Raw genomic sequence first — 451,274 nt, 5'->3', positions numbered from 1 at the left:
TGTTGTTGTTTTTTTTTCGTTTTCCATTTTCCGATCAAATCATCATCAATCCTGTCCATGGTTTTTTTTTCGATATAAATTCGGTTTGTTTCTAGCGAAAAAAAAGAACATGTTATCACAATTTCAATAGAAAAACTTAACGTACCTTTAGTGCAAATATTTTTCCCACTCATTCATTTACCTCATAATCTCGTAATATTGATGAGATTTTTTTTCTGCGAGAGATAGAGAAATTTATTTTTGTCACAATATTTTTTTTTTTTTATTAGCATTTTTTTTATATATTCATTCATTCAATTTTCTCATCAAACAAAATGTTTGTTAAGATAAATTTATTGATTTTCATTACAAGTATTGGATGTTTGTATGTGTGTGTGTTGATGTTCCAAATTCCAATTCAATTTCAAATGCCTAAATCAATGATAAACAAACAAAATTAAATTGAAAAAAAAACCGTAGAAAAATAACATTCCGAAGAAAAAAGGGCCATTGTGTGTGTGTGCTTGTGTGCATGTGAATCCCAAAAATCGAAAGCAAACAAAAATAAAAATTTCAGTATCAAGAATTTGTGTTGGTAATGTTTTTGTTTTTTCATTTCAAATTATATTATCATCATTTTCATCATTATTTGTAATGGATTTAAAAAAAACTAAACAAAAAACAATCGAAAACAGCCATTTATGAATTAAAATCCTTGGCTATATAAGAGTTAAATGATGATGATGATGATGATGATATATGAAGAAAACAGGGAAAAGTATTGAAAGTATTGATATTGAAAGATGAAAATTAAATCATTCAAAAACAAAATCCAAATTATTGGCTGTCAACATTTTTTTTGTTGTTGTTGTTGTTTATAATTCCTGTTGTTTTACACACATCAACTTTATTTCTATGTCCATAAAAAAAATGTTAAAGTAATTTTGTTTTGTTTTTTCGTATTACTTATTTTTTATTGGTAAAATTCGATCAGATTCAATTCAATTCAATTTCATTTCATTTTTTTTCAACAATCATCATTGTTGTTACACACTGTTTATTTGATTGTTTGATAGTTTTTTTTTGTTGTTCGGTTGCTAAAAGACAATCGATTTTTTTTTGTCAATTGAATAACAATGGCAAAAAAAAATTGAAAAAAATAATAATGGAATCAAATTGTGAAATGTTGATGACATTCTTTTTTTTGGTGGGGGAGTGATAGAATCGAAAAAGAATGATGGATGAAGAGAAAGATACTTGAAGAATTGTTTAGGGGTTTGATTTATTATGCAAATAATAATCGGATTTCAATTTTTTTATTTTACCCTATGCGGCCTTTTTACTAATTTGAATGAATATTTTTCCACAAAAAAAAAAAACAAAAACAAATCATTCTTATGTTCTGGTTTTTTGGTTTTGATTGTTATCACCAGAAAAACAACAACAACAATATTTTTTATGAAATCATTAGTATTTTCAGCAAAAACTAAAACCAAAAACAACCAAAAACAAACAAATCATTAATTCGTATTATTTACGTATTTTGCTTTTTTTTTGTCGTAATCATTAGCATTTTTTTTTTTTTTTGGTGTTTTTTTGTTTCAACAACAATTTAAAACAAAACAAAAAATGTTGAAATGAAAAAAAAACTTTCCATAAAAGTTTTCTCTCTCACTCCAAATCATTATGATGAAAATGGCAACCAACCAACAACAACAACAACAACAAAAATAAATCGGTTTCAGACCCCATTCAAACAATAATAATGATATTAAAGCTGGCTTAATATCGAGAATACTGGATATTTTTATCAGTGTTTTTATTTTGAATTTTTTTTTCTTTCAAAAAATAAAAATAATGAGAGAAATGTTGTTTTCATTTTAGAGAAACCAAATTCAATTTGGATAATAAAACTATGCAAATGAAACCAAAATGTTTTTTGTTGACTAAATGATTTGAATCTAATTTTAGAAATTCTAGTTTAATTTCAACATTTGTTATCGGTGTGTTTTTTTTTCTTTGGATGAATCGGATGTAGTGAATAATCAATATATAGTGAAGAAGAAAAGAATAAAATTGTTGAAACAATATAGAGAAATGAAAAAATTGCGTTTTTGTTTTGCGGTTTCCACAAAAAAAACCATTAAAAAAAACTGAAAAAAAAGAATGGAAACAATGAACAACAAACAACAAAAAATTGAATTGAACAAAGGGAGAAAAATGTGGGGAAATTTTGGAAAAAAAAAACAGAAAATAAATATATACGGTACACACCATGTTTAGAATGTAGAGCGAAAAAAAAATTTGGACATAAAAAAATTCTATGTATTTGGGTTCCATCATCATCATCATTATCATCATCATTTACCGAATATCAACCACGGAAGCAGCAGCAACAACAACAATAACAACAATAGAAATGAACAATTTTTTTCACAAAAAAAAACTAAACGTGATTCTATAATGGGAAAACTGGCAAAAAAAACAAAATTTCTATCATCATTTTTGTTTTGTTTCCACACTAATAACATCAAAAACAAGAATCAAAAATTCCATTATCATCATCATCATCATTCATATTTTGTTGTTGATAATGATGATATTTCTTGGTTGTTTTGTATTTTGATCTATCCAATACAAAAAATAACAACAGAAACTATCAATGATTGAATGATTATATCAACAGAACAATAGATTTGTCTAAATTTAAAAAATTTTATAAAAAAACGTTTTGATTTGACCAAAAAACATAGACTAAATTATTATAAATACTTTTCGTTGAATGTTTTATCAATAATGAGAATAAGTTAAATGGAAATGATAATTTTAAAAGACTATCATTACTAAATATACGCATGATCATCAATGATAATGATGAAAAAATGGCAATCTCCATCCAAAAAATTTTTCTCATAAACATTCATTCTGTTAATCCATTAATCACGGACAACAATGTATTTTAAAAAGAAAACTAATAACAATAATGATAGTAATAATGATAATAATGACACAGTGATAAATATAAAAAAAAACATGAGAATAATAATAATTTAACTTGGAAGCAAAACACAAACAAATAGAATGAAGATTTTTTTCTAAACCATTCAATTTATGCACATCAAAAGAGTAACCAAATACCAGTGTTGATTGTTGAATCGTATAATGATGATGATGATGATGATGATAATAATGATAATGGAATCCGTTATAATTGTGTGTTGATATTCTCTGGTTAGAGAATTGGTATTAGTGAGATTCCTGTTGTTGTTGTTGGTGCTATTTTTCGTCATACTTTTTCAGTAGGTTATATTATTATTGTTATATCAAGCACTTAATAGTCACACACAAACAAACTAAACAAAGAAAAAAATGAAAATGATTAATTAATTATTAATTAGCTTTTTTTTCTTTCTTTTGATATGGTTGTGAACATTATATGAAAATAAAAAAGTATAGCATCTTTGGCTGAATTAAAATGAATCGTTGTCGTCGTCATGGTTATTTTATTCTGTATACTTACTTAGTGTGTTCAAAACGACAAATTCTTGTTATTTGTCTCATCACTTTGTTTTTCTTATTTCAAAGTAATCTCCTTCTTTTAGTTATTCTTTCACTTGTTCTATGGTGATGGAATAAATGAATGAATTTCTTCTTGATATTTTAGAAAAAATAAATAGACTACTATGGAAAAAAAAGTTAAATTAAACAAAAAAAGAAGATATTTGTAATGGCAAGTGACCATCAATTAAAGTAAAAATTCTGTTTTTTTAATCAAAAATAATATTTCTAAAGAATTTTGTCCATTTATGCATCCTATGTAAACAAACAAATAAAATATTTTTTCTCATTAAGCTATCATGTAAAGGTTCTTTTTTTGGGTAATTATCATTTCAAAGTATGAAAATTATCATCAAAAAAGATATAGAAGTACAAAAATTGACAGAATTTAATTATAACCTATTTTTTGTTGTTGTTTCGTTTAGTTTAAAAACTTATGAAAAGCGAAAAAAAACTCAATAAATGAGCATTTTCAAATTAAGCCATCAAATTTGTATTCGGACAAACTTTTCATTCGTTTAATTGTCAGAAAAATATCATTAAATTGCTTTGGAAAGTGAGACAAACAAAAAAGAATTTTAGTTTCTTTTTTCCACTTTCAAGCGACAGTTTCTTTTCCATTGAATTTGGTATTTTGAATAGATCCAATCATGATAAAATAGTAAACAAATTCGATAAAAATCAACGCAATCAATAATGAAAATGAATAGAACATATGGCCAAATACAGAAACAAACTGAAGAAAAAAAAACGAAATAACAAAAAAAATACTGAATGAATGAATGAATGAATGAAATGCTCTCTGGAGATCGAAAATAAAAGTTATTTTAAAATTTGACATCAAAAAACAACAACAACATTCCTATTCCAAATGGAATTTTTTATTTTTTTCAACGTTTAGGATAAATTATTCAGATTCTTTATTTTTTTTTTGTTTTTCTTCAAAGGATACACTATAACAGAGTTGATTATGTGTTTTTTTTTTTTTGTTATTTGATGATGATTTTTTTGCCCAAAGTTTCACAAACGAAATCGTTTTGGGAAAAAATTTTTTTTCTTTTTCGTTTCCGTTGCAAATGAAAAATGTGATTGCTAATCAGAAGAAAAACAAAAGAAGAATTCAAACAACTTGCGAAAACAAATTGCAAACTTGATTCACAATTTGATTTCCACTATCATTTTTTTTTTGTTATTATTCTTTTTTTGTGATTGCTTTGAAATGCAGTGAATTACATAAACAACAGTTTACGAACATCATCAAATCAAATGGAAATAAAAACTATCTATACTAAAAATAGTTTTCAAGCAAAAGAAATAACACGTTTATTTTCACCATTTTCTATTATAAACAGATGATACAGTTTTTTTTTAAAAAAAAGACAGATAAAGCATACTAATATTAATAATGATGATCAAATCATATCAAAAATTGATGAACATTGAATGAGCTTATAACGTTACAAGATTCTTCTTCTTTATTCCTATCGAAATAAATTCCTTCAATTCTCCATTAATAATGTGATCAATATTTTTTTTTTCATTAATAATTAACAAGAACAACGCATTTTCTTAATAATAATAATAATCTATAAATGTTCTAAGGCAATGATGCATTAGCCAACAAAAAAAAGAAAGATAAAAATATTGCGTTTAGATGGATCACTTGATCACATCATAATTATAATTGATTCAATGATGATGATATCATCATCGATAAATTATTGTTGTCGTATGATACAGTTTGACTGTAACTTTTATTTCAATTTATCAAATGATTATGCATAGCGAAAAAGGCGTTCATTATGATGATGTGGGCAGATTTTTTTTCTGGTTGTTGGTTGTATAATAATGGGAAAAAAAATTACACAATATGTACGATGATTTCTTTTCAAAAGTTTTGCTTTGATCAAGTAACAAATATATATGAATTGGATGAAAAGTTTGTTGATTAATTTTCATCCAAAAAAAAAATACGAATCTTTATTGTTTTTATAATGAAAAATCAAAAAAACAAACACAACAAACAAAAAATGATTGATTATTTTGGATCGCCATCTAAGATTTTGAATAAAATTTTATCTGATAACAACAACAACAACAATGGGCAATTGTGAATCATTTTCTCTTGAATAAATTCTTGAACATACAAGAAGAAGAAGACAAATGGGAAAAAATATTTTAAAAGCAAAAAAAAAAATTCTTTTTCCATCGAAATACATTATCAAGTTGAACGAAAAAAAATTCTCTACCCTTTTTTTCATATGAAAATAAAGTGTTTGCATTCGAAGTGTGCAAAAGCGAAGCAAAGCAATGATGATGATGATGATGATGATGATGATAAATGCTTTTATTTTCGGTAGAAAAAATTTTAAAATTTTTTTTCTGCTTCAGTTGTTTATCAAACAGAAAGAAAAACCATTTCAATTTTAACACCTGAATTGTATTTATATTCACACAATCCTTTATCAACAACAATGAAAGAGAGATATGAAAAAAAGTCAACAATCAAACATAATAGATTTACAATTCCATTAAGCAATGATAAATAAATTCAATTAAAGAAATATCGATCAAATATAAATCCATTAATAAAAAAAAAAAAATGGTGTGGGAAAAAACGAACAGAACCATTCGATGGTAAAGATATTTCATGATACCAAATCTTTTTTTTCCTGGCGAATTTACAACAACAACAAAAAGCATTTGATAATGATTTTGTGTTGTTGTTGGTTTTTCATAGAATTTAATTGCATCATTAATGAAAGCTGACGCAAATACATTCATTCATTACATACATACGTGTATAATACCTTAATTAATTTAGAGATTGTACGTAAATAAGTTATCTTTTCTTTCGTTTTTTTTTCAATTGAAAAAGGAAGTATAATACAAAAATGAAAAAAAAACTTTTGTTTGATGTGTTTAAATAAATGGATAAAGTTATGCAGTAAAGCCAGCTTTTTTTTCGGCTATTCATCCTTATGTACAGGAAATGAGAATTCTATCTGAATATATAGTTTTTTTTTTTTGTTTAAGTTCCTTTACTCTCTTTCTATAGAAATGTACACAAATAAACAGGAATTTTTGAAGAAAATTGAATAATGAACAAAGAACGACGACAACAACAACAAAAAACTCAACATTCTAAGCAAAAAAATATACCGAAAAAAACCAGAAATTCATTCATATTGAAAAGGGGCTGAATAAAATGAATGACAGATGCATCAATCTTTTTGTTGTTGTTGTTGTTGTTGCACATCTATTTATTCATATCGACCGTCATCATCATCATTGGACCAAAAGTTTTTTCGTTTTTGCTTTTGCATATTCTTCATGATATATATTATATAAAATTTTCTTGTCATCCAAATTCGGCCTCGATTGAAAAAAAATGAAATTTTTTTGTTGTTGTTGGTAAATCAATTCAAATCTGTATTGAAAAAATGGTGAGGAAAACTTTTTTGAGGTTTTTTTCCTGGTGACATTTGTTATAGAAAAAATTGCATACCCAAAATCCTTGGTCCTTGATGTACGGATAGATAGATAGACTGTGGTGGAAAAAAAAGTAATTGTTTTGAACTTTTTTTATCAGAAAACCTAAAAAAAAATATAGAAATTGAAAAAATATTAATCTAGATTTTTTGGGCAAAAACCAACCAGGAAAAAAGTCTAGGTTTTCAGGCGTTTTTCATATTTTGAAAATATGAAACGATAAATGATAAGATTCTTCCTTCTTTTCCATTCCAAGTTTGGAAAAAATTGGCTTTAATCAAAATGAAAAAAAACTGAGAATTTTAATCATTCGTTTTACCGGAAAAAAATTTAATATTAAAAGTGATTAAAGAATATGTAAACGAAACGGAAATTTGTTTGCCAAATGATGTTCAAATGTAAATAATAAACGACGATAAAATAATAACCGAGAGGTTTAAATTGAAAAAAAAGTTGAACAACATTTTCGTTGAATTCAGTAAATTTTCAACAAAATTTACCCGAGGCAATATCATAACGATAACGAACAGGGAAAATTTTTTCCCGCTGAAATATCTATTACCAGTTTTCATAAATTTTCATGATAGAATGTTGCAGAATTGAGTGTGTTTATTATCAGATTTTTTTTCCCAAAAAATAACAAGTGAAGTATGTTAATTTATTATAATAATATATGTTGAACAAAATACTCAAACTTGAAAAATTATTTAAAAAAAAAAACAGAATAATAATTCATATATATTGAATTAAGCTATAGACAACTTCATTACAACATAAACAAACAATATGTCTGTGTGTGTTTGTTTGTACATTTTTATCGTCGATAAACAATCAAATCAACCAAGAATTGCAAGGATTTTGGTTGTTTTCAAGTGTTTAAAGGATTGTATGAAAACCATGAATTTTTTTTCTCGTTTAAATGATGATCGAATAACATAAAATTTCAACAATAAAAGTTATTTTTTTGTTCGGAGCAACCGTATTTTATCGATCCTAAAATCAATTGTAAATGCAAACATCAATATAGCTTGATCAGCAAAAAAAATGAACAACAACAATAATAAATACATGTAGTTTTTTCAAATACATACATTTATTTTGCCTGATTTCACTGGGCAAATTCTTGAATTCTAATTCAAAACTGATATTGAGATTTTGATTCGATAAATAATTAAATCATCATGTCATCATCATTATCTGTTCATTCATTTTTTTTTGTTGATGACATGATTATGAAAACCAGAATCGAATGTTACAAATTTCGTCTATAAATTTATCGTTTTATTACATTAATTACAATTGATAAGATCATTCCATAATTATAATACCAGAAAAAAAATGTTCAGACACTGAACAGTATAGGTAGAAAATTGAATGTTTTCAACCAGAATAAAAAAAAACCCAATATACCTTGATTAGAGGATAGCTTTCTAATTTTCTAATTCTCTTCTTTTCTCTTTACAATCATCATGTATCGTAAATTTTATATATTTTTTTTTTCGGGTTGCAAAAGAAAATTAATCTAATTAAGCAAATATTGTGAATTTATTCAATGTTCATTTTTTCCATTTTTTTTCATTAATTCTATTTATGTCTCTATAATTCAATGTACCGAATTTGATGTTTGTATATGGTTTGTACATGAGATGAATATTTATATTTATATTTTTTTACCTAAATATCAATGAAGAAGAAATGGTATTTGCGCAAATACTGAAAATACAAGTATCAGTTTGGAGACATTAAGCTAATACGTGCGGAAGAAGAAGAAGAAGAATCTATGATGCATGAATTTTTCTTTTCTTTTGAATACTGATACCTTATTGATTAACAAAATAAAGAAAAAAATCTGTTCTTTATAGGAGAAAAACTAAACATGATGTTCTCAATAAATATATTAAACAATCAACGTTTTTTGTTGAATCTATTATGTGAATATAGAGGAAAAAAAATATGAATTACATTGAATTTTAGTTTGTTTTTTCTTCTTCTACTTCTTTGAAAATCCAGTATTATGATGATTAAACAAGAGAAATACTTTGTCAGATCAAAAAAATTCTTTACTTCTTTTTTTTTATGTTTGTTGAATGATAAATAATTTAATGTTTGAGCCTAAATTTCAACGAATCGATAGTCAAAATCGTGAATTGAATAAATTTTTTTTTCTTTTTTGGATTTCATTTAAAATTCTCATACACCAACCCACACACACACACACACACAGAGAGACAGATTGAGAAAGGGAAAGAAAAATTTAGTGTTTTTTCTGTTAAACATAACCGGAAATTGTATATAGTTCACAATTTAATCATCATGGTAAATCTTGACAACAGTAAAGTAGAAAAATATGTCAGCAATGGCTGTAGCATTGAAAAAATAAATGGCTGGAGAATTTTCATGTTTAGTCATTATATTTGATAGGATGTGCGTGTATTGAAGCAAACAGAAAAAACAATGCGATATGAAATTTGTATTTGCGTGTGTTTTTTTTTGTTTTGTTTTCCGGTCAAAAACATGGAGAAAAAAAAACGAAATAAGCAAGAAAATACAAATAATGTGAATGTGTTTACAATTTTGGTCGGCAATAAACAGAATCAGTCAGTCAGTCAGTCAAAAAGTTGAACAGTCATTCTATGTCATGATAATGATGAATGACTCTTTGCAATTCTCATGTCCGTTTCGGATATAACCAAAAAACAACAACAAAACAGAAAATATCTGATTCAAAAGAAAAAAATTCCGAAAACGGTAAATCGATTTATTCAATCTTTTTTTCTGGATGATTACTTCTATCATGTGTGTATACACATTCTCTTTGTGTGTTTGGGAAAAGTCACTGTTATTTACTATAACGAATATATTTTATGTGGGTGAAAAAAAGTATTTCATTCATATGATGTTTGATGATGATGATGATGATGATCTAAAACATTTTAATTCAGAATCAGCAAAAGTATAGTTTGCTTCGATATTGATTGAAATCGATTTTTTCCCAGTGGTTGTTGTTGTAAAAGCTATTTTGATTTTTGGTCGTAAATTGATAATGTTTTTAACCACATTTTTACACACAGAGAGAGAGAGAATACGATTTGCGCGAAAATAGTGATGAAATCATTGTATTTGAATTGTATAGAATGTATTAAAATAGAAAGAGAAATACAAACAAATAAAGATGTGAAAATAGAGATTTTCTTCTTCTTCTTCTTCTTCTTCCTGGTTCTTAGATCTATTAAGTGTCGACAATTTTAATTAATAATTTACGATATAATTTGAGTGGCTTTTATTCATGGCGTATTTTTTGTGTTTGTGTGTGTTTCACGAACAAGACAACAACAACAACAAAAACGACTTATAATGATAGTGAGGATGTAAAAGTAATGAAAAAAAAACTATACAATTATCATTATACTATAGTTAGTTGTAGTAGATGAAATTAGCTGAAAAACTTTTATACATTGCTTTTTTTCCCATCTCTTCTTTTCGATGAAAATAATGATAGAGTTTTTACCGGAAAATCCTGAAAAGATTCCTTTTTCTTCTATGGCCATACTGAAAATCAATGATTATATATTAATAATATTGACATTGTACAAATACATTGGATCATTCATTTCAATGAATGAAAGTGGTGGTGAAGGTGGGTTAAAAAAAAAGTAAAGTTTTAAAGCTATTCGATGATTAAAATACAATACTATTTGTGTATTACGACCAGATTAACACACACAGAGAGAAAACAACAACAAAAACAACAAAAATATTGATGAAAAACTTTGCTTTTTCATCTTCTTTATTCTCAATCATGGTAATTGTCGTCAACAAATTCTATTTTCGTGTGTGTGTGTGATGAGAATTTTCAACATCGACAACAACAACAAAAAAGATGAAAAATGTTTGTAAACTTTTTATATAAAAAAAGAATTTTTCTATAGACTAGATCGATTCTAAGCAATCAATAATGATGAAAAAGATCATCTAAACAAGTAGAACCTATTCAAATTGAATGTCAAACTTCGGGTGTTAATATTATCGATAATTATAAATGAATGAATGAATGAATGAATGAATGAATGAATGAATAACAGATTTACAAGAAAAGATTTTCTCTCTTTTCTCTTTATCTTCATTCCCCCATTAAATATATTCTATAACAAATAATCAAAATGATAATCATCGATAGAATAAATTTAGCATGCTATTTTTTTCATCGTTATTGTTATTGTTGTTGTAAAAATTTCATTAGTTAATTGGTGAATTTAATGAAATAGAACAGACAATGATTTGGAAAACAAAACAAAACAACAACAATTTTCTTTCAAATCAACTTATAAACAGAATTCATTAAATAAAATTACCGTTTCATATCGAATCGTGTATAATGTGGATAATGGCATCACATAATGTATATCCATTCTTTTTTTTTTTGGCTACAGTAAAATCATTAATGTAAAGCGACGAATTTTTCATTTCAAATTCTGTAAACCAAATTTTTTTTTTCTTCTATTTTGTGAAATTAAAATTTCGGCACGAAAACAATTGTTGTTCAATTGTGATAAGGAAAAAATATTGATGTTATGAAATTATTTTCATGAGAATTTCTTTCTCTCTTTTGTTTATCAAAGTAGTTAATGTTTTAACAATTACGTAAACAGGCGAAAGAAACAAAACAAAAAACATACGATTTGTTTTAGATAGGAAGAAAATAAAAAAATATTAAGAAAAAAAGAAAGCAAATGACTTGTTCGTGCTTGGTATTCAGCATCAACAGATCAGTAAGATATGAAAATCAACACAACAGCAATGACCAAAACGAAAAATGTTTTTTGGTTTGTTCGTTTGATATTTATTTATTCCATCTTTTAAAAGCAGAAGAAGAAGCTAAAAAAAGCACACAGTGATTCTTCACTTTACTTTTCTGTTGTTCATATTGAAAATCAATTACAAATTGGATCGATTCCATTTTCTTCACAATTTAATGTAAACTGGACATTGATTGTTGTTGATCGATGAATCATTATATTTTTTTTTTTTTAAAACTTCAGAATTTCAAATCAAATCTCATAAGTAGTTATTTCATTTTTTTTCTTTATAAAATCGATCAAATGATTCACTTATGACAATTGAAAAATCCACTACATCTACTTGGTTAATTGATATATCGGCCAGTAAACAACAACAACAACAACAAAAGTCGAAAATAATAACAAAAATGAAAAATGAATCATTTGATCCTGACCCAAAACAAAACAACAAAAAACAAACAAATAGAAAATAAATCCAAAGCAATTTATCAAAAATGAAAAATAAAATCTTCTTAGTTTACAGTCATTTATTTCAAGCAGCAGTAGTCGTTTCTTTTTTTCTATTGAAAATTTTTTTTTTGTAATTCAAGAATCAAGGTTATTTCTTCATACAACAACAACAACAACAAAATGATTCTCGAATAATAAAAACTTTAATGGTCGAAAAGTTTTTTTTTGTCAAACAGAATTTAAAGCGAATTGTCCAAGAATTTGAAAAATAGAATTTTCTTTTGTAATCGAGTTTTTATGCGGTCTAAGAATATTTTTTTGAAAGAAAAAAAAATGGAAAACAAAATTTCAATTCGATCATGCGGCAAAAAAAAAATCGATTACTTATTTCAATAACCATGAAAAAAAAGAGAAATTCAGATGCCGAATATGATGATCAAGATAATAAATAATCCCTGTAAACCTTTTTTTTTGTTGTTGTTGAATTCTGAGTTTGCTTCACAAGAAAAAATTGAATTTTTTTTTCAAGAAAAAAACTCATGATAGTAAAGATTAATTCTGGAGTTAAAGTGAATTTAATTATCAGCCATATAAAGAATGAATGGATGGCCTTCAAAAAAATAGTTCATTTTTCCTATTTAGATAACAGGATATAACGATCATAACTGACAAATGACAGATCGATTTTTACGGTTTTTTTTTGTTGCTGTTGCTGATGACAAAAAGCACAGAATCGATAAAATAACAGAAAAAAAAGCGAAAATTAGAATATATAAAAGAAAAAGTCAAAAAAATCAATAGAACCAGGTTGATGATGATAATGATCAGGAATTTTATTCTTGTCATATTTTAGGTTAGTGTTAAATTACATGTTGTTTTATTTTTTTTTTTTGATTCGAAATACGAATCAAATCGAATGTTTTTGTTGTTTTTATCATTCGAATTTTTTTTTAAACGAAAGAAATTGAAAAATTTCACAACATTTATACGCCTGTCATCATCATCATCATCGTGATCATAATTGCAAAAAAAAATTCTGAGTTACAAATTGAATTTGGTTTATATTCGTTTTTATGTTGTTTTTTTGCACTAAAGTTACTGTTGTTGTTTGTTAAACTGATGACAGCTGAATTTTTTTCTTTTCTTTTGAAGAAAAAGAAAATTGAAAAAAAAGTTAGAAAACAAGAATTTAGTGGAATTTATTTCTTAAAGGTCGTAAATTTCTTACCATAATAATCGAACGTTTTTTTTAAATCGATTATCGAACGAGAATTGATGAAAGTTGTTTGTTTGTTTGTTTGTTGTAATATTCGTTGAGCAACGTGCTCAGTATTCCAATATACCTTTCATAGATAATGTTATTGTTATTTGACACATAATGGAACAATAGAATACAATAGAATTCACTGATTTTCATTCGAATAGAACATGCGCAATCCATTTTTCATCAACAACAACAAAAGAATTTTGAAAATAATATTTATGGATCATGAGTAATTGCAACTTGAAATAATAACAAAAAAAGATTGGATCAAATACTTGTGTGTATATTGTGTGTATAACGGGTTCTTGAGCTTCTTTTCTCGGGTCTTTCTTGGCCTGTCAACTACTAAATAAAAGAAAAAAAAATGTCAGTTTTCACTTTATTCTGCACTGTTAAAAATGGTATGACTTTATAAGTTCATAAAGTGGAAGTGTGGACTTATAAGTTCACATTTTTTCTTGTATGAAATTATAAACTCACATTATTTCTCGTATGGAGTTATAAAATCACAACGTTTTTCGTATGAGTTTAAAAATTCGAATTTTGGATTTTATTTGTAATTAAAAACTCATAATGTTTTTCGAATGGACTTATAATCTCACATGGTTTCTCGTATGAAGTTATAAACTCACAACGTTTTTCGTATGGAGTTATAAAATCACAACGTTTTTCGTATGACTTTAAAAATTCTAATTTTGGATTTAATTTTATTTTTTAAAATTAAAAACTCATAATGTTTTATGAATGGAGTTATAAACTCACATGGTTTTTCGTATGAAGTTATAAACTCATAACGTTTTTCGTATGAGTTTATAAGCTCACAATTCCTTAAAGTGAAGTTAAAAAATCACAATTTTGGATTTTATTTTATTTTTTCAAATTACAAACTCACAACGTTTTTCGTATGAGTTTATAAGTTCACAATTCCTTAAAGTGAAGTTATAAAATCACAATTTTGATTTTATTTTATTTTTTCAAATTACAAACTCACAACGTTTTTCGTATGAGTTTATAAGTTCACAATTCCTTAAAGTGAAGTTATAAAATCACAATTTTGATTTTATTTTATTTTTTCAAATTACAAACTCACAACGTTTTTCGTATGAGTTTATAAGTTCACAATTCCTTAAAGTGAAGTTATAAAATCACAATTTTGATTTTATTTTATTTTTCAAATTACAAACTCAAAAAAAATTGGATTTTTGGACTTGGAAAATTTTTTGAAAAATTTTGAATTCATGTGGAGGCGACGAGCGCCCTCATAATTGAAATTAGCTGTTAGGGTTCTGTTTTGATTATTTAAACTACTGTTCGATTAGTTGTTATTCATTATTTTTGTTAAGTGTGGTTCGTTTACAAAGTTTGGTTATCAGGTTTGCTCATTGAATATGATTGTTGTTTATGTCTAACTTGTTCCATGTTTTTCCTAATCTCATTGGTTTTGTTTTAAGTATTTTTTATCACTACCTACAATAACACCGAATCAAGCTAAGATTGAGAAAGAATGACATTTATGTTGGGGATGTTCGATTGCTATCTGTCTCAACTTCAATGCCGACAAGTGTCGAATGAATGCAAAGATTCTAATTTACTTTATTTGTCCATTTGATCACGAGGTCATAATCTATAAAGATGGATCGAACAATGAAAACCAAGTCGGGTTCTCTTTTCATGTTCCTGAGCCGATTTCTATTGATAAATTTCTATTAGCCTTGTTTAATAATTATAATAATTAATAATATATCTTTAAATGAAAAATAATTAAAAACTTCAATAATTTAATTTAATTTCACTTGCGCATCAAGATTTTTTTAATAAAAAAAAAAACGCTTGCGTATAGGGGTTTTTATTTTTATTTTAAAAACCTCACATTTTTTCTCGTATGAAGTTATAAACTCACAACGTTCTCGTATGAGTTTATAAGCTCACAATTCCTTAAAGTGAAGTTATAAGTTCATAAAGTGGAAGTGTGGACTTATAAGCTCACAATTCCTTAAAGTGAAGTTATAAGCTCACAATTCCTTAAAGTGAGTTTATATGTTCACTTGGTCTAATGTGAACTTATAAGTCCACACTTCCACTTTATGAACTTATAAAGTCATACCATTTTTAACAGTGTGGTTTTCTTTTTCTTTTCTTTTCTTTTTGCTTTTGATTGGTTATTCTTATAATAATAATAATGAAAATAATAATAAGAAGAAGAAGATGAATGACAAAAATCAGACACACAAACAGCAGTGATAGTTACCCGAAAAAAATATATATCATATATAAAAATGATCTTAATGGTGGTATCAACCAACCAAACACAAAGACATTTTCACTTCAAATAAAACAGAAAAAAAAGTCAATTCAATGTTTCTTGTTTTTTTTTTTGTACATCAATTTTCATAACAAAGTAGTTGGTTTTTGGGGCTTTTCTAATATCCTCTATTTTTTTTTTTTTTTTTTTGGCCATCACTTTTCGTTTGTTCTGGACAATCATAATAACAACAATCAATTCACTCAATAATAAAAGTTACAAATAAAAAAAGTTATATTTCGAGGATAAATATGAACCAAACAAACAAAACAAAACAAAACAAACGACAAAAAGTAAATGAATGAGACAATTTTATGATTGATTTTTTTCTTGTGAATCAACAACAACAACAACAACAATAATAACTAATAAGTTTCAATGTTAGTCCAAGATATATTTTTTTGGGTCTAAAAAAAATGTTGAATAAGTTTTTTCTTATTAGATTCTTTGGTTTAGTTTGTATAATATTCTGGTAATATTTCTTCTTTTTTGCTGGGAACATTCAATGAAATGATATAATGAAACAAGAAGAAGAAGAATAAAACACAAATCGGACACGATCGTCTACTAATCTTAGCCAGAAACAGAAAATAATGAGTAACAAGAAGAATGTAACGAGATTGTATCCATTATTATTATTATTATTATATCTTTGTTTTTGCGAATGAAAAAAAACAAGATAAACTAGATATCATGATACAGATCTAGAAAAACAAGATTCAAAATGATAATGATGATGATGATGATTATAATGTATTTGGACAACATTAATCACTAGAACATCAAGAAAAAAAGAAAAATGGATACAAATCTGTCCAGCTAATATTGAAAATATATCCAAAAGAAACCTTGAAGAAAAAAAGAAAAAAACCGAAAGATAAAATTGACTTGGTAGAAATTAGATCAGAAAAATGGCTTTAGACAACAAAACACGCAAACTGTAGAATAAAATAGCTAAGCAAGAGAGTGAGTGAGAGACAGAATTTTTCCCAAACAAAGAACAATAATAATGATTTTTTTCGAAACGCAATAATCAAACGATGTGTGTGTGTACTTTTTCTAATCAACAAAGACTATTCAGGACAAAACCCAAAAGCCAAAATACAAAAAAAAAATCATACGATTCTATTGTGTGTATATGTGTGGGAGGAGTAGTCGAATGAATCGAAAATAATAATGAAAAAATAACAAAAAAAAAAATAATAATAATGACAAACAAATCAAAACACAGAGAGAGAAAAATCTTGTTAACGATAATTTTTGCTACATTTTTTCTGTAACAAATAACAAGCCAGAAAAAAAAATTTTTTGACATAAAAGATAATAATTGGTCGAATAATGGAAAAAAGTAGCTTATTGATTTGTGAATGGGTTATGCTTGTTGAATTGATTTTGATATACACCCATATTCATGAATAAACCACAACAACAACAACAACAACATCTGATTCTGGTTTGATGATTTTCTTGTGTGTGTGTGTATACAAGGAAATAACCTTGAAACTATGAATAAAAGTCAAAGATTATGTATGTAATTCTTATTGTCTAATCAAAAGAAAGATTTCAATTTACTTCTTGTATTATTTTATTGTATGACAAATGGAATCTGGAATATTACTCTTTTCTTTCAAAAGAATCCCAAAAAAAAAAATCATTTAATGATTACCCATTTATGTTTTTATGTGCGTGTGTGTTTGATTCGGCAACGTTTTTTTTGTTTCGTTTCCTATCGTATATGAAGGAAATCCTGTACCGAGAAAAAAAACAAAAAACAAAACAGAAAAAAACGAATCTGCCGGAACATACCAAGAACATATGAATGATATGAAATCATACTATAGAGAAATACTTGTAAGATAAAACAAAAAAAACAAGGTTAAACAAGGAATATCAACTATAGTCATTTATAACAGAACAGAACAGAATTGATTAGTTTTTGGTTGTGTTTTTCTTGTTTCTTGTCAAGGTTTTTAACAATAATTTTCTTTTTCTTCTTCAGAAAATTATAATCAACATTTACAACAACGACAACAGAAAAACCACAACAACCAACCAGAATTACTATATAATAGTAAATGTCCTGAAGCGGAAATTTAATAATTTATTTCTATTCATTACAACAAAAAAAAATATGTTAAACTGAAAAAATTTATATGTTCATTTTGCTGTTGTTATCCTGATTATAACCGGTAAAAAAATTATGTCATAAACAAAACTTTACAAAACAGATTGCGTAATGATGATGATGATAACGTTTTTCCCAGAATACATCATTTTTGTTTTTAAAAAAACCTGATTTTTTTAATGAATTTTTTTTCAATGGATAATTCTCAATGAAAATGACGTTGATTGTATTCGGTTGTGAAGTATTTGATCGAAAACTTTTTTTTTTGTTTTAGTTTTAATGTCATCGATAATGTTGTCCAACGAAAACAAAAAAAAAAATTTCCATCTGGTTTATTGATTTTGATGGAATTTTTTTCCACTTTTTTTTTCTTTGGTTATCACCCACTTTTCGACTTTTATAAACTTTTTTTGTTGTTGTTGTTGTTGGTTGATTCAAGCTGTTCCATTTTCAATTTTCATTTTCCCATTTGTTTCGTTTATTTTTTTATTTTTTAGTTTTCATGTCAAATGAGACGAAACTAAACAAATAAAACTAACTAACTAACTGTTTTGTTTTTGTTACTGTTGATGAAGATGTTTACAATTTCTATTAACAAAAAAAAAGAAAGAATCGTAACGTAAACGGTAGTGGAAACTTTATTTTCGATTCTTTGTTTTGACAAAAAAAAACAAAACAAAGCCAATTTAATCGCAAACAAATCGATAAACGAGTGAAAAAAAAGAATAACAGTATGAACCAACAATAACGTTGAAGCTGCTTGGAAGAAAAATGTCAAAGTTTTTCGGAAATGGAAACAAAAACATTGCATTTTCTCTATTGCATATCATGGTGTCAGCTGTATTAATTATTTTTCTTTGAAAATTTTGAATTTTAAAGTAAAAAAAAATGAAATTGAAATAGAGTCAAAGTGAACAGTCAAAAAATAGCAAGGGAAAAAGATTCTTTGATGACAGAAATGCTTCAAGGCTTTTTTTTCGTCTGTCACGAAATTGCAAAAAAAGTAAAATTTTCATTTTTTGCTTTTATCATTTGAAATGGCATAGGCATATGGCTGAAATCATTGTTTGTCTTTTTTTTTTTGATCTTTAAATGATGTTAAGAACAACAACAACAACAAAAAATACAAGATAAGAATTGCAACAGTGATTACACAGTGTTACTTAAAACAACCAGAAAAAAGTTGATTTTCTTTATTTTTAACTGATTTTTTTGTTTCTGTTGTTTAAAAAAAGTCAAGTTATCAGTTTGTACTTCATTCGCTTGATTTATTTCGCCACTTGGAAAGGTCCAGAACGAAGAATTCTGGGACTTTGTTTGTAAAGATTTTTTCTTTTACTTTATATCTTCAGGTTCTTGAGAAACATTTTCCATTTTCTTCTTTTCTATTTCTTCGGTCGACTGTCAACATCAAACATCAAAATGAAAAAAAAATTTACCAAGAAATATCATCTTTGGAAAAACCATCCGGTTGAACAAAATAAAACAACAACAACAACAATAGAATCAAATTTGATACTCAGTGGAAAAAAATAACCGGAAAAAAACAGTCAAAACAGATTCAAGGATGATGACATGAGCTGTAATAGACATCCCATCAACAACAACAAAAAATTCCAAAAAAAAAATTGTAACGAATAATGGCAGTGAAGCTAACATTGAAGGGAACATTTTGAAGAAACAAAAAACAAATTATTTCAACATTAATCTAACCAGAAAATCAACTGGGAATGAGATTTATTTTCATCAAAAAAAAATCTCATTTGCATAACCTGAGAAACGGATTAATCCAATACAGAAAGAAACATGCAAATAAGAATTACAACCAAAGAAAAAAAAATATAATAATTTGATTTTTCTTACAAACATTCCATACAAACATCATTATCATATCGGTCTTTATTGAAATCTTTTTTTTTTTGGGGGGGGGTTTCGAAACAACACTGTGTTATTTCCTTGGATTTCTTTCTGTTTGTTTGTTTGTTTGTTTTTTGGTTTGTTTCCACTCGAATGCTTAAAACGACAATGACAATGGATAATTCAATGAATTTACATTCGCTGTGAAAATCATTTTTCTCATTCTTTCTTTTCTTCTTATATAACTAAATAGAAAATCAAATGCTAAGTGAATGAAGTGAAAACAAAACAAAACAAAAATTAGTCACAGTCGAAAGCAAATCAATGAATCAATGATACAACAACCGAAAACAACGACAAAAATTAATAGAATGCCATCATCAAAAGATTTCTTCTTCGTTGTTGTTGTTCATCATTGAATAAATGATTGATGAATGTTTTTTTTCTTGTTTTGAATTGGGTTGGCACAATGAAAAAGAAAACATTCCGGCCAAAAAAAAGCCTTTGACATATACAATACAGTTATTATAGTTTTGCTTTTTGTTTTTTTTTTTTGTAATGAAATTCATTTTCCAAAATGAAAAAAAAAGAAATCAAGAAATGTAATAAATGATTATGCGTCGATTTCTATACTGTAGAATACTAAAGAATCGCTTATTTTATTCAATTGTTGTAATCGTTAAAATCAATGATTGTTGTTTTTTTTGTTTTGTTTGTTGGATTTCAAAGAATTTCAAAGAGAATTTTTTTTTTTGGAAATCAAATTCTTTGGAATCAAGTTAGTGAAAGAGAGAGAGAGAGAGAGAGTGGAGAAAAATGAAAACCTCGCTTGTTTTTTTATGATCAAAAATGATAAAAATAAAATATTCAAATTGAATTGAAAGAATTTTCTTTATTTTTTCGTTTTTGTTTTGCTTTTTTTTTGTTTTGGTCTAAAACACACACACACAGTGTTCAGGTCTTTATCGAATTGCCCTGTTATTTGTTGTAGTTACTTGAAAAAAATGTTTCATTCCATTTTCTTATCATCATGTTAAAAAACAATATCATATTTGATAAAAAAAAACGGAAGGAAATTTTATTCATCGTCAAGTATGCATTTTATAGGCAAATTGAAACTACATAGAGAAAGAGAGAAAATGCAGTTAAAAATTTCCATGCAAATAGCTCTTTATCTTTTCTTTTCCTTTTTGTAATTCAGTTTTTTTTTCGTAAAACTAATGTAATGTATGTTTGGGGGTACCAAAAAACAGAAAAATCTTGTTTTTAATTTTTTAAGAACTCTACACACACACTGTCTGCATACATAAAGACTTACAATGAATGTGGGAAGTAGTTTTTTTTCTTCCAAAATTTCCATTTTGTTTAAAATATTCAAACAAAAAAAGTAGTAATGTTATTGACATTGTGTGTTTGTGTGTTTGTATGTTTGTCCTTTACAATGGATGCCAATCGGAATTTAAAAAAAAAAACATAATGGAAATGGTTTGTATGTTGTAATGCTTTTTTGGTTATATGGTGTGTGTGTGTGTGTGTGTGTGTGTGTTTATAATTCTTCATTAATTTCAATTTAGAAATTGAAGATCTAATGTAGCTTATTGTTATAATAATGAGGATTTTTTTTTTGGTTTTCACAGTTTTATACATTTCTTATTTATAAATTATAACTAAGAAGAAAAAAATCTACATAAAAAAACAAACCAGAATTTGCAAATAAATCTTAAAACCTGAGAATCTTTTTTTTTTTTACTTATTATTATATAATTCTATATTGGTTATTATCATATTTTGATGACAGTTTTTTGCAAAAAACAAAGCAAACATTCAATTCATAATGACATGAAGAGAAAAGAAAATCCTATGTAACTAATAACGCCCCGAATAATATTTTCGTTTTCGATTTGGTGGAAATATATTGTTTGGATGCATTTTTTTTGTATGAAAAACAAAAGCTATCATCATCATTATACGATTGAAGAAAGAAAGAAATTTATTGAAAACAATCAAAGCAGAAAGATGGAGAGAAAGAAAGAAATTGATTTGAAATAAAATCCGATTCTAGAGAAGAAAAAAAAATATTGAAAATGGGATGCTATATTGCGTGGGTGTCGTCAACAAACGAAAGAATGACAAAACTATCTTGAAAACAATAACGACGAATTATTTCAGCATTTTTTTTCAACATTTCTTTATTCGTCAAATATGATTAGCAATATCATCATCAACGATATCAACAAACAAATGAACGTCATTTGTTGTCTTGCTAATTGAATTAAAAATGACGTTCAATGAAGAAACAAACTGATGAATAAAGAAGCCAACTAAAAAGAAGTAAACAAAAAAAAAACAAAGTTTCGTTGCCTAAATGATCGATTGAATACTGAAAACAAAAACTTTGTAAATAAATAAATAAATAAAGAATATAAGTTATTTAAGATCAATTTACAAGAAAGAAAGAAAAAAAAAGATTTTCTTTTCATCATCATCATCCTCATCATATTTGTTATGAATCCTGATAGTATAGAATATCATCATCATCCAAAAAAAAGATATGAAAGCTTGAAAACCGATCAACTAACCCGAAAAAATAACTGAAAAAGAATTTTCATTTTCGCAAATAAAAATGAAAGTTGAATAAGTGAACCAAAACAAAAAAAAAGTTAATGATAAAAAATCGATCGACAGATCGATTGGTGGGTTGAAATGGAATGAAATGAAATGAATGAATGGATGAATGAATGAAAATGAGGAATCAGACGTAATTTATTTTCATTCAGTTAGGTTATTTTGTTATTTTTTTGACTTTGAAAATAGATATTGATGTTTCAATAGTTGGCATTTAGGATGGATAGTGTTTTATGAACCGTATACATATATTTAGCGAAAAAAAGAAAAATTCAAAACTAATGCTACCCAGGCAACAAAACAACCAAAAAAAAAACAAAAACAAAACTAAGCGTTACGACAACAACGACCAACTAACTATCAAACAGCCCACTAAAATATCCCAAAAAAGAATCGACAACAAAGACAAATAATAATGATAATTATTTAATACCATGTTGTAGTATGAATGGCAAAATGGCAAATGGCAAAAAGAGTTTTTTCTTTTGCTTTTATCTTTTACAGCTTTGTTTGGATGTTTGTATATGAAGCCAATATGGGAAAATATTATGATTTATTTTTTTGAAATGGATGAAAAAAAATGTGAATTGGGAATTCAGTTTACGAAAACTACAGGGCGTTTGATAAGTCCCTGATGAGTTTTTTTTTCGATCTCATTCAAAAACTATAAGGATATAAGATATGATGTTTATGATGAATTTATAGGGAATTTATTAAGGTTTTTTTGAGTTATCATCAAAATTTTCCATCAATGATACTTTTGATGAAAAACGATTTTTTCCGAATCAATGTCTAAAATTTTCATCAACGCAATGGCATTTTCTCTATGGAGGCATAGCCATACTTTCCAATGGAGAGTATGCTATGATCGCGTTCGAATTTCTGTTATGTTGTTGAGCTAAGTGAAAATTGTGTTGAATGACCAAAATTGTGATTTTTTCTGAATTCATGGATCATCCCGAAGAATCATAACTTGGAAAATCAAAATTACCAACTTAACAAAAAAAAAAAAAAAAATTATCAATACCATATTATCGTCATTCATTTTTTAAAGTAATCTTGTCATTGTTGTTTTATTGTCGTTATCATATCATTGTTATTTTTTGTTATAACCATATCATTGTTATCTTTTTCTTATTATCATATTATTGTTATCCCCTTCTTCATTATTCATATTTTAATTTTTATAAGAAAATGTTCGTAAACCGGTCGGTGTTTGCTTTCGAGCCAAAGAATCTTTTGCTTGCTTAATTGATACCATTCTGTGGTAGATGGTTAGATTGTTGTTTTAAATAATTTGGATTTGTCAAGTGATGATTCTTCTGGATGTTTGACCGATTCAGAAAAAATTGAAGTTTTGCACATTCAAAATAATTCTCACTTTGCTTAACAATTTAGCACACATTGGAGTTGTGCTAATGTATGGCTATTGCCTCCATAGAGAAAATGCCATTACCTTGATGAAAATTTTAAACATTGATAGAATTACCAAGTGATGATTCCCGACAGGTTAGGTTAGTAATTTGAGTTTGTTCAAATGATTCTGGTCATTTTAGGTCAGTCAATTGGGATATGTCAAATAATGATTTGTAAAGGTTAGTGATTTGACTTTGCCAAGTGATGATCCTGGTTAGGTTAAGTTGATAATTTTGATTTTCCAAGTTATGATTCATGAATTCAGAAAAAATCAGAATTTTGGTCATTCAACAGAATCCAGAAGAATCATCACTTGACAAATCCAAATTACTAACCTAACATGACCAGAAGAATCAGACCGATCGGTTTAAGAAACTTTTTCTTATAAAAATTAAAATATGAATAATGAAGAAGGGGATAACAATGATATGGTTATAACAAAAAATAACAATGATATGATAACGACAATAAAACAACAATGACAAGATTACTTTAAAAAATGGATGACGATAATATGGTATTGATAATTTTTTTTTTTTTTTTTGTTAAGTTGGTAATTTTGATTTTCCAAGTTATGATTCTTCGGGATGATCCATGAATTCAGAAAAAATCACAATTTTGGTCATTCAACACAATTTTCACTTAGCTCAACAACATAACAGAAATTCGAACGCGATCATAGCATACTCTCCATTGGAAAGTATGGCTATGCCTCCATAGAGAAAATGCCATTGCGTTGATGAAAATTTTAGACATTGATTCGGAAAAAATCGTTTTTCATCAAAAGTATCATTGATGGAAAATTTTGATGATAACTCAAAAAAACCTTAATAAATTCCCTATAAATTCATCATAAACATCATATCTTATATCCTTATAGTTTTTGAATGAGATCGAAAAAAAACTCATCAGGGACTTATCAAACGCCCTGTATACGAAACAAAAAATAATTGAAAAAAAACATTCATTCATTCATTCACCTGATCGATGGTGATAAATTTTCATTTTTGTTCAATTAAATTCTGTCATTTTTGTTTGTTTCCTTTCGATTTTTTCATTCATTTTTCATTTCATTTATATCATCACATGAATATTCACATTGAATATATTAGGATTTTCTCTTGAATAAATCTCAAACTTCCTGTAATAATAATAATAATAATGAAAAATGTTGGTTTCAATTTTGACAGTGAACAAAACAAAACAAACAAACAAGAAAATCTTTTTTTTCCCTATCTTCAATACCAATTTATTCGGGATTTGAGGGATTAATAATTGCTTGCTTCGATTTCTTGTTGTTGTTGTTTTTGTTGTCCTATAGAAACCGTAAAACAAAGTGAAAAACTTTTGTTTTTAAAGTTTATTTTTGTTGGTTTTTCCCCATAAACTTGAAGGTGGATTTTTAGTTTCAAAAAAAATGACAAAAAAAGATGAAATGAATTTGATTAATCGAATCCCAAATGAATTATTGAAAAAAATAACGAAAAATCATATTTTAATTAAACCAAAAATAGAAAAAGATATGGATTTATTTTGGGAACTTGCAAGGGAGAAAAAAAGCATCAAATAATTTGAAAAAATGGAAATTTCTTTCATAGGGGTTTCACACTAGCAGCAATGTGAATGAAATATTTCAAATGCAATATTTCACTACATTTCAGCCTTATGGACTGAAATATTGCATTTGAAATATTTCATTCACATTGCTGCTAGTGTGAACCCCCTATCAGGAAAAACATGCTATGCAAACTAGGTGTTAAAAAAACAAAAACAAATGAACAAATCTTTTATCCAATTAATGACTAAAAACTGAAACGAGAATATTTATTTCAAACCACCAAACCAAAAACAAAATTTTACGAGGGTTAACGTATTTTTCAACAAAATTGAAAAGAAAATTTGACGGTAACAATTCCGTGGAAATTTTCATATTTTTTTCTGTTTGTTTCTCTGGTTACGATAGAAACATAAATTGTATACCATTTTTATTTCATACAAAATATTTGTCGACCGAGAAAAAAAAGCCAAAATTAACCAAACCAAAATATTCTGCTTTATTTCATGCGATTATTAGAAAGAAGACACGAAAAAAAACCTTGTTCCATGTAACAAATTACCAAAAAAAAAAAAATATCTAGGGTATGGGGAAACCGAACAGAAATGAAAATGCCAATTTCGTTCATTCATATATATGTGTCAGTGTCTGTCTATCGGGTTTTTGTTGGTTTGGTCGATCAGTGTGGGTTTGTTAATTACGTAATTTTTCTCCATAAAACTGATCAATGTATATCCAAAACAACAACAAAAAAAAACCATACAATCAAATGGAATCCTGTATACACATTTAGTCACATTTAGTCGGTTGTTGATGGTCAATACATACATATCATCATATCCATTTTCAAAGGAAAATTTTTTTCTCTTGTTTTCATCATCATCATCATAGTATCCATTATATAACTAAGTGAAACAAAAGCAAAGCCTATTTGTTTAATTTACTGACAATGATTTTTTTCGTTTGGTTTCTTTTCGTTTGGTTTCTGTTTTGACGTTTACCCGAAAAAGAAAGAAAAAAAAACTTTTCTCATTAATTAACCGATTTTTTTCTTTGTTGTTTCTTCTGAATCAAGAATAATGATGATGACAACGAAATTAGTTGATGGGATATTTTATTGAAAGAAAGAATTTTATTTTGTATTTTCCATGGCAATAAAGAAGAAATTTTGGATCTAAATTTCAAATCTAAATTCATAGAAACGTTTTTGATATTTTCACCTTATAAAAAATATTAATAATCAACAAACAGGCAGACAAATTTACAAGGAAAAATATGTTTAAAATAAAAAATTTAAAGTTTATCCAATGGATATGAATAAATATCATCGATTCCATTACAGAAACTTGAACTTTTTTTTCTGCTTTTAAAAACAATGTTGATGTTATATATTCTGTCGAACATCCAATTTTTGTTTTTTCCATAAATTCTGGTCTTCTGATTCATCCATACAAAAGTATCCTGTATTTGTTACAGGAAAAAAAATGAAAAAAAAATTATATTTTCTAACTCAGTAGATCCATCTGGTGGAATAAAATCATCAAATTTTTATTTCAAATCAACGCATCATTTTTATATTTTGAAAATAAGAAAATCAAATTCTTCTTCTCGTATAATGAAATTTTAGCTTTCAAATTTTTCCTCTTTATCTTTTTTTTTAAAAAATGACAAATCTTTTTATCACTAAAAGTTTTTTTGCATTCATCCTCACACTATTATCTAAAAAATTTCTTAGTTTTACGAACATCATTAAAAGGATGTTTTATTATTTATCATCATCATCATCATAAGATCCATCTATGATCATTATTCTGTACTTAAAATTCCATAATGATCATGAAAAATGATGATGATGATGATAATAAAATAATTATGTAATAAATATCCCAAACTAAATATTATAAATATACGTAAAAAAAGATGAATTTGTTGCCATCATTTTCATTATTATTAAATCAACATCAACAATGATGATGGAGTTTAAAAGAAAGAATTATTTATTATTTGGTAATAATTGCAGAGATTTATGTGCCAAAAACAAGCATTTTACAGCAATAAAATTGTTTGTTGTTTGTTTCTTTTTTTTCGTTCAACAATGATATTTATTTATTTTTTCATTATTTTGCCAACATAAACAAAGCAAACAATTAATAATTCAACACAAATATAACGGATAATAAAATGATTGAATTTATCATTTTGAAATGTTTTTTCTTGTTTGGTTTTTGTTTTTGTTTTTCTGCTGATGCCATCTTCATCATCGTAATAGATTCTTATCGATTATTGCAAAAAGTATAATTTTATCATCGTTTTTGTTTTGTTTTTCAGTTGAATAGGTTAACATCATAACCATAAACAATCAACAAGAATCGATTGTTTGGTAATTATTACCACTTTTTTTCAACGGAAAAAAAAAATCAACCACAAAATTATCAAAATAAACAGAAAAAAGGCATATTTTTTTTTGAATATTTTAACCACAATTGTTGTTATCATCATTGAAATTAATCTTCTTATTCGGAATTTTGTTTTCGGTTTTTTTTCACTCATTGCAAATGTCATCATTCAAATCAAAATGATGGATTTACACATGGATTAATTAGATAGAAAAAGAGAAAATTTTTCAGAATGAAATTAATTAAAAATAAAGAATATAATCGTATTTTCATTACAAACTGATGTTGATCATCATCATCATCATTATCCCATATATTCCACATAATGAATTTGATTGGAATGTCCGAATGAAAATTATTCACTTTTCACTATATATAAAGCAATGCAAATTTTTCAAAACAAATTCTGATGAAATTGTCCGATTGTAATTGTGAAAATAAAGTTTTTTTTTCTCCGACCATAATCAAGTGAGGAAATTCATTTCGGTCTTTTCTGGACCATGTTAGTGTAATGTTTTTCATAGTTTTTTGTTTCGTTTCGTTTTGCTATTGTATTGTTGTTGCCAAAAAAAAAAATTCTGGAACCAAAGTTTCTTTTTTCAATGAAATTAATTTTGTTTTTCTGCCATCGGTGCCAATAGTGCCAACCAAACAAACAGAAAATGAGCATTGAATTCTGTAGTATAACGAAAAAGAAAAAAAAAGTTTATTTTTGTTTTGTTTTCCAACAACAACAACAGAACAAAATGAACAGATCAGAAAAATGAATGAATGAATGAAAAAAGTTTTAGTCGACTCTAGTTGGTTGGTTTGTTTACTACCGGATGCGAAAAGTTTCATTTTTATCCCCCTTCTCTTTCTCTCTTTCACTTACAGATTCACTGAGATAGATTCCAAACACTATCTATTCATCATGATGTGATGTAAAGAGATACACAGCAACAGTGTTGACAATAATTATGATCTAATTATATTATGTTGCTCAGTTTGTTTGGCCTACAAATTTATTTTATTCTGTTATTCATGTTGTTGTTGACAGTGTGTGTGTGTCACTTAATTATTTTCTCTTCAATTCGTATCATTTATTTTCACCAAAAAAAAAATGTGAATTTTATTTAAAAAATGAAATTCTTTCTCTCTCTTTGTGATTCCATAATGTCAAGTAAATTCTGTTGTTGGTTGTTGTTTCTTCAAAGAAAAATACCATCATTCTTATCTTGTAAAGATTCATCTACGAAAAAAAAATGTCAAAACTTTTGAAACACACACACATATGAATAGTTTAATGATTGATTAGGTTATTGTTTGTTTGGCGTAGCAAAATTCTTCATTTAAAAAAAAAAAATAAATGTCAATTTCATATGGAACAATTTTCACTTAACCATGTAAAACTTTGTTTGTCATCAGGGGTATCACTTTTTTTTCCTTGAAAACATTTTCAAAAAACATTCAGTTTACTTAGAATTCATCAGTTTATCAATATGAACAAACAAACCAAACTAAATGATGGAAAAGTTTAGCAAATTTTTTCACGCTATCGGCAAAATTCAGGTCAGAATTAGAAAATTTCAATCGTTTATTCATGTAAAATGCAAGTAAAATAAAAGTTAATTTTCAGAATTACAATAATAATAAATTTAAATGAATAAGACATTCATTCAGTCAGTCAGTCAGTCAGTCAGTTTGCTGTTGATGATGATAATTAAAATTGAATTAAAAAGTTTGTCAAAAAAAACTAAAAATAAAGAAAATGATGATGATGATGATGATGATACAAATATGAATAAGTTCTGAATCATTCATATTGTCTATGTATACACTTTTTTGTATGATTATTATTGCACTATAAGGCCTTTGGGGATTCAGAAAAAATTTTTTTTAAATTTCCGTTTCACTAATTTTGTAAAAAAACCTAAATTATCATTAGAATTCATTAACTTCATTCATTTCTTCTCAACAAAAAAAAATAAATGGACCAAATTGAATTTTTTTTTTTGTTTGAACTTTTTTACTTGTTTCGTTGAATTATTTCATCATACAAAAAAAAAAATGCACATCCGACAAATTTGACTAGTTGCTTTCATTCTATTAAATGAATGAATGCAAAAAAAAAGTGAATGAATTTTTTTTTTCTGTTTTGAAAATTGAATTTCATACATTCAATTTCTTTTGAAAAAAAAAGTTTTTTTCAATTCTGCATTCACTTAAATTGTGATTCGCTTTTTTTTCCATTTTCGGTTGTATATATCCTGTGGCATTCTAAAATTCTGATTCTGATTCTGATTATATAAAATTCATTCAACTGAAGCCCACACACACAAGAAACAAGTAAATTTTTTCGTCTGATAATAATCAAAACAATGGGAAAAATGGGATTTTTTCTTTACAAAAACGGAAACTAAGGGAAAAAAACTTCAATTCTAGCTGCGACCAAAAGGATTGTAATCGTTGTTCATAACAAGCTTGTTGTTGTTGTTGTTGCTATTCGTCAACCGAAAAAACCGATATATTCAGTTTTTTATAGCAAAGAATCTAAATCTAAATGGCTAAAAAGATATAAACAAATTATGATTTGATACTATTACTTGTGTGACTACTTGGAATGATTGCCTGAAATAGATCTACACCAAAAAAAAAAACCTTGAATGCAAAAAAAAAACTACTTTCGAATTTATCTATTCTAAGTCTCGCTCGCAAATCATTACTGCACATGCAGAAAAAAAAAGAAGAAGATATATTTGAAACAAACAAACCGAAAAAAAAGCAAACATACAAACAGATACAGACACAGACAAAATAATTCAGTTCGTATACAGAATTCATTTGTGCAATATACAATGAAGAAGAAGAAGAAGAATCTTTTTCTCAGTCAGCCAGTCAGTCGATCGTTGTTTGATCGTTGTTGTTGGTACCATATGGATATTTTTAGTAACGTTTTTCTTTCGTTTTTTTTCTCTACTTTTGGCATATAAAAATATTCATCAATGTCGAAGAATATAGAATAGCAAAATGTTGATGATGATGATGATAACAACAGTGATAAATAAAATACTAATAAAACAACAACAACAACAACAACAAAAATATCCAAAAATTACATATCATGATAAAAATACATAATATTTTTTTTGGATGATATACGAAAATAAGCAAAAATTAAATGGACATCTAATAAATTGTATTTATTCATTGAATGTCTATATATTTTTTTCCTCCGTTTGATCATTTTTTTTTGCAATATTCAAAAAATGAAAACGTTGTTTTTATTGTCGAAATTGATGAGAATATGACGACAACAGCAACAAAAAAAAAAATTTGACGATGATTGTCAATGTGACTAATAATATCACTTTCTCTCTCACTCTCTCTCTATCTCTTCTATTCATCAGAATCAGATACAAAAGACAAGATTATTCTTCTTTTCTTGCGTTCAAAGCGACCGAATTCTTTGGCTCAAATCAAAGACAACAACAACAACAACAAGAATCTTTTTCTTTTCTTTTAGCTGTTTTTAACCATCCATTAATTCATTCATTGAACATCTTTAACATCGATAATTCTGTGAAAAGAATGACAGAAATTAACTTTAATATAAACTATATCAATATAAATTATGGTAACAAGAACAACAATGTTGATGATATATTTTTCTAATTTTTTATTTTATTTTTGTCAACGATAAAAGAAACAAAAAAAACATTATGGACATTGACAAGTTTGTAGATGCCAGAATTACATTACAGAGGTTGTTGCCAACATCATGATATAAACACTATGATGATCAAAATTATCATCATCATCATCATCAAAGATATGCAAGAATACACAAAAATTACTGAAAAAAAACACTAATTTGCTCAACAACAAACGGGAAAGAACAGCGAACATATTTTTTTCTATTTTTTCAAGATCGTTTTCTGTTTCTTATAGTCATCATTACGTTAATTCAAATTTTTTTTCCGTTGAAATTACCGTATCGTTCTACTACTCTTACTGTATGTATGCTATACAGCCAGAATTTAGCCAAAAAATATAAAATATATGTGAGAATCCATAGCAACATTCATACCGGAATTATTAATATGCATAGCATAAATGGGAAAAAGTATTTTTCGTTTGAAAATATTTGTCAATTCATCATCATAAGATGATAATAATCATCTGAATTTAATTTGTTAATTTCTTTCTTTTTTTCTTTCAATTTCTATTCATTCAATTGATTTTGGCTCAAATTTTCAATCCAAAAAAGTGTTTTTTTTTTCTTTCTTTCTTAAATCTTTACTGAATAAAAGAATATTTTAATAGTCTTGAATTTTTTTCTTTACTTTGATTTCATTCATTCACTGATCTTTGTTGTTGTAAACAATAAAACTAAACAATTCTCTACGGGAATATTGTTTTTCATTTTTTTTTCTTCAAATGTTTTAAACCAAGTTATATGTGTAAAGTGTTTCTGTGTGTGTGTGTGTTTTATTGAAAGTTTTTCATTTTGCATAATACACTCTATTCATCATTGAATAATGATATGGTAATAAAATTTGTCAACAACGAAAATAAAGAAATCATTAAAATTCTGTCAAATTATAAAAGAATTTGATTTTATAGACAAAAAAGATGAAAATATTAAACTTGAACAAAAACAGCATGAATACTCAAACAGCTCAAACTATTGATCAGATCAAACTAAACAATCAAAATTGATTTGAATGAAAATAAAAAATACAAGTAAGTTTGAAGTGAGACAATTGAACAAACAAACAAACGAAAAAAAAGATTCATTTTCTAATGGTCCCTTGGTGTATAATGAAAATCCAATGAATTTTTCTTTTTCGGTTTTTTTTTGCATTCTATGGATTATACTTGAGCTAATGAATATTGAGCAATTTTTTTCTCGCTAAATCCTTTTCGCATCATTATCATTATAATCTTTGAATAAAATTCTTGTTGAACAATCCAACAGTATAACAACAAGATCTTTTCATTCATTCATTTGTTATAACTACTATTAATCGATGGATAGTTTTTTAATCCAACATCCATACAATACTTTCATTCATTAATGATTTTGTTTTGAATGCTAAAAATAATGAGAATTAAAAGAATTAATTCCGAAAGAAACGTATAGAAAACGCTAAAGATATTGAACATACTACCATAGTCATTAGTGAAAATCATATCAACGATATCTATAAATTATTTTAATATTAAAAAAATATATACGTAACACGCAAATAAACAAACAATAATGATAAACAAAAATGAAGAAATGTAGCAAATAAAAAAAAGAAAATCAATCAAGAATCACAACAATGAATGAATGAATGAATGAAAAAAAAGATTAACGAAAGTAACAAACAGAAAGAAAGAAAGAAAAATACATTATAAACAAACAGAAATACGATTGATCACTTTATATTTTTGGTTATCTCCGATTACAAAAAAAATATGGAATATTTTTCTTTTTCGCATACAATATTCAATTTGTGAAAGAATAGAAAAAAAACTTTCAACCGATAATAAATATCGAAAGAATGAAAGAAAGAAAAATTGATATGAAATCTATACCAGAAAAAAAAGGATTCACAAGAGAATATATCTATAGAATATTCTTATATACAAATAAAAACAAACAACAATGGAAAGAAAACACTCAGACTTGTCCATAGACTGTTGAAATGTATTTATAAGATAAATATGATTTAGAAAAAATGTGAGATGTGTGCATCACATCAATTTATTTGGATAGATACATCGATTTTTTTTTGTTTTTGTTTTTTTTTTGGTTTGTTCAAATAGACATATTTCTTTGAATGACCTATCACATATAGGCCATGAATAAACAAATGCTCAGTTAAAAATTGTTATTCTGATTATGATTTTTTTTCCTGGAGAATTACTGAATCATTGATCTGTAAAAGAGAAATCGTGATACAAACAAATATTTATTCATTGTTTTTTTTTTCTGGTCGATAAAAACTCCACAATATTCTATTGTGAATGAATTTGAAAAAAAACGACAGTAACAAAACAGAAAAAAAATTTGATTAAATCAATCATCAAATTAAAGAAACGATCAATCAATTGTAATTTTATCATTTTCTTTTTGTTTTGTTCAATAGAAAAGATTGATCGATTCGATTCGATTCGATTCGATTCGATTCGATTCAATCCATCAATCAATCAATCAATCGACCTAGGAGATCTTTTTTGATAATCAAAATGACATTATTATCATCTAATATGTAAACTATGTGAATGAATGACAAAAAAAGAAAAAAGAAAAAAAACATTGCGCAATTAACATTGAACAATTGAAAAGTTGAAAAGTTTTTCTATTTAATTTTTTTTTGTTTCTTGATAAAATCTGATTTGTAGTCGTTGTTTTCTTTTTTCCATTATTTGCCATAGCGATTCACATCGATGTTGTTTATACCTGTGTGAAACAACAGTTCCCTAATACTTTGTTTGTTTTGTTTGAAAAGTTAACAATGATTTAATGAAGATAATGATCAATGGCTTATCTTTGATCATAATGAACATTATTATTATTATTGTGTAATGAAAACAAAAAATATTTTCATAATCCGTACATTTTTTTCCTCATTGTGACAACAACAACAATGGTAGATAGATGTAATAAGGGAAAAGAAAAATATTTTTTTTTAAAAACTAAATTCATTTGCCAGAATTTTTGTTGTTTGATCATATTCAATCAAGAAAAAACGTCTTTTTTTTCCTCATCGACGAATTAATGGTTATTTTTGTTCTTCTTCTTCTTCTTCATTAATTTTTGTTTTTAATTACTGATTCGGCCAATGTTCTGATGTTTGGTTTTCATAAAACAACAAACATGATAAAGAAATTATTAGACAAAATCAACATTGTAATTAAATCAACAGATTCAGATTAATATTGATAAATTAATAAAATGAAAAAAAAATTGTTTTCTCTTTTTTCGTTTCATCTCGTGGAAACAAACATCACTATACACAAAGATATAGGAATTTTATCACGCGTGAAAAAAATAAATGTCTATATATAAAAATTGGTATTTGTCATTGCCGATGGCAATGTTTATGATGATTATGAATCAATGAATTTTCTTTTCTTTTTTACAGATTTTTCTTGTTCATCATCATCATTGTCAACTATCAAGGTCGATATTTTGAATGACATTTATGAAATGGAATTCATCATAAATTTCTTTTTTTAGTTGAAAAATTTAATTGCTGTTTTGAATGCTGTTTTTTTTCGACTAGATAATTCATTAACCAAACATCACACATAGAATAGAATCCATTATCAAATACAGTGGTATCTTGGGTTAATAATTGTCGCTTTCAAATTATGATGATTGTCAGGTAGCTAGGCTACATATAGGATGCATTCATAAATCAATTGTCAGATTAATTACCTGATTTTTTTAATGTAAAATTCATTCTAAAAACAAAAAGAGAAAATACAAAAAACTAAATTGTCACAAATGAACAAGTAAAATAAAAACCACAAACAATCAATCAAACAATCCGATGATAGTTTATCGAAAAAAAAGGAATTTTATCAACATTATTTATTTATTCATTTGATTATTTCAAATGATTGATTGATTGATTAATAAACAAAAAAACAATCTACATTCATAAATTGTAATCAATCAAATTGAATTAATGATGTTCGATTTGAGTTGTTTTCGTTATATATTGGATACTTCACTGGATTGATAATGTTTATCATCAAAACAAAAACAAAAACTTCATTTATTGAATGAATATCGATATACTGATAGTAAACACACTTTCATTTCATCAGGCAAAGTCATATGAATGAATTTGATACTTTTCAAACAAATTAAATAATTCATATATAACCATCATTTATTGTCCAATAGAGTTTTTTTTCCAGAGTGTTTCATCAATATTTACACAGATTGAACAAATCGAAAATTGCAAACAAACAAAAATAATTTCAAATTTTTCAAATTTTATTTTCTCCCTTCATTATAATCATTGATTGGGACATTACTTTTGATATTTTCAATATTTTAATCATTCATGATTTAATGACAATTGAAAATAGTAAATCGACAATGTTTCGTGGTAGAAAAAAATCAATCATCAGAACAGAAATGAAAAAAACTATCCAACATATTGACAAAACTAAAAAAAAAATCAAATTTCTTATTCATTTCATTTGAAACATCTCTATGAAATGATCATCTTATCAGATATATCTTGAAATCGATTGAATTATTATTATGATTTTCATGTTGTTTTCATTGATTCATGACAAACACGAATAATAATCATCGAAAAAAAAACTGGGAGAAGAAATGATGATGATGATGATGATGATGGTTTAATGACAGTCACAAAATGTCTTCTCTTTCTAATAATAAATTATAAGGAAACCTCCTCAACCAAAAAAAAACATCTGACTATATCAATACGATTGAAGGGGAAATGTAAGGGGAAAAAATATTTATTTTTTTTTCTATTTCATTTCGAATGATGAATTATGAATATATTATGTATATGCGTGTGTGGTTAGTAGTAAAATGAAATTTTTGGAAAATCTATATCATTTTCATTCAATCAATGACGAATGAGCTAAAGGAAGGAAAAGTTTTTTTTTGGCGTTCAAAATCCATCAATCATTTTTAGCTTTAATTTCGAACCAACCATGAGAACTTACAGAAAATTGATGAGTGAAATAGATTTAGTTTTTTTTTTGGTCCGATCAGATAGAAAAACCAGAAAAAAATAAATCTTCGACGCATAGCGATTGACATTTGACAATTTATTTGGGCTATAAACGAACCAGACCAAAAAAAAACATACCACAACCTAACATTAAATAGAGAAACTTAGGATTTGAAATTTCATTTTCTTATATTGAAATAAAATACTCAATTTTGGAAACATCATCTTCATCGCTCATCGTTGAAGATTTTTTTTTTAAAAAACACGGTTGACATACAATAAAATTACCGAAACAAAAAAAAAGCTATCGTTTTCAATTTTTTTCCAGGAAAAGCACTCTTTTTTTTGAAAATTTCCATCTAAATATCGTTTATTGTTACAGAAACCTGAAGATGATTTGATATTCAAAAAAAAAAATGAATTTTTTAAACACATTTTTTGTTTTTATCTATTTAAAATCCTTTGGATTTTTATTGTTGTTGTTGTTGTTGTTTCGCTGGCATACACAATGTAATTCGCCCACATAAAAAAAAACATTGAATATCATTGATGTTCATCTTTCTTTTTGCTGTTTAATTCTTAAACAAAAAGAATATGAAAAAAACACCGATGAACTGGGGAGAAAAAAGTGTCTATTATTCTTACTTTCAAAATTACTGGAGTTTTTTTTCAGGAATGTTTAAACAAAACAATATTAAAAAAGGAAAAGAAATGTTTCTATGACAGACTATAATGATCACCATCAAAATATTTTAGAAGCTTTTTATCAGTTATCTAATAAAATGATATGATATTCAAATATTAATCAAAAAGGAAAGATGAAAAAAATTTTTGAAACAATGAATTCAGAATTTTTGTTTTCTCTTCTTGCAAAATAAATTACATCACAGAATATATAAAGGAAACTGACAAAAAAGGAAATAATATTCGTCAAACACACATCAAATATTTCTTTGTTGATTTTTTTTTGAAATTTCTTTGCTATAATAATCATTTTACGCTTACTTTAACGTATCTTTCCCAAAAACGGTAATTTTGTTGAACTGATAATAAGAATGGAAACTATTTTCAACTGATAATAATGATGATGATGAGATTTTTATAGAAAAATATTATATATTTTTTGACAAATGATTGGTTAGGAATTTAGATATTCAAAGTTAACAGAAAACAACAACAAAAATATGCATCCAAAAAATGTTCTTTTTACCAATTAATTTTCTCTCTCTTTTCTATTATTCGTAATAAATTTAGATTGAATTCATTTTTTTTTGTTGGAAAATTCAACCATTAACCGGAATTCCGACCTGATCATTCAAAAAAAGAATCCAAAAATCAAATATTAAAAATAAAAAATTATTCTGGTGCACGAAACATTTATTGGTCATTCATTTCTTATATAATCAAACATTAGTTTCGATCTAATGTAAATGATAATTATGGACAATGATGATTATCAACAACTGATGAATAATAATGATAGTTCGACGGCAAACTCGATTCATCATCATCATCATCGTAATTATTATCAAAAGTATCGAAGGACGATTCTTTATGCTATGGATGAAATCATGCACAAAAGTGGAATTATTAGGCCAAAAACAACAACAACAACAAAAGTAACGGTATCGTCAACGAAGAGCCAAAATTTCTGGAAACAGAATCAAAAGAATCACAGTGATTTTCATATCGATGCTTCTACTATTAACCATTTATCATTATTGTCGACACTATTATTGTATACACCCACGAAAATGAATCCATATAATCAAAGTATCAAACCAGTAACTATAAATTCACTACAAAAATATGAACAATATTCGTATTCACAATTTCGACAAAACAAACGAAAACGAAAAAGAAGAAGCATAAATTATAGTTGTTGTTCCAGCAATGATAGTCAGAATAATGGCAGCATCAACGAATACAACAATAAAGTTACAACATTAGATTTCGGTATTCATCGACACCAAAACCATAGCCAAAACCGCCACCACCACCACCAACACCACAAAAAATACGGCTACGATGATCATAAAAAATATCAGAATCAGTTTGGCGCCGTCAATGACGCCGACGCTAAATTTGATTTCAGTTACTTGAATGACTATGATGATCATGATTATTATGTTGTTGTTGTTGTTGATGATGATCATTATGATCATGATCAGATTCGATTCAATGTTATAGTCGGTAGCGGCATAAATTTTGGATATTGTAAGAAAAATTCAGCAATTTTTGATGATCAACTAAATCATTATCATAATCATCGATATTGTAGCAGGTTATCATCATCATCATCATTATCATCAAAATCAACGAATAGGATAGAATGGAATGAGAATCATCATAATGTTTATTTGAAAAAAATTAAACAAAAACAAAATTCAAACGATTCAATCAATTTGGCGCCCATTCAATTTGATCGGTCATTTTATTCGCTATCATTAATCACGATACCACCACCAGCAGCAGCAACAACAACAACAATAACAACGACGAAGACGATTAAAAAAGTTTTCAAATGTCAGATAAATTTTGTTAGAAATAATAATGATAAAATTTGTGATAATCAATGGATACAAGATGATAAAATCATTGATTATCATGATGATGATGGCCAATCCCATCAAAATGTTATCGATTCTGTTTATTATATCATGACAGGATTTAAAGGAATCCTTAACATTGATAATAATAATAATAATAAATATTTTGAAAAGCCTCAGGAAATTTTTTCATCAAATAATAATCAATGTGAACATTTAAATTCTCATCATAATAATCAAATTGATTCAAATGATGACCATGAAAATAATTATTTTGAATTTTGTCAACAACAACAACAAAAACGAATAGAAAACAAACTTTGTCGCCAACATCGTCAACATTATCATCGTCGTAGACGACGAAGAAAACATTTACAATCATCATCAACATTGATAAACAACCTTAACAATGATAATGATGATTATGTTGATGAGAATAATTTTAAATTAAATAAACAATTTTATATTATCAATGATAATGATCAATTTGATGAAATAATCGAAAATAAATTATCATTAATATTGTCAAATAATTGTTATTGTTATCATAGTGATTGTTATTGTGATTGTGTATTTTGTGAAAGTTTTTCTGATAATAATAATAATAATAACAATTCAACATACGGAATCATAGGTGATGAAGTTTCATTGTTTCTAAAATTAACATTGCTTTCGGAATTCCCTAATTTTCAAAGAAAAACTGTTTACATTCAAAATGATTATTATTGTTTTGTTTGTGAAAAAAATTATCAACAACAAAAACAAAAACAACAGATAACGTCATTGCAATTAACAAATAATAATAATAATAATAATGATTCTTGTGTTGATTTTTCCAAAAAATTGTTCATTCTAAAACAACTAAATGATTTTGGTGATAACTTTAAAGATAACGATAATTGTACATTTGTCAAAACATTGACATTATCAAAAAATGATATACAACAATTTTTTTGCAATCATAAGAATATTGATGATGACTGTGATGAAAGACAAGAGAAAAATCCAAAATTTAATAAAATCACGTTCCATTCATTGAAACAACAACAACAACAACATTTGAAATTCGAATTATTGAAGCCAAAGGCAATAGCCAATATTATCAACAACAAAAAACGATACCATAACAACGATGATCGACAACAAATACATTCTTTTGCATCAAAATTTTTGACATTTCTTGAAACACCATTGAATATATTCAACGGAATTAACGTAAATGAATCGTCATCATCATCATCATCATCGTCGTCTGTTCAATCATTATCCTCATTTCGATCATCATCAACATTATTAAATTCAAAATCGACAAAAATTTCAAATTTAACCACATCAAAAAGTGAATATAATTTATTCGCAACAGATAACAAAACTAACCAAAATATTCATCGTAATTCATTCTCATCATCATCATCATCATCATCATCATCGAATACATCATCTTCAACATTTGCTTCCATCGATCATCATCATCATCATCCAAATAATCCTGATAAAAATATTATTAATTCAAATGTTTGTCGTCAATTTTATGGCAATAATCAAGAACATCAAAATTCTAATTCATTTGAAACAACATTCATACGTCCAACAGCATTAAAATCATCATCATCATCATCATCATTACTACAACGTCCATGCTCATCATCATCATCATCAAATATTAAATATGTTTGGTCCTATTTATTAATATTCATATTAATTATAATCACATTATTTGATTCACCATTCGCCTGTTCAGCATCATCATCAACATCAGTTCAAACATCGACTTCAATTGAAAAATTGTTGAAATCAAGAATCTCAGCACCATCATCATCATCAATAGCCTCAACATTAAAAACGACGATTTTAGCAATGCCAAATTTGATAACACCATCAACATCAACATCATCGTTATTATTATTACCATCAATGGCCAAATCATTTAATTTAACAAATCATACAATTATGGATAATTCTACCACTGCTGCTACTAGAATATCATTTTTAGATGCAACCAATGTATCATCATCATCAACGTCGACGACAATGAATAAAATCAAAGAGAAGAATCAACAAAATGCTTCAAACATTGATGCAGCAACAACAACGATGATGACGACTATGACTACAACAACGGCAACAACAACAACAAAAAAATCATTTGTCGATAACGATATGTCGGCAGGCATAAATTCAATGAATATGATAGAAGATACAAATGTAGAGGCAAATTTAGTTAAAGTAAAAACAAAAACAAAAATGATTTCAAAATGGAAAAGAGTAAAAATGAAAAATAAATCCACAGTTATTGAACAACCATCATCATCATCATCATCATATCCTTATTCGTTATTTGTTAATGAAGTTAATGTTAATCATAATAATAATAATCATCGTCGTCGTCGGCGAATCTTATCTTCATCAACAATGAATAATAATAATAATAATAAACAAATAAAGCCTGAGCTTTTAATTGCTCAAAACAATGTTGATAATGATAATGAAATCGACCTAAACAATAGTGATGAATGTGTGAATTGTTTGAATAATAATAATAATAATGATGATAATGAAAAAAATGATGAGAATAATAATAATCCAAAACATTATTCAAATTCATTAATGTTCGTCCATAAACATCATGACCTTAATCGAAAAAATCATAGAAATCTTAATCATAATCTTAATCATCAACAATATCATAATAGTAAATCATTGAAATCAAATAAATCGATACATTCAAATCGTTTAAGAGCTTCGAAATCTTTATCTTCATCATCAACATCAACATCAACATCAATAAATAATTCAATGTCGATGACAATGCCAAGAATAAGTACGGATAACATGAAAACATTATCGTTGTCAACATTTTCATTACCTATGGCCAAAACATTCAACGGAGATGATGATGATGATGATGAAAAAGATTTCGATGTTGAAATTTCTTATGTTGATGACGATGATGAGGATGATGATAATAATAGCATCAACAGTGACATCAGTGACAAAGAGTTATTTTTAACTCAATCTTCTATTACTCCAAATGTTGGGATCCAAAGAATATCGCTCAATCTTGTCAATTCTTCATCATCATCATCATCGCATGTTACTTCTTCAACTTCAAATATTATAACGGGTGATTCTTCCACTTTTTCTTCTTTTTCAAAAAATAATTTCCATCCTCATCATCATCATCATCATCATCACCATCACCACCAACATCATTATCATCCAGATTTTTCTTCTTCAACTTCGTCATTAAATTCTGGTCAAATTTCAGATATCAGTCAAGCTTCCAAACAGCCAACAATATCATCATCATCAACAACAATAAGTGAAAATTTCAAAAATCCAAATAATGTTGTAAATCACAGTTATAATAATAATAATATTGATAAAAATGATGGTGAAATGTCGAATATGCTCACAGATTTGATACCAAAATCGTTATTTAATCGTTTATTTCGATATTCATCATCATCATCATCATCATCATCATCGAATAGAAAGCCCTCACATCTATATCAAAATCGACCAGTTCAATCACCGTCCATAGATTCATTCATACAACATAACAATGATTATGATGTTGATGATTATGATGAAGATTTTAGTGACATTGATTTTGATGATAATGAAATTTTGGACAATAACAAAATGAATTTGAATGATAATGAAATTAATTTCAACGATAATAATAATATCAATAATGAATATGATGAAATTGAAGATGAAGGAACTATTATACATTTATTCAAAAATAATACAAACAATTTCTTACCGTCCATATTAGAAGATAACAATGAAAATATGATATATTCAAATAACGATGTTGATGATAATAATGAAGATGGACATTTAATACGTTTAATGCGTACAATTATGCGACCAATTATAATAAATAATAATAACAACAACAAACAACGATCTCAATCAATGAATATTATTCATAATATTGATAATAATAATAATAATGATGATGATGATGATGATGATGATAATAATGTAAAAAATTATAATAATGATTTAATTAATAATATGAATGAAATTATTCTGGATGATAATTTAGATTCCATTTCATTGAATCGACCACAAAAAATGCTCATCAATTCAAACAATTTTGATTTTTCAACAACAAGTGATTCTGATCATTCACCGTCATCATCAATCAATTTTCATCATAATCATAATCAATATCGCAATTATCATAATAATGAAAATGAAAATCATCATCAAAAAACATCATATTTATCATCATCATCTAGTTTATTACCATCAACAATTATTGATCGTATATTTCGTACAGCATTAAATGCAAGTATTATTCCAACTGTTTATCTCAGTCAAACAACAACAGCAACAGCAACAGCAACAACAATTTCACCAACAAATTTTCAATTAAATAATACAACAATATTATCTTCACATAATGATACTGATGATTATTTTCTGTTACATAAATCAAGCAATACTATGTACAATCATCTTATCGATAATAATGATCCATCATCTATTATAAATTCACCGGTAACATTATTACCATCATTATCAAATATGATTGATTCAAGTTTAGATACTGCCACAGCAATGTTTACAACAACAATTAATTCAATTTCACATAATCTATCATCGTTATCATCGGCAAATTCAATAATAGCAACAACAACAGCTACAGCAAATTCATTACCAATGATGATTATGAATAGTGATAATAATGAAATAATTGAACCAATGATTAGTGATTGGGTTGATATTGTGATTTTTGTGCTCAAACTTTTAATATTGGGTACCATAATTTTTTCGGCCATATTTGGTAATCTTCTTGTTATTATTGCTGTCTTTCGGTAAGTAATGAAATTACATATGGTCATTTTGTGGTTTATTTTTCAATTCTATATCGTTTAAATTTCTATAAAAAAAACAAGTTTCCTTTCCCATCAATATTTTACTATATGAAATTTTCATTTCCTTTATCATTAAATGATATTGCTGTACATATGTATGTTTACCAAGAATTTTTGATCACGTTCATCATCATCATCATTCAAACAATCTAAATTCATTCATACGAATAAACGAATAAAATAAAATGAATTGAATTGAATTGAATTGAAGCAATTGACAAAATATATATATCTTCTATTGAAATGACTGTAAATAATAATAATAATAAACATATATATGGTACATTCAAATAATTAGAGCATGACTTTTATTGCTTGTTTGAATGATGATAGTAGAAGAATAATAATAATAACAACAAGAACCAGAATCCAAGTTCATTATAATGTTTGGTTGAAGGATATATTCTTTTTTTTTCTTTTTTTTTCATTATTGGATATTTCTGACATTATTTTTTTCTCTCTTTCTTTCGTGTACTTGTTTGACTGTTTTCTGTTTGTTTGATATAAGATTGAGATTCTGATTTTGGGATATTTTTATTTTTTATTTTTTCGGTTATTTCAATTGTCAATTGTCAATTGTATATGAAAGACAGCGGCGTTGTGATTGTATTTTCCTTTTTTCTTCCTTTTTTTTTCTTGTTGTAACCGTCAGCTTGTTTGATTGAATAGACATGAATCGGAAATCAACATATACAGACCGGATTGATTGAAATCGTTCACTGAAAACATATATAGACATTTACCCTACACGAATAAATAGCAAGCGATAACAATAATAATGATATTATTGAATGAAAATTGAATTGAACAAAAATAATATTGAACCGAAAAAAATATGTATATCCCATTAAAAATAGCCCAATTTTAACTACCATCAGAAATACATTGTTATTAATTTTGAAAAATTTAATTCAATTCAATTTATCATCTTCATTCAATGAAAGGCAATTTTTTTGTTTTGGTTGTCTTTCATGAATTTCTATTGTTGTTCAGGAATTGAGATTGAATTACAAAGAGAAAAAATGAAAAAAAAGAAAGATAACGATATTTAATTTGTTTGTTTGTATTATTATAAATCTCATTTTAATAATATTGTTTTTATTTATTATGTTTACATATATAGGCATCATCGTCTACGAATTACAACCAATTACTTTATCGTATCATTAGCATTTGCTGATATATTAGTTGCATTATTTGCAATGACATTCAATGCATCAGTTGTTATCAGTAAAAGATGGATATTTAATCAATTTTTGTGCGATTTTTGGAATAGTTGTGATGTATTATTTTCAACAGCATCAATTATGCATCTATCTTGTATTAGTTATGATCGTTATTATGCAATAATAAAACCATTAGATTATCCAATGAAAGTGACCGGTAAACGTGTAGCAATAATGTTAACTTGTGTTTGGATTTTATCAGCATTGATCTCCTATATACCAATATTTACCGGTATTTATACTACAGCTGAAGCAATGGAACAACGAAAATTATATTCAGATCAATGTGAATGGGTTGTTAATATTCCATATGCATTAATATCATCAACAATATCATTTTGGTTACCGTGTAGTATAATGTTATCAGCATATTATAAAATCTATCGTGAAGCAATTAAACAAGAAAAATTCATCTATCGTACACAACAAATGGCCAATCAGACTAATCATCATCATTTACAACATCAAAAAAATCGTCTTATTAATAATAATAATAATAATAATATAAATAATAACAACAACAACAATAATAATAATAATACGGATGAAGATGGTGCAACTAGTCGATTAAATGCTCCAAAACATTCAAATACATCGGAAAATAATGTTATTCAGGTTAGTATTTACATATACGTTGATTTTGTCTGTCTATTATAATATAGAAGATGGCTTTTTTGATTAAAATTGGTGAATTTATCTTGGACAGATTTATATCAAAATTTTTTTTGTTTGATAATGATATGAACAATGAATGAAAAAATTGATAAATTTTTTATGAAATTAAAAAGAAAAGGAATACAATCGAAAAATAAGAATACAAAAAAAAAAAAATGATGAGGCCACTTTGTCTGTCTTCAAAGCTTTTTTGGATTCTTGATGATCATCATTGTTGATGTTTATATATAACGTAAACAAATGAAAATTTATGAGGATCCACATCCAATGATGTACATTGAAAATGATGTCTAGGTCCATCTTGAAAGCCTAAAAAAAAAGAAGAAAAAAAAAACACAATACTAATAAGTTGTATTCTCATAGGAGATAAAGTAAGAGAGAGAGAGAAAAAAAAGTTGAAAGAAATAAGATGGATATTTAATAATAATGACTTTAATGGTAAAAAAGTAATAAGGAACAGTAAAAAAGTAATAATAATAATCATTATAAGAATAAAACGACCCGGAATCGCCATATATACCAACCAACCAGCCATTTGGCTCACTTAGTTTTTTTTCCTTCACAGAATTTGTCAGATTTGTTTCAAATCAAACAAGAATAATGTTCCAAAACAATCATCCGGTTTGGTAAATCTTTGGTTGAAAAATAACTTTATGATTGGTTAACGATGATGGTAGTTTTTTTTTGTTTGTAGAAATAGTGATTTGAAAAACCATGTAGAAAAACAAAAACATCTAAATTTATCTATAGGGAAAAAATGTATTTTTTTTTCTTTGCTTTAGCAACATTAAGAATTGCAATTTTTTCGTTGTTTATTTATTCATTACTTTTGCAATAATTAAATCGTTTTTTTCGAAGATCGACGACAAAAACAAAAACAAAAATATTGAATATTTTGGCTGATATAAGTGAAAATCAATCTAAACACCACACTTTTTCATTTATTTTCTACATTGCTTACTTCAATGAATGAACGGATGATAGAAAAAAAGAAATGAAATGTTCTTTAACATAACCATAAATTATCATCTAATTTTCTTCTTCGTTTAATGTTTAACTTGGCCAAAAAAAAATGGCTTCACATAAAATATATTCCGCTATACTATTTACGCTAAATAAAATCGACAAAATAAACATAGTTGGATTGAAAAGACAAGTGTATAAATATGGAATAAATATTTTGTTTATATGGTTCAATTGATCCAAACATAATTCGAATCAATGTTGATTAATTCAGTCAAAAACAACAACCACTACTACTAATCATTTGATTCGAATTCAATGATAATAAAGAAAATATGAATTTCAAAAACATTTTAACTATTGATAACCGATAATGATAATGATGATGATCAAATCAAAATATAATGTTGATAAATTTATATTTATGTTTTGGTTTTGCTTCTTGACAAAATAAAGTTTCATCATTTTCTCTTCTAATGATCGAAATGGAAAGATTTTTTGTTTTGTTTCACAGTTAGATTCTTGGTTGGGAAAAGAATTGCAAAAAACTTTTCTATCATTTATTTCATTTATTCCATTCATTCAATCTATCCATCCATTGAATCAGCTAGTCAACGAACCAACCAATCGACAAACCAATTCATTTCCATTTGTTTCCCAATTTTCAAACCAAAGAAAAAAAAACAAAAGCCTGAATGAGATTGAAAATGAAGAAAAGAGAGAATGGAAACAAATTGATGATACCACTATATATACCACCAGAAAAAAGCTATTTTTTTCGAGAAAAAAACAGTAATGTCAAAACGAAAAAAAATGCGAATAAAATGACATAGGACCAAAGTTTTTTTGTTTGAAAAAAAACTATTCAGAATAAAGTGGGAGAAATTTCTCGAGAAATAAAATGTAACAAACAAACAAAAAACAGAAAATAAAAGACATTTTCATAATGGATTCGAATTCATCTTAATCAATTCAAACACACAAAGAGAGAGAGAGAGAACCAAAGTGAGACAGGAGACAACATTTTTTATTTTTTTGGTTATCGTTTTTAAGATTGTTGTTGTTGCTGTTGTTTTTATTATAGCAGCTTGGTTTTGTTGTTTAAAATGTATATTTCTTTTTCCTTTCATTTTTTTTCCGGCTTGTTTGTTTAGCAGGATTTTCTGTTTTTGTTATTATAAACTATAAAATAAGAAAATATTAATGTTTTAAAAAAATCCGATAAAAATATTAAAGAAAACAAAAACAAAGTTAGTGGGCAATGCGTTTACTGGAGTGCTTCCAACAAAACAAACAATTATAGATCCGGTCCAACCAACCAACCAACAACAAAAGTGTGAAAATTGATTCGAAAGAAAGAAGAACAAAACGAAAAAAATTCAATAAACTCGAATTATATGATGGTCGATTTTGAAATTAGCTTTTAGTTGAATGATAAGAATGAATGAATGAAATGGATGCAGCGAAACAGCAAAAAAAACGAAATGCATTTATTCATCTTGATTGTTTTGGATATTATTCCATGATGGGTTTTGCTGTCAAATACATTCACTCATTCATTCATTCATTCATTCATACACCCACCACCATCACACGTCTAACACAATAAGGAAAAAATGATTTTTCATTGAATCAAATAAGATTCTTTATTTATTTAAATTTCAAATTTTTTTTATTATTTGTTTTGTTTTCATATTTTGTCGTTTTTCCTTTTCATTCAACATAATTAGCTTTTATTATTTAAAAAAATTTCATATCAATTCTTTTGGAAAATTTTTTTGGAGTTTTTTCTTTCAAGAATCTTATTTCTCTTGACAAAAAAAAATGCTGACTTTTGCTGCTTCAAAAATCAAGCAAACAAACAAACAAATAATTTGTTAAAACATACAAAAAAATAAACTTTTTCTCTATTTTGTTGGTTGGTTGGTTGATCTTATTCATATCATGATATATTGATGTTGTAATATTCATTCTAAACAACATCCAAATATGTTTAGGATGTGTGTGTTGAACAACAGCAGAAAAAAAATCCTAGCCTTAAGGTTTATTATTATTGTATTAGATCAATCTACTTGAATGTACTAAAAAACTAAAGAGAGGGAGAGAGAAAAATGAACAAAATTGGAACATGAAAAACATATTGGCTGTATGTTTAATGTAGATTTGTTTTTTTCCCAATTTTGGTGGTTTTTTCGTTTCTATTTTGGTTTGTTTGCAAACAAAACCAAAATTTGTTTTTTGTTTGTTTGTTTCTGAATCAAATAAACATCAACCAAAAAAAAAACAGAAGAATTGATGGTGGTGATGAACCAGAAAACAAACAAATAAAACAAAATTTGGTAAATATTTTAGTTTAAATTATATTCATCGAACACTTGAGAATTATACATAGGAAAAATAATGAAAAAAAATCTTTTTTTTTGGTTTTATTTCTGTGTTTCGATTTGAGGAGGGGGGGAATTGTGAAAATAACCAAAAGCTAGAACCTCAACAACAACTAGAGATGATTGAATCGAAAAAAAGGTCGTCTCCTTCGTCATTAATTCATATCAATTCCAATTTTCTCCCTACAGCTTTGTTCGATCTGATAGCAACAACAGCAGCAACAACAAGAATATTCTCACCAGGTTTTTGTTTTCATATTGGAAAATTGACATTTTATTTTATGCACTGTAAGTGATATGATAATGATGATTAGCAAAAATAACAGAAATGTGGTATTATTATTATTCAAGCTCATGCATATCAAATGAAATTTATAAGCAAATATACTACACTGCAATAAATGGTTTGAACGAATAGGACAATCTTGTTTTTCTTTTTCTTTCTTTTTCTGACTAAAAACAATGAAAACGAGAAATTTAATGAATACCAAAATAGAAACAAAAAGAAAATCAAATGATCAAATGAATCATTTACAAAAGTGAATTTTTTTTTACTCTTTTTTTCTGTTTTGTTTTGTTTTATTCTCATTTTGAAGAGGCATAACAAAAACAAAACAAAAAAGCAGCTAAACAAATGAATGATATAAAAAAAGTCAAAGCTGTTAATTAACACCTGGAATAATACATTACCAGATTCTCTTTTTTTTCTTTGGAGTGCGTATACACATCACTTTATCATTGTTATATTCTTTTTCTGTTTGAAAAATTCTTTAATGAATGTAAACACAGAATGTATATATTACTTGTTAATATAGAATTGAAAGAAGGCAAGGTTTTTTTTTGTCATTCAACCATTCTATTTCAAAAAAAATTGAATGTTATTAGTAAATGCTATGATAGCTGGGAAGCTGTGTAAATTGAAAATTCTTCCTACATACACATCCATTATTATTATCATCACTCATAACAAAGGTCCAATATTTTTTTTTCTTTCTTCTTTCATATGTTTACCATTTTAAATTATCATATATATGGGGAAAATATCTACAACAGACAAACAAACAAATATCGACCATCATTATCATTATTATTATTATATTTGATGATTGTTGATTGATCTGGCTGGATGTTTTGTATTGAGTTTGAATGATTTTTTTTTCATTCAGAACGAATCTATTGTAAACAGATCACAAAGAATAAAATTCCAAATGAATTTCAAATTAAATTCAGTGACCAGTACATTGACAACAAAATGTCAACAACGGATGACTATGATGATCATTATTATTATTATTATTATAAACAATTTTTTGACATTTCTTACAAACTCTATTTAAAAAAATAAAATAAAATAAAATTTTTTGACAGTAAATTTCAATTTTAAAAGAGCAGCAAAAAAGAATTTCCAAAGCAAAAAAAAAGTCCAGTGAATGAATAGCTGAATCCATTTGGGAATCACTCTTATATGACCAGCATTTGAATCGAATCGATAGATAAATGTATAATGGAAAAAATAAAAATAATTTCTTCAATCTATTTGTTTGTTACGTGAAGAAGAAGTAGAAGAAAAAAGTTTACATTTCCTATTTTTTTTTTTGCTTCTCAATTCAATGCCCAAATATATGATATTGATGGTCAAAATAAATAAAATAGAATAAATATGAAAACATCAAATCATCATCATCATCATAAGTGTTATGAAAATCTCAATTTCCGGCTGTAGACAATTTTATTTTTTCATTTTTTTTCTGTTGATATTTCTGTTTGTTTGTTTATTTGTATCTTATGAGTTTTTTGTTTGTTTGTTTATTTGTATCTTATGAGTTTTTTGTTTGTTTGTTTGTTTGTTTATCGGTTTTTGATTGATACAGAGTGATGGTTTTTTTTCCATTCATATATATAGAAATCATTCACCTACATTCTACCTTTCCTTTCATCACTATTTGAAATGATTCTAATATTTTCTTTTTTTTTGGATCGGTTGATTGGATTTGTTTTTGTTTTCTCATAAATGTATCACGTAAATATTGTGGAAAAAAAGAGGATTTATTTACAAACATTCACGTAATAAAGACAAGAAACAGAATTCAACAGCAACTAAAAATCAGAATAAAAGTTCAAAGTTTGCTGCAATGTATTCCTATTAATATATAACCACCACCACCACCGCCAAAAAAACCCATTCAAATTGTATAGACCAAATTATATGTGAAAAAAATGCAGAAAACAAAAATCAAAAATCAAAAATGTTTCAAGAATCATCATCTACACATATTGTTGGTATGTGTGTGTGTGTGTGTGTGTATTGTCATTATCATTTTGCGCTACGTTCATTCATTCATTCATTCATTTGGTTAATTTGATTTGATTCTTGTTTTTTTGATTTTGAATGAATGAATAAATGAATGAAATGCAAGCATGCATACATACATAGAATCGTTTATTTTCATTCATTCATTCATTCATTCATAAAATACACTGTGTATTGTTATAATAATGAAAAACTATGTATGTATGTATGTATTTTCCAATGATAATCAAATTTGTTAGATTTGAATAGTTTTTTTGGTACGGAAAACCTTGTCAAAAAAAAGAAAATGATTATGATTCAAACAAGAAGAAAATAAAAGAAAAGAAAAAACAAATCAAAATTTGGGTTTTCATTTGAATTATTCTAACATTCATTCAATCTTTATTATGTTCAATGTTCATCAATTGCTTATTCATCATGAATTCATCAATCAGCAATAGCTGTTTTCGTTGTTGTTTTTGTTGTTTTCATTAATTTTCATCATCATCATCATCTTCTTTTTATTTCTCATTTTATTTGCCTCATTTACTACTTCATTAGAGGAAAATTATTTTTTTTTATTCATTCTCTTATCTAATATTTGATTCATTCAATCATTACATTTGTATATTTGTAAAAGTAATGAATATCAGAGGTAAAAAAAATTAGATGGGAATTGAAACGAAAAGAATGCAGCCAACAAAAAAAAAGTAAAATATCAAGATTGTAGACATCAGAATCATTGAATCATTGAGTTGAATCCTATTCATCTATATTCCACTGCTACAACAATAATAATAGTCACCGAAAGAAAATGAAAAAAAAAAATATTCTAGGTTGTATATCTTGAACGTACACATCCATACATATATACAGTCAGTCAAAACATATATACCTTCCATAAGGGTACATTTTTGGAACTTTTTTTTTTGGTGTTTAGAACCAAAAAAATATTGTATAGAATGTCGGATATATGTGTGATGTCAAACAAAACAATTTACTAAAGTTCATAATTAAAGACATAAAAACAAAAGAAAATCGACGGTATTTAAAGGAGAAGAAAAAAACATCTGGGCAGAGAGTTTTTTTGGTTGTCAGTCAAAAGTTATGTTTTTTTTATGTGATTTTGTATTGATAAAATTTAAAATTTGTACGATTTTCATATTTCAAAATAAAGTAAATTTTCTTAAATAATCTCGTGTATCAAGTGTGTCCTTTTTCATCATAAGCCAGTAGGATAAAAGAATCATCAGTGTATCCAAGTCCGGTCGACGGAATCGATACGAAAAAACTGAATTCATCAACCTCCAATAGTAGAAAATTTTTTTTTCGTCAAGTAAAAACAACTGTGATTTTTTTTTAAAGCATCATTTTAGTATTGTGATAATTACAGTGTCAAATTTAGTGTAAAAGTGTTGTCGCAGTTTTTTTTCTCTTCTTCTCGTACTTCATTATCGTGGTTATCGTGGGTTTCGCTTTCGTTGATCAATTCAGATTGTCAAAATTTCAAGTTTATCGAAGCTGATTAAAAATTTTTTTTTCCATCGTGTTCATCATTCATCAAAGAAAATCGCATCAAATTTCGCGTACACAAATGTCCCTTCTTCTGCTAATTACACAATAAACAAAATTCATTAAACATGACAAACGAAACAGCCAGCGAAGAATTAATTGATCAATACAAGACAGAAATTTTAGAATACACTTTAGTTCATAGGAAAATAGATACATTAGCTAGATCATGCCACGACATCAATCAGGATAATTGCTTAAAGAATTTAGTCAGGTCGCAAGACTATTTAGAAATAATTAACACAGCTAATGATCATTATGAAAAATGGCAAGCAAGCGGTATCAAAGATCTGCCGGATCGTGAAAGTATTAGTCCCATCAAAGAAACATTGATGAATATTATCGACACGATCAAACGAAAATTGAATGATGAAAAGAAGCGTAACGAAAATCAACAAGATAGTGCACCCATTATTACCACGCAGCATCAATCACCAATATCGATTTCTTCACCAAACTACAGTATGGCAACAGCATTTTCGCCTACAGTGATTTATGTTAAACCGGCAAATCAACAAACATCACCGAATACTACCCAACAACCAGAACCGAATGATAATCAACAATCAACATCGAATATTGACAAACCACTAGAATCTAATGACCAACAACAAGCAACAACGAATTTTGTCCAACCACCAGAATCTCATGTTCAGCAACAATCGACAAACACCAATCAAATACATGATATTCCACAACAATTTCGACCAGAATTTTATAATCAACCATATTTTCGTGTACCATTTAATATGAATCAACCAACATATAATCCACAAGAATTTCATATTCCGCAACAACCTTCAAATACCAATCCAATGTATAATTTACCACAACAGTTTCAACCAGTATTTCATAACCAACAAAATATCGGAGCACAACCATTTATGATCCCACCAGAAGTGAATAATCATCAAAATTTCAATCACAATTTATATCATGTACAAGATCGAAGAAATGACGAAAACATAATGATTAAGTACCAATATCTTATTCCAATGTTTCATGGTTCATTCGAAGAATTTCCAAATTTTCGTTCTACATTCGATGAATTAGTTCATCATATCAGAATTGAACCGGGAAGAAAATTATTGATACTGAAATCAAAATTGGGTGAAAAACCCCGCGGTATCATTGCAGGAATATTGGATTATCATCAAGCATATTTGAAATTGGTAAACCATTATTCAAGTACCTTTTCACTTCGATCCGAAATATCGCAAAAACTCGAAGCTTTACCGAGGGTGACCAATGAATGGGATCTAAAAACCATGACTGATAATCTGGTTGTTGTACAAGAAAAATATGGCATTTTGAAAATGAATAAAATGAACGATGCCTATTTGGAATCGGAATTTATGTCCATTGTCGGTAGTAAATTTCCATTGGAAATATTACGAACATCAGATCACTTGGCTGACACCGGCTTGCGATGTGAAAAATACATGGCTGATTTGCGATATTATGTAGAAAGAAATCAACGTATAGCCAATATTGTCAAACATGAAGAAATACGATCAGCTAGAAGAATCAACCCAACAAGTCTTAATCTTGAAATGGTAAATTTGAATAATCCGGATAGAAGATACTCGTACGATGGACAATATCAAAATAGGAATCAGAATTGGCAAAGATATTCACCAAATCGTGATAGACCAAATTGCATCTTTTGCCAACAAGACCATCGATCAAATCAATGTAGACTATCGCTACGAGAAAGAAAAGAAAGTCTTGATCGACGAAATAGATGTCACAAATGTTTGAAATACGGTCATAACGCACAAACTTGTCGCCGACCTTTGAAATGCTTTTTATGTAATGGTGATCATCCAGCATCAATCTGTGAAAATAAAAATAATACAGAATCAACAAATGTTCAACCGACAGCTCCACCGATATCACGACAAACACAACCGGAATTGAACAATATTAATTTACCGAAAAAGGGATTAACAAAAATTTTGATCACCATCAACAAGACAGAATGTCATGCTCTATTTGATTCTGGGTCAACAAATTGTGTAATGAACACTGAGCTACAAGAAAAATTGAAACTGGTACTTGAACCCGAATCTATTCCTATCAACCAAGCAGCGGCAACAGGAATGGCAATTGGTACCGTAACAACAAGAGTAAAAATCGGAATTAAAAGTCGACAACAAAAATTTTACGTTTTACCTGGTCTCCGCCATCTTATTCTAGGCGTAGACGCCATGTCAATATTTAGTCTAATCCGTGATCCACATGGAAATATATTACAATTCATTGACAGTACATTTTTTAAAATACCAGGTGAGTACCTGCAAAATAATGAAACAAATGCTATCCAAATTGATGATACCAATCGACAAGCATGTGACGAAATTTTGAAAAAACATAATGAAGTATTTGCACAATCAAAGGGTGAGGTTGGACAAATTATTGGTGACTATTGTTACATCAATCTCGAAAATAATATTCCAATTAATCAAAAAGCTTATCGAACATCAACTATTGATCAAGACAAAATAGATAATCAAATAACAGATTTGCTTAATCGAGATTTAATTGAACGATCGACGTCAAATTATTCTTTTCCGGTGGTGTTGGTCAATAAAAAGGACGAAGGTGAAAAAACAAGATTATGTATCGATTACAGAAAATTAAATTCTATCACGATTCCGGAACGTTATCCAATGCCAAACATACGAGATATCGAAGATAAATTATTGGATGCTGAATTCTTTTCTACACTTGACATATCCTCCGGGTTTCACCACATTCGAGTTGCTCCGGAAGACAAAACAAAAACTGCATTCGTTACGATGCATGAACACTTCCAATGGAAGGTCATGCCATTCGGGCTCAAAAACGCCCCTGCGATATTTCAAAGAATCGTTTATAACATCCTGAAACGAAATAATTTGACAACATTTTCGCACAATTACATCGACGATATTATAATTTTTTCAAAATCGACAAATGAACATCTTCAACATATCGACCAAGTTTTAAAAGTTATGAAAAAGGAAAATGTGAAATTAAAACAATCAAAATGCTTTTTCATGAAGAAAAGTGTGACGTATATCGGTCATCTCATATCGAAAAACACGATTAGACCATTGAATAACAATTTATCTGCAATAACTGACTATCCTCCACCACATGACAAAAAAACATTACGTCGATTTCTTGGTAAAATCAACTTTTATCACCGTTTTATACCTGACCGTACCGAACTTCTTGATCCACTTTATGATTTATTGAAAAAAGAACATCAATTTAAATGGTCAGAAGAGAAGCAAAAATCGTTCGTGAAAATAAAAGAAATTTTAACATCTGATTTAGTAATTCATATTTTCGACCCAAACTTGAACACTATAGTAATAACCGATGCATCTGATATTGGAATAGGTGCTGTATTGAAACAAAAAAAAGATAATGAAGAAATTACAATCGGTTATTTTTCACGAAAATTATTGAAGCATCAGAAAAATTACGTGGTCACTGAAAAGGAATGCTTGGCAATAATCGAATCAATCGAATATTGGCACCATTATTTGTACGGTCGAAAATTTCTAATACGAACCGATCACAAACCATTGAAGTACATCAACACACATAAAAAGATCAACACAAGAATTATGAACTGGGCCATGCGCCTTAATCAATATGAATTTGAAATTGATTACATCAAAGGTGAAACTAATTTAGAAGCTGATTATCTATCTCGTAATCCAGATTTCGAAATAAACATCTTGTCGTTAGGCGAATTGGAGAAAATCCATGAACCACTTTGGGCCACACCCCCTAGAGGATGTGTAAAGCATGACCGACATTTGGTAAAAATACGAAATGGAAAAATGAGATACTACCTACCCGAAAAACAAGCTATCGATGAAGTAAAAAGAATTCACATAGAAAAGGGTCATCTAGGTATTGTCAAAACGAACAAACATTTTTCGACAAAATATTACAGTATCGGTCAAAATAAAATCATTCAAGATATCGTAAATGGATGTGACGTATGCAAAAGAGGTAAAAAACAAATTCGAAAGTATGGCGAAGTCGGTCATTTTGGTCCAGCTGAAGAACCATTTGCCATCATTCACATCGATACAAAAGGTGGCTTTTCTGAACCTCCAGTTAAATTACGATATTTTCATTTAGCGATTGACGCATTTTCCAGATACGTTTGGGGTATTACATCTAGTGGCCAATCGGCAAAAGATTACAAAAAATTAATCGACAAAATTTGCATGGATGGAAAGCCGAAAATCGTTTTTACTGACAAGTACGCTTCCTTAACATCACAACAATTCAAAGATATTCTAGCTGAAAGAGGTATAGAATTGATTCATTCACCAACAGCTCACCCACAAAGCAATGGTCTTATTGAAAGAGTGGGTCAGACATTAGTTGAACGTCTCAGATGCAAGAAACTTTCCGATCCAAACAGATCTTGGTCCGTCTTGGCCAAAGATGTTTTGAATGAATACAACACAACAATACACAGTTCAACAACATTTACACCACAATATTTACTAAATGGGCAAGACCCAGATAATCTTTACATCGATAGAAACTTAGTCAATGATAGGAAAATTGCATTCGACAAAAGTGAGCGCGAACATAATAAATCGAAAATTAGACTAGAAAAAAAACAATACCCAGTAGCATTGAATGAAGGTGACTATGTCTACGTTGATCTTTCGAGCGATCTAAATAAAGAACGATTGGAACAACGATTCCAAGGACCATTCAAGATTGTGAAGAAAATTTCTAATTTGATGTTCGATGTCCAGCTACCTGATCATATTCAACAAATTCACGTCGGAAAAACCAAACCAGCTAAAGCACCAAATAATGAACAAATCGAGATGTGAATTACCAATCAACGAAACTATGACAATTTAAATACGATCAAAATCTTATACCAAAATCTGTTTATCAATATCACATATCGAAATCCTTTGCATCTTCAACAATCACCGACCATCGCCCAGAGTTGTATTAACGAGGGGGGATGTGATGTCAAACAAAACAATTTACTAAAGTTCATAATTAAAGACATAAAAACAAAAGAAAATCGACGGTATTTAAAGGAGAAGAAAAAAACATCTGGGCAGAGAGTTTTTTTGGTTGTCAGTCAAAAGTTATGTTTTTTTTATGTGATTTTGTATTGATAAAATTTAAAATTTGTACGATTTTCATATTTCAAAATAAAGTAAATTTTCTTAAATAATCTCGTGTATCAAGTGTGTCCTTTTTCATCATATATGTACCCAAAATGAATGGCAAAAAAGAAAAAGAAAAATTACCTTAACATTGCTGATTATAAATCTATATATATTTTCTCTTTTTTTTCATTATTTCCATTTTAGAAAGATCATTTGTGTGTGTGTTCAGATCACCTGCTACTGATAATAATGTTGATGATATATCATGAATTCAATGTTAACCACAATAGTGATTGTGCAGAATTTCCAGAACAAAAAAAACCTAGGTCTATGTCGATATCATTGTCGTCATCATCAATGTTGTTTGTTGTTTTGGCACGATATGAGTATTTTTTTTTGTTCGAAAACGAAAGGCTTTCACTTTTTTTCATTTGAGAAAGTCAATTTCGATAATTGATTTTCAAACAAACAAACAAAAAAAAACAGCAATTCTGTTGAAGTGGTTGAAAACAACCGAAATAGTTTGAATGATGATAATGAAGAAAAAAGAATGAAAAATGATCAAACAATGAATAAATGTCGATTTAGTTATTCAAAATAATATCAATGTATAAAAGAAATTGAATATTTTTTTGCAAAAAAAAAAATATTCAGAAATGTAATCAAAACACGAATAAACAAACAAAAAATCTGAAAAATAAAGAGAGAGAGAGTGAACATTCTATAACAAAATTCTGTAAAAGAGAATAGCTGCAAACAAAACAAAAAAAGACTGAAAACTTTGATTTTGATAATAAACGTATATGACTTTCAGCACACACACACACACACACACAGAGAGAATCAACTTATAATTCTTTCTTTCTTTTTTTTTCTTTAAATTAATGGAAAATTACTTGCCACATTGATTTTTTTTTCTTTGCTTTATTATCATTTTCATTTATCATTATCGTGATTCTAACATCTTGAAGAATTAATTTTCTTTTCTTTTTTTTTCATCTTTCATCAACGACATGTTTGTTATATATATCATCACATTTACTTAAAAGAAACTTCTTAATTAAAAATAATGTCATGGGTTTTTCGTTCTCTCTCTCTCTCTTTGACATGTCATCGTTGTTGTTGTTGTTGTTGTCGTATTTAGTTTTTCCTGTATTTATTTATTTAGTTTTTTCGTTTTCTATATCAAATATCTTCTATGTATTCGACATTTCGAAAGGTTGTTATGTGAACATTTTTTCTTTTTTTGGTCCCAATTTATCATACTCTATTCATCATCATCATCATTGTATCACATCAAACTTAAATTGAATGAAGATGTTTCATTCTTTGCTTCAAACTTTGGTTCAATTCAACAACAAAAAAACATACTTGAATTTATACTTTTCTTTTTTTATTTACATTTACAAGTAAATAAATAAATAAATAGGATAGATTCATACATAACAACAACAACAACAAAATTATGATTACAAGCATTTCAATCATTGATTTTCCTTCTATTCAAATGTTTATTATTTTTTTCTCTCTTGACAATTTATATTCTTTTCATCAAATGAAAAAAAATAATATACCAATATTGCATCTAGGTATAACATTTATAATAATAGAAGGAAAAATCTACATTACATAACTAACTAATCATCATAATAATGAGCCAGATGATAATGATAATGATAAAAATTTGACAATGACAATTGATAATGATTAGTTTTATGTTTGAAAATGGTTTGTCTGGCTTTTTTTTTATTCTCTCTCAATTAATTAGTTAGATTGGTTGGTTGGTTGGTTGACAATGAAAGAATCAAGGAGAGGAAACCGAAAAATAATTGTCACATAAATGATGGTCGGGTATTTATATGGTTTGAAATCGACCAACCAAACAGAAAAAAAATAAAATTATCTCGATAAAAAAAAACCTAATAGAGAAAAAAATGAAAATGAAAATGAAAACTTTAGCCCCAAAGCAATAATGGCTGTTTGTTGTAATGAAATTGAAGAAAATGAAAAAAAATAAATTGTCAATGAAATAAGACAGTTGTTTACGACGAATTCTTGAATGATATTGAATTGAAAAACAACAACAACAACAACAACAACGTTGACTACGACAATTGAATATTGTACGGAGTGAGAAAGAAAAAATGATGAAAAATCCTTTAGGCAATTTTTTCCTTCTTCTTCTTCTTCATCACTGAATTCTTTCAAAGCCATCATCATTATTATCTGAAAAAATGAAGTTTTCATTTTTTTCTCCTTATCATTCTGTAAATATATTCTGTGATGTTGGAAAAAAATTGTTGTTGATGGTTTTCCACTATTTTCTGCTATTCTTAGATTTTGAATGTTATGAAAACTTCATAAAATATGATTACAAATTTTGTTTTCACCATAAATTTTTTAATGGTTTTTTCTTTATTTTGCATCGAAAATACACTTCGATTTATGGTCAGAATCGAATAAATATGGTTATTGGCTTGTTGTATGGTTGATTTAATTTTTATTTCAATTTTTCCAAGTTTTTACCTGAAAAGCCTGAAGTAATTGCAATCATTCAACTACTGCTAAAGTTATAAAGTTCATAAGCCAACTCTGATTCTTTAAGATTTTTTTATTCCCCGGTTTTTTTCAATGTAAATTCTATTGAATTCAAATTTGTTTGTTTGTTTTTCTACGTTCAATACATCAGGTTCAAGTGTGTGTACCACGTTTATGTTTGTTTGGAAATGTTTAGTTTTCGATTTCGTTTTCATTTTTTTTCGTATTTCAATCGTAAAGTTTGATTCGATTCAATTTGTTAGCATAATATTATATTTGGAGGAAGAGAAAATACATTGCCAATATAAAAGCGCATTTTTGTAGTTAGAATTTGGTCAACAGAATTAGCATTCTATACCATTCAATAAAAGCAGAAACAAAAAAAAAAATGTAACTACAAAAATGACTGCATGTTTTTTGTTGTTGTATTCTCTGTACATTCCGCATATTCTATTTCATTTTCAACAGAAAAAAAGCGAAAATTCAATGAATGACCGACCATTGAAAAAGAATAGGAGAATAAAAAGTTGCTTGTTGTTCTTCTTTCATTGTATGAAAATAGGCCATCATCATCATCGATGGAATTCTGAAGAAAAAAAAAATACAAATTTTCAATGAACAATGTTCAAATTTTTTCCCATTTATTATGTGAATCTTATAGAATATATTTTACTAACAACAACAACAGAAAATATAATGCCTATTTCGTTCAAAAACATATTATCTTTTTTTTTCTCTCCTTTTTGTTTGTTTGTTTGTTAAAATGATGTATATTTATGATAGAAATGGAAAATTCAATTGTAATTTATATATTTTCTTCTTTTTTTTTAAAATGCAATGCAAAACTAAAGCAATCAAAAAAACGAAAATGGGAAATAAATATTCTCATATATAAAGTCATCATGATCAAATTGATATGAATGGGTTAATGTGTAAATGTGTTTTTTACCCGATTGAAGATCAACAAATACAGAGATAGATTTTGTTTGTTAGATCCAAAAAAACTGAAATGATTTTCACTCAGCAAGAATTTTTCTTATTCTCACCATTTTTACTTTGCCAATAAAGATTGTCAAATCGAAAAAAAGAAAATTGATAATGATAATGTTGTGATCTGTTTTAAACTGCTGAATAAATGAAAATAAGAAAAAAAAATATGATATCATTTTCGAAAATGATTTTGAAATCGATTTTTTGTTTGCTTTTTTTTCTACTTTCATCTTTTATTATTATTATCATCATCTACATTATTATAACCAAAGAAAAAAAACCTAAAAAGAAAATGGAATTGTGATGACAGATTGACGAAATAATGTACGAAAAGGTCCCAAGAAAGAAAGAAAGAAAAAAAATTAAAAGCGATCAAATTTCGTTTTTTTTCGATCTAAATGATAATTTAATTAAAAATTCTATCGAAATAAATGTAAAGAATCCAAGTAAAAAAAAAGATGGAAGAGATGGATTTCTCTCTCTATTTTTGATCAATCAATTCCAGCCATTTTTTTTGAACATTTAATGAAAACAAAAATGGCTGGTTAAAACATCTAAACAAGAAAAATCCGACAATCAATTCTTTCATAAATGTTTTGGAAAGAGAGAAGATAGTTTAAAAGGAAAAAACGCCTAGTTTGATCAAATTTTTTTGTTTTTGTTTTTGGCAATCATTTTATGATTAATGTAAATATTTTGTTTTGTGAGAACGCAAAAACAAAAATTATTAATTAATCACTGATTTTTTTAAAAAGAATCGATTAATTTATTTTGTTGATGTATCGAAATGTATCCAAAAAAAACAAACTAACAAACAAACAAACATTGAACGACAAATCAAAGGCCAAACTGTGTCCCAAACCAGAACAACAATCAATTGATTAAAGCCATATAAAACATGCAATATGATAGTTGAATATGAAAAACAATACCCAAAAATTTCTTTCTTTTTCTTTCAATAAAAAAATTATTCGATCACAAAATATTAAATTCAATCGTAAAATGAAATTTCATGCGTTTTTTTTCTATGGAATTTTTCTCCCCTCCATTTGTCTCTCTCTCCCCGTTTTAACATTAATATTCAAGCCAAGGAAAAAGAAAAAAAAGTAAAATTTGAAAATTCTTTTGAAAAACACGATGACCATCACCATCACCACCACCATCACCACTAATGAACAATCGCCAGATGTTTTTGACATTATTTCGTTTTTTTTCAACCATTTTTTTTCGGGAATTCACTCGTGTGTCGATTTAGACGACACGTTTTTTCAAGTTTTTTTTTCGTTTGCTTGATATATTCATTCTATATATATGATCGTTTGATGTGAATGAAAAAAAAGTAATATTCCATAGTTTTTTTTACAACATAAATTAAGTTGATGATTGAATTCGCTCATTGATGTCTATATATGAAAAAAAAATTTGAAAAAGGGCTTTTTTTAACAAATAACGGTCATTTTCAAGTTTTTTTCTCCAAATTTTTTCATATAAACCGCTTATCAGAATGATGATGGAAATTCGTTTTTTATGGTTTTTTTTTGTTTCTGCATTCTCTCATTTCAATCATTTCTGTATATTTAAATTGTTAATTATCATTATCATCATTATCATCAGTAGAATGTACGAAGAAATAATAAAAAAAGTTAATTTCTCTTCATTCATCGATTTTGTTGTTGTTGTTGTTGTTGTTCTGGTTGTTCATAATAATAATAATCAAAAGTTGCATTCAATAAAGATTGCTATCAAAATTGTTGTTGTTGTTGTTGTTGATATAGAAAGAATATTGGGTATAATAAAAAACTTATAATTACTATTATCATTATCATTATTATCAACGTTGAAAACAACAACAACAATTTGTTTGATTGAAAATTCATGCTTACATACATGCCATATATTTGAATTTTTGTTTCTCGGATCGGCTTAAGTGAAAAAAACCCGTTATTTTCATTCAGTATATAAAAATTTACAAATTACAAACGACAAACAATATTTTGTCAACGTTGTTGTTGTTGTTGTTATCGTTTGAGATTCATTGATGATGCTTGTTTCAAGATGATTTTTCTTTTTTCTTTCTTTTTTTTTTGTATTATTGTTTTTCGATGGATCAACTTTGTTTGAAAAACAAATATGACAAGTAAATAAAAAAAGTACATCACATGTGTACATTAACCATTGAAAAAATACAAGAATTTAACCAAACATGTTTTTTTGTACATCATTCAAATTGGATTTAAAAAAAATTCTATAAATGAAGAGGAATTTCATTGGAATTCCCTATTTTATCCTAAAAGAAAAATTCAATGATTCATCGAACGTATCATTTTTTTTGTTGAAGGAATTTAACTCATTAGAATTAAACTAAAGTAAAAAAAAACAAATTTGTACAAAATTGATTTTAAAAATAGCTAAATTTCATTTAATTATTTAAGTAAAGAACATTTGAAAAATTAGCTAAGTAAAGATGATGATCAAATTACATTTTAACATCACTATGGAATATTTACTATCAAAACATAAAACAAAAATTTACCAAACAATTTTACGCTTGTGTTTAATTATTAATCAAAAAAATAATCTTGATAACTTTCAATATATTAATGTTTTTCTTTTTTCTTTTTTCTTTTTCTCTATTTTTCTTTATGTTTCATCATTATTGAATCCATTTTTTTTGGGGTTGATTAATCATCTTAATTGGTTTGCAAATATTTATACGATTTATTCGTTCATTTTGTTTCTTCAATAACATCATCATAATGTATATATCCAGATTCAATCAACATCATCACATCGAAATTCACATTGTGATCCTGATCCAGAATCAGGTTCATCAACACCGACCAAACGTACAATATCAAAAATGAAACGTGAACATAAAGCAGCTAAAACATTGGGTATAATTATGGGTGCATTTATTTTATGTTGGTTACCATTTTTCATTTGGTATGTTGTTAGTACCATAATGAATGCAGATACACCAACAGTTATTGTACATATCCTATTCTGGGTTGGCTATCTAAATTCAGCAATGAATCCAATCATTTATGCTTATTTTAATCGTGAATTTCGTGAAGCATTTAAAGAAACATTAAGAAATATATTCTGTCGTTGTTGTCATCTAAAATGTTTAGAATCACAACGAAATGATGCTATATCTTTCAGTTGTACATATCGATCAACAATGGATGTAAATGAAAATAAATATCTTAAAGATTGAACCAAAAAAACAAAACAATGTTTGTTAATGAAATTTGTTTCACAATAATAACAAACAACCTTTATCGTTTTGTAATGAGATGTGATGTTTGTTGTCTATTTGTTGTTTTGTGTACGTGCCACATCAGTCACATATTGATTATCATTGATCACGTTCATAAAGGCCAAAAGATAATGGAGAGAAAGAAAAAAACGTCGACCTTCGAAACCAAAACATCAACAAAATAATGATGAATCCTAAAAAAATTCTTCGAAAATCAATGGAACCAATCAACAACGATAAACAAAAAACGAATGATAAGAATTTCGACCGAAAATGATAAAAACGAAACATTATTTGTTTGATAAATAATGTAATTGAACAATTTGATTCAATTCAATTGTTTTCAATGATGAACGTGCCAGAAAAAAGACTTTATTCTTTTTGTTTTTGTTTTTTACGGTCATTATTTAGTTAGAAGGCCGCTGGCATGGAACATGCAACTCTTCCTATGACAGTGTGTGAACAACATCAACTTCTCTTCACCTATTCCACTGTGAATTCTCTACCAACAACAATAACAACAACAACAAAATAAGATCAAAATGCTCATAAACGGAAACACGGGATGACGTTTGTCAATGGAATAATGATTCACAAATTCTGATGATTCGTAACCAACCAAACAACGAATGAGAAAAAAAAATTTCATCAGCAAAAACACACTGGTTATTTTCATTTTTTTTCCTGTAAACTACTCAATCATTTTCAAAAATCGATGATTGGCTTAAGCCAACAACAACATAAAAATGAATCTCTCTCATTCTCTCTCTTTCTCTTGCTCCAAAACGAAACCTATGATTATATCCATTGCAATGTAAATCGTTAAATATTTATGTAACAATGTAAATAATTCATAACATCTACGAGAAAGAGAGATCTATACATGTGAAACACCCACTGAAGCAATATTGTATTCATTCAATGATCATATATGTTGAAAATAATCAATTCAGAATATTTGAAAATGAAAACCAAGAATGAAAAATTCCAAATGTAACACCCCTTACATTTGAAATATGTTTTTTTCCTTCTCTCTCTCTCTTACTTTTCAATCTAAAAATATGAATGATGAACATTACATGCATGAAACACACACAAAAAAAAACCAGAATAATATCATGATTTGAAACAAAAAACAAAAAAATATGAAGAATTATTGCTTCACGTTTTTTTTCATTCTTAAATTGCTGTTTTCACCAAACCAAAACCATTCTTTCACGTTCTTGATACACACAATCAATTCGCTATTGGTGCAATATTGAAATAGCCTGTGAAAATGATTTTCAACCAAAAAAAAATCATCATAATCATAATCAATACAATACTCATTATCGCCTAAAATTCAATAATAATCTCCCTGTTTTTCTCCCCATTTTTATTGTTAGGAATTTTTTTTACCCCTTTTTTTCAAATTCTATTTAAATGTTTTTGTTTTTTGAATTATACACACACACACCAACACATTTAAATGCAAACAAACGAAAATTATTTTATTTTTTTCCTTCCTTCTTGTTATTCTTCTTGTTATGATGATGATCATGATTTATTTACCTCAACAAATATTGATAATTTGCTCGAAAAAAGAATTGGAAAAAAAACAAAACAAAACAAAATCATCGAGCCCATCATCAGACAAACCGACCGATTATTTACCCAGAAAATGGGCTAACAATTTTTCAAAAAAACAGATAAAACAAAACAGCAAAATTGCATAATCAAATTGGTAAAAAATTTGGCAATCGTTGTTTTTTGTTGTTGTTCATTTTGAATGCTCAGCCTATTTGGTAAATGTTCATTCTCATTTTTTTTTTTGTTTTGTTTATCACTCTTAATACAATTACATTAAATTCAATCATAAAGTCATTATCCTTTTTATTGATATCATCATCATCATCATCAATTTTTCCCCCACATTTCACAAGCTTTTCATCCAAAACTGACAAAAAAATTGTTAAATTGTTTTACTCTTGTTGTTTTTTCTCCTTTCTATCTATCTTTCTTTGTCTTTGTCATTTTGTTTTTGGTCGACAAAAAAGAAAAAATTCAATTTGAATCGGATATCGTTTTAAATTGTTGTTGTTGTTATTTCACTTATGTAAACTTCCTCAAATGTCTCATCAATGTCATTATTATTTGCTCTTGCTCTTCTTTTTTTTTTCTCTTCTTCTTGTTGTTCTCAATTATAATTATATTATAATTTTCTATAATTAATATTATATTCAACAAAAAAAACGATAATATCGATAAATTCTATATAAATAAATAAATTAAAACTTAATAATTAACTTTTTTGGTGTTGTTTATTTATATGATTATCAAAGGGTTAACAAAATTAAAGATTATGAACGAAAGTCAAATTAGAAGTGAGATTCTGGACTTTTTTCATCTTATGAAATCGAATGGGGGATGGAATTCAAATTCAATGGGAAATTCAATCGGTTTTGTTTGCAATTCAAAAGTCTATATCAATATCGATATCGATTTTGATTATTCAATCTTAATTTGAATGTTTTTTTTCTTCTTTATTCCAGGTTCTTTTCATCACATCATCATTATTTTCACTATTATCCTTTCCCTGTTGTGTCATAAAAAACATTCAAGTCGACAAAACAAAAACTTGAGAAATGTAATGCCTGAAATATCGAACATCTCATTAAATACATCAAACTATTATTATTATTATTATTGAATTAGAATCAGAAGAAAAAAAAGGAATGTCCATGAAATAAATAAATATCAACAAAAAAAAAAATCCATAGCAATACAATCATCATCATCATCATCAAGAACAATTTTCCCTGACACGAACACAACAACAAACACAGACAATATATAACACAAAACAAAGAATTCAATCCAATCCAATCACAATTGAATTGACATATAACACAACAAAACAAAACACATATACAATACAAATAATCATACCAGATCGACAATAATCAATGGAAGAAGAAAGAAAAAAACAAACTTAACGAATGTTGACACGCACACATACAACCAAACAAACAAACACCAACAAACGGACATGGACCAGATTTTCTACATTCCATATTTCTTTCCCTTTATATATATTATATATCCGAAATGAGTTTGGTCAATATTTTTTATTATTATTATTATTATTATTTTCATTATTTGAACACTTGGAGCAATAATAATAATTGTAATTGTAATTGTAATAGTAATATTATAGTTGTTGTATAGTCGAATGGCCGAAATAAAAAAAAAGAGCTAAGAAAATAAATAAAAATTTATGTTTTTATATATTGAACCGATAAATTGTTAACGTTTGTATCAAACATTATTATTATTATCATCATTGCCGGGTTATATACAATGTAACTATGATGATGATAAAAAATTTTTGATACTTTACTGTTTTGTTTGTTTTTCCAAGTTACAGAATTTATTTCAGAGTTTGTTCTCAACAATATGAATCTGTATTTGATCTTAATGATGATTTTGTTTTTTTTTGAAAAACATGTTTTCAACAAAAAATAAATTTGTAAACATTCAATTCATTCCGGTAATTCCGGTTTTTCGTTGATATGTAAAAAAGAATCAAACATTGACAAATTCGTTCTTCTTTTTTAGTGAATATTATCAACTACCACCCATCAATTACCGAAAAAATCTATTTTAACAATTTTCATCTGTTTTTTTTATTTCAACAGTCAACACAACCAGAATATATAAAGAATTGGTTAAATTTTTTTTGTTGTTGTTGTTGTTGATCATCGATATGATGATCATAATGGAAATATAGAAATGAAAATTGATAAAACCATCATCATCATATAACGATCGAACAACAACAACAACAACAACAACAAAAAGTAATAAGAAACAATTTCCATTTGGGTTTTTTTTTCATTTTATTCTATGGGTAACTCGGCTGGAATATCGGAAAAATAGATGATGATGATGATGATATCTTCATCTGGAAAAAGAAAGAAAACATCTCAGAAACCAATAAGTTTTTATCAATCGTCATTATAATCGATAATGGCAGCCACAGCAATAATAATCAAACCGTAGCCAGAAAAAAAACCGCATGAATTGTTTTTCACTATTTGTTTCATCTTTTTTTTTCTTCAGTTTTTTCAGATCGATTTGGAATTCAACAAACAGAAAAAACATTGCTTTTCAATGATGATGATGATGATCAGGATCATGATAAGCCAACATTGTGCATTCTATCGTAACATTTTTTTAAACGTATTTTCCCAGACAAATTCAGAGTCATATGTTTTTTCTTTCTTTCTTTTACTTTGTTTGTTCTATATCTGTATACAGACCATCCTGATGGACATTATTATTTCATAAAACATGCCCTTATATATGAAAGAAAAAGATTAAATATGCAAAGTTCTGGGTATTTGTAATTCATTTGTGTTAGTTTGTTGTCCATGTATTTTTTTGCATAACACACATACACACAAGCACAAACACATAACACATTCAGATTTTAATGGATTTATATTGATTGATCATTTATCGAGATACAAGTTTCAGATTCAACATGCATGATTATAATGATGCAAGAATATTTTCTTTTCTTTTCTTTTTTGTTCGATGACACTCATATAACAACAACAAAAAAAACATAGAGAATAATCGAAGAAAACAACTTTCTTTTTCCATTTTTCATAGTCTTGTCTTGTCTTTTTGATAATGATATTTATTTATTTTCATTCGTTTTGTTTGGTTCATAACCAGAAAATTTCTGTTTAAAGTTTCTGTATTTTTATTTGGGAAGAAAAAAGTAAAATAACAAGAAAATAGCTCGAAAATTTGACTAACATCATTATACTATTACCATCATCATCATCAACATTGAACAACTATTCATAATGATAATAGCCGGTACCATGTTCAAAAAAAAGAACGGAACAACAACAACAACAACAACAAAATAAATAAATGGACCATAGGGAAAGAAATGAATCATATTGGATCAAGGCTGTTTTTTTGGTTGTTGTTTTGTGTAAGAAATTTTTTTTGTTATTTATTTATTTAAAGAAGAAGAAGAGTTTTATGACCATTTTTATAATGGTTTGACAGAAACTATCATCATCATCATCATCATTGAAAGCTTATATTCATCGAAATTTCTTTTCTCTCTCTCTTTCTTTCTTTTGTACATAATTCATTTATTTATGTATATATAAACGACAGCTACCAGCAAATTATATTTGAATTTGAACACTAAAATGTTCTGTTGAATTCTTGTAAGATTTTATTTGAAAAATTTTCTTCTTCTTGATTATTTGGGTAAAAAATTATTTTTATTTTTCTGGTTCATATTTTTTTTTTTTTTTTGTAAAAAATGAAAATCTTGCAAAAAAAATGATGATGATGATGATGATGACGACGATTATAATGATGAATCTTTACCATTATTTCTTAAAGACGACAATACAATTCGGTAACAACATTAAAACGTTGAAAACGTTCGTTTTTTTTCTGTATTCCACATGACCTAAAGAGAGAGGGAAAAAGGAAAAAAATGCTGATTATAGCTGGATTTTATATATATTTTTTTTGGCCCGAATAAAAAAAAAACATAAACATAAAAATTTTTTGGTAGCTTAAAGATTCAAGTATTGTTGTTGTTGTGCACCAGCAACAACAAAAAAGATGAAGAGGCAAAACGGAAGATTGCTCAAGTTTTTTTTTCAAAAAAAAAAACGTTAGATAAGTGAACAAGCATGATTCGATATTGAAGAAAAAAAATTATAATAAATGAAATCAATTATAAATGTTTTCTTCTTCTTCTTTGCTATTAGTTATTCAAGCTATGCTAATATTATGAAATTGAAGAAAAAAACGTTTGTTGATAAAAGTTTTTTGTTTCATTACCAATAATGAGAGGATTCTGTGCTCTCTCTCTCTCTCTTTCTCTCTCTGTGAGTAGAATGCTAATGATCAGAATTATATTCAATTGAGAGATTAATATTTTTTTTCAAATTTAAATTTTTTTAATTAAAATATTTTTTTCATCATCTGTTCCATTTTTTCCGCACGAAAAAAATTGTCCGTAAAAGGACAATAATGTGAATATCGATTAAATCATAACGAATTAAATGGAATAGATTTAGTTGAGTAAAAAACTTTCAATAATTCTGAACATTTTGTTTGTTATCTTTTATGATGAAAAAAGCAAAAACAAAACAAAACAAATAAAATCTATTCACAGAATTTGTTTTTGGAATATTTAAAAAAAAACCAGAAAGTTTTTATTTATCAACAAATTGAAGAGAATAAGAACAAGAAAAACAAAACAAAACAAAATAACGATGTCTATTTCTTATATTTCGATAATGATGATGATGATTATTGACATTAGTTTTTTTTTGTTTGAAAAAAATAATAATGGCAATACTAACAACAATCACTGTAGAAACATTGTTTTACATTCATTAAGATTATTTCTTTTTCTTTCTTTTTTTAAAAAGAATATTCTTCACATTGAATTTAAAATAATTTTCCTTTTTTTTCTTTATTGAAAAAAACTCTCTAAGTACATCATCATCAGCCATTATAAAAACAAAACAAAACAAGAAAAAAATGTTTGATTTGGGAAACTTTTCTTCTATAACAAGAATAACAAGAATAAAATCTTTAACATATATGACTAATAATACAACATTACCATTTATTACAAACACACACATTAACTATTCGACAAGCTAACCAGAAAAACTAGTATAAAAAAATAAAAAACTCTATCATGAAAACATGAAAAATCATCATTGAGAGAGAAAAAAAAACATGATGATAATAAAGAAAGAAAGAAAAAGGGAAAATTCCTGATTAGAGACATTGAATATATTTAAGCGGTAACAGTATACTAAACTGAACATTGTGTATACATTGAACAAATACACGTTTCATGAAAAAATTGAAATGAGAAAAAGAAAAATTCTTCTTTTTCTTTCTCAACATTCAGAATATATGAAACGAAATGTTCATCGTTTTAGATTGGCATATACATTCTGTAAAATGAATTCTTTTTTTTCTCGATCGAAATCAAAATGGTTTGCGTGTCTAGGTGTATAGGAAAAAGAAAGAAAGAGAAAATTTCCTTCGAATAGACATCATAATGTAAAGTTGTTTTTTTTCATTTTCATTTTGGTTGCTGCTTTTTTTCAGTTTCCATATTTTCCGTTTGAGACGGTAAGAATTTATAGAGAAAAAAAATGGGGGCAAAAAGAAAAAAAAATGAAAAATTTTATTCAATTTTCAGACAATCATATTATGCATGTGTATTTTCTGTATTCATTATGCGGAACAGAATATATAGCCCGAAGAATTTTAAGAAAAATTCATCCAGAACTCTGGATTAGAAAAAAAATGACTACTATTTGACGAGAGAGAGAGAGAGAGAGAGTGAGAGCAGAATTCTTAACTTTTCTTGTGTTCGGAACAAATGAATGTTAAAGGGTTGAATTTTCTTACCATCTTTTCATTTTCTTTCAGTATTTGTACACTGTTTTTTTAATAAAAGTTGATTATATTTTCAAATTTCATCTACAAAGATGTTTTTTTCCTTTTTTTCTTTTTGTTTGACTACTTTTTTTCCACTGACTTTTTCATTTTCGCCGCAAAAAAGCCAAACAACAACAACAATAATAATAATCTATTCTACAAAAATGTAATCCAATCATTTGGTAATTGGGCACGATTTTTGATTTCGATATATGTTGTTGTTCACAGGCAATATGTTTTTTTTCCAAAATTCACTTCCGAAGATATTCTGATTATATATGAAACAAAAACAACAACCGGAACAAACAACTAGCAGTAGTAGTTTGTTTGCTTGTTTCGATTAATTTTTCAAATTCAAATATCTGTTTCTATTTGAATTTTTTTTCTCATTTGAATAAAATTTCTTTCTGTCAGTATTTACCTAGTGTAGCGGTGTACTGGTGTTTGTAAGAAATATTGATTGTTATTTTCATTTTTAAATGGAATGTTTCATGTCAGGTAATAATCGGGTAAATGATATGATGATGAAATTGTAATTTTTTTTTTTTGTTGTTAAAATCGATGCGTCCATTGACCGTATTCACACAGTCACGACAGTCTAATAAATAACTGACTTTTATTTAAAGATCAAAACGTAACATAATTGATCTTCTTCTTCTTCTTCATTTTTCATTTCATTTCGGTCGATTCATTTTGAAATTCATTTGAAAATGTACTTGTTTTTTTTATCTGTCGTTTTTTTGATGTTTTTTTTTGTTTCCATGGGAATCACATGCACATGGCATATTATATAACCAGCAAAAATTTTCATTTGAAAAGCAACATTATGAGTTTGTTTTTTGTTTTGTTTTTGAAGTGGAAAACAATTGGAAATTTTCAATTCTTGGAATTTGTTTTTATTCTTCATTGTAGTAATGAATGTAACTAGACAGTTTCTATAGAAAAAAAAATTCTCGCTGTTCAAAGCTTCAGTCAAAGAATTGAAATGATATGAATGAAAAATTGGGTTATTTTTTTTATATTAAAGGAAAACTAAATTTGACCAAAAATGTTATCCATTCGTTGTTTGGTCGAATAGTTTTTTTGGAGAAAAAAACAAAACAAATATATGTTGAACAACAACAGAAACTTGTACCAGAAACATGGAATAGAAAACTGTCAAAATAATTAAAATAAAAAATAAAACATCTGTTTGTGTGGTTGGTTATTATTACAAATGTTGTCAGTGAAAAAAAAAAACAAAACAATGGTCCAAAGAACAAGAATAGTTCTTGAACATGACCATCAAACAAACATTAAACAAATTTGAAATGTTCATTTCATCGATCCAGTCAAGCTATTTATAGTCCATATATGATTCAAAATTATAAAATTTTCAACTTTGTTCAAGAAACAAAACCTGAAATATTTTATCAAACTAAAACTGAAAATAATAATAATGATGACACAGTGAAGAAACATTAATGAGAAAAAAAAGATGATAATATTGATTGTAAGTTAGCAAACGAAAAAAGTTGCAATGATTATTTCATTTTTGTGTGTCTGCGTATACTACTTCAGTAATGGGTGACAGGAAGAAAAAGACAACTAGACAAAAAATTCAAGCCAGAAGGAAGCCAAGAAATAGGTGTCTAGAAAGAAAAAATACAACCAACAAAAACGAGAAAAAAAAGTTTTCATTGAATTATCACACTCATCATCATCATCATTCAACAATAAGAATATTCTATTCGTTGACATTCTTCTTCATTTTTTTTCTCTCTCTCACACAAAAAACAACATTATTATTTTCGCGTATAGAATGTATTATCATCATCATCATCATCATCATCATCATCATCATAAGAATCAATATTGGATCGATTTTTGTTCCACATCTATTCTTACTTTTTGTGTATAAGATATGTAGTTGTTAAAACTGATGCATTTTGAAAGAACGAACAACGCATCACATAAGAATAAAAATTAATTTTGTTGTTTTTTCTCATCGTTGCAATATTATATAGCCCAGAAAAAAAATAATCTAGCTGTTTGAACCCATTTTTTTCGTGATGAATTCTGGATCAGAGATTTTCCTATTTATTTTAATAATTTTTCTAGGCCAAACAGGAAAAAAACTACAATGTTCTTTCATTCATATAAACACACACACACAAGCATTTTGTTATCTCTTTTATGAAAATGAATGTAGATAAATAGATAATGATAAGTAGGAAAAAAAAACGAATCTTGAATGATTATGATTCATGATGACAAAAACGAAAAACCGAAAAACGAAAATTTCAAGGATACAATTTAATATGCACAACAACAACAATTCAATGATTTTATCACTTTTATATACCTTGAACCTTGAAGAAACTATTTTTATTCACATATACAAATGCACACACACACAAGTAAAAAGGTGTGTTCCCCATTTGAAATTCCTATATATAAGTTCTGTTTAGTTATTATTACATTACATAACATAACATACATCAGGATTTTTTGTGATTTGATTGATATTTAATAATAATTAGAATAATGATAATAACATTACAATATTACAATGAATAGAAACAAGAGGAAAAAAATTGGACGATATGATCGATTTATTTGTCAATCGTAGACAAATTTCACTCTTCTTCTTCTTCTTCAAGATTACCAGTTGAAATAATTCAATGACGGAAATGTTTCCAACAAGAAGAAGAAGAAAATTTCCGAACCTACGCCCTTTTTTGTCATTCAACTAAAAAAAAATATTACAATGTAAAACTCATGTTAAAAAAAAAGAAGAATTGAATCAGAATGTGGCGAACAAATCTTTTTATTCTTTTTTCGATAGATTTCTACTACTTTCTCTGTAGAAAATTTCTGCTTACAATAACGATATTTTTTATATTATGACCATCATCATTTTTATCAATTTTTATTATTATTGAATGATAAAAACAACAGTAACGATAACGATAATAACAATAATGATAATGATGATGATGATGATGATGATGAAAAACAATCTATAACAATAATCATAATAATCTGTATTTCATTGAATGTTTTGTATTTTTTCAGCCACCACCTTTTTTTTGTTGGTCGCTTATTTTCCGAACGAAACAAAAAAATCTTAAACCTCTTTCTTCATTGAAACTTTTTAAAAAAATAATAATAATAATACAAAAATACAAATTTCCTGTTCCATTTGGTAATTGATGATTATAATAATTTTTTCCGTTTTTTGGTTTTTTGGTTTTTGTTTCATTCACAGTTGAGGTGAGGTTGACTTGTGTGTAACAAAACATACACCCTAACAATTTCATCATCATTCATTTCTCATATGAACTCTCGATAACTTTCTGTTATTTATTATCAAAGAAATTATAATGATGATGAGGATGATATTGGCTTTAATAATATTCATTAAAAAAATGATCAACATAATCATCATGTGATCCATATTCTATTTATCAGTATGAAGAAAAAAAAATTGTTTTGAGATTCGTATCATCATCATTATTGATAGGAATAATAATCAGAATATCGATGATTATTAATGATTCTATCATGATGAAGGCATGAATGGAATCAACAAAACATAGTTGATAATCTTAATATTTGAAGTAAGAAATATTAATCAAGATTTTGCTGTTGTTGTTGAATTCGTGATCAATGAAACATTGATAGCACCGTTAGAAAAAGAAACAATAAAAATGACAACAGATCATTCATTTATTTGCGAATCTGGAAGACAATATTCTAAGAATTGCCCATAGTACTTCTATGGTATTTTCGATCAACCCCACTATCACAATATCCAGATAAGAAACCGGTAGAAAGAAAACAATAGAAGAAAATTTATTACCGATATTTATGATTGTAAACACATACACAAACTTAAAAACAAATATCCAAACATGAATCAATAGAATTTTGCTACTATTTTTTTTTCTTCAATCATTTGTTGTGGCAAACCAGAACATTCATTTCCTGATTATTTTTTTATTATGATTAGATTTTACATGGATAAAATGCGATTTCGGTGATTTTATTTTTTTTTGCAAACCAGAGAAAACAACTAATTAGATATGATTTGAAATGAAAAAAAACATTGAAATAATCATAAATAAAAAGTCTAATAACCTAATCTAAAATGATGATTAAACGTTATTTTTTTCCATTTTTTGACGACATTCTTTTCGACTACATTCATTAAAACGGTCAACAAGAGAGAGATGATACCAGAAAAAAATGTTTATTTTCCTAAATTATTTATTTCCAAAAAAAAAAAAAATTGAATGAATGACGATGTTTCACGATAAACAACATTAACAATACCAAATTCATTTGCAAAAATCTATAGTCAAGAAAAAAAAAAATCCAAGAAATCGGATCCAAAGTTAATTAATATGTTTTGTTTTGTTTGGATACTGTTCAATGTTTGTTATCATTATTATAATGTCCGAATAATAATTCTTATCATTTTTTTTCATTCATTCATTCGTTCATTGGTTCATTCGTATTTGTAACATACTTATAACGGATTCAGATTCTAATAATAAAACTAATGATACAAATAAAAAAAAACTAATGATAATAATAATAATAATAATTCTTACAGAATAAAATTGACACAACATTATAAATAAAAAAGAAGAAAAATCTGTATGGAATGAAGGAAAACAACAACAACAACGACAACTATGTCTATGGGATTAATTTTTTTTTCTTTTTCAATCACATCTATGAAAATATTATTATGACTATTGATGTGCAAAGCAATCAATAATAAGTGTATGATGATAATCAAAGAACATATATGAACACTACACTACTAGACATTTGTTAACCAGGAAATCAATGAAATTGGAATAGCAAACAAACAAACAAACAAACGAAAAAAAATAGATTAGGTAGATATTTTTTCAAACAAAAAATCCTTATCATTTATCAAAACAACGAATGTCTCTATAAATCTTTGTGATTGAATAGAAAAAATGAATGTTAGAAATTTTATATATATAGAGAAAGAGTGATAAATTCATACAAATTTTCTGACCAAAAAAAAAAAAAAATGAACCAGAAGAAGAAGAAAAAAAATTGAAAACCCCTAGAAATTACTATGTAGTTACTGTTTTTTATGATGATGATGATAATAAATATAATCCATAATCCTTTTTTTTTCCTGGCCTGAAAAAAAATTCCAAGAAAAATATAAAAATCCATTATGGTGAGAGTTTTTTTCTTCTTATTTAATTACCATCATCATCATGATGATAAAAGTTTTCATTACTGTTTAAATTAATGAAAATAAATGATTTTTTGTTGTTCATCTTTTTTTTCAGTGTTTCTAATAAGCTTTTTGATTAAATAACCTAAAGTTTTTTTTCTTCTCCAAATTCTGATTGTTAACCCCTTTATAAAGTGATAATCATCAATTATAGAATAATGGAAAAATTTTTACGAAAAAAAAGAAGAAGAAAATTGGATTTTAATCATTTCTTTTTAATCAATTTGGGTTATAAAATATGGAATAAGCTTGGGTGATTTATTCATTTTTTCTTTTCTTTTCTTTTTTTTATTCAATGGTTAGCAACAAGAAACGAAAAAAAACAATAGAATAGAATACAAAGAATCAGTTTTTAAATTTTCTAATTCAATCAAAAAAAAAGATTCGCTATCCATTCTTCATTCTTTTTATTATATTCATTGTCATTGCCAAATCTGCACGAATGAATGATTGATTACATACAGTGTCATTCTTTGTCGCAAACACACACACACTGACACACAATGATGTATAGACAATACTTTTGGTTCTTTATGGCAATAGTTCATTAATTCATTCATTCTTTCATTTCGTTATTTCTTTTGTTTCAAAATTTTTTTATTTTATTTATTTCAAAATTGTCTGGATCATCAACTAAAGAATAACTTTTTTTCTTTTTTTTTGAAAAAACAAGATACTTGGTTGCTTGCCAGAATTTATGATGGCAAATTTTTTTTTCTTTTCTTCTATGAACATCATATATTAAAGATCAAGTACAAAAAAAAACTAACAATAAAGCTTAACAGTCAACCAAAAAGAAACAATGTGAAGGTTTTTTTTTCTCAAGCATCTTATATTCACTATGTGTGTGGTAGGCAGAAAAATTTTCTGCTTGTTTTCCCAAATATCATTGGATGGATGGTGTTTGTTCCATGAAATCAGATTTTCTTTTGTCGTTATTTGCTACACTTTTTTTACTTCATTTTTTTTTTTGTTGAACAATGTTGCTTTTACATAGTTCAATTCGTACTTTTTTTTCTCGTTTATCACAAAGAAAATCAGATAAAATCTATTTATTTAGATGAAAAAAAAATCAATACATTTGCTTTGGTAATAAGACTTGACTATACAGATATCTTTTTTTTTGCTGGAAATCATCACTATAGTTTAATTTCATTTCGACTTTTTGCTGTTGTCGTTGTTGTTGTATTTGTCCATTTCATTTCTACATACTTAAATTTGATATTTATCACACATATAATGAAGACCTAAGTCTGTTTTGTGTACAGACATAAGCACAGAATCATTTTTTTCCCTTGTTTGTTACCTTCAATGCTATCATTCTGGGGGTATATATGTTGATGACGTGTGTCTGTGTGTGTTATATATCGATGAAATTACGTGCCCAGAATAATGATTGTAATGAAAATAACAAAGTAGAATTATTGGATCGGTTTTGTTGTTTGAGAAAATATTCCAGAAAATTTTTTTTTTCATCATACAAAACTGAAGGTTTTGATTAGATTTGAAAATAAAATAAAAAAACTAAAAGAAAAATCGAATATCATAAAATAAAATGATATAGTAGAAATAAATTTGTTTTGATCAAAAAATGACATTCTCTTACTGAAAACGTCATTTTATCATACATTTTACAACAAGAATTACTTTACTAATCCAGAATAATAAAAAATGATTGGAAATTTAAATTTTAGTTTATTTTGCATATAATCATATTAATGATAATTGATAATTGATAACAGTAATAAGAATTTGTTGTAAAAAAATATAAATAAACATTATAATTTGTAATGTTTAACAATTATTGATATGAATAACATTTTTTCGTATAAATCAAATTTAAAAACAAATTAAAATTTAAGCCAATATTACATATGATGATTACAATAAAATTAGATTAAGTAATTTTGTCATATCAAAATTTATGGATGTTGTTGTGGTTGCATAGTCATTACTGGTTGTGATGAATGAATCATAGGCTGTGAATGATATGGTGGTTGTCGATTTGTTGACATAGCCGGTATCCAACCTGCAGGTGGTGGCCGTGGTACTTGTGGTGGTTGTTGTTGATTATGATGATGATTCGATGATAAAACACTTGGTTGAATTGGTTGATTTTGCATCATAGAATGTGTTGAATGATCGAATTGAGAAACATTTACATTGTGTGTAGAAATCAAACCAGAACGATCATTTAGTTCAGGTTCTTGATCAAATTCATCAGCATTATCTTGAATAAAATTTACTCCCGGTTGTAATGGTTCAGGCAAAACTGATGGTTCAGTAGTCGATGACATTGAATCTAATGTAGATACGGTTACATTAACAAGTTCGGAGAATGCAACACGAATTGGTTCAACGGTAGTATGAATTGATTGTGACATATTATTTGATAATCGACTAAGAAATGAATTAGGATCACATTGGCTAAATTTTGCCTGACAATTATGAGCAATCAAACCATTATTAATAGCTTCAAAATAAACATTTTGATTGAATGTAGTAAAATAAACAAGCATTATTTGTTTGAACCAATGTGGTACATGATGAGTAGTAAAATCGGCAACATCACATAATGTTCGTTGAATACATTCATTTTCCATTTCAACAAATGTCAACCAATAATGACCAATTCGTTCGGGTAATCGTTGTAATAATGTTCGAAGAAATTTTGCATCCAACATTTCGCTAAAATTATGTGAACTTAAAAACAATCGAATTTCGACAATTAATTCTTGTAACAATCGTATTGGAGCCTGAATTATGGCACGCATTGTCGGTAAAATTATATTGGTCAATGTAATCATAGCATTTGATGTTGATGATGATGATGATGTAGCTAAAGCGGTAGACGATGAATCAGTTTGTCGACGATAACGTTGAGAAGATGCAGCTTCAGCATTACTTGGTAATAGGATCAATGTTGTTATTAATCCAACAATGATTGCCAAAATGATCCAACGATGATGAAGATTTGATTTAGAAATTGAGTTCAGCATTTTTACTTCTCTTTTTTTCGATTATTCTAAGCGGATAATAAATAGACAACAACAAAAAAAAACAAATTACAGACAACGGCAAAAACAAACAAATAAATGAAAATCAAAATTACTGTTTGGTAAAATGATAAAAAATTCTCAACGATTTTGTTGCCGGTTTGCTGATTGATATTGACCACTAACGAAAATAATTGCAATGAAAATATCAACAAAAAAAACTTTCATCGACTTTTATGTAGGATTTTTTGGAAATCAAGACAAGTATTCAAGTGTAAATTTTTCAAAAAAAATTTGTTTATTTCATAGTTCAATTTATTTATTGATTAATAAGATTCATTGTCAATGTTATTATGTTTTAAATTAAAAAAAATAAAATGACAGTAAAATCTGATCATCTGATTGTTCATTCGATTGATCAGTATGATTTTTATGAAGCATTTTTATCAAAAAATTCAATTTTTGCAGCACATTTAGGTATACGTCCTAATTCAGATGACCAATTTCGCATCTCTTCTTCAACCGGACGATAATCAACACATTCAGGTGAACCATCGGCTGATGTACTACGTATTTGATTAAAATATCGATAAATTGCTTCTTGTTGATGCACATTACAATAGATATTATTATAAGTATATTTAGATAAACATTCTATTTGTGACCATTTTGTACAGCAACGTGTTTTCTGTGGATATAAACTTGTAGCATATTGTTCAAATGATTCGGTTAAACATCGTTCACGATGTTTAAGTGGAATATTATCCAAACATTTACGTACAAGATTACTCATTGGAACTTGTGAAAATATAATTTCACGTGAAGCATCCAATTCATCAACAAGTTCTTTTGGTGCTCCATAAATAATATCAATAATGGAAAACAATAAAATCGATACGATCACCAATCTTTGTTGAATAGTAGCCATTATTCTTTTGAATAAAGATGATTGATTGTTTAATTGAATCGAAAAGGTTTTTGGTTTAGGATGATGATGATCAGACTTGATGCTTTACTTAATGATAATGATCCACGATGATCTCCTCTATTTATACCATATTTTTTGCACCTCTATTCACCAGATACTGAACTAGGACGTTTCTGAGAGAAGTTAACATTAATTGTTTAATGAACGGATTTTTTTCTGGTTTAATTTGGTATCCACACATTGAAAAGAAATGAAAAAGTAAAAGCAAAAAAATATGAATAACAGGAAAACATAACTATCGAAAAAACAAAACCAAAAAAAAATTAGATATTTTTGTTTTGTAAACGAGATTTCTAGGATTTGGTGTCAAATTATCACACACATAACCAATTTGCTTGACCAAACTTGAAACAAAATGTGTCTATCCAGAAAAAAACTCAACAACAAACAAACAAACAAAAAATCAAACCAGATCATCATCATCTAAATCAAATAAAACAAAACAAAAAAATTTAGATCATTATAAATCCAATTCATTTTTTTTTGTTTTGTTTCTTTCCTGATCATGTTTGTCAGAAAAAAAAATTTTTTATTTGTTTGTGTATCTTGTGTATCAAGTTTCAAACAATGAGACCATTGGGATAATCAACAAACATTTTGGGTATTTGTTTGCGTGATTGGTAAATTCATTCGTGTTTTCATCAATTTTTTTTATTTTGTTGTGAATTTCATTTTGATTATGATGACCAATCATTATCGATTTTCTTTCATTACTTTTCTCTCTTTCTTTCATTAACAAAAGAATCGATTTTCATTTACCAATTACAATTGATGAAAATCATCATCATCGATCAAATTCTGCCTTTTTCCCTTTAACAAAGGGATTAATTGAAAAGTTTACTATACGAACAAATGAATGAATGAATGAATGAATGAATGTAGGATTCTCAATGTATAATCAAAACAACAACAACAAAAAAGAATCATTCGATACATGTTTGTTTGTTTTTTCGTTTTGATTCTTTTTTGATTCAAATCAAATTCAGACATGCATATTATAATATGCAAAAAAACAAAACGTAGAAATTGTAAATTATCATAATCAAAATGATTTTGTTTCGCTTCGTTATCACTCTTAATCCATTTTTGTTTGTTTGTTTGTTTTGTTTTCGTTTGCATTTTCAAGATTCGATCCAAAACCCAAAATAGCAATGAAAGAAAGAAAGCAAAATAAAACATTAATGAACAAACAAAAGTGGCCCGAATAATAAAAATTTTAATTCCCCAAAAGCAAAACAAAAAAAAACAACAAGAAATTAGAAATATAAGATGAATTCAATGATGCCGACAACAACAACAACAAAAAAACGGAAATTATTTCTTAGTTTGTATGGCTAACGACATTTGTCATTATTATTATTATTATGCGGATTGTGATGATTCGATAATAATGATAATAATAATAACGAAATTGGCTTGAAGAATATTGTCGAAGATGGAGAGGGAGAGAGAGAGAGAGAGAGAGAGAGAGAGGAAAAACAATTTTTATATTTGCCGAAATTGAACTGAAAAAAATAGTGATGAAAATGAAGAAAAAAAAGACAAATGCTTGTTTTCTCATGATTCGAAGCCTATAGGCCATATAATAATAATAAAAGATTCGTTTAATAAGTTTTTTTCTTTTTTTACAATTGACAACACTTGAAAATTACATTTTAACTGTAAATGGCTATGGTTATGGCTATATTTTTTTGAAATCAATTTTTTTTTCATTTTCTTCTCTCTGAGAACATCCATTATTATTATAATAGAAGAATTGTCACACTACAACGAATCAACAAAAAAATCATTTTGAAGAAAAAGAAAATAAAAAATTTAATTTTGCCAAGAAAAATCTATTTCGGCCAGGTTCTTTCTTTTCAGGAAAATTTGACCAAAAAATTTTAGACAATCAGAACAATGATGATGTATTTTGTATAAATGAGAACGGATACCCTCAAAAAAACAAACAAACAACAAATGATAAAATTATCATTATATCAATGTTTTGTCCGCTTTTAGTTTTGTTTGACAATTTCAATTAGATGACACTATCTTTTTTTCAAAAAAATGTTGGTCTACATTTGTTTCGGTTGTTAGCCACTGTTTTTCCTCGATAATAATGATATAATAATCAGTTTTTTTTCAGTCTGATCGATTATCGAGCATCAAATTCATTAAATTTGTCATTTCGATTTTGGATGAAATTCATTCAATTTCATCTATAATGATGTCGATAAAAAAAAACACTGAAAAATTGAAATTATGACAACAACCAAAAAGAAAAAGATCAATAATCGATCTTTATTATTTATTCATCTAGTTTTTCATTTTCATTTGATTCAAAAGTCTTTGGGATCATCATCATCATTTGATATGTGAACAAAAATGTAATGAAATGAATCGGAAATTAACGTATATTTATGATGTTTGAATGTATAACATTGTAAATTTCTAATATAAAATTATGGATTGGATTTTTTTTTTTGAAAGATAGATTCTGATGATGATGATGATGATCGTATTCATATGGATCGTTGTAGTTTTTTCCGATAGTAATAATAATGATTGTGTGTTGAGAGGGAATTTTTGTTTTCGATTGCTTTTTTTGTTTCTTAGAATTTTTTGCTGTTTTGATTATATTTGTTGTTTTTTTCATCATCAACATGAATTTTCGATTAACATTTTCTTCATTTGAAATTTGTTGATCAAACGTCATCATCATCATCATCAAAATCATTACAATATAAGCGTGGAAACGAATATTGATCGGTTGGCTGAAGCCAATTAAGCGAATCCCATTGTCGTTTTGGTTTTGATTTTGTTGTTGTTGTTGTTGATTGATGTTCTAAGATTTTTTGCTTATCATCATCATCATCATCAACATCATCATGAAGATATCCTTGATCAAATATATGAAATGTATAAGCTGGTCGTGCTTTATTCGATAAATTTGGATCGCTTCGATGAACGACAAGACCATCAATCAATATACAAGAACCTTTTGGTGCTGGTACGGATACAAAATTTGATTTATTCAATTTGTTTTTTTCTTCATCATTGTTAATCTCATGTACAGTTTTTTCTTGCCCACCATTTGACCAATCACCATATTGATCTTTCATCTGTATACGGCCATCTATAGGATCATGGTGACGTATCCAACGTTTTCGTAACGGATGTGTACGATGTGAACCTGGTATGAATTGTAAACAACCATTCGTTTCCTTTTGGGTATATTTTGATTTGAATGAAAAATATAAAAAATTCAATAAATAAAATTTTTGAATGTGAGATTTTTTTTTCACTATCACCGAATAATGTCTTAATTGAATTAAAAGCTTGATCATTGAAATTCATATTGATTGAAATTCAAAACAAAAAAACAAAACTAAAAAACTTACCGTTGCATCTTCAAGCGGTATCCAAATACCAACGACTCGTGGTTCAGGAGTTGAATATAAAAATGTTGCATCTTGATGTTCAGGAACTTCGGCACCAATATATGGATTTTTAAATATAACCATACTTTGTACAATCAATGGATCTTCTAAACCAATTGATCGAGTAATCATTTGAAAACGTTTCTGGAATGTAAATTGTTTGAACACTGGATTCAACCAATGTAATGCATGACCAATTTTATTCAATGAATTTATTTTCGATACACGAAAACAATGATTCTGTTCATCCCATGCATCTTGTTCAAGAAAATAACGTATTTTATCGCTTGAACCAAGAAAATATTCATTAGCTGATTGTTTTTTTCCGGCATTGAATACGGTCACTTCTTCTTTTTCTTCATTGTTTAATGTTTGTTGTGGATCATATTGTTCGACTAAATTTTTTGTCTCGATTAACAATTCATCGATCATTGAAATTGGAAGAAAATTTTCTAACAATACATAACCATTACGATTAAATAAAGTGGAAATAGTATCAGGATCGAAATCATTTTCATCATTTAAATTTTTCGACATTTTTTTTCTTCTTCAGCTATTCAAACTTATTATAATTTGACTTTCTTCGAAAACACGCACAATGAACTTTCAAAGTAAAACTCTTTTCTACCAAATACAGAATATTCTTGTTTTCGTTTGTTCTTTCAAATCTAACAGAATTGGAGAGAGAAAAAAATGATTGTTACCACTTTTAGTTTCTGTTATGTTATATAAACAAAAATGAAGAAAAAGAAAGTTTTTTTCATTCGGTCGATTGTTGTTTTGTCGAGTCGATTTGTTGATGTTTCTTGAAACTTTTCTTTTCCCCTTTTTTTCCACTAAAGTAATTTATCAATTGACGATAATGTTGATATTTGTTTTTTTTTGTTATGTTTGAATGATGTCGACGACTACGACTATGATGATGATGATACTCTCTCTCTATGTTGCAATGATTATCAATGGAGTAAAAAAAAATATAGCTGTTATTTTATTTTTGAAAATTCAACAACAACAACAAAACTGAATCGTTCAACGTACCATGAAAAAAGTAATGATGATGATTACACAAAGAAGAAGAAGATAAAATGAAATAACAACAAACGAATATCATAAGAATTATAAGTCAGACCTTCTATGTAAGGACAAATATTTATTATGAAACAAGAGAAATTTTCCATCATTATCATTTCCATTATATTTTCATTGCCTTCTGCCTTCTACAACTTCTCAATCTTCGACAAAACTTATCAAAAATTTCAATATTATCATCATATTTTTTTTTATTCGAACTTTATTTAGATAATTATTTTGATTAATGTAGTGATTAGTGTTTGTTTGTTTATCTGTATAATTTCAATAAATAATGATAATATTATTTGGTGTATCAATTAGAACAAAAAAAAAAAGATTCAAATGTGTTTTATTGAAGAAAGAAAGAAACAAAATTTGTCATCAAATAGTAAACAAATAAATAATAATAAAAAAAAGTTTTACTTTGAACAACATGGATCCAGAAGAAGAAAAAAAAAAGATTTTTTTTTTAATATATTGGGAAAAGGCTTATAATAAAAAGACATTGTCATATTTTTTGTTTGATAATCACATACACAATGTTTGTTTTGTTTTTGGTAGTTTCAAGTGCCCTTGGAATTTACGGAGATTTTTTTTTTATAAGTGGAAATATGTTTTTTGTATACAATCAATGTGCGTGTGTTTGTTTTCTGGTTCTTTCTGTTTGTTGACAAAGTTTTCGATTTATATTTTTCCATTCCAGATTTTGTTGACCATATTTTTTCCCTTTGATTTATCGAAATACATTCGATCTATAAAGACCAATCATAATTAATATTATTTAGTTATTTAGTACAGATCAAAACGGAATCAGAAACAAAAAATTTGTATCCATTAAATCGATACAAAAAAAAAAAAAAATTTTGTTTGTTTGTCTCCCAAGAACAACCCTGGTTGGATTTTGTTTTCATTTTTTTCATGATGATCACAATGTTGAACTTTATGAAAAACAAAATCCAAAAAAAATGAAATGATGTCCCAACAGAGTTGATTATATCTTGTTTTCCTGATGATGATGATAGTGGTGGTGGTGGCGGGACTTTGTATGAATTCTTTGGATACATTTTTTTCGATAAAAGACAACGATGATTTATTATCTTTAACTCACTTTGGTTTCGTTTTGTTTCGTTTTTTTTGCCTTGCCTTGCCTTCCAAAATGTTTGTCGCAGAGATTTTTTTTTTCGTTCGTTTGTTGTTGTTGTCTTGATGAAGAAAATGCGATTCATTTTTATTATTTTCATTTTCCGGCTCATTTTTTTGTTTTGTTTGTTGTTGGCCTGACATAGACACACTGACATACTGCGAATCGATTCGATAGTTTTCTAATTTTTCAGCATTTTTTCTTCTTCTTCTTAACGCCTTGGCCCGTTTGGCTTTTTTGTTTTGTTTTGTTTGGGTTGGTTCTGACATTTTTTCTACAAGTCAAATACCATTGCCATTGTACTACCACATACTGGTACCATATATATGTATCGATCGGAAAGATCGATCGATTGTTAAATGTTATATGGATGCATTTTATTATATATAAAAAAAAAATTTTCTTGGTTCTTTTACAATTCAATTGACAAACACTACGATGAGAGAGAAATACGAATTGGGAGAAAGTATACTAAACAAAAAAAATTCGTGAACACAATTCGTTTTTTCAAATGGGGGGATTTGTCTCATTCAATGAAAAAACTATATATCATCATCATCATCATAAAATGTAAGGGTAAAAAAAAGAGAAGAAATTTACCGTAAAGCCTCTCTTATATGATAAAAAAAGAGAGAGAGAGAATAAAAAAAAACGAGATAGGTCAAGCAGAAATTTTTATTTTTATTTTTTTTACTCATTTGTACAAATTATTTCAGTTTGAACATTGAACAAATTATTTATTATCATTCGAAAAACTCATATTCCGTACAAAGAGAGAACCAAAAAGATTCTGATAATTATAGAATCACATTCGAATCTGTATTTTGATCGCAAGATGGCATTGTTGATTGTTTCTTACTTGTTTTTTTGTTCGGATTTTCGGAAATGTTTATCTTCTTTTTTCTGTTGACCTTGTCAGAAAAACTGTCATCAAGAATCAATTATTCTATCAAAAAAATGTGGATTGTATGATTATGATAAAATCGATTGATAAATTGATTGATTTCGAAAACAACAACAACAAAAAACTAGATCATTTATAAAGCGGTAATGATCAAAAAACAATGAACGAATAAATTTTTTTTGTTGTTGAAAATGTAAATATAAATAAATAATTTAATGATTGACATCCACCAAAGCCAGAAATAGACCTTGATGATGATAATGGAGATATGGAGAATATGGAAACAAACTGGTGAACGATACAAATAAAATTTCCCATACATTTATGAATAAACAGAACAGAAAAAAACCAACGAATTTATTTGATCATATTTAGTTTTTGGATGATTTTATATTTTCTAAATGGAGGAAATATCAAATAATAATAATAATAATAATAATGTAAGAACCTCGTTATCTCTTATCATTGACAGCGGCGTTTGGACTTGTTACATACTCATTTTTATATATACAAATCTTTTTCCATGATGTTTGGATTGTGTCAAAAAAAAAAAATTTTTTGTTTGATCAAAAATCAAACAAAATATCATATCGATCAATCAATCAATCAAATATATTTTTTTTTTGTCGGCGGTAATTATAATAATTGATTGTCGATTAGTGATTTTTTTTTTGTTTTGTTTTGAATTAAATTGATCATTTGAATGTTTGGTTGTTTTTTCGTTTCTCAACGGTTTTATTATTTTGAAATTGTTGAATCGTGAACAAAGAACATAATAATTATTATATAGTCAAACCAGAACAACAACCAGAAAAAAAACATCATAATGGTCAATCGACAAATTGAAAATACTTTGGATTTTGAACAAACTTTGGTAAGTGAAATGAATGAATTCTCTATCCGTTTTTTTGCTTGTTTGTTTTGTCTTTTTGTTTGCATTTCAATAATACATGAATTTGGTTGTTCTTTCGGAATGTTTTTTTTTGATATTTAGATGTATGGCCAATATAAAAAAGATTTGGCTAGATTTGCACGTTCACTTGCATCAAGACGTTCAAGGCGTACCAAACCAAAATCATTGATACGAGAATCTAGTTTTTTTCGTGCAATATCAGGTCTGTTATTTTTTTCAAAAAAAGGAATTATTCTCAAGAATATAACGTGATCAAAATATTATTTTCGAAAACCAAAAAAAAAATCAGGATTTTTGGGTTTCATATGGAAATATACATTAGGTATTATTGGTGAAGATTGGCCATTTTTGGCCTTATTAGGTATCACAATGGCTATCATTAGTTTCACTGTTGATTGTGAGTATTATGGACTTTTTTTATTATTTGGGTCCTATTTTTCCCATTTGGAAAAAAATATAAAAAATTTCTAAATAAAATTAGTTTTCATTTCACAATGTCATCAAACACGTATGATATTATATGATCAGCTTTTAACATATAATATTATTACAAGATATTTTGGTTGGATTACAATGCCTATTTTACTTTTGGTATTTGCAACCGGTATTGTTAGTATTATTTCGCCACAGGCAACTGGTTCTGGTATACCTGAAATGAAAACTATATTACGTGGTGTTATTCTACATGAATATTTATCATTTCGTACATTGGTGGCCAAATTGATCGGTTTGGCCTGTTCATTGGGCAGTGGTTTACCATTGGGTAAAGAAGGACCGTAAGTTTTGTTTCAGGTTTATATTACTCGTATATATCCAAATTGATCATTATTTTAAATTTAGTTTTGTTCATACTGGTTCGATGGTTGCAACATTATTATCCAAAATGATTGGATCATTTAAACGTGTATATGATAGTGATGCAAGAAATACTGAAATGTTGGCCGCTGCTTGTGCCGTAGGCGTTGCTACAACATTTTATGCACCAATTGGTGGTGTATTATTTTCGGTCGAAGTAACCACAGATTTTTTTGCTATACGTAATTATTGGCGTGGATTCTTTTCCGCTTGTTGTGCAGCAACTGTTTGGCGTTTGTTTGCCGTTTGGTTTCGTAAAGAAGGTCTCATATTTCATTTTGTTTTGTTTTGTTTTTTTGTTTTGTTCTTGCATGCATATTTGTTTCATTTTATTTATTTTAGAAATATATCCGAAACAAACAAAACAAGGAAACATGATATAGTTTATCATTTTTTTTGACAATAATAATGATTATTCTTTTCTTTTTTCTTTTCGTTTTTTTTTGTTATTTTCCTATTGTTACTTGTTATAGCTGCATTGACTTCATTGTTTAAAACAAATTTTCGTACTGATTTTCCATTTGATCCACAAGAATTATTAGTATTTGCTTTTATTGGTATTGCTTGTGGTTTTGGTGGTGCTGCATATGTTCGTTGTCATCGTATGGTTGTTCATTATATAAGAAATCATAAAAAATTGAATTCATTTCTTAAAAAAAAGTATGTTCGCAAACAAAACAAAAAAAAACATGTTTGGTTGATTTATTTTGATTTAATTTTCCATTTATAGTCGATTTATCTATCCAACATTGGTTACTTTTCTATTGATGTCGGTTTCGTTTCCACCTTTTATGGGACAATATATGGCTTCGATTGTATGTTGTTATATTGATAAAATCTAATTGAAATGCCAAAAAAATTATCTATTTTTGTTAATGATTTTTTTCCGTAGCTATCCAATCCACAAACATTTAAAGAATTGTTTAGTAACATAACATGGGATGTACATGGTAGTAATGATTCAAATCATTTAATAATGGTCAAACATTGGTCAACTAATCATACAAACATTTATACTAATCTTATCATTACCATTCTCAATACGGTAAGCTTAACTGTCTATCTGTCTATAAAAATTTCGTATTCTAGTTGTTGAATTTTTGTTTTTTTTGTTTTTGGTTTCGGTAAATAGTTTTGGATGTCAATTCTAGCATCTACTATACCGGTTCCAAGTGGATTATTTGTACCAAGTATCTATACTTCTTTTTCAATTATTCATAAATTTAATTCAGTAATCGTTTTGTTTTTTCTTGTTTAGTTTTCAAGATTGGTGCCGCTTTTGGTCGATTAGTTGGCGAAATTATGGCTGCTTGTTTTCCAGGCGGTATATCATTTAGTGGTTATACAATACCAATTGTACCCGGTGGTTATTCAGTTGTTGGTATGGTTATCATGTTATGTTCACAAGAAAAACAAACAAAAAAATAAACTTGCTACTTGATTATTGATTTACATTATTTCAATATATAGGAGCTGCTGCATTTACCGGTGCCGTAACACATACAATTAGTATTACTGTAATTGTATTCGAAATGACTGGCCAAATGAGCCATATGATACCGGTTATTTTATCTGTACTTATATCGAATGTAATCAGTCAAAAATTAGAATTATCGATTTATGATTCGGTTATACAGATTAAAAAATTACCATTTTTACCACCAATAATGGGTACCAATTCATTGGCACATAATATTTTTGTCGATGATATTATGGTTCGTAATTTGGTTTATGTATGGCGAAAAAATTGTACTTATCGTGATTTAGTAAATTTATTAACAAAAAATCCTGAAATAAGAATATTTCCTTTGGTTGATAATGGCAAGAATATGATTCTGTTAGGTTCAATTCAACGTGATGAATTGGAACGAATTGTTGATAATTTACTTTGTCGTGAACGTCGATTACAAGAGGTTGTACGAAAAAATAGTATACAACAGAATGCTCTTGATATTGAACCAGAAAGTGATGATGATTCCATTCAATTTATAACACCATCAATCGATGATGAACAAGATTATGAACAGCTTCCATCACCAACTAATAAATCTCGATTTGATGTCAGTTTGGTTCCAACGAACGATGATGAAGATAAACGTTTTAATCAATCATCGATCGATCGTGGATCACCAGTAAGGCCTAAATCAATTTTGAAACCAACATTTACCATAACAACTTATTCACCTCATTCAACAATCAATACCAATTCAAGTATACATAAAGATTCACGATTACGACAAGTATTTGAAGATATTTTTCAAAAAAGTTTACATCTTGAAGCTGCACATCCGAATTCAGTAAGCAAATTGTTTTCAATTTTCGAAAAATTTATTAAAATTTTTTTTCCAAGTTAAAACAATCGTCTGAAAGTATGATGATTAAACCGGCTATCATTGAACGAAGAGTTCGATTGGTAAAGTATATCATATGTTGAAAATAATACATCACTTCATTCATATATGAACATTTTAGCCACGTGAACGAGTCATCGATATGACAGCAGAAGAACAACGAAAATGGGAAGAAGAACAATTGAATACTGTTGTAGATTTTAATGAATGTTGTATTGATCCGGCACCATTTCAATTGGTTGAACGTACAACAATCTATAAAGTTCATCTATTATTTTCAATGTTAAGTTTATCAAGAGCATATGTTACATCAGTTGGTCGTTTAGTTGGTCTTGTTGATCTTGCCGATGTAAGTAATAATCAGATAACTTTATCATATTTCATAAATTATGATTTTCTTTTTTTCGGAAATAAGCTCAAAAATGGTATAGATAAATTGAATCAAGGTCTATTGAAACCGCATGAAGATTCTGAAGAAGCTAACAATTATTTGGATAATATTGAATTTGATCCGTTCGATGATGATACATTGACAACATTGACTAATAGCGACAAATAATCTAAATGATCATTACCACTGTCCACTGTGTATATTGTATTGTTGATTTTTTTAAAAAATCTCTGATATTAAAAATTTTTTTTATCATTTCTCGTTTTGCAATGACATTTTCTTGACCAAAAAGAAACGAAACAAACAAAAAACTTCCTATTGCGATAGACTTAATTATTGAAAAGTTTTTTTTTAGTAAAGTAAATATAAGTATTTTTACGGAAATCTCTTTTTTTTCTCGAAAATAAAATTTCCTCACAATTATCGATTGGATGGATCTGTGGTTGAAAAATCATCATCATTTTTTTCTGTTAAAAAAAAGAAGGAAAGATGCAAAAAAAAAGAAATTTATTGAGAGAAAGTTTTCAGTAATATTTTGAATGGTAGTATATAAATCAAACGGTTGTAAACGGCGGTCATTGATGAGATAACGTTCGACTTTAAATGCATTTTTTTTTTGGTTTTGTTTTATCAATTTTTTTTCTTCAACTTTATCATATAAATTTTCAACAAATTTCAACATTTCATATATGAATTTGTGTGCTAATTAAATTCATTATGCGTATTATATTCTGGTTGATTGCCACAATTGTTGTGGTCATTATTTCAATATTTTCACAGGAAGTTGAATGTAAGAATCGTAGGAAGTTGAAGTTGATTTTTTTTTAAATTTAAATTTTAAATTTTGTAATTTTTTTTATTTTTTTTATTATTTTTTTAGCACATAGCAAAAAAACCAAACGTTTGCTTCTCTATATACTTTTGAATGTATTGAATAAAAAAAAGATTATTCTTCCGTTGCCATTGCCATTGCCACTGCCCATTCCGTAAGTTTGATATATTCACTTAATTATTTTTATCATTTTTTGTTTTGTTTTGTTTATCTAAAGAATTATAGAAAAAAAGAAACATTATATTCAAAAAGAACCGATTCCAGTTCCAATCAAAGTAAAAGAACATGTACCAATCAAAATTGCCGTTAAAGAACCGGTTCCAATACCGATACCAGTTAAAGAGCCTGTCTATATCAAAGATAATTATGATCATTCATATAAAGATTCACACAAAGATTCATATAAAGATTCGTACAAAGATTCACATAAAGATTCGTATAAAGATTCGCATAAAGATTCGTATAAAGATCCATATAAAGATTCATACAAAGATTCATATAAAGATACAGGATATGATCATTATGATGATGGTTATGATGCTGGTTATGGTGCTGAATACTAATCATTTGATTATATAAATTCTCATAATCATCATTAATAAAAATGAAATGGAACAAAAAATTTTTAATGAAAATCATCGAGTCATCGAAAGAAGACGAAGAAGAATAATAAAAAAATTGGAATCCTGTCATGATATTCATAAATACAGTCTGTCTGTTTTTGCTGAATGAAAACCTTTTTTTTGCCAAACAACGAATTGACATTCAAAATGATAGAAAATATTTTTATAGTATTAATAATTTTCATGTTGTCCTGGATCTCCTTTTTTAACTTTTGTAATGCTTATTACCCAGTTTTTTTTTGTCTGTATTAATTATTTGTTCAATTGTTATATAATTTGACATTTACACACACACACATACACACACACAACATTATTCACATTTATCATTCATTTATCAACCACAATAAATAGATACAATAAATTTTTGTTTGAATAACCGGAAACATCCGATGATTTCTCATCGTTAAAGCAATATTGACTGAATTAACGAAATGAATGAAAGAAGAAATAGGGAAACAAAAACAAGAAAAAAAACTGGACTTTCTTGATTCCCACCAATAAAGCAATGATGATGATGATGATGATATGAATGACAAAAATAGCTACGCAAAAACAAAAATAAGTCAGTTTTTTCGAAGAAAAAAAAACTTCCTTCTTACTATGATGTATTGGATTTCATGTGGTTTTCGTTTTTTTCTCAAAATTAATTGATCCTGTTTTGTTTTATAAAGTTGTTTTTGACTTTTCATTTTTTTTTTTGGGAATTCAATGAAAACAAAAAAGATTGAAACAAAATTCTCAAATTCATTGAAATCAAATTGTTATTGAATCTTTACTTGTTTGTTTGTAAAATCTTTTCTGTAGTGTACGAAGAATAATAATAATTTTGTTTTTTTGTTTGTAATTTAAATCCAGGTTATAAAGGTCTAATTTTGATCATTAAGCAATAAACGCAAATAATCCTTATATGAAATGAGAACAAGAATGCCGATTTTTTTTTCTCTCGTTGTTGTTATTTTATGATTGACAGTTGTGTAATGAAAAATTAATTTTATCGCCAAAGCAAAGCAAAAAAAAAAAAAAAAAAAATAGATCAAAATTTTGAAAAATCTTTCTTCATTTTCAAAAGATTTTTTTCACAAAATCAAATTGTCATTGGGTTGAGGGAAAACATTGAGATGCAGGTTCAACAAAGAAAACAAAAATTTGATGAAATAAGAATCTTTTTGATCGATATCTTTTTTTTTATTAAATCCTTTAAACAAAATATTTTCGATTTAAACAATTACAATTTTGTATTTTGGTAGCTAAATCCTGATCTTGTTACAATAACAATTATACCATATTTTCGCTATTGATGACCGTGTTTTTTTTATGATTATTGCAACTAGGATCTATAAAACAAAAAACAAAAAGATTAAAGTTGAATATGCCTAACAATTGGCATGGTACTTAAGACTTTGGATCAACAGGATCGGTAATTTTGATTTTTTCTTTCTTTCTTTGTCGATCATCATTATTACATATCGCATCATTTTAAGTTATAAAGACAATACAAAAAACTTGGATTTTTTATTTATTTTCTGTTTTTGTTTAAACTGTTTCACTAACTAATAACAAACAAACAAAAAAAATCTAACATCGAACAAAGTCATTTCCTTTGTTTTTTTTTAAATACATTATTTCAATATTCAAACGTTTGAATTATTTCATCTGTATTTGACGGAAAAATCCAAAATTTTCTTTCGAATCGCATGAATACTTTTACTAACGTAAAATTTATGTTAAACATACGTACAATTGATCGATCGTTGTTATTTTTCATCACGATCTGTCTGAATCCAAGTTAAATCAATAGAAGATTTCAAAAAAAATAGAGAAATATTATTCACAAGCAAAAAAAATATGCAAAAAGGGAAAAAATTTTCAAAAGAAACCAAAATTAATAAACGAACATCGGCTACATTGGGACAAATCGTAAGTGTTTATTTTTTTTTTTTTTTTTTGAATCAATTTATTTCATTTATAAACTAAAATTTTTAGCTAAAATATGCAACAAATTATGATTATTTATTCATATTTATTGGAATTTTTGGCTCTGCATTGGCCGGTGTAAATTGGCCATTGTTGAATATAACGTTCGGAAAAGTTGTTGGTGTATTTGTAAAATTTGAACATCGAAATTCAAATCAAACCGAAATTAATGATGAAATACGTGATATATTTATGAAAGATGTTTATTATTGGTCTGGATTAACATTTATTTCATTTATATTGTTTGTCATTGGAAATCTTCTCACCTTATATTCATTTCAATTATTGGCCTTCAATTTGACCAACAATATAAAACGAAAATATTTTCATTCAATTATCACGCAAGAGTTAGCATGGCATGATCAACGTAATTCTGGAGAGTTTGCAGCAAGAATAGCCAGGTTGGTTGATTGTTGTTTTTGTTTTCTATTAATCAATCAAATTGACAATCGATGACATTGTGTCGATTCGGTTGATTGAATTTATTTTTAATTTTCATTAATTGATTAATTTTTTTTCTTTCCTCTCTGATTAAGTGATTTCAAAAAATTCGAAAATGGTTTCAACGAAAATCTTGGACTTTTAATCTACACACAGAAAAATGAAACGTAAAATAGTTCGATTTTTTGCCAAAAAACCATAACATTTTTGGGTTTTAACGTCATCCACAAAATGTTATGGTTTTTTTCCTCAATATTTTATGGAAAACTGAAATCGTGAAATATTAGGATTTTTTTCCAGAATATTTCATGATTTTTGGCCAATCTTATACTCAGCCCAAACATTTCATGGATTTTTTGTTTTGCCCAAACATTTCATGGATTTTTTGTTTTGTCCCAATATTTCATGGATTTTTTTGCTAGCCTCAATATTTCATGAAAAATTTCTGGACTTAGAAAATTTTTTTCATTTTTTGGATTAATCAAAATTTCATAATAAAATATGTACAATTTGACACTCGGCCAAACATATCGCGTTTGCAATGAATTTGCGAAGTTGGATCTACAAAAAAATGATTGATTTGAAACCACGTTTCAATGAGAATGGAATCCTATCCTATCCTATCTTCCGGACAGAATAATCATACAGACAAAATGGATGTTTCCTAAGCAAATTTTTTTCAATAGGGCTAAAGAAGAAGGTATTGGATTGGATCTTCCTTCATTTGGATTGGATCTTCCTCCATTTGTCTACGATGAGTTCCAATCGAATTGACTAATATCTAATTTGGTTAAAAAAATATGAAGGGGTCAGATGTGGCAATTTGATCATGAAGCCAAAACTAGTGGCTGTTGTCCACGCTGGCTTCGTAAACAACTTATAACCTAAAATTGCTTTTCAATATCAGATTGGATTCATGATCGATTCATGAAAAGATTTGGTAAATCGATGTTTGTTCGATTGAGCCATAACAATTGAACTTGAAATTTGAAACAATTCGCTAACATTCGAAACATTGTTAATAATTCAATTAAACAATTGAAATAATTCGAATCCAGCATTTTTGTTTTTAAACGAAGTTTTTGTTTTTCGTTTGCCATTTGACTATTTTTCGAATCCGAAAATATTATTTCGTGTAACGGCTCAAAGCATGGAAAAAACAATAGAAAGCGTTGTGGCTGGATAAGGAAATCTCCAACGGTCGAACGAGAAATCGGAAGCGATATGGAACTCAAGCAAGCATCAGTGGTGAACTGAGGGCAACCAAGGAAGATTCATCCATTCATGGGAAATTATTAGAAATCACATAGCCATGATTTGAGCGATAATCTGGAAAATAAAGCAAACAAATCGGAGAATTTCAATCTATCCTTGGCCAATAATCTTAAATTTTTATCATTTAATTCACTGATTAACTTGTTTACTTTTTGTTTATAAATTTAAAAAATGATCTTTATGCCACCTTAGTCGGCTAAATTTATCTTTCTTTTCTCTTTTATTTCGCATTTTTTTGTAAATAAAAATATTTTTAACCAGAATATTTCATGATTTTTTGTCCAAAAATATTCAGTCTTTTTCCAGAATATTTCATGGATTTTTCCAAGAAATATTAGGTCTTTTTCCAGAATATTTCATGATTTTTTGGCCACAAATATTTGAGTTTTTTGCCTCAATATTTCATGGATTTTGCCCAGAAATACAAAAAAAGAAAGAAAACCATAACATTTTGTGGATGACGTTAAAACCCAAAAATGTTATGAATTTTGCCGTATATTTTACGACTTTATTTTTCTGTGTGTATAATGTTGTTGGTGCAGTAATGAATCTTATAATCGGATTTTATTATGGTTGGAAACTATCATTAGCTATTGTAGCTATGGCTCCGTTAATTGTTATCACTTCATTTGTTATGACAAAGGTATGCGAATTGTCATTCAAAAATATATTATTTTAATACTTTATTTAACAGTTTCAAAGTCATTATACACAAAAAGAATTGTCAGCATATTCTTCGGCTAGTTCGGTAGCCGAGGAAGCTATTTCAGCCATACGAACTGTATTTGCTTTTAGTGGTCAATATAAAGAATTGAAACGTTATGAAACAAGATTACATCCAGCAATGATATATGGATTCAAAAGAAATATTGTCAATGCTATTGGAAATTCAATAAATTGGGCAACATTATATGTAAGTTTTGCTGTTGGATTATGGTATGGTGTAAAATTGATCATCTCACCGATCGATATCTATACAATCGATGATATTGTCATCATATTTTGGGGTATAACCGGTTGTGGTTATAATATTGGTTATGCAGCACCGTTTTATGAATCATTTCAGATTGGTAAAACGTCTGCCAAATCCATTATGGATATACTTGAACGACAATCAAAAATTGATTCAATGCATTCAATGGGAAAAACTTTACGATCAAATTTCAAAACTGATATAGAATTTAAAAATGTTCATTTCCATTATCCGACCAGACCAGGCATTCAAATTCTACAAGGTTTGAATTTAAAAATTAAAAGCGATGAAATTGTAGCCTTAGTAGGGCCATCTGGTTGTGGTAAAAGTACCATTATTCAATTAATTCAACGTTATTATGATCCGGATTGTGGTGAAATTCTTTTGAATGGTGTAAATACTCGTGATATTCATACGGGTTGGCTTCGTGGACAATTAGGTGTTGTTGGACAAGAACCGGTTTTATTTGAAACATCGATAGCTGAAAATATTCGTCTTGGAATGCCTTTCGACCGGATGAACGAAATAACACAAACCGATATTGAACGTGCAGCAAAAGAAGCAAACGCACATGAATTCATATCAAAATTACCAAATGGATATGATACATATGTTGGTGATCGAGGTAAACAATTATCAGGCGGACAAAAACAACGTATAGCTATTGCTCGTGCATTAATTTCGAATCCAAAGATTCTATTATTGGACGAAGCAACATCGGCATTAGATTTAGAAAGTGAACATATTGTACAGGAAGCTTTGGATCATGCTAGTAAAGGTCGAACAACCATAATAATTGCTCATCGATTATCGACCATTAAAAATGCTGATCGTATTTTGTATATTGAACAAGGTCGTCTTGTTGAACAAGGAACACATCAACATTTGATGGAACTTAAAAATAAATATTTTAATTTGGTAATGGCTCAACAGATTGAACCACATGAACCGGTTCCACCAAAAAAACAGCCATTATCAATTTCACAATCATCAACATTGGAAGTACGTACATTACAGCAAAAACGTCGTGCAACAAATTCACAATTCGATAGTTTAACATCACCAAGTCGACCGATACCAGTTTCTCGAACCCGAACATTAACATATGAAAATGTGGTCAGACAAAAAGGTGGAACAATTGGTAGCGAAAATGGAAGTGTTTATAATGATGATGAAGAAATTACCAAAGAAGATTTAGAGAAGCTTGAAAAAAATAAATTTCCACACAAACGACTTTTTAAATTGATTTGGATAGATAAATTTTATTTTCTCATAGCATTTATCGCCGCATTAATTTATGGTCTTTCTACGCCAATCTATGCATTCATTTTTGGAGAATTTGTTCAATTATTCACAATTTACGATATCAAATTGGATTCTGATTTTATTCAAAAACAAACCAACATTTATGCCATGTATTTTCTAATATTGGCTATCGCTATTCTTATATGTTGTATAATTCAAATTTCATTATTTGGTATTGTTGGAGAAAAATTAACAAAACGTCTTCGTATTATGGCATATTCGGCTATTCTTCAACAGGAAATAACATTTTTTGATAATCCTGAAAATAGTCCCGGTGCTTTATGTGCTCGATTAGCTAACGATGCTGCAAATGTTCAAGGAGCTACTGGATTACGTGTTTCAATGATTTGTCAGGCATTATCAACATTGATCGTTTCAGTAATCATGGGATTTATGTGTAATTGGCGTCTATCACTTGTATCAATGACATTATTACCATTGATTGCAATTTCATCGCTTATCAGTAGTTCAGCATATTCATCTCAAACCGGTAGTGAAAATGAATCATCAGAAAAATCATCCAAAATTATTATCGAAGTAATTAATTCAATTCGAACAGTAGTTTCATTACATAAAGAAGAATATTTTCTTGAAAAATTTGAAGATACATTGATGAAAAAATATCGATCATACAAATGGAAATGTTTCATCAAAGCATCGATGATTTCGTTTTCGTTGGGTGTACAATTTTTTGCATATACCATAGTTTTTCTTTATGGAGGATTTTTGATCTCAAAAGGATTGCTTGATTCTGGAGATTTTTTCAAGTAAGTGCATATTAAAGATAAAATCTTTAATCAAGTAATACGAAAAAAAAACTTATTTTTTTTTTTGTCAGAATTGTCGAATCAATGATCTGGGGAGCTGTTGTCGTGGGACAAAGTGCTGTCTTATCATCCGATTATACAAAGGCTAAAATTGCTGCAATGAATATATTCATGATGATTGATCGAAAACCGATTAAAGATCTAATACCAGCATATTTGATACAAGAAAAATTCAAAAATCAAGGTCGATCAGATGGTAAAATTTCACTTCGTGGTGTTTATTTTCATTATCCATTACGACCAAATTTACCAATCTTAAATGGATTGTCATTCAAAGCTTCCAAAGGTGAAAAAGTTGCACTAGTTGGTAGCAGTGGATGTGGTAAATCAACTACAATACAAATTTTGGAACGTTTTTATGATTGCGTACAAGGCAAAGTGGTAAGTCATTTTTTTTTGTCATTCATTTTGGAAATTAAATTTTTTTTCTTTTTTGCCTTTTTTTTCAAAAGTTTCTTGACGACAAGAATATTGCAGAATTGGATGTTGATTGGCTTCGATCACAGATGGCATTAGTATCACAAGAACCTATACTTTTTAGTCACAGTATACGTGACAATATTGCTTATGGTGATAATTTCCGTGAAACTGTTCCATTCGATGAAATAGTTCATGCAGCACAGATGGCAAATATTCATGATTTTATTAAAAATTTACCACAAGGTTATGATACACCTGTTGGCTCAAAAGGTACTCAGCTTTCTGGTGGTCAAAAACAACGAATTGCTATTGCCCGTGCATTAGTTCGTGATCCACCAATATTATTGTTGGATGAAGCTACATCCGCATTGGATACAGGTTCCGAACAAATCGTTCAGGATGCATTAGATCAAGCGGCAAAAGGTCGTACCTGTATAACTATTGCACATCGATTAAAAACTATTGTCCATTCTGACAAGATAGTTGTATTACATAAAGGACAAAATGTTGAAGAAGGTACACATGATGAATTAATAGCAATGAAAAAAAATTATTGGAAACTTCATAATAGTGGTGAATCTTAGTCGATTTCTTTGATAAATTATCAATATTATTTTTAGCCAAGATTTTTGGCTATCCGATTATCAATTATTTGTTAGGATAAATATTGTTATTTCAAATTTTTTCAAAAAAAAACACTGCAATAAAAACCAATTAAAATTCGAATCATTTTTTTGAAAATCGATAGAAAACTGTTTTCCGTACGTATAGATTACTACTGTTTATTTTGCAACAAGTATTTGGTGAAATTTATTAAATTTTTGATCCTTCACTGTTCTAACATCGTGTTATGTGATTCCTTAATCTTAAGCTGAATGATAATGATTAAAAGATTAAAATCTTATTATTATCCGAAAATTTCCGGAACCGATTCTATTATCCTTTTATTTGTGTGCAAGAATATTGGCAACCAAAAAAAAAAAGAGACGCTCCTTCTCCGGTTTAAAAAAAAAAATCACTCAATATGAATATCGACCATGTGAATAGTTGAAGAGAAATGGCTATTATCCTTCTCCTTTTTGTATTCTTCTTTACTCCTCCTCAATATATACCACAATATATTAATTTCAGAAAAGATATGAGTCCATCCATACAATATTACTCAGTTTATTGAAAAATCATCACCATCATCATCATCAAACTCAATTTTTTACTTTTGTCAATACCACTACTTTTTTTTGATAAACTGTTCAAAAATGACGTACAATTTGTATGCGTATTGTTGTAAGTTGTATGTATTTGTGAGCGTCAATATATACTCAGTTTATTTTTTCTTTTGCTTTTGCTTTTGCCACCACCAACAGCAGTAATTTATGTTTATGTATCTTTTCTATCTGTCTGTCTGTCTGTCCCCTCTCCCTCTTTCGATTCTGGCTATATCTGTATATGTGTGTGTGTGTGTGTGTTTACCAATAATAATAAAAAAAAAGAAAGAAAATTTATTCGTTCCCTCTATTTCTTTTTTATGTTATTAGATAATTATTAAAAATAACCATCCAAAATTCATGATCTGGTCCAAAATTATATTTGGACAAATTTATAAGTTTCAGTTAAAGTTCTATTTATCCTGGATTTTCCAGTTTATTTTCGACCTGTAGGATTCTGTTTCATTTGTCAACATCGATTCTTTGCCGCATCAAAATTTTTTTTCATTCGATTGTTTTTTTTATTATTGTTTATCACCCAGTTTTGTTTATTAACCATAATTCAACCTATTATTACAGTTCGATTATGATTTGTATAGTTTTCTTTATGATTCACGTGAATATCGCAAATTAATTCGATTGAATCGAATGTTTTTGAAGAGTAAAAATATTTTTGTTATACATCATCATCTGGGTTTTTGTTGCCGTTTTAAGTGATAATCAAAAGTTTATACAATGGAAATGTTATCATCAAAATATTGAACAATATTACATTCAATGATCGAATAAATTTGTTCTGACATCATATGGTGATCAGCTGCTAAATGTACATGTTAAACGGGAAGTTTTGACATGCATGCTCATTCATTCAAAGTTTAAAGAAAGAATATTGTATTATCACACGAATCGACAACAATGGTTTTTTATCGTTATTAATAATCAATCCGATTCATCATTAAGTTAAGAATATCCATCCAAACTTTTTTTTACTTTGTCGATGGCGTTTCTGGTATGTGCATTTCAACTATTTTCAATTTGATTTTGTCATTTCATTTTTTATTTAATAAAATAGTTATGGATTCGTTGACATCGTCATTCTCGAAAGATATTAGTATCAACAATAACAAGAATCAAAAAATTCTACAAAATAAAAAACAAATTAATTCATCATCAATAAATACGATCATCAAATCGAAACAATTATTTTTAAATCCAAACAAAATAATCGATTCTACACCAACAATAAGATCATCAATTAAAAGACATCATTTATTATCAAAACGAAAATTAGTACGGCTTACTTGTGAAGGAAATTTGAATGATACAAATTTCCCGAACAAGTTACGTAAAATTATAACCAAATTAAAAATTATTTTGTTGAATGGTAATTGTGTTTTCTAATCTAATAAAATAAGTTATTTAATAAATTTTTTTCAATAAATAGGTAAGAATCTCATCAAGGTAACCAAAGTGGAGCCTTGGAATAGTGTACGAGTGACCTTAAACCTATCGGACGATGCTGCTCAACAATTACGGCAGCTTGCCGAACATGGAGATTCAACACTCCGCAATATCGGCATACTGTCGGTACAAGTCGATGGTCAACAGGTAATATCATTGACCGGTACAAATGATGTAAATAGCAACAACTATGTTACATCCACATCCAATACCTGCATAACAAACAACAATCCAAATGATGCTTTTACCATTGAAAATCATATCGGACGTGAAAAGAATTCCCATTTAAACATATCGTCCGTTAAAAATGATAATAATTATTTTGAACATACGAATAATCAAATCAATGGCATCGCGCTACCTACAACAGCGATCAATTGTGAAAATAGCAATAGTAGTACTAATATTCACAGTGGTGGTGGAGGTTCTAATGGATCATCATCCAACAATGAAACACCTATCACTATATTACCTCCACCGTTACTGTCGTCTACGACGACTACAAATGTGCCTATGATCATACCAAAGTTAGCAACCTCGAAAACAGCAACGACAACATTAATCACATCATCTGCATCATCATTCACTAATTCTCAATTCGGTATAAATAATAATAATAATAATAGCAGTAATAGTCAACAGCCGATGCACCAATATCAACAACAGCAACAGATCAAATTTAATTTTATCATCGATAACAATAATAAATGCCAGAATACCTCAGAATCTCAATCAACCAATAACAATGAAGAACAAGTCATGAATCAAACAGTTACGCTACCAACAACAACAGGTGTGCAACAATCACTGATAGGACCGAGGCAATTATTATTGAATCGTCAACAATTATCATCTACACTTATGACACAAATGATCCCTGCGGATCAATCATCGTCAACTCCATCGAAATTATTAGTGCCTAATACAACAACAATTACATCATGTCAATTAGCTGTCACTGAATGTGGTGGTGGTATTGCAAGTACTCCATCAGTTTCAGCTACGACAACTATGACAAATAAAAAATTAGCTGATCTGTTACCTTCATTACCTTCACAATCACCGACATTGAATTCATCTGCTTATAAAGCACAGGAATCGCAATCAAATCCACGACATCGGCAACAAGTTTTGATGCATAATCAATCGTCTACTGGTAGTATTGGTAGTGAAAGTAATCGGCAAAATTCTAGTGATATCTTATTGGAATCAAAAATAGATGCCGTTGATGATGATCTTCTTGTTTCTGTTGCGGCTGAAGATCCAAATGTTGATTTTCCTACTGATCTAAATGATCTTAATTTATTGTTGGAAGAAATGGAATCCTCATCATTGACGACGACAACTACATCTGCATCATCGGTAGTCACTACCCCGATAGCGGCAACCACGACTATTACGGTTAATCAAACACAACCTATTATGTCGAACCAAACAAATGTCAATAAACAACAGCATACACTATTAGCAATGAATTCGGATCCTAATAACAAAAGTCAAAATCTTCCATTTTTCATCACTCATCATCAACAGCATCCGATACAACCACCTTCCTTACAATCAAATATGTCGCTAATTAGTAATAGCAGAAATGGTGTTGGACAGCAACAGCAATCAATACAGATGATACAGAATAATAATAACAATGTATCAGTATTACCAGTGACTACTACATTACCAGATCAAACTTCTTCTGGATCATTAGTTATGACAACGACTTCCACCATCAATGTTGGGCAATTTCAGCAACAGTTATCTAATGATAATGCCATCTATTCATCACCATCGAATAAATCTCAGCAACAGCCACCAATTTCATGCATTCAGCAATCGCAGACCGGTAGTCCAAGACAAATATATGTGCCAGCTAGAACGCAACATTCTTGGCGTACGGTAGCAGCAGCAGCTGTTGCGACAAATTCAAATGTGTCACCGCAACCATCACCCTCTATTGTTTCAACGCCGCCGCCGCCACCTAAAGTTCGAACTCCAACTTCTCTTTCAGGAGGAAGTGAAATGTTAGTTCATCAACAACCTCCATCACCACAAACTAGTGCAACACGGTTCATATCGGTTAGTAATAATAATAACAATAGCGGTATGGCAACTCCTCCACCCTCATGTCCGTCACCATTAATTCGACAACAAACATTAAATTCTTCAACGTCGAATGCTGCCATAGCAAAACCTCAACAGATATTAATTCGTTCCGGTGGTCCTGGTCAATCATTCTCGATTAGCCAACAACAACAATCTTCGACGTCGAACGCCGTTATAACATCATCGTCGAATGCTGTTGCTTTATCCAGCCCATTGTTGGTAAATTTATTACAAAACGATGTGCCGGCCGTATCGTGTTCATCATCATCGTCAAATAATTCATCAACTTCATTTCCACAACAAATAACATCAAATGTTGCCACATTAGGAGGAAATAATAACGGTAATTCTCAACAGCAACAAATTCATCTGTTAAGTAGTCATCGTCATCATCAAAGCAGTGGTGATAGTAATACTGCTGCTGCTTTTGGTCAAGTGACACATCAATTAATGATGGTACAAGTATCCTCGGCTGGTGCTGGTCAAGCAACTACAACAACTATCCATCAAATAAGTAATCCTGTTGCCGGAAATGTTATTCACCATCCAGCCATGTCTGCATCTTCCACTTCTGCCAAACATCAATCGACCAATGATCAATCACAATCAAATGCGAATAATAGTGGTGCTTCGACACCAACAACACCATTGGCCAAACCAAAAAAACAACGCAAATCAAGGAAAAAGGCAAATCAAACAACAGAAACGATTATTATGACGGATTGTTCATCTTCCTCATCTTCGATGCCATCAACACCAACAACACAATCGAATCAATTTACACCCAGTGGAGGCATTTCAATTTGTCAAACTCCAAATACAGATTTATCAGCTAGGTAAATTCCATACTTCTTTTAGAAATAATTAATTTTAAATTGACAATTTTTATTATTTAGAATGCAATCCAATTCGGGAACAACGTTTTTAACGATACCGGCCAATGCACAGCTAATACAGCAGCAAAAATTACAGCAACAACAACATTCTCAATCATCAGCCAATCAGTCGACGTTAATTACAAATCAACAGACATCGCAACAATCGTTGCGATTCCATCATCAAAAACCAAGATTAATGATGATTGCAACGAATGCCGCTCATCATCAAATGATCAATGCTGCTAGTGGTGGTAACGAACAAATGACTGCTGTATCATCAGTATCGACAATGGGAAATCCAACTATTGTTTCATCTCCATCTGGTGGAACGTTCATCATAGCAAATGTGCCGGCCAGTTCATTGCAGAATGCAGTTACATCTTCTGCCGCGGGGACAACAATGATGACAGCCGTATCTCAATCAAATGTATCGCCTGGTGTTCAATTGGGTGGAAATAGGAAACAGATATTTTTGGCTACAAAATCAAATTCATTTCCTGTATCATCAGCATTATCCGCTGGCGCTATCGTAAGGTTCGCTAATCAATCGCTTGTCAATGCTGGTGTTGGTGCTTCCTCATCATCATCATCTACTCCGAATTTAGTACCTTCTCAAACAGTGAAATTGGTTTCATCGTCATCACAGCAAACACTTAATCAGTCAAATCAAAATTTCCAACAATCTCTTCAGCAGCAATCCACAATAACGACCCAACATCAGCAACAACTGTTAAGTTCTGTTTCGGCAATCGTTAATACATCTCCAAATAAATCTAGTCAACATACGTTGCTGCCAACATCGACAGCCTCGCCATCGTTGCTTCATCAATCAACTACCATGCAATTGAATCAATCATTATCAATATCAAATTCTAATACGAACAGCAACAATAATAACAATTTTTCCATTAATCAGCCAGCATCAGTTTCCATCGCACCATCCATCTCTATAGCTTCGTCATCATCATCATCATCATCGCCGATTTGTGCGACTAAATCTCTTCACCAACAATCGGAACAATTATTACTTACGCCCGTTGTTGCCAGTTCGATGCAATCATCGTCGACATCGGTTACTAATTTGAACCCGCAACAATTCCATAAGTCGTTTCAAGTACAGGCCACAGGTTCTATTTCAAAAAACAATCCATCAAGTTTATTGTTGAATAAATTAAGTCAGCGACAGCACTCAACTACTGTAAATCCACCTATGTACACCAAAATCGCATTACCAACTGCGGCTACTGTTTCCTCTTGTGTATCCTCACCAGGCAATATGGTGGCAACAAAAGTTCCGTTTCATACAAAAGTATCTATTACGTCAGATGTAGTCACGAAATCGGGAGAAAGTGTCTTAGACAATGCCACTTTTGTTGTAAAAAATCAGGAAGTTCCGTTGTTACTTGTAGATCAGCAAAAATCAGCAGCTGTGGCTGCTCCAACAACTACCTTTACTAAGACTACAAGTGCCGACCAATCATCAACTCTTCAACAAAAAACAGAAATGATTACCACTGGAAATAAACCGCAAATGCATGTTAACTTCAAACAATCATTATCAGAAATGCTGAGTAGTAACGTTGAAAGCAACACTGGCGGGCAACAGTCAAGAACTTCACCAGATTCAGTATTTATGGATGATCCAGGTGTTGGTCGAACATCGACAGTCAATGAATCATCGGCACCAATATCGCCTTCATATTTTCTAGCACCGGCATCTGCATTCGATAGATCTGCAAAAGATCCATCACCTTCTGCTGTTCAAATTGATGATGTTTCCCGAATTGATGTCAGATCTTTTCAAGAGGATTCTAAAATAAAAATCGAAAAAATTAATTCTGATGATGAAAAATCTGGAATAAAAGGTACAATTTCTGCTAAAAAGGAACCAGAATCTGCTACGGTGATCACTTCATTAACCATTTCTTCGTCTACGACAACAACATCTGAATCAACATCTATGGCCAAAGCAGTTGATACGTCATCCACAACAATCACACAAAAATCCAATTCATTCTATGTTATTAAGCATGATTATTCTCAAGAATTACCTGATCATATTTTAGATGATGATGATGAAGAAGACGGTGATGATGATAGTGATGCTGATGATTACGGTTTCTATTCAAGTCGTCCATCGCATTTCCTAAGCGGAAGTATCGGTAGTATTGGTGGAACATCTAAGAACCCAGTGTCAACGAATGATCGTAATTCGAATATGAACAAGAATCCTGTGCCGGAATGTGATGATTTAGGAAAAACGACTGGGAATGCTCCTGAAAAATCATCTTCGTCTGATTTTTCAGCAGCAAAATCCATTGAAGAATCTAATTCGGAAGTTAAATTGTCTGTTCAAACTGACTTGGAATTATCAGCTAAGCAAGAATCGTCCTCGATGATCAATGGTGATGTGTCATCTCAAAAATCACCATCCTCAAGCATTGATTCAGACAACGAAAAATCTTTGATAAAGCCATCAACTCAATCACCCCCAGTCTCTTTATCTACCACCGTTCCATTATCCGTTGCATCAAAAAGTTGCCCAATTTCAACAACCGTGACCACTTTTTCAACAAATGAAACAAACCAAACAAAAGATTTGACTAATATTGTATCTGGTATTGTAAACAATGAATTAGATGAGACTAAAGTATCGAAACTTCCAATTACATCTTCGGATATTTCTAATTTATCAACAGTTGACAAGAATCAGCAAATTTTATCATCTGCTCCTAAACCTTTAGCTAGCAAATCGACAACAATGACAGCTGCTAAATCTCGACGTAAAACTCACTCCCCATCGGAAACCTCATCTTCGTTGCTTGCTCCAAGTAACAAAGATTCAACATCGCTTATAATATCGAATTCGAAAATAGAAACAAGGAATGAATCACCATCACCGAATGAAAAACAACAACAGCCGGTATTGGTGCATTTCAAACATCCAACGTCACAAACACTTTCAACAACAAGTACCGCTATACAGTTAACAAATACAATGAATACCTTTTTGACTGCTGCAACATCATCCGCGGCAACAATAGCTGATAATAATAACACTTCCTCTATATCAACAACGACGGCTTCGATGGTGACAACAACTGTACCGACACCACCTAATCAAAAGATTCGTGTGGTCTATAATCCTCCAATGTATCGAACTGTTTTACCGACATCAACTGGAGGACAGCAGCAACAATTTCCACAAATTCAATTACTTTCGATCAAACAATCATCATCATCATCAGCGACTCCAACATCATTCAAAATTATATCTAATAAACTACCCATGGTTAGTCAGCAAGGATCATCACAGCCACTATTGATACCGATGGCCGTTTCAAATAATCAAGGAACCGTTTTTTCGGTAAAAGCTCCAACATCATCAGCAGCAATAACAACAAACTCCATTGCTCAATCACCAACTGCCGCAATCGTCCAATCGGATTATATGCAAGAAATTAATATAAACAATAATAAACAATCATCATCCGATTCAGTAGATCCATCAAATCTGAAAACAAAAGATTCTGAGATAATAAAAAATGAAGAAATCGACAAGAAATCTGATGATATAATTCTGTTGTCGGATAATTCTATCGACAATGTTACCAAAAATGATGTTTTTCCTACCGAACCAGTCATTTTTTCGAACCTGAATGAAAAGACTACAGAATCTGCTATAACTCATCAATCATCTACGGAAGAAATAGAAACTAAACTGACCCTAAGCCGACAAAGTCTCGATACATCAATTCTGAAGCCAACATCACAAACTGATAATCCACCAACGACCAACAAGGTAACAATTCAACCTCAAACTTCGATAGCACGTACAGTGATAATGTTACCAAGCGGTTCGGATTCGATTGCTGGTTCAAATGTAGTTATTTTGAAAGCAGAAAGTTCACGATTATCTAAAGCTGATAATGTAGTGACTACCAATACTAATAGCCTTAGTAATAGTCCTTTGAGACGTCAGATATTAATATCAAAACCGACAACGCATCATCATTATTCTTCAAATCAGGATTCGACAACGCAACAACAAGGATCTATCTATGCTACTAAATCTGCTACTAATAATAATAAAACTGTGACAGCGACAAAAACATTGCCTAGTATTCTTCGTCAACGAAAACGGAAAAACGATGCAACTAATTTGTCACAGCAACAAGTTTTTCAAACATCCACTATATCAACGATCACGATTGATCCTATAAAATCATCACCCTCTTCTATTGAACAATCGGTTAATGTTCCTGTTACTACGAATGATTGTAGCGTTCTGTTATCTTCTGAATCTGATGAGGCAGAATCACACTCTACACCGACTGTCCAACATGGTTCTTTGACTTTCAAACAGCACAAATATCAATCTATATTATCTAATTCAACAATGAATGATGATATTGATGCTGCAAATGTTTCTGATCAAATAGATTCTGCAACACAGGTTACGGCAACAACAAGACCTCTAAAACGAGCAAGAAAAAGCAAAATTACAACCATACAACAACAACATATTGGATCAATGGCATTACCGACATCATCACCAGTTTATGTAAATTTTGTAACTAACCCGTGTTCAGATCTACAAATATCAAAATCTAATCAGGACGGTAAAAATGAAACAACACCGACGGTGTCGACTTCTCGAATATTAAGAAATTCAACTACTCTAACCTTACAACCCAGTACGCAATCACCGCCTAAAACAATCGTCAAACGTGGCCAACGTAATCAACGAACCACATCGATTCCGGTTCAAATGAGCGAATCAACAAGTGTCTCGGTTTCATCATTTCCAACCACTTCAACGAATACGATGAACGAATCGATTAAATTGAATGATAAACCAAAAAGAGGTAATCATCATCTTTGATTTCTTAATATTTTTTTAAAAATTATTTCCCTTACATTAGCGGCTGCTGTCGGAAACCCAAGCGCTACTACACCTACAAATCGACAAACACGATCGAATCGTGGGCGAAAAAAACCAAACGAATCATCATCATTAGATCAAACAATGACTGATGCAACTTCAATGATTAGTTCATCAGATCCTGTTCCTGTTTCCGAAAAACTTGTAACTGATGATACTGTCGATCCACACCAACCCCAATCATTAATCGATCCGAATATAATTGATAAAAATCTCGACTCAAGGTCGCCATCATCATCCACAATGCTCTCACATAATATTAGTACAACAACTACTTCATCAGTTGTATCGAATAATCCAACAATAACACACGTAATTTCAGTTTCAAGTTCTGGGGAACCTTTGGTTTCTTTATTGGATAGTAGTATTAATGTTAATTCAACTGGTGGTAATAATCCTGTGACCACTTCTGGTGGTGGCAACAATAATTCTCTTCTTGTTAAACGATCTCGAAAAACCTTACTTACCGCAGTAACATCTGCCACAATACAATCGCGACCATCTTTAAGAAATAGTTCTGTTTCAGGTATTCACTTTTTATCACTGTATATGAATTTTCATTTTTATTAATATTTTTATTCATTTTTTTATTTAGAAACCATATCTCCACCACCACCTTCAGCAAAACGTCGTAGATTGGCCAAAGATGTTTCTAAATGATTGATGAAAACTTTTTAAAATTGTTATTTGGTTTGACTTTGAAAGAAAATGAACGAATCAAAAAATTCTTTTTTTTTGTTGTAGATATTTCAACCTTATTATAATGCATTTTTTTCTTTTGCAACAATATACATTTGCCCTCAATGACCATTCACTTGTTTTATTTAAGAATTTCCATTAATTATTGATTAATTACCTTTGCATCCTTATTTTCGTCAAAGCTTTAAATTGTATTTTATCAATTGTTTGTACATAATATGGACATCATCATAATTATTTGATTGAGTGATTCATTAACACTCATGTTATGAATCCTGTTTGTAAAATGTTCAAATCGCACCACAAACAAGTTCATAGCGAATTTTCAATTCATTTTATATGATCATCATTATTTTGCATTCAGCACTCATCATTGTTATAATCAGTATATTTTTATTTTTTTGTTTTAATGAAAATACATTTGATTGATAATTATCAATATTATTATCAGAAACAAGCGTTTTTTATATAAAAAAAACTAGTAATTTATCATTTTAAATTTATGTTACCATTTTGCTCATATTATATTCTTGTAATGCTACCGTGATTGAACATTGATAGCGACAACGAATCCATTTTATTAACCATTTCCATCCATCTTTATTGTTGGCGAAAAAGCGTTTTTGATTGATGAAAAGCGATTCGATTCGTTTCTTATCATCTAGGAGTAATAGCAATCCATCTTGACATTTTTCGTTCACAATTTCTGACCACCATTTGGTTAGACCCGATGTGTCGTTTTTTTCATCATATTCAATGGTTTGTAGAATGCCCTTGGTCAAAGGATTTGAATTAAAATGTAGGACTATAGGTTGCCAATCATTCAATGTATTCGTTGGAGCTATCAATGTGAGAACGTTTCCATCCAATAATAAGTTGAAACAGAATATTGATAACATGTTCAATGTTGAAACATACTCCTCAATACTTTCATTCTTTTTATCTAAATGAATGATTATATTACCCAGTGGCATTTTGTAATTTAGTTGTATCAGACTTGCAGCAACGTAATCTTCATATTCCTGGAACGAATGATTCAAACCTCGAGATGTTGAATAGCATTCGATGTTGAAGCGTAATAATTCGATTTTTATGCTGCCGTCATATGGAACTGCGTCTAATGATTCCATGAGCAATTGCGAGCGATTTTTCAATGTTGACCAGCTATGCAGATTAATCATGCATAAATTAAACAAAAATATTAATTGTTTGATTCAAGATATAAAATACCTTTTGTTTAACATCACTTTAGATTTGGTGGCCTGAGCGTATCTATGATATGATTCATGAGGTAGCAACTCTAATGACCATGATTGTAATAATTTTTGTAGGTTGAGGGGACAACAGTTAATCGATACATTTCGGGTAGTTTGAATCTGTCGTGCTATTTTATGTCCAATTCCTATGTCTTCACTTGACCAGATTGACACAAATGAAGAACCTTTAAAACGATTGATCATATTGATTGATTCATCAGCAAAACGATAATAATGAAATCCGATTCCTTGGTCATGATAATCAACACAGATAGCATCAAAATTCAAAAAAGCTTTTGAATTTATTGAAAAAGGTTCATTTTCTGCAAACAAAGAATTGTTTACGTATTGATTTTTCAATTTTTGTCTGATAATTGTTTCGATTGTCGATCGCAATGATTCTTGAGCAAAAACTTTTATGCAAGATAAGTTGCTCACAATGTATACATCGAACAAATTATCCAGCGCTGAATGAATATCGGCTGTTTCCGTTAGAATATAAGTGCCAATCTGTCCTTGATTTGTTATTTTAAAATCAATCAAATGTCCGAAAACTGATGCTGGACCGCCACTTTCGATAAACATTTCACGCAATAAAGCAACCGGAATAGTTGAATACAAATCTGTGCGCAAAATAAATGGGGTTCCATGGATTATTTCAACCAAAACATCATAAAAACAAGCCAATATCGATATTTTGGTGCAATTAATCACACGATAATGACACACTTTTGGTAATTTTTGATTTTGAATTTCAGCTTTTTTCAAAATTACATTCAAAGCTTGTAAACGTTGTTGAAACTTTAAATTATCGATGCTCGATATTTCAGCGACCTTGGCCATGGGTTTGAGCTGCGATAATTTAGCCATTAATGTTTCCGCAACACGAATTCGGACTTGGCTATCATCACGCCAAGTATCATTGCAAACAACAATTGGATATATTAATGTAAAATCATTTTCAATAAAAGAAATTTTATCCAACAGTGTTCGAGAACTTTGATGAATTTTTACTGAATACTTATCGATAGACAGTGTTTCAAAGTGATCAGCATCTCCACCTGAATCATCTTTGATGTTCAAATGATTTGATAGCCACTTGTCCAGATCTAAATAATTAGACATTTTTACTCTTTCAAAAATTTTTAACAATTCATTCAATGTGAATGAATGAAGTACACCATAAAAAATTCTTTTTATATGTTAAGTTCAAAGTCTACACATCAGTGTTCATTTATGGCAGCGTACAAATATGACGAGCATAAAAGATAAGTACAAAATTTTCATAATCTTTACAGACCAAGATGTTTTTATTTCAATTCAAATGATAATTGCTATTGAGTATCAATCATGGCCATAATTTCATTGATAACTAAAAAAATCATAACCCTTGGTTTATTATTTTCGCTAACAGTTATTCACTGAAAAACGACTGTATTGTAGTCGATGAAATAAAATCCTTGATGACAATCATAATCAAGATTCTATTTGGTCAAACTCATCTTGAATTCATTGCAATAAATGAATAATTGATAATAATCAAGATGCGAATTTGTCAGCCAAACTATTAGAGAATACTGTCGGTTGAGACTTGTTATTGATATTACCGTGATAAATTTGAGTTTTACGAATCGATTGATGATCATTAAAGTTGGAAAATTGACGGACCGTATTCTTGCCAAATGACGATGTTGTCGCAGATTTATTACTAGCGATCATATTTGCATTGACTACAGGTTTCATATTAATATCGGAATCAAATGTATTTTTATTATTTGAACCATTTGTGGTGTTCATCGATGGAACGTTATTATTCCAATTAGTTCCCGTGTTGGAATTAGTACTCGAATTACTTGACGTACTACTGCTACTATTGTAATAATTTGGTCGCCTCGATGATGATAAATTTGAATTTGTCGTTATATTAGAAAGGCCATTCGTATTGATTGAACTATTATTATTATTATTACTGCTGTTACTATATCTTCTATTTGAAATCATTCCATTTGATGATGAACGCTGTGATGACGAATGTGGTGGAGGCTGCGGAATCTGGGCCGCTTGTGATTGATGTTGAATGTAATTAGAATGAACTAATGGAAGATGATGATGATAATGCGGTGATAAGCTAACGGGAACAGGCTGTTGTTGATGTGTTATTGTCTGCTGCATGGCGATATGATGATGCATTGCATTCGGATATGGCGATAAAAATGGTGTAGGTATTGATTGAAATTGATTTGACGGCTGAAACAGAACGGGCGGTTGTGGCTGATTCGTCAACATTAATGACTGAATAGAGCAGCTGCTATCGTTCGTTTTTGTGTCCTGGGAAGACGTGATTGTGTCTAACTGAAAACAATGAAAAAATGTTTCATCTTTAATAAAACAAAATACACTGAACATACCATTGAAGGAAGTGAATTGGATTTCGTTGAATTTGTATCACAGATGAAATCATCGCTATCACTTGAATCTTTATCGAAATCTGTCGAATTCAGATTACAATTTGTCGTTTTATGATGGTTATGTCGAGGAGATTTGGTCTGACGATGATGATTGCTGTTAGTCAGTGATCCACCAAAATATTTACTACTTGCGCTATCTAGATTTGTTCCGGAATTTTTTCCGCTGCTTCCACCACCATTTGGATTATTGTCATTATTGTTGTCTATACTCGTTAAATCTGAATATGGCAGCGGAAACTTTTCGATGATAGAATTTCTGTAATCAATTACTTCATCTGTGACACGAACTATACGACCCAATATAGATTTCGTTTGATCGACAGTTGTCGATAATGGACCGACAGCTTGATGTAAGGTAGTGAATGCATACTCGAACGCTTGTTTGACCATCAAAGCACCGTAAGAATTTTTGCCGATATCATTAGACGGATTTAAAGGATCTTCGATACATAAAATGGAAGGACGATAATTGGAATCCATATTTTTCTGAATTTCACATTTAGGTACAAAATTACCACCATCTTTGACACGTATACCAACGCGATAATAATTGAAATAACGCCCAAATAATTCGAAAAATTCAATCAACAAAACTCCCAAATTAGCATCAGGCAAGCGTGCTTCGATACGTGGATGTAATTGAATGAAACTAATGACCATCAATATTAACGAATATGAACTAATACCACCAGTGAAAACTTCTTTCAAGTCTCGTTGCAGAAGAAATTGCTTCAACACAAAGACTAGTTTTTCTAGGTTAGGATATTTTTGTTTATAATCCTATGGAAAAAAAGACAAACATAAATACAATTATAAATGATGGATAAAAATACATACTTTGATTAATTTTGCGCTTTTAATTCCATTACTAGTATTGAAACTGATATCCACACGAACTTTGGTCTCTTGATCAGTTAATTTAATGATAGGCACACTAGCTTTGTCCAACACTTTAATACTATTATCTTCGGCAATACCAGATTCTAACAATTTTTTTTCTAATGTGAACAATGGTATGGTTTCCCATTTACCGAATACAACCATATCTATATCGCTTGTCGGTAAATATAAACCGGTACGAAAACTGCCAAAATAATCCACCTGTTTACGATTAATTATAAATCAAATCTTAATTAGAATTATATAGTTTATTATTATACATACTTTGGCTTCAGGCCAAAAATTATTGATAACGGTAGAAATTCTTTTGACAACGTTTTGTCGCATAAATTGTTCTTCTGGTGTTGGTTTCATATAATTATAAAAATCTTCGATTTCTTGATGTAGGCCAATAATTCCAGGACTGTAATGCCCACGTATTGTACGCCAAGGTGTACCATTATATTTAGCACAAATATTTTGATTATCGTTAAAATTATATGTAGATGCCGGATTATCCGAATGATTTCGTTTAGCCATATGATTTAAATAAAATGGATGATAGGGTCCATTTGGAAACATAGAAATAGGCGTGATTGTGGAAGGCATTGTTTGGTCTGGTTGATGTTTATGACAATCCTCAGTATTATTATTATCATTCATTTGATGTCCAAGATGAGTATGATGATGATCATTATGATGGTGAACACCATTAATATTATTGGTGATAGGGACAAAATCGGGTTGATTTTCGATGGCCGTATGGTGGCTCATTTTGGCACGTTTCCATAAGGAAACCCATAATTTTAATGCCGGTCCTTCTTGTTCAGGCTGAAACCAGCCAATATTAGGATCCATCATTTTCAATTTCAAATGAGGAATTTAAAATCTTTAATTTAATGAATTTAAAAAGAATGTTTTTTTTCAATGATCAAGAAATCAGTTTAAACTTGAAGGAAAATCGACACGATGTTTTTTTTCAAGATGAATCAAACTGAAATTAACGGCTTCAGTTGAATAACTTAAATTATTGTTCAAAAAAAATTCTAACTCACAAAATGAATAAAATTCACCTTTAAATTTGTATTAGTTGATAAAATGTGAAAATTAGACCACAATTTCAATACGTTGAGATGTTATTTAAAAAAAAAATATTAAAAAATAATATTTGATTGGCTTTGCCTTTTGTATAATTACAATTTTTTTTTTGATCATCACACATTATTCTGTGCTGTTAATGTATAGTTTTGCCACTCGTGCTCGTTGTCACCATTGATCATTGAGTAAAAAATACATACAGAAGTCGATGAGCGAATGTATGGTCTGTGTGTATATATTTGTTATGTGGATGTATAATGTGCTGTGTTAGCATTTATAATGCATGGTGATGTACACACATTGGTCGATTTGGTTGGGATGCGGAATATGCTTTATTTAATGCTTTATTCACAAGTTTAAGCTCAATAATGCGCATGGCTGTGGTCTTAGCACCTTATTAACAGATATTGTTGAATTGAAAAAAATGAAATTATAATTTGAATTTTTTCTTTAAATTGAATTATATAAATTTATTAAATCAAAGAATATATAAAATTTAAAATTAAAAGAAAATTCTAACGATAAAAAAACAGTTGTTAGAATAGAGATGAATATTGATAGTAAATGTTTTAGCTGTGATTCATTTCTTATTGATTCCAATGATGAACAATTTATCGAATGTTTGGATCAATATTATCACGTTAAATGTTTTGTATGTAATCAATGTGGACATTTATTATCATCAGAAGAATATGAATCGATTTATCAATCGATGAATATTGATGAACAAATAAAAGCATTTATATGTCAAAAATGTCAGGACAGTATTATAAATAGCGAATTTAAATGTGAGAAATGTGACCAAAAAATCACCTGCCACGATGAATATCTTATCCAATCAGACAAAAACGATAAAGATAAATTTATTCACATGAATTGTATTCAAATTAAATGTATCGGATGTCAGGAACAAATTATCTTTCAAAATGACACCAAATACTGGATGCTTGACAATGGTCTTAATTATCATTTAGAATGTTTGAAATGTCATTTTTGCCATAAACTAATGGACGAAAATTTTGCACTCGAACAGTGCCAAGCATCAACAGTATCTGGAACATTTGTGTTTTGTTGCGATGAATGTTTCAAATCTGAAACTAAAAAACACGGGATTGTTACTCCAAAAAATCGTCCAATTTCTTCATCAACAACAAGCAATGGGCGAAAACATCCAAATTCTTGTTGTAGCCTTCGAATTTCTACGAATCAAACAGCATCACCATTGACACCAAAGGCAATAATAGCCAATCGACAACGTCAAAATCTTCAAACGGCACTGCGAAAAGTCGATCAAAAAAAATATTTACAAATGAAATGAATGGGAAAAAATGGGAAGATTGACCAAATTTATTATTTTTTGATTAAATAATTGTTTATTGTACAGAGAAAAAAAACAGCAAAAATCGATTAGGTGACCAGAATAAAAAATAAGACCACTTTAGAAAAAATTAGAAAAAAAAATTAAGACGAGGCACCAAAAGTAGCATTATGGCGATGTCTATTTGTATGGCGATGACGATGATGATGATGATGGTGACGATGTGACGGTTGTTGATCATGATTTGATTGTTGTTGTTGTTGATGATGGATGAAACACTCATCACAAACACGCACCGGTTTAGCATATCCGAAACATTTCAATGCAACGAAATTTGATGAACATTGATGACAAAAAATACGACCACAACGGCGACAATGATGTCTTCGTCGCATGAATGTGAATGGTTGCGAACAAGATTCACAACTTGTTACAGAATCATCCGGCTTCCAAACTGGTGGTATCAACAATCGGGTTGCGGTTGTGTTCATCATGGCTGATGATTGCTCCAACATACTTATTGCAGAACCAAGAATAGGAATCATTCCATGCTGAGAATCAGTATTAGTAAACTGAAGAAATGGTGGAAGTTCACCATTATTGATGCGAGTTTCATCGATCGTCGTTGCACTCGAAGATGTGAAATGAGATGGCTGCAAACTATGAGACGATTGATTGGAGGATGATATCGATGTAGAGGTTGAATGGGATGAATTCAGAGAAATGTTTGTTTGACTATTCTGATGATGTTCATGGTCAGTAACACCATTTGTACGAATAGCACTTTTAATTCGAATGTTATGTTGATTTGTGGATAAACTGGAAGTTGATCCTTGATGATTTTGGAACTTAGGCCGTATATCATCTAATGATGAATAAGTACGGTCCGAATAATGACAAAGATCACGATTATAACGAGTGTTTGTCGTTCTATCACAGCTCGTATTATCATCATCATCATCATCATCAGTTGTTGATTCCGAAATGATTCTATCAACGAAAGCCCTTGCTTTTGATGAAGCTGGGCTGCGCGATCGTTGTTTTTTGTGACTAGAATGATTACTGGTGGATTGATTCCTTTCATTCATCGTTAGATCATTCATATTCGTCTGGTTCATTACAAGATATTCATGACAAGCATCGATTGCTTCTTCAATTTCACGATTATCCATCGGATGATATCCATTAGTATTATGATCATTGCAATTATTATCACTATTATCAACATATAATTGACCGATTTGAACTTCGATTGGCTGCATCATCATCTTTGATTGATTATTTTGTATTTGAAGTTTACGTTTTTCTTCTTCTTCCTCTTGGATATCCTGTAACATGAAAACAGTACGCAATATATTGCGCAATTCACTGGCGTAGTTTGTCTGGAATTCATCGGCAATTCCTATTTGTGAGAAAGGTTTTAAAATTTTATCAATCAAATAAATTAATAGAATATTACTTGAAATCATCACAAAAACTTGATGTAAAATTTTTCTTGTATATAATGTCAATTGAGAAAGATCGTCAGTATAAAATGAATCTGGATAAAAATGAAAAATTCAAGTCAATTACAAAATGTAAAAAAATAAGTTTCGATTTTTTAAATACCTAAATCAAAATGAACGGAGTTGTTAGAAAATGTCGATGTTGTAGGCGTAAACATGGCAGCCGTGCTCGTCTTTTGTGCAGAGTGTTGATCACCGCAATGGTTGTTCGAAGCGATATCATTGTGATGAAGATGGTGATGATGACAACGACGACGATCTGCTGCTGTTTTTGCCCGAGGATTAGCAAGAATTTCATTCAAAGGCTGGACATTAGAATTGGTAGCCACACCACCACTCGAGGTTGATCGATGCTGCGTTTGTTGTTGTTGTTGCGGACAACAGTTACGATTTTTTGTCAAAGTTTTTAATTGCGTTCGTTTGAGCATATCTTTGATTTGTTTAAGGAAATCCAATTCAACCGATATGGATGATGATGAACAGGTTATTGATACCGATGGACATGATGATGAAGTTGATGTCGTTGTAGCTGATGATGAATAATCACGTGAAATACTTGATGAACGCTTATGGACAGGATTGCGAATATCAGAATTATCATCATCCATATCATTAGTCAAATTGAAATTAATATTTGGCAACGAATTAAAGCGGAAAAGTGCTTCGTTTGATTTATATGGACTATAACGTTGTGGATGTACAATATTGTTGTTGCCTGATTCATCGTTACCATTGTTAGCCGAATCATTACGAACGTTATTGGTTAGTAGAAAATCAACTGATGCCGATATATAACGATTGGTGAGTAAAGATTTCCGAAATATGGTTGAAGTAGTTGTTGATTGGTGTTTTTTCATAGATTGTAATTGATTATCATCCTCTTCATCATGATAGTTATGACTGTGATGAAGATGATTTGCAGTTAGTTCAGGATTTCGTGGACAAGAATCTTTCATTCGTTTAGCATGACGGAAAAATTTATTGAATATAGCCAATAGGCTATCTTGATGCTGTTGATGAGAATTTTGATCTGCCTGACCAGAATCTATCATCATTAATGAAGAAATATTTGCCGAATGATTATCTACCGAATAGTCGATCAGATTATCATGATTAGTCGATAGTAATCTTTCAAGAAAAAAAACTTCATCATCACTAAGATTCATCAGAAATTCGTGAAATTCTAACAATAAATTATGATAAGGCCGCAAAATTGTTGTCAATTCTGCTGGATCGTGTTTACAAACAACTGAACCGAAACCTTGTAATAAACCTCGAACAATCGACAGACGTGGTAAGGCAATCATAACTGATGGTTGGCAACCATCAACTTCATCTTTGGAAATTAAACCTTTTTCAAGTGAATATGATAATGTTTCACTGAACAGTATGGTCAATTCTTGTAAATTTTCAATATCTTCACAGTTTTTGATCTGTAACATTGCTTTTACGTAATCATACTCAAATGAGGAAAAAAGATTATCAAAGTTTTCCAATTTTCGAATCAAATCTTTTGAAATTCGAGGGCTGAACAAAGAGAAAAAAATAATGATAAAATTTTTTGGATAAGGATTATTTTTCTTACGTTTTGGGTAAATAATTACAACAGGATCGTAATTCATAACGAATCTGATCCAACGTTGTTGTCAAATTGATTGCGATGGGTCTCAAATAATTCGACTTATCCTGGTTATTCGTTATAGTAGATCCAGCTGTCAGACATTCAGCTCCAAACCAAATTTGACTGTTGAGTGATTCGATACCTTCGCCAGTGAGTAATTCATCGGGAAATTTTAGCCGATATTCTCTTGAAGCACGTTCACAACCGATTTCGTCCATTATACTAAATATTAAACTTATAACACGATCTTGAGTTTTTTTAAGACTATTCACTAAAGCAGAACAACGATCGGTATCTTTACGGCCATCAAATGTATCCAATTCAGATGATGTATAATTCAATTCTTCATTTGCTTGATAAAATTGGTACATTAATGTTATTAAGAATTTATCATTCGGTTGTATTGTTGCTGTTTGTATCTGATGTTTACGAATTCGAGAATTATAATGATGATATATGACGGAAAAATATGATTGATTTTCAACATTGGATGATGACGAATCTAATGTTGAAAATATTGTTGCAGTATGATCTTGTGATGATCCTGGAATTGCGAATCCATCTCCATTTCTATTTATAGCACCTCCACCAGATGATGATGTGGATGGGTTTGAAAATGGAGAACCGAATAGAGAAGAGAATCCACCATTATCACCGTTAGTGTGCGATCCATTTGAATCATTCAAATGATGATGACCATCATTGGAAAGAACTGATGAAAATACTTTTGATGCTAACCATTTTCGTATCGAAGACATTTTATCGAATGGCTTTCTGAAATTTCCTATAAAAATAGACTTTTTATGTTGTTGTAAATTTTTTTCAGGAATGTTGGCAAAAATCCTAATAAATCCAAGTTTCAATTAATAATTTTCATTATAATTGACATTTCGTTTTTCGTATTCATAGTCGCTGGTGAATTATGTACGGAAATTTATCTATTGACTTCATTAGATGAAAATTGCTTTGACGTCAAAAAAATGCTAAGCAAAAAAAAATATGATGATCAAAATCACCAGGTACATGGAACGCGACGTTCTTCTATCTACTTCTCCGGCTTTTTGTTGATGATTAAAATATTTATTTTTTGTTGATTATATCGCTGATAATATTAATGTTGATATCTTGTCTTTTTTTTTTGTTGATGAAATAGTAAAAACATAATATTTTAAGCGTTTTAGTTCTTTTAACTTTTTTTTCTGAATATCAAAATCATTTACAGATTTCAAGAAATGATTCAGAAAAAGCACAGTTATTTTATTCAATTGTCCATGATAAAGGAAATATGATGAAACAAAAAACAAAAAAACAACAATAAACAAATCTCAACATCAAAAAAAACATGAGCATTAAATTGTTGAAATTTTTGCTATTTTTCTTTTGGAGATATCCTACAAGTAAAGATATGGCGCATTTAGTTTTTAGCTAAATAACAAACAACAATCAGGTCAACTAAAAATCATCATTCAATTGAATGAGAAAAAAATCCAATGGAACAAATCGAATGAGAGACCAAAAAAGCAACTCTATTTTCTAAATAACATAAATAACATAAACAGCTCCAAAAAGATTGCGTTCCATTTCAGATTATTGTCACTAGATGGCAAATCATTTGTTTTGGATCTTTTATGGAATAGATTTAAAATTCGATCGAATATAAAAGTGTACAATAAAATTATAAAAATTTTTTTATTCAAAAAAATCCTTTTTTTTTTAATTTTGGATGTTACATTAAATTTTATTTAGATGGTTATTATTTGTTATCATCCGTTTATGCCTCCAATTGTCCCAATTCTCTGGCCTTTGCTTTTTCTAATTTAGCAATTTTAGCCCGTGATTTGGCCGACATAACACCACCACCCCAATGTTTACGAATTTCATCAAAACGATCATTGAAATTTGTTCGAATAACTTCCACCAAATTTGTCAATGCAGTCTATTAATGAGATGTGTGTAATGAATAAGTTTTCCAGATCATAAAAAAAATCAAAATAATCATACCTTATCTTCTGGATTTACTTGTGTTAATGCTAATGCAGCACAGGATTTTAATCGTGCAACTTGTCCCAAACGAGATCGACCACCTCGAACAATACAATATGGAATACCCATTTTTCGGCATAAGCTTGGCAAATGTAACACAATTTCGATTGGTTCACAATCTGCAGAAATACAAACCAATTGAGCCGTTTTCTTTTCGATGGCCGTAGTTACAGCATTAGCGCCTAATCAATGTCATTTTTTCAATGAATTACAATTAATCAAAAAAGGAGATTAGGTGAATACATACCAACTTTGACGACTGGTGGTCGTTTAGTGGGTGCTACTTCTTTTCCTTCAGCTTTCGATTTAGCTTTTTGACGCAAACGTTCAAGTTTTGCTTGTTTCGTTTCTGGACGATATTTATCCAACAAACGGAACAATTGAGTAGCTGTTTGACGATCCAAAAGATTGCTGCGAAATTGATTGATGCTTGGTGGAACCTTAAGTCGTTGATACAAAACTGCGCGGCGACGTTGGATGCGGACATATTTTGGCCATTTAAAGAATCTGGTCAAATCACGCTTCGGTTGAATGTTGCCACCTGCAAAGACAAAAATTTATTCTCCACTTTAAAAGCAATGCAAAGATTCAAACAAACCAATGGAAAAATTTTTTGGTCGTTTTTGGATCAATGGATCGACGACTTTTTTCTCCTTTTGTATTTTCGATGCAATGGCTGCTGGCAACGGTGCCGTCTTTTTCTTGACAATCTTCTGTACAAATCAAATAATAATGTAAAATTAAAATTTATAAAAGAAATCTTGAATAAATACCTTGACTTTTTTAACCATTTTGGATTAAAATTCTTGGTAAAACAGAAACAAAATGAAAAAAAAAAATTCAATTTACAAAAACAATCGTGTCACACACACACAACGAAAACGTGTAGGAAAAGGAAGACTTTTTTTCGAATGCGTGTGCATGAGTAAATTGATTGAACGCCATTGCCATCTATCGGATCAAATTTTAATTTTTTATATTTATAAACCACGAAATACGAAATAAAAAAAGTATGTCTTTTAAAATTAAAAAACTTTACGAAATGAAAATACCAAATATAATGTTACTGCTTCCCATTCGGATTTCGATAAAGTACCAATCGTATTAATAACCTGGCCGGATGATTTTTGTAGATATTCACGAATATGCCGATAATCTTCTGGCTTGCCCATTGGTCGTTCACGATCTTTTGGAGGATATTTTTCCAATGCTTCCATGAAATTTAACAATTGTAGATTATCTTCACCTTCACGATTTTCTTCATAAAATTCATCAAATCTTTTTTTGAATATTAATTTAAGTCCATATTCTTCACAGATTTTTTCCATGATTGGAAAGTAGACTACAAATTCGGGACAATCCACCACTTCTTCAAGATGAAAATCATATTTAGCTCCAAACAATGGTATGCCAGCGGCAACTATTTCTTCATAGGTTTTATCAAACTTAATAGAATATACATCATTACCAAATTGATTTGTACCACATTCTTTCAATCGTCGCATTATTTCAATAGAATCGGGCATTGTACCACAGAAAATGCCACCAATTTTTAAACATTCAGATGCATTACGAACCATAGTTCGAACTTGATCACATGATTCAAAACAATAATGAAATGAAAACTGACAACTAGTCATATCAAAACGAATATTTGTATCGGATAATTTTTCACGAATAATTTCACGAGAACAATCGGCATTAATAAATTCGGCTTTGAAATGTTTACGAGAATTACCATATCGTTCTTTGCAATGTTCAATCGAAACACTTGCAATATCCGTTCCAATGAAATGTGTGATTTCACTTTTTTCATATTTGGTCAAGTCACCACCTTTACCACAGGCAAGATCATGTACGACAAATTCATTATCATTTTTATCTTCTCTTTCGGATCGTAATAATTTTATAGTATCACCTGAAACGGGAATCGATTTTCAAAATGAATAAAGTTTACGCTTGTTAGTTTGATTATACTTACGTATGATTATACTTTTGACCCAATTGTTGAAATTTCTCATATAATAAATACGACTCTTTTTTCGTTCTTGAATATCATTATTATGGATACTATTATAGTGATTGGCTACAATCGATGAAATTGATGACGATTGATTGTCAGATGTTTGATGTTGATATCGATCCGAACGATGTTCTCGTTGGGAATTATATTCATATCTACGATGTTTATAAGGATTTCGATGATGATCATCTCGATTGCCATCATCATCTCCATGATTATTTCGATGATAATTTGATTGTCGTGAATCCATATTCCTGTTTGAGCTTGTTGATCCAATATTGATACTGATATCAGTCAAAAAAATGTTGCAACAAAAAAATCGGAACTGTTCATAAACACTATGTGAAAATATATTTGTTTGTTTTTCATCATGTGGATCATGTTTGGTTTTTAAAATATTTTTTTTTTCAAATTGATTCATGTTGTTAACGACGATAATAAAATGTCTATAAAATATATTTTCAACAATCGACAAAAATCGATTGTTCCTTTGTTTCAGACAATAATACGATCATGTTATTTCTATCCTACTGATACCGGTGAAGGAAATTTTGAGAAAAAACATTTTGCTAATCGATCGAAAAATGAACCTTTATCACAGAAAAAAGCTCGCTTAATTTATCAAAGCCGAAAGAGAGGTAATTGTAATATAAAATAATTGAATATTGATCTTCTCACAAATGATTGATTGATATTTAGGTATGCTCGAAAATGATTTATTATTATCTACATTTGCCGATAAATATCTTGCTTCAATGTCTCAAGAAGAATTGGATATGTATGATCGATTAATTAATACAGTTTCTAATGATTGGGATCTATATTATTGGGCAGTTGGTACGAAAGAAATTCCTGAAGAATATCGAAATTCAATAATGGATAAATTTAGTCAACATGTTAAAAATGTGAATCGTGAACAACGCCTTAGGCAGCCTGATCTTTGATTTACATTTGTTTTTACCACTGTATTTGTATTTACTCATTTGTTTTCGATGGAAAATTTTTTTTCCGAAAAACAACATTTAAATAAAGTACTTAGGTTTAATTAATGGACTTTGCATTACATGTTAGGGGTATCAAAACAAGCGCCAATTTAGAAAAAAAATAATCATATCAATAAAGCGATGGTTTGTTTATAGGAAAAATGTAAGCAAATGTAATCATTCATTCATCGAAATCGTATACGCGACGGAATGATGATCTTTATTGTTACCAATTGCAATAATAATCCAAAATATTTCTCGTGATCATTTTTTATCCAATAACCTTGATATTGATGTCTCGTTTGTTGCAAACGACAGGCATGTTGAAACATTTTGGAATTCCCTTAAAGATGTTTAGCTAATAGATAAAGAAGGACTTTTTCCATTTATACTCAGAAATAATTATCCGGAAGAAACGCGTTCATAGAGATTACCAATAATCAAATATTGATATTATGTGATCATTGCCTGATTTACATTATGGTGATGATCATGGTCGATGTCTTAAGTTTAAAACTTGATGATCATTTTGGTTTTGTTACAATTTTGATAAATGATAGGTAATTCAATGTTTTTTTTTCTTTTGATAAAATGACATCATAAAGTAGAGGCATGTATACAAAACAATACATTATTGATCACATGCATATATATTTAACCATCATATCAGACGAGTACATCAACATTAATAACGTGATTAACATATTTGCTCTTATGTTGGGTACACAATAAAACTATAATTCATTTTCACTGCTCATTTAGAATTTGATGATTATTTTGTTAACGTGTTGCTTTCGAATGTTTTAAAAATTCAATGAAAATCGAATCTTAGCTTTTTTCTTTCAATATTTTTCCAATATTCTTTTTTAAAGTATTCTTCGAAATGAAATCTACCAGATTATTCTCTACCATAATCGGTAGGTAATATTTCTATGTTATGGATTGAATTAAAGTTGTTTTGTTTTTTGTTGAAAAACTTTCTTAGGCAATGTCATTTCACAAAATTGTCGGATAGCCAATGATTTTAAATCGATCAGGCTAAATTTATTACGAAATTATTCATCGGCTGCTTATACAAGTCGTTATGCCGATTATGAACATATACAAGTGACCGCACCACATGATCATATATTGCATGTTGAACTTAATCGTCCCGATAAACGTAATGCCATCAATCGAGATATGTTTCGTGAGATATCCGAATGTTTTTCGGATATCGGAGCTGATCAACAATGTCGTGCAGTTGTTATTTCAGGTGCTGGTAAAATGTTCTGTTCTGGTATCGATTATATGGACATGTTGGAACAGATGACATCAATGCATTCAAGCAGTGATGCTGGTGGGCGGGAAGATGTTGCCGCGCGTGCCAAATTTATTCGTAAAACAATCGTTTTGTTACAAAATTCATTTAACAGTATCGTCAAATGTCCAAAACCGGTAATTGCAGCCATCCATTCTGGTTGTATTGGAGCTGGTGTTGATTTGATTAGTGCTGTCGATGTTCGTTATGCATCAAAAGATGCTTATTTTTCCATTCGTGAAGTTGCCGTTGGTTTAGCTGCTGATCTTGGTACATTACAACGAATGCCAAAATTGATTGGCAATGATAGTGTTATGCGAGAATTGGCTTATACTGCTCGAGATATGCAAGCTGATGAAGCAAAAGAGGTAAGTTTTTTTTTATATACTTGAAATACTGATTATTTCATTATTGATTTTTTTTACACAATTAAAAAAAATAGATTGGTCTTCTGGGCAAAGTTTTCAACGATCCGAATAGCTGCATACAGGGTGCTATCGATCTAGCTCGTATAATTGCATCAAGATCACCTGTTGCTGTGCAAGGTACCAAAGTTGCATTGAATTATTCTCGTGATCATTCAGAAAAGGATGGCTTAGAATTTATGCAAATATGGAACATGTGTATGCTACAATCCGAAGATTTTATTATTGCTAGTTCATCACAAGCATCCAAATCTACTGAAGAACCACCTTTTGCCGATTTCTAGATCGTTGAATGGAAATCTCCCCTCATTCCTTTATTAATTTGAATTTTATCATCTTTATTTTCATTCGAGTTATGTTGTAAAAAAATAATAAAATAAAATATATTAATTTTCGTATGTAGAAAACGAAAAAAAAGAACTAAGTTTCCAATGCAATCACTTTGATGAATCCTTCATTATTTGATTGACTGTTTACAAAAACGGCAGCTGATTTGTTGTTTGTGTTACAATAACGTGAACTTGAAAATACAGTTATCAATAAGCCAGAATGACGAAATCGATAACCATCGGTTTCAAGTTCATGAGCTCGAATTATATGAGATAGATTATTAGCTTTGAGAAAGTTACGCGATGCTTTCTCGGCAAAATAATATCCGGTCGATCTACGAAGATTATCTACAAATCCAGTTTCAGTCGATTGATTTTTAAATTGACAAACTTGGTTAAATTCTTCATCTGTAACTGGATCGGACCATAAGATTTCCCAGGCTGGTTTCGATTGAATTTCTGGTTCAGGTAATGGTAATGGTATTTTGTACAAATCTTCTATCTTTGCAACCGAATATGGTATTCCACCATGTGCACAAAATATCGATTCATCAATTATACCGACCAATGGAAGATGATCGAATGCCTGATTGAATTCTTCAAGCACACGTTGTCCATTTTGATATAAGTATCTGATTATTTCAAAAACAAAACAAAAAAATCAAAAATAAACAATTGGCATAAACAGTAATCACTTTTTTACTTACTTGACCATACATTCACGAGCGAATGTAAAATTTCGCTGTATAGAACGAATTTCATGATTACCACGTAGTAAAAAGAATTTGGTTGGTGCTAAAATTTTCATAGCAAACAGGTAACTAATCACTTCGATACTATAATCACCACGATCAACGTAATCACCAAGAAAAAGTATATTGGGCGCATTAGCTGTAGGCGCTAATGGCCATAACTGTCTTTCATACGTAAGAAGATCGTTAATATTACCATGAAGATCACCAAGCACAATACATGGTGAATTTACTTTGACAACACGCGGTTCGATTAGTAAAATTTCCGTTACTTCTTTACACAACTGTACGATTAGATCCACCGTTAGCTTATTGATGACGTATTGTGCTACTTCTGTTTTTCGTTCATGAGGCAACTTGTTGAAATCAACCATTCGCCTTATGATTGACAGCACTTGATTTGCCACAGAGTTTTCATTGAACACAACTTCCATCGAATGTTTGACACGAATTTCGTTAGTTTTCTTTTTAAATTGAAGTTCTACATCAATTTCACCACAATTCATTTGAATTAAAGGTCTGGATTCTTCTATTCTACCTTGACTACTAAGTTTGACAGCATTGTATGCCAACGAATATGTTTTTGGACGACATTTTGGACATGTGCCCAACAATTTAGGTGCAAAAGGTTTGCCATTTTTATTAAAAATATATTCATACAAATGTCTTGAATGAATTGTTTCAAGTACGGGACGATTGGCACGAAATAATTGTCCGACTCCAGTCAATCGACCACTGGTCACTTCTCGTGTAAAATTTTGACTTGTGATACGTTTCTTATCATCCATTAGCTTTAAATGAGTCAAACGTGTTTGACAATCTTTTTGTACTGCTGCCGGTTCTGTTGACATCATTGATGCATCACGTATGTCGAAAACAATTTTTTTAAAATCTTCTTCATCTAAAAAGCTATCCGAATTCTGATCATAATAACGGAATATATATCCGCAACGTAATGGAGTATTGTTTGATGAATCAAGTGCTGCCAATCCCAAAAGAAATTCATTAAAAAACATAAAATTACGATTACGCCAAGAAGGTGATATTGCTCTATATACAGATCTGATAATGTTTTCATCATTTGTTAGTAAATCCATTTTATTGATGTATTCAGCAAAAGCACAATATGTCATATTAGCGGATGGATAACAATGTTGTATAAATTCACAATACACTTTGATAACATCTTTTTCGGTAAATTTAGCATCGGATAACATGACCAAAGTTTGATTAGTAGTTGCCGATCTGTTAGGACTAATAGTTGTTGAAGTTGTATATTTTAAAACTTCACTGCTTGTAAATTCCGATATGTTTGGAAATTTATTGGATACTGGTTTGTTTAAATGAAGTTCATTAAGTACGGTTGCTGTCATATTAACTTCATTGCCCCATAATATATCGGCAATTTTTTTCGAATTTATTGCTTCTGCTAATGGTAACCATTTAATATGAGCATTTTCTTTGCAACAGGTATAATTTGGATTCGAATTATTCCATTGTGCAAGAAAAATATATCGTGAAACAAATTGTCCATCCGGTATTTGTGATCGATGTATATTGTAAAGTTGAACATTTGTCAAAATTTTTGCCAATGTTTCTTTTGATTTAGAACTGGTTGATTTGTTATTATTATCTGATGTTGGTTTTGTTTCATTTTGAAAACATTCAAGAACAATATCGATTGTTTTAGAATATTTTTCATCTTCATTAGCATATGCAAATGGTAACCAATAACCAGTATGATTTTTTAATTTTTGAATTGGCATTTGGCCATGTGAACAACGTATTGCATAAGCACAAACTGTACGTAAAATTGTTTGATAAAGTTCAGGACCATCACGTATGACCAATGATTGTGGATTTGTACCATCTGCATCGCCCGGTATTTCAAAACCTAAACTCATTTCACTTCCAATAGAATCCAGTCGATCATTCTGTGAAAGCAATGATCGTTGATTTGTATTTGTTTTTGATTCAGCATCAATTTTTGGCATTTCTTCTTTCAAAGACATTAATCCACCGCTCATAACTTCGCTTGGTTGATAAGTAGGCACTGTTGATTTTGCATCATTAGTATCGACAGCAAGAAATGATGCATCATGTTTAGCACCAGTGAACAAAGTTGATCTATCTGCTTCAATCTCTGTCATACTTTTAGGCGTAAATATTTTCGACACATCTGATACTTTAGAAATTTCTTCATCACGTTTTTGTTCTTCACCCTTTCCAGCATCTTTGCTGTTAGTAGTATCCATTTATTACAACAAAAAAAAAACAAAAACAAAAAAGAAAGAAAAACTCAAAACAACCAATTTCAAGACCAAAAATGATTTACATTTCATTTGAAAATTTATGAAAAAAATTATTCATTGTTGTTGTAATATAAATTACATTCAATTATTAAATTCCATTTTTTGTTTTTTCGATTTTATTAAATTCCGATTCCGGTGAATAATACAAAAAAAAAAAAAAAAATAAAAGATGATTCTCGAAGACAGTATCGATAAAATCGAAAAGAGTCGTTCATCATTCAATACATTGTATATGTACGCGGTATTTTTTTTTTTCGTTTTTTGCGATTGTGTTTGTGTGTGTGTGTGCTCTCTCTTTCTTGAATTTCACCACTGTCCCAAGTTGTTGTTGTTGGCTATGTGTGGCTCTTCGCCATGACTGGCTGCAGATGTGAATCTTTTGGTTTAGCAGGCATGCATGCATGGTCTCAATTTATTTTTGTTTAATAATTTACTTTCATTGCGGTCATAATTTTGCCGAAATTCTAATAAAACAAATTTCAACGGATGAAATTTGAATTTAAAATAAGAATTTGATCCATTTTCAGTATGTATACTATTTAGATTTATTTGTTTCATTAATCGATTATTATTATTATTTAGTAATGAAAATTATTTTTTTTTGTATTTTCCATTTTCTAAAAAAAGATCAAGCAACGAATTCAACCAACCATAATCGAAAAAAAGTTTTCTCTATGTGTGATTATTATTATTTGAACTAAAGCATAAATATTTGTTGCCAAGTTCTTCATTTTTTTACTCATCATCATCATCATTATCATACAATTTGTTCTACTATAATTAATCAATAAATTTGTTTGTGTGTGTGTATGTGTGTGAGTTTGTGTTGATTTTCTGGTTTTAAAAAAAATGTCGAACAATGATAATGGACCAAGAGGAACTATATTTGATAAAATTTATCCGAAAGGATCAACTTTATCAAGTTTATCCAGACAAAATAATCAATCAGAGGAATCGATTAATTCGGAAACATCAACATCAAAGTCAAATTGGACACCACAACCACCTCCTCCATTATCAACATCATCATCAGGTGTTGGCCCAGGCTATTCAACATCTTCATTATATTCAAGTGTAAAACGATTAAATCTATTCCCTAAAAGATTAGCTGATACTGATTCGGGTGTAATTTATAATTCAAATTCATTTAAACGTTTTCGAAACAACAATAATATCGATAATTTAAGCGATTCAGTAAATGAACCATCCGCACGTTCACGTTTAAGTCATGTTTCAACTCCATCATCAACTTCATCGGTTGCTTTTGGCTATTTAACCGGCGAATTTGGCCGAAAACGATATCCAAGAACACCTTTATCGGTCACTGGTCGTGATTCACCATCATTAATCATGAATAGTCTTAATCTTTCATCATCAGCAAGTAATAGTGGTCGAAATGCAATGCCAATAAATCAAAATCGTAAACCAACTACTGGCTCATATTTTTATACCGGCAAAACAACATTCGGCGGTTCGAATCTTCGTAAAAATATCCACCGATTAAGCATGACACCTTATTCGCCTTATTCACGTGTTAATGTAAAATGTATTGAACCAACAGCCGTTCAGCGACCACCATCTGCAACGGGTAAAAGTATCAGCCATTCGACTATCAATGAAGAATTACCATTAAGTTCGGTCACACAACGTATTCTAGATCGATTAGATAAAGCTGCCGCACCGATTTCTGATGCAAAATCAAGAATACCAATTTCAACATTGATAAGTAATTCAGCTAAAAAATTTGATATAAGTCGAACGCCAAAGTTGTTCGATACACCTACGCCTATTATTGAAAATCGTGACCGTTCTCATATAGATTCAAATTTTAAGCCAATGAAATATATTCTTAAACCATCATCATCATTCAACGACGAAACATCAACGGTAATGGCCGGTGACAAATCGATTGATGATGACATTCAAAAATTGAATCAAATTAAACAAGCTGAAAAAGAATTAAAAGAACAACAAGAAAAAGTACAGACAAAGACATTTGTCGAGCCAACATTAAGAACAATGAAAAATTTTGCACAATCATCATTATCGACAAGTTCAGGAAAAATTACAGCACGTGATGTGAAAAAAGGTCGTAAAATTGATGATGTTCTCGAAATGGACGACTCACATCTTAAATCATTGGCCAATGTACAGCCACTGGCCACAATGACAACCGGTATAACATTGAAACCATTTTCATTGAATTCATCTACACCAATGAATCATAGTGATAAATCTAATACATTTGATATTCGATCCACATGTGATAAAACCAACGTACCGAATTATAGTACAATCAATAATGAATTTTCATTCAAATTTTCATCACCTAAATTAGTGGCCTCGCTATCACCAATGGCTGTTCGGCCAACATTCCAGGAAATTGATTTCAGTTCACCGATACAAATAAGTGAATCTAAACCAATCGTCCAATCCGTTTCATCAACGCCCACAACAACAAAATCATTGTTTGATCAATTTAAACATCGTATACAATCTACCGATTCATGGACATGTCAAATTTGTTGTACCCAAAATGATGATATCAATGCAGATAAATGTATTGCCTGTGAAGAGCATAATCCTCATAAAAAATCGTCAAAAAATAACGATTCCACATCATCAACCGTGGCACAAAAACCTGAAACTATTAAATTTGGTGATTGCAATAAATTAGCACAAAATCCTTCATTTTCATCATCTTTGCCTTCATTGAATCATTTGTTCAAAAAAGATACTAGTAAAAATTGGACATGTCCAACATGTTCGGTATCGAATAATATTGAAGAGAATCGTTGCATTTCATGTGAGGAACCTAATCCTCATAGTAATGCAAAAACATCCACATCGAATAATCAAATGAACAATTTGACAAAATTTTCTTTTGGTTCAATTTCGACCGGTATCAATTCGGATACTTCATCCTCCACTGATAATTCATCAACAATAACTAAACAACCATCGTTGTTTGATGTAATTCAGAAGAAAAAAACTCAAGATAAACAACAATGGACCTGTCCTACTTGCATGGTACCAAATGAATCAAATGTTGATCGATGTGTATCATGTGAAGAACCTAATCCCAATCAGCCAGTTGCAAATCAAACCAAGTCATCGACCACCACGTCATTTGGATTTAAATTTGGAGTTTCAAACACAGATAGTAATAATAGTTGCCCGAAAGATCATTCAACAACAATTGCAGAAGAATGGCAATGTTTTTATTGTAAAGCTCTGAATAAAAGCGACGATATCAGTAAGAATGTTTGCAATGAATGTGGGAAAATTAAAGTTATGGCAGCTACAAAAGATCAAGTGCAAAAATTCTATCAAACACAAACATTTAAATTTGGTCTGTCCACTGGTGTTACCAACAAAGATGTTAAAACTGTTGAAACTAAATCTGAAAAACAAGATAAAACATCAAATGACATAACAACATCATCATCTACAAGTGGGGGATTCAAATTTGGTGCACCTTCATCATGTAATGTTAGTAATTCACCAACGATGACATCTCCATTTGCATCTTCGAAAACAGCCGTCCCATTTTTATCGTTTGGTTCATCACCATCATTATCCTCATCATTAGTCAAGCCTATCGAATCGAAGACGGAAAGTAAGCAAAGTCATTGGTTTTACAATATATTTAATTTAATCCGAATATTTTTTTTTAGAATCATCAAGCTTGTTCAGTTTTGGAACAACAACAAATTCGGCCATCGATGCACCATCATTGGAAAAAACAACTAAACCAAATACTGGTACTACACCAACAGCGTCTGTATCATCGTCTTCATCAAATTTGTTCGTATTTGGTGACAATTCATCCAAATCTGGTACTACGGCCAATAATAATGAAAAGGAATCACTAAATGAAGACAATAACAACAAGACCATCACTCCTTTTGGTTTTAATGCGATCAGTTCGACATCGTCGACAAATATTAAACCTCCAATGGCCACTGGTTTATTTAGCTTTGGCGGCGCTAAACCATTGGATTCATCAAAGCCTAGTCTATCATCAAGTTTTTCAAAAGGTATGAAAATAATTTTGTGTAAATTTTATAATTTTTTATCCTCATCAAATTGTTATTATAGACACTTCTACGAGCTCTTCATTCACATTCGGTGGAGCTGTGACATCGACAACGAATATATCAACTTCTACTACGACAACAAAATCCACTAGTGGAACTCTATTTGGTAAAGAGCTAAATTTTGGGTCGCCAATTACTGTGCCAAAGATTGATTCTGGACCACCAATTCCTAAAATAACGATTAGTTTTGCTCAGCCAGGTACAGCAACGTCATCTACTACAACTGCAGGAAGTGTTGGTCAGTCATCAACTTCGAATACTTTGTTCACTTTTGGAAGTTCACCAAACATTACGCTCTCTGCGAATCCTACACCTACTGCACCAGTTTTCGGTTCTAATTCGTTACCATCGAGTTTTAATTTCATGGGAACAAATACCACTAATAATAACAATGGGCCTATGGGCACCAGTTCCCTATTCACGTTTGGCGCCAAGCCAAACAATGAACCACAACCATCGATAGATAAGCCTGCATCAGTTGGTTTCAATTTCGGGGCACCTAGCAATCCATTAAGTTTCGGTGGTGCCGGTGTTTCCTCTAACAATAACCCTGTGATGCCTTCGTTTAATACGACTACATCATCGGGATTGTTTAAATTTGGATCACAGGAACCGGCATCAAATCTAAGTTTTCAATCGTTTCCGAATTCTGCAGTTGAAGGTAACAATAATTTATCATTTCCTACGTCATTACTTGATCCTCAACAACAACAGCCGGACATGCAACAGCAACCGACTGGCATATTTCAGTTTCAATCGTAAGTTACTATCATATCAGCATCATTAATCAGTCAGAATTTTAATTTTGATTTGTTTTCATTTAGTTCGAACGCAGCAAACATGCAACAACGACCAAATCCAGCATCAAGAGCAATCAAAAAAGCTAAAAGACGTCTCAAATAAAAGCATTTGGCTAAAATTAAATTGTCGTTTATTTTTTTATTTAAATATAATCGTACTAATTTATATTCACAACATGCCTTCACAGACTTACACACCCATCACCCTTCCCAAATATAAAATACATTTAAACAAACAAAAACATTCATAACAGAGAATAACACACTTACACTCACACACACCATTCATCCCTTGTCATTATCATTGAACTTTTAACTGTGACCATTTTTGTGACACACATTGAAACACCTATTCATGTTTTTCTTTTTTTGTTTGAGCCTCATTGAAATTGTATGTACGAATTTAAATAATGTAATCTTTATGATTCTATTACTAATCAATTGATGTAAACTCTGCTGTAAACTTGTTCAATCAATTCTCTATTCATTATCATTATCATCTGACATAATTATCGTCATTTGTTCATGAAAAAAATTGAAAAAGAAAAAAATCAATTTTTTCGTATTTTAATGATTGTGGTAATCGATTTCGAATGATCCAACTGTAAAAAAAATGACAAAAATTGCTCGATCATGAAATACTTTATGGCTTTTTTTTAATGATTTGCTTTGATCAATGATGATGGTCAAAATGGATTGTTTGTGACTTTTTTTTTGAAATTGAGCTCATAATCGATCGAATTCGATTGTCCATCCTAAATTCATGATAATAACGTCAAATATAATGATATATGATGACGATATTTATGTTCATTATATATGTTAATAATGATGCTTTTCTCTCTTTTATTCTATTCTCTTCTTTTTTTTGTCCATCGTTCCTTAATTGATTAAATATCGAAACGTTTTTTTTTGAATTATTTCATCGATTTGATCGGAAATATTTACGTTTAAAAAAACATGGATCATGTTTCTTAAAAAGTAATTTTTTTTCTTGGTCTAAATATTAATTATTTTCAACTAAAAAAAAACAGAAAATGATGATTATTTTTCTATATTTCCAAAAGTCATAGATCAATTATTGATCAGGAAGTGAATATAAGTAGTAATAGTAATAGTAGCTGTTGTTAATTTTGTTCATAATGATTTTAATGATTTGTAGTAATCTCCGGCAGCCATCGAAATCATAATCCTTTTTATACATAATTCTTATACTTCAATTCGATACATAGTGATTAAATCCAATGTTGAATAGAAATTGGCAAAGCATTATGATTTAGCAACAAAAAAAAAAAAAAACAAGGGTTTGTCTTTGTATATACAACTATCTAATAACTACCATCATCATCATCTTAATGTGGACCATTTCGATAAGTCTGGCATTGTGTGTGTGTGTGGTTTTTCTTTTTGTCTTGTCGGGTTTGATTGAGAAACACTTGTTGTTTGTTTATTACTTGATTGAATGAATTATTTGATTGATTGCTACTATCATTACCATTGTTATTTGTATATAAATCGGGTTAGATTTAGCATGAAAAATTCTAAACCGCTTATGCTTACCAAATATGGAAAACTAATGATGACAATCAGGTCATCAATGAATGGGATTTTTTTTTGCGGTAAAGAAAGAAAAAATGTATGTCAAATTCAATTTCAATTTGATCAGATTTTGAACAAAAATCTTGCATTCTTTGAATTGACGAACTAATAATGTCTATTTTTTTGATTAAAACTAAAAAAAAATGCTGTTTGTTCTTGTATCCGGAGAGGAAAAAGAAAATTAATAGTGATAATAGCAACAAGCGATAACATGGCAATGAATGCGTTTACATTCATTGAATGCAATTCCATACAAATTCTTATCAAAATAAAAAAAAATGTCAATTGCTGGCGCCAAATACTATTTGATCATATTATTTACATTCACAATCAAATCTATATAGAGAGCTGTCATCACAATTTGTTGTCGTTCATAAAATAAATTTGTTAATGATAAGATTATGGTCGTCAAAAGAAAAAAAATTTCTATAGATCTTTGATATTTGTTTTTAGAATACACACACAGAAAGAAAAACACTTGTGTACAGTTTCTATAAATGTTGGTGGTTATGTTTAGCTCATTAAAATTTATCTATGGCCAAATGAAAATGTCATTTTTTTCCTAAAAATATAATTCGAAAAAAAATTAACCAATAAAATTTTGGTTAGTTATTCGGTTTTTTGGCTATTTCAATCAATATCATTGATGATCATATGGTCAATTTATATTATAATCATCATCATGAGTGGCCAGATGGATCAAATTAAAATGTTATGAGTCACGCTTGCTTTATTTGTTGATAGGAAACTTATTTTTTTGATTTGATCATATTTTCTAAAGGCGGAGGATCTATTTGTTTGTTTGTTTGTTTTTTTTGTCTCAACAAATACCAGTATCTACAAAAAAAAATTGAATGAATGCAATCGAAATTATTATTATGATTATCATAATAATCGAATGTAGCAAGTGTCCGTATATAAGATTAATATTTTTGATGTTGTGGTTTTCAAATGCAAAAAAAAGAAAAAGAAAAAATCAAATGGAAACCAATAACATTTAAACAATAATGGCAATGCACTTTTTTTCCTTTCCAATTTATGTTATCCATGTTGCAAGGCCCTAAAAATAATATTTGGCCTTATGAGATGAACAAAATTCTTTTCTTTTTTTGTTGTGCCTAACAGATGCACAAATATATACAGATTGGATAGCAGATCCACTTCTCTTACATTCTTTGTATATACAATTCAAACAAACAAACAAACAAGAAAAAAAAATAACATGAAAAGGCCATATATTCAAAGCAATAGGCCACCACCAATACATACAACCATTATTTTACAAACACCGCCGCCCTGTCTGCTCGATACCAATGGCCTTTTGTTTTGTCCAATAGCTTATTTGATGATAATAGTTCGAGCTATACAAAATCTATTTGGTTCCAATCTGGAAACAAAAAAGGCAGGCAAGCAGTCTGTTAACATTCGAAAAAAAAACAAAATTTATTATTCGACCAACAACCATAAGGATACCGCTATTTCATTTTTTTTTTTGTTATCGTTGATAGATTCCTGTTTTTTTCTTCTTCTTGTTTTACACTCATCACCAAAATCGTGTCTATGATCTGTGTGTGTGTGTTTGTTTCTGGGAAGCAAAACGATGATGAAAACTATAAAGTGATGTTAAGATTTTAATAATGATATAAGGATGCTTATATATTGTACCACTCTATAGAGTGGATTGTGTTTGTGTGTGTGTATATATTGAATAAAGCGGGCACCATTCCTGATACTCTTTTTTTTTGTATAAGTAACTTTATTCTCAATCCAATTTGCCGATAAAATTTTCACCCTAAATTGAGTCCCTCTGTCTCTTTTTTTTTTTTTTTTTTTTTATATTAATGATGAGGATTTTCCGTGCATCCATTCTTCAGTTTTACCCTGCTTTTTAAAGTGAATTTTTTTTCCTTGTTGTTGTTGTTGTTTGTTAGTTCAAACTGTGTTCAACGATCGCGCCTTTTGGATTCTAAAATTGTACGCCCGTATTTCTATATGGCCCATAGCAAAAGTATTGATGGTGCGCATCCATGAATTCTCAACTATTCTATCACATTGTTCAGCTATGTTAATATGGTGAACTAAATTCTCTCCTGTTCCTTTTTTTTGCATTAATAAAATACAATAAAGAGAAGCATTACGAAACATGGATAACATGATATAGAAATGAACCATTATTTTTGACTCCCTATAGTATGGGTCGAATGATTAGTATATGATTTGAACTCGCTGGATTTATTTTCAACACATAAACATACAAATCCATCTTAATTGTATCGTTTTTTTTTCTTCAAACCATTCATCACTTATGAATCGAATTTGTTTGTTGTTGTGTTTGCTATATTCATAAATATTCGCCATTAATTTTAAATTGATTTTGTTTTGAATCAAACAACATGATCTTTACAAATAAAAGTTCAATATATGTAGGTTTTTTTCGGACATCTGGCTCAATTTAAAATTCTTTTGCGATGCATTTAATTCTTTGAATCTATTGATAGAACAAACAAACAAAAAAAAAAAAAAAAAAAGATTTCCGAAACTCGTCTGGCTTACGATTATATCAGAGTTAATGTTGCTCGATATGAGTCATCCCATTATAACCATCACTAATGATCATCATCACGATTGCAATTCTACAACATATTGTGGTTTCGTCATATTCTAATAGTCTTTAATAAGTGATCTCTTTGTCATTTAATTTTTTTTTTGTTGGTTCTCAAAAGAATCAAAAATGTCATTTCAACAACAAGAACAACAACATCAAGTACAGTCACAATCATTGAGCGAAATGTATTTCGTTACTGTGACTAAAATCGAGGATTTCCTCGACGATCTTACCACAATGATTACCAATCAATTGTCAATGAATGATCCATCATTAACAGTGACTACACATGAAAGCCTATACAATATGTCCATTGTTGCCGAATGGTTTCATTCGATACCACATGTTGACATTAAATTAAGGCCACTGCCAGCCAACATAACATTCGATCCAAATGATAATGAATATCTAGAATCATTGGGAATATTGGTGGCCATACCTGGATTCTGGCTCATACTTACCTTAATATTTTTTCTGGTATTCTTTCTTTGCCGTTGTTGTGATGGACCAAGTTCAAAAGATCAACAAAAACAATTCCATCAACAAGCAACATTAGTGAGCAAAACACCGAAACCAAAACGATTGACTGGATGTAAAATATGTTTAGCATTGTTAGCCGTTATTGCCGGTTTTGCTATTACCGTAAGCCTTTTAGGCTCCATAATCGTTCATCGTGGTATGGTTAGATTGGGCAATTCAACAGCCGATATAGCCAATATCATCGAAACAGTTCAGAACGATACACGTACCGCCGCATATTATCTTCACGATGAAATTGATGTCAATATTGAATCATTAAAAGGTGCTGTAGAAAAAATGCTAGTCAAAGACGTAGCAGTTAAAGCAAATTTAGAAAATCAAGTCTTCTTCCTCAAACGTAATGTCAGTCGATGTAAGTATTGATATCTATAAAAAAAAACAAAATAAATGTTCCAACTAAAATCCAATTTTTTGACAGGTATGCGCAGAGTAGATGATATTTATTCACGAATCGAAAAATTAAACATTAGACCCGTACCAGATAACGTACAATTGATCGAAAAGATTCGATGGCCATCAACATTTGCATTTGCTTTCTATCTGATTATTTTCTGTCTGATTCTCCTTTGCGGATTAGTCCGACATTCCCGATGTACGTTGATCCTGTTCTCAGTATTTGGTCTTTTGGCTTTAGTACTTGGTTGGGTTCTATCATCGCTCTATCTTGGTTTATTAGTCGCTGGCTCAGATTTTTGTGCCGAACCAGATGCATTCTTGGACGATCGTTTCAGTAATGAAGCTGAAATGGCTATTCTTGATTATTATATCCGTTGCCGTTTACCTACTCATCAACAACAGCAACCAATCGGTTCAAATCATCCGTTTCGAGTACAAACTCGAGCTTCATTAATTGCATTAGATCATATGTCTGAATTGATTCGAGCATTAGAAATGCTATGTATTAGCTATTGTAGTCCTGATCAAAGTGTTGTACGACCACAAATCAATTCTATTGTACAGCATTTAAATTCCACCGAAAGACTTCTCAAATCCGTTCAAGCATTACTCGATTGTCGACGAATACATGATGATTTTGTTCATTCAATGTCAGCTACATGTAAAGATTTGATAGAAGGATTGTTTTTGCTATTAATAACATCATCAGCCATTGGACTTTTATTTACATTGTTGGTTCTTTGTGCATCACATACATGGATTCATATTCGTTCCGTACAATCAAATAGTACGACAAGTTTAATTAGTACTGGTCAAGCTGGATCATCAACTCTTATGGGTCAATTAGATAATGCAGATGAAACTGATCCGTTTCTTCCGCCAACACCTCGAAATCTTCTTACCAGCCAACATCCTCATCATACTATTTTGTCCAATAATTCGACTAGTTCATCATTGACAAATGCATCACTCAGTGGTAAACGTTTCCGCGATTCATACAGCAGTGCCTATGGAACCACTGGACGCGGAAGGTTAGTGTATGTGATATTCTTAAATAAACTATTTTTCATTCTTTTTCATTTAACAAAGATTCAGCCACACTCCACCTCAGACACCTCATTTTACCACTTTGGGTGGTGGCGTTATGAATACCACAACTACATTGAATCCTGTTCATCAGCAACAACATAGTCAATCGACCCTTACGCATCATGGAACGATTGGCCGTATTTTACCGCGTTCTGAAGAACAATTAGCATTTCTAAGTCCGCCGCCTGCCTATGATCAATTAAATCAACAACAGCTTCAACAACAACAACAACTACAACTACAACAACAGCAGCAGCAACAATTACAACATCAACAACAACAGCATCAACACCAACAACAACAACAGCAATTACATTATCATCATCAACATCAACTTTATGGAACACATCATACCGGAACATTACCACATGCACATCATCATCATAGTCATTTGCCAACCACATCTACTACAACCCAACAACATCAAGCCCCTATGGTTGGACATAATCAAAGTGCAATTGGCCACTATATGGTAAGTGATGATATTTTGTCTTTTAATCAAATCCTCGAATAGTTCCGATTTAGTTGCCCTTTATGTTGTTATTGTTGGATCTTTTTTTTCACATTTCCTATTGTCTTGCACTATTTGGTATTGTCATAATTCTCAATATTCTTTGTCTCTTTCTTTCCCTTTCCTGTTCTGGCCTTTTTCTCATTGTCTGTCTCCATTTTATTGTTTATTTGTTTCCTTTTCCTAATAACCACTACTTTTTCCCCTTTCATAATTATGGGGAATAAAAAAAACTGCCGACAGGCGAATCCAACTGCTGACATAATGATGAGGGCACCGACACAGGCAACTAAATTTTAAATTTTACAAAAATCATATACACGCACATGAATTAACATTCATTAAAAGGCATCTATTTGTCGATTGGAAGTAAATTTCTAATGTATTTTCCCTTTCTCTATCTTTCTTTTCATTTTATTCTTCATGATTCTGCAATGGTGATTTTCAATTTATCAAACAACCGTATCAACAGTATTCATCGTTTGGTCATCCATCATGAATGAACAAAAACCAAAAATTATGTCCAACATATGCCCGATCTTTTTCCATAAATTCGTAAATTTTTTTATATAGCCCAAACAATTTATTTATCGAAACGCTCACACATACCCAAATCCACAATTAATCCAGATGAAAGTAAATGATGATGATTGAAACACTGATGATGATTGCTCAGTAAACAAACTTGGGACCACTTATAAATATTTTTACCTGTATCTGTTTTTTTTTAAATCTTTGCTAACCATTTAATTTTTTCTGTGAATTGCCAAAAAACCTAAATTATGACTGAAAATTTTCATTTTTTTTAAAAATCCCTATTTAATGGTCTCATCTACCTCTATACTGGATAACATTCGAACTGAAAAAAACAGCTACATTATTGATTCAAAACATTCAACTAATCATAATTCAATGCTGTACAAAGAAAAAATATATATTCAATAAATACTCATCAAAATTGATCATAAAACAAAATGTCCAATATTGCCAAAATGATAAATAGAATCATCTACAAATAAGAATGACAAATCAAATCAATAATTGATACGATAACCAGCGAACAATTATATCATCATTTTTTTTTTGATTTATATTTTGCTCATTATTTTACTCATTCATTATCGAAATATATGTCATATGAAAATTTTTTTTTAAACAAAAATTTTAACTGAAAAAAAAACTTTGATTTTTTTTGGGTTTTTATTGTAAATATATCATGATTATAGGACTCACCGATCATCATCCTCATCATTTACTCCTTGATCTTTTTTTAAAAAATGATTCCCATGCCAGTAGTAACATTTTTTTGCACATTACATATTACCAAACACGAACACAAGCTAAATTGTAAGTACGATTCGTTGTATCTCTCATTCATTTGAACATCAATCCAATTCCAAATAAAATGAAATTCACAAACAAACAAACAAACAAAAGACAATAAATTATTTCTCAAATATTCATTATTGAAAATGTCTTTTAAAAAACTTTATAAAAAAATGCTTGTATACATGTTAATCGATAAGATTCATAGAGATCTTATAACGTCGGACAGTTAATCAAATTCATCGTTATCAATATTTATTCAAACCGAGTTTTTTGGCTTCAATCTCGTAGATTAATAATCGCCATAATTTCACAACGAATACCTGTGCCTCATCATCTAAAACCATGGCAACATCATCCAATAGACTTTGAGCTTCAGCTTTAGCCAATAATTTTTGACAGATAAAATCCAAAAATGTAGTTTCCTCTTCGCCAATATAATCTCTAATTTTCTTACTTATCCATGGTCGAATTCTCCGTTCCATTAAATTCTGTTGGATGAAATGGATAAAAATTATAAATTCACTTTCTAAATCGAAAATACTTACATTATCCAGAAGATCCCAATCAAGTACGTAGCTAAATAATTCACTTTTTGATGTAGGAATTTTATCGATAAGATTTTTGATTTGAATTTTCTTTTCCTCTTGAGTCATTTGTGATGATGAATTTACTGTAGCAGACATTTGTTGTCTTGTATTGCTTGTTGTGCTAAGATTGCTGTCTGTATTGCTATCTTCAAACAATGTATTAGGTGGTGGCCGACGTTTCCTCGCTAATGAATTGATGTCATCATCGTCGTTTGAATTGAACACATCGGATACGGTTATCTTTTTTCGTTTGGCTGCATCAATCATCGATTTTGATATATGAGAGGACGATGATGATCCTTGTTGATGTTTATTATTTTGTTGAGCCGATATCAAAGTCATCCGATCCGAGTTTACAATGGCAGCATCTGAGTGAGTAGTACCACCATTGGTAGCAACGTCAAGATTCTGTCCAGTAGATATTTTCATGCCGGCAAAACCAAAAGTTTTGACTGATTGTCCACCAACAGCGTTCGACGCCGAACCTTGACTATCATCATCACCAGTGAATAAATTTTTTGATCGAACTTCATCCATCAATGAATTTAATCGATCCAATTCATTCGAACTATCACCCAAATGAAATCGTTTCCGTACTTCAGATTCCGGATCGGGATGTCCTTCTTGATTTAATTTTTTTCTCAATTCTTCCAATTCTTTTCGTTCTTGTGATCGTTCATATTCATCTTGTTCTATTTCTTTTCGTCGTTCCATTTGACGTTGAAGTAGAGCTTTACCGCTATAATACTTTTCATCATGTCTGTGTGTGAAAAAAATCAAATAAAATGAAAAACTAATATTTTATGTTGATTCACTTACTTAGAATCATCATAATCTTGTAGAAATTGTTTCAGTTTTTGCTTCTCAATTTCTTCTTCTTTTTTACGACGCAATTCTTTTTGACGTTCACGCTCATATTCTCGAGCTTTTCTTTTCTCTCTGCTCTCCCAGTCGCGTAATCGTCGCTGATATGAAATCTCTTTTTCACGATTTTGTTCTTGCCTTCGACGTCTGATTAATGATTCCTCTTCATCCACTGGTGATTCCGAACGATCTCGTTCAAGAGTTTCCAATTCATATGATGATGATCGACGGTCACGATTTCTTCGATCACGGTCATCTTTAGATGATCCACCTTTCCGTCTGCTACGGCTATCGCCGTCACGATCTCTGGATCGAGATCTTTTTTTACTATCACCACGACGATCACTACGTCTGGTACGTTCTTCCTCTTTTTTTCGTTTTTCCTCTTCCTTTTCTTCATCATATTTTTTATACGTATCACGGAATTTATCAATTTCTCTATGTATTAGATTACGCTTATCATCTTCTATGTCCATATCAGATAGATTCTAAAATTTGAAATAAACAATCTTAGTCCATAAAAACAATAAACATAGGTTGTACTTACTTCGAGTTTAGGATCCTTATCTTTATTGTGTCGATTTTTTTTCTCTTTGTTATCCGGTTCTTTGGATAGTTCGATTTCATGTTCTCGTAACACATATAATAGCTGTCCTTTGATTATTTTATCCTCTTCATCTAGATCATTTTTGTCACCATCACCGGATTTTATATTTTTATTATATTCATCTAATTTTTCTTGCGTTTTTGCATCAGCTTTCACAATTAATTTTTTATCAGAAATAGTAAATTCATGTAACAGTCTGATGGCACGCATAGCCGATTCCGGATCAGCATAGTCACAAAAACCAAAAGCTTGTAGTTTGCCATCGGGTCCTTGAATCCGTTTCCAGTTATGTACAGAACCACATTTCTATTTGAATGAATTCAAATTAGACATTGAAATCTATCCAATATATAATTACCGAAAGAAGTTGTCGAATTAACATATCCGAAGCTCGATCTGTGATATTTCCTACGAAAACAGTAGTGATGGCCAATTTTTTATTCGAATCAGGAAGAGATAAAACAGCAGCAGGCGCTGTTTGTACTTTGGGCAATAACTAAATTTATAGTGAAATTAGCAAATTTCTATTTGAAACAAGAATTAAATCAACTTACTGGATTAGTTTGAGCATAAAGCATTGTCGGTTGTGGATTGACAGCGATAACAGGAGGGGCAGCTATAACAGCAGTATTTTGTTTTCTTACGGGTGGTGCCGATATCGATGTTACACCGGCCGGAACAGTTACACCCATTGGTAATGGTACCAATGGACGAGCTAGACCAGCTATATTTTGTTTTAAATTGAATTTTTAGTATTCTGTTTTTTTGCTTTATCAAAATAAAAACGAATAAAATAACTCACCCATAGGAATAGGAAATCGTGGCAAGTGTGGAACATTTGGTGGAGGAAAGCCCGGTGGAAATAATGGATTGTTTGGTGGTAAAGATGGAGGGAACGACATCCTTTTTTCACTATTTTTAATGTGATATTTATTGAATCACTATCCAATGTTAGATATCTGCTGTAAAATTATATCAATTTTTAACTAATAATTTTTCAATCAGATTCTGAACTTTCAGACACAATTGTTGTGTTCCAATCTCGATTTTTCATTCAACAACATTGAGCATGCGTTTGTTTTGGAGGACTTTTCATAAACAATGTTTTCCAAAAATATCGATAGTTTATTCGATGTAAATAATCGATTAAAGTAGTGGCATAAAAATGACAAGAAAAAACGAAATTCTAAAAAATTGCGCGCGCGCGGGCTTAAATTCGATTGGTTGAACGCAAGCAAGGTAAAGGCGTGCATGTTGTTGTATTTTGTATTTGTATATTGAATATACAATGCGTTTGCGCATATAATTGAAAAATCATTTTTTGGAGGCTCTTTTGTGATGTGACGGACTTGAACGAACAAGAAATTGTGAAAACTGAATTTTTTTATTGAGTCAAAAGCACATGCAAGTTTCACATTCAACCCGAATAAAATAATAACGAGATGATCCACACTCTTCGCCATCATCATCATCATCATTGTTGTTGTGATTGTCAAATAAGTATGGTTAAAAGAATCGAATGATTTATCCAAAATTCTTGATTCATCGAATTCATTTCGAATAATCTTTCGGTTATCATTCACTTTATAACAATATTCGTTTTGTGTTTGCTAATGATTTTAACTTTTCTATAAACCTGATAATAATTATCGATATTAATTGAAATGATTAATAACAATCGAATCATTTAGTCATTAAATAATAGAAAAAAACCGTTTGTTATTTCAAATTTGAACATTGCGATTTCATTTTTTTTGTGTCTGTTTTGTGTAATGTAAGTATGCTGTTACGAGCATGCTGGTTTTTTCTATTGGTGCGTTAAATTCATTTTTATGTTTGTTTGTGTATGTGTATCTGAGTGTTTAAATTCGCTTTCATCATCCTCATCATCATCATCATCAGCTCTCCAAGTATTTTTCTATTTTTTTCGACTCGATTAATCGACTCAAAATCTTTCTTGCTCATCAACAACAACAACGACATCATATTCTCCAACATAAACAAGAAAACCAAACAAATTAGATTTTGTAATCATTGATCCAAATTAATAAGTTTTTTATATATGACCGGAAAAAAGTCATACAGCTTTTCAATTCAATTCAGTAACCATTCTTTGAATCGAATTGTTTATTGTGTATAAATAATAATTGTCAAATATCAGAATTAAATTATTAGTTCGATTGAAAAAAGATGCCTCTATTAGGAAAAGAAGAATTCTGCCTTAAATCATTACCGGATAATCTATCGCCGGATGAACAAGTATTTTATTGCCAGATAACTGGCGAAGCATTTTTGTCATATGAGTAAGTTCACATTTTATGGTTTATAATTTGCCATAGTAATTTTGTTTTCACTTTTGAACATAGTGAATATTTTGAACGACAATTCCTGTATTCATCATTATTATGGACTTGTTCAGTAACAGGTCGTACTGGATTAACATATTCGGAAGCATTAAAATCCGAACAAGAATCACAAGCTCTTGTATCTTCGATACCAACAGTGTTGCAAAAAGCGATGTTACATTTGATGACCTATATGAATAATTTTAGCACCAATGTTACTTTATCAATTCTAATTGAGTATACGAATTTTCGGTATTTTATCGGTGAACATGTACAAATTTCACCTAAAAACAAAAAGTCAGTATTCTAATTGAAATTTTATCTATAATCTAATCGACTTTTCTCTCAAAATAGTAAAAGATTTAATGGTATTATTCGTGATGTGATACCACCAGAAAATTATGAAAAATCATCAAGTATAGCTTATGGAATCGATCCATTAGCCTATAATTATCAGGTAGAATATATTGACCAGCCTGATAAACATGATGGAAACGGATGTATTATCATTCCAGCTGCTCGTATTTCTCGATCCAAATTTTTATTAACACGAGAGAAAATACGTCTATTTCTTAAACAGCATTTAGCACCTAAAAATGGCCGCTATCAAGCCCTAAGTATCAAAACTGAAAGTTTGCAAAAATTTGGCGTTGACCAACTAAACTGGGAAAATATATTCAAAGGACCAACACCAAATTTTTCCGATGATACTTTAATTGTAAAAGCTTTAAGCCGGCAACGTTATTCGGAAGAAAACAATTCCCATAATCTTGATTCATTAAAAGAAAATGATGAAAATCGCGAAAAAAAACTAATACAAATATTGAAAAAGAAAAGCAATCTTTTATCATCACAAAAACAGAAATTAAAACGAAGAGAAACAAAACAAGGTAATTCTAATAACACTACAAAAGAATCGAATGATGGTAAACGAAAATATCGTAAAAATTTGAAAAAGGATGCTAAATCAAAGCGACAGAATTCGAAAAACAAATCCGGTAAAGTTAGTAAAAAAACAACTTCAGATGCTACTGATTCGAATGAAACGCAAGAATCTAAATCTTCAAAACAAAAAGATAATGATAAAGATCTGAAAAATCGAGAACGAGAATGTCGTAAACAATATGAAGAAGATCTGAAAAATTGGACTGAAAAACGTGATGATCTACTTTGCGACGATCTTTTACCTTTGCCAGAGGTTACGCCAATCGAGTGTGATATCCCATCCGAAATGATTGGCGATGCCTTGGTCATAATCGATTTTCTTAACGTTTTTCATGAATTTCTTGCATTTGAGGAAAACACATTTCCATCGCATTTAACATTGGATTATTTCATTAAGATTTTACAAGATAACAATGTCAATTCCCGAGCTGGTTTTGCTGATTTAATTATGGCTATCTTGCGAACAATTTTTCAATCCAATATGAAAGATTCACATGATGGAAATGATGATCTAAAAATTCAGGATATCAACAATGAAGATTTCGATCTATTTAATGCTGATAATGATGAGGAATCGACAGCATCACAAGTAAATTGTTTCGCCAATCATTTTGTTACGACGTATTTTTCTACATTGGAACAATTGGCCCGATTACAGATGGATCCATTTACAATCACAGAAATACTGCGAATTTATATATTGAAAACCAGAAACTTTGATGGAAAACGTACAACGAAAATCTGTCTGGATGATATGGCATTAGTGATGCGGTTGGCCACGCAGACAATTTTCGAATTGAATCAAACTGATCGTATTAAAATATTGAAAATTGTACTTAACGATGTCGTTGTTCAAGTATCAGATATTCGACAAAAAATTGAAACTTCAATGGATGAGATGTTCAAATTGAAAATACGAATCCGCCATTTGAATGCTGCATATACTCGATGGCTACGAGAGAATCCTATTCGACAAAGGATGAGAAGAAAGAAAACATGCCCTAATAATGATAATGAACAGCAACAAACCGAACCAGAACCTGAATTAACCAAAGAGGAAAAAGAACAGTACAAAAACGATAAAGCTGAAAGGGAAAAAAAGATGAAAGATGATATTGCAGAATTAAAAACGAAAATCCGTCGCCTCTCAGCGTTTTGTCGATCACGTCCTTTGGGTACTGATCGTCGATATCGAAAATATTGGATTTTTGAAACAATACCCGGATTATTTGTTGAACAACCTGTTCATGATGAATATAATTCGAATACGTGCTTTGATGATCCTGTACCGGTTGTTAAACCAATATTTAATGATTATCTTGCCAATGCAAAACGCCGGAAGAAAAAAATGGGAACAATCGTACCTACCGAAGAGACAGAAACTAATAAAGTCGTTGAGGAGAATATTGATCGATGTACTGGAAATCCTTCTACTTGTAAAGTGCATGATACAATGTCCAGGACGACAACACAACTTTGGTCATTCTATTCGAAAGAACAATTTGATAATCTGCTAAATTCATTGAATTCTCGAGGTTTTCGGGAATCCGAATTAAAAAATGCATTGGAAATCGAAAAGCAATCCATACTGGATAATCACTTTGCCGAATTCGATCCATTCACATTCAATCCAAATTATATCCCACCGCCTGTAATTGAAATGATCGAACCCGAAATGAGTGATGATGTGAATCCTGTTCGTAAATCCGAACGTTTACAGATTCATGATCGAACAGCTTTGAATAATAAAAGACGATCAACACGTAGCGAATTTTGTCTGGAATTTTCAGATCAAACACCGGTGGAAGTATTCGATGTCAATTTTCAAAACCAATTAGCAATTTTCGAGGATAATGTTTTTAATGGTTGTTTCTGTAAGTAATCGATTTCTATTTTGACTAGACTCTCTTTCAATCTGTTTTTCTTCTTAGGTTCATTCTCAATTTCTGATCGTGATGCATGGTATCATGGATTGAATCGAACGTATTGTCAAGATAAGATCAATTCTTTACAAATGTTGACCGATAAATTAGCTACATTAGCACGATCAATTAGGCCATTTTGTTTGATGCCACCATTATCTGTATATCCGGAATCCACTATGTCATCACCGTCTGAAAAGGAAAATATTGATAATAATCAAGCATTGAAATTTCGTGTGCCTATGCTTTCTGAAAAATGGTTGGATGTACTCAAAGTTCCGGATAGTTCAGAATTAACCGAATTCGAATCAAGTTATGGTATAACTAATCATTCTCAATTGTTTCTCAACCTGTACATATTTGAACGTTCATTGAATTGGGAAATGTCAGCTCTAAAAACCGCCAATAAATGCGGCATTTGTCGTCGTAAAGCTAATGATGAAATGATTTTGTGTGACTTTTGTAATCGTGGTTATCATATCTATTGTTTGACACCACCAATCTCATCAATAAATGAAATCGAAGGAGATTGGTATTGTCCAAAATGTTTACCACGTTCATCACCTGATCATGAATCCTCAAGTAATAGAAGAACTGCTCAAACAACAAAAGTTGAAGTTGAAGAAACGCACCAACAAGATACAGAGCAGCAAGTGTCGCCGATTTCTAATGACAAAATCAGTCAACAAACGGTAAATGAAAGCCTACTGGAACGATGTAAATCATGTCGAAAACATATTTTTGATTCTTTTTCTGAGGTATTTAGTTTTAAATTTTTAAATTTTACCCATTCAACTGACACTTGTTCGTCTCTTTAGGTATCATGTAAAACCTGCTGCGAATATTTTCATCTTCGATGTGTGAATTTGGTCCGTGTTCCCCGTTCATGGAATTGTGCTGCCTGTGCTGAAAAAGAACGTTATGATGAACAATATAACAATAATCCTCATAATGATAATGATAATAACGAATTACGACGATCGCAACGAAAACGCAAACCAAATCATTACCATGAATTCGAACCGAATGACGATCATTATCATCATCATCAATCGACAACAAGCAATCATCTTAAGTCAAGACGATGTTCAGATGGTCAAAATTCAGAATATCATAGGATCATTGTTAAATAGTTTACAATAATAATAAAAAAATTCTAATCGGCCATCGATACTTTAATTATTTTTTTAATTAATTGAATTATTATTCATTCTCTTGATTATTTTTTCCGATTTTACTCATTATCTGTATGCATTATTATCAATACTCTCACTCTCTGCAAAATGATGATGTGTAATAAAATTATCCTTATGAAAAATTTTATTTAGTTTTTTTCATTTTTTTTCCATTCTAAATTGGCAAAATTTGTCCATTATCAAAGGTGATGGATTCTGATTTAATGTTAACGCTGTGGTTGGTATGACAGATCTTTGATTGGCTCATTATGATCAGCTATAGCTATTATGATGATGATCGAAGATGCACATCTTAGTAAGTTATAGATGCCATTTATCTTACAAAATGTATGAGAAGATTATCAATTCAGATGAACCTCTGGACAACCACTGATTGAATGAATATTTTTTCATTATAACCATATATGAGGGTAAATGCTCGGCATGGGGTAGCTATACACACGCACACACACATTCCAATCGTGCCATGCATGGCAGCTCTTGTCAAGCTTCAAGAATTGAATTCAATGCTAATCTTTGATATGAAATGAAACAATCAAACACACACATGTGCACCAAGAGGCACTCCTCGGAAAAGAGACTGATCATCATCAATGGACAATGAACTTGAATGCCATAGGTTTCCTCTTTTTAGCTCATTTTTTTTCTTTGACTAGGTCCTAGATTTTGCCATATCAAATCGACATTCTCGCTCCATTTTTTCTTTACTTGATATCGTTTTGTTTTCTTAAAATTTCAAACATAGTGACGCGGCAGTGGCGGGTGATGGTTGCTGACCAAAAATCCTAAGTTGTTGAACAACATTCCCACCTGGCTAGTGGTCTTCGATGTGTGTGTGTATGTATGTATGACTGAAAATATTCACGATCTTCAATAGTTTGAATGTCGACCTATAGCCTGTAATATGGTCGTTGTGTTTATAATAGTAAAATGCCATGGCCAACCCGCGTAACATTGTGTAGGTTGAGGTATGTACTTGGGTATGGCAAACACTCATTCAACCATCAAGATACATCTTGACTATACGATCTTGTTTTGTTTGAGATAGGTAGATGTTCAATTTGTATAAATTCATATCAAAAATTTGATTAAAACTGCAACAACGATAAACAAATCTTAAAAATCAAAAACATTTTCTGCCTCTTTTTAATATTCATTGTTATTATTAGCATGGCATTGTTCTTGTTTCACGTAATGAGAGGATTATAAATAAAAAACAAAAGCTTTGAATATATTTATTCCGAATCATCAATCAATCTGTCACTTGCAAATATGACTCATCATCATCATCATCAACAAGTTGGTAGTTTCGATTGTGATGATGATATTCATTCCATCATCACAATCAATACATCTAATCATAATCATTCGGTAAACAACGATGGAATAATTCAAAATTCTTTAGCGCATTCAGCCTACTTGAATTCTCAGAACTATTCGACGAATATTGAAGACGGAATCGTCTTCGAAAATATTAATCCTAACTCAAATTCTTATCATTTTCATCATTATCCATCATCAACCAACATGATCGCAACAAAAGATTCGAAACGATTAGCTCGAGTTTTTCTTGATACAAGTCAATTGGATGATCAACAGCAACAGTCCAATGAGGTCAGAAGTGATTGTAATGCAAACATCTATACTGAACCAACCGTAATTAATACGACACTCACAAATCAACAGCCACCACCTCAGATTCCGTTTAACTTTTCAGAATCACCGCCATCAATGAACAATGCAATGAATGATTTTGGAAATGAATCCTTAACTATCGTAGGACAAGATATTGCTATTACTTTGCGACAAGGCCAATTAACTCAAACATTGTTGGCAAATGCATCTTCGGTCAATTCTGCTGCTGTGAACGAAATCTTGCAAACAAATCCTCGACAACCAACTCATATTTCAAAGCAGAATCAACAAGTAGTTTTTTATCCAAACCGAATAGAATTTCTACCACTATGTGATTTATTGTTCAATATCATATCTCTTGCTGCATATTTTTGCGATGTTGTATTCGATTCAGTTACGGCATATACATTGTATTTAAATCGTCAATTCACATGGTTAAGTGTTTCATTGTTTCTCATTTTAATGACGGCTATAATCAGTCAAATCTTATCATATCGTTGGTATCGAAGAGATATCCGGGAACAATATGGTAATAATGACCCAAAACCTAATCAACATTGTTCATCAGCCAATCACATCATGTCACATCCTGATCGATGGAAAGATAATTCTTCACAGATGATGATCATTATACATTTACTTCAATGTGGTGTTTTATGGCGATATTTCAAATTATTTGCTCCTGTCAATCTAGCCACAGTGAAACGGGAAGTTAGTGAACTATGTATTCTCCGGATGGTACATGCTTTCTTTCAGGCTGGACCAATGCTTTTATTACAAACGTATCTGGTTTGGCGTAAACCATCGTTGAACATGATCACAGATTTGAATATCATTTCAATATTCTTATCATTGTTCTCTATATGTTGGGCATTATCATCGTTCAACAAAAATATCAGACCAGATAAAATACACAGACTGGTACTAACTTGGTTCGGTGTCATTTTTCAATTTTTTTGGCGTGTTGGGTTTGTTTTTATTTCATTACTCCATTAACAGTTTTCATATAACTATTGTTATCACTTTTTTCCAGAACAATTACATCACGAATCGTAGCATTAACCGTATATGCTGTACTATACGAACAATGGGTTTTTGTCGTTATCTTTCTACATTGGTTTTCCATGTTACTTTGGTTACTTACACCTCATATGTTGCAACATTTTGATCATCATGCTGATGGTACAACTCATCAGAAATGCAATCGTAAGAAAAAATTGTTTGGTGCTTCAGCTTTAGCATGGATTTATGTATTCTGCTTTGTTAACATGGAAGATGTAAGTGCTAGTTTTTGATGATATTCTCCATAAATGACCTTTTCTTTCTTTTATTATAGAATCATTCCCGATATCGAATGTTAGCATTTTATATGATGATGTTTGCTGAAAACATTTTGTTACTTAGCATATCCATGTTTTTCGATAATCGTCTATCAAAAGTACATGGATATCGAAGTTTGGCCATTTGTCTAGTATTTGGTTCGTTTTTATTTGGCGTCATATTCATGTGCATCTATTATCGTTATTTTCATATTCGTAATCTTAAAAATTCTATACAATGTTCTTCTGTTGCAACTGGAAAAACTATGGATTTTGAAAATTGTTTATCTTCACGGCCCGATCAAATATCAATAAAAGAAAAATCTCTATTAGATCAATTAGTCATGAATCAAACCCAAACATTTGCCATGAATCATAAAGACATGGATCCTAAATTGTTGCCATTCGCTATAAATACGATTCCATTTTTGAATCAGCACTCTCAGTCATTATGCAATAACCTGAATCACATGAATGCTGATGGTAATTCTTCAATCAATGACAAAAATATTCCCGGTGTGTTCAATTGTCGATTGAATCCAGCATTAAAACGTAAGAAGAAAAAACCATCAACCATCCCTCCATTACCTCAAGAGATGTTCATGAATGTCGTTGATGCTAATGATCAATTTACAAATAAATTACCATCAAAGAATGCACTCGAATCCATTTCAGAGAATGGTGCCATAGTTAATAAAAATAGTACCCACAATCAAAGACCTGCTTTAGATTCTTGGAAACCTGGTATTCATAGTAAAAATTTTATCCAACAAATTCAACGACCATTTACAAATTCGAGCGCTTTGATGCGTTCATATCGACAAAGTCCAGCCGAAACATGTTGGCGTAAACCAGAAATATCTGGTCGATCTTGGTCCATATCACCAACAGCCATGATGAAAATTAGTGAATCATCAAAATTTAAATCAGATATTATTCAACCAAAAAATTCGATCTCAATTCAACAACCGACGACAAGATTCACAGACAAACTAGATTTTGCCCTTATGAATCAATTGAAATCTGAATCAAACGAAATAATGAAAAATAACAAAATCGTTCGACCCAAACCAATTGTACAACATTCAATTAATATTGATTCGATTAGCGAAATGAACATCGATATGGATCTTTCGGATCGACAGGCTTTAAATTGTGGAAATTTTTCGACTGATAAGCATAATCAAGAAGCCATTTTAAATTACTATGAATATCTAAATTCATTGAAAAATCCCAAAAAAGATCATTCCGGTTCTTCAGATAATAATCCTGAAATGTTCAACATGTTACATCAACGTCCACCTGTTCCAGGTCGAGAAAGTCGTAATAAAATGAAAGAAGATCAAGATATTCATCAATCAGCAAATAACTATGATGAGGGTAAAAAATCTTTGCTTAATAGTAATACGGGTAAAAATCAAGCATTTAAAACAACCGTACTAACATCGTCTTTAAAACAACCACATCAGCATCATAGGCACTCTACACGAAAAAAAAGATTTCATCAAAGTGGAAAGAATAGTAAAAATCGTATAAAATCGAATCAAAAATATCGATCACGATCGACGAATTCATTCACCACTTCTGATTCATCCAGTGCGCTTTCCTTAAAATCCGATTTCTCTAGCGGCGAAGATGGTGATATTGAATCAGATGTTAATCATCATACCGATGCTCAACGAAAATACATTAATAGTAATCGAACAAAACTACATTCACCTTCAACATCGACAAACTTTTACGATCAAGTGAATCAAGATTATGATAGAATAATCGTATCCGGAGATCTTAATAATGTTCAAAATGATTGTCAAGCACATCTTGTAATCGATTCTGGATATGGACAAATTGCTACCACTAATGTTAATATGTTTAACCATGTATTGCCATCAACTGCTGCCAAATATTCGTCAAATTTTCATCATTCAAACAGCAACAGACCACAAAAATTGTTGCATGAACAAATTGCCAAAAAACATAATACCCCATTGTAATATATTTTATTTTGTTGATTACTTTTTTTATATTGTAGTATTATAGCAATGTTCGAAGGACAACCAAGCTCTTGAACAATAAAATTATTAATGTAAGTTCGGTAATCGAACTACAATACAGTATATAAACCCAATGAAATATTTAATAACGTTGACTTGTGATTTGGAGTTGTAATATGTATAGTTTAATTGATAATGGTGCCAAAATTTCTGTTTCCGTTATCGTTTCCCTCTCAAAAACGACTTGAAAGTTCTCCAATTAAAATCATTGGTGAAGCGAAGGTGGTACTTAACTTTGGTGGTTGTATTTTTATATTGAATTTTGTTATGGAGAAAATGGTAATTAATGCCCACTAACGAAAAAAAAACGGGAAAATAGAATTTTCCTTTGAGAAATTCTATGCACAAAACAAATTATCAATCGATAGTTTCACATGAGCTAATTGCTTTTAATAAAGTTAAAACAAGTCAAACTGATATTTAAAAAATTAATAAATCAAAATAGATTCACAAAATCGATTAATCGATCGGAAAATTTTGACTCATTTCGAATCAGTTCATTTTGAAATTCGGAATGATAAGTCATCTGCAATGAATACGAAATTCGATTTTAAACCTAAATCCTATAACGTTGGCTTTATCAATGTAAGGATAATTTTAATTCCATCGTTATGATAATGAAATTTTTTCCGCAGAATGCTCCATTTACTGATATACATGCAAATAAGAATTTATGGGATGGATTTGAATCACGTTTGATTCAAACATTAGCATCATATTGCAACTTGACATTACATTATGAACTATTTAATGGTCAATATGGCAGCCGACAATCAAATGGGACTTGGTCAGGAATCATTCAAAAAATTTTTGTTAAGGTTTGTTATCATCATTCATGTTTTTATAAAAATTTTCATTATTGAAAATAGGATTTTGATTTTGCTTTTGGTGGCATTGCTTTGACCTATGATAGATTGTCTGTCGTTAATTTCCTTTATCCACATTATATTGACCAATTTACTTATGCCACCGTACCCATTCACAGTGATATTGAATTGGATGTTTTCATCAAACCATTTGATTGGATCGAATGGTTAATGTTTTTTATTGCATTTTTTGTGTTCTTAATATTTGACCAATTGATAAACATTGTTGAGCACAGAAAATTCCATGATCATTTCATTTGGATTTCATTGTGCATAATATTTCGCCAGTCATATAAATTAATAAATCGATTGAATTTATCTAGAAAAATCTGTGCCATTACATGGTTATTTTCGGTATTTGTTATGCACAATGTGTACAGTTGTCAATTATATTCTATATTGATAATCCGTAATAGCTATGTTATTGATACTGTTAATAAATTGGCTGAAGCCGCTGTACAAAATCTAATCATACCAGTTGGTTTGGATTCAAGTGTTTATCAAATGTTACACAATTCTGGCATTACTGCATTCGATTCGATAGATGAAAAATCGATAAAAGTGGCCAGACCAAGTGATGGCATCAATTTAATTACACAGACTAGCAACCGGATGAAGAAATCTTTTATGATAAAGAAACAAACACATGCATTTATAGCCTCACGTATTACACTTGAATTTGCACAATTGAAATTTGGTGAAAATTTGATTTACGTTCCGCCAACAACGATGGAAGCGGATTTTTATCCATTATTCATAGTCATACCGTTTGGAAAAGCATTCGATCATCGAGAAGAATTTAATATCATGTATGATAAAAAACAATTTTATCCAATAATCAAACTAAATTGAAAATATTTTAATAAAATTACAGGATATCTTATCTTCGATCTACTGGAATTATAAACTATTGGAAATCTATAGAATTCTCCAGAACCAAATACAAAGTTTCGTATCAAAATGCTATTAATGATGAATCTATATCCGAAGAACAACTCAGTATTGAACATTATCAGAGTTTATTTTTTCTATTGGAAATTTTAATATTGGTTTCAACGATTATATTTTGTCTGGAATTGTTGAAAAAAATAATAAATAATAAACTGATGACTGATGTTCAGTGAGAGTGATATTTGAGAATGTTTCGAATGACTATCCATAGGTAAAGTTAATAGTGAGTTTAGTCAAATTTGATACGTCGTCTTATTAACATACAATTTCTCGTTAAATATGAAATCTGATAAAATTAAAACTTCAAATCGATTAGATGCTATCATCAATGGCCACTTAGCTCTTTACAGTGTTTATTTTGGCCAACTAATCATATTATCATCAGTTGGTTATAGTATTATCGAAAAATATCTTGGTCCAATTCAATGTCAAGGTAATTCGCGAATTCGTGATCAATTCGTAAGAGATGTTTGTTTACAAGGAAAAAATGAATTCGTTGAACATCGAATGTTTTTGTCATCAAAACATTTGGTTGATGACTCGAATCGATCATATTCTTATTATCCTTGGATTATTCTTTTACTTTTTGTTCAGGTATGATATTTTATTTCAATCAATCATTTAAATTCAACATAAAAAAATATTTGAAGGGTATGTCAGCTAAATTATCAGGTGAATGGCTAGAACGAAGTCAACATCATAAATTGAAACAATTGAATCATATCGAACGATATGTTCGATTTGCACGAATCACACGGAAATCGTTTTGCTATTCAAGCCGTTATTTAAAACGGAAGAGACGTGTGCAGAAAATAATGAATTTTTTTCACAATTTTCTTGCTGATACATCGGGAAATCAAAATTGTCTTATTGATTATCTTACATCCTTGATATTTTGCTTGTTTACTTTATCCATACAAATGGTAATCCTTGATTCAAGTTTCAATGGTCAATATCTAAGCTTAGGCATACGGTTCTTGTCATCATTTCATAATGAACAAGACAAGTCTTTGAAGATTTTTCAATCAGTTGACGGTATGAATCCAATATCTCAACTGTTTCCTTATGTAATTGGCTGTCGATTTAAAAATTTTGGCCCTTCTGGTTCTTCATTTTTTGCTGATTATGTTTGTACATTCAACATGAACATTGTCAATGCCTACATTTATCTAACCGGTTGGTTTATTCTTATTTCTATCGGTATATGTTTAATATTGTCCATATTAAAATTACCGATCCTATTACTATGGACAATAAGATCATCGGATATTGAAAGAGAGTTGAATACCAAATATAAACTAATGATTGCTGATTCTAATGACTATTATCAACAATTTTTTGAAAATTCAAATATATCTGCATCGACCATCGTTTTGGTATGTTTTGTTATCAATTATTTCTTGAATTAATATTGTTTGAAACAGATTCACCTGGCTTGCATTGATTTAAAACATTTAGCTGAAACGTTAGAGCTACTAAAGCATATCCATCAATTGGAACCCGAAAAATAGCTAGATGTTCAATTTTTTTTGTCAGACTATGAACAATTAATTTGAACATTCAGCAATAAAAATTCACGATCAACATCACCAGAAAATGTATGTCACTATCAAACGCCATCAATGCTTCTACCACAAAAAAAAATCATGATGAATATGCAAACATTTTTTTTTGTTGGTAGATTTGTATTTAGACTGAGTTCAAAGATACTCAAATTTTTTTCTGTATTGCAGATATTCGACGAAATTTAAACTATCCGTAAATATCACCGTAATCAAAACAAATCACAACAACGCAACAAGTTTTATCATTCATTGTAATTTTTTTTTGTTTTGTTCGAAACAATAGAGAAACTAATTTGCCATAATAGGCCAAAATGTCAAAAAACAAATCCATTTCATGTTTGGTTATTATCACTATCTTTTGCCTGTTATTCGTAACCGATGTCGATAGTCAAAGTTTTCCTGCCAGTTTATTTAAATCATGTTGTTATTATGTAACGATTCGTAATTGTACGGGCAACAATGAAGTATCGCATCTATGTCCGGATTGTACCAAACCCACACCATTTTGTGGTGAAAACAGATGCAACATTTTTGGCTGTAATTGTGATTCATGTCGACCACAAAAAGAACATACAACAATTGTTGGTATGGCCACTTGGTTAACTGAACATTTTTGAAATTCGAATTAAAAAATTAACAAAGCAAATCAATATTGACTTTTTATTTAAAAATTTTGTATCGTTTTAATCAATTTTTCATTTAATGAAAACAATGACATTAAAATAAAGTATGATAAATTAGATCAAATCATCGAATGTAATCGCTTGATAGCCAACATTTTCTTTTTTCAAATCCTCAAACACTAGATATTGTCGGGATGTTGATATTCCAAGTTTAGCTTCAATCGCCTTTTGAATGAGAGCCGAAGATTTTTTATTCTCATCACGAGAAATTTTACCAATGCTCGATAAAGTACAAATGGCTGCCGGTTGATCGTCTGCACCTGTATTTTTTATCATTATTAAAAAGAATAAATTTATTTTAGGATCAGAATAATTCAGTAAAATTGAACGAACCCCAACTCAAATTGGCATCACTATGGATCATAACAACAACATAGCTTTCTGGTTTTTTCAATGCTTGTGCAACGATTTTGACCATATCTTTTGTAAAATTAGCGTCAACTTTTGAACTAGGCAAATTCGTTCGAATGATTAAGGTCGGCATTTTGAATCAGTTATGAGATTTGCAAAATTCTTTTAAATCAAAATTGTATACTTCAAAGAACACTAATCTCCGATTACTAAAATGATACGTCGATTGACTAAAATTTCGAAATTCGCTCATGACTATTTTAACCAAAAAATGAGTAGTGGTTAGAATAGAAATTTAAAATATATTCCCGGTTTTCATCCATCATGTTATTAAAATAGAATTATATAAATGACAAATATAAATGGGTAAATAATGGAATAATTAAGCCAATCCGGCTGGTTTAAAAGAATAAACAACATTTTGGCAAATGACCAGAATAAAAATAACGTGATCTATAAAAAAAATAATGTGCTCTAACAATCAAAGGGAAGTCTCTTCTTGATGATCAACCGATGTAAGGGAATAACCATCCGCTTTACGACGAAGAAAGAAATATAAGATATCTGCTTGAGCCATTACATCGATAGTGGATGCTGTAAACAGGTCCGTATTGATCATTAATGGGGTAATATTAGGCGTAATTTGATTAGGATTGCCACTAAATCCCATCATTTGTTGATGACTTGCAGCGGCTGATGAAGATCCACCGATGGAATTCTTACTGCTCGATGATGTTTGACCTAATGCTGATGTAGATGATGAAGTGGTTGTAGATGATGAATTAGTTCGTAACATCGTTGGTCCAAATACAGTTGCCAGATTATTTAATGACATTTTATTATCCTCTTCAAAATGATTAACCAATACTAAATGTTCGATCAATTTGATTACTGTCGAATGATTCGGTTCAACTAGTTTCGCTAATAATGATGTCATTTTCATTTCTTTTTCTTCAGGATTTTTCAAATCTAATTTTTCGTTAAATTCAGTTAGAATTGAAGAACAATAAATGATCATATTTCATACCTCTGGCTTCGAAATATTGTTGATACATATCATTGGTGAACAATGATTCGGGCAATTCTCGAAGATATAGTTTTAACAGACCAGTCACCGAATGTATATCCGTTTCTCTAATTAGATAACATGCCTCACGTGGATCTGAATAATAAAAATTCAATTAAATTTTTATTGTTGATTCAAAATAAAATCTTACTTGTTTCGAATGCTTTTTTAAGCTTTTGAACTTCACTTGAAAGACCAGAAACACGATAAATACCTACTTCACGAAGGCCACGACGTTCTACTTCTAATATACAGCTTAAAATCAAATATGGAACGGTACTTTTTTCTTTTCTATTTTTTTAGATTAGTTAGCGGTTAATTTCAAAAGTTCAGATAATTTTTTTAATTGATAAAAACTTACTTGCAAACTTGACTAATGCTAACACCAAATGAACCATAGATTTTATTTGGTGGTATTGTTTCCATAATCGAATTCCATGGAATGAAACGTGTTTCAAAACACAATGTATACTGTGAAAAAATGAATAAAAATGAATTGCCATCAATATAGGTATCAATTAAAACTTACATCACCGATTTGAATTTCCGACATTTTCGGCTCCGAACTTGTACAAGAAGCAGTCAATTCGAAAATTGCTTTACCCTTAAATTGATGGTATCGATTTTCATCATCATTTTTATGGTTATTATCATTTATTTGTTGTTGCTGTTGATGATGATTTGAATGTTTTTCATACAACAAAAATCGAACAATTTGCGAGCCTTCTAATTCGATTAAAAATTCTTGACACCGATTTTGTTTTTGTACAAAATCACTCATCAGATAACGGGCGACTGCTCGTTTAAAATAATGACCAAATGAATCTGTTTCGATTACGATGAATAGATCGGTATGGTAATGAAAATTCGCCAGATCGATTAAACGCATTTGCAGATCACCATATCGAAGCGTTTCATCTTTATTCGAACGTAACAGGAATGAACCACAATTGACGTTAATGCTTTTTCGACAAGATTCAATCCATTTTTGTAAAACATGTATGTTTGCATGTTCATCAGATGATGCATTCTGTTGTAACGTTTTGATTGCATCAATCCAACAATTTCGTTCATATTCTGACGATAAAAAGAATGTATAACATTTACTTGGATTATTCTTTACACGGAATGAGAATTTAAGCTGAGGCAAATATAGGCTTAATTCGGATTCCAATTCAGATATTTTCTTTCGTAATCGATCCGATTGTTTCGTATGACCTTTTCGTTTTTCTTCAATATACAGATCAAGCCTTGCGGAAAACGCTCTTGATTTGAGGCTTGATATAAGATTAGCAGTAGTTTGAAGATCTTTGGATTCTTTTTCCAATTCATGTTGGTTCGATTGGTTACTATTACTATTATTACTACTATTCAGTGTATGCTGCACGGATGATGATGATGAGGAAGAGGACTGTGGTTGAGTGACTGGAAATGAATGTGATGATTCAGATGAATTGGTTAGATTTGAAAGATTAGGAATTGAATCCAAAACGATATCGCTGAGCATTTGAAAAAATCGTAATTCAAATGTAAACTTTTGCCTTTAAGAAAAAAAAATGAAAAAAAACTATTTCGGACAAAAAAAAATTACTTACTTGGACGAAGCTTTATATTTGGCTGATACGATCACATCGTTGAATAGGAATAAATGTCGCAATTTACGACGATCTCCACTTTCTATGATGAAACTTTCTTTAACTAAACGACGTTTGAATTTATCGTGTGTCTGATGACAAGGAAAAATAAAGTGATTCAATAAAACATAGGCTAAAAAAGGATTGAAACTCACCATGAATAATCGTCGCGCGGCATCTAGATTTAAATCATTGAAAAACTTTTGATTTAATCTCAATGCATTTTTGAGCAATTGTTGATCATCTTCGTTTTCTGTGTATTTGAGCAAATCATGTAAAACCAATGCATTTTTTTGTAAACGAGCAACTGGTTCATGTAACATATCTAAAAAAATTTCACAAATTCCTCAGTTGAATGACAAATAAAAATTTTCTGGTTACTTACCAACAAGATTGCTAAATTGAACATGAGCGGATGCTAATTTGATAGACTAACAAGCAAAACGACAAAAAAATAATTAGCGAAAATTTTGCTTTTATTGCCTTACCTTGATAATGTCAAAGAAGCGTGAATTATTAGCACTACAACGATTAGCCGTTTCAATTGCTTTCGAATAATTGCGTAAAAAATCTGCATACACAGGTAATTGTTCAGCTAATCGATTGAACAATTCACCAATCGATTGTTTCCCAATAAATTTTGCGGTTACTTTCGAATCAGCCATCATAGGTGAATGTCGTAATTTAAAACCATGTACAACTTTTTTCAATCCAGCAAGGAATGCATTATGTATATCATATAAATCAGCAATCCTATAGAATATGGATTCTATATCCTCTGTAGATATGAGGGCATTATCACTTTTGGATGCTGATTCGAATGCTTTACGATATTTGTTTAATGTGTTTAAGCAATCCAGATAGATAGTTTCACTATCAATTATACTGCGTACAATACTCCATTGCATTTGTTGTGATTGTTCAGATTCAATCGTAAAAGACTTATTAATGGTCATACATTTGTTGTTTTCATCAATCAAATTTTCAACATTAATATTATTTTTTACAGGCGATTTCAATGATCCTTGATGTTCAAATTTTGTTGATATGGATTTTACATCTCGGTCCAATGAATCGTCTGAAGTATCAATGGAATCAAAATTATCTGTTATGGTCCCGGTTGTTGTTTTAGCTGCATTTTCATGATTGATAATATCTGTGAATGCATAGAAATCCGTTTCTAATGCAATGGTTGAAGGTGACGAAGTGGATGGAATATTTTTCGGCAGTGGCGATGATGAAGATCCATCCATCAACAAATTAAAATCCGACCCATCACTATAGGTAGAATTTTCATCCTTTTCACTTGATAAAGTATCCTGTGCTGAATTATTTGATGTTTGAGTAGTGTGTTTGGAGAAATTGAATTCTTTATCACGCATTGAAGGTGGTGGTGTGAATGTCGACATTATACTATTAGATGAATAATTAGATTCTATATTATTGGATTCTTTATTTAATAATTTTGCGTTTCGAAGTCGAAGACTCGATGAAGATGAAGTACTATTCGTCGCACCAATTGAATTTAACGAACGTTTTGCAGCACTATTTGCAGGAATTTGAAACTGGTTCAATATGTTCTCACTTGATCCAAAATTATCATAATCTGATGAAGATTTTATACTTGAAAAATTTTCATTTTCATTCTCTGATTCTTCTACATTTAAACCAGTAGAGGATATCTTTCGATTACCAGTTGATGATACACGAGATGAAACTGGTATGTTCGAAATGGAACGACCAACAGAATTTTTGCGTAAAAAATAATCAATATTAACATAATTGGAAAGTTCATCTGTTGATGATGATCTGCTCAACATTTCCTGACTAGAGGTTTCCATCTCTTCGTCATTACTTGTTAAATTATGTTCATTAGTTCGATTATCACAATTTTTATTTGTTTTTTCATTAATGGCGTCATCATCATGTTCAATGCTATCAGAATCATCAGGTGCTACGGTATCGTAGATATTATAATCTGAAAGTTCTGTTTCATCTGTTCTTTTGATCATGTTACGATTTGATTCGGTCGATGGTGATGATGGAATATTTGATTCGAGGCTAAATGTTCGCATATATGGTGCTTTATTCTGATTATTAGTTGGTGTTGATTTTTTATTAAATCTTTTGTTGTTTATCTTATTGGAATCAATTTCATGTTTTTGTTCGATTCGTTGTAATGGGCCGTTGAATTTTCTTTGGAATTGAGATCGATTGCAATGAGATGAAGATGATGGTTTCGATTTAGTTGTTGTTGTCGTTGCTGTTGTAAGACTTTCGCTTTTAGTCAATTGTGATTGTTGATTTGGTGATGATGACAATGGTTTCGAAGTAGCTGATGTTTCAATATTGTTTATACTGTTATTGCTATGGCTATTCATTGATTTGTTGGGCAATTTTGGTTTCCTTGGTGGTGTGGGTGGCCGTTTCTTTGCTGCTCAATTTAAACAGGAGAAAAAAAAATTCAATGATAAACATTGATATTCAATAAACTGAATTTCATACACACCTTTATCAAGTGTAGATTTTTGTGCCTCCAGAGTATTCGAATATATTGGTTCGGGTACTGTTTTGGCTGTATGTTGTTGAAGATCCATTTCGATTTCGTTGTGATGGGCATTTCCATTGCCATCATCATTAACATCATTGTTTTCCACAGCTGCTGTTACTAATGATGATGATGATGACGATGTAGGTGAAGTTTTATTTGGGGAAATTTTTTGAATTTCGCCATAAGCGCTATCATTCAATGTTATCACAGTGACATATTGCGATGATGATGGATTTGCAGTGACATCAACGGAAGTGTTCAACATCATAGTATCATCACTAATTGATATTTCATTATTTTTTCCAATATTATTGGATCTAGGATGATCATGTTGTTTTGATTCTTTATCATGATGATTAATAATTTCTTCCAAAAATTTAATGGTAAATTTACAACGATTCAATTCTCTACTTAATTTTTGGATATGATTTTTTTGGTCATCAAGTAAATTTCTGGCTTGATTTAATGAATCAAGTTGATCGAATGGTAACATCGATTCAGGATAAAGTCCAATAAATTCATGTTTGAATCTTTCGAATGCAACATTGATGAAATGATCATTTGCATTGAATGATTCTTCCGAAGAATCGGCCATATGGTCATCGGTAAGAGATTGTTCTTTTTGTTGTTCAAATTGAGATACACGTTTCTTTATGGAATATGATGATGATGATGATAATAATGATGTATTGGTCGATTTTTTGGGCATCCTTATTTATTTAAACTTATTATAAATTAAAATCATATTTACAAAACCACAGTAAACAAAAAAATGATATAAATTTCCTGAGATGATTATTTGATCATGATCGTTATTCGATGATTCATTTTATGATGGATGTTGAAAAACGATTTGAATCGGTTTGATTTTTTTTTTTTTTTTTGAATAAATATTTTTTAAGGCAGATTACTCACATTGATTCAATTATTTTATTTGCAAGTATATATTTGAGTAATCGATACATACAACATAAAAAAATTTTTTCGTTTCCAGTCATATAAATAAACAAACATAATTTAAATGTAATAATTTTATGGTTGCCATATGAACCATTTTAATCAATATATTTGATGAATGATGATAAGATTGAGATGAGAAAGAATGAAAGAAATTTTTTTTTTGTTATTATTTTCGATATAGATCATGAAACAAAAATTTACGTCATCCAAAATACAAAATTATTTTTTTCTTTTTAAAATAATTATCAACTCTTTTTTTTCTGGATTTTTTTTCCGTGTATCATTGAGCGGTGAATGAAGAATTTGTTCGAATGAATCACCATCGAACATTCATCATTCGAATTACACTCGAAATTAGATAATTGCTTTCCAATGATGATGATGATGATAATTATGTTTATTATTTTTTTCGATCTTCGTTCAATCAATCAATCATTGGCGTTCCATTTGGAAAAAAAAGGGGAGAGATCTTCATTTTTTTATATGTTAATCTTTTTTATTATGACAAAAATATCAAAGATCAATGACGTGCAACACTTGATTTGACGAGTCACATATATACAAAAAAAAAATCATATATTGGGCCGTAGAAAATGTACAACAGTTAGCAGCTTGGACACTGCAACAGGACACATACGGCAACTAGCAGCCGTACCTTGATATCACGATCTATGAATTCTCTATTTACAAATTAATTTACGAAAGAAAAATATACGAAAACGTTATCTTTGAATATAGCAGAAAAATATATTGAAACACTTAGTGTTTAATCGAAAAAATGGGATAAATTGATTTGATTTTATTGATACCGCTGTCATTCTGTTTTATTGAATAAAAGATATTATTACGGGCGCGTGTTTATATTGATGTTAATATTTTTTATAAATGTTCTCCTGCCATCAATCATTGTTTTGAAACATCGTCATAGAGTTACTGCAGTTTCTTTTTCTTATTTATGTGATTAGAAATCCGAATGATAAGAACATTAGCTCAATAAGTTTCAGTTCAATTTTACTTTCTATTGATTGATAAAAAAAATTTACCATGGAAAACGAAATGAAATGTTCGGCTCTACATCGCCGATATAATGATGATGGCTATGCAACAAAGACTAGCATCGAACAGGTAAATGTATTGTTTTTTTTGTTGTTGATAAATTTGACATCATTATTATTTAGATGCGTGTTGAAAAATCTGTCGAACATCTTTATGATGTTTTTTTTGAACAGGATTATAATGATGATGAATCCACCAACAAAATGTAAGTTTTAATAATTTTTTTTACAGTAAAAATTTATACGTGTTTAGAATTTTGTTACGAGCTGAACATATAGAATATCTCAAAAATGGCCTATTCAAACCTTTGGATCATAATTTTTTCGTATTGGATACTTCACGTTCATGGATGGTCTATTGGATTAGTTTGTCCTTGAATTTATTGGGTGAATCTGATTATCTAAGTATGTGTCACTGTCATTAAATTGAACATTTTCCTTTTCAACTTTTTTTTTCTGCTATCGTAGAAGAAAACAGTCTCAAAATAACTAGTTTTCTACGAAATTGTGAATCACCACATGGCGGATATGGCGGTGGTCCAGGACAAGAACCACATCTGGCCGCAACATATGCTGCTGTTAATGCCATAGTTACTATTGGTAATGAAATTGCCTTTGATTCGTTGAATCGTGTTGCAATCGAAAAATTTTTGCGCCGTATGCAACAATCAGATGGTTCATTTACCTTACATGAATCCGGTGAAGTTGATATCAGGTTTATAATGAAAAAATTTTTTATTTGAAAAGAAGCTCATTTAAAACCTTTTATATAGGGGTGCTTATTGCGCTTTGTCCGTCGCTAAATTGTTGCACATTCCAACGCATCCGGAATCCGATCTTTTTCGTGGCACAGCCGATTGGATTCTTTCATGTCAAACATATGAAGGTGGATTTGGTGCTGCACCTGATCATGAAGCTCATGGTGGTTATACATTTTGTGGTGTTGCAGGATTAGCTTTGCTCGATCAACTTGATCATTGTGATTTAGACGCTTTAATGAGATGGACAGCTAATCGACAGCTTTCATTTGAAGGTGGATTCAGTGGACGTACAAATAAACTGGTCGATGGTTGTTATTCATTTTGGAACGGTGCCGTCTTACCGATTATACAGAGTTGGAGAGCACAAAAAAGTAATTTCTATATCAATTCGATATAATTTATTAGCATTGATGATTTATTAATTTGAATTTAGATCTAATGGTATCACCAGATCATTGGCTATTTGATCAGGAAGCATTACAAGAATATGTATTGATTTGTTGTCAAAATAAACCCGGTGGTGGCCTGGTCGATAAACCGGGAAAAAATCGAGATTTTTATCATACATGCTATACTCTATCTGGTTTATCCATAGCTCAAAATTCTTTCAATAGTCGAATAGTTATCGGTGTTTCCGATAATTTTGTGGTGAGTTATGAAATAATTTATTCCAGATTAGTTGTTAATTTTTTTCTTTAAATTTGCTATAGGAAACAATTCATCCGGTATTCAATGTACCATGTCAATCCTTAGAATCATTACGTGAATATCTTAAAAGAATGGATAATCAAGAAGAATTGAAATAAACATTTATTATCTGATTGATCAATTTAAAAATGTACACTATTTTATTTTTATATGAAAAGAATATCTTTTTCCATTTAAAGATCATTTCGTACTTTAAACCCAGGACCATATGGTTTTGATGTTAATGAAGTTAAACCACCTGCAGGTTCACAAGAAAAACGTCCACTTTGTTTGGTTGGACCTGGTTTAGGTTTACGGCCAGCTTTCAATTCACTGATGATGTGTTTGACATCTTCGCGTGTCAAATCTTCATAATAATCATCGTTGACTGATAGTACTGGTGCATTGACACAAGCACCCGCACATTCAACTTCATTTACGGTGAAATTAGGATCACCTTTGCAAAATTCTTTACAAGCTTCGAGAATTTCTTCCGATCCTCGTAACATACATGGTGTAGTCGTGCAAACTTGAACATGATATTTACCCACGGGTGTTCGATTAAACATTGTGTAGAATGTTGCCACTTCATATACACGCATTCGTGGCATACCAATATAATCGGCAACATAGTTCATCGCTTTCAATGGAAGCCATCCTATATTTTTAAATAATGATTTAATTATCAACAAAGAATACTGATAAAATAATTACCGTATTGACGTTGAGCAAGATCTAATAGCGGAATAGCAGCGGCACATCGATATTCAGCAGGATAATTTTTCAGAATAGCTTCAGCTCGCTATTAAAAAGATGATGATCAAAAACAATGTTGATACTTTCATTCTATTTTACCTTTTTGTTGACATCGGTAAATTCGAATAATTCTGCATCAGGATCGGTGTCACGATGTACAAACAATGCATCGCTCAATGAACGCCGTGCTTGCGCCATTTGCAATGATGATGTTTGAAAAATTTTTGGCAACAAATTCTGTAACCGTACCAACATATTGTTCAAGATTTTCTTTTTGATCAAAACAAATTGACTATCAACAAAAATAACAACTGATGTTGATGATGGCCAACGCAGACGATTCACCTTTAGTGCACAAGATGAGGGAAAACTTTTCAAAAACTTACGAAACATTTCTATTGTAAAAAAAATTCGGGAAACTTTTTAAAATTGGAATTTTTTTTTTTTTGTAATTCTGCTTTTAGGATTTTCATTCGATTTTTCGATATCGAATTCATTTCACTTTTAAGATTTTTTATTTTTACAATTTTTAAAATGTTTTTTTTTTGAAAAAAATTCTATTTTGTCTATGTTGATTTATGAAGACATTCGATTCGTTTTTGTTTGCCAAGATTAATAGCTTTTTCGAACACATTGCAATAATAGCTAATTGATTGGATTGAATCATCATTACCCGGTACTGGATATGTTATTAAACAAGGATCAGTATTTGTATCAACAACACCGATTGTTGGGATCATCATTTTTGCTGCTTCTCTAATGGCTGGATGAGTTTCAAATATATTATTCAATGTACTAATAAAGATGACTAAATCAGGTAGTCGAGTGACAGATTCAAAAAAAGTAGTCGAATCAGTGAACGTTCCGATTTTCCATTCACGACAATGTGAATATTCGCCGCAATTTTTTGCTGTTTGTTCCACTAGATGACCAGTCTAAAAAATAAAAATTGAAGTAATATATCGATAAACGATGATTACTGATTACAGACCGAAGCGGATTTATGTATGAACAAAATGATGCCATTACGAAAAGCAATATGGGCAGCAAAATTTAGAGCTTCTTGAAGTAAATGAACGGTTTGATCCAGATCAATAATTAGATGACCAAGACGTGAACCAAATATGTACGGTTTCATATAAGGATTGAGAGTTCCTTCTTTATGGCCCATATATAATCGTGCATCAAACATTTCCTTTACATTTATCAATTGCTTCACATTAAAATAGTCTTTTTCAAGCAATGATTTCTGACATTGTTGTTCGTGATAGGTATGATTAAGATCACCATCATTAGTCATATTTAATGTGGTCGATTGGGTGCTTGAGAATTTGTTTGAATTTTGCCATTGATTACATCGAGAAGTACGAAGCAATGGAAAAAATCCTTAAAAATAAAATTATATTATACATTGTTTAATCGTTTATTTCAATTCTAAACTGACCTCTTGCAAGCTTTTGAAGCATTTTGTTATCAAAGAATTTATTGTATTTGAAAATAATTTCCTAAATTAAAATCGAATTAATAAATTTCATACATGTGACTTGTCAAACGGATATATTCATCGACGACGTTATCAAATAATTTGAAAAAAATTCTCTTCTCCTTATGAAAAATATGAATTGACTTGAAATTTATTTTATTCACGATGCTGAAATAATAAAAAACTAGTGATGATCAATGGGAAACAAATTTCAATGGCGGGATAGGTTAAGATTTACAACAACAAAAAAAAATAAATATTATTAATAATGACCAACATTATAATGACCGGCCATCAATGGTTCAGGATAATAATGATTAGCCATTGCTGGCAAATATGAAGCATGTTGAATACTGTATGAAGCGGCCATCGGATGTGCCAAAGCTTTAGCATAAACTGGTTCAGCAGCAGCATAAACTGGAGCAGCAGCATAGACTGGACCATGTTCCATTATTGGAAGCGGAGCCATTGGGACTGGACCTGGAGCTATGTACAATTTTATCGTTCAATCATAAATGTGTAATTAAGAATATTTTTACTTACCATGACCACCGTAGGTAAGCGAGGTAGCGGCTGGATCTTGTTTTGGATCAGTTCCCGGTTCATTAGTTGAAATTGAAGCACGGAAACCATGAGCATCGGCAATATATTCAACAATACGCATACGACCATCAGCATCTCGTAGACCATATGAACCGACCTGATAACCTGGTCCTCCTTTTTCTTTACGGAATGTTCCGCCATGGGCATGATCTTCATTATAACCGAATGCATAATTTCCATAACCCTATACAATAGAACAAATCAGATTAATGATTTATTAAAAATAAAAATAACAATTGATAACGAACATCATCATGTCGTTGAACGGCTGAAGCACCAGTATTGACTAAACCATGATATGGCATTGCACTGACAGCAGCCACAAAACCGAAAACAATGAGGAATTTCATTTTTTTTTTGTTTTGTTTTAATAGCCGATAATCTAACTGTCTAATAAATTTACACTGAACACAAACACTTATTTTTTTAAATAATAATTCAAAGTTATGCTGATTGAACGATTGCTAATATTCGTATGATCGACATTTATCGAAATGTAATGAGAATTTATACGACCATTCGATACAAATAAAACAATCTCTATTATCGATGTTTGTGTGTGTGTGTGTGCATGCTTCACCTGTGTTGCTCTACATCAAGATCCGTCGATCCAAAAAAAAAAAAAAAAAAAAAATCATGTCTATTTCAACGAATTTTTTCGGTCGTTCCAACTTTCGTCGTTCCAACACATCTCTTTTCTCAATTTGAAATCATAATTTTCGATTTTTTTTGACGAAAATTTGACGTAGTCAAAAGAAAGACGAACGAAAAAAATCATTCCAATCCTGTCAACATTTTTTTTTTTGGGCCTCACATATTATACAACGTCAAAACAAAAGTCAAGGTTTTGAATGGTCCAATGTGTATATGATAACACAAGCGAAAACGCCTATTATCATTCATGAAAAAAAAATGAATGAATCAATTAATGATAATAAATAATTTTTATTCATTCAACTATAATCATGGTCATTTTTATAACTAAAATAATAATAATACAAATATTCATATCTAAATCCGACTAACAACAAGAAAAAAAAATCAGATTATAATTATTATTACACCATTTTCTACCTGTCAAATCTGATAAATCTTTATAATAGTGTTAATTTGGATCAATTTTTTTGTTTTTTCTGTTTATAATCATCTAAGAATAGTGTTTATAATTTTAATTGAACTAGATTTAGAAATAAAGAAAAGAAAAAATGTTTGTTTTATTTAAATAATGTAAGTTGTGGCCAGATTTTGTAACCATCAATTCAATTCAAATTTATCAATTTTTTGATTTTTTGATTTTTTGTTTGGGAGTTGTCATTGTCGCCTCAAGACATTATTTTTAAAAGTAAAGCAAATTATCAAAATATCTATTATTATCTACGATAACTATTTATTTGAGTAACCTTGATTTTTTTTCGGGGGAATCTTATCTGTAATTTTTGAAAATATATAAAAATCCGATAAGATTCTAATCGTTTTATAGAATAAATTAATCGTTTAAATTCATTACAATCACTAATAACGAACAAACAACATATGAAATATCTGCTTCTTAAAGCTTATAAGTATGGAGAAAACATAAAATTTTCCATCAACTTTTCGGATTCATGGGAAAAATCAATTTTTTTTTTTACATAAAATTGAAGAAAAAAGAAATTACCGGAAGCTTTAGGGCTAGCCATCATTCAATTGTGCTTGGTGATTGTCTTTTTTTGTTGTTGTTGTTATTGTTGTTTAGACATTATTTGTCAAGCCATTTATGATGGACAGGCATTTAGCTGATCAATCAATTAATCATGTCAGTCAAAAATCATGGTAACTGTCATTTAATAGGAAATCTCAATAAACAATATCCATATTTCAATCAATTATCCAATGAATATTTTGTTCTATTTCCCAACCCCGAAAAAAAAATTTTTTTTTCCATAATCCTTCAATTTATGTCTGTTTGATGATGATAGAACAACATATCATAAACGTGAAAATAAGGTAGAATCCAAAAAAAAATGGATTGTAGCGCTCTCTAGCGACTGTACATAAATTGGCTTGAAGTTTTTCTTTTTTTGATGGCCGAGTGTTTATATCTGTCTCAATAACCAGTTGCCCGAAATACTATTGTGGTCATTTGACAGTTGATATCAATCAACTATAGAATCATATTATCACTTCGATCAAACGATCAATCGATCACAGCATTAGTTTTTTGCAATTGTTTTTTTTGATTGAATTTAATTTGCCATATAAAGACAAAAAAAAATAGTCATTTAAAGTGAATTGTTGTTTCATCTTGTCTAAAGATCAATAATAGAACGAAGAAAACGAACGTGAAGACGTGATTCGTGTTTTGGTACAACACGACGATTGTCTTAAATCACGCGTTGATGAACGCCTTTGTTAACCAAACTATATTTTAATAAAACAACATTATTGGACACAAATTTGGATCAATTTGATCACGATGCCAGGAACTATTTTAGAGAATTTGTCCAATCGAAAATTGATTGTCGTTTTGTCAATTATTTTTCTCATACAAACAATTTCATTTTTGATCGGTGCATTTATTGGTAAGTATCCATATATTGAAAAAAAAACATTTGCGAATAAACAAAAAAATCTTTCGCAAACAAATTTATTGAATAAAAAATCGATTTATTTATTAGCACCAGCTCCATCAAGTCCCGAGCAATATATAGCCATACAATGTATACCTGAAAATTCGAATGAATTCAGTATTCCACGTGATCATGATGGTCATCGAAAAAATTGTCGTCAACCTGAATCACATGAACAAAAGTAAGTATTTGGATTGGAAAATGAAAATTTTTGAAGATTCAACATCAAAAGATCATTGAACAAGAAGCGATTTTTTTCGAAAGTTTATTTTTTTCCATACTGCCAAACAATCTGATCTGATATATTTGCCATTCCCTAATTTTCACAATTTGCTCATAATTTCGATATTGTTGTGTGTGTGTGTGTGATTGACTCAAAAATCCATATTCAAATCGATCACCAATTTTGAACGATTGGAATTTATGTATGTTATATATTTTTTTTGTTGGCAAGTCAAAGATTATACAACAACAATCAATGGTCTTTTTGTGTTTTGGGTGTAACATATTTGACGCCCAATGACCGTGATGATGATGATGGCCATTACCGTTTGATGTGTGTGTGTTTTCGAATAAATCTCAAACACAAATCGTGGTCGTCAAATTTAAACTAAAAACATTACTTATTACTTATATTTTCACTGTCTGCCACATTTGGATCAGTTTTATTTTATTTGTTTCTTTTCAGTTACATCTTTTTCAGTTCTTCGAATGAATTTCGCCAACATTTTTTTTGATCTTGATTTGATTTTATTTATTATGTAAATTTTTAATGTGTTAAATGAATGATCCTGTTTTGTGTGTGTGTGTGTGTGTGTTTGTTACAATTTGATTTGAATTGGTCATAATTCTGAATTTGCATTCTGATTACTTACTTACTTGAAAATTTATTGTCTATAGTTTAGTTTAGCTAAGTTTTTTCCTTTGTAGGTATTTTGACATATTTGATGATGATGATGATGATGGATTGAATTTAAGGTTTGTTTCAGTTTGTTTTGAATTAAAAATTGACAAAAAAAAATTTTTTGCTGCTGCCAGGTGTAATGACAATGTTATTGTTTTGTTAATATCCGATTTTTTTTGTTGTTTCTTTCGTTCCTGATCATGTGGGTGCAAATTTTGTTTGTGGTCAAAACGAAAAAAAAACGAATGATTGTCAATCATTTCATATGTGTGTGAATTGAATTGAAAATCAATTGCTTTTATTATTATGTTATAAAAGCAACAAATTATTGCTATTAATTGATTTTGTTTTTGTAATATGTTATGCAATGATCTTATTGATTTGATCAATTTAAATTAGGCCGATCGATAATTGAACACACGTGTGTGTGTATGTGTGTGTAAGAGTTTGAACATAATATAAAATGTTTAATGTATATTTTCCAAATTAGGATTGTCCAATAATCAATGGTTGATCAATCAATCAAATGTGTACATATTTTAAGATATATAAAAAATGCATTGTTTAGAATTTTGAATTATAATTGGATCTATTGTTATGTAAACAAAACAAAAATAATAATAATGGAACGGATTTCTCGTTTTTTTTTCAATATCAGTTTTTGTTGTTGTTATCTCTTCAAGGTCACACGGGCAAAAATAAATACTATATTTTTCTATAATTACCTATAATTTTTTTTCAAAAAAATCTTTGTTTTCTTTTGTTTTCAGTAACATAACATTTGCATTTCAAATGCCTTTACCACGTGGCGGTTTACAGCTAGATTATTCACGATGGATGCAAAATTTATTGACATTAATTGTTCCAGATGTTCTTTATGATACACGACTTTCGAATAGTGGAAATGCTGATCAATCGGATCAAGATCAACATATCAATGCTACCGTTATGATGGATGTACGATTGGCTGTGAAAAATATTGGTGACAAAGATTGGAAATTATATTATCATCGATCGAATCTTAAACGTACGGTTACATGTCATATTGAAGGACATAAGGTGAATTTTAATGTTTGATTAAAATGATTAATTATTGAAAAATGAATCTTTTGGCCATAATAGAGAAAACAGGGCATCAATTATGATTGTGATTTAATACAATTGTTTGAATTACAATCATTGTATTATGATTTCTATCTAATCAACTTACAGTTCATCGCTAATGGTAATTATTATCAATTTTTTCCTTTTGTTTCTGCTTGCATGATTATCATTATTGTATGTTTGTTTTTTTATATGTGAATGTAGAAAAATCCGAAAATTTTGGCTTTTTAAATAATCTTTCATTGGTTGCCATCCATCAAAATGGTGGCTTTACAAAAATATGGCTATCATTGAAATCAGTATTTTTCATCATTACTTTATTGACTTTTATATGGTATTTAAATCGAATTCAACAATTGAAACGAGATACAAATCTATTGGAAAAATGTCTCATCTTATTGGGCTTTGGAATTACACAATTGAATGTGCCAATCGAATTTTTAAATCTAGTTATGGATATGGAATTTATGTCGTTTCTTTGCGATATACGTCAAGGCATTTTTCATTGTTCATTGTTGATCTTTTGGATAATATTTATTGGCGAACATTTATTGGTATGTAAATGATGAACGAATAGCACATTTGATTTGATTTTTATTTCAAACTGACCATGTTTTCTGTGTGTTTATGTAGGACGATGTAAGCCGTGTCGGTTTATCATCATATTACAAACAACTTGCTATAATTCTTATAGCCTACATTTCATTGTTTGTATTTGAATCATCTGAACGTGGTATACAGGTGATAGATCCATTTTATTCGATATGGGAAGTGGATTCTAATTTCGCCATGATATTCATTACAATCACCGTATTGGCAGCTATTAGCTATTTCTTTTTTCTCACCTATCATCTTTGGTATGTCACCATTATGAGAAACTTGTCCATCTCACTCGATATTTTTTATTTGTTATTATTGGATTAGGCTTGCATTTCGCAACATATCGACAAAACAACAAAGTCTTCCATCGATGCCGACCGCCCGTCGATTGATCTATCAGGGAGTAATCTTTCGTTTCAAATTTCTCCTAATAGCTACTTTTATTTGTGCCACATGTACAATCATTGCTTACATTATGGGACAGGTTTGTTTGAAAAAATCTTAATATTAAATCATATAGCTCACAATTTTATCGATCCATTGTCTCGAATAGGTATCGGAAGATCAATGGTATTGGGATGATCAACGATCATTTCTTAATTCATTGCAATGGTCTAGTGCTATGTTTACAACTGTATTTGCTCTTTGGAATTGTTATGTTATGACATTGTTGATTCTATATGCTCCGTCTCATAAGGGCGTAAGTTTAATTATAACTATCGTCGAATGTCGCATTCTAATCTATTTTTTCGATATTAATAACAAAAAGATGGACGGTTCCGATACGGATGAAATGTCGGTCGAATTCACACGATTAACTGATAATGATCTGAATGATGGACAAGCACGAATCAATTATTCGGGTATAAGCGGACGTCGTCAAAATCCTAATCCAAAACCCCAATATGAAATGTCTTTATTACAGGAATTGGCAACTAAACGCAACATAAGCTAAATGCTGATCTCTTTTTTTTCGTAATCGACAACACAATTGATTTATCGATTGTTTTCTTTATGTAAATAATGCCTAGCATATTTGTGCCAGTATTATTATCTTTTATTTAGAAATGTATTCGACATATATAGTCTTATATATGACCTAAAAGACAATGTGATTCCAAGTTCACAATTTTCACTAATTATTATTATTATTATTTTTTTTTTTGATAATCAATGCCAAAGAATAATAAAAATTACAAATTAATTTTTAAAAGAAAAAGATTTTGATTTTGATTACATTATTTGTGAATACTCTTTGACTAATGTAAAGTTCGAAAATTCGAACATGTTTTGCTGTGGCATGGCTTTATTATTGTATTAATTGTTTGAATTTGTTTATTGGTTGATATCAACAAAATTATCATGGGTAAATATACATTGGAACAGCGTGAAAAAATCGTTGAAATCTATCAAGAACATAAATCATTTGCTAAAACACGAGAAATATGTCGACAATTATTTGGCGATGAAATGGTTCCGAATTATATAACTATTAAACGTTATTTGGAAAAAATTGAACAATTTGGCGATCTTAAGGATCAACCTCAATGGATTTGGGTTAGATGTAATGGCCGTTATAAACAAAAAAGATATAAACCTAAGAAAAAGAAAATTGTCAAATCAAAAGGTCAAAAATCTCGAAAAACTGGGAAATAACCGAATTCGTTAATTTAACCAAGAATTTCATTAATTCGCAATATAATCAAAGCAATTTTTTTTGTTGAAATTTTGAATCTCTTTTTTCTTTGTTCAATTAATTTACGCTAAATAGAGATGTTATAAATTAATAAAATTCTTTTATAAACATCATCTGAAATTAACATGTTTACATTTGTTGAATTGAAATGAATTTTTTAAATGAAAAACTTTTTTTTTGTCAATTATAATAATGATTATGATAACAATTTTGGCATTTTTGTTTTGTTTTGTTTTGTTTGCTGATGATCTTTTCTAAATAAAACAGAATCCAGAATATTCTTTTCGGAAAACTTGAACTCGCAATCATCTCGAGAAAAAGCAAAAAAATAAGAAAAAAGTTTTGAAAATTTATGAATGTTTGATTTTATGATTGCATTCATTGCATTCGTAAACAGTAAATTAAGATTTTAAGAAAAAAAGTTCCAATTTTTTTTTATTCATAATATTTTCCTTTGTTGAAGTTCATTTATGCTATACACAAGTTTTTCTGTTTCGATGATGATGATGATGATCAAATTGGATAATTCAATCGAAGAGGCTTGAAGCCATTTGTCCCCGAAATGAAAGTAATGGCATTAAACAAAACCAAAAAAAAAAAACGTAAACCAAGCAGGAAAATAGTTTGCAATCGCAAAAACGAAAAAATTTTTGTTTCCCGTTCACATCATGTGATTTAAAAAAAATGAAAACCAACTGACAAACTTAAAATTCAAACACATAAACCAATTTTATGAACTAATCAAAAGAAAAAACTAAAAACAACAACAACAAACTAGCCTTGATTATGTAATGGATTTTTTTTTCTTGTGTACAAAGTTTACAAGCTAGTGATGGTTAACATGATCTCATGAGTGTTGTCTTAAGAAATGATTGGGCTTCCATTGACGAACAAAACAAAGTCAAATCATAACCAATATTTCAATCCCAATTTGCAAAAAAAAAAAAAAAAAATATTTTTTTCTTCTTCCAAAATTAACGAACAGGATGGGCATTAGCAACAAACCAAAAAAAAAAAAATGATTGAATATCTTGGAACATTTTTTTTTTCGTTGTTGAATTTCTCTACCCCATTTCTATGTTTGATGGCTAATGAAGATTCTTGGCTTTTAATCTAAGTTTGTTTTTTTTTATTTTTGCTAATTTAAATGTTAATGAATGATGAGCCCATCATCATCATCATCATCATCATCGTTATCAACAACTTTTGGGAAAACCGATAGTATCCGATATGTTCCGAACAAATCAAACATATAATGTTGTGTAAATATATACATCCATCCAATGAGAATAAGAGAGAGAGAGAGAGGAAAGAAAATATATTCTCATCACGGATATTTGAATCATAATGTAGCTTGGAAACTTTATTCGATATCAAAATCAATCCAATATATGTCGGTTATCATCAAGAGATTAGAATTTCTTCAAAAATAAAAAAGTTTGGCTTAGGAAATTCAAACTTTATCCATGGCAATATATACCAAGAGTCAATTTCATAATACTTTTACTTTTTGTTTGTTTGTACGTAGATATCCGGCAAAAAAAAATTATTATTTGCTTGATTGTGTTGATGACGGTGTGTGTGTGTGTGTTGATTAAAGTTATACCCCAGAAAAAAACCACATGGCAAATGCAAAATAATGTTTGATTAGATTGAATGATTTTTAATTAACAAACAAACAAACAAACAAACACCAATCACTTTAAAACATTATAATGGCTACAGTCAAAAGCTAACAACAGCAAACAGCAAACAGCAATCTCAACATCGTTAAGTGGTTGGATTTTTGAATATTTTATTTCCAATCATGATGACGCCAATCTGCGCCGATGAAACATTTTCAATCAAAGAATCAATCGTTTGATCATGGCTAGAATGTACACATATATATAAAAAGGAAATTTTTTGGATCATTCAGAATTTATTCTTTAGTTTTTATTGGTTTTTTAAACATTTATCATAGTGATCTTTAAGTAAATCGTATTTAAGAAATTTTCTGTTTCCTATGAGCATTTAAAAAAACTTTTCTTTCTTTCTGTTGTTGGTGTACGTGCTGAATTTCATTTTATATTTGCTTGATTGTATCATTTTTTTTTTTTTTTGACATTTTTTCGAGGTCTGTTTAATTTCTTTGTTTTTTTTTGTTTTTGGTTTGTTTGTTTTCCATTGGAAACAACAATCATAATAATTTTGACAAAATAATAATGATAATGAAGATCGACACACCTTGATTTATAAATTATAGAAAATAATTTTAGAATTCAGGATCTGGAAATTACAAGTTTGAAAAACGATTTTTTTTTGTTTCCATTTCCAAAATTATTATAATTCTAATTTCAATTTTGAATCATTTTTCTTATTCTTGTTTATAGTGAGAAGAAAAATTCATTGACAGATTCGAAACAAAAACAGAAACAACAATGATTATGGCAAACAATAATAATACTAATAATCGACAACAACAACAACAACAATCAAAATCATTGATACCGATTAAATTTTTTATTACACAGCTAATCATTTTGTTGATCATTGCGGCTGTACAAACAAATGGATCACAAAAATTTGTACCAAATGGTCGATATGGACGACGATCTGATTTACCACCATTATCATCAATAAATAATAATCCATCATCATTATCATCATCATATGATATCAATCAATTTTTTTCGGATGCCGATATATTGGCCATGAATCAAGGTAAACAATGGGAAAATGGGAAAAAATTGATTTTTTTTTTGATCAAAAAAAATCAATTTTCTATTCTATTATTATTAGATGCTGAAAATATGTTGATGTTGATGACGATGATGCGAATGAATGGACCACCACAATCAACGATGGATATTAATTGGTCAGCAAATCTTATCAAACAACTTTGGCATCTTTGTGAAATGAACGAGGACAAAATAATCATGAATCGTTGTTTACGAAGGTATTCTATATACCAATTTTTAAATTATTCGTTATATTGTTTTAATATTGTCTTTGGCTTGTGTTTTTTTGTTTTGTTTTGTCCATTAGCATACCAATAATTAAGATGATCTTGATGAAATCTGCTGCTACTGCTGCTGCAAAAGATCGTACATTCATGTCAGAAATTGATCCACAGTCACAAATATTACAACAGACATTGAAACATCAACAACAACAACAACAGCAACAAGGACAAGATTAAGATCGTCAATAATTACTTAAAGAGCTTTATGTTTGACGGATCCTATTTATATGAATCAAATTTAACACACCCACACACCCACATACTTATAAAATCCTAACACAAAAACATGTTGAAACAAACTAAATCCCGAAATGTCTTTTTGTTCCACTAAAAACTGGTCATCATCATCATCATCATCGTCATCGTCGTCGACATTAACAACATCTGTAGTGTAATAATAATGAATAATATTCTTTTGGTTTTTGGTTCTGTATTCACCCAAAATTCAGAATTCAGAATTATCAATTGTCATCATCAATCATTTGCATATTCGTAGCCATTATTAGCAACAAAAAAAACAAACGAAAAATATACTTTAATTTTAATTGAAAAAAAATGAATGAAATTGTTTGTTTTTTTTGAAAAAATGTCCTTGCATATTCATTTTTTTTGTTTTGTTTTTTTCACTAATATTGTTATATGATCAAAATGGGAAAAAAAAAGAAAGAATAAACCTTAAACACTTTGGTCAATAACACAACGACAACACGTGAGTGTGGATGAATGAATGTAACGTGCTTGCATTCATTGATTCATTGAATGATTTCATTTCATTTCATTTTTTGGGCGAGCGATTCAACAAAAAAAGAAAAATAAATTATCAATTTATGGCCAATAATAATAATAAACTGTTATTAAAAAATTATTGGTGTCTACTCTGCTTTTGTTGCTAAAGCACACGAATAAACAAACGAACAAATCCGATTTTCATTTTCATTTTCATTTCATTCATTTTTTTAATTATGAGGGCCAACTGAATTAATATGAAAATATTTTTGTTTTTGTTTGTTTGTTTGATTATTTGCCCCTTTACTTTTTCTCAAATCACATTTGTCTTCAGACATCAAATTGATTCAATTTTTTGTTTTGTTTTGTTTTGTTGTTGGAATTAAACAAAACAAAACAAAATCAGGATTAATACAAGGTTGTATCGATTCGTTGCATCATTTTTTTTTCTTTTTTGAAATTCAAAAATTAATAATTGTTCAAATAGCGAATTTGTTTGCCAACAGATGGCATTCAAACGGATGTGTATATGGAACATATAAATGAAACACAAATCGATTTTTACAATTAATTTTTCGAAGAAATCTAATCAAAAAATGGGATCGATCTGAATGTCGTCTAAATCAAATGGTAACTGTATATTATATGAATCATTAAACACAGTCTCTCTCTCTCTCGGATACTAATTGTGTTCATATGAAATAAATTTCGTCAAATGACCAATTTTGCGAAATCAACGCCATAAACAAAAATATTCATTACAATCGATATGGTACAATCAATTTTAGATCGATACAATCGATCATTTTGGTTATTGTTTTGCTAATTTTTGTTTTCCTGTTTTGTTTGGTCTTGATTGTTTTCATTTGGTTACTTATTCTTCTTTTGGATGACTAATAATAATGAAAACAAAGCTAAATTGTATCCAGTAAAATGATGGTGCAATGATCTTTTCAATATTTATTATTATTATTATCAACATGATGATGATGATGATAATGATTGTGCCAAATTATGGTTAACCAATAATGATAGTTAAATCCCTATACAACTTTTACATTGAATCCTTGAAATGATCGTTTGGTTTTTTTGGGCGGCGATCCAAGTGGTGCAATACCACTCTTTTTCTCTCGCTGTGGATGATATATTAATGGTATAAACACACACGATACCCCCACATCTATCTTTGAAACTAAATCAAATTGATTGAGAAACAGAAAACAAACGAAAAATTCTTTCTTTTTGATTCTTGCAGCGCCAAATTCTTCTTTCTCTCTCCCTTTTCCTATCATCTATTATTGTCACCCTGATTACACGATTCTTGGTTGCCATTACTAAATTCTATAGACATACATACATAAAATTCAATGAATATTTTATATATGTTATCAATGATGAAACAACAAACAGAATATTTCAGCCTAAACATTTCAACATGTAGAGAAAGTGGTATACTCGAATATAAATGAACAATTTTTACCTATCGGTTTTTTTTGTTCCCATTTGTGTTGTTTGTGTGTTCTGGTTTTTTTTTCTTCTTGATTCAATAACGACAGATTAAATAATAATAATCATCATCATCTTTCTCTGCTTTTTTCTATCTCTCTCTATATCTCTAAATACCTGAATTTACCAAAGTGATTTATCTTTTTATTCAAACGTTGCCGTGGCTACAGGTCGTTGTCGTCTTTATCTAAAATGACGAAAAAGAAACCACACGATTGAATCATCACCCACACACTGAACTAATGCATGCCGATATGACAACAAACAAACAAACGAAAAAAAAACATAACTTGTTGTTACCTGATTGGTTTCTATTCTTTTATTTTTTCATCATCATCATCATCATTATCGGTGTATAATGGTGGTTTTTCTCATAATGAAAAAAAAAAAAAAAAATTTTATCCAAACCAACAAGTTCAATGAGAATTTGACCGATAAAATTTGATCCTTTACTTTTGGTCATAATGGGAAAGAATCGTAATAATTCCTTTATTTTTCTGCATACTCGAACATAATTTAATCATTATGATGATGACCTTTAAACTTTTTTTTTTGCAATCCTTCCATTTATTATTATTATCATTATTGATTGATTATGATAAGAATAATGATTTCGCTATCATATTGCTTTTAATCTTCAAGGATCATGATCGATGATGATCAATCTTACCATACTTTATCATTGATTTTTTTTTGTTTTGTTTTCAATGAATATTGATATCATGATGTTATGATATGATCGTTTTCATAAATAATTCGTATGACAATGATAATTTCTGGTTACAATGTGCAGCTATTTATAAAAAAAAATTGTGATTGTGTAATCAGAAATATATACAAAAAAAAATCGACAATCCGAGGACAATTGGCTGCCATACAACAACAACAACAACGATCATCACAATGATGACGACGACGACATCAGGTTGTTGTTTTGCTTACACTGTATGGATCCAGTCTGGTTTTGATTTTTTTTGTTTTGTTTTCTTCTTCTGTTGATCATAACTCTTCGGTCGTTGGTTGTAGTATTTTGCCTTGAAGAATATCGACAATATACATTATATAAGGCTACTACCAACTACCACCAACAAAAATAACAACGAAGAATGAACTTTTAATGTCAATCCTCTTCATCATCTCAGATGTTTTTGTTGTTGTTGTTGTTGTTGTTATTATCATTCGTTGTTTCCATTTTTAAAATAACATCTTTTCTTTTTTGATGGTTGTGGTGTTGCGCATCAATCAACCTTATATATCACTTATAAACTTTTCTTGTGTCCTTGTGTGTTTGGTGAATATTTGTGGTGCTCATATTGATTGAATTCTTCCGAAAAAAAACACCAGAAAACTGATTAAACATTTAATTAAAATTTTTAAATAAAAATTTGTGATTGAATTTGGGTTTTTTTTGTTGTAATCCATATAGATCTATTCATACAAGTGTTTGTGTAATTTTTTTGTTCAAACAGAATCAATCAAACAACCAAAGTGTTAATGTGAAATAAATTTTTCCAATAAATTTTTTTGTTTGATCATCCTTATTGTTGTTTTTTGTTTCGTTGTTTTCTGTTACCTTTCAATGATAAATTCGTGAAAAGCAAACAAACAAAAAAAAAAAGACATCAACAAATAGTGAATGAATGGTGGAAAATTTTCTTTCTTTCAAAAACAATATCAATAAAAAAAGGTAGGTTAATGCTTATCATATGACGATTTTCAGTTGATTGATTACATAATCTCAATCTATGATTGAGATATTGATGATGAAATATATATAGATGATCCAGGATTTGAGAAACCAATGTTTTTATTATTATATTATTATATTAATGATGATGCAACAAGTAAAAAAAATAGGGGCTAATCATAAAAAAATACAAAAATAAAAGTAATAAAGAAACTTTTGATAAATTTATGGACATTGGATTACAATATTGAATAGCGATAGGATTGTGCAACAACAACAACAACAATCATTTTCAATCAAAAATCAATTATAATAGCAAAACGATGATTAGGATATTTTGCCATCATAATTTTATTATTATGATTATCATTTTTATAATATGCAAAACCCTTTTACTTTTGCCAAATATAATATTTAATGTAATAAGTATGGTTACATTTTTGTTTTCAAATTGCTCAATGTATTTCTCAGTTATCTTGTAAATGAAACAGAATATTGACTAAATCGATTGATTGATTGATTGATTGAATTTGATTCATTTATTTTTTTAAAATTTAATTTCACTCTTATTTTTCAACAACAACAACAACAACAACGAAAAAAATTTTTAGAAATTTGATAATTTATAATATCATGATGAAAATTTAAAAAAAAATGTTTATGAAATAAAATTAGAAAAAAAAGATAAAATTTCCTTTTTTTTGGAAAACTATACAAAAATTGAAAAAAAATTTGAAAAAAAATAACGAGAATATTCTTGTGTGTTTGTATGGACTATAAAATGGTAAATTGCACCAATTTTTTTTACCGATGTAATAATGGCAGTGGCAATATCCAAATTCAAAATGAGAATTCGAATCCATTTTGGTGTTTGTTTGTTTGTTTTTGAATGTGTTTAGGGTTTATTTTGTTTGTTTTTTTTTGGTGATCAATTTGGAATGCAATTTTTTTAGATTTTTTTTTTTTGATCGGAATTTCGGTTTTATTTAGAAAATCATAGTTGAGCATGTTGTTTATTTCACTTAATAGTGTCCAGGCAAGCCATAACCAGCTTTAGCATAACCATAACCAGCCAATGGAGCGGCCAATGGTGCGGCAAGTGATGCATGTTGAGTTGATACTGAATATGATGAAGCGATTGGCAAACCGTGGGCAACTGGGGCAGCATACATTGGAGCAGCGTGCACTGGAGCGGCCAACAATGGAGCAGCAGCGAGGGCTGGACCAGCGACAACACCAGCTAAATCAAATCAATTAACAATTCTGTTGAAGCAACTTGTAAAAGGCAAATAAATAAATTTCACTTACCATGGCTACCGGTCAATGAAGTTGCAGCTGGATCTTGTTTTGGATCGGTACCTGGTTCATTGGTTTGAACTGAAGCTCGGAAACCATGAGCATCGGCAACATAGTTGACAACACGCATACGGCCATCAGCATCACGAAGACCGTATGAACCAGATTGATAACCTGGACCACCTTTTTCTTTACGGAAGGTACCACCAGTAGCGTGATCTTCATTGTAACCGAAAGCATAGTTACCATAACCCTTTTTGTTGCCATTTTAAGAAAGAAAAAAATATGATATTATTGCACGAATCATTAGATTTGGTAGATTTGATTTAATAGGATTTTAATCCATGTTCACACAAAACACTGCACACAATAATAATCGTTGTTTGAACACCAAAAAAAAACTTACATCATCTGATCGGCTAACAGCTGAAGCACCAGTGTTGACCAAACCAGCATATGGAACAGCGCTGGCAGCAGCGACCAATGTAGCGAAAACAATGAAGAATTTCATTTTCGGTTAATTTTTTTGTTTTGTTTTGTTTAAAAAACTGACTTATAATTATTGAATTAATTCAAATCAATTGATATCGATGCGATCAAATTGTCGCCTCTATTTATACCTGGCTGATTTTCAAATTGTTTCATAGCAAAAAAAAAGGTTGGCCACACGTCAATTTAAAGAGTATATCAAAATAATAATGATGAAAATGAAAATCGCTTCCAATCTGACTGACCATTCTATTTTGCTTCTTCTTTTTTTTCTATAATGCTTCTGTTTTATACATCTGTATCTATTTCTGAAGTTTTTTTTGTTTTTGGAACCTCATTGTGGAACATTTTATACATCTACATCTAATTTCTAATGGGTGGCTGGTGTGTTTGTGTTTGTGTGTAAGTATGGTTATGCCTATAGGGCAGCAAATAAGCAATGAAAAAAAAAAAGAAAAGAAAAAATAAAAATTATTCGATTCAAATTTGTATATGGGATCAATCATAATTTTTGTTAGAATCAATTGGCTCAATCCAATAATAATGAGTCAAGGTTAAAAGACAAAAAAAAGTTATATTTATAAATATGGGAGATATACAGGGCGTTTGATAAGTCCCTGATGAGTTTTTTTTCGATCTCATTCAAAAACTATAAGGATATAAGATATGATGTTTATGGTGAATTTATAGGGAATTTATTAAGGTTTTGTTGAGTTATCATCAAAATTTTCCATCGATGATACTTTTGATGAAAAACAATTTTTTCCGAATCAATGTCTAAAATTTTCATCAACGCAATGGCATTTTCTCTATGGAGGCAATAGCCATACTTTCCAATGGAGAGTATGCTATGATCGCGTTCGAATTTCTGTTATGTTGTTGAGCTAAGTGAAAATTGTGTTGAATGACCAAAATTGTGATTTTTTCTGAATTCATGGATCATCCTGAAGAATCAAAACTTGGAAAATCAAAATTACCAACTTAACAAAAAGAAAAAAAAAAATTATCAATACCATATTATCGTCAGCCATTTTTTAAAATAATCTTGTCATTGTTATTTTATTGTCGTTATCATATCATTGTTATCTTTTTCTTATTATCATATTATTGTTATCCCCTTTTTCATTATTCATATTTTAATTTTTATAAGAAAATGTTCGTAAACCGGTCGGTCTGATTCTTCTGGTCATGTTAGGTTAGTAACTTGGATTTGCAAAGTGATGATTCTTCTGGATTCTATTGAATGACCAAAATTCTGATTTTTTCTGAATTCATGAATCATCCCGAAGAATCATAACTTGGAAAATCAAAATTACCAACTTAACCTAACCAGGATCATCACTTGGCAAAGTCAAATCACTAACCTAACCTTTACAAATCATTATTTGACATATCCCAATTGACTGACCTAAAATGACCAGAATCATTTGAACAAACTCAAATTACTAACCTAACCAGTCGGGAATCATCACTTGGTAATTCTAACAATGTCTAAAATTTTCATCAAGGCAATGGCATTTTTTTAGGGAGACAATAGCCATACATTAGCATAGCTCCAATGTGTGCTAAATTGTTAAGCAAAGTGAGAATTATGTTGAATGTGCAAAACTTCAATTTTTTCTTAATCGGCCAAACATCCAGAAGAATCATCACTTGACAAATTCATATTATTTAAAACAACAATCTAACCATCTACCGCAGAAAGGTATCAATGATAAGATTATTTTAAAAAATGGCTGACGATAATATGGTATTGATAATTTTTTTTTTTTTTTTGTTTGTTAAGTTGGTAATTTTGATTTTCCAAGTTTTGATTCTTCGGGATGATCCATGAATTCAGAAAAAATCACAATTTTGGTCATTCAACACAATTTTCACTTAGCTCAACAACATAACAGAAATTCGAACGCGATCATAGCATACTCTCCATTGGAAAGTATGGCTATTGCCTCCATAGAGAAAATGCCATTGCGTTGATGAAAATTTTAGACATTGATTCGGAAAAAATTGTTTTTCATCAAAAGTATCATCGATGGAAAATTTTGATGATAACTCAACAAAACCTTAATAAATTCCCTATAAATTCACCATAAACATCATATCTTATATCCTTATAGTTTTTGAATGAGATCGAAAAAAAACTCATCAGGGACTTATCAAACGCCCTGTATACAAGGAAAGATGAGATTTTTGTTGTTGTTGTTTTTTTTGGGAGGCAAACCTATAATACAATTGTTATGGAATTTTTTTTTCGTTGAATTTTTTGACAATAGCCAAAATGACTAGCCTTTTTTTTCTTCTTTTCCAACATTGATCATAATTTTTTTCTGTTGAATGTTTTTTGTTTAAATTTACATTGAGAAAAAAAAATTAATTCTAATGAATTTATTTTAGCTACATTGAACAGATGCATAAAATAGACGAACAAACACTGAAGATATGAATGAAAATGGACACTGTGTATGTTTTTTTTTCCTACTGAGATTGACATTGTTGTTGTTTTTTCTTTTCGTTAGTTTGAATAATTGATTTGGACATTGGTCAGTCAGTCAATTTATTGATAGTGGTGACAAGCTATAATATTGATACACGAAAAAACTAAGATTGATAAATGAACAGAACGTAAATTATAATAATCTCAGTTTGATGATGCTATTTTCAAAACAAAGCAAAACATTTCATTTTAACAATTGAAATTGATAATAATAATAATAATTGCTGTTGTTGCTTTAATATATTCTAAACATAGGTGTGTTTCGACTTGGAAATGTCTGTTGTTTTTTTTCAACTTATCGATTGGCCAATAATTTTTGACGAAAGCAAAATCTTGTTGTGAAACCAATAAATGATAAATATAAACTTGATCTTGCTGTTCTTATTGTTCCATAACTATAGAAATGTTTGATTGATTTTTTTTTTTTTTTGGAGGTGGAAAATTAACACATTTTTCTTTCTCCCCCCCATAATTTATTCTTTGAAATAGATAATTATCTATCTGGATATTCAATTTTTTTTATTGTTGAATATCCTAATCGATATTGCTCAAAATACCCCAAATAAAAACGCCAAAAAATCAATCCATTATCATTCGATTGCAATGGACATTTTTTTAAACGTTTTGTTGAAATTTTCTTTATTTCTTTATTTTTTGCTCTATCATTTTGCTGAATTTTAATCTAATTAGCTTTAGGGCTGAATTTCTATCCCTCCATAAAAACAGAACGTGTGACGACAAACGGACTACTGTGTTTTGCCCAATTAACAAAACAAAAAAAAAAAACATTCAATGAAAAAAAATGATGCAAAAAAACAGTGATAATGAAATAAAATGAAAATCTACAAGTAGCTATTTATGGAGTTGATGTTTGCAACAAAAAAAAAAAGTTTCATTAAAATTTCAAAGTCTAATTGCTCATTTTTTTCCCATAATAACGATGAATTGAATATCTTTCTATCTTTCTTCTGAAAAAATTCTGTTATTATTTCGATTCTCAATTTTGAAATAAAATTTTACAATAATTAATTCGTCATTGTCGAGTTTTACATTGATTATCGCAAGAATTTATTTACAAAAAAAAAAAAATTAAAAATTCTTCAAGGACATTATGTTTGATCTCCTTTTTTTTTGTTGTTGTTCTTGAATCGATCGTTGAATAAAACAACGAAAAAACAATTGTCCATTTTTGTTTATATGTGTGCATGTGTGTTTTTGTTTGTTTGGAAAACATTCTTATTATCATATGTATCGAATTAAATTAGAGTTTTTCTTTGCATCATTTTCATATCTTCTATACATATAATGTGTACTTGGAACAAAAAATTGATCAATTTTCAAACACGTTTCAATTTTTTTTTCATCCTCTTGTCAAATTTTTCTATTTCTTCGTCTTTTGATCCATAATATTGATATATTTTATTTTTTTTCGTTTCAAATCTCAATGGGATTGCCATTTTCAAAGACTATTTTGATTATAACGTTGTAGATCAGAAATAAAAAAAATATGTCCATCAATTTTTGTTGTTGTTGCTGTTGGTCGAGTACAAATTAACAAACTGATTTGATGAATGATTTTTTCTTATTTATATTTATTTAGATTTATTCAATACATATTAATTAAATATTAGTTGAAAACACTATTTCAATATAATCAAGCAAACAAACAAATATTCAAATAACTTTTTTTTTTTTTGATGGAAATTTGATCCATTTTTTTTCTTGGTTCATCTCAAATGAATTGTAAACAAATTCATTAATTAGAATTTTTAAAATGAAAAAATTTTAAAACATAATTTACGATTTCCATTGATAGAAACCAGCACTGTCAAATGCTAAAATGGCTACTGATCAACACTATCCTTACCATGATAATGTTGATGATCAAATCCATTTTGAATGAATCCTTGATAATCATCATCATCATCATCATCAATGATATGATTATTCACTAATAACTGTGTGTTGTTTGTACGTGTATCGTTCAATTTCATGTTGGCCAAATTGTCCTTTTTTTTCTGATGATTTTATGCAATCGAATAAAATCGATCAATTTTTGAATCGAGTTTATTTTTCATTTTTTCTTTTTTTTTGGAAAGTATATAATTGGATTTCTGACATTTTTTTTTTTGACTCATTCGAATCAATGATCAATAAAATTCAAAATAATATCAAGATTGGCCTTAATCGATCAATCAATACAATCATCGAATTCAAGGGTATAATTTTTTTTTTGTCATGATCTCTGATGAAAGAAATGATGAATTTCAAATTTTTTTTTATTTCCATTTTAATTCAGTTTTTGACCAATAGATGGCAAACGAATAGCAAGGAATTTTTAAAAATTTATTTTTTAAAGGGCGCGGAAACAAAATTCAAATTTTTTTTGTTTTCAAACGATATGCTTCGTTTCATTCCTGTTTGTATAAACGTCGTTTCTATTCATGTGTAACCTTGGCGATGATAATTTTGTCTTTATGTTTTTTTTTCGATGTTGTTTTCCTGGCCATTGTAAAACCAAAATGATAAGTTTTTTGCTACACTCAGAAAAATTGTACGTCTGTCCGATGTACAGTATAAGTTAGGCAAAAAGTATACAAAGACCGAAATGGGCGGAGCTTAAATAAGAAATTTTTTTCCCTAACTTTCCATGTACAGTAACCTATTATTTGAACGGCATAATTTGAATGAATTTAAATTTCGCTCCAATTTTCAATTTGGTTTTCAACTTGTTCCCGGCAACTTTTTTCTTATGAGTATTTTTTTTGTTGTTAGCAAATTTCTTTTAAAATATCAATTCAAAAATTCATCAGTAATTCATCAGTAATTGAAATAAAAGAAAAAATAAATTGTTTTATTAAAACAAAAAATAAGAAATTGGTTTATGCAAAAAATAAATAAATAAATTTGAATTCAATTTTTTTTTGTTTTTTTCCAATTTATCAAAGGGTTGAGTGCATTTCAAGGAAACTGCCAAGTCTTTAAAACGACGTGAATTTCAATCTTTCGGTCTTTATCTCAATGAGAAAAAAGTAATTCAAAATTATTGAATTTGGTCCATTTAAATCTATATAATAAACACGAGAAGCGAAGCTTCTCGAGTGTGGTGCACAAAAAAGTGTGGTGACCAGAGAAATGTGTTAGGAAATTTTTAATACACAAATGTGTTAGAAAGGGTCTGCAGAAAAAGTCAATTTGCGCAACAGTCTGCGCAACACGAAATGTTTCAGGATAGAAACAATTGTTAACGCTTAGGCCCCGGTCTCATTGCAATGGGACCGCGGCCTTAGAGAAAATTGTGGTTTGCAAAAAAATCTCAATAGGAAAAATAGCCAAAAAGTGGAAATATTCAAATATAATTTAAATTTGGTTTAAGCAGGTTAGGTTAGGTTTGTGCAATTAGGTTTTCCAGGAGGAACTAACTAAAGCGCCAATATTTGTGGCTATTTTTGGCGATTTTCTCCACTAGCGGTATTTTTTTGACCAATTTTCGGTTAGACCCGAAACAAATAAATAGTTGGATCGATCGCAAAGAACAAAACTTCAGCCAAAGATTTGGGAGATGGGCGGCGTAGCCGCTCATCTGCCAGAATCTACGGGCTGAAGCAAGTGTGCGTGCTGCTGGCCAAAGGCCAGCAACACACACTTGTATCTCCATAAACGTTTCCACAATTTCATTTGAAGTTCTGTTGGTGAACCCACATATCTTGTTAACAATGACACACAACTTTGAATTCAATAACAATATCCATAGAATAATGATCGATTATGACTTAGAAAATTCAGAAATTTCAAATACATTCTGTGGTTCACCAATCGAAAAAGACGCCACTTATATTTGATTCTTGATTCAGTCACAATTCTAGGTTTTGTTTGAAAAATTTGAAACAAACTGTTTCATGAACAGACATTCATTCAGGAAGATTTAGCACAATGATGTTCAATATTTTTTCATTTCATTACATTCAGAAAGTTCCAATCGTTGGGTATCTCGGTTGTCTTTAAGATATCCGGATCAAAATTCGTACCATTTTGCAATAATAAATCAACTTTGAACCACCAAATTCGTTGATTTTTTCCATTAAAAACTTAGTCGAATAGTCGAACCTCGATCAAAGTTGTGAAATGACGACGAAAAAATTAATGTGACGAAAAACACAAATGCACGTGGCGGTTGATTCAGTTCCATACAGTCGTTCCTCGTGGAACACGGTTAATTCGTTCCACTGTTGTACGAATACCGTATTATGCGAAGAACGACTGTAATTTTTTCGAAAAAGAAAATCGAACATTGCAAAAAAACGAAACATTAACTTCGAGTTCGAAAATGTTTCGATATTGCCGAAAAATTTCAATCTCGAATCGAGAATCAGAAATAAACATCTTTTTTTACTTTATCATTATGGATTAAACATGAAAGTTTATCATTACATAAGGACAAAATTTGAATCAAAGTTTCGCCATATAACGGTCATAAGTCGAGCAAATTGATGAGCAAATCAACTTCTGAATTGGTTTCGAAATTTTCCAAGATGCATTTGTCCAGGAAAGTTCAATTTTTCTAAGTCTCAATTTTTCTTACCGATTCTTTTTGTAATTTTGATTTTAGATTGTATTTTCTTGAATCTGTCATTATGATACAAATGCCATTGGCGAAATGTCTTCAGTACTATTATTATTATCTACCCAGATTGGCCCATGCATGACGAAGAAGAACTTGTGAAATGAGAGAAAGTGGAACCTCAAACATCTATTGGATGATCTATTGTAAATATATGATTGTACGGACTGAATTAAAAATCGTGAATTTCAAAATAACAAGAATCAGAATCAAATACATTGGGTGCAATAACACAATGCAAACATTAGCTATGCAAGATCTACATACGAATATATGGAGAAATCTACCCCAAAATCTTTTTTTAATCAAAATTGATTAATTCAAAATGCTTGATTGTTTGTACTTAATCCATAACGAAAAATTTATTTTTTTATAACAATAAATAAACATCTTTTTTCTTATTCTCATTAGTTTGTTATTAATTTTATTGAATGTGGTTTATGGTTATGGAAAGAAAATATTCCCGAAATATACAATTTCAAGAATAAAGAAAGTTTACGGGAATATATGTGAACATGCGCTCAAAGAAGTTAACAACGACCAAAAAAGGCGGAGCTTAATTTTTGCCCCAAAAAAGGGGATCGATTTTTCTGAGTGTATAGTTAAGCATCAAAGAATTAATTTTAACAAATTCTTTTTCACTTTTTTTTGGATTTGACCAGAAGCAAACTATTACAATCATATATGACCTCAATTAACCTTAATGTATGTAAATATTGTATGGGCGTAAACTTTACGTTTTACTTTCACTCTATATAGTTATAGTTATGATGAAGATAAATAAGCTATTTGGAACCGAATTGAATTCCAAGGCCAACGACCATACAATGGATTGATAATGTTTTGTGTGATGTGTGTGTGAGTGTTAATAGAAGTAGTGGAGTTAGGTCACAGTGCAAATTTAGTGCTTGGCAACAACTTTTTAAATAAAAAAAAAAATTGTCCATGGTCGTATCCAAATATAACTTTTTTTGTTGTTGTTTCCATTATAAAAGAGTAAGTCATTCATTGAAAATATATTTTGTCTTGTTTTTGTAATAATGGAACGAACAGCTGACATGATGAGGTTAAGGATGATGCCATTTTATCAATGAATTAAAACTATATAATGTTTCAATGTATGATTGAATCTTGAATATTCGATTGAATTATCAATCAATTCAATCATGAAATGGTTGTTTTTCACCCTATGAATACCAAAAAAAAAATTCTTTCTATTACATTAAAAATAACGTAAATTTAGAGAAAGGAAATGAATGAATGGTATAAATGGTATATAAACCCTTTTATATTGATGTTTAAGTATTTCAAAAAACAAACAAAAATGATGTCTGTATATCTACAAATATACACAGTATGTGTTTGTTTCCATTGTGTCGTCATTCATTTTTAAGTTAATAATACCTATACACCATTAGAAAAAAACGAAGGATAACTTTCATTTTTTTTTTTTTGCAAATCTGTTTGTTGTCTGCTCGTATATTAAATACACGAACAATTTTTTTTTCTGATCACATGCATGATGATGCTAAAGTCATCAAACAAACAAACACATAAAAAATATCCATTGGTTTTTTTTCTGTTTTTGTTGTTCCATCAAACATTATACGTAATATCTTTAAGGTTTGTGTAATATACGTATAATATAAGTGTGTAATATACATGTGTATACATGGTATATATTGCTCATCATCATCACACAAAATAGAAAACAAAATAACTCACTCAAATCTTACTCTATCCCAAAAAAACAAAAAATATCTTTCAATACAGAAAATAGCAGCAGCAGAAGCAGCAGCAGCAGAACAACAACAGCAGTAGCACCAAAAGATACGCGATTGTTCCACAGATTTTTTTTTCCAAAATTTTTTTTTCCACTAATAATATTCATTTTCTGACTTTTTTTTTGTTTTGTTTTTTGTTGTGGTCTATTTGAAATCGAAAGTTATTGCAACAAAAATTTGATAACTGTTTTTTGTTTTGTGTGATGAATTGGTGAATATTATTTATAACTGCTGCTATATGTAGAGGATAAATTGAATTTTAGCCATTCAGATTAAATTGTTTGTTTGTGATGAGCTGATGATGATTGTTTATTAACAACAACAATTCACATTCGAATTTGATCAATGATGATGATGATGATTCAATGGATTATATTGGATTCTAGATAAACTTCAAATTATCAAATTTTCGCATTTTGTGAGTTTTCTTTTATATGATTCTTATTTATCTTTTATTCAAAAATTTTTTCTTCACCACAAAACGAGTTTTTTTTTGTTTGTTCCATATTCGAAAAAAAAGTTTATCACGTAGCAGAATAACATCTTTGTAGTTTTTTTAGTTGATTATAATCTCCATGACTATTAAAAAGATAATGAATCACAAAAAAAAGATATGATAACAAAAAACAATGTACCTGTTTTCATTATTAGAGATATGAGTTGAGCAAAAAAGAATCGATGATGATGATGATGATGATGATGAAATTCGTTCGATAAATATCAATTTTTTTTTTTCTTCTTTACAAACGATAATTTTATAGCGACAAGTCCTTCAATCAATTTACTGATTACCAAATTGTTTTAAAGAATTCGGAAATCTTTTTTTTTTTTTTTTGACCAAAAAAAAAATAGAACAAAACAAATTATCTGATCTATAGATACGCATCTATTGGCACGTTGTATGTGAATAAGACGGATTTTTTAAATGTTTTGATTGTCGTCTTTTTTTTTTTAGTTTTTGTTGTTTCGTCGTGCGATTGCGATATAATAATTTCTGCACAAGAAACAGATAGACAGGCTATAGCTACGTTTTTTGTTTTGTTTGTCTTTCTCTTTTCACAATGTTTTGTTTATGGCACACACATCTTACACTATTCAATACTTCTCTCTCTCTCTCGCATTTTATGCATGTATATGTGTATGGTATGTTTGTATGTATGTAATAATGTATGGTTTGATCGTCACAAATAATTTGCTGCTCCATGACGAGTTGTTCATACTCATTCAGATTCATTTGTTATTGATTTTCTTTTTTTTTCGATTTACAATTCTATTTTATTTTATTTTTCATTCTTAAATTTAAAAAAAAACCAAAAAAAAATTTGGTTCCAAATAATATTTTGGCCTTGATCATTTGTTTCAAAATCAGCTGTAAAAGACAAACAGCTGTACAATAGTTTAGTATTTTTTTTTTTTTTTTGATGTTAAACTTGACCTTTTATTCATATTTCTAATATCATTTTCTTTTTGATTTATTAATTTTTCTTTTACATTTTTCATATAGATTTGAAGCCTAAATTTTGTTTTCTGTCTCTCCAATCATTACCGGATTTCATTGGTAATTTATTTATCCAAAAATTTTCTTTAAAAAAAAATAATCTCAATTCATAATTAGGTTTTCCTTTTGGTCATTTTCTACGTTTAGAATCTTGGAATCACACCTCATTCCAACTATAATTCCTATAATTAAATCAACCCCCCAACTTGGCTATTTAAATTTTTTCATTTCTTTCTTTTTCGTCGTCTTTAATCATCGATCAATCGATAGTCAGATTAATTGTCGACGAAAATCAGTTATCGAATAACTCAGCAAATCTGTTTCGAACACTGGCCTCCTCGACGGAATCGGAATCGGGTTCAGGTGGAGTTACATCTCCTCCTCCGAGGAAGAGACTCCGTCTGTTCCCTCAGCAACATCAACAATATCATCATCAACAACAAGCCCAGAACGTCGCGCAATCATTCGTCGAAGCTAAAGCCGAAGAAGAAGGACAAATAACAGGAAGAGCGACCACCTCCGCAGCCCTCGCCACCACCGTAGCAGCTATAACCACCAACGTTAGTATCAGCAGTGTACAAACACAATCTCAACAGCAACAATCATCGTCATTGTTAAGAAGAAATCAACCACAAGCATCTACAAGCAGTAACAATATGCATTCATTTGGCGTAACCAATGGCTCTGGTCATGAAGAGCAATCATCATCATCGTCTTCCAATACAACACCATTGGAATCAAATGGTCTTTTCATCGCTAATGGTGGTGATGTACAAACCAATGGAGCTGGTAGCGGTAGTGGAGGTGGTCAAGGTGGAAACAATGTTGCTGGTGGTACAGGAATGGCCAGTAATGGTAATAGCAATATTAGCAATGGTAATACGGCTGAATCTTCAAATGGTGTGTCCAACAATTATACCAATGGATCAGCCAACAACAATGATGATGATGATCTAGATGGATATGAAGACGGTCCTTATATGAATGGTAATGCTCATCGTAAACAACCACCTAATCGAAAAAATAAAGCATTTGTTCCTCGATCACCGAGTGAATTTGACATTATTCGACTGATTGGCCAACAATTGTGTATCATGGGCTTGGAGTAAGTTTTGATTACGAATAAATCTCAATTAATCCTCAACTAATCACATATTTGTTCAAATCATTAGTCAAACTGTCGAACAATTGATTAAAGAATCTGGATGTCGACTTGATCATCCCACTGCAGCTAAATTTCGTTCATACGTCATGAATGGTCAATGGGAAAAGGTAAGCATTTTTCAAAATTGAATTGTTAATAATTTACAATACATTCGTCAGGCGGATACAACGCTTAAAGAATTACAAAATTATCTTGTAAATCCTAAACATTTAGTGGTAAGTTTAATACATTATTTATTATTTATTGATCTAAAATGATTTTAAATGTTAATTGTAGAAGATGAAATTTTTACTTTTGGAACAAAAATATCTTGAATGTATTGAAGATGGTCGTGAAATAGATGCTGTTCATTGTTTACAAAATGAAATAACACAGCTCAAATATAATATGGGAAAATTGCCAACCATATGCAGGTAATCACTGACATATAATTAGTTTTAAGTAAATTTTCTTATAATTTTTGTATCGTATAAAGTTATCTCTTCATGAATTCCAAAGAAGAACTAAGACGTGTCGCCAATTGGGATGGTAAAGGACACGTATCACGATCGAAATTGATGGAAAAACTACAAAGTAAGCCTATATAATGAAATAGTTCAATGTTCATTGTATTTTTTTTTAAATAGATTTTCTTCCGGCAACCATAATGTTACCTCCTAGACGATTACAATCTCTATTGAATCAAGCAATTGAATTTCAAAAAGAACGTTGTCCATACCATAATATTAAAGTTGAGAATGGTCTCGATGATTTTTCACTTCTTGTTGATCATCTATGCTGCAAGTATGTCCTTTTTGTTTACATTTTCATTCCAGATTTTACTATATCCAATTTTTTTCAAGGGATGATTTGCCCAGTGAAACTTTACAAACATTAACTGAACATAAAGATGAAGTATGGTTCTGTCGATTTTCGAACGATGGAACTCGTTTAGCCACTGGTTCCAAAGATGGCAATATTACCATTTGGACCATTGATCCTGTATGTATTACGCACTTATTATAATAAATCTATTATGACCATTATGTTGTCGTTGTTTTGTAGGAAACTTTCCAATTGACATTAAAATATACACTTATTGGCCATACATTTGGTGTTGCATATTTAGCCTGGAGTCCAGATGATCATTATCTTTTAGCTCTAGGTCCGGAAGAGAGTTCAGAATTTTGGCTGTGGGACACTCATGTAAGTTCTTATGTCGATTTATTTTTCAGCAATTCATCTTGATTATTTCTTTTGATTTGGCTAGACTGGAACATTGAAAACAAAAAGTTGCCATTCGAATGACGATAGTTTGATTGCATGCGCTTGGCATAAAGATGGCAAAAAATTCATTGCTGGTGGTACGCGTGGTCAATTTTATCAAATTGTATGTGAAAACTATAGGACACTAATTTTGATCTTTATCATGAGCAATTATATGTTTTTTGATAGGATCTGAATGGAACTGTAATCGATTCTTGGGAAGGTGTTCGTGTCATGTGTTTGGCATATAAGAATGATGGTAAAACTGTCCTAGCGGCCGATACTCATCATCGGATACGTGGCTATAATTTTGAAGATCTTACAGACTTTAATGTGTAAATAATCCATTTTATTTATGAACTTGACATTTTGATTTTAATTTGTGTTTGTTTAATGGTAGATTGAAAGAAGATCATTCCATAATGTCTTTCGTATGTGATGAAAGTGGCCGACTAGCATTGATAAATATTGAGAATCAAGGTGTACATTTATGGGATATAGAAGATCGAATTCTTCTTCGAAAATTTCAAGGCATCACACAAGGTTTATATACGATTCATTCATGTTTTGGTGGTGTGGATCAATTGTTTGTTGCCAGTGGTAGTGAAGGTATTATCTATCTTTGTTAAAAGAATGATTTTGATTAATTCTTGTTTTTGGCTAGATAACAAAGTCTACATTTGGCATTTGAAGCGTGAACATCCAATTTCCGTGCTGAAAGGCCATACACGTACGGTAAATTGTGTTCATTGGAATCCACGTTATCCGCATTTGTTGGCCAGTGCTTCTGATGATACTACTGTGCGAATTTGGTGCGCCAAACATCGTAATCAACATCACCATAACCAAGCCAACAATAGCGTCAATAATAACAATCATCATAGCAGCAGCAGTAATAATAATAATCATAACCGTGATTCAATCAGCTTAAACAATCTGGCTGCCAATAACCGAAGCACCTCGTCGGCTTCGTCTTCGACCATTCAGCCACCAACATCATCTTCAGGTCATCAAGTCACAACAACTATGATGAGTAATAATGAAACGACAAGCATCTCGATACTTCCTACGATATCAAGCATATTAACGACAACACCCTCATCACAGCAATCACTATCATTATCGTCGATTCGACTTGCCACATACGTCTCATCACCATCTCCATCCGCCTCATCGAATAACACGACCATCAACACTTCAACCACATCATCATTATCATCATCTTCGATCAGCAATCCTCATCATGCACATCATCCAAACATTTGTTCATCACCATCAATATCACATCCTTTGTCTAACATTTCATTGATACAACATCAATCAAGTGGTCGTATGGTCATTACGACTGGATCATCGATGACCGCCGATGGTAGTAATAGTAATAATTGTAATAACCAAATTCAACAAGCATCCACCTCAACAACGTCGTCATCACCTCAAGGTGGTGGCACCCAAAGGCGTACCAATACATCTTTGACATTCTATGTGTCATCATCTGATCAATCTCAATTCAATCAAAATCTTGTTGGGGCTTTGGATGCAGCACCATCATCGCCAACCAATCTTCCACCTCCGCCACTACCACCTTCTTCGGCATTGACATCTCATGGCGAACAGCAGCAACAACAAGCTTCTGCTTCAAGTGATGATTCATCTACATCTTCATCATCGACAACATCACCATCATCCTCTTCATCATCAACAACGGCTAGTTCATCGAATATTGGTAGAATATAAAGTCAGCTAATATCGTTGGTAAATAGAGGCCGCAGAAAAATCATAATACGAACTATTGATACTATTCGGTCAACATTCATAGGTTATTTAATAAATTCAAATACAAGTCAAGACAAAGACAATTGCAATGATCCAGAGAGAAAAAAAATTTGTTCTACGATTCAGTGCCTAAAAAAATTTTTCATTTAAAATTGTTCGCTAACAATTGGGAAAAATATTTTCATTCAACATTTTCACATCATTATTATTCATCATGTTTGGCGTTGTTCTCTTTCGTTTTTTTTTTGTGTGTACGTGTACAATTGCACATTCTGTTCACCCACCTACATGATAATAAAACTTGTGCAAGTGGATGCGCATCAAAAGTGTTGTAAGAAATCAACAATTTCGTATATAAACGAATTGTATCATTCGAATATAAACTGTGAAAAATACCAATTTTATTTACATGATGATCGATTGTTTAATAATAATCTCAAATCCAATACAATTTTATGATGATTGTTGATGTAAGAATAAATAAGATAAAAAACTACAAAAACAAAACAAAATTCCCAAAATCAGGACAAGGGAGATATTTTTTTTTTTTTTTTTGGATTAATAAATTTCTTTGTTGTATATAAATTTGAAATGACATTATACACACAAACACACCACATACACCATATACACTTATTGGATGGACAATTGTTGATGAATAGCAGATAGTTTTTTGTGCGATTCTTGTTTTGTAAATATTTTTTCACAAAAAAAAACACATGAAAATATATTTTAGTTCGATTAATTAATGTTGACGATGACAATGTGTGTGTGTGTGTGTGAGTAAACAGCAATAGCAGTTTGTTTTTTTTTCTCCTGTCTTCTTTCAAGAATGTCAAAAGATGATGATAATGAATAATTTGTATTGAATTTTGAAAAAAATTCTTCAAATTCTTTTAGCTGAATGCAAATCAAAGAAAGAAAAATAATAGGTAAAACGAAACCATCACTTGTTATTTAATCCATATTAATGATATTATATAATATATTTTGGCCAAGAAAGATATTAATAATAAAAAAACAATTTCAAAAATATTAATTTTTTAAAAATATTCAATTTTATTATCATTTCCACCCTTTTGTGTTTTGGGTTGTGTTAGCTTGATTAACATTCATTGTTTTTTTTTATTTGAAAATTTTGCCTTGGTTGAATTTTTTACCATCGAATTTACCTTCCCAGCTAAAATATTCGTTCACCATCAATTTTGTTTTTTCGTCATCTGGATTCAATTTTTTCCATTCATATGATTCATAATCGATTGTCCAATCTTCACTTAGCTATTGTTCAAAAGGATAAAATCATATTCGATCAAGATAAAATTTGAAAAAAAATGTTTTCAACTTACAGGAAAGGCAAGCTCATGTCCACGCCAAACCCATATACCCGAAATGGTACTATTATTATCTTCACCAAACAAGATCATACTGGAAAAAGCATTCTTTCGCATACGGTCCAAACGTTGAAACATACCAGAAATAAGGTTACAGCTCATAAAAACTTTTGTCAACTCTTGTGGATATTTGTATTCACAATACCAAATTGAGTAATTTTCTTTGTCAAATTTTTCCCAAAAATATGGAATCGATTTAACTTCTGGATTGTTTGAATAAAAACGTTTAAAATCATCAAAATCGAATTTGCCTTTCGGAAATTTTTCGAATGGATCTTTGGGTTTTGGCATAGCAGGCATAAGATCATCACCGGCATCATCTTCAACTGGCACTTCTTTTTCTTTCTTCGGTTCCTTTTTTTCTTTTTTCGGTTTGGCTTCAGTTTTCTGTGAAACCTGTTTGACAGCAGTACACAATTCGACCTTGCCAATGACATCTACAAATTGTTTTTGATTGATCAATGTCATAAAATATCTGTTTACATTGCCATATTGGTCGCGAATTGATGGCTCCAATACATGTTGATACAATGGTAACAATGTTACAGCCATACAAATATCAGCCAAAGTGATACGTTCGCCAACCAAATATGTTCGAGTCAATAAGTAATCATTCAACATTTTCAATAAATTTTTCACCTGATTTTTTGCTGGTTCCAATGTCTTTGAGAAAAACATTAAAATTAAGATTAATTTGAAATTTAAAAAATAATTAATTCCTACCTGTTTAGAATTGGAACAACCAGTTGCTGGTAAAACCCAGGCAAAAACGGCTGGCCATAAATCTGTGGAAGAAAAGCTAACCCATTGCAGCACTTGAGATTGTAATGATTCATCGTTACCACCACGTAATTGAGCATTCGAAAGATAATAAGCGATGGCATTACTTTCGAAAAGATTTACATTGGATGTTTCCAATGCTGGAACCTAAAACGTAATTAACAAATGAATCACGATAAGTTGTCACTAAAAAATCTTATTTTATCTTACATGACCAAAAAATTTCTGTGGACATGATTTACCGGATTCGGTTGGTATAACCGAAACTGATTTACCACTGTATTTGCTGGCAATCAATGCCTTATATGTACGATAATTATCTTCGTTACTGTATAATTTCTATTTCGATTTAATACAAAAATATTAAATATACACCGTTTTTCAACAAGAGAAAATTAAAAAAAAACTTACACTCATGATAATGATGAAAAATGTTTTTTTTTGTCACAAAAGATGCAAACAAATCGTTAGATGAAAATGTTTGAAGCGTTTATTGTTAGATGCTAATGAAAATCAACGACGGAAACCGGCTTACAATAAAAGAAAGCTTTAAATGAAATGATCATAAAGACACAGCGTGACTGCAATTGAGCTGAGTGAGAAAACTCACATTCATTTATAAAAGAACAGCGTTTTTTTTCAGACACGTTGACATCATTAAAATTGCCAACCGTTCATGAACAAAGTTACAAAAATTTCTCTTTAAACCCTAAAATATTTTATTCATTCAATTTGATAGTCATCGTTTGAATGTAAAATGTATTTGTCATTATTTATTTATCAAACAAAAGGATTTTGATAATGATCCGATCGATAAGATAAGATTTATAAATAGGATTGCGATAGCAATAGAAGGAATTGATGATACTGAAGAAAAAAATTGAAAAAAAAATCTTTCTCTCATTTTCAAACGCATGCGCTTTTACGATCATAGTATTTATTTTTTTTGTATTCGGGTTCGATTTACGCTCGAACTATCGGGATCGGGTGTAGGCTTTTTTAACGGCAGCTATTCGTAAAGAATCCATTTTTGCAACTTATCTTAATTAAATTCCTTGTTTTTTTTAGAATTGTTGATTAACCTGTTTTGAAAAATGCCGATTGGAGTAAGCGATAAGAAAAATTTTAATTAAAAATTGGTCAAAAATATTTTTCATTCATTCATTTTTTTTTTTTTTTTTTTGCTAAATAAAAGGGTGAAATTGGATTTGCAACTTTGCCCGAACATGTTCATCGAAAATCAGCCAAAAAAGGATTTGATTTCAGCATAATGGTGGTTGGAGAATCAGGCCTTGGCAAATCAACTTTGGTAAATTGTCTTTTTCTTGGTGATTTATACAAGGATCGTAAAATACCTTCGGTAGACAAACTTCTCGAACGAACTGTCAACATTGAAAAGAAACAATTGGATATCATTGAAAAAGGTATCAAACTTCGTGTGACAATTGTTGATACACCTGGATTTGGTGATTCATTGAACACAAGTGGTAGTTTTCAAATTGTTGAAAACTATATCGATGAACAATTCAATCAATACTTTAAGGATGAATCCGGATTGAATCGTAAGAACATTGTTGACAATCGTATTCATTGTTGTTTGTATTTTATTTCACCATTCGGTCGTGGGTAAGATTGTTTCTTTTCATTCGAAATAATTTTATTATATCAATGTTATTGTTAATTTTAAGACTTACACAACTGGATATTCAATTCATGAAACGATTAAATTCAAAAATCAACATTGTTCCTGTAATTGCTAAAGCTGATTCTTTGACAGCAATTGAAGTTGCTCAGCTTAAGAAAAAAATTCTTCGTGAATTAGAGGAGAATGGAATAAACATCTTCAAAATTCCGGAATGCGATAGTGATGAAGATGAATTGTATCGTATTAAAGATAAAGAAATTCGTGAAAGTATTCCATTCGCAATAATTGGTAGTACGACAAGTATTGATCTGAATGGTCGTCGTATTCGAGGTCGTGAATATCCTTGGGGTATTGTCGACATACAGGATGAACGTTATAGCGATTTTATCAAATTACGGACATTCCTTAGGTATTATCATTTCAACTTTAGATAATTAAATCATAATTTTAAGGTTTTTTTCATAGTTTGCATATGCAAGATCTTAAAGATTCAACCAGCGATGTTCTCTATGAAAATTACCGAACAAATTATTTGGCTCAATTGAATGGTGGTCGTATTGCTGAGTATGTTTTTGTTATAAGTTTTATACTGTTTATATAATTTGATTTAATTGAATTAGATTGGATTCTAGTGGTTTATCAGCCGATCGATTGTTGCAAATGAAACAAGAAGAAATTCGACGAATGCAAGAACAATTGATGATCATGCAGGAACAATTGCGACAGACATCAAGACCGGTTAGCAATGCTCAAAGTTTGGATGATCTTTTGGACGATAATGATCCTAATGGCGAATGAAACAATAATTAATATTGATGAAAAATCAATTATTTTGTTTACCGAAGATCAAAGAACATGCATACACACACACATTCCTTTCTACTATAATCTATGTTTTTTATCTATATTCGGATCAACATAACTTATCCATGCCCACCTCGATACCTAAAAAAAAATCTAGTCCTATGTCATATGAAACTTGAACTTTTTTTGTTTGTAAATCCCAACAATATGATCATTCAAATTCATTTACATTTATGCATGAACATTTACATATACACAATCGGAAATTTAACTGATGAATTTTAACTAATATTTTATTTCACTTTTTTTCGACTTTTTTATTTATATATTTGACCAATAAATCATTGATTGAATTTTCATTAAAATATTAATTTCAAATGTTATATTGATTTCGGTTGTTGTTTGTTAGACAAAAATTTGTATACACTGATTTCCATAATTAAAGAACTGACAGCTATGCTTATCCAAATAAAATAAATACAGAATATTGATTGAAGATTTTGCATGTTAAATTTTTCGCTAAATGTAACGTCTTCTTCGGTAAATGAATCAGATTTCTGCTCTAGATCAGAAATAGTTTCCAATGCATTTTGATTTGTTTTTTCCAATGTAAATCGGATTATTTCTTGATTTCTCCATTTTTGTAGTAAACCAGCAAATTGAAATTGGCGAATACTGGAGAAAATATATTATTATTGAAATATTTTTTAAAAACAACAACGCTTAAAATAATTTACATTCGAGAAAATTCTCTTCGATATTTGAATGTTGGTTGAGTTGGAATAGAAACGTGCATAAGTAAAAATGAAGCATCTTCTGTATCCGGTGAAACGTATAACAAATCTTTACCCGCTCTTAGCTGTGAAAATCGAAGACGTTCTCGAGGATAAAGGAAGGCATATTGCTGTTGTTCATTTTTCAAAATCTTCATAATGGCTTCTTCCATATTCTTTGTAGGTTGAACGGTCCGAGAAATTTCCCGAAACGAATAGATGTTTGTGCCCTTTAATCATTTTATTAGTAATAAAAAAGTTTAGTTTGAAGTTAAATACCTTCATCTTTTGGAAAAATCCACCATCTAAGGCTAACGGTATTATGTGATTGGAACGACAAGCATCAGCCAATTTGTCGAGATTATCTATGGATGAACTAGCCGGTAGGGCTAATAAAGAACATAGGCCACCACCGTAATTATTTGAAAGTACTGAAATAGAGAAAATGAAACTTATTGCACAGATTTTTGCTGATAATCTCAATCTGGTCAGCCATGGATAAGGTTGCCGATATAATAGGCAGAAATTGATCCAACAAAGATTATCCAAACTATCAATTTGTTGACCAATCGACACTGAAGATTTTGGCGAAAACAAACGATTCTTTAATTGATCAAAAATGAAAAACAAAAGAAAAGTTGCCAATAAGCATAGCCAAACATCGAGTTCAAATGGCCGAAGTAGGATATCAAAAGCTAGATAGGGTTGTTGCGGCCGAATAACAAACGCCAATCGATCCATCCAATAAGTTTCTAGAAATGGTATAAATAACATTCGTTCGTAAGATATTACAAAACCTCCAACACCAAAATCGAGTTCCTATTTTTGAAAAAACCAATCATATTAAATTAATAAATTAATAAAAAATTTTACCTCTTCAAGGATTTTTCCTAAGACACCGGAAAAATTACCCGGACCGCTTTGTATACCAAAATTTTCACCAGCGACATATTGAATGCTGAAGTTAAAATAATTAGACAACGTTTTAAATAATTTTCCATCAATTCCATAAGATTCATTGGGATTTATCGAATTGATTGCAAAAAACGGTAGTTCCTTAACCAACAAAAAAAAAGAAAAGTTATTAATCAGGTTACCAGTTCTATTAGATAAAATACATTCATAAAACCGATTTTGAAAAGTTTTTGTTCCAAATTCAATTTCATTTTTATTTTCGATGAGTATGAAACCAAAACGAAAAAAAAAAAATCAAGGAATTTTTTCATTATTCGAATCCATCAAGTACAAGTCATTATATAATCGATATTGTTATAAAGTTTTGTATCGTATTTTTTCCTTTTATTCCAAAATAATTTTATGGTGTGAATTCTTCGACATACAAAAAAAAATTCTCATGATTAGAAATAGTATATTTCATGGGAAAGATTGATTCCATAACCAAGCATTTTTGCAATGTTAGCAACATTCCAAAAACAAAAGATTGCCTTATGTTTTCATTATAACCGGAAATAATAACCGATCTTAAAATAGAAACTAGTTAGATTAGATTACATTTTTATTTAAACAAATTGATAAAATAAAATACATATGAAAATTCTATAAAAATTCAATGATTTTTTGGTCAAAAAAAGATCATGAAAGGATCATAAAAATGGATAGATATCTCACACTGATTTCCATGATTAAAGAAATGACAGCTATGCTCATCCAAATAAAATAAACATAGAATATTGATTGAAGATTTTGCAAGTTAAATTTTTTGATAACTTTAATCTTATTTTCAGTTAACGAATCAGATTCCGGTTCCAATGTATTTTGATTTGTTTTTTTCAGTGTTATTCGAATAATTTCTAGATTTCTCCATCGTTTAAGTAAACCAGCAAATTGGATCTGTTGAATTCTACAGAAAATATATTAAAATATTTTTTTAAAAAAACAACACTTAAAATAATTTACATTCGAGAAAATTCTTTCCGATATTTGAAGGTTGGTCGAGTAGGAATCGAAATGTGCAACGGGAAAAATGATGCTTCTTCTGTATCCGGTGAAACGTATAACAAATCTTTACCCGCTCTTAGCTGCGAAAATCGAAGACGTTCTCGAGGATAAAGGAAAGCATATTGCTGTTGTTCACTGCCTGAATTATTCAAAATCTTCATAATGGCCTCTTCACGATTTTTTGCAGACTGAATGGTCTGAGAAATTTCCCGAAACGAATAGATGTTTGTGTCCTTTAATCATTTTATTAGTGTTAAATAAAGTTTAGTTTGAAATAAAATACCTTCATCTTTTGGAAATATCCAGCATCTAAGCTCAATGGTATAATGCGATGGGAGCGACAAGCATCGGCTAATTTATCTATATTATCTATGGATACACTAGCCGGTACGGCTAACAAAGAACAAAGGCCACCACCGTAATTGTTTGAAAGTACTGAAATCGAAAAAATGAAAATTATTGTACAGATTTTTGTTGATAATCTCAATCTGGCCAGCCATGGATAAGGTTGTCGACATAATAGGCAGAAATCTATCCAACAAAGATTATCTAAACTATCAATTTGATGACCAGTTGGCAGTGAAGATTTTGGAGGAAACAAACGATTCATCAAATTATCAAAAATAAAAAACAAGAGAAAAGTGGCTAATAAACATAGCCAAACATCGAGTTCAAATGGCCTAAGTAGGATATCAAAATTGAGATGTGGTTGCTGTTTCCGAATAGCAAACGCCAATCGATCCATCCAATAAGTATCTAGAAATGGTATAACTAATATTCGTTCGTGATTCATCACAACACCCCCAACACCAAAATCGATTTCCTATTTTTAGAAAAAAAACAACAAAATTAGATTAATAAATTGATAAAAAATTTTATATCCAAACCTCTTCAATAATTTTTCCTACAATACCGGACCAATTACCCAAAATATTTTGTATACCAAAACTTTGGCAAGCAACATATTGAATGGTGAAATTAAAATGGTTAGACAATGTTTTGAATAATTTTCCATCCATTCCATAGGATTCATTGGGATTTGTTGGATTGAATGAAAAAAACGGTAAATCCTTTACAAAAGAAAAAAAAATACGAACAAAGTGGTTAATCAGGCTAAGATTCTATTAGATAAATTACATTGACAAAACCGATTTTGAAAAGTGTTTGAGCGAAATTCAATTTCATTTTTATTTTCGAAATATGTATGTGAGACTCAAACAAAAAAAAATCAAGGAATTTTCTTTTTATTCAAATCTATCAAGTAGAAATAATCAATCGATATAAAGTGTCTTGTCATAATATTTTTTCTTTTATTCGAAAATAATTTCATGGTGCGAATTTTTCGACAGACTAAAAAATCGTATGATTAGAATAGTACATTTCTTGAAAACGACTGATTCTATAACCAAGCATTGTTTGAATGTTGTTAATATTTGAAAAAATTATTGCCTTATCTTTAATTATAATGTTCAAAATGATTGTAAGGTCATTTAGGTCTAAAAGTTCTTAATATGGTTGTATAATACTCGATTTTTATCGCTATAAGAATAAATTGTTGCATTAGATACACCTACCTATTGAATTGTGTTGATTGAAAGCTCAATTAAGAATGTTGTTGGTAAACCATAAGTTTTTAGAGCAAATTTCAATGATGAACAAAAATAAAGCCGATAATAGACATATTAAATAAAATATGAATAAACTTTCCAATTGTTGCAAAGTAAAACTCCCAATAATTTCATTCGCATCTTCAATAATATCATTGTGATGATCTCCTCTATGCCGTAAACTGATAGCAAATGTTTGAAGATTTGACCATTGTCTAATTAATCCAGAATCAAATGATTGAGATATGCTAACAAAAATTTTTCATTTATTCAACAATTGATTTAATTGAATGTTATCACTTACATTCTATCAAAATTTTTTCGATATGGAAAATCCGTTCGAACTGGCATGGCTAATATCATTGGGAAAAAGGTAGATTCAGTTCGTGGCGGAATGTAAAGTATGTTCGAACCATGAAAGGCTCGAGCTGTACGTAATCGTTCACGAGAATAGATAAAAGCATAATGTTTGGCATTATGAAATCCAGGTGAAATTATCATCTGTATAGCTTCTTCTTTTCTCGAAACTATTTTTAAATATTTAGAAACGATTAGATTGTCATAAAATGGAGTATCCAATCCTAACGGTATTATCAGACCACAATGGCATGCTTGTACTAATTTTTCAATAGTTGAAAACGGATGACTGGATGGTGTTGCTAAAATTGAACAAAGATTTCCACTATATAAATTGGTAAAAATCATCATGGCAAATATCCAAATGATACCACAAATTTTAAATGACAAAGATAATTTAGACAAACTATCATAAGATTGATGAAATAATGCACATATTTGCAACCAGAATAGACTGCCATTAGATAATTCTTTTGAGTTGAAATATGATTGCAACAGGCTTAACAGATAGACGATGATTAAACTTATCAAAAGGCATATCCAAACTGTGCGATCATATGGCTTCAGAAGAATGTCAGGATCGATTGGATTTATAAAATTTTTGGTAGCGAATCCAAATTGATCAATCCAATGATAATGGAAAAACTGGACGTCGCGTAATTCTTCGTGACTAATTGCAATACCACCAAAACCTAAATCAGCCTCCTATGCAATAGCATTGATTAAAATTGGAATATTATGCAATGGCTTACTCATACTCACTTTATAGAATATTTTTCCAATTAAACCGGTCCAATTTCCATTCGATTTCAAGGCACCAAAATCATCAATACAATCAATAAAACTGGTGGTAAAATTAAAATACTCAGCCAATGTTGATAATAATTTTCCTTCAATTCCATCGGCCGTGTGACTAGAGTGATTGACCAATGTAAAAGGTAAACCCTAAAGACATTCTGATTAAAATATAATAAATTTAAAGAAAAACATTCATCTTACCTCAATAAAAGCTACAAGCAGATTTTGTTGTTGTAAATTCAATTTCATTTCGAAAAATAAAATTAAATCACAATCGATTGAAAAGTAGACAATAAATCAATTGAACAGTTATTTTTTTTTACTTTTTAGCAAATTGTCGTCATAATAACAGGCAAGTATATAATTATGTATAATTTATTTACTAATTATCTGGGAAAATTATTTATGGCCTTTATCATCATAATGTACAGGAAATTTTGGTTTTCAAGACATTTTCGCATAACCTATTATCCATGCCGATCATATTGATTGGTGATATGATTAAATAATCTATTAATGTTTGAGATCAACCTGGACATTAATCGATAATAAATGAATAATTCCGATATTAAAGTTATCATGGCTATTGTCCATGTAATTTGATAAAGTTCGAATATGATTTCCATGTGTAACATAGAGAACCGATGGTATTTTATGTTTATATTAGCTGAAGAGGAAGAAGACGATGATGATGAGGACTGTATTTTCACCTTTTCCAAAGCATTTTTTCGACGTTTTCGAAATACTTTGAGAATTTCCAATAATCTCCAGCATTTCAGGAAGCCGGCTTCATTCGCGTGTTTGATTCTTAAAGTAAAGAAAAAAAATTTAACAAATAAACTTTTTTGAGAATCTTACTAACATTTGATTAAATTCATCTCGGTAAATGAAAGTTTTTGGTACCGGAATAGCATAGAAAAGAGGAAAAAAGGATGCTGTAGATGGTGGCAGGTAAAGTTGATTCCATCCAATCATTATTTTGGTGAATAAAAATTGCTCATGTGAACCTGGAAATGCATAGTTATGATTGCGACTTGCATATGAAAGCACCTTTTGAATTCCTTTATGTCGGTCCGATACGAATTTCATATCCTGACCAATATTTTGCAATGTGGGATTTGAACTATTCTGCAATTAATAGAATGAAATTTAGAATGAAAAGAAGCAGATCATTTCTTTACCTTCATTGAGGTGTAGTAATCAGTATTGATGCCGATTGTGCTGATATGTTTTAGCCGACATTCCATGGCTAATTTTTCAACCGAATCAATAACCTGCTCAGATGGCAAAGCCATGATTGAACAAAGACAACCGGCATATGAATTGGTGAGAATTAAGGCCGAAATCGCCCATATAATGGCAAATATTTTCAATGAAAGATTTATTTGAACAAGTTTTGAATATGGTTGACGAAACAAAAGGCACAAATTAATCCAGAAAATGTTATGTTTTGATGTTGATGATTTCTGATCGCGTACAATGTTGGTGATTGATGTCATATACTTTTCAAATTGCTGAAATAACGAAGCGATTATGAGCATGAAAAAAAATACAAACCAAACTTCATGACGGAACGGTCGCATCAAAACATCAAAACCGATATGTTTAGCAGCTGGATTTGTTATAAACGTAAATGAGTCAATATAATGTGGTTCAAGAAAATTGACGGCAAAAATTCGATTGTAATTTATACTGATGGCACCGATACCCATATCAAATCGACCTTCTTGAATTTGTCCAATTAGTCCAGTCCAATTACCATTAATGTCTTTCAATCGACCTTCATAATGACTTTCAATAAATTCGATTGTAAAATTAAAATGATCAGCAATAATTTGGATTAATTTTCCTTCGATACCCGCAAAAATTTCCAAACTTGGATCAATATTGGTAAATGGAAGAACCTAAAAGTTGATAGAAAATAAATTTTAAAATAAATATGAATCATAAAATCAAAAAAATTAACCAACATTACGATATCCGATTCGAAATAATTTATTTTGAAAATCTAATTTCATTGTCAATAATGATGTATACAAGTTGTTTTCATCGTTGTATTCACATTGTCAAGTGATGAATAATTTAAGAAAATAATTACGAATACTCCCACTACAAAATAAGAATCCAAAAATACGAAAACTTATTTACAAACAAAACAATCGAATGTCAATTAAATCTGTTCATTCTTTTACCAAAAAAATGAGAAATTATAATTATTGTTTTGTTGGTTAATAATTATCATTTTCACTGTGATTGAGATTGTGGCTCATCTCGTGATAGTCGGCCGGATATTATTTTTCGAACATTAAAAAAAACGAAATTATATACTCAACTAACGCCATCGTTTGTTTGAATTTTGAAATGAACATTTTCAAAAAAAAAAAAAATGTATGTTATTGTGGTGAGAACATTTTAGTGTAATCATCATTATCTTATTTGCGTGATTTAATTATAAATCATTTGAAATGGTAGAAAAAAAAACAATAATTGCAATCAAAATCATCAAATGATAATAATAATAATGATGATGATGATTCCCAATTTTAAATCCATTCTCAGGTTTACTGTGAAAAAAAGTTCATTATTTTTTTTGTTGTTGTTGTTGAATGTTCTAATTTAAATCAAAGAAAAAGGTGAAGAAACCGGAATATCGAATGATTGTTTCGTTACCAAACTAGATCAAACACATATACTCTCTCACACACACCCTGACTAGATTTGTTGTTGGCGAATAGCCAGGTAACCGAACACAACATGTCATTTTATTTGTTTGTTTGCTTGCCTGGTATTGTTTTGTTTTGAAGATTTATTTAGGTCAATGTCAAGATTCTTCAAAAAAAAATCTGGTATCCAAAAGAGCCAAACCTTGAATGAATGAATGAATGAATGGATTTGATTTGAAAAAAAGGACAATTATTTGATGATGATCAATGGCAATCATTACTATATAGTCAACTGTTTTTTTGTAAATGGCTAAATGAATAATAGTGGATAAAAATAGTTATTTTTGGATTAAATTTGGATTTAAAAAGGCACCCAAAACATTGTTATGTAATGAATAAATCTGAAAAAGGAGATAGAAACCAAAGATTAAGATAAAAAATATTCAGCATACTATTCGAATCATACAATCGATCGGGTGATTCAAACATTTCTGTATCGTTTCTTTTGAAAAAAATATTGTATGATGAAAAAAATTTCATTTCATTTCCAAAAAATCATACGCAATCGTTTGACAATCTATCTGAAATACAGCATTGATGATTTAGTTTGAACTTGTTTTGCCAGGATTCGAAAATATTATAATCGTTGAAGGGAAACGCAATTTGTTTCATTTAAGTCTGTCAAGGAATTGTCGAAATTGTTGCTTAAAAAAAAGAAAAGATTTGCCTTGAACACCAATATGTTGTATACATACATTGCGGCATTGAACAATATGAAAAAGAAAAGAAAAGAAAATCCAAATCACAATCCAACACTTGTTTTTTTTTGAAAGAAATTAATTTAAGCTTTCCATTTTGGACAAATTTTATTCAAGTGGAAATTTTGCCATAATAGTTTCCGTTGTTTGTTTAAGTTAAAAATGGTTGATGAATTAATACAATGAAAAAACGATAATGAGGATGCATTGTTAATTGTCATTTAAAGATGAAAAAGTCCTATTTCCTATTCCTATTTTCATTCGATCATTGATTGATGTGAATAAGCTCATCAATGATCGTCGTCGGTAATCATAACAAAAATCATTGAAATCATTTTATTATGGTTCCGGATGTTCAGGTCCAAAAAAAAAAATTCTAATAGATTCTTGGTACATGGTTAAATTTTAAAAGTAGAATCTCTCTTTCTCTATAGCTAATGGTAGAAGCATAATTTTCTACATAAATCCTTGTCCAAAAAAAAAGTTCAATACACTCTGTGTTTAGAGCATAGGATCATCATTGTTTCATCTGCAGAGTAACAATAATAGCCAGAATACAAATGTCGGCATTAATTTTTTTTTCGACCAGGATTTTGTGTGTGTTCGAAAAAAAATTCATTAAAATGAACCACTACTACGATCTCATTCGCTCTCATCAAGAACAAATTCGTAAAAATGTGAGTGGTTGAGTTCTCTCTTTCCCAAAAATATCTTATCTTGTATTTCTCATTCTGCGCTATATGTTTTGTGTGTTTTTGTTGTTGTTGTTGTTGTTGTTGTTGAATATTGGCATTAAAAATCTGTTTTGATTCGTTTTCCATGGATCGGGTTGACATTATTGTATGTTGATAACAAACAAAAAAAAAGAACAACAACAACGAAACATTAAAACAAGCTATAACCATAATACTGTTGGTTTTTTTCTGTTGTTGTTTGGTTGTGTCCTCGTTTCTCACATTTGACCATCATTCGTCATCATTATCATCATCATCATCGGTATAAAGAATCGTTTGCTCAACTTAATCGCTTCGTCATTCATTTGTGACGGTGGCCATTTATCTTATAATATCATCAAACAACAACAGCAACAAAATTTGGACAAATTTCTTTCAAATTTGTAGACATTGAAATTCAATGATAGGTTGGTAATGGTCACAATTCTCAGGAACTTCTTTTTCTCTAATTATCAGTATTTGATGTGAAAGAAAAACCTTTCGAATCATTTTTTTGTTGGTGTCATCAAAAAACAAAACGTTGTGTTGTGAATTATTTTGTTCATTTTTTGCAAAAAAAAACACATATCCATATCAAGTGATGCAACAAGCTATGATGATGATGATGAAGGAAATGCGTATCATCATTTGTTTTTCTATTTCTTTTTGTGTACATCGTTAGCTAACATTAATAAACTGTTGGTGTTTAGCTGCATAATATTATTTAGAAAAGACTCTTGATGAAAGCAATAAGCATCATCAATATTTATCAACTCGTCGGGCGATAGAAAACAAAAAAAAACGAAAACAACTAAGGCCAAGAAGAAGAAAAAAAACGCATATTATTAACGAAAAGAACGAATAATTTTTTTCACTCATCCTAATTGTAACTGATTATCAAAATCGATCTATTCGTGAATAGTGGTGTACTCTGTAAAAATTAAAGATTTCCGAATCATTCTGTGATTATAACTATCCCGTTTTTTTGTGACTCAAATCTGGTATGTTTTGACTTTTTTTTTGCAAATCGGATTCTTTTTTATAGCTTATTTTTGTGATGACGATAATCGGGGTTAGGAATTCGAACATTAAATGAGAAAAAAAATCTTGTCAAAGTCATCATATATGATTGTTGAATAAAGTCGTAGTTTCATTGGAATCATTGTTGTTTTAGTTAATTATGAGTACATGACATACATATATCTTCAAACAAAACACGTCATCAAGTTTAATATCCTTTTTGAATTGGAATTCCTTTCTATTAGTATTGGCATTTTATAATCAACTTTGACATTTTTTAATTTTATAATATCTTGCTATCGTTGTGATATTAAATTAATTATTATATTCATTGTTACAGATCTAGATTGAACTTGGTTGAACGAAAACAAAATTCATTGGTTTCGAATATTTGAATATAAGAAACATCATCATGGATAATTTTAAGTTGGCATCAATTTTATTACTGCTTCTGATGATAGTTATTCAATCTATCATATATGTACATTGCCTGGATAATGGTGGTAAGTTTGATTTTGATTTCATATTTAAATGAATCTTACTAATTGAGTTTTATCTATTTTTTCCAGAATCTGAAACATCCAAATTCAAAAATACTGTTAAAAAAGCAACATTATTTGATAAAAAATTGGATGCCAAACTAATGAAACAATCAGCATTATTAGAGCCAACAAAATTAACATCATCATCATCATCATATAATGGTCGTGATCTGATTAATCAAACAATAGATGAAACGACAATCACCGGAACGGAAGAAGATTTCGATGAAAATAAAGCGTTTCATGAATATGAAGAGGAAACTAATCGCACTAAATCCGATGCCGTATTGAAAATGAATTTTTCATATTTTGAAATGGAATTCATTCAAGATCCGGAAAAAGCTATGAATTTATGGATCGATGTAAAATCATTCAATGACAGCAATTATAAACATGAAGTATTGTCAAATTCACATCGTCGTGCTGCGGCCATATCGTTACCATTCAATTTTTCTTTCTATGGTCATAATTTGACTAAAATAACCGTTGCGACTGGTGGTTTTCTTTACATGGGTGAACATGTACATGCATGGTTAGCTGCTACACAATATATTGCTCCATTAATGGCTAATTTTGATACGAGAAATTCAAGTCGTGCCCAAATCTTATATGGCTTCAATTCGACAGTTTTTGTTGTACAATGGGATAATGTCAGATTACAAAGTGATCCTGATAAAGAATTCACCTTTCAATGTTCAATCTATTCGAATGGTGATATTGCATTCGTCTATAAACAAATACCTGTGTTGATTGATAAAATTAATGAAAATGAACATCCAGTTAAAGTGGGTGTGTCGGATGCTTATTTCATTCATCGACAACAGATATGTAAGTCATTTCGTTAATGTAATTCACAAATTTTAATAATTCTTATCCATTCGATGTAGTTGTTCGTCGTAAAACCATCTATGAATATCATAAAATTGATTTAAGGAAAAATGAAGGAAAGCTAAATATCCGTAGTGGTACGGCTATTTTCTTGAAGGCATTACCAAGTATGTTAACATCCAATTAAAGATTTATCATTTATGAGTAATTTTGATATTTTTTACAGCTTGTAGTAAATTCAGAGATTGTCATTCATGTTTGACAGGCAATTCATCATTCTCATGTGTATGGTGTGATTCTGTTGAACGTTGTTCAGATGGTTATGATCGTCTTAGACAAGAATGGGTTGCAAATCGTTGTGATCACGATGCCATCAACGAAGTTGGTAAATGTGCAGCTCCATTAGTACCATCATTACCAATATCCAATCAATCAACAACTAATGGCAATTCAAACATAGTTACACCATCACCAACCATTTTTCACAATTCCAATTCAAGTGCTATCATCAATGGTAAGTGAATATTAGTGGGATTTTTAGTTTTATTGACAAAAATCTTTTTTTTTGTCAAACAGAACACCATGCTAATGGTCCATCATCAGATAATATTGACATTCATTCAGATAAGAAAAATCTTACAAATCTAGAGTACAATACTCAAGAACAACGTATTGGTGGAAATATATCTGCATCAAGTAAAAATCGAGCATCGATGGCTCATTCTTCCTTAGCAATAAGTCTATTCTTTGTCATTAGTCTTGTTCTTGGAGTAAGTTTATGGATTCTTTACGCATTTCGCTATCCTACATCATCATCAGGACTATTCTTGATTCGTTGGCGTCCATCAGCTTGGCGGTGGAATACCGATACACGTTATACTGCCGCATCGATTCATATGTAAATGAATTCTAAATGGGCAAGCAATAATTATTGACGAAAAATCATCATAAATGGTTCATTCGAAAATATCAACCATTCCTACACATATCTTATTTTGTATAAAAATTCAACATTGCATTCGCCCGCGCCTTTGAAATTTCATCAATATGTATGGGAAGCATGGCAATATTGCATAAAAATCAATCATTTCAATTCATGATTAAATCGCTTGGTATGTGTATTATTATTTCATTTATAACCAATTGTGTTTATTTTTTTCCACAATTTTTCATTTCAGTTTTATCATTTTGTTCCGTGCCTTCTAACTATTGAAACTTCAATCCATATTGCTGTGAACCAATTTTATTTTACTGTGGCATCATCAATCGAACCATTTTTCGAAAACGCAAATATAAATTGACGTACAGTTGTGATACTTATATAAATCAACGATTTAGCATTTTTTTTTTGATCATCATCATAAATGAATCTCATTGCCATCATTATTATCAACAAAATATTTGCACATAACATATATTGTTTGAAATACGATTAGTTTCTATCTTTATTAACATTTGGTCATAATATTCTTCTTTCTAATTTTTTCATTTTCTTTAAATTTCGTTTGTGCATAATTTGATCTTTTTTTAAAAAAAGTTTCAACTTGAAAATTTCATTTCATTGTATCCATTTAATTTAATCATTATTTCATATATAATTGAATAAAATAAATCAGCATAAAACATATTTTTATAATCGTATAAATTTTAACCAAATATTACAACAGCCAGAATGACTACGATCGGTATGATTGCTCCTTCAAATGAGGTAGACATTGCAGGCCATTTTGTTTTGTTTTCTTCGGTATCATTTTTAATGGTCGATGATTGTGTGGAATTGATTTTATCAATTTTCATTTTTTGAATACTTCTACATTTCAATGAAAATGAACCTTGATCATCAAGATGTTTGTTCGTTAATCGAAAACACAATTCTACTGAATAACCGCCACGTTTCTTTTCTTTAGTCATTTTGGCCGGTATATACTGATGGTGGATAAAAATCTTTAAAAATTCTGATTGACAATGCAATTAAATTTACCTTATATTTTTCACTAATTATCCATTCGATTCTAATATTTATGGTTAATTTATTTGCTGGCAGCCAACATCTAACACGAACAAGATCGCCGATTTGATATTCAGTGTTCAGGCCTTCGATTATTGGCTTTGAGATATCTATACAAAATTTGAATTAAAAAAAGAAAACAAAAATTTTACTTTTAATAAATCAAAAATGTTTTAAGCTAATGGCCATGAATTTGTCTTATAATATCATTTGTTGAAAAACGAAATCATTTCGATTGATTTATCATCAATTAGGCGATCATAAAATGATATAATAGCTGCACCTACCTGCATTTTGATTTGGTTCAGATTTCAATGATACATTTTCATACATTGATGAAATTTCAGCAGCACAGCCAACAATAAAATGATTTGATCCTTTAAAACGGCGATGTTCATCACCGACAATGAATTCCAATAGACTTGTCGTTTCGTGATCTGATATGGTTTTATTTTCATCCATTTCATTCGACAACATTGATTCGTTTAATGATAGATCCGATTTCGATTTCAATCTATTCAAGTGATTAATTTTCTGATAAGAATAAACATTTACAGTCCAATTTTTCATCGAATTCATTATAGGTGATATGGCTACATTGTTGATGTACCATTGAATTCGATATGATAAGAATTTCATGATGCTCAATGCTGGTGGATTCATTATACATTGTAATTGAACAATTTCACCAAAGCGGTATTGTTTTTGTGGATAAATTATTCGCGGTGCTTCCATTGGTGGCACTTGGCATTGATGAAAGATACTGATTATTAAAAGGTCAAATACACATACATACATACATACATACCTAAGATGGTTACATTGATATCTTTACGATCAACTTGAAAAATTTCATCACTAATCACCTCACATCGATAGATACCTTCACTATCAAAATCAACCTGATCAAGTCGAATTATTTGGCCATTAATTTGCCAACCATCCATTAGATGTAATCGAATGCCTGGAAATGTTTTATGATGAATTGTCGGCTGATGTTCGGCATTTGAGTTTGAAACTATGGATTTATTTAAACAAACATGTTATTATGGATGATATTAGATCAGCCCAAATAATTAATCGATTCTTTCTCCTGCTATTTTCATTTATTTGCTATTACTTTCATCTATTTTGTCGAATTTTTTTTTGGCAAAAAAAAAAATCTGTGGTTTTTTTTTCTTTCTTCTCATTAATTGAACAAGTTAATTAAATCGAATGAAAATGAAAACTTTGATTGATTGATTGATTGAATAATTCGTAGCTTAGAGGTTTATTAATTTTTGCATCTTTTTTTTCGCGAAATAATTACTTTACATGTAAAATTCTGTATCAAGTTTTTTCATATTTCTAACAGATGTCACAAATTAATGTTGTATGTCACCAAAAAGAATAAATTATCACTACCTACCTACCTATCTTTTAACTAAATGAATCAATTTCTTCTTGAATAAATGGAATACTTTTCACTGCTACAAAAAAAAATAAAAACCAGTAGCCCAAATTCGAATGAATTAGTTACGGAATGAATGAATAAAAGAAAATTGACTGTCATTATTTGTCGATAGCCATAATCATTGATGTCATCATTAACATCATCATCAATATTTAATATTTAAAAAAAATGTTACAATGCTAGCAGGCAAATTTAGTTGAATTTAATTGAAACTTAAATTCATTTCAAATTGAATTTTATTCATGACAGTGATGTATATCGATCAATATTGGCCAGATGTTCAAATAATAGACATTATATAATGGAACAAATCATTCAAAGTTTGATAGTCGAGCCAAAAAAGAGAAAAATTAACGTAGTCATCAATTCTATTGATCGACATCAAAACGAGAATAGAAAAGAAAAGAAATTCCTTCCCTTCTATTGTGTTTGAATTTTGTATTTTGCTGGAATAAAGACATTTCAATTGTATTTTATAATAATAACATAAATCATATCGACATTATGAATGAATAGCCGATTGGGCCCGGTATAGGTTAATAATTGAATGAATGAAGGGATGTCTAAGTAGAATGAATGATGAGATAGACATTTTTGGTTGTTAGAGAAAGAAGAAAGCTCATCAATATAAATAAGCAATGACAGTTGGTTGCTCCAATAGTTTAATCTCTTTTTTTTCAAGTTGTCCTGTAAGACACACATACAAATAGCGAAAGAATGAATGATGTCTTTATTTAAAATGAAAAAACATCATTAGAAATTGAATTGAATAAAATGAAATTCAATTATATTTCCTGTAATTTTGGCTTGTAAAAATGATTGTTGGATACATAGGGTTGAATTCAACTAACTAATCGATTCTATTGATATTGATTAGATTCGATAATAACAAAAAGATTATTATTAAATACTTACTATAACTATAAAATTCATAATAGCTACCATTATATTGTCGATACCATTTTAATGAATAAAGACGATCATTCGATTCAAGCTGTACATGACAATCCAATGTTAAATTACTACCAATCAATGTTTTGATTTGTTCAACAATTCTATGATGATGATGATGATGATCATTTTGATCAATAGTTTTATGTTGATCAAAATAACGTAAAATTCTTATCGATTCAACCATCAATAATTGTGTATGATTATCGACAATGATGAATGTTTTTGTTACGATCAATAGTAAATAAATCCAATTGCTGAACAATGGCTTTGGCCACCAACGACAATAACAATGATGAAACATGATCATCAACAACAACAACATCAACATTATTAATGATAAAGTTTGCGGTTATTAATGTCGTCAGTTCTTTGTTAAAGATGAAAAAAAAATAGTAGTTAGTTTGTAGTTTGATAAGATAAAAATCTAAAATGAAAATATAACTGCCAAGTTTGAGAAAATAAATTATCCAAATGAATCAATTTTTTGTTCTTGCCATTGTTATAATGTTATTTTTAATAACAACAAGCTCGGTTTGTAATCTTATTCATTTGAAAAAGGCTAAATTTGAAGACCATTTTTTTGAATGGATGCAAAAAAACCGCTTAATTAAATGACACCATAATTCATGTTAATTGATTTTAATTGTCTTTTGTTGCCCAAAACACAAAACATTTGCAATCCAATCTTTTCATTGATAAATTCTCCTAAATGATGAATGTCTAACATGACCAATTTTTTTATTCCTTGATTATAATCATAATCATCATCATCAGTGATCCGAAAATATTCACGTAGGCAAATGAAATGTTCGCGACATAAGTAAAAGAAATAGTAATATTTTTATGGCCGCATTGATGATGAATTTCAATTTTACTAATTGTTTTTTGACACGTTTTTTGTTTCCACATTTTGACCATTCATGGCCAAAAAAATCATCGTATACAAATAATAATAATAATTAAATATATTAGCCTTGTAAATTTTGAATACTGTTAAATCTTGATAATTTTTTTCTACAGGAATATAATGTATCTAATAATTTTTTTTAAGCTGTAGAAAAAAAATGAGTTTTTAAATTACCATCATCATCATCATCATCATTATGAATGTAAAACGAAAGTTTTTTCTTTCTTCTTCCAAAAATAAGGCCATTGTCCGTATATTTATGATGATGATGTATTTATTCATTCATCATTATGGATGTTGATGATGATGATAATGATGATCCATTTGATACATCGTTTTACATTTTTTTCTCTTGTAAGAATGAATTATAGTTTGATCATTTCCTTCCTTCCCTATTTTTTTTTTTTTTTTGTTCAAGAAGTTTGAATCAAGAATAAATGTTTATTCTAATCAATGAGTGTTGGCTTCTTTACTGTTGTTGTTGTTGCTGGAAAGAAAACTTTAGTTAAAACTAAAAAAAGAGTTTTAAAATGGAAAAAAATCACTAATGATTATGGCCATGATGATGATAATGCAGCATCAGTGAAACGTTATCAAAAGATGACTTCTATCCTGGCGGTAAGATTTTTTTTCCCGCTTGTTTCATTTTCATTATAACTACATTATGAATTTTGAAAAATTCTCATTATCTTTGTTGTTATCGTTTTAGAGAAATTTTTCCAAAAAATTTCTTCACAATCTTATCTATTCTTAGTAGCAAAAAGTCTAACATTTGCTTATCCAAATATACAAAAATTTTTTGCTTGTTAGAATACAATTGTAATTTACAATCACTGGTATCATGATGATCATCTGAACTTGTAATTGTTGTAGCTTACATATACAATTTCAATTCATGTTTAGATTCTATGTTCGGGTTAGTTTGTTTTGTTTTATTTGGTTTGGTTGGTTTCGTTTTCCATTAAACCAATGAACAAAAAACAGAAAAAAAACATTTTCAAAAAAATAGTCTTTTGGCCAATTCTTTGTTTTTTCCTTTTATATACATGATGTTGATCATTAACATTCGAAACATGTAGGTTTTTTTTGTTCCATCGTTTATTATTATTTTTCTTTTCTTTCAAAATTTGTTTGGTTTGGGTTTATAATCATCATCATTGTTATCGTTGTTGTTCTCCATCATTTGTTTGATATCAGTTTTTTCATTTTTTGTTTTGTTGTTGGGAGAGAAAAAGAGAATTTGGTGGTAGGTCAATAATAATAAAAAAATAATAATAATTTTATATTTGATCGTCCAATTTTTGGTACTGGATACTAAAAGATTGTTGAATCAATTATTAATTACAAAATTTTCTTGACTGATTTATATTCGTTTTTAGTTACAAAAACTAATGAACATCAGTTTTTTTTGTCTTATTTGTATCAATATTTATTTTTCATTGCCATAATACTAATCATTTGTTTGTTTGTTTGTTTCACTTTCGCATAGCTTCAGGAATTATTTGTTAGTCGAATCCCGAATACAGAATTCTTCCAATAAGATTGGCTCATCATTTTTTTCGAAATTTATTACGCAACCAAAAAGATTTGATGAAAAGTTTTTCTGTAGAAAAAACAAGTTCACAACAATTCATGATAAGAATTATGATGTGACCAAAAAAAAAAAGATTCTAATCAAATTGATGCTATACAAATATGCTTTGACAATAAACAATAGGATATTACAATTGTCTTTATTTTGTTAACTTTGTTATCGATATGAAATCGATCGATTGACAGCCATCAATATTTTGTTTTGTTTTGTATGAGTTCCGTTTCGATATTACTTTCGTTCGTTTTGTCAATTCAGTTTGTCAATTCAATTCTCGTAGAATTGAATGACAATCAAACTCAATCAAACTAAAGTAATGTCATTTAATGTAATAAGATGATTTTTTTTGTCTGACACTTTGATTTTATTATTATTTTGTCACTTTTGTTTTGTTTGCATCATTTCAATGATGATAATGGTATCTGTTGTCCATTTTTATTTTGATTTAATTTTCACAACATTCGCGATACGATCGATTAAATTTAGTTTTTTTAAATAATAATTTTTATTTATTTAGAAGAAAAAAATTTAAAAAAAAATACAAATAACATTGATCGATTGGGGAAGAAAATATAAGAGAGAGAGGGTGTTTATAATATGTACAAAGTGATGAAATGTAATCGATAAAATGATGGAGAAGAAAAGAAAAAATATAAATCATCTACTTACAATGAGAGAGAGAGAGGCACAGAAGGTGATAAATTGAACTAAACTCTGATCTGATGACATTGACTGTAAAACAAACTTACATTCAATTGTAAAGAATTGTAAAGATTAAGAATTGAAACGGAAATACATTGAATTGAGAAAAATTGAATGAAAAGAAAGAGAAACAGAAGATTCGTTCTTTTTACAACAGATTAATAATCATATTAAGTACAATAAATTGAAAGAAGAAGAAAAAAAACATTTCAACGGAAATTGATGATCAATCGGATGTGATGAGACGAAAAAGATGAATCAATTAAAAGATATTTATGATGAGGATGTTGAATGAAATGAATGAAATGATGATGAAAATGGATTGACAACAGAATTTCGATAGCAAAATAGACTAGAGTTTCGACTCGAACAACCAAAAACAAATTGAATGAATGAATAGATTGAAAAAAAAGGTGGAAGACGATTCTTGATATATAAATTGAATTGGGTCGGATGAAAAATTTATAGTTCATAACTTCAGGTTTTTTAATTAAAAAAAGGTGTACATTTGTTTAACCATCAACCGAAAAATTCTTGTTTGCTTTTGTTCGTTTTTTTATGGCCAAAAGGTCTGGTTGATTGTGGTTTTATGGCCTGATTCTACACTTTTTTTTTGTTGTCTACATTGATCCAATTATTCTGGTTTGGTTGTAATATCCGTCCCAATATACAAATGTTGATTACCATCGAAATCCAATGATCACTATCAAAGAAAAAAAAGATAGATAATAAGAGTGAGAATTATTTATTAATATTATTATTTTTTTTCTGGTTTTACTAGCTAAAATTTATTGATTTTACAATGTAAACTTTGATATAATTGATTAGTATAGAGTAGAGAGAAATAGACAGTTACAAATTCACAAGAATGTCTATAAATTTTATTTACATGAGGCGAAACATGATGAGGAATTTTCTCGTTTTTCACAAGAATTTCGATTTTTTTAAAACTTTTGAGTTATTTGTAATAAATTTTGAATAAATGTATATACATGATCATCATCATCATCATCACATGTCAATGAATGAGCAAAAGATGGATTATCATTGACAAAATTTACGATTTCGTGGATAACAGATAAATTTTTTCGTTGTTGTTGTTTTGTTTCTTACAACTTGCCAATAGCACTCGTTTTTTTTGGCACTTTCGTTTTGTGGTTGAACATTTCAAGACCACCAATAAATATTAGTTAGGCAATCAATTATCATCATGGTCACGGTAGATAAAAAAACAACAACAACATTCATTTTGGTCACCAACCATTGCCACCACCCATGTAAAAAGCAATGAATGTAAATCACTTTGTGGTTCGCATTTTTTTTCTCTCATCTTGTAAATGTTTCAGAGTAAATCAGAACAACAACAAAAAAAATGATAAATAACACGTAAAACAATCATGTTCGCAATGATATCATTGCTAATTATTATTATTTGAATATAATTTACGAATTTTGAAGTGAAAATTTCATTTCAAACGATTCATAAATTTTAATTTTTTTGTTGTTGCTGAATTTGATTTGAATTTAAATTATTATGGCCAATGGATATATATTTGGTGAATGACATTTACAATCACACACACACACATACAATCAATCTGTCAGTCTATATATTATGATGATGATGATGATTAGTTTGATGATTGATACAATGAAAATGACCAATGGCTAAAAATTTTCAACACAGTAAAAAGTATATGATGATGATGATGATGATGATAGTGATATAGTAACCAACAATCATTGCACCTTGATGATAGTATAGCATTTTTATTAACTTTTTTTTTATTAGCATCTCATATATATGACCAACAACAACAACAATAAATGACAGGCAATGGAAAAAAAAAGAACAGGAACAAAAATTACAACCTGTTAATCATATCATACAAACAACAGTATTTGACCTATGGTATGAGAGTAGAATGGATATATAATAATGTTATGATACTAAGTAGGGTATAATGTTTTTGTTGTTTTTTTGACATATGATGATCATCAACGACAATCGCTTGTGTGTGTTATTTGAAGAAAAAAGAAAGAGAGAGGGGGTACCTTGCTGTCATAACATCATTGTTAGATTGCTCCCAAAAAAATGATGCTGGTCATTTTTTTTCTTCTGTTTATCGACATTGAACAAAGGTCAACGACGTCATTTGAAAAACAAAAACAAAAAAAATTCTAGGGTAAATCATTTATATTTGACATAAACAACATGATGATCCTATTATTATTATCATATGAATCATTGTCGTTGGTGTAGAGTTAGTTAGTTGGTTTTTTGTGGTTTGTTTTATTTGTTATTGTTGTTGTTAACAATATGCAATCAATTGATGGAATGAATCAATCATTGAATTGAGGATTATGTCATCATCATATAGAAAGATACAATGATCATATTTCGAAGAAAAAAATGACCGATGATGGATCGATTTTCTATGAATCGTTTCTATGAATTTTTTTTTACAAATAAAGTTGATTGCTGTTAATCAATACAATTGAAGGAAGTGTTTTTGTTTCCTTTTTTCTTTTGTTGAAAACAACAAATTGATAGCGTAATTGAATGATTGGTTCATTAAAATGATAAATTAATTTGAAAGTTTTCTTTTCCATAAAGTTTACATGAAAAGTTTCCGAATAATGTCATTCGATGCAAATAAAAAAAACTTCGAGTGAGTGTTTATGGATAAGGTGAATTACATGAATTTTACAGAAAAAGAAAAATGTTTCATCTTTTAACAAAGAGTGATGATTTTTCAGTTTTGTACAGATTTTGGTTGTCCATAAATCTGGTTGCATCATTTTGTAAGAATCTGTTTTTTCAAGAGTAATAATGTATGTTTTATGATGTTGATGATGATAACTTATCATGTCAAATGTACAGGATACCTTTTGGTTGATTAACTACCCTAAACATTAAGTTTGGCAAATTCACACACAGTATATCCGACCACAAATTTTGTTGTTTTGTTTTTTCTCGCATAAATAAACTGTAATGTTTTTCAACCGAAAACAAACAAATTCAAAAATCCATGCGAAAAAAAAGAAATCTAATAAAAAAATGAAAAGTAGCTATGCAATATTTCAATATGTTTCTTAACTGTCATATGAAATGATGTTATGACTGACTGACTGAATGACTATGAAGATTCTACTGTCTTTGGGATAAACAAAAACGAATATATATGGCTTTTTGGCCATATTCTTTAACTTTTTTTTAAAGATTTGGAACACAGAATTTTTCTTTAGTTTTATATTCACGTTTGTGAAATGAAGACATTGTTGAAAAAAAAGTTTGTCAAAAAAAAAAATATTTGAATTTTTTGTTAAAAATCTAATCACGATCAGAATGATGATGATGGAATAAGGAAATCAGAGAAAGTTGGCATTAGATTCTCTACTGTCAATCTTTATCGAATTTGCTTATTTGTAATTCACACAGAATTTGACTAGAGGAACAAAAAAAATCAAAAAAGAAAATCCAATTTTCGATCAAATATGGATCGTAATTTTGTTTTTGTTTTTGTCTATAGCAGCGAATTGGTTGATAATATGAATAAAATTAGATTTCTTTTTGCATTCTTGACTGATTGATTATGTAAAAAAAGAAAGATTTTCTCTGTGTGTGAAATAGATTATATTCATAAAAAAAAGAAAGAAAGATAAATCTAAATTAGCCATGGAATGATGGTTGCTTTTGGTTCTCAATGTACATAAACAAACAATAACAAAATTTAAAAAAAATTTAATTTATCGTCCAGTAGATTTAAATCAACTTTGGGAGTGGGTTGAGATGTGTCACATGCACACAAACACACATAGATATAGCAGGTTATATTTAAAATCAATGAAGCAAACAGTGTTATGTGATTTTTTTCCAGAAAAAAAAAGAAGATTCTCATTCGATGTCATTCCATTCTATTCAATTCAAGTGAAGCGAAACTTTTGTTTAGAAAAAAAAATTCTGGTAAACACCCAAAAGTTTTTGTATAATAATTTTTGCTCCTCGATATAATTACATAATATGCTGACAATCATAGCTTTTCATCAAGTTGATTATTATTGTTTAATTTTATTAAAAATTTTCTTTCGACAAACAAAAAGCTGCTACGAATTAAGCCTGACATTATTGTTGTATGGATAAGAAGAAGACGAACGAAAAATTCATTTACACCAAATCATTGGTCGAAAGAAGAATAATGCCCCATCATAATAAAACAAAAACAAAAAAATGATAAAGAAAAATTGTCATCTTTGGTTGAAAATTAACGACTAACTGATGTTACGAGGATGATGATGACGATGACGACCTCGCCCTATGTATATGGGATCACATCCATCTTTACATCATCATTATGAATGACATTATTATAAATGTGACATTTGACATTCATATATAATGTCACAGTTGAAATAGCCTACGCTTAATAATTTAAGATATTTATAGCATCAAGAAGAAGAAGAAGAAAAAATGGCCATCATCTTGATCATCATGTAAATTTGAACGATAGATAAATGGCATTATTTGACAATATCTATGGCGGAAAAAATAGACAATTCTGTTTCACGTGTTGTTTCATATTTTTTGTTTGTTTGATAAAAAAATTCCATTTAATAAACATATTTTACACATTAATAAACATTGAATGTTGAAATTAGTTTCACATGAATTCTAGCATTCCATAAATGTCAAAAACAAGAAATTTTTTTTGGTGTGTGTGACATACCTGATGTTATGAAAATGGCTGATAATATCGATGTCAAAGATGATAATGTTGTTGTTGTTGATGCGGCATCATTCGAACGCCATTTTGTTCGCCAACCTTCAATTTTGCAGGGAAAAAAATAGAGAAAAATGAAATTAGTTTTTTCTTTCTTTCCTTCATCATCATCAACAAATTTTGATTCATAATTCATAACCAATTTTCTATTATAATGGAAATTTATTTTTATTTTAAAAATGAAAACCGTTAAGTGATTACAAGTAGAATTTCTCAAATAATAATAATGATAATAAACAAACAAACAGTAGCGGCACGATATAGTGATGCATTCAACCGTTTCATGAAAGAATCGAAAAATATAAAAATTCATCAACAACAACAACAACAATGATGAATTTACACACATAAATGTACAATAAACAAACAAAACAAACCAACATTTCATTTTCATTTTCTATCATTTTTTTATTTTCATCTCACTCTCAAATATGTTTTGGCCATTCTTTTTCTCATAAAAAAAAATATTTGAAAATTCTATAGAAACGAATAGGAAAAGAAAAAAAAATGATTGAATGGCCAGTGATGTGTAAATTTTGCTTGAGAAGAAGAAGAAGAGGAAAAAAGATTGGCTTTTCCTTTCTGTCATTTTATTTTCATTTCACATCTTCGTTTTTTTTATTTCAACCGGTTGTGAATCCTATTCTGATTAATGGTATTTTCCATATAAATGATAAATATAGAAAACCATGAAATTGAATGAATGAAAAAGTGAAAATTCAAATAAATAAATATAAATGAAAGAAATAAAGAATTTGTTGAAGATGAATTGGAAATTCATTTATTTATTTGAATTTTTCAGTGAGAAAATTTTCAAATTTATTGAACCGAACCAGATGATGATGATGAATAAACAAACAAGAATCGCAAAGAGATATCAAAGAGGTTTGTTTTTTGTTTTTCGGTTTTCATATTTTCATCAGGAAAAAAAACAGTGACCTCTATGTTCAATGTTTGTTTAAGATTTTTCAAGAATTCATGATTGGAGAAAAAAAAGTAAATTTTTTTTTGGTTCGGTGTCCATCATTATTACCCCATATGTTGCATATGTTTTCAGTGCTTTTGTTCTTCTTTTTTTTCAGATAGATCAACCGTGTTATTTGATTTGAATTGTTATACCTTTGGGTTATTTCTTCAATGTCATTGTTATTGTTATATATGTTTGTCATTTGTTCATCATTGTGTAAAAGATTAACAAGATTTGGTACAAAAGAAACCAAGAAAATGAAAAGAAAAAAAGGTTAACACACAGTTGGACCCTATGGTCGATCCTTTAAATGGTTGAACACCTTTTTTCTGTTGTTGTTGTTTGTTATTATTTTTCGATCAATTTTTAGACAACATGTAGATTTTGTCCATTTCTTTTCAATGGTTGGGTAGGCCCAATATCCGATCAAACAATAGTATAGAATAACAAATGATTATTTACGGATAAATGTTTGAATATTTTGATTACCTATTTCCTTGCTACTTGACTTACTGTAAATACAAATAGAAAAAAAGTAGATAATAATGGAACAAAAATCTCATGGGTCAAATCTCATTAGATTTCGTTCAAGCAAATAATAAGAAATTAATAACCGGCCTAGCCGGTGAATGAATAAAAGCAAAAAGAAAGAAATCTCATGATACCATTTTGGCTGTTATGGAAAAAAAGACTGGTTTGTTTGAATGCACCCATACGGTCCTATTCAATTTTTGTGTGTACGAAGAAAATAAATGGAACATTTGTCTTTGTCACCTTTGTGTGTGTGTGTTTATAATGGCGAATGAAGAATCGCGGTGGAAAAACAAGATTTTATTTCAGTTTCTAAGCTTTGAATGTGTCAAACAATAATAATATTTACCGTCGTAGACAAAACAACAAGCCACAAAAAAACAAGTGTTGTTCATCGATATTGATTGAATGTTATTTTTATATAATGTCCGATCTGTTCCCCGAATAAATCATTTAGAAATTTGTAATATTCCACCAAAAAAAAGAAAAGTTTCAACAAAATAATTCAAACAAACTGTTAGTATATTTAAATTTTTTATTTCTGAAAATTAATTTTCTATTCAATTCAATTTGTTTTCGTTTATTTTGATCCGAGATTACCAAAACACACCAAAAACAAATCATGCAAATACAAAAATTGGAGGCGATAGCGGTTTTTTTTTGACAAAATAGAAATGAGAAAAATATTTAAATTAAATGAAGAAAAAAAAAATGATTTATGGTGCACACACATTGAGCAGAAATTTAGATTTTTAATCATCGATTCAAATGAGAATCGTATTGAAAGAAAGAGTGAAAAAAAAACATTTACAGAAGCTAATTTTAGGTTTTAATTTATTTTCTTTAATGTGTCGAAGCATATACATAGCATTTAATTCATAATAAAATTGAAAAATATTTGCGGTGTTATCACACAAACACAAAAAGAAAATTAGAGTAAATTATATTCATCTGAATGTGATAATGGAAAAGGATTTGCAGACCTGCAGATGCACATAACAATCGATTGTTTTTTTTTGTAAGTTCTCCTTCACAATCGATTCTTGTTGCCCCGTTTTGTCATGTTTGTCGTTAAGATTTGTTCAAACAAGAATTACAAATATTCTTTCGTTATTTTCCTTATTCTCTAATCTTCTTTTCCCGTTATTTATTTTGTCCAACATCAAAAATCAAACTTGTTTGGTGACGAAAGAATACAACACACAACAAACAAACAAACAAACAATAATCATTTTCGCAAAGATTTCTTTTGAACTTTATTCCTTTTTCGGAATAATATTCTCTTTCTCTCTCTCGTTTATTATGCATTATTCTATTACCGAGAATTCTGTATTTGAAATGTAAATGTGACTTTTTTCTTTTCATTTATTCTTTCTATCGTTTTTCACTGTTGTTGTATGCTTTGGTGCAAATATTCTCACTACCCTATAGCCTCATAATAGAAAATCATTCTTTCCTGTTTTTTATTTGTTAGTCAATGTCACAACACAACAACAATCATCAACACTATTTAAATTCATCGTGTCGTTAAGATCTAAGAACTAAAGAGCTAATCTTCTAACGGAGAATAAGTGAAAAAGAGAGAGAGAGATGGAAGACTAAGAATAAGTGATATATAAAAATAAAATCAAGTCAAAGAATTTCGATAGTTATGGCAATAATAATTTTGTGTGTTGTCATAATTTTCTTGTGTTCTTTTTCTTCTCGAGCTAGATTTAGTTTTTTCCTCTGAATGTAATGTCAACAATCTTTTCGGGTAAGAAAATAAAAAAACAGGCCATGAATTTGATTATCGCTGTAGAGAAAAAAAAATTAATACCGATACCGAATATTAATAGGGAGAGGGAGAGAGAGAGAAACTTTTCGTTGTTTTCAGTAATTTAGGCAACAAAAAAAATTATTATCGTGTCTTTGAATTGATTAAAATTTAACGCTTTTTTTAGCCAAATAGAAAAGAAACAACAAAATTCTTGGAAAAAAATGAATAATAATAAAAAAGGCAAGAAATTACGAGAAAAAAAAAGAAAGTAAAACAAGATGCATATTAAAGGATTGGAGCTTTCTGTAAAATTTATGGCCGTATTAATTTGCATAACCGACATTGACATTTGAAAAAAAAACTATTTTTAAAAAAGAAGAAAAGGAAAATTTTCAACTTCTGTTGAGAATTTTCTGTTAAGCAATTAATAATCGATCATATTTGAATTTCATTTTATTTATATGACAAGCAAGTTACAAACATTATTTATATTGTTATATTAAATAGATAGATATGATCTATATGTGTGTGTTCAGAACAAAGTTTCTCTTTTTACCAATCACCATGAATTAGCCAGAATTCAACGGAATGGTTCAAGTTTTTCTTCTTCTTTTTCTCTTCCACTGATTAGGCCAGACTAGAAAAAAAATAATCGATGATTACGATCAATATAATCAAAGTGTATATTGGCATTATTATCGATAATAGACCATCGACCAGTCTAGTTTGTCTGTGTGTGTGTGTGTGTTAATCTTGTCCCCATTGAAACCATCCGATTATTGGCAATCGATATCTTCTTCATCATTTCTTTTAATTTTTTCTCATCTAAAATAAATATGTTCACGATTTTTCACTATCAACAAAAAAAAAAATTAAAGACACTAAAAATGATGATCATATCGATTTCGGAAGTTAATTAACTTTGATTCAAACTTTTTTCATTTATTAATGTTATCGTTTAGTTGCCAGTAGAAAAAAAGAAATAGATATTTCGTGTATGATTAAAGGAAAATATTCTATAGTCATCATTATCATCATCATCATTAATGTTATCATCAGGATAATTAGTATCAAAATGATCAAACCAAACAACCAAACAAAACAAAAATTCATTCAATTTTCAAGTTTTTGATTCTTACTAAAATTCATTTTTCCTAATCAATCTGTCTCAATGGAACAACTGAAAAATTTCATAATTTTCTGTTTTTTTCTTTCTTGATTAAAATACCATGAGATTTTGCATCATTTTGCATCAGCACTACTACTTTTCTGTAGTTTTTATATTAGAGATTTATTTATTTGTTGTTTCTATTCGACAAATTAATTTTATCATCATCATCATTTCACCAACAGTGGTGATGATATATCGTTTTTTCTTCTTTTTTTGGTTATGATAATGGTTGGATGGTTTATATCGATAAATTTTTTTTATTTCATTTTTTATTATTATTCTGCTCCAATGAATCTCTGATGAACGAACCAGGAGATTATATTCTCTTTTTTCTGGCCAGAAGGCAGACATATTTTATGATGAAATTTTTCATTGAAATCCTATGATTCATTCAATGTTTTGCCGCCATCATCATAGTCAGAAAAAAAAATCAAATAAAAATGATGATAAATATGGAAAAACATTACGAATTTTTTTATCACCGGATTTGAATGAATTTTTCAATGAATTTTTTTCATTTTGAAATTCTTTAAAATGAAATAAAGTTCAATTAACACCCAATGGATAATGATATCATACACAAATATTTATTGTTGATTAATGTTGTTTTTTATTTCTGCTGCTGCACCAGCTATGAATTCAATTTTCTTCTTTCAATCATCATGGACGATGTGAATGAACAAACCATAGCACAACATGCACACGCCAATCCTGAATTCGGTCGGTTTTTTTTGAAATGAAATGAAAATCATTTTAATTGAACTTTCTTTCTTTTAGGTTTCTTCCACAACGAATATTTGCGCGTGTGGCCTTTGGCCGAATTCAGGAAAACCAGAAAAAAATATTTTGCTGAGTGGTATTCACCCAATGTTTCTCTTCTGACTGCTCTTGACTTTAAAAAGTCATCATTCATTTCGGTATAGGGACATAAACACATTCCGAAAAATATGAAGGAAAGATATTGGCAAACCAAGCAGAATGGAGCAAAAATGACATTTTGAAAAAAACGAAAAAAATTTGTTAAAGAAATATGGAATCGTCGTTATATTTCATATTGGATATTTTTCCCATCCAAAAATAACAAAAAAAATCATCATCATCATCATGACTGGAAATATAGAGGAAGAGAAAAAAATTCAATTTCTATTTATTCGAATAATGTTTTGTTTGTTCCACCATTAGTCGTCTTGTGTTATTTTTTTTCTAGAAAAAATAAAACATCATCATATATATCACGGTAACACAATAAATTGATGATGATGATGATGATTATGATGAACATACATACATAACACGAATGAGCAACCTAAAGCTATGCTATTATCTTTAGTTTAGTTGGTTTTTTTTTGGGCTTCATAAAAGCAATTGATGTAAATTTTCCCCTCTGTTTTTTTTTTTTTTGTTGTTGCAAACCATTTACCATCAAAAATGATGATTATGGCGATGATACTGGCGTGTGTGTGTGTGTGTGCAGAGGTCCTAGAAATATATTTATGGCAACAAAAAGAATTCAGAAGCAAACAAACAAAGAGAAAAGAAATGAATTTAAATTTGATTCAATTTGTTTTCTGAAATGAAACAAAATGAATGGGAATGATAACTGAAGAATATTATCGGAAGAAAATCCATAAATTCATTCATTGATTCTATCTCTGTGTTTTTTGATGCCCTCGAGTATGTTAGATGATTAACAACAACAAAAATCACCAGGATTATCATTCAAAAGAAATAAATCAATATTTAATACATGACCAACCTTTGAAAAGATTTTTAGCCATTTAAAATAATTTCCTGTTGTTTTTGTTGTTGTCTATGTTGTTGGCGTTTATCATTTTCATTGAAAATTTTTTTTTCAATAATCAAAACAGGATCAGATTTGGTGTTTGCAAAAGCAGAAGAGAAAAAAAGGTAAAATGAAATTCTCATTTGTTTTACAAAGTGATTTACCTGCCTGCAAGTGATATACACACACACACACCTTGTTGAAGCGTAAATTGAAAAGTTTTTTATCGTCGTTTGTTGCCAAGATTTTATACAACAAAATTCAATTTAGCTTCTCTCTTTTTTTTTCTTATCATTTCCTTTTTTTTCCTTGTTATCAGATCAATAATTTACTGTTTTGTATCGTTTAAAAAAAATATCTTTTAAAATTCTTTACAATTTGAAAGATAACTTGTGTGTGTGTGTGATAATGGCGGCAACGTGATTGCCAAAAAAGCAAACTTACCATCTTGTATGGCCAATCTTTTTACTTCATAATAATCAGTATTCGGTATTGATAATCGACATTCATAATGTTCAGCTATTTGATTCGTTGTTGTTGTCGATGTTGATGATTGAGATTTTAATGAAAGCCTTGCACGAGATGGATTTAATTCATTATTATTATTGGAAATCATAGTAGATGATTGATTCTGTTCAATATGTGATATTAATGTTATTGAATAAAATCCATTGGTCATTGAACGAAATGATATGATTGTTGTTGTATTAGATTCAATTTCATATGATTCTAATGTTTCATTGATTGATTTGATTTTTAATAATTTTATCTCCGGTTCAGGATATAAACCAAATGCTGTACAGGTTATATTAAATCCATCATCATCATTATTATTATCGTTATCATCATTTTCTTCATCTTCAATGGCGGCCATCTCAAATGATCGTGCTGGTTCTAGATATTATTAGTTTTTGTTTTTGTAAATAAAATAAACATCAACAAATAATCATTAATAATGACAAGATCAATCACATCAATCAATCAATCAATAACGATCGATTAAGATATGAAAGCAAAAAATCATCATTTTTCATCTCATCTTACCATATATAACTAAATAGGTTGAATTGATTTCTTCATTTTGTAATGAGCTTACACTGCATGTATATTTTCCACTTAAAATTGCTGGTGGATTTAATAATCGTATAGCACGATGACGTGTTTTTGGATCTTGAACGAAAAAATTTTCATCCACATATGGTTTAATTAAATCCGAATATATACGATAATCACGTGATTGTATCCATTGATATATATGTTGTGAATCATCATTTAAAAACCATTTAACAACTAACATTTCATCATTATCATCGATACTAAAATCACAATCCAATATAACTTCATTGGCTGTACCTGAACGAAATGATTTTGGACGACTTATAGAATTAATACGTACAGCTTGTGTGGTTGATACCACCATGATCATTATAATGATGAACATTGTCATAATGAATGAGATTAATGTTGATGTTGATGATGATGATGATGTAAAACCTGAGAAAAAAAAGAAAAGAAATAAACCAAATATAAATCACTCATTAAAGCTAATGAATTAAAGTAGAAAACAATCTCATCAACGAAAGAAAAAAAAGGTAAAAAAACCTAGCCATGTTCATGTTTATGCAACAAACACACACAAAAGGTTTGGTCATTATGTTCATTTTTTTTGTGTGTGTTTAATTGTTATCATACACGAATTAAATACATCCATAATGGCTCGATGCATCATCAATTCAATATTTTCCATTTTGTTTTGCTTTAATTTTCACTGTTTCTCATCTTCATTATCAGTCATAATAATCAACATTATTTCTGACATTTGGTGAGAGAATTTTTTGTTTTGTTGTTCATCTACATTATTATGATAAACATCCCTATCCTATCCTCTTTCCACCGAACAAAAAAAATAAATAAAGGTGGCCATTTTTTTTATATAAAAAAAAACATGGATAAATAGATCTGTTGTTTTTATGATGATGATGATGAAGATGATTATGTGAGTGTGAGAAAATCGTGTTCAAAGAATATTGCACAACATTGTAACGATTAAAAAGATTTGACCATGTACATCATCATCATCTAAAACAACCACAACAACAGGGTAAAATAATAAACAAGGCTTGTAATGAACATTAAAAACAACAACAACAAACTATGTAACCATTTACAATAATTATTTTGATTTTCCGTTGCTTGGTTTTTTTGGTTTGATTGATGAATTCTTTTTCTTCTTTCACACAAGACAACATTCTACATATATAGATTTTAGCCTTGATTCTAAAAACAGACGATGAATAATGGGACTTTTTTTTCTCAAATCATGTTTTGACTGACTGACTGAAACGAAAGAAAAGATAGATAAGATAAATATTTATCTACTAATGCACCAAAATGCATAGTCAATCAATATTATGATCAGATATGTTGCAGGTATGTTTTATATTCTGATTATACTTTACAGGTGGTCAATCAATAATATCCAACATGTGGATAGCATTAGTTAACGATTATTATTATTGGTGACATTCAAAGGTTCAGAGTAAAACCAAATCACCGACATTTTTATTCAATCAAATCGATCATATTTAATGTCATTTCCAGACTTTCACTTTGATCATTTAGACAAAGTTTTGATGGATATATACACCAGAAAAAAAAAGTGAAATGAAATAAGATCTTGATCAAATCACTGAATCAATTCTTTAAATCTTTAATGAATAAGATTTTTCAAGAAGAAAGAAACTTTTATTATTTTAAAGCAACCATCCAGATCATCATTTTCATAAAAGAATTTGACAAGAAAAAAACAAAAAAAAACATGAAAAAAAAATGAGAAATTAATTAGAACAACATTATTGTTATCACGGATGATCATCATGACTTATATATAGTAGTAATAGTTTGCTGACTTGAGCTGAATTATTTTTCTTTATTTCTTTTCTTTTCTTTCTTCATCATCTTGATTACAAAACACGATTCTTTAAACAATAGAATTTCGTTCATCAGACATCGGTCCTGATAATTCGTAATTTTATCTTTTCTGTGATCATTATCGTTATTATAATGAATGGCGACAAAGTTGCCAGTGTTTCTTTTTCCTACCACCCTATTCATTCGTATTAATCTTTTTTTTTATCATAACAGAAGATGATGATGTTCAAAGTCTAGAACACACACAAACATGATACAAAATTATAATGAACATCAACAGGAAACATTAGATTGACTGATTGAATGGATGTTTGTTTGTTTATCAGTTTGTTTGGTGATAAAAATGTAAACATTGTAGACAAACAAACAAACAAGTGTAGAAAATCTGATCACAAAAACTTAATTAATGATTTTGTACTCAATCAAACAGAATATAAAGTTCTCCGTGAAAAAAAAATTCCGGATCGGATCAGATTCGGTTTGTCAGATTGTAAATTGTCATCAATAAATTGGAAATGGATAAAGTTTGTTGTTTGTTTTTATGTTTTGTGATTTGTTTTACTAATGAATCATCTCACAACACTTGATTTGGTAACTGGATTTGATTATCATTAATGAATTTGCAAAAAAAACGAAAACAGCAAACCAAAATATGATTATGTCATTTATTATCTCCGATAATAATAATAATAATAAATGATCGATCAATATCAGTCGATTTAGAAAGAAAGGAAAACAAAAATCTAATGAAGCTATGAATAATCATTTATGATTATGGCCATTCATTAGCATTATCATCATCATCATCATAATGATGAGAAAGAGAAAATGAGCTCAACAGGTTTGATCAGTTTCGTCATAATCGATATTCGACAATCAATTGTGAATGTGAATATCATGAGAAAGAGAAAAAAGTTATCATATTTATTTTGTTTTTGTACAAATATGGATGTGCTTAGCATTTTGGAATCGGATCATAACCACAAAATGTTGTTGTTGTTGTTGGTTGATGGTGGGAAACTATTATTTTTTTATTTTTTGTTTCATAGAGAAGAGTTTTGATTTAATTTGCATTGATTTTTGTCTAAATGCATAACAAGCATTGTGTGTGTGTGTGTGCTGTGTGTGTAAATTGAACCGCAAATCGTGAATATGAGATTTTATATTTGGAAGAATTCTTTTTGATTTTAGCTTCGAAAACGAATTTAACTTGTCATTCACGTCTATATGATTGTGTTTGATTTCATTCATACGTGCATACAATGTTTTATTTTGTTTCCTAATTCGATTAGGATTGAACGATCGAAAATCGAAAGAAAATAAAATATAAAAAAAAGGAGAAATATTTCGAAATTGATGCGGCATAAATTATTTTCAGACTGCAATTTAAATGCCAGTAATATCTCTGAGTTTTTTCATTTTGTTTTTTTTGGCTTTCGGGTGAAATACTGGCATATGGAAAATGTCGGAAATGTCCGGATAGATTTTTGTTTTCATTTCAAAAATATATTTTTTGATTTGATTGTTGTTGTTGGGGGCCGAAAAAAATCCGAATGGGCTATTTTTAGGTAAAAAATTTTCACCAATCAATTTCAACGATTGAGTATGACACCTTTGAATCAAATTTTACCAAATGCCACCTGCCATGAATAGAATATAGCAAATATTATAGCAAATGAAAGAGAAAAAAAAATCTACATCTTTCATCAATAAAATACGAAACAAATCATTATGAGGATGTTCAAACCTTATTGATAAGAGTATTGACCGAATCAATACAATCAATAAATAAATGACTGACTGAATGGATTTGATATGAAAAAAAATCGATACAACTTTCAAATTCAAATTGATTGCCATTGTTTAATAATCAACAACAAAATCGACTAAATGAAAGAAAAAAACAATAATAGCTGGAAGAAATGGAAAAAATAAAAGGAGAAAAATTCATTTGTTTGTGGACAATCAATCGATAATCAATTTGAACGAATGTATTTTACCTGTCATTTGAAACAAAAAACAAAAACAAAAAGTATTGATCAGCAAAAATTTTCTTTCATTTTGTTTTTGTTTCATAAAAGACATCAACATCATTGTAATACTGGAAATTTGAAAATGCAAAAATTGCCATTGAAAATATGATGAAATTTGAACAAATAACAAATAGCGATTTTTTTCATATTTGACATAGTATTGATTGAATCGAACGAAAATAAAAATGATGATGGATAGATAGACATCGTTTTTTTCGTTGAATAATTTCCAATTTATTTATCACACTTATTTAGTGAAAAAAAAAGTAAAACAGACACTTAAGATTCTGGAACCATATTATTTTGTGCGTGTGTCTTTTTTTTCTATCTAAAAAGCTGAACGAATAGGATCCTATTCAAATTGATCTTGTTTTGTTTTGTCTTTTGCTGAGTATATATCGTGACTTAATGTGATTATCACCGTCACCATTATTATTATTATTATGGCCATCATTTTATCTCCCATATAATCTCTTATTCATTTATCAAACAAACAAACAAATGGAAAAAAAAAAGAAGAAGGCAAACATCCTTACAAAGTTAACAATTGATGTACAAATTCAAATATCTTTATCGATCTTTTTATATGATTTGTTTCAAAAGAGGGGGAAAAACATTGGCTACTTTCACTGGACAAATTTGAATTTATTTATTTGTATAAATCCTGATTAGTTAGTTTGTTTGTTTGTTGTTTGCTGTGTGTTAATATTACCCAAAACATCATCTATAGATAGATTAAATTTGCGTTTTTTTGGTTGCATGTTAATATTGTTATCAACAACATCATTATTATCATCTTCATCATAATCGATTGTTTGTTACCAAGTAATCAAACAAACAAAATGTGTTCATTCGAGTGTATTTATTTGTTTCTGGGGTATTTCTTTTATATTTGACATTGAATTATGACCACAGATTGAATATTTGATGGTCTTTTTTGGCCTTTTATTTATAAAAATGGATGGATATTAATAGGCGACAAACGGACTAATAGGACTTGTGCTTGGCTTGTATATGATGACACGCGATTATAATTTCTATAGGGTGCACATAGATAGATAGATGGTAGATAGTGGATGAGAGAAAAAAAGATATGAAATTGGAAATAAAAAGTCTATTATTAAACAAATTTTATTTATATCTAACTACAATGGTCACACGCGATCTATTCGATGCAATCGATTTTGGACAACATTTACAATTATCGTAACAAAACAAAAAAACAATCCCGGAGATTGGGATGGAGCCGGCGACAACTTTTTCCCCGATCACAAGATATTATCAATATGTTTGAGAGAATTGCATTCAAATTTTCACATTTTCATTACAATGATGTTTTTTCGATTTTGTTCATTTTCAAGTCTAGTTTTTGGACTACTCGAATTGTTGGTCAAACAATAGATAATAAGTAGAATCTCTTTTTTTGTTGTTGTTGGTAGTAAAACTATCTAGGGAATCCATTATAAATTCTGTTTTTTTCATTTTATTTTTTGTGAAAAACAAAATTTCAAACTGAATTTCATATCAAACAATGATTATTCACTTGCAATCTTTTTGTTGTTGTTGTTGTTGTTGTTGTTGAATATTATCAGATAACACCGAATTCAGAATAAAACCGATAAACTTGGTTTGGTGAAAAAAAAAATATACAGTGCAGAAATGAAAAATGAATCCAAAACAACAACAACAATATCACGAATCGAGATTACCGTATGTTGTGTTTCGTGTGTTTTTTGTCCATTTTCTGTAGACAAAATCAAGAATACCAAGATCGATGTGTGTGTGTAGAAAATGATTTATCATGTGAACGAATCGTCTTTTTTCACCGTTTCGTTTTTGGTATTCAAAAAAAAAAATCAGATCACAAAAAAGATTGTTTTTCTTTCAATTTTGTTTTCCATTATCATTTTCTTCGTATTTCATTTCTTTTTTCGGCTGAACATCATCGATATTTGAATTGAATTTTGTTTTTTTTTGCTTTTTTTTGCAATCACATTGGCGTCGGAAGCATCAATTTATGTTTTTTTTTCATTGATAAACTTCGGGAGCAATGTTGTCAGGTTTTTTTTGATTCCAAAAACATCCAAATTGACAATGATTATTATCATTCTATATTCATAAAGATGAAAATTATGGACATTTCAACTATGATAATGATAGAATACCTTGAACTTCAAACCAAAAAAAAAAATTGGTTATTATCATTGAAAAACACCTTGTTTCAAATGTGATGGTTAGTGTGAAATAAAATATTGTGGCAAAAATATTTTATTCAGTAATCGATAATGACAGATTCAAATAGATATATTGTTTTGAAGCTTCCAAAATTTTTCTTCTTTTTTTTCTGGCTTCTCTAAATGTTATGTATGATGATAAGGATAGGGATGAATGTCGATCATGATTAAAATAGTGATCCATTCGGTACAAACACACATACAATTGACGATGATCATCATAAATATTATATTATATCGATGACAAAGGCAAAGCAAAGCAATGAAAAAAGTCCATATATAATCATAGGGAATAAATAAAGATAAATTTTTCTTTCTTTCATTATTATTATTTTGAACATAGGATCATGCATGATTGATCATTTGATTGGTCGAATATGATGTGTGTGCTCTAAATGATGATTGGTTATGTAGTTAGTTAGTTTTAGCTGAATTCTCATTCTTATATATATGGTAAAAGGAAACAAGAAACAAGATTTCAATGGTATGCCCATCATTCATCAATTGATGATACAATCATCATCATCATCATCATCATTCATCATTAATTAATTATTTTGAATGATACAGACACAGAAACAAAAACAAAAACAAAAACAAAAACAAAGACGATTCAATAAGTCTATTGTGACATTGTTTTTTTGGTATTTATGAACACACACTTGGTGGTTTGGGTAATGAATTTGAAAGAAGAAAAAGAAAAACATTCACTTGTCAAATTCGATTAATGCTTTTTATAAATACAGTCAAATAGTTGAATAATGATGATGATGATTTTTTGTTGTTGATGAAGATGGATTCGACTATAAATGGCTGGAATAGGTCTAATTATTATTGTTATAAGTTAAGGTAATGAATGAATGAATGAAATGTCAATCGAAATGTAAATAATAATCATTCATAACCAAAATGAAATAAGTTATTGAAAAAAAAATCTTAGAATAGAAGATTCTTCGATAAGAAATTAATGAAGTGTGTGTATAATGATCGAAAGTGATGATTTTCTTGAATGTAGATCAATGGGAATTTTGAACAGAAAACCAAAAAATCCATAAAGATTAATTATGTATCTTGAATTTTCATTTTCAGTTTTTTTGTTTTGTTTTTGACTTACGAATTTTGATATCAAACAAAAAAGTCAAAAAACTTGATTTGATTTCAACAAATGTGATGATATCTGAAATAAACATACATCAAGTTTTTTTTTGTTGGTAGATTTGAACATGTTAAACTTTTATTCTGTGAAAAAAACTTTCAACAAATTGAATTAAAATTGTACAAGTTTAACAGTCGTTTCTCAATCATAAAATTGATATAGAAAGATTTTTCTTTTCAAATAATGATCAATAGTAGCTAACTAATTGATAAAAAGTGATTTTTTTTCTTTTTGCTGGTGACAACTGAAGCGTTTCATGTGTGTGTATCCAATAGTATGATATATCATTCTGTAAATGACCACGGTCAACTACTGTATTGCTTCTTTTTCAATCAAAAAAAAAATGTTCCAAAAGTTATTGCATCGATGCATACGCTTGGGAACTACTACTATAATAATAATCATTATTATTGAATAGAGCAGATCGAATTGAAAATGAGAGTAGGAAATGGAAAAAAAACTGAAAATAGTTTTCAATTTATTAAATGTATGTAACCAATAATAATAATAATAATAATGATGATCGACAATAACGAAAAAAGAAAATTTTTCTACCAATAATATTCCACTTGTGAATCAAAATATTGCCAATAATTTACAGGTTATTACAATGATCGATCAAGTGTTTCATTTTTTTTGAAATCAAAAAAAAAACACGTACATTAAGTAAATGTACACATAGGTATCATTATAAGTTTTTCTGGCCAACATAGAGAGATATAAAGAAGGGAAAGATGATCCAGGCTGATTTAAACTTATTTTGACCAACCACTGATTTTTTTTTTTTTTTTTTGAAAATTTATGATGTGCCATCATCATAATCATCAACAATAATGACGTTAAGTGATGTTGTACATTGTTTACCTTGTTTGTTCTATATCCACCATTATCGTTTGACCAGCATCCATTAAGTCATGTCATGTGAGCCAGAAAAGAAAAAGAGATTCGCATAAGAAAAAAAATCGGATGTATTCGATATGTGTGTGTGAGAGAGAGACACCGACCGAGAGATTTTGGACAAAACAAAACAAAACAGAATTGAAAAACCCGACCCGACAGACACCAACACACACACATAATTGATTGATGAAACATTGATTTTCTTTCTTTTTTTTCGTATATGAATAAAATGAAATGAACCTTGACTTTTTTTTCCTCTTCAATCTTCAATAGTGAAAGTCAATTCATTCCCCTACTGATCAAGTTTGTCTTAACATACATGCAAGGATCAACACATCATGCATTAATGGATTGTTAATCATTCCCAACAGAAATGACTAAATGTAAAATGAAATGGATTCGATGATTGAACCAAAATAGGTATCTGTGTGAAGATGAGGGGGAAAATTGTTGTTGGCACGAGTTGATGGACACTCAAATCACAATTGTTTAAATCAATTTACAGCCAACAACAACAAAAAAAATCTGGTCGAAATTTGTTAAGGAGAAAAAAAAGGGGGACAGACAAAGTCACTTAAATATTTTTTTTTTTTTTTACATTTGATTGATGCTTGTCATTTCATTGAATGATCATTGAATGTAGAATTGGAGAAAAAAAAGGTATTTGGCGCTAATGGATCGTTACATTTTTTTACAGCTCTCATTTATTGAACTTTGAACTTGAAAGCTTTTTGTTTCAATTGTTTTCAGTTATATTTTTTCTTCTTTTCTTTAAAATGGATATAAATGTTGAACAACATGTTTCTATCGATCAAATATAATGGTGTGTTTGTTGAATATACAATGTACACATTAATAAAAATTGATCCACTCGATTTGAAATACATTTACAAGGCGAATTGAGTGTTAATTTATGGATTGCATCAACATTTTCTCAAACATTTTTCGTTTCGGGTAATGTTGTTGATCTTAATGTATTATATAAATCATTTTGATGAGGTAAAAATTTTCGTTTATCCCTCTTTAAACTCTTGGTAACCATTTTGTTATTAACCAATGATGATCAATCAGGTATTTGCATCTTATAATAATTTTTTAATCCTATAAATTTTTTTCAAATATAATGACAACAAAGCTTCTGAAAGAAAAAATTCTTGAAAAAAAAACATAAATCCATTCTATAGCGGAAAAAAACGATATAAGATGCAACTAATCAATTATAGCTCGAAAAAAAATCTTTTTTATATTTTCCGATATGAGAGGTAACAACATATATTCCTTATGATCATAAATATAAACATTGAAAAAAAAATAATAATGTTCTAATGGTTTCTAGCGATGATAATGACCAATATTATCATTAAGATTATTTGGTGATCTGTTGGCAATGTGAATACTGTTTTTTTTTTCAAGGTAAATTTTCAACCAGAACATTTCAAATCATCAATATTGTGTGTGTGTCGTAGTTGGTGGCCCAAAACAAGATGATGATAGTCAAAACATAGAATATTTACAAGATTTTATTTCGTTTGTTTTGGTTAGAATTTTTTTTGCATTCAAAGTTCAATTGTTTATGTTGTTGTTGTTGTTGTTGTGGTTACATTTCGCAGTGATCAAGTTGATCATTATACAAGCAGGAAAAAAATGAAGAATTTCAACCGAAAAAAAGAAGAAAACATTCAACAGACAGACATAATATTAGAAAATCTAGAAAAGTCTATAACCATTTTCAATTGATAATTCATATGGCAAAAAAAAAGAGAAATAAATCTTATGTTATACAACAACATTTGAATAATAATGGACACTTGAAATTACAGACACATTTCAAGAATCTTATGTGTGATAATAATATGGCCAAATTGTCAAGTGTTATATTAAAAAAAAATTTTTGAACAATCAATGAATGAATGAATCAGACTGATTCAATGTTGTTCAATGCACATTTTTTTCACACATATGCAATGTTTAACACATGTTTGCATTTACTATAGGTTTTTCTTTATTTGTTTTCAACAAAAAACTAATGTTTTGACCATTAAAAATTCATTATTTGGTGCCATATGTGTGTGTGTCTTACGAGTGTCTTTACTTATCATATCCATTGCTAAGATATAGGTCTTGATGTTTTTTGCAACAAAAAAAAATGAATGTATATCACATGTGTTTTTCAAATAAAAAAACCAAATGTTTCAGCAATGTTCTTATCAAACACCAGTAGATTAACAACAACGGATTATTATTATTGTGTTGGTTGGTTGGTTGGTTGGTGTTTACAATAATGATTGGTTTAAATCGTTTTAGATTGCGCATCTTATCATAATATAAAAACCACCACCGCCATCATCATCATCATCATCTTGATCATGGTAAATGATCCGATAAATAAAGTAGAAAATAAGCTGCGATAATCAACAATATAATCATCATGATGAAAATAAAAAGATTTTTTATTGTTCACAGACGCTCAATGAATGTTATCATTATATTTTATATTCTAATCCGGGTATATTACCATCATTAACATCGGATATCATCATAGTAATCATCATCAAAAATGATTATTCCGCTTGTTGAGCCACCTAAATTATCATTATGATAATGATTATGATGAATTTCAGTGAAAAGATTGGTTAAAAGTGTCACACATACACTAGATTCAAACCAATTGGCTTCCTTTACTTAACTATTTATCAATCATTAAACGAGAAAAAAAAATTGAAAAAGGTTTTAACTGGAATCATTATTTTTCTTCAATCCAAATTCAAATGATAAGAAGTGTTAAAAAAGTATTGCTTCAATCCAGAAAAAAAAACACATTGGGTAGTTAAAGAAACAGGAAGATCAAAAAGCCACATGTGTTTGCATGGACATTTTCATTAGTCAAAATATATTTTTGTCCATTCTAATAACCATAAAATAAGCCAAAACAACTGAATTTTTTTTGAAAAAAAGCACAAAATGAATATCATTTTACATAGTAAAGATTGTTTTTTACTACTTGTTGAACTAAAATTCAATTAAATATGACATTAATGTGATTGAATGTACAGATGTATGATTTTGAAAAAATAAAAATGATCCAGTTATTAGCTTCTGATATCAATCAATGGATCTAATGTTTACCATGCAAAAAACAAAACACCATATGTACCGGAATGAAACAAAACAAACGCAAAATTGTTTTACAATACACGTTTGTTTCGAAAAAATTCCGAATGGTAATAAATAAATTAAACCAGAAAAAAAAAGAGAAAAGAGAAAAACAAAATTGTGCTAAAAACAGTCTTTATCAACCGAAATAATTTAAACGATATTGCCACCGTTGTCGAAAGAGAAAAAACAAAGAATTTTTCGAAGAAATCGAAGAATGAGACACAATTCTTGACATAAATTCAAAGGGGAAAAAACGAAGAAAAGAGAAAAATGTTTAAACAGTATCGAAATAGTTAAGTGTAAATGAAATTGTCTGTAGAAGAGAGAAAAAATTAAATGACATAAACGATCATCATCAACACGATGTTACTAAATAGAGAGACAAAAATATGACAACATTTCAAAAAAGAAAAGAATTGCTAGTGAATTGGCTGTTAATCATTAAATAACTTTATGGAATCAAACTTTCGGTTATTATTCTGTGTATCATTTTTTTGAAATAATGAATACCAATGACGTTTATTTTCATGACAACCAAAAAACACACAATTATTCATCGGAAATGTTTGTTTGTTATACAATGATGCAATAAATGCATCAAAAAAAACAAACAAATGACTAGATTGGCAAACTATTTTCAAAAAAAATCTGTTTAATCAATCATTTTGTTCACAGCAAAACAATATTCTGGCATCATTTCAAGGAGAATTTCGAAAAAGAATCGATTTATTAGCCAATACGGAAAAGGAAAAACAATGAAAAAGGAAAAAATTGAAAATTGAATTGAAACTTTTTCACTTTCAATCAGAAAAAATCATGAATACATAAATGAATGGCGAAAAACAAAAAACAATGGTGCAATGTATACAACATATGGTAAATAATTATGTCGATACAATTTGAATGTTTGAATTGAAAATTGAACAGAATTTTTTTTTCACAACATTCACAACCCAATTTTGAAAATAATAAATGCTTGGTGTGTGTCGCTCTCTTTATGTTCATTCGATTGAATCTGTTCTATTTTTGTTTGTTTGTTTGTTTTGCATTTTGTTTTGTTTTGTTTTGTTTGTCTAGATTTGTAGAATATATAAAAAAAATTTTATATTCGTCGTCTTTATTATCATTACATTCAGAATCTTATTGCCCAGAAAAAAATGCTTAGAATCATCATTATTACATCATGATTCATTACCGAAAACAAAAAACTTTTTTTTTTTTTGCCTTACTTCTTTCTAGACTTGTCTGCAATCAGTAATTTTTTGCAAAATCAGATTGGCCCGATTCGGGGAATGGCATTTTGTTTTCTGTTTATTTTTTTGGCTAATTAATGATCAAATAAACACATCATAAAATCAAAGATTGGCCAAAGATACATTGGTTGGTTTTATGGCTTCGATTCGGCGGCATTCAGAAAAAAAAAACATTAAAGTTTTTCATTATCATTCATGTAGAAAATGAAGAAAATGAATGGGATCTTCAGAAAAAAATTAACATTTATTTTCTATCCAAAAAAAAGGTTAAATCAAAAAAAAAGCTTCTGTATAAAACATTAAAAAAAATATCACACCTGTTGAATGAAAACGATCGCTTGGTTATTTAGTTGGTTTTAATCCGATAAAACTTTTATTGACATTATGATAATCATCATTGTGTCAGTGTTAACGAATGAAAAAAAAACCTGATTGACAATGAAAAAACACAATCAAATTAACAAGAATAATGTCATTTTAGCCTACTCTCTTTACTTTTTTTCCATTAATCTCTATCATTCTTTATTATTACTTTAAAGTTGTTGGCAATGAACAAGAATTTTCAAGAGTGAACCGCTATAGTGAAGTTCATCGAAAAAAAGAAACCACAACAAACTTCGGGATTTTATTCACACAAACAATGAACAAAGATACTAACATACATCCAAAGCATTTGAAAAGAGATTTAAAAGATACTTGATGATGACGACGATGACGATGATGATCATGAGAAAATGCAGCTCACCCTTGACGGCAATACAACATTTTTTTTTTCTTCTGATTATTATTTCTGTTCAGTTGATTTCGTTGTCAAAAGAAATTAAAAAATTATTATTAAAGCTTACTGTTGTCATCATCATCATCATCATCCAACTTTGAACATCATCATCATCATCATTATTATCATTATAAAGTTGACATAAAACCGAATTTTTTGAATCGAAAAAAACTTATATAAAAGCAGTCGAGGATACGACATTGCAACCGAACATGTCAAAATAGCATTTAAAATTTGAAAAACCTCTGTTCGCGCCTATCGACAAAACATATGACTGTCATAGGTCAAAAGACATAAACTAACTCGACAAAAAACAAGTATAAAAGGCTCATTGCCAGTTAATTTCTCCAGCGTTTTTCCACAGCGCGTTTTCTTCAGAGCGCATTCAATTGACAGCATTTTTGTCAAGCATCAAATCGTTCATTTTTCTCAATCAACATTGTTATTTTTCAATCATCATTTTTTCATTTTTAACAACAATACACACATTATCATTCGCAATGTTTTTTGTGAATTTGTATTTTTCTTTTCATTATTAAAACCATAAATAAATCAAATGTTAATAAACAAAGTTTTTGTCCATTTCGATTAGAAATCCATTCTGTGTATTCTAGAAATTCTCTTGTATCTCTATCTCTTTTCTTTGGTATCTCTCTCTCTCTCTCTCTGGTATATATATCGATCTCTGGTTATCGTATCTCTCTCAATCTCTGGTATATATACACATCTCGATCTCTGTCATCTCTATCTCTGTCCTTTGTCTCTCTCTCTCTGTCCTCTGTCTTTCTTTCTCTCTCTTTCTGGAATACACATACGCCCGGTCAAAATTCTCATCTCATCTCGTTCAAAATTCTCATCTCATCGTCTCGTTCAAATTCCTACAACATGGAAAACGATCTCGATGATAACGACCTCTCTGTTAATGATCTCTCTGTTAATGATCTCTTAAAACAACGAAAAAATTGTCGTATTGCAATTTCAAAAATGCATAATTTGCTAGGTGTTCAGGGTAAAATACCGGAGGTTGACAAAGCTTCAGCGCTGCACTCCGAGTATGAAGATATCGTGTTACAACTTGAACAAAATAACGAAGAAGACGATAATGTTCACATGAACAAAATTCATCAAATCATGAAATTTATCAATCTCTACGTGCAAATTGATCATCAAATGGCTCAGGGTATTTCATCATCATTTTTATTCAACCAATGCCAACAAGCGATTAACGAATTGAGCAAAATGACAAGCATTTTTTCTTCAACATTTGGTCTGGTTTGCAAGTTACAGTCAAAATTAGATTCATTTAGTGCTTCAATTTCATCATCAATCTCTAGTCCTGACGCAAACGTTGGCTCAAATCAATCATCAACACCATTGTCTGGTTCTGCAGCCAATGTAGATTTAAATCGTCCACCGACACCAGGTGATAATGCAAATAATAGTATCGTAGTTGCAGATCGATCTATTCAAGCTATTCCGTCGCAAGGAATCATTCATAATAATCAACCATTATTAAATCTTTCACCAATAACAACAAATCAATCTCCACCTATCAACAACGTTTTGAATTTTGGTCAACCAATGAAAATAAAACCTGAAGAAATGCCAAAGTTCAACGGTTCTGCTGTACAATGGCCCGAATTCAAAGAAGCGGCCTTGGAATTAATCATCAACAACACATTCGTTCCAACAGCAACTTCCAAATTTCGTCGTCTCATGGGTGCATTGCCACCGGAAGCTCAAGCTCGAATCAGAGATCAACGAGAGAATCCAAATTTCATGAACATACTTAATACGTTGGAAAGATATTATGGCTCACCAGCTGTAATTATTAAAGAATTAGTCAACAAAATCCAATCTCTTCCATATCTCCGCCTAGATGCTCAACCAATCGTATACGCCAAGTATTACGAATTGATGATAAACATTAGATCAATCAAATTGAATGATGGCGATGGACGAACCATCCTAAGCCATATTCTATCAAAATTCGATATTGAACATCGCCGAAGGGCTTTCAATCAATCCAACGATTCCAACAATCAAGAGTACATCACTTTATCAAACGTTGAAGAATATCTCCGCAAAATAACTTCTACCGACATGTTGATCAATCAAATCACCACCACCAAATCGAATCGTCATGTTGAATCACATAATACATTGGTCACATCATCAAACAGCGATCATGACGAAAATGAAATCAAACTAACTTGTATCTTCTGTCATCAACATCATCGTCATAGCGTATGTCCAATGTCCGTCAACGACAAATTGGATGTATTAACAAAAGAAAAAAGATGCTTCCGTTGCACGGGAAAAAACCATGGCACACGTGAATGCATGAAAACATATATCTGCCACAAATGTAAAGGTAATCATCTTTCATATCTTTGTCGACCTGCTCAAAATACAGCTTCGAATAATACAACAACGGCTACGGCCACATCTGCATCATCATCAACATCTGTTTCATCAAATTCATCGACAGCAATTAATGGCGAAATCCAATCAATTAATACAGCTTTAGCAATGACTGATAGCTCGATTCAATATCTACAAACTCTAACAACAAAAATCAACAACATCAAAACACGTGTCATCTTCGATGGCGGCTCACAAGTATCGTTCATTTCGAGTAAGTTAGTAAATTTATTAAATCTACCAAAATTCGAAGGTGTTCCAATTCGTATCAACGGTTACGGTGAAAATCTTAGTCGTCTTATTGGTCATCATTACACCATCATCAAATTTCCGGACCGTTATGGTCAATTAAGTAAATTTAAATTAATCATCGACGACACAATCAATCAATTTAAATTCAACGCATTACCAGAAATTGTTCAGCGTAATGTCAACAAAATTTTCGACATCAACTTCAACGACGAAAACATTCCAGTCGACATATTATTTGGCAACAGTGACATAAACCGTCTCAAATTTCTCAACGTAGATAAAAATATCGATCCATTCATAATCGGTAAAACATCTCTTGGATACATTGTTCATGGTCAAACTGATTATTCACCATCTGAAATTGTTAAACGTATCATCAATATCAATAATTTTCATATCAATTCAACAAACAATTATGAAGATAATAAAGTCATGCGAAAAATCACTATCAATAATGTCAACAACAATTTTAAACACAACGAAAATGAAAAGATTAATCAAACCAAATTTTTCATCATCAACAACAATCGCTTTGATCAAAATTTCATCAATAAAAATCACGTAAATTCACATTTCAACAATCATATCAATCAGAATAATCAACAACAATCATCCAATGTGAAAACAACATCATCGATACAGATTAATCAACATAAATTAATTAGATCGTCATCGAAAAATGTTCAATTGACAAATTTACCTCATCATCATTCAAATTTAGCTCAACGATCATCATCGACTGCATCAACTGCGTCCTCATTTAAAGTTCAAAATTTAGGTAAGTCATCAAGACCTGCAAAGGAATTAACTTCACCAAAAAATCAATTGACTACAAATAAAGAAAAAACATCGATCAAAACAAATTTGGTTCACGAAAATTTATCAACAAAAATAAATCAACGTAATTTTCAACAATCGATCAATAATCAATATCATCATCAAAAAACGTCACAATCAATTCCAACAACTTCGTCAACAAAATCATTTCAAGTTCAGCGTCAACTATCAAATTGTTCGGTCACAGCAACGTCAGCTACCGCAATTACAAATCAATCAATTTATCGATCAAATCAGCTTACGAATTTTTCATCAACATTAGCATCAACGTCACCATCATCATTATCGGCATCTACATCAACAAATTCTTCACCAACGATGACGGAAATAACCAATAATCAAATCGCATCAACAATTGAACAGACATCAACATCATCAACGCAAAGTTCCACCGATAAATTCTGGCGTGACTTATATCTGAAACAGCTAAAATTATTCCATCGTTTTTTCTCGAAATACAAACATTCAAAAATTGATGCAAAGGAAGTCGTACAAACATATCGAATTCCACTTGGACATAATATCATTAACGTAACCATGACAACCTCTCATTCAAGGGGGGAGAAATTGCAACCGAACATGTCAAAATAGCATTTAAAATTTGAAAAACCTCTGTTCGCGCCTATCGACAAAACATATGACTGTCATAGGTCAAAAGACATAAACTAACTCGACAAAAAACAAGTATAAAAGGCTCATTGCCAGTTAATTTCTCCAGCGTTTTTCCACAGCGCGTTTTCTTCAGAGCGCATTCAATTGACAGCATTTTTGTCAAGCATCAAATCGTTCATTTTTTCTCAATCAACATTGTTATTTTTCAATCATCATTTTTTCTTTTTTAACAACAATACACACATTATCATTCGCAATGTTTTTTGTGAATTTGTATTTTTCTTTTCATTATTAAAACCATAAATAAATCAAATGTTAATAAACAAAGTTTTTGTCCAGACATAGTCTGATAATTTTTTCTTTCAATCTTAATTGTTAATTTACAGAGATAAACAACAACAATCACAACAACAACAACAACATTGTGTGTGGCAATTATGTGTTCGAAAAATGAATTGAATTGGAAATTTAGAAAAAAAAATTAAAAAATGAAATCTCAAGTCATTTGAGTGTGAATCGCCCATTATTATCAAACTTTGCCTGATGGTTATTATTGTTATTAATTTTCTTTTTTTCTTTTGTTCTAATCTGATAATGATGATTATGAAAACCTTAATTATCATTAAGATCAATGTTTCATTCATTCATTCAATTCAATTCAATCAATCATTGATTCACAAGATCCCATATATCACATTGATAAACTTTTCATTCATTCATTCATTTGTGTGACACCTGTTGCAATCGATTTTTTTCTTTTCTTCCATTTAACAAGGAAAATAATAACAAGAAAAAGAGATCAATCAATCAATCAATTGAAAGTAATTAAATGCTTTTTTTCCAATAGGAGGAGGAGGATAAAATTTCGTTTTATCCTGGATGTGTTTGATAATAATGTGATTGGTGACAAATGAAATGAATGAAAAAAAGTGTCACAAAAGAAAATTGTAACAAGGATAAAATTGAATGCAAAACTAAAACATTTTGAATTGTTGAATATACTGAAATGGCGCCCAACACATATATTTGACACGGACGTGTCTAGTTGATTTGATTTGATTGTCAACAACAACAACAACCAGAAGAAAAAACAATTTAAATGTCGAATTTTGGTTCTTTAAATGTATTACTAGATTAGAAAGAAAACAAAAATCTTTATATTTAAATTTTTTCAATTGAAATGAAGAAAACCTGAATAAAATACAACAACAACAACAACAACAACAACAAATTCTTAAATAGGATTGTGACACATGTAAATGAAAACAACAACAACAACTACAGTAGTTGATGATCACAACGTGATATATTCAATTTTGGCCTAAATTTTGGACTATCGATGTCCGTGTTGTTTTTCATTCATTCATTCATTCATTCATTCATTTATTCTTTTGGTTTTTTCATCCATCCATATAACATTGTCATTAAAATTATTATCAATTTTTTTTATATTCATTAAAAAGAAGAAATGAAAAAAAACTGCTGTTGCTGAATGGCTGTTTTTTGTTGTTGTTATGACATAATCTATGTTTGTAAAGTTTTTGCGAAAAAAAAATGAAAATTCTAGACACGATTCGCCATTTTATTTGTGATATTTTTCATTTGTCAAACAAAACAAAATTTTTGTTCATTTGAAATTTAATTCATTTTTAAAAAATATATATGAATATCCAATGTAACTTACCCGAACAATTGTTGATTGTTGTTCGTATTGCTGTTTTGGATGTTGATAATGGTGATGACATTTTTCTTCTATTCGTAATGTTGGCCATCATCATCATTATTATCATATCGTATGATTCGTCCGGAATGATGTCCTGTTGATAATTGAACATATATGGTTGGGGTGGTGTTTTTTGGCTTGCTTGTTGTTGTAATTAATAAAAAAATTTCCATAAAATGGAATCTTAATCGGTCTTTTTAGCCTGTTTTTTTTCACTTATCTATGACAAACTTTATTTAGATGTTCAGTCAGAAACAAACAAAACAAATAACTTATTTCGATGATGATAACAATGAACAACTTACACAACCAACAAACAAAAAAAACATGTATTTTCCAAAGATAATGGCTACTGTACTGTATATATAAATGTGGTAATGGAGATGAAATGAAGCAGATTTTTTTTTCGTTGTATTTCTTGAGTTTTTAGTTCAAACGATATCCGATATTATGAAATGTCTGGATTATCTTTAGTTCTTTGATCAAGATTTTGTTGTTGTTGTCGTTGTTGTATCGATTATTATCATTTGAAAATACAAAACAAACGAATTCTGTTCAGAAAAATAAAAATAAGATATTGAATGTTTAGTTCGAATGTCAAAGTTCGACAAACACACATAGAAATGATAATGATGTTTAAATATGACGATCATCACATGTGTTATGATGAATATACTGAATGAATGTCAGAAAGTGTACAACAACAACAAGAGAGCAAGAGAGCAAAAAGAGAGATCCCGTTTTGTTGTTGTTGTTGATGTTATCGTTTTCGGTTTTTACAATTTTAAAGATTTAAATGATTGTTCTTTGTATGGATGATGATGATGATGAATAACAGAGTGTGTGATTCAAAAAAAGATATCAAAATGGATTGAAGTTTAATGGAAAACGAATTAACGAAAAAATCCCTGGGAATTATGACCATTGGATAATCATCATACTTCTTATTCAGTCGGTTTTTTTTCTGGTAAAGTCATTACGAAAATAAGCTAAATAATGTTAAACAAGCAAAACAAACAGAACTGAATCATTGAAATTAATTATTTACATTCTTAACGAGAAAACAAAACAAAAAAACAGAAACACTAAATGAAAATTCTGATGATTCAACAGGATTCTTGAGTAAATAAATAAATAGATTCTGAATGAGAATCTGATTCATCGTTTAGATATGCAAGAATTTTTTTCCAATGAATGAAATTCATAGAATCGAAAAATAATCAACTCATTAATTTGATCAGAATTGAAAAGGAGTTGATCAAACAATCTACCATCATAGAACAACATCTACATTGATTTTAGCCTATAGTTTTTTTTTAAACCAATCATTTTTCCTAATGATAATGGGCGGCCAATGTTTTTATTTGTTATGTGTGAATGTTGTTATTGGTGTAGGCAATGTTTTTAAATGATGCTGTTTGGACAGAAAAAACAGTACAGTATTTTTCAAATGACTAACACACACAGACACACAGTGTGAATAAATACAAATGAAAGATGTGATAGTTTGAATTTGAATTTCTTTTCCATTCCCCTTTTTTTCAATTTCTCCAAAACTATCCTCGATGACTTTGCCATTTTTTTTTGAAAAATAAATAAATAATTTTGGATTCATAAGGAAAATGATAATAACTTTATTTCATTTCCTTCACACAATTAAACAGAACAACCACCATCGTATATTCAAACTGATTTAGAGTAGGATGTTTGTTGGTTTGATTTGATTTTTTTTTGGGGATTTTTGAAATATATTTTTCATATTTATGATGATTATTATCATTTTCATATGAATGAATGAATGGCTATTCTAAATGTGTGTGTGTGTGTGTACAATTCATCATCATAAATAAAATTGTATGAATAAGTTTTGGCTGTTTGATCATCATCATGTCAGTTTATTATCATAATAATAATCATCATATGATAGATGAAAAATGGACAACAACATTACCATTTAAGAGTTTGTCCATTTTGTCCATGATTATCATTTTCATCTTTAAATCTTTTTTTTTCTAGATAAATGAATTGAAGAAAAAAAAGTGAAATGTAGCGCACACAGTGTTTATACAACAGCAAATGGTTATGAATATATATGTAAAATCATTTGGTTTCATGATGGATCATTTCAATATCCTGTCCAGAGCTAAGATATTTGAAATTTAGCTTTTTTATATGAAAAATTGGATTTAATTTCTAACGATTTTCTGGATGTCATTTGTGTCTTGCAGCAATACATATACTGACAAGGCGGTGGCTGACAATTTCAAAAAATAAAACTGAAAAAAAATTCTTGATTTAAATTGAAAACGTGCAACATTCATAATCATTCATTTGTGACCCCGGTTAGTTTTTGGGTTTTGGGTTGTAATCACTATGATGATGAGAATTGAATGAATGAATGAAATAAAATAAATGAATGAATGTTAGACCAGAGAGAAAGACCAGACAATGCGCATCATCATCATTTTGTTTCTGGTCGGCTGATTTGGATGGATGTTTTATTTCATTTTTTTCAAAAATAATAATAATTGAAAAACCCAGAAGAGTAATCGAGAGTTAAACAAAAAAATTCGATTATCAACCATTGATAGTCACGCATGTGAATTTAAATTTGAAATATTCAAATTATATAAAAAAATTATGGAACCAAAAATTTTGGATCCAAAAATAACTTTAACACTAAAACCACCACTGCCATCATCATTATCATTGCTAATCATTCAGTGAATATTAACATAGGATTATGATGATGATAGGCATCAGCATTTAAAACTTGATGAAACTGAATTGCTCTCACAATTAAGTTCGCTTACTGTTATTTAAATAATTTTTTTCTTCAAAAAAAAACATTTCGAAATCCACATTCAAATAGAAGTTTAATTGAAAAATACATACCTCTTAAGGTCATTCAATGTTTTTTTTTCGACATTTGAATCCTTTTTTTTAAAGAAAAACTGTACAGTATTGATTGAACTAAATGGACTAATTGGGAAAATGTTCAATGAATGTTCTTACCCGAATATTTTCAACATATGGATAACACGTGTGTGTGTGTCGAAAATGGTTGGTTGTTAAAAAGAGAAACAAAAAAAATCACTGACCAAAAAAAAATGAAATCTTATCAGATATGATGGGTGTTTGGTTTCAATTTACAACAAATTCTGTTGGGTCGCACATCAATATACACACACACAGAGAGAGACAGTAATTTAAAAACCGAAAAAAAAATTTCGAATACAAAATAACAGCAACAGGCTGACCCGTACACAACGAAATCTACATTCAAACTGAATTTTCATTTGTTGAATTCAAAAATGTTCGTTAGTTTTCGTCATCATCATTTTTTTTCTCTCTCTCTCTCTTTCGTAATATGTTTATCATTGTCGGTCTGTACTTGAAGCAGAAGCAACAGTTGAAGAATAGAGTTTCTCTCTAAAAATTCTATCTAGAATCACTACATTATAAAACTCTTTTTTCTTTGTGATTCTAGATCTGATAATTAATCAATCAATCTGTAAATTGATTCATTGTTTTCAATTCCATAAATCCAATTTATTTGATCCAAAAATTTTTTTTTTTGACTATTTTCTATACTACTACTACTACAGTAGCTCCTCCCCTTTTGAATTTTTTGTAATGAATGAATTGAAGATGCTTGTTCAAATGTTTGACCCTCCTCATTCTTTCATTTCCATTTGCTACTACTACAAATATTTCTTTCGGTAAATTTTTTTACGAATGAAGAGAAACTTTCTTAAGATCTTTACAATGTATTAGGTATGTGCGATTGTCATCTAAGAACTTAGGATTTTTCAGTCTAATATTGGCATTCATCATGTTATGACGTTACATCGTATCTTTTCTTTGTCGAAAAATTTTATTTCCCTTTCATCAAACAGCCAGAGATTCCATTCATTGAGAATACATATCCCTTATTTCGACAAAAAAAAAGTGTAAAGTGCTGCAGATAGGTGGCGCGCTCTGTGACATTTTTTTTCAAATCTGTTATTTTTCTTCCGTTTTCACTTGTTGCCAATATATATGGTGTAAATCTGTCATTTATCATTTTGGTGAATTTTTTTTTATTTCTTCGATCTAACCATTAAGTGTTTTTAAAAAAATGATTACCTGCATTCTTTTCGCTAATTGATGTTGATGATGATTTATAAATAAATTCGAAAAAAATATTGCCAAATTTCATTGAATTCGACAACAAGAACAAGAAAATCATTTGCTTACCATCGAGTGTGTCTGTTAATCATTCATCAATGTTGGTGGCTTTTTTGCCATTTGGTTCCAACAATTTGTATTTACGAACTAAATTTTTAACAAAAAAATCTAATCACTCAATCAATGTTTTAATTTTTTAAAAATTTTGTTGTTGTTGTGAACACAAGACCACCCCGATCAGGTAAGTCGGTAGCCCGTAATGATAATTACAAACTTTCCATTTGTCCATTTGGTTGATTTCATTTCTCTACACCTGCTTTAGGTCGATAATTTGCTATAAACAATTTTATGACCTTATCAACATAATAATAATAATGACCAACAACTACCTACCTACGATCCTTAATGATTATTATTATTATTACCCATTGGTGACCATTTTTTTTAATGACTAATGATTCGATGATTGATTAGTTTGCAATTTCTGTTGTGGTTCGATTTTTGGCAATCAATGTTCATTTGTTAATAATCTTATCGGATGATGAATGAATGATGATTTTTGATTATTATATTCAATTACACACACACAGACACAATTACAACTTGTGTGCCAAACCAGTCAGTCATTCATTTCATTCATTTCATTCAGCCAAACCGAACCAACCAAGCAAGCTGTCATTCTCTGACCATAGCTTCATCATCATCATGATGGTCATGATTGGCGCCATTTGCCATCGGTCATTTTTTTTATATTTTTACCTGTCATTTTATACTTTGTGTTTTTTTGTGTATGGAGAATTCTGATTGACTCTGATAAACATTCTATCTATCTATCTCTATGTATGTCATATGTTCAAATGATGATAATAGTAATTGTGTGATTTCTTCCATGTAGATTGCTATCATTTTTTTGTTGTTTTGTTTTTGGTGAACTTTATTTCCAAAAAAAAAAACTTTTTTTGAATAGAATTGATCGATAGATCTTTATGATGATCTCTGACCTGAATTGACCATCATATTTTCAAATTTAAATGACTTTTTTTTTCTTTTGTTTTTCAAAAAATTTCTGAACGGAAATAGTATTTACCTGGTTGTTAATTTTAGGATTTAAGAAAAAAAAATAATGTCCATTTTCAATTTGTCACGTTATCTGTTTGTGTGTGATGAAGCCAAAAGAATTTCTTCTTGTTGTTGATTTTGTTTTTTTTTTAAATGAAAAAGGGCTTGTCTGAAATGTCATTTTTCTGATGTTGTAGTCGTTGAACAATTATCTCTGTTAAGAATGTTTTCATTCATTCAATTCATAATATTATTGTCATTTAATGTAACTTTGATAGGTGTGTATCATTATGAATTCAATTTTTTTTTCACCGATCATGATATTTGTCAATTTTTTTTTGTTTGTTTGTCAAGAATTTCTTGTTCAACAATTGCTGTGTAAATAGTCATCAACCATCAACATTATCATGATTAACATCATCATTTTCATTGGTTGGGAATTCAATATGACGAAATCCTTCACATAAATCCTTCACATTTTTTTTGTTTCAAATTCCCATTATTTTCGATTCTTCTCATAATTAAATCAAATATGGTTATTGTGATATTTATGTTCATGTTTAGGCTTCTGTTCATTCATTAGTTATTGTTAATTGCTCTAATTAAGATTGCATGTTTATATGATCAACAAATATCGTTTTTTTTCAAAATGTTTGCTGTTGCAAGAGAGACAACATTAATTGTAATTAATGGCATATCATAATCATAATAGAATATGGTCATTGTTCGAATGATTATCATTTTGATGATGATGAGTCTTAAGCACGCATTCAATGAGATTATGATGGTTAATGTTGCTTGACTTGATAGCAAACACACATACACAGAAGATTACCGAAGAAGAAGAAGAAGAAGAGGGTATTATAAACTGTAATTACAATATATATTTATGAAGAGAAAAATAAAACCACAACATCATCATCATCATCAAAAACAACAAACGAATTAATATATCATTTCAACGGTTTTTGTTTCACTATACAAGTTTGAAAGATTCGTGACTAAAAAAATTCAATGATGTATTGATGAAAAAAAAATATTTATCCAGTAGCCATCCATATATATATTCAATCCGTTCAATGTCAAAATATTAACATCGGAAATGTTCATTTCAAATCTGAATATGAATTTTACCATCATGATGCTAACTGACTGATGATGATGATGATGGTAAATATTTTCTCTTGTCTTAAGTGATTTTCCATTAGTACAATGACCTTTAATTTGTTCAATGATAATCAAATAGAATCATTTTTTCCTAGGATAATCGTAGAATCCAAAAAAAAAATTCTACAATCGATACATTGACAGCGACAAATTGACAATTCCAAACATTCAAAACAGTTGTTGGACAAAAAAAAGCTGAATTTACATATGAATTCAATACATTTGGGTTAACAGTGTTGATAGTACATAGCATCCATTCATTCATCAAAAAAAAATATTTGTATTCTTCGTATACAATAATAGTGACAATAATAACAACGGGGCAAAACAAAACAACAAAACAAAAAACTATGACAAAAGAGCTTGTGATTTTGCCAAAGGCATTGTCCCATAACCTGTGTGTGTTACTTACATTTTGTTATGATGTTTTTCTTTCTTTTTTTTAAAAAAAATATTTATCATCAAATGATGATACCTGTGAATATATATGTTTTTGGCCATTTTTCTTACCGAAAAAAGAACAGCAACAACAACAACAAAATATTTGTATTTTTTTTTGTGTATGTCTATGCGTGTCTAATACAATGACTAGTAGCATCATCATCATCATCATAATATAATCACACACACAATGGGGACAAATGATCATTCATTCACATTCACATTGAATTAATATAACCTTAGGATTCTTTTTTTCCAACCAACGTTACCGTCTAATTTATCATTGTATGTATATACAGGTTATTTTATGTTTGTGTATAAAGGTGGTAGTTATGATGATGATGATCATCATCATAAGAACATGATGCTTGAATCATAATTTAAAAAAAATCTAATCCACACTATTATATCAATGGAAGTATGGTTGTTTAATGAAAAACAACTGAAGAAAAGAAAAGATATGATGATAATATAAGGGTTTATGGATATCACATTGTTGTTGTTGTTGATCAATCATAACCTTGGAAACATTTACTTTTGGTTTCCATTTCCATTATTTTGTCGATTTAGAAAGATTTTTTTTTCGCTTTTTTGTTGTTGTTGATCTCAATCTTCATTCATATTGAACATATAGAATAAAAATAAAGATAGAGAGATGAATCAATTCATTCGTTGTTGTTGTTGTTGCAGTTGTATGTCATTTTATTCAAACAATGATGATGACCATATGTGTGTGATGACCATTGATTTGTTGATGATGATGATCAAATCGACAAGATTGACTCTCCCGTTTTTTTATTTCGTTTTTCGTTTTTGGGTTTTTGAGTTTTTTGTTGTTTCTTCTTTTTCGCTAAGATGTCGATGATGATGATGATGATGATGGTCTATTTGTTTAACACTTGTCTATGTTCATAGTGCAATTACCGTTTTTTTTTTTGTTGTTGGCCATTGCCAATTCGATCATCATCATCATGATGGCAATCATTATCAACGATGTGAATGATGATGATTCGAGCATACAGAATTATCATTGTCTGTTTGTCCATTACTTAGTTTAAATTTTCTCGTTTCCACTAAAAACATACTTAAATTTTTTTTTTGATCTATCTTTACCCATAGTTTTCTACAAACATCATCATCATCATCTTTCTGACCTAATTGCATCATTTGAACAGCATAGTGAACAAACCTAACCAACAGAAAAAAAACGAAGGAAAAAAATCAATGCTTCAATTGATCTCGATTGGTTCGATCTTTGGTTTATTCTCGATGCAAATCACACATTGCTTGTAGTAGTTTTCGTTGTTATCTATTTGACCCCTTGTTCATTTTTTGTTTCTGATGATGATGATGAATAATGGCCAAAAAAGTTAATGAACCATAAACAGGACTTATATGTGTGTACAATATGGAATTTTTTGTTTTTGGATATTTCATTATTCTTTTATCCTTTATTTGAATTCTCTATTTTTTTCGTTTGATTCTTAAGTATGCATATCATTTCCACTTTCGGAAAAAAGGTCAGGTATTTTTCTCTATTTTATCAATTCTTAACTGTTCGATCGAAGGGGTATGCATCCGATTATCAATCCCGAACAATGATCAGAATCAACAAAAAGAAATGCTCCTAGCATCCATAAATTCTATCTGAATCAAAAAGAGAATTATTATTATCATTATTATATATCTGTTTGTGTATACTAGCAGCATTTATAACAATAAGATTCAAAAATTTGATAATATATTCAAGTTGCTGCAAAGTAGTAGCTGAATTTTGAATCCAATCCTGTCTGTCTCTCTCTCTCTATGTATGTTCATGACTGGCAGTCATGCAAACCGAAATTCATTTTGTATATCCTCTCTTAGAGTCAGTCAGTATCTGTTTTGCACTTGTTCAGTGTTCATCTGTCTCCCAAAATCATCGTTACGTTTGATTTTTGTAAATTTGAACTGAATTGAATTGAATTGAATGAACTTCAGCATCAAATTCAATTTAAGCGTGTGTGTGTCCACATTCAAAGAAAACATTCATCCATACAATGTCAATGAAATCGGGTAATTCAATTTGAAAAATGATGATAAAGAAAAGAAAACAACAACATTCACACTGGTTGATCTGATGGGAAAGATCTAATCAATGGTTAAATGTGTATATGGTGTGTGTGTCTATGAACTTATACGATTCTTCACGATGATCACGACGAATTGTCAAATGATGACAATTTAAAATAAATGAATGTGCAATGTTTTTTCCTTCTTTCCGACATCGATCAATATTTTTTAAATAGTGGTGATCATTATGATGAATGAATGAATGAATTGTATCGTCAGAAAAATTGATTTTCTTACAATACTGCTACTTGTTTTTCTCCTGTTTTGGTGGAAATTCAATGATCATCATGGCCTGCTGAAATGATGATGATGATGATTGTGGAAATTATGGCCCATTATTCATCATCGACCATAATAAACGATTATAATTATCTACCTTTCATTTCACTTCCACCATTATCATTGCCGGTGTTTGCGTGTTTGTCGTGTGTATATATGTTTCGTTTCTGGTGAATAAAATTTTCCAAAAAAAAAAAAAAAAAAATTCATAATATATTTGACATCTGCTATTCCCGCTGTTGTTGTTTTTTTTGAAATTTTCGATGATGATGATGGTGATAATCGATTTTAAGTGAGTTTTTTTTTGTTCGCGTTACCATGGTGTTACCTTTTTTTTGGTGTTTTGTTTTTTTTTTAAATTTGGATATATCATTTTGATGATAAATATCCTATCCTATTGCCATTTGCATAAATCAATTGACGAATAGGAAAAAAACAAAAGTTTTTTTCTGGGCTTTTTTCAAAGCAGCTAAAGTGACAACAGCCCGATTGAATCGACTTGAAAAATCATTGAATCGTAATGCTTTTTGCTTTTTCGAGCTTGAATATATGGTATTCTCTACGAGAAAAAAAAACAACAACAACAACAAAATAAAATTCTTCGCTTGACAACTCAAGCCATCTTTGATGATGTTGATGATTTTGACTGTGAATAAAATAAAAAACTAATGATAAACTTCTCATCTACCTCCTATATCATTTCCCTTTGAAAAAAAAAGTTAATGATAATAGTTGATGCTGAAGTCGGTCCGTTGTTGTTGTTGTCGTCAACTAATAATTCTAGCTGTCATTTCTGGTTATCACATTCTATCAGATTATGTGTGTTGGCAGTGGTGATGATGATGATGATGGTATTTTCATCAAATGACATCATCCAATGTGTATTCTGGAACCTATTTTTTTTTATCAACTGTATATTTGTATTCAGAAGAAAAATTCTGCAACTGTCAGCAAAACTGTTTTTAATATTATTATTATCATTGTAGTGTCCAATATGAGTTGATTATATTTACTTTCTTTCTTTCGATTTTTTGTTCACTTGGTTACTATTAAATCCGATTGGAATTTTGTGTTGTGTGGTTTGATATTTTTCTTTTTCTCTCTCTTTCTCGATTTTGGTTGTCATCATCATCAATGATATTCGTTGCTGATAATAACGATATAACGTCTTTTATATATTAGAAATTGATTTTAAATCACTTTCGGTTTGACATACATGAATTTTTTTCCGTTGTTATTGTTATTGTTGAATGAATTGTTTATCAATGTCCATCTCATCATTGAATAAAAGGGGGCTACACGAAGGGAGAAATTTTCAATTGTCATCAAAATGACCGACAATAACAACAACGTTGCCAAATAATTGTCCATTTTTTACAAAAATCGAATCAAATTTAGTGAAGGCGAACAATCGATATTGAAACAAGAAAGAAATAAAACCTTCAATCTTGATCCGTTTTATATCGGATCTAATATCTTGTCTGAAATAATAATAATATTAATATCGTGTTGATCAATATGACCGATATTATATTTTCTTTTATAATGATGATGATATTGATGATGATGATGAAATGTGATGATAAACGAAATTAAATGAAATGTTTTGAATGAAAGGAAAAAATGATTGACGAATCAAAACGAAAGTTTTTCTGATTAAATCATCTGATCAGCTAGTTATCCTGATATTCATGATTTTTTTTGCTTCGATCTTTTTCTGTCAATTTTGTTTGACGGACACTCAATGATTTTTGTTTCAAGCTTTTGTTGTTGAAGATGTTTAAATTAACTAACTGGCTGACTGACTGATTATTGTTGTAATTTTGGTGTTTGCTTCATTTTTTTGTTTCATCTGGAAGAAAAAGAAAACAATTATCCTCATCATCTACATACATTGTTGTATCATTCATAGAAGTTATTGTGAAATTTATTTCTTAGTTGCTGTTGTCATTCAATCTCCCTTTTTTTCATCATTCAACAATCCATCGCAAAAAAGACAATAGCAAAGACGACTACGACGACGATGATGATCGTAACATTATTCTTGGCAATATAAAGAAATGAGCAATTAAAACATCATGGTTCGCACATCTTTGCACATTCTTTCAATGATGATTACGATAATAATAACGATGATGATAATGATGATGATTGCTTTAGTATTTAGATTTTTTTGTTTTGTTTTAAAAACTTTAAAAAAAAAAATTATTTTCATATTGTAACATGATTTGCTAGTTGTGAGTGAAGATGAAAAAAGTCATCAATTTTTCTGTTTCATCTTTTAAGCTCAATTATGTAATGATGATGATACCACTTGTTTGGGTTTTTTTTAAAAAAAAGTAAGGAAGACAGAAAAGAATCATCTACCCTCTGATTATCATCTATGACAACGACAATATATATTGTTTTCAAGATGGCTTCATTTTTAGTTTTTTTGCATAAATATAATATCTGGTTTTGCATGGATGATTCTTTCGATATATAAAGATCATACCAAACGAAGAGAAAACCCATAAAAAACATGCACACATATGTTTGCCATTCATTCATTTGAATCATTCATTTTTTGTTTTTTGTCAACGGATTTTACGGTCAAAAAAAATGATAATCACTTTCGCTCATGTTTTTTTCCGTGAATTTAATATATGAAAATCAAAAAAAAAACGAAAAAAAATTGTTCAATTCCAAAAGACCATATGTGACATTTTGTCCATGGATTCGAATACAGTTGTTTTTTTGCTTTTCCTCTATCCTGTCCATGTGACAAATGGAAATTGTTTTTTTTGTTGTTTTGTTTTTGTGAAGATATTTATAGACATTGCGTGTTTGTAGAAGAATTCAAATGTCCACTTGTTGTTCGTTAGTTATTATTCATCGTCACACTGTCCGATTTAATATATATTTTCAAAGTGCATATGTTCGAGTGTGTGTATCTGGTTTTTTCATTATATTTTTGTTTTGTTTTCCATACAATATCTGCATCTAAACTACAATAATAATAATTTTCACATTTACATAATATATCATTGCTGGCTTTCCAAAAGAAATATTTGGTGAAACTCTTTTTTTTGCCTAGTTTTCTTGAAAAAAAAATGACGACAACGAAGACGAAGACGACAATCAATAAAACACTACTAGGCAGGAAGAGAAATGAAAATAATTATTATTTTGCTTGCTTTTTTTTTGCTTTTGTTGCAAACTTGATTGAATTGAATGAGATATATAAAATAGATAATAAGATGATGTGATTGTCATTGTTGTTGTTGTTTGAAGTCAGGTAATTTTTTATCTAACTTTGATGACAACAACAGGTTATGTAAAACATAAGAAAAATGAAGAAAGGAAAAAGAAAATGTCACCCATCATAATGTATGCAACGAGAGAGTGGTAGCAGCTTTACCATAAGCATGGGTGGATGACATCTTGACCATAATTTTCTTTCTTTCTTTCTTTTGTTTTTAGTTTTTGGTTTTGTTGTTGAATTTGTCATTTTCAAAACACCCATAAAACACAGACATTTGTTTTGTTGATTATAGACATTATATAAAACCATTTTAAGAACGCCTTCCTAATAATGTATGAAAAGTGTTAAATTGTGGTCAAATTTTTGGCCAATCTTTATCAAATCAATCAATTTGCCAACGCCTTCCAGTATCATTTTGATCATTCTGATCGCTATATTGCTGGATAAGTCACCAATAATAAATGGCTGCCATTATCAATGATGTTTGGATGACGAAAAACAAAAAAAACAGAAAAAAATATTGAATAATTTGATTCCCATCGATCGATTATCGATCAATTGATCGGTTTAATGATCAAAGATTAAACTATGTGCTGTGTGTGATTTACTGTTGATATTTATGAGATTAAAAACAAAACAAAAAAATTAATTTGATTGAGATTCAAAAAGATGTGTGGCAATAAGCGAAACTGTAGAGAGAAAAAAGGTCACACTTGATCAATCAAGTTAAAAACTAAAAAAGATTGTTGATCAAAGTTGATCAATAATTACATCATATTGGATTTGATAATAGGGAGAAATGAAATGAAACAAATAAGAAGAAAAACCAATTATCACGAATTTATATGTTGCCAAAGCCATTTAAATTGTAACCTTTATTTCAAAAAAAAAAACAGAATTGTTTGTTTCGATACGTACACAAAATGATTCTTATTTTTTTTTTCACTCGTAACCTCGTGCAATTTTTGTTTCATTATTGACCTGGAAGTTTTTTTTTTTGAAAATCTTTTTATTTGATTTTGATTTTGCTTTCTCTTTTTCTCTTTTTTCATTTGTTTATTTTGACTTTTGGTTCTCAATATTTGATAGATAGATAAAGTTGAATTACTGTTTTTTGTTTTCAATTATTTCCAGGTTACAAAAATGTCAATTTTCATTAATTTCTTTTTGCTTTATTTCATTTTCTCCCCAGGTATTAAACATCGTTTGTGTGTTGTGTGCGTTCTCATCTAATTTCTGTTTTAATTATATTCATAATCATCAAAAAAAATTTATAATCATAATCATCATTAACCAAGAAGAAGAAGAAATATTAAAACCCTGAAAAAATTCCCAAGGAAAGAAAGCGGCCTCGTTTATTGTCATCGTTTTCTTCATAAATATCTTCAGGTGTCACCATTCTCATCAAATCATAAAACAAACATAGAAAAAAGATGATGATGACAAAACTTGACCATCATAAGTGATGATGGCTGATGATGATTTTCGTCAATGGTTCCATTTCAACCGAATCAAATGAAACTTTTTTTTCAAAAAAATTCACTTTGGATTACTGCCATGGATTATGTGATTTTATCATTTTATTAATTCGTTTGTGTGATGTGATGTGATTATCCGGTTCTCCTTTTTTTCGGACTGTGTTGATGTGTTTTGTGTTTTGTTTTTAAATTTAAATTTAAATTAAAATTTTGTTTTTTTTGCAGAAAGAAAATCCTCATTATTATTACCATATTTAATACCATCCTACCTTATTAAACCCCAGAAAAATTAAAATATTTAGTATCAGGTCACATAGATGTATGCTAAGTGAATCTAAATATAATATTAATAATTTCACCAAACTCCTACACACACACAATATTTTCATCAAAAAATTTCCAGCATAAACCACACATTTATTCAAAAAGTATCAACATTGATAAGAAGTGAAAAAAAATCGAGAATCTCTCTCTCTGTATTGAGAGATAGATAGATAGAGAAAAAGAAAGAGAGAAAAAAATCTGCTGTGAAATTCTCTTATCACATTTCACAACATTCAAATGATTAAATGATATGATTATGGCTAACAACGACGACGACGACAACAACATTATCATCAACAACTGTCATCACGCCATGATCAAGCAACAACAACAACAACAACGATCAGTAGCATCGAAAATGATAATGTTAAAATCTTCAAAAAGATCTATTATCAAATCAATTGTGCCCTATGGTTATCATCTATTTATTTCAATAATTTTATTCAACAGTCTTTTCATCAGAATTATCTATGCTGATTCAGGTACGTGTTTTATTTGATAAAATCTTGATTTTTTTCAAATAGACTGAAAAATATTTTACCTTCCCCTCTTTGTTTCTTGCTTCGAAAGTTATTCAAGTGTACAGGTTTTATGTTTTCAAAGAAAAAAAAATTCTCATTGTATATGCTTATTTCTCGGTGCTATTGTTTTTTGTTTCTCATCATCATTGATGATGATCTTGAATTTTTTTTTACTTTTGAAATTAAAAATGAATGCATATATGATGATGATCGCAGGTTGTTCGGTTGGTATTTCGGAACCTTATACAACAATATTATCAGTGAAAATATTTTGTTTGTTTCACTTCAAATGAAATGTGTGTATATTCATATGGTACACACATACACACATTAGAATACTCGCCCAATATGGGTTTGCTTGTTTTGTTTTTTCTGTTTTGTTTTTCTGCTGTGTGAATGCCAATTTCACAATAGACCAAAAAATGAATGAATCTTTAAGACAAGTTATCATTGGTCTCCCGTTGTGTGATGTGTGTATGATGTGTAAGTGTGTCCGAATTAGATTTCCAAGAGTAAAAATGTTTCCATACAGAATGAAATGCAGGGTGAAAAAAAAGAGCGAAGAAGAAATATACTTTGAATAATGTGAAAACATGAATTTCATGTTGAACAAAAAATTCAAAATTCAAAATGGATGAATGAATGGACGAATCGAAATAAATGTTGAACAAACCATGTGAGTCTATTGTTGTTTGTTTGTTTGTGTGTTATCGGTCTATAAAACATCTTCGGTTGATTCTATTGGGGTTTGTTGCCCTTGATGATGATTCAAAAAAAATTGAAAAATTTGAAAAAAAAAGAATCAAAAAACTTTCAAAATAATGATACAGTTTTTTTTTTTTGCTTTCCAAAAACTTTGAAATTCAATTTGTTAATTTCAATTCTTTCTTTTCTCTTTCATTGATTCATATTGTTGACTTTTTTTCCTGGTTTTTTTTCTATTCGTCGAATGTTTGCCGATGCATGCCCGAAAAAAACACTAACCAGAATTTTATTGTGAATTTGTCAAGATGCAAGATTTTCTTCTTCTTCTTCTTTTTTTACCTGTGTGTTTTTTTCAAGCTTTTTTTTGACCATTCAACCATTCGAATTTCAATTGGTTGAACCTGTTTAGTCTATCTGAATTTCTATGTGTGCTTGTGTATCCGTTTGTGTTTGTTCATTCGACCTTATTCTTCATCATCATCATCATCATCATTCTATCAAATATGACCATGGTCATGCTTGGTTCGTTTCAATTCAATTCCGCCTGTATGGTCGATTCGAAACATTTGACTTTTTTGGTATATATTTACACATTGATTTTTTCATTCATCTGCATTCTTTTTAATGTGAAAATAAAATAGTTATACTATGAATACACACCTGGTCTACATTTCAATTCTTCTTCGTTTTCAAAAATAATTTCCATTATAAAACAAGAAAATTCTTTTCGGACAAATCTTTGTTTGCTTGATTGATATATTGAATATTTATCCTTATCTTATATTCATATTGACTGGAAAAAAATTTGCCCTAAAGTCTTTTGATTCATAATAATAATATTTGAATATGAATTATTGAATATTTTCTTGCTTTCTCTCTCATCATATTAGTGTTTTCGATAAGAGACAAATTTGAATGAATAAAATGCAATATCGAAATAGTTTTTTCTTTTGGTTTTTTTATTCATGTTTGTTTTGTCATTATAATAATAATACCCAAATGATGATGACATGAAAGAATTTTCATTTTTTTCCATTTGTTTCTTATCAATTCACTTTTTCTTTTACTTTCTTCTTATTATTATTGTTCCTTCAATTTCAATATTCTTTGGACTTCTTTTTAGTTCTACTTTTCAATTGATAAGGAACCAACAACAACAACAACGAAAAAAAGAAATGAACGAGAATCCATTTAGCATAATCTTCTTTTAGTTGTTCACAAGTAAATAATAATAATAATAATAATATTACCAAACAAATATGGTTTTGGAAAGAAAAAAAAATTCATATCATATTCTCTTTCATATTAAGACAAACCTCATAACATTTATTTCATTGTATCAATTGTTTTATGATTGATAAACACTGAACTGAATTGATTGAGATATTCTTCTATTCAATCGATGTTGATGGTGGTGCATCACAACAATATTATCCATTTTTTAGGTAGATTCTTTCCATATTCTTTTATCTTCTTTTCATTCACTTTACTTATCAATTTCAAATAAAATATCTCAATTAACCAGAAAAAAATTCTCAAAATTGAATAAAATTAATCTAAATATCCTCTTTATATTTATATGAAAAAAATATTCAATTTACTTTACATCATTATATTTTCATTCATTCATTCAATTTTTTCGTTTTTTTTTCACAAACACCATACACGCAACTAACGAAACAATTACCAAAAAATCTATCCATCTAAATCTTGATCTTTTTTTTTTCTTTTTTTCCCCATTTTTTTCGTTCTTTTGCTTATCTGGATTTTCGTTCACAAAAATTTCATTCGTTTTTTGTGTGTGGCATGTATGGCACACACAGACACAACTTATATCCGATTAGTTTAGATTCAAATGAATGAATGAATGATAAATATTCATTTATTCTATGCAAAAAACGAAAAAAGATTGAATGACTGTCGTTTGATCGATGAGCATAACCTAGTGCGAGCGATCGACCGACCGGCATCGCTATCATTTTATCATCCTCCACACACAAACACTGACATTAACACTGATGAAACACACCCCAAAAGGAATTTTCAAAATATAAAATTTCAAGCCCAAGATGCAGAAAAAATTTCAGAAATTTTTTTTTTGTCACATTCAATTTTGAATTCAAGGTTTGTTTTGCATCTCAATGTTATTTGAAAATAATTTGAAAAAAATTGATGATAATGATGAGTGATGGAAGGATGATGATGATGATCATCATAATCAAATTTAATTGTCTGAGATTTTTCTTTTTCGTTTCGTCGTCCATAAATCTTATTGTATTTATGAATTTTTTCCATTGCGTATTGTCTGTTTGTTTGTTTGTTTATCTTGTCCGTTTTTCGTTATGGCAATAAATACTGGAAAAAAGAAATAACAGTTTTTTATTTGTTGAACTAGATCCCATGACCAAAAAGATTCATTTTTTCGTTGAACGAAATGAAATGATTGAATGGTATCATTTCACAAACGAACACACACACCTGTGAGTGTGTCCATAATAGGCCGGTGTTTAATGAAAATTACTATCATTTTTTTTGTTGTTCACCGACAAAATTGTCATCAAATTTGACATTTTCTTCTTTTTTGTCATCTTCGACACAATTTAATCATTTTCGAATGAATGAAGTTTTTTTTGGCTGTCCATTCACACCAAACATTTTCATTTTTTTTTTTGTATGTCAATGGGAAAATGTATCAAATATTGAATGAAAATTGAAAAAACGAAACGAAAACAAAAATAGTTTCAATTCCGTTTTCATCAATATTACATTGTTTTCAATTTCTTTATATCGAAAATTGAATGAAATGAAAAATTTCTTTTTTTGTTTCAAATTCTTTTCAAACTTCAAGATGCCGGTCTGCTTTTTCGTTATTGTTGCTGTCGTTTTTTCATCCATTATTCCACTATTTATTCAATGAAAATATTTGAATCTCGTTCATTGAATTTGAATATTATTGAAAATCATAGATTAAATATCGATTAGATTTTTTTTCTCGTTTGTTTTGCTTTCTCTCTATCCATTTTTCACCCTCCCCCAAAGAAAAAGTTTGAATCCTAAAAACATTGCACATTTGTGACCATAAAAGAAACTTTTTTTGTTTCCAAGAATCATGATAACAACAACAACAACAACAACAACAACAACAACAACAACAACAACGGTGAAAATCAACGAATGCAATTCAATTTAAGTTTTCATTCAATTCAACCTTCAATAAACAAACAAACAAAACAGAAAAAAAGGCAATAATAAGAAAACAATAAAAATGATATGAGAATCGATGGTAATAATTGCCACCAAGCAAAAAAAACAAAACAAAACAATAAACAAAAACAAAAATAAAAATTTCCTCTGTTTTGGTCTTTGATCTTTTTTGTTTGGATTAAATAAATATCTTTGATGATGACAGTATGTGACTCGACATCTAAATGGTCTATTTGGATATTTCGCCCATTTGGATGTGTTGAATTTTTTCTTTTGGATTTCCAGAATGTTTGGCCTGATTTTTGTTTCACTGTTTTCGTTGTTTTGTATCAGTATACTGTTGTGTCGAAAACAGTTAATTTATTTTTATTATATCAACGAAAAAAAACTTTGCATACAGAGTATAATGTTTTTTTATTTATTTTTCTATTGCTGCCATGTTTTATCATTGTTTGGATGTTTGTGTTTGTTTTTGTCCATTTTTATGGGAGACTTTTTTGTTTTGTTTGCCCCCAATCAACCATTCGTTTAATATTTCCGATTGAAAATTATAGCCATTTTCATTGAACAACCCGAATCGATTGCAAAGAAAAAAAAACAATTCAAAAAAAAAACTAACTGGATACTTCTGTTTGTTTGTTTATCTGGATTGAAATTTTTCTGAATGAACATGTTTTGTTTTGCTCTTTCTCTCTCTTTTTCGTATAAATATGATGATAGCAAGAATGAGAAATTATGCTAATATTATTCCATTTATTGATAATGATGATGATGATGATAATAAACATTAAACATCATCAAAAATCATCAAAAAATCATCCTACATTATTAGATTGACATAGAAAATGGCAATGAACACGGTAATTTCACGCCATTTTTTTTTTTGTCTGTTTGTTACAGATCTTGAATTAGAATTATTCAGACAAAAATCATATCATCCTATCGATCGATTGATCGTTTGATTTAGTTTAGTTTAGTTTTGCTTGCCATCTTTCTCTCTGATTTTTTTTAAAGATTAATTAACCATAATTGTACTGACCAATTTGATTTGTTTCGTTTATTTCTTCTTCTTCTTTTTCTTTATTAATCATTTTCTAAATGAATGATCATTTATTATCAATTGTATATGGATATACATTACAAATGTGTATATTTTGTTTGTTTGTTTGTTTGTATCAATCTAAACAAAAAAAACTTGTATCATCATCATCATCATATTTATTTACATTTGATCGGGCGTCACGACAATCTGAAAATTCAAAAAAAAAAAAAAAAAAAAAATTATTTTTTTTTGAACTTCTGTATTACGACACGATCTTTCACTGGTTCAATCATCATCATTATCATTGTTTTTGATTGTGTATGTGTAGGCAACATTGATTATTTGTATTCGGGTTATTATTGAGTGATTATCTTAGGAATTTCCGTTTCCAACTCTTTTTTTAAAAGCATAAAATTTCTCAATGTTTATCATTTCTTTTTTGGCTGTTGTTTTTTTTTATATCACTATTACCTGTTGACAACAATCATGATTCTGTTGTCCTGTTTTTTTCTGTTTGTCTTTCTGTTTTGTTTTGTTTTGTTTGTTTGTTTTGATGATGATATCTACCTACCCCATTCTATTTTCAAGTTTAATATCATCATCATTTGATGATGGTCATTATTATTAAGGCAATTTACTTGACCTTTTGTTTTTTCTTCTTCTTCTGATTTCTATCTTTATTGTTATCGTTGTTAAATAGACAAAAGAAATTGTCTAAAAACCAGAAAGTAAGAAAAAAACAACTGTACTTGATTCTTTTTGTGTATGTTTTGTTTGTCCATTTAATGATGATGATGATGATGATAGTTACATTGATGGGGTTATCAAATCGACCCATCAAATTTCAAGTTATTCATATGTTTACATAACATTGTCATTTGAAATTTGAAAACGGTAAATGTTATAATCATTATGGATGAACCGAAAAAGAAGGTATCTTGTTGCTGTATTCGATTGACGCCTGACCATTCTGAATAGGAAAACAAAAATTTCAAGCTGTCCTGTTTTCATTTATCTCACTTGACAAACACATGCTAGACAATGATGATAATTATACCTTGATATCAAGTATACAAATCCTTTTTTTTTGATCCAACACTAACCATTACTGCATTAAAAAAAATACTGGCTATGAATATTAATAATACAATTTGAATATCATCATTTTTTTGATGACAATCATGCTGATGATAATGATGGTTTTTTTTGCTGTTGTTGTTGGTGGACATCAACAAGAATGACCAATTTTTTTCTGTCTGATAAAAGTATTACTGTCTGTCTATGTTCATTGGCTATATCATTCTTGGCGTTATTATCATGATTATCATCATCATCATCATTATTTGTCCTGGGTTGGTTAGTCGGTTGGTTGCCATAGATAATAATAGATCGGGTTATTTTTTCTTTCTTCTTCTATTAGGTTGTTGTTGTCGTCTTCGTTGAATCTTCCGTTTCTAATTATCTTAGTTTGATTTTTTTCTTATTTCACCAGATCAAGGCTAATGTATTTTCTTTTAAAAAAAAACATTGTTTTCCCTGGATAATAATAACCAAATGTTAAAAAAGGGGATAACAATTTGACACTTGCAATTTTCGATATTAAAAAAAATGTTAGTATCATTTATCTAGATCATATTGTTAATCCCGGTTTGGGTTTTGGTTTGTTTATTTTACTTTGTTGAAAGGTGTTTTTTGATTTCATTTCATTTTGTCTCCTTCCTAAAAAATTCCTAGATCCGTGTGTGTGTGTGCGTGTGTTGACCAGAAATTCCAATGTCATATGTGTGTAGAGATGGCCATGATATAATTGAGATTTTCTTTCTTTCTTTCCCCTTACTTAATTCGTTTGTTGGTCACCAAAAAATCATTTGGGTGGATTCATCATCATCACGTCAAATATCTATCGGTGATAGTGGATATATATCCTTAATGATGATCATTAAAAATTATACAACAACAACGACGAAGACAAAGATGAAAAAACAGGAGGATTATATTTATTTTATTTTTATTTTATTTTTTTGTTTTTCCTTGGAAAATTTTCTTATAGTTTGGATAAGTTATTAAAAATTATTTTTTTTTTTTTTTTTTTGATAATGATGATGACGCCATTGTGTGTGTGCACCTTGATTCTATCTAAATTTAATGATATTCGCTATCATTATCATAGTCATTGTGTAAGCCAACATTCGATGTGGTTTTTGCTGTTGTTTTTGTCGTTGTTGTCTGTCATTGGTTTTTTTCTACTCACAAATGTTGATTAGGTATGTTTGTGTGTGTGTGATTGGAATCGGCATTAATTATCTATAGACATATCTAATGGTCATCAACATCATCAATGAAATGAAATAAAATAACCAACATACAGTCGGTTAATCCCATATGGCAGATATTATTGGATAATTGATTATCTTTTTTGATCATCAATGATGATCATTATATGATTGAAATTCTTAAGACTTTCGATTTTTTTTTCTCTATCTATTTATTTATCTATTAGCTCTAATAGTTTTTTTTTGTTGGTTTGATATGTAAGTTAATTAATATAGATTTGTATTGACGATATCATATCATATACGGATGGACAATGATCGAAGAATGTTAATGATTGATTATATCATCATCATTGAAAATTACCACACACAAACTCGCACAGATTTAGAATTTGATTTAAAAGTTAGTGATTTTGCTGATTTTTATTTTCTCTGTCGTTGAACAAAATGATTGACGATTCAAAGTTTTTTTTCATTTCTGTGGCCAGAAACAAAAAAAAAAAAAGTTTGTCATCATCAACAATCATTATTGTTTGTTCATTGTTCGATCACATTAAGCATGAATGATTCTTTATGTTCCCGAATCATCAGCGAAAAAAAATCATCAAACCCAATTCTTTCTTTTTTGGTTTTTCATTTTTGTCTATTTGTTTGTTTTGAATTAATTATTCGATTCAGTTATGCTATTCAACTTCTAACCAATAATAGCATCCCAATCACAAGTTTTGTTTCCAAAAAAACGAAAATTATCGCGTGATACTATTTAATTTAACTAATTTGAGTTTCTCTTGTTTGTGTTTGTCGATGTGTATGTTTATCCAAACAATATTCGAGTCGTTCGTTCGTTCGTTGTTTCGGTTGATTTTCATTCAACCGTATTGTTCAAAAAAAAAAAATTCCTGATTTTATTCTTGATGAAATCAAATTTTCAAACTATGGTTGTTCCTTTTTTTTCTTCATTCTATGACATAATCATATTCTTCTTCCTACTTTTTTCTCATCAACGAACCACATAATAAAACTCTAGATTCTTTTTTTTTGTCCCCTCGACAGCCAAAGTTCACATAAGCATTGTGATGAAACAATAGAATTAATTAAATGTCCAAGCTTTATTTTGCCGGCAATTCTCTTTGTAGTGTTTGTTTTCATAGCATAGACAAAAAAAAGAAGAGGAATAGGAAACCCAAAAATTCAAGATTTCTGAATCGTGATGATGTTGACACATGGCTGTTGTTGTTGTTAATCAAATTATTTTATTTGCTAAGAATTTGAATTGCATTCACTTTCCTTTTTCTCTTTGTATATACGGTGATAATGATGATAAAATTCAAAAAAATCATCAACATAGATTCTCGGTATCGAATGAATGAATAACATTCCATATTAGAATCGATTTTTTTTTTCTTTTGCTAACCATAAAAATTCCTTTGTGGTGTTGAAAAGATCATATATTTTCTGCAAATACAAGCTTTAATTAATAATTTTTTTTCACATTTCAACAATGACAAAAGATATTATAAAAAGTGAGATTCTTTATCAAATATAAAATCAACGTAATCCTGACGATGATGCTTGTTTTTTGGTCACAAAAGGATACCAAAAACAAAAAAAAAAACAATCAGTCATGATTGTCATTATGATTATCATTTTGTGTCGTTCAATAAAATTGATTTTAAGGATAAAGTTTGTCATGGCAAACCTCTGGAATGAAAACAAAGCGAAAACAACAGCAGAAAAAAAAACCTGGTTAAGTTTTTTGACTTTTTAACTAAAAAAGGAAAAAATTTCATTGATTTTTTCATCATAGAATCTTATATCTTTACAATTTTTTAATGGCTTTTTTTTTGTTCGAGTCTTCAATTTTTCGTTATGAAACTGAATGAAAAAATTATTTTGCACTGGGTCCTTTTTGTCCCAGAAAAAAAAGAAGAAAATTCAATATATTAAAAAACTAAATAATGTTTTCATATCTATCATCATCAACTATATATTAAATGATCTATGGGAGATAGCCCAAAGCTATCCAACCAAACAACCAGAAAAAAAAAAATGATATCTTTCTGAAATTTAATTTATTTTTACAAACACAAAATCATGTTTTACGAAACTGAAGCAATCGACCAAAACAGAAAATGAAAAGAAATACTTTAAAAATCAGTAATCGAAAATGTCTACGAACGATTCATTCAGTCATTCATTTCGCTCGTTTTGTTTTGTTTTGTTTGTTTAATTCATTTCTCCAAACATTTATCCTTTCATTATTTCTTTTTGGATATAAATTAAAGCAAAATATTTGCTATCTTTTTTTCTTTCTAGAATTTGATTGAGATATTTCGAGCGATTCACTCCTGTCTTACACTTTTGTTTTCTTTTGTTCATTTTCTTTTCAAAAACAACAACAAAAAAACAACAAAAAATGAATTGAAAAACACTTACATCATTAATTTACTTTGAAATCATTCATTTCATTTCATTCATTCATTCTAGAAAAAAACCTATTCGATGATTATGATGATCCAAACAAAACAGAAATCAATGAATAGATTCATTCTTTATGCTTTTCCTATTAATTCTATTATGGCATTCATTCTTTTCAATTTCTTCGAATAATGATTATATCAAGATTTGTAATTATCAAGTAAATGATTGAATGAATAAACAAGATGCTGCTCATTTTACTGGATAAACTGAATTCATCTAATCTCTGTAACGAAAACGATCATTTTTACACTAAATGATTGGTCTTTTCTTTTTCTTCTGTTGCCTGAAGTTGTATGGATTCATTTTCTTTGAATCAATCGAACTCAGACTAAGCCCGAAAGAATATAGAAAATTTTTGAAACGATCCATTGATAATCGACCAGAGAATTGAAATTCATAATTCTAGTTTTCCAATTTTTCAAAAACTTTTTCGGAAATTTCAAAAATTATGCCCCTAAACAAAATTGCCAAAAATTTTTAGCTTTGATTTTTTTTCGCCATTGCAAATGTTTGTGTTTGTTTCGATTTGTTATTGAAAAGAAAAATTGAATTTTTGCTGTTGTTGTTGTTGAGGTCGCTTGGCCATCATTTTCTGTGTGTGATTACATAACCATGATGTTCAGATGATCGGACGTTTATTTTTTCTTCTTTGGAAATTGGATATCTAACATCATAGTTCATGTTTGTTTATAAATTGCTTTCATATTCAACTATTTTGAAATCTTAGCAAAAATTTTAACTAACCAAACATATCTCTGGCAATCAATTGATGTTTGACCTCAATCATCATCATCATTGGATATGTATGCCTGGATAAGATGATGAAAACATTGATTTTGACATGTCCAGAATCAATGTTTTTTTTTTTCTAAACAAAATTTTTCTGTTTTGTTCTTGTTTATTTTAGAATCTATCGTGATTTTGATATTCTTAGTTTGTTTTTCGAATGTCGACAAATCCCATTATAAACACATTGTTCATTTTTTCTGTTCACTAGAATTGATTGATAAAATACACAGGAAATGCTCTCTGCATGTCGGTTGAAAAAATTCAACATATTGTGAATTTGTTTCATCGAAAATATACAAACAAACATATAACAATATCCAGGCGATTTTGTTGGAAGATTCTTTATTCATTTTTTCCATATTGTTTATTTGTTTGTCTTATTTGTTTTCTATTTCGATTCTAAGAACAAAAAAAGAAAAAGAAGAAGAATCCGTTGTGGAAATAGAAAAAATAAAAAAATAAACTAATATCAATAACACGAGAATGGAAAAAACATTACTTTACATCCATCGTTTTTTTTCTTCTTGCTTTAGACGATGCTTAGGATTTTCTTTCAATTATTCGGTCACTTGTGTGCTTTTGTATTGCGCGGAATATTATATTTTTTGTTAGAAAAAAGTTTCGCCAGAAAATTGCAAAAAAAATGCCGAAAAAAATCGATACAACAGAAGGCAAAAACTAAAGCTAAAAACAACCAGTGATTTTCAACTTTTTTTCTGTTCATGATGATGAATTTTTTGTATTTTGTGACTGGGGAACGAATGATTTAACAACCGCTGTACCCATTCGAGAATCGTTCCAGGAACGAGTCCAAATTTTTTTGATGAAGTGAATATCACATGTGCATATTTCGACTATTTGGATTCTACTTATTCATATTTCTCAATTGTTTTTCTCTCTATTTTATGGTGAAATATGAATATTTATCACTTGGAAACTTTTTGCTTTTTTTTTCTCTCTCTCGCACTTAGTCTCTCGCTTTTTTTCTTTTGAAATCTGAGTTGATTTTTTTCCTCTAATATTTTTTTTTGCCTATAACTATCTATTCTCCTATCTGATGTGTTTGTCTGTTGTTATTGTTTTCCTCATAATATCTATTTAGCCAGAAAAAAATGATGGAAACAAATTTGTTTTCCCTCATTTATTTCATTGTCTCTGATCATCATCATCATTATTATTATGATAATTTTCATTAATATTAAAAACATAATCTATTAATGGGAGCTATTTCTGTTTTAAGTCATTTGAAAAAATGTGAAAAAAACAAACAACAAAAAACTAAATCAATTTTATTAGTTTAGTTTATAATTGAATGTTTTGTAGAAACAACAACAATATTTTCCATAGAAAAAAATAAGGTTTTTTTCAAATTTTTTTTTTGTTTTCAAAAAAATGATTTTTATTTGTTTGGAAATGATTTTACAACAGGAACAACAACAAAAAAAGATGAAAATTACCAGAACATGGATGTTTTTTGGGGAAAAAAAGAGTGATACTGAATTCGATAGAATACAACAAACAGCAACAACAACAACAAAATCATGGCGTGTTTTATATGATTCTATCTATGAGACAACATATTATTCTCATATTGATGATGATAATGATAATAATGTGTAACCAGATATCCGAGCAAGAAAAAACTTGATTCATACATTATAGATATCATAAAATATACAAATAATAATAAATTGATTATGACGACAACAACGAAACTGATGATCATTGATGATGATCATCGTTTTATATCTTTTTTTTTCTGTTTCATGGTTTGTTGTTTGTGTTTGTCAAGTCATGGATCATTGCCAATAAATGTTATTATGGTTTTGAATGGATTTATCTACCAATCCCGATTGAATTTCGATGTTTTTTTTATTTATTTTCAGATTCTTTTCCTGAATCACATATCAAATACAATATCAGATTTATCCATTGCTTGTTGATGACTATTTTTTTTATTACTTTGTTGGTCGTTTACTATTTCCATCAGCAGAAATGAAACTATTCATTCAATTCGATTTATTATCATTTTTTGACCATGTTGTCACAATTGTGTGAATATATTGAACATGGTAAAACAAGATTGATTTTTTTTTTTTTTTTGGCATCGCTTGATGAGGATGACATACATTGATGATGCAAAAAAAATGTCCTAATTATTAATTGCTATATTGATTGTCACAATAAAGATTCACATTGCTGTCTACCAATATTTGCGATTGACAAACTTTATTATTGTCCATCATTATGATCATCATCTGTGCTGACATCCCCAAATGATTATGATTCTCTATTACAATCAAATTTCATTTCTTTTCACTATTTCCATTTGTCTTTATATGAATCTTGGAAAACCAATAACCATTCTTGAATGAAAATAATAACAAAGAACTTCATCAAATTGAGAAATGATGAAGAATTTTCATTTCTTTTCACCCTATCATGATAGCTTTTAATGAGCTCTTGTTTTGTTTGTTTGTAAAGGGCAACAACAATAATAATAATAACGACGATGATAATAATAACTGTTGTATACATAAATTCGAATATAAATTGCCAGATTCTTCTCTTATTCTTGTTGGCCTTTCCATTCTTGTTCCAATCATTAATTGTATATGGTGTGTAGTCGAATAAAAAAATTTTTCTTTTTGTTGCAACAAATTAGTGTTAAAAAAAATAAAATATGAAGAAGATACTAATTAACACATTGCTTGTTTCGCTTGCTTTGTGTTTGTATTTGGTACACACTAATGAGAATGAAAGATTACATAGAATTCTCTATGAAAACAATGACTCTGTGAGAATCATCTTCTTGTAAAATAATCAATTAATTGTGTGTGTGTGTGTGTTTGAACTTCAAAAAAATGTTTTTTCCCCCTTTTTTTTTATTTAACCCTATGCCATATGAACAATGTAAATGTCATTTTCATTTGTATGGATTTTTTTTTTTTACTTTTAAAAAAAATACAGTTACATCTCGGTTTACTGATTTGTATATAGCTGATTTCAATTTGTTCGTTATTTAAGGGAATATTTTCAATAACTTTGATTAAATTAATTAAGAAGTAGAAGAAGAAAAAAGTTTTTTTTAGTTTAAATTTTTTTTGATTTTTTCTCAATTAATTCATTTAATCTTCATTACTTTTTACTATTATTTATTTGCCTTATTATGTTTTATATGTTTGAAAAAAAGATTGAAATAATCCACTTGTCATTCTGGATTCAATGTTTATGTTTTGAATGTAACCATGTTTTATTTTTTTTTTTTGCTTGTTGGTTGGTTGATTGCTGAATGATGTCGGTAATCAATCAATCCAAAAAGGGGTCTGTGTTTTGTATCTTTTTTTTCGGCTATTTTCCATGATGATGATATTCGACATTGTAAATAAATGAATGTTTTTTTTAAACTAGTGAAAAATTATTCGGATTTGTCTTCACATTGGAAATTTTGACTATTAGATTAATATAGCTGTAATGAGAAGATAAGGACATTGCACTGCTTGTATATTCTTTTTTTCCCTGATTCCGAATCGAAATGCATATAAATCATGGCTACATTTATCACTTTCAGGTATCATTCAATGGTTATGTTCAAGTCTTTAGTTTTTACACTTGTAAGAAAAATAAATGAATGAATGAATTAACTTAAACATCGTTAGATTGAGTTGTCAAGATCATATCGTAAAAACGATGAGTTTCTTCAACGAATTTTTGTTCATTTGGTTAATTATGATCATTATCGAATACGATTTCTCATTAACATTTCTAAATTTTCATTATTTTTTTCATTTACAGGTGGAACAACCATCAATAACAATCAACATGAAGATCATCAACGTGTTATGGTCAAAGGTATTGCCCAACAATCAGCCTCATTGCCTTGTTATATTGATGAAGAAAATTGTGGTGCCATCTATTTCCTTACATGGAGTCGCCTTGATACACGTGATAATCGTTGGTCAAGAATTTGGGTCTATTCTGATGATAATGTTAATAAAGCACTTAATTTATTAACTGGACGAGCAATTTTTACCAAACAAAAATCTGAAGCTCGTTTAGTTATCAATTCATTAAAACCGTCCGATGAAGCATTTTATAAGGTAAGTTTAAAGGAATTTTCCATTATTATTATTCTTTACATAGATAGGGTCAGTTCATTGATGATGATGATGATTGTTATGTTATGGAAGGATGAATTTCTTTTTTTCTTTTCCTGATTATTATTATTATTAAAATAAATCCCAGACCCATAAACCAGAAACATACTTGACGACAAACTATATTAACTTGATATGTGTGTGTGTGTGTTTGTATGTACGAGTAACAACCAAGCAAAATTAATCAAAATTCTCATGATTATGTGTCCATTCATTTTTTGATAAACATTTTTCTTTTTCTCTCAAAAAAGTTAAATAGCCGGATCGAGTGTGAGAATCATTTCGAAACAATTACCAGAAAAAAAAAAGAAAAAATTAGCTGACCTTTTTTTATTCAATAAAATTGCCAGATTTAAATTGAAATTTTGTGTACAAAATGATGATTACTATTTGTGAATTTAGTATGTACTGGTATCTATCAAAGTTTTAATCGTATACAAATGCTAACCAAAACATACTTCAATCCATTATGCTCAAATGTTTATCCATTAGAGTTTTTTTGTCTTGGATTCTCATTAGTTTTCTTTCAGAAGATTTTTCTTCATACTTGTGTCTATGAGTGTAGCCACAAGAATAGCCTAGTCGTCAAATTCAAATAGTAAACATGGTTTTTTTTCATTCAAGTTTTTGTATCTCTATTTCGAATGTTTGGTTTGTTTTTTCTTTCTTTCTCTGGTAAGTTTGTTTTAGTGAAAGATCCAAACAATTTGATTCTGATTACGATGAGCAAACAATTTTTTTCTATTCTACATTCTTGTTCTATATATAAACGACAAAAATAAACAAACATTATTTCCAGAAATGTAATGGTATTGCTTCTATTCGATTTGAATCTTTATGTTGTTTGTATTATTGGATGGTTGTAGAATTGACATCAGAAATTTTCCATGAAACAAATTGATTTAGTTTAGTTTTTTTCTTGAATATGCAACCAAATTTGTCATCATTTTCTTTGAGAATTCGCTAGAAGAATATATATAGAAGTCAATTCAAAAGCAAAACATTTACAAATCTTGGATAATGGCTGGTAGCAGCCAATTGACAATTTACCTTTATATTCAAAAATCAAATCATTATACCCTTTATTTGATTTTCAAAACAAAAAAAATTGCTTTGGGAAAATTTTTCATTTGTTTCGTTTGTGATAACTTTATTCTCTCAAAGGATTCATTATTCATATTCATATTCTTCTAAGTTTTTAAGAATTTCCTGCTTAATTCTTGTCAGAAACAAAGCAAAACAAAAAATTCATAATTATTTTTCATAATAATTTTCTGTCGTTTTTGGAAAATAACAGAATTTTTTCTTTTCTTGTTCTTCTTGTTCATTTCGAATGAATGAAAAATGAAAATCACTTTAGCTCAATTGTCAGCTATTCTTTTGTAAAATTTTCTATGTGTATATGATGTAATACAATTGAAAAGAATGCCGACAAAACGTATGACTTTTTGGAAAAAACTTTCTCACTTGTTCATTCGAATAATGAGAATGAAAATATCAAAAAAAGAAAAAGAAAAATTTGTTCCAAAGTTTTTTTGGCCGTAACCAGAATAAAGAAGAAAAAAAAATACCGAACGAAAGTAGACGATGAAAACAGGGAGAGAGAGAGAAAAAAGTTCAAATTTACATTTTGATTGTGATTATTATTGTGAAATTAGCTTTTCAAATAATAATAATAAAATGAAATGAAAAAAAGTGAATAAAAAGCAAAATGAAAAGGGGTTGACGAAAAAAAATGTGTTTTTTCTTCTTCTTCTTATTCTTTCAAAATTCCATACTTACCAGTTTCCCATTTTACAAGTTTTTCTTTTCAAGATTCACTTTTCTTACCCAAAATCATTTTGTTTCCATTGTTAATTGAGAATTATTACATCATGGAAGGAGAGGAGAAGTGGAAAAAAAATATGATTCAAATTTCTTTCAATCTTCCATTCTAGAAGATAAGAAATTATTATTTTTCTCCCATTTACATATGCAGAATTTTTTTTCGAGAGATGTTTTGATGAATAACATACACACAGTCTTTATTGAATTCCATTTTTTTCGTGAAAAAAAGTTTGCTTGCAGTTCATAATATAAACAAGGTGAAATGTAATGTATTTTCTTCCTTTCTTTTTTCTTGATTATTATTAAAATGTCATATTCATCATCAAAAAGATGTAAATTACCTTAACATTTTTATCAGTTTTTTTTTGGTTGTTGTTTCATTCATTCATTCATTTATAATCATATTAACAGTTATGGATGGAAATAATTTGTACCAAACACATTTTTTACAACTTGTCACATCTGATGTGTCTTTTTTCCTCATCATCATAAATGAAAAGAGAAATTCTGTTTTTTGATAAAGTAACCAACAGTGAAAAATGTAACAAAATTTAATCAAATTTTTTCAATTCTTGATGTTTGTTGTTGCTGAGATTCAGAAATATCTATCATCATCATCAAATGTGACAAACATAAACAACAACCAAAATGAAAGAAATTCTTCATATTTTTTTTTGATTTACTGACAGCTAATTTGTGTGAAGAGTGTGTGATATACATTTTTGCCTGTCGATGTGATTGTCATCATCGATGATGATCATCATCATCACATATTTATCAATTCCACATTTTCTTGCCATAGTTTTGGTTGACAGATACAGTTTTTTTATCTATTTTGTCAAATCGATAATTCATTTTTTTCATTCATTCATTTTGTTGAACAATAAGACGAACGAACTAAAAAAAAGTGGCATATGTGTGACAAATGAAATTGATACAGAAAAAATGAATGAATGAACAACATACAGACAGACAGGTTCCATCATCCAAAAAAATGTCTATCGAAATCTATCAAGATAGATAGATAGTGAATACAAAAAAAACTGAACCATATCTCATTGGATTTTTTGTTTTGTTTTGTTTGAATGATCATGATTGGTTTTCTCTCTATATATCGATAGATACCATTCACTACCATCATCATCATCATTTTCGATTTTCTTTGTTGTTGTTGTTGTTGTCTGATTTTGATTCAAGCAACAACAACAAAAACTTAATAAGATAAAAGTTTTTTTCTTTCTTTTTTGCTTACTAAAATCCTATTTATTTCCGCTTCTTTTTTGTTGTTGTTGTTGTTGTTTTCCAATATCAAAAACAGTTATATGAACAATTGTCATTGAACCACCACCAAATAATAATCTTTTTGATTTTGTTTTTTGTTGTTGTTGTTCAGGAGTTTCAGTTAAGAATGATTAAAAAAAACAAAACTGAATTTGAAAAAAAAGAAGAAAATTTTCAGTTTAGTTTTAGTTGACTTGGCTTTTTTTGTTTTGTTTTGCATTTCTTATTATTTGTTGTTGTTCTTTCGATCATCATCATCGAAAAAACAAAAAAGAAAGAATTTCAAGTTTGACATTTTATAATAAAAAAGCTTAAAAAGTTTTTTGTAAAAATTTTCGCTTGATTTTCTCAATATTTTTGCATCGTTTCATCAATAAATTAACGGTTCATTTGATCAAGGAATTTTTTTCCTGTTTTTGAATTTTTATGGGTATCATTATGATGATGATGATCATGATCATCATTATTATTATTAGTATGAATAGTTAGTAATTAGTTTTTTGGATGTTTTGCCAACAAACAAAAAGAGTAAATTCTTTTGCGCATTGATGGATTTACCTAGCTATTCGTTTTCGTTTGAAAAAAAAACAAAAAACATCATTTTTCCTATCTACATTCCATTCCATGAACTATAATTTCCAAGAGAAAACTTCCATTGATTATGATGATGATGATGATGATGAGAAAAAATTTTCCAAACTATTTCACCGCCTGAAACGTTTAAATTGATCCAATATTTTTATTTTTTTGCCATAAACCATAGGGATTCTTGATAGTTTTTGCGATGGTTTATTATGGTGAAAAAAGAATCAAAGAAGGCGAAAAAAAATCGATGATTAATGAATCAAAGAAAGAGGAAACCAAGAAATAGATAGATGGATAGATAGATAGATAGAAAATAGCTATTGAAGGTTTCATTTTCGTAATGTAATCAGTGGTTTCAGTAACAAAAACAGTATTTTTCTCGATGTGTTTCACGTAAGTAGTGTTTGAATGTTGTGTGGTCATCATACCGATTTCTAATTAAGACCATCAACAAACAAACAGAAAAAAACTTAACAGGCGACAATGATCAAATCAAACAGAAACAACAACTAAATGCAATTTACTCCCACAATTCCGCAAAAAACAAAAAACAAAATACAAATAAAGATCTGTGTGTGTGTGTGCGTTATGTCAATGGTGAATTGTATTTCTCACAAATGTGATTGTCAACAGAGATGTGAACAGAAAAAAAAATCTTTGTTATATTTTTTTGCTTTTATCAAATGACACCAATATGTGTTTGACTTAATTATTCTATTGGCCAGTTTTTTTCCGTTGTTGTTGTTGTCATCATGAACAACACTCAAAGTTTGGATAGTTGAAAAAAGCTAAACTAAACTAAACTAAATAAAATCAAAAATCGAACAACATTATGTTTTGAGATTTGCTACACACAAACACACAGAGAGACAATATGGCCAATAGTCTTTGGTTAGTTATAGCTATAGCTATCGGTCTCTGGAGAACTCTGTGTAGGCCAAAAATGGTCTGATTTCATATCGGCCAATTGGCTTCCATTTTTTCTCCCCTTTTCTATTCTTTTCGATAGTGAAAAACGATGTAGCCAAAATCAAAATCAAAAAAGATTCGATTTTTTCCGATTTGTTGTTTTTTTCACTTCTTTACTTGATACTTGATGATGTTCACATAGTGTGTGATCAGTTGCAAGTCAGTCCGGCAAATCCGGATGGATTCATTTTCATTCATACAAATTTTATGTTCATTTCATTCAAAGCTTAGTTTTTTTTTGTTAGTACCATTAACATTGGTACCAAAAAAAAAAAAAAAAAACTCATCATTCATCAATTGATCCATGAGAGCAAGCAAAAAACAAGAATCACAGAATAAATAAAGAGAACGAGAGAGAAAATAAATAAATGAAAAGTGACAGTCTTGATCTCTTTATATTTTTTCATCTATCCATTCATTCATTTTTTTCTGTTCTTGGCCGATCGGTCTTTGGTAGTAAGTTAATTTTTATTTAATTTATTTTCATTATATGATCATCGTGATCATGATAACCATTTGTAATGGATAAAAACACAAAAAATTCATTTTCACCCGCAGCCAAAAAAAAAAATACTAGCATTATAAATCTGATTTTTTTCTCTTTAGACAGAATATTCTCGTTTGTTTTCATACATTCAATGTTCAACTTGGAACTGTAACATGCAGAATCAAATGATTGATCATTATTCTAGGCCATTTTTCACTAATAATAATGTCCAGTTTAGAATATACACATTCAATTTACATTAAAAAAACCCGGTCCAAGAATTAAGGAATCATTTAGAAGTTAGGCTAGGACCTAAATGATAATAATAAAAAACCATTATTAGATTTCCATTGTTTTTTTTGTTGTTGGATTTCTTGATTCTTGATAGACCATTGGTTGGTTGAACAAAAAAAAATTGGCCATATTTGTTGAACTCTAATAAACAATCATCATCTAAATGGAAAAAGCCACGTTATTGTTTGTTTTTGAATATTATAATTTTATCACATTAATAAAATGATTGTTTTTCTTTACAATATCAATAAAATCAGCATAAAATCGAATATATAATAATGGTTTTTATTTCTTTTATCCAACCCCTTTTCTACCTACCTATCTATTTATAATAATTTAGTGCGATGTCACTTATGTAGCCGGTAAATGTCCATCATTGACTTATGTGCAATTGAATATAATCGGTAAGTAAACCATATACACATTGTTTCATTTGAATGTACAAATATTAGCCTCATTTTTTTTATTTCACTCTTGATATATATCCTGATTGATTATCTGTCATATTGTTTATTTCATAAACAAAAGCCAAACCAAGCCGTTCATGGATTGAACATGAAGGCGATATTCTAACAAATGGTCATCATTTATCATTGACCGAAGGTGATTATCTTAAATTGGCATGTACTGTGATTGATGCACGACCAACACCGATTTTAATATGGCGTTCGGTCGATTCTCGTGGTCAAACATTCGAGCTTATTAGATCAACAACGAATAGTGAATCATTTATTATTACAACTGGAACAATTTCCGGTGATGAATCTAATTCTAATTCAGTAATGGATCGTGCAACATTAATATTGAATAAAAAACTAACACGTGATGATCTTGGTTCAAAATATGAATGTCATATTGAACATGAAACAATCGATAATAATACAATGGATAAACATGTTGTTCTTGATGTTAATGGTAAGTCGTAGATTTCATTCTAACCCAAAAATAAAAGAAAATAAAAAATCTCAATTGATTGACATACGCCTAATCTATATTATTTTTTTTTGTTGTTGTTGTTTGATGTAAAACGATTAGTCGGTATTAAAACAATGGAAATAATCGGACCAAGTACATCGGTACGTGAAGGCGATATAGCTGTGATTGAATGTGTGGCCTATGGAAGTAAACCGGCTGCCGAAATTGTTTGGCGCAACGGGTAAGTCAAATGTTTTGACTGATCTTTGTTATACTTTTGAATCATTAACCATTTGTGATTTTGTTTTATATTTCATATTTCTAGTTCTAGAATAATTGATGGACATTCAATACAGAATACTATCGAAACAAATATCGATCGAATCACTGTCAATAGTCGATCAAAATTAGAGATTATTGTTGGCCATCAAGATCATCTGAATCCTATCACTTGTGAAGCAGCAAATGTAGCAATGCGTACGCCTATCAATAAATCAACTGAAATATCTGTTCTTTGTAAGTTTTTTTTCTTCGAATTTTAATCAGATTTTTATTTTTTTCTTCATTCGATTTGATTTATTCATATGATGATGGTAATGATTCGAAAAAAAACGATTTATTCTTGATTTTTTTTCTTTACTTTGCTTGACAGTTGCACCAATCGTTGTGATGGAGCCACAAAACGGTGTAACCGTTAATGAATCAACACCAATGGTAAAGATTTATTGTACCTATAAGGCTAATCCTAGCCAATTGTTAGAAAATGAAACCATTTGGTTTAAAGATGGTCGTCGTTTAGACATGAGTGATCGTAACAAATATATCATTGAATCAGCAATCAATTCACCAACATTAGTTATATTGGATGTAACTAGAAATGATACTGGCCATTATCATTGTACATTGGCCAATACATTTGGTTCTGGTGTGCCTAATAGTTCTATTTACCTGAATGTGCTTTATCCACCTATCGTTTCATTGTTAGTATATCCTGATCCTTCATCATCAAATTATTTGCTCAAAGAAGGTGATGATTTACGAATGGTATGCGATATTCATGATGGTAATCCTCGATCAGCATCACGAATGCGTTGGCTTAAAAATAATGGTGAAACTTTTAGTGAATTAGATGGTGATACTAGTACGCAAAAAGAATTGTCATGGCTTAGTATACCTAGAAGTTTGACAGGGAATTATACTTGTCAAGCAATAAGCGAAGCAGGAGCTAGTGATCTTAGTAATGAAATCGAAATCATTGTACATTATCCGCCTGGTAAATCAATTATACGACTATTGGATGAGCCGTATCCAATAAAAGGAAGAAATCTTACTTTAGAATGTATTGTCAATGATTTTGGTAGTCCTTCTGATCATACCGAATATCATTGGGAAAATAGTGATGGTATGGTTTTTGAATCTCGACAACCAATTTTGACTATACAAAATGTACGTATTGTAAATCGTGGTAATATTTCATGTTCAGCTGTCAATGAAGTTGGTTTTGGTGCTCGAGGCCGATTTGAATTAATTCCATATGCACCACCTCGTTTTATCAATTCTTTACCACCGACAATCGGTGTTAATGAAGATTTTCGTAGTTCAACATCATTTTCAGAATCATCATATTCGAATTATAATCAAAATGAAATGAACACTGCATCATGGAATGGTAATGGTCAAACATATGGTTATATGACTGGAAACGATGGTAATGGTTTATCAAAATCATCATCTTCAGAAAGTTCCGAACTGGTCACCTTATATTGTCGTGTAGAATGTTTTCCATTATGTTCACTACATTGGTATCGTAATGATCAACCAATTGATAATAGTACAAGAAGTGAATATCGTATTATTGAAGAACAGTTACCGGAAGAATTTTTACTCAATCGTTTTCCTGGTATTGAATCTACACTTACATGGAATATATCAAAATCTGGCCGCAGCAAATTAGATCGTGTTCGTGATTCTGGTACAACATTTTCCTGTGTTTCCAGTGGTAATCTTGTTGGACCATCAGTTCGTTCGGATTCTAGATTTCAAGTTGAATGTAAGTACAACTTTTTCTTTTTTTTTTTTTTTGGTTGAAAATGTACTCAAATATACAGTGAATTTAATCCACTTTGAACCTTGGAATTGGATAGATTAATTAGCTTTGAGAATTTGCTGTTGCTTTGAAACAGAACATCAGCAGCAGCAGGAAAAAAAACGACACAAAAGAGATTTAGTTTTTTTGTGATGGTGAAATACGTATGTTTTTTTGTTTTTCTGGTTGTTGGAAAAGCTTAATGACGGAATTCATTAATGTATAATGTCATTGCCAAACGAAAAATTCGATTCAATTCCATTTCCTCTGTTTAATTATAGACTAGCCATACTATTAGTATTTTTCAATTCCAAATACACAAAACCATATATGGTTCTCTTATTTTCTGATGACTAAATTAATTTGCCAAATTGTTCAACTCATATATGTTCAATGTGTCGATACACACACTATGTCCAGCAGTAATTGGCTAGTAATAATAATAATAATAAGTCGTTCCTAGCTTTATCGATGATATTTTTTAATTTGAAATTTTTATTACCAATGTTTCCAGCCTGGCTTTTTTCGTTTTTTTTCTGTATTCTTGTTTTTTTTTTTGAATTCTCAATGGAAACCAGGAATTTACTCCCAGTATAGTCCATCCATAAGCAATTTTGTTGAGTTCCGGTTTATTTTTTGTTCTTTTTTTCAAGCTTTCAACTTTCATTTTCCCATTCTTGTTGGTGTGTCGGCAAATTTTTTTCTTTTTTCTTTTGGTTTGATGAAATCCGTTTTTTTCTCTAGATTCTGGTTTTACATAGTTGATCATTGTTATGATGATGATGAGAGTAACAATGGCTACCATCATTATTATGATGATAGTCATCATAATCATTACATTAGTTGATGGCTACTATTCTCTTCTCATAGTCGTTTATTCGCTTCATTTTGTTCATTTATTTCTGGATATCTATCTATCTATCCAATATCTTTATGAAGGAAATCTATTAGCTTGTTTCATTTTTTCTCTGTTTTCTTTTACATTTTCATCTCTTCTCTCCTCTATCCATATCCACTTATTAAAATCCATGATTCTGTTGATGGACAAGAAACAAAAACAAAAAACACGATAAATTGAATAGTGTAGAATCGTGTTATTATTATTATTATTATACTGATTCTTTGATGTGATTGAGTGATGAACGAATGAATGTAAAAAAATAAAAATAATGAAAGTACCAGTGCCAATGATAGTGATTATGATCATATATTGTCTATTCCGTGATTTTTTTTTCTGTATATGGATCCATTATATCAAACTGCGCTTCCAGCATTACTCATTTATGACTGTTTTTTTTGTTGTTGTTGTTGTTGTTCATCAAATGCATTTCACATATAAAGAATCATATCATATTGGTCTGATGAATTCAAAAGCTTTTTCTAAACACACTGAATTCATATAAAAGAAAATGTTTTTTGTTGTTGTTGTTTTTGTTGTCGGTACATTGATAATGAAAAAAAATCTGTTTTCTTTTTCCATCTCTCATTCAATTCTTGTTGGAATGAAGCAAAAAACAAAAAATTTTCATCGACTAATTGCGTACAATATTGTACTGCTGATAATGAAGCCATTGGTTTCGGTGTTTGGTTTTAAGCTTTACTATCATTATCATTATCATCATAATCATCATCGCCATTGACTTGATGGCTAAAAGTGAAAAATATTTTTGTTTTCAGCTTCACGATTCACCAATGGTTTTTTTTGCTAGAGAAGACCAACAAGCCAAAACGAAAAAATAAAAAATAAAAACAATTTTTCCGTTTTTCTACGGAACAATTTCAAGTTGCTCAATTTTCATGTTTTCATTTCGGATGTAATTTTTTTTCATTTCTTTCTTTTTTTTCTGGTTATGGCCGCATCATTTCAGTTTTTTCTTTGGTGTGTATGTGTGTGATGCCAATTCGATTTTTTTCGACTTGCCTTTTATTCCATGGTTATTATATCGCTCGATTCTTTTTTTTCATTTTATGGCTTTATTTTCTATAAAAGACACACTTATTGAATGTTTTTTTTTCTTTAATTTTAATTTTTATTTTTCTTCGTTTCAAAATTGCTGTTGTTAGTTTTAAAAGAGGCAATGTTTCAATTAAGAAGCAAAATAGAGAGAGAGAGAGAGAAAACTAATCTCTGGAATAAAAATGTTGGGCCCTTTTTTTCCTCATACACAGTATTCCTACACACACAAACACTCCATCTATCATTGATGAAAATTGCATTCTTTATTTTCGGATTCTTACGCTTCACACTGGAAAATGGTACAATTCAATTCAAGATTCTTTTGAGTCAAGGATCAAATACGATAAGATTTTATTTTTACTGAATCTCTTTCTCTTTGGTTCTAGTTTTTTTATTGATATTTTTTCTTTTCTTGTTACACACATTTGGTGATAGTTTTTTTTCTTATCTTATATTCATATAGTTCAAAATTCTTGCAAAGAAATTATTAATTTTTTTCCTTCTTTTTTAAATTGCGACAATCATGGACGATGAAATTTTTTTCTTATTGAATCAATCGATACATCGATATTTTTTCGACTTATAATCGTCAACATTATCACGAATAGTTCAAAAATTAGCTAATCTTTTGTCCAATTTTACATTGAAATTGAATGATTCTAATCAATTTGAGTGCTGTTGGTTGTTTTTTTAAAATCGTCTTCATTAAAATTTTAATCGTTATTCTTATGATGATGATAATGTTGTCTTATGATCGAATTTTTAGCTTGTTTCATTGGAAATGATAATCTTTTTCTTTTCGATGAAAATTAAAACATTTTCCAACATGAATAGACAGAATACTGGCAAATGGCTGCAAAATCCCTGAAAGTCTTTGATTTTTTTTCAGTGTTAATATTATGTTAATTAGCTTCGATTGAATTTGAACATTATTTTTTTACATTAAATACACCAAGCAGTTATGCCTATGCATAATTACCGAAAATTGACAAGTTCGAATAAAGCAAGAATCCTTTTTGCTTCAAACCCTGTAGCTTATTTGTTAGCTTGATTTTCTCACTCTTTTTCTCTATATGATTTATGGCACACCGACCTCTTACTGTGTGTCTCGGTGCGTGTGATTTTTTTCTTCTTCTTCATTTTGCATCATTAAATGTGCCCAAAAAAAAACATTGATGATTGAATGATAACAGAATTATCGTAAACAAACAAACAAACAAAATTACTACTGAAACAGATTTATGTTCGTTATTATTATTGTTGGCCAAAAATTTTCCTGTCTTGATTTTTGTTTGTTTTCTGCTATTTTCATCCTTTAAATAAACATCAACCAAAACATATTGGATGAATTTGTTTTCTCTATCTCTGTTTCCAATAATTGATGTTTTTTTTTACTTCGCTGATCATCATTCTGATGAGCAATTCAAGTGATTCATTGGCTTTCAATTATTTCCGATTTGATTCAGTTGTTGTTGTTGATTTTTTAAATCTATGTCCAAAAATGGTCTAAATGACTTTTTGATTATCCTCAACTAATCTTTGATGATAAGTTTTTTGCAACATACAACAGAAAATAATAGTTTAGTTTAGATTTTTTTGAAGAAATGACAAGCAATTTGTTTTTTGTATGGATCATCCTCATCATCATCATAGTTATCAAATGACGAAGGAGTGTCATTCAATAGAAGAATTAGCACTTAATTGTCGTCTTTGTGAATGATTTTCTAATCATCATCATCTTCATCTATCAATAGACAAATCAAATCAATCTTTCTATGTTTTTTTTTGACTACTGTGTTGTTTTGTAAATCTTTGCAAACATTCACTTCATAATCGTATTTAATTTTTGATTGTTTTCGATTATCATTGGCAGGTGTGTATGTGTGTGTGTTATCAACTGAATTGTCTACTCATATTTTCACTTATTTTTACCATTCATTCCATTTATCGATCGATTGTTGCTGATGTTAGCGAGAATATCAATTTGTAGCCAATTTATTCATTTCATTTCGACCATCGATTTGTGATTCATTTTTTTTCTTCTTTTCAATTCAACTAAACATAGACGCCGAATCAGCAATCATCAGTTTTTTTTCTTTTTTCTTTTCACAGAAGTATTTCGATCCATTATGAAGTTTAGTCAATGGTAGACCAAATAAAATAATGATGATGAGGTGATTGGTGTTGTTGTTGTTGTTGTTTAGCACATTCACCAAAAGAAATACGATATATCGATTCATAGAATTCATAGAGAATTCGAAGTAAATTTATAAATGGATATCAGTGGTGAACACACCAAAATGGAATGTGTGTGTGTGAGAGAGAGAGAAAAAAACAACAAAAACAAGAATCTTACCACTCTAGAAATCCTAAACCTTATTGCCTATTGATTTTCGTTTAGTAATCAATTTATTCTTGGTTTGCAATTTAGAAAAAATATAGTACATTTTCCAATTTTTTTTTCTCATTCGCTTTTAGCTACTCTCTCGCTATACACGTATTATATTTTACATTTTTTTTCTTTTCGTTTAGTTCAATTCTATGGGCATTGATATTCATTTCATTTCATTCAATGTGCTTGTTGTTTGTCTTGGCAACTTTTCACTTGATTTAGTTCATTTTTATTTTCATTTTTTTCACACATTTATTTTCTCAATACAATTCCCCATCTGAATTGGATTCGATTTTTATTTTTGTTAACCGATTTTTTATTTGAAAAAATCAAAACGAAAGAAGAAGATTCTAGTAGCTCGTTTTTTTTTGGATTTTCTTTGGCTGTTGATTTGATGGTGGCAACGAAAAAAATAAATTCAAGATATGATCATCATCATCATCGGCATAACCATTGCGCCATCATCATTTATTCACTATATTTTCTTTATTTATTTCTCACTGCTGCCTCTAATTCGATAACGCGATTTTCACATTAACGTTTTTTTCCTTCTTCTTTCTTTTTGCTTTGCTTTTCACTATCCATGTCATCTATCTATCTATCTATCTGGTTTTCTTGTTGTTGTTTGTCCGCTTAATATCGGAATAAAAAGTATAGGAATTTTTTTTCTTTTACTTTTTTCTCGCCTCTGTTTCTCGCATTATCATTTTGTTCGTATGAATGAAACGATATGGAAATAAAAAGTGATATCAATGATATATAAGTGTGTTACCAAAATCTAATAATTCTTTTTCTATTCTGTTTTGTCGATTGCATTACTTCTTAGATAGATAGATTTTATTCCTTTTTTTTCGCAAGAATCAAAGCAATTTTTTTTCTTATATACAGAATTTCTTTTACAGAATTCTAACATATATTTTTGTTAAGATTTGAATAACTTGTTTCCTTCGTTGTTGTTGTGTTTTTTCTGTTGTTGATTATTCTATAATATTCACCTGAATAAACATTCATTGATGTTTTTCATTCATTTCTATGTATATATTTTATCCACTGATGTACCTGAAATTGAGTTTCAATGCTTTTTTTGGGGAATCTTAATAGCAATTTGCAGAATTTGACATTCACAGTTATTTATTGATATCATTTGATTTTTTCTGTATGTTTGTTTCAAGAATATGTGAAACACAAATTTGTGAAATACGTTTACTTTCGACGGTATTTCGGTTTGGATCTTTTTTTCTTCTATAGAAAAAAAAACATAAAATAAATGGCGATTTAAGAGTTAAGCTCTTTTTTCTTCGAACAACCTCGTTTATCTGAATCGATTTGAAATTTTTTTGTTCAATTTATCTAAATTGTTATAAAATGTTATATTCTTTTCCTCTCCATTCTCTCTTTGATGATGGCCACAAGAAAAATCGTTGTTTTCGTTCCAATTTTCCAATTGGAAACTACAAATATCGAATTTTTTGTTTTCGGTTCAAAAATAAAATAAACTCAACGGTTGTGTCAACACATCTTGTATATATGATATGATATTGTTGAATTAATTCTAATTTAAATGCACACTTTTATTTTGACATTTCAAAATACACACACAGGAGCGAAAAAATCCAATTTTTCATTATTTTGATTTGATGAACCCGAAACACAACACAAAAAACAAGTGAAGAAATGAAAAAATCTTTCATTCACTTGATGATTGGATAATTTATATGTCTGTTTGACTGTTTTTTATTATAACCTAAACAGACAGATAAAGTATATTGGGATAAAATTCAAATTCAAAAATGATTTTGTCATCATTATTTTACTTTGTATCAGATTCAATGGATGAATGAATGAATGAATGAATCTGTTCAATATTTGAAATTACTGAATTGTTATTTTGTGAAAATATTTTTATATCGATATTGATCTTTATTATATTCATACTATATGATAGTAGTGATCATCGAATATGATGATCGATGTTGATTTGTCGTCGTTGTCCAAATGATTATCAAATGATCAAATGGAACAAATACTAAACGAATAAGACAACGAGACAATATGGAACATGTCAACGAATAGTGGTGGGTGATCGATATTCATTTCGATTGATACTTTTCTCTCTCTTGTCAATTTAGCTACTAAACTTTTTTTTGTTTTGTTTTCTACGTCTACTTTATTGCGTTGCTTTTGTGTATCTTTCATGTATCACCATGAAGAACAGATAAAAAAAGTTTAAATCAAAAAAACATTTTCTCCAACAACAGCAAATCAGTATGGTGAAAAAAATCCCTTTTCTTCGTTCATCATCATCATCTTGATGAATTTCCTTGTTTTATCTTTTGGGGTTTCAAAAAAAAAAAAAAAATTTCCACTTGATTTACGATCCATGAGATATCCAATAAGGCGAATGAACAAAAATGAAAGAAATTCTTGATCATATTACGAGTAGAAAAAAAATGAAAATTGTCATCATTTTTGAAGCATTGTAGCGTGTAATTTTTTTAAAAATTTTTTTCAAAAAAATTATTTTTTTTTGTTAGCAACAACGAATATCATGTGATAAGTAGTTGTTCGTTTTTTCCCCCTTTCTTTACCAAAATCGACAGAATCAAATTTTTTGCCATAAAAACCAAATGATAATAATAGGAAATTTATTTGCAATTGATGATGATTACGATCAGTATTCAAATGATCAATTTTCCAGTGTTTTTTTTTCCAGTAAATGTTTGTTTTATTCAAGGAAAAAAACCACAATACAAGCATCAGTAGAAGCAAATCTATTCCATTTACATGATTATTATATTAGGTAACCCGGTATACAAGTCAAATTGTTTGCGTGTGTGCGTATGTTGTATATCGATAGATGATCACAATTCTGTTTCTAAATTATTTATTATTCAAAATCTAAGTAAGCAAGAATTTTTTTTTCTGGTTCAATTTGTACCATCTAGATTCACTATTCGGGTAATTTTTCTTCAGTAATTCAATGAAAAAAGAAAACGACGTTCATATTTTTTTCATTTTGAATTCTTTTCTCGATTTTTCTTCTGAATTCTCTTGTTGGTTTGTGGGGGGGGATTGTTTTTTTTATCGTTTTTTGCTTAATTTTTCTTCCAAATACAAGTCTGTTTTTGTCATTCAGGGCGTACGTTTACGTTTTTTATTATTTCACTAAAATAAATATCCAATTCCAAAATAGGTTCAATTCGTTTCATCATCATCCACATCCACATCGAATGTCGCCCAATATTTTAAATGATTACAGCTGAATTGTAATCATCATCAAATACCAATATTTTGTTTTTTGTTTTTAGTTCTCGTTTACAATCGTTTACCAATTCGATGTTTGTCTTTGTCGATGATGATGATGATGATGATCACAATGCTAAATACCAGTACACATATCCAATACACATTTGGGCGTCACTGGTGTGTGTGTGTGTTTGTTTTGTTTTCTTTGGTGGCCATTTCTGCACGAACAATTCAACACACACATGCATATTGAATGGAATAAGATGAATTGTTTTGTCTGAGCCAAAAAAAAAACAATTTCTGATGTTTTATAAACACAGCATCAATCGTTGAATTCTTTTTTTCTTACTTAGCTTTTTATCATTAGGTTCGTTATCTTAAGTCGACCATATATATTTATTATTTCTTGATTCTTGATTCTGTTGTTTGTTTGTTTGTCGCCCAATATATAACTTATATAAACCCAAGAAGCCGATTGTCGTCTAAGTTGATATTCATTTTCGAATTACACACACACAGTGTCTCTGTATGATATTCTTTATCAGTGAGAATTTTCATTCTTTTTTTTCACAAAAAGTGTGATGTTTAGCTTTTTTTTATTATTATTTTTTGTTCATGTTTATAATGGATTATCATATTATTATTAGTATTAGTATTAATGCATCCTCACACAATAATTTATTTAAAAACAAGATAATTGCATGATACAGATGATGACAAATTCTTAATTTTCATATCTAATATGATATGAGTGTTTAGCCATTGCTGCCAATAATAGAGTTTTTCTGTTTTTGTTTTTCAATTTGGCAATTTTCAATTCAACTTTTTCATTAAATCTTTTTTTTTGGTTGTTGTTTGCTTCTGGTTTGCAACTTTTATTCTGATTTGAATCATCATTTGCAAATTTTTTGGAATCCATCACAAATGATTTTAACACTTTTTGGTTTTAATGATTATGATGAAACTGAATTTGAAACTTTTTTCCCTTACTTTCTCAGTTACCGATTGAATGTAAAGTGAAAATTAATTTTTTTTTGTAAGTTTTAAACTTTACCCTGTTAACCGATCTTTTTTTATCATATTAGCCTGCTGTGTGTGTTTCTATTGAATCCTTTAGAAAAGAAAAATTTGTCGCTTTTTTTCATTTTATAAATGAAAAAAATTCTGGCATCAGAATAAAATTCATTAATAGATGATGATAGCCATGTTGGTGGCGGCTGTGTTGTTTTTTTTCTTTTTCCATTTCTTTTCGTGGGGTAAAATGATCATTTATTGCATTCATCGATTCATTGTTTGTCATTTGAACACTGTATTTTTCTACATCTGTGATAATCATTTGTTATAGAACAGAAAAGAAAGAAAGAATTGAATTATCATCATCATCATCATTAAATCCATGAATCCTATCTTTGTATTATGTTTTTGTCTGTGTGTGTGTGTGTGTGCATCAAATATCTCATTATTCTGTCAATGTCACCCAAAGATTCAAAATGTAGGGGAAAAAGCAAACGATATTTAGCTATGTGTTTCGTTTTTCTTCAATTCGTTAATCAATTCTTATCATTAATGATGATTGTAAGATCTGTTTGTAGCATATTATCTGAACCATAAGAAATAGAATCGTTTTCTTTACCAATCTTTTTTTTTTTTTGCTGATTGTTGATTTGTATAAATGTCGAATGATAATTAATGATTTTTTTTGGGTGAATACAATGATGATGATCTTTACATTTACAATAGAAAATATTTCAAAACCAAATGAATATCTGAGATGAGTCTTTTTCTTTTTTGTTCATCTTTTTTTACAATTCAACGGAATCGGAAATGTACCAAATGGATGAATTCATATCCAAATGGCATAGGTTATATTTTCATTCATTGCTTTCTTCATTCTTTCATTTTGTCGTATGATGAATGGATTGATCGATGAATGAAATGAATTTTTCAATAGAAAAAACCCAGGTATTCAAATAGGAATCATTTCCAAATTTATTCAATATATACATTCTCTTTTTTTGTATGTGATTCCAAAAACTCTATTCTCAATTCCCGTTTACTTTCGCTTCGGTTCACACACAAATATCCGACTATTATTCCTTTTTCTTTTTCATTTATGCAACCTTTTTCATTTGCCTATTCATAACATAATAATTTTTTTATTATTATAAACATTTTCAATGGAATATAATAATAATAATCATCAGAATCATCATCAACTTACTTTCTATTCATCGATTGCAAAAAAAAAATCTATTAGATTCGAATGGTGATATTAAAAAAAATACTACAACCTATCTTTTTTTGCCACCATGTTTGTCTTATTAGTTTTTCTTCCAAAATTCTCATTCATTCATTCATTCGTTTTATTCATTCTTTCTTTTGAAATTCAATTTGGCAAAACAAAAACGACATGTGTCTGTGTGCTTGGCACGTGTTTTTTTTTGCTGCAGCAGAATAACCGCTTCAACACCAGCCATTTCTCATAAGCTGCTTTTTTTCATTTCATGAATACTATAGGCTTATTGATATGATTACAATGTTGTTTTTGTTTGTTTTGTTGCAGACTTTTTTTGGTGGTTCAAAATCTGATTTTGAATGATATGCTTCAATAACGCGTACCAGTCATAGTTATTTCCAATGAATAGAAGCGATGAAAGTCAATTTTTTTTCCTGGCAATAAGCTCAAAAATTCTCTTGTGAAATGGAATTTACCATCAAATCCAAAGAAAAATGAATATTTCATTATATCGATCCTTTTTTCCTACTGCGAATGAAATTATGAATATATTGGATTCCATTAACCTCTTCATTGAAGAAAATGAAAATTGTATAGTTTGAGTCCGTTATCCAAGTTTTGGTCATTGTGCACATTGCCTTATGGTCATTGATTTATAATCGAAAAAAATTAGTAATTTTTTTCCATATCAAAAGCTTATTATTGAAGTTATACAACAACAAAGAAAAAGCTATAATCGATTGCTATGCCATAATCATTATTATTACATAATGTAATGGGACAAAAATTTTGGTATTTAGAATAAAACTTCAGTGAATTCCGGTCATATAATAAAAACGAAAAAATTCTTAAATGTGAACACATTTTCAAAATAATAAAGACAATATAAGAAAATTAGAGTAAGAAAAATGAATGAATGAATAGATGAATGAAAATGTCAAACAAAAAGCAGGACGTCATTTTCTTTGTCGCCTTTTTTTGTTTTGTTTTATTCTTTATGTAAAAGATAATTGCTCATTCCATGCATATATGTTGTATGTGTGTGTGTGTTTTCAAGCGAATTACTCTATGTGTGTGTGTGTTCGTGTATATTGTCCATTATTATTGAAATCCGGATGAAGAATTTAACTATCTTGAAATAAAATGATGTTTGATGACTTTAGTTTTGTGTTCTTGTTTTATTTTTCTTTCTTTTTAAGAAGTTGATGCATTCAAGCACACACAAAAAAAAAAAACCGTTAGTGCTTTGTTGTTGTTGTCGTTTGATGATTGTAATTGCAAGTCAATTAAATGTTCAAATGAATTTTTTTTGCGGCTGTTTTCCTTTTACATCCCCCTACTTATCCACAAAATAAAGTAAGAAAACTTTTATGCATTTATATTCGTTTCCCAACTAACTACAATGAGTTTTAGTTTTTTTCGCTGGTACTTGGAACAAACAATCATCATCATTATCATTCTTCTATTAATTATACATACATTGTTGTCCTTATCATCTTCATCATCATATGTGATGTGATGAATTTTTATCAAGATAATAGTCGATTGTTGTTTCATAGTGTTTGACCAAAATATGTGTGTGGTTGGTTACACTTGAATTCCACTATATTGATAAATTATTTTTGTTTATGGTCATTTTCACCGAATAAAAACTTTATTCTGGTACAATCTGTTTTGTTTTCTTTTGGTTTAGTATTGATTATCACACACACACACACACACATATCACTTTGTCTATCAACACTGATCTTTCTTTCTTTTTTTGAATTTCTTTTCACTTTTTGGGCAATAAATGAATGCTGGACAGTTTTTTTGTTTTGTTTTTCTTTAATCTCAAAGTGTTTTCCATGTTTTGTTCTGAATTCAAAATTCATCCAAGTGAATCAGATACACGAATACTTGAAAAAAAATCCTCTGAATGGATTGAATAGATGCTGTAAGCAGAAAAAGAAAATCGACGGATCACTCTTTGATTCTTTTAGTTCCATTTTCTTTTTTCGATCTTTTACATCTTTCATTTTCTCTCTCTCTCTCTCACATCATCATTTTTTTCTCTGTTTTGTTGTTTAAAAGATTCATCATTTTCAAGCATTTTTGCCTCGACCAAACAAACTTTTCGGTTTGCTTGTTCGATATATGAACCCCGTATGTGTGCTTGTGTGTGTGTGAATTACTTTTTTGCCACTTCAACAGTTTTTTTTCAACTTGTCATCATCACCAACATCATTCGTGTTTCCTTCTTTTTTTTCATTTCATTTTCTGGTTCACTTTACTAGCTAGGACCATGTTGTTCACCGACCATTATCATCATCATCATCATCTTCATAGATTCAACGAACAAAAATCTCAACCACTGACAATGATTTTGGATGATTTTGGATGATGATGACCAAACAAGTGGAAAGATACATTTGCGCTTTTATTTTTCATTATTTTCCTTTTTTTCTTTTTTCTTCATCATCGTCGAAAACACACACACATTTTTTATTCGAAAAGAAAACAACAATTCTTTTATGTACATACATACACAATGCTTGCTTTCTTTCTTCTTTTTCATTCAAGTGTCATTGAAAATCTTTTTTACTTCTTCTGCCTCGAAACGTTTTTTTTTTTGGATTCGAACAATTTTTTCTTGATATTTGTTTGGTGTGGTCCACTCCAAATGTCCTTCTTCTTACATCAAACACAATATGGAACTAGTCATAGACAATTTCCGTGTGAAAAAAAAGAAAACCCACACGATGATCACATCTTTATCATATTCGAAAAAGAATATGCACACACAAACAAAAACCATGTGTTTTTTAACATTATAAACGCCTTAGGTTATGAACGCCAAACATACTGATGCCAAAAAATGTTTCACGATAAATGATGTTGAGCTCTTTTCTTCTTCTCTTGTTTTGGGTTATTGTTGGTTGGATGATAAATCTTTGGTTGCCCAAAGAAATGAATAACCACTACAACTTAGACTAAAGTGATTTTGATAGAAAAAATCGATCATTTTACCGATCACAATTCTATTTTTGAAGATAATATACAAGAAAAGAATATAGAAAATCGGTGTGGTCATTTTATTGTCACAATTTTTCGTTGTTGTTTTTGCTTGTTTATATTCAATGGCCCGAATCCTATATTCAATTCTGATTTATTAATATTATTATTAATTGGAAATTGGCTTTTTATATGGATAAAACGCGAAAGGCCTATTTCCTTTTAGGCAATTTTTGTTTTCGTTTTGTTTTGTGCAAAACACTTTTTGTCCGAACGAATTGATGATCTCTTGGCCGGAACTTTCGTTATGTTTTTTTTTCGTTGTAGGGAGAAACCAAGGGGAAATGATCTTTGGAACTCTATTTTTCTGTTGTTGTCAATGTTATTCCGGATTGCCATCTTATGCTATTTGTTTTTACATTAGAAAATTTCTTTATCGTTTTTTGGATTCTTTTTCTTATTACAATTGATTGATGTGTCTTTTTTGGTTTCGATCTTGTTTTTGTTTGTTATTTGCTTGATTTCTATGCATTGTTTTTTGTTTTTCTCGGCAACAATTCTCCAAAACATTAATTTCTGCTTCACTTACAACAATAATACCCTATCAATTTGACAACAAAATTTTTCGTTGGTTGTCTGATGTTACCATTTGTTTTGTTCATTTATATTGATCCTGTAAGATGTTTTTTGTTTTTTTGTTTCGACAAAGTAAATCGAAAGTTAATCGAAACAGAAAACAAATCAATGTCTGATGATGATGATGATGGTGTACAGAATCAAAATAAATGATAAACAAATTTCACATTGATCCATTCTGGAAAACAAGAAAAACAAAAACATCAGTTCAATCAGTTTCCTATTTGAAATTATATTATAAAAAAAATATTAGCCTCGAATCCTGATGATGATGATTATTATTAACGATTTGTTCTTCAAATTGTATGGTTCGGTTGTCTGATTTCATCTTTTGTTTTTTGTTTCGTAGGGTTTTCTTGATATTATAAATTGTTTTTTATTTTCAAAACAATCGATTTCCCCAACCACAAACCAACGAATAACTTAATTGGTATGGATTGTTTTTTTTTTGTTTTTTCCAATGAAAATATTTATACATTCGAGAAAAACATACGATTCTTTGAAAAAAAAGGAAATAAATCTTTATTTAGTGTAATTTTTCTGAGTAAAACAAGAGAGAGAAAAAAACACTATCTAAAAGTGTTGAATCATAATTCAAAGTTTCTGTTTCTCTTGACCATAATTGAAACGGTGCCATAAATATTGTAATAAAGCTTTTACCTGGCTTTATCAGTTATTATTTTAGTTTTTTTTCACATCTTTACTGCTTAAATGCAGGGCGTGAATTTTATTACGTATAGATTGTCATATTGATCGTGATTTATGCAGCATTCAAACCACCACCAACCGTATGTTTGCATAATGAACAGGTATTTGAATTATATTGAATGTGACAGATTTATTGTGCCTTGAATCCAATAAGCAATTTAAAATGATTGAATACAATGTTGCAAAACGTTGTAAGCTAATATCATCAACATCTTTAACGTACGGCAAGATGCGGTTTTCCTTATCTAAATTATTCAATTTTTAATTTACTTGATTTAATATTCACTTATTTTAAAATTTATAGCCATTTCTTTTGAAAACAAAAAATGTATCCGTTCAATAGAATTTTGTTGTTTAGTTGCTTCAAAAGCCATCTCTCTCTCTTTTTCCTTTCCTGATGGTTTCAGAGATTTATGATCATTACATCTCTCGATTGTTAGATGATGCAAAACGAAATTAAAGAAAAAAATGATTCACGTTTGGTTTTTTTTTGGCAATTGAATAATTTATTATGGTTTTCCTTTGCTTTGGTGGTCAAAACAACAGCCAAAAAAAATTCCGTGAACATTGATGAATCATATATCTTTGATGATTCAATGATTCGTAACAGTTCAATGATTAAATTGAAAAGGAAATTGAGAAAAACGAAAATCAATTTCGATTGGAAAATTCATCATCAAATAACATGTTCATTTGAAAGAATTTATTTCTTATTGAATTTGCAAAAAAATTCCTGATCATAGAAAAAATTGAATTGAAAATTTGTCAATTGGTTTGCATGAGAATTTCTCTTGGGAAAATTATCCTTACACATATTATCAAAAATTATCCATTCGGTTCAATTGATGAAAAAATGTATTCAGTGATGATGAAAAAAAATGTAATTAATAACTACAATAATTGAATCGACTAATTTTTTCGTGCTCGATATTATCATCATCTTCGTTTTTTTTCAAATTTTGATTGTTCAGGTTTTTTTTCCAGGTCAAATACTGATAGCGAAGATTCATTCAAATGAATTCCAGAAGAATGAATTCTTTAGAATTTTTCGCTATCTTTGAAATATTCACCATCAAAAGAAAAAAACATTAGAATTATTGAAACTGGAACTAATTTGTTTCGCATCATCAAACTAACTTTGAATATTTTTCTTTTATTATTTTCGCAACGTTTTTTTTTCTTTCTATTTTCATACACATCACTATCATGGTGTGTGTTCACCAAAGATTAATTGATTGATTGATCGATTAACGTCGTTACTTTGTCGTAATGATAATGCACACAGAAAATTTAACCAATTCAGCCATCAAGCTATGTCTGTTTTATAATTGATTACACGAAAGCAAAAAAAAATTGAAAAAAACCAAAATTTTTTTTTGTAAAATGAACGGGTTAAACGCTGTTGTTGTTGTTGTTATCTACAGACCAGAAAATAAAAAGTAAATTACAAAAATTCTGATCACGTTTTATTCTGAAAAGTTTTTTAAATAATAATTATTAATATTATAATCACTTGAAGACAAGTGGTTGAATACAAATTCATTACATTCATTAACAAATTTGATTAATTAATTAAATTTTCATTTTCAATTGTTTTCTTCATATATAATAGATGCACCGGAAAATCTACGACTATCATCGATTCGTGTTGATGTGATTGAAAATGAACATTTACCCGAAATACGTTGCGATAGTGATGCATTACCCGAAGCAAGTTATCGATGGATTTCAAATTCATTTTATGATAAATTTACTGGTGTTATTGCTGATACATCTATTCTGGCATTGAATCGTACTATTCAACGTGATAGTACCGGTACATATACCTGTATTGCATCGAATAGACATGGTGAAAAACGTATCGATCTACAAATCAATGTTCTTTGTAAGTGATGTGAAGTTTTTTTTTAATTTTCTTTTACTCCAATTCCATTAGCATTCATCGATCGATTTTGACAGATCGATCTAACAATCTAACTATCTATCAATTGTTCGATCGATCGATCGATCAATCGATTGATTGATTGATTGATTATTTCTTTTGTTTCAATATTGTTGTTATATTTGAAATCCATTAATGATTTTTTTTGTTGTTGTTGGGGTTATCATTTTGATCAGATCGTCCATCATGTACTATATATGAAAGTCGTACCGGAAAAGAAAATCAAGATGTTGTATTAATTTGTGAAATAACATTTGCCAATCCAAGTGATGGACTTGAATTTTTTTGGTCATTAAATGGTACTGAATTGAATCAAACATTTATTGATGAATTATCACATCAAGATGGAATGAAATCTAAAATAATAATACCGGCATATGATGAACAATTATTTGGTACATGGACTTGTTCGGCAAGAAATACAGTTGGACAAACTGATCCAAATTGTACATTATTTGTTGATGCACCAATCGGTATGATCTTTTTTTGTTCTGTTTTTTGTTTTATTTATGAATTCATTATTATTCATAACGCACACACACACCGACACACAGACTTACATCAATGGGCAGTTCAATTGATTCACTTTAGTGGTGTTCTATGTATATTCGTTGTAAAGCACAATTTATTCATTTCTAAAAGTACTTTTTCTTATATGAATTACATACACATTACTTACATATTTGTAATTATGATGCAAGAAGCATTCTCAATTTCCATCATCCAAAATGAGAATTCTCTCATTTTACATTATTACATTTCTTCAAGTTGCTCATAAATAATTTCCACGAACAAAAACTGGAAAATATTTTTTTCAGTTTTTTTAATTATCACACACATTGCATAACCGAAGCGGAGAAAAAATAACCACAAGTCAAGTCAGATGCCAGAAAATTTATATTCAAACAACAAATTCATTCACACGCACCCATAGTAAAATAGCAGTTTCAAGTTGATCCATAAAAAGATTCAAATGTTTGTTCCTTTTATAATTTTTCATTTTAATAATTATTATTAGTTTTTCGGTTGAAAACACCCAAAAAATTAATTAATTTTTGTCAGCAACATTTTTTGGTTCTTTACATTCTTAAGTTATTTGCACTTGGAATTTTTTTCGCCCAAACATTATTTAGCTGTGTTATTTATCGATGAAATTCATGAATAATGATGCTCATCATCATGATGATCCTTATGCATCGATTTTTTCTGTACGAATACCGAGAATGCAAAAAAAAATTCATTTTAGTGGTCAACGAAAGAATTTCAAAAATGTTTTCGTTTCGGTTTTTGTTTTGTTTTTGTTTTTGGTTCCGAAGAATTTATAATAGTTATTTTCCTTTAGATAAATGATGCCTAGACAATAAACAATTTAAAGTAAGGTTAGAGGAAGAAAAAAAAACAAATGGACCGACCATCGATTCATATATCATACATACATTCATTCATATAACATAACAACAACATAAAGCAATCCATCTTTGCCAATTCGATCTGAAATGAGAAATGAATGATCGAACGTAAATTGAATGATCAAAGTATTCTTTTGTTGTTGTTGTTGTTTGATAATGAGAGTGACATACATTTAGCTGAAACATACAGACGGACAAAGAGAGAGAGAGAGAGAATATTGAGTGAGATAGATTGCCCATCCATCTTTGTACAACATTCTACATACATAAACAGCATCACACACACACACATGAATTTGCTCAAATGCATTAACCTTGACTTTTATTTTTTTTTCTCATATAATTCCGAATTCCATTCATTCATCCACCCTCACACACAACAAAACATCAACTTAATCGAATAGCTGCCGAATCGGTTCTAAATGATGAATCATTATTGATCATATCAGCCGTTATTGTAGCCATTATATTTGCCTTTTTATTTATATTATTATGTTTAATATTTATAATGAAACGTCGTCGTCATAAAAACGGTAAGTGGATGATGAATATTTTATTTGTAAAAAACTTTTAAACATTTTTTTCTCTATTCATTTCTCTATGATTTCACTATCTATCAATCTATCCTATTTATTCATTTGCTAAACACTACCAATCTGTCCAAAAGCATTGTCAAGATTCAAGAATCATCATTTATTTAGTCACTACAAACATTTTTTGTAGAAAACAAAATGTCAATGACAATATTAGTAACATTATCCATTATAATGATGATCCATTTGTTCAATCTTTTTTGTGTGTCCAATTAAGAAATTGCTTAGACCTAGATATTTTCATTTGATGATGATCCATATATATTGCGACAAACAAAGTACAACATAATAATAATAATTCATTATTTACTAATTTGCATGTCCATTATGATTTTTTTTGTGTTCCAATTTCATTTTTGGCTAGTTATTATTTTTATGATGAAAATGATGATGATGATCATCATTTTGATGGTACATACAAGTGCCATTATCATTTTTGTGACCAATTTTCGCCTCTGCCATTTATTTTTTCTTGTCCAAAATGAAAAAAATCCCAATGATGATTGTGGTGTCTGAACAATTAAATCTTGAATAGAATTAATGGATTATGATGATGACGATATTCCATTAACATTTGCGGAAAAAACAACCATTGATGTGTTGATCATATCCATCCATTGAAACAATTTTTATAAAGTAGCATCCAAGGATTTAGTCAAGAACAACAAAATAAAACAATGCTTTTTCATGTTTTGTTTCTTGCTTTGAAACTGTATTTCAAACTGTAAATTTTTTCCATTATTTTTTTTCTGTGTCTTAAAATCATCGTTAGTTATAGTTTAGTGGTGTTTTGGTGTGGAGGTCATGATTATGGAGTACAACAACAAAGCGCTGATGTTTTTTTTTAAAAAAATGATAACACAATAGAAATTATGTAAATTCATTCAATCATTTTTTTGTGCATTCGTTAAAAAAAACTTTGCTTACATCATTTATTTTTTCTTCACTTATTTTTGTTTGTTATTTTGATTTTACAACAAAAAAAAACGAAAAAAAATTGAATGATTGAAGATGATCATCTTGGCCAGAGGTGTTTGAATCAAGAATTATCATATTTTGTTTGTTTTTTAACAAACTAAAAAATCATTCAATCGATTGATTGATGTATTGATTATTCGCACTGATGTCGAACCAAAGTTTTTTTTTGCAATTCTTTTTTCATTAATATTTACATTTTTTTCCAGCTATCTTTTCAATTAGTTTTTGTTGGAATTCATTTTGTATTTACAATGGTAGTGAATATTTGATGTTGTTTGTTTCATTTGTTCTGTGATCAACATTATTTTTCTGTTTATCATTAATATCATCATCATCAACAGAATACAAACTTTGTTGTTTATTTACTCAAACAATGCATGTTTATGAGTGTTGACTTTGTTTTTTTTGTTGTTTTTTGCTTTCGGTATTTTTGGTTTCGTTCATAACAACAACAAAAAATTGTTCCGAAAGAAAATAAAACAAGACAAGATGATGAATGAATCTTTTTTTGTTTGTTGGAACAACCGCACCGCACACATTTATGAAACATTTGAATAAATAAATGTGAATTCATGCATTTCGTAAAAAGCATCGACGATGACGACGATGCTTGATTGACTAATGTTAAAGTTTGTGTTGGTTGGTTGTAAACAACTAATGCCGTCGGGCACTTTTATTTTTTCCTGTATGGCTTGTTCATAATGAATATTCTGTGTGTATTGGTGAAAAACAAAACCTAAATGAGAATATGGAATATATTTAGTTTGGGAAAAATATAATGAAAATTTTCTTTTTTTGCTATGCGGTTGTGGATTCCTGTTCACTATCATTATCATTATATTCTACATTCATTTAGAGGAATTTTTTGGGAGAATATATTCTGGTTTTGATCTATTTTCGACAGTGGTGTAGTAGTGGTAGCCATTGGTCAAATTCATTTTTTTTCATTAAATTTTAACTTTTTTTTACATTTCATTTCGAATGATTATTGAAACAAAACAAAAAACAAAAACAAAGTTTAAATAAAAATATTCCCATTAGCGAACATGTTTCTTTTTCGAGATAATGATGATGATGATGACAACAGAGAAAAACAATGTTTTTTTTTGTTTTGTTTGAATTCACAATTTTGTTGTTGTTGTTGATGTGATTACAAAATCTGTCCTACATTTTGGTCAGATTATCATATACAAATATACAGTATACATTATTCATTTGTTTATTTAGATGATATTTGGGATTCTTTTTTGTTGATTTCATTTGAATGATGTTTGTAGCCATTCGATCATAATGATCTTCAATGGTAATGATGATGATGATGATGATGACAATGGAACAAATTGAATAAACTCCAAAACCAAAAAATCATGACTTTGAATCTGAATTTTTTGTTTAGTTTTGATTTTTCTCATTTAAATTCCTTTCATCATTCATCGCATTCAATCATTGCATTGTATCACTGGGTCTCTCTTGTTTTCTTTCTTTTTGGCTTTTACTCGATATTTTAATTCGATTATTGTCACCAAATTGAGAGATATAGTGAATATAAAAGAAGCCAAAGAAAGATTCTTTCATTGCAAATTTATAAACACACAAACAAACACACACAATGTTCCCAGATGAATTGTGATGCATTACACACACACACACATTGTATAAATTGTCACGAGCTTTTTTACAAATATATTTTACTATTCTAAATTCATTCATTCATTCATTTATTCAAGCAAAGTTTTATTTACACAGACACAGAATGAAATTGAAAATAAAATAAAAAAAAACTTTGTCAACATAATCATGGGTAATTTCAAAATAATATTGAAAACAAAAATTTACAAAGCCAATGAAAAGAAGAAGAAAAAAATCATTTATTAAAATGATCGAACAAGTTGTGTTTGTGTGTGTGTGTTCATAGGATTTGAATTGATAAAATCAATGAATGAATGAATGAATGAATGTAAAATGAATTCCATTTCACCCACTTTACAGTATTCGTATAATGTCGAATAAAGAAAGTATTCAAAAATTGATACATTTAGTTTATATTCAAATTTTTTTTCAATGATTCAATCGTTATCATTGCAAACAAACATTCGCTTTTCATCAGAAACAAAATGTACTGTTTTGTGTTCCCAATATTTAAATTTGTTTCATTTTCTTTTCGTTGGTGGTTTTTTTAACGAAGAAACGAAACGAAAAATGAATCTTGATTTTGTTTGCTAATATTTTCAACAACAATAACAACGACAAACAAAGTCAGCTCGATGTGTCCAAATTATAAATGCAAAATGATGATGTTGATAATATCAATTTGGCCACATCGTGGTTAATGGCCACATTCATTGCTTATTCACTAGAAAGGTGTCAAATTTTCATACAATTATCACACAATGGCCATATATTTATAATAATAACAGTGTTTTTTCCCTTTAAAAAAGCCAAAAAACTTACTTTTTTAATTTCATTTTCCTTAATTTTCATTCTGTGTTTCTCTGTTTTTTTTCTGCTTTTTGTTATTAATATATTTTTTTTGTTTTGGTTTAACACTTATTATTATTTTTATCTTCCATCCTTCCCTCTTGTTTTTTAATATTTTTTGAATCCATTTGTTGAACCCCCGGAAAATTCATCACAATCATCAACGAACAACCATCCATGTTATCATCAATCGTCCATCTTTTATTCCCCACAAAAAAAATCTCAATCAATTGTCATTGTTGTCGATCTCAACACATGTAATTTGTTCTCATATCTTTTATGTTGGTCATTTTTTTTCACCCAAAAAATTACAGAAAAAGATAAACGTGAAAAGTAAGTTTGTTGTTGGTTTTGTTGTAAAAACAAGTCAATTTTTTCTTTGGTTGTTGTCGAGAATTTAATCCTCGATTTTTGGGTGCCATTCATTCATTCAAACAAACGCACGACAAAAGCAAAAAAAAATGTTTGCTTGCTTGCTTTATATTTTGCTTGTCTACGCGATGAGAGAATGACCACTTGACATTTGCCCACATACACACATAACCTCGAAACGGAAGGAAGGAAGGAAATGGGTAAATCACATGTATTGTGACAATAACAACAACAAAAACTGCCCAAAAAAAAAAATTGATAAAAATGGTCTTTTGAAGGCCAGGTTTGTTTGTTTTTAATTATCAGGAACATTGTGAATTTTCATAACACAACACACAAGCCATTAGAAAATAAAACAAGTTTTATTTCAATCTTCTATATGGAATCTTCCGCGAAGAAAGAAAGAAATTCGTTCTCTTTTTTCAAATTGTTATTATTGTCGGTCCCAACATTTTCATGTTATTTTGACAATTCATGAAAATTCGGGTTATGTTGATAGATTTTGTTGCTGTATCATAAATTTCTATGAAAATTTATACGATACAATAGCAAAACCGACCTTCCCGATAGAGTTTTATTTTCCAAACAAAATAAATAAAAAAAATCTTCAAAAGTAAACTTTTATTGTATGATTTGCAAGAGATATGTTTAGAATCATAAAATATTGTTCCAAAAATGTTTATTTGTGTGTTTACAATCGAATCAACTTTGTGGTTATTTATTACCACCCCCCTAAATACATTAATCTCAACTTCTTTTCTTTTTTGTTGTTGTTTGGTTTGGCTTATTGTTTAATCGAACCGATATTATTCTTGGTTAGATTCTATTAATGTATGATGATCAGGAGCAACAAAAATAGCAATAGTAAAAGTAACGACAACGTAAAATCTGTAAAACCATTTCAGAACCATTGATTTTTTTGGGATTCAATCCAGGCGAAAAGCCAATTGGTTTTATTCGTTCGATCGACCGGTAATTAATGGCAATTTTGTACAATTCTAGCATTAACCATTGTTGTGATTAATGTTTGATGATTTTTTCACTCATTTGACCTATTGCTGCTTGAATGATTTGCCCTTTAACAAACAAACAAGCAAATTGTTTTCTAAATGATGGTTTTGTTTTTGTTTTTCCTATTCTTTTCAAATAACGTTTCAACGTCCAGTTAGTCTATCGTTAGTCTGATTCTTTTTTTCTTTTTTTTTTGTGTCCAAGCTAGCCATCCGCTTAATTTCGTGTATGAATGAATCTCTTCAGTTCTTGTTTTGTTTTTGTCCAACTAGTTGGCTCCATACTCTCATTACTTATGGTTTCCAAAAGTTTTTTTTTCATATTACGATGATTATGATGATGGAGATGACGTTCATATATATGATTCATTTGTCGAGAGGATTTAATGATCCTCATAATAATTGTTCTCTTCCTCTCTTTCTCTTTCTAAAAACAAAACAAAAAACGATAATAATCATTCTTTCTTCAGTCAGTGTATGTAATTGAGAATCCAAAAAATCCAGTTCTCTTTGAAAATATTCTTCATTTTGTGTCTGGACCAAAACAAGAAAAAGAATAGAATTTTTTTTAGTTCAAGAATTGAAAAATATCGATTTTTGATTAGTCATCGACGTATCATCGATAGTTCCATACACACACAAATGTTGATAAATATCAATGATTATTGTCGATGTAGAGAGAGATAAAACAAAAAACCGTGTTCAGCAATTTAGTAGAATGTTGTCCGGTTTTGTTTTTTTCGGACAAACATTTGGAATCCAAACAAAGTTTAATTAGTTTACAGATGAATAGATTCGAAAAAACTTTGATTATTGACAATGCACACAAACAAAAAAAAAAATAAAAGAATTTCAATAATTTCATCAGTTAGTTTTATCTGGATACTTTTAATATTGATCAATGTTTTTTCATTCGATTCATATGTTTCAATCAGATAAATTTCAATTTTTCTTCAGAGGGGGAAAAGAAATTCTTTCGAATAATAACTGAATTCGTACAAATCTGTCAATCTTTCAATTTTTTTGACAACAAACATCGTTTTTTTCACTGATTTTGTTAACCCCCTATATTATCATCACCATAAACATATATTAATTGGACATCATTTTTTTCTGTGACAAGTTTTTTTACTAAATATTTCGTTTGTTTCGCTGATGTAAGTGTATGTCATATGAAGTATAATGTTTTTTCCATAGAAAATTCGTATTGGAATTCAGAATTTTCTCTATTATTTCGATTCGATTCGATTTGGTTTTGGATTTTTTTTGTGTTTATCATTACACATTTTGAATTCTTTGCACACATCATTCCAAAAATGTCAACAACAAAAAATAATGGTTTTTCTTTCTCTCTCTTGTTGAGAATTTTCCAAAATTCTTAAAATGTAGCAAGCAAAAAATATTACATCTGTTTGTGTGTGTTTGATGCGTTTGGTTTTATGAATGCCAATCTAAAACGTTTTTTTTACAAAAACCCCGAAATCATATAACCCGATAATCATCAAATTTTTTTTCTCGTTTTTTTTCCGATCACATCATCATTCCCCCCATCACCAATATGATTGTCACTTTCCAATTTGTTATTGTTTGATGCTTATTTTGTTTAAATATTGCTGTCAATACGAAAAAAATCACGTTGTTGATCCACTTTAAATGTCACATATTTTTTCCAATATAACAATCATCATAATCATAATCATCTACAATCAGTCCGGATGGAGATCGTTCACCAACACCAAGCTCATCGACAAGTCGTGTTTCATCCAATCAAAATGGTATTGTATTATTACAACATACTGTGTCATCATAATTTTTTCTCTCTTTCATCTAAATCATTTTCCATTTCAATCAAACAAAAACAAAACAAAAAAATCACTTTCTGTTGTTTCCTTTGGTGGTATTTTGAAAACCAAATTCATTTACAGTCACTCATCAAGGCATCATGATCCAGGGCCAATCAACCAGGGAAATTTTATCTTTGGTTAGATACAGCTGCTGCTGCTGATTTGTTTATTTGTTATTTTGAAAGTCATTTTAGATTAGTTTTTTCTTCTTTTTGATTATTCAAATAATCTCAAGAGTGAATTTTTTAGGTTTTAATGATGCGGTTATGAGATTTTTTTTTCGCTGATATAACATTGATTTTTTTGCGGGTAATTTCTGATGATGATATTTTGCAATGTCTGTGGTGAATCTTGAATTTTTTGTTTTCCAATGATTTTTACCCGGTGCTGACATGACCGAAAAACAAAACAAAAAAAATCATGAGCGAAAATGACAATCTTCTATAGAAGCCATCAAATAATAGCCTATTATCTTTGAAGCCAATCTCCGAATTTTTCACTATTTCCCTTTATTTATCAACATTGTCAATCTTTTTCGTTTTCGGAAAATAAAACGGATTATTATTATTTTGCGTCGCATCATTTTCTTTCCTTTTTCTCTCTGTCTTCTTGCTACTGGTCTTTCCATTAGTTAATCATTGTCGTCTCCATCTATGAATCTATGAATCCATTCGTTTTTTCTTCTAATGGTTACGATGATATTGAATATTCCTACTATAAAATCATAATCGTTATTCAAGATGTGAACGTGAAAATAAAATCTTTTCTTTTCTTTGTTTTAAATCGATGTGAAAGTGTGAAAGTGTGAACCATCATTATATCCTTGGATAATGATCATACTATCGATAGTATCGTGTGCATTAAATCGATTGGCCATTGTTTGTTTATTTCTGTTTCTGTTTCTGTAAGCATCAATATTGTATCAAACGATTAAACGATTTTATTGTCTTTTTATTTTTTTTGTTTGTTTGTCTCCTGTATTATACATCATCTCAAATCATGTTGATGATGATCATCATCATCATTATTCTTTTGTTTTTTTGTTTCAATCTTTTTGACATTGTGCTGACTTTACAATATTCTTTATTTCTTTCAATTCACTTTCTCTCTATAACTTTTTCGCTTTCGATCATTGATGATGATGTTGATGATCAAACTACATTATGTGAATGTAAATTAATATGATACGATGGTCCTTCAAGATGGCCACCACCATCATCATCATCAAATGTTAAAACATTTGTTTTTTTGTTCCGAAAATCTCTCAGACAAAATCAGAATTTTTCATTTTCTTCTTCTTCTTCGTTGGTTATATTATCAGCAGATTTGCTATACCATCCAAAAGAAATTTTTCCTTTTTTTCTTGTTTAAACATTTTTTTTCTATCTTTTTTCACTTTCTGTTTTACATAAACACACAGACATACATAGATCTTTATCGAAAGATTCTTTTTCTTTTCGTTTGCTTGGCTAATCAATGCAAATCTTTTTAGCATACAAAAAAAAAAATATACAATTTTGATTTAAGCCTGATTTTCTATTCTCGAATGAACATTGCTAAAATATAAAAAGAACCGAGAATCTAATAACGCTGAAAAAATCGCGACCAAAATCACATTTCACCCTTAAGGCCTGTCGATAGAGAAAAAACTACACAGAATCGGACATGGTTCGGGATTCTATACGAGCTGTCAACATTGATGGCATATTGCTAGTGCTTATTTGAATCTTACTACTATGCTTTTGCTTTTTGCATTTTTTCGTTTTGTTCCTTTTCAAAATTCCTTTTCTCTTCTTTTGATTTTGTATTTTCATTTAAAATTCAATTTAACCATAGCAGCTTCCTCCTAATCCTTTTTTTTATGAATCTAATTTACAGTGCATAATTTATTTTCTTTTCACTGATTCATTGATGTTATATATTTTTTTTTCACTGATTCATAGATATTATAAGCCAAAAAAGTCAAACAAGCTCTAAGAAAGCAACAACCGAAACTGAACGTTTATCATCATCAAATTCATCAACAACAGCAACAATGCCTACATCCGGTGATATGTATGAAAATATGAATTTTCATCGAAAGGTAATTGAATATTTTTTTGAAACATTACAAAACACAAAGACACTATTGAATGTGAATCAAAATTTAAATTGAAATTTTCCGCTTTTTTATGCTATGTTTTATGTGTGCTACACATACAGCCGAATTGCCTAACAAATCTTAATGGAATGGCTTCTTCTTATTATCATCATCATAATCCAATGCTTCCACAATCATCATCACCAGTTACAGCTACACCTGCAACTGTTTCATCAATATCACCTATTCCTCCTACCTATGATAATGCAACCAAATCATTTAATAATACTATTGAAGCTTTTCGTCGTACTCAATCGGCAAGATTCCCATCGAATCAGGTAAAATTACCTTGCTTTATATAGATGTCATTGCTTTAACACGCCCAAATGCTTTGAAATTACCACAGAATCTTGGTCTTAATATATACAGTATTTATAATGATCCATCACAAGCCTTAATGTATGCAGATCTAAAATTACCACCACCTACAATTGCGCCTAAACCAATATCCAATGATATTGCTTCAATGGTTAATCATCATAATCATTCTCATCATCATCATCATCATAATCATTCACAACAACAACAACATCAACAACGTTTTTCAACATCGATGACCAAAAATCATTCATTAGCTCAATATCAACATCATCATTCTACAAATACATCATTTCATTCATCAACATTGGCCAAAACAAATTCAAATAATATGTATCAACCATTAGGATCAATAATACAATCAAACAATCGTACAATACAACAACAACAACAACAACATTATCCAAATCATGTATCATCATCACAATCATCATCATTATCATCAAACAATATACATAATAATAATAATAATAATAATAATCAACAAAACAATGGTTCATCATCTGATTCATCAACACCACCATCACTATCAACATCAAGTACGAATAGTAATCATTATAATGTAACCAATAGTGGTGGTGGTGGTTATAGTAGTAATATTTCACCATACATCCATCATACTTATGATCGACCTGATTCGATTAAACATCAATCACATATGTCTTTAGCTAAAAGAATGGCAACTATATCAAATTCTACTAATCATCATTCATCATATATTGCTGGTTCTTTATTACCACCGACTGATGATTCTCGTTCATCATCATCATCGAATCGAAGTCATAATCGTAATCCGCCACCAACATCATCAGCAACAACAACCGGTTCTAATGATGATGGTGGTATAAGGTCAAATAACTTTATTTATCATCCAAATCATCATTCGAATATAGACAGCGAAATTACAGCCATTGGTGGTGGACATTGTGAGTACGCAATTCTACGATTCGATAATCCACCATCACCACAATCAAGTCAATGTTGATGATCCATTTTGATTATTATTTGTTTTTGTTATGATTTTTATTATAATTTTGTTGTTATTGCCGATGATTTTTTTTGTTCTTCTTAATTTATTCATCCATCCATCCATTCATTGTTTCATTTATTTATTATTAATTTCTTCACCAAATTCATTCATTTATTTTGATTTTCGATGCATTATATCTTCTGGTTTTTGTTCCTTACCTCATTGCCTAACTAACTTTGCTTTTCTTTCTAATCAATTTTCTTTTCTTTTCTTTTCTTTACTTTTCCTCTATCCCATTGTATCTTTTTCTTTCCAATCTTTTCTTTCTTTTTAATCTATGCTATTTATTATCATAAATCAAATCCATTTAATCGGATTATAAAGCCGTTTGGGAGAGATATGGACGACATCCTGTACGCAGACATTTACGAGGATGTGAAAAATGGTAAAATAAAAGATCCACGACCAAAACCACCACCATTACCACCGAAACCTGGCACTGCTGTTAATGCTAATTTGTTTATGCCTCAAACACCACCAAAACGTCCAGCTCATCTACAGATGAGAAAACATTATTCATAAGTGCCTACAAAAAAAAAAAAAAAAATATTGAAATTTTATGATATAAAAACACAAGATACATCTATCTATTGTTTGTTGAAAATTATTTCCTCTTAAAAAATTCTATTCTTTTCACATCTCGAATTAATCGAAGGTATACCAAACTAGAGAATTATGACCCAATCAAAAAAAAAAAACAAAAACAAATTATTATCTGAAAAAAGCTTTATATTTATCTAATGATCAAACTGGGTATCAAAAATATTCTGTGATTCTCTAGTTTTCTTTTTTTCTAATTATCAAACTGCGTTTATGATCAAAATTTTTGAACACAGGGTTTTTTTTGGAAAAAAATGAAAATCTTGTTTCTTCTTCTTCTTTTCTTAATCTTAACCCAAAAAACAATTTTCGAATACCAGAATGATATATAAACATCGACGAACATACATCAAAATAACAATTTAGTCAATTCATCATCTCACCTTTTTCTTTTGTTATTATTATTATTTTTCTTATTTTGGCTTTTTTTCTCTTCTTTTACCTGTATATTTTACCGTTTATTTAACTTTTTTTTAAATAAAATGTAAATAAAATCCGATTTTAATGAATAACATTGTTGTATTTTTTTGGTTTGTTTGTTGAAAATATTTTGTACGATTTTGTTCCATTTTGTTCAAATTCAACACTAAAACGCTGCCATCTAGTGAAAAGTTGAAAAACTTTTATTTTTTACCTTTTTCACAATTGTTTACATTTCACATCACTAGATAGCACGATCATAGCAGTTTTCGTTATTTTTTTTCAAATTTGAAAAATATTATGGCGGAATCGCGAATGAATGGCGATGACATTCTATATATTTTTTTCACCCGTTTTTTTTTGGATTCTTTCAATTAATGAAAGATTTGAATTGTTGCTTGCTTTTGTTGAATTTGTTGTTCTATAGAATTGTTAATTTCATTCATTTCAAATTCTAGATATCCTTATTATCAACAAACAACAACAACAAAAATAATAGAAAAATTTATCCAATTCGATTCTACATTGATCACGATTCATTTTTCGATTTGATACACTTCCACACACACCGAATACCCCCTTCTTATGGCAACACAGAATCTATACCGCTAGATCTTTTCAACTTTTTGCTAGATGCATTATAACAACTATATAGTTAGGTGAATTGGATTCGAAAACAACAAAAACAACAAAATGGAATCGGGTGGCGCTAAATTTTTTTATTTTCGGGATACTTGTGCATTCCATATTCAGCTTTTGAACAATCCGGTTATTCCTGTGTGTGTGTGTGTCTATGTTTGTTTGTGTATTTCGTTTTTCGGTAAGTCCATTTCAAACGAAAATTCTTCATAACCATCCAGTGTCTGTGTTTAATTCATATAAACTATACATTATTTCAACGGATAATATTTTGAAAAAACAACTTGTTTGTCCCAACGTGAAACACTCTCTCTTATTTTTTATCACTTTTGACTGATAACCGATTCCAGTTGATTGATCTATCAGTGATTCTGTTTATTTATTTATCAATCTATCTATGTGTTTATAATTGGAAACTTTTTCCATTGTGCATATCTGAGAGAAGAGAGTAGAGATAAAAAAATGTTGATTAATCTAACTTAGCATCCATAGAAATGAAACATAAATAAAAAAAATCATCTGGGAATCATCATCCAAAACAATCATCAAATGTATCATGAACCCAAAATAGTTCAATATATTCGTCATATCAAATATTGTTGTTGTTGATTCTTCTGTTCTGCTACTGTTTCGTTAATTGTAAGTACCGTTCGTTTTTTTTTATCATTTCCCTAGTTACATTTGTGAATTTCTATTACTTTTTTCCTCATCATTGCTTGCTGGTAATCTTTGAATGTCATGATCCATAATAATTGATAATGGAATAAAGTAGTGAATCAACAACAACAGAAAGAAAAAAATCTGACTATTTATCATTCACTACATCATATCATCATAATCATCACTATCATTGAATTTGTCGGGCTCATGAGACATAGGAATTGTTCTAGTTTTTTTTTCTTGTTCAATTTTTTTTCTGGATGAATTGTTCATATATGAAATGGATGCTATTTAAAACCATTTGAATTCCATCATTTTATGAATGTTATTTATTGAAGATGAAAGAATCAGTAAAAACAAAATTAAATACTTTATAATCTTGACTTGTAAAATGGTTTCTTTTCTTTTCTTTTTTTGTTTTTGTTGTTTGTCATTCATCAATGTTATTGTTGTTGTTGTTGTTTTAGGATGTATTACGCCTGATGACAATGACAATGATGATGATAATGGTGTGTGGTGTGGTACACATTAATCGATTCTTTTTAGTTTTGTCTCCATTCAAGAATCCATCAAACACACACACCACCACATACAAATTGAAACTTTGTTGTTGTTGTCCTCGCCAAACAACTTCATTATTCTGTGAAAAAAATAACAGTTCCGGATCCTATTGTTTTTTTTTTTTTTTTTTTTTTTGGTTGTTTCTTGCATTTTCATTGAGTTTTTTGTTTTTTTGTCTCTCTTTTTCGAGCTCAATTAAAGATTCCATTGTGTGGGTGTTGAGAACACAATTTTTTTTCCATTTAAAATAATGAAAGAAACATTCTTTGGGTTTAGTCACTAATGTAGTGATGATGATGATACTTCTGTAAACCATTTTCAAAGCTAATCGACATACACTATGATGATGATGTCATTCTTAGTGAATGAATTTTGAGTGAATCTTTTTGTTTTGTTTTGGAATCGATTGTTTTGCTTTATTTCCACTGTTGACAACAACAACTGTTTATGTAAGTGCAAGTATAATGTACAAATTTCATCAAGCGAAAATTCTCTTTCGCCATCCCCACCTTCCCGAAAGAAAACAAAAAACCTATGGAATATTTTTATGGTGTCTAAATCCACAGAAAGAATAAACAAAAAAAATTGAATAACCAAATTCGGGTTGGAACAATATTTTTGTTTTTTGTTTTTGTTTATCGTTCAGTTATAAATCAATAAGTACACATTGTACCTTTTTTTAATACTAAACTCTTGCCCTGTTTTTTCATTTGCATGTTTTAATGGTGCGTGATGTGTCCATTGTCCGATGGTGGTGGTGTTTGTATTAATGATGGCTTTGTTTGTTTGTTTGTTTGTTTTTTTTTGTCACTTTGGCTTTATTGTGTTAATATTTTTTTTCGGGCAATTCATTGATGCATATTATTCTGATGAATAATGTTGTTATTTCATAAGCTTGACTAGATTCATTTTTTTTCTGGTCAAAACTAATCACTAAACACATGTATAGTGATGATCGTTATAGATATTAATAATAATGATGATGAGGTACATACATAAAACCAACCAGGACGATCATAATGATCATCATCTCGCCCTTTGTCCACTATATTCAGTGACAACAATAGTGCCAAAAACAAAATTCATAAAACTAAAAACTAAAATGTTGCCTTTATCATTCAAGTGTATATCCGATGTGATTATAATAATCGCTATGATGATGATGATGATGATGATGATGACAAATCATTGAGCGTAAACAAAAATTGTGTCCTAAATGATTTTTTTTCCTATATCTCTTCCTGATTGTTTTTTGTATGATTTCTACATACGTGGTTGCTGGTAGATGATGATGATGATAATAATCATTACAACTGAAACGAATTGACATGATGACATGCCCGTTGTTGTTGTTTTACTAGATACTATTATTGTTCAAAATATATACCTCCTTTTCGGTAATGTTTTTTTTCTGTTGTTTTGTTGTCTGGCTTGTCTTGTGTCTTCGATTATCTCAATATATAAATGAATCGTTATATCGATAATTCGGCTGTCAGAATTTTTTTTCGTTCATTGGTTTCAAGCATGAATGATTTGAGCATTGAAAATCCATAAATTTTGTCTAAATCATATTCAGGGGACTGTTTTTGCTGTACTGAATGCCGACATTCAGTTTAAACCAATCAATTTTGTTAGCATCCATCAACAGTAAAAAAAAACAAGGAGCCAAACCAACCGCTATTAGTATTTTTTTTTTTTTTTGAATCAAATTTTACAAATGTTACGAACCGTGCGAATTTTCATTTTCTTTCTTATTACATGCAAACAAACAAACAAACAATTTTGTCAACTGTCACATTTTTTTGTGTGTTGCAAATAGTGTTTGTCGTTTGTTTTTTTGCTTTTCACTTGCTACCGAATCTGATCGTTGCGATTTTGACGTCATCGACCAAATCGATTTCTAAAATAAATCTGTTTCTTGTGTATATACGGCGATATTTGGCAAGAATTGACAACAACAACAACAACAACAACAACAATGAAGAAAAATGAAAATGAAAAATTCCGATATAAAATTGAAATTGGATGTAAATCCCTGAAAAAAAATCATCATAGATTTGTACTATGTTGTTTGTTCGCTTGCTCGTCGTATTCAAATTCTAGTAGTTCGTGCTTAACATATTTCATTCATTCATTCATGTTTCAAGCTTTTTGTTTTTGTTTTTCTTTCGTACATAAAAATGTTTTGATTATAAAATCGATAATTTTTTTTCATTTTAAAAAAATTTCATTTTTTCGCTACCACTTCCAGCACCTGACTGTGTTTGTTTCACAAATTATATTATAATTTGCATTATGTTTTGCATTTTGCCAAAAAAAGACCATCCATGTTTGATGATGATGATTGCCATTATCATTAAGTTGAAATCGATATCGTTCATTCATTCACTGAACTTGATATTAATTATTAATGATATCGCATAGTGACAATCAAGAATATTCTAAAATGAATGTGAAATGTTTTTCATCAATTCAATTCAATCACCATAAAAAACATTGTCACAATTTGAAATGTTTGTTCAAATTTAACTGATTTATTTTGAACATTTTTTTTTAATATTTTATTCTGGCATCCATTTATTCTGTTTTGCTACCAAGCAAATAACTTTATTCCTCATGGATAATATTGTTATCATCATCATATTCACTGAGTGGTGGTTAATTCAATTTTCAATAAATCCATTATTATTTTTTTGTCATTTAACTTTTTATTTCAAATGTTGCAAATGATGATGATGATCATCATCATTATTTGATGAAATTTTCAATTGGAATGATTGATATTCATTTGTTGTTGAAGTTTTTTTTTCTGTTTCTGTTTCTGTTTCGTTAATTTAAGTTACAGAGAAAAAAAAACAAAATTCAACTTTGATTTTTATCAACTTAATATCAATGGATTTTTTTTTGTTGTTGTTCTCATTCCATTCGTTGAATCATAGAATTTGCATATATAAAAAATTCACTTGATTGAAAAAAAGAACGCTAAACTCCTCGAACAGAAAAGTTTTGAATTTGAATTTTTTTTTGTTAAAGAATCAAGTTTATTCATTTTACTTTGATGTAAGTTCATTGTAGCGACAACTACAACAACAACAACAACAACAAGGACAAAGTCTGTGTGTGTGGGTGATGATGATGGCATCTGGCTATCTTATGGATCAATATGGTTTTCAGGAATCATTATGGATTTATTATAGTCAGCGTGTGTATGCGATGATGTAGGCTCTTTCAATATTACTCATGCACCGATGCTTTTTTTATTCATTCATTCATTCATTTACCCATCAATCGATTCATATATGTTGGTTTTTTTATGTGTTTAAAAATTGAATAAAAATAACACTCCGTTCGTTGGTTGATTGTCGTTAGATTCATATGCTTGTTATGCAAAATATTAATTACGATTTGGTTCTTCGCATCCTTTATAATTAAAGTTTATATGGCCTTCGCTCTAACTAATAATAATGTAAAATATGTGATGTTTTTTTTTGGGAACAAAATTCTATTGTAATGAACGAAACATGTTACAAGGGTCGATGTCATATATATTTTAACCCTTTTTTTTGGATGGGAATTGTTTGCAAGCAGAGTAATTCTTACATGCTTGTCTAATGTATGCGGTATTTTTTTTTTTTTTTTTTTTTTTTGCTGTTGTTAATCTTTGGAAAATGAATAGGGAAAAAATAATCACTTTTTTTCGCTATAAATGAATTAAACTGTCACCCCTTATGATTACGATGCTCTTTTTATGGAATATAATATGGAGATGGATAGAAATTTAGGAAAAGATTTGGTCTGAAAATCCTCAAAATTGTTTCACTATACACAATCAGTTTAACATTTTTCAAACATTAAATGAACAAGAATGGCATACACACTTTTGTTTAGTTTACTTACAATTTGGCGCCCTAGTGATATAAATCCAACGATGAAAATTTTCTTTTCTTTTTCCTTCTTTTTTTGATTAAAACTTAAACTCTCTATACGTATTCTCTCTATTGAAAGTGATGAAAATTGGATATTGGAAAATTTTCTTTTACTGATGACATTCTAGTCTTTGTGTATGGGTATGTTTTTTTCTCTCTACATACACAATGTCTGACCATTTAATTCTTTTTTTTTTTCTTTTTCTTTCAACTCACTTAGCATACTAGAAAGCTTAACTAAGATAAAATCCCATGTAACATTCCTGTATATATGCTGATATCATCGCGATAATCTGGGATTCTCTCTCTTTTGCTCGCTATATATCCCAGCATAAGAATTTCTGGCTTGAATTTTTTCTTTGAAAATGTGAAAATTTTCTCTTTTTTTAAATGTGCTAAAACTGCACACACACATTGTGCATTGACTATTCGTAAATCGATTTTATCGGTAGAGCCCAAAAATGAAAATTTCGTTTGTTTTGTTTGTTGTTTTCGATCCAACCAAGCGGATAAAACATCAAAAAAAGAAAAGAATGGACAAAGCGAAATTGTGTGTATAAACGTATTTCATGTACACACACACACACACACATCAACCGACACACAATTATAATATCGTTTGAACATGAAATTTGCATCACAAAACAGCTCAAACAACCAAAGAATTATATATTTACTAAATGTGAATCTCTTTTTCTCCTTGGTTATGAATCAAAAATTTGAATTTCCATTCACATTTATATATACCGAACATCTTTCTCCTAACTATTGAAAATGAATGAAAATATCAATAAATTATTAACCATTGATAATAGTGTGGAGAGAAAAAAAGCCATCGTTTTTATTATTATTATCGCATTCAGGGTTGAAAAGAGAGAGAAAGGAAAAAAACTATAATGTCATCCATATCCAAATTCCCATATTAATACAATACAATCAACCAATAGATATATCGAACTGTCTGTCGAACATAAAATGATCGATCTAGATTTAAAATGAAATATTAAAATGAAAAAAAAATCAAGTTTCAATCTATTTTCAATAGAATTTTCATTCCCGTATTTTGAAAAATAAAAACTACAATTTTCACTTTGCAGAATAGTGGAATAATGAAAAAAAAAAACGAAAACAAATTGGCCGATCAAGAATATTATATGTGTGGAATGAAAATGAAAATTTTAATGGCTTCTCATCTCATCTCAATTTTGGTCGATGCCAATAATAATAAAAAAAATTGTGTATAATCTCAATTCATTCTCTATAGAGATTGTCGTACCGTTATGATGATGATGATTCTAGTTCAATCTTTTTATATATACACAGAATAACTACGGAATCGTCATTCGATAATCAACATTCTCATACCAAAGTTTTTTTCTTTTGGTTTGGTTTTGGGTTTGATAGCCGAAACCAATTTCATTTTGATTGAAAGCAATTTACACACACACATAAATTCTTTCTTTGTCTGTCTCACAGATTCTTTCTTTCTTCTTGTTCTCATATCGAAAAAATATTATATTCTTCAAATACATTTGCAGCAAGAATTTCAAATAAATGTCTGTTTTTGGTTTTCGTTTTTCTCACCAAAGCATCATAATCATCAACGGCAACATTGACGGTGTACAAAGTTGACATAATTTTTTGTTTTTTCCTTTCATTTTGGCTTTCCAATTGATATTCGATTCTATTTTTTTGGGTCTGATTCTTCATTCGTTTTCATGACCAGAAATAGAAATTGTTTGTGGTTCTTGCGAAATCTGCTTGCTGGTTTCTTGATATAATTGTACAATCGAAGAAAATCTTTAAATCATAAGAAAAACAAATGATGATTTAACGACCGTTTTGGCTGAATGAATTCTAATCTTTTACTTTCAATTTCAATGATTTTCTTTTTGAAAAAGGAGATTTCCTTTTTTCGAATGAAACATGAGCCACACAATCTTGTTGTCATCATTCATCTTTTCAAAAAAAAAAAAATCATAAATAATTATTATGTTTATGTTTGATGATGAGTTTTATCCATCAGTTTATTAGATGATTGATTTCTGAATTTTATATATGGCTTTATTGGTCATTATTATTATCATCGTATACGACCATATTAAATACGATGTGTGTAATCTGCCTTAATATTTTCTATCCGATTATATTCTTGAATTGTGTGTATACATAATTATTTTTGGGGAAAAATATATAGATTGCACAAATCATACATTACATCATTGTGAGTCTATCTCTATTCCATAATAATTTCTTAGTCTATTTGTTCTGTCTCTATCTATCTTGCTTAATTTTTTTCATGCTATTCTTCTTTTTTATCTTTGCCTGAATGAATGATTCTATGCAGAAATTTTTTTTCATATTCCTTTTCCCTGTAATCAATTAATGTTTTTTTCATTCATTCATATTTCAGTCTTTCTAGTTTCATTATTATCATTATGATGATGATGATATGGAAAAGATTGGATATATATGTGTACTATAATTTGAAATAACTTTAGGGTTAATTTTCATAATTACTTTTCCTGTTTGTGTATGTGTGTAAGTGTTTGCCTGGGTGATATACCAATCTTCATCAATGATGTAATATATACCATTACTGTTTTTTCATTGTCTGTGTGTATGTGTGCTTTTGAGTGTTTCTACGGTATCTTTATGAGCACACACACAATTTGAATCCATCATTATTTAGTCATTGGGAGAATAAAAAAGGCTAATTGATTATAAATTGGAAGCCCTCATTTATTTCAATAATATTATCTATCTGTATATCATAGAATCGAATCTTTTTGACTTGAATTTCTTTTGTAACCTAATATCTTTGACGATATTATCTACGCCACTTTGAATAAACACACACACTATTATTCAATGTTTGGGTAACTTGATATATTCAGCTTGGTCTTTATTCATTCGTATGGATGTCAATGGCTCAGATTTTTTCTTTTTTTTTATGTGAGATTTTTATTTCTGCTACGGTCAATTCTGGTCTAAAAAACGCTAAAATGATAATTTTATTTACATATTTTTTTACGTTGGAAACGAAAACCCGATACTCATTCGAAAAAAACATTATGGTTGTTGCGAAATGATAAGGAAAATTTCAAACAAACAAAACAAAAAATTGCAAACTAAAGTATAAAATTTTTTTCAAAAAAAAAACCTTTTACAAAATTATGAATTCTGGTCCTCTTTTATAAACAAACAAACAAACAAACCGTATGTTTGCAGAGTATCAGCAACAACCGAAGCAGCATCGGTTATTATTATCCTATGTTTGGTGTCAAATTTTTTTTCATTTTTTCATCGATGGCTTATTCGGTAAACTTTTTTTTCTCGTTTGAACACACTCTGTCACTGAAGAGAGAATGGAAAAAACTATAAAAAAAGAAACAAAACAAAAAAAGGAAAAATGAAAATCCAAACAAGATGGATTTTCTATTCACATCTTCAAATGATGATAGGTTAGAAATGGATCTTCGAAAAAAGAAAAAAGAAAAAAGAAATTGAATTTTAAATTCAGATCACACCAGCAGTTTATAAGTGTGTTTGTTCGTTTGTTTGTTTGTTTGTGAATTATACAGCCATAGACAATTGAAAAAATATTCGGTTTTTGTTCGGTCATATTTTGTTTGTTTGTTTGTTTGTTTCGGTATAAGAACAAACAAACAAACAAATTATCATTAATAATAATGATCACTGCTGCTTCTGCTGTTTCTGCTGATTACCATTAGCAATTTTATTCACTTTAGTTTTCTGTTTTTCTGTATATATCGAACCAAACAGAAAAAGTACTTTCTCATCATCATCATTATCATTATTCTGAAATTTTTTTCGGCAAGAAATTCAAATATTCAAAATTCTCATCAACTTGATGCCGTTGTTGATGATGGGAGCTGTCATTAAAAATAAAATTTTTTTTTGTTGATCTCATAAAGATTATGTTGATTAGATGATGATGAAATTGCTATCATAACTTTTTTTCCCCTCTCAATTTTTTTAATGTTAATGGCATTATCGGGCAGATGTTTTCGTCGTTTTCTTTCTCAATTTCACTCTTGTTGGGTCCATCGTTCAACTTCCTCTATCGTTCATTGTGATGATGATTTTTAATTAAAATTATATCACCTCATTAATAAACATCAACTATCATGATGATGATGATGATGATAATGGAATTGAATCTTTTGTTGTTGTTGTTGTTATCTAACTAATAATATGGATGGTCTCTATGGTATTTGATTTGAAAGAAAAAATGATCCAAAAGCTTCAGAATTTCAACGAATAATTTCAATGAAAATAAATTGAATGATTATTATTATTATTGATATAATCATTATTTTGTTTGAGCTTATAATAATCTTCAATTGTGTTAAGCTTGTTGTTTTTTGTTTGGTTGTTTGTTGTTGCTTTCGTTCACTTGATGACAAAACTTCAAAGAATCCAAAGAATCAAATGATTGAATCCAATTTTAATAATAACCTTTTGGCTTAACTTTATTATTTGTTTGTCAAGTGTTTTTTGTTTTCTGTTTTCTACTTTTTTGCTTGCTGACAAATGAATGGATAGACATTTTTAAATAGAATTAAAAAATCAAGAAATAAAAAAACATGAACTGTAGTTTCAAATGTGATTATGAGAAGGGTATAATTATTTTACAAAACACTGTTTGTTGTCAACAAAATCATCTTGTCCAATGTGTGTGTGTGATTCAATAAATTCCTGAACTGTGCTATAGGCCAGAATTTTGTTTGTTTCTTTTTAGAATTTTTTATTTACTTATTTGCCAATTCTTTTGTTTTTTCGTTGTAAAAACAAAAAATCTCAAACTTGCAATATAACGGTTCTATAGTATATATTATGACGATGATAAGAAACTTGGCTCAATAATTTTTTTCCAGAAAACTAACTTTCCGTGATGTGATGATAGTGTGTTGGTGCGGGTTAATGAAAGTGTTTTTCCTATCTTTGTGTGTGTGTTTGATGTCCACCAGGCATGAAGTCATAAGAGAAAACACATCATTTAGTTAATCATTATAGTAAATGTAAGAATTTCTCTGTTTTCTGTTTTTTCGACGCTAATGAAACCTAGTGAGAAATAAAAATGAGTGTTTTTTTTGCTGTAATCTTAAGTTTCTAGATAAATGACCATCTTGTAAATTCAAGAGTAAATTTGCATGACAATCAACGCGGAAACACAATAAAAAAAATAAAAATCTTTCAAAAAGAATATTCCATAGGAATATTTTCTCATTGAATGTTGAAAATTTCTATCAACCAGAAAAAAAACTGAAATTTCCAAAGCAAAATTGATTATTCTAATAATAATAAATTCTATCAGCATTATTTTGCAGGCACACACCAAATAATTTTATTTATTACAATGTGCGTTTGATAATATAAAAAAAAAATCTCAATAGTAATCTATGTGTGTGTCTATGTCCTAATTATCATTATTAATATTTGTTTGTTTTTTTTTGTTCTTCTTTCTTTCATTCATTTATCGATTAATGGCCAAAAAAAAAAACCATTTGTTTGTTTGTTTGTTTGTTTGTTAAGGCTATATTTCGGTATTATGGATGTTGTTGACCAATATAATCATTTCAATGCTGATGATGATCACAGTAAAACTATTATGGATTGCATCCATGGTCCATCCATATTCCAGATTCAAAAGACAAACAAAAACAAAATGCCGTGTTGTGGTGAATGGTGGTAAAGTTGGGTGATGAAGAAAAAACAACACATCAGACACGCACATTTCTCATATAATGATAATAATAATAATAATAATTTTTTTTTCTGGTTTGCTGATTATTATTATTAATAAAACTAATCATAATAACTATATGAGTTTTTTTTCTTGTTGTTGTTGGTGTATTTATATTGCTCGTAAATCTCTGCATTCGTTTTTTGTGCCTGTTCCATTTATGTGTGTGTGTTGGAACCTTTAGAGAGAGAAATGGTCATCATTTTTTTCTTTCTTACTTTCTTTCTGCAATTCTATGATGATGATGCAAATACCGAATGCGTCATTTGAATTACATTCCTATGTAATAAAAAAAAAGTACAGAGAAATTTTTTTTCTGTTTGTTTGTTTGATGGTGTCTGTGGAATTTTATTTTCATGGTTTTTTTGTTTTGTTTTGGTTTTCAATATTCACTTCTATAAGACAAAATGAAATGAAAAAAACGTTCATTTTGATGAATCGCACAATGAATGAATTCCCATAACAATCAAACAGGGCGATAATTGGACCATAGGTTACCGTTGTTTTGTTTTGTTTTTTTTTCATTCTGATTGATAATGTTGTGTGAGAAAATGGTTTGATCAACAAACAAGATTGATTATCAATCGGGTCGATATAAAAACAAAACTTTAAAGCAAAATTATTATTATTGCTTTTTTCTTCCTTTCTTCACTAAATGATTGATTTTTAACAAATTTTCAAATATATAGCTAGGGCCAATGGAACAACATACAAGATTTTATTCTTTTATTTTTTTATAGCAGTTTGATATGGTTGTTGATTTGATTGGTTATTGATCATCATCATCATCATTGTTAAATAATTGCCCAATATAAATGTTGTTGTTACTGTTATATCCTAAATTGAAGCTAATGTCATTGATTTTCAATAGATATGTTTAAGAGGTCAATGTCAACATTTGTTATATAATAATCATCATGTTTTTATCATATGTTAACCATTTGTTTTACTTAAGCTTCTCTCTTTGATTTTTTTTTTCTTCTTTCTGGATAATTATTTTTTATTACAACATAATCCCCATTCATAACAAACACTGATATCTTATTATAGAAAATTCTATCCATTTAAACTAAACATTCAAATGTGACAGCTCAATGCTTGAAAAAATGTTAGGTGATTTTTGCTTAGATCAGCAAGAAAAGCCTAAATGAAAATCTTATCAATTTTTTTTTGCGTTGTTTGTTGGTTGGTTGGTTAGTTGTTAACTAGATTATTATCGTTATTATGGAATATCAGCACCCAAAATGATTGATTATTCAATTTATTATTGTTACTACTGTTGTTTTCTGGTGTATGCATGTTAAGCATATTTCAACTATGTTTCATTTCTGGTAAATGGACCATTGGTTGTGATGATGATGGCACTTTGAATCAGAAAAACAAAATCATTTGCTGTTCATATGTTATTTGTTGATTAGTTTTGTATTTTCCTAATACGAAAATTATCATTATCTCTGAAAAAAAATTCAGCTATTTCGAACCAAACAAATTGAAAATGATAATTCTGCAATTCAATTAGTTTTCAGTGTGAATCTTGTTTATTAAAATGTAAAAGTTTTGTTTCTTCAATAAAGTCAATTTACATTTTGATCATTTTTGGTACCAAGTAATAAACTTTGAAAAAAATTGAAGAAAACAGACAGTGAAAAAAAAACAAACAAAACATCTAAGAATCTAGATCATAATCTTACCAACCAACAAAAACAAACCTGCCAATTTTATAAATGAAAACAAGATATATTGTTGTTGTTGTTGAACCAACAGACAAACAGCAGGCCTCATAACGATATCGACCGAAAAAAAGAAAACGTTAACTTGAATACAAACCAAACTATATCATCATAATAGTCATTGTGTGTGTGTGTGTGTGTGTTATGTACATTTTCAATTTAATGGATTGTTTCATAAAGTTGCCAGATAATTTGATTGTGTAGAATTCAGATCTCGTCGTTTTTTTTCGGTTCCAAAAACATAGAACTCTGGTAACATAGACATCCGAATGGATGTGAAAAGAAATGACTATTTATCTATGATGATCAAAATTGTTTCGTTTTTCACTGAAGTAAAAATAGTGATACGCGCATGATCCATGTCCTAAGTTGATGATGATCAAATGAGAAAAAACACCGGTTCCAGAATATCTGAATGTATGGGGGTGGTTGATGGGGGTTAAACTACGAACATAATCAAAAATGTAACGTTGTTGTTGTTGTTGTTGTCGTTATTGTTACCGAAAAAAGAAGAAAATCTAGAACCTAGTTTCTTGGAAAGAAGAAAAACATGGCCCAAATAATTGAATAAATGAATGAAAAAACATCATCATCATCATCATGCATGCATGCATGCAAATCATTATTTTCTTCAGAGATGCATCATTCAAACCAAAACAAGAAGAAAAAAATGTTGAATTTAGATAAGGGAAGGAAACATTTGAGGCTACATGAGTGTTTCCGTTTATTGTATCAGAAAACCAAAGAAAAAGGAAAGAAAAACGCCATACAACGATTATTATCACCGATACACACATAATTAAATGTAAAAGCCACCATTCAATTTTTGCTAAAAATATTCATTTCATTCAAATGAATCAGCTAGTTTTCAATCATATCATTTAAATTATGATTTCAGAACAAAATCTTGACTTTTTTAAACAAATCTTTCATTATTCTTTGACAAACACGAAGTTGGATTTTCATTTCTATTTCTAAATCCTCCTTATGTTTTTATTTTCTCTCTTTAAACTTTTGATGATTTGACCGAATAAATGAAACTTTTTCTCATTTTTTTTCTGGTTGGGGTAAAGTTTGAATACTATTCTTGAACTACGCAATATTGTTGTTATTTTCCAAAAAAAAATAATTCCCATTTCATTTCTTCAAATGTAACTTGGAACGGGAACGCAATCGTTTTTTTATTTATTTTATTCTGGTTTTTCTGCTGTTCAAAATGAAATAAATTCTTTCAACAATCAAATGAATCGATTGAAGCAAATGCATTTATATACAATTTTTTTTTGAATTACAATTTGATTTTTGAGAAAAATAATGCAATTCAAGTTTCACTTTCAAAATAAGGCTAGAATAAAGGGCTTGATAATGATGATGATGATGAAGATCATTTGTCGTCACCATCATCATCATCATCAACATCATAAACGACAAAAGTTAATGATGCTAATGATTTGATTGGAATAAAATTGTTGTTTGATTTTTTTTCAAATGTTGGGTTTGTCAAATGGTTAAAGATCTCTCTCATTCTTCAGCAAAATGATTGTTTGTTTGTTTCTTGTTGTTGCCCACACATATAAATTTAGCAAAAGACAATGATTTTTGCAGCCATCAAATGATCAATATTGATCAATTCATATTTTTTTTTCTCATTCAGTTGAATAATGTTCTTAATGGTGGCCATCATCATAAGTTTTGACATAAATCCTATAGGAAGAAAAAAAATACCATTTAGAGGTTATATCATAAGCATTTAAAGATGATACGATTTGATGATTAATGCCGCTTGTCATTTGATAGCCGTTTTTTGTTGTTGTTGTTGTTGTTGAGAATCTGATAGCCATCTTGGCATGTTGAAATTATGTTTTGTTTGGTTGTTTGGTCGTTTTCGGTTCAATTTTTGAGCATAAGAATAATGTCCTGAAAAAGTCAATCTTTTTTTACATATATTTTTGTTGTTTTTGAGTTACTTAACTTATTGTTGTCGATCAGATTTATAAGTTGACCAAAATAAAAAACTTTATTCATACATACTTGGTATATTCGTACAATACTTTTTTTCCCCCACCCGAAGATAATATCGATTTCGATTGTACCAAATATTGATCGAAATCATTATTAAAGTAAGTAAGATATCTAGAAGAAGTAGAAAAAAGATTGTGAATGAAAAACTATTTATACCTTATTTCAACCATACTTTTCATTTTGATCAACAACAACAACAACAAATCAAGATCCGGATGTCAAGTTTAGTCAATAATAATGTAATATAGTTTTTGGCTGTTTGATGTGGATGATATACATTTCTTGTATACAAGACTATTACATTAAATTTGACAATTCGATTCGATGATGATTCGAATGGTTTTGTTTTACTGGTTTTGTTGTTTTCCTGGTTTTCTGGTTTGATTGTGTTAATACTTTATTCCATTTACTGTTGTTGTTCATATGAGATTCTGTTTCATTCCAAAAAAAAATCTAATTGAGTTTGCTTTTTTTCTGTTTGGATACTACCTACATAAATTCGCTAGTTTTTTGTTTTGCTTGTTTTTTTAAAATAGAGTGATGGCAAAGAATTTCTCTTCTTTTCACCACCACTATTCTTGGATATAAACATTAACTAAGTCAATCAACTTTTTTTGTTTTGTTTGTTTTCTTTATACTGGTAACTTACATTCTATGGTTATTTTTTTGGAAAATGAAAAAAATTTCCATCACTATACTTGTAGTTTCACACACACACACACACACTTATCAACAGTGATCGATTCTCTAGAGAGATTTTTCTTGTTGCCAGATATTCTGTTTGTGATAACTTGTGTGTGTGTGTGTTATGTTTGTTTGAAAATGAACAAAAACGATTCTTTATTTATCGTTATACAGATCAACAACAACAACAAGAAAATACGTAGAATTCAGTTGATATATCCAACTTGTGTATGTTGATCAATGAACGACAATTCTTATTAGTTTCTTTTTTTCATCTTCATCTATTCGGTTATTCCTGTTCAAAGGAATTTTTTTCTTTTCAAACAAACTAATTTTAATTATTAAGAATTTTTGTTCATTTTACAAACACAAGATTTCTTCGTAATATCTTTTTATAAAAAAAAAATTCTAAAAGAAAATTTTCTTCAAAAGATTTTTCATTACAAAAACAGAAACAGAAACAGAATCAAAAATCATCTTTCCATTTGCCTTCCAATTTGTCTGCCGGTTTTTTACTTTTGATCATTCGATTTATTTCCAATTTCTTTGTCGATCCAAAAAAAAAAAAAAAAATTTCATTCGAATGTTTGAATTGGATTCTTTATTTTTTTCTCAAAAGAATCTTACTGGAAATTTTGTCATTTTGTTCCGTATCGTCATTTTTTATTAATAAAGAATTCGACATTTTTTTCATTCCGCTTGTTTCCAGTGTATGTTCATGGCAAAAAGATGGCAAAAAAGAAATTTCAATACAATTTTTAATTATTTTTCTATTCGATTTACTTTAAAAAGCCAATTTTTTGGATTTTCAAGATTATCTTCATATTTATTTTTCTAAATTTCTTTCAAAATATTTTTTTTCAAAATTTAAAATAAATAAATTGGAAATTTTTTTATAAAAAGGAAAATTTTAGCCAAAAACTCAATTAAATCGACTTGACACGTTGTGTAATTCGTTCAAAATATCGTTTCAAAATCTCTTTTTTTTTGTAAAGAAGGAAGGGGGTTTAGTAGATGATTATGATAAAGAGTGTTTGTTGTGTGTGTGTATTTGGCGTGATATTTTTTTTTTTCTGAAAATCAAAATCAGAATAAAAAAAACAAACTCAACGGTTTTTTATTTCTTAAACAATGTAAGAATTCTTTGATGTTTTTCTATCGATCGACTCCCTACTGCTTGTTCGTGTCTATCTTTTTCTCTGTTTTTGTTAAAAAAAAATCCAGCCAACCAAACAAACAACAAAAAAAAAACTATCATATCAATGGGCGTCTAGTTAGTTTGTGTATCATTCATTGATAGAATTGATAGAAAAAGTTTTTTAACACTTTAACCCACACACACATCTAATATCGATTTGATAAGCAAAAATAATCAAGTCTTACGAAAAAAAATGAACATTGTCATTCTGTTGATTGTAGCAAAAAGAAAAAAAAATGAAAGTTTAATTTTGAAAAAATAATTTCCAATTCTAATTTCCATTTTAATCCTATCGTTGATTGATTGATTGATCGATTATCCCTCCAGCTACATTATTTGAAATTTTATTTCCTCTTGATTAGTTTTGCTTCTTCTTTGATGAAATTAAAAAAAAAGAAAAGTAAACGAAAAGTCAACAAATTAACTTTGAAGGAAGAAAAAGAATCAAATTCTATTATGATGATTAATGTTTTCATACATTGTGGTTCATGCCAGCGTGTGCGTTTTACTGTAATCTAATCCAATTTTCAATAGAAAAATAACGCTATACAAGCAGAATGATGATGGTCGTGATCATCATATAGTGGTCATAAAGAATTTTTTTTCTTCTTTCACCTGAATTTATTAGTGATATTTTTTTTCGCTGGACTTTTATGACTGAAATACATATTGTTAGACATATAGGAAATGTGATTCTGTCCATTTTTTGTCTTCTTCTTCGTTCCATATATTTCCTTCACATCTGATAACAGATTTTGGATGGGCCAAAAAAAAGACAATCATTTTTCATTAATCATTTCGTTGATATTATGGATGTTTATTATTATTGGACCGAATATAAATTTACTCGTTACGAACACACACACAGTGTGTACATTTTTGTACAAATTGAACCTTTTTCTATCCAGTTCTGTTGTTGTTGCTATGATGTTTCTTACTATGATGTAATGGTTTTTTATCTTTTCATTTTTTTTCTTCCCTACTTTTCCATCATCATCATCATCATGATACGATTCGGAAGCTAATTTTTCTTCTTCTTATTTCTCGTTTGTTCTTTGGTGTGAATAAATGAAATTTTCAATCTTGTTTTGGCCTTTTTGTTTCTACAAGCACACATCATCAGTTGCTAAGGTTGAACGAATTTTTTTCCTTTAAAATTTTTAAAATCATTAATTTCATTGAAATCAAGATTAATTATTCCTTATTTCTTGTTCAGTTTTTTCTTTTTCTTCAAGAAAATTCTTTCTATCTATCTTTATATATTGGATTCAAAGCACACACACACCGTTCAATAGAATCGAAATTTAGAATCTGCAGACTTTTTTCCATTTTAAACACCCACACACACACACACAGAGAAAAAATGAACGAAATCGAAATTGACTTGTATGTTTTTTTTTCTTATTTTTGGTGGTTTTAACTTTGTTTTTTCTTTCTTTAACGATCTTCTCAATATAGAATCGTATTCTGTTCATATTCTCTTCCTATATGCGTTGTTTTTTATCGTTAACGATGAAAATGAATGAAAAAGAAGAAAATATCGAACCAAAAATGATGATGATGATTCTGATGTCAGTGCTCAAAATGAAAATTATATTTTCCATTTCCAATTGAACTTTTTTTTTCTTCTTCGTTGATGATGATTTGGCCCAAACTCATGATGATGATGGCCAAATAATAAAAAAGCAATGATGATGATGATGTGCACATCCAATCTATGGCCAATTGTCAAGGGAAAATTGTTGTTATGGGCTCATCGTTATTTGAATAAAATTTGGTGCCCATTTCACCATGATGTGATGTGATGTGTGTAGTGTGGTGTTGATTATAATCATAATTTTGAATAGAAAAATTTACATATTCTTGAATGTCTCGAGAATATGTATGAAAGAGATAAAAAAATAAGGAAATTGAAACCGAAGCTCCAATCAATGATGAAAATATTCATTACTACCACATCATCATCACTTGAAAAAAAAATCAAATATGATAATTACTTTGTTTTTTTGATTAGGAAAAATTAAAAAGTCGAATCAATGATTCAGGATGCTTCGATGATTATTCTGGAAAAAATTTTCTTAACTTTGAAATATTGCCGCTTTCATTTACAAATCTAAACATAATTAAAGTTTTTTGTGTTTACTTGTTAGTCGATCAGTTGTTGTTGTTGTTGAATGGCTAGTGAATATTCTAATTGAGTGTTCAGATCACGAAAACATTTTTGTTTTCTTTTCAATGTGTTCAATATGTGTTTTTCTCATATCAACAATTTGTTAAAGTGCAATAAGATTCTTCTTTTTTTTCTTAATTTTCTTTTCTCGCCACTCACCCACACACATGCAATTTCGAGAGTTTGTATAACAAGACAGATTCTTCAGAATCTGTGAGCAAAAACAAAACAAAAAAATCCAAATGTTTACTATGCACGCATACGATGTTCATAATCATCATTTTACTGGCCTTTATTCAAAATGTGAACAAAAAACAAACCCAATTTCATTCAAAACAAACATTTATATAATGATAATATTCTGTTTATATCATCATTTATATAAATGTTTATGACAGAATCCAAATAAACAAACAAAAGACAAATGTGTGAATCGACCAACAACAAAACAAAAACAAAACAGCTAAAAATATAACCCAAACAAATGATATGATCAAAACTTAACTTATTCTTTATTCAGAATCCAAAAGAAAATGGAAAAAACAAAAAATAAATATAATATTCAAAATGAAACTATCATCAATATTATTTTACGAAAAAACGAATGATAACGAAAATATGTTTTTAATATTATCGACAACAACAACAACAACAACAAAATATGAAAGTATTTTTCCATATTTGCCACAAATGTTTGGATGTTATCAACATTGATTCTTTTTTATTCGGTTCCCTGATATAATAGATGTTTAGCTTGTCATTGACAGTTTGTTTCAAATTCATTTTTTCCCCTTGGTTCATATTTTATGATTACAAAATTCATATATTTTGTCAAACATAGAATAATTCATTCATACACGCAAAATTAATCACAAACACATGATTATGGTGATGAAAATTTGTAAAGAAAGGTGTTTGCTTCCGTCTAATTGAACAAATGATGTAAAAATAAAGGTGCCAGGTTATAAAGTGATTGATTATGGAGAAAAAAGGGAAAACTTTCTTTATTCATTCATATGATGTGATGATGAAAGAAAGAAAATCATTTCTTAATCAAAAAAATTTAAGGTAAAAGTTTCCATAAGTTCTTTTGTTCAAATATTCGTGATTTTATTAATATCACATTGTGGTTCACGCGTGTCAGCATCCCTTTTTTTGTTGTTGTCATATGCTCGCACATCCTCTTATCACTCAAAAAAATTCATTCGTGTCTTTTATTTTCCCTTCTTCTTCATCACGGAAATCCTTGTCAGTGTTTTGCTAGATGCTTTGTATGTGTGTAGGTAGGTTTATCATAATCATTATAATGATGATGATGATGAACTGATTTTGATTAATTAAATTCATAGAATTCGTAAACAAAACAAAATTCGTAAACGTAAATTCAAAGTTTCTGTTGTTTGTTTGTTCATTGATTAGCATATCTTCAGAAATCCTTGTCACAGATTTTTGTTTAATTAGTTTTTATTTTCATTCATTTTCTTCATTCATTCGTTTATTTGCCTATACTCAATCTGAATAAATGACAAAATGAAAACGAAAACGAAAAAAAAAAATATAGTTCGGCTAATCAAATTTCTTGGTAATCCAATTCTGTTTGAATTTATACTGTTTTCCACTGAAAAAATTCATCTATTTTTTTATTGTTATGTCATAAAATAAAAAGTTTGCAAAACTTTTTATTGCCCAAAAAAAAATATTGATCAAATTTTGCCCGTTGTGGCTGTGTTTTTGTACGATGAGACAATTTAAGCCTATTGGGTTTTTTCAAAATTAATTAAACAAATTTTGTTTTTTGAATGTATTTTACCAAAAAAGGGAAAAAAATCCGCATTACAAAAATGGTCAATTAATGGAATGTAAACGATTAAAGAGTCAATCGAATTCACATTCCATCGTTTTTTTCCAAATATTTGTATTTCAATGCCCAACAATTTTTTCAATCAATATTGCACACACACCTTTTGTCCAAAATTCATCAATTTAATGATTTCAGTGAATTCAGAATGGTCATTTTTTTCTATTACAAAAAGTTTTCAAATTGAATAGCCAAACAAAATGAAAGCATTGAAATGGATGGATAGTACATCCATTGATTTTTGTTTATTATTATTATTATTATCATTATGTTACCAAATGTGGAATGTAGAAAATTAGGAATTTTCATGCCGTTATTGGATGTTTTCGGTATCACATTGTGATTTTTTCTGTGTGTGTGTGTGTGTTTGAAGCTTGAATGTCCATTTGGATCATTCATTTATATGTGTGTGTGTGGGTAAAATTTTTTGTCATTAAATCCATTAAAAACATGTCATATAATCATCTTGATGTGTATCGTATGACTGACCAGAGAAAGAAACACAAAATTCGATTTACCATTATCCACACACACACACACACACACAGTTTCTGTATATGTTTGTGGGTGTTGAGAGAGAGAGAGAGAGAGAGAGAGAGAGAGAGAGAGAGAGAGAGAGAGAGAGAGAGAGAGATCAGTAGATTTTTTCTATTCGCTTTGGTGTGACAATGTTTCCTTGTTGTTGTTGTTGTTGTTATATTTTCAAATATCGATTTTAAAGTGTCTGTTTGTGATGACCCGTTCTTATTTCTGTTTTTCTTTCGTTGTTTATAATCACATAAACAAAAATAAAGCCAAATCGCCATCATCACGACTATGATTTGATCCTATGTATCCAATATATATAAAATCCGGCAATGTTTCTGAAGAAAGAAAGAAAAAAAAATAACTTAAAATCGATTGATGGCGATTAACACATCATCGTCATCGTCATCACAGTTTTGTTGATGCTATCTATCGAAGTTTGTTTTCTTTGGTTTTGAACGATAATTCTGTGTATTTGTTATTTCCTACATTTTTTTGTTTGTTTGTTCCATTAAGTGTTATAATCAATTTATTTATCAATCCATATTTTGCACATTTTTTTGGCTTTCATAATAAGGCAATTTTCTTTTCTTTTTTTCTGGATAATTTCATAATCCTAAATGGCTACGAATCAGAATCATTGACCAAAAGAAAAATAGACCAAATGAATGAATCAAAAATGAATCATGTTTCAAAACTGAATCTATGTATGGACATTATGGACAAAAAAAAAAATAATATTATCAGCCTATAGCCCCTTTTTTTCCTATAAGATCTATCAGAATTGATTGAAACCTATTACTACTGCTACAACAACTACTGTTTTTTCTTTGTTTGTTTCTTGATGCAATTCATCAGAATGATCGAATAATAATTCTACTGTTTTTCATTCATTCATTCACTCTTGAATCTCAATGAGAATTTAATTCTCGACAAGTGTGTGTGTGTGTGTGTGTAGACGTGTAACGGAAACAATGCAAATCATATTGTGATAGCTGCTGCTTATTCTTTGTTTGGTTGGTTGGTTGGTATATGTTTTGATCGGCCATCAATCATTGCCAGAACGATTTCTATCAACTCACACTGGTGTTATTCCCGAAACTCTCTCTCTCTTTTTCGTATCTCTTCAAACATAATATTTCCGACACTTTATGTTTGTGTGTGTGTGTGTGTGTAAAATACACACCAGAATAAAAATATGGGCAAGAAAATAGAAAATGAAAAAATATTCTTGTTACTCACTAATGTTATTGTATAATAATAGTGTAGTGTAGTCGATTCAATTTTTCAATTCTCTACGCTTCACACATACAACAATATTCTTTTATTTTTTTTTCAAATTTCTCATATTTTTTTCTTCAAAATTTTTTTTATTCCTAGGTGATTTTGATGTATGCAAAATTTCAGATAATGCAACAACCGTGGCCAAGTTTCAATATCTTCAATGACTTTCTTCTTTTTTTTCATTTTCTTTAAAGTTTTTCGCTTCGCATCTCATCGGCATTTGAATTCTCTTGAAATTCAATATATTTTATTCATCCAATTCAACCTGAATTCTTGGTAAGTTTTTTTTCTGTTATTTTCTTTACTTGTGTTTTGTTGATGATAGCTTTTATCAATGAATTCGTAAAAAAAAAAGTCAAATGAAAGAAATGCAAAAAAAAAATGATTCATTTAAGTTTACCTTTTTTCCCATTTATAATGGGTGGAGAATATGTATGTAACCAACAAAACTATTAAATTATATTTTCATTTATTGTTATAAATGTCTTTAATATTCAAAATAGAAAATTCATTTCATTTTCGTTTTTCGTTGTCATTGTTGCTGTTATTATCATTGCTTTCAAATTTTATTCATTCAATTTCTGTATTCAATCATATTCTGTAATCATTTCTTTTCTTTTTTCTTTTCATTTTCAATAATAATATTACGATTTCTTATTGTATTCAATATTTTCTTACATTGTCTGTCTTTCTGTGTGTGTAAGTCTGTATGGTTTCACTCTATTGTGTCGATCAATTTCAATGATTATTATTACAGAATGATTATTATTATTCGATGATTCATCATTGATTTTTCATTTTCGTTTTCAAAACACATTCACTTTACCCACACACACACACACACACACACACAATATTGCGTGTAAATAACTTTTCAAAGAATTATTAATTTTATTTTTTTTTTTTTTGGTTCAAAGACAAAACAAAATAATCATTATTTTCGAAATAGAATAAAGAATTTCAAATCAATCATTTTCTATGTGGACACACACACAGGTCACGGGAAAAAAATGAAATTATTCTGGTCATCATCAATGTTTCCTATTTTTATTTCTGGTATTACACAACTTTTGGTTTGGTTTTTGTTCTACAACAACAGTGGAAAAAAATTCGATCACCTTAAGGCAGAATAATATTTGTTTGAAGACAAATTTGATATATTTACACATGTTATTCCTGTGTTTGTTTGTTGTTTGTTTACTGAAAATCAAATTTTTCTGTCTTGTTATGGTTTTCCATTGTGCAATGTTTCAAGTAACTAAGTCAAGAATCATTTTTGTCAAAAAAGAAAAAGCTAAATAAAAATAAAAGTTTAGAGGCCAAAAAAAAACATTATCATCATCATCATTCGTCCCGTGATGGTCTTGTTGTTGATACAAATTTTCAAAGAAAACTAAAAAATTAACAAGATTACTTTTAATGCCCATGTTTTGAATTTTTTTTTGTTTTGAACTTTTCTAAAAAAAAATTTCCTCTTTACTTGGTAATCTTAGACTGTTTTTTTTCTTCTTTTTTCAAAAATTCATCAGGCATAAAATTGTTTGCAAACACACACACAATTGGCTTGAATAAAACTATTTTCAAACTGTCTGTGCATTGGTTACTGCTACACACGGTTATACAGAATACAGAATTTGTTTTTTTCTTCTTCTTTCTTCGTTGAAACTATTCTCAAAATTTTAATCAGATTAAATTCTTCGTTGAACACGCTATTGATTCTTTCATTCTTCAGTCTAGTCTTTCTCTTATTCACCGTTTTTTTATTTTATTCAAAAAATTTTTTGGTTCCAATTTTGTCTGTTTGTTTTCCTACTTTACGCCTTGTTTTGTTTTTTTCCGTCTATCTTTTGTATTAAATAAATTTTTTACTTTATTCAACATAGACGCAGAAAGAGAGAGAGATGCATTTGAATCTAATTTCTTGGATAATTTTCTTTTTCTTCCTATTTTTGTCGATACGAACATTTGCAAGAATCGAATTGAGAAACAAAACAAAAAAACTTTGCCCGTGTATTACTTAATTGACGATGTCTCTCTCTCTTTCTGTTGCTTTCAAATAATGATGATAGAAACTTTAGTTCAATAACTGTATTACAGTTTAGTTTAGTTTTCCATTATTATTATTATTGTTGATTTGTCTTAATTTGATTATCAATTCTGTTTGTTGTTTTTCTAGAAATTTTCTCAGAAAAAAGCAGCATTTCTTTTCCATTGATGATGATGATAATAAAATAAATTCACGAGAATTTCAGGAAAATTGCTAAAACAAAAATGTTTATTTCAAACAAAAGAAAAATATATTTACAAACAACAAACTGATTAATCAACTTGGATAACATCAGTCTATCTCTGTGTGTGTATATATTTTTCTTTTTAATTATTATGCTTTGCCATTGTTTTTCATTAATCGAAATGATGATTGTCAAATACAAATGAATGAAATACCTGCATCTATGAAATAATTCCATTTATAATCGAATATTTTTCTCTTTATCAAATTCAAAGTGAACCAAAAAACAAAACAAAAAACTAAAAACAATCTTAGCATTAAAAAAATTCTAATAATAATGTCCCTGGTGACATTAAATTGTCATGTTTTTTTGTTTTGTTATTTTGATTTGACATTATATTCCTTTTTTTTCATTTTTTTCCACATCTAGTGACAAGAATTTATTGAATTAACTCTTGAAGAAAAAAATGTGATAAAGAGAGCGAAAGAAATCAATGCAAACTGATTTTGACATTTTCTTTTTTTTTGAATCTGAAAAAACGAAAACAAAACAAAAAAACGATAAAAAGTCATAGTCGCACATAGTTGGTTTCAATCATACGATTAACGAATGATTTTACTGTTTTCTTTCTGTTGTTGTTATTGCTCAAATTCATTCAGTTTTTTTCTTTTGATGATTGCTTTTATTGGTTGTCTTCAGTTTGATTATCATTATTTGTTCAAAAAAAAAAATATACAGAAGTCAGAGTCGTACAAGATGCCTAAAGACATCTTTCTACTATTATTTTTTTTTCGTTAATGTATTTAACATCATTCCACTGAGAAATCATTCTTTGAATCGGAATTCTCATCTTTTTCCTTTTTCTCATTGGATCGACATTTGATGAAAAACTATTGTAAAAGAATTTAAATCTTCTGATGTTGTCATCTTATTTTCAGTGTGTGTGGGTGTGTGTGTGTGTAATTTTTTTGGACGATTGAACTTGAACGAATGACATTTACAGACCACACACAGAATAGACATTACATTACAAATTTTTTCGATTTGATTTCCTGTTTTCCATTCGATTTTTGTTGTTGTTGTTTAGATTCAACTGATATGCTATAGGGGATATTGTTTGGTTTGTTGGAATTTAAAAATTCTTTTGAAAAATTTTTTTCATTATTATTTTGTTTTTACGGTTCAATAGAACAGTTTGATTGCCTACAATCAATTGATAGGTAAGATTGATCAGTAAATGATTACATCATCAAAATAGATTTTGAACAACAACAAAAAACTTATCAAATTCGAAGAATTTCTTTCTTTTTTGATCTTGGTTACTTATGCCATGATGAAATCAACACAGAAATTCATGCATCTTTTTAATATTTCATAATAATAATGTTTAGTCTTCAGTCGCTATGCACAAACTGATGAAAAAAATGATATTCCATTTTCAATGTTGTCGTTGTTGAATATCTAATAATGATAATGATAATATCAGTAATGTTATTTAGAAAATGAACATAGTTTTTTTTGATTTTCTCTCTCAATGTTTATTATTATTTATATGTTGTGTTGGTTAATTATTGACTTTATGTTGATGTTTGTTTGTTTGTTTGCTTGTTATGATTTATACTATGAATGAATATATGCATGGTCGGATAAAGGGAAAAATTTGGTTTTTTGGATAACTTTCGTTCGTTATCGTTTTCTTGTTTGTTGTTGTACAATTCATTTAATGAATAAGTCGAAAATGAATAAAGTTTTGCACAGAAAAAAATAAAGTTTTTTTTTTTCGTTCCGGATGCCTTAACTTGATACGAAATGAGAAAAAAAACTATATAACACATATATCAACAAAATGAAGAATTTCATTTCATTTTTTGATCTCAACAAAAAAAAAAAGGGTTAACTTTGTTTTATTCCGACTTTGCCTTTTTCAAAAACAAAATAAATTCAGTTTGTTTTTTGGTGATTATTTATTAGATACACAATGATAATGAACATTTTCTTTGGTTCAAATTCGTAAAAATCGTAACATATGTTAACATCTTTTGATTACTTCATTATTTTTTCCATGTATATTAAAATTAAGAGGAATTTTTCCTTATCTTCTTCCCTTTTTTTTGTGTTAATTATTAAAATTCATCTAGAAACTTTTAGTATTTATCACGGGTATTGTTTTTTGTTGTTGAAATTCAGGTTGATCTTTCTCTAAACAACGATTCTAAATAGCAATTCTCAATTCTTTTCGGCAATTTAAAATGGCAAAAGATTTTATGCAAAATATAATTTCTTTTTGTTTGTTTTGTTTTCTGTCGTTAAGGGTCATTGAAATATTTTTTTTCTGGTAAGCATCTGGCGTTTTTTTGTTTGAAGGATTTTCCTTTTACTGAATAACCAAATTGAATATTTGGAGATTATTTTGAAGCTCGAAAGTAGTAGGTTTTTTAAATTTCATTTTTTCTTCTTTTTCTTTTCAAAAGACTCACATAAAACAGTTTCTTTTTCTTCTTCACTCTTCATCATTATATCTGTCTGTATATTGGAATTTTATTCGTATAATAATGATTCTTTCGTTTACTTTGATGCACAAATTTTTACAAATTTCTATGTTATGTTTTGTATGTGTGTGGTTTATTTCATTCTGTCATTCTCTGTCTATATGTTGTGTTGGAATTAGTTGATCCTGGCCATTTTTTTTTTTCGTTCCATAAATTGTCTTGCGTGTGTAATATATTTTGGATAAACTTTTCAACATTATATATTCGGTTTTTGTCTGTGTGTTTTCTATTTCCTACCCGTTTTAATTTGTTTTACTCATTTTATTTCTTCACTCAGATATAAATACATGCATAAATTATATGCTGAATATAGTTTTTAATTTTCATTTTTTCTTTCTTACTATTTTTCTATGTAATAATACCACCCAATAATAGTAAATGAATTTGAATATGTTGAAATCAGTTTGATTATTATTATGAAATCTAATTAAAACAAATTGTCTCAATGGGAGGTTGTTCGTTTTTTTCTGTTGTTTTTTCCTGTTTTTGTCTCTACTCTTCATTTCAAATCGATTTTCAATCTTTTTAATTTTTCTCGTTCATTTTACCATACAAGCAAAAAGCATATGGAATCAAATATATGACCCCTCTCAAATGTACATTTATTTGCATATCTCATCACCATTTTTTTTGCTGTAAAAAAAATCCTATTTCCATAATGTTTATATGGAAAATGTTTTTCGTTTTTGTTGTTTGATGTTATGTGCGTGCATATATTGCATCCATTATTGTTTTAATTATTATTATTATCACCATTATTTTAATCATCATTAAAGCTTTGAGATTTTTTTTTAATATATGGCCATAAGACAGATTGTAAATTTAACTTATTTATATATGTAGCATGTGTTATTTCAACGATATATTTTTTCAACAACAACAAAAAATAATTTTGTTCAGTCATTGGGGACAACAACAAAAAAACAGATTCTAATGGAACAACAAAAACAAAAAAGACATCGACGACAACACGAACCATAGGCTTATCTTAATTCTACACCCATTATGAGCTAACAGAATTTATGTTATATTTCATGATGATTATTATGATGATGATGATAGACGCTAGATGTTTGGCCATAGTTATTTCAACCCATTTTCACATATACACACAACAAAGCAAAATGATTATTTTTTGCTTTTCACTGTTATTGAAGATGCGATGAGCTTGCTTCGCCGGCTTTGCTTCAATTAACAAACTATCTTTAGCTTATTCGCAAATGTTATTTCATTATTTTTTCGCTATAGACAATGTTTTTCATTAGCTCTATGTGTTATTCCTTGGGTTCCATTGTCGTTTTCGTTATTATTTTTTTGCTTGAACTGTCTGTTCATTGTGTTGTAAACACAACAATAATCATCATCATTGAACAACAAAACAAAACAAAACTGAAAAAAAATTAACAAACAAACAAACGAATTAAAGCGACAAACAGAAGAGAAAAAAAACAAAAAAAAAATGTACTGCTTCCGTTTCTTTCCTGTGTTTATGTTGTTTGTTTGTGGCTATGTATCCTGATTTGATTCATTCATTTTTATCATTATCATTTTTTATTTGCTCGATTCGTTTTGTTTTGCTTCGTTTAGTTTTTTTTTGTTGTTGTTGTTGTTGTCATTCAGATGAATGTGCGAATTTTTTTCTTTCAAATCTCGATTAATATTAATTTTGTCACATGTCACCCACTGTGTGTGTATAAGTTCATACAACACACACAACCAAATGTTGACAATTCATATATACAGGGCGTTTGATAAGTCCCTGATGAGTTTTTTTTCGATATCATTCAAAAAGTATGAGGATATTAGGTATGATGTTTATGGTGAATTTATAGGGAATTTATTAAGGTTTTGTTCAGTTATCATCAAAATTTTCCATCGATGATACTTTTGATGAAAAACGATTTTTTCCGAATCAATGTCTAAAATTTTCATCAACGCAATGGCATTTTCTCTATGGAGGCAATAGCCATATTTTCCAATGGAGTGTATGCTATGATCGCGTTCGAATTTCTGTTATGCTGTTGTGCTAAGTGAAAATTGTGTTGAATGACCAAACTTGTGATTTTTTCTGAATTCATGGATCATCCCGAAGAATCAAAACTTGGAAAATCAAAATTACCAACTTAACCAAAAAAAAAAAAAAAAAAAAAAAAATTATCAATACCATATTATCGTCAGCCATTTTTAAAAATAATCTTGTCATAGTTATTTTATTGTCGTTATCATATCATTGTTATTTTTTGTTATAACCATATCATTGTTATCTTTTTTCTTATTATTGTTATCCCTTTTTCATTATTCATATTTTAATTTTTATAAGAAAATGTTCGTAAACCGATCGGTGTTTTCTTTCGAGCCAAAGAATCTTTTGCTTGCTTTATTGATACCATTCTGGATGGTATCATGATGGTTTGATTGTTGGTTTAAATAATTTGGATTTGTCAAGTGATGATTCTTCTGGCAAAGTCAAATCACTAACTTAACCTTTACAAATCATTATTTGACATATCCCAATTGACTGACCTAAAATGACCAGAATCATTTGAACAAACTCAAATTACTAACCTAACCTGTCGGGAATCATCACTTGGTAATTCTATCAATGTCTAAAATTTTCATCAAGGCAATAGCATTTTTCTTTATGGAGGCAATAGCCATACATTAGCATAGCTCCAATGTGTGCTAAATTGTTAAGCAAAGTGAGAATTATGTTGAATGTGCAAAACTTCAATTTTTTCTGAATCGGCCAAACATCCAGAAGAATCATCACTTGACAAATTCATATTATTTAAAGCAACAATCTAACCATCTACCGCAGAATGGTATCAATGACAAGATTATTTTTAAAAATGGCTGACGATAATATGGTATTGATAATTTTTTTTTTTTTTTTTTTTTTTTTTGGTTAAGTTGGTAATTTTGATTTTCCAAGTTTTGATTCTTCGGGATGATCCATGAATTCAGAAAAAATCACAAGTTTGGTCATTCAACACAATTTTCACTTAGCACAACAGCATAACAGAAATTCGAACGCGATCATAGCATACACTCCATTGGAAAATATGGCTATTGCCTCCATAGAGAAAATGCCATTGCGTTGATGAAAATTTTAAACATTGATTCGGAAAAAATCGTTTTTCATCAAAAGTATCATCGATGGAAAATTTTGATGATAACTCAACAAAACCTTAATAAATTCCCTATAAATTCACCATAAACATCATATCTTATATCCTCATACTTTTTGAATGATATCGAAAAAAAACTCATCAGGGACTTATCAAACGCCCTGTATAGTTCAAACATTGACATCATCAATGGTTACCTTTTTGTTGTTTTCACTGGCCAAAATATACACTATATTAACTCATCTATTTCACAAAGTTGATATATCATGTCATCACTATAGTTATCTTTATCATTTTTTCCTTTTTTTTTGTTGGTCGAACCAAACACGATCTATCTAGATCAGTGATTCTCAACCTTTTTGTTGTCGCGGCACAATTTTAGAATTTTTGAATATATAACAGTTGCATTTTCAGAATTTCGCGGCACACCAAAGTGCCGCGGCACACTGGTTGAGAATCACTGATCTAGATGAACAAAAACAAAGCAACCATAAAACGAAGAAACTGATCCAATTTCGATTTCTTGTTTGTATTTTTTTTCTGTTTGAAAAAAAATCATGTTCATTGTAGCATCCATTATTTATGGTGTAGAAAAACGAAAATGATAGCCTTCAATTCTCATAAGCGACTACATAGTTTAGAATGTTAGCTTCACTGCAATAAATCATAATGATACATCTTTTTTTCCTTTTACACATTACAGTGGTACCTCGGTTAACGACGATGATCGGTTCCTGAAAAACCGTCGTTAACCGAAATGTTCGTTAACCGAAATACAATGCAATACTTGTTTTTTAATCATCGTTAACCGAAAAAAATCGTCGTTAACGGTTTCCTGACCGAAATCGTTAACCGAAAATTTCGTTAACCGAGGTATTCGTTAACCGAGGTACCACTGTATTAGTGTATTACATGATTGTGGCCATAACCATTTTGTATTATGATCGATAATGATCATCAATTTACCTTTTGGATACAAACAGAGAGAAAGAGAGAGAGAAAAAAGTGTTGTTAAATTTAATTGAATTTTATTTGTTTGAGGTCAATTTTTTTTCTTTTGGTTATAAATTTTCCTATATTGACAATTGTCATTTGGTTTTTCAACTTGGTTAAATAGCAATAAATTATAGTGAAGAAAAAAATTAATTTAGAGATTCTACCAAAAGCAAAATCGATAAGCTTTTTTCATTTTTCAAAAATTTTTTGTTTGTTTGTTGGGATGCTGGCCATTGGCATTTTGAATTGATGATAGAATCTCACCAATGAAATAGACTGGTCCATTCAGGGATGGTTTGAATATAACTTAATATTTTTCACCCGGTTTCAAGCCCATTATAATGGTCATTGACCATATGGAACCAAAAAAAAATCTAATTCAAATCATCAAAGTTGGTCATATTTTTCATATATGAAAATTCAATTGTTCCCTTTCCCTTTCATTTTTGCATCATAATAAACATCAAAATAAACAAAAACGTGTCATTCAGAGCGAAGGGAACTTGAGAAGAATATATTGAAAATACAGAGGGAGAATGTAGAGAGTACCCAAATACTGTAGTCATCATCATAATCACCTCAAAAAAAAAAAAAAAAAAATTCAAGTGAATCAATTCAATATTGGCCTTCATAAATACAATCACACAAAATTTGATCACAGACGATCATTTATATTTGGCCATCATTAAATGTTCAACAACAAAAAAAAATCTCCATCTTCATCCATCTATTTTACACAATTGATGCCAAATATTCACACTATTAGTTGATTTTTCAATAAAAGAAAAACAAATAAGCAAATACACAATGACCACCACCGGACATTGAGAATCATAGAGCGTTAAATATTCCAATTTTCTGATCGTTCAAGTGTGTGTGTGTTCATAAGTCATTTTGAATGAAAGCTGTAACAGGCTGGCCAATCTCAATTTCGATTGCTATCTGTCTATGTGGAAGTCATTGAATGAATAATAGAAAACACAGACACAGATAGGGACAAATTCTTCGCACAGATTGCGATCAGGCAATCTTTCTTTCAATTCAATATCCAAAAAAATAATATTGAGTATCATCATCATTTGGGGGCCAAAAATTGAATCACATCATTTGTTTTGTTTGATATTTTTGTCTTCTTTCATCAATTTTCTTTCTCCGTTTTTATGTGTCCACTATCGGTATTTGTTTGGATAAATAAATGAATCATTGAATCAAATTCAGTCAAACATAAATTGTAATATATAACTACTACTTTTGGAGTTTTTAATAATAACTAATGAAACAAGTGACCACAACTAATTTTTTTTGTTCCACTTATTCTTCTCTACTTATTCTGGGTTTGTTCACCTCATTGTCATTTCTATATATATTCTTATTGCTAATTGAATTTTCCTTTTCTTTTCTTTCTTTTTTGCTCTTTTTCATGATAATATGAATCAAATGGAACGAAACACACACATACACACGTGACTCACGTTTCCAAATCAATATGATAATGGAGCTAGACATGTTTTTTTTCCTGGTTTCATAGTCATTCATTCATTCATTCGCCAAGATATATTATTAGTCTCTCTATATATACCAAACACAAACCCTGAAAACATAATAAAAAAAAGTAATGATAAAGTCGATGGAAATTGAATTGTGTGCATTGATTTGATTGTCTTCAGTGTCTGCAGTGTGTGTTTCTTCATTACAATTTTCTAAAGTAGAATCTAAACGATGATAGTTTTGGATTTTTTATGTTTTCAACACAGATTTGGTCGGTGTGTGTGTATCAGATTCGCGCTCGAACAATCACTTTGCTTACATTCAGAATGCAATATTAACAATTTTCAGGAACTCATTCACACTGTTTCTATACAAGAAAATTCATTCGCAAAATCAAATGTGATACACAGAGAGAGAGCAAGCATCAGCAGCAATCTTTAAAATCTTTTTTCAATTACATTTGGACGCTCATTAGTTGAGGATTTTTCTGCTTCTTCGTTTTTTTTTTGATTCTCACTGTTTTTTTTTACGATTTTGGTTTTATAGTAGTATGTCAATGTGATTTCTGGAGTGAGCGAATGAGTGTGGATGATGGATTTGTCATTTTTTGGCTGTCATTCTTTTTCATGTTTTTTCTACTCTCGAACAAATATAGACTATATAAACTCGAAAAAACAAAAACAAAAAAGAATTTTAATTGTTATATAATGAGCATTTCAAATTCGAAATAAAAAAAAGTCGATTTGTCTTGTTTCTTCATTCTTCTACTTCAAATTCATCATTGACTGTAACTACTAACAAGCTATGATCATCATCTTCATTCATTCATTCATTCATTCATTCATTCACTCCTCTAATATCACAATTTGTTCGGTTGGTCGGTCGATCATATTGTTTCACAATTTGTTTAAAACTAATTGATTGTTTGAAGCCGAGCAAAAAAAAAACTGACATCTAAAAATTTTATAATAATAACGATGTTGAACAAAGAAAAAAAACTCCAGAATTTTTTGACATATGACAAATATGCTGTGAATTTTTCTCCTGATTCATTTTATTCGGCTTTGATTTTTGCCTACAGGGTCGCTTTGCACGCGTTCTTTTTTTTTTTATTTTTAAAATGAAAAGAAAAATGAATTTTTCTGAAAAAAAACCAACCAAAATGAAGCTAATTAATTTTATTTCATTTTGGCTGGTGTTGGCTGTAATTGTTTAATTAGAAATTCTGTTATCCATATACGCTCATTTCATATGTGATCATCATCATCATCATTATTCATCTTATGAATTCGGAAAGCTTACAAACAAAGATGAAATTGTATTCAAATTACACGCCTTCTCTCTTTTTATTCATTCTGATTAATGTTTAAGACATTTGTTATCGACTCGTTGATTTTGACAGTTTTTCTTTTTCTAACATTGACTAATGTTTTTCCGGTTTTTTTCCTTCTTTCTCAATAATGTTTATAGTAAAGATTCTATGTAGCAGAAAAACAATTACAATTCTCAATTATTTTTGAATTTTTCGACTTTGACTTCGATTCTGCATATATTCTGTATGTGGCACAGAAGAATACCTGATTAAATAAGATCATGTTCAAGAATTCTCATGTTTAACCAATTGAATTCTAATTGATTATTCACAACAATAATAATAATTAACAACTGATATATGGCTAACCCGGGAGTAAAACAGAACATCAGTTCAAAACCATTCGTAGTTTAACAAAAAAAACTAATTAGAATAAACAAATGTAAAAAGTCATTCAGTCAGTCAGTTTGTTTTTTATTTTTTTGGTGTCCTTAGTTGTAGTTAATTAACATTCTGTTTTTTGGCTGATAAATACCAACTTTTTTCCTGTTTACATGGTCATCACTAACTTTTTCCGTTTCACCAAAATGCTAACAACATATACTACATCAATCAACTATCTGCCCATGTTTACAATATAAATAAATTGACCAGAATGATCTTCTTCTTTTTTTTCGGTTTGGTTTGAATGTAAAAAATAAATTCTCATTTAGGCAAAATTATCTGTAGGCAATTCAATATACATCGATTGTTTGTTGTTGCGATTTTACGTTTGAAAAGGAAACGTAACCAAAACATCTGTTTTGGGCAATTTTCTAATTGATTTTTTGTTTGTCTCCACTAAGCTTAATGAAATTTTTTTGAAATTTCCATTCAATCAGAATTCTTTAATTATAATCAGGTTCTGATATTTTCTCTTGCTTGCTCAATCATCATCATCATATGTGATAAACTTTTAATCAATGAAAAGAATATTAAACCAAAAAAACTTGAAAAAAATTGAGTTTAAACAAGTGATCGATCATTTCTTTTTTTTTCGGAACGAAACTTATGGACAGGCAAAAAAAATTCTTTTTCCAAATTACGTTGAAAGTTTTTTGTTTTCATAATAATATTCTTTAATGATTATCCTTGATTTAGGTTGATGATAATTAATTGGCACTCATAACACGCTTCAAATGGCGTTATAGCAAGCAAAAAAAACGATTCCGTTTTTTGTTGCTGTAGTCGTTGTTGCTGTAGAATTTCAACGACTACGACGTGATTAACAATTGATTTTTACGATCAATAATTTGATTGATGTGTTTGGTCATCCGAAATCGACCGATCATCAAATCATAATAATATATAAACGAACAACAAACAGAATATACACTAAATACAATTATGATTATGATGATCGATCTGTTTGTTTGTTGTTTTTATTGGTAAATGATCACCAGTGTTGTTGTTTCATTTTTGTTTGTTTATTTGTTTTCAAAGAACAATTTTCCAAGAATGAAAAAAATAGAAAAATAAAAATCCACACATTAATATTCTTTACAACCAGAAAAAATTGACAAATTTTTACCGTAGAACAACAAGAAAATGCCTCTCTTTTTGCTTCAAGCTTAATGTTTTTGTTTTTTCATCATTTATTATTCGTTTAGAATTCATTCTTCTGGTCTACAACCTGGGCTCGTCTGCAGTACCTATATGGTTGAATCATCATCGGAGGAAGAAGGGAATTGAATCAATTTCCGTAATTTTCAAAAAACAAACAACGAATCGATGAATGAATGATGGCTTCAATTCTAAATACCACTGTACTTGATTCTATTTTCTTCATTTATCAAATTTATTCATTCGAAACATATTACATATGACATTATTTCTAAGACCCAAAATCTTTAATTTGACACACGCATATACAGAGCAGATATCATACGAATCATCGAAATAAGTGGAACGAACAGAATTTTTCTTTTTTGTTGGTCAATGCTGTCATTATTAAATTCGGATAATCATCATGATGATACGTCGAATCGTCGCCGCTATCGTTCATCATCAAAATTATTTTATAAAAATTGAACATTTACAACAAGCTCATTTTTTATTGCTCATATGGTTGTCAACATTTACATTATTATTCTGGATCATATCAATACCATCAGTCAAATGTTCAATGTTGAATTCCGGAAATGTTCGACAACAACCAAATATTCAACCAGATTTTCATTCAATGACTCTTTTGCATTATGATGATAAAGTTGATGATGAACAAATGGACGAATCATACTTATCAGGTATGTATCATATTCTGATTCATTTTTTTCAGTTTCTATTCCTTCCATTCCATAGTCATTACTATTCGATTTTTTATTTATTTTCGATTTCGATTTTCATTTTTTATTCATTTTGATTGTTAAAGAATGAAAAAAAAGAAAAAATACACTAACAACAATAGAAAATAAAAAGAATCAAATTCAGTTTTTGCTTTTGCATTGTTGATTAGAGTTATTTTTATTCTTCAAAGCTTTCTCTCTCTCTCTCTTTCTCTCTTCTCTGTCATCAATGAAGCATTTCCATTAAATTTGGATTTCATTTCAGTTTGTGTTTCCTTGATTCTCTATATTCATTCGTTATCCCATCTTAAATATATTATTTTTTTTCGTTGTTGTTGTTATTGTTATAACAAAGAAAAGAAGCTTAACAATTTCTATGTTGACTTTGATATTGTGTCATTATTGTGATTTTTTTTTCTTTCTTTTGCTTTCTTGCTTGCTTTCAAATATTACTATTTTTCGAATCAATAAAATATACTTTGATGATTATTGAGAGAGAGAAAACAACTCTATGTATGTATCTATTATCATTATTCAAAATCCGTCAAGGTAGAAATAGTAGAATGGTTCTTTTTCTTCAAAGAATCAATGTAATTCCATCAAATCAAGCTTTTTAAAATGTATAGAATATATTTGTCTGTTGTTGTTGTTATTTGTGTATTTCGTTATAAATAATTGATATTGTGAAATCATATGAAAACTTAAGCAGTGAATTCGGATTTAGCAATGTTATACTTTAAAAAAATGATTAAAATATCTTGAATAATGTCAATTTGTAATTTGTGATAATAATAGATGCTGCATTTCATCATATTGACAAGAATAATATTATAACAACAACATATCTCTGTGATAAAGATGGTTCTATCGGTATACATGCATTGGGTATGCAATCTGAATCAATTCCAGATTCATCACTATCTGCATCGTCAGCATTCGAAATGTTACATGTTGGTCCACAAAATGCTAGGTAGGTGATATGATTCACATAATAATAATAATAATAAACAGTCTTGATTCGGTCAAATCAGATAAACAAGTCCATCAATTTTATCTTAGCCTGTGTGTTTTACTTTCAAATATAAAAAAGCTTTTATTTACTTTTGTTTTTTTCTTATCTACTCTGGAAACAAAAATCCTATTATAGATTGAATAAAGATAAATCTGGTGGTGCCTGGTGTCCATCAAAACAACTTGGTCCAGATACATCAGGTACTGAATGGATACAAGTAGATTTAGGTTCATTACATGTTGTTACGGGTGTAGCAACACAAGGTCGTTTTGGTAAAGGACTTGGACAAGAATTTACTGAATGGTATAGCCTTTATTATTCACGTCAAACAATTCCAGTAAAATGGATCAAATGGAAAAGTTTAGATGGTCGTACAGTAAGTAATATTTTTATTCAGAAAAAAACAGACAAATTCTTCCATAAATGTTTGTATTAAAAATTTCATTAATATCTACAATGCACGGGTATTTGAACATTAAAGGAAAACAACATTCATGATACATTATTGTGTGGATTCAAACTTAATTACCCTTAACATTAATGGAATAGGGGATTATTTTTGATGATTAGAATGTGAATCATTCCAGATGAAATCATCATCATAGTTGTACCATACCCATCATATAAGATTTGGCCATCTTTTTTTTCCCTGTGCATGTGTTTCGTAATAGATTTCTCCTATGTTTTTCTTTTCGTTGTTGTTGTTGTTTCTTTTCTCATTTATCAATCAGTTTTTATTTCAGTGAGAGAGAGAAAAAAAAAGTTTTTTTTTCGTTAGCCAAATGTAAATATTTGTACAAATTATCAAACGAATCTAGTTGATGAGCTAAGCTTAAATGTTGATGATGATGATAGAAATGTTTGATCATTTTCTATAATATTATTTTTCTTTTTCTATTTTCAAGTTGCCGCAATGGTTCGGTTGTATTGAATATATCTCCGAATCTATATTTATTCAACTAATTAATATCTTTACATATAAACTTGGTTTTAGTTGTTTTTTCACTGTTTTTTTCCTACATTCAAACCATTAGCAATTATCATCATCCCAATGATCAAATTGAATTTAGAAGTTTTTTTAGTTTTATTTAGTTCATTTCAATTCACCAATGAAATTCAAAACTTCAAAAAAATTTCTAGCAATAGATTCTCAGAATGCGACGAATGAAAAAAAATGTCATCATTTTCCAGTACAAAAATGTTAATGATAATGACAAGGAGAAAAAAAGAAAATCTGAAAGAAAAAATCCTTCTCCATAATATTGATGTGTGTGGGTGTATATCTGGAATTTGAAACAAATTAAGTTTTGTCCCATTATTTCTCCAGACTTCACACACACATATATTTTATTTTTATCAATATTTCCGTTCCCTGTAAATATCAATTTGCATATAAATTGAATTAACATTTACAGTTATTGAACGAAATGAAATAGATAGTTTTTGAATATTCCAGGCAAAAAAAAATCGCCATAAAACATCAATTAAATAATAAAGAAAAAAAATCAAATCATCATTGATTCAATGAAAGTTACAGAAATAAAAAGCCAAAATACATAAATAAATACGTGACATTTGATTATCCTGTTTTCGTTTTATTGTAACATATTCATCCTTTCTTTCTTTCGTTTTTTTTTTCTTTTAAAAAGAATTTGGAAGGAAATATCGATCCAAATACTGTACGAAAACATTATCTATCAATACCAATGGTAGCCGTAAGACATGTAAGAATCGTGCCTGTATCCAATCACACTCGAACTGTGTGCCTTCGTTTTGAACTTTTTGGCTGCTCTTATCAGGGTAAGTTGAAAAGAAGAATTTATTTTTTTTCATTTTTAGTTGTTCCCAATTAATTCTTTTTTTGTTTTTGTTTGAACGTGTCTATTTTTTTTCATTGGGTTTTTTAGGTCCAATATCATATACATTACCCGCCGCTCATGAAGCTTTAGCTAGAAGAAATCTTAACCAACTTCTTGATCTTTCTTATGATGGTTCAATGTCATCGACAGGAATTTGGTCCGGAGGCTTAGGACAATTGACCGATGGGATTAAATCGTTGTCGGCAATAAATTCAAAACAAAAAATTGTACAAGAACAAAATTGGATTTGGGTTGGTTGGCCTCGTATTGATGATGGAAGTGAAGCATCTTCAGTTACTATGTCATTTGAATTTGATCAAGTCTATAATTTTACAAGTATAAGCCTTAATTGTCGTCAGGATTTTGATAAGAATATAAAAGCCTTTGCTAGTGCTTTGTTATGGTTTTCATTGGACTATCAACGTTGGAGCCATTCAGCCATTAGTTTTGAATATCAATCCAATGTTGATGATAATCATGGTGCAATCGACCAATCCTCCAGAGGTAATATTCCTAATTCTACTTTCTTTTTTTTGAAAAAAAAGTTTTGCATAATATAATTGACATGAACAAGATTAATGCCCAGTTGACACGCATTTTATTCAGTTTTTATTCCCTAAATTCACTCTAAATATGCCCAACTTTTTTTTTGTTTTTAATGGCCAATTTATACTAAATGGATTATTATTGTACTTTTTTTTCCACCCTGTTCATTATTGAATCATTCATTCATTCATTCATATATAGACATAGTTATTCCACTTCAACATCGTATTGGACAATTCATAAGAATCGAGCTTATCTATACTGGTGAATGGCTTCAATTAAGTGAAATATCATTCGATTTTAATACATTACCATCGAATTTGACATTTGATCAGAAAAATCAACTATTTGAATGGACTCATTCAGAAGCATATGCTATTTCAGCTGCTGCTGCTGCTGGCATTAGTACCAGTAGTGGAACACGATATAATATGATGTCTGGTCATGATAATGTCATGTTACATAATCATTCATCGAATAATATTGGTAAAAATAAATATCCAATTGGAAATGATAATCAAGAAAGTCAAGCAATTAAATATTCATTGATTATTGCCTGTCTTTGTACACTAGGTATTGTTTATTTTTTTTCATTTCCGTTTTTTACAAATATCGATTTTCTTTTCAAATTATCAGGTCTAGTCATTATTTCATTATTAACATCATTCATTTTCAAAAAACTTAATCTTCGTAAGAATAATGTTTTTACTGAAATTTCCGATCCAAGTGATATGGAATCAGAAAATGCTGCTATTAATATGAAAAATTTACCCAAAGAAAGTGGTGGTGTTTGTACTTCTGGTAATGGTTCACCATTATATTGTAGTCCAAAAGAAATTTGTTCAATACAAGATGAAGCTGAATATGCAATACCTGATGTTATATGCCCGAATAATCTGTCAAGAACATTAGCATTACATAGTAATAACGATAATCATAATGGTCACCACATTGTTACGACAGCCAATTCAATCGTATGTAAAACGATCAACCCAAGATTTTATGCTTCATCGGATATTATACATGCTAAGCAAAAGTAATTCTTAATTTAAGAATTTTTTTCACTATTTTTTATTCGTTAACATAACGTTCGTGTTTTTTTTTCTTTTTCCTGATTTTCTAGCATTTATGGTACAAGAATTCAGCCACCAATTCGTAACATATTAGATGCTAGTGCATATTTTCGTACAATCAAAAATGGTTCCATACAAAATGTTTTACATCAACGACAACTACCATTATTGGATACGTTTTGTAATCCAAACAACCAACATGGTAATATTCCAATGAATTGTACACCTTTACGTTCACAAAGATTTTATTCGAATGATTTTATTAATGGAACATTTGGTGTACGAATATATTCTGAATCTGAAATTGGTGTAATTCAAAGTTTGGGCAAATCCAAATATGGAGATATATTATTGTGCAATATTCCGGTAACTACTTCAACATTAGCTACTTCTACTACAGTTTCAGCTAAAACCAGACTTGTTATTGTACGAACAGTCAATGATCTTGTATTGAAAAATGAATTTATCGAATCAATGGATTATCAACGTAAAATTTCACAACAACATATCGATACATTTGCACGTTTATTAGGAATCATTGAAACGCCTACATATTTTGCATCAATAATCGAATATGGTGATTGTGATCTCAATTATTTTTTACGCAAGTCTACCACGGATATCCTGAGGTATAGCCTATTAAATTTTTCTATTCAATCTTAGCTCGGGTATTGCTGATCCGTTCAAATTCATTCATCTTCACACACACCCTGTATACAATCAAATTTAATGCTGCATCATCAAAATTAAATGTTAGACGAGAAAGAAAAAAAATTCTGCTATTTTTTCCTCATTTGAAATACAATACCAAAAACGATACCAAAGGTTTTACCATAGTTACACAGAGTGAATTGAGACGTTTCATCTATTAATTTATTCCATATTTTTTTTCTTTCTATTATTTAAATTCTTGTTCAATTATTTTGATTCAATTTTCAATTCAAGTATTTATTCTTTGCATATACCCATAACAACACTTGGAAAATCAAGTGGCAAATAATGAATATATGGAGAAAACGAAAACGAAATATTCAATCTCATTATCATTGATTTGTTCAAAATTCAGTTAGTTTGTTTGTTTGTTTTTCCATTCATTCACTCATTGAATAAACCAATTCAATCTCTGTTTCTATTCATTATCATCGACCGATTGAAAATCCGACTACAGTATTACAAATTGGATTTATTATAAGTAGAGAAATTTATAATTGGCTTATAGTAATCATTATTATTTTGACCGAACCAGAAGAATTCACCTCCAAGTTTGTCATGCAACAGAAGAATTTTTTTTTTTTGCCTTAATTTTTATCAATATGATTAGAACTTATTAGAAATATAATGTTTTTCAGTATACCCATCAATCTATCACATCACATTGTTTTCAGCATTTGGTTTAAGATGAATGTTACGTAATCGACACACACACACACACAGCAAGCATCTATTTTTTTTATTGCCTTAGCAAATGATAGCCATTACATCTTGTGAGAAAGATTGCCCTATGATCTAAATTATTTAAAACATTATTAAATTATTATTATTTTTATATCATGATTTTGTTCTTTATGAAGTCTTGTTTCCTGTGAATTTCTATCTAGTTTTTTCCTTTTTCTTGTCTCAATCTTCATTAGTATTTCATGTTTGTTTTAGCTTTCCCATATCAGATCAGATAAATTTTCAACTTTCTTATTACTTTTTTTGTAGTTTATAATTCGATTTTGATGTCTAAAAAAAAATTTATATATTTTTTCACGAAATTAAATTAGATTTTCGAAACATCTACCTCTATTGACTGATATTTTTTTTCTTATTGTTTTTTTTCATTGTAGTTTTGATGCATTGTTGTATATAGCCAGCCAGATAGCTAATGCCTGTGTACATCTGGAATCGATAAAACAAACACATCAAGATTTAGCAACACGTAATGTGATTATTTATGAAAAAAATTTACTAATCAAAATAACCGATGGTGCTGTTAATATGGATAAATATAAACATGATTATTATAATGGTTTACCGATTCGTTGGATGAGTCCTCAATCAATTGTTCAACAAGAATTTGATAGTTATTCAGAAGTTTATTCATTTGGTGTTTGTTTTTGGGAAATATTAACTATGGCTAAATATCGTCCATTTATTGATCTTACGGATGAACAATTTCTAGCTATGGTTTATGCATACATAAATCATGGAGAAACAATGGATCATCTACCTAGACCAGCACAATGTCAAAATAAAGAAATTTATCAATTATTACAGGAATGTTTAGATCCTGATCAAAATCAACGGCCAACATTCAAGGAGATTAGTATATTCTTACAACGTAAATCATTGAATTTTACAACCAATCATCAATTGGCTCAATAATCTGTTAAAATTATTTTTCAACCAAAACCAAAACTAGTCTCAAACAAGATTCTCAATACCAATCTTTGATATGCATATCAAAGTGAATGAGGGGTTAATTATTTTTCTATTTCTATCAATATTATCAATGAACTTATCTCCCATTTTTCCTGTTTTTTTTCTGTTTTGAATATACACATTTTGGTTTTTCTGTGATAAACACAATATCAACAACAAAACACACACACTCATGTATTTAATCACATGTTTTCTATACATTCCACACTTACACAAGCTTACATAAGCACAAAACAAAACAATTGTTGCAATTATAATCACTTTTTCTGATAAATAAAATTAACAAAAATCTTGCTTTTTGATCTTATTTGGATATGGTATTCTTTTTTAAAAAAATTTTCATTCATTTCCCGTCCAACAGATGGCAACATGATCGAGATTTTTAAATTTTTAAAATTTCGCTCATTTTTTCATTTGCGAATAACCGAACAACAGAAGAAAAATGAAGGATGTTGCAATGATAATAAATGACGAAAAATGATGAAAAAATGTACATTTTTTTCTCTTTTCGCTAAATTCATTATGAATGACAAAATGTACTTTTTTTTTGTTTCACGCTTCGTTTCGCTTTTTTTATTATTTATAGATTGATAGATACTTTTTTATAAAACATCATTCTTGTGTTAAAAACACACACAATCAAGAAGCAAGCAAAGAATTGAATGAGGATTGTTAGATCTAGTTATATTTATGAATGTGTCAATGGTACTCAAGTACCAGCATTTTAATGATTTGCTCTGATTCTTCAATAAAAATTTTTTTTTAATTAATCAAATACAACATATACAATCAAGGATGGATTCACATAGTTATCAATATCAATAGCTTCAGACTAAAATTGATTAAAAAGCGAAAAAAACTTTTATTATTTGAACACAATCGATATACCACGTGAATGATAGGTGATCATTATTATCATCATCGAAAGACGTGTAAATGACGACAATGAATGACTGAAGTATTTCTGTGTTTGTTTTTTTTTATTATATTCATAGCTTCACAATAAACCCATCTATAATTAGCATCACTACATGTACAAAATGTCATACTAGCTGATGAATGAATGAAACGAAAAAAATGTACATTGATGAATCCCCATATTTATTTATTCAATGCCGATCATAATCAAACAGGGAAACTTGGTTCTTCATTTGATTAATCTGAATGGATAGATGAATGGATGGATGGAAAAAATCTAAATAATAAATAATGTCCAATGTCCAAGTTGATTGAGTTCATCATTTTGGAGGATTTATTTATCATTCCTAAATCAATTTGATTCAACAACGAAAAAAAATTCTAACATACGCATCATCCATTTTTTATTATCGTTTAGAATTGTTCACATAAGTAGTAGTGGAATGGTAAAAAGATATTCAAACGTCTGCTATGCTACATGTTTTTTATGGTTTGTTTTGATTATGAACAGCGCGGCCATATATAAACATTATATTTATTTTTTTTTTGATGTATTTTTTTGATTTCGCACTCGAATTTTATTCGTGTTCTGGAATCTTCATAACAATTCTTGTGTTTATCATAACACACTTCACTGCCTGTGTGTGAATGGCAAATCAGAAATTATTAGTAAGATGAATATTATAATCCTGTGATTGATTGGTTGATTGATTATTGTTTGTTTGTTTGTTGTTGACAATATTATCAAACTTGTTTACAGACAAAATTTTCAAATAAATACGCATAAAATCAACATAATCGTTATCAAAATCAAACCAGATTGGTCATTCATGTGGATGAATATAAATTTATATTTACAGCTTTTCATTTGGCTGAATATGTGAATATTGATGATCAGTTTTTTAAATCATAATTCACCATTAAATATTGATTTTGGTATGTAAAAATGTATTGAATTTCGTTGTTCTAATTTTATTTTTCTTCATTTCTACATTCATTATAGACAATGTTTTCCATACATTTTCCAACTTATTCACGTTTGGATGCATTGAATTCATTAGTTACAAAATCGGTACATGTTCTTTGTTTACCGGTCGATTTTTTATATCAACGACCTGCTAACGATTGGTCAAGTTTATATGATTTAAATATATTGAATCGTTTTGAATCCAAAAGCAAAAAAGCACCATGTCGTTTATTGCAACGTTTATTTGATTATCATTTGATTGAAAATAACCAAAAATTTTCTTCATTGCTCGATGTAAATTCTCGACAAGCAATTGTTGATTATATAATTCGAGAACGTATATCAGTGCAGGCTGAATTTGTCATCAACTTGATCGAAGATGGTGGTGTATATAATTTTGATCTTTGGCAATTGACTGAAATAAATGAATTCACTCATGAAGAAATTGAACGAATGCTTAAATCAATGTACACTTATTCAAAATGTTTTCGTCAATTATCATTAGGCGGTGCAAGTTGGATCTATCATAATCGAATAGTAAATGGTGCATTGAAAATGTTTCTTTGTAATAATCAAAATTTATCCAATGTAAAAACTTTAAAAATTCAACATTTAACATCTGAAATCGATATAATTTCATTATTCAATTCATGTTCGAATCTTGAACATTTAGATATTGCTGAACCTTCATTGAAAAATCGTGATATGTTCAAAATGACAATGCATTTATCATCAAATTCTGACCTTCCTATTTGTCGAACATTAAAACATGTAACTTTACCATCATCATTGCAAGAGGAAGGAATCATGCATTTTTTAGCTCATTTCCCCAACATAATTCATCTACGGTGTACTCCATTCGAACAGTTATTGGATTTATTGGACCATTCGATTGCTAATAATTCATCAAATAAATTCATTGCAGAAAAAGCATTAAAAGTTTTACAAAATCTTCGAGCATTATCGATAGCTCATCCAATGAGTCGTAACATGGTGGATCGTTTGCTTTTAAATTGTCCGCAAATCGAAGAATTATCACTGGAATTACAGAAATACATGTCTTTGACTACATTGGCAACATCGGCACAACGACTCGTCAAACTTGAACTTCATAATTCAGCCAATCAATCGATTAGTTTTACGGATCACGTTGTACCGATATTGGAAGGATGTGGTCAACAAATGCAAGTTTTGAGTCTTATCAATTTTGATCATATCGATTTGACCAAATGCGCCCAATACTGTCCGAATTTATGCTCATTTTCAGCACAATGCTTCACAACAATTACCTATCAATCACGATTATTACGTTGGATGAATGTAAAAGATCCATTTAGAAATCTTAAACATTTACGATTACGTCCTCGACCTGATTATTCACTACCTCTTGATGTTTGTGTTTCTATGCTACAGAATTGCCTAAATATTTGCCATATTGAATTATATTGTTGTTTAGAGCTAACCGACGATAATATTGATCAAATTAATCAAACAAATCGTTTTAAATGTTTACAGACTTTTATATTACGTCATGGTCATAGTGTTACTGATCAGGCACTTTGTCGTTTAGTTTCATTGGCCGTTTCGCTCAACAATCTGGTCTTTCATGATTGTGGACTAGTTCCACCCGATATCAAAGAAATTTTGTGATTCTATTCATTTTTGATATATAAAAAATTTTTTTACAGACAACAAAAATTGCTTTGAACATTTTTGTATATAAAAAAAAATAAAATTGATATTTTTGCTTGTTATGGAATTTATTTTTTTCATCTTTAAAATGTAATCACAAAATACTTAAAATGAAAAAAATGAGATAAAGATTATGTCTACAAAAATAATAATAATATCTGCAAATTTTGAACAATTGTTTCGATTTCAGTCGGAAAAAATTAATTAATAACATTATGATAACACTTGAGTTTTTGTCATTGCCAATATTAATGACTGATTGATTGATTGATTGATTGATTAATTCTCTTATCATTATTAGCCAATGTCATTGATTATCCAAGTTTTGTATACAACAACGATGTTAAACACGACATATTGTACACATGTTAAATACAATCTTTGAGAGATTGCAAACAATCAAATATACGGATATATTGGATGGAATTAAATTTCAATTATTTTTTTTCGATGATAATAACAATAAATCACCAATAATATGTTTGTCCATCATATTATTTATCATCAATAACACGTGATGATTATGATAATGAGTTGACGAAAAAAAACCGGCAAAATCTGCTTCGTTATACTAGATTTTTTGTTTTGTTGAGATGTAGAGATTGGGCAGATGTCATTGCTTGTTTGTTTGTTTGTTTGATTTGCCATTGTCATATCATCTCTATGATACCTGATTTTTGTTGAATATGAAAACATTGTTGGCTTGGAATGTTTTTCTTTTTGCTTTAGACCAAAATCATCATCTATAGATTACAATGTAACGGTACACGTCATATTTACAACAGTAATTTAATTGAAAAAAAAACAAGCGAAATAAAGACACCGCTCAAATTTTTTTTTTTTTTTTTTTTGTTATGTTATGTTGCTAATGATAATGGCCATAAAACAAATAATAATAATGTCTCCAAATTATTTCCGTTATTGATAATTTGAAAGAGTTTTATTTGCAATATTCTAGCCAAAAATGATTTTTGATCTTTAATCCGAAGGTTCCAGTGTATGAAGATGTTTAGATGACCAATGTCAATCACGGACTATAAGTTGGAAGAAAATGATTCGTTAATTTCAATGAAAAAAAATTTTATAATCATAGTTGTCAAGTAAGAAAATAGGTGTACATTGAATGAAAAAAATTTGCATTTTCATTCTTTGTTTGCTCTAATTTTTAGTTCACCATTTTTTTTATTTGATTGGTTGTTGTCAATGTTGTTTGGCACTATGGACACAATCAAAATAAAAAAAAATCAAATCTTTATATCACCTGGCCAGTAAAATGACTAACCGTTTTTCTTTACCTTTAACAAAAAGTTTCAGAACATCTACTCAATCAATATAACAATCATTAAAAGATATAATCAAACGTCTAATATATATTAAAAAAGAACTAAAATTGCTAATTGATTTATCATTATCATTTTTCATGTTTTCAATTGACATCAACATATATGATTAAAAAAATTAATTTTCAAAATCAATTTAAAGAAGCAACTTGTTTACACTTATATCACTTGTTGAAAATTATTATCATCATCTTTGAGAAATATAAAATTCCTATATAAAAACAGTCTAAAAAAATTCTTACCTATAATTTTTTTTTTGGTTAATTGATAATCAGGTGAATCATTGTTACCTGTTACCTGTTGTTGTTGCTGGTAAGTAATCATTTTTTCTTTCTCTGTTATTTAAAAAAAAAACGACATACATTTCTTTCAATGGGGTCTTCAATGTATCATCGTTGGTTGTTGTTGTTGACAATTTACTATCTATTTTTTTTTCTGTTTTGCCAGATCCCCCAATATTTAAATGCAATGATAGAGTGTAAACGAACTCTCATTTTAATTTGATTTAAATTTGATCAGTCTTGTTAAGATCATCCAAATCATTTTCATCCGAAAAGAAAAAACGAAAAAACAAACCAAACAGATTCGTAAATTGTAAAAAGAAAACATTGTTTGTTCAGTTGATCACAATGTCTAGTGTATTGGTCATTATCATCATACCTGATCAACAATGTGAAATTGAAGTTGCTGAAAAAGAAAAATTAGTAAGAAAATTTTCAACAAAAAAATTCAAAAAAGATCTTTCAATTAATATCGATAATGATGATGAAAAAGAAATCGATGATAATGATTCACTTGAAAATGTAAGATTCAATTTAAAGATTGTTTATATTTAGTTCTTTTCAAAATTAACAATTTAGAATGATATTAGGTTGTAAAAATTGGTCTTACATTTCTGGGCATTCCCGATGCAACATGGCAAAAATCATTTAATGGAAAATATTGGCATATATTATTTCCAGTTGATTTGGAAGATAGTGATGTTGTTATTCAGTATTTTAAAGCACGTGGTATTGGATTGCATCGAAATTCATCAATCGGGTATGAATATGATAACACATAATGGATTATTCTTTTTTATTCATTCATTCATTCATAATTATTCAATAAGGATAATACCATTTTCATTATTCTGTTACAATGAAGAAGCAGCCGAATTGGAACAAGAATCAGCAAGTGAATTGGATGAAAAAACTCGTGAAGTACTTAGTATTAAAGAAAAACAAAGTAAATTCCTTAAATCAGTTACAGCTCGATTAACAGTAGCACAAATTGTAAGCAGTGTTCGTGATAGTGCTACATTGACATTTGATTTTATTTGCTATCTAATATTTGCTTCATGGATTGCTGCAATGGGTTTACTTGATAATAGTGTTATCAGCTTGGTAGCCAGTATGTTGGTATCACCGATGATGGTTCGTATACAATTTCTTCGTTTAATTAGATGCATCATTTATTTCCTGCAAACAAATAATAAATTAGGGTCCAGTAATGGCAATGACATTCGGAACGATTATTAAGGATAGATCATTGCGTAATATGGGAATCAAAAATATTTTCGTTTGTTTAATGGGCACAATTTTATTTGGTTTTATTTTCGGAATGATTGCTTTGAATTTTACTCAATCATGGACCGATTCATTAGGATCAAACAATACATATACTTGGCCTACAGATATGATGCGTGAACGTGGTTTAATACGAATCACTTGGGTTGGTACACTTGTTGCATTTCCTTCAGGTTGTGCTGTTGCTATTTCACTTTTATCCGGTAATGATGCATCATTAGTTGGTGTTGCCATTTCGGTATCACTTTTACCACCGGCAGTTAATGCGGTAATTAAATATTATACAATTAGCAAAAAATAATTCATAATGTTAATTTATTATCCAATGTTTATAACAAAGGGTTTATTATGGGCATTTTCATTGTTGAAATTTTTATATTCATTGGGTGAACCAGGAAAAACAATGATACAATTTCAATCACATTTCAATCAAAGTACAATAATAGAATTACCACAAGCATTAGTTCCATTGGAAAATTATACCACTGTTTACAGTGATAATATGGCATTGGAAACACTTTTTCTTGGATTATTAAGTTTGTGTCTTAGTTTAATTAACATTGCAAACATTATCATTGGAGCTTTGTTATTATTGAAGGTAAAAAATCACAATGTTTATTTTCATTCACTTAACCTTTTTTCATTTTACCCTAATAACAGATCAAAGAAATAGCACCATTATCGAATCTATCACCAGTAAGTCGACGATTCTTTCAAGAAGATATCAAGGTAATAATAATGATTATAATATGATTAGAATCTAAATCCCATTTTTTCTCATTCAATTAGATTGCTCGAGAATATAATCAAAGAGCTGGACCAAGTAATCTTAGTGAAGATGTTCTAAGAGAATGGGCTGTATGTTTTTACCTAATTTAAATTAATATTTTTTTCATAAATATTCAATTTTTACATAGACAATTCATGGTTATGATTCGGAACAATTAATGAAACCAGAATTACGTGCTATTCAATTAAAAGCTTTAGATGATATTGCTAAAGATGTTGAAGCTGATCAAATTTTTCAAACTGTTACACGTAGTGTTCATAATACCGTATGAATTGATATTGATTTTGTTAATTCATTAACTTTGATTGATTCTTATTTGACAATTTAGGACAATAATATTGCTCGTAGATTGAGTACAAGTTTATTTGTAAACGATAACAATGGACTTTATGGTCGTCGTCAAACATCAGCATCTATTTTTAATCATCATCCACCAACAATAGTTGTTTCGGATGCACAAAATCCACGAAGACCAAGTTTTGCACATTTTGCTGGCAACAATAGACGACGAATTTCAACGGCTGCATTAAGAAATAATTTGGTGAGTGATTTTCTGATCAATATAATAATAATGATCTAATGATCGGATCATATCTACAGGATGAAATGAATGATAATCTAAGTCCAACAAAAACCTATCATGGTCATACAAACAAAGCATTCTCATTCAATGAAAACGATATAAATGATCAAAATAATTGGAAACGTCGTGGTAATCGTCCGGTTGTAAAACTTGCACCATGCGATTCTGATTCCGGTGCAAGTTTCAATGATAAATCATCATCACCACCACCATCACCAAAAATGAATGGAACTCGTTTTTAGCGGAAATTTATTAACAGAAAAAAAACAATTTCTATTATCATTCTCATTTCTGATCATTCTTTTTTTTCAAAAAAATAAAATTTTTACAAAAATATGATTCATGTTTATGTTGATTTGATCACTACTACTAGATGACGCTAATTTCGCCAAAATTTTTTGATTTTCAGTTTTTCAATTCTTTCATGCATTTTTATCATTTTTCATTATCAGATGACAGATTACAGAAGAAAACGGGGAAACGAGATTCGATAATTAATTGATCCATATAGAAAATATACATGATGAAAACTTTAGAATAATAATACTTTGTATTGTTTATCGGTCATTTATGATAATCAATCGGTCAGTTATCGGGTCAAATGACCGATCCAAAATAACATTTGTGCATATGTTTGTTTGTTTGTTTGTTTGTTTGCGATGGTGAATGTGATTTTATTTTATTGCCACCCTATTTGATTGTTGTTTATTAGTTTGCTTTGTTGTTCGATTGAATGAGAACAACAACGAAAAAAATCGTTAAGTCATGTCAAATGACAATGTTTATAGTCGACAACCGATACAATGAAATTGTTAGTCGATCCATTCATTGTGACATGATTATATTTTTATTATGTTATGTTTTTTTGGAAGGTCCTGATTGATTAGCATTGGAAAAAATATCTTATCTTATCCAATCTATAATCTAAAATATATCGACAAAATTGGATGTATCGATTATTTTTTTGTTTCTTTCTTTTGCATACAATTCATTCATTTAATCATTCATTTTCCTTATTCAACATTTATGCAATGTTTGGCATTTTTTTCTTTTTTTGTTTCGTTCGATAAGTTTCATCTCTGTTTCTCTGTTTGTTGATTGTTTATTACACAAGTTGCTTGTGTTCATTCATTCATTAGGAATTGAAAAGCTTACGGCTTAGAACATCATATTTTATTGATTACTTTAGTGTGTGTGTGTAGGGTCTCCAAAACATATTGGATTGCCTAACTTCGTTTCGTTTCTTTTTTTTCGTGTAACCATTTTTTTCCATTTCGACAACCGAAAATGGGTAATAAATCCATTAAGACTAAATCCGATGAATTTCAAGCAACAACAACAACAACAACAGAAAACTATAGCGAAACGTCATCGAAACGAAGCAAACTGGTTGGCTGAAAAAAAAACACGTGCACTTTTACCATTTCTTTTCTTTTTCGTTGTTGTTGTTGCAGATGCACTCTGATTATTCACTTTGGTAATAATCACTTCATAATTCATGCTCATTTCCAAAAAAAAAAAAAAAAAAATTGAAACCTAACGGTTCCATGATTCTCTGATGATTTATACTTCATGTTCAACTGAGATTTTCCACCAAAAAAAAAAACAAGCTTTCACCAAATACCGTATGGTTGTTTTTTTTCTAACTACTGAAATGACATTTTGTTACATAATTATATAATGATGGCTATGATTATGATCTCATTTTTTTTTGGTCAAAGAAAGAGAGATCATAGTCAGTCAATTCAATTCCAAACAAATTCATACAAATTGAAATGAAAAAAAAACATAATCATAGATTCTATTCGTTGTTTTTTTTTTTGGTTTGAATGTCGCTATATCATCGTTATAGAAACACGTCGTTGAACTTAAAATATTACCTTCATCAGGTCACGAACTTTTTTTTTCTCTTATAATGAATGAAACTGCATTAGTAAACCTGCGTATATATAGTATGTATGGAATGGAATCGTCCTAATTCCTTTTCTTTTTTTTTTCTTTTTTTGAATTCTACCTTTGTGAATGTGTATGGTTAAATAGGATGTGTTCAATGGTAAAAATCCTAATGTTTTTTCGGTAATTAAGATGGCAAATTTCGGCTCCTTTTTTTTCCCAGTCAAATGTCTCTGTCTCTCTCTCTCTCTCTCTCTCTCTCTCTCTCTCTGTGTTTATGCATTTTCCAATTATAATCATTGAATCCCCCCTCCAACACTGTGAAGATAGAAAAAGAATTTTTCAATTCGTTGTCGCTAATGTTGTTTTGTACAACAACAACAAAATACCAGGCTAAAGCATCATTTGGATAGGATATATTCATTTCAAATTTTGATGATGATGATGATTCGGAATTAATTGAAAAAAAGAACACTAATCAAGAGCAATAAAAAAAAACGACCGATGATGTTGATGTTGATGTTGATGATGACGATGAAATTGAATCAAAATACATCAGTTTAAAGGCCATACTAAACATTTCAACTAAAATCACCCTTGTTGTTGTTGTTGTTTGATGCATTCAATTTTTTGTCATTCATCTCTCTCTCTATCTGATCTGAATGTCGTTTTTATTTCTTTTTTTGTTTTTTTTTTGTTTGGGTCGATTAATCTCTCTCCATCTCTGTTTCTCTCTCTCTACTTATCTCAAACATTGTTGTTGTTGTATAACAATGGCATTTTTTTTAAAAAAAATAATTTTCACTAATTGAATTTCATTAATAAAATTGCAAATGTCAAATGTTTGGGCATATTTTTTTTCATCATCATCCTTGAATATTCATCACATTTAGATGGCGATTCACTAGAGCTAACTGTGCTAGATTCGCGTAGCTGATATTCAATTTTTTTAATGATTTAGATTCTGCTTAATGATTGCAAATAAGCAGATTCAAAATCATTCAATAATGGAATTGAGTATTGGGAGATTGTTAAGTAATTCTCCAAAGTAGCTATTCAGATAGTAGAAAGAAAAAAAAAATTTCAAATCTCAATTGGAAAAAAAAAGATGTTATGTTTGGTTTAAGCTTTTTCACTTAAATATTTTTTTTTTTAGGATTTGAAATTTTAGTTTCAAAAAACGAACGAACGAAATCAATTCATAACATTCTATCATTCAGCCATGAATTTTTTCGTTTTCTTTTTTCTTTAAAATCTGTAAATATAACTGTTGTTAATCTGATGATTTCACAAATACTAATGTTGTTGTTGATTCTATCATTCTCCTGGGAAATTACATCTGTCCAATTCCGATAGGTTGTTGTTGTTGTTTTTCATTGAATGATTTGAAAGAATTTATTTGTCACTAATGCATCCATTTTTTTCAATATTGTTTTCGGTGTTTTCGAAGTTAAAATCTGCTTTAAAAAATTGAATTTTAATTCTACGAATTAAAACCCTGATATAATAACAACAACAATCCAAAATCCTTGATTTTCTACAATGTCAGTTTCATCATTTTATCATTATCATTATGGTTGTTTATAAACAGTAGCAGCCATTACAAATGATAGACTGTTATTCATAATATGATGGTGATAATGAAATGTTGTTTGCCCAAAAAAAAATTGCATTTATTTACCAGCATATTTATTGAATTTATACAATGATTGATTGATTGATTGATTGAAAGAATAGCTATTGTTTTTGTTTCTGATTGATTCAAACAAGCAGCAGTAGCAGCAGGTATATAATCAATTTATGCAAATCATTTTTATGTTAAAATGAACAAAAAAAAAAATCGATCTCTTTTTATCCCTTCTTTGCTTTATTATTGCTTTTGAATGTTTGAGAATGTTTGTTTGAGTGTTATTCTGATTGACTGTTTTTTTCTTTCCTATTTTTTGATCAGGCAGATATTCTGGAATTTTTTCACTATAATTCAAAAGTTTTTTTTTCTTTTTCTCGTTTCGTTTCGTTTCAAATATGATTGCTAAACGAGGCGTATCTCTCTCTCTCTCTCTCTCTCTCTGCTGTAAAGCTGAATGAATTTGAAATTCCAAATGATCAAACACATTCGTAAGTTGTTCCAAAAATGAACAGGCAAAATAAAAAGTAGAAATAGAAATGAAAAAACTTTTCAATTTCGTCAACACGTGCTCATTCAGTTATAATCCTGAACTAATAATAATTCACAATATTTTCTCTACTTCTTTTCCACTTTTTTGTTGTTCATTTGAATCCAGTGAAAAAAAAAGGAAAATTCTTTTGACGTTTATTATTCGATAGAATTGCTATTCTTTTTCTGATCAGGAAAAAAACTGAATGCCAGTGAAACAAAAAATTGATTAGAATTTTCCAAATGCTCAAATTCACATTTAATGCCTAACCTGTGCATGTGCATGTAATCTTTGAACCATTACGGTAAGATGGGCCATTATCTTTTGAAATGTTCAAATTTGAAAAGAAAAACGAAAAAGAATGAGAATGAAAAGAAAATCCGAAATGAAAAAGAAAAAATTCGACATTCGATACAATTATTACATGAAATTTACAACAACAACAAAAGAAAAGAAAAAAGATGCTACGCTTAACAAATGATGATGATGGTGGCTGTCCAAATCATTACAATCTATTAAGAAGAAAAGTTGCCCATTCTATTGTCAAAAGAAACATGATGATGATGATGATGATGATGAACAATCCACTAATATATCTCTAATAGTATTATATGTGTTATGTGTTGTTGGCAACAAGTTGATCGAATAGAAAAAAAAACAACATTGTATGATTTTTTATTATCATTATATTTGCTATTGAATTGATTTCAATATTGTTGTTGTTGCAGTTATTGTAAAGGTAATTCGTTGATTTTGTTGTTCATTCAATTTTGTTGTTGTTGTTGTTGTTTGTTCATACAAAAAATATATAATGGAAAATTGCTGGCCCGGCCAATCGATATAATTATCATCATCTGTCTGCGGTCCATTCTTTCTTTTTTTCTTTCATTCGTTTTTTTTCACATCCACATTTTCAACAGCCATTTGATCGTTGTTGGCTGTTGATCTTTTTACATCAGTGGTAACAACTTTTTTTCTTCTTCTTTCCAACAATATTCTTTTCCAATTTGGTGTTCGTTCAAAAATCATTCACGGCCTGTCAATCGAGCTGTCAATCGATTGTTGTTGTTGTTGTTGTTGCTTTTATTCATTCACATTTACAAAATTTAAATGTGATAACTCTCTGACACCAACCATCTACACACACAACAACTGAAACAATTTTCATTGATATTTTGAAAAAAGTATTGAAATTTTCTTCATCAAGTTTGAATCAAATTTTGTTGAACAAAAGTCAAACAACACATTTAACACACACACACACAAATCGATTAACATTTTGTTTTTTTGACAGAATGTTCAGATCTCAATTTCGGAATTTCTTTCTATTTATCTTTATCTCACTCTTTGCTTTTATTAACAATCAACATTTAACAACAGCAATTTATGTGACAAAAATGATACAAATTTATGGCCCATTTTTTTCCCTATGTTGTTGTCCTTGTAAATTGATAATTGAACAAAAAAAATATTTGTTATTACCTATGGTGTGTGTGTAATCATTTAACAAATGTTATAAGCTAAATCAGTAGTAGTTGTTTGTTTGGGTTATTTGGATACAATTTGTTCAAATATTTGCTATTCTAGGTCTTTGTTTCTGTTACCACTTGATAGCAACAAAGATAGCAATTACCCAAAGCCATTGAAAGCCATTTGTTTTTTGTTTTGTTTTTTGTTTTTTTCCTAATATTTATCAACACTTACAATCGGACCCATTGTAAAACACTAACACTGGAGCAATAAAGTAATTTGTTTTTTTCATTTCCAAAATATTCTATATCAAGTCAAGGACATCAGAAATATTGATTCACATATTGGCCCTAGATTTTTCATTGTTGTTTGTCTCATGTCCTGGTTTTCTCTTCATTTTCCTAAAAAATTTGATTACTTTACGACGGTTCATCCAAAAATTTTTCTTTTCAAATCATAATGGTCCCATATATTCCATCAAAGCACAAAAACACTTGTACGTTTTTTGTTCTTTACGTCATCAGCATTGTGTTTTTTCAAACAAATTCCTAAATCCACGATTCAATTAGATTCCGAAATGTGGAAAATAATAAATAAATAAATAAATATGATCAGGCTGTTATTGTTACATTTAAAAAATTACAACGAAAAAAAAGAATGCCATACACGTACAGAGAATTGTTTGAATAGTAAATAATTTTCATCATCATCATCATCAAAGATTCATTAACAGCCAGGTAAAAGGTGTGCCACACGGACATTGTTAACCTTAATGTTTTCATTGGCTTTAGATTGGTTTGGCCAAATTCATTCATTTCATTTCATTCATTTCGTTTCATTCATTTAGTTGATTGTTAGTTCAAAACAATGATGATGATGATGATAATATTGATTAACTTTGGGCCGATCGGTAATTTGAACTGGGTAACAACAACAACAATGAACAAAACTTTGAAGGAGAAACCTAATCAAACATACTGTTTGTGTGTTTGACCATTAAGCGCGTTAATTACACTTGTTTTTTTTTGTTTTGGAAAACATTCCAACAAAACAAAAGCAGCAAAAAACTTTTCTCTTGTTTTTTTGATTTGTGATCGTTTTTCCTTTCTTGCTTTCTTTTTTCTTCTTTTTGATTAACTGTTTTCAATTAGTTTTTTTTCACCATTCCAGTTTCAATATTCCTCGATTCATCCGAAGAAGAAGAATTACATTTTGAGGATCACTGTGTTTTTTTTTTGTTCATAATTCATTTATCAAAAAGACAAATAACCAAAAGCAAAAAGAAACGAGTTATATTCCATATTAACATACCGTATAATTAAAAGGATTCATCATTTGAATATTTTCTAAACATTCATCCATGTGTTTACCTTGGGAAATACCTTTTACCCTCTCTGTACATTTTTCCAAAAAACATTTTTTTGTATTTATGGAATGTTATTTCGAAATTAATTAGTTTATTTGAATGTGGGGGGAGGAAGGGTGACGGCACAAATATATTGAATTAAGAGACTATTTTTGAGAGGGGAGTATGTTCAAAAGAAACAACCAGGATCTTTTGGTCTACTTTTTTTTACGATCAATCAGGTAAAATGAATTAGAAAAAAAACAACAACATGAATAACTCAACAGAAAATCAATTTCATTAAACTACATATGATCCGTTACCTGTTTGTCTATATTCAATTAAATTATCATTTTAGCTATATCAACAGCAATGGAAAAGTAAAAGAAAAAAAGTTTTTTTCGTATAACACTAATCGAAATCTAAATATCATCATCATCATTTCATAAATGTAGGTTTATGTTTCAAAACACCATCATCATCATCGTAAATGGAAAAAAAAGGAACATCAAATCATCCAAGTTATTTTTAATACCACCCAAATTGTGAAACTAAAAACTTTTTCTGGTTGAAAAACAGAAAAAAATTTAATTAGAAAGAATTAATTAAATTAGAATGTCCACAAAAAAAAAATTCAATTGGGGGTGAATGGAAAAGACACAGTTAATATGCATATTACTGTGTTGTCTGCCCAATTTTAGTCTGATGAACTGACAGGTAAATGACATATATTGAAATATACAAACAAACAAACAAACAACCAGACACACTGATGATCAGTAATTTGAAAATGGAAAAAAAAAGATTTTAAAACAACAAGGATTTTGAAATTTATTTTTATTTCTTTTTCTTTTTTTTTGTTGAGGAGAATATACACACACATTTGCGCCATTGAATTTTTTTTCCATTCGTTTTTTTTTTCAAATATTGAATTGATGGATGTCTGCATTGCACAGATTGGTAGTGTTTTGATTTCCCCATTTGAATTTTTCAATTTTTCCCCTTTTTTTTTCAGAATTGCACAACAAGCCATAAATCGTATCGCTTTTTTTCGATTCTTGTTTCGATGTCTCTTTTTGGCTTGTTATCTCACTATATAACAATAATAATTTGCTATGATCAGGTCCGAATCTCTTCGTTATGCATCATGTTATGTAAATTTTGTTTTGTTTTGTTCATTTCCCAATTGCATTCATAAGTGCGTGTTTATGTGTGTGTGTGTGTGTAGTATGTTCATTTTCGTTGTTTTTTATTTGCTGATGATGATGTTGTCCGTGTGAGTGTGATTTTCAATGTTAATGCTGTGATAATAATGATGACATTGCTTTATAATAATAAAAAAAACGATCCCGAAACTATAGTCAGTCGAATGTTATGTCCGAATGTCATGATTGTATCGAAAGTATGGTATGAGAAAAGAAAGAAAGGCTATAAAACTATATGACTTTTTGGAATATGTTTTTTGGAGTTGTGAATCTTTCTTTTTTTTGAACAAAAAAAAGTTTTCAAATTTATTTTTCCTTCCATTTTTATCTATGTTTCGGGAATGGTCTATGCTTTTTGAATCTGTTGCTTGTTGTTTTTTTCAACAAAAAAAAAATCTACATAATATTTATTAATGCAAAGACCATTGGCCAGTAAAATGAAATAAAAAAAAAAGTGAAAAAAAGAATATCATTACACACACACACACACACACAGACAGAAAGTTATGAGATTTGACTATATGTATTCGTTGATGTTTGTTGTTGTTGTTGTTGTTATTGGTCATTCGGTGTGCCTTCATCTTTTTTTGAATATTACAAGCTATGAATACTAAATACGTTAAATCATCATCCAAATCAAGACTATGTGATAGCGACGAAAATCTTGATAAAAACTAAATAAAAAATAAATTTATTTGCACTTTGGCTTTCTGTTTGGAAGATCCTTGTCCGTTTATTTTTTTCGAGATTCGATTGTGATGATGATGAAGGAATTTTTATATTTTTCCACCGATATGATGATGAATAACATATACACGAGCTGGAGTATGATGAGAATAGAATTTGCCCATAAAATTAATCAAATTCATTTGAATTTTAAGCTTTGATAATGTTTTTTTTTATTTTTATTTGATTCGACCATAACATTTTATAATTTAGGACAACAACAACAACAGCTGGTCAAATACCTAGCATTTGAATCATTTTTTTATTTTTTATTGATCAAATTATCGGATGTCTAGTGTCTGATGGCTATTTATTTATTTGATTTCAGATATTTCCATGTAGCAACAAGTTGAATTTAGAACTAAAATTAGTTTGTCAAATTTAAAGAAAATTTTCATGTAAAATCCATGACTTTTAAATCATATTTCGTAGGTAGATAGATAGATGTCAAAGGTTTATTATTAGCTATGAATTATCTATCTAAATTAATCCATTAGAATTGTCCATTTAGGATTTGATCCAATAAATTCATTTGATTGATTGATTGATTGATGCCATTGAAAATCAGTAGCTTTTTTTTATTCGCTATTATTGATTCTCGTGTTGTAATGTCGAAGGAGAGAACGAGAAAAAACTCTACATTCGTTGATAATATGGTCATCCATTATATGATGGAGAAAAAAAATCATCAAATTATGCAATTAAGATTAAAAAAATAAAGGTAATCTTATCATTTATTTCAATAGAAGAAAAAAAACAGAAGCTTAGCTAGAAGATCATGGTTGTCGTCTAAGGTTGATTTTTTTTCCATGTCCATCTCTCCTACAATCTACGGTTCACTTGTTGTTGTTGTTGTTGTTGTTTATCCATTTGCACATCAACGAACCCTCGCACAGTATGTATGTATGTAAGCAGCCCTAAATGTCAAATGTTATCGCTCGTCACTTTTTTTTTCTTGGCGTCCATTTGGTCGGCTATTATCTGATCTACTACCTGTTTCTAAAATACGAACACCATTCAAGTATATTTCAATTCATTGCTTTTAATCAAAAAGAAAAAGAAAAAAAAATTATCACGAGCAACTATTCGACTATTAGCCAAAATGGTTGGGTCGGTTTTCATCAACATTTGGATAAAATCTATTTATCAATTTATCTATCTATGATGATGATGTACATCGTTCAATGGTGGACACACAAGTCGAGCCAATCATCTATGTTGATGATGATGATGAGGATGATGAGAGACATCTCGTTAAATGTTTTTTTTTCTTTTTCGGTTGAACGAGATGTGATTGTGTTGATTTGTCCGACATTTGACATATATGTGTGCTGATGTTGATGTCTCCCCGTATCATTTGTCGATATGGAATGTATGTATGTTTATCTGGTGACCAAAAAAAAAGCGATGATGAGCCAACATTATCATGGTGACAAGTTGCCCGCTGATGTTTGACGCATTTGATCGCTTGTCATCACTCATCATCACCGAGGCGGCTTACCTTATCCATTTTCGTTAGTTTTTATTTTGTTTTTGTTTGTTACAGATGCATGCAGATGGTAGATCTTCTTTTTTTAATCATATAGCGATTGTATTCAACGTTTTTTTTCTGGAAAAAAAAATCATGATAATATCAACGGTTCAGGATTAATGTTCTTTGTCCGTATTCGCAAAAACAGGAACAAATATTTTCAACTATAGAAATCAAGGATTAATTACATTCTCATTAATTAAGTTTTAGATAAAAAGTACCGTTTATATGGTCAATATCATCCATTGAAATTATCATTAATTTATCTTTTTATACATCCAGTATTTAATGTTTCGCATCATTTTAATAACGATAATTTTCAATATCTTTATGACACTTTACCGTATACGATTCACTAGTTTATTTATTTATGTTAATGTTTGTGTCTTTGTGTGTGTTTCAATATGTGACTAATTCAAAATTCATGAGAATTCTCCATCTTAGCATCCAATGACAATCGTAGTGTGATTCACGTTGGTCACGTGTTCACATTTTGAATCTAAAATGATTAATAAAAATTGAATGAATTCTGTTAACTATTTTTCATTGTTTACATATAAAATTCATTGATTTTACTTGTGTTTGTTTGGATATGGATGGTGGTGGTTTATGCTTCATTTGATCGTTTATTCTTAACTTATGTTTTTCATGGTTATTCATTCAGAATTTTTTTTCTTTTTTCTTTGTTTTTGTTATATCCGTTATGGCCATATAGTGATTGTTTAATGTAGTGTGTGTAGTGTGTGTTTGTACAGACACACACGAATAGGATGTTTCAAACAAAACCAAAAGTTTGTTTGTTTTTACTAAATTATAAACCATTATTCTAATTTAGCGTAAAATGTTTACATTTTGGTCTGTAGTCTATAGTTGATCTGCTTGTGAAAAGATAAAAGAGAGAGAAAAAACCTTCGCTTCTTCATAAATGATGATTTACAATCAAAAAACGGTCCATATGATGATGATTCATTCGGTCCCTGACCGATTTATCAAATCCCAAAAGTAACATGGTACAGAACATTGTAAAACAGGTATATATACAAACAGGCTAAAAATGTCATGCCAAAAAAAACCGCATGTCAAATTTTTTTGACCGATATGGTGACAATGTCAATGTAGAAACCTTATCCATCAGATAAGACTATTCAGAATATATACAGTATGTGTAGTAGTAGTCATATCTGGATAGAAAATCAGATGGACAAACTTTTTTTTTCAACGAAAAAAAGAAAACTTTCAAATAACTTTTTAATTACCATCAAGGATATCAGGTTTGCATCGATTTTTTTTCACTGAAAACAAACGAACAAAACAAACAAGTTGTCCATTTGGATATTGTTGTTTGTTCGTTGATGGCTATTATCATACTTGTCCATAAGAATCTATGTCCAATTCTTTTCCTTTCTTTTATTTTCTCATTTTTTTTTTTTTTTTTTGATTGGTCATCACAATTGTATTATTGCATGAAAATATATTCCAAAACGATATATTAATGATAACATCAATGGTCATAAAACTTTGGATCAGAAAAAAAACTATAAACACGAACAAATACTGAAAATAAAACAGACAAAAAAACTAACAAACAACAGTTTGAATAAATTATTTAAATTGAAAGATTTTTTACATCAAATTTTTCGTTTTTTGAAGATGCCAAGATTTATGACTTGGTTATTTTTTAATTGTTTTATTATTATTATGACCTATGATTCATTGATCAAGATGGTAGTTTTGATAAAGCTTGTCTTGAAAAGTGGCCACATCAAAAAAATTAATGTCTACCGAATTTGGTGGTGGTGGTGGTGGTCAACCTCTCCGATTTGATTATATGTTATGGGATGTTATGGGATACTTGGCTCGCTTCTGATGATTATATGTAGAGAGAGAGGAAAATTATCGATCAATATTTTCACCAACAAAAATGTGTAACATCATTTGGGTGGATTTTATGTTAGCGGTGATCAAATACAATAAAATGATCACCTTTAGGCTATAATCAATCGTCGCCATATTGTTGTACAAATCAATGGTTCATTGGTTTGTCTTCTTTCTTCTTCTTAACAATAAATATCTATCGATCAATCGATAGATCGATAGTCTTATTGGACCAATGTTGTCGACAATTTTTAATCCTGTTATAATTAATCGAACTTTGTTTGTTTGTTTGTTTGTTTGGCCATTGTTGGTAATTCAACTGACTGACTAAGAAGATCACATTTTCTTTTCTATCTTTTAAAATATTCTTTTTTCTTCTTCTTCGGTAACATGTCTTGGTATACACACAATGATCATTTAAATTTGGATGAATTCCAAATTGCAAACAAAACGACGATTCGAATGAAAAACAAAATAATAAGACAAACTTTTTTCTTTTTCTGGTGAACCTTTTGGTTGATCAAATGCCAGAAGTTTCATTCGCCAAATAATAACGTAGGATGACGATAACAAGAACTACAATGGCCTTGATGATGATGATGATAATCCTATTGTGAATCATCCAACTGTAGCTATTTATTTGGGATTTCAACTTCACTGAACACATTGAAAAATTTTTTTTTCCAAGACACAGCTATCATCATTGAAATTCACATATTTGGCAAGATTTTCTTTTGGTTCCATGTTTTCTGTTGGTCAGGTACGGTTTTTTTTTTGTTCAGTGTATTTCAAATTTTTGCTCCAGAGTAGAAAGAAAAAAAATGATTGCAGGCCAATCTAGGATTAAGTACCATTGGCTAATGTAGAAAAATAGAAAGTGGCCAGATCGCGGCAACTTGTTGATAATTGAATAAAACGATAACAACAAAACAAAAAGCGGTACTATGGTGTACCATACCATACCATAAAAATAAAGTTTCGAGAATGTCAATTTATTTGAACAGAAAATCAGAAAATATTTCTCATTCCTTGGGTCCTGTTCAACATTCGATACATTTGTTCACCAAGAAAAAAAAAGAAAAAAAATTAACAAAGAAAAAAACTAGGCTAGGTCACACACCGATGCAGGTAACCGCCAAGATTTTCTTTTTTCTTTTGGTGAAATTTCTTTGTCATTTTCATTGTGTATTATTTGAATAAGATTTGGCCCCTATTTGGCTTGTTTAGTTAGGTGTGAATAAATTGTTAAATTATTAATGCTAAATTAGCTCATTATGGTGGACAAGTGGTTCAAAAAAAATAGTAGTTTTTTTTGTTTTGTTTGATTGATTCATTTGAAAATTTCAATATACAATCGATATATATTTAACGAATATTAATCGCAATTTAACTTGGCTTTTCTTATTTTTTTTCCTACCTGCAAAAAAAATCAATAATGTCCGAATTTGGTGATGATGATGATCATTCACCCGAAATGTTCATATTCCAAAGTCATATATCAATTACCGGCTTTGTATGTCTGTAATGTATGTTTGTCGGCTAAGAAAGAAAAATGATATGGACTTTGCCATTATATCCATTCATTCATTCATTCATTGTATACGGATTTCTTTTGGTTGTTTATCATCAACCAACGAAAAAACCAAAGAAAAAAATGTAAAATTTCATCGCCAATTTTATCATTATAATGTATAGACACCATCATCATCATTGTATTTGATTGGCTACCAACTTTTTATTTATCGTCCCAATTTCCCCCCCTCTACCACCACAACCACCCCCCAAAAAACCACATACCGAAAATAGAAAAACTGCAGAATGATTCAAGTATATTCATCATTTATGATGAATATAAAAAAAACAACAAGAAATTAATGATCATATCGACCGATAAAAATTGCACCTTGGCCTGTGTAACTAACCAACACACACACACACACACAATTACACAACCTACCTCCATGAAAATGAATCAAATATATTTTGAATATATGATTTTCTACAATGAAATTCCTGTCTATATCCCAGAAAAAAAATATTAATTACAATCATCATCATCATCATTATCGTCATCATAATGCAACACCTTGTTTAGTTTCTTGGCAATCTATTTTTCTTTCTTCTCTCCCCCTTTTGTGTGTGTGTGTGTGTGTGTGTGTTTTATGTTTGTAAAAATAATTACTGTTTCTAAATTTTGAATAAATTCTATATTGGTCTGGATGTTGATCTAAAATATTTTTCCTCCTCACTGTCTTTTTTGGTGTTGTTATTGCAGGTTTTTTTTCTTTATTTTTAGCAGGTAAATATTTGTTAATTAAATGAATAGAATACAGAGCACGTCCCAATCTATCTTGTTTGTTTGTCTAATATGTATATACGTTCATTCATTCATTCAACATCATTATCATCGCTGATGTTTTTTTTTTGCAATAAAATATTAAACAACAACGAAAACTAAAAATGCTATGAATGAAAATCGGATACATAGGTTGGATCAACGGTCGAATATATTTGGCTAACAAAATTATACTTTTTTTCCTGGCTGGCTGTTTCTCCAGAAAAAAATTGAAAATTGAAATGAAATGAAATGAGAATAAGAAGAAAAAAACTTTAGCTCATAATCGGCTTACATTATTTTTTTTCTTCCATTTTTTTCCTCAACATTTTTTGCTTCGCAATCGGGGTTTAAAAAAATGATTGTATACCAGAAGAAACAAAAGTTATCTAGTTAACACTATAGTTGAATAGACCAGACAAACACACAGGTATTTTACATTTGGTAATTTGAACCATTGCTGCATTACAGAAAAAATAAACTATTTCAAAAAAGGAAAAAACAATTTATAATTGGCTCCAGTGATTTTTTTTTCTGAGTTTCTGGTTCGAAAAACATATATTCTTGAACTTTTTTTTTTGCAACTATCCTGATGTCGTTACATTATTCAGCTTTTTCTTGGCTGTTTGTAATGTGTTTCGGGCACAGAAAAAAATACCGTAATAATTGGTAATTGGTTAGCCTGTTTTTCGTTTCTGTTCTGTTTTTTTCTCCATTCGTTTGTTTTTATTTCCATCATAGTTATTACGACTGTTTCCTATTTGTATACATTCAATTACCGGTGATTCATTCATTTAAATATTCAGAAAACAAAATTATTCAAAACTGTTCCTTTTTTCATACCTTATAATAAACATAAAATGAATGTTTTATTGAAATCTAAAATAATGATAATGATGTTTTTCTTAATGTAATGATGTTTTTTCTTTTGAACAAAAAATTATTTATTCATATTCATTATTAATTTGAACTTGGCATTTTTTTCTTTTTCTAAAGTTTTAGTTTGGACTATAAATGAACCAAAACAAACTTTTGATAAAATGACCAAGATCAAATTTTTTCTGGTAAAAAATAAACGAATTCACACTGTTGTTGACAACAAATAATTATAATAATTATTATTGTGATTTGCACGTGTCGATTACACAAATGTGTTTGTTACGAATTTTTCACCTTCTCTTCGATAATTATTCAATTAATACTCGTGTGAAATGAACGAATTTCGTTTTTTTTTCTGTTGATGGAAATCCAGCCATGATATAATCGTCTGTCTGTATTGTGTGGGGTTTGTTTCGAATTCAATTATTCAAATAACATACGCCAGCCTTATATTTGATATACCATACATCCGGAATACAGCACAGCATGATGATTTTTTTGGGTATTAAATCAAAATCATATTGACCACCCTATAGTGTTGAATAATGTCACCAGTAATGTTTCTCTTATTTTTTTTCTGAAATTAATTGGCCTTTTATGAATATAAATGTAACAGTCAAACAAACAGAAAAAAAATTCAATTGAATCAAATGAAGAAGACACACACACACACACTAGACTAGATACATTCTGACATTTGAATATTTGTAATAAGTTTTTTTTCCATTGAATGATGTATATATTTTTTTTAATTAAATTTTCGCAAAATAAATTCAATGATGAAGCTGAATTTTTTCAATCAATAAATAAAAAAAATAATGATAAATTCACCCGAAATACATTATTATTTAATTTTCTTTTTTTCACATTCATGAAGAGATTGAGATTGATTCGGTAGCTGATTGATATATATGGTGAGTGTATTGATGTATAAAATATATTTCTGCAGTGAATATAATTCACACATCTAATTTGGTAACAATATTTTTTCTTTTTTTTTTTTGCCAATATTATTAAAAAAGACGTCAAGCTGCGGGATGTTTTTTTTCTACTTCTGGATGTGCTCTTATTGATGATGAAAGCGGGTGCATCTTGTAATAAACTTCAAATGTTATTAAAATAGATTTTTTCTTCTTCTTCCTCTTTACATATCGATCTAATACAAAGATATTTTCCATATGGTAAAAAAGGTTCAAATTTGATAATCCAACTTTTGAAACAAGTTCAAAAAACAGTAATTGAAAGTTTGTTGATAAAGTTTAATTAAGAAAAAGGTAATAAATATTTTTCAATAGCGAACCATAAATCCAGGTATAAGATTTCCAGAAAAATTAATGATTATTTTTTATGTTCATATCGATTCTGATATGAACCAAACAAGATCGGTTTGGTTACTATTGTTACAATCGAGATAAAACCAATATTGAGCATATGTTTTCGTTTAAGAATAAAGCTGGATTCTATATTCTGCACTGAATCATAATCACACTTGTACTCACTACTACTAACAACAACAACAAAAACATAATCATCATATTAATAATTAAAAAAAATTAATTTATTCGGCTTGTCAGCAAAAAATTTTTCTCTGTTTTGGTACAGTATTCGATCTCAATAATAATAATAATAATAATGAATCGGTGTGAATCAGTGAATTTTTTCCAACTCAATTCAATGTACCAGAAGTACGAGAAAAAGCTAAAACTAACAAAAAAAAAATATTCATTTATTTTTGCCGGGGCCCACACACATACACACACAGGATTTGACTTTCGGACATGGCCAAACATTTTGTTGTTGTTGTTTTCATTGCGAAAAATCCCAATAGAATTTTTTTTTTCACTGTCATTAATTTACAGTTGCTGATTCACATTGACAGAATCATATACTACATTGTCTGTCTATGTTTGTTTGAATGTATGTGTGTGGTTCTTGTTGATTCATATTGATTTTTTTTTTATACAAAAAAAAAACCGTGTTAATGTTGATGCCCGTAGCAATTGTTTACAAATGAAAATCCAAACATAACCAGACTTTTTTTTTACATAATCATCATCATCATCATCATTTTCAATATGCATGTGAATCCGGGGAATTCTTTCGTTATTTATTTATTTTTCTATATATCAATCTTACTCAATCAATGTGTGTGTGTGTGTATGCACCATCCAAAATGATGAATTTTTTGTTTGAAATTTTTGCTTTCATTTCGTTTCAACACAAAAACAAAATAGAAAAGATGTATTGAGAGAGAGAGAGAGAATGGAGAGAGAGTAATATGATGAAATTTATAGCATTCAAAATAAAGCGACAAGTAAACTAACAAATTGGTTATTTTTGTTGTTGAAGAAAACAAAATACTGTCAAATGAAACGAGCCATTTTCATCATCATCATCATCATCATCATTATGATGATCATGATAATCATGATGATAACAAATGAATAAGTTCATATAAATAGAATATTGAAAAAAAAACTGGCAATGGAGTAATCAAAACAGAATCTTAACATCCAACAACAACAACAACAACTGAAAAATTTTAAAAAAAAATTCCTTCATCTCCTCCCACACACACACAGAACAAAATATACACATGTCGATCACAAGCCGCCTATCTTATTATGAAAGGGCGCAAACCATTAAAATACGCGCCACATACGATTCTGATCGGCGGATTCAATATGAATGGATGGATGGATGGGATATATATCTTTTTTTGCTTTGCTTTTTTTTTTTTATTTTATTTATGCATCAGTTACATGTAAATTATATTAATCTTGATCTTGTTATATCATCATCATCATCATATGGAATGTTTTGTTTTGTTTAATTCAACTAAATAGAAGAAGTAGGGTGAATGATTTTTTTCCTATGGTAAATAATCCTGTTCCGTTTAGACATAGTTTCCGATCATCGACAACTTGGATAATGATGATGATGGGTGGTTGATGCACTCGTCATCATCACTATGAACTTTGATGCATTTCCCACATGTGTGTGTATGTATGTATGGTTTGTCAAAATCATTGATGCAAACTATACGAACAAGATTATTTTCCATTACATTCGACAAAGCATCGACATCTGTGACCATCGTTATTCTTTAAAAAAAAAAATCGTTGCGGTTTTTTTTTGTTGCTCTTTTTTTCCTTTCAACCAGATAAAACTAACCGTAACCATCAACAAACATACAAATGGTGTGTCAATAATATTCTCCTCTGTATTTAGTTTTAGTTTTAGTTTTTTTTAGAGTTGACAAAATAAATCGAATTAAAAGTTACAAGTGTCGCCAATTTTTTTTTTTCTTTTTTTTGGGATATATAAATTGAAAGGCAGTCATCCAAAAACCTGGATTTCATTGACACTTGCTACGTATATCTACTCTACTCTGTATGTGTAAATAGAGAGAATTCGTCAATAATATATAATGGGCAAATAATTAAGTTTTTTGGTGACAGCTCTAAAAAAACAAACATAGAATATTCCATATCAATAATGTTATGTTTTTTGGTTTCTGAGCAAAAAAAAAAAAAAAAAGATTAATCCAGCTGCGTACTATTTTGTTGTTGTAATCTGATTGATTTGTTGTGTTTTGCTGTTGCGAAATGTTGAAATAAGAAAATAATTTTATTAATGAAAAAATAATCACAAACAAAAAATAATACAATGGTTAGAAAAAAGAAAGAAAAACATTTGAATATATATGAAATAAATATTGTAGTGACTAAAGTTCAAACAATGAAGATGAAATGTTCATAGTAGTTATTTATAACAATCTCCCCTTAACTACTATGACCACAATTAGAAATTAAACATTAGTCATAATATTGAAATGATTAAGCAAATTTTTAAACGAAACAAACGATAAAGGTTTCGTTAACATATCAGCCAATTGCCATGCTGTTTCGACGTATTCAATTGTATATTTAGTTTGTTCAAAAATTTCAACCAACTTTTTGATTTCGATGTCAAAGGATCTAGATTTTTTCATTTGACCACCTTTAAATATGTGGATCGTTGATTGATTGTCGCATTTAAATTTCAAGAATACGTGAAAACCAATAAACTCAAATATTTCAAGAATCGGAACAATTGTTTTGTAGCCATCAAGAAGAGCCTTAGACTCTGCTTCGCAACTTGATACAGAAATTTTACGTTGCTTCATGCTACGCCAGAATAATGAAGAATTACCACACTTAACGAAAATTCCACTGGTGGAATGACGTGTTGTGCCTTGTCCAAAACTTGAATCGGTGTATAACTCAAGATCACTGCTTAACTCACCACAGACCAAGGTAGAATCGATTGTTCCAGCTAAATACCGAAGTATTTGCTTACATGCCTTGAACAAAGAACCAGTCGGCTTCGACATATACCTTGAAAGCCAATTCACCGCAAAACAAATGTCTGGCCTTGTTCGGTTTGCTATATACAACAGGCAACCAATAAGTTTTTGGACAGGAAGAGAATTATCAACTGGTTCATTATCATCATATTCATACAAAGAGGACATTGGTACTCTAGCGGAATGACAATTTGTCATGTTGAACTCTTCAAGTACTTTGGAAATATATTTGGATTGTGATAATTCAAAACGATCATGAAATTCAACAATGGAAATTCCAAGATAATCATTAACATTTCCAAGATCAGTTATTTCAAATTTGATATCCAGTTCATCAATAAGAGAATCGATATCAGATTCACTTTTGCCAGTGACAATTATATCATCAACATACAGCAAAAGGATTGTATCGTTACGTTTAAATAGACATCGATCTGTAGTACATCGAACAAATCCAATAGATTGTAAATGATTGGCGATAGTACGATACCATTGAAGAGGACTTTGCTTGAGCCCATATAAAGCTTTCTCAAGTTTCAGCAAGCCACTCCCCCCAAAACCTGGAGGTGGACGAACATATACTGGTTCATCTAATGGTGCATTGAGAAAAGCAGTACGAACATCCAATTGACGCACCTTGTACCGACATGTTTTTGCCCAGCTGAGTACAATATTTGTTAAAGATCGATCGGGCGTGGGTGAAGCAGTGTCATTATAATCAACACCCAACTGTTGACGATAGCCGCACGCCACCAATCTGGCTTTATATTTACCGGTACGCTTTCTGGTAAATATCCATTTTGTTGGAATGGGACGGATAGAATCATCATGAGGAACTTTAGCAAAAACTTTATATTTTTGCAACTGGTCAATTTCGGCATGGATAGCTTCACGCCATTTATCAGCATCCGGCATACCCAAAGCTTCAGCGTAAGTAGCAGGTATGACATGTGAATTAACACACTTGAACCCAAAACGAATAGGAGGAACTCCCCTATTTTCTCTACTTAATTGTCGTTGTACTGGTTGTTCATCATTATCAAAAGAAAGAGATGAACGAGTATCACTGTAATCATCATCTGGATTATAATCACTATCATGTTGATCAATCAAAGTCGATGATGATGATGGTGATGATGAAGGAGACATAATCGAAGTAGACGATGATGATGGAAGAAACGATGATTGCGATGATGTTGAAGGTAACACTGAAATATCATTGTTATCACTTGAATCAAGACTATTGTCACTTTGTTGAGTCGATGTATTTGTTTCATTATCACTAGTTATAGAATTAAAATGAACTAATGCAGATGATAATGATTCACCAGTTGAAGAAGAATCTGATGAATGATGATATGAAGATTGATTTGCTGAATCACTGCTGAAATACATCTCATTCTCAACAAATTTAACATCATGCATAATATAAACCTCATGATCAGTAGGATCAAGAAGACGATACATAGCTGGAGATTTTGTATAACCAAGGAACAATAATCGTTTAGATGTTGGATCCAATTTGGTAACACGTTTGCCTTTCGGTATATGACCATAAGCAACACATCCAAACGTGCGAAGATGATTATACGTTGGCTTCTTATCGAAAAATTTCTCATAAGGAGATAATCCATCATCTCTTATCCAGATATTAATGAGACAAATAGCGGTGATCATTGTTTCCGCCCAATAATAATGCGGAACATTAGCAGAATTAAGTAATGTTCGTACAGTACCAAACACGGTACGATTCATTCTTTCAACAATACCATTTTGCTCTGGAGCATAGCCCACAGTTGTCTCATGTTCAATACCATTTTCAAGACAGAAATTATCGAGAGTTGAATTAACAAATTCTCGACCACAGTCAGTACGAATAAACCGAACAACACGTTTATGACGACGTTGACGGAAATTGATGAAATCAATAATTGCTTCAGCTGCATCTGATTTGGATTTCAATGGTATACCAAAGCAGAATCGAGAATGATGATCGACAATAAGCATACCATACTTACAGCCGGAGACAGATAATGTTGGACTTTCCCACAGGTCAATATGCAGGAGTTCAAATAAACCAACATCTTTGTAGATCATAGGTAATTTATGTGATGAAGCGATAGATTTGTTTTGACAACATTCATGACAATTACCTAGTTTGTTATCAACTTCAGGATGATTGAAATGAACTCGATCCAAGATCGTTTTTCCAGGATGACCGAGACGATGGTGCCATAAATTGAACATCTTATGGACAGGTTGATTAATAAGGACCCACAAACCATCATCGTTACGGGATGCTTCAGTAACAAAATCACCTTTGCGAATGGTAACCGTTGGATTTTCGGATTCACCATCGAAGATAATGGAATAACCATCTTCAAATAACTTTTGGACGGACAAAAGATTTGAATTGAAATTGCCAAATGCTACATTACTTAGTTGTAATTTATGACCATTATTGAGATTTATAATTGTACCACCCATTTTTTCCGATATAATAGGGCTTCCACCAGCAGCTTCAAAGACTGCAGATTTCTGCACCGGATGGATAAGATTTGAATCATCATTGGTTGCGTGAGATGTGCAACCGGAATCGATAATCCACGAATTACCATTGGGTAATCGGTTTGTACATTTTAAAACAACAGATCTAGCCTGTCGATTTGCACTGTTGGTGTTGGTATTGGTGTTGGTAGCACTAGTACCAGGTCGATTGGTTTGAGGCACATTTTTAGATTTGTGACCATCATCCCAAAACTTAGTGTGACACTGGTCGACTGAATGTCCATTTCGATGACAATATGTACATTTCAATTCAGAACGATTGGAAGATGATGGTTTCGATGATTTATGAAACGATTTTTTCTGAACTGCTGCTTTGGCAGCTTGTTTAATGATGGATTCAGAATCTTGTCGTTTAGTCGACAAAGATGACGATTTATTCTTTTCATCTTCTTCAACGAATGCATTGATAATATCTTTCATTGTGATTTTATCACGTGATGTCAAACGGTCAGCGAGACGATCAAATGATGGACGTGGTAACAACGATATAATGAGAACACATCTTGTGCTTTCATTTAGTGATACCCATTCAGATTCTAAATCTTCGAATCTGGCGGTCAATAATTCACTCCATTTTCGAAGAGTACCACCATTATACGTTGTCTTAAGCAACGTAGTAAATTTACGCACAGATGTAGCAAAGGTATCCTTCTCGAATCTAATCATATAAGACCAGACTTGAAATACCGTTTTGCAATGTTGTACCAATTCGATAGTATTTGGATTGAAGGTGAATATAATAAGGCCATAATACCTGCAGTATTCTATATACTCAGGTTCTTGTGGAGAGATTTCTCGTTTAAGGTAATCTCCCTTACCACAAGCTTCAAAAGCAGATCTGACCGTATTTATCCATGCTTTGACATTATTGCCATCGTATTTTGAAACTTGACCAAAAACAAACGTTTCAGTCAATTTGGAATCTTGTTTTCCCGAATCTTGAGATTTTGACATTGAAGCAATTGCAGAAGATAATTGCTGAAGAACCAATGAAAGATCGGGTGTATTTGTTTTGTTACCAGACATTTTAGTAGTTGAGAAAACAAAAACAAAAAAATAAAAACAAGACAAAATTGGAGAGGCGGGAAATTATGAACCACGCTCTGCTACCAAATGTTGAAATAAGAAAATAATTTTATTAATGAAAAATAATCACAAACAAAAATAATACAATGGTTAGAAAAAAGAAAGAAAACATTTGAATATATATGAAATAAATATTGTAGTGACTAAAGTTCAAACAATGAAGATGAAATGTTCATAGTAGTTATTTATAACACGAAACAAAATGTTTTTTGTTTTCTGATTGATATTGACCATGATTATTTACATTTTTTTTATTCAGGATTTTTTTCATTCATATTTCCTCTTGATTTGATGATAATATTCATTGTTAATTAAAAAATACATTTCGGTTTTTCCTAGCCTCAAATTGTCATATCATTTTTCAGATTGTTTGTCTATTTGGTATATTAACCACACACATGAATGGAATGAATGTCAACATGCGTGTGTAAAGTATTCATTCATTCGATTTTTTTTTAATTAAATCACATAGAAAATCATCGGGTCCTTTATGTCATTATGTTTGTCAATCTGTCTTTTTTTTCTGTTGTCTATTTTGTCTGTGTTGATTGTTTGTTTTGTTTGTTTGTTTCACCAGGAAATTACATTTTCTCCAATAGAATTCACAACGAAGAGAGAAAAGAGATAAAAACCTAGTCGATGGGTGGTTGAATTGTCATCAACAACATCATCGTCATGATGATAATTGTAAATCACTGTAAACACACACTGAATGAATTGAGCCTTAAGGCAAAATTTTGTATTTGCAATTGGAACGATATTGTGATTGACGCCGATAAAAATGTTTTTTCGATGTTGTTGTTTTCAGATAGAAAAAGTTCTAGGGCATGGCATTGATGGCAACAAAAATAGGCATGGATGGTTTGATCCGAATTTGTCTATTTTATTTTTCAATTTTGCTTCGATGTAATGCATGTTTGCTCATCCACATACAAAAACAACAGACATCGATTGTCAATTGGTCGATGGCCAAAAAAAAAGGAAAAAATTCATCATTGACAATTGTCAAATTGTTGCTGTTTGTTGCAGCCGGAACGAAATTCAAATGAAGAAAGAAGAAGATTCCTATTTTTTCATATTGATCCTATTTCAAATTAAGTTGTCATACATTGTATAAACTAACCAGATGAACTTGTACTATTACTTGTCGTATTTTTTTTATTTTTACCGATTTAGTTTGACAATCTTGGTGTGTGTGTGTGTGTGTGTGTGGTTTGATGTTCTTTTTTTTTTGTTGTTGTTTTTGATTGTATTTTTCACACCAAACACACACATGTATCGAATTGTCCTTTGTCAAATGAATTGAAATATAAATAAAAATGTCAATATATTCAAGTGACGCCCAATAATATTGTGTTTGATCGTATTGTATTTGGTATTCATTCACTCGGAAGTCTATGTCATAGACATCAAACAACAACAACAACAAAAGATCAATGGTGAACGATTGATGATGATGATAAAGATAATAATAATGATGATGACCTGAACAACTAGAATAATGTTATCATTGTATTATTTTGGAAACATCCTTCTTTCTTTTCTTTTTTTTTCTTTTTTTTTCTAGTTTCAAATTCTCGCGGATGAATGGAGCCGTAATTAATTAGTTAATTATTATTTGTAGTCGATTTTTTTCTCTCTTTTCGTTTCGTTTTTTGATAATGACCGGATCACATACATGTGGCGAGGAGAGACAAACGAAGAGAAATGCTACCGAATTTTCTTCGTTTTTTTTTTTTGCTGATGCTAAAAACGTTGAATAATCGATCGACAATGACAACAACTGTTCGGACTTGGGAATGATAATAGTAGTAGTAGCAGCAGATAGTTTAATTTCGATTCGCACGATTTATTTAATATAAATCAATGTTGTTAACCTTAATTAAAATGATGGTTCAATTTAATGATTCGGTCAAATGAAAATTTGTTTTCATTTTATTATTATTCGATTTCATCTGATTTCAAACATACCAGATTTTAGCTGTTTCGAAAAAAAAAGATTCACATGGCAATTAATTTGTTGACCATAAAATAATTTGAATCATTTTCTTAATTTGTATTATTTGAGCAAGGGAAAAAGATAGAAGATTCTATGTGAAAAATTTTTTTCAAAAAAATAAAAAAAGTTATCATTATCATGTCAAATGGTTAAATTTCATTGAAATCTACCTTGTTGTTTTTGAAGAAAAAAAAACATGAGAATCGGATATTTTTATTGATATTACCAATTTGTTAGTTTGTAAATTTTCTTTTGAATTTTTGCAAAATTATTATTGAATTCTGCATGTAACATTCTGTTTTTGTTTGTCGGCAAATAACTACATGGTCATTATAAACATGTTCAAACAAAAAAAAAAACTAGCTAATTAGATTTGCATGAAAATTTCTTTCAAAGGTTTTAGATCAATGATTTTCATTGATGATGATGAGCTTTCTTTTCAAATGACACATTCAAACAACATTCAAGTCATAAATGAATGAAACAAACAACTTGTAAAAAAAATTGTCACACTTGAAAAAATGGCAGAAAAAAAATATACAGAATTTCTTTTTTTAAATGTTTTTTCCTTGGGTATATAAAAAACTTAAGCATGAACAAATGACATGTTTTATTCTTGAAAATTCTTATTTCTTTGATGATGATGATTTATAATTCCATTGATTGATACCATAAAAATCTAAATGAATGATGTAATTCATAATGAAATTTCCATAGCATACAATGATTGGGCATTGTGATTTTATGTTGAACAAAAAGGAACCGGTGTTGTTTCTGTGGTGTGAATATTCTTTCATGATTATTATTAACCAAGTGTTACCCATGATGAACTTTTTTTCGGTCTTGTTCAAATTTCACTTTCTCGCCTTTTTTTCAAACAATGAATTGCTTTTCATTGCTGTTGCATCATAACCATCATCATTATATAAGTATCCATCCATTTGTTCGTTTGTCGATTTGTTTCATGCAAATTAAAAAATCCAAAATCCAATTTTTTTTTTTGTTGTAATAAGTAAATTAATTTGTTGATTGTTTGATTGGATTGATTCCAATGTGTTTTTTGTTGCAGAAAAAAATAGATTTTTTCTTTTTTTTTGGTTAGCGCTAAGTTGATCAAAAAGGTAAAATTACCTGACCGGTTTTTTTTTGAAAAAAAAGTTACCATTCTTTCGATATGAACCACTACTACGGGTTGATGACGATGATGGTCATGATCAAAAACGGAACCATTGCCCATCAATATACATCTGCTATATCTCTATCCGTGTGTATGTTTTTTCCAATGCTGGCCACGCATATCAAAAAACTTTTTTCGAATGTTCGACAACTATACTTTACCACAAATGCTGCCATTCCACCAAAAACTCTCTCTCTTTCTCGTTTCGTTTGTTTCCTCTCTCTCTCTTCTCTCTGAATCGAATCGTCAGTCTTATTGGAAACATCGTTCGTAATGGTTGTGTGTCGATTTTTTTTGTAGTATATAGCACAACAACACTGTATCCTCTTTCATAATATTCATTTTTAAAAAAATCCAATAAAACGGTGAATATCCAAATGTGTTAAAAAAAAGAAAAAGAAAACAATAATGAATATAGTGTGATCAGTGTTTCATCATAAATGAATCATCATTATCGAATGGTTCGAATTATTCGATAACAAATCAATTTTTAATTAAAAATTTTTTTTTCTTCATTCAGTGTATTATGATTCATTACGCACACACACACATAATGATCATAATGACATGCCTAATGTTCTATTTTCCACGTGTTTGTGTCCATGTGCACCTTGTGTAGTAATTTTTTTTAAAAAATTAAATTAAAATCCTCTTAATTAGTTTGATTAGCATATGATTTAATTTCAAATTACAACGAGCATTCGATCAATTGTTTATCATCTTTATCATACTACAATCTAATTCATTTTCTTTGATACATCAACAAAAACATCGACAACAACAACCAAAAATGATTCATCCATTTAGGTTTATTCGATATCAACAACAATTGTTGATTATCGTAATCATCATAATCAATATGATCAATGGTCTTCCATTCAATAATAATAAAAATCGATTAAATAAAAGACAATCCTCTACTACTACTATTACAGGTAAGTTTGTCAAATATTCATTTGAAGAAGAAAAAAAAATTTAAATTGATAAATTCTGGTTTTGTGACTATCATCATTTTTGTTCATGCTCTGGTTTTTTATGGATGTTTTCTTTGGCTATTTTTCCTGTCGTTTTTCAATAAGATTATCATCAAATTAATTAATGAAATAAATTATTTTCAAACCATTTTTTTTTCAATGATAATAATTCTTTCATTTCATTTCATTTCGTTTCACAAGATTCGAAATGGTCAATTATGATCATCATAATGGTTGTATCTCTATGTATGTGTGTGGTTTTATTAAAAATAAAAAAAAAACATTTCGTTGACATTCCAATATTCGTTACCCTGTAAACACATTCAAAAAACACACACACTGAGAGATGGAAATTGTTCAATATGGCTAAATTGATGGTGCCGAACAGAAAAAATAATCACTATTCATTATGCCGCATCAATTTTAATAACATGCAATATCTTTCTTCATTTTCTTCATTTCTACACACATATAATATAAATCGACTATCAAGAATCATCATAGATTTCATTATCATCATTATTTGACATGGTCAAAAAAAAGAAAAATTGAATGAAGCAAAAAAAAAAGCCAAATGAAAAACGAAATCGAATATTGCCTGTTGATTTCAATCATTAAACAAAAAATATATATCTTTTTTGAGCTGTTATCACGATAAAACATCTCATTTCTATTGAGCACCATAATTTATTACACACACTAACACAAACACCGTCCATATGGTGAACATTCTTATGTGATGTGATGTGTGTGTGTGAATTCAACAAGTTTTATTCCGATTTAAAATTGAAAATAAATATTGCCTTTTCCACATGTGTGTGTGTGTGTGTTTCGAATGAAATTCAGTGGCCAAACTTTAAGCAAATAAAAATTTTTTAATTATAAAATTCAAAATATCATGATTCAAAAAATGATATCTTTTGATATATATCGACGACCATCGTCATTTTGATTCATTTGAATTTTCATCCAGGACAGTGAGTTAGATAGATAGGTTCACTGACTTGTCACATACACAAAAGTCGAAATGATGTAATTTTTTTTTACATTTTCATCATAACAATATGTCATTTACAGATTTTTTTTTGTCATTTTTTTTGCCGGCCATTTCTGGATTCTCATTCCCCTTCTCTCCTTAATATACGATGTGCCAATTCTGAATTAATTGAATAACTGATATGATGGTAACTTTATCTAGATTTTCATATTTCGATTGACTCGTTTACCGTCATTTTTGTTATGGTGGTGGTGATTATATCATAACAATAGCGATTTGATGATAACGAATATTAATATAAAAATCGGGTTGATATTCACAAATTTGGTGTGTTTAGATATTTTTATCATCATCAGTTTGAGGTTGACATTTCCTTTAGTTCATTTCCTTTTTTTTCATTATTTGACTTTTGGTTTTGATTCTTTCTTTCTTCTTTTTTTTACTACATATCATTTGCCCATTATAAAATTTTTTTTTCGTTGTCATGTTTCGTTTTGTAGTTTCTCTCATTTTATTTTTCTTCATTCAAGTCACCATAAAGTTTTTTTAAAGATTCGTTCATTTTGTCGTTTTTTTTAATGAGCTATCTAGCGACTAAAAGTCTGTTTTTGGGTTGAAGAATTGTGTATATAGAGATCGTATTTGTATAAAACTATTGAGTTTTTTGCTGGTTGTATTGATAGTTATGTTTCGTTTTTTTTCTTCGTTGTTGTCATACGAGAAAAAAAATATCGGATTTCATCATTTGGATTGCATAAGGATAATATTTTTCTCCTGCTTTCTTTCTTTATTTCTTTTCTTGAATCAAACATACACACATAGGAGTAACATGAACTTTGTATTGAAATTTTATTGAAAAAATTTTTTTGCATTTTTTCACTGCTGCTCTGTGTTTTTTTTTTTTTTTTGGTTACTGCTAATAATGATAATTATCCAAAACAAAAACATTCCTTCCAATCACATTACATCATCAATGTGTTTTTTTTTCACTAAAAAATGCCTAAATAATCCATAAATCGATAATGTTTTTTATTAACGAAGACGACGAAAAATCATAAAATTTACTTTACAATCAACTGGATGAATTGTTTCCAGATTTGTATATATGAGAAAAAGTTAATTTAAACAAACCAAAATACCGAAATGACAAGATTTTCTGTTTTGTTTTTCGTTTTTCATTTTGTTTTTCAAATTGAAAAATTGAACAAAATAAACAGACCATATAGCCATACTGATGATGATGATCTGATGACCAAATTAATTAAACTTTAATTATATACACACAGCTGAACATTCAAAAGAAAATCACTAGCCATCGTCATCATCATTATCATCATCTGGCTATAAATTTTAAACAATCAAATGAGATTCTAGTTGCCCAAAACGAACATGTAAAAAAAATAATAATAAAAATTGGAGCGTACATGTGTGTGTTGTGCGTGTAAATCTCTATGTCCATACCGAATCTAAAGTCACGCCAAAACTATCAAAAAAAGAAAAAAAAATCTAATGAGCAGCCCTCAGCTGCTGTTTTTTGTGGCTTTGTTTTAATATTCATCCAGAATCTTCATTTCACTATGCTCATTTTTTTATTTGCTAATTACATTCACCATCACACACACACTAAGTATTATTCACAAATTCAGAAAAAAAAATGAAAAATTCTTTATAATGAATTGGGCGAACGAGCGAGCGAGCGATAGAAAATTCAAAAGTCATAATTTTCCTCTTCGCACTCTGATAACCAAAAACATGAAATTATTTTTTTCATGAACAAAAAAAAATAATTGAAATTTCAATTAACTTCTGTCATACACCAACCAACCAACTTGGCTTCAATATTTACATTTGCAGAATGTTTTAGTCGCTGAAAAAAATTACATTTCCTTTTTTGAATTGTAAAAGGAATTTTTGGATTATAGTCAATTCTTATAACACACACAGGGTTATTGTCATCGATATTGACATAATCAGTAAGTGACAAAAAAATTTTTCATCAAAATATGTGTCAATCAAATGGGATTTTATTCTTGCAACAAAAACGAAGAAGAAAAAAAAACATGACAATCAAATTGTATTGTGTAATGTTTGTGCTTTGTTGTTGTTCAATATGTTTTTTCCCCTTTTATTTTTCCGTTGTTCACCTTATCATCATCATCATGGTCAATTTGAAAAAAAAATTTTACGAAAACCATATGCCGCCAATGACCATGCAATAACTATGTGTGTGGCTGACCGGAGAGGAAACTTGATGAGAATCTATGATGATGATTGAGAACAACCAACAACCAAGCAATCCATCCATTTTATGGAATTATATGTTGGTTTTTTGTTTGTTGCTCGATTATACCCATTCACTCTTTTTCAATAGCCTTTGATCCGAGGTATTTACAATCTAAAAAAAATGCTAAATGCGATTATTATTGTATAAGATTTGAATGTTTCTATCTGATTTTGCCTTCCCTTTTTCCCTGTTTAAAAAAACTCCATTCAAAACACACACCGTTAAAAGTTACAATAGAAAATGAGTTAAACACACAGAGAGAGAAAGAGATTGTCCAATTTGAAGTTTTAATCCTCTCTGTTTTTTTCACTTAAATCATCAAAAAGTGGACGGTAAAGGAATTAACCTCGAAAAATGAAAAAAACGGAATCGTTCAATCATAGATTTGAAGATTTAATATCATAAATATTCTAAAAAGCCAGCCTGTCCAGCGGAACACAAGATGGATTAATTCTGTGTGCGTTGTATTTGAATTTGTGAATGTATGTTTAGAGTGTTGACAATTTAAATATATACATATTTGGCGCTCTTTTTTCTTTCTCTGGTTCAAAAACAACAACAGTCAATATTAAAATCAGACTGGAAATATTTGAGCCAAAAAAGAAACAGAGAGAAAAAATGAATGATTGATCTATGCGCTTGGTTGATCATCAATGCTCTAAATAATAATAATAACAACAACCAAAGAACAACAATGACACGATAATCTTTAAATTCTATCATCTTTCTTCTTCAAGAAAAGAAAGGTAGACCAATTTTCTCTCTGATCTTGAAGATTTTTACCATTTTGGATTTTAATTGCTACCTGTCGAGAGGTTGCCATCATCATCATCATCATCATCATACTGATGATGATGAGCATATAGACACTTGTTGTTGTTGTTACCTAGAGATTGTTATTGCTTGCTCTCTCTCTCTCTCTCTCTCTCCCACACTTTCAACAACAATTTTACCTTTACCTTTACCTTTAGTTTTTATCCAAACAGAACAGAAAAAAAATTTCCATTATTTTCGGTACTGTTCAACTTTCTTCTTCTTCTTCTTCTTCTTCTGATTGAATGTTCCACAATGTTGATTCAATCTGACATTCAACATTTTGACCACATTCGTATGATGATGATGATCCATTTAGATTGACTTTTTTTCTGGTTGTTTTTGCTGTTGATGATAATGATGGCCACAATGATGATGAACATACATAGGTCAAAAAAAAGAATTGAAACATACAATTTATTCTTTCTTCAACTGACTGACTGACTTCGACTGACTGACTTAAGCTGTTTGTAGCCATTTATTTGTACAACTAATGTCTCCTTTGAAAAATTTTCTGTCTTGCAAAATAAAAAAATTGAAAAATTGTTCAAATAACCATCATCATCATTCGAGCGGCAATAGATTTTCTCTATCTTTTTCCTTTAGCCAACCTCCTCCAAAACAAAACAAAAAAAAAATACTGACCTGGAAAACAACAACAACCGATTCAACGCCTACTAATTAAATTAGATTTTTTTTTTCCATTTTGGCTGTTGCTGTTTGTTGAATGAATGAATGATGAATGAATGAATGATTTGTTTGAAACCGAAATCTATACTATTATTTTCATTTAGGAAGATTTTTTTTCGGGTCTATTAAATAGATATCATCGATTTTCTCTGTTTTTTTGTTTTTATTCACTCGGCAAACATGAAACCTTGATTTTTTTTCTGTTGTTTTCAATTGAAAATTCGTGATCTTTTATGGACCCTAAAACATGAAAAAAATGGATGATTATCATTTGAACAACACGACGACATTCAATCGATTCACGTTTTTTTTCACTGAGGGTACTCTTAATAATTTCAAACGGGAAAAATTATTTGAAAGGAAAAAAAATTGGCATTATTTTTGGCCAATTTTTTTGATCAAAAACCGTTTAAATTTTGAAAATTTTGAAAATCAATTTTTAAATATTTGAAAACAATAAAAAAGCAAGTTCAATTTTCAAACATTTTCAATTTGTTTGATTCATGATTTTTTTACAAGTTTTGAGCTTGCATGTCATCATTGTATAAGAATGCAATAAGTTTTCTTTTTCTTTTTGACACCTCGATGATTGTTTAAGAAGACGTCGAAACATACTTGATCTTGTCTTGATTCAAGAGTTTTTTTTTCACTTCTTCAACTTCTTATTCAATGATTCTTGCTTAGCCATCATCATCATAATGGTAAATCAATCAATTTTCAATAGCCTTCAATGTTCCACAACAACATATATGCGGGCTATCCATATATATTGGCCAATGACCATCATCATCATGATCACATCAAATGTATAGATAACAATAGTAGCATCACATCAGTGTATGTCCCTTTTCAATTTTATTATTATTATTCGGTTGAAATGGGCAATTTTCTTGTGTTATTTTTTGCTTCGATTCGATTCGATTATTATTGTTTGATTTTCAATTGTTCGATTTTGTTGTGAACAATAATAAATCCACGTTGCAACCTGTTGCTTACTATCGAATCGAATACAAAGTTCATCAATCTATCTGGTGTTAGTTTTTTTTGTTGTTTGGTTCCTTCATCCATTACAATGGTTTTAACCATCATATAATGATGCTAAACCGATTATATAACCTGGAAGAATTTTTTTCCTTCGTTTTTTTTCCACCTTACATTACCCAGAGATTGTTTTTTTTTCTTTTCTGTTCTGTCCATTTTTGGTTTGGTTTGTTGAAGACGCCAAAAGAAGAAAAAAAACTAAAATTCACTTAACACTTTCTTGGATTGTTGTTGTTGTTTGTACAGTAAAGAAAAGTAATGTGATAGCTTTACATTATTCAATCATCAATAGGAAATGTATGAATATATCCAGATATGGATGCGGCGTCATCGTCATCATCTATTTATTCATCATATTGGTGTTGCCTTTTCAATTAGACATTTTGTGTCATTTTTGCAAATAAAAGCACACACATTCATACAAACAACATCTTGCCATTACCTGTTGATGTTTTTGTTGTTTTGCTCGGCTAAACTCTAAGCTGTTTCACTAATGGATAATGGCCAACCATTTCCATGTTCAAAATAATTTTATTTAGTCAGCTTTTTTTTGTGTGTCTGCACAATGTATGTATGTATTAAAAAGCATCGAATCGAAGAAATAAACATAGAGACAGAAAAAAAGGCAAACATGACATGATGATTGTTGTATAATTATTATGACTTTTGACCACCACTAACTTCTCTTTATGTTATGTATGATTGTATGCATGGTGGATGTATATTAACATTTAATAGTTGGCTTTTTTTTTTTGATAGTTTCAACGATTTCTGTTTTGTTTTGTTCATTTAGCCAACCAACCAACCTGTTTCGATTACAATAATTCATTTGCACAGTCTTATTTCTTTCTTTTTTTTTCTGTTTTGGAATTGGCATTCAAAAATACTCACACATTTTCGTTTTGTCGGTCGGTCAAGACAACAAAAAAAAAATGTTCGTTTCAGATTCGTTAGTTTCTCAAATGATGAAACGTAATAATTTTTTTTATTATTATTTTGGCCACGAAAATGAAATTTTGGTGAAAAATAAATAAGTCTTTAATTCAAAGCTTCTCTTTGAGCAATTAGAGTTAGTTAGTTAAAGTTGAAAAGTTTGAAGTTCAATTTTTTTTTATAATTTGCTCATTTTGGCTCCGGTGTGTATCACTTTGCTGTGGTTCAATGTTATTTATGTGTGTGAATCGAAAATTCATTGCTCATCATTATCATTGCTTTTTAGTTAATGTTGAACATCATAGGAACATCACTATGGCCCAGTCTTTTTTTTCATTCATTTATTCCATTCAATTCAGTCGTTATTCGATCTACAAAAAAAACCATGATTATGCTTCAGTAAAAAAATTTGACCTTATCGATTCATTCATTTTTCAAGAAAAAAAAACAGGCAGGTAACCTGAGCGCACACATTCAAAAAAGAAAAAGAGCCTGTTTTTCTTTTTTGTTGTTGTGCCGTATGTATGCAACAAATGTGTTGAACAACAGTGCTAATGACAAGTTTTATTTCAATATATATTAAGAATTGAACAAGAGAGTTACATCATGTTGTTGTTTTGATAATGATAATAATGATAATGATTATCATTGCAGGATAGGATTCACCATCCATTCATCTATCCATTATTCAATCGTTTAATTAAAGCAATCATACATTCAATATGTTGTTGTTGTTATTATTCTCTTTTCATCATCATCATCATCATCATCATCAAAATCATTTTTCCTGTTCGTGTCGATGATTTTTGATGCTCAAATCCTAATGTTGTTGTTGTTGTCGATGTTGTTGATGATGCAATTAATAAATGCCATTCTATCCAATCAATATTCAACGCATTTGGCCATATTATTTCGATTCAGGTTTTTAGTTATCATTCTTTTTGTAAATGATAATAATGATGATTGTATATAATGATCATCATTATCAACATCTAGAGTTGGGGGGCCAAGAAATGTATGATATTAAAGGTATGATGATGATGATGACTACAATTCACGATTTTCAATTCAAAACAACACACGAACATGAACAATGGGAAAAAAAATTATTAGTTTCATTACACAATTATTTCACCATTTTCTGGACTTGAAAATATTGAAAAAAGACAAAACGACGGCTATTTAGACACTCATTTCATTTGATTTGTCGATTTGTTTCAACCATTTTCACACACACACAATAATGACTAATAACATAATTAATAATTGCAAACAACAGAAAAAAACATCTTAAACATCAGAAAAATTATTATCATTTAACCTCCCACCATTTATTTTTTTCCCCTTAATTTAGACACCTGGTTTATATTGTTCGGTGTGTGTTTGGTGTTTGAATTGTTCTATTGTTGTCAAATACCAGCCAACAAATAAAATTGAATTCAAATTTCATTTGTAAAATTCCCGTGGTTTTTTTTCTCTCTCTCCGTTTGGTGTAATCATCGTTATTGGACCTTAGAGTTTTCTTTGGATTCACACTGAAACTATTTGTAGCAAAATCAAAAAAGAAAACAAAATTTTTGACTTGTCCAACAGACTTGGTCAATTTTTGACACGTCTTCTCTCCTTGGGAATTTTTTTCTTTTTCTTTCCTCCTGACAATTAATTAATTTTTTTTTCTTTTTGCGGTTAAATTGAAGAAAAAAAATATCCGTCACACTGACTCAATTTGTCCAAAAAAAAAAAAAAAATACAACTTTAGGGTAGAAATAGCAAAAAAAACCCTTGTATATTCGCGAAAGGTGTGATAGAGTTGATTTTCGCAGCCTTTTTTCTTTTTTCTGTTGCTTGACCACGACGCCATTTTCAAATGAATTTTTTTCAAATTTCTTCGCTGTATTTCGATACGCTTGTCAATTTTAAACTCAATTTTCTCTATGTGTGTGTGTTGTTGGACATAACTAAATGATGAGTGAACGAAAAAAAACGATTAATCCACCCATTTCAATGGTCGGTCGGTGTGTCATTAAGTTTGATTTTCAATTAATGAAGGAAAAAAAACATTTTCGAAGTAAAAAACATTCATTTTATATTCGAGACATATTTCTTCGTCGAAGATCTAATGAGCAAAATGAGTGAGAAATGCCGACAATCAGCATCGCTGATTTTTTGGTGCCAAAAAACGAAAAAAATCCTGTAAAATTTTCCAAAATTTGTGCAGGTTTTAATTATGCCTATAATAAAATTCAAAATAACAACAACATTAAACTCTTTATAGCCTTATTTTGACAATGTTTTTCCATTTGTTTTCTCTCTGTGTTTGTCTACGTGTTTTTACGTTTTATTTCAGTGTCCAAAACATGTTACTAATTTACATGGATTTTTTCACACGAACACACACAAACCCATCTTCATTAATTGATGATTCCCCTTTTCAAAAAACCTCCATCCCTCTCTCGAAAAAGAAAAAGAAAAAACAGAAATTATACCCATAACCAATGACAAATCAAATCAAATGTTAATGTTAAAGAAGAAGGCGTCACAAACAGAAACACACATTATAAATAACATTGATTAAACACATTAGATGCACATTCATTTAGTCAATCCCGTCAAAAATTTGATGTGACGAATGATGAATTTTGTCGCCTTCTTCTATTCATCTTTCTCTCATTCACTCTCTTTATATATGCAACAAATGGCTGGTAGGAGGATTTGATTTTTAATTACACAATCTTCATTCATTTCAAATTCATTTTTTCCTGTTTTTTTTTCGTCTGTGTTTTTTCAAACAACAACAAAAATCATTTTTGATGGCTGCCTCTGTTCTGTTTTTTTCTTTTTGAATGATGTAAATCTAAATTTGTCGCTATCATTTTTGTTTGTTTGCTTGTTGAATGACAACTAAGTGAATGAAATGTGTGTGTGTGTATTGAATACACAATGATGATTATGATCAGGATGGTGATGAAGGCACGAATTGAACAACATTTGAAGAAAACAATAAAAAAGATTCAAACTTTTAGATATAATCGCTTGTGTTATATATCGATGATGGTTGTTTGGAAACAAACGGCAAAAAAATCTAGCCAATTTCTATGTCATTGATATTGATATGTTTTGACATGTTTTCTAAGGGAAATTCATCATTGTCGGTAACAAACAGAAAATTGTACCCGTAGCATTTGTTTGTTCTGTTTGTTTTGTTTTTATTTCGGAATGTCAGATTTTTGTTTCTTATCATCAAATCTTAGACAATCATTGTTGAAAAATATCGACCGAATTTCGATATTTTTGGATAGAATTATACAGTAGACAACAACAACAACAGAAAAATATCATTCAAAATTTGTTTGTCATAACAATTGAACCAATTTTCTCTCTCTCTCTTTTGTCCATTCGAAAATCGAGGATAATTTTAATTTTATTAATTTGTTCAACGGGATTATCATTTGAAAAAAAGAAATTGGCCTCGTTTTTTTGTTGTTGTTCAAACGAACCAATAAATTTAAGTTTAATTTTTCCTATTTCAACAATCAATGTTTTCACATCGGAAATTTTTTTAACGTTTCATCAGTGTACTTTTTTTTCTGGATAAAATACCCGGATTAAAATCCTACAATTTCAATATTTTCTTTTCATTTTCGTCGTCATCATTTGTTATTGTTAATGTTTATCCGAAATGAAGGGGGATGTTGTTGAATATCGATCAAACAAATCGACTACTATATCAATATTGGTTGATATATTTGTCTGGCTGGCTATGCTTCTGATGACAATTGAAATTGATCGACCCCCGTACACATTTACTATTTAGCATTTTTCGTTGTTTGTCCGCGCCTATTCGTATGTGTGTGTTTTTTTGCGTTGACAAACTTTTTTTGTATGTGTCTGGTGATTAATCTAATAATTCAAAATATTCACAATACGTTCGACAATTTGATGAAACGGATTCCCTTTTTTTTTTCGTTTTTAGTTTTCACATGTTAAAAGATTAAATCAATATTTGGTCAAATGCCTATTCAATTCATTGACCGTTGACCATTTTCAATCATCATCATCATCATCATCATTCAAATAAATGGCTTAGGATTTTACTTTTTTTTTTCCTATTTTGGATTTGTTGACATAAGTTTTGATTTCATTTCACCCATATATAGTAGCCTCCTTAGAATTTCTGAATTTCAATCTGTTTTTTTTGTTTGTTTGTTGTTTGTTATTGAATAGCCAGAAAATTTTCAAACATTTGGTCAGATTCAATTTTTCATCTGATTGGTTTGAATTTTTCGGCAAACCTAATATTCTAATGGTTCCAGAAAAAAAACATAAAAATATTTTCTCACTGAATCATCTGGTTATGACACACACACACGGTTATGGCATATGATGATCTAATACCAATCGAATATTGCCATTATCAGATAATTAAATTAGATTCTGAAAGTCATTGTTGTTGTTGTTGTTTTGGTTGTTTTCATTGTTTCGATAATCAAATCTGAATGGCATTTTTGACCTAGTTTAACATTGTTGCGGTCCTGTTTTATTTTTATATATCATCCTCATCATCATCATCATTTTTTTCAATGTTATTTTTAGATAGATAAATTCAGACGGAGAGTGAGAGAGAGGTGCGTGTTAGGATGGATCTTTGTTAAAAACATCCATTTTTTTTCCTATCGAAAATAATATAAAAAACAGAACTTGGCAGCGCCAAACAATAATAATATTAATGTTTCCAGAGATCCAAAAAAAAAAACGTGGCAATTAATTGGCTGGCAATATAACAGCAACATAGAAAAAAAACACGTGCTCTTTTTTTCCCATTCTCCCAATAACGTTATATAACGTGTGTGACCCAACAAACATTACCACAACACTTGAACATTGTTACGAATTCAAATTCAGAAAAGTTTAGGTGTGATTCTGTCCTGATCATTTGGATGAAATATTTATGTTTTTTCTTTTCTCTCTACCAATTTTTATAAATGAAAAAAATTCAATTCAATCAGACATCTGGCTTTAAGGGTGATCGGTTGATGATTTTCCAGTAGAATTACTTATCCACCTATTCTATTTGAATGTTTGTTTGTTTGCAGTTTTTTCGTTTCGTTCACTTGCCAGATTTGTGTTGTTTCGATCGATTAAACACTTTACGAGATAATAATAATAATTTGCGATGACGAAATCGATAAACTATGAAGCTGCCCTATGACAGAATAATCATCAACATAACTTGAATATTTTCAATATATGGATCGCATATTGTTGTTCGCTCTCTGTTTTTCATTCACTAGCTCTCTCTCACTTTTCCACATTCTAAATGTTTTTTGTATTTGCGTGTTCAAGTGAATCCAATTTGCGAATCATTTTTCACGTGACAATATTTTTTTTTCGTTCGCATTCTGTTTCTTTTTGGATTCGTAATACATTACATATCGTTTGTTTGTTATAATTTTTTTAAATTGAATTCATTCATCACCAAATAACATATAGATTCTATATTCGGATAATGATAGGATCATGCCATTCATGAAATTTTCAATTCCAATGTACCACATTCTTTTCGGTTATTCATTTAGCCAATCAAACTTGATACAATTTTTTTCTATTGTTGTTACCATAATTGCAGAGATATCCCGGGTATTCTCTCGCTTTTTGCCAGCTAGGTCCCCACATAAACACAAGGGACTAAATTCGGGTAATCAATTAAAGAGAGCCACTAGACAATCAATGAAGAGAATTTTTTGTTTCGCATACCTATCCTCTTAGTAATGATGCAAATATGATAAAATAACAACAACAACAACAACCATACGTTGTTGTTGTTGTTGAAAAAATTTTTCACTATTGTACACTTATCATCCTTCAGTAAAATTGTTTCAATTGCTCGTCAAGAGAGATTGAAGCACTCATTATTCGAGAATTGATTGGTATGGATTAATCCATAGAGCCATTTTTATTCATTTCATTCATTCATTCATTTACACAGCTGCTCAATCAATCGACAGCAAAAAAAAATGAAATAATCATCCATTATGGCTATTATGATGATGAGATATATCATCACCACACACACACACACACACCATACATCATAGATAGATACTGGTCCCATATTGGCGCAAGGTTATAATTATCTTTTTTTTTTTCTTTTTTGCCATAAAGTAATTGCTTATAGCTCAATCACTATAGGTTTGTTTTCCTGTTATTTTCGCTCTGTTGTTGAAAAAACGGATTTAATCGACTATGCATCATCATCCGCAGCATATAATAACAGTTCGAATAATTTATATTTGTTAATCCTACGTTTATGGATCGTATTGGTTTGCATTTTTTTTTCTTGATGTGTTTTATGTCATTTTCTGGCCAAACACCTCCACACATAACAACAACAACAACAAATATCGTGTGTGTGTGTGTGTGGCCTGAAATTTGAATACAATCATTTTCATTTATGTCTTTCTTTTTTTCTGTTGCCAATATAATGATTCAGCTATAATTAAAGTTGTCTTTATCTATCCATAGGAAAGATGACACCTTCGAATTTCATACATACGATGCTTTTTTTTTGTGTATCCAGTTACATCCTCATCATAATCCAACAATACACACACACGCAAACAAAAACATTATTGATGGCAATTCTAGTTAATTAATCAATCGACATTGCCATATAATTACCATCATCATCATCATCACCACTATTTACACACAAACACACACATTGGTTAATCGTGTTGGCGTGATTCAAAGACATTTTAAAACTGTCGATTGCAAAATATTTGTATTTGGATGGTGTTCGAATTCGAATACGATTCTTTCAACAAAAAACAAACTTTAGTCCGAATATCACGAATATATCCGAATATCGTGCAAATAGTTATTTTTTCTTGTTGGTCCATGATTCCGGTTGGCGTGTATATGAATGAATGAACTGATGTTTTTTGTTTTGTTTTGCAGTCATTCTTCAACATCATCATCGCCATCGATATTACCGTGAATGCTACCGTGTTCAGTTTATTAGTTCATAAAACAACCGAAACAAACAAACCATTGAATTGTTCATAGGGAAACAAAAACAAAAAATTTCGGATAAATTTGTCTCAATGGGCAAAACATATTAAATGAGGCCATAAATTAGATTTTTTTTTTTTGTCATTTATGTTTGCGCAAACATCGGTATACCTTGACATTTTCCACGTTTCAGCAACCAAAAATTCAGCTCTAAATTTTCTGAAAAAAGACTGAATAATGACTTAGTTTATGCCATTTGACCTAGGTCAAGAAACAAATATTTACCAATGAGATTATGTGTCGACTATGTAAACACTGACTGCTGCTGTATGACACATTGACTTTCCCAAACTATTTCTTTCTTTTTTTCTAGCCGGATCCATAGAGTCATTTTATTTATCATCAAAATTTTTTTTTTGGCTTGCTTGTCATCAACAATAACGTTTACCCAATTAAATTAAATTCGATACCAGAAAGTTTGTCGATCATTCAATGATCTTTCAAACAGGATATTCGTAAATTGAAAATGAAATAATTTTGAAAAAAAAATTTGTGACCATAAGCCAATGATACTTGATGACATGACATGACTGAATGACTAAATGTTTTTTTCTTTTTCAGTGATTAATGCCAATTATCATTGACCAAATAGATTTGTTTCTACCTTAAATTTTTTGTTGTTGATGGATTTTAATGATAATGTTTTCAATTTTTTCACTATGCATGACATGATTAAAAACATTTTTGACATGACACTTTTAATTTCAATTTCTATTCATTTTATTTTCACTGTTTCAGTTATTGATGATGATGCAATTGACATTTCATATTCGTGTTAAATGAAAATGAAAAAATACATCATTTTTGGAAACAAAATATGATCAACGAGAGAAAGAGAGGTTTGATCATCGATTGATCAATGACATGATGATCAATCTAGCAATTGAAAAAAGTAAATTTTTTCTCTGTCTTTGTCCATTCGTATTAATGCATCTATGTTGTCCACACATGTCTACATTAATTTGATTTGTCATTTTTTTTTCTTCTTGTTGATTATGGATGGATGTTGTGTGTGTGTAGAAATGTTTTTTTGCAAATCACACCAAAATGGACATTTGAGCTCTATGATGATAACTAACTAACTATATTTACTAATCACAATAAAGTAATATTTCTTGTTCATCATCATCATTTTCATGTACTAATTATAATTGGATTCAAACAACAAGAAACTTTTTTTTTGGGTTTCTCATTTCTATTCAATGATTCCCTCTCATCTCTTGATGTTTGTTTGTTTGTTGATGAAAAGTTGAAGGCATTTTTTTTTGTATAAGAATCTTATTACATTGAAATTTTTTTTTTATTCTAATCCAAGCCTTATATCGTTGTCCAATGGCTACCATTTTTATTTTTGTTTTTTTGTTTCATACTCCCAGGCTGTCAGATTCCGTTTATATCTGAATCTTTATGATCTGTCTGATCTGTTTGTGTGTGTGTGTGTGATTCATGGATTTTTTTCGCTGTTGTTTGATTTGTAGCTTGATAATCATTTTCATGATTGCTCCTTGTAAATGAAATAGACTTTTGTTAAGTTTAAATAAGATAAAAAAGAAAGAATCCTACGATGATCATCATCAAGATGATGTTGAACAAAAAAACACGCAAAAACAATTTTTTTTTTTTTTGGAACAGGTAAAAAAAACTAAACAAACGAAAGTCTATCACACAACATCAATGTCAGGTATAAATTTGACAGAAGAGAATTGACCCTATAGGCTTAGTGTGATTAATTTTTCTTTTCTTTTCTTTTCATTTATTTCTGGTTGTTGACTTTTTTTTGTTGTTGTTGTTTTTATCCCATTCACTTGTATGAAAATTCAACAACAACAACAACAACAAAACTGACATATTACATACATACACCGACGCGCACGAGATTAATGTAGCCATCAAGTTTTGGCCATCAAATCAAAATCAAAAATAATAATAATCTTATATAACATGATATGAACATGAACATGAACATGAATGGATGGACATGAACATTTTTGACATTTCAAACATCATCATCAAATGAAAGGCATATAATACACAGAGTGAATGAAAACAACATTTTACACACTCTTTTCCGCCAAAGTTATCAAACGGAAATTTTTCAATGAAAATCAAACTTTTTTTTTTTGTTGAAAAACTGATTAAATTTTTGAATAACAACAACAACAACAGCAATGACGAAAATGAAGAGAGAAAAACATTCCACAGATTATAATCAGTTAGTTTTTTGACTATCTATCTATAGATCATTTTCTGAAGCTAATATGATTTCCAAAATCTCTGGAATTTCGTTTTTTTTTTGAATAGAATTTTCTCATTTTTAGATCCTTTTATTATTGCGAATACAATGCAAAGAAATTCTTATAATATCTTTGTTGTTGTTGTTGTTGTTGTTTGTCCGTTTGTCTATTTTGAATAGTTATTGAATTTACGTATACGTAGAAAAACGTAGAAAACGTAGAATTGAATTGAATTCCCGTTGAGTGAATATACAACTTTGACGAAAAAAGAAGAGAACTTTTCTCTTTTTTTTCTGTGGAAAAACGAAAGAAAACTTAATTTAAATTCCTTGTGTGTATGATTTGTTCATCATCATCGTCATCATTTTCAACAATATATACTGATGCCACAGATGCCTAGAATATTTTGTGTCCATTGTGTATAATTCGGTTTTTCTGATTTTCTTTTCCCTCATAGAGATTCTTTGCATTGTTGGTTTGGTTTGGGTTGTCATTGCCATCCATTCCTTACAGGCTTTTTTTTCTTTTTTTCTTTTCTTATTTTGCTTTGATTATGCATTTAAATTTTCATTTAATTTATCCAAGCAAAGAAAAAACGAAACAAATTTAGATTCCTTTTGAATTTGGAAAATAAGTTATGTTGAATGTTTTGTAACAATGTTTTTGTTGTTGTTGTTGTATCCGTTATGTAATGTAAAAATAATTCATTTCCATATAAAAGATGCATTTGTCTCTCTGTTTGTCTGTTTGCCTGTCTGTCTGTGTGTTTGTGAAGTAATTTCAATTTGAAATTTGCTACATAAGTGACCATATCCAATTTGTCCAAAATTTTATTTTGCCATTTTTTTTCATTAACAATAAATTTTCACCTGGACACATTGTATATTTAGTTTAGTTATTTGAGAGATTCGTCATGGCCATTGTGTGTCTTTGTTTAATTAAAATTTTTTTTCTTTTTTTTATTCAATTTAAACCTGTCCACTGTTTTTTTCTGTTGTTTTGTTGTTCAAATGGATGAACGATTCTCACACAAACGAAGCAAAATACACAAACACAGTGGTCGGGTCGAAGTTAATTTGTTTCAAATGAGATTATTTTGCCTTTATTATCATACTGATGATGATGATGATCAACATTGATTGATGTTATTTTTACCTATTATCTCAATTCAATTTAATTTTTTCTCTCTCGATCGATCGATTGATCGAATTGATCGATTCATAATCAATCGAATCAAACTACCACAATACCATACTGCTATTCATGGTTGGCCAATGTCATATTTATTTGACATTACCTATATGTGCTCATATGATTTATTTATTTTTTTTATAAAAACCATATTACAACGAGAAGAAGATAACCAAAAAGAAAAAAATGTATTGTCGGCATAATTACTCAATCACACTTGAGGCCATCAACATTTTTTTCGTCTTTTTTTTTTTTTTTTTTTTTGTTTCGTTTGCTGGGATGATGCATTCGAATCGATGATTGAATGATGCTCAGGATTGATGACTATGGTGTGTGTGTGTTTGTTCTTTTTATCCATCTCTCTCTTGCTTTTTTTTCTCAATTTTCTATGGACAAAAAAAAATCTTATTTCAAGGGGGCCAAAGATGTTTAGTTAGCTAATAATGTGGCTGCTGCAATTTTTGTTTGTTGTTGTCCTTTCAGTAATTCAGATTGATTCGAAAAACCACAAAAACCAAAGAGAGAGAGAGAGAGAGAGAGAGAACGATTGATAGATAATAAGGTAAAAATGTAATAGCTGCAAGCACCGACCTACCGATCACCGATCAATCATCATTTAAGCTTGATTGCTATTTAGACACTTGCTCCCATTTATATATCTAAGAAGATGCTCTCTCTCTCTCTCTCTCTCTCTCTCTCTTCATGCACCTCTTCATAAAATATTACCAAAAATGTATGTATTGTCGATTTTTGATGATGATGAAAATAATGAACCATGTGGTCCATCTACCATTCGACCAGGTCATTCGCCATGATTCGATCAGGTCGGCTAGGTCAATTTATTATTATTATCATCATTAATGGTAATAATTGTCATAAATTTATCTCATTATAAAGAATTTCATTTCATTCTAAGCTCTATTCTATTCATTCATTCGTCGTTTATTTTATTCTATAGTCGTTATTGTATACAACGATTATGACGGATGTTCAATCCATCATTTTTTGGTTAGAGAATGAATGAAAAAAGATGAAAAAAAAATTCATATTGATTAATGTCATATGCATGTATTCGGATACCGGAACCATTTCAATAATGATAATAATAACATTGGATGTCCGCTTGTTGCATCCAAGCGTATACAAAAACAACAACAGCATAAAAAAAATGATAATTAGAAAGAATTGCAAATGAGTGATTTGGATACTATTTTCTTGTTTTGTTTTGTTTGTTTTGCATTGCATTTTATTGTTCACTTTGATTACGCAGGGCATATAGTAATTATTATAATGGGCGCATCGTTGACTTTTTTTTTTCGTTGTTGTTGTTTTTATGAATAATACATTGTATTTATTTTGTTTATTTGTTTCGTTTTTATTTCTCTGTTATACAGATGAACATGAAGAAGATAGCAATAGAATACGAATACCATCATCATTATGTAATGGACAATCATATCCACTTGGTATGGAATCGGGTGAAATTCGTGATCAACAAATAACATCATCTTCATCATATAATCTACAATCGGTTGGACCACAGAATGCCAGGTAAATTTTATTCTCACATTCATTCATTGGATTTCTATTTCCATTCTGATTTTTCCTTGTTATTATTATTATTATTAACTAAATTGATCATTTTTGGTTCTCTCAATTTAACTGTTACTCTTGAACTGTGTGTCAATCTAAATAATTAACTTATAATATCTACCTTTGTTGTATTATTGATTCTGATTACTATTTCAATGGGAATAGGATTTTTGTTTGTTTAGTTTGCTTTAACATGATACAATAATCGTCGTTGTTTAGCATACATAATTTTCTCTTATTTGGTCAGATTAATGATCAAAATCATTGTAGCATTGATTCTTCAGCGATGATGATGATGATGATATAGTCTTTTATAATGGGAAAATTATTATCTAATAATTACTATGGAATCGATCTTCTTCATTAAACCGGGATAACAACAAAAAACAAAACAAAACAGAAAACCACATACGGTAGTCAACACACGCACAAATGGCTAACCATCATTAGCTACCGCTTTCATCATCATCATCGTCGTTGATTTTGACTTTAAAAACAACAACAGGAAAGTGAAAATTTGTTTAATAACAAGCTTCCACAGTAACAACAGAAAACAACAAAAAAAAAACAATGTTTGTTTGTAATTAATTGCCGGCTGATATATACAGCCATTGATTCAATATATGCATAAAGGTCGAACAATCATCAAACAGAAACAAACCGACCACAAACTACTGTCATCAATGGTACACCGAAATTTTTGACCTTATGAAAATATCAGGCAAAAAAAAATTAAGGTAGCCAAAATAAAATGATGGTCATGTGAGAGAACAGGCAAATGTTGTTTAATGAATCTATATTTTTTTTTGTTCGTTGATTTTACCTAAATATATCTATCACATTTATGAATTTGATTGCATCTGGGGTACAAAAAAAAAATTTCGTCTATAGCCAACGGCTAATGAATTAACATTTTTCGTTTCTTCTCCTCTACGCTTATTTCTTTAAAAAACTTTCAAAATTTTTCAAGATGCTACACATTTTTTTTCATTGTTAATGTTTTTTTTTCGTTGTTGTTGCATTCGGGTAATAATCGATTCGGATCGGTAATGATTATTTTTAATTTCATTGAAGTTTCTATCGTTCTTTTTTCTATTAATAATATCGTTTCGTTGGCCACTGAAAGCTAAGATGAAAATGTTAGACATTTAGACTTTCTACATCCCATAGTTCCAGGCCACCAGAATGTTGAATTTGTTTTTTTTGTTGTGTCATTTTTTTGTGTAACCAATTTAATCTATTAAAGTGCACCTGAAATGTTCAATGTTGGTTGAAAGTTTTGAGTTTCATGTTTTTTTGCATCATTCCACGATTCCTGTTTTGTTTGCCTGTTCGATCGTTGATATCGTCTAACAAACAAAAACAAACATCATATGTATATGGCTACCGGTAATATTCGATCCGTATACACACACGTTTATCACGCACTTAGTATTTGAAACACCAATCTAATTTGCATGTTTATCGATTCGATAGTTCATATAAAAACTGCATAATATTTATTTCTTTCTAATTCGTTTTTGTTTTTGTCATAATCGTTGATCATTTTTTTCTTTCTTTGGTTCTGGACGAATTGTTTCGTGTCTGATAGTAATGTATCTTGTTGGTTTTGGTTTTTGATGACAATAAAAAAATAATATTCATATCAGGCCACGTGTCTTTGAATGATGGTGTTTTGGGTAATCTTATAAAGTTTACCTAAGGAATATTGCTGTTATTTTTTTCATTTACCATTCGGGATATTTACACCATTAATTTGTGCTGATTTACGACTTTCAATTGTCTTTTCTCGTGTGTGTGTTGGTTCTAATCGAATATTATTATTATTGCTTGTTGTTTGTTGTCGTCGCTGTTGACAAACCAACCATTATTTTAATGAAATTTTTCCATTTTTTTTCCAGGTTTAATTTCTAGTCGGTTACAGATTCGAATATAGAGAGAAAAAAAGAAGGCTGTTCTTTTATTGTTTCACTAGATTAGATGAAATGTTTTTTTTTTTTTTTTTTTGGTACTATGAGATTCAAACCATATGGTCGCCACATATATCTTGTGATTATAGCTAGAATCGGCAGAATTTTTATTCCAGCAATGACAGATTTTGGAATCTGATCGAAAAAAAAAAACGTAGAGGTGTATATATCGACCGTTCCAAAATCTCTGTGTTTTTTTTTTTGCTTCGTTCGTATGCCAATTAATTAATAAACATTTTCAACATTTAAGGGAAAAAAAGAGAAAATTTTTCAATTTGTATAAGATTTGTGTCATTTTGATCTTTCCGTTTTTTGTTTTCATGAATAATAATAATAATAATAATTCTTGAGAGGCCAATTTGCTGCAAGTGTGTTTCACTGTATACACGCAAAAAAATACCAATGCTATTTTCATAATGAGGTATACTTATGAAAAAGTTTCAAAAAAAACTCTTTTCTCAAATTGTACTCTTAACAAACGAAAAAAAAATTCCATGCCAATCATAGAATCTGTTGTTGCTTGTCATCACTCAGAACTAACTGAATATTTTCTTTTTTTTTCTTTACTTTTTTTTAGATTGAATCGTGAAATAGCTGGTGGTGCTTGGTGTCCATCCAAACAATTGAGCGCATCATATTCCGGACAAGAATGGATTCAAGTTGATCTACAAGAATTTTATATTATAACGGCTATTGCAACACAAGGTCGTTTTGGTAATGGTATGGGTGTTGAATTTGCTGAAGAATATTGGATCGAATATTCTCGTGATAATGGTACCACTTGGAATAAGTGGACTGATATGAATGGAGATTATGTAAGTTTTTATATATATTTAAGTTTGACATGTGACATTTGATCTCATTTACAACGTTGATGAGGAGGGTTACTCTGTTATTGAACCAGTAAAAGTTCAGTGATTCATTTATGGAAGTATTGCATGTCATCATAATGATCATCAAGATGATGACTGAATGCTCATTATGCAACCATTCTATAGTCGTCTATAATTTCATTGGGCACGTAGTGAAACCAAAATAAAAATCAATTAGAACGCGAACTTGTGATGATATTTCGTGCCTAAACAATAACAATCGATGGTTCTTTCATGTCTTTTTTCCTATTTCGATTAGATTTATTGACGAAATTGATTCTAGCTGGGTTTCAAGCAGATGGATTCATCTCTAAATTGTCAGAATTTTTCCCTTTCTGACTGACTGTCTAACTGAATTTTGTATCATTACTCACACACGCAACTATTGCATCGACAAAAAAATAGGGCTGTAAAGCTTTTTTTACAGCTGTAGATATTCTCATCTTTCGGGGAATAAATTCTTGATATGTCTTTTTTTCATTATATGTATGTTTTGTCTGTGTGCGTGTCGGTGTGTAAGCATATTAACCTAATCCCAATATAATCCTAACTTGTAATTAGAAACAAAAACAAAAAACAACAGAATTCGACAGTGTTATAGCCTGAAACAATTAAGACATGTCATATTGAATGTTTTCGATTGAATTTTTACCGTTTTTTGAGGGGGGAAAAGGGGTGTACAATCCTGTCAATTGATAGCAACTAAATATATCAATTGTATTTCTTAATTAAACCTGTCGTTGTCATCTGACTGGCTGCAGAAGCATTGCAATTTTTTATCGAGAAAAATTCTTGAATTTTTATGACACAAAAAAGAAAGAATTTCAAGCTTGGGTTTTGAGCTGAATTTTTTTCTATTTGTTTGATGCCAAACCAGAAAGCAAAAAAAAATTTTTTAACAAAGAATTCGGTAATTAATGGTGTTTCGAGCCCTGCAAAAAAAAAAATTTAATGCCTTTTTCGTCGCCCGTTTAAATTCAGTTATTGTTGTTGTTTATGATGCATATTTTATATTCAAATTTCAAAATACCACCAAAATACACAACACCAACAACAAACACACGCACGCCATTTTCATCGCCAATTAGAAAAAAAGTATGCAAAATGAATGAAAAAAAACTTTAAAAAGGACATTAAGCAAATACAATGAGTGAATGAATGGATGGGTTGTTTTGTTGTTTGACTCTCGACATATTTTGGCGCCTTTTGAAATCAACCACCAACAACGCCAACAAATTCACATTCAGGAATCAAATGCAGCCATAGACAAGAATAATAAGAATCTATAATTTTTTTAAAATATTCTATCAACACAATCTTCCTTCTTTTCTTTTCTTCTTTTCATTTTCATTCTTTTAGTTAGGGTTACCAGATCGGCGGAGGGCCAGAGGAGGACATTTTTTTTTTTTTTTTTGCAAATGTATCCCAGGCTCAATTAAATCGCTCTTGTGCGCAAACCAGGGAAATTATACGGCCCAAACTCCATGTATTCGTAGTTTAAACAGTTTTCGATGTTTTGGAAAAGTTCCAATTTCACTTTCATATTTTCAACTGTCCCATTAGCATTGCAGCTCAAACAAAAAATGAAAATTTTTAATTTTTAATTCAAAATGGTTCATTTGATCCAAATTTCAAATCTTCTCATAACAAATATAAATTGGGAATCTATAATGAAGAATATCTTCAATTAACAAATACAAATTTCCAATCTAAGGTGAAGAATATCTTTTTATAACAAATACAAATTTCCAATCTAAGGTGAAGAATATCTTTTTATAACAAATACAAATTTCCAATCTAAGGTGAAGAATATCTTTTTATAACAAATACAAATTTCCAATCTAAGGTGAAGAATATCTTTTTATAACAAATACAAATTTCCAATCTAAGGTGAAGAATATCTTTTTATAACAAATACAAATTTCCAATCTAACATGAAGAATATCTTTTTATAACAAATACAAATTTCAAATCTAACATGAAGAGAATCTTCGGTACTTACGTATTAGACGCAAGGCGAAAGTTCTAAAAGAACTTAAATGCATTATATATTTTTTTAAAATCAAATATTTTTATCAGCAGTTAGGTTTTCCTACCCGGAAAACCTAACTGTCCTAACCTAAACTAACCTGCCTAGATTAAGTTTGATTAATTAAAAACCAAAGAATGTTCATCTGCACTATTCTTTCTTTATATAAGTAGCAAGTTAGCAAAGAAGTGTCGTTTACAAATTTCCAATCTAACATGAAGAATATCTTTTTATAACAAATACAAATCTCCAATCTAACATGAAGAATATCTTTTTATAACAAATACAAATTTCCAATCTAAGGTGAAGAATATCTTTTTATAACAAATACAAATTTCCAATCTAACATGAAGAATATCTTCATTCAACAAATACAAATTTCAAATCTAACATGAAGAGAATCTTCATTCAACAAATACAAATTTCCAATCTAAGGTGAAGAATATCTTTTTATAACAAATACAAATTTCCAATCTAAGGTGAAGAATATCTTTTTATAACAAATACAAATTTCCAATCTAAGGTGAAGAATATCTTTTTATAACAAATATAAATTTCCAATCTAAGGTGAAGAATATCTTTTTATAACAAATACAAATTTCCAATCTAACATGAAGAATATCTTTTTATAACAAATACAAATTTCCAATCTAACATGAAGAATATCTTCATTCAACAAATACAAATTTCAAATCTAACATGAAGAGAATCTTCATTTAACAAATCCAAATTGGTAATCTAACATGAAGAGAATCTTCAATCAACAAATACAAATTTCAAATCTAACATGAAGAATATCTTCATTCAACAAATACAAATTTCCAATCTAAGGTGAAGAATATCTTTTTATAACAAATACAAATTTCCAATCTAAGGTGAAGAATATCTTTTTATAACAAATACAAATTTCCAATCTAACATGAAGAATATCTTTTTATAACAAATACAAATTTCCAATCTAAGGTGAAGAATATCTTTTTATAACAAATATAAATTGGTAATCTGAAAAGTTGTCGTTATTAAGGTTCTCGTTTTGAACATAATCAAGCCACAGAAGGAAATCAATTTGATCTGCGTCTTTAAAATCCAATTCCTTCGTTTTGTAAATTTTAGTCACAATTGCTTTATTGTTTTGGTATTGAATTTGATCCTTATAAATTCTTTGCCGAGAAAAATTTTGTTTCATACAGCATATGCCTCAAAACTTAGGCTTGTTTTGTCTCATCTTCGACTATATTATTAAGAAGAATATAATTGTTCATCTCGTTCAGCTGATTGATTGAGCAAAAACGGAAAGAATAAAGAAAGATTTTGATGATAGCTGAGAATCTTCTTCTTTTCCAATAGTTGATTGTGAATCGTGAATAGCAATAGTAAATTACATAATTTCGATTGCTGAAGTTCGATATTATGAGATATCACGACTTATATATCATTTCGAGAAAAAACCACGTTTTCACATTAACATAGACAATGAATGTGACGGAATTTCATTCATTCTCTAAATTGTTTAATAATTAATGAAATTAAAGAAAAAACACTCATACCTTGAAACCTTTGGAATTTTCCAGTTTTGATTTAAATATGTTTTTAGTTCGATTCACAAATTCGAAATTCAACATTTCAATTAATTAAAAACAAAATTCTTAGGTAAACAATTCGGCTTATGATCCAATGAATAAGAAAAACATCAATCATTTTGTCGCAAGTAAGGTTCGATAAAATGTAAAATGAAAATCAATCTAATCATTCGTATTTTCAATCAAATCATGACACAAAATAAATTTTGGCGGAAAATAAATTTTGGTTTTGTCTGTCTGTTATTCTGTTCTAATGTGACCGCGGCCTTAGGTTGGATTGGTTAGTTGCGGATTTTCTTTATGTTTCAGTGTATGAAAAAGATTTATACTCATTATTCAGCTTGTTTAGTGCACCAATAGTTATGCGAAAGCATTTACCAATTTTATACACGACAGTTTTAAAAAGTTATTACATGAAGGTCTATTAAAATTGAATAATTTTCAAAATTTTTTTAAAAATTATATGAAAGGAGGACATTTTCATGCTCAAGGAGGACAGGAGGACAAAATTTCTGAAAGGAGGACATGTCCTCCCGTCCTCCCCGTATCTGGCAACCCTATTTTAGTTTGCAAAAACATTATTCTCACGAAACTCAATTCAGTATTTTTCGTTTATTCAATTCGATTCTTGCATGTTCAGTGTGTTTGTGTATGTTTATTTGTGCGTGTATATGATGTTTTTAAATGGGCAAAAAAACGAAAGAAAGAAAGAAAATGTTTCGCATAACCAAAACACCCAATTCTCTTATGAACGATGTTGAACGGTAGTATAGTTATTCAGTAGTGTTTATTATGATCAACATTTTTTTTATGTGGTTAGAGAATACAGGCATGTCAAAAAATTAGTAACCGACACAATAACAACAACAACAACAACAGCAAAAGCAATTATTTATTTATTTTCTTCCATCGTTTTTAGTTGTTTTTTGTTTGTTGGTTTTTTGCTGGGTTCTTGAATTTTTCTGGTGTAAATTACAATGAAATTCTTCAACCACCGTTGCATTTCATCGACCACATTATACATTATGGTCGACTATCATATAAAAATGTTTAGTGGTTTTTTGGGTAGTTGATTTTAATAATTTATCTTTAATCTATGGAATTCATTTTCCTCTTACGCACATTCGAACAAACATACCACACTTGAATCAATATGGCTCACCTAACACATAGGCTTCCTTTTTTGGTTTTTGTTTTGTTAATAATTTTCCCATTAACTTTGCTGATGTTGCGATTCGATGTTTGTATTTGATTATTATTTTGTTCTGATTCATCATTCATTCATTCAATTTGATGATCAATGCATTTGGCAATGTTTTTTTTGGTTTTCTCTCTTATCATTGTTGGTTTGTAGTTTTTCTATTTTTCTCTTTACAAATGAAATATCCAAAATTCTGTAAACTAAATATTGACATTGGTTTCATGTCATTGATGATGTATGTTTTGTGTTTCTGTCCAACAATGAATTCTGTGGTATCATTGGTGTTAAAAGTTAATGTCAGTCTTTCTTTGAATTTTTTTTTCTGTTTTGTTTTGTTTCGTTCGGAAAATATTTGCATAATCAAACAATAAAGTTTCCGTTTATTTTGATATGAATCATGTTTATATTAACTGACTGACTTTTCTTTTGTTTCCCCAATTTTTCATTTGTTTTCTTTTTTTCTTTTTTTCTTTTTTCTGGTTTTATTTTTTATAGAAATTGATTGGAAATCATGATACCTATACACCACATAAAAATATCATTCCACATCCATTAGTAGCTATTAGCCTTATACGTATTGTACCATTTGCAAGTTATCAACGAACAACATGTCTTCGTTTTGAATTATATGGATGTAGACATGATAATCATGTACCGATTAGTTATTCAATACCGGATGGTTATAAAGATAGTTCATTTGGTGATTTACGTGATTTAACATATGATGGCCGTATGGATTTTTATGGTTATCTACATGGTGGCCTTGGACAATTAATTGATGGTATAAAAGGTGATGATAATTATAAAGTTAATTATGGTTATGAATGGATTGGTTGGAAATCGGAAAATGCTGATCTTTCTATGGTTTTTGAATTCAATACGATTGTCAATCTTACTTCAGCTACATTTTATTGTCATAATTTATTCACAAAACAAATTCAGGTATGTCATATTGGTTGTGTGTAGGTCATATTGATATCCATAACTAATTGTTTTTCCCCTTTTTCCTTTTGAAAAAAAAGGTATTTGCCGGTGCTAAAGTTTGGTTCAGTTATGATGGTCAAATATGGTCAAAAAGACCAATCGAATTTGAATATATGCCCGATTTGGTATTGGAAAATCCACGTGATGTTGATGTACATTTACATTATAAAGCAGCACGATTTGTTAAATTTGATTTTCAATTCGGAAGTAAATGGATACTAATGTCGGAAGTAACATTCAATGCAAATCCAATCGATGAAAATACAACATTATCATATGAACAATTGGATTGGTCATATGATGATGATATGATGATACCATATCAAACAGCAATCAATAATGATGATCGAACATTATTTCCACAAACAACATTTTTCATCGTATTTGGTGTATTATTTGCTGTTATTTGTTCAGTGGTTATTGTATTATTACGATTACATTTGAGACGTAAGGAGAAAGCTGGCCATATTGTTGTCTGCATGAAGGTATGTTTATGTCTATGGTAGTAGGTGTTTAGTTAGTTTTCTCTATAGCTAGCAAGGTAAATCAACCAAAAATCCATTTATTCTATTAAACCCTTGAAAAAAATAGTCTATCTGAATGATAAAACACTTATCATTATTATCACATATACCACTACAGGAACTCTATACTAGATTCATTCACTCAAAATAACATAACGGTTTTTGGTTGGTTCTTATACTAGATTCAAATAACTTTCAACACCATTTTAACACCGTTGTCTGTTCTCACCTGGAATCAATAAAAACAAAAACAAAAATGTAATCAGAAAAATTGCCAGAAACAACAACAACAACACATTCTAATAATTATAATGGACTTGAACATCATATGCCATATGGCCAAAATGCCAAAACAGAACAAAAAAGGATTGCTTTGCTTGGCCAAACATCTTGCTTTGTTCATATATGTGTCTGTGTGTGAACGCCAAAACAAAACTAACTAGTCAATATAGCCTAGGCCTGGGTAATTATGATTAATCATTGTGCTTTTCCTTTCTGGATGCAATCCATAATGATGGCAGTTTTCTTTCTCTCAATTTTTTTTCGCATAATCATTGTACAATCCAAACATTAGACACACAAAGAAAACAAGACCGATTTAACAAACAAACAGAAAAAGAGATTGACCCATCTTTTTCAGCTTTTGCAATCGAATTAATTTAATTAGAACAGAGAATAAGATCAATCACACGACTGCTTTTTATGCCTATTTTTTTTGGTCATCAAAAAAAAAAAAAAAAAAAACAGCCAGCCAGCCAGAAAAGAAACCAGAGCATCTTTATGATTCCATTTGTGATGCTAAAAGCATTTGTGTTTGTTCCCAAAGCCAAAAACAATGGTCAACATGAATTGCTTTTCTGTTTGTTTGTTTTGTTTTGCTTGTTTGGTCATAATGATCAGTATCATTCAAATTTACAATTGTCATTTTTGTTATAAATTCAATTATAATGATTCTATGCTTATGACGCCAAATCAAATTTTGCCGGCAAAATGATCAAATTGAAATGGACCCTCCAAAAAAAAGGATTGATCATCAATTTGATCGATTGTCGATGATCATTTCACATTGTTTATATGTTGACATGGTTATTATTCTATTCGGAAACCAATTGCTTGTCACAGCAATAAATTTAATGAAGAGGTTTAGAATCCCCTTCAAATGAATCAATAATTTACACAATTATCATTCATATAAAACACTTAAACAATAAAGGCTTCAATTAGAGTAGAATCCATCCTTCATATAAATAGCCAGTTAGACAGACCGGCCATTGATCAAACTTTCTTTTTGTTGTTTTCTGTTGTCAGCAATCATGTCATGGATCAACACTTTCTCCTTGCTCTCACATTGTAATCCTAGCCTCTTGTAATTCTGAATGAATGATGAATGGAATCTTGAATATATATAAAAAAGAGGAAAAACTACCATATCCAATTTGTTTGTTTGTTTGTTTGTTTACCCCCTTTTTTCCAATGTTATGTTTTATGTCTAATTATCTAATCTGTTAAACAATTGTTTTTTCAATGATATCATTGTTTTATGAAATAAAAATAATTTTTGGGTTTTTTCATCATCATTATTCCGGCTATATTTGTTTGATTTTTGATATTGTTCAATAGATTCTCTTCATGTTAGATTTCTTTTCACTGTCTGTCTCTCCATCTCTCTGTTATTTTTCAATTTTGGGTCTTTTTTTCGTGGTGTTTATTACTACAAAAATGATGCTGGCTTTTTTTAGAGAAATTAAAACTAACTAACTAACCATATTGATTGTTTTATTTATTCATTTTTCCTTTTGCTTTAATCGGCTTCTTTTTTTTTGTTTCGTTTTCTTTTTCCCCTTTTACAAATCATTTTATGGCTGTCTGTTTTTGTTTTTTGATTTGTGAATAAATTGCTCTACGCTTTGTTTCTTTTGGTCACAATGTTTTGTTTCGTTTGAAAAATATCTGAAATGTTTGTCACAAAAAAAAAGGATCTGGCCACAACACCATTATATTGTGAGCCAAAAGATTTTAGTTCAACATCAAGTACAATTTCAAATACGATAGCCGATCCAGAATATGCTGTACCGGATGTTGCCATTTCAAATCATCATCATCATCATCCATATCATTTACAACAACAACAACAACAAAACTATCATCAAATGATGTCTGCTTTATCCAATGGTTCTAATCATCTATCGTATCAACAAAACAATGTTAAAACTGTATCAAATGTAGGACATTTGGGTAATAATCTCAATATGTTTGGTACAGGATTCACTCGTATATTGATGGGAGGTCATCAACAACCAGCTAAAGATGTGAACAATGTAAACAAATCAACAACACCAACATCCACATCATCATCATCAGCAGCAGCTAATATCACTGCCAATGTTGTTTATTCATCACAACCTAAATTACAAACAAATGATAATGGTAGTTGTTATAATTTAGCCAAACAAATTCCGGCAACTAATGTCCAACATACAGCTAATCATCCACAAACAATCAATTCAAAAACGATAGCCGCAGCCGCCAACAGTAATGCCAATCTAATTCAACGACAATTCTATGTTTCAGCTGATTTGATACCAAAATCTCCAAAGTTAGCAACAGCAGCCACCAAATCTACCTTAATACAATCAAATTCAACAATCGATCCAACGAATAATGGTCGTATGACATGCAATACTATCTATAAGTAAGTGTTGTTTTCACCAGAATTCAGATTTAAGATTTGATAAATTGAATGATTCTTAATGTTTTTTTCAGCAGAAGAAAAATGGCCAACGATGATATGATGATGGCGAATAATAACAGCAGCAGTACATTGAAACTAAAATATAATTCAAATTCAGCTATGAATAATAATAGTAATGAATTTTTTGAAGAAAGTATGAAATGTATACCTGAAATTGGTGAACAACAAATCAATATTATACATAAACAATTGGGATGTTCACAATATGGTCAAATAATGTTAGCTCGAATGTATAATAATAATAATGAATCTAATCATCAGCTAATGACGAATAATAATGTATTCGGTAGAAACGGTTACGCTAATGACTTATCAACGGAAACGGATACTATGAATCGTGAAACAGGAAACAAAAACATTGATGATAAGAATAACAGCAACATCAATGATGATGATGATGGTACGCTTGTTTTATTGAAAACACTTGAAAATGATAAACTACGTAGTGATTTTCTACATGAAATGAAATCCAAATGGTTTATATCGGCAAAAAGTGAACGGGTTGCCAAATTAATCGGTTTTTTATCATCACCATCAACAAATTTAACGGCAATGATTGTTGAATGTGGTGAATATGATCTTGCACATTTTCTTCGTAATTGTGATAAAAAATCTATTGGGTATGTATTTTTGTTATATTTTAAAAACAGATGGAAAAAAAACAAGAATCTGGTTAAGGGAAAATATTCAATTGTTCAATTCTTTAATGACAAAAACAACAACAACAAATGATAGTTTGGATGTTGATGATGACATTACAACATTACGACAATGACAACCAGATAGCAAAAAATTAATCAATTATTTTTTAGGTCAGTTCCGATTTGGAAAAAAACATAGAACATCATAGACTTAGAGATAGACCATTATCATTTTTTTTTTTTGTTTCGTTGTTTTTCTTGGTGTTGATAATGATGATGATGATGAGCATGATGTAGGCGCCAGCCATTTTCAGTAGCAAACAAACCAAAAATCTTGTTGTCCCTTAATGTTTTTTTTTTTTTGCTCAGAGGATTTTCTTCCGCTTGATTCCGGATCGATTTCATTTCGATGCTAGAAACATTAGGAGCGATATGAAAAAAAATAAAAAAGTTCAGTTCAGTTTCTTGGCTACAAATCCGAATTTAATAGTAGTTTTTGCTATTATTGTAGGCTAATAAATAGACAATCGTTGTTGTTGTTTGGTTGTTGGTTCCCTTGACAGTTTGATCGTTGATCGTTGATGTTGTTTTCAAAAAAAAAAATGATTTTTTCTTTGTAAAAATTCATTGCAGAATTTCTATTTGTTGTTGTTGTTGTTGTTGTTGTCATCGTTGTTCATGTGTGATGAATAATGACGTTGCGGTTCTTGAAACTTTGAAATATAAAAAATAACTTTTGCGTTATGATGATGATGATGATGATTGCCCATCAGCCCATCATTTGTCAATTTCTTACGCTACAATAAACGCATTGTGAATATGATGGTGACAATCAGAATGGAATACAACGAACCATGATTGTCATCAATTCACCATGTTTTTTTTTTAAATTCTTTTTATATCTTTGGCTATATCGAACATGAATCTATTTTCTTTTGTTTTCTTTTTTTTTTTTTTTTTGATTTACCAGAATACAATCCTTGTTACATATTGGAAGTGAAGTTGCAGCCGGTATGAAATATTTAGAATCATTGGGCTATGTACATCGTGATTTATCGGCAAAAAATTGTCTTATATATGGTGATAGTTTACGAGTAAAAATAACAGATTTTGCCGCATTACTTAATACAAATGGACATGAATATTGTAATGGAGTGGCAATTCGTTGGATTGCGCCTGAAGCATTGATCAATGGTGCTTATACAACTAAAAGTGATGTTTATAGTTTTGGTATTACATTTTGGGAAATATTAACCTATGCATTGATACGACCACATCATGAATTAGATGATGATGCATTCCTGCAGAAATTATTCACTGCATATGAAAGTTATGTTAGTGATATAAATAATGTAAGTTTCACAGTCGAATTCCATAATAAAAATGTTTTTTTCGCTAATAAACTAATAAAATCTTTCATCATTCATTCTCTTTCTCTCTTTGATTGTTCAGGATTGCTCAAGTAGTTCGGTTTATTATCAGGCAACTTATGCCAGTGGCAACATTATTCAAAATACCGTAAATGATTCTTCGGACAATATGGATCAACAACAATCAGGTACAAATCAAACAAAACGAAATGGTACGACAAGAATATCATATCGATTGGCATTACCAAGACCAACAACATGCCCTTCAGAAATCTATGATCTCATGCTGGAATGTTGGCAACTAAACGAACAGATAAGGCCATCATTTCGAGATATAACACAATTTCTTATTACACGAAACAATCATATCAGTGGTATTGGATCCAAACAACAACAACAACAACAATGTTTAACGCATCAACAACAAGCCGCATCAGCTTAATCTAGTTTCTTATATATTCTGGATTCTTCTCTCAACAAAGTCAAATATGATGTTTGCCATTTATAACACTGTGATTGTCATTCCTTTCTCTTATTATGATCATGCCAAAATATGCTCAATAAACAAAACAAAAGCAATTAGTCATTTTGCCTGCTTCTGAATGCTGACCACTACAGTCAGCTTTGTGTAAAAAAATTTTTGTTTCAAATTTACAATGTAAAATTTTTCCCCCTCCGAAAACAACATTTTCTTCATTAAATTGTCAATTTCATCAACCAATAACTAATAATAATATTATTAACCCCTTACACCCCCATAATCGACATTTGTGTGTAAATATTGAAGATATTTGTAATAAAATTTTTTCTATTTATTCAATTAAAAAAAAGTTTATCAAGTTTATTTCATTTCATTCATATGGAAAAAAATCAACGGAAATGCAGTACACACCATCTAAATCTTTTCTTTTCCTTTACAGTAATTCAAATTCTCGAAAAAAAAATTCAACATAACCAATAACCATAACCGTTAAAGATTATTATTTACATTTCGAAAAATTTTGTTTATCTATCCTGCAGGCTATATTTGTCAATTCGTTCCAAAAAAGAACAGAACAGGCCAGACATTGAAAAAAAACGGGCAATCAAATAGCACATTATCTACGGTGGTGGTGGCCACACCATTCAAAAAAAAAAATTTAGTCTTTTTTCTCAAACGATTGAAATGCACTCGATTCTTTTGAGTGTTTGCAATTGCATGCACGAACCAATTCACATTTTACAATATGCTATATCTTACAAGATAGGACATCACATATATTTTTATTCTGACTTATCAAGTCCCATTATGATGATTTTGGTTGATGGAAATGACCGTCAATTTTGATCTTTGAATTTCAAATGTTCGAACCAAAAAGCCATTCATTGGTCACGTGTCATGATCATCATCAAAATACAACGATAATGGGCTTCTGTATGTATGACGTTGACGACGGCAGCGGTTTCTGTAAACAAGAATCACGAAAAAAGAAAAAATTCACTTGAATTTAGATAGATTTACAATTGGTCAATGACATGCGAACATTTAAAAAAAACAGCTTACCTGCATGCATAGGTTGTTATTTTTTTTTTGATAAATTAAAATCTTAATCCGTTATGACACACAATGTGTGTGTGTGTGCGTGTTTTCACTCACTTATGATCCATCATCATCATCATTTTGAAGGCAATCTAAATCTGTCATATCACATAATCAGAACAGAAACGAACAGAACACTTTTGTTTCATCTTTTTTGTGTATGACTCACTTCATTGTCCGGCATGTCTATATTTCGGAAAATTGTCGCATCCAAATTCTGGAAAAGTAATGAAAATTCTGTGCGGTTTTTTTTCCTCGCTAATCAATGAGCCATAAATTTTGCCACCATTAGTTTTATCTTTTAGTTCTGTGGAAAAAAAGGTGAAACAATAATAATAATCATCATCATTCAGATATGAAATGATTTTCGAAAAATCATTTATGGATGCTCAAATGTTTCGAGAATATGAAAAAAGCAATAGAAAATTGAAAAACGAAAAAATTCTCTATTGAAAAATCCCTGAACAAATTCGAAATTATTATTCGAAATTTATAACTCATATTTTTTCAGGGGAAAAACAAAATATTATTCACATCATCACATATGCAGAGAGAGACACACACACACACTAATTCAAATGGAACGAAACATAAGGCTTAGCTTATGATTATTTATCTTGCAAATCTTTGTTTGTTGTCGATGATGATGACTACCAGACTCGGCTTATGGAATGCCTCTAGAGAAAATGAAAATGGAACAAGAATTGAAAAAAAAGAGAATTGAAATTCGATGAAAACGACTGGAAATGACAGCCAGCCCCTTCATTCAGAAGTTATTCTTGTGAATCTTTTTTTTTCTTTCGATGTTGTTCGAGGATTTTTTGGAATTGAACAGAAAAAAAAATTCAAAATTTTAATCTTTTCTCTCGTGTGTATATTTATACTTACAATCGGATAGTACATTGTTTAGTAAAATTCTCCAAAGTTTTCTTTTTTTTTGTCTTCAAATCCATATTTTGCTTCACATATGTGTCTTTTTTGTCTATTGACAAAACCCAAAATCGTTTAGATGAGGATTCATATGATCCATGGCCAAGCTTGTTAAAAAAAAGATTTACAATTTCAATTCTTCAATGAACTCTTTTCATAGAATATTTCATTTCGAACGAATGGAAAAATCGAACGTTTTTGGAAATTCTTTTTTTTCAAGAATTTAGCACAAGCAACGCCATCTCGTATTGTCAAAAAAATATTTTTTTCTCATTACAAAAAACATAATCTGACCAACAGATGACAGCAGCAGCAGTTGGCCATTTTCAAATACAGGAATCGACCAAATATTCAGATTTTTTGAAAATTGATGATATTTATTTGATGGTTTTTTTTCGACCGAAAATGAATGAAAAAGCTGTATCAATTCCCATGGGATCGTATGCTTCAACTGTATAACTATCTACGAATTGAATTCCTGCATAACAGCAGCAGCAGCACGTTGGCATATTCGCAAACATTGGGCCCGGCCATTATGGAACGATGATTGGATGTAAATCGTTTTCCATTGGGGTAAGTGATTCTCATTTTTTTTCTTGTTTGGGCGTACTGTTCAAATATCAATTTGATTTTTTTTAAACATTTGATTTCGATTTACCATGCATTTTTTTCTGGCTCCATTCTCTATCCTGACTAATGGTATTCATTGATAGTTTTTTTTTTTTTGGTTTTCGTGATTTATGTCTTGTCGTTAGTTATCACTGTGTGTGATGACCGACCCTGTGTAAACCGTTGATTTCATTTTAGTAAATTACATTGATTGAAAAAAAAAAAGAAACGACGAAAGAGTTGATGATCACCATCATCTTATTATGGTGATTATTTCATTTCATTTTATTAAAAAAAACCGTGCTTTATCTTGCTAAATCTTGCCATTTTTTTTCTTCAAACATTGAACATTACCAATGTTGACAATTCAAATTTAGATTAATGTTTGCCATGTTTTTTTTTGGCCAAGATTAATTCCATAAACACATTGGGATATTTTTTTAATTTTCTTAACTTACCTGTGCTTCTGGTTGTTTTTTTCTGGTTTATGTCATTGCATTTGCTTGCTTGCTTACTTGTTTGTTTGTTTGTTTTTTTTGTTGACAGCCATAAATTATCATGAAATGGCCAAAAGATAAAAGTAATGTTTTGCGCCATTTGGCTTGTCTGTCTGTTACTTGACATAACGAGAAAATGTTTATAATGAAATTTTTCTTTCTTGCTATATCCAAGTCGGAACAAGAACAACTTAATATTTGAAATGATGCTGAATTTGATCAACAAACGTTTTTCTGATGATGATGATGTGATTTGAAACAGGCATCAAAAACAATCATCCAAAACATCTTATCGGCTACTTTGTTTCTTTACCGACTTTTATATATATTAGATTTTGGTTTTTTGTTTTTATTTGGTCGTTGTCGCAAATTGACAAAGAAAAGAACAAATCGTATACAAACAAACACACACAGAATGCTTTTGTTTTCTGTCATTGCACCTCAATACAAAAAAAAAAAGACGAAGAAGAGTGTCAATCGGAAATGTTTGCTTCCTTATCACACTTTGTTTGTTTGTTTGTGATTTGTAGTTGTTGTTTTTCATTCATTCATTGAATTTGACATTTGTAATATGCCAATATATTTCGATCAATGAAAATTATCGATATGGAAAAAAAAGGACCAGCCAAAAAAGATACCGCGATTGATCCATTGTGAATGTGAACGTAAACATTGTCGAATGTACAGAATTAAAATCAAAGAAAAAAATACATCATTGGATCGGACTTATTGGATGTGATGTACAGACAGACAAACACGTGACATTATTTCAGTTGGATTTTTTTTCTTCTGGTGATGATGAAAAAAAAGGAAATTGAATTTGGTCTTTATTATCCTGTCGAATTCAAGAGAGCGAAAGACTAAAAGAAAAAAAACTAATTTCAACCTTGGATGATGAGATGTCAAGTGTACCATTCTGTGTGAATAGCTGACCCATCCTCTATCTATCTTTCTATTGAGGTATAATATTGTACGACTAACCAAACAATTTTGTGGGGGGAAGGCACAAAACGAATAATAATCCAAGCCACGAGTACCATGTATGATGTGTGTGTGTGTGTGTTTGTATTTCCTATTTCTTCGTTGTAGGCAACGTATATACACACACACACACACGTAAGCCATGTTGCAAGCAAGATTAACGACAATGACTATGATGATGATGATGATGATGATGAGTGCAAGATCCGGAATTATGACCCGAAAAAAAAACAGAAAATTCTTTATATGAATTCTGTTTCTTTTTCTATTTGTTATATACCATATACTAAAAAAAAGTATTAAAGAGGCTTATGGTTAATGACTTGCTACAATAAGGTTTTTTTTTCGTTTTTTGTTTCACAAATAAATGATGACTGATAATTCGTTTTCTGTTGGTGTGTGTGTGTGTGTGTTGCCTATGTATTCAGAGTTGCCAATGGCCAAAATGGACAATCTTTTTTTTTTTTCGTTAATATTTCTCACATATGCCCCATTATTATCATTGTAAAAATGATCAATCACAATTGAAACAACAAACAAAACAACAGAAAATATCATTGATCATCATAGGTATTTTATGGACATAATTCTTATCAAATAGTCATTATTATTATTGTTTATAATGAAAAATGCTAAAAATTCTTTTTTTTACAAATTTCCATAACAATCACACCTTATTTACATGATGATGACCGTTATATAATTAATTAAAATGATGATTTACATATGCAGCCATTATAAGCGAATAGGAAAAACATAAATCGTTTTTTTTTCGGTCAAATTGATTGCTATGAATAATGATTACATTGCATGTTTGTCCGTGATTGATCAACAAACAATAACAACAACAACAGTAACAACAAAGACAAATAATTCATTTTCTCAAATAACATAACACGCAATAACATTCTATAATGATAATGATGACGATAATTATGAGGATGATGACAATTTATGATGGTCATCCTATTTTATATTTAATATAATCACGGTTCATTTCTCAAATGGTTACACTAATAATGATTCTGTTCAAAAGAAAAGAAAAATCGACCAAAAATCTATACAATTCTTGCATACATGAATGAATTCTTATGTAAACTTTTCATAAAAGTTTTTTTCGCAACAGAAAAAATCACAACGATGATTCCCTTGTGATGAATGTATTGAAATGCATGAATCCATTGCATGTTTGAAAAAAAAAAGAAATTAAAAGTTGAACCGAATCAAAACGAAAAAAAATCAAGGAAATGATGACAATCAAAGAATCGAGTTCGACGATTCTCATATCATAACGATATGAGTTTTTCTTTTTTTCTTTTTATTTCTATTTTGTTATCAATATTCACAATTCATTCAAATTCATCATAACTTGAATGGCTGGCTGGCTGGTTGATTTCCCTTTTGGGCTCCAAAATTTTTTGGAAAGAATGAATGAATGAATGAACGAATGTATTCAATATATTTTCTTGTATTGAGTTTCTTTCTTTTCATTTTACTACTGTTTCTCTAACTGGATCCAATAAGCAAAATGGTTATGAAAATTTTTTTTCATCTCTTCATTTTCATTCAAGAGCAAAAAAAAAGTGTTCACATTTTCTTCTTCTTTACATTATTATTATTTTTCATTTGAATCTAGCTAGTGAAAAAAGGAAAATTTTTTAACTCTCATAGTCCTTGTGTTTTTTGCCTTTTTCTCAAAAATTTTTGATTAAATCATGATGATAGGAATACAGCGGAAAGCAATGTTCTTTGTTCCCCTTAGTTTTTTTTTTCATTTGAAAATTTAATTGCCAATATGTTTGGCATGCTACCGTAGTTTTTTCTCTACTCTCTTGCTACCGTTATATAAGATGCAATAGATCGATGAATGAATGAAGATTAAAATTAAAATTTAAAAAAAACGAGAATTTTTTCCACTATTTCTACCTTTACATTTACCTAACGTAATTTTTTTCATTTTTTTTGGGATAAGAATCTTTTGAATCTATAAAGAGAATACCGTTCTTGTATCTCTGAAATTGCTTGCCTTTTTATTGAAGATTTTCTTTTAAATCATCATCATCATCATCATTGAACAATTGTATTCTGAGGTATTCTAAGTGAAACGAACTTCTTTACAATTCTTTGCTTTGCATGCAAGCATTTGGCTTTTTTCTTTTCTTTTTTTTTCTGGTTATTGTTGTTGACGACAATGGATCGACATAACATTATGACGATGGCGGTTGAAGAGTGTATACACAAGAAGAAGCATAATATTCAAACATGCATCATATTTTTACCAAAAGATTTTCACAAAAAGAAGAATGCATATATTTGATTCGTTTTTTTTTGAAGAAAAAACAAAATTTTAAGCATATTTTTAATAGGAATTGATATGGTTGAATTGATTCGGTTGGTAGAATGCCACACACACATTGAACAAATCCAGAATCTAAATGCCCAAAAAGTGAGATAAGAATCAGTATTTGTGTGACATATTTTCTATGCTTGCATGATCACAAGCTATGCATATTATTGTTTTGTTTCGTTTGTAGAATCGTATTCTGTTTTGTGATCAACAATAACAACAACACTCGAATGTCTGTATACGATAATGGTTTTTGATGTATTATTATTATTACAAGGGGAAAAGGGAGATACATCTAAGCAATTATCAATGTCGTTACAATTAAGAGTTTTTCGTTTGTTGCATATGAATGAAGTGAAGTGAAGTGAAGTGCCCAAAATACAAATATTTCTAGAATGTTACCATATATTTTATGATGATGATCATCATGAAATGCCAGTCCATTATCACAATATGAAATTAACATGAAATTTTTTTTTCCTCTGTTTTGAAGCACGTGTTTTGTTTTGTTTGATTTTTTTTTATTATTCATTCCTCACGACTGAATATAACACCCGAATTTGATTATTGTTTCGTTTTTGAAATCGGTGAGAACATGATGTACAACAACCACTATAGTCAGCAAAAATAACGAACGAAAGAACTGGCGAATAATTTGTTCAACGTGGCCTGATCCATTGGTCGATTCTATCTAAATATGATCAGAATCTTGCTACATCGAAAAAATGTAATACGTACGCCGCAAGGGTATAATCCATATAATATTTTTGGTGCTTGTCTCAACTGACTCGTAAAATGCTTCATCGAATGCTTTTTTTCACTATTACTTTGCCTATGTCTATTTTTTTTCATTACTTTTAGTGATTAAAATTGGTGAATGGAATGAATGAATCCAACAGCGAAGGAGATCATCCACAGTGTGTTTCAATATTGTTTGTTTGTTTGTTTGATTCATTCATTATTCACTCATAAGTTTTTTTTTGGAAACATTTTTTCGTTCCATATTTATCTGGATTCTATCGTTCTTTAATTAGTGTTTGGAATGTATATTTATCATTTTGGAAATAAACTCCATTTTGGGTTTTGCATGTGTGAACAGATTCAAAAAACCAGAAAAAAAACAACAACCGAAAAATATCGTAGCTGACTCATCACAGACGGAGATGAAAAAACCACACACATTTTTCATTTAGCCACCTTAGTTTAGATTCATTAATAACAACGTCGGATTTGGATTTGTTATTAGAGCTGCATACAAACACATTTGACTGGTCCATTGAATCGAACCAAACACGAATATATTACGAACATTATTATGTGGTATGGTGGTGGTGGTGTTCCAACTGGACATTCGTAATTTGGTCAAGTCAGAATTTCAAACGAACGAAAGGGACTATTCGAGCATAAATAATAGTTGTTTGTTCATTCATAAGATGCATAATTTATTTAAGTCAAAAACAAAAACGAAACGAAACAAGAATTTCTCAGATGCTGAAATTTTTTGTTTTTCGTTGTTCGCATCTGTTGGATGAATTTTTCGTTTTGTTTTGTTTTGTTGAAAAATAAAGCTAGATCATCAATATTTAAAAATAGCTCGAGCCTATTACCAGAAGAAAAGAATACAAAGTTACCGTTTTGGTTTGTTTTTGAATCATACACGACTTGTTTCAAAAAACGATTCCATTTCCAACAGAAAAAAGCAAACCTCCAAATGAATATACAAACATTTTTCGGGTATAACCAAACATTTCCGTTTGTTCGTCCGTTCTGATTATTTATTCATTACTACAATCGACTCTATATTTGATGTATTCTGTGTATATAACCCACATATAGAAATCGAAACAAACAAACAAACTCAATAATCATGATTCTGTCTCTCTGGGTATATAAAAACCAGGTTCATTTTTTCCCCACATTACATTTTTTCCAACGAGATCCACTTAATTGCATTTCGATGTATTCTTTTGAATGTTTGTTTCAGTTTTTCTCTCCATTGCATATGTCTAACGATATAATATACAACTGAAGTTCAACTGACAATTGACATTATTTGTTTGTTTGTTACTGTGGAAATTCGACACGTGATAAAACTGAACCATCAATGAATGATGTTTGTCATGTTACTCTATTATAATTTGAATCTCAATTCGATGATGGCCAATGTCAATGTCGAATTTGATCGATTATTGTTGTTGTTACATTATATATCCGTTGTTGTTGTTGTTGATCAATTATATTTGCCCATTCGACCAATCTTCATAGCATATCAGAATCACATACACCCTTATGCATCTTATTATTTTCATCATCATCGAAAACTTATTTGTTCCAGAATAACAACAAAAGAAAGAAAGGTTACCTTTTTGATGCAAGTGCGTGTGTTGACAAGCTCTTGATATCCATTCGCCTCAATTTTGATCAATAACTATGGCTTCTCATTTTGGATTTTCAACGACAAAACACACACAAAAACACGCAGAATAGAATCCAAAACTTATCGAGTCGATATCTTGTTTTATCTATCTGTATATTTGTATTTCGCTTTTTAGGTTTGTTGTTTTGTTTTGTTATCTATAATTGGGATGTTTGTGTTTGTGTTTGGTTGGTTGGTTGATTGTTTGTTTTATATTATTTTTTTTCTGTGCGCAAATCGATAAAATAAAGGCTAATCGATTGAAGTGTTTTTTCTATTTTGGCCAAAATGATAATCATATTCATTCATATTATTTGGCGAATAAAATGCTTTTTTTTTTGTATTTCAAGATTTTTTTTTCAATTGGAATTCTTTTGAAAAAAAATCTGGGAATTTTTTCAATTGTTGTCATCAATTGTGAACCATTTCGGATGCCACACACACACACACCACACACCAAATGTACTGTTTCCCATCATCATCAAAAACATAATGATCATAGGATCGATGAATCGATGGATTTACCGATTCAGATCTATTATATGATCATAAAACAGATCAGGTTACGTAAACGTAATGAACCATTTTCATTATACCCAAACACACATTCAAACAATCCTTATTCTATTCATCATCAAGTTTTTTTTCTGTATGGATTACAACATTTGCCTGGTTTATTTATTTGGTTCTCATGGATTTTTTTCTCTCTTCTCTCCACTCTACACACCATGTTTTACAATACAATTGGCCATCAATCGATCGTATGTTAAACTTACCAATACTCATTTGTTGATGATGATCGGCCGTTGATTTGACTACCCATTTTTCAATTTTTCCTATAGTGATGAATCAAAGAAAATAATCGTCATCAATTGCAAAAAAAATATCATCGGATCCTGATCGATCGTCGATGTTAAAATAATAATAATGATCTTACTTTGGACAGTAATAGTGATGGTGGTGGTAGTATCCATTCATGATTCAATGAGTAGAAGCAATACTGATTGTACAAAAGGATTTCTGTTTTCATCATCGCCATCACTATATATACTCCAAATGATCGCCCGGGAAACACAAACACACACACACGCTGTATAATACACAAGTCTCAATGTAAAACATTGCACATGTCGTACCAACAATAACGCCAGTCGATGTTTAGCCATCATGATGAACTGAACGTTTGCGGGTTGTTTTTCAGATGATAATGATGATGAAACGACGACCGATGATGATGACTGACATCTGAATCCATATTTTTGTTTGAATTTTGAAATCTTCTGTTCTGTCTTCTGTTCTGGTATTATGAATTCATCTGCAATA

At 29.3% G+C, this 451,274-nt stretch overlaps 47 protein-coding genes and 5 long non-coding RNA genes across 82 annotated transcripts; 27 read left to right on the top strand and 25 right to left on the bottom strand.

The window, feature by feature from the left end:
* Window positions 1-2,946: 2,946 nt before the first annotated feature.
* On the bottom strand, window positions 2,947-7,302 carry LOC142644991 (uncharacterized). Its single transcript, XR_012846195.1, has 5 exons — window positions 7,195-7,302; window positions 7,046-7,134; window positions 6,700-6,993; window positions 3,500-3,598; window positions 2,947-3,332 (listed from the first exon to the last, which is right to left on the bottom strand). It is a non-coding gene; the product is annotated as an uncharacterized LOC142644991 (long non-coding RNA).
* A 5,142-nt stretch (window positions 7,303-12,444) lies between these two features.
* On the bottom strand, window positions 12,445-16,132 carry LOC142644986 (uncharacterized). Of its 3 annotated transcripts, XR_012846193.1 has the most exons (4): window positions 15,791-16,132; window positions 13,818-13,887; window positions 13,507-13,684; window positions 12,445-13,421 (listed from the first exon to the last, which is right to left on the bottom strand). It is a non-coding gene; the product is annotated as an uncharacterized LOC142644986 (long non-coding RNA). The 3 variants fall into 3 exon arrangements; XR_012846192.1 differs by having other exon boundaries at window positions 13,507-13,887; window positions 15,772-16,132; XR_012846191.1 differs by having other exon boundaries at window positions 13,507-13,887.
* On the top strand, window positions 14,765-15,329 carry LOC142644990 (uncharacterized). The gene is made up of 2 exons (XR_012846194.1): window positions 14,765-14,915; window positions 14,994-15,329. It is a non-coding gene; the product is annotated as an uncharacterized LOC142644990 (long non-coding RNA).
* A 21,670-nt stretch (window positions 16,133-37,802) lies between the features above and the next one.
* Window positions 37,803-65,226, top strand: LOC113793567 (uncharacterized). Its single transcript, XM_027343616.2, has 3 exons — window positions 37,803-43,898; window positions 45,082-45,799; window positions 64,523-65,226. The coding sequence occupies exons 1-3, from the start codon at window positions 37,948-37,950 to the stop codon at window positions 64,967-64,969; spliced, it is 7,116 nt and encodes a 2,371-aa protein (XP_027199417.2). The 5' UTR covers window positions 37,803-37,947; the 3' UTR covers window positions 64,970-65,226.
* LOC142644864 (uncharacterized) lies at window positions 52,480-55,273 on the top strand. Its single transcript, XM_075819440.1, has 2 exons — window positions 52,480-55,236; window positions 55,268-55,273. Exons 1-2 carry the CDS (start codon window positions 53,137-53,139, stop codon window positions 55,271-55,273), a joined length of 2,106 nt encoding a protein of 701 aa, XP_075675555.1. The 5' UTR covers window positions 52,480-53,136.
* Window positions 65,227-79,449: 14,223 nt separating the features above from the next.
* LOC113793312 (uncharacterized) lies at window positions 79,450-81,004 on the bottom strand. Its single transcript, XM_027343326.2, has 2 exons — window positions 80,887-81,004; window positions 79,450-80,799 (listed from the first exon to the last, which is right to left on the bottom strand). The coding sequence occupies exon 2, from the start codon at window positions 80,771-80,773 to the stop codon at window positions 79,697-79,699; it is 1,077 nt and encodes a 358-aa protein (XP_027199127.2). The 5' UTR covers window positions 80,774-80,799; window positions 80,887-81,004; the 3' UTR covers window positions 79,450-79,696.
* Window positions 81,005-81,045: 41 nt separating this feature from the next.
* Window positions 81,046-81,905, bottom strand: LOC113793289 (uncharacterized). Its single transcript, XM_027343298.2, has one exon. The coding sequence runs from the start codon at window positions 81,696-81,698 to the stop codon at window positions 81,201-81,203; it is 498 nt and encodes a 165-aa protein (XP_027199099.2). The 5' UTR covers window positions 81,699-81,905; the 3' UTR covers window positions 81,046-81,200.
* A 2,095-nt stretch (window positions 81,906-84,000) lies between these two features.
* Window positions 84,001-86,132, bottom strand: LOC113793287 (phytanoyl-CoA dioxygenase domain-containing protein 1 homolog). Its single transcript, XM_027343297.2, has 2 exons — window positions 85,142-86,132; window positions 84,001-84,964 (listed from the first exon to the last, which is right to left on the bottom strand). Exons 1-2 carry the CDS (start codon window positions 85,715-85,717, stop codon window positions 84,446-84,448), a joined length of 1,095 nt encoding a protein of 364 aa, XP_027199098.2. The 5' UTR covers window positions 85,718-86,132; the 3' UTR covers window positions 84,001-84,445.
* A 2,856-nt stretch (window positions 86,133-88,988) lies between these two features.
* LOC113793265 (chloride channel protein 2-like) lies at window positions 88,989-93,061 on the top strand. The gene is made up of 14 exons (XM_075824447.1): window positions 88,989-89,170; window positions 89,291-89,411; window positions 89,499-89,606; window positions 89,691-89,985; window positions 90,050-90,327; window positions 90,538-90,724; window positions 90,795-90,879; window positions 90,957-91,109; window positions 91,197-91,254; window positions 91,323-91,445; window positions 91,535-92,361; window positions 92,415-92,477; window positions 92,537-92,764; window positions 92,831-93,061. Exons 1-14 carry the CDS (start codon window positions 89,123-89,125, stop codon window positions 92,972-92,974), a joined length of 2,718 nt encoding a protein of 905 aa, XP_075680562.1. The 5' UTR covers window positions 88,989-89,122; the 3' UTR covers window positions 92,975-93,061.
* Window positions 93,062-93,391: 330 nt separating this feature from the next.
* LOC113793194 (uncharacterized) lies at window positions 93,392-94,595 on the top strand. Its single transcript, XM_027343183.2, has 3 exons — window positions 93,392-93,596; window positions 93,687-93,792; window positions 93,856-94,595. The coding sequence occupies exons 1-3, from the start codon at window positions 93,524-93,526 to the stop codon at window positions 94,199-94,201; spliced, it is 525 nt and encodes a 174-aa protein (XP_027198984.2). The 5' UTR covers window positions 93,392-93,523; the 3' UTR covers window positions 94,202-94,595.
* Window positions 94,596-95,735: 1,140 nt separating this feature from the next.
* On the top strand, window positions 95,736-102,205 carry LOC113793123 (ATP-dependent translocase ABCB1-like). The gene is made up of 7 exons (XM_027343102.2): window positions 95,736-96,181; window positions 96,248-96,639; window positions 96,775-96,828; window positions 98,480-98,597; window positions 98,649-100,999; window positions 101,071-101,440; window positions 101,512-102,205. Exons 1-7 carry the CDS (start codon window positions 96,110-96,112, stop codon window positions 102,061-102,063), a joined length of 3,909 nt encoding a protein of 1,302 aa, XP_027198903.2. The 5' UTR covers window positions 95,736-96,109; the 3' UTR covers window positions 102,064-102,205.
* Window positions 102,206-102,941: 736 nt separating this feature from the next.
* LOC113793427 (uncharacterized) lies at window positions 102,942-112,875 on the top strand. Its single transcript, XM_075821711.1, has 6 exons — window positions 102,942-103,693; window positions 103,757-104,068; window positions 104,129-107,081; window positions 107,142-111,991; window positions 112,049-112,594; window positions 112,664-112,875. The coding sequence occupies exons 2-6, from the start codon at window positions 103,759-103,761 to the stop codon at window positions 112,726-112,728; spliced, it is 8,724 nt and encodes a 2,907-aa protein (XP_075677826.1). The 5' UTR covers window positions 102,942-103,693; window positions 103,757-103,758; the 3' UTR covers window positions 112,729-112,875.
* Window positions 112,876-113,137: 262 nt separating this feature from the next.
* Window positions 113,138-115,276, bottom strand: LOC113793556 (uncharacterized). Its single transcript, XM_027343605.2, has 2 exons — window positions 113,998-115,276; window positions 113,138-113,931 (listed from the first exon to the last, which is right to left on the bottom strand). Exons 1-2 carry the CDS (start codon window positions 115,146-115,148, stop codon window positions 113,268-113,270), a joined length of 1,815 nt encoding a protein of 604 aa, XP_027199406.2. The 5' UTR covers window positions 115,149-115,276; the 3' UTR covers window positions 113,138-113,267.
* A 38-nt stretch (window positions 115,277-115,314) lies between these two features.
* On the bottom strand, window positions 115,315-118,811 carry LOC113793428 (uncharacterized). Its single transcript, XM_075821719.1, has 4 exons — window positions 117,656-118,811; window positions 117,329-117,592; window positions 116,432-117,271; window positions 115,315-116,375 (listed from the first exon to the last, which is right to left on the bottom strand). The coding sequence occupies exons 1-4, from the start codon at window positions 118,229-118,231 to the stop codon at window positions 115,563-115,565; spliced, it is 2,493 nt and encodes an 830-aa protein (XP_075677834.1). The 5' UTR covers window positions 118,232-118,811; the 3' UTR covers window positions 115,315-115,562.
* Window positions 118,812-119,783: 972 nt separating this feature from the next.
* Window positions 119,784-124,384, bottom strand: LOC113793130 (uncharacterized). Its single transcript, XM_027343110.2, has 4 exons — window positions 122,877-124,384; window positions 121,395-122,818; window positions 121,246-121,326; window positions 119,784-121,188 (listed from the first exon to the last, which is right to left on the bottom strand). Exons 1-4 carry the CDS (start codon window positions 123,668-123,670, stop codon window positions 119,930-119,932), a joined length of 3,558 nt encoding a protein of 1,185 aa, XP_027198911.2. The 5' UTR covers window positions 123,671-124,384; the 3' UTR covers window positions 119,784-119,929.
* A 198-nt stretch (window positions 124,385-124,582) lies between these two features.
* On the bottom strand, window positions 124,583-125,885 carry RpL7A (ribosomal protein L7A). Its single transcript, XM_075821358.1, has 5 exons — window positions 125,729-125,885; window positions 125,554-125,668; window positions 125,203-125,496; window positions 124,914-125,137; window positions 124,583-124,848 (listed from the first exon to the last, which is right to left on the bottom strand). The coding sequence occupies exons 1-5, from the start codon at window positions 125,744-125,746 to the stop codon at window positions 124,684-124,686; spliced, it is 816 nt and encodes a 271-aa protein (XP_075677473.1). The 5' UTR covers window positions 125,747-125,885; the 3' UTR covers window positions 124,583-124,683.
* Window positions 125,886-125,907: 22 nt separating this feature from the next.
* Rnmt (RNA guanine-7 methyltransferase) lies at window positions 125,908-127,399 on the bottom strand. Its single transcript, XM_075821351.1, has 2 exons — window positions 126,937-127,399; window positions 125,908-126,873 (listed from the first exon to the last, which is right to left on the bottom strand). Exons 1-2 carry the CDS (start codon window positions 127,397-127,399, stop codon window positions 125,981-125,983), a joined length of 1,356 nt encoding a protein of 451 aa, XP_075677466.1. The 3' UTR covers window positions 125,908-125,980.
* A 21-nt stretch (window positions 127,400-127,420) lies between these two features.
* Window positions 127,421-130,106, top strand: LOC113793353 (delta(3,5)-Delta(2,4)-dienoyl-CoA isomerase, mitochondrial-like). 2 transcript variants are annotated; one of them, XM_027343370.2, is made up of 4 exons: window positions 127,421-127,616; window positions 127,678-127,890; window positions 129,028-129,629; window positions 129,704-130,106. In XM_027343370.2, the coding sequence occupies exons 1-4, from the start codon at window positions 127,421-127,423 to the stop codon at window positions 129,968-129,970; spliced, it is 1,278 nt and encodes a 425-aa protein (XP_027199171.2). In that variant the 3' UTR covers window positions 129,971-130,106. The 2 variants fall into 2 exon arrangements, with proteins under 2 accessions (XP_027199171.2, XP_027199172.2); XM_027343371.2 differs by lacking the exons at window positions 127,421-127,616; window positions 127,678-127,890 and adding an exon at window positions 128,736-128,878 and having other exon boundaries at window positions 128,947-129,629.
* On the bottom strand, window positions 128,706-133,108 carry LOC113793351 (uncharacterized). Its single transcript, XM_027343367.2, has 2 exons — window positions 130,723-133,108; window positions 128,706-130,647 (listed from the first exon to the last, which is right to left on the bottom strand). Exons 1-2 carry the CDS (start codon window positions 133,020-133,022, stop codon window positions 130,107-130,109), a joined length of 2,841 nt encoding a protein of 946 aa, XP_027199168.2. The 5' UTR covers window positions 133,023-133,108; the 3' UTR covers window positions 128,706-130,106.
* A 269-nt stretch (window positions 133,109-133,377) lies between these two features.
* LOC113793350 (uncharacterized) lies at window positions 133,378-138,451 on the top strand. Its single transcript, XM_027343366.2, has 5 exons — window positions 133,378-133,605; window positions 133,707-136,698; window positions 136,757-137,119; window positions 137,181-137,937; window positions 138,004-138,451. Exons 2-5 carry the CDS (start codon window positions 133,929-133,931, stop codon window positions 138,080-138,082), a joined length of 3,969 nt encoding a protein of 1,322 aa, XP_027199167.2. The 5' UTR covers window positions 133,378-133,605; window positions 133,707-133,928; the 3' UTR covers window positions 138,083-138,451.
* Window positions 138,452-140,849: 2,398 nt separating this feature from the next.
* On the top strand, window positions 140,850-146,182 carry LOC113793581 (protein tweety homolog 1-like). 4 transcript variants are annotated; one of them, XM_027343629.2, is made up of 4 exons: window positions 140,850-143,075; window positions 143,142-144,156; window positions 144,209-144,680; window positions 144,963-145,179. In XM_027343629.2, exons 1-4 carry the CDS (start codon window positions 142,310-142,312, stop codon window positions 145,017-145,019), a joined length of 2,310 nt encoding a protein of 769 aa, XP_027199430.1. In that variant the 5' UTR covers window positions 140,850-142,309; the 3' UTR covers window positions 145,020-145,179. The 4 variants fall into 4 exon arrangements, with proteins under 4 accessions (XP_027199430.1, XP_027199432.1, XP_027199431.1 ...); XM_027343631.2 differs by lacking the exon at window positions 144,963-145,179 and adding an exon at window positions 145,192-146,182 and having other exon boundaries at window positions 140,858-143,075; XM_027343630.2 differs by having other exon boundaries at window positions 140,873-143,075; window positions 143,142-144,150.
* Window positions 146,165-149,168, bottom strand: LOC113793579 (RNA-binding protein 25-like). The gene is made up of 7 exons (XM_027343628.2): window positions 148,909-149,168; window positions 148,661-148,830; window positions 148,465-148,602; window positions 148,047-148,412; window positions 147,455-147,987; window positions 146,594-147,395; window positions 146,165-146,536 (listed from the first exon to the last, which is right to left on the bottom strand). The coding sequence occupies exons 1-7, from the start codon at window positions 149,006-149,008 to the stop codon at window positions 146,294-146,296; spliced, it is 2,352 nt and encodes a 783-aa protein (XP_027199429.2). The 5' UTR covers window positions 149,009-149,168; the 3' UTR covers window positions 146,165-146,293.
* Window positions 149,169-149,434: 266 nt separating this feature from the next.
* Acf (ATP-dependent chromatin assembly factor large subunit) lies at window positions 149,435-154,639 on the top strand. The gene is made up of 5 exons (XM_027343626.2): window positions 149,435-150,409; window positions 150,473-150,748; window positions 150,806-153,270; window positions 153,328-154,076; window positions 154,137-154,639. The coding sequence occupies exons 1-5, from the start codon at window positions 150,297-150,299 to the stop codon at window positions 154,449-154,451; spliced, it is 3,918 nt and encodes a 1,305-aa protein (XP_027199427.2). The 5' UTR covers window positions 149,435-150,296; the 3' UTR covers window positions 154,452-154,639.
* Window positions 154,640-155,059: 420 nt separating this feature from the next.
* Window positions 155,060-159,630, top strand: LOC113793578 (uncharacterized). 2 transcript variants are annotated; one of them, XM_075823651.1, is made up of 4 exons: window positions 155,060-155,482; window positions 155,563-157,117; window positions 157,183-157,426; window positions 157,486-159,630. In XM_075823651.1, exons 2-4 carry the CDS (start codon window positions 155,787-155,789, stop codon window positions 159,460-159,462), a joined length of 3,552 nt encoding a protein of 1,183 aa, XP_075679766.1. In that variant the 5' UTR covers window positions 155,060-155,482; window positions 155,563-155,786; the 3' UTR covers window positions 159,463-159,630. The 2 variants fall into 2 exon arrangements, with proteins under 2 accessions (XP_075679766.1, XP_027199428.2); XM_027343627.2 differs by having other exon boundaries at window positions 155,060-157,117.
* Window positions 159,631-159,977: 347 nt separating this feature from the next.
* Window positions 159,978-161,794, top strand: LOC113793558 (glutamate receptor-like). 3 transcript variants are annotated; one of them, XR_012846986.1, is made up of 5 exons: window positions 159,978-160,107; window positions 160,158-160,340; window positions 160,392-161,197; window positions 161,263-161,562; window positions 161,656-161,794. XR_012846986.1 is itself a non-coding variant. In XM_075823702.1 (5 exons), exons 1-4 carry the CDS (start codon window positions 160,054-160,056, stop codon window positions 161,510-161,512), a joined length of 1,293 nt encoding a protein of 430 aa, XP_075679817.1. In that variant the 5' UTR covers window positions 159,978-160,053; the 3' UTR covers window positions 161,513-161,550; window positions 161,656-161,786. The 3 variants fall into 3 exon arrangements, 2 of the variants coding, with proteins under 2 accessions (XP_075679817.1, XP_027199408.2); XM_075823702.1 differs by having other exon boundaries at window positions 161,263-161,550; window positions 161,656-161,786; XM_027343607.2 differs by lacking the exon at window positions 159,978-160,107 and having other exon boundaries at window positions 160,205-160,340; window positions 160,436-161,197; window positions 161,263-161,550; window positions 161,656-161,786.
* On the top strand, window positions 161,573-163,103 carry LOC113793584 (innexin inx3-like). Its single transcript, XM_027343636.2, has 4 exons — window positions 161,573-161,933; window positions 161,990-162,715; window positions 162,764-162,937; window positions 163,073-163,103. Exons 1-3 carry the CDS (start codon window positions 161,619-161,621, stop codon window positions 162,848-162,850), a joined length of 1,128 nt encoding a protein of 375 aa, XP_027199437.1. The 5' UTR covers window positions 161,573-161,618; the 3' UTR covers window positions 162,851-162,937; window positions 163,073-163,103.
* Window positions 163,104-163,537: 434 nt separating this feature from the next.
* LOC113793588 (macrophage migration inhibitory factor homolog) lies at window positions 163,538-164,170 on the bottom strand. Its single transcript, XM_027343640.2, has 2 exons — window positions 163,921-164,170; window positions 163,538-163,847 (listed from the first exon to the last, which is right to left on the bottom strand). The coding sequence occupies exons 1-2, from the start codon at window positions 164,069-164,071 to the stop codon at window positions 163,642-163,644; spliced, it is 357 nt and encodes a 118-aa protein (XP_027199441.1). The 5' UTR covers window positions 164,072-164,170; the 3' UTR covers window positions 163,538-163,641.
* Window positions 164,171-164,220: 50 nt separating this feature from the next.
* On the bottom strand, window positions 164,221-170,150 carry RhoGAP1A (Rho GTPase activating protein at 1A). Its single transcript, XM_027343625.2, has 10 exons — window positions 169,148-170,150; window positions 167,127-169,072; window positions 167,024-167,069; window positions 166,794-166,963; window positions 166,600-166,730; window positions 165,534-166,545; window positions 165,366-165,475; window positions 165,156-165,295; window positions 164,966-165,100; window positions 164,221-164,907 (listed from the first exon to the last, which is right to left on the bottom strand). Exons 1-10 carry the CDS (start codon window positions 169,896-169,898, stop codon window positions 164,420-164,422), a joined length of 4,929 nt encoding a protein of 1,642 aa, XP_027199426.2. The 5' UTR covers window positions 169,899-170,150; the 3' UTR covers window positions 164,221-164,419.
* Window positions 170,151-170,996: 846 nt separating this feature from the next.
* On the top strand, window positions 170,997-172,794 carry Fntb (Farnesyl transferase beta subunit). Its single transcript, XM_027343635.2, has 7 exons — window positions 170,997-171,274; window positions 171,328-171,410; window positions 171,458-171,609; window positions 171,673-171,919; window positions 171,978-172,336; window positions 172,399-172,613; window positions 172,676-172,794. Exons 1-7 carry the CDS (start codon window positions 171,194-171,196, stop codon window positions 172,769-172,771), a joined length of 1,233 nt encoding a protein of 410 aa, XP_027199436.1. The 5' UTR covers window positions 170,997-171,193; the 3' UTR covers window positions 172,772-172,794.
* LOC113793585 (NADH dehydrogenase [ubiquinone] flavoprotein 2, mitochondrial-like) lies at window positions 172,763-173,816 on the bottom strand. The gene is made up of 3 exons (XM_027343637.2): window positions 173,508-173,816; window positions 173,367-173,454; window positions 172,763-173,310 (listed from the first exon to the last, which is right to left on the bottom strand). The coding sequence occupies exons 1-3, from the start codon at window positions 173,799-173,801 to the stop codon at window positions 172,847-172,849; spliced, it is 846 nt and encodes a 281-aa protein (XP_027199438.1). The 5' UTR covers window positions 173,802-173,816; the 3' UTR covers window positions 172,763-172,846.
* Window positions 173,817-173,961: 145 nt separating this feature from the next.
* Window positions 173,962-174,989, bottom strand: mRpS2 (mitochondrial ribosomal protein S2). Its single transcript, XM_027343638.2, has 3 exons — window positions 174,853-174,989; window positions 174,400-174,794; window positions 173,962-174,343 (listed from the first exon to the last, which is right to left on the bottom strand). The coding sequence occupies exons 1-3, from the start codon at window positions 174,872-174,874 to the stop codon at window positions 173,975-173,977; spliced, it is 786 nt and encodes a 261-aa protein (XP_027199439.2). The 5' UTR covers window positions 174,875-174,989; the 3' UTR covers window positions 173,962-173,974.
* A 41-nt stretch (window positions 174,990-175,030) lies between these two features.
* LOC113793587 (cuticle protein 14-like) lies at window positions 175,031-175,976 on the bottom strand. Its single transcript, XM_027343639.2, has 3 exons — window positions 175,743-175,976; window positions 175,435-175,678; window positions 175,031-175,377 (listed from the first exon to the last, which is right to left on the bottom strand). The coding sequence occupies exons 1-3, from the start codon at window positions 175,842-175,844 to the stop codon at window positions 175,154-175,156; spliced, it is 570 nt and encodes a 189-aa protein (XP_027199440.2). The 5' UTR covers window positions 175,845-175,976; the 3' UTR covers window positions 175,031-175,153.
* A 1,566-nt stretch (window positions 175,977-177,542) lies between these two features.
* wls (Wnt ligand secretion mediator) lies at window positions 177,543-181,872 on the top strand. 2 transcript variants are annotated; one of them, XM_027343632.2, is made up of 9 exons: window positions 177,543-178,055; window positions 178,152-178,284; window positions 179,778-180,066; window positions 180,130-180,232; window positions 180,316-180,665; window positions 180,745-180,968; window positions 181,036-181,195; window positions 181,265-181,411; window positions 181,481-181,872. In XM_027343632.2, exons 1-9 carry the CDS (start codon window positions 177,950-177,952, stop codon window positions 181,664-181,666), a joined length of 1,698 nt encoding a protein of 565 aa, XP_027199433.2. In that variant the 5' UTR covers window positions 177,543-177,949; the 3' UTR covers window positions 181,667-181,872. The 2 variants fall into 2 exon arrangements, with proteins under 2 accessions (XP_027199433.2, XP_075679794.1); XM_075823679.1 differs by lacking the exons at window positions 177,543-178,055; window positions 178,152-178,284 and adding an exon at window positions 178,800-178,864.
* A 94-nt stretch (window positions 181,873-181,966) lies between these two features.
* On the top strand, window positions 181,967-182,520 carry LOC113793590 (uncharacterized). The gene has a single exon (XM_027343643.2). It carries the CDS (start codon window positions 182,074-182,076, stop codon window positions 182,365-182,367), a length of 294 nt encoding a protein of 97 aa, XP_027199444.1. The 5' UTR covers window positions 181,967-182,073; the 3' UTR covers window positions 182,368-182,520.
* A 1,790-nt stretch (window positions 182,521-184,310) lies between these two features.
* Window positions 184,311-186,111, top strand: LOC113793139 (uncharacterized). Its single transcript, XM_075823755.1, has 4 exons — window positions 184,311-184,453; window positions 184,780-185,110; window positions 185,189-185,345; window positions 185,435-186,111. The coding sequence occupies exons 2-4, from the start codon at window positions 184,828-184,830 to the stop codon at window positions 185,586-185,588; spliced, it is 594 nt and encodes a 197-aa protein (XP_075679870.1). The 5' UTR covers window positions 184,311-184,453; window positions 184,780-184,827; the 3' UTR covers window positions 185,589-186,111.
* A 2,231-nt stretch (window positions 186,112-188,342) lies between these two features.
* On the top strand, window positions 188,343-201,875 carry LOC142645996 (uncharacterized). Of its 7 annotated transcripts, none has more exons than XR_012847024.1 (5): window positions 188,343-189,330; window positions 198,046-198,935; window positions 198,990-199,226; window positions 201,519-201,572; window positions 201,630-201,875. It is a non-coding gene; the product is annotated as an uncharacterized LOC142645996 (long non-coding RNA). The 7 variants fall into 7 exon arrangements; XR_012847019.1 differs by having other exon boundaries at window positions 198,030-198,935; XR_012847026.1 differs by lacking the exon at window positions 188,343-189,330 and having other exon boundaries at window positions 196,477-198,159; window positions 198,219-198,935.
* Window positions 189,847-191,212, bottom strand: LOC113793464 (uncharacterized). The gene is made up of 3 exons (XM_027343505.2): window positions 191,033-191,212; window positions 190,639-190,879; window positions 189,847-190,570 (listed from the first exon to the last, which is right to left on the bottom strand). Exons 1-3 carry the CDS (start codon window positions 191,135-191,137, stop codon window positions 190,353-190,355), a joined length of 564 nt encoding a protein of 187 aa, XP_027199306.2. The 5' UTR covers window positions 191,138-191,212; the 3' UTR covers window positions 189,847-190,352.
* Window positions 197,574-200,754, bottom strand: LOC142646002 (uncharacterized). Its single transcript, XR_012847027.1, has 2 exons — window positions 200,650-200,754; window positions 197,574-200,593 (listed from the first exon to the last, which is right to left on the bottom strand). It is a non-coding gene; the product is annotated as an uncharacterized LOC142646002 (long non-coding RNA).
* Window positions 201,876-202,025: 150 nt separating the features above from the next.
* Window positions 202,026-206,737, top strand: LOC113793461 (WD repeat-containing protein 26). Its single transcript, XM_027343502.2, has 12 exons — window positions 202,026-202,617; window positions 202,685-202,784; window positions 202,836-202,892; window positions 202,954-203,090; window positions 203,153-203,250; window positions 203,304-203,460; window positions 203,520-203,658; window positions 203,722-203,862; window positions 203,927-204,046; window positions 204,112-204,257; window positions 204,323-204,531; window positions 204,587-206,737. Exons 1-12 carry the CDS (start codon window positions 202,169-202,171, stop codon window positions 205,657-205,659), a joined length of 2,826 nt encoding a protein of 941 aa, XP_027199303.2. The 5' UTR covers window positions 202,026-202,168; the 3' UTR covers window positions 205,660-206,737.
* eEF1gamma (elongation factor 1-gamma) lies at window positions 206,734-208,433 on the bottom strand. Of its 2 annotated transcripts, XM_027343504.2 has the most exons (5): window positions 208,281-208,430; window positions 208,080-208,208; window positions 207,813-208,016; window positions 207,045-207,752; window positions 206,734-206,976 (listed from the first exon to the last, which is right to left on the bottom strand). In XM_027343504.2, the coding sequence occupies exons 1-5, from the start codon at window positions 208,284-208,286 to the stop codon at window positions 206,824-206,826; spliced, it is 1,200 nt and encodes a 399-aa protein (XP_027199305.2). In that variant the 5' UTR covers window positions 208,287-208,430; the 3' UTR covers window positions 206,734-206,823. The 2 variants fall into 2 exon arrangements, with proteins under 2 accessions (XP_027199305.2, XP_027199304.2); XM_027343503.2 differs by having other exon boundaries at window positions 207,045-208,016; window positions 208,281-208,433.
* Window positions 208,434-208,570: 137 nt separating this feature from the next.
* Window positions 208,571-210,701, top strand: LOC113794027 (septin-2-like). Of its 2 annotated transcripts, none has more exons than XM_075823743.1 (6): window positions 208,571-208,628; window positions 208,938-208,975; window positions 209,065-209,495; window positions 209,558-209,923; window positions 209,980-210,078; window positions 210,135-210,701. In XM_075823743.1, exons 2-6 carry the CDS (start codon window positions 208,964-208,966, stop codon window positions 210,310-210,312), a joined length of 1,086 nt encoding a protein of 361 aa, XP_075679858.1. In that variant the 5' UTR covers window positions 208,571-208,628; window positions 208,938-208,963; the 3' UTR covers window positions 210,313-210,701. The 2 variants fall into 2 exon arrangements, with proteins under 2 accessions (XP_075679858.1, XP_075679855.1); XM_075823740.1 differs by lacking the exon at window positions 208,571-208,628 and adding an exon at window positions 208,734-208,884.
* Window positions 210,632-212,257, bottom strand: LOC113794028 (glutamate receptor-like). The gene is made up of 5 exons (XM_075821979.1): window positions 212,210-212,257; window positions 211,965-212,147; window positions 211,371-211,910; window positions 211,056-211,321; window positions 210,632-210,993 (listed from the first exon to the last, which is right to left on the bottom strand). Exons 1-5 carry the CDS (start codon window positions 212,255-212,257, stop codon window positions 210,699-210,701), a joined length of 1,332 nt encoding a protein of 443 aa, XP_075678094.1. The 3' UTR covers window positions 210,632-210,698.
* Window positions 212,258-212,589: 332 nt separating this feature from the next.
* On the bottom strand, window positions 212,590-216,154 carry LOC113794046 (glutamate receptor-like). Of its 4 annotated transcripts, none has more exons than XM_075823696.1 (5): window positions 214,962-215,073; window positions 213,938-214,120; window positions 213,334-213,873; window positions 213,009-213,283; window positions 212,590-212,952 (listed from the first exon to the last, which is right to left on the bottom strand). In XM_075823696.1, exons 2-5 carry the CDS (start codon window positions 214,067-214,069, stop codon window positions 212,685-212,687), a joined length of 1,215 nt encoding a protein of 404 aa, XP_075679811.1. In that variant the 5' UTR covers window positions 214,070-214,120; window positions 214,962-215,073; the 3' UTR covers window positions 212,590-212,684. The 4 variants fall into 4 exon arrangements, with proteins under 4 accessions (XP_075679811.1, XP_075679809.1, XP_027199936.2 ...); XM_075823694.1 differs by lacking the exon at window positions 214,962-215,073 and adding an exon at window positions 214,625-214,753; XM_027344135.2 differs by lacking the exon at window positions 214,962-215,073 and adding an exon at window positions 214,188-214,300.
* Window positions 216,155-216,278: 124 nt separating this feature from the next.
* LOC113794044 (glutamate receptor ionotropic, kainate glr-3-like) lies at window positions 216,279-218,246 on the bottom strand. Its single transcript, XM_075823683.1, has 5 exons — window positions 218,005-218,246; window positions 217,783-217,921; window positions 216,994-217,716; window positions 216,675-216,940; window positions 216,279-216,619 (listed from the first exon to the last, which is right to left on the bottom strand). The coding sequence occupies exons 2-5, from the start codon at window positions 217,828-217,830 to the stop codon at window positions 216,280-216,282; spliced, it is 1,377 nt and encodes a 458-aa protein (XP_075679798.1). The 5' UTR covers window positions 217,831-217,921; window positions 218,005-218,246; the 3' UTR covers window position 216,279.
* Window positions 218,247-219,984: 1,738 nt separating this feature from the next.
* On the top strand, window positions 219,985-223,963 carry l(1)G0289 (plexin domain containing lethal (1) G0289). The gene is made up of 7 exons (XM_027344125.2): window positions 219,985-220,947; window positions 221,307-221,469; window positions 221,536-222,336; window positions 222,396-222,503; window positions 222,563-222,850; window positions 222,913-223,448; window positions 223,515-223,963. The coding sequence occupies exons 2-6, from the start codon at window positions 221,379-221,381 to the stop codon at window positions 223,236-223,238; spliced, it is 1,614 nt and encodes a 537-aa protein (XP_027199926.1). The 5' UTR covers window positions 219,985-220,947; window positions 221,307-221,378; the 3' UTR covers window positions 223,239-223,448; window positions 223,515-223,963.
* Window positions 223,875-227,128, bottom strand: LOC113794037 (uncharacterized). The gene is made up of 5 exons (XM_027344124.2): window positions 226,713-227,128; window positions 225,153-225,362; window positions 224,632-225,087; window positions 224,318-224,454; window positions 223,875-224,262 (listed from the first exon to the last, which is right to left on the bottom strand). Exons 1-5 carry the CDS (start codon window positions 227,077-227,079, stop codon window positions 223,984-223,986), a joined length of 1,449 nt encoding a protein of 482 aa, XP_027199925.2. The 5' UTR covers window positions 227,080-227,128; the 3' UTR covers window positions 223,875-223,983.
* A 2,653-nt stretch (window positions 227,129-229,781) lies between these two features.
* LOC113794042 (uncharacterized) lies at window positions 229,782-264,515 on the bottom strand. Of its 2 annotated transcripts, XM_075819461.1 has the most exons (7): window positions 264,248-264,515; window positions 264,128-264,186; window positions 261,194-261,783; window positions 241,988-242,437; window positions 241,388-241,837; window positions 234,679-234,774; window positions 229,782-230,654 (listed from the first exon to the last, which is right to left on the bottom strand). In XM_075819461.1, exons 3-7 carry the CDS (start codon window positions 261,342-261,344, stop codon window positions 230,632-230,634), a joined length of 1,170 nt encoding a protein of 389 aa, XP_075675576.1. In that variant the 5' UTR covers window positions 261,345-261,783; window positions 264,128-264,186; window positions 264,248-264,515; the 3' UTR covers window positions 229,782-230,631. The 2 variants fall into 2 exon arrangements, with proteins under 2 accessions (XP_075675576.1, XP_027199930.2); XM_027344129.2 differs by lacking the exon at window positions 264,128-264,186.
* Window positions 264,516-265,496: 981 nt separating this feature from the next.
* Window positions 265,497-327,975, top strand: LOC113794025 (hemicentin-1-like). Of its 7 annotated transcripts, none has more exons than XM_075824209.1 (17): window positions 265,497-265,643; window positions 274,897-275,988; window positions 290,317-290,621; window positions 296,462-296,525; window positions 296,650-297,036; window positions 297,157-297,277; window positions 297,362-297,552; window positions 297,689-299,086; window positions 314,904-315,176; window positions 315,410-315,706; window positions 317,047-317,175; window positions 321,006-321,024; window positions 323,784-323,848; window positions 325,861-326,000; window positions 326,120-326,335; window positions 326,404-327,301; window positions 327,730-327,975. In XM_075824209.1, exons 2-17 carry the CDS (start codon window positions 275,757-275,759, stop codon window positions 327,792-327,794), a joined length of 4,800 nt encoding a protein of 1,599 aa, XP_075680324.1. In that variant the 5' UTR covers window positions 265,497-265,643; window positions 274,897-275,756; the 3' UTR covers window positions 327,795-327,975. The 7 variants fall into 7 exon arrangements, with proteins under 7 accessions (XP_075680324.1, XP_075680334.1, XP_027199910.1 ...); XM_075824217.1 differs by lacking the exon at window positions 265,497-265,643 and adding an exon at window positions 269,933-270,124; XM_075824213.1 differs by lacking the exon at window positions 265,497-265,643 and adding an exon at window positions 270,649-270,752.
* A 1,180-nt stretch (window positions 327,976-329,155) lies between these two features.
* LOC113794036 (discoidin domain-containing receptor 2-like) lies at window positions 329,156-372,701 on the top strand. Of its 2 annotated transcripts, XM_075824228.1 has the most exons (11): window positions 329,156-329,703; window positions 351,549-351,728; window positions 364,806-365,441; window positions 366,276-366,450; window positions 366,628-366,868; window positions 368,142-368,292; window positions 368,400-368,855; window positions 369,099-369,470; window positions 369,534-369,933; window positions 370,021-370,599; window positions 371,800-372,701. In XM_075824228.1, the coding sequence occupies exons 3-11, from the start codon at window positions 365,165-365,167 to the stop codon at window positions 372,335-372,337; spliced, it is 3,189 nt and encodes a 1,062-aa protein (XP_075680343.1). In that variant the 5' UTR covers window positions 329,156-329,703; window positions 351,549-351,728; window positions 364,806-365,164; the 3' UTR covers window positions 372,338-372,701. The 2 variants fall into 2 exon arrangements, with proteins under 2 accessions (XP_075680343.1, XP_027199924.2); XM_027344123.2 differs by lacking the exon at window positions 351,549-351,728.
* Window positions 372,702-373,838: 1,137 nt separating this feature from the next.
* Window positions 373,839-376,038, top strand: LOC113794041 (uncharacterized). The gene is made up of 3 exons (XM_075821836.1): window positions 373,839-373,981; window positions 374,073-374,248; window positions 374,316-376,038. The coding sequence occupies exon 3, from the start codon at window positions 374,319-374,321 to the stop codon at window positions 375,927-375,929; it is 1,611 nt and encodes a 536-aa protein (XP_075677951.1). The 5' UTR covers window positions 373,839-373,981; window positions 374,073-374,248; window positions 374,316-374,318; the 3' UTR covers window positions 375,930-376,038.
* Window positions 376,039-377,486: 1,448 nt separating this feature from the next.
* LOC113794039 (uncharacterized) lies at window positions 377,487-380,588 on the top strand. Its single transcript, XM_075821803.1, has 11 exons — window positions 377,487-377,623; window positions 377,759-378,114; window positions 378,183-378,352; window positions 378,423-378,726; window positions 378,794-379,147; window positions 379,220-379,477; window positions 379,540-379,608; window positions 379,669-379,737; window positions 379,797-379,934; window positions 379,998-380,210; window positions 380,270-380,588. Exons 2-11 carry the CDS (start codon window positions 377,941-377,943, stop codon window positions 380,492-380,494), a joined length of 1,974 nt encoding a protein of 657 aa, XP_075677918.1. The 5' UTR covers window positions 377,487-377,623; window positions 377,759-377,940; the 3' UTR covers window positions 380,495-380,588.
* Window positions 380,589-407,093: 26,505 nt separating this feature from the next.
* On the top strand, window positions 407,094-441,372 carry LOC113794031 (discoidin domain-containing receptor tyrosine kinase B-like). Of its 2 annotated transcripts, none has more exons than XM_027344117.2 (9): window positions 407,094-407,783; window positions 426,471-426,627; window positions 429,217-429,454; window positions 434,817-435,263; window positions 435,344-435,790; window positions 437,806-438,521; window positions 438,596-439,201; window positions 440,193-440,574; window positions 440,675-441,372. In XM_027344117.2, exons 1-9 carry the CDS (start codon window positions 407,639-407,641, stop codon window positions 441,032-441,034), a joined length of 3,498 nt encoding a protein of 1,165 aa, XP_027199918.2. In that variant the 5' UTR covers window positions 407,094-407,638; the 3' UTR covers window positions 441,035-441,372. The 2 variants fall into 2 exon arrangements, with proteins under 2 accessions (XP_027199918.2, XP_027199917.2); XM_027344116.2 differs by having other exon boundaries at window positions 438,593-439,201.
* Window positions 441,373-451,274: the final 9,902 nt, after the last annotated feature.

Source organism: Dermatophagoides pteronyssinus, unplaced genomic scaffold (assembly GCF_027571235.1).
Source record: "Dermatophagoides pteronyssinus isolate colony J.1.1.1.1 unplaced genomic scaffold, Derpt_VIB-CSIC_2022.12 sq0001, whole genome shotgun sequence".
NCBI classification, from domain to species: Eukaryota; Metazoa; Arthropoda; class Arachnida; order Sarcoptiformes; family Pyroglyphidae; genus Dermatophagoides; species Dermatophagoides pteronyssinus.
The sequence above is the reverse complement of the archived record's forward strand: the minus strand, read 5'-3'. Positions and strand labels throughout refer to the sequence as shown.

Coding starts and splice junctions, on each gene's coding strand:
- LOC113793567 (XM_027343616.2), top strand. CDS start 37,948: ATGATAATTATGGACAATGATGATTATCAACAACTGATGAATAATAAT. Junction 43,899..45,081: donor GTTATTATTGCTGTCTTTCG/GTAAGTAATGAA, acceptor TTACATATATAG/GCATCATCGTCTACGAATTA. Junction 45,800..64,522: donor CGGAAAATAATGTTATTCAG/GTTAGTATTTAC, acceptor GTATATATCCAG/ATTCAATCAACATCATCACA.
- LOC142644864 (XM_075819440.1), top strand. CDS start 53,137: ATGACAAACGAAACAGCCAGCGAAGAATTAATTGATCAATACAAGACA.
- LOC113793312 (XM_027343326.2), bottom strand. CDS start 80,773: ATGCTGAACTCAATTTCTAAATCAAATCTTCATCATCGTTGGATCATT.
- LOC113793289 (XM_027343298.2), bottom strand. CDS start 81,698: ATGGCTACTATTCAACAAAGATTGGTGATCGTATCGATTTTATTGTTT.
- LOC113793287 (XM_027343297.2), bottom strand. CDS start 85,717: ATGTCGAAAAATTTAAATGATGAAAATGATTTCGATCCTGATACTATT. Junction 84,965..85,141: donor TACCGCTTGAAGATGCAACG/GTAAGTTTTTTA, acceptor TATACCCAAAAG/GAAACGAATGGTTGTTTACA.
- LOC113793265 (XM_075824447.1), top strand. CDS start 89,123: ATGGTCAATCGACAAATTGAAAATACTTTGGATTTTGAACAAACTTTG. Junction 90,725..90,794: donor AATTCATTTCTTAAAAAAAA/GTATGTTCGCAA, acceptor TTCCATTTATAG/TCGATTTATCTATCCAACAT. Junction 92,765..92,830: donor GTCTTGTTGATCTTGCCGAT/GTAAGTAATAAT, acceptor TTCGGAAATAAG/CTCAAAAATGGTATAGATAA.
- LOC113793194 (XM_027343183.2), top strand. CDS start 93,524: ATGCGTATTATATTCTGGTTGATTGCCACAATTGTTGTGGTCATTATT. Junction 93,597..93,686: donor ATTTTCACAGGAAGTTGAAT/GTAAGAATCGTA, acceptor TTATTTTTTTAG/CACATAGCAAAAAAACCAAA. Junction 93,793..93,855: donor CCATTGCCACTGCCCATTCC/GTAAGTTTGATA, acceptor GTTTATCTAAAG/AATTATAGAAAAAAAGAAAC.
- LOC113793123 (XM_027343102.2), top strand. CDS start 96,110: ATGCAAAAAGGGAAAAAATTTTCAAAAGAAACCAAAATTAATAAACGA. Junction 96,829..98,479: donor AATCTTGGACTTTTAATCTA/CACACAGAAAAA, acceptor TTTCTGTGTGTA/TAATGTTGTTGGTGCAGTAA. Junction 101,441..101,511: donor ATTGCGTACAAGGCAAAGTG/GTAAGTCATTTT, acceptor TTTTTTCAAAAG/TTTCTTGACGACAAGAATAT.
- LOC113793427 (XM_075821711.1), top strand. CDS start 103,759: ATGGATTCGTTGACATCGTCATTCTCGAAAGATATTAGTATCAACAAT. Junction 111,992..112,048: donor GAATGATAAACCAAAAAGAG/GTAATCATCATC, acceptor CCCTTACATTAG/CGGCTGCTGTCGGAAACCCA. Junction 112,595..112,663: donor AAGAAATAGTTCTGTTTCAG/GTATTCACTTTT, acceptor TTTTTTATTTAG/AAACCATATCTCCACCACCA.
- LOC113793556 (XM_027343605.2), bottom strand. CDS start 115,148: ATGTCTAATTATTTAGATCTGGACAAGTGGCTATCAAATCATTTGAAC. Junction 113,932..113,997: donor AAAGTGATGTTAAACAAAAG/GTATTTTATATC, acceptor TAATCTGCATAG/CTGGTCAACATTGAAAAATC.
- LOC113793428 (XM_075821719.1), bottom strand. CDS start 118,231: ATGATGGATCCTAATATTGGCTGGTTTCAGCCTGAACAAGAAGGACCG. Junction 117,593..117,655: donor ATTTTTGGCCTGAAGCCAAA/GTATGTATAATA, acceptor AATCGTAAACAG/GTGGATTATTTTGGCAGTTT. Junction 116,376..116,431: donor CCAATTCACTTCCTTCAATG/GTATGTTCAGTG, acceptor CATTGTTTTCAG/TTAGACACAATCACGTCTTC.
- LOC113793130 (XM_027343110.2), bottom strand. CDS start 123,670: ATGTCTTCGATACGAAAATGGTTAGCATCAAAAGTATTTTCATCAGTT. Junction 122,819..122,876: donor TGTAATTATTTACCCAAAAC/GTAAGAAAAATA, acceptor CTCTTTGTTCAG/CCCTCGAATTTCAAAAGATT. Junction 121,327..121,394: donor CTCCGTTCATTTTGATTTAG/GTATTTAAAAAA, acceptor ATTTTTATCCAG/ATTCATTTTATACTGACGAT.
- RpL7A (XM_075821358.1), bottom strand. Junction 125,497..125,553: donor ACCAAAAAATTTTTCCATTG/GTTTGTTTGAAT, acceptor TTGTCTTTGCAG/GTGGCAACATTCAACCGAAG. Junction 125,138..125,202: donor ACCACCAGTCGTCAAAGTTG/GTATGTATTCAC, acceptor GACATTGATTAG/GCGCTAATGCTGTAACTACG.
- Rnmt (XM_075821351.1), bottom strand. CDS start 127,399: ATGAATCAATTTGAAAAAAAAAATATTTTAAAAACCAAACATGATCCA. Junction 126,874..126,936: donor GGTCAAAAGTATAATCATAC/GTAAGTATAATC, acceptor TTCCCGTTTCAG/GTGATACTATAAAATTATTA.
- LOC113793353 (XM_027343370.2), top strand. CDS start 127,421: ATGTCTATAAAATATATTTTCAACAATCGACAAAAATCGATTGTTCCT. Junction 127,891..129,027: donor ACATGTTAAAAATGTGAATC/GTGAACAACGCC, acceptor ATTATTCATCGG/CTGCTTATACAAGTCGTTAT. Junction 129,630..129,703: donor AAGCTGATGAAGCAAAAGAG/GTAAGTTTTTTT, acceptor TAAAAAAAATAG/ATTGGTCTTCTGGGCAAAGT.
- LOC113793351 (XM_027343367.2), bottom strand. CDS start 133,022: ATGGATACTACTAACAGCAAAGATGCTGGAAAGGGTGAAGAACAAAAA. Junction 130,648..130,722: donor GCTCGTGAATGTATGGTCAA/GTAAGTAAAAAA, acceptor TGAAATAATCAG/ATACTTATATCAAAATGGAC.
- LOC113793350 (XM_027343366.2), top strand. CDS start 133,929: ATGTCGAACAATGATAATGGACCAAGAGGAACTATATTTGATAAAATT. Junction 136,699..136,756: donor TATCGAATCGAAGACGGAAA/GTAAGCAAAGTC, acceptor ATTTTTTTTTAG/AATCATCAAGCTTGTTCAGT. Junction 137,120..137,180: donor ATCATCAAGTTTTTCAAAAG/GTATGAAAATAA, acceptor TTGTTATTATAG/ACACTTCTACGAGCTCTTCA.
- LOC113793581 (XM_027343629.2), top strand. CDS start 142,310: ATGTCATTTCAACAACAAGAACAACAACATCAAGTACAGTCACAATCA. Junction 144,157..144,208: donor ACTGGACGCGGAAGGTTAGT/GTATGTGATATT, acceptor CATTTAACAAAG/ATTCAGCCACACTCCACCTC. Junction 144,681..144,962: donor GTGCAATTGGCCACTATATG/GTAAGTGATGAT, acceptor AACTGCCGACAG/GCGAATCCAACTGCTGACAT.
- LOC113793579 (XM_027343628.2), bottom strand. CDS start 149,008: ATGTCGTTCCCTCCATCTTTACCACCAAACAATCCATTATTTCCACCG. Junction 147,988..148,046: donor ATAAGGATCCTAAACTCGAA/GTAAGTACAACC, acceptor TTCAAATTTTAG/AATCTATCTGATATGGACAT. Junction 146,537..146,593: donor ATTGGGATCTTCTGGATAAT/GTAAGTATTTTC, acceptor TTCATCCAACAG/AATTTAATGGAACGGAGAAT.
- Acf (XM_027343626.2), top strand. CDS start 150,297: ATGCCTCTATTAGGAAAAGAAGAATTCTGCCTTAAATCATTACCGGAT. Junction 150,410..150,472: donor GAAGCATTTTTGTCATATGA/GTAAGTTCACAT, acceptor TTTTGAACATAG/TGAATATTTTGAACGACAAT. Junction 150,749..150,805: donor ATTTCACCTAAAAACAAAAA/GTCAGTATTCTA, acceptor CTCTCAAAATAG/TAAAAGATTTAATGGTATTA.
- LOC113793578 (XM_075823651.1), top strand. CDS start 155,787: ATGACTCATCATCATCATCATCAACAAGTTGGTAGTTTCGATTGTGAT. Junction 157,118..157,182: donor CAATTTTTTTGGCGTGTTGG/GTTTGTTTTTAT, acceptor ACTTTTTTCCAG/AACAATTACATCACGAATCG. Junction 157,427..157,485: donor GCTTTGTTAACATGGAAGAT/GTAAGTGCTAGT, acceptor CTTTTATTATAG/AATCATTCCCGATATCGAAT.
- LOC113793558 (XM_075823702.1), top strand. CDS start 160,054: ATGAATACGAAATTCGATTTTAAACCTAAATCCTATAACGTTGGCTTT. Junction 160,108..160,157: donor ATAACGTTGGCTTTATCAAT/GTAAGGATAATT, acceptor TTTTTTCCGCAG/AATGCTCCATTTACTGATAT. Junction 161,198..161,262: donor CGAGAAGAATTTAATATCAT/GTATGATAAAAA, acceptor ATAAAATTACAG/GATATCTTATCTTCGATCTA.
- LOC113793584 (XM_027343636.2), top strand. CDS start 161,619: ATGAAATCTGATAAAATTAAAACTTCAAATCGATTAGATGCTATCATC. Junction 161,934..161,989: donor TTCTTTTACTTTTTGTTCAG/GTATGATATTTT, acceptor AAATATTTGAAG/GGTATGTCAGCTAAATTATC. Junction 162,716..162,763: donor CTGCATCGACCATCGTTTTG/GTATGTTTTGTT, acceptor TGTTTGAAACAG/ATTCACCTGGCTTGCATTGA.
- LOC113793588 (XM_027343640.2), bottom strand. CDS start 164,071: ATGCCGACCTTAATCATTCGAACGAATTTGCCTAGTTCAAAAGTTGAC. Junction 163,848..163,920: donor TGATGCCAATTTGAGTTGGG/GTTCGTTCAATT, acceptor TAAAAAATACAG/GTGCAGACGATCAACCGGCA.
- RhoGAP1A (XM_027343625.2), bottom strand. CDS start 169,898: ATGCCCAAAAAATCGACCAATACATCATTATTATCATCATCATCATCA. Junction 169,073..169,147: donor AAAATCTACACTTGATAAAG/GTGTGTATGAAA, acceptor TAAATTGAGCAG/CAAAGAAACGGCCACCCACA. Junction 165,476..165,533: donor CGGAAATTCAAATCGGTGAT/GTAAGTTTTAAT, acceptor ATTTTTTCACAG/TATACATTGTGTTTTGAAAC.
- Fntb (XM_027343635.2), top strand. CDS start 171,194: ATGGAAAACGAAATGAAATGTTCGGCTCTACATCGCCGATATAATGAT. Junction 171,610..171,672: donor GGGTGAATCTGATTATCTAA/GTATGTGTCACT, acceptor CTGCTATCGTAG/AAGAAAACAGTCTCAAAATA. Junction 172,614..172,675: donor GTGTTTCCGATAATTTTGTG/GTGAGTTATGAA, acceptor AATTTGCTATAG/GAAACAATTCATCCGGTATT.
- LOC113793585 (XM_027343637.2), bottom strand. CDS start 173,801: ATGTTTCGTAAGTTTTTGAAAAGTTTTCCCTCATCTTGTGCACTAAAG. Junction 173,455..173,507: donor TTACCGATGTCAACAAAAAG/GTAAAATAGAAT, acceptor TCTTTTTAATAG/CGAGCTGAAGCTATTCTGAA. Junction 173,311..173,366: donor TCTTGCTCAACGTCAATACG/GTAATTATTTTA, acceptor TTAAAAATATAG/GATGGCTTCCATTGAAAGCG.
- mRpS2 (XM_027343638.2), bottom strand. CDS start 174,874: ATGCTTCAAAAGCTTGCAAGAG. Junction 174,795..174,852: donor GCTTCAAAAGCTTGCAAGAG/GTCAGTTTAGAA, acceptor TTTATTTTTAAG/GATTTTTTCCATTGCTTCGT. Junction 174,344..174,399: donor TCATACATAAATCCGCTTCG/GTCTGTAATCAG, acceptor TTTATTTTTTAG/ACTGGTCATCTAGTGGAACA.
- LOC113793587 (XM_027343639.2), bottom strand. CDS start 175,844: ATGAAATTCCTCATTGTTTTCGGTTTTGTGGCTGCTGTCAGTGCAATG. Junction 175,679..175,742: donor CCGTTCAACGACATGATGAT/GTTCGTTATCAA, acceptor TCTATTGTATAG/GGTTATGGAAATTATGCATT. Junction 175,378..175,434: donor GCTTACCTACGGTGGTCATG/GTAAGTAAAAAT, acceptor AATTGTACATAG/CTCCAGGTCCAGTCCCAATG.
- wls (XM_027343632.2), top strand. CDS start 177,950: ATGCCAGGAACTATTTTAGAGAATTTGTCCAATCGAAAATTGATTGTC. Junction 178,285..179,777: donor CCTGAATCACATGAACAAAA/GTAAGTATTTGG, acceptor TTTTGTTTTCAG/TAACATAACATTTGCATTTC. Junction 180,233..180,315: donor CTTACAGTTCATCGCTAATG/GTAATTATTATC, acceptor ATGTGAATGTAG/AAAAATCCGAAAATTTTGGC.
- LOC113793590 (XM_027343643.2), top strand. CDS start 182,074: ATGGGTAAATATACATTGGAACAGCGTGAAAAAATCGTTGAAATCTAT.
- LOC113793139 (XM_075823755.1), top strand. CDS start 184,828: ATGATTATGGCAAACAATAATAATACTAATAATCGACAACAACAACAA. Junction 185,111..185,188: donor TATATTGGCCATGAATCAAG/GTAAACAATGGG, acceptor TATTATTATTAG/ATGCTGAAAATATGTTGATG. Junction 185,346..185,434: donor ATGAATCGTTGTTTACGAAG/GTATTCTATATA, acceptor TTTGTCCATTAG/CATACCAATAATTAAGATGA.
- LOC113793464 (XM_027343505.2), bottom strand. CDS start 191,137: ATGAAATTCTTCATTGTTTTCGCTACATTGGTCGCTGCTGCCAGCGCT. Junction 190,880..191,032: donor CTGTTAGCCGATCAGATGAT/GTAAGTTTTTTT, acceptor GGCAACAAAAAG/GGTTATGGTAACTATGCTTT. Junction 190,571..190,638: donor TTCATTGACCGGTAGCCATG/GTAAGTGAAATT, acceptor GATTTGATTTAG/CTGGTGTTGTCGCTGGTCCA.
- LOC113793461 (XM_027343502.2), top strand. CDS start 202,169: ATGCATTCATTTGGCGTAACCAATGGCTCTGGTCATGAAGAGCAATCA. Junction 202,893..202,953: donor TAAATCCTAAACATTTAGTG/GTAAGTTTAATA, acceptor TGTTAATTGTAG/AAGATGAAATTTTTACTTTT. Junction 203,461..203,519: donor GTTGATCATCTATGCTGCAA/GTATGTCCTTTT, acceptor ATTTTTTTCAAG/GGATGATTTGCCCAGTGAAA.
- eEF1gamma (XM_027343503.2), bottom strand. Junction 208,017..208,079: donor CACAGAAATTTTTTGGTCAT/GTAAGATAAAAT, acceptor ATTACGTTTTAG/GTTCCAGCATTGGAAACATC. Junction 206,977..207,044: donor GACATGAGCTTGCCTTTCCT/GTAAGTTGAAAA, acceptor TTTGAACAATAG/CTAAGTGAAGATTGGACAAT.
- LOC113794027 (XM_075823743.1), top strand. Junction 209,924..209,979: donor AAATTACGGACATTCCTTAG/GTATTATCATTT, acceptor TTTTTTTCATAG/TTTGCATATGCAAGATCTTA. Junction 210,079..210,134: donor AATGGTGGTCGTATTGCTGA/GTATGTTTTTGT, acceptor TAATTGAATTAG/ATTGGATTCTAGTGGTTTAT.
- LOC113794028 (XM_075821979.1), bottom strand. CDS start 212,257: ATGAAATTGAATTTGGAACAAAAACTTTTCAAAATCGGTTTTATGAAT. Junction 211,322..211,370: donor GATTTTTCCAAAAGATGAAG/GTATTTAACTTC, acceptor AAATGATTAAAG/GGCACAAACATCTATTCGTT. Junction 210,994..211,055: donor CGAAGAGAATTTTCTCGAAT/GTAAATTATTTT, acceptor TATTTTCTCCAG/TATTCGCCAATTTCAATTTG.
- LOC113794046 (XM_027344135.2), bottom strand. CDS start 214,235: ATGAAATTGAATTTCGCTCAAACACTTTTCAAAATCGGTTTTGTCAAT. Junction 213,284..213,333: donor GATATTTCCAAAAGATGAAG/GTATTTTATTTC, acceptor AAATGATTAAAG/GACACAAACATCTATTCGTT. Junction 212,953..213,008: donor CGGAAAGAATTTTCTCGAAT/GTAAATTATTTT, acceptor TATTTTCTGTAG/AATTCAACAGATCCAATTTG.
- LOC113794044 (XM_075823683.1), bottom strand. CDS start 217,830: ATGAAATTAGATTTTCAAAATAAATTATTTCGAATCGGATATCGTAAT. Junction 217,717..217,782: donor TTCGAATCGGATATCGTAAT/GTTGGTTAATTT, acceptor ATCAACTTTTAG/GTTCTTCCATTTACCAATAT. Junction 216,941..216,993: donor ATTACTACACCTCAATGAAG/GTAAAGAAATGA, acceptor TATTAATTGCAG/AATAGTTCAAATCCCACATT.
- LOC113794037 (XM_027344124.2), bottom strand. CDS start 227,079: ATGTTGATGTTGTTGTTGTTGATGATCATGTTTCATCATTGTTATTGT. Junction 225,363..226,712: donor TTATGAATTTTATAGTTATA/GTAAGTATTTAA, acceptor ATAAATCCATAG/TTTCAAACTCAAATGCCGAA. Junction 224,455..224,631: donor TGAACCAAATCAAAATGCAG/GTAGGTGCAGCT, acceptor AATTTTGTATAG/ATATCTCAAAGCCAATAATC.
- LOC113794042 (XM_075819461.1), bottom strand. CDS start 261,344: ATGTTCAATTATCAACAGGACATCATTCCGGACGAATCATACGATATG. Junction 234,775..241,387: donor AAGATTGGCCATACAAGATG/GTAAGTTTGCTT, acceptor GCAAAATTGAAG/GTTGGCGAACAAAATGGCGT. Junction 230,655..234,678: donor AGCCATTTTCATAACATCAG/GTATGTCACACA, acceptor TTTCTTTGATAG/TGATCATTGGATTTCGATGG.
- LOC113794025 (XM_075824209.1), top strand. CDS start 275,757: ATGATTATGGCTAACAACGACGACGACGACAACAACATTATCATCAAC. Junction 315,177..315,409: donor TCTACAAATCAATGTTCTTT/GTAAGTGATGTG, acceptor CATTTTGATCAG/ATCGTCCATCATGTACTATA. Junction 326,336..326,403: donor CAAGATTCCCATCGAATCAG/GTAAAATTACCT, acceptor AAATTACCACAG/AATCTTGGTCTTAATATATA.
- LOC113794036 (XM_027344123.2), top strand. CDS start 365,165: ATGATGATACGTCGAATCGTCGCCGCTATCGTTCATCATCAAAATTAT. Junction 365,442..366,275: donor GGACGAATCATACTTATCAG/GTATGTATCATA, acceptor TGATAATAATAG/ATGCTGCATTTCATCATATT. Junction 368,856..369,098: donor AATCGACCAATCCTCCAGAG/GTAATATTCCTA, acceptor ATTCATATATAG/ACATAGTTATTCCACTTCAA.
- LOC113794041 (XM_075821836.1), top strand. CDS start 374,319: ATGTTTTCCATACATTTTCCAACTTATTCACGTTTGGATGCATTGAAT.
- LOC113794039 (XM_075821803.1), top strand. CDS start 377,941: ATGTCTAGTGTATTGGTCATTATCATCATACCTGATCAACAATGTGAA. Junction 378,115..378,182: donor ATAATGATTCACTTGAAAAT/GTAAGATTCAAT, acceptor GAATGATATTAG/GTTGTAAAAATTGGTCTTAC. Junction 379,609..379,668: donor TCTTTCAAGAAGATATCAAG/GTAATAATAATG, acceptor TCATTCAATTAG/ATTGCTCGAGAATATAATCA.
- LOC113794031 (XM_027344116.2), top strand. CDS start 407,639: ATGATTCATCCATTTAGGTTTATTCGATATCAACAACAATTGTTGATT. Junction 439,202..440,192: donor TGTGATAAAAAATCTATTGG/GTATGTATTTTT, acceptor TTGATTTACCAG/AATACAATCCTTGTTACATA. Junction 440,575..440,674: donor ATGTTAGTGATATAAATAAT/GTAAGTTTCACA, acceptor TTGATTGTTCAG/GATTGCTCAAGTAGTTCGGT.